Genomic DNA, 441,344 nt, shown 5'->3' with positions numbered 1-441,344 from the left:
GCTCCCGTCTGGATCAAGCCCCTTTTTCAGGGGGGTTGCCCGTCACCTTTACGATCAAGGTGCAATGGAAGAGGGGGAGAGTCAATGTAGTGTGGTTTGGTGGGGCAGAGACTCCTTTGGAAATGGCAAAACCACAGAGCAAAGAGCGTTTTATCACCCAGGTTCTTGGTGTGGACAAGAATTTCTCTCTAAGTGTCTCCCGCAAGAGCCAGGCTGGGTGGAGGTGAGCTCTGCCTGCGCCTGTGTGCCTCTGGAACTGCTGGGGATATGAAAGTTTAGATGGTTACATACATAGTTTCATGCATTGGCACCCAAAAGAACTTGCCTTACCTATGGATCCAAGAATTCCCTTTTATTTTTGGGCTAACTAATGCTTCAAAGGTGCATCAACTGCTTACCCTTAGTCCAATCACAATAGTAACCCGACTCACCCAATTTATATTACAGATTACTAGTAATGCAACAAAATCGGTAGATGTAAGTGCCTGCCCCCTTCCCTCTTGTGTGGCAGCAATCTGCCTGTGTTGGGGTTCTTCATCAGGGTGATGATGATGGGGATTTCTTCCTCCTCAGTCTTGCATTTGCTAGGAGCTGGGTTTGCGTGCTTCAAGCTGTAATCTTTAATGCTTAGGCTAGTCTCCTCCTGGTCCATGGGTTAGTTACGCTGTGATCGTTTCAGGTTTATTAGTTCTTCTCTGTAAAGGGTATTTTGTTTGGGGTGGGAAAAGACTGTGTTTGGGTCTGCCCAGAGCTGAGCAAAAATTAAGCTCAAGCACTTTGGATAATAAAGTGCAACCAACCTCAAAACAAGGTTAGCCCGTGCCACCTGCTCGCTGGGACACGCTATCTGTTGCAGCAAGGACAGCCTGGGTGATGGTCAGCCCAGAGCAAGTTAGAGCACAACAATTTCTAAAAATAAGCTAACCCATGTTCAAACCTGCAGCCCTGTATAGCTAAGCCTTGCAATAAAGCGTGCTAGCCGGTGCCAACACCGAATTAGCTGCAGGGTGCAGGCATGGGGTTTCCTCTCTCTCGGGGAGCAGTAGCAGCAACCCGGATGAAATGATGCCCTGGGACAGTGTCTCCTCCGCCAGTGGGGACCCTTCTCCGGAATCTTATTTCTCTGCAGAGCTACGAGGTGGGACTGAAACGAGTGGTTTAAGCCAGCAAATGGCTTCCTTGTGAGCGAGCAGTGCCTTAATCCCTCCTGCAGTGGGATCGGTTGAGCCTGGCCATGTCATATAGATACCAAAGGAGCTTTTTTTTTCCCCCCCACCCCCCCATCGAGGGTTTAACCTGAATTGACCCAGCGGTTGCTCAGCCCACCGAGAAAGCAGCTGGTGCTCAGGCACCCAGGAGGGTGATGCTTTTAATTTCCCGGGATGCGGCAGCTCGAGCACAGCCACCCCCTTGCAGGGTGGGGGCAGAGGGAGCTCCAGATTTATAATTACTAATAATTGCAGCTAAAACAAGTTCCAAAATACCCAGCAAATAGTTAGCAAGCACCTGCCCTGCTGGGCATTTTTGCTGGTACACCTGGGCCACCCCACGTGCAATGCACCCTGCAGAGCTGCATCCCACCACTGTCCCGTGTGCTGTAGCAGAGGGACGCAGGTCCTGGCGCAGACTGGGGGCAACGCTGGGGACCTGCCTGCTCCTTCTGGGCAGCCCAAAGCACTTCATGGTTCAGCTCACGGGGCTGTGATGCTCGTTATTGCTGCCCAGGCTCCAGCAATGCTCCCAGGCTCTTTCAGCTCCTGCAAGCACCCTGAGGTCGAAACGATCAGCGGTTAAACGAAAACACACACAAGAGCTATGCACATTTTAAAAAAGGAAACAAACAAACCAACCAACCCCCAAAACAACCAAAAAAAAACCCCAAAACAGAAGTCCGACCGGCTGCACAGGGAGGTGCCAGGCCTGGAGCCAGCAGTGCCACACTGGGCAGGGATGGCTCCTGCGCCCACCCCCTCTTGCCCAGCGCAGCCCCGAGGACACACATTTCTGCCTGGGCCCTTCTTGCACCACCAAGCCATCACGCATCACCCATCCTAAAAGCCTTTTGCCGTGCCTGAGCCAGACCTGGGCTTTATGTGCCACTCGTCAGGCTCTTTCACAGGCCAAAACCCAGCTCTGCCTGCTCCATCAGCAGGTTGACGGGCACTGGCCGTGCTGCGTGCCCAGCCCTGGTGCTGGAGGCAGCTTTCCAGCCCTTTGATTTATACCTTCGTGTAATATTTTGCAACGGCCCAGAACTCAGAACAAGACTACCTGATTCCCTGCAGAGGAAAACAGCCCACCGATTCAGCACAGCCAAGCCCTCACTGAAGCCTCGGCCATTGCCCCAATGCACAGACTCAGCATCAGCTTTCTTCCTTTTAATTTAAAATAAGAGGCTTATCCACAAGAAGAAAAGAAAAAGAAAACGCAGGTTTGACCACGGGCTGTCCCCACCCCAAATAAGTGACGCTGCGTTTGCATTGCCCTGACGCAGTGTTGCAGACAGGAGGGGGAGGACACGTCCAGCCGAGGTGGCACCGGTGGTGACAAGCTAATGGGGACGGGCAGGGACAGTCACACACTTCCACAACCCCCGTGTAGTGTTGCTAGGCTGGACAGGCAAAGAAACCCCCTGAAATACCGTGTGCCCACCCTCCCCAGCCTCACGGGAGCATTGCTACCCGAAGGTGGGGCTGAGATGGGCGCTGGGCAGTGGCGGGGGGCACAGGGACCCCCTCCCTCCCCCTGGCCCCTGCGGACGGCTCCGGCTCCAGCACCGGCAAAACTCCCTGGGTCCCACTGGCCAGACCCCCTCGTTCAGGGACCCTCTTCTTCCGCCTCCCTCACTCCATCTCCTTGGACTGCTTGGCTCTTTGCTTGCGGAGCTTAACGAAAGCCTGAGCCTCTTTGTCCCCCTTCCTGGACTCCAGCAGCCGGAGGATCTCGTCTCCTGCCAGAGAGGAGGGGAGGGATGGTGGGAGATGCTCGCTGCGGCCCCCTCCCGACGGGGCCAGTGGGGGCTCGGCGGGGCTCAGCCTGGCTGCGGCACCACGTACCGGTGGGTTTGGGGTGGGTGAGGGGGAGGCGGGTCTGGGGCACCCGTCCCGCGTCAGCCTGGTCCTCATCGGTGTCGAGGCCGGGCAGGTGGTGGAGGGGGAAGAAGGCTTCACCCTCCAGGTCGTTGGCACCCAGCGTGTCGTAGTCAAACACGGTCAGAAGCAGGCAGGCCCCCTCCTGCCGGCACTTCTCGGCGGGGATCAAGCTGTGGGGGGGTGGGATGTGGGGGACTATCACATCCCATCCCCTCTGTCCTGAAATTCAACCTTCCCTCCAGGGACCAAACAGGCTTCCCCAGGGTGACGCTCCGTGGGAAGCCAACCCCCGCCACCGCACAGCCCTGGGACCCAGGTGTTTGGGGTGCCCCTGCCCCAGCTCCCACTGTGGGACCCCGTGGCTGAGCCCCCAGTGGGGTGAAATCCCAGGGCAGGACCCAGTTCCCGGAGCAGCAGCCCCATAGCAGGGGCTCGGTTGAAACGTGGGGGGCTGTGGGGATTGGGGGTGTCAGCCCCTACGTACAAGTCGAAGGCTTCGTCGAAGAGGGGGTGCAGCTCGTTCCTCTTGCACTGGGTGGTCCGGGCCACCACCTCGGGGAACTCATGCCGGGGCTCGAGGGTGAGCTGGACGAAGGGGTCGCTTGAGCCTGGCGGGGTGCGGACGTCAGCCCCCTCCCGCCACCCCTTTTGCCCCAGCATGGCCGGCCAGGGTGGCTGGAACACGGGGTGGCTGGGGGGATCAGGGCACCCTCACCGCCCCCCCCCAGCCCAGCCCACGCTCCTGGGGGGGTGCGGGAACATCGCCAACCCTGCCCACACGTGGATCGGCCACGGGTGGCTGCAATAGGAGTGACCTCTCCTGGAGACCTCCCCAAATGACAGCCAACCCAAGAGACTGTCCCTTGTCACCCCGGCATATTTTTCTGTCTGAGACGTGATTTGCCCGGTGGAAAAAAGCCGCCTGCCCTGGCTGCTGGCTTGTGCTGCAAAGTGAAGGCAGCGGGATGTGGGCACAGTGTCCTGCCTGGTCCTGCCTGCCACGTCCCACTGGACCACCCCGGACCAGTGCAATAACCCCCCTTCTTCCCCAAATCCACCTCCTCGGATGCAAATCAAATCAAGACAGCCCCGTTACTCTGAGCACTGCCAGCATCTCTCCTATCCAGGGGCGTACTGGGAACCGAGGACACGGGGGACCGAGGACAGGGGGGACCGGGGTGGTGGGGCTCCCCAGCCCACCCACACCCACCGTTGGAGTCCAGCGGGATGAGGTTGACGGCGTTGAGCACTTCCACGCGGAGTTTCTGCTCCGAAGGGCGGTACAGCGCTTTGATCGTCACGGCCCCGTACTTCTCCGAGCTGGTGTCCAGCTGAGCGGTGGGGTACAAGAATAAGGGTGCTGCCTTTCAGCATGCTCGTGGAGGGGATGCCTGGGGCCCAGTGGAGGCTGAGCAGGCATTTTGGGGTACCAGGGGGTGATGGGCATCCTCTGGAATGCTGTTGAACCCGCTTCTGCCCACCACTGGGGCACAAAACCAGCCCCAGGACTGGGAGGGTGCTGGGGAAATCCCACGTTTCCATAGGCAGGCTGTGCCGGGCAGCCTCGCGTGTGCAAGGGCGGGTGTGGGAAGGGGCTGGGGGCACCATCCTGACTCCTACCTGCTGCTGGATCCTGTTGCTGAAGTATTTCTGGATGAGTTTGCGGCTGGTGGCAGAGCAGAGGGCCAGGTGGGTCTCCAGCGACTGCGGGGAGGACGAGAGGTGACGGTCAAGTACACGGACGGGTCTGCAGCCCGGGGACACCCTCCCTGGAGAGCACCGAAAGGAAACCCTGGGGACCCCCACGTCCCCAGCACCCCGTACCAGGAAGGCTGCGGTGTGGAGGGTCTCCAGCGGCAGCCCGCAGCCCTCGGCGTGGAAGCACAGCTCCAGGCTCTGGGGAGAAGGATGCTGTTAGCCGGCAACCAAGCACCCGTCCCTGCCGGGGACCCCCCAGTTCCCCCCCTTAGTACCTTCAGGGCACAGTGCAGCTTCTTGTAGTGCTGGGCCGAGGGGACCTGCTGCCCCGCGGCTGCCGACAGCACGGCCAAGGTGTGATGCCAGAGGAGAGTGAGGAGGCTGCAGGGGCGAGGGAGGAAGGCTGTGAGCGGGGGCCGGGGGGGTGGGTTGGGGGGTTGGTCCTCAGCTGAGGGGCTTTGCAAAGCTCCAGAGGGGATGGCTCATCCCGCTGGGCTGAGCAGCCAGCCACAAAGCGGGACGTCCCCAAGCCCCACGGGGCTGGGGGGACACTCCTGCTGAGGGATGGTGACCCTGCCGGTCTCTGCCGTGGTGCATCCCCAGTGCCCTGGTCACCTTTTGAAGTTCTCCTGGACCAGATGCTCATTGAGATACTGCAGCTCCGACTCCAGGAACTTCATGAGGGGGATGATGGACTGCAACGAGAGGAGAGAGGCATTGGGGAGGGCACAGGGGGGCCACATCCAGCAGGGCACAGTGGGGAGAGGGGCAGAGCATGGCTGGCTGGAGCCAGCAGGGCGGGGGGCTCCAGAGGGGCTCCTTCCCACAGGGAGGACATAGGCAGGCTGTGCCCAGTCTGGTCCTGCTGCCAACACGGGCATCAAACAAAGCACCCTGCACTCAGCACTGGTGAGGCTGCACCTCGAATCCTGTGTTCAGTTTTGGGCCCCTCACTACAAGAAGGACATTGAGGTGTTGGAGCGTGTCCAGAGAAGGGCAACGAAGCTGGTGAAGGGCCTGGAGCACAAGTCTGATGGGGAGCGGCTGAGGGAACTGGGGGTGTTCAGCCTGGAGAAGAGGAGGCTGAGGGGAGATCTCATCGCGCTCTACAACTACCTGAAGGGAGGCTGTAGCGAGGTGGGTGCTGGTCTCTTCTCCCAAGTAACTAGCGATAGGACGAGAGGAAATGGCCTCAAGTTGTGCCAAGGGAGGTTTAGGCTGGACATTAGGAGAAATTTCTTTACTGAAAGAGTGGTCAGGCCTTGGCACAGGCTGCCCAGGGAAGTGGTGGAGTCACCATCCCTGGAGTATTTAAAAGACGTGTAGATGAGGCGCTTAGGGACATGGTGTAGTGGATATGGTGGTGGTGGGTTGATGGTTGGACTCAATGATCTTAGAGGTCTTTTCCAAACTTAATAATTCTATGATTCTATGATTCTATATGGAGGTCTGGCCCCATTGCTGGTGTGTCCTGTGCCCCAGGCATGGGGCAGGGAGAGGTGGGGAAGGGTGGTGGGGGCCTCCACCAAGTAGGCAAGGGTTATTCAAGGCTGCCCGAAAAAGATGGTCTAGGGGGGCCAGGCCAGGTACTTACGTCTTCAGGCTCCCGGGTGTCATTGGAAGATGAGAGCTCCTGGATGTGCCTGGCGATGCCCTTTTCCAGCTGCCGGGGAGAAATGCACGGAGGTGCTTGGGCTTTGCCCTCTGCACCAGCCTCCGCATGCCTGGGTCCATCTTGTCTCCATCCCAGGAGCATCATGATCTCCAGGCCCCCTTGGGTGAAACCTCCCCGCTTTGGGCCAGGCAGGAGCCAAGGGGGGTCAGTGGCAGGTGGTCACCTTGGTAGCCAGGGCTTGCACCACATCCCGGACCTCGTGGTCCAGGCAGGAGACGGTGCTGTCGAGCTGGTTGTGCAGCGTATGCTGGATCTGCTGCTGGTCGATGACGGCCCCTGTGCGCTGCTCCAGCTGGGCCCAGTCCAGCTGCGACGGCAGCTTCAGGATCAGCAGCCGCAGCTGCTTGATGTTGTTCACCACGATGCAGAGCTGGGGGAGGTGGGTCTGCTTCAGGGTGTCCCACACCTCCTGGTGCATCCCCCGCCGGCTCCATCCCCATCCCCATCCTCATTCTCATCCTTATCCCCATCCCCATTCTCATCCCCATCCCCAGTCCCATCCCCATCCTCATTCTCATCCTCATCACCGTCCCCATCCCCATCCTGCTGATTTCCCTCCTGATTTTCCAGGATTATGGTCCCCATGAAAGGCAGACCCGGAATGTCGGCTGGGTGCTCAGCAGCTCATGTCCCTTTTTGCCCAGAAACCGCAGCCAAATCCTGCCTCTTCCTAAGCAGTGGACCCTGCCCCGATACCAACCCTGTTGGCCGCTTCACCCTCGTTCAGCGACAGAGCCTCAGCCCTCTCCTTGATGAGCCGGCAGTACATCAGGGCGATTTTGCACATGTCCTGCAGGATAGAGAAGAAGCCAACGGGACTGAGCTGGGCAGCACGGGGACCACCGCGGGGCCAGGGGACCCTGCCACATCGGTGTGGGACACTGGCTCCATTCATGGAGACACATCTCCAAGAACAGGAGAGGAAACTCCGGCTGCTGATGCCCGGGAGCATGGCATCTGCCGGTAGGGCCCGGCGTACAAACCTCCACGATCTTCACCATGATCATGAAGGCTTCCTCAGGGTCCGGCCAGTTGAGCTGCTGCCAGGTCTTCACGATCTGGGCGTAGCAGGTGGACAGGTCGACGGTGGATGTGCTGTGCTTGTTGTGCTCCCCGAAGGGCGTCAGCTGGGAGGGCAGAGAAAGCAAATGCAACTTAGCTTGTACGGAAAGGAGCCATCCCAGACAGGAGAGCTGCTCCTTTACTTCGGTGCTCTCTGGCCCGTCATCAGCTCCATATATCCCGATGTCACCACCCAGTCACTTTGGAGAGCGGAGGAGATGAGGATGGATGGAGCGTCCTGAGCTCCCCGCATCGGGCTGTGCCCCATAATACTCTAACCCAGTGTTGCTGGACCACACTGGAGAGCGGGGTGAGGAGCCCTCGGCCCCGTGGCTGTCTTCCCTCCCCTCCTCCTAAAGGTCAGGAGCGAAAGGGGGTGCTCACAGCATGGCCCAAATGCAGGATCATCGGCTCGCTCGGGCCACCAGAGAGCAGAGAGGGAAGGGGCACGCGGGTGCGGTGTGGGGCCAGGGTGGGATCAGCTGGTCCAGGAGACCACGTCCTTTGTTACGCATTTGGGAGAGGAAGCAGCCTGCTCCTGGGCTGCGAGAGGCACCTACGTGGTGGCCTCAATGGTGTGAGCCAGGCAAGGCGTGGAGGGAGCTGGAGTGTCGCCAAAGGATGGAGGGAGGTGGTCTCCTCCGCGGGTTACCTGGTCCATCTGGACGGCTCTCTGTGCCCTCTCCAGCGCAATGGTGTAGGCCTTCTGCAGCCACTGGGGCACAGCTTCCTTGAACCACTGGTGGAAATTGCTCAGAGCCAGAGGTCCATCCCTGTGGATGAAGGCACCAGCTTCTCCAACCGCACGGCAATGGCACGGGGCCATCAGCCCTCCTTGCTCTCACGTACAAGAAACAGCCCTGAGGCAGAGGCATCATGTAGCACCGTGCTAAGGAGAAACCTCCCCTTGTCTGGAAGTTGAGGTCTCCATCAATCCCATTCAAAGACAAGCCTGAAACCCTTCTGGTGATGCTCACATCGACACCAGACACCAACAGCCTGGTCTGCCTTGTGTGTAATTAGTGATATAGGTGAATAGTGATATAGGTGATATGGAGTTCCTCTCAATTAGCTGCTCATTCCCTCACCTCAGCATCTCCCCTCTCTCTGGGTTGGATACCTCTTTGGGAGGAAGTCCTTCATCCGATAGAGCTCCTGCAGGTTCATGTAGAGCTGGAAAAGGCTCTCAGCTGTGGGCTTGGACATGCTGCTGTCGACTTCACGCAGCTGCCCCTGGACATGCTCCGCGACCTGGCAGCGAGCAAGGGAAGGGGGACAGCTGTTAGTGAGGGTCCGTCCAGGAAGGCTTGGTCTGCTGGGGGCTCTCTGGAGCCAGGAGTGAGGGTCAGCTCAGGGGACTCCTCTTCCTTTCGGGTGGCATTTCAGGAGATTCATTGGCTCAAGTAAGCAGATGATAGTCACTTTATGGGCATGCAGGGAATGATGGAGAGTTTCCCCGGCTTGCTCCCTTCCAGGCTTACAACAACGAGTTGCCACCTGAAGGGTGGCCAAAAACCTCAGCCTGGCCTTAGACCACGAGTGCAGAGCAGCCCAGGCTTGCTCACCAGGCTCTCCAGCTCCAGGTAGGCGATGGAGAAGAGATTCAACTTCAAGGTGCTGCAAGAGAGAAATGGGGAGTCAGAAGCCTGCCAGCCCCAGCCCAGCAAACCCTCGCAGGCGATGCCCTTGCCGTAAGGGCGAGGACAGTACAGCTCTAAGAGGCAGAGATGGGACCACAGAAGCTATCTGTGGAGCCCAAGAGCCACGAAATGAGGCATCAAAAAGTGCCCTGTTGCTCTTGACCCCAAGGAAGGTGGATGAGGGGGCATCAAGCTCCAAAACCTACTTGATGAAGAATTTATTCCAGATTTTCTGGCACTGCTGGAGATCTCCTATCACCTCCAGGAGGAGTCTGGACAAGGCTTTGCCATTCTCCTCCATGCTCTGCAAAGGAAGGAACAGCTTGTTTTGCATGCTCAGTGATTTTGCGATGACCTGGGCTCTGTTCTGATCTATTTCTATGATTTGTTCTCGTGGGGTAGCAATCTATCATTAGATCCACATTAGGAGTACCAAGAAGTTGTCAGTAACATCCACTGTCACCCTGTGCTTGCGTGGCTGGGCTGGGGAGCACCTCCTGTTCTCCTGAGCATTGCACCAAGGCCCTAAGCTTCAACGCACCTCGGCAGCTGCAGGTAACATGGCTCATGATATTTTTAAGCTGGAAACCCAAATGCCTTGACTGTCAGAAAACCGGAGAAGCCTCATCTCAGTCTTGTCTTCCCACCCCCTTGGGCCTCCCACCCCAAGCCCAGCAAATTTCTTCTTATGTCAGAGAGGCAGGGATGGGAACTGACCTTCACCATGGGCTTGAGGTGCTGCTTCTTCATGTGAAACCACTCTGTCGTGCCTGACTGCAAGAGAGGGACCTGGTGTGATGGCAGGGAAGCAGGAGGAGCAAAGCCAGCTCTGTCACCCCTTCACTCTCCCTGTCCCCTGGGTGTGGTCAGGACCCACCTCCATGTGGTGGGAACCACAGGCTGGGTCCACCAGGTTGAAGAGGGGCAGGTATTTCCCCCCACCATGGTGGTCCATGTGGCTTTGCTGAGGTGTGGGCACTGGCCAGGGGATGGATGGGAAGGGAGAGCCGCAGGGTCCCACCTCCCCGGGGCTGGGGAGGGCGAGACCCCTGGTCCCACTACCTTCAGCGCCACGGAGACCGTCTGGGGGAGGTCGGGGCTGAGCGTGCACAGCTCGTGGAAAGCTTTCATTTTGCACATCTGGACCAGGACCCTGCAAAGCGAGAACCTCGAGTGAAACCCAGCACCAGTCCATCAGAAACAACCACCTCTCCCCCCAGAGACCCTACCCAAACAAACCTTCCCCTCCCAACAACATCCCCCACGGGGAGCCCAGGACGAGGGACAGGACAGGACAAGTGTCACAGCAGCCTAGAAGGGGGCAGAAAGGGCTCATGCGGGTTTTTGCTCAAGCTCACAGGCTTGTCCGTGGTGGCCAAGCCATACGACCCCATGCGCAGCTGCACCGGTGCTCGACTCACCGGAGCAGGGACTGGAGCCTCTCCGTGGACCTCGGGACAGAGAGGGGGAAAATGATGCGGTACCTCCGGATGAGGGAGACCCCGTAAGTCAGCAAAGACTGGAAGGACTCGGCCAGCTCTGCTTTCTGGGGAAAAGGAAGGAAACATGCGCTGTCCTCCTCAGCGGCAGGCAGAGATGCCGGCAGGACCACGGCACCGCGGCGGAGGGAGCTGGTGGCTCCCGTTCCTTTCTAGCCTGCTCCAGGGATGGGAAAACCCCGTGATGCCTTGGGTAATTTCTCCCTGGAGGGGCTGAACCGAGCTTTGCGCTTAGACCTCATTACTACGCATGAGAAATTCGAAGTCTCAGCAGGGTGCTGGGATGCCCTGGGAAAACAGGCAGGGAAAAGTAGGAATTGAGTCGTATTTAAGTTTTGCAGGGGGTTGTAATTGACTTGATGGCAGCAATGGAGGAGGGGGATGTCGGTGCAAAGGGTAAGGGCTTCTCTGCCGATTGGGGAAGCAAACCCCTGGGGCAAAGGGCTCCCTGACCCGTGGGCTGTCCTGGTCCCCGTGGCTGGTTCCCCACTGAAATACCCTCCAGCCGCCCCAGCACCCCTGTACCCCACAAGCTCCTGGCCTTCCTGGAACACAGGGAGGGAAACGGCCCCGGGAGCTGGGAGGAGAGGCTGGGGCTGGGCGCATGGGGCACGTTTCCCTGACCTCTGCCCCCCGCGTGGTGCCGGAGCCCCCTCACCTGCTCTGGCCTCAGGCGCTCCTGCACCCACTGGTACTCGATGCTGGTGATCTGGTGGAGCAGGCAGTTGCTGCTGAACTCCAGGCTCTGGTAGAGCTTGCTGTACGCCAGCCACTGCCTGGGGAGGAGGGAGAGGCTGGGCTGAGCCCCCGGGGCTGGGGGGCGCCCAGGAGCCAGCGCGGGGCTCCCCCACCCACGGCCACAGCTGGGGTGGCAGGGGCAGGACCCAGGTCTCCTGGTGCTGCTCAGGGCAGGGGACAATACCAGCCACGCTGAGCCCATGGGAGAGATGGTCCCAGGGAAGGCATCGGGGCCCTTGACCCCCCCGACGCTGCATCGTGGCTCCCCGGGCATGAGGTACTCACGCCATGACCTGGTGGAAGTGGGAGAGATCCTTCTGCGTGGCGTGCAGGTACAGCACGGTGCTGGCGTGCCTGCTCAGCTCCCCGTCCCAGGCGACGCTGCCGGCCTGCGAGGATGCAAAAGGAGGGCGACGTGTCCTGGAGCAGACTGAGCTGAGCGAGGAGGGGGACAGGCACCGGGTGGGGTGTATTTGCAGGACCACGGGAGGAATGGGTGCCCCCTAAGGATGCCAGGCACGGGCAGGCATCATCGTGACCCTCCTCCCCATCACACTGTCAGGTGTGATGGGCTCCAAAGGGAGCCCTCACCCCAGCCCCGCTGCTGGGGGGCTGCTTCCCCCCTGGGTACCTGGTGCTGAAGGATCTCATAGGACACCAGCTGCTGCAGGAGGTGGCGATGGACAGTGTAGCTCGGCTGTGTCCGGCTGCTCGTGGTGGCCCTCTGAAAAGAGACAAGGCATCAAAGCAATAGCCATAACTTGCCTGAACACGCAGGGACGCAGTCAGAGTGGGGACACTGGAACCCCACAAGCATGGGGCCAGAGAGCCCCGTTTGAAGCCCAGCCGAGGGGTGCAGGTGCACCAGGAGCAAGGCCCCCATGCTGGCATGGGGCTCAGGGGAGGGTCGAGCACATGCAAACCCCAGTGCTGGCACCTCTGGTCCTGGGGCAGGGATCTGTGACCCCACGATAGGCCCCAAGGGACAGGCAGCTGCCCTGTCCTGCCAAGGCAATGGAAAGGGACCCCCTCCCCATCCCCTCCTACCTTCTTGTGAGTCAGCAGGAACTGCAGGTGACACTGTCCCCGGTTGGGGTACGTCTCCGTCCGTGGCTCCAGCTGGTACCACTGGTCGTCCCAGCAGTGCAGGTCCTGCACGCACAGAGACAAGGGTGAAGCCCCGCGCAGCCTTCCCGGGGGAAGGATCCCGCTCAGGGACCAGGTCCCACTGCGTTAACGGGGCAGGAAGATGCTGTATTGGATAACTCTGCTACTGGATTAAAAATAAAAGATGCATAATCACTGTGCGAGTGTGTTGGAGTGGCTGGGGCACCCGCCACCGAACTGAGGGACCTGGCATCAATTTGCAGCTCTGAGCTGGGATCCTGGGTGAGCTCGGTGCTGCCGCGGGGCTGGGACCCTGCCCGGACCCGTGAGGTTTAACCGGCGCCTGGGGTGTCACTTGGAGGAGAGGATGCACTGCGACGCTCACCTTCAGGCGAAGGACCACGTTCCCCAGGAAATCGTCCTGCCCTTTGTCTTTGCGAGCATCTTTAAAGATCCTGAAAGGCATGAACGAGGAGCGGATGAAAGGGTTTCCTGCAGCCGTGACCCAGCCGCGGTTGGGGCGAAGAAGGGCGATGCAGACCTGCCGCCTCCCTCCCTCCTTCCAAAGGCAATTTTTAAAATCCAGCAGGCAAATAAGCATTTTCCAAACCCTCTTTCCTCGGCAGCCATTAGGGCCATGCCAGCACCAACCGTTTGAGGCCATGGAGGTCCGTCAGCTCCCCCAGCTTGTGCCGCACCGACTCCACCACGTCCGAGTCCCTGCGAGGGTGGGCAGCGAAACCCGCCGCAGGGGGGAAGGAGGAAATTCAGGCGATTGCAAATCGGTTCAGGGAGCCGCAATGACGGCAGAGAAGGGAAGGTGCTGGGGGGGGATATGTCAGGACTGAGGCCACCCCCAAAACCGGCTGTCCAGCCAAAATCTGCGAGCACACGGCTTCTTGCCATAAATAAAATCAGGGCTCAGAATCAGCCCTGCCTGGGCAAAGCCAGCCTGGGCTCTCTCTGTTCACGGGGGTCACACCCTGCACTGTGCACTGCTCCAGCAGAAAGTGATGGGGAAAGGGGTCCCCAGCTGGTTTCCGGGGCTTTTTAAAGGATGCAGGTTGAAGGACCACCCCAGCAACCCCCCCAGGAGGCAGGGTCCCGCTCAGGGCCAGGGTCACTGGCTGGGGGGTGCTGCCGCTCACCACATGTCCAGGTGGAAGCTGGCTGTCTCTGTGTCTTCAAACTCCCTGCAAGGCACCAGCGGGATGCTGTTACTCGAGCAGCATCCGAGGGACCGGCAGCAAGCAGGCAGGTCAGCTGGGGATTACAGGCAGGAGGCTCCTCCCTGGGGGAGACCCCAAACCACCCCGGGCCGCCTGGCGACGTGGTGGGAGAGCCCCGAGGCAGGGATTTTTGCCACACTTTTGTTTTTTACCTCCCTGGACCTGCTGCACTGGTCAGACCAGAAGCCTGGCAAGCCCCAGTGGGCATCTCCCCGGCAGAGCCCCAGCTCCCGGTTGGGGCGAGTGGTGAACCCCCCCATGCACCCCCAAGAGCCTTGGGCATGCCCCCAGCCCCCCGACGAGCAAAACCAAGGGGTGGCAGATTACAGGATAAAAGTCTCGTCCCACACCGGGCTGAGGGTTTGGCTTATGACTTGTGTGCGATGGATCTGGTCTTCGGGGATGAGGTCTTTGACCACTGCCTTCATCCGCTTCTTGTGGTCAGGGTGGGCCGGTTCCTGGCTCTTGGCCTCGATGCCCAGCAGGCAGTACGGGTCGCTGAACCCTGCGAGGACGGAGGCGTACAATTCCCCGTTGGGAGCAGCGGCTGTCCCTTTTCCGATGGGACACCCACCCGTCTCCACTTACCGCTGACGTCTTTACCCAAAATCCCCTTGGCTTCCTTCACGGTTGCTTTCAGGCAAAAAATTGGGCTCTGGAACAAAGGAAAAAAAAAAAAACCCACGCTTAATGTGGGCTCACCAACCCCACGAGGAAGGATGGGGCTCGAGAAGGATTGTATCGGCTGGCACTCATGCCAGCAAACGGCTCCTGAGCAACTCCGCAGCACAGCCTGGGGCACCCCGTACCCCAAAGCCCAAACGGGGGCCGGGAGGCACCACAGCCCCCCAGTGCAGGGACCCCCCTGGCTGCAGCATACTGGGGAGACGCCATCTCGCTGCGTACCTCCAGCTCCTTGACCTGCTGCATGATGACGCTGTGCTCCTCCGCATCCATGCCGAAAGCCTGTTGTAGATACCAGGGATGCTGCCTTGTTGACTGGAGAGCAGCCACGGGCTTCCCTCCGCTCCCCCGGAGCCAGCTGCAGCTCAAGGGGAGAGAGAGGCGCAAAGAGCCCAGCCGAAGGGCTGGGACCAGCTGAAAGCCCTTGAGGGAGAGCCTTCTTCCCACCATCCCGAGCCCAAGACAAATATTTCTCCCTAAGGCTAACGTTTCCCGGCCGCGGGCTGTCCCAGCCCTCCAGCTGGACACTACTGCCACGGCTTTTAAGGTGCCCGTTAAAAGCTCCCTCCAAGTGCCCCCATCTCCTTTAGCCGGGAGGGTGGACATGGTGGGGGACAGGTTTTGGGGACCCCATTGGGGAGGTGGGGACCCACCTTTTGCACGTAGGCGTAGAGCTCTTGGGCGTCGGCGACGTGGTGGTGCTCAGGCTTGCCCAGGCGGTGCCGGATGGTGTAGAGGACCTCCTCGTAGAGCAGGGCCAGCTGCGGGGCGAGCGCCGACACCTCGCGCGGGGCCAGGCCAGCGGGGACTTGCTCCGTGCATCCCCCAGGATTAGTGAGGTGCCCCCCCCCAGCTCCCAAAGCTCCCCCCCGCCCCCCTCCCAGCATCCAGCCCTACCCGGCCACCACTGGCTGTCCCTGGGGAGCATCTTCAGGAGCTGAGCCACGTCCCCAAGCCCCAGCAGTGCTGCCACCCCCTCCAGTGCCACCAAGGGAGACCGTGGCAGGGCCACCCCCGTACCTCTCTCTTGGAGAACCGGTGGGACAGATCCATCTAGAGAAAGAAGAGAAGCAGAGAGGTTTCCCGTCAGGTCTTGTGGTAGTGGGTAGTTTTAGGAGGAAACCGCGGCCGGGCAGGGCAGGGCAGTCGGGTCGGGGCAGCATCACCCACAGCCCATCGGGGGGGATGCCCCAAAGGATGCCGTCACACCCCGCAGACCCCGCGGCCGAGGGATCGCTTCCTCTATCACCCACCAGCAGGGCAGCACAGGGGCTTCACCCCCAAGCCCTGTTGATTGAGGAGGGGGCAGCGAGGATGGCAACAGCAATTTGGGGTGACTCACAGGAGGCTTTAAAAGCCAGCCACCCACATTTCGCCTCACAGAGCTGCTCACTGGCCCGGCCAGGAGAGCAAACCAGCCAAGGGAGAGGGCAGGTGGCCAAAGCGCAGCGAGGAGCTGCAGGCTGGGCAAGGCAGCTATGGGCAAGGAGACGCCAAAAAGCCATCGGGATTCATGAGTTGAGACCCTTTGCCAGAAAGAAAAACAACTGCTGCTGCAACGGTGAATTGCTCATTGTTGAGCTGGAGGTCCATTCCCCACTTGAAGGATGACCAGCAATAGCATTTACTTTCCAAAAGACAATTAAATTAAAACAGTGCCGCGCGACGAGGCACAGCGTGGCTCCAGTGGCGCTCAGCCCCAGGGCTGGCCGGAGGTCCTGCTGCCCACGCAGCCCCCGTTGTCCCCCGCCTCAAATGTCACCTCCCTCTCATCTCATCCTGGCTCCGCATGGGTCCAGAGGTCAAATGACCTCTGCCAAAAATACCCTTTTTCCTGGCAAACCCCAGCTCTCAGCCCGTCCTCACCCCCTCTTCCCTCCCTGACGCCGAGGCTGAGCCCGTCCTGCATCTGCTTCTCTAATCACCATCTGGATTTGGCCAACACTGTGGCTGAGCAACTCCTTCCTGCCGTGGAGCCTGGCCGGGTGACGGTGACTTTGCCAGGGCCATGAGCCGGGTGACACAGCCAGAGGGAGGGGGACCAGTGCCCCTGCGCCATCCCTTACAGCTCCTGCTGCTGGAGCCTCTGGGAGCGCAAGCGGGCGACGCCAAAAAATATAATGGAAATTTTTGAAACGCGTTTGGCCCTTTCTGTGCCGAGGGGCGTACGCCGAGCACGGCCCAGGCGCCCCGCTCAGCCAGGGCGGACGGGGATGGACGGACAGACGAGCCCTACCTGTGGGTCAGCCCAGGCCCCGAAATGACCTTAGGATCCCCTTAACAGAAAAAAAAACCCAACCCTGAGCTGGAACATTAACATTTGCTTATGGCAAATCTAGGGCTGGCATAATCCCCCAGCCATCTGGACTAAACGCAACTCTTCCACCCCCGGCGAGTTTAACCCTCGAGCTGCTGCTTTGCCCCCTGCCTCCATGTCCCTTCTTTTCCCCGCTGGTCGGTGCCGGGGCTGCGGTGGCTCAGCAGCCCCTGTGAAAGGGGGCCCCCTTGCACCCAGGAGGGCCCCTGCCTGCTCCTGCCCACCCCTCCCCAGGGGACCGTCCACCTTCCGCGGCTCCCGGCACCGTCCTGCCTGCACCAGGGCACGGCGGGCAAATCCTTCAGCATCCCCGTGGGCAGCGCTGCCCCATAGCAGGGTTGGAGGGGAGAGAAAAAGGACTTTATTTCTCTGCTGCCGTTACTTATCAGCAAGGCACAAGTGTCTGCTCCTTGCCCAGCAGTGGAGTAGCACGAGAGGGCGGGGGAGGAATCGCTGTTGTTTTGGGGGGGCAGCCCCTGTTTCTCCCTTCTGCCATCAGGGACGGCTGCTGCGGGATCTGCTTTGTGCTCACCCATACGCGCACGGGACTGGTTAAGCTAAAGCTGAGCGGAGCCACCAGGATGTATTTACTGCTGCTAATCCCCACGCCAAGAGCCCAGCTCAAATCCAGGAGCGGTGCTTAAATCCAGGTCCGGATACAGCCACCAGCATCCCCCCCACCCCGTTAGCTGCGGCAGTGTCACCGGTGCAGGCAGCCAGCTTGGCTGCGGAGATGGTGACACTTAGGAGGGAGGACAAGTCCCTGGGGGGGACACCACCAGGACAGATCGTCCCAGGGTCCAGCACGGGGGATCGTGCCCGCACACTCCCAGTGGCGCTGGGCAGAGGCGTGCAGAGCTGCGGGTCCCATCTCCACGGGGGCGGCCGCAGGGCCGCTGCCTGTTCGGCCACTGCAGAGGAAGTCGGTTGGGCTGGGCTGGGGGCTTTGGGGGATCTCCTGGCAGCAGGGAGCCCAGAGCTGGGAGGCACTGGGAAGCTGTAGCCGAGCTGAGAGGGGACCCTCAGTGCCGGCACAGAGCTGCAGCCGACCCCGTACACGGCCCTCGGGTGCACGTTTGCACGGGTATGGTACCCCCACATCCCCACCCCCACTCCTTGCTCGCCCTTGCAAAGCATCCCGGCCAGGACATGGACTCGATCCCTTTTCTCTCCTTCCCTTTTACAGCCTCGGCACCCAGCTCTGCGCCCCGGGGTCCCCCGGGCACAGCCGCCCTGACCCCCTCCCTGGGGCCATCACACCCCAGAGACGCTCCCCAGCCCCAGACATGCTCCCCAGCCCCCCGGGGTCACAGCCACCTACCTCGGGGCTCTCCTCCCCGGGGAGGGTCCCCATGGGTGTCTCGCCGGCAGCATCCATCGCGGGGGGAGGCTCAGCGCGGGGCAGGGGAGCGGCTGCAGCTCTGCCTGCCGCTGCCGCCTCTCCCCCTCGCTCGCATGCTCGGAGGAAACCACAGACCTTATCTCGCCATGCCCGTTTTAACAAGCGGAAACGTGCGCCGGCCTCCTTCGAGAGCAGCATGGGGACGCAGGCGCCCCGGCCCCGCTTCCCACCGCCCCGTCCTGCACAGGCAGCCCCTCAGTCATGGGGACCTCATGGCGCAGACGGGACGGGAGCAAGAGAAGGGTGTCACATCCAGTTCCTGCTATTATTTATGAGCAAGGAATTGGGAATAAGTGGACAGAAATAGAAAGCAAAGCCAAGCAGGGAAAGGGGGTGGTGGGGAGGATGGGCAGGAGCAATGTAGAGGGTCTGGGCTCCAGCATGTGTATTTGGGATCCATCCTGCCCCACGAGTGCAGACGGGGATCCCGCAGAAAGCAGAAGTCATCTTCATCCCCAGGGATGGAGGGGATTTGAAACCCATTGTAAAAGCTGCAGGGAGGGAAATCCCTGAGGCACCCGGGTGCGTTGAACAAGGTTGGGCTGAGAACTGGTGCAGTTAGTGCACGTGCTGGGGATGGCACCAGGAAAGGGCACGCAGCCTTTTTCCTGAACGGGCTGTCCATGCAGAGCTGTTTACTGAGAAAAAAAGCAGCAGGAAACAGAGTTAAAAACTTGTGCTTTGCTGTCAGCTTTCCTTCTTGCAAACACTTTATCTGATTGCAACTCGCAAGGCAGTTGCCTATCACAGACCAGCAGCAGCGCCCGCCCCGTGAAGATCCCTATCGAAACGCCTGCACTGATGGCACATGGGGGGAGCTGCAGCCCAGGAGATGACCAAGGGAAGAGCTGATTTGCTCCTAGATGTTTAATATACTCACACACACAGCTAAGAGCAGCCTTGGGCTCGGCTTCGGAGGGGCTGTTGAGCTGCACAAGCGTTTGCTGCGCAGTGGATGGACCCACAGCCCGGGGAAGGCCATCAGCCTGCGCCCAAGGCTTGCATGTTGCTGCTGCGGCTGCTGAGCACCCACGGGCTCTGCAAAGCAGGGCCACGACCACGGCTGACACTACACTCTCCACTGAGGGGAGTTTTTGTCTTTCCAGCCTTCCTATTTCTGGCCCCCAGACACTCCGGGAAGCCGTGAGCAAGATGCTTCAGATGCAACGCAGGGGGCAGAGGCTCCACGTCGGGCTCAGTGGTGCTGTGTAGCCTGTCAGGGATTTCTGCTTAATCCAAACAGGAAATCACGACCGTGGAAACTGCACTGGAAAGTTTGTCCCCTTAAAAATGCCCTTAACGAGGCATTCCGAAGAGATGACTCCAATAGCATGGAAGTACCCCGCAGCATGCTGGCTCGAACCAGGGCTGCAAATTGCTGCAGGAGGATGCTGGCAGCAGCATCCCTGTGAGAGGATGGGGGGAGACAGGCAGGCAGTCCCTCTTATCCTTGCAATCATCTAGTCCTTTAATTAAGGCAGGTTGCACTGTTTTAGCTGCTTTAGGAGAGACACAACTTCCCTTTGTCCTGAAACCCTGTAAGAGCAGGTTATACTGGCAAAAAGGGGTTCCCTGAAATTGGGGGATCAGGAGATGGAAAAAAGGTTGCTGGTGTTGGCAGCGGGTTGATGTGGGGGTCAGGTTTTCTTTATCCAGCTCAGCCAGCATGGGACTGGGGCCGTGAGGGCTGCACAGCACACGCACAGCAAGTTACCAGGGGCAGGGGATGCCAAGCTAATCTATGTAATAAAAATCCAGAGATACAGCGAGACATTGAATAACTGAAATCCATCCCTGCTCTCACAGCGATCATTCAGCCTCAACCCCTGAGGTCTGAAAAAAGCTGCTTGTTACACTTCTGCTCTCTCCCATGTCAGGCGGGCTCTTTTGTACTGTCCCCAGGAACCAGCCCAGTAGCCCCAAGGAACTGGGCTTAGCATCACCTCCTCTGCGCTCCCCAGTTCGGCGCTGGAGCCGCCGCCTCGCCCCGCACCCGGTGAGGGTGCCATCTTTGCTGGCAGAGATGCTCGGAGACTTGCCCAGCCCTGCCAGCCTCAGCCCTGCCTTTATCCAGCCTAGGATTTGCTTCACCTTGGGCAAACAATTTAAAAGCATCTCCTCCCTCGCTGATGGAGGGGGACACAGCAGAGGGGTTGATTTCTATTCTGCATCCCTCTCCCTTGACACACGCAAATGCTGCTTATTGATCTGGGACATTAGCGCTGGGCTCCACTGCAAAATGTTGTCTGTGGGAAGTAGAGCTGTAAAGTGCGCTATGGCATTTGAAAATTATTGCTGTCATCTTTGCTTTTAGCTTTGATTGCAAAAGCAAAATCTGGCCTAGCAAAAAGCAACCACAGAGATAAAGGCAGGACATGGATACAGCAACCCCGAGCTGCTCACACCTTTCGCTGCTTCTTGCCAACAAAAAATAACGGGTCAAAGAAATGTCTCTTACCTCAAGCAGAGAGAACAACTGGTAAGAATTTAGTTAAACCTCAAATCCACCTCCCTTCTCCCTGTAAGGCTGAAGAAATAAAATCCACTGCAATCATAAATATTGCTAAGAATCGGGCAATCATTCTCCAGCCAGGAGTCGGTGGCTGTGCTGGGGTTTTGCAGGTTTTAAAGCAGAAAACTTCAGCTTCAGTGTGGAAGTGTCTGTTAAAAAGCACTTTCCCCGAAAGATCCCCAGCTGGTCACTGCATTGCTCGGGGCTGGTTTGCAACGCCAGCTGGAAATGCTCAGGCACAGCCCAGCGGGGTGGGCAGCACATGCCCCCCATCAGAGGCCAGCACCGTCCTTAGGGAAGGTCTCTGTGCAGGGCTCGCACGGTTTTGAGCCTCTGTGTGTGCAAAGGGAGAGTTGTTTGGTGTTCCTCTTTCAGTAGCAGCACATATCCTTTTTTCCCCCTGGATTTTACCAGCAGCCACCTTCTCCACAAAATACCAGTGACAAAAATCCCTGAGCTCACCTATCTCATCATATTTGCACCTCAAATTAATCCTCGTCCAGGAAACAGTAAGAAAAGTCCTATAAAAGCAGCTCCAGAAGTAGCACAGATTTCTGGTTAGTAGAGACAATCCCAATAAACTCCATGCCCCAAACCTGCAGGACGACTACCCAGGACCTTGCAAAACACCCCAGACATCCCAGGTCAGGAGCGCTGTAACAGGACTTTGTTTTCCAAAGGGAGTGGGTCAGCATTCCCCAAAACAGACCTCCCCCTCCCCAACACCCGTCTGCCCCCAGAATAACTACCCAGGGGCATGTACCATATATATGCGCAATACAGAGTGAACACGATACAGAGTGAACCCCTCCATTCCTTTTAAGAACAGCTCATCCTAAAGGAAACCCTTTTCCTTACGGGCTGTAGGGCTGGACTCCTGTGGGGTTACCGGCTGCCCTCGGTATAAATAAAGCCCACAGTTTACCCGTGCATGGGCTTATGGGTGCTGCTGAGAAACCAGATCTCCCAAGAACAAGCATTATCGCCCCCTTTAAAAGGTAACTTAAAGGAAAACCTGGTATGGAAGGACCCTCCGCAAGCATTAACAGCAGTTTATCTCCCTACCTCTTGGCTTGATAATCCTGGAGCCGCAGCCTGCCCTCACCCTTATCTCAATCTCTCAGCTGGAAACGGGCAAAGAGTCAAAAAATTGATTTCAACATGTCCCTCCCTCAGTTCTCCTTTTGAACACGGGGTCCAATGACTCTGCAGAAGCAGGCTGTGACTGCGGAGTTTGGCAAGGCGTACAGCAAAAGCGCGGAGGAGAGGAAGGTGGTTTTAAAACGAGATCAGACATGGTCCTGCTCCCCCTCCTCGGGGCGTCCCCCCGGGGAGCTGAGGGAGCTGTGTGCTCTGGGGCCAGCGACTTCATACCCGGGAGGGATGGCAGGCGTTTCTCCTCCTTGCCTACTACAGGCCCTCCCAGTTATTTCTGCCCTAAGCCCACAGCTTTTCTTCCACAGGCTCTCCCGAGCGCCTTGAGGGCACCTAGCAAAAAGCAATGGTACCTGGGAAGGATGGGGCACACACAGCACCCCACCCCATTTGGGAGACCTCAGAAGGGCATCGAGGCAAACCCTGTCCTTCTGGGAAGAGCAAAGGGACTTCCAGCCACCCACGCAGGGCAGGGCGGTTGTGAAAGCTGCGTTTCCCCCGGGAGCCCCGGGCGGGAGCACGGGTTTGGCAGGAGACCTGCCGGCTCCACAGCGGGGGCGTGCGAGGATGACTCCGGCCACGCTGCCCGCGAGGCAGTCAGCACCCCGGTGACCCGGGGGGGCTTCACCGGCCAGCCCCAGCCGCTCTGGAGACAACGCCGCTGCAATGCCAAGCTCTGCTCGGAGCTGCTCCAGCTCCCCAGGGAGCCGGCTAGGTCCCAAAGGGGAAAGCACGAGGTGTCCTGCCTGCCCTGACCCCGCTTCCCTGCCGCCTCCCTGGGAGCCAGAGCACGGGGCTGACCTGCCCGGACACCGTCCCGGCTCAAACGCTGCGTCTGGCTCCCCGCACGGAGGCACAAGGCAGAGGGAGAGCACAGCCCCCCGGGCAGCAGCCTGCCTTGTCCTTCAGGAGGTCACAGACTTCAGGTATTGACCTGGATGCCGTTCGTTTGGCTTCCGGCGCCCCGCGACAGATTTTAAATGTTTTCTCCATCACTGCCATGTGCTACGTGATGCAGCAAGTATTTCATCCACCTCCCTCTCCCAGAGAGATGAATTCAGTGTCATCCCCTCACCACGGGGCCGGGGCAGCAGCGGCTCGCGCTGCAGGACAGGAAAGGGGGGGCACAAATGTCGAGGTCATTTCATCTGCTAGTTTGCGGCACTGAGTTCAGAGCAGCAGGACCTACTCAAGCTCACGCTTGAGCCGAGGAGGGAGCAGGGTGGATGCCTGTGAAGGTGGAAGAACTTTGGGCTGATCTCTGGGTACCAGGCATGCCCCGGGGTGTGTTTTAGGCACCGTCGTGCCTGTCCTGGAGCACACACGCCAAATTATTGACCAGCTTCAGCACTACAATGGTCCCTCCCCGGCTTTTCCACCACCACCTCTCCCCGCACATGTGCCAAAGCCCCCTGAGGAGCCCACCAAGCCCTGCGGAGCCACACGCTTGGATGACGGGAGGAGGCTGCAGCGCTGAACCCCCCACCACCCCCGGATCCCAGACAGACACGCTAAAACACGGACTATTATTGCAGCTGATCCGTGCCGCAGGGAGAGCAACCATGTCCCAGCCAGAGCCCAGCCCTTACGGAGCAAAGTACATGGAGGAGGAGAGACTAGACTTGAGCAAGGGAAAGGAAAGGTTTAGAGATGAGATTTGCTGAATCGAGCTCACAAATGGAGTCCAAGCCGGTACCTTTTGCTCCAGTATCTGGAGACCGTAAGAAATGTGTTGGCACGCAGGTGGCTGGGAGGACGCAGCAGAGATGGATCCCGGTCCGTTTGCACCCTGAGGCGTGAGATCCAGCAGCACCCGCCGGCAGGTACAAGTCCCCGCTCCTGCTCGCCGTTACGTGGGCCTCTTCACATCCCGTTGTGGCCTCTCTCGGCGGCACAGTGACGGCCCTTGAGCAAGGAGGGTGCTGAAATACCGGTTTCCAGTTCAGTCTCATGATGGCAGCTCTTTGAGCTGACTCACGCAGGAGAACAGACGGGTGAGTAATACCCAGTATGGCTGCAAAGAAAACCCTTGCCTAAAATGAAGATTTCCGCCCTGCATGTCCCAGCATTTCATACCAACCCACAAAAAAACCACATTTGTCACTTGGTCTTGCTTGTACAGCTTTAAACCTGAAACCACCTCTTGATCACAGCCTGTCTCAGCAAAACCCATCTTCTAGTACCAACCTGGCAGTTGTTTACAGCTAGAGGTGCCTGCGATGCGCCGGCATCGGCCAACGCGAGCTGCTCACCAGCGAGGCTGGCCCCGCTCCTGGCTGCTCCAGCAACAGCTGGGTCCAAACTTCGCCCCACGCCTCCTGCCGCCTCCAGCGGCGCCTGCAAAGGGAGCCGGCGCTGCAAGCCGTAGCTCATAAATCACAGTGTCCACCAAGCAGCAGAGGTGCAAGGAAGACGGACGGACAGACACACACACACGGGGCAGGCAAGTGCTGGCCAGGCTGGCTTAACCACATCTCCCCAGCTACAAAGGAACTAATGCAAAATAATAATTTGTTTTAATTTTTTTTCGTAATAGGTTGCATGAAGTGGGAGTGCTCAAGGTAAAATCTGGGCAGAATGGTGGAGGAGGAGCAGGGCTCGGTCTCTTCCCTCGGCTGGAGGCGATGCTGGGCAAGCACGCACATGCCCCGTCCTTCCAGGGTGAAGACCTTCCCCAGTTCCCGGGGATATCAGCAAGATTTCAGGGCCCATAGTAGGAAATCTGTAAGTAGTACCTGCAGTTCCTGCAATAACAGTTCTTTGCATAAGATCTCAAAGCACTTTAGAAATACCTAGTTACACCACAGTCCCGTGAAGGAGGGAAATAGCCGCACGTTCAGAGCGGGGAAGCAGGCACAAGGTGCGTGAGCGACTTCTCAAATGAAAAGCCTCAGTCACACCAAGGAGACAGAACTGTGCACAGCGGTAGAAAATCTGTCTATGCCAAAAGATTAACTGGACCCAACACTAACTGTTCCCCATGCCCCCTCTTTTTCTTCAAGAGTATAACACCTTCCAAATATTGGAATTTCATGGTACCGATCTAGCTTTCACATGACAGCCTTTCTGCTGCATAGCTGATTAAGCATTCGAGCAGGGACCAGATCTGGAGACATATTAATGCACAACATTTCCTCCTGCCCTCCTCCCACCCCGCTTCCAGAGCAGAAGCAATTGCACTTTCAATTGCACTTCCCTGCTTTAATATTTAAAATGTTCTGCGTGGGCAGCAGGACCAGCTGACCCTTCCACCCTCTCCAAGCCCTTTCCAAAGGGGAGCACAGCTCACCGAACTTCCCATCAGGGAGATGGCAGCGAGGGCCGAGTACCTAAGCCAAATCTGGGGTTTCAGACTTTAACAAAGGAGGCAGGGATTCTCACTGGCATCTATGTGGCCAAAATCTGCACCCTCCTGAATGGTGCTGCTCCACTCAAGCCAATAGCTGCGTGCGCCTTACTGACTGTGCGACCTGCCCGGCCTTTCGGCCCCATAGCTTCTTCAGCATTCCCAAAACATGTTTCACGTCTCATCAGCACTGAGAAGACACAATCAATCTCTTCATTTTGACTTGTTCCTTCTTACCTCACCACAGACTATGCCAAGCTCTAGCCTGGAGGAACGGGGACATTCACCAACAAACCATGGTGAAAGCTCGCTGTTCAAACGCCACTGATTCAGCTCACTAATACCCATATTGACGAGAGGAATATTTCATTTATTCCAGCCTGACTCATCCTCTCAACGTATTTTTCTTTTTCCAGGCAGCAAACCTCATGGTCTCTCTGCAGACCTTACCACTTGTCCGCACCAGCGGAAGAGACTCTGCTTGAACCATGGAGCCAAGTTCTCATCAGAGCAGATATCTGAATGTTTCTTCTCTCAAGCACACTTGGTTGCGGAAAGATTTAAAAAACTCATGGGTTTGTGCTGATTGTTGGCGTGAGAGCTGCACAGTGAGCAGTGCTGGGCAAGAGACCTGGAAACTTCGTGCAGTCAATGTTTTCTAGGATTATCTGTCTGGGAGTAGAGGGTAACTGGGAGGGAGCCATTTTAAAACAGAACCAAGTACCGAGCGGTTTCTGCAGCATCTTACAGTTGGACTGATGTGACTCAGGAAACCTCCATTTGAAGTAATTTAATTCACAAAACAGAATTTATTAGGTTCCTACTGGGCTGCAACATTTTCTCTCTTAATGCTTTCCTTCTCCACCCACCTCTTGCTGTAGAAAATAAACCCGAGTGGCTCAGCCAGCCTTAAAATGCAGTAAAACAGCCCTGTGGGAGGATGTGAGAGTCAAAAGTAGTGTAGAAGGTGAGCAGAACCCGGAAGATGTCCACCCCACCTGACAGAGGGAGTTCTAAGAGAATTAAGGCAGCTAGTCACAGCTCAGAAGAGGAATGAAGCCGAGCAACGTTTGGATGTTACCTGTAGAGCAGCTTCTGAACAACTTCTGTTTGACACACGTCAGTGCAAAGTGGGGGGACTCACCCAATCTCAGTCAGGACAGGACCAGATCCCGCGTGGAACGCCTCCTCTCCTGCCCCGCCTAGTTCTGCTCAGCATAAGGAGTGACGGCTCTCGCACTGCTGCTGGAGCACGCAGGAGGAGCTCTTCACGCTGCCGGAGGGAGAAGAGCTACCAGGTGGACCACACCACCTTAGAGAGCTCAGACCCAACACAGCAGAACTACCCAGGCATCTCAGCACACTTAATATTTTTTTTTTTTAAAGGATAAAATTATGGATTGCTTCTAATTAGAGACAGATTTTAGAGGCAACAACTATGCTGTGTCCCTCGACTACTTCTTCTAGCAATAGGTTACAACTTTTACAGGGACAACTGGTCTGGAAAAACCATCTGGGTAACACATCTGGGTAAAGTTTTAAGCAGCTGCCTCACTGGTTTACAACAGGAATTGTGAAATGGGCACGTGTTAAAAGATTTTAACATCTTATTTTCATTTCACAAAGTCAGTCAAGAGAAATCAAGCGACTAACGTTACCAATGACTAGCCAAGACCAAAATCCAAGTGATTTTGCTGTTGTTTAACTCTCCCTCTCCCCATCCAAAGCTACTAAGTCACCATCAAGTTTGCCTACTCACACACAGATGCAAAAACACCGTGAGTTTTGAGTTGATTTCTCTTTACTTCACAGTCTTGGCAAAACAAATCTGCATTCAAAAGTCATTTCACATTAATATATTAATCAAACATTTTCAAAATAAATATTTTTTTTAAAATAACCATTTCTTTACATCACTGCAGTAGCAATTCTAGAAAAGTCAGTGCACAGGCAGTAGCAATTTGATTAATCAGCTAGACTCAAACAAAAAGAAAACAAAAAGAGGTGGACCTCTTTTCTCTCCAGGCAGGCTGCATGCAGCAAGTCTCAGCAGTTTCCTAGTACACGATCTTTCTTCACACTTGCAGGAAGGATTTTCTCTCTTACAGACACTGTCAGAAATCAGTGAAGTCTGATTTGTGCAAAGCTTCGTACAATGAAAAGTTTTACAGCCGGGTTACTGATCAGTCCTGCAGAGGTTCTGCATACTAGAGTCATTGCTAATGAGATCAATGAATCAATGCTATGGAACCCGCAGTCCAAGGAGCCCACGTTCAAGTTACTGGGAAGTAAATTCACAGCTGATCCAGGAACACTAACAGCATTAAACAACATTCCAATGAGCAGCTCAGGTGTGCCTAGCAGCTTATTCCAACATTTTGCATTTTCTCTCAAGAGCTTCCAGGGCAGAAGGCAAGCAACTATTTTCTCCCCATTAGCTATTAATTCACCAGTTAAATCACAGCAGTAAGAGGCTTCACTGGCCAAAAAGTGTAACTTGTGTTACAGCAGAGAAAAAAAGAAGTGCATTATAGCCTATAAAGAGAATATTCAGGACTTAGTGATCGCAAGCCGACATACCTAACTGGAAAAAAGAGACAACAGAAAGTTAGTGTTCCCATACGATCTGTAACTAGTTAGATGCTACTAATCAACCCTGTAAAGGGTAGTATGTTTTCTCAGGAAGGGAAGCTTGTCAGCATCACCATACACAGTGCACAGCAGGGAAATTTGGAGGGCTACCAGATTATTCGCTACGATTGTCAGGAATGACTTAGCGGAAAAAAACCAAGGAAGTTTAATAGATATCTGAGACATGTAAGAGACATCTATTTCCTTTGAGATCCCAAAGGTTCCCTTTGAAGCCCTTTCTCAGTAGCAGAGGGAACAGTTGGATGTGATACTCTGGGTTGAGAGGAATACCAACACCCAGACACATCCCTGCGTCCAGAGATGCTCTTGGCTGCACACCCCGCCAAGAGCCTTGCATCCATGTTATAAGCATGTTAATTATCAGTTTGGAGCGGTTCCTTACTCTGAAGAGCTATAACTATGAAAAGAAACAGGTGTAAGGGAAACAATCACAGATGAAGAGAACCTCCAGTTCTAGCGATGCTGCACGCAGGGAGAAGGGAATACTGCGGTAGGAGAGCAAACCTCAGAGCTCTACCAGGTAACCCAGGCTGCCGAAATCCCTCCCCTTGCTCTGCACATATCTACCACAAGAGTCCATGAGAGCTATGTGCCTTGGGGGAAGGCTCTACTCCTCAGTGCTATGGACCATGCCCCAAGACTCTGCCAAAATGGGAAGTAAGAAAGCAGTGAGTTGTGGAGAAGTTCTCTGTTAGCTTATTGGTTTTTCTTGTCCTCTGGTGGGAAGTATGGAGGAGGGGGTGGCTGGTCCTGAAATAAAGACAATAAAAGAATATCAATTCATGGCTAAGAGGAAAAAAAAAACAACGACAAACTTTGCTGTGTCACTGAGAAAAAGAACTGCTAAATACACACTTGGGCTCGCATTGCAATACCAGAATGATACAGGAACCTACCGCAGGCATATAGACGTTATGTGGGTTGACTGGGCTGTAGTAAGCACTGGCAGCGGCTTCAGCAGCCTTCGCTTCAGCTGTCACAGAACGAGAAGTTACAGATTTGGTGACACACAGAGAACTTTTACAATCAAACAAACACTCCACATATTCTTGGCCATCAAGTGTTACTATCAGAGCACTGTTTGACCAATGCTCCAGTTGCAAAATAGCCTCAACAAACACGACAATTGAGCATTATCTCTTCCAAGTACTACAGATTCAGTTGCCACAGGATTGTCAAGTCAGAAGTGAAACAGTCCCAAGACTTAGTTAGGAAATGTCACCTGGGACTTGCCTGTTAGCCAACAAATAACTGCTAAATGTATTTAGGCAAAAGCCTAAATACAGATAATACCCCTTAAAAAGGCAGTCAACAAACCATCCTTCTTGGCAGTGAAAACACAAGACGAAACAAAAATCAGCACAAGTTTATAGCAGCTCAGGGGATTCATAGTTTAAAAATGGTAATTTATGAAGATAATCCAGATCCTCTATTTCTGCAGAATACAAAAATGTTGTACAACCATGTGGATCAGTGCCACTTTCCAAACGATAGTTCAAAGATGATTGGTTGTTTATTCAAACAAAAGAGAGAAGTTAAGGATATTTGTCTGGGTAAGAATTTATCTGAGAGAGATCTATGGTTGTGTCCAATCACAAAAGCTCGTTTTTGGGGTTTTTGTTTGTTTATTGGTTGGTTTCTCCCCCCGCCCCCTGCAGACCTTTTAAGACCATGTTCAAAATAATTTTGATAAATCCCAAATGACTGAAAACGAGACGGACTTTTCCCCAGCTCCTTCCCATTATCTACTCCTCTGTTCCGTATTGTTTAAGCAAAAGTAACCAGATTAGAGTGAAATGGGGCAAGGGGGAGCAAATATCAGCAAAGCCACATTTGCTAACTAAAATGGACTAGAAACATATTTCACCATCAATTTCTTTTTAATCATCTAACAGAGCAAGATTACCACAACAGAAGAATCACAAACTGTATTTTTTCTGCCACAAGAATAAATCCAGCTGCAAAAACCCGCTAATGGTATCCACCCTGGGGAGAACCAGGCTGGCCTCCAGACCCAGATGGATATACAAGGCTGGAGATTAGGGGAGCTCCCTAATCCCTCTCCTAAACAATTTTAACTTCTAAATGGAGCTTGTGAGTTCCCCAAGAGACAACAGACAAGAAACAATGTCTGTTTCACGGGTAACAAAACCGTTGTGAGCTAGTTCACCTGAACAGGCTTCTTACCTGCAGGAGTGGCGGGCAGGTCCGGGCCGCTGACAGGGGGTTCCATGGGCCCCGGGTACGGCGGGGGTGGAAGCTGCATGTAACCCATGTCCCCATCCACCCCTGGAGGGGCAGGATAAAACTCTGTCAGGAAAGGAGATAGCACAGCAAAAGACTTAACTCCTTTGGGTGGGTCACAGCATACAGCCAAAGCAAGCCAAAAGCAAATATAATGAAGCTCAGAAACAAAAGCTGCACAGGCATCAGATCCAATCTAAAAGACTACGTAAAATTTGTGTTTCTTCCCCTTTTTACGTATTTTAACTCTTGCTAACCAGAATAATGCCCATCCTCAATTCCCAGACTTACCAGGAGGAGGTGGTGGGTATGGGTAGCCCCCGTTAGCTGCAGCTGGTGCGAAAGCATAGGATCCATTTGGCATATAGGAATAGCCGTAAGCTCCATTGGGTATTTCACCTCTGGAGACTGGAAAAGTAAAGATAAAGTTGACCTCATCAAAACATCAAGTCTGCATCCAATGCATGCAAAGACCTCGAACAAACTTAAAGAATCCTTATCTTAAAAACAAACAAGCTCCATCCCAATAAATCTGCTGTTAATTGGATGTGAAAAAAGCATTTTTTAAAGCAAGCAAGTTCCAGATACAGCCTGAAACTCACATGGATTTGAATCCAACCTGTTGCAACCTAAAACCGCTCTTGCTGCGAGACGAAGGCAAGGCCTCCTGAAACCACAAAACTGCCTGGCAGACACTGCCGGACTCCCATACCTTGCGATGCCACCTGCAGCATGCGCTGCCCGAACTCGATAGCACCCCCAGCTGAAAAGGTCATCTTGAACATGGCGGATCCTTCCCAGCCACCTGCAGGGAGGAAAGACGGAATTCAGAAGCAAGGAGAAGCCATCTCAATGCTATTTAGCTTCCATACTTTATCTACAGATGCCTTGCATATAATTCTTTAAAGAGCTTGTCCCAAAAATCCAAGAAAAAAAAAGCAGATAAAGTGGCAGAATTACCCTATTGTCAGAAAAATTCACATTGGGGTATTTTCAGGTCAAGAGACACCTGAAGAAGAAACATCAATAAGGGAGACCTTCAAAAGCTTACTGAAGCTGTGCCTGTTACCACACCAGCTGCCAACAGAGCAAGCTATCAGAAGCACTGGATTTGCTCTAGCTTTGTATAAGATTAGTGCAGAAGACAGGGATTTTGTTAATCCCATTTGCTAAAAAGCCTTTGCAACTACACCTAACTGTCAGCTATAAATTAGTTTGGGAGTTTGAGTGCCCAATGAAGCAAAGAGCTTAATGAAAAACATGGTCCACATAAATCCATTAGAGCCCATGGAAGATATTTCAAGTCAGGATAATAATAATAAAAAAATAAATTAGTGACATCTCATATTACAGACTAAAAAAGAAAAACATGCACAGCCCAGAGTCCCAACAATGCATCAAAGCAGAAGCTGTGTCAGTGCTGAAATAGGGACACGTAGATTAAAGAGCCTTTTGAGCTAAACCAGACTCTCATGGCTGTTAAAGCAGCATCCTCATTAAAGGAGACAGCCTCTGGGGAAAACTCACAAAGATTTAGCTAAAGCCGTTTGCCTTTCACACAGTTTAGAGAGTTTGTCATCACTGCTCGAGCTTCCTCTCACACTGGATAGTCCCACTTTGCTCCCATACAGAAGCTACAACACTGATTTCAGGATTACAGACTGAACTCTCCTAAGCACTGCACTGTGATTTCAGTGCCACAACTAATAGACTAAATCAAGCTGGGGATGAAAGAGTTTACTGAACTATGTGCCTTTAGTAAAAAGGGGAAGCATAAAACAGTGATTAAAAAAAAATTATTCTTGAAAATGTCTACCACAACCTTCTCATTGAACACAATATGAAACCGCCCCTTAAAGATTCCCTAATTTCAAGACAGTCCATTCTCTTCCAAGTGTCATTTTTACTGCTAAGATGCACTATAGCAATAGCATGCCTTTCCTTGAATTGCACAAGAAATTGGTGATGGAGAACAGCGCTCTGGAGATCTGCACCTGAAAACCCAAACAGATCCAGAAAGGATCATGAGTCTTTGGCGCAGGAGGACCGGGATGCAGAATTAACAGGTAACCCCAACTGACCAAAGCAAAATGACATCCTCGCTCTGATGTTTACTCAGTGAGATCACTTGGCTGACTGAACTTGGTATTTTGCACAGAGGGCAGAAATGAGATTGGCTGCAGAACAGATCTGTTCATTGTACAGGGAGCAGATAAGGGAGATATTTTTAGCTGCTAGTTCCAAAGAAAGAAACACATTTTAGCAGTACTGTAAAAGCCACTTGGTCAGTATCCAGTTTTGGTTACACTGGATACTTACTTTGCTATGAATTGCGTAGTTGAACTAAGATACGGAACATACATCTGTACTATACATACCTCCTGCCTCTGCTTTCACTGTACCCTTGATGTAATTTGCTCCAAAGACAGGCTGCTTAATCTCGCAATCTTTCAACAAATAAAAGGGCATCACGAAAGACTGCATAGCATCCTTTCCCTTCGATACAAAGATAACCTGAAAAGAAAATAACATTACAAAGGGTATTTAAAACAAACAGGAAACACAGCCCCGATTTATTATCTGAAGAGACTTTCTGATGGACTGAAACTCCCTCCCACATCTGAAGCTCCTCATCAGTTCTGCAAGCCAAAAGCTACACAGAACAGCCACAAGGGTAAACTGAAGCCTCAAGGCAATAAAGCCTTCCAGGAAGAATACCCTGGCTGAGATAATACTCCTCCCAGCTTCCAGAGAACTTGCTGCTCCACACAGCTACGATTTAGTAGCTGTGCTGTTGCATTCAGCATTTCCAGCCCATTGCTAATTTCCAATCTTGAAGATGCCTGATGGACTGAACAGCTGCCTGTATAAGAACTAATCAGATTTATTATCTTTCGACAAATAGATAGGATATGCAATGAATTCATAATGTTCCCCAGAGGGAGGGGATGAGCCGTACTTCAAGGGGTAGTAGATTATCCTGACTTTCATGCATTGAGGACATTTAAATACAGAATCGCAAAGAGCCCTTATCTCCTTACACAAGGTAAAGCCCTTTACTACTTACTCGGTAGGGAGTCAAGAAAACACTCCCTTTCTTGGTCCCTTTGAAGGCATCTGGCATAGGTTCGATATCACTGAAGGTAATTTCTATGTGATCATAGGTCATCAAAACGCTGCAAACCAGATGAGAGAAGAGAAACGGCGTCACAGTGTTACAGCTCAAAGCAGAAGTGCAATATGCATGTAAGTTTACTGACCTACCAAAACTGCCTTTAACCTCAGGCCAGCGCTCGGCAGACAAAAACAGTCTGGCTTGCATTTTTTTTTTGGTTGGCAATAGCAACTTAAGTAGTGCTGGCTGCTTGTTCTCAGCCTTCTGTTCCCTCCTCAGTGTGCTAGCACAGCTACCGCTGTCTGCGTAGCCAGGCAATTGAACCGATCAAGATCTCAAGAGATGGATTTTTTTTTTTTAAGTTGTGTTGCATTTCTGCTGGATCAGTTCCCTAATTTGGTTCACCACAAGTAACACAACAGAGGAAGGACTACTGCAACACGGCCGTTGAAGGTCTAACCACAGCTTAAGCATGTCTGTCACAAAAATGTGATCAAGAGGAACTCCTTCTTGCCACTAGACTTCATTAACCCGTGTTGTCTGCACTGACTCCTTTATTCTCAATTAGAAACTGACCTGATTAAAACCAGTGCAATACCCTTGCATGGATACAGCAGGTAACTCATATTAACATAACAGCATCCACATTAGGGACTCTAATCCCTAAAGCTGGAGAAGCCTCCACCACCTTTATCTCTGGCAGCTTACGTGTTACCATCCTTGGTCATTCGCCCTCCCCTTCTGCCAGCAAGTACCTGTCCCTCCAGCAAAGCTCTGGAAGGGCACAGGGGCCGCAGCTCTGCTCGCGCTCCAGCGTGTCAGCTGAATCAACCACCAGAAGCAGCCTGGGCTGCAGCGTGAGAGCGAACTCCTGATCCAAGGCAGGCTGACGACTGGGAACAGCAACACGTTAGGCTGCTGCAGTTGTTTGTTTCAGTGAATGCAAATTTAAGCCCCAGAATTGATCTTACTAAATTCTTCTAAGAAGGGTCACATCCCAAATGGAAGTCAGGCGCAGAACTCCTGTACCAATGTTTAACCGGCCTCACGGAAAGAAGCCCTGAAGAATGAACTACTCCCTTGTCCCAGAAGCAGGTGACTGCCACGTCAGAACCGAAGCACGCTGGCAGTCACAGAGGGTGAGGACAGCCCATTGCCATGCAGACAGAGGCAGCTCTGTGGAGCCTTTCCGTTTCCATGGTTATATCCCAGCACCTTTTTCCAACACTGTTGCTGCTTCCCGAACACACGGAGGGGGTGCATGCACGCAAGGAACCCGGCAAACCAAGCGGGCAGGCAGCCCAGCGCTTCCCAAGCGGGCAGCTCTTCAACAGAGGCACGCTGCAGGTGCAGCATCCCGGCTCTCCAGCAGCACCGGGTGGCGAGAGGAGGATGAGGCTTGGGTCCAGGCCAGGATCACCTGGCTGGGGGCTGAGCTCTGCCAGCCCTCGCTGAGCACTCGGGGGAGAGGCTGGGGACAGCAGCGAGGCACGCAGCAGGCAGGGGGGCAGACGGGCTGCAGAGGGGAGCGGTGTGGGGGGGCAGGCCCGCGGCTGAGGCCCAGCAGAGCTCCCGCGGGGAGACCCGGGGCCAGGGGGATACGTACAGCCCCTACCCCCGCAGGGAGCGGGGGGACGACGAGCCCGGCCACGCCGGCACCGAGAGGGTCAATCCACCCCCCCAGCCCCTCGGCACCACGTGACCCGCGGCGCCCCACCCCCCTCCTCACACACCCGCTCCCCCTGAGGGGAAAGAGCGGGGGCCGCAGCCCCCCGCTATCCGCCGGCGCCTGCGGCCGGAGGAGGGGAGAGGGGGACGGCACCTCACCTCTCGCTGTTGTTAACGATGACGCCGCCGCCCTCCGAGTGGTTCCTGTTCAGCGCCATGGCCGCCGCCTCCGCCTCGCCGCTCCAGCGCACTCTGCGCCTGCGCGGGAGAGAGGCCAGTGACGTGGCAGCGGGAGCGAGGCACGACGGGACGGACCGCGCGGTGCATGCTGGGAGTTGTAGTCCCCGGGCCGCCATGACACCCCTCTCCCTGCCGCGGGGGGTGGTCATGGCGGCCGGCGGGCGGCCCGGGGATTGCCAGGTTTGAGGGGTGCTTCCAACCCCGCTCTGCCCCAAACCGGGTCCCCAACCCTCACTCACCACCTCCGTCGCCCCCCCAAAGCCCAGGGGCAGCAGGCCCACCCGCTGTTGGGAGCTGCTATCCTCGGCCTGACCATCCCTGAGGAGAGCTGCAGCCTCAGGCCCCCGCTGCCGCCACGATTTATAATCAATATTAATTTACTGAACTCAAGCCAGCTTAGGTTTTATTCAGCTTCCTCAGTTTTCTAATACATAAGAGTAGGGGTAATCCAAAGAGCCAGTCTCCTTTTTGGGAGAGCTCTCTAGTGTGTTTATAAACCCATTAATCATCTGATTATGTGTCCCGCTGACCATATATAATAAAATTATTTAAGTTATTTAGAGCCCGCCTGAACTTGGCAGCAGTTTTTCTGGCTTTTCTGCTCGCAAGGGCGCTCCGGCATAGTGGCGCTTCGCGGGTGGGAGTTCGCAGAGCACTCCGGCGGCATTCACGACATTTTGTTTTAAAATGCTGTATTTTGCTGCGGTTTGCACCTCATTTTTTCTCCTGAAGGCATTTCCTGGCCGACTTGCCAGTAGATAAAACATTTTCCCTAGGAGGCTGTCCAGTTTTGCATGCAGGGGCTGTTTGCACATCCCATGCAACCACAAGTGATTTTAACGCTGTTTGGCAGGATCTCCCAGGGAAAAGCCCAGAATTAAGTGAAATGGAGACAAAGTTGGACTTTCAGTAGGTGGTATGGGCAGAATTCAGATGTTCGGCAGAGCAGAATAAAAATCATCCCATGTATGTGATGGTGCTGCACATAAAATGAGGCTTAGCCCCTTAAACAGCAAAGATGCTTGCTCCGTTTCCAGCAACTTTTATTTCATGTTTGATGCACGTTTCATGTTTCACACACTTGCAAAGAGAGTTTTGAGCCCGGTATTGGCTGCTCTCCATGCTGGAATCAACCACATCCTAAAATTACCCCTTCATATTGGAGAGTGTTAAACTGGAAGGACTAACCAGTCCCCCTACAAAGGAGTCAGGACCCCGTCTGGAGGGAGGGAGGGAGTCTGGGAGCAGGAAAATACCTGTGGCGTTTGCAGAACTACCAAAAGGTATAACCTCCTGCCTCCAGGTGCACAAGCAGGAGGAACTCTTAAAAAACTAGTGATTGCATAATTTCATTAAAAATAGAAGCCCTGCAAAACTAACAAACTCTTTTGAAGGGCTCCTCATATCAGTAACTGACAACCGTATATCAATAATATAGAAATATATATTAAGAGCATATATTACCCTAGATTTTATCTTTTTTTACCCTAAATTATATCTTTTTATATGGCTTTGAGCTTCGTCCTACAGAGTTTGCAGCCCAGCCCAGTCTGAGTGTCAGAGAACCAGATGGAGTGCGGGGGGAAACTACATGATGGAAACCAGATTTAAATAAATGCAGTGACATAATCTGTACGGTTCTTGGCAAGAAAAGAGCAAGTTTGTGCTTTTCATAGCTGCTTTTTCAATAAGCTCTAAGTTTCCCTTTTAAGAAATGGTTATAACAAACAGTTCTGATTCCGCTCCTATTAAAGTCAGTAGCAGACATCCACTCGGCTTCCACCAAAGCGCCCTGCTGAAGCATTGCCACCCCACATGAACTAAGACTCGCCTAGTAATGTTTTTCTCCTAGCTCCAGCCGGTGTTTGGTATTAAGAAACTCAGCCTTCATTTAAAAAAGGTGCCGGTGTGAATGCCAGCATGCGTGGGAAGCGCTAGACCTCCCTGTCACATAGAAAACCTTAGAAATTTATACCCTAAAAGCTGAAAACACTAAGGAAAAAGTGCCTAATCTGTTAATCTGTGTTATTTCTAAGCCAAGGACCGAGGTCGAAGCGAGAACTGATACAATTCATTGTTCTGAATTGCCCAGGACTGACAATATTGTTATTGGATTATAGAATTCTTCCGCTCCTTTTGCAGTCGAGCAATAAAAATGTGTATTTGGCACAATTCCCTTGGACCCACTTGGAAAATAAAATCTGTGTTATTTTATGCCAGATGTACAGGACACAGAAAAATAAACACGAGATAATGGGACAGTTATAGTGGTTCGGTATTTAAAGGAAAGACAACCCAGAGCGATGTCTGTGTAATATTTAATGGCTAATCATAGTCTCTAACATCATTATATTATTCTGTTACAGTTTTTTCACACACTGTAAAATACTCTACAGTAACTATATTTAAAAAATCCTAATTAAAAAGAGGAACACTGTGGCAGCAGAAATAACTCAAGGGAACACAGAAAGGCTGTTTAAATTGCCAAGTGCTGTCTATCCATCTGAACTCACCACACACTGCACTTAGGCCTTCATTTGCAGCAAAAAAATCAGCGATCCAGAGCTGGCATAGCGCACATTTCCCAATCATTTCCAGTTTACACCCCAAATTATTGGCAACACAGAGCAAACTCTGGTCCAATGCCCCGGGGGGATTGCTCCTGTCCTAAATGAGTCAGAATTTGCTTTATGCCCTAAACTTTGAGGATTTATAGCGCTTACAACCAGGATAAAAGCAAGCACCAGGAAGGATAGGGTTGGGTAGCACTTCCCAACTGCATTGCGCCTGCAGGAGCCCTCGAAACGCTCCGCAAAGCTGCGTACCAGCATCCCAGCTCTCGGGCAGAGGTGGATTAAGCAAAAGCAGCAGCACAACCAGAAGCAAAGCCCGAACAGCAGACGTGTCCTCCTGAGCTGCTCCCATGTGGTTACAGGATGGAAAGGGAAAGACGTAGGATCCCGCCGAACCATCCCAAACACTGAAGGAGTTCAGAGACTTGCGTCTGTGCGTTGGGCAACACGGAGAAGGGAGGGATGCCTGGCTCGAGCACGGATTTCCCCACAGAGCAATCAATCCGCCCACGATGAAACGAAATGGGGCACAGGCCCAGATCCGCTGTATTTACTCTGGCAAAATGCCTCGCTGCGAACAGTGGGAGTTTTGACTAAATAAATGAGATTTAGGGGCCAGACAGAGCTGAGGTGGGAGCCTGCACGCGAGATCTCTTCGGGCAGGCGTGCAGCAGAGATCAAGGTTACCCTCCTCTTCCTCTCGGGACGTGACCACGCACAGGGTGTTGCATGTCTCTACCTTTCTTATCTGGTAAAGCATTCAGGCGACCAAGTCCTCTCTGGTGTTAGCAAAACAGCAGCGACGCCTGCGCTATGTCACCGCTGACATCTCGTGCGAAGGCTGAGTTTTGCAGGAGAGCGACTGGCGCGAGCCAAACAAAGTGGTTTTGAGGTAGGAGCTCAGGACACGGGGAGTGAATTCCCATCCGGACAGAAGTCTGGGCAGCATTCCCGCTGGCCGGAAAAGGCAAAGATTTCATCTGAAGGTTTCACCCTGGAAGCCCTACCTCCCCTTTTCCCACCGCCTGCAGTACTTTAGGAGTCGCCGCATGCGGAGGAGGAGGGGTTGGCAGACACATCCCAGGGGTCCACCCCCCAAACCGACTCAGCAGCCCTGCCCTGGGGAGGGGCAGCTGCATCCGGACCCTTCAGCCCCTCCAGCGAGAGCCCAACGCGGGGCGGTTTGCTGGGGACCGGCTCTTCTTCCTGCGCCAGCAGGGATTGGCAGCGCTGGCAAACGAGTTACAGTAAAGGAGCTCTTTAAGCCTCAGTGTTTATGTAAATGTGGCTTTAACTTTAAACCTCTCGGCTTTGTGGCTGCCCTTTTTATTCACGTTTACTTTTTTCCCTTGGCTCCCCTTGAATATACCACTATGATTTCCAGCTTATCCTTGGGGGAATATATATATATATATTTCATATATTTAGCTAAATGGGCCATTTTCCATCCCTGTTGACCGTTGATGTGTCATCACTGACTCACTCACGCCAGCGAAGAACCCGATCCAATATATTTTCTTTCTAGGTGTATATTACACAGCACTATGATTCCGTAAAGCAAGCTTCAGGAGGGAAGACTGCCACAGAGAAATACAACGCTACCAAGGAGAAGCCGTGATGGTGGCAATAAACTGCAGGAGAGACTTTTCTGGGTCTTCCCGTGCTCCCGCTCTCCGGGCAGTTACCTACGCTTTAGCACCGAAACGCAATCTTTCCTCAGTGGTCCAATCTGCAGGTGGGCATCGACGCTCTCCAGGAAGAAGGCTGGTTTCAGCTTGCACAAGAAAAGAGAGGCGAATTGGTCGTTGATCTTGTTCTGGAACGGGTCAAACTGACCCTTGACAAAATGGGAGACCTTGAGCTGCTGCAGGCAGGTCATCTTGGAGTCCTTGACTCCGTAGAAGGTCAGGGCCTTCTCTGAATACTCCAGGAAGACCCCAATCGTGTGGAAAAACGGCTGCTGGATGACGGACTCAAAGCCACCAAACCAGGCCACGTAGTTCTGTCCGTTCCACTGCAGGCAGCAGGACTTCTCGTTCCGCCCCAGGCGGCCGCGGTTGTAGGGCTCCCAGGGGTCGAAGTCCTCAGTGACGACGCCGATGCTGACCCAGCCGTCGATGAGCTCCACCTCCCAGTAGTAGTTGCCCCGGTTCATGAGGTTCACACCCAGCACCTGCTCGCAGTTGATGAACCGGGTCGGGCTCTGCGGGTAGGGGATGGGGCACAGCACCCGCTTGGCCCCTTTGGTGCCAAACAGCTGGATGAACTTGTCAGCCGTGTCACTGTCCAGGTCAATGATGAAGGCAACTGTGTGGGGCAAGAAGGAGACATGAGGATGAGGAGGGAAAGAGGAGGAAATCCCCCCAGCCCTCCCCGCTCTGATCCCCTGCTCCAGCTTTCGGCGATTAGTGACTTCCACCGTCACTCTGTCCCCTTGCTTTTACATCCCAGGGCCAATTTCAGCCGCCGAGGGGAAGAGGCTGAAAGAGTCGATACTCATAAGCAGGACGAATACAGGCAACTGGGCAGAGGAGAGCGCGGAGGGGCTGCTCGATGAGCTCAGCCATGGTATCAGACATTGGAGAATGTAGGCAGAGTGGCAGCAGGAACACCCCATGTAAAAGCAGGCTTCAGGCAACCACGGACAAACACAGCAGGGAGGGGCCCCAAGAAGACAGGAGAACAGCCAGGCACGTCATGGCTACAAACCAACTGCTCCCTGCGGTCGGCTCTCGCTGCCCTACGGCTCCCACGGGAGCAGAGCAGCCCCCAGCGTCCGGAGCCATGTGAGAACCGCTGCTGGATCCCGAATAGAGGGGATGTCCGGCAGGAACAGCCCTGGACACGTATCGCTGACGACTGCCGTGCAGGTCTGAACCCACGGCGTGTCCAAACCCTACAGCAGCGGCACAGCATGCCCCACCTGAGCCCAGGCTTTGCTGCCCGGCTCCCAGCGGGGTGCACTGGTGCCGCCGAGGCAGACCTTGGACATCTCAGCAGGTGACCCCACATCCCCTGTAAGGCTGTGGGGGGACGCGCGGGGTGTTGGAGCCCGAGCCCAGCCTGCGCCCTCCAGCCTCAGCCCCTTCTGCCCCACTGTCTCTGCTCAGCCACTGAATTATCCCTCTGCTTGCTGCCGCTGAAGCTGACCGCTGCTCTGCGGCAAGCAAGGCAGATGCACAAACTCTGATCTAATTTAACGGAGGATCCAATTCGTCAAGGGCTGGAAGGCAGCAGAAATTACACGGTATGCCTGCAGCCCCCGTGGCAGCTGGTCCAGCAGAACCACAGCCAAGGGAAAAAAAGTATCACCTAAGCAGATTATGACCGTTGTCAGGAAAGCAAGGAGGCTTCCTTGTTAGCTGAGCAATATTTCCTCTGATGGCGGCAGTGCTCCTGCCAGCCGTCGGCTTGGGACCAGCGCCGGCCGGGCATGCGGGAAGGAGCCGGCCGGCCAGGAGAGAGGAAAGGGAAGATGGACCTTAGCAACAACTGTCAAAGCAAAGTCCCTCACTTACATTTCAGGAAGTAATCACGGCTCTCCAGGCAGGCGGGATTGTTTGACTTGTCTGGAAATCGGGACTCGGCCAATGCTGCAGAGACAGAAGGGTCTGCCATCAGCAAAGAAACCAAAGCCACAAACAAGGGTGTTACTGGAGCATCGCCCCCCGCCCGACACCCTGGCGGTACCCAGCTGCTGCGGCCCCCGAGCCCCAGCTGGCATCCCCAGCTCTCCCGGCACATCCCTGCCGGCTCGGACACGGGAAAGGACAGATGCCACCTTTGCCACCCCAGGGAGATGGGCGGGGGGACAAGGAACCGGCTGCAATTCCCATGGGCATCCGAGAAAATGAGAGAGAGGAGAGAGCTCAGGCTAAATGAGAAAGCGCGGGAGAAAGCGGTGGCTTTCTAACCCTGGCAGGTTTGGGAGGCCACAGCCTGCCCCGAGAAGAGGATCATCTATCCTGGGAAGAAAGAGTTCCCTTTCATGGGAGGCCGCTTTGGCCACTTGCCCTCTCCCGCAGGGCCCTGCCTAACTCCCAGGCTGTTTGTTGCCTCTCCAGTCTCCAGTCTCCGTGGAAAAATTCATAAAACCTCAAGGACGAGGCGTAAGCCCAGACAGGGATTGTGCAACATGCAGCGCAACCATGCCGGGCAGCTTCCAGAGCTGGTGGGTAGAGGGGCCAGTGCTCGCAGGAGCCATCGAGCCTGCAGGCATCTCCCACCTACGCGGGGAGGATGGAGGGTGACGGGGTGACCTCCGGGCAGAGGGGCCGGGTGAACACAAACCTTCCTCCATCTCCTGGAAACTCAGCCCATCAATTCCTTTCCCCTGCAAGTGGTCCCACTGGTTTTTGCAGGCAGCGGACAGCACGTCCTTCACGGAGCCCACGGCTTGGGTGCATTTGGTGAAGTTCAGCTCGTTCTGGAAGCTCAGAGCCGGGGAAAGGTTTTCTTCCATGGCTGCTTTTAAGGCCTGAAATTCCTGAGCCAAAAAGACGGAGTTTCAGGAGGTTTCAAACAAGCCGAAGTTGTCTCGCGTTCCACAACCCCACCCTGCCCCGGAGGATTTGGGAACTGGCAGCTCGCAGGACTTGGCCCAAGGACAGCCTTGCATAAAGGAGGAGAGCACTTTCCCGGCCGCGCGTTCCTGGCGCCTTCTCTTCGCTCCCTTTCAAACCTGGACCCAGACCATGCCCACCTCACATGGAGCAGCATCTCCTACCAAAAAGGTCTCCTCTTGCTGGGCTGCTGGGGAGGGGGGGATGCTGGATGGGGGCAGTGGGGCACCCCAACCTCTCGCTCTCTGCCCCCCACACCTAGGTACCCAGCCTGGGCAGCACGTCAGCTTCTCCCGAGTCACGGCCAGGATGGAGGTGGGGGTGATGGAGGAGAAAGTCTTGGCCGCCCGGTCCCCCCAGGAGTGGGGAGGGGAGAGGACGGTACCAACAGGAGCGAGACTCTGCAGCCCCACGCCCCAGGGCTCCTGGCACCCAGCTCCACGTGAAATAGGACAAAACCCCAAAAGACAACATTGTCGACTCCTTCTCCTCGCCCCATCCCACCCGGGCACCTGGAGGAAGTAGATGGTGTCAGTGCTGGGGACGTTCTCCAGGTTTTGCTTGCACTGGGCCAGCTTGGCTCGCCTCTCCTCTTTCCAGCGGAGATCGGCCTCGGCCTCCCCCAGCATGGAGCGCTCCCCGTCCTCGATGAAACCGGCCACCTCCTTCTGGAAGGTCGCCAGGACTTCGGAGGCTTCTGCAAAGAGCTTCTCGACTCTTTCCCTCTCCTTGGTGGCAGCACCCTGAGCGCAGGGAGAGAGGGGTCGGGGTCACCTCCGGCAGGCGAGGGTGCGGGAGAGCACTCTTGTCCCCTGCCCAGCACCCAGTTCTCAGCTCTGTGGGGTCCCCCTGACACCCTGTGACCCCCTTCACCCACAAGCTCAGAGCACTTTACAACCCAGGTGTCAAGGGCACAGCCGCTTACTGCTCCACCACATCTCGTGTCCCCAGGCGGTGAAGTGACGTGTTTGCACAAGGGCCAAAGGGGACCAAAGCCCCCGTCAGCCTGGGGAGAGAAGGTGCAAGAGCCAGCGGATGCCCTGGCACGGTCCTTGCCCCGTTCCTCCTTCCAGGTTGCAAACGAAAGCAGAGATGAGGAGCAGGAATCCTTAGGGATCCTTGCCAGGGTCACCATCGTTTTACGGAGCACTTGCTCCCCCGTGAGCATCACCTCTACACCCCACGCGCCCCAAAAGCTCACAGCCCCTTCGCCTCCGCTTCCTGGCCAAGCTGCGCTAATGGAATGAAGCCATCGCAGAGTCACCTTAATGAGCTCCACCATCTTCTTGGCCTGCGCAATGGTGACTGCCAGCTCCTCCAGCTCGTTCTCCGCATCGCTGAGGAATTTGGCTTGTTGGGCCTGCAGACACGAAGGACAAACACTGAGCTCTGCCCCCCGATCCCGCTGGCCAGGAGGCGTGGGGGACACAGCCTCTCCCTAAGTTCAACCCAGAGCCCCCTCTCTGACCGTGACCTTGCTATCAGGCTTCGGGTGAAGGGTGCAAGGGGAATCGCCAGTTGTTCTCCCGTTTTCCGCCCCTGCAGCATCCAACCTGCAAACATCCCTTCTCACTCGGGTGGAAAGCTAAAGGAGCAGCCGGGCTGCAAAGAGTCATGCCCAGCTCCATGCTCCCCACCCCGGTCCCAGCGGAAACCAAACAAAATAGGAATCTGAAAGCAAAACCATGGGGCAGCAATTGCAGCAAGCGCGGCTCAGCCGTGTGCTCTTAGTGTGTATCGCAAGGCTGGGAAAAATCTGCCTGGAACGGTTGCGGAAACCGAAAGGCAGACCTGGAGCACTTGGAAACGCAGCGCTGAGTCTCCTGGACGTTTCTCGTTAGGAGCAAAGCAAACCAGCTCGGGGTGCTGCGTGGCTGCAGAGGAAGCACCGTCCGAACGCGGCGTTTCCTGACGCGCTATTGTTAGCGCCAGCAATTGCCCGTCACGAGGACGGGTCCCTGGGGAGCCAGGAGGGCACTGCACTCCCCAACCGGGGCAGCTCCCCCCCCGACGCTCAGCCCCCAGCCCCCTGCAGCACTTGTGCCCGGCGAGGGGGGACAGGCGCTTTCCCTGTCCATCCTTCCCACCCCACAGCGCGAGGGCGGTGGCAGAGAGCGGCCGCAGAGGCCTTGCAGGCGATGTTAAGCAGTGCCTGCTGAGGCTCGACAGCTCCTCAGGGCTGGGATCACGCACGCTTTCTATTTTAAGGCACCTGATGACTAATAATGCCAGCAAAAGGGTTTTCCTGCAGCCCCAAGAGCCCGCGAGGGAGTGGGAGCTGGCTCCAGGCTGCCGCTGTGCTCCCCGCCAGTGCGTCTGCAGCCCCTGGGCTCTCCCCCGGAAAAAGCAAACCCCCCCAAGGTCCCCAAATGCCCCATGCCGATGCGGGGATGCCACCACCCCGCGAGCCTTGCAGGCTCCCATCTGCCTGCAGTTCCACAGAGGCCCCACGCACTCGAGGCAGCAGTGCCCAGGAAGGCAGCACCGCGGTGGGCTTGGAGCCCCGGCTCCCGCGGAGGCTCGTGAGTGCAAATTTGGGAGGTGACTCAGCTGCATCTGGGAATGGGAGTGACGGAAAAAACCCCGCTGCCAAAACACCAGGACACAAAAGGCTGGTGGAGCGGGAACAGCGGCCGGGCAGGCTGCCAGCGCGCTGAGAAAAAACGCCTTGACGAAGCTGTGGGAACGAGACGGAGAAGACGGGCACCCTGTGACCACGGGGGCGGCCACTGCAGGGTGTCCCGGGCGCCCTCGCCCCCAGCCCTGCACCCACGGGGAGTGCGAGTTTGGCCCTGCAGTGGGACCAAACCCCACAGGCTGGCTGGCAGTGGGTCTGCCCCTAATGCCTGTCCTGGGGCTGCCTGTCGTGTCCCCACCCCACGGGGAAGACAGCACGATGGCACAGCACCCTGACCATACGCCCCCTATGCTGGGGTAGGGTCCCTCGTGGGGACGGGGCTGCAGCACCCACCCCGCACAGGGTGTCCCACCAGTGCCGCACCTGCACACCCCCCACTCGCGGATTAGGTCCCCTGTGCGGACGTGGGTGCCACATGAACCCCTCCCAGGGGTCCTGCACCTCACCCCACCCAGGATGCCCCACCAGCACGGCACCCATATGGACGCCCCCATGCCAGGGTTAGGTCCCGCGTGGGCATATGGGTGCAGCACCCTCCCCACCCAGCCCGCCCCGTCCCTCACTGCCCAGGATGCCCTGCCGGCACTGCACCCCATACGGACGCCCCCACACCGGGGTCCCAACAGCCCAGCGCCCGCCCCCCCCGTCCCCGCGTGGGGACCTCCGCGCACCCCCGGCCCCCCGCCCCACGCACCTCCTTGTGCTCGCGCTCCCGCTCGAGGGGCACCACGTCGTGGGCGCGATGCTCGTGGGCGCGGCAGCGGGCGCAGACGCAGGTTTGCTCGGCGCGGCAGAAGCCGTCGAGGGGCTGGAGGTGGCGGGGGCAGAGACCCTCCTCTAGCCGCCGCAGCGGGGCTACCAGGCGGTGGGCGCGGAAGGCGGGGGCGCGGCGGTGGGGCTCCAGGTGGGGTCCGCAGAAGGAGGCCAGGCAGACCAGGCACGACCGCGCTGCCGCCACCCGCGACCCCGCCGGGCACACGTCGCACAGCACCGCCGCGCCTTCCTCCCCCGCCGCGCCCTCCTCCTCGGCGCCCGGTGCCATCGGGGACTCGGCGCCCGGGGACGGCGGGGACGAGCCGGCGGCGGCGGCCGCCAGCAGCGGCAGCACCTCGCAGAGGGCGCGGTTCTTGCGGAGCCGCAAGGCTGCGGGGACGGGCTCCTGGCAGAGCGGGCAGCGGGCGGCCCCGCCCGCCCCGCCGCCGCCGTCGGGGGGGCCCGGCCGCTGGCGGAGCGCCTGCAGGCAGCCCTGGCAGAAGTTGTGCCCGCACGGCACCGTCACCGGGTCCTTCAGGAGGTCCAGGCAGATGGGGCAGCCGAAGGGGCCCTCGGGCAGCCCCGGCGCCGCCAGCGCCAGACGCAACGCCGCGGCGGGGGACGGCGGGGCGCTCCCGGGCGCGGCCTCCATCCCCGAGCGCCCCGACCCGCCGGCCCCGCCGCCCGCCCCGGCCCCGGCCCGGCCCCCGCCCGGCCCCCGCCCCGGCGGGGGGCGGGCGGCCGCCGCGCTCCGCCCGCCCGCTCCGCCTCGGCTCCCCGCGCCCGGGGCTGCTGCTGCCACCGCCGCCGCGCCCCGCAGTTGCTGGGGGTCGGCTGCCTCCCGGGGGCCTGAGCCCCCCACACCCCCCCGGGACTTGGTCCCCCATCGCCCGCCCCCCTGGGGGGTCTCACCCCCGGGATCTGCTCCCCCCGCCGGGCATCTGGTCCCTCTCCCCGGCATCTGCTGCCTCCTGGGAGATCTGTCCCCCGGGGGATGCCACCCTGCGGAGGGTGTACTGCCGCCCACCCAGGGGATCGGCCCTGCTGGGATCTGGACCCTCCCGGGGGGTCTGCTGCTGCCCCCAGGGGTAGCTGCTGCACACCCCCCTCCTGTCCAGGGAAGCTGTTGCCAGCCCAGTCCAAACCCCCTCCCAGGGGTGTGCTGCCCGCCACAAGCATCCCCTGCCCCCTGGGACCTGCTGTCCCAGAACCAGTTGCCACCCCGCTGCCCCCCAGGAGCTGCTCTCCACCCTCGGGCCACATGGAGGGTCCTGAACCCCCCCAGTACATGGGTGCGGGTGCTTTCCTGCCCTCCCTCACGCCCGTGGCCCCATGTCAGCCATTCCCATGGCCGAAAAGGGCCACAGTGCCCAGGTCCTGGCTCAGTCCCTGTCCCCTCTTCCTCCGGGGCCTGGCAGGAGCTGGCAGGCACCAGGCAGGGATGGGGCTGGGAAGACACCAAAGCGCTTTCGGTCTGAGGATCTACCTGGTAAACAGGATCTCCAGACACCTCCTGTGGAGGGTACACAGACAATTTTTCAGCTTAGGTAAGTTCCCAGGTTCACGCCTGCCCAAGGGCCCACCCAAGGACAGGTCTGGGAGGAGCGGGGAGGTGCAGAGTGAAGGAGGAAGCACGGCAAGATGAATCGCATCTGTCCTTGAAGGGGATTGATCCTTTTAAGCCTTTCTTCCCCAGAGGAAACAAGCTGATGTGATTCATTCCCTATGCGTTTGCCTGCACGTCCCCAGCACCTTTGAACCTGGTGCCCAGTTTCGCCCCGTTAGTCCTCACCAGCATCCCCGCGAAGGTGGGGGGAGATGCTGGACCTGCAGTCTTGCCCTTGGAAAAGCTTCAATCAAAGCTTTGGATTTTCTTCTGCACCAGATCAACCTTGGGGCAGACCCATAGGAAACCAGGTTTCCTTACTGCAACACTACTGTAAATAAAACGCTTTTCATTTCTGTTGCCAGCCCCACTACGAGGGGCTGGTCCCTGCTGCCGGCCCCGCGAGGACGCAGAGGGGCAGGATGGGGCCCTGCAGGGACAGGTGCTGGAGCAGGGGCACCTCGCTCACCCCCCCCAGCACTGCTTGGTCCCACGACTCCCACCAGCACCGAGGTCAAACAAGTAGGAAAACAGAGCTTTATTGGGGAAGGTGGCTTTGTACAAAGACCAGCTGCAGCGTGGCACCCTGAAGAGTTGCTCTGCCATGTCCCAGAGCGGCAAGAGGGGACCGGGAGGGGCTGGGGGAGCAGGACCTGCCTGCATGTGGGGCTGGGGGAGCACAGGGCTCCCTCCACATTGCTCCACAGCACCCCGTGGCTGCAGCCTGCCCCCCCGGGGTGCCCCTCACCCCAAAACTTCTCCAGGCTTGGGAGGTTTGGCAGGAATAGGAGAAAGAGGGAAAACCTAATTCTTTCACCCTCCCTATCTCCCTCCCTTGCCCCGTCTGCAGGGACAGGCACCCGCACGTAGCCCTGCACCCCTTCCCCTGCCCTAACTTGTGTCACCAGTGTGGTATTTACATGTGCAAATCAGATGCGTTAATTTGCATGTCTGTCCTCATCAGCTCTTGTTAAAACACTGCACCCCACTCCTGCCTCGGCATCGGGGCCCCACTCGCACCGCAACAGCCCCCGGCTGCAGCTCGGCTACGGCACCAGCCTGGGGCTTGCCGGGCCGGCTAACGGAGCAGCGCAGCGGCTCCGGCTCAGTCCCTCTGGCACAGCATCACCGCTCGCCCCTCGCAGAGCCAAAAGACGGGATAGAGGGGCTCGGTGAAGACACTGTGGAAGGAGTGGATGAACCGCGTCCTCTCCCCGAGGCCGTAGAAGGAGAGGAGCCCCTTGCCGTAATCCAGGCTGACCCCCAGGTTCTTATACAGCGGCTCCTGGATTTTCTCTGCCTGGCCCCTGTGCCAGGCCAGGTAGCAATCCTCCCGCACCTGCAGCCCCCACGAGCCCCCGTCCAGCCCGATGTTGAACTTGTGGCCCTGCTGCCGCTCCCGGGGGAGGCTGTGGTAGGTCACCCCCAGGATGACGGAGTGGCTGGAGACCTTCACCTCCCAGTAGTGATGGCCGTGGCCGAAGCCCTGCGTGCACAGCACTTGCCAGGGCTCGAAGCGAGGTCCCTGCTCCTGCCGCCCGCAGACGGTGCCGGGGCTGTGCGTGGCTTTCCGGTTACCTTTTGACAGCTCCAGGTACTTGTTGGCCGTCTCGGGATTGAAGGTCAGGTTGCGGTGGTCTGGGAAGAGCCACGGTATGGATGGGACTGAAATGCTTCATCAGACCTTTACACCCTCGGCATAAAGCCCCCCCAACGGTGATGCAGTTTAAACTGCGTAGGGCTGGCTCCCAAAATAGGAAGGAACAAGTTGTAGCACATTTGGAGGGGAAGGGGAGGGGGGTCAGATGCGATACCTGCCCACCCGCCTGCTAGAAGGAACGGAAACAGCCCAGAAATAGCTGGCGAGGCACCCCGAGGCTTCGCGCACAGCCCAGCTCAGAGCCAGCCAGCACGGTAGCTCCGTGGTCATTTTGGAAAAGATGTGCTTGGTTTTAAGAGCAAAAAATATGATTGTGGGTGGGGAGAGGAGAAGAAAACCAGGCGTTAAGTGAGCAAATATGGTACTGCGGGGAGTTACTCTCCTCTGCATGGGCTGCGATAACTCCTGTTGCCGCAGGAACTCGCCAGCCACCAGCACCTCACCTTCCTCCCGCAACAACCCGGCCTGGCCAGCTGCGCTGGGCTCATGCCCCTTGCCCATAAATAACATTTTTTTCCCTGTTAATAACCTTGAGAACATTTTGTGGGGCCTGATGGAAGGAATCCTTACGGGTCCCATAGGCATCGATCGCCTCCCTGGCAAGAGTGACATGACCAACATGCCCTAAACATTATCCAACCCTCTTCCCAACAGGGAGGAAATGGGAAAAGAAGCGTTGAAGAAATCCCTAAGGAATTGGAGTGGGATGGGCCCAGGGAGGGAAGGGGACATGAAGGACGGCAGCTGGGAGCACTGGGGCCATATCCCTGGATAGAGAGCGATGACTGCAGGCAGGGCTCTGCACTGGTGCTGCGCTGAGCGGGGCAGCCGGGGCAGCCCACGACACATCCCTGTGGGCACTCGCTTGCCAGCGGCTGACGCTGCCTGCGGGAAAGCGCTGGGTCGTCGGGAACAGGCTCGGGCGAGACACCCGAGGAGGGGGAAAAGGAGAGGACGGAGACGGAGCAAGATCCGGGGCAGCGACCGACCCAATGCCGGGCACTGGCAGCCCCAGTTTCCACGGGAAAGCGTTCTCTGGTGCCGCTAATCCCCCTAAGGAGCCCTTTCCCGGCCGCACAGTGTCCCCCAGCCCATCCATCCTGGCCCTGCAACACCCTTCTCTGCATTTAGGGAGAGGGATTGGGAGAGCCAGGGAAGGAGCCCCCATCACCGCAGCCATGCCACCCTCCTCCCAGGGAAGAGCTCGGCTTGGTGAAATCTGCCTGCTGGGGACCCCGGCGGGGTGCTGTCCCTCCAGACCCTCACGTGCTCCTCACCCTTCAGAAGATGAGCTCGGAGCTGGCACTCGGGGAGAGGGGCCACCGCCTTCACCGCCGGCCCCGGGGGATGCACCAGGCCTGTGGAGGATGGGGACAGGCATTTTGAGTGATGCCACCCAAAAACTTGTTCCTTCCTGGCTTCGATGGGGGGAGGAGGAGGAGGAAGAGAAGGAGGAGGAAGTCCATCATATCCAAGCCTGGGAGCGGGCACGTGCCACCACGGCTTGGCATTGCCAGCAAGGAGGGGCCACAGGGAGGCCACCCAGCTCATCCCACCCCATTGATACCCATCTGCTGAACAGCAGAGGCGTGTCCCCATCCCGACCCCTGTGCCCGGCAGCCGTGTCCCCAGCATGCTGACACGGGCCAGGCTGTGCTGAAGGGTGACTTGGAGCCCTTCGGGGTGGCCCTGCGAGCAGAAGGGTTACCTTGGCCAACGGGCTCAGGGGCTTTGGGGGCCACAGAGCCAGGCAGGTCCTCCAGCAGGAGCCTGGAGACATTGGTGAGGATCTCAGCGATGGGCTCGACCACACTGGCCACATCAAACTCCACGGGGAGCAGCGCCTCTGGGCTCTCCGGAGATGGGAGCAGGCGGAACTCCTGCGGACAGACGCACAGACACCCATGCACCGGCCTGGGAAGGATCGGCAGCTCCGAATCCCATCTGCCGTGTCTCCCCAGTGGGTGACGGGGACATCCCTAAAACGTCTGCTGTTAGCTGCGGCTGGTGCGCGGGGTCGGGGGACAGTCGCAGGGGGAGTGTGAGGCTGCGGGGAGCGGAGGGGCTGCGGCACAGGACTTTGTGTTTTGCTGGCGGTGGAAGAGCCTTGCTGAGCGGTTTGGGGGTGGGAGATGCTGCCCACAGCCCTGCGGGCAGCACCATCCGCTCCGATCCAGCATCGCCCTCCCAACTTTTCAGGGACCCCTCCGAAAGCAGCTCTTCCCCGTGGCCCCATCGCATCCCTGAGCTGGGCTGAGGATGCGTCCCCCCTGGGGAAGGCGTCGACCACGTCTCTGCCCTCACTGAGAGGGTGCGGGGCCGGCAGGGGAGGGACGCGGCGCTGCGACGGTACCTGGAGGAAGGCCCTGTGGTCGGGGCAGGCCAGCAGGCGCTGAGCCCTCTCCCTGTGCTGCCCGAGGATGTCCAGGCGGTCCTTCAGGAGGCTCCAGTTCTCCCCCACGTGCCCCAGCGCCGCCGCCTGCTCTTGCTCCATCCTGGCCACCGTCCGCCACTGGCAATCCTCCAGGGCTTTCCTCAGGAGGGTGAACTTGCTGAGAATCACCGATCTGAGCCCCTCGGAGGAGTCCTGGGTGGGGAAGAGCCGTGATAGCCGGCGTGTTCCCACCCGTGCACCCAGCATGGAAGCAGCTGCGGCGTTACCTTGATGTTGCGCGTTCGCTCCTCCAGCTCCTGCATCGCCTGCTTGATCCTCTCCGATTCCTCCTGGGCTTTTTCCAGAGACTCTTTCAAGAGGGCCTGTGAAGGGAGGCACCAAGATCCTGCGGTGCAGCACGCTGCTGCCCACCCGGCCCCGGGAGCCCTCTCACGGCTGCAGGACAAGGCTCGCAGGGAAGGAGAAGGCTCGGGAAGGGGAGAGGCTGCGTCCAGGGTCACTGAGAAGTGAAACCCTGTGCTGTCTTTCACCCCTTTTTTAGCTGTTTCCTCTAGATCAGGGAGTCAGAAACACATATAGCACTGTTCATCCAGTGCTGCTGGATTTACCCAGCTCTCTGCTGCTCCCAGCAGCCCCCAGTTTCTTGGGGAGCAGCTGGGCACTGGTGGCATTTCCCTGGCCAGAGCCTCCTGTTCAGCTGAGGCCGGGCACAGCTCAGCACATGGAGGCACAGCAGGGCACGGGACAGTGGAGGTGGATGTCGTGCCGTGCCCAAGCTGCCACAACTCCCCCTGCCCACCCCGCCCGCCCCAGTCCTGCCACCCATCATCCCCACCTGCTTTTTGGAGCGCTCCTCCTCGAAGAGCACCCGCCGGTGCCGCTGGCACTGCCGGATGCTGCAGACGCAGCAGATGCACTGCCGCTCGTCCTCGCAGTACAGCTCCAGCAGACGCCCGTGCTGCGGGCACAGCTCGCCGTGGGCCACCTCGCACCGCTCTGTGCCCGAGACCCGCGCCTCGCCATCCCGCGCCAGCTCCACCACGCTGCACAGGGTGACGTTCTTCTCCAGCTCCGGGTACCGCTCGAAGGCCCTGCGGCACTCGGGGCACGTGTAGCCCTTCTCAGCCCCGGCGGGCGCCTGCTCTTGCTTGTGCCAGTGGTCGCTGATGCAGTGCTTGCAGAAGTTGTGCCCGCAGGGCAAGGTCACGGGCACCCTGAACAGCTCCAGGCAGATGGAGCACACCAGCTTCTCCTCCAGCTTCTGCGAGACAGGTGATGCCATCCTGCCTGTGCCGGGGATCGGGGCGATGGGGGAAAGAAGCCGGGGAAATAGAAACTCAGCTGTGCAGAGGAGGAAGAGATGGTGACGCTGAGCCCAGAGGCGGGTCGGGGCTCCGAGCCAGGCGTGCTCTTAAAGAGACACCCAGTGGGTGCCCCCTTGGCCCCGCCAGCTCTGCCATGCGCTGGGGAGACGATGGGGGGGGTTGGAGCTGCTCCCCCCGGAGACGGGCAGAGCTGCGAAGCACAGCAGGAGGGCCCGGAGAGGCTGAAAAGCTGCAGCGACAACACAGGGATATACATGCAAGAGGCTGACAAGGTTCAGAGCAATGTGTATTTCCGTGAATGTGTTTGCACAGGTACACGAATGATGCAGAATTTGATTTCACTCCTTTTTTGCCCTTTGAGGGAACTTTCTGGTATCCCCACCTCTGCCAGGGCTGGGTCCCCGAGCAGAGCATGGCAGTCCTCCCTGGCAGAGAGACCTCGGTACAGTGCTCCTGGCATCTGTCAGCCTGGGAACCAACAGAGAGGGGCACTCACCGTGGCTGCAGCCACAGGTCACCTCCCTCTGCAGTGACAAGGGCTGTGACACATGCCAGCAGCCGGCCAGGGCCAGGTTCCGCCCTTGCATCTTTCCATTTTAAACTACAAGTCCCCGGGCACACCCACCACTCCTTTTCCTACTAAGTTCCTTGCAACACTCGTGCACATCAGTACTCCAAAACGCAAGAAAGGTGTCACCTGGGCAATCAGTCCCTGCTCAGGTGGCAGGTGGAGTCTTCTGCCCGAGGTGATTGCAGCGCCCGTGCACTCTGTACCTTCACCTTGTCTTCATACAGTTCAGTTTCAGGAGAAAAAGCTCCCAACCTTCCAGTCCAAACCTCCTTTCCCTCGCAGACGTGCCATCACCCGCGCACACGCTCCCAGGCAGCTGAACGCTGAAGGATGGCCTCGGTTTGCAGCAGTTCTGCAGCCTCCCCCACACGCGGCTTTGCTTTCACCCACGCAGGCGAGGGTGAGCGGGGAGGAGGTCTGTGCTGCAGCCGGGGTGCTCACCAGCCGGCTGTGGGGGGTCAGAGCAGTTTCTGCGTCACAAGCAGGCTTGGAACCACCCCCCAGACTGCCCCTGGCCTCAGGAGGTGCCTTGGGACCTGTCATAACTCCCTGCATCTCCCAGAATAGCTTCAGGTCCCAAAACATTTCTTTGGGCTGAATCTGCAAATTCTGACCAAATATTCCAAGCTCAAAGAGGGGTGTAACACAACCTGCATGTCTGCCTGGAACTGCAGGACACCTGCACTCCCACTGTGGTCACCTCATCAGCTAATTCACCCTGGCTAAAACCAGACCCCAGAACCCTTCGGGGCAGGAGGAGAGTTCAGGGAGTTCAGCGTGGCTGGTAACGGCCCTGAGCAACGGCAACGGGGGGGCATTTCAGAACAATCTCCCTTGTTTGCTGGAGGTTATTATTTCCTGAGGAAGGGGGGAACCTCAGAAAAAGTTACTGGGAACCAGAGCTGGGAACAGGCAGCTGCAACAGCCAGAGCATGTTGGTATTTGGGGGTTTAAACATGGGAACGGGGGATGCACAAAGAGCCCTGCGGAGCACAGCAGAAAGCAGTCTCTCCACAGCTTGGGCACGGGACCGGCAGCAGCAGAGTGCCAGGCCACCACGCGCGTCTGCCCCAGCCCTGGCAGCTCTGCAGATGTGCTTTTGCTCCACCTCCCCACACCGGGCATGCGCTGCCCAGGGAGCGAGGGGAAGGAGACGGAGGTCCACGTGCTTGGGTAGCTGTTGGGAAAAGCCAGCTCCGCAAACGTTACCCCTGCGCAGGTTTACCACCTGCGTAGCTGCGCTCTTCCCATCCTACAACATCTAAGAGGGGAGAGAGACCTCAGCCAGGGGAAGGGCTGCCCTTCTGCCCTGCTCCCTGCTGAGCATCCCAGCTCTGTGCCAGCCAGCTGGGATACCAAGCTCTTCCCAATAAAGACAAGGCAGCGCCGCCAGCATTGCTCAGAGTGTGTTTAATTAGACCCATCTCTTTAAGAGAACTGCACAAATGAAAGCTGACGCAGTCCTGAATCGCAGCGCTGTAAGGGGAGGAAATCCAGGCTGCCTGGCTCTGTTTGTTCCATGAACAGGCAAAAGGAGAACTGTGAACCTTGCAGAGAAGCAAGGCAGGGCATCTCTGGGGGACTCCACCCTGCACCCTCACTGATCAGCTCTGGGTCAGCATCAGCAGCAAGATTTCAGCCTGGCCATAGATTTGCTTTCATCTGTGAACGTCCTCTTTAAGTAGCCCTTTGACCACACAGCTGCCAGCACTACGAACGCCTGCTGCCCCCAGCCGCACACTTCCCAGCACTGCCAGCACAGGGGCACCGGGAGCGGCCGAGACTTCGTCGTTTCCCTCCAGAGGCGCAGACGGCTCCCAGCTGCACGGCTGTGTGAATGCAGGGAAGGCGGCAGCCCCATCTGCCTGGCCGGCATCCCAGCGTACACCAGAGCGCCTCAAGAGGCGGCCAGCCCCTAGTAAATGCCGTAGGTGGGCTCCTTCGTGTCTCGGTATCTGTCCAGGTACCTCAGAGGCTGGTGGCGTGGGAACTTTAACTGTGGAGGATGGTAAACGGGCGGCCGCACAAATTCAAACACAGGCTCTCTCATATCTGTAAAGGGGCGATACAGAATGTTAGCAAGACAGCTCAGATCCAAACCCCTCTCCTTCGCCAGCAAGGGCCCCCACGCGCATACGTGGTCAGGCGTGCCCTGGTGAAGGCTCTCTCGTGATATCTTGCAGCCTTTCAGTACTTAAAGGGGGCTTATAAGAAAGATGGGGACAGACTTTTTAGCAGGGCCTGTTGTGATAGGACAAGGGGGAATGGTTTTAAACTGAGAGAGGGTAGATTTAGACCAGATATAAGGAAGACATTTTTTACGATGAGGGTGGTGAAACACTGGTGCAGGTTGCCCAGAGAGGTGGTAGATGCCCCATCCTGGGAACATTTCAGGTCAGGTTGGACGGGGTCTGAGCAACCTGATCTGGTTGAAGACGTCCCTGCCCACAGCAGGGGAAGTGGACTAGGTGACCTTTAATGGTCCCTTCCCACCCAAACCATTCTGTGGTTAGATGATATTTTAAAATATTCATTCAAAATGGCCTTTTAAAGGTTGTTTCCTCAGACTGCTGTTAGTTATGTGGAGGATGGCTCGATAAGTACCTGGTCTGTGCTGTAACAGATCCTAGAGAAGTGCCAGGACCCAGCAAGAGCCTACAGCCGCAGCTCGCTTCACTGACCCTGTGCGTTACCCGCAGGGCCCTGTCCCAGCCCACAAACAGGCCCCCTCCAGCATCCCTGCACACTGCGTTTCTTACTGAGAAGCCGGTGGAAGACCCAAGTAACGGAGCTGTCCCACTGACACTGGAAAAACGCCAGCCCTGCCGGGGTCATTGCATCCTCGTGCTTTCTGTAGAAGTCAAACGTGCTAAAGGTTCGCATCTTGAGGCTGTGGCTGGAAAGAGACACAAGCACAAGAGCTGAGATGAACCTCTTTTCCTGCAGCACGCTGGTAGGCAACTACTTCCCCACATCATCCCAGAGTCTACAAAACAGAGGTGGAAAAGGAAGTCACTAAAAAAAATCTCCAGCTTCTCCAGCTCTGTGCACATTTCTGCCCCAGGCAGGAAAAACCACTTTAACAGCCTGGTTTAAAGCAACAGGACTCCACAGTGCTTGCAGGGCTGGGATTGTGGCTTCAGGTGACACACAAACTCAAAGCAGCCCTGAACAACCCTGCAGATTAAAAGGAACTGCTCTCCTACAGCAGTAACAAATGTGTCATCATAACAAGCAATAACAGTCTAGCCAAAGTGTGAAACTGCCCAGTGAAAGCCTGAATTACCATGGCGTTGGCCGAACATCCTCGCTGAAATCTATGGGGCAGTCTTGCTTGAAGAGGAGGAAGACGAAGCGATGATAGCCAGTTCCCATGGCAGGGAAGGGGGGCAAGTAATGGCAGATCTCCTTACCCGACTTGATGTCGTTGCCTGGGATGTTCGTCCTGAACACAAAGAAGTTTACTTCATTATATATCCACCCACTTCCCTCCACTGGGACCAGCAGATTCACCCAGGATTGCAAGTCACCCTGTGCTACATTTTGATGTGACTTATAACCTGTTTGACAAGTAGAGGCCACTTTCACTGGAAGAAAAATCACACAAAGTGATGTGAGTGCCAAACAGCAGCAACACCTGAAACTGCTGCATCTTTAGCAGGACCCAGAACACAGGGGTAAAGAAGCTGATGGCAGGAGCACCAGAGAAAGCCACGGAACTGCCTTAGCGAATGATTATTCTCGAGCTCTGTTGAAGGAGTTTCTGCCCCCTCCACCTGGGCTTTCCCTGAGCTAAGCAGCATGCGGCTCTGATGTACAGTACTCACACCAGCCAGTGGAGGTACTCCGAGTCCGAGTCTCTTAAATGTCCATCTGCAAACGCACACAACAGAGAAAGGCGACTTAGTGACAACCTGGTGTTTGCATCAACCCCAAAGTGAGAACGCCCAGACCCCTTTTGAACGGACGGGGCAGCTCGAGACCTCCCAGCATTCCTTTCCTAGCAGAAAAGTAACTCATTCTTATAGGATTGAACTTAAAATGAGGGACAAAGAACTCTACAGATGGAATTCCAAGATTAAAAGGACTTCTTGGTCAGCTGCTTCACTTCACTGTGCCTTGGTTTCTCAGGGCAAACAGCGCTAGCTAACCTACCTCCCAGGCAGACTGCCGAGGGAGAGAAGAGTTTGGGGTGAACAAAAGATGGGAGTCAGGGAATTGCTTCCACTACACTGCAACACAGGTCCTGTCGCGTCACTCAACTGCTAGAGATCTGGGGAGGCTACAATCTTTCCTGCATATGTAATACATCCCTACTTAGAAGGTATTGTGCAGCCAAAAGAAACAGGAGTGAAACCAAAAGCAGAGTGAAACAATCCTGTTTAAATGAGTTCTTTTTAAAGAACCTGCTACTCACCTGGATTTGTGAGCAACAAAGTCCAGAGGGAGCCTTTATCTGCCTCGTATGACACTGCAGGGGGATTGGAAGCCTAAATGAGCAACATAAAGAGAATGTAAATCACTCAAACAACAGGTATCCATTAAGACCAGGTCATGATTTCCAAGGCAAAGAATATGAACTTGTCATGGGCACGGCCATGCCACTGAGTAATCCAGCTCCACCTGGAGAACCCCTCGGAGCGTTAATAAACATCAGCCTCCTGATAGACAACAGTCCTGTTGCAAAGCTCTGTCCTTATCAGATCCAAGTAACACACTTCCTTCATCACAGAGGAAATACCCTTGTAAAAGAAATCCCCCAGAACGAACAATGCCCGTTAGAAGCATCTGACAAAAACGCACAGGCTTCCCATGGGGTCGAGGCTGTTCCCCGCTCCCCTCACACACCTCTGATGGAGTCACCATGTTCCCATAGTAGACTGGCACGAGGTGCTCATCTTCTTGGCTGTACTCCACCCTCAAGGTAACCCAGGGGGTGAACGTGGCCCCCTTGAACAAGTCACGAAATATCCCGCAGTGCTCCGCCACACGCTGCTTGTGGAACGGGCCGCTGGTCTTCTCCCACTCAGCTCTGACTTCGTCGAGGGGGATCAGCACTGCAAGGAGAGAGAAATGCTGCAGGAGGCAGCTGGGGACCCAGAGCGCCCGGGGCAGGGAGGGAGGTGGTGGGGCACAGACCAGTTCGGAGCCGCGCTGCTCTTTCCATCTCGGCATTCTGGCGGTTCTCCCTCAGGATCTTTTTTCTTTCTTTGATTTCCTTTGCCCGCAGCAGCTTATCATGCGGTAGGCTGATGTCAGTCTTTGGCTCTTTAGAGAGGGGCGAAAAGATCATGTACATGAAAAAATCTGAATACCGAAATATCTAAACACAAAACGCCTGCAAAATGTTAGAGTGTGAAAGTGACACAAACTTCAAGACATCAGAGACCCGATTCTACCACCTCTGCCTTCCCTCTGCAGCTCCACGCTTCTGCTCCCTCCTCCTCCCCCAGCCCACCGCACCCCCAGATCCAGAGGCTGGCCAGCCGGCGAGCAGCTCTGGTCTCTGTGGCTGCTCTGCAGCCAAGCTGTATTATCTGCTGCAGGACTAAACCTCTGGTTCCTGGTCTGCTTTCTCTGATACTACTGGGGTTCCAAGGAATCACTTCTTTACGCTGCTCCACGCCTTTTGGCAGGTCCTGGCCAGCGTCCCTCCTTCCAGAAAACTGCCATCCATTTCCCGTGAAGACATCTGCGCTCTGCAAACGTCTACATCGGAGAAGGGCCACCCTCGTGCCAAAGCACCTCATCAGCTCCTTACAGGGCGGGTTCTGGGCAAACCCGTGGCCCCGACAACAGCCTCCTTGACCTTCAGCAGTAAAACCCGGCGCGGGGCTGCTCCTTCCCCGAGTACCTGGCGGGGGGCTGGTGTGCTGCCTGTACGTCTTCCACCAGCGGGGCTTCCTGCTCTCCTTTTCCGCCAGCTTGAAGTAGCGAGTGAAACTGCGGTATTTTTCCAGCGCTTCCAAGTTGCTGACGTCAATATCCTCGTTGGGCATCGGACCCAGCGGGGCTGCCCGCTTGCAGAGCGCGGCTGGAAGCGGATGGAGTTCCCATTTTACACAGAGAGCAAGAAACGAGGCCGAGAGAGCCCGGGCAGAGCGGGAGCGCCGTCCCGGGCCAGAGCCACGGCCGCCTCCCCGAGCCGGCCCCGCCAGGGACGCTTGGGGAACCCAGGCGCCCGCGAGCTCCCCCCACCGCCCACCCGCGGGGGAACCGGGGCTCCCCGTGTCTCACCGGCCGTGCCGAAGGCCCGCCCGCCCCGGACGCCGCACAGCGCCGCGCTCAGCAAGGGCGCCGCCATGGTGAGCGCCGCCCGCAGTAGAAGGCCCCCGTTACCATAGCGACCGGGGCTGCGCCGCGCAGGGCCCGGCTCGGAAGGGCCCCGCTGCCATAGCAACGGAGCTGGCTCGCGCAGGGCCTGACTGGAAACGTCCCCACATCCCCAGAGTGACGGGCTCTTCCCTCGGCCCGGGCTACCCTCCCTATCTCCGCGCTTGCGCCACCGTCCCCGGGGCAGGTCCCGCTGAAGGGAGCGGCGTGGCCCTGCTGTCACCCCGGGGCAGCAGGGAGAGGAGGTGAAGCCCAGCACAACAGCCAGGTTTCTTCAGAAAAAGGCCGAAACAGCTGGAGTTGCCCGTGAGCTGTGGAACACCCTGGGGGTGCTGGTGAACCTCGGCACAGCCGCAAGGCAGCGCTGCGCCAGGGCCCGGGCCTTGCAGCTCGGCCCAAGCTCCGCGATCCCCCCAGCGCTTTGGTTGTCACAGCCCGGCGGCAGGCAGCTCCTGTCCCAGAGCCAGCAGCACAGCCAACTGAACCCACCCCCAGGGAGGCAACTGCCTCCCGGCAGGGCCTGCCGGGGCACTCGCCCTGAGGGATGGAGGCCAGAGAAACTGTGGCTTCACAGCCCGTGGGGATGGATTTCACACTCCGAACACTCCAAGGCTGCTTTTAAAGAGAAGGACAGTTCCTCAGCTGAGAGCAGGGATTATTTATTGTTTGTTTTCCTCCCCCATGTGGAGGGCACAGCAGCCTCCCGCGAGGACAGACGCAGCCGTCCCTTGGCCAGTGCATGGGGATGCCACCTCCTCAGTCTGACAGAGATGACGTGTTGTAGGACGCTTTCTTCAGGGTCTCCAGGAAGAATTGCTCATCTTCTAAGAAATCACGGTCCTGAGAAGAGAGGGATGGATGGGATGGATATCAGAATGCCACAGAAACGGGATCACAGTCCGGGGTGTTGCTCATGAGCGAAGGAAGTATCCCAAACTCTCCTTCACGCAGTGAGCAGGGGGCAGGCACCCATCTGTGGTACCCCCTGGGGTGTATGGGCTCCCCACCAGAGCCCATAACCTCACACTGAGCGAGACCCACAGAGGAAGCCTCAAAGAGCACCCCCGCCTGGGGAAGGACCCAGCAGGGAAGCAGGGGGCTGACGGGAAAGGTGTTGGACATCATGAAGCCAGAGTCCAGCAGAGCTGGCTTCTCCCTCCCAGGGATAGGGTGAGGAGAGGGGCAACCCCATTGAGCCAAGGACGATGTCCATCCCAGGCTGGACATCGAGCCAACCTGAGACAAGCTGTAAGGATCCACCCGTCCTTGCTGCTGGTATCCCTCCTCTAGGTGCCCATGGCTTCTGCAAGCCCTCCCAGCCCAGCCCAGCCCTGTGGCTCAATAATGATCTGAGGAGACACACCACCCTGTGGCTATCAGGCCCGAATCAGGCTTCACCCAGCCCTGCTCCCGCCCAGCTGGTTCAAAGCCCCTTCCAGCCCCGGTCTCCCCACCGCCTCACCTGCTGGGCCCTGTGTTTCAGCAGCAGCAGTTTGGCGTAGAACTCAGTGGGGCCGGCCATGGCCAGGGTTTCCCTGCTGCCCCCCGGGCTGTGCCGAGGGAGCGCCCTGACGGGAGGCGGAAAGCCTGGAATGAGAGCCTGAGCGCGTGGTGCCGCCACCGTTGGAGGAACTGCAGACGGAGACAGCAGACCATCCTTTTTGTTTGCTGCCTGAGTGCCCCTGAAGCAGGGCCCTCCGCAGCCTCCCAGTGCAAATGGGCTTCAACCCACCCACCTCCGCCTTCCTGCCACCTCTACTCCCTCCTAGCACTGCCCTGGCTCAGAGAGCTCCGCTGAGCTCCTTCAGGGGACGAGGAGGCCAACACTAACTCACATCTGAGGTTTATATACAGGGGAACTAAAACAGCCCCCAGGAACATCCCAAGCCTCCCGAGAAGTGGAATACAAGTGCAGCTGCCCCCCAGCATGTCCCTTCCCATCAGCAGCATGCAGGAAGCCTTACACAGTGTGCTGGAGAGGCCTTTCGTGGAGGCACTGAAGTCCTGGTCTGCAGTCAGCAGCATCACGGGGTTGTTGGGCAGCTCCTCACGAAGCTGTTCAAGCTGTCTCCTCTGGTGAGCCATGCTCAGCCGCTCCTGCCCCGTCCCCAGGAGAAAGAGAGATAGAGAAGCTGTTGGCAAAGGTTCAGGTCCTTGGCACGGCAGCCCCAGACCGAGAAGGGAAGGCGAGGGGGTATTTACCTGTTGCAGACGCTGTTCCTGCTGCTTCAGCTGCTCCAGGTGCTGCTGCATGACCTGCAGCTTGTTCTGGTGCTCAGACTCCATCCTGCATGCCTCCTGCAGGGCTCGCTCCCCTTCCTCGTACTTCTGGGACGAGAGCTGCGAGGCAGAGCGGCTGGGGAGGCTGGGGACAGGAACCCTCACTGCCCTGGGGCAGGGCTCCTTTGTGCATCCCCTTATTCCCCTCCCCGGACAGGATTAGGATTCATGACTTCAGGAGGGGTGTGAAACCCCGGCTTTGCTGCTGGCTTGTGTACAGCTGTGAACTGCAGCGCAGATGCTCTGCTTACCTTGGTCATGCTTTTAATCTCCTCCTCCCGCTGCCGGATGCGCAGTGCGGCCCCGTTCACCTTCTCCTTCTCCAGCCTCAGCTCCTGCCAGCCCTCGTCCAGCAGCTCCCTGTCCCTCGCCAGCTGCTCCTCCTTGGCTTTCAGCTCGCGGCCCCGGATCTTCAGCTCTGCCTGCTCCTAGGATGGGCATGGGGGAAACCAATGCATTACCTGCCCCGTCCTGGACACTATCTCAAGTCTTCCCAAGTGATGGGAGAGATCTGCCCCGTTGAGCTCCTCGTGTATGCCAGTTTGGGGTGCACAGCAACACCACCAGGTGCTCAAGCAGCACCCTCATCCACCCACCCTGGGGGACCAGGGCTGGCAGAGCTGGGATTGTACAGACACACAGACATGCACACACACTCCTTCCCCAGAAAGGACGGGGCCCCTCACCATGTTGCACACCCTAAAACACGCTCAAGGCATGGCAGTTTGTCAGCAGTGGAAATATCCAGCCTGAATGGTTATTTTCCACCCTGCTAGCCCTTAAAAATGCAGCTCTGCTGCACTGTCTGTGCCACATATCCCCTCTGGACAGCCCAGGGGGGAGCAGAACTGGCTCTGGACATGTCCCCATGGCACGGGGAGGTTTTGCCTAACCCTTTCCTCTCACCAGACTTACAATGGAGGTGGCTGCGCCTGATCTGGCTGCCGAAACTCCTCAGAGGTAAAGGGGAGAGATAGGTGGCTGATGCTTCAGTCAACACCTCAAACAGGCTGGTGGAGACTGTTCCTGGAACAGCCTGATTCTGACCACCCCGAGTGACGTCTCTGTCTTAAACACCTGAAGGCAGCTCTGAACGTCTCCCCTGTGGGCAGGACCCATCCGTGAGCCTGCCAGGCAGTGCCGGAGGCCACGGGAAGGGGCTCCGCTGTGGTACCTTGGCCAGGCTCATGATGGTGCCCTCTCTCTGGGAGTCCATCTGCAGGGCTCGGTCCATGTCGCGCTCCATCCGCTCCTTGTTCAGCTGCTGCCGGGTGTGAAATTCAGCCCACTCGGCCGCCAGCTTCCGTCGCTCCTCCAAGCACTTCTGCATCACTGACTTCTGCTCCTCCAGCAAAGCGCTCTGGAGAGCATCACAAGAGAGGGAGAGAGAAAGCACTAAGTCCCATTTGCCATAGGATTTTTCTCCTTTAACCCATCTCTGCCACTAAACCCCACACAACATCTAGAGGCTGGTTCAAGCCCATGGTGCCTGGCGCAAACCCTGCATGGAGAGCTCTGGCCCCAGGCTCCTCGAGAACCGGCACGCATCATGAACGCACACAGCAGCCTCTGGCATCCACGTGCCAGAGGCTTGGTCTGATTGCGATTCACCGTGCAACCGGGTGTAGGACTGAGGAGGCAGAGGGCAGAGGAAGGATGCTGCAGCCCAGCACCCAGTTCTTTCCTCCACCACACACCGCAGTGCAGCCCCGGTCAGACTCACGGGACACGTGAAAAGCACCTGGAGATGTCCGCCCCACCTCACCTTCGCCCTCTCCAGCTCTGCTCGCTCCATAGAGAGCTGCTGGGTCATGACTCGCCGCTGCTCCTCCAGCGAGTGCTGCAGCGATTCCACTTTGGATTGCTCTGCCGTCGCCCTCCATCGCTCCTGGGTTCGGACACAGAGGAGAGAGAGTTGCCACTCATAGGCTCCAGGCCAGGGACCTCCAGTGGGCAAGACATACGCCCCATACACAGACAGGAGGGCTGACCTGGGCAGAGGACACAGCGTGGGCTCACCTGCTCCAGCAGCCGAGTCTGCTCGCCCAGCCTGGCCTCCATTTTAGCAATCACCTCCTGGAGTCGGCTCCGCTCCTCCTCCATGTCCCTCTGCTGCTGTGACAGCCTGTCCTGGAGCACTGGGGAGAGGCAGCAGCAGGGCCATGAGCAGCATGACGTGGGAAGCCCCCTTTGTCCACACCATATTCATGGAGACACTGCATGCGTTTGTGCTCATCACCCTCTGCACATCCCCAGGACACTGTTTTGTAAAGGGGAGACCCTCAGATGTCCAGTGACCAAGGCAGGCAAGGCTTTGCCAGCCTCGGCTCCCAGCCTCTGGCTGACTCGGGGCAACTTCTCCCCGTTTTCTGGGTGTCCCCAGCCCCGGCGGGGACCCCACAGCCATTTCGGCGCAGAGGAATGGCAGACGTACCCTTGAGCTCCTTGTCCCGCTGCCGTGCCCCCATGGCCAGCTCCTGGGAGGTGGTGTGGTGCGTGGCCTCCACCTTGTGCGAGAGGTCGTGCAGGTCGCTGGAGAACCTCTCCATCTGCTCGATCACGCCGTTCAGAGACCTGTGGAGAGGAGCGAGGGGAAGGTCACCCCTGTGGGATACACTTCATCTCACTGCAACGGAGAGGGGGACGCGTGGTGGGCCAAAGGCTGAGCAGCCCTGCCCCAAACCTCGCTGGGTCATAGCAGAGCTGTAGGACGATGTAGCTGCTGCTTAGGGGAGTACTGATGGATATTAAACAGCTCAGCATCCCTGGAGGCAGCGGGTGGGAGAGGGGATGGCCCCTGCTGCCATGGTGTGAGGCTGGTTCCCGTAGGACAGGGAACGCCACAGCCAGGGACCATTGTGGGAATGGTGGCCATCGTACCTGGTGTGTGAAGTGGCACTGGTCACCGCATCGATTTCCTGGTCTTTCAGCCGCTTCAGCCGCTGGAGCTGCTCTTCGTGGTCTTTGCGCATCTCCTGGACAGACGCCCTGTGGGACACGGGGAAGGAGTCCACCACAGGCTGCTACAAACCAGTGCTCCCAGTGATGGGCACTGTGGAAGAGGCTTGGTCGTGGGGCTGAGAACCAGGTCCCAGGAGCTGCGCTGGCATGGCAGTCTGCCACGGGGCATCCCACTGACAGGCATCCACATTTGGGATGGACCACATTTGGGGATTATGGGCTTTTCTACCAAAAACTGATTTCTCATTGACCCAAACCATGTGGACATCAGTGACTCACTGACCTGAATAAAAGGGATTTGGGGGAGATAAAACACTGGGTTCAGCATCTTTCAAAATACAATGCATTCACTCTGAAATGTCGTCTCCAGCCAGACCTCCCTGCAAAGCAAATCCCCATTCCAAAAGCCACTGAGCTGCCCACAACCCAGTGCTTCTGGAGTCTGATTTCTCCTTTCACCGTGTCCCTGTTCCCTGGCTCCTTTGCCAAAAAAGGGAAATTAGCCCCACGTGTGCCACTCGTGCCGCTCTCACCTCTGCAGCTCTCGCAGCCGCTCCAGCTCCAGCACACTCTGCTGCTCCAGCGCGGCCAGGCGCTGCTGGTGCTGCGCCAGCAGCTCTGCCCGTGCCTGCTCCGCGTCCTGGCTCTGCGACAGCAGCTGAGCTGCCAGCTGCTCCTTCTCCCGCCGCAGCCTCTCCTCCCGCTGCCCGTAGGTTTCCTCCACCACCTTCACCCGGCTCCTGCCCGGTCACGGCAAGGAAGAAGTGTTGCTTTCATGGCAATACCCAGCACCCTCCACCCAAAGCGCACACAGGGATTTAGGAGCAGATTGGTGTCACCGTGTGCATGGGGAAACACGCAGACTCTCCGCAGCCTGAGCCCTGAACCCTCCTGCAGTGCCCCGGTTGGGGACGTGCTGGCAATGGGACTGGCCCCTCCTCCTTGTCACCCATGGGACAGTGTTGGTGAGCGTGGACCCCCACCTCGGGTCACCCGTGGGGCTGCTCTCTGCCCCTGCCAGGTCCACATCAACGTGGCTCTGTGTCTGCCCGCCCCAGGGATGGATTCGGGAAGTGCCCCAGCACTCCCACCCCAGGGGAGATGGACAGGGCTGTAGGCAAGGATCTGACAGAGGAGGGGAGCACCGGTACCTGTGGGCGCTCTCGAGGAGATCCAGGTCCTCCTGGTGCCGCTGCTGGAGACTCTCCAGCAACAGTCTGTGCTGTGTCCGCTCCAGCTCCAGCGTCTGGACCTGCCGGGCACCCGGGGAGAAGGTCCTTGTGCCGCCCCGGGGACAGAGCTCCCACAGCAGCACTTGGTGGCTGTCGGCACCTCTGCACCAGGAGGTTTCTTCTCTCTCCCCTGTCCTCTGATGCTGTTTGGAGTGGACGTGGCCCCTTCTCCTCCCCCTGGGTCACCCGTCGTCCCCCATCCAGCAAACAATGGGGCTCACCTGGCTCTCCAGCTCTGCCACACGGGCCTGGGCGCTGAGCAGTGCTGCCCGGCAGCCTGATGCATCCTTGTAGAGCTGGGCCCCCCCTCCCCTCTCATGCAGCAAGCCCAGGGCTGGGGTCTCTGCCTACGGGGATGGAGAGAGAAGATCGAGGCCCTTCAGGATCAGTGGCTTTGTGGTGTGGCCATCAGCCCCCAAAGGAAGGCACATGCCTCACCTGCAGCTGTGGGGCAGCCTGGAGATGTGCGCTGGGTGTGGTAACCTGCGGAGACACAGGGATGCTCTCAGGGAGGTAAAGCCCTGGGGAGCACATCTCCTCATAGCCCGGGAATGGCGATCCAACCCCATCCTACCGCAGTCTCTCCTCTACCCTTCTCCAGCCTAACCCCACTGCTGGCCTGGGTCCCTTCTCCCCAGCTACCCCAGACACAAGCATGCTGGACTCTTCCTTCTCTGGGGACATGCTCAAGGATAAGACCATGAGTCCTCTGGGAGACAGCGTGTGTCCTGCCACCAGGGCAGGGCGAGGAGGCCCAGCTAGATGAGAAATGGAGGCTTCAAAGACCAAGAAGGAGCTGCCCTCTCTGTCAAAGGCTCTACTTCCCCTTCAGTTGTCTAGAAACAATCTCAGAGCATCTTCACCACCATACTGGGGAAAACCAGCTGAAGAAAAAGTCCTTTATCGACTGCAGCTTCTGTTGTCTAATTAATATAAAATATATATGCCTGGGGAACTATGTAAATGCTGCTCAGGCAATGCAGGGTTATAAACGCACATGATTTACAAAGCATCCATAGCACACGAGCTTTGGCCTGATAAATACAACTTGTGACATCTCGGGGCTCTCCAAACACTTTGCCTCCATGAACACGGGCTCCCAGAGGTGCAAAGCGGGGCAAATCCTTCCTCCTGCCAAGGGAGCACGGACAGAGTTGGATGCCAGCAAGTTGGCAGGGGAAGGCTTGTGACCCCGCATCTTTTGGGGACATGGGACCAGCAGACCTACCTGAGCGAGCGGGGCAGGGCCCTGCGCCTCCTGCTCTCCTGGGAACAAGGCCGTGGACACTGAAAATTGAACAAGTCCACGATTCAGACATGGCAATGGGAACCATCCCCTCCCAGAAGGACGAGGGCCTGGGTCTCCTGGGCACAGTGAGAAGGGTCCTGCTCCGCTCCAGCGGCTGGTGACGGGGACGGAGGGTCAGACAGGCTTGTCCGTACCCACTCCCCTACGCCACCCCACACAGGATGGTGGGACTCCGCTCTGCAGAGCAAGCCTGGGGGCAAAGCACGGCTCCTTCTCCATCCCCATCACCTAGGGAGGCGGCTGGGTGCCCTAAGCTTCTTTCAATGGCCTCCGAGCCAGTGCACAGCCCCAGCCCAGGGCAGCACGGGGTCTTCTAGCACACAGAACTAGTGGGACGAGTGTGGGGGCAGCAGGAGGGAAGGGGGAGAGAGAAGGGACAGTAAGAACTTACGCCCACCCATTGCTCAGAAAGAGCAAGTCCCTCTCAGCCCTCTGATACCCCAAAGGCAGCACGGCGGAGCTCAACATGTCCCAGCGCGATGTCCCCACCACGCCACGAAACAGGGACAGGGGGATCCTGCAGCTTGGCAGCCCACTCCGACAACGGCTGGTCAAAGCCTGGGCAGCATTCACATGCTGTGGCTCCTGCCTGTTTTTTTTTTGCAGGGCAGGGGGACCCTGCAATGGCAGCATACTGCTGCCCAAACCACCCAGCCACACGAAACGCACCCAGGGTGCTGGCGTCTCTGGAGGGATCCCCCTTCACAGGCTCCGACGGGTGAGCTGAGGCTCGTTTCGCGGTGCTGAGCCAGGGGACCGGCTGCCTGCATGGGCACAGACACAGGAGTGATGCACAGCAGTGTCACAGCTCAGGGAGAGGCGCGCAGACATTATACTGCTCGGCATTTCTTTAAGTTTAAAGCTTGGCTGTTCCATGTGATCAAATAGGCAAGAGCCTGATGATCCTTCAGAGCTGCCTTCCCTCCCAGTTTCAGAGGTCCCAGACCAAAGTGAACCCCGCTGGCTACCAGCTTTCCCCATTCCCCCATCTCACCCGCACAGCTGCTTTCTGCAGGAAACCTCACCCATGGAGGACAGCTGAAACGTGAAAGAGGCCTTACCCGGAGCCGTCTGCGCTCGCTGCCTTGTCCTGCAGAGCAGCTGCCTGCTGCGGTGCTCCTGCGGAGGCGGCTGGCAGGCTGCAAGCAAAGAGCATCCTATGTGGGAGAGCCGAGGAGGCGATGAAAGACAAGATCCTTTCCCCAACACCAGTCCCCGCCTCGCAGGTGAAAGCCTCCGTCCCACTCAGCTGTGGCAGGATTCAGCCTTTTGGCTGCAGAAGGAGCGAAGACACCCCAAAACCTCCACCACCAGCGTTCCTCCTTGCTGCATCCACCCCCTTCCCCTGGGCGGCCGCAGCCCCAGCTGACGCACCGCAGCCCACCACACAGGCTGTCTGCAATTCGCTTCCGAGTCCCGTTTGAACGGCACAAGTCTGAACCCGTCTCTGTGTAAACCCAAGCTGGAGGAGGTGGTTTGCCCGGAACTAAGAGGAATGAAGGGGAACGAAGGCAGGAACGAGGAGCGTGGGGGGAGCCTGTGGGGGTGCGCTGATCCAGGACAGCTCCGCGGGACCCGGGGCAGTGTGCGCAATCTTGGCGCAGCTGGACGGAGAGCCCAGAGGTGTAACGGGACTTGGGCTGGATCAGTGGGAGAAAGCCCCCGCATTATTACCCCAACCTGAGACAAGAAAGTGCTTAAAATTAATTTCTTAAATCTGAGCCGAGGGTTTCTGAGAGGTCCTGCTGGAGCAGCTTCACCCGGAGCAGACGGGAGCGCTGCGGCCATCGGTCGTGCCTTTACCTGACGGGAGAGTGGGGATCCAGCCCCTCGCCTGGGGCCTCCGAGGGCTTGGCACTTCTCTCCTGGGCCTTCGCCTGCGCTTGGGCTTTCTTGCGGGACAAGGCAGCGCTCAGCCAGTTCTCCTCCTCCAGCGAGCCGGGTTTAGCCGCTGCCTCCTCCGCAGCCGGCAGCTGGCTGGTGGGGCCGGGCCGCGCGGCTGCGGCAGGGCTGGGGTAGCTGACCGCAGGACTGGCCTTCGCTGGAGACGGCGGCTCCGAATCCATAAAATCCTCATCTTTCAAGCCCAGCCAGTTACCTCCAGCCCTGCTGCCCCGCACAGGGCTCCGGCTGGCTGGAGGAGGAGGTTTGGAGCGGGGCTCTGGTTTCGGTTCGCTGCTGTCCTCGGCTGAAAACCTGCTGCGAGGAGAAGCAGTGGTATACCCGCCTGCGAGGGGACCCCGGGGACCCCGCCTGCGAGGGGACCCCAGGGACCCTGCCTGCTCCGCCGCAGGGGCAGCGTGGCTGGTGGCTGGAGCAACAGACACACACAGAGCACCACACCTGACTGACTGCCTTCTCGACGGCCGGCCCTCGGGCGTGGAGGCCACCGTGGGCTGGTACGCTCCAAAGACAAAATCCTCCTCGTCCCAACCCTCCTCCTTCTCTGTTCAGACAAGCAGCCTTGAGTCAGCGCCCAGAAGAGCAGCCGGCTGCAAAGACAGCAGCCGTCTTCCTCCTCCCCTGCAATTCCCACCGGGATTGCTGCCTCTGGGAAAACACAGCTGGAAACATCTTCCCTGGAAACTCGCGAGCAATGTGCCTCCCCAGCGTGGCTGGGAAAAGCGTCTTTGTTGGGAATCAGCCCAAATCCGAAGGCAACTGAGTTACAGCTACTGTGCAAATGCTCCCAGGCTGCCTCGAGGGCAGAGTACACCACTTTTGCATTAGCCACCTTCCCCACTCCCTGCGCTGACTGAGAGCCCATTAGCAACCCTGCTCACCACTACAGAAAGGGTATTTCCCCTGCAAGGGCATTAGAAATCAATCTCGTTCTCCCAAGCCAGCGCTGTCACCTCTGCAGACCTTCCCAGCGTCTCTGGCTGTGCTCACCTGGCTGCTTTTGGTACTTCTTATCCAGTTTGAACTCCCTGCGCTCTCCCGTGCCCGGCTGTTCCAGGATTTTGGCCACGGAGCTTCGTCCCAGCAACTCGTCCAGCTTGGAGCGGGCTGGCCGGAGCTCCTCTCTGTTGGGGACAGAAGAGCAGCTGGGTTTCTCCGAGAGGCAGGGCTGTTCCTCGTCACACAGCCTTGCCAGGGTGCTCTGGCTCTCCGCTGTGAAACAAGGCTGCTCTTGCCCCGTTCTGGGACCCACAGGCAGAAGCTCCAGCATCCCCCACCCAGCACGGTGGCACCATCGCAACGCACAAGCCATCCCCCGCTTCACTCCCACTGCCTCTTCATTGCCCTTACTCTTCTGCCTTCTTTCCCTGCTTCTCATCTCCTTTTGGGCCACTGCCAAATCCCAGTGCATCCATCAGGTCATCACCATCATCTTCAAATGTGAGCTCCTCCCTCCTCTGGACTGGGGCCATGGTGTGCAGGGGCGTCTGGGGTGGGGGTGGCTCTGTGGATGGGATCACACGTGGTAGGAAGTTTGATCAGCGCTTTTTTTTTTTTTTTAACACGAGATCAAAGCAGCCCTGCCTGCCTGACCGCTCCCTCCCTGACCAAGAGGGACCTGGTCACTCAGGACCGTTTACAAAGACATTTTTAAATAACTCTTGTCAGTGACCAAATCTCCCAGCAAGTGACAAAGTGGCAACGCGCTGCTGCCTGGTCTGTGGCCATGCATCCACTGACGGGACATGGCTAGGTGTCACTAACACTGGGGTTTCCAGCTCTGGCTAACACCAGGAGCTTTTTTAGCTTTGCAAGTTTCCAATCAGATAATTCCTGCCCCGCTTCGCCCAAAGTCCCTGCTCCACCAATGCACTTTAGTCCTTGCCCTAACCCACCAGCTGCTACTTGTGTCCAGAGTGGATTTATCGAGGTGAAAGGCGATTTTAGGGGACTTATCAGACCCATTAGCATCCCTGCTGCAGGAACAAAAGGGATGAGTGCCTGTAACACAGCCACAGTGCAGCTGGGTCCCACCCAGAGGTGCCCCAACTGTGGTTTGGCGTGGACCGGTGAAGCTCTCAGCCACCCAAGCCCTGACCCAGAAAACTTGTTCTCATTTGGCAACGTGCAGAACAGGCTGGATGAGGTCAAAGGTAAGATCGGAGCCTCCCTTCCCAGAACGGAAAGGTCAGTTCTGTAACCTGTGGCACACTGGAAATATCAAGCACTCGGTGAGCTGTGTCACAATTAACCCCGTTACCAAGTTGCTCTATAAATGACTGTACTGGTGAATAAGAGATGCGACTAGGTGGCTTTCAATTTAGTCAGTTTGGACCTCACGCAAACCAACCCAGGCTGCTGATCCATTTAATACAAAGAGGATGCATCGAGCAACCCTGCTTACCCTTCTCTTTGCCCCATTCTGTTTTTTTCTCAGAGCTGCTTTTAGTGCCTGTTGGGGCTGGCTTCTTGGGAGCCTCCTGCTCCTCATCAGATAAAAGCCCTGCCAAAGGATCATCTAAATCTGGAAATTACCCCGTAGGGGCAGGAAAGGGGAATAATAATAAAAACAAACAAAACCAACGTTATTCAGAAGAACAGTTCTGCACCAAGCCAAGCACTATCCCCCACCGCGTGCACATGGGGACAGGAGGCCGTATCTGCCCGAAGCCATGAATGCAGGTTCTGCAGGGACCTGGGATACCCTTGAGGCTCCCTGAACTTCAAACACTCAGGAGTTACATTTCTGTTCAGTTTTTCCACGTTTTCTTTCTCCTAGAAGAAAATAACTCAAAATTTGTTGAAGCTTTAACGCTTCAACACTGTTTAGGCAAAGAAAAAGGGGAGAAGAAAGCCCTGAATCACCTAAAGCCCATCAGTGATTTTAAGGATACTGATCTTGGTTAAAGCGCAGGCTGTGACAACCAGATCTCAGCTGCACCAGGAAACCGCAGCTCTTTGGAAGTTGGACAGAATCCCCCGACACAAGGGCTCCCAAGTGTTACAGACAGCCATGAAAAACCAAAGCACACGTGAAAATTGCAGACGCCCCCAGGAATCGTCTCCCAGCCCCGTCCTGGGGAGGGCTCAAATGCAGAGCTGTAATTTTTTTTCCCTTAGTCACCTGTGAAGGATTAGATTTGCACCAGCATCGTAGGGGTGAAGGACTCTGTACCTCATGAACCAGCCAAGCCTTCGGTTAACAGAAGAGGCAAGCTATGGGCAAAGAGCAAGGGCAGAGTCCTCAGCTGCCCCCAGGCATTGACGTGCTGAGGTGAAGCGACATCCTACCTTCAAAGTTAAATTTCTTGTACTGTCGGGAAGCAGGGGGGGATGAGAGTGGCTTCTTCTCCATCACAAGTACAGACTCTCCTAGAAAGAGAGGCCTCGACTCTCAGAGACAAGGTGCTGCAGAGACGGTGCCCCTCTCCCACCCTGACTGAAGGTCGCTTTTCTGGTGGCAGCCCCCTAAAAGCACATATTGCAACACACAGTCCCCCCGCAGCCCTGTGGGGTGGGAATCTCTGGAGGGGTCTCCTTGCAAGCAGAGAAGGAGAAAAGGGCCTGGGGAAGAGCAGGGCAGTTTGGGGACTGGCATGTCTTAAATGCAACCCCTCTGGCTCTCCTTCCACGCAGATCAGGCCGATCCCTGGTCTTTGACCTGCACCAGGGAACGGCCAAATGGTGTTTGGTGGGAGGCGGCAGCACGGCTGTGGCTGCTGCTGATGTTAGTGATGTTACCACACCACGGCAAGAGGCCGGGCCAGGGGTCTCATGGCCGGAATAACGCTCTGTGTCTGGGACAGCCCCAAAAAGCACCAGGAAAAGGATTCTAGGAACAAATCCACTTTTTGTTCCCTATCCTGGAAGAAAATACCCCCTGCACATTTGGAGCCGGGCTATGAAAAGAGCAGAATCTCCTTTTTACCTTTCTCAGGAGCTAGCAGCTTCCCTGCGGCTTTTACTGCTCCTCCCACGGAGTCGCGCTTCCCAGGACCTTTCACAGTTGTCTTCCCTGGCCCAGAACTGGGTTTCGATATTCCCAGGAGATCAGCTTCCATGTCGTCCATGTCCTGGAAAGCAACAGGACGAGGACGGGAGCAGGGTGAGCGCTGCTAATGCCTCAGCGCTGCTTCTCCCTTTGGCGGCTGGTGCTGGGGGCCGTGGCTGCAGCGCATGCGGGGCTGAGATAAAGGATATTTATGCACTCACCTTCAGGGTCTGTAGCAGAGCTTGCGGGTCTGCGTCGGAGGCACTGTATCCCTGCAGGCCAAGGAGGGCAGAGATCAGAGACAAGCAGACTTTGGAAACTCCTCACCCCTTGCTTCCACGCTCCGGCCCCTGGTTTTCCTCATTTTATGGAATGGAAGAATACATGCCCAACTCCTCCTGGTGTCCCCCGCACTGGAAACCCCCTGTGCCTTGACTCCTTTGCTGAGATCCTGCTGCCTCTGGGAGGAGCGTCAGGAACACCCAGGCCACTGCTTTGGGTACGGGTCCTTCCTACGGCACTTTACCAGAAGCGCACCCAGGAAGGCTGGGGTGCAGCACAACGTGCCCCCGGCTTTGCTCCATCTCATCCGGGGCACCTGGAAGCCCTTCTCCCACCATCCACCCACTCCCGTCCCCTCTTCCCCACCCCACAGCGATGCCAGAGAGGGGTCACCTCTTCACCCAGACTTCATGGTTCATCCCCGATATCCCGCTGCTGACCTGGGCGGGTGACAGCGGGAGCAGGCCTGGCCCTCAGGGTGACAACCCTCAGGACACCCAGGCTCTCTCCCAAAGTTTGGGCTCACCTCTGCAGCTTCGATGTTCTCTGCAGGGAGTCTGCCGAAGAAATCATCCTCTAGAAAGGACCTGTGACACAGGGGGTTCGCAGCACCACACGTGAGCTCGGCCAGGGTGCCCTGGGGACAGCCAGGCCAGGCGGTGGGAGGTGGAGGGGACCACACGGGCACACCGCAGCAGCCACATCGTACAACAGAAAATGAGGCTAAAATAGCGCTGGGATAGAAGACAGTATGCTCGACTGCTATATTTAAGCAAGCAACTGTTATAAGGGAGATGAGGTACAGAAGATGTACAGGGCTGGGGGCACCCAGCTCTTGCTGGAAAGCTGCAGGCTCTGGGCTCCCAGTTCCCAAAGGCATCGCAGGTAACTCGCCTTCCCAGGCAATTGCTATCGGGGCAGGGAGCGAGGTGGAGAAGCCAAGGACGGGGCAGGTCAGAAGGACCTGGGGAGCACAGAGAGATCTCCAGGTGGGAGAGGCTGTGTCTGAAAGGCACTCACTTCTTGCTGGCCTGCGAGCCGGTGCCCCGGGCTCTCCCACTGCTGCCCCCAGCCAGCTGGGAAGCTCTGGCAGATTTAACAGGGGTTTCATCTGGAAACAAGACAGGGAGAGATTAGGATGATGGACACGGGCATATTCCTGGCCTAGGCACTCCAAAGGGGGATTTGGTGTCTCCCCATGAGCCGCAGGGGCTTTTAATCGGAGATGAACTTCACTTCGCCTCCCCAAGCTGATATCCAACCTATTCAATGGCCTCTGACTCTGGGAAACCCCGCTCTCCGCTTTGCTCCCTGCTTCATCCCCCCTCACAACTGGAGCCCTCGGAGATCAGTGGCTGTTGCACCAGCACCTCCTGCTCCCAGGAAGGGAGTAAGAGTACAAGGATGTTGCCCTTTCAGATGCAAAGAAGGTTCATTTTACCATCATATCCCAGGAGGTCACCAAGCACATCATCAATAGAGCCTGAAATGAGACAAGTTAAAGGTGTTGAGGCAGGTGTGCTCACCAAGCAGGCGTAGAAAAGCTCCCAATTTCAATATGGCTTGCTCTTTTGAAATCCCCCAAGAATAAAGGTGTGGTCTCAAGCATCATCAGCGTAAGGCCTTCCTTGCTGGTCTAGAGAGAACTGCCAGGATTTGATCCCGTGTTTTGTAGATAAAAGATTTGGCTTCACTTGCTCAGAAGTGGGATACCTTTATCAAGTGAGCCAGCTGCTTTCTATTCAGTTAGTCACTAGCCACAAGCAGCACTTAATCTGTGAGCTCTCACGCCGCAGTATCTCAGAGCCCACGGGCAACCCCAAAAGCACTGCTTCAGTATCAGGAGCTACAGGAGGCCTCTAAATAAGCAATTAGGGAGTAGGTGAGGGAAAGAACTGAAATAAATGCATATATTCTCTCCTGGATTTGGGAAAGCCCACAAGAAAGGAATATAGGACCCCAATAAGCAAATCCACTTGATGTGAGAGGCAGGTGAATATCTCTGGTTCAGGAATGACACAATACACTCAACTGCATCTTTCAGACAAGGACCATGAAACATTTCAGTAGCCAGGACTGCCACCTGGTCCCAGTGTCCCCCTCCTCTGTCCCACGCGTTCCCAGCAGGTCAAAGCACCTACGGACAGTGAAAGGAAAGCGCACGAGCGTACGTACCTCTTAAACTTTTCTTGGGTTTTGTGGCCTACGGAGAAAGACAAATTCCCTCATTAGAAAACAAAGCAAGTCTGACCCGGACTTTCTCAAAACACTAAAGCCAGAGGCAGGTTTCTCCAGAGAATCCCACAAGCAACAGCAAAGTCTTCCTCCCGCCCACACTGCTTGGGAAATGGCATGTGAAACACAGGGGAACCACAGAGATATTTACAACTTTTGAGACACCAGAGAGCACAGCTGCCAGCCGGGCAGAAGCCTCCAGCCCTTGGGATGGCTTCTGCCTTCGAACAGAGGTGCCAGAGCATGAAATTTGGATTTCCCAGGCCTGCCTTCGTACTGTATCACACTCACCATTGCAGGATCCTAGCCTTCCCCTGCTTCAGTAAGCCCGTTTACAGATTCATCTGATCTCCGCCTCCACGTTGCGGGGGGATCTAACACCGTTGATCAGATCAACATCAACCTTCTGCCTGCCAGGAGAGGAGGATTTCCCGATTTGCTATTAAACAAACTTCCCTCTCCTGCTCAGGGCCCCTCTGCAGCCTGCCAGGCTGGCTCCACGCTGCTTGGACCTCTCCAAGCGACCCTAAACAAGGCTCAATCTGAGGCTTAAAAACAACCCCCTATTCCCCAAAACAGAGTGGCGCTTCTGCAGCAGCTTCCATGGGGAACATCACACCGACACCAAGGAATCGCTCTGCAAAATAACCCGAGAGGGAGCAAATACCACCCGCCCTGCCCCACGCGTGCTGACCCAAGCGGAGAGCCCAAGGGGTGGCTCCTGCTCTGCCCAAAGCCTGGAAACACCCCGGGGGCCTGGATCTGGGGAGGGAAGAGGGGAAGGAGGGAAGGAAACCCCATCTCTTTGGGTGCGGAGCATCTGGGGGATCTGGAACAAGTGGGACGGCTGCTGCCGCGGGGCCCATGCAGAAAACAAAGTGGTGCTGGAGGTGAGGGCGCACGCACCTCTCGGGATGCAAGCAGGATGACAGGAGCCCCCCAGGTTTCCGACCAGCTAGGCCCCCCACACTCCACGCCCGCCTCCCTGCATCCCGTTGCCATGGCACCCGGTGCCCTCCTGACCCCTACCATCCCGCTCCCCGCGCTCACAGCATCCCAGCGCCGCGCCTGCGGCCGCCCCCGGCCCCTGCCCGCAGCATCCCGCTCCCCGCGCTCACAGCTCCCCGTACCTGTAGCACCCCTGGCCCCTGCCCGCAGCAGCCCTGCCCGCAGCAGCCCTGCCCGCAGCGCGCTGGGCGCCTGCCCCGGGGAGGCCGCAGGCCCCGGCTCCTCCGGCCCGGGAAGGCGCGGCCCGGCCCTTCCCTACGAGGGGCGATGGGAAATGTAGTCCCGCCGGGCCCGGGCAAGGAACTACCGCCCCCGGCAGCCACCCGCAGCCGGGCCCGGTGGCTCCGCTCCGCCCGGGGCTTGCCGGGGGGGGGCTCGGGCGGTGCGAGGTGCCCGATGGCTCTGACCGCCCCCGCACACCCCGCACCCCGGTCCTCGCGGGCGGGCAGGAGGGGCTGAGAGCCGCAGCAGGATCGTTCCGTTTCCCCACGGGGCCTCGGGAGGGTCCGAGTGCCCGAGGACACGCGGGGGGACGGGGGTTTGCTACCCCTCGAGACGTACCTTCAAAGACACAGGCTGGCTTTGGAACAAATAATCAGCCCCGTGGGCTTTAAAGCCCCGTCTTGGTGTTTAATTGAGAAAGAGTAATCCCAGTCCTCCTTTCGAGACACCCAGAAGCCAGTTCAAGCAGAGCCAGGCGCGGGGGGGCTACAGCGCAAGCAGCACAGCCCGTGTGCCGGTCAGCGGGCAGCCACCCCTTCCAGCTCAGCCGGAGGGAACACAGGCTGGGTCCAGGACCCCCAGAAGCCGCGGATACCCACCTGGCAGCGCTGCGGCTGGAGCTGTTCCCTGCAGCCCATCGGGGACAGCTCAGCAGATGAGCTTGAATTAGCGACCGTTGCTCCAATGGGGCAAGATTTAGCACATCTCCCGCAGCAGCCTCTGCAGCAAGGTGCACGGGCCCTGCTGGAAACAGCTAATTGGAAACATTAGACGTTCAGGTTAAAAAAAAGCTCACAAAGCTGGACCAAGCCAGCCCTGCTCCTGCCTTGTTTGCTTGTACTTGAGTTGTTACTTCCAGAAAATCCCCGGGGAAATGTCTGCCTTTGAGATTTTATAACCTGCGGACCCATCTACCAGTGGCTTTCACCATGCACACTGCCAGTCCATGGGGGAACTTCTAAAGTCTTCACCAAAAGGTGGCATTTTTAAGAGTCCATCGTTCAAATGGGACTGGAAACCATGGTCGCAGACCGCTCATTTCAGTACTCTTCAAGAAGGGTGTAGCTCACAAGTGTCATTACTTGACACTGAAATCACTTACACTCCAGCGGAAGAGGCTCCACACTTATGGAAATGGTACCATCGCATTTTGTGGGGAGGCGAAAAAAAAAAGTGTACAATACCGTGACCAACAGCAAGGATGTACAGCATTTGCCATTACATCACTACCTACTCCAAAAAAACAGGGGGAAACAATTTTAAAAATAGCTTCTATGAAATAAAGCTTCTGCTGCCAAACACTATTGTTAAATCTTTGCTGTTGGCAGCGATCAGCTTTTGCTGGCCTATGAGCCATAGTAATACTGAGCAACGTGCCACAGACACCTTTGCTCTCTGCCAGTTTTATTTTTCCCGTGAATGTGAGCAGCAGCAGAGGCAGGGATAGCTGTTGGACCGGGCTGGCTAGAAATAAGACAAATAAAATCCAACTAATTTAAGGTTTTTTGAATACTTCCTTCTACTTCACCCATTACTTTAAACTCCATTGAAGGCAATGCATGAAAGACAAACATTTTGTCTGAAAACACATTTTTGTAATTTATTAAATCTGTACATACAGTTAGCTGGTACTGTTCACATTAACATATTTTTAACCTGCTCCTCCATCATCCCTCCCTACGTCAGCAGTCCGCCCTACTGAATAAACGGAAGGCAAAGCCCTTTGCCTCCTTTGGTAGCCTGAACAGCAGTGGTTCCGTTTGACTCAGCTCTCAGCTGAAAGACTCAGCACCCAAAAGACAAGTTTGATTATTTTATTTAAAATTAAACATTTCTTTCTGTTCAACTACTGCATGTAGAGCCAAACATTGTGTCTGATCATCGTTAGTGCCAGGAAAAAATCCTCCATGAAAACTGATCCAAAATTGGAGACTTTAACCGATACCAAGGCTGTCAGAGAAACAGCTTCTCAGATGTTGCCTCAGAACTACAGGATTTGGGTTTATGCTGAAGCTTTTTACCATTTTAAGCTCAAAGTTGTTCTTATCTGTTGTGAAGAGAGGTTTTATTGTTACTGGACAGTTATTGGTGTTGAAAAACAGCAATGATTTTGCTTAGTTGTAGTTGCACTGATTTCACTGGGCATCAGGAGGTTCTGTTAAAAGCTAAATCTTTCATCTGTTAATCCAGACAGCACTGTGCAAGTCCCAAGTCAATACAAAAACAAAATTAAACAAATCAGAGAAAGCTCCCTGGAAATGCATGGGTAGGAAAAAAAATCTAGATGCTTCACTTGAGATTGTCGCTTTCTTGAAGAATGCCTTTAAAAAAAACAGGAGAACATCTCAGAACAATCTGAAGGCCCAAGGACCTTGGTCAACTGATTTCTGCCCTCAAATACTGGCTTCATCATTCCAGGTCAAATTTGCAGTTTCTACCACTACATGTGGTTTTTCACATCAAATCACTATAATTAACATTTGTAAAGTGCTTTGAGATAGTGCTACAAAAATACTAACAGTTAAAAGAAGGGCAGAACATCTATTATCAGCACCTAGCTGATTATTACTACTTTTTTTTTTTTCCCTCAGAGCAGCATCGCTATATTCTCCTTTGACTTCCTATTAACAAAGAGTAAGGTGCCAGTGTTGGAGATGGCACCCAGGCAAAAGGAGTTTCTGCAGGGCAATGAAAGAAGGATGTATTGGAAAAACGTGAAAATGTCCTCTAGAAAGATGAATGAAGCAGAGCTCCAGAGAAGGATGGATATTTACTTCCCAGCTACACCAGGAGAGCAGTGCCACGTGCAGATTCGTGTGCACAAAACTATGCAGGAGGCTTTAGATAGCATAAATATTTGCCAAACAATGAGAGAGGTGGTACTAATCTCAAAAAAACGCCAAAAACCCACCAAACAAAACGAAGATATTGATACTTTTTGGGGTGAGGACATGACTGCTTGTTAGAAGCTACTGCCTGAGGGCTGTTAACTACTTAGTAGTAAAATCCTGCTACTTTCCAGTTGACAGTAACTTCTCTCTAGTTAGCAGCTTCTCAAAAGCAATCCTTGTACGAATCCATAAAGCTTTCCCAGATTTTTAAAAGGTTAATTTTACTATTATAATTGCACTTTAAAAACCGCATCACTCCCTATGCACTCTCCCCAAACACCTCCTCAATTTATAAAAGTGGAAAGAAAGGCTACAATTATTCACTGTCCTACAGCTACCAGGATTTGAAAGGTTTGATTTAGGTGCCTCAAGAAAGGATGGAAACACCCAGTTTTCAGGTCAGGAAAAGTGTGCATTTTAAAAAAAAAACAGCAGGCTTCACAGCTTGGCTTGCATCGGCTTCAGGTGTTTGTGGAAAGACTCATGAACCTGTAAGAGGACAAGACAGTGGTTATAACAAGTTCAGACCTGAGCTTTAAAACAGTTTTAGCTCTTTACATCTTGCAGTGTGTTTTTATACTAAGGAAATTTTAATCAAAGGCACTTTGGGGATTTAAGAACAGCCAGCTAAGTCCTGTATTTGAGTGGCCATAAGATACAAAGGATGAGAATATAAGCCAAAACAAATAGCTTCCCTACTACCTTTCTTGTAAGAAATGTCTTATATATGTCTTATATCCATACAGACAATTTTTTGGCATTTTAATTCAAAGAAAACTGGTAGAGGTCTCCTAAGGGGACTGTAATGAAGCTCCTAAGACCCACTGACTTCAGAAGCACAAAAAATTGAGCAAGTTCCGGTGGGATTTAATTACAATCGCAGCCTCTGGCAGCCCATCATAGGAGATAGTCTGATTTGGACAGACTATCAGTAAAGGCCACCGAGACAGGATTTAGAGTTCTCTTTTGGCTGATGGAAGAGGGACACTGACTCTTCTCAGCTCAGTTTCTTTTATTAGCTCAGCTGTAGCAACAGCCTTAGGGCAGATATGCAACACCTGACACTTAAGTACTACATGAGAGCAATTTATTTTCTTCTCCAGTCACTACTACTGCCTGACGGCATTGAAAGATTTGCCAGAAAACAGGTAAGGCTTTCACAGCTACTGTCACTATGCAGAATTAACAGCAAGTGATAATTCCTTTAAAATTAAATGAGATTATTCAATTGTTTCTCTAGGGAGAGTATGATTTCCTCCCTCAACTGAGAAACTCAAAAGTATCCCACGGGGATGCATGTGAGAGACACATGGGTGAGTAACTGAAGAAAGTATGCTGAAAGCAGAAGAGAGGTAGGTTGCTAGTTTTGGTCCATTACCACTAGTGACTCTTCTCCCCAATTCATCAATTACGTGCCGAGATCACTAGATCAAAATTAAAAAAACCCTAAATTGGGTTATTTCCCTGGACACATGTTACCTAAAGATGAAAAAATAAAGTTTCTTTACCTCTGTTTTGTTCAGTGGGGATTTCTTTGCCCACTCAAACATGTTCTCGTAGACATTGCCATCATATCGGCCAAGCACAGATCCAAGATGAACATCATGAAAGTCAAAGGCGTCTACCAGTGCTATTGCGTTGGGACGAATTATAGCTAAGAGCTCTTTCACATGCTGGTTCACTTGAGTAATTTGGGCATTGGTCAGAATACCCGCCTTGGAAAAAAAAGAGGTTGTCAGATGAGTATGCAACTCGCAAGAACCTTCCCTTCCCCTATGGTCTAACATAGGTCAGCCTTCCCCCACACAAAAATGCAGCAGTTCATAAAACACGATTTTTTCTTCTAAGCGCTAAGTAATCAAAATGGCAATTTGCCATAGTGTACAAGCAAAAGGAGATGCCACATAGCCTAGATATTTAATCTTTCATGGGAGACTCATTCTTTAGAGTGCCTGTATGTTAACTTCAGTAGCAAGTTTTCTTGAAGAATGTACATATGTGTATATTAAATTCTTCCTGGTTCCAGGGAACTTTTTGGTAAGCAGCAAAGAGGAAAATGGGAAGACAAAGCATACCACATCTGCCTGAAGACAAAATAAAACACCGCTGCACAAATACATTCTCAAACTGAAAGAATGAAGAGAAGTAATGCCTGACAATTTAAACCCATTCACTGAAGGATGGGTTAAGATTTGGAGTACAATATCCCCCTTTTGTACACTAATTTACAAATGCATACAGCTCTCAGAGCATGTCTAACTTGCATCTCCTTTATTAACTCCTTGTTTTTTAACAAACAACAGCTGGTCACCAACTGGAAAACATTTAAGCTATCCTAGACAGATGCCATATTACCATTTATCACCCAACTCTGCTTCTGGCAGATCACAAGGGAGACTTGACAAAGTCTCCTTCCATCAAATCTGCACTGCTAATGGCCTCCTGGAAGTCAACAGTCAAGACCTTACGCCTAAGCATTCATGCAACTTTGCATTTAAAGCAAGTTTGCAAACAATTACTCTGGCTCTAGAGATTTAAAGTGTTGGAGAAAGACACCAACCTGCAAGAAATCCCCTGTGTTCTTACTGATCCCATAGAGCGCATAGAGGAGACACAGCTCAGTCATGACAGCACGGACAGCTGCATTACTGATCTCAGACAGCTTTGCTGTGAAAAGCTTCACTACCACATAGTGACAGTGTGCCTAGAAGAAATGAAAGGAAGGTGAATCAGGTTCACGAAGAGATGAGAAGCTCTTACAGCATATTTCTTTATCAGGCACATCACTGACCTCAGATGCTCGCACAAGATCAACAGAAGTTCTGTTCCAGGCATCCTCCTTGCTCTTTCTGTGGTTCAGTTCAGCTTGCAAATTCTTTGCTGCAGCTTCTACAAGCCTATTTCATAAAATGAAGAAAAACAGGTTATGCAATAACACCACATTAACAAGATTATATACACTGAATTCATATGAATTTCAGTCTAACACATCAGAAGAACTCGGAGGTCGTGTGCCACGACGGAATACGTTGCCTGGAGTGAGCAGTTGTGGTTCTAAAGCCGCTATCATCACTGTTGCAGCTAGAACACAGCTACAGAGGGGTAAAACGACATTTGACAGCACATATGTGGTGCTTGAATACTTACGCACGTGTAGGTATCTCTTCTACTCTCACACTTCCTTCACAACAGGCTTTAATATCAGGATTGTTTCTCTCCAGATAGATCTCCGAACAGTTTGAACAATGTTGGTATTTGTATGCTCGAATACACTTTACATTTAAATAAGAAAAAGGTATTTCACAATGGAACAGAGCAGAGTAACTAGGCTCTCCGTAGGCTGTATGTAGCCTCTTGTAACCTCAAAGCACTTAACACTGACCCAACCTAGTAAAGCGTGTCACTTCTCGAAAGCGACACATAGAGCAAAGCTTTGCAAACCACATCTTGAGAATCTAACATTAACAGGGCAGCACATCACTACCATCTCCCAAGACACACAATTTTACTGGTGCTTGGCTCAGTCTAGTACGTGTGAACTCACCGGGCAGCACGTGCTTTGTAGGCCTCTACCAAGCTGACTGGATCATTGATCCGCACAGTCACGGTCCTAGCAGCCACATGCTGTGGCTGAATGCGTTGCCTGGAGAGATCATTAAGGTAGGACACCGTGCCAGTAACCCGCTGCCCAGAACTAACTTGGGTGTAGCTTTTGACAAGGAACCTGAAAATAAAGGCAACAAATAGCAACTCTTACTCATGAACTGTTTGAATGGAGAGAAGTCATCTTACCTAGGGTCAGACTAGCAAAGAACAGTTGTAGGCATACACTTTTCTGTCAAAAATAGGGCCAGGGACAGAAACATGAGACACCAGTTTCATGGTAACAGGGGATGCTCTTCTGCTCATCACTTCAGCTACAAAGACCGTAATGCCAAGGCAAGAATGCCTCTGGACAGAAGCTACCATACCGAGCTGTCTGCAGCATCATGACTGTGTTTTCTCCCTCATAGGTGCAGGATGGAGTGAATGTGACATAGATGTCAGGAATGCCACTGCAGCGAGAGTAGCCATGCCCACCACATGCCATCCGACATTCCTCAATACCAGCATTGGCAGTCCAGGAAGTGAACGCCTTCAGCCCTGCTGTCAGTGCATGGAGCTGATGGACAAAAGCAAAGCCAGTTTAGATTTTTTATTTTCCATTCTTAGCTTGCACACATACATGCTAAGTACTGCAGCTCCCAGAAAAAAGTAGAGTCAACACCATCCTTCCAGTGTCCCACAGGGTCTTGTTTTTCTTGTAAGGACTCTTTCCTGAGCCGAACTATTTATATGAAAGCCTCTCTATATATAAAGATTTCTTTTGAGTACCCCATCCTTTCTGTCTCTACGCACTATGTCCAAGACTGTTTTCAATTGCCTATTGTCACATTAGGTTCTCAGACAGAACCCCTAACTGAAAACTAACATTTTACAACCCCGACCCCTCAGTATAGTACCGATACCTTTGATCAACACACCAGTTCTACCCTAGTGACTTGGAAGAACAATCAAGAAGCTACAGCACAAGCATAAGACCAGTCTTAACTCCACTCCCAAGCGATATGCCATCATTCCTGGAAAGTCACTTTTTAAAAAAATATATTCACAGTAGCTTTCTCACTGTGCATTACTCCCTGTTTTTTTGTAAAGGGCTGCTAAATGAGTAGTGCAAATAAAGAAATAAAAGTCACCAGCACATACTGTGCTTGGGATCTCTGTATCTAAAGACTTACAAGGTGTCTTAAGAGTGAAAGCCAAAAAGGCTTCATGCCTTTTCTCCCATGCTGTAAAGAAACCTTACATAAAATCAGAGTACACAGTACCTCTGGCAGCTCACTCAGATCCCCTTCATTGATGTCTCCACTAATACGCCGGTAGGTGTCTTTTATGTAGGCTCCCACAAAGTGAAAAGCATATGCTGTTGCCAGGAGAGGAAAGAGTTTGTATTGTTGGGTCTGATAATCCAAGATCTGGGGTTCTGGTTCCCTAGAGCAAAATACAGATGAGTTAGTATGCCAGTGGCTAGCAAACTGCTGCAGAAGTTCTAGTCAACTCTAAGTAGGTTTTCCACTTGGACAGTACAAGCTGCATCCTTATCAAACCAGACTATCTAAGACCATACAGCAAAAGCCTCTGGCAGGGGGGAGGGCATTTCGGCAGTCAAGAATGAAAGATTACTCACTTCCTGGGATGAAACAATGTTTTTTGAAACTATCAAGTGCCAAAGCAAACAATATCAACCACAGTCTCCCTTACCCCCAGTATCTGGAAATTTTCCTTCAGCACTTAGGCTGCTCTTTTGTCACTGCACTTACCCTGGCTTTAGCTCAGACTGGTGTCTCACTGCACTATAGCGGATGGCAATGGTACAAGCCCGGGACAGGGAGCGAGCTGAATCGCCTACAATGAGAGATCGGATGAACACCATGGTCCCGTAGGTCAGCTTGTCACTAAGTGGTTTCACATAAGTGCCATCTGGTTCAACCTACCAAAAAAAAAATACAGCCTGTTGATTTTTAACATTTCCTCCCTTTTACACGTTCACATCTCAAGTTCTAAACTCATCAAGTTTAGCAACTTAGAAGCAACTTACAATCTTTTTGCTACACTATTCAACCACACATGAGCATTTGAACTATCCATTTCTAACAGCATATGTTGAAATTCACTGCTTTACCTGGGCATATTTCATCAGCATGTTTTCCCGAGGAATTCTGAAGTTGTCCATTTTCAGATAGCCATTATCCATTTCATCATAACCAAATTTTGGCCCAATGTCACCCACTGTAATACCTGCCACAGACAAAGCCACCTGCATTAATAAATAGGAACCAAACACCACATGAGAGGTTCAAAGCTTCTCCAGTAGACTGTTTAGTTTTCTAGCAAGTCCTGGCATTGTTAGGAGTAACAGCTAACTAGAACCTTAATCTCTTTGATGGAAAGCGAACATAAAAACATGGGGATCTTCATAATTTACATGCAGTCCTACTATACAGTCACTGGGGGAGCTGTCTCTAAAGATTATCCAACTCACTTCTAGCTAGAGGATGATGAAAGGTATTCTCTCCCTTTCAGAAAGTAGAAGGACACGTTGCCTCATAGAACGCATAGCTGGGAAACACGGGGACAGAATCAAATCCCAAACTAATCTTCACATTGAAAGCGCGACATGAAAGATGATTTAGTGGTAGTTCAGTCATAAGAAAGACTCCTACAGCTTTAAGCCTTGTGAGCTACCATCTACTCACTAAAATCAGCTAGTGAAACAAGCCATGTACATTAACAAGACGCATGCAGCTGTATATAACTGGAGAGAAACAGATCTAATGTATCCCATGAGTGCTAAACCCTTAACATTAATTTTTACCTGGCAAAGGTTCATGGGTACCCAGCTGCCGTATGGGAACAATGAAGGCATGCAGCCCTTTGCACTGGCCCTGAGTGTAGAGCTGAGCCAGAACAATGGCATGGTTCGATGTCTTTCCAACTGCAAAAGGAGTGGGAGTCCGAAGGGAAAAAAAAAGTCAACATACTTATATACACAGAATCTCTCTCCTTAAAGCAGGATCTGAGGTTACCTTAACATCATCATGTGTTAGAAAACCAGATTTACAACATTGGTTATCATCTGAATTCTACAGCTAGACAAATAAGTTGCTCAAGTCAATGACAGTTGCACAATATGATTCTCTTGACTATAAAATACTAAGTCCTTGGCAAACCTGCCAGTGGGGCTGAAGGAAGTTCAAAGATTTTGATACAACCCATCAAAAATTACACCAAATCCACACAGTGGGAATGATTCTGAGAAACAATTCAGAGCACACAGATAATCCAAAGTTTTGGTAGGCTCTGATAACTCTGCTACTTGTTGTGCAAGAGTAACTGCCTTTCAGCCAACTCTTTGGATCAACTTGCAATCATCATTCTGTAGATATAACACACATGACATCACCTCCCTAAGTTTTTCCATACATCTTCCAGATTTAGACACACAGTGATGCACTTACGTCCACCTGGCCACCACTTAATGGAGGTCACAGTAGGGCTGTTGAGGATGAATTCCTGGGTAGCAGGGTCATAAGTAGCTGTAGTTTCTAGACCCCGAAGATGAGTTCCTGAAAATAAGCAAAGACATTTTTTGGCAGAAAGTCGGTGACAAAACAGAGATAAGGACAGAATTGGACAATGGAAAGTTGAACTCCAGTAGTAATGTACAAATTTTAACTTTGCTTTTAGGCTATATAAAGGATTAAATATCAACCAATTAAGGAAGAACAAGTGAGAGTCAGACCATATTCTGGGACCTGAAGCCAATTCTTAGAAAACATGTTGGGTTTCTTTCCCAGTGGTCTAAGACTAGTTTTCCAAGCACCTCCCATCTGACACCTTTTTGCTATTACACACCAGAAGCCTTTTCTCAGTTAAAAAGGTCCACAAAAACACGCTCACCTGGATTTCACTAAAACCGCAATCTGATTAAATTGCAAAATAAAAATCATATACTTTTCAGCCACAAGATGAAATAAGTAGTGCCCATCATCTCTTCATTCCCTTATCAGGCCTACATTCTCCTCACTTGATGGAGCAGTTTCTCCCAACAAAGATCATTCATAGCTCTAAGACAGCAAGTAACGGCATGCCTATGCTAGGGTACTGGATGCAGGTACCTGAAGAGACTGCAAAAAGATGAACACAACAATTCCAGGAACAGTCTTTGTCTTCTGCCCCCGACCCTTGACTTCACATACACCTGTCTCAGCAGTGGCATTGACCCTGCATGCGTTAAAAAAAAGTCACCTTTGCTTAAACTAGACAAGCTGTGAACACCCCTGATAGTCTGGACTGACAGAGCAAGACAGAGCCAGTGACTCTACACAAGAGTTTCAACATGAAAAAGGATATCACCTTGATGCAACCACGTTTCCAAAGCATGGAGTTAATGGTAGACTTCCGCAGGCAGCTTAACACGGACTTAATTTGCTGGTAAAGGATCTTCAAACCTCACTAGTTGCAAGAGATTCTCCACAGACTTGCAGTTACTTTATGCTTCATACAGTCTCTACATTGCATTTCTGCACAAAGGTGAATCCCGCTCATTTTTAGAAAATAATTCTCATCTGCAACTCTCAGATGTCAAAATTAAAGTTTCCCAAGGCATAATATCCTCCATTTGAAACTTGGATTAAAAATCTTGCAATCACAATACTGCTGGAGTTATCAAAATCCATTTCAAAGTTTGAAAGCAAAGGAATAGCAACAGAGAACAAAGTCTACTTGAGACAGAGAATAAAAAAAAAACTCACAACATTTCATGGTCCAATTAAAAAAAACACATGGGAGTGAATTAAAGAACTGGGGGAATAAAGCTCCCCACAGAACATGAGCATTGGAACCAAGTCAACCAATGTTCTCTGATCCAAGGTAGGTCCCAAGGTGACAAGCAACTCTTACTTTTTTGGGCATCTCTTTCAGTACCTTAAAGCTCTGTCCTTTTGTCTTCACACTGAACGTTAACTAAAGCAAAGCAGAAATCACACTGGAAAGAATGGTAAGTGTAGAAATTAACAGATGTCATCAAATTGACATCACCATAGCCATATGAATAATCTATACCGGTTTGAATGGCACAAAAGGAGCTCATATATAGTATGCTCATATATAGAACTACAGACATCAATCTCTCCCATAGGAGAAAAAAAGGGCAAGCAGCATGTGACATAATGATCCATTAAAAATTTCAGAGGCAGTCCGCTTTCCCCTACAGCCACAACTGCATGCGTAAGGACTGTGGGGTAAACACACACCATTTTTCCCAGGCAGGGGAATCCTTTGTACACAAAGCCGTTCTTAGAAATAGCATTTAGTGAATGTACTGTACCATGGCCCATTTCAGTCTGGGCATAAGTGCCAATGATCTCCAGGTTCCAGGCAGGCATGAAGAAGCGATCCTGCTGCTCTGGGGTTGCCTGGGTGAGAAGGGTGGGGAGGAACATGCCCAGATGAAGGTCCAGAGGCTCAGGCCGTCCACGATGAACAAAGCTGTGAAGAAGTGTCATGGGATGGGAGTGTGAAGGGAATGTTATGGGAGGGAAGCAAGCATGAGGATTCATGGTGGAGATTCAGGAAGAGACAAAAAGAAAAAAAAAAATGATTCACGTGTAAATCAGAATTCAGCCAGTGTATTTCAGAAAGCCAGAGCACTGTCCTTTTCTCAGGCCTGAATAATAAGAAAATTACACTTACTCCGAAATAAACATGCCGCAATGCATTTCCTTCTAATCATACAACAATGCATCTGCAACATTCCTGTATTTTTGATGCACCATGATTGATTAAAAAAAAAAAAGATTAATCCAAACCAAAAGAAAGACCAGACCTTCACTATGGTTTGGAAACTAGAGCATCCCTAAGTTAAATGGGCTGAGTCAGAATGTCAGTTTGTTGAAGATGTGATCTGGCTGGATGAAGCGAGCCTTCACCCAAGATATGAAGTCCACTTTTTTTTTTCCCCCCATGGTTTGAGGGTAGAACCTGGTAGAAGTCCCAGTTTATCCAGCTGAATGAGCTAGGTTTTCACTGAACTTTCTTTTTTTAAAAGAGCAAAGTCCTAACTGTCTGTACTCTCTACTTCATTTTTTTTTTAATTAAAGATCAGACCCAACTAGCATATATTACATTCCAACTCAACTCCCTTCAACTTTTGCTGCTTTTAAAAGCTCTCTTAAAAGGACAGTGCTCTGCATGTGTAAGTCAAAGTTGGGAACATAAACAACTTGGCAAGAAAGCCAACATTATTCAACCTGTAAATCACCAGCACAAAGTCTCTCCAATTAAACACGTTTCATTAGAACTACTCTTCCTCCAAGTTCTGTCAAACACCACTGTTAGGTAGTTCGGTGGTCTATTAAGTTTTTCAATACAAAGAATTAAATGCTCGTTAAATCTTTAAATATTGATAGCTTTGAATATTAAAATAGTGGGGATGTAGGTTGAGGATCAGTACCTTCTCTACAAAGGTTGTCCATCTGGCACATTTATGTATGAAATAATGTAATTGGTCTTTAACAGGACTATATATATTTAAATGAGATACGTGTTATGGAAAGAGCACTGATCTGAGCTTAGCTCAAACTCCGTCGGCATTCTTATCAAAGTGGGAAGAATGCATTCTTGTGTTACCTCTAAACACAGGTTAATATGAATTAGCTCTACCCCTAGAGCTTCCTAAGAACTGTAGTTCTTTTCTTTGTTATTCTCAGGCACTTACAAATAAATACAACCATCTGATAAAGCCAGTAGCAATCTTTTCTAAGCTTTTTGACTGAACAGTGACCAAGCTCAACAGGGGGCTAATGGGTCATCAGGAATACCAGATTTTAAGTGAGTTCAGTACTGGTGAGAAGTACACAGCTGGCAGTCAAAGACTGAAAGAAAATCCTTATTCACTAGCAATAGCTATAAAACAGGTAGAAACAGCACAGTGTTTTCATTACTCCTTTTTGTTTCCTTTTCAGCCCTGTGCTATTTGTGCTTTTTCTTTCTTTTATTTTTTCGAGAGACTTATTCACTATAGAATAGGTTAAATCAACACAGGCTATCAAGTAGGTACTCACTAAGATAAAATGGAGTAACTACCCATCCAGGCTAGGATTCAATTCAATAATCTAGAGGTCTGTTTCCCCATCACCAGTTTCTAAACATCAGGATTAAATTAAGCAGAGCTCAGTGACAATTACTGCGGAAGCTTTACTGATGAAGTAGTTAGATACTCAACATTCACAGCAGGAATGCCAAATGGTTGCATTTAAATTACTCTGCAGGGAAAGTATATTTACTTGACCATACTATCACCATATTAGTTCTATTGTCAAAATACTAATTTTACCATCAAACAACATGAGAACCATAAGCAAACCAGACCATCACCAGGCAAGAAAGTGCAATGATCTAATGTGAAATAGCAAGTAAAACAAATCACTTTGGTGTGGATGTGCGTCTGATTTAAAGAAGTTGGTGTGAAAAAGCAAACAAGGTCAGCAGGCATTTATTGTTGCCATCTGGTGGTCTCTCAGCTTCTGGTGTTGAGCTAGGTTTGCTCGCTCCATCTCTCCCAAGCAGAACGGATGACAGGATTTCCTCCGTTGCATCTTCTACAAACGTTTCAGCTACTACGAGTAGCTGTAACTGAACAGCCAGGCTATTGGCATTACTATCTAACTCTTGCAATTGTCCAGACTTGTACACATCATGCTTTCCAAGTTTAGATGCCAGCACAAGCACTGGAGTCTTTGGTTTGTTAAACTATTCTTGCTGGTATTTAATAGCCATAATTCCAGGTTCTGTGCTAAAAGGCTGATCCATTAAACGTTCTTCCATTTGAAGAAGTAAAAGTCATTTTCAACAATAGCAGGAACAAGATGTTTTTCTTCTTTGAAAGCAAGATCTTTCCATGACGTTGTACGGCTGCAATGGAGTAGCATCTGGAAGAAAAGTGCTTGGGGCAAAGCATACCTTACTTTCAAAAACAAAAACGTGCAATCTCACCCTGCTACACTGCATCTAAAGGTATACTTCTGACCTGTTTACACAGGCTGATTATGAACTAAGAACTGAGACACACATACCCCAAGTTCAGGCAAAAATACAAACCATAGTACTGTTGACAGACATGTTCCAACCAGTTCAAGTGAAATTCAGACTCCCAGGGCTTAGAACAACCTCCTCATCTTAAAACAAAGGTAAAAAACTACAAAGTCAGTGATCAGCTAAGAGGTGCATTCTGGAAAAGACCAAAACTAACCCTGTGATTGTTAGGCTGTGAAATGAAGCAGCTGTCTGGCTATCGGGCAGGAAACATCAACGGTTAACCAAACTATTTTACCTTTCCCCTTTTAGGTTTACGTAGGGAGCATCATCAATTTACGAACTGGAGTTACAGAAAAGAGGTTACCCATTGATCCCTGAAGGGAACTAACCATGTCCCATTTCGGTTTGGGCGTAGGTGCCAATTATCTTGACTCCATGGACCAGAGGCAGCCATTTCTCCTTCTGAGCATCAGTCGTTTGGGTCTCTAAGGTTTTTTGAAACATGCTGAAGTGGAGACCGAAAGGTTCAGGAAAACTGCCCAAGCATGTTCTACAGGAGAGAAATAGAGGGATCTGGATCTCAGTCTTACTGTTACTGTGATCCTGAAAGGCTTTTCTCCAACTGTAGCATAAGATAAATAATCTCTTTGCCTATTTCAATCTTTTTTTGTCCCACAAGCAACGTCCAAATATGGAAGCATCAGAGGCAGTGCTAATGGGAAAATAAATGTTTCTTTCAGGCATTTTATTCACCCTATGAATCCTGCTATTGCTATGTAACTGGAAAAAAATAGTATTCTACAAACATTCACGGGGAACTTAAAACTGAGGACATGAAAACCAAATTATTTTCTCCCCCATTTCTCAGGCTTGGGGGGAATAAATCCCACTACTGCTAGTAGCCTAGAACTAGGCCATATTAGCTAGAAGCACTATGTAGTGAAAAGGAAAAGGCTTCTTAGGTGATCAAGTGCTTTTCAGAAGAGCTCTGTATTACCTGTAGCTGCTTCTATCAGCTGTGAGAACAGGAACTCACCTTCAATTAAAATTACTGTTACAGGCTAGCACTGGAGGAAATGGAAGGAAAATCAGACATTTTAGATGTGCTTCATCAAAACAGAAGTTATTTCATGAGAGAAAGCTCTATTAATTTAGTAGCCATGATGGCTGGCAAAGTACATTCCCAATTAAACCATAACACAAACGTGCTAGGAAGTTTCACTGTGTAAAAGCTATGTAGTAAATGACAGCATCTTCCCTTCAACATTTTGCAGTCTGAACAGTTTTTTCACCTTCCATCTACTGTACACAAATGCTTATTCCATCCAAATTCAAAGATGGAGGAACAAATGAGTGTTCTGCATGAATACCTACATACAAGATCTCTCCCACCTGCCCAAGATACCTATAAGGAAAATATATCCTTCCATCTCGAGGTATTAATACCTGCCCAGGGAGCACATTTAAGTTTGTTGCCAACACAGATCCACACTGCATAGTGGATGCTATGCATATAGTTTTTCAAATTACAGCAGCATTTCTGATTGGCATTTTATACCATGCCTGGAATGAGTGCCTGGGAGCACAGAGTAAATAATTGATAATTCAAAACCAGATCCCTATGCAAACTGTGAAAATCAGCCTTAGGGTGAGAGAAAGCAGAACAAAGCTTCTTCAGCAGCACTGAACTGCATGTTGAAGACGCTTATTTTAAATGGAACAGTTTTTAAATGGACAAGATTGAATGAGCCATGGATTCTTCCAGAAGCAAAACTATTGTCATCAAGTAATCTAATACTGGTGATTAATGTATTAACTATGCTTTAAGCTGGTGTGAGTGCAAGTACAGCGTCTAGAGTTCTTGGGATCAAGGCAGGCAGTTATCTTACCAGAAAATATTCTATTGCCTACAGCAGCACATATTTACAAAGCAGAAGTTATCAGCGTGACCAAGGGCTTAAAAATGCTACAAGAACAGGGAGACAGAGTATTTTTCAGCATTCTTGTAGTTCCCTACATGGGTTCTTCCTTTACTTCAGGACCCATATAGCAATAGCAGCACCCTCTACTTCCTCACTACCTACAACACAATTATGGTACATCTATTCCTTGGGCCCAAAAGGACAAACCTACAGAGAGAAAATGAACACTGACTTTGAAATACACCGTTTCAGTGCAGCTTAGGAAGAGATTGAACAGTTCTTTGTGTATTTTCAGAAGCCATTGAAAGAACTGTGAAAAAGGTGCAGCACATGCTTTGCTGTCAGAAAAATCAGGTCAGACACTGCTTCTTTGAAGGTAATGCTCCAGAAAAAAAATAATCTTCTTAAAGGTCACACCAGCAACTTTCACTGCCTATCAGTAAGTTTAATCGCAAGTGCCAGATATTTCATGCTTAACTAGCACCTTCTCTGACAGAAGTCAGAAGAATGACATTTGGCAAGCGGATACTTTATAACATCCCTGTGTCAGAAGGTCATACTATTTCACTGAGTAAACACGCAGCATTTTAACAGCTTCTTGCATTAACAAAGCTGAAAGCAGAACTGAAAGCTAGCTAATTTACAGCAGAAACTTTTCATCTCTGCATACTCCACACTGAATAATTAGGATTTTCTTAACGTGCCTTTTAACAACTTGAATGACAAGGAGAGAGAATCCGATTTTCCTCATGACACAGGGCAAACAGAAGAGGTACTAGCTGTACAGGGAGGAAAAACAGATTTTTTTTTTCCTTCTTTTTCTTTCTCTGAACTCTTACTCCTTCCTCTCCCAATTTCTACATTCCCACTTGGCATTTCCCCTTACCTACACAGCTTGTTCTCCAAAGGCTGCCTTGTGTAACTGTTCAAGTACTTTGCTACATCAAGACTGGATGTGGCTAGCTGCATCTAGCACTAGCAATGTGATCAATGACCAAAGATCACCTCGTCAGCATGAAGTCAGATCTGCTACGGCAATCAGCGAGTCAAGAGGAGGGCTGCAGTTCCAAATCCACTTACGGGAGAAGGATGTGTAGTGACACGCTACTTTGGCAATACAGATCTTTCCAGATGTCACTGCAACTAATGCCACCCACGCAGAAAAAGGCACTTGTATTTGACAGATGAGTTCGACAGCATATCTGTCAGTGAACTGAGTACAACAGAAGCAAAGTCTATGTTTTCAGAGACTCCAAAGCTAAACGAACAATTGCAAAGACATTCTCAGGCTGCAGAACTGAGTCACAGAACAGGGTCATTTACTTTAAAGCAAAATCTGCAATCAAACTTTTCTAGCTTTTTGTGGTTCTTGAGGTAACTCTCTCAAGGACGAACATGAAGGACTGCCTCAGTGGAGAAGGAGCCGAGGGTATGTCTGACCTGTGCTTACTGGGCTTCAGAGTTAACAAATGCTATGGTAATAAACTCCTTTTCTAGCTGTATCAAAAAACCCAAGTCGGACTCCTCCACTCCAAATTAATTTAACAGTGGCTAGTAGGGCCCTACCACAGTTTTTGTGGTTTGATTTGCTGAAAGCTACTCCAAGTCCTAACTTTAGTGTCAAAATGAGAAGTAGGGACACATTCTCACAGGGAAAGTGCATGTTCATGCAATGCTTATGAACACAGGACTCATCTGTTGTCTTGTAGCTCTCAGATCTTCTCTTCTTCTGTGCCCCAGTTTCTCCCAACTGTTTTTCACTTCTTCATTTAATCCCATTTTTCTTGATGAAGGGTATTTAAATTTGAAGGTGAATTAAAACTGACCAGATCACTCTCTTCAAAGAGCTGTGTGGCATTACACATCAGAACAATTTCCCATTTTGCATGCTGACTTACATTTTGCTGCAGTTGGACTGTAAGAGAAATCTTAAATATTGGCACTTTAAGGTTGCTGGCCTTCATAAGCTGTAGTCACAGCAGCAACTGCAGTGCTGACACATGTTAAGACACAGGAAGAACTGACTAGATGAGAAGCAATTAAAATGGCTTCTAAATATATTTAATAGATCCTCTTAAGTTTTGGAGTGCAACAAAGCCCTTGTGGAAACCGGAAGGAGGAACATTCAGTTCGACATGTCACAGCAGCAACAGCTGTTTAAGCATATCTCCAGGGCAGCCGAAGGAAGAAGCATTTCTCCTCGCCTATTCATAAATCAAGCTATCAAGCTGGTCAGTCATGATACAAAGCTACCTAGTGAAGGCCTGATAGTACACAAAAGCTACGGGAAAACAACTAGCTCAAAATTGTCAAAAATTGCATATGTAAATAAATCTGTCCCTGCTGTTTGGGGATAATCACAAGGTGTGAGGGATTATTGGCAAAATATCTTAAGCTTCCATACGTAAAAATCTGATGGTCAATCACAATAAATACAACTTGACATCTGAATCAAGGACTTCAATCTATTTCATAAACTTCATTCAAGGCATGTCACAACACCATATCTATTCAATTTTCCAGTTTGGAAAAATGAATAAACCCAAACACAGTTTCTTCAAGTCAGCTTTTACACAAATGAAGTCCCCTCTAGTTAGCACCAATTAGCATGTTTGGATATGTGACAAAAATAAACTTAATTTTGCAAGTTGGGTGGAGTTCACCAAGTTTAAGAAATGCTTGACACGCAGCAGGTGAGAAAGTGGGGACAGATGTTAAAATGCAAATGAAATCAAAGGATGAAAAAATAATCCTTTCATTTCTTCCATTTATTAAGAAGCAGGAAGCCAATATCCTCCCTTGCAAACACCAGACATTATAGTAAAGAATTCAAATCAAGAATATTAACAGTATGCAGTTCTTAGAGCAAACAAATTTCACTTGTGGGTAAGAAGTATATGTACTGCTCTTCATTTTTCTACATGTTATTACAGAAGACACTGGAAAATACAGTTAGTCTACAGTAATTGCAATTATCTTTTGAAATCCTGAATGTCTGCAATTAGAATTGACTGAAAAAAAAGTAAGCCTTCCTCATGTTTCAGTTGACTTTGCATCATGAATTCTGACTAGTCACACCTGACTATTCATATCATTTAAGATATGGATGTATTATTTGGTACCTATAAGAAATACTAAGCTTTCATCCATTTAAAGTTAAGACTTGCTGACCCCCAAATAAGTTTATGGAAAGACAAAACTAGAATCTATCATTTGACTACTTCAGAAAAGTCCTGTTTTCATAAAATATTGTCAGTCATGCTACCAAAAGACAGCATTTACATTGCAAACTTTGTTGAAATTTGCCAGCTGGTATACTGGATAGACTTCTCTGAATTTTCTCCATAAAAATAATTGAAGAAACTTCCCTATCATCTCCAATAATCCTTGTGTAGGAAAAATTAATGATTAACTTTTGTCATGCGGTACCTGAATAATCTAATACAGTCACTGAACTTTTTTCTTGTTATCATGGTGCATTGATGCCAATTTTCAAAAGAACATTTACATTACTTCCACGAGAACTTCCATGACACAGGTCAGTGTAGACCGATTTCTTTGAGATTAAAACTACAGCAGACAAGATGATTTCAACTAACTAGTCCCACTATTCATGCCCTGAGGCCAACGACAGCTTTTCTACAAATCCAGTTGGAGGAGACTTGTGATTCTACCGGTGCATTATTTAGTGTGCAATGTTCATTTAATGTGCCAGAGGATATATTCATGGTACTACGTCCAGTTTTATAGAGTGTGCAATCTCTCTGTTAAGCAGTTTGTTTGATTATATCAGAGTGAGTTTAATAGAACTAAGGGGAGAAATACGTCAAAGTCAAGAACTAAGCTCCCTGCAAGCTGGAAGGAATGAAACTCAGATGTAAAAACAGTTTTATTTTTATTAACTTAATCTCAGGGTACTACTATCAGATAAACAAAAGTTCAGATACAACAAAAAGCCTCTAGGTCAAAGGGAACCCCTATAGCACCAGGAGCTTGGAGGAGGGAGACAGGACAGATGGTTATAAACAAAAACTTGTAAGCTATCTTGGAACATTTTCAAGTATGCCTGTAATGCAACTTTATTAGGTCTAAGTGCAAAGTGAAGTAATCAGCTTTCATTAGAAGCTGCAACCTCAGCAGATCTATTCAGATTCAAAATATTTCATTGTATTTTTTATTCCTTTGGGAGGGGGGCGGGAAATCAGACTACAAGTCCCATTTTTTACTTTCTGCACTATATATAATAAAAAGGGTGTAATTCTTAATGGTGCATTTCTAGTCAAAAATCTAAGAAAATACAATATTCAGGAAATCAGGGTTTCACCTGAAATTCATTGAAGCCAAGACTTCAGTGGGCTTTCATATAGGTCTTTAGCTTCCTTTGGACAGCAAACATAGGAAAAAAGCACAACTCTAATGTCCTTGATGAAAGTACATACAAGAAGCAAACTCTTACCTTTTAAACCAGTAGATCTCCTCCGGATCTGCAATTCCATATTCTCTTAACTTCATCACCATCAGAGAGCTCTTCCTGATGGCTTGCTCATAGCGTTGGCTACGGGACAGAAAGTTCAAATCCTCGTGCTGGAAGTCGGGATCATTAACAACTAAGGCCTCTGGGGACAGAGCAGAAGAGGAAAACAAACTCAGTTTCCACAAACCTCAACAGACAGCGGGGGAGAAACGATTCAGCATTTCACTTCCTGTACCTCAAGGTACAGATATCAGAAAATTAAAAATAAAATCAAAAGTTAATGAAATCAGAAAGAAGTCAAAGCTCTTGGACTGAGGGACTCTAGCAACAGGGCACTCTCCCATTCCACACATAAACCACATTTTAAGTTAGGAGCACTCTGGACTTGGCAGGAGGTTAATTCACTGATGTAAGACCCGCAGGCCCCTCAACAACAATCTCAAATCCTCAAATAGCCATCGCTACTGCCGGATCAGACTGCCTCATGAACTTTGATCCCCATACAGCTCCTTGCAGAAGGGGACAGCTATTATTCCCATTATGCCAACTGGAAACCAGGGTACCCAGAGGTCACTGACTTTCTGTGTCCCCTCTGGCACACAAGTTACACAACACCAGCCTCTGACAGCCCAACCCCAGCGTGGGCTGGGAAAAGGAAGAGGATGGAGGTATTTCATTAATCTCACATATCATGGAAGCAGTGGGTGAGAAACAGGTCATATTTGTACTGTTGGGCAAGAGCGCACTAGGAAGGAAACCGGAGGGGAGAGGGCCCAAGAGCAATGCCCATGGGAAGGTGCCTCTCACCCTCACCTGGAGGAAGGGGAAAGACAGAGGTAAAAGGACATTGCTCTATCAGGGCCACCCCAAACCCTTTCTGGGAAGGGGAAAGAAGGGGGGGTCAGAGATATAACACTGCTGCTGCTCCCCTCTAACCCACAAAAATCCCCTCCTTCAGGCAGCCCCCTCCACCTGCAAGCGCTCTCCTCACAGCTCTCCCCTCTCCCTGGAGTGTCCCCTCTCCCCAACAGCCCCCTCACGCCCTCCCTCCTCTACAGCCTGCCGCTCCCTCTCTCCACAGCCTCCTCCCCACAACCTCCTTCCCCCCACAACTTCCCCCCCCCGGGGCTTCCCACCTTCAAGGTCTCCCCCGCCCGTCACCCGCTCTCCCTCTCCCCAGAGCCCTCCTCTTGGGTCCCCCCTCTCTCCCCACAGCCTCTCCCCACGCCCCCGGCTTCCCTCTCCGAACACCTCCTCCTCCTTCACGGCCTCCCCTAAGCCCCCGCCCCGGGCTGTCTCCCCCTCCCCGCAGCCCCCCGACCCGCACAGGCCCCACTCCCCTCAGCGCGGGGCACCGGGCCGGGGAGGCGGCGGCACGCCCGGGGCCTCCCTCACCGATCTCCTTGCGGCGGCGGGTGCGCTCGGCGCCGCCGTCCAGGATGTGGGTGAGCAGCTCGGGCTGGAAGGTTGCGGCGGCGCGCTCCCTCCGCAGGTCCGCGTTCATCGCCATCGCGGCGGCGGCTCCGCTCGGCCCCGGCCCCGCCACCGCCCGCCCCGGCCTCCGCTCCGCCGGCCACGCCCCCGGCTGACGTCACGCCCCCGCGACGCGGCGCCCGGCCACGTGACCGCCGCCTCCCGCGGGAAGCGGCGGAGCGGTGAGCGGCGCGGCGGAGCGGGCCCTCGTGACACCGGGCGCTAACCGCGCTTTAAAGCGCGCGTTGTGCGCCCGCGGCGGGGTGTGCACCACCCGGTGTGCTGAACAGCCATACGGTGCGTTGCAGCTGCGGCTGGGCGTGCATGAAGTACCGCACTGAGTGTGCGTGTAAGGGCTGCACGGGGGGCTAGGCATGCATTAAATTTGCATTGAGAGTGCACATAACGTGCTGCATCTGCAGCCAGGCATTTGATAGTTAATTAAATAAATGCCCATATAGCATGCTGCATTTGGTCATGCATTAAATACTGCATTGATAGTGCAATAAATCTGCATATAACGTGCTGCGCTTGGGGCATTAAGTGTGCAAGTAACATGCTGCAGTTGAGGTTGCACATGCATTAAATAGTGCATTGAGTGGGCACATAGTATATTGCAGTTGGGGTTGGGCGTGTGTTAAAAAGTGCATTAATGCACATTTAGCATCTTGCATTCCTGGCTGATCCCATCCCGCTGCACAGCGTGGTTCAGGAGCAAAACTTGAGTGACGCGGGACGGCCTTTGCCCTACTCGGGAGGTGCAGAATTGATCCTGCTTTTTAAATCTGAGTTAGGTGAGGCAGAGATGCAGGGAGCTGCGGAGTGCACAGTTGAGGGTGTCACAGCCCTGCATGGGGCTGCGCGGCAGCCAGGCCCTGCAGAGAAGGGGTGAGCCAGGATCGCCCTGGTTTCGGTGGCCTCCCGCGGCAGCCCTCCGTGGGGTGGTGGTGGGCTGTTTTGCAAGGTTGCAACCCCCTGAGCAATGCACAGGGTGGGCAAGGGGCGCCAAGCATTAAAGGCATAGGGCTGCAGCTCAGCGTGTCCCCACTGCTGCATAATCAGTATGGGGGGGGTCCTCAAATCCGCTGCTGTGGCCCCACTTGTCTGAATTGCAGGAGTCTCTGCCTGGGCCATTGTGCAGCTCTTGGGGGCCCCCCCAGCGGGGCAAGAAACCAGAGAGAGAAGCAGTAAATGGAGCGTAGAAACGCACCGAACACAGGCACCCTGCAAGGGAGATCGGCGGGAAAATGATGCCAAAAGAAACTACTTTGGGGCACAGCCAACAGCCTGGCTAAGGCACTGCCTGGGCAGAATTAAAACCTTGCTGAAGCTGCTCTGCATTCCTGATTTTTTCCGTGTGCTTTGTGCTGTGGCTGGCCTGCCTGTGCCAGCCCTGCTGCACCGCTGGAGCTCCCAGGGGGTCCAACCTGAGCCTTGTCTTGGGGTGAATCATTCTCACTCATCGCTGTCTTCTAAACCCTGCCAGACTCCTGATGGAACCAGGCTGGCTTGTATCCAAGTAATTGTTCTCCAGCTGCAGGATCAGCACTGCCAGATTTTCTTATCCTGCAGCATGAGTACAGACTCAGGATCATACCTCAAATCTTCCTGCATGGTACCCCATCACCCCAGCAGCTGGGTCTGTTCCTGCATCTCAGCCCCTGACACTCTCTCAATCACCTTTTTTCCCACTTCCTTAACCTTTTCTCAACCCATCTGTAGCCTGGGGGAGACCTGAAGGGTCTGGTGGGCTACGTATTGCTGTTCACGCTGGATTGCGGTGCGGGCAGGTAGCCCCTCTTTGTGCCAGGATGCCCGGGGCTTGGCAAGTGCAATGAGCTGCAAACAGGACTCAGCAGGGAAGCTATGAAGCTTCTGCAGCCCCGTGGATCGGGGGCCCTGGGCAAGGAAGAAGTTTTGGGCAGTATCATCTAGTATCTGGATCGGGTACTGGGGTGGCATGAACTCAGATCCTTTGCTTTACTGCAGGGCCAGCGGCGGTTGGGTGAGATGCTGCCACGTGCTGGTGTCTATTACTTCCCATGGGAGATCAACAGCTCAGTCCCAGAGGGGGAGGCGCTGAGGACGTTTGGCAGGTGAGAAGGGTAACCTGCTCTCCTTGCAGGCCAGGCCTTTCCTTCACTGGCTGACCCCCCTCCCTTTGTAATTGTTTATCATCTCTGCATCGCTGAGCTTCCCAAATCGATCGTTCCCAGGTTATGCTGCTACGACCTGGCCCGCTCCGAAGCCATTCTCACTGCTCAGCACAGCTCAGCTCAGTACCGGGTCTGTGTCGACACCAAGTTTGTGGAGCCGTTCCAAGCCCAGCTGGGATCTTGCTACATGGTCCTGGGAGACACTGAACACAGGGAAGGTAAACGCTCCAGGAACCAGTGCCCTTTGCTGCTGTTCATGGTTCATCAGCTCCGCCATGCCTCCCTGGGTGCACCGTGAGACACACTGTCACTGAGGCTAGCGCTGGCCAAGGCAGGCTCATCTCGCGCGGCTGCCTCTGGTCACACGAGCGTGTGATTCAGGGCAGGAGCAGCCTGTCTCTCCCCATTGACCATGAGAAGAGCCACCCTTACCTTGGTGAAAATCTGGTGCTCTGGCACAGATTTCGTTAGAAACAAGAAGCGCCTCAGCAGCATCGCTGAGCTTGTGAAACCTGTGCTAAAGCCTTCTGGCATCATTGCCAGCCACCACATCGTCTTCGCTCCAAACGTGGCTGATTGATTGCAATACCTCAGTGCGAGCTGGCTGGGTTGGTCTTTGCCATCCTTGAAAGGCTCTAATTATATCCCTGCCCTCAGACACGGGGCGTGAGGAATGCGGGCAGGCGCTGTCACGCAGGGCACCCTGTTGTCCTTTCCTGGCGTGCCCTGAGCGTTACTCCAGCTGCACGGTGCGTTGCATGAGGAGCTGATCTGGGCCGGGTCATGGGGTTGTGAAGCAAATCGCAAGTGTTGTCTCAGCCACACCTGATAACAAGCGTTCGCGTTCGTGCCATTGAAATCCTCGGTGGCATGTGGAAAGCCGCACTGCACGTGGCATCTAGTGAGTGACCTGCTAAGCCACTGCTGCAAAATTCCTTTAGAAAGGCATGTTATTTTGGTCATCACAGCTTAGGAGTGAGTTGGCCCCATTTTGCAGGGGTGGGAGGGAGCAGGCTGAGATGGTGGCTGTGTCACCAAGGTTTGGCCCCTTTTTGTGCAGCTCCGTGTTACCACCAATGAACTGTTGGTTATAGTCAGCATTGAGCCTCTTCTAAGCCCAGCTTTGTTGTATCCTCTTCTTGTCTGCACATTCAGAAATGAGCTTAGACCCATTCCTGATGCTTTTTAGACAGGGAAAACCAAACTTCATCCAGCCACGAAGTAGACAGATGCTGCATGGCAGGCACTGGCACCGACATGTCCTGGGCTCAGCGTTCCCCAGTGCAAGGAGAGCACAGTGTCAGTCAGCAGCATTTTGTAGCCAACAGGGCAGAGGGAAAGCACGTCACTGAATTAACCTGCTCCCAGGCCTGCTGCTCGCGTTGGTGGAGGCACGCGGCCAGTCCTGTCTCCTGCAGGTTCTCGGGCTATGGTTATTTGGCCAGCTGGAGCCATATGCTGCCTGAGGGAACCTCTCTGTTTGCCTCCGAGCTGCTCCGTCTGTTTTTCTTTCTACAGAAAATTCCTGTTTATATTCCCAGGTGAGGGTCCCGTGATAAAGGCGCGAATATTGACCTGCGTGGAAGGGATGAATGTGCCCTTGCTGGAACAAGCCATACAGGAGCAGAGGAAATACTTCAACGAGAGGCAGGAGCGGATGGGAAACAGCACGTCCTGACAGCAGCTCTGAGACCAGCCATGTGCTGGTCCTTGCACTGCCATTTGCAACAAATATGTTAAAAGTAAATTTAGAAGGTGGGTTTGCAACATACTGCTTTTTGCCGTGGCAAATAGCAAAGTCAAGTCACTAAGCAGGGAAACACTTGAAGACTGTGAGTCAGTATCTGACTGTGGGTTGTCCGTTCATGCCAGCTGTCATCACTGAAAATAGCTCTGGGAAGCAGGTTTGTTGTTTGTTTAAAAGGGTGGTTAAGGAAAGGGAGCACTTGGGTTATACTGGTCCTTTTGTAGTGCAAGGCTTGGAGATGTCAGAAGAAGGAGAAGTCTCCGAATCTCGAGTTAAACAGCTCACACCCACACGCACTGCCAAAGCACAGCGGGTTACCGGGCTGTTGGCAGATCGGAGGTGAAAGGCATTAGCGCAAAGTTCGTTAGCCCTGTGTGGCTGCGGGTCCATGAGTGCATGCGTTTGATTACGGTGACTCAGTTGCCACACAGGAGCGTTCCTGGCAAAACACTCACATACCCACACCGACGAACAAAGAAGCAAGAAGAACAAAGAGTCACTATTTTCAGTAGCACCAGCCTCTTCTGCTTTTCAGGAGCTGGTCTCCAAGGCGGGGGGGGATTGACTTTAGCTCTAAAATAAATATTTGCAGTGCCCTGAGAACCACCACTTGACTTTCTTCCTTGACACAACTAAGTTTAGGAGACCTTAAATCACTGTTTTTTGAAGCATCTAAAGGTTTTGATTGTATTTTCCTAAATAAAGATGAAAAGAGAAGGCAGCCTGTCTTTTATTGATTAAAAACCTCTTTCTTGCTAAGGCAAATGCATTAGGCCCTGCAGAAACCCCATGGATGATGTAAGAAAATTTAGCGATATGCAATTTTCCTCCTTCTCTTAAGTACTGGGTGTGTAAGGAAGTGCTTGACTTTGAAAAAGTTGCAAGAAGAGGAGATGAAGTTACATCAGAGCCACTCTGGTTTAAGAACATGGTGCCAGGCCCACCTAGCAGAATTAAATAATCAACAGAAAGACAGAAAATCACTAGTGTGAGATGAGAATAAAAAGTTAGTGCAAGAGAGAGAAGACTCTCCTGTGCTATAGGAATCCTTGGACGTGGAGTGAGCTGGGACTGTGGTTTGCAGGGGAATTCAGCCATCTGCAGCCTTTTCTGCTTTTTGCTCAGATTCTCTGGTGAAATGTTCAGAAAAAAAGGACTGAAGCCGTACAATGCACGGCAGCACATCAAAATGCGACAGGTATTGGCAAAGTCCCCTGTTGCCAGCAGGCTTGATTCAAGGGCCTGAGATGGCTCAGTAATTACAGTGCTTGCTATAATCTTTAATCATAGTTTAGCCTTATGTTTTTCTTCACGCAGTTATGGAGATCCAAAAGCCCTGCCTCAGCACGCTCTCTGTTCAGCCCAAGTCCAAAAACATGATCTCAAGAGGCAATATTTTAACCTGGTTTTGTAAGAGACAATGATGAGTCTGTCATGATGTGTTTATGTTTACACCTCATCTTCTGTCCTCCTACCTTCCTCCTTGTGCTTAAATTTTATCCAAATGGCCAGGTTTGCCAGAGAATTGGGAATATCCAAGATGCCAGGATTGGGAATATCCAAGATACCAGGGCTGAGAATATCCAAAATAAGAGGGTTCCTACAAGTGTTATGAAAAAAAACCCACAAACCCAACCAGCCAGGAAGAGGAAAGCAAATTTGGCAATGACTCTGGATGGAGACATGAGTGCAGACTCAATCTTCACAAGCCACCGGAGAACCCACGCTTTGGTTCTTTCAAATTGGCAAAATCAGGATCAATTTAAAAAAGATTTTGAGCTGGTGGCTCAACAGTGGGCTGAATCAGTCCTTTTTAGGTCACCTAAAAGTTGGGGTCTGCACTGTGGACCCACGCAGTCGGTGGGCTGCTGTGCCGCTGTGCCCACCCAGAGACATGGAGCCCACAAGCCCTCCAGAAGACAGTCCCTGTGGCTCTACCTTTCCTGGTGCCACAATGCGTAATATTTTTTTAATCTTGTCTTCTGTCAGCTGTTGTCAATGATTAATCCCCCCCAAGGACATCTTCCAAAAGGCTGACCAAGTGGTGCAGCCCATGGTGGGGTTCAAGGTTCAAGGGACAATTGCACAAGACACAAACACTCCCCCCCCCCCAAAAATCCCAAACAAAAAAAAGGCATTTCTGCTGTGTGTTGGACCCAAGCGTGTCCCAGGGAACCCTAATTACATACCGCATCCCCTTGATGCTAGGCGCTGTACAAACGAAGCTGCAGAGCTTGCCTTGGCCCTGTGCAGTCCCTGCTGCCTTTCCCGCAGGCCCAAAGCATCTCTTTACATCCATTTTGCTTGATTTTTACTTTAGCCAACACTCCACAACCTTGGTCGCAAGCAACTGGTCCCGGGCAGTTGGTGCACAGTGTGTTTGGCTCTTTGGGTCTGCCTGAAGACCCCCAGACACCCCAGACACCGGCCAGCGTGCCCAGGCAGCGCTGCCTGCCTGCGGCTGCCCCAGTTCAAGGCAGGTCCCTGTGCTGGGGGAGCAGCAAGGGGGACCCAGACCCCAAAAGCAGCTCAGGGGACACACAGAGAGAGCAAACACCTCCTGCACATTTGGGGTTTTTTTTCCCCCTTCTTTTTTTACCTCAGAAAGCAGTGCCAGCCACCCCCCCTGCCATCGCAAGGCTGAGGCAGCGCCATGGACACCTTCCAGGAGGTGTTCCAGAAGGTGGAGAAGATCGGGGAGGGCACCTACGGCGTGGTGTACAAGGCTCGCAACAAGCGCACGGGGCAGCTGGTGGCCCTCAAGAAGATCCGCTTGGACTCGTGAGTGGGGCAAAGCCCTGGCCCCGGGGGCTGCCATGGCTCAGCCCAGCCCAGCGCCCACCCAGCCCACCATGGCGCCAGGCAGGCCGCCGCCTCAGTGCAGCAGCAACAGGGTGCCGAGGCGAGAGAGGGCAAGGAAGGCGAATGGCTCCTCTGGGGCCGGCAGTGCCATCTGCGGGGAGATGGCCGCCAGCTGAGCCCAGCAGTGCCCCAGCCCCGCCATGGGAGCGAGCAGGGGGCCCCTGAGCCCAGCCCAGTGTCCAAAGTGGTGCGAGAGGCTCAAAAAAGCCTGACATGAGGGAAAACAATGTCTCTATCAGCTAACACAAGCAGCTAGAGCTTGGCCTGGCACTGCCTGGCCCTGGCCCCATGGTCCAGGGCAGGGGGGAGTAGCCGCCATTTTGGGAGGTGGCTTCTCCCTCAGGGGTGTGGTGCCAGGGCCTGGTGAGGCTCAGCCTCCCGGGAGGGCCGACTTCGACCCCTCCAGGATGGGGACTGAGCAGATAAAAGCTTATTACTGTTCCCCCGGGTCGGCCCTGGGCTGTCTCCACAATGAGGGGTGCCAGTGTGGACCAGGGGCCATGGTGGTGGGACTGCACCCCATGGCAGTTCCTCAGGAGGGTGGAAGGAGGCTGCCTGAAGGGCAAAGAGCTTTCATGTCCCCCCACCTCTGAAAAGCGAGGCTTGGGCATTCAAACCATTGCTTCTCCAAATGTGCCCCCGTGTGCTCCCAAACAAGCTCTACCCCACAGCTTGCACTGTCTAGGTCACCCCCTCCCTCTCCTTCCCCATGGCTCCATTTCCCTCTGCCTCCCCCCAGCCCACCCCACACGCAACTCCATCCCAAACCTGGGCGCCCGGTGTGAGAGACCCTCCCCTGGGCAGGCAATGGGGTACAACGGAAGGGAGAAGGGACACAGGACCCTGATGGGCTGCGGGATCCCACCAGGGGACGGGGTGCCGTACAGCCCGTCTCTGCCGCAGGGAGACGGAGGGCGTCCCCAGCACTGCAATCCGAGAAATCTCACTGCTGAAGGAGCTGAAGCACCCCAACATAGTCAGGTAAGACCTGGATGAACCCTCCCCACCAGCATATTGAAAAACTCCTGTTCATCCCCATGGGGAGCTCTGGGCGCAGGCAGCAAGAGAGGCCTTCCAGTCCTTCCCTGACTGCACAGAAGGGAGCAAAATAAACAGAAAATGCAGGAATCACTTGCACTTCCCAGGTTTGCAGCAATGGCCCGCAGCACTGCCACTTTACTCCAGCAACACAGGCTAGTCTAAGCTGCTGCTACCCTATACTAGATGCTGCTTTTATATCTGCCTCTCTCTGCTCCGAAGGACTCACAGAGCAGAGGCATCTGTGGGAGGAGGCATGTTTGCATATGTTTGGGCAGAAGTCTGGAGGAGATCTTCCCACACACTCTATAAGAGACTAACACTCCTGCATAGTATGGATTCCCACACAAAGGTATTGAAGGGAGTGCTTACACTTCTTTTGCAGGCTCCTGGATGTCGTACACAGCCAGAAGAAGCTCTATCTGGTGTTTGAGTATCTGAATCAGGACCTGAAGAAATACATGGACTCATCCCGAACTGGAGAGCTTCCTCTAAGCTTGGTCAAGGTACAATGTGAAAGGAGTGTTAACAGGCAGGGCAGAGAGCATGTGTCCTTGCTGCCTTCTGCTGGGCAGAGCCAGCACTGAGCTGCTCTTACCCAGACTGCATCCGGAAGAGATTCATCCTTGGCTGGAGGCGTTCAACCTCCCAGATCGCAAACATTTCAGCTGGGAAAACCTCCTGGCACTATTGCTCAGCACATTTGTTTCCCAGCTGTTTCCAGGCTCTTCAGCCCATCTCGCTGCAGAACAAACTGCTGTAAGAGGACAACTGAGGGATCTATTGCTAATTGCTTTTGTACAGAGTAATGGATGGGTGAAAGGGACTGCCACTGCTTGGATTGGAGGCTCTCAGTCCCAACGTAGGGTGGGAGCAGTTTGTGTGCATCTCTGAGTAGTGGCCCGCAAGCCTGGTGTCGCCTTATAGCAAGGTCTTTTTTCGCATTCAGGTCTGTAAATGATCCAAAGTGTGTCAGTTCACATGATCCAACCTTCAAAGGGGTTTCATCATGGCCTTCTCTGAAATGTCTTCTCTGCCTAGAACTACCTTTTCCAGCTGCTGCAGGGTGTGAGCTTCTGCCACTCGCACAGAGTCATCCACAGGGACTTGAAACCACAGAACTTGCTCATTAATGAAGCAGGAGCAATCAAGCTGGCTGATTTTGGACTGGCAAGAGCTTTCGGAGTCCCCCTGCGCACATACACTCATGAGGTATTGTTGAGACTCCCTGTCACCTGAGGGTGGGGTATACAATCCATAGTGGGTGAACAACAGCAGCATCACAAGTTACTCATTCATAGCTGAGGCACAGCTGTGCCCTGGCATGTGCTCTTAACCCAGCCCACAGCTAAGGGGTTACCTCGTGCCCCACAAAGCATGCTGACTGCTTCTAGCCTAGCCTGCAAGCTGGGTTCCCACCTTCTCTGCATAGGGTGTATTTATTTGTTCCAGAGTGTCCTATTGAAGAATGATCTGTTAATCCCAATCTTGCTGTCACTAAGGTGTCTGTTAACTCAGCATGGCCTTGGCACACTCTGATTTGTACAGTCACTGCATTACAGATGAGAAGAGACGATCCCATGCCTCTAGTTTCACCCAGGAAAACTAGACAAAGCTTGTTTGTTGGTTCCTTACCAGGTGGTGACTCTGTGGTACCGAGCCCCTGAAATACTGCTGGGATGCAAATACTACTCAACCGCTGTGGATATCTGGAGCATCGGCTGCATCTTTGCAGAAATGGTAGAATGGGTTTAAATAGTCTCTTTAATGAGAAGGAGGATGCAGCTGCAATGGGACGTGGGGAAGGAGGGACAAGATGCAGAACATCTGTGATGCTGTGGTCCCACCCTGTGCTGGGGTGTGTATTATGGAAAGTCCACCCTGAGTGTCAGCTGATCCTTAGCTGTGGGCTCAAAAGGAAATCTCTCACCCTCAGGGGCCTGGCAGAAGGCAAAGCAGCCTCTGTAGTCCGGCTGCAGTTCCAGGGATATGGGAATGTGATGCCTGTCCTTGCAGAAGGGGTAACTTCAGTCTGATTGCTGCAGCATTTTGATCCTGGGAGGAGATGACTCTCTTGCAGATATCCCTGCGGTGGGCGGCAGAGAACTAGCACTTCATAGCACGGCAGAGTGGATCTCTAAGAGGTCCATACTCCACTTTGAAGAGCTCTTGTTATCCCTGCAGTGTAACAACACTATCCCTAGCTCCCAAAGCCCCCGAGCTGCAGATCATCAGAGCCTGGGCAAGGCAGGGAGGGAGCTAGCCTGCAAGAGCGGATGTTAGGGAACCGGAGACAAAGGGGGATAAGGGACTCGCTGAAAGAGGACTGCCTCAGGGGAGCACGGATCCATGGAGAGGAGCTGGAGACAAGCAGACAGACACCCGTGACTTTCCCAGCCACTGCCTGGCAGAATTGCTGCATTGTAACTGCCCTGGTCTGTGCAGTTGTTTGCATCTGCTGGGACAAAGGGTTGCTTGCAGCAGGAAATAGGGCAACACAGCTGATGGAAAGGTGGGAACTGGCTTTTTTTTTCTTTCCCCAGGTGACCAGGAAGGCCCTGTTTCCAGGGGACTCTGAGATCGACCAGCTCTTCCGGATCTTTCGCACCCTGGGCACTCCCACCGAGGCGACCTGGCCTGGGGTGACCCAGCTGCCTGACTACAAGGGGGACTTTCCCCGGTGGGCAAGGAAGGAGATGAAGGAAATTGTTCCCAACCTAGATCGAGATGGTAGAGACTTACTGGTGGTGAGTGAGGGCTCAGAACAAGACCCAGGACAGACAGGACCTTTTCAAACTGGGCAAAGAATAGGGATATTTGGGACTGATCTACCCAGGAGTGCATTAGCTGATCTGGCTCTAATGCTCATCTCTGCCATTGCAGAAACACCGAATCATCGAATAGGGCTCAGCATGGCTCTGAAGTGGGGCTGTCAGTGCAGGTTCCTCTAGGAAACCACTACATTGAGGGTCAAGAAACCCCTCTAGTGTAACCCCCACAGTAACTTCAGCCGTGGGTTACTCCCGAAGCCCAGAGAGGGGAAAAGGCAGGACCAACATCTGTATCTGGGCCCAGCTGCATGCAGGTGCAATCGATCATTTGTTTTTTAAAAGCCTAAATCTGCTGGGTTTTTCCTCTTGGCAGCAGTTGCTCCTGTATGATCCCAGCACACGCATCTCAGCCAAGGCAGCCCTCAATCACCAGTATTTCTTCTGGAGAAGCCCTCAGAGCCCTGAAGAGCGATGTGCGCTGCAGAGACACTGCAGATGAGAAGACACAGCTCTCCCCAGGCGCTGGCACCTGCGGGTAGCGATGCAGATCTGGTGTTGGGCACTTAGCAGGGGGCTGGCTGGGACCCAGGGTCTCGCTTCTCCTGAGGAGCCTAGAGGGGGACATTCTGGCATTTAGAGACTCTCAGCCTGTTGCTGGGGGACAGTTTGTCTAGATTACAGCCAGCAGAGCTGTTTTGAAGAGGTCATGTGCAAAAGGGCGGGGGGTATTTATCAGCATAAAACACTGAAACGTAGATGAGAGCATCTTTCAGAGGTTTGTCCTTGCATTAGTCAGCGAGCTAAGGTGACACAGGGAGATTTCTGCCTCTCCAGCACTGGAGCATCCCAGGCCTGCCGGTGGCAGTTTCTGACACCAGGGCGTGCTGGAGCTCCACTTTGGGAAGGGGAGCGCCTTTCTGCTCAGCCCTTCGCTGCTGTTACCAGACTGGGCTTGTCAGCACGAGACAAGCTGTTTAACAGAGCTGACATTCTGCTGTTTCACAAGCTGAAGAGCACTATCAGGTGTCTTAATTTGTGCCTTAGCTGGGACCGAGAAGCCAAAAGATTCCAGTTAGCATAAAGCACTTGTTGCATATGGCTGGAAAGAGTAAACAACTTCCCATCATCAGTCCAGATGTAATGCTGTTTCCTTCGCTTTATTGTCTTGGAAATGTTTTTGCTGTTCAAATGTTTGGTGTGGTTTTAACATCTTCATTTTTTTTCTTTCAGTACTTCAAAAAATAAAGGCTTGTTATTTGTTCTGAAACTTTGGTGTTTATTGTTTGGTGCAGCCCATCGGGCTGGTGACGCAGGACAGTCTGGCTGGTCCTTTTTGCCACAGAGCTCTTCTCCCTTCATCTCCGGCACTCTTCTTTTATCCTTTCTAGCTCAAATCCTTGGCAGATGCAGAGATGTGCTCTCGATTCTGTGGTAGAACGAGGGGCTGATAGTTCTGCAGCCCGGTGCTCTCTCGGTATGGTAAGGTGGGCTTGCTTTCCATCAGAGGTTGCCACAAACAGTTCAGAGTTATATTCTACTTACTTAAATACTGAAAAGACAGATTTTTAACTTAGGGAAGCCAAACTTCTGCACTCCTGTTTTGCATGCATGTGCACACATGTGCCCTCGTAGTAACTATGAACCTAAGAACTGATCTCAGCACAAGCTGACAGCTCTCCAAAGCCATCCCGTTCCTAGAGACTCATGACAGATAAACAAGGCAGTAAAGGAGAGAGGCGGCTGCACACAGCTGTGGCACAAACCTCCCTCCCCACCTACAAGATACCAGAGCATTTGCACAGGGGAGAGAAACCTTTAGACTCCCGCCTGAAAACGCCCCTCTCAGCCCAAGACCTGCCTATCTAAAGCCAAGCTCTGTTGTCCTTTGGCTTCCTCCATCGTTCATTCCTTCTCCCCACCCAACGAAAGGCAGCAGGTGGCTCTGCTTAATTCCTGACATCAAAAAGACCTTTGTCATCCCTGCTGTAGCAGCCACACCTCCTGACAGATCCCCGACAGTGAAACCCTGGGACCTGTTGCTCACCTCCCTCCGGGCCCTGCCACGCCGCTGGGCTGTGCTTCCCCTGCAGGTTTAGAAGCCACCAGGACCTGGGGAGCTCGCTCGTCTGTGCAATTTGCACAAATTAGGGTTTTTGGGGTGTGTGGAGGTTGCTTTGCTTTTGAAGCTGTTGTTAGGAGTCATGCTGGAGTGGCTGCCTGGAAAAAGCTGACCTGCTCGTGTTGGGGAGGGATGGTTTTCTGATTAAGCAGGGGAGAGCAGGCAGCCGGGCTCACACAGCAGCCTCGAGAGCCGTGTGGCAGGAAAATTGAAGCCCTGCTGTGCTCCTGCAGCATTTCATGGCCTCTGTGTGATAACACACAGCTCGCAGGGCCATGTTTCTGAGACACGGGTGAATTCTGCTACAGGAATCACTTCCCTGCCTTTGCATACATGTTTTAAAGTCAATTCATTTTGTACAGACAATGCTCCATTGTTTGCTCTCTGCAAACAAATGCTCGTGTTGTACCAGGCAAATTGTTTGCAGAAGAGTTGTTTTCTTTTTAAAAAGACCTGCATTAAGAAATAAATACCAAGGACATTCATCCAGTCCAGAAACAAATAAAAGTACTACAGCTCATCTAGCCCAACAAAATGAAGCAACAAGCTGAATGTCAAACATTTATGACCCAACCCCACTGCTAGCAAAGGGAACCAACAACAGATGTGTCGAAATAACCGCTCTGGGAAAGCCACGATGCAGGGCCATCACCCTGTACCCGAGCAGGGAGAAAAGCACTACCTGGCTCCTCCAAGCAACTCGCAACCCTGCCAGGCAGCTGGGCTCTGGGGGAGCCCCATGGCTGTGTGGTGCTTCCCATGGACGCAGCAAGAGGACATGATGCGAGCTGCTTTCTGCAGATGAGGACCACTTGTTAGCAAAGAAAAGGATTTTTTAGTGTTGTGGGGTTTTTTTTTTCAGAAACAAAAGGCAGACCAGCCTTCGAGGGAGACTGCTCAGCCAGCCAGACTGCTCAGCCGCCTGATCGTCTCTTAACACCTTCACCCAGCCCTAGGTAAATACCTCCCACCACGCAGTTAGGGAGCATTTTATCCAAAATGATTAACTGACTGCCTAATTACCAGAACTCCAGGTTCCTTAGTTACAGAGCATTCCCCAAAACTATTTAATCAGTGCTTCAGGAAAGAGTCACCACGTGAACATCATACTGCTTTAAAAACAAGCACGGTTTTATCTCATCTGCAAGGGGAGCAGCCTTGACGAAGGCAGCCCTACAGCCCAGCACCCTGCCCCATGGAGCCGGGCGAGGGGGAGGCTCACAGCAAACTCACCTGCCGGGCAGAGCCAAGCTGCCGAACAGGCAACAGCCCCGTTGCTGATGGGTCCTCCCTGCTCTCAGCCGAGGGAGCAAAGCCAACGCACAGCCAGGCTGCTCCCAGCAGCTTTGAAGAGCTGGGACCTGAGGGCTGCTGAGAACCGCACTGGTCCAGGGCTCCTTGGCTGCACTGGGACGTGATCCTCACCTGGCTGTGCTCCTGTGCTCCGAGGGCTGTTGGGCTTGCCCTGGCAGGAGGCCAGGCCAGGGTTTCTCTCCTGATGTGTCCCTTGGTCCACCACAGCCCAGCTCCAGCCCTTGCTGCTGGTCCAGACCAGCCGGGAGGGGGATGCACAGTGCCCCATGTGCCAGCAGTGCTCTTCCAAGAGGAAACAGGCTGGGAACGTGTGCTCTAGGGTGTGTGGAACAGTTTTACCCATTGTAAACCAACAAATCGCCCCATATTGATCATGGCAGCTGAGATGGCCACAGGCACCAGCCATAGGCCTGACAACAAACACAGACCCTGCAGAGCCTGGGCAGATCTTGGACTGGAAACTTGGTGTTTCCATAGCTGGACTCAGATTGTTAACGCTGAGCACCACCTACCAGCAGGAAGGTAACGGGACCTGTGATTGTGCTGAGCTTGCCAGCATGGGAAATAGAGGCCATGCTGCTGCTCTGATGGGTGAGAGAGGGAGAAAAGCTCTATCCTTATGGATTATTTTGGGGTTCTTGGATCTCCCAAGCCGCAGCAGCTAAAAGAGCCCTTGAGAGAGGGGGAAGAGCAGCTCACGTCCATAGAAGGTAATTTTTCTCATCCCACAAAGCCAGGGGACTCTCCAGAACAGGGTAGAGACCAGGGAAGAACATTTCATCTCTCATCTCAACAGGGACATGTGGGAGTTAGGACTTGCTCATTTCAGCAAGGGCTGAGCACTGGAAGTGACACAGAGGAGTGAAAGCTTGCCTAAAGAAATAGCAAGTGCAGATTTTCAGGTAGTGCTGGGTGGATCCTGCAGCCAAGGCCAAGGGCTGTAGAAAGCAGTTTCACATCACCATTGACTGCAAGCATCATCAATCTGCGACTGGAGGTCACCCCTTCCCTTGCAACATCTGCCTCTGTACAGGTACAGGACAAGCCCCCAAAATCATCTACTCAACAGGGTTCGGTTTGGTTTTCCTGGGGTTTGGCTTCCTCTGCCAGCAGCTCAGTGAAGCGACCCGAGCCATTGTACAGCCAACACCACCCCTGCTCTGCAGCCAGAGGCACCGGGGACAGGCAGCTGGAGGAGGCAGGGGCGCTGCTCCATTCGGCAGCTGCCTGCACTTGACTGGATCAAACATAACACGGAACCGCACCCCTTGGCAATAAAGTCCCTCTTTCAGAGGTGTCCAAATGACAAGGGAGCAAGGTCCCATTGGTTTTCAGTTTCAAAGGCAAACATAACAAAATCTTTAAAAACATGGACTGACATGCAGAAGGAAATGGAGGGGGTTCAGTGCTGTGAGATCAGGGCGAGCAAGAGTCTGCAACCGCTTTGTAGATTGGGCTGCAGAGCATAGGGTTGCACGGGGGGAGGACTAGCCATGCCTTTGGCCACTTTGCAGCCTCAGCCTGCAGAGATGACACAGCCACAGAGATGCACTTTCTATGTTTATTGCATGCAGAAGAATGACCCAACCGGAAAACACTCTGGCTCTCCCCCCTTTCTGGGCATAACCACGTTTTACCTACAGTGGAGTTCTCACAATCAACCCCCCTTTGCCGTCACAGCAGCACCCGGGGGACTGCGGGGACCCCTGTGTGTCAGACCCCTACTCGCTCACGATCACGCTTTCTTCCTCGCAAGCCCAAGCTGCGTTGGGAAGCAGAGATAGCTAAGATAGAAGAGTATGCAGCCCTAAATGCTAGACGCTCCGTTCCTGTGATCACTGCTGCCTCCGTGGGGAGAAGTCTTTTAAGGGATGAACTCCTGAAGGAACCAGATCCAGTACACGCCTGGAGCCCTTCAGTGCCTGAACCGGGAGAGCTTGGGGGAACGGCTCGCCTGGTGGTACCGCTGATAGCCCTCGGACGTGGCTGGGAGCAGCAGGAGGCTGCTCAGCAAATCCTTCTGGCAGAGAGCCATGGCCTCCTTGTAATTTATCTTCTCTTTAGTGATGGGGTCAATGAGATCTTTTTCATAGTTGGACTCATCCTGGAGCCTGTTGGCCAGGTCACCTGTTATCATCCCTGTCTGGGCAGCTTCCAGCACGGGGATGCGACCAGTTTTCTTGGGATCGATGAGTCCTCCAGTTAGATGCTGGACCTCCAGATAGGGGAAAGCGCTGTCCTTGGTCATCCATCCCTTCTGCACTGCTTCCCCCACAGACAGCCTTCGCTTGGTCACCGGGTCCTCAATCCCTGTGAAAGCTTTCTGGGCATTGAGCAGTCTCTGCATGTAGGTCCTGTCAATTAGCCCCCTCTCGATCGCCTTGTGGACCGAGAAACGGTCCCGAGAAATGAGGTCTATGATGCCCCCCGTGGCAGCCTGGGCTTCCAAGAGCTTCTGAGCCGTCATGGGATCAAGCAGCTTCTTTGCAACCGCAGTCTTGACGTTGTACTTGGTGTCAGTGGTGGTGTCGTACACCCCGGCGATGGGGGATGTGTCATCACAGAAGCCCTTCTGCGAAGCTGGGGGGAAGAAGCTTTGGGTTTGGTGGGTGGTGGGTGATGAGAGCGGGGATTTGGAGATGATGGAGCCAATAGAGAGGGATGGGGGCGGCTTGGATTCCCCAGCCACCAGCAAGGCGAATTCGGAGATGGGAATCTTGCCATCCCGGTACAGCTGGTACTCCTCCTTTGTGATCCTCCTCAACCTTAGCGCATCATCGATGGAGTACTGCTTCCCACTTTTCTTGTCAAGTAGAACTGAGACTTCCCCGTTTGGGCCCAGGGTGGTGACTTCCTCCCAGTCACACTCCAGCTCTTGCAGCTGGATGTACTGGCCTCTGTCTATGATACCTCTCTTATAGGCCTCATAAGGTGACATATCCTTCCCTGTCTCAGGGTCCAATATAGAGATCTTGGTGGAGAGGTTCGTCTCTCTCATCTGGGTCTCATGATTGATTTCTTCCCGATTGACCCGTGACTGGAGATCTCGAATGAACCTCTCCTTGTTGTAGATCTGGTCCTTCTCCCTAAGGATGTCTGCCTCCAGCAGGGAAAACTCATGTTCCAGTTGCTTCTTCTTCTGCCTGTCATTCTCAGTCCGTTGGTTGAGCAGTTTGGACTCCTCCCGAAGGAAGAGGACTTTCTGCTGCTTCTGCCTCTCCAGCTCCCGCAGTTCACTCTCCAAGTTGGCTCTCTCCTGGATGGCCAGGTTCCTGGCTTTCTGCAGCTCCGTCTCTTCGCGAGCCCACGTCCTCTTCATGCCTTCAGCTCTCTCGACCTTCTCCCTGAGCCGCCGTACCTCCTCTTCTGCCTTTTGCTTGGCCCCTCTCTCCCTGTTCAGCAGCTCCCAGATGCGTGCACGTTCACTCTCCAACGCTCGGTCCTTTTCCACTCGAATTACCTCCTTGTAGATGGTCTTCTCCTGGGATTTTGTTTTCTGCAGGACATCAACTTGCATCTGCAGGTTCTTGCATTCTCTCTGCAAGTTCAGCACCTCCATCTTCTCACGGTCCAGCTCCAGGCGTAGGTTGCTGGCAGACTGTTCAAGGACTGGATCCTTCTCCAACTTGACCACTTCTTCCATAATGATCTTTTCTTGCACTGGGGCTGGGCTCTCCTCCAGCTCCTTTATTCTCAACGTAGTTTGCCTCATCTCCTTTTCCAGTGCAAGCCTCTTGCTTCGATCCTCCTGAAAGTTGAGCAACTTCTCTTGCTCTTCCACCAGTGCACGAACCTGTTGCACATCACGTTCCAGACGACGCCTGTTGCTCACCTCCTCGTCCAGACTGCGGCTCAGCCTGTTGTGCTCATCTCGGAGCTTTGGATCCTTTTGAGTCAGTATCACCTCTTGGACAACTACCTTTTCCTCTGGCTTTCGCCTCTCCAGTAGCATGTATTTATTCTGCAAGTCATAGATTGCATCCTCTGCAGCTCTCCTCTTTTGAGACATGTTACGCACCTCTTGACGGAGGCGATCAGCTTCTTTTTCCAAGAGTGGATCATTCTCATATCGGATGACTTCCTTGTTGACCAGCTTGGTTTCCACCTTGGATCTCTCCCTCTTCCATTCATCCCTTTCACCCTGCAGCCTAATGAGCTGCTCTTGGGTCCTGCCATTTGTGTTCACTAGTTCATTGAGCTGTTGTTTCAGCCTGCCAATTTCTCTAAGAATCTCTGGACTCTTCTCATGTTTTACCACCTCCTCTATAACCTCCTTAAGCTCAACCACTGGTTTCTGTGACCTGAGGACATTGAGCTCTGCTAATGCCTCTTCCACTTCACTGTCAATCTTTGTCCTTTTCAAAGTAACTTCCTGCAGCTCCCTTTTCAGGTGTGCAATTTGCTGCTCCGTTTCAGGATCCACCAGGAAAATCTCATTGACCCTCTCTTTAACCTCTATCCGTGGTTTTTGCTTCTCTGCAATACTGTACTGGCTCTGCAGCTCTCCCAGCTCACCTGTAAGCATCAAGTTCTTGCTCCTCTCTTCTTCAATCAGAGTTTTAAGCTTGGAAGATTCTCTCAGTAACTCTGGGTCCTGCTCTACCTGCTTTACCTCCTTAACAATAATTTTGGGTTCTGCTGTTTCAATTAGTCTTTCCACTTCCTCAATCTTGTTCTTCACCTTCTCTATTGCTTCTTCTGCAGACTTCCTCTTGAAGGATTCCTCATCAATTTGTAGCTGCAGGGTCCTAACAGACTTCAGCATTTCTGGGTTTTTCTCCAGTTTGATCAGCTCCTTCACCACCACTTTCTCTCGGATATTGGGCTGCTTTCGCTCCAGCATGTGTAGCTCTCTCTTACGCTGCTCAAGTTCAGAAGCAGCGGCCAAGCTTTCCTCCTGGAGACATTTGATCTCCTGGCGAAGACTGGCTGCTTGGCTATCCAGGCTTGGATCTTTCTCAATTTTTGTGATCTCTTTGGTGAGGAGTTGGGCAGGAATGACCTTCTTCTCGCTCTCCATCTGGGCAAGCTTCTGGCTCATCACTTCAATGTCTTCTTGGAGGCTCTGCCTCTTTTTGCCTTCCTCTTCAATCTGCTGCGCCATCTTAGATAGGTTGCTCTCCACCTGTGGGTCTCTGTAATATTCTATCACCTCCTTTTCCTCCACTCTTTCAATGGGCTTCTGAGTCTTCAACATTAGCAGCTTGTTTCTGTGTTCCTCCAGGTCCTCTTCGATCTTGGCCACTTTCCTCCTTTCCTCCTCCAGCTGTGACTTCAACCCCTCAGATTCCCTGCTTGTTGTGGCTTTGTTTTCAGATTGCTGGGTTTGCTCATGTACAGCTTCAATGTCCTCATGCACTTCCTTCTGCAAGGGAAGAACAAAAAAGAATTAAAAAAAAAAAAAAAAGTCACTCTCTGAATGTGGCGCAGAGGCCTTTTCCATGACAAGGCATGGTAGAAGACAGAACTGGTACAGAAACCCCAGGGAGCCTCCAGATAAGGCTGCTTGTAAGCGGCAAATGAGGACACATTCCCCCATCTCAAGCAACGGACTTGGTGTGCCTTCCCCTTGTCAGGGGGGTGCTGCGGCAGCCCACAAAGGCGCTTTGTGCCACCTTGCTGTATCTGCAGCTGAGGGAGGGTAACACGGCCGGCCCCTGCTGCACAGCTGGTTCATGGTAGCATCACAGAGCTCTCCAGCTTAATCTCTTGTCCTTCCTGAGCACGCTGAATGAAAGCCATCCAGACCGGAGACCTTTCCTACAGGTGAATCAAGCCCTAGAAAGGCATAGAAGTCCTATTGCTTTGAATTGTTTCCAGAAGGTTGTGAGCACTACATTCCAACCACATCCACAGACAAATCTAGAATTCTCAGCCTGTGAACATTGATTAGATATAGCTGAGAACAGGACTTAAGAGCCCTAATTCAAATATTTTTTCCTAGCATAAACTACAGCTTCAGTAAACAGTTGAGGGCCCACAGAGGTGATGAATGTCACAACCTAAGATCAGTGTCAGTGAAACTGTGGTTACTCGTGGTCTTTTTCTCACAGGAGTTTCCATTCCTGTCCTTCCTCATACCTGGATGTGGAGATCCAGGGAGGGGTGGGGGGATCCCAGGCTCAGCAGATTGCTGACAACTTTGTAAAGACCATTTCAAACCCCAATCTAGAGTACCCCAATCTTGCCATGAGCCGTTAGCTGGTACCTTCTCAACAATCTTCTTGGCAAACTCCAGCCGGCTGAGCTGCTGTTTATTTTCTGCTGCCAGCTCCATGTAGAGCTTGGTTACATCATTTTCCTGAAAAAGAAACAGCAGTGAGAGCCTTGCCCCCTCACCCTGACACAGCTCTGTTGGACGGCACACTCTCCCACCCTTCCTTTCACCTGGATGCACTTTGTGTGCTGCACTATTCCAGGGATTATTGTCTTCACATCTGAGTCCCTAGAGAGACACAGAGTCTAAGGACTCGTGTAGGAGATCCTGCCCCCTTTATGTGAATGCCTGTTAGATGCCTGCTAGCCTACACAGGGCCCAGACTTCCAAATTCACCTTGGGCCACACATGAATGGCAGTTGGCAAATAGCCCAAGGTGATGCAGGAGAACTGCGGTGTAACTGGGAAGAGCACACAGGAGCTGTGGCTCAGCCCTGTCCCCACACACCTACCCTGTAAGTTCTATCCTCACGCACAATATGGTAAGGAGGCATCATCAGCAATCCCAACCAAAGGTGCCAGGCACCCCCCGAATTCTGCTTCTCATGTGCTGCTTTGCCCCGTAGACAAAGAGATCCCTGATGCCATTTGTCCTTGGGACTAGGACCACGATCAGCTGTGGCCGTAAGAGTGGATTAAGGCCTTGCAGAGGACATGGGGCTTGGGTAAGGAGCTAGACAACAGTTTCTATGCCTTCACCTTAAGATTTTACCTGGGTCTGGATGCTTTCTTGTAGGGGGGTCACACGCAGTCTCTTTGCAGCAAAGTCAGTCAGGGTAGGGTCCAGAGAAGAGCTGTATTTGCCTGCTTGGAGTTCATAGTCCTGTTCAGAGCAGAAACAGAAGAATCAGTTGGGATCTCTTGGGTGAGATGCTAAGGGAGTGCTACATGGGAAAACCCAGCCATACATTGAGCGTGGACTGCATGTTCCGGGATAGTCTGACCACTGCGTTCTTCTCGGGCTCCTTGCTTTCGATCTCCTCCACCAGCCTCTGCAAGAGACACACATGATGTTACGGACAGGTTGAAATACAGCAATGCAGTAACACCCCTGCAGCCAGGAGCAGTAGCTCAGCCTAGTACTGGAGGGAATGGTGGGAACAGGAAGACATTTAGGAAGAGTCTCTGGGGCTTTAGAGGATGTCAGCAGCACTCTCACTTGCCCAGGACCTGCCACACTGATTTATCACGCATGAGGTAAATGCCAGCCAACACAGAGACCTCCAGATCTCATCATCTGAGCTAGTCAGCTTAGGATCTGCTCAAGGAGAGAAAGGTGCAGGACCCAGATGCAACATCTCAGCCCAAGGTGCAATTTTTCAGGATCTGGATGTGTCCTCTCCGTGGAGAGTGACTAGCACAGATGAGGACACCAGCACTGTAGATGAACGCAGCGGGGCAAGATACTTCATCTGTGGGCTGCAATCCATTGTCTCCTCGTTCTAGTTCATTCACTGTGACGGGTGGAGCACACAGCTAGGAGCTGGTTGGTACTATTTTGCATACCGTTCACAAGCAAATTCCCCACCTGTAACGTTACAGGTTATGACGCTTGCCCTGGGACACACCTTCTGTGCCTGCAGCTTGTACTTGATCTGGCTTGGCCCATCGGTGGTCTTCACTTGGTGCTTGGGTAGGTTGTTCATCCAGAACATCAGGTTCTCATTGGAGTTTTGGAACTGCTGGTAGGTGAGGCTGATATTTCTGAGGGTCTTCTCTCTGCACAGCACAAAGGTGAACAGGAACATTGAGGGCAAGAGCAAAGATTCATGTGCAAGCTCCTAAAAAGACACTATGGTGAGACTGTCACCACAGCAAACACCAAGATAACAAAAACAAGGGGGTGATAACTGGTCCCTGAGTGGGGAGCACAACTCTGTGCACACCAGGTTTGCTACTGCAGCATGAACACAACTTGGGAGATGAGAGAAGGAAAAAGGCAGGCAACCAGCAGGAATGCCTGTGGGAAGTGTTAAGCAGCAGGGTCTCTCTGGGTAGGGTCACTGGGTGAAGCAGAGGCCAGCAGTCAGATACTTAAGACTGCCTTCTCACAGGAGTCTTTGTCTGGAAACTCAAAGCTTGTGCTGTGCATAGGAGGGTGGCAGCTACACAGCAGGACAGACCTGGTCCTCAGTATTATAGAATAGTGGTCAAGATCAGGGTCCTGCAATGAAGAACATACTCTTGGGACTCTGGCTAATGCTGGTCCACATTAGCTAAGAGGAGCAGAGATGATGCCATAGTTCCTCACCGCTGATCCAGCTGGTCTGCCACGGCATGGTAGCGATCATTGAGGAGCTGCACCTCTCGCTTCTGCCGGGGCAGGTCAGGGCAGTACTCCTGGAAGTTGTTCTGCACGGCACTGCAGCTGTGCTCAGCATCCTTGAGCCCCCGGTTCAGCTTCAGCACACAGTCCTCTTGGGCCACCACGTCCCGCTTCATCTTCTGCAGGGGAAAAAAGACACCTCCAGGTTTGCATCAGTCGACGCACCAACTAGAAATACCCTCCTAACGCTGTTACTAACTGTGCAGCACCTGGGGGCCAGTCAGGCTCTCCAGGATAGACATGCAACGTGGAAGAGATGGAGCAGTGAGACCTGTTCAGTGAAGAAGGTGGGAAGCAAGGTGGGTTGGACGGTGCATGGAGCAGAAGGGAGAAGTTTTGGGGAAGGCAAAAAAGGGTCACTGTGAGTGCTGATGATGGGGCAGGGAGTTGGGAGCAGAAAAGAATAGGGATGGGTGTGAGGTAGAGCAACAAAGGTTAGATGCTAAGGGGTTCATCATGTATTTTAGGGACCCCAAAGGTAACCTGAGAGGAACAGAGCTTTTTGCTAGCCAGTGAGTGCAGGTCAGCCTGCAAGACCAACATAAAGCCTTCAAGGAACAAGTCCTTAGAAGGGCTTCATTGCTGGCTCCTCAAGGTCTCAAATAAGCACAGTCCAGCTCTCCCCACCATTGCTACCTGAGCTCAGAGGTCTCCCTTCCTTAACAAAGAGCCTGATGTTCCCCTACCTGCAGATCGTTGGCCCGATCCTGCAGGGCATTGGGGGATGCAGGAATGATGCTATCCTGAGCCAGCTTGGCCTCAAACGTGCTGACAATCTTGTCTGTGTTCTCAATCTGAGTCTCCAGGTTCAGGGCAGCCTTGGCCCTGGGTAAGGGAAAAACGACAGGACAAGGTTAGCTACAGAAGACCCCATTCTTCTCCTTTTCTCTCTGATTTTGCATGTTTAAGCTTATTTAACATCGGAGCTTCTGCAGCACGGCAGAGAACAAACAATATGCACTCACAACCCTGCTGTGCTGCCCCGAAGTCAGATATGTTGCATTTCACTGCACACAGCAGAGCTGGAACACACGCCCATTGTGGTGGACTTCCCACAGCGGGGGGATCTGACCACAGATTACATACAGGACCTCTTTCAGAGGTGCCTTTGATGATGGATGGGAGGTTTCCAACCCGCACTGGGCTGGATGGACCTCAACCAACGCCCGTACAGACCAAAAGCATTTTCTCTCGTGCTTCTGTGTTGACACCTCTGTGCAAGGACTTCCTCCCCTCATCCCCATCAGGCCTTGCCATCATCACTCACTTCTCGTTGTACAGGCTGGAGAGCATATTGACATCATTGTATTTGCTCCTGAGGGCATTCAACGTGACAGGGAGCTGGGAAGCCGCGGTGCTGGTGGGTTTCTTGGAAAGGTAGCCCTCACACTCCTTCTGCAAGGCATCCTTGGCTGCCCCCAGGCTCTCAAGTTTCTTTGTTGTTTCCTGGCACAGCAGAGGGGAGCAGAGTCACCCCACACAGTCATAACAGTGCTCTTGCGAAAACGTGTCTCCCTCGGGGGCAGATTTTGCTGCGGGGCTAAGGGTGCGGCAGCCCTCCCATAAGTGTCGGGCCTTGGGGCACAGCCCCATCCAGACTGTGGCTGTCTGGCAATGGCAGGGTGTGGGAAAGAGATCAAGACAGACAAAGATGGAGTCCATCCCTCCGCCAGGGCCGGATAAATAACCCACAGATGAAGATGTAACAAGCTGAACTACTACAGACCCAGACCTTATCCCAGAGGAAAGGAGGGGGGCCCCAGGGCACTGCCTCTTTTCCTGTGCCCCTCACATCCACCAGCCTGTGCTCGCATCAGGTGAGCCAAACCTGGTCCTTGGATTAACGCCCTCTATCCCGTTATCTTTTACGCTACAGACTTGGGAGTGACGGGTGACAGCATCCCCACGACAAGGCTGAGGACTCCCCAAGACTGGCGCCTGGCCCACAGCTCTGAAACGAATGGACCACCTTGCTACAGAGCTGAGCCAAGGGAAGAGCCTGTGTTTCTCTAGGGTTTGGCTTAACCGGTCCCGGTTCAAGGGCTCAAGCCGGCCTGAAACCCTTGCAACTGCAGCACAGGCTTCTCCTTTGAAGCACCGGCTGTCGTCTCCTGTGTAATTCCTATGTCAGTTCTGTTTTGGGCCAAGGACACAGCGCTACCAAACTCATCCTGCTCCCACCTGCCCGCAGCAGCACCCACCTGCTGGTGTTTGATCCTCCTGGCAAGGTCATCTGTGGGGTCACTGTAGCTCACTGGAGACCTCACTCGGTTCAAGACCTCCTTCTCTATCTGGACCAGGTCCATGCCAACACGATCGAGGCTACCGAGAAGCTGGTCAGCTTGGGGATCATCCTGGACTACAGGGGGGCTCCTGGACAGAGCTGCAGTGAGACACAGCTTAGGTTAAGCCCCATTTCTCATCTGCCATGCCAGCCTTGGTGCACGGCCCTTTCCCTGAGCTGTCCCAAACATGGTCCCTAAAGCCCCAACTCCCTCTCATGACAGCCCTGCTGCAAAGCTCTGTCCTTTGTGTTTTGCCAGCTCTGAAGCACACAGGCTTCTCCTGGGCATGGAGTTGTGATGCAACCATAAACAATTCAGTTAACAGTTCTAATCCGCAGAGCGTCACGCACACGTGTGTGCCAACCCATGGCAAAGGCTTAGGACAATGGTTTTAGCTCTGCCCTGGCCAGCCAGAGCTCAAGTCCGAAGGAGGGACAGAGACAGCCATGTGCTGCCATGCAGACACATCCCTGCTCAGCTTCACTGGGAGCTTTTTGCACTGCAGCTGTGGGAGTAACACAGCTAGTCAGGGGTCAGGATTTAGCCATGGCTGCCTGCTTATTCCACAGCCCCCAGCTAGGGAAGAGAACCGGGAGGAACTCGGATCCCAAAGAAGGTTTAATTAAGGCTTCTGGATAGCCACATCCCCCTGCAACCCTAAATACTCTGCAACTGTTGATGGAGCTGGAGGTGAATCTCAGAGGTTTGAGAAGGGCAAGGGTTTAAATGAATTGCCCGAGATCACGCGGTGAGTCCTTGGCAGCACCAGGAGTCAGGTTATCCCATGGGCTGCTCTTGTCCATAGAGCAGAAGGCATCCTCAGGTACGCCCACCCGCAGGTACCTCTGCCTGCCCAGGTGGGTGCTCTGCTCCCAGCCAGGTCTGGGAGCTCTGCAAGGGAGGTGCATGGGCTTGCTTTGGAGAGGGCTTGACTAACCAGTTGACATACCCTGCTGGCTGGGTTGAACCTGCTCCTTGTGGCTGCGTCTCAGGGTGCTCTGAACCGCCGCTCGCTTCTGCTTCACCGTGTTCAGTTCGCCTTCCAGCCTGCGAGCAGAGAGGAGCAGCATCAGCCAGGAGGACGGGAAACCGCTGCGCTGAGCAAGCCTCGACAGAGCCCGGCCCAGGAGCAGCTTCGTGCCTCTGCCAGGGAAGGTGTTCCCAAAGGCAGGGAAGGTGTTCCCAAAGGCAGGGGCAGGCTGGGAGCCTGCAGCCTGTTGTAACTCGGAGATGTCCCTTAGGAAAGGGGACAGCAGCAAGAGCAGCCAGTTGGTTCGAGCAGCTGGTTTCTCACAATGGAGCCAGTGTTCCCCAACTCTCACCAGATGCTAATAAAGCTGGAAATTTATTTCATATCACTGCAGCGCTTCACAGGAAGCAAGTACAGGTAGCTGCTTCTGTGGCTGCAGCCCTGGAAACACCAACTCTTATTCGTAAGGATGGTTCCCTTCTAATGAAACTAGAACTGGGATCAGCAGGAGCTGGAAGGACCAAAAAAGTCTCTGCGTGGGAGAAGACTGATGGAACTAGGAGGAGGGGTCTTTGAAGGACCAGGCTAGTTCCCATCCCTGCTATGGACTGCTCCAACTAAACACCGTGCTCTAAAACCAGTAAGTCCCAGCTTGCCTGGCTGTCGTCAGACGAGGGCTGTCCCTCTGCAGGGACATGCAGAGGGACTGAATGCTGGAACAGGCTGGGAAATAAAACAAAGACAAATATGTTGCATGTAGGAAGGGAAGCCAACACTGGGAAATGAAACAAGCTGCCAGGTGTGGCCTGAAAAGGGGAAGAGTTTTCCAGGCAACGCCTGCAAGAGCTGTTATCCAGGAGGACGTTGCTAACTTTTTCTTTTCTGTTTTAAAACACACATGAAAGGCATAAATCCAAAGGATTCAGCAATGTGGGATGTGTGAAGAGGAGTATGCACTCAGACAGAGCAACACAATGAAGTAATCCCACCCGCGTGACCGGGGCTCCCATCACAGACGTGCCCAAGTAACTCTGAGTCTGGGCTGTGGGCCTTTCCACAGCCCTTGAGCAGCGCTGATTTATCCAAGCACCTGGGGACATGATTAAAAAGGTATTGCCGAAGCTGCCTGCACCACCGCCCCGTCCTGTGGGAACCACGGAAGCTGGCTGAGCAAACAGCAGTAGACTACACGGTGGTTCAAGGAACGTTTCTCAGTCTCCAGCTGGGGCTGGCTGAGAGGAGATACCACAGATAACTCTGTCCTGTTTGGCAAGTCCCAAGCTCCAGACTGATTCTGCAATGAATTTAGTCAAACCTATGCGAGTCACATGTTTGGGTGAAGAAATCAAGCCTGACTGCCAGAAAACTTTGACAGCAAGGTCCGTGCAGCGTGCAGTGCTGTCGAGGAATGGCAGGAACCTGGACGAGATACTTGGGTGCAGGGAACAATCCCTCCCTAGGAGGGATTTTGTACTAGACAGTCAAGAGGTCTGTTCCCAGCTGCTATTTCCCTGCAGTTGAGGCAGTCGTGCTGGCTATGACTTAAGAGCAAGTCTGATCATCTCTCTGGGTCAAGCTTTCCACTGCAGACTCACCTATTGACCTTGTCTATGGACTCGGGGTCTGGAGAAGGGATGGAGAAGCAAGCAGAAGGTGCCTCCTGGACCACACCAGTGCTGCTCTGCACCACCCACATCTCTGGGTTGCTGTTGTCCTTCAGAGTGTACTTGTCACCTCTTGTCAGCTGCACCTGGGACAAAGACACAAAATCCAGTGAAAGGCTTGGCTTTCCGGCACTAGGCCAGTTCCTCCCACCACGGAGCCAAGATCTGGAGCAACCAAAGAAGAATCCAGTTGCCTGCCTCTTCTGAGGGTACTGCTAGTCAAGCCCTCACCTCCCCAGCATCCCAGTCACAGAGGGTGTCCAAGGTGAGGGGCTGGGAGGGACGCATCCTGCGCAGTTTCAGTGGGCTGATCTCTTTGCTCCTTCTCTTCAGGTCAGCGATGCTCTTCTCTGCCTGCTTCACCGCCTTCTCCTCGTTCTAGACAAAACAGGGAAGACAATGGTTGTGACCAGGTTTGGATGAGAAAGAATGGGGGGTCACACTACAGCGGGTATGCTGGGGTCAGTTGTCCATCCTTGTGTGGTCACTGCTGGGATGGAGTCAGAAGTGTCTCCATTCTTGACCCCTCCATGTCCCTTCTTCCCCTTTTCATTATCAACGCTCTCCTCGGTTTCCTTTGCTCACAGCAGATCTGCCCTTGAAGGCATAGCCTGAGTTAACCTTAGGTGATCCCACACTGTCATATTAAACCTCCTGGAGAAGTTTTTTTTCTCAGAAATGGAACAGAGACCTGCCAAGAGATGGCCGCATTCCAGCGTCAGAAGGTACCAAGATCCTGGCACCTCTTGGGAGCGCAATGTGTTGCATGCATGAGAAGATACCGCGCTGAACGTGTCCCCTCCCTCTCTCCCGGGGAAATGTTCCTTTCCTATCTGCATCTCGCCCCTGAGGTCAGATTTCTTTATTCCCTCCCTCGCCCTTGGCTCATGAGAGTGCTGAGGAGATGGGAGGACCTTTCCCTGCTGCTTGGATGCCAGCAGCTCACGCTCTCTCGGAGCCCTCTACTCCAAGTGCCTCATGTTTAGGACACCGTGCAGCTCCTCCCTGAGCTTCTCCTTCACTCTGGGGGTGAGCTGGGGCCTGGCTGTGTGTCACTGCTGGGGACCAGTGCCTTCCCAGGGGTCACTGTCCCACAGCGTGAGCAGCCTGGACCTTCTGGGGCTACAGGCCTCCGCATCCAGAGCACAGGATTGCCACGGGCTTCCCCCTCCCTAGCACAGAGCTGGGATGAGCTGTCCCGGTGGGGTTATTTACCCACCCCTTCCCCTTCCCCACTGTTATTTACTGGGGAGGTTGTAACGTTTGGTCTGCCCCTTAGGTCTGGCTAGTGCCACCAGCCCTGAAGACCTCACCTCCAGCTGAAGCAGCAGATCTGACACCACCCCAGGGCTGTCTTTGTTGAACTTGCTGTATTTGGTGTCCAGGTCAGAGTTCATCTTCTTCAGGGAGCGGCTCACAGCCTCCGCATCATCCTGGAACTGGAGGTGTGGGTAGGAAAACAGTCAGGGACGGGAGGACATTACTATCTCCAGGTCCAGTGGGGTCCCTCCGTTCCCAGCGTCTCTCCCACAACCTGTCTGGGGCTCACAAGACCCTACAGACCGCCCTCAGAGCTTGGACAAGGACTCTCCGTCACCTGAGCCACAGGCAAATAATCCCAATCAACAGACACGTCGCAGGTAACGACAGCGAGCAAACCCTCCCCTGCCCCTCTTCTCCAGGCCGGCACACTAACGCAACAGGGCTGGTGAGACGAGCTGGGAGCCCGTCCTTCGCTGCAGCACTACAGGACTGTGTTTTGAGGAGTGTTTCCCCAAAACACGCTGACTAGGTGCGAGCAAAGCATCTCCCATCCTCATCCCTTTGCTGTCTCTCTCCCCAGCCTGCCCACTCCGGCTGACCCTGCAGCCCCATGGCCCGTGCTCTGCTCATTGCTTTTTACCTTCTTATAGCTCTCCACACTTTTCAGTTGACTCTCCTGGCAAATGCAGAGATTCAGGAAATTCTGCCACTCGTTCTTCAAGGCTTCCTGGTGAGCCTGTGGTGGGACAGAGCACGACTCAGTGGCCTCCAGTAGTCCTACCTCCCCCACCAGCAGTCTCCTTTCCCCAGAAGTCCCAGAGATCAGAGGAAGGCTAAAGACCGCCGTTGAGCAGAGGCAAAGCTATGCCCTGATGCTGAGCCTGAGCAAGCATACCGCTCCACAGGGACCTGGCTCATACCGCGCAGCCACCATTTCTCAAGGGGTCTCAGCTCCAGTGGCGTGGGTGGCTGTGAGCCCACCTCGGCTTGCCACTGCATCTGCAGGCTTGGAAATACAACCTTGGAGGTTGGGAGTGGTTTCACCTGGGAGAGGTCGTGCTGTGTCATAGCTGGAGTTTCACAGCTGCATGAACGTGGCTGCATTGACCACACGTCTGAGCACCAGACCGGGACCTGGTCCCAGCACACAATCTCCTGGAGATTTCTGAAGGGGTGAAGACCCTGCACTGGCCCCAGCCTCCCCACAGGGCTGGAGCAGGCAGAAAGATGCTGCAGTACAGTCGGTGCAGTGTGGGAGGAAAGAGTAACATAGCAGCTCTGCAGAAGAGCTGAAGAGGTCTCTTCCAACCTGCCTGCTGGCTCTTGATCCACAAATTATGGAAAGCATTCTCATTCTCTTATAGGGTCTAGGAAGGAAACCCCCTTTCCGTACCTGGATAGGCTTGACAGCTGGGTGCTTTAGCTCAATCATCCTATCCCCATCATCCTGAAGATGGTTCACAAACTCCTCCTGGTTGAGTAGCTCATTGGACTTGAAGTCCTGAAGGGGAAGAGAAACTTCATGACAGTGGGAGCACGCAAGGAGCACAGAGTGGTCTCCTGGGGCACCAAACCCTATGTAGCAGAGAAAAGGCTCCCAAAGCATAGACATCCTTGTGTGTGTGTTTGTTTTCAAAAAAAGAAGGGGCTAGGCAAAGCTAAAACAAATTATACACGCTTGGGCCTCAGAAAGCATCAGGGCGTTCGTTCAAAGGGCATTTTCCTAAGCAATTATCCCTCTCTTCTTCCTGGTCCCAGATGTAGCAGTCACTGGGTGTTGTACTCTGGATGTTGAGGCTGACATGATGCTGAGCCCTTCCCTCCCCTCTGACCACTGTGCCTCACCGGCAGCTCTGTAATGTATGATCCCACGTGCCAGCTCAGGGGACAGGAGGGGACACACAGAGTGGCTCATCGTTAACTCCAGCGTGCACCCAGAGCGTCTCTTCCACCTCTGTTTCTGTGCCCAGCGCTGTTGGGCTGCCCTGGGAAAGCACCAGGCTCAGGGCTGGTGGTGGATGTCTAGGAGGCTGGGATCCACCCTGCAAATCTCCTGCCCCAACGGCAGGACAAGCTACCATCCCCAAGAGCTCACCTCGTACTCCCGACGCACGCTTTGGACGTCCATCATTTGGTCACTCCAGTCCTGCTTCAGGATCCTGGTCTGCTGGTCCGTCAGGTAGCCCAGCTCCTTGGTGCAGCCCTGGAGGTGGTGGTACAGGCTGCCCAGGCTCTGCCCTCGCCAGATGGAGGCTTTCTGCCCATGCACACAGGAGAGAGACAGCGTTGGTGCTCGGGCTGCGGAGCCCCTTTGCCCTCCTCCTCCTCCCCAGGACCCCGCTCACGTTGCACATCCACCAGGAGATTCCCAGAGACCTTGGTGAGACATCTGCCGCCTCTTGCTCTTATCTGATGGGGCTGCCGTTCCCTTTCCTTCCTTCACAGACAGGATATGTTTGTCTAACCAGAATCTCAGGTGTGGGCTGATGCCTCGGGCAGTCTGAGAGCTGGCCCAGCTCTGCTACATTTCTCACAAATGCCATTCTTCAGCATTAACCTTTATGGGCCCAGCTGGCTAAACCCAGGACCTTCTTCCTAACCGTCTCCTGCTCGTTTCCTCTCTGGAGCCCTTGTTAGGGATCAGTGCAAGCCTCAACATTTGCAATCCTGATTTGGAACAGCCCATGGGCTGGGACAGGGTTTCCTGCTGCCGCATCCGTAACCCTGTGCTCACGGACACATAGGCAACTCCAGATCAATGATCCACAAAGAGGAGAGACGCAGATCTCACCCACAGCATTCCCCTGAGGGTAGCGAGCGTGCTCTCAATTTACACCCATTCCAAGGTGGGGAGGAAATGGGGAAAGCAAGTGAGGGACACAACTGCAAGACCAGAGGTAGCTCCTGCCCTGAGCTGGGCATTCCCTGTCCATCAGAGAAGGTGTTACTCTGCTGTTGACCCCATCTGTCCAGAAAACCACTGAGAAGCTTACCAGCAAGTCCTTGTACTGGCTTTTTAAATCTGCCACATCCTGGGTTTCAACATGGCCAAGACCAAGGGAAAAAAAAAGAGAAAAAAGCCGTTACTAAAACACCATCAGTGGTAGATGAGCTGATTTATGGAAGATGCTTTAGAAACCATTCAGGTACCACCTCCCTGGCCCCTGCATGGCTTGATCTGTCCGAGCTCAGGTCTCCCCTGTGCAGAACAAGGGTGAATATTCACCGTGAGGAGGAGCAGATGGGACATGCCCCCAGACAGCGGGCAGAGCCCGCAGGGTCCCCAGCGAAGCCAACAGGAACAAGGAGGGGACAGAGGGTGCCTTACCCCAGAGCGGAGGTTCTTGATCTGGAGGCCATAGGCTTCAATCTCCTTCTGGAGGATGTTGTGCTCAGCTATTTGCTTTTCCAGCTCTGACATGCCGGGGCCGTACTGTCCCGCATTGACTTGTTTCTGTGCAAAAGGAGTTAGGCAGAGACTAAAGCAAAAGACTTTATTTCAGGGAGAAACCCCAGTGAGTGCTGGCAGGGTATGAAAAGATCTGGTACCTGATACCAGTCCGGGAGGAAGGGAAGGGATCTTCTTGTTGTTTACCGTGATTGCTGTTGGTTGCCGTTTCCCCAGCCATACACAGGGGCAAAGGCCGTATGACCCTGGTGTGCAAACCTAAGCTGAACCAGCCACCCTTCCCATGGTGACATGCATTGGATGCACATAGCTACCACCCAACTTTCAAGGGAATCCAAATTGACTCCAAATTGGGCACTCCATATACCCTAGGGTGAAATCCTAGGATGTAGGGCAGTAAAGTCCTTGAAGACATCACCTCCTCCATCCTTGCATCCCACAGCAGGGCATCTCTACCTGATCCTCCTCCGGTAACCCTTAATCTGAAGGGGTCAATCAAAAGCATCCTCCAGAAGGTTTTAAGAGGTGGGAGGAGAGTCCTCCTCCTGCCCAGAGTTACTTCCACTACCCCCAACGTCCCTGCATGATGCTGAGCACACGATGGCTTGCAGAGCCCTACAAGGAACAGTGGACATTATCTGGCCTTGTAGAAATTGGGAGATACATCTAAAATCAGCTGCTGTTACCATCTTTTGGTCCAAGATCCTGGCCCAGTCTACCCTGGGCCCCACATCAGGGATGTTCAGTTTCTCGTAGAGGGCCCGGTACTCTGCACACAGCTGTGTCACGCGGTCGTGGAGCTGCTGGATGCTGCCAAGGAGAAAAGGCACACGTCTCTGTGTCAGTTCAGAAGGGGGAGAACCAAGGTGGGGTTTGTGCAGCCCAGATTTCACCCATAAGACCCAGGCTACTTCATTGTCCCTTTGTGACACTGGCCTCCTCCAGCAGTGGAGGCACTTGTCCTGGTGCTCTCCATCTCCAGGGATGTCTCAGGAATTACAACTCAGGAGGAAGCTGCAGGGAGATGAGGGCCATCCCTTCCAGCTAGGAAACAACTCTTCCCTCCAGGGCTGGAGAGCAAAGGGGTGCAAAGCCCCAGAGGCCAACTGAAGCTCTTCTCCCATTTGAACACCCACCTCTGTCTCTGTGCTTGCCTGAACGAAAGGCGTTCATTTAGGAAAGGCAGAGGAAAAGGGGATTTGCCCTGGGAGTGGGGCCACATTTTAGCTCTGCATTTTTCTGGTACCTTTTACAAGAGCTCCCAGATAAGACTGGGGACTCTCGCGCGATCACTCTGGCAGCCACCCTGCACACCACTATCTTTACAATATATTGGCAGGAGCCCTGATTTTAAGGCTAAAGTCTATGGGAAGAAGGGTGAAACTCTACCTCTCATGGCAATGACTGGAGCTCAGTCTGGATCCTAGGGGGGTTCCCAATTGCGCGGTGCCCCCATCGCAGCGGTCCCCCCCGCTGTACTCACTCTTTCTCTATCTCAGTAGCCTGAGGGTGTTTCAGCCGCTTGGCACGGTCCACGTCCAGAAAGAGGTCCTTCAGCAGGGTCTCCGCTTCCTTCAGGTTCCTGGCATTCTCTGGCTGGAACTCAAAAGCCTTGTTCTTCTGGTGATTGCTGGCATCCTGGAGACCGGGGATGGCAGAGAAAAAAGCCTGGTTGGACCACACAGCCCTCACCACACTCTTCTTGGCCAACACAGCGGACCTGGATGCTCAACACACCGACCACAGAGGAACCCTGGCGCAAGGGTGCAGCTGGGGAGCGTATGCCCAGCCAAGCCGCCTGCTCCAGCAGCTCTCCCACCCAGGGGACCAGTCTGGGCCAGGCTGGCTGCCTCTGGGGTTGCTGGGAGGCCCGGGGCCGTGCTGCTGCACTGCCGATGTAGGTGAGACAGCCTTGGCTGTGGGAAGCATGAGGCACTGAGCAGAACGCACCGAGGGCAGAATCTGGGAGGCCCCAGTGTGCAGCCCCAGGGCCTGGGAGGCTCTGCGGGTGCTCTGTTCCACCCCAGCCTCGAGTCAGCCCCCAAACCTGCACCAGCAAGCTGATGCACAGAGCAGACACCTGACCTGTTATCCTAGACGCTGCATCCACACAGGCAAAGCCTTTCACCTTCCCACCACCCTCTGCCACAACTCACCTGCTTGAGTCTCGACTGTGTCTCCAAGATGTCCTTCTCCACCTGGTCGGCATTTGTCTGCATGCGGGAGATGAGAACGGCCAGCTCATTTGTTGAGGACCTGAGAGAGGGAACAGCAAAGCAGGTGGGTGGGTGAAGGCAATTCTCAGCCTCTTCATCACTGCCCAGGACCTGACACAGGCGTGGTTCTTCAGGCCTGTCCCCCATGTCCTCCTGGTCTCCAGAGAAAGAGTCTAAGCTGTGGCCAAGGGCAAGGACGCATACAAGTGGTCGATGCCCGGCTTGTTGCCTTCAGCCAAGTGAGGGTAAGAGGTGGTGTGTTCAGAGGGAGCAGGCGGTGGCTTTTTGCACACCACGCGGCTGATCTGCACAACTCCTTGCCACTGCAGATGCTCAAAAGTTCATGTGGATTCAAAAAGCAGTAGAGAAAAAAACTAAATAAATCCCTGTAGGGCTCCCAAATGCACTGACGCCACATTCGAGTTGGGAAGACCTGAAGCCACAGACTGGCGGCCAGGAGAGCTCCCTGCAGAGGCAGCACAACATGCTTGCCCTGTTTGGAGCCCTTCCCTCAGTGCCTGCCGGTGGCTGCTGGTAGAGGTGGGCGAGATGGCCCTTCAGCCTGGCCCGAAACCGCCATCCTGTAGTCTTGTTTCACGCAAAGTGCTCTGCAGTTCAGGCCATTGGGATGCTGAAGAGCCCAGTGCCTCCCCAGGACTGGCCTGCAGTGGACGAGGACTTGCTACGCAGACTACAAGCCCCTCTGGGCACTGCGCGGGCTGTTGCAGTCATGTTGCTTTCAGGGCTTCGGGACAAACTACAGCCCCCCTCTCCCCAGTGAAGATTCACTGGAGGTCCCCATCAGACCATTCCCTGTTGTCTCTCACCTCAGTGCCACCACACGACTGACGGGTACCATCATGGCCCTTATTCCACCACCGCTGTTGTGAATGAGCGCCCAGAGCCCTGCTGAAACAGCTGGATCCAGAGCCCGCAGCTGCGGCCCCAAAGCTCCCTGTGGACAAGGAAGCACCAGCCTTGGTGCCACCTTTGTCCTCACGTCCTGTTGTTTCTAACAGCACCTGCCCTTGGGGACAGTGCCGGCCCTACCCTGCAGGCAGGGAGAGCGCAGCGCTGTCAGGATGCGGGCGAGCGGAGGCGGGAGGGTGTGGACAGACAGCATCACCCAGGGACTCGAGCCCTTGGACAACTGCTGGTGGGACAAGGTTCAGCAGAGGCTCAGCTCGGTTACGTCTCGAGTCTGGGGTCTGAGACCAGAAGGGAAGAGTTTGAGCAGCGACAATGCGACATTGCACAGGGGTCAGCTGAAGGGGGGGCACTTCTTCAGGGCTGGTTGGTACAACCTGCCCTGTGCCTTTGGTGGAGGAAGAAGGAGGGAGGAAGATGCTGTCCTGCAGCAGAGCCACCCACACCTGCCCTCCAGCCATGTGGTTTCCTTCCTAGCCCCGGACTCCAGCAAGGGACTGGGGGAAGCGGTTCCCTTAATGGCTCTGTCATTGCTCCAGCTCCTCATCATGGCTCCAGCTGTTCCACGGTTCATACCAAAGGCTAGAGCAGATGCCGGGATGTTCATTTATTACAGCCCCAAGTGGCTGTAACGTGCCAGTGAGTGTTACGGTCACCCCAAGCCAAGCACTCGGATGCCACAGATGGAGCTCGTGTTTTAAGTCAGCTCAGCCCACGCTGACCGCAGCCGAGCTCGTGTAACGCTGGAGGAGGCGCAGCCCCAGCACTCCTGCTCACAGCATCCTCCTCTTCCCTTTCTCCGACTCCTCCCTTGGTTGTGATTTCCCAAGAGGGCGGCGTGGGCCTGCGACGCAGTGGCTCCCAGCTCCCTCGGGGCTTTGGGCTGGCAGCATCTCTTGGCCATGCCGCAGCTTCCCTGCCTGCAAAGTGCGTGTCAGCAAAGTCAATGGGGGACTGCTGTGCTCTGGCAGCACTCTCTTCTACAGGGTCTGATTCCAGGGATCACAGAGCCAGAGAGCCCAAGCAGGGCATTCATCATCATCATCATCATCAAAGCATGACTGCCTGCCACAACCTGTCTTTTATAGCCCGTTAAACACCCCTCCTATCCCATCCGTGCCCCATGGGATGAGAGCAGCGCAGAGCCAGGACTCGGCCCCGTGAGCCTGAGCGTGCAGCAGGCTGGAAGCTCTAGGAGGTCCCCCCTCCCCGGGAGGTTACACAATCTCCCACTCATCCCTGACACGCCTGGAATGAGGTGGTGTCCCATGAGCAAATACTTGAGCACCACCCAAATTTCCTGCCCGGGCTCTCTGTGCAGGGAGGAGAGAGTGAGTCACGGGCTGGCCGCCTTCCCAGGGGATGGACGCCTCTCCCCATGCGCCGGGGGAGTCTGTCGTCCGCCCCGAGAGGTCTGGCTGAATTCAGCTCCCGCCTGGGAAGAGCGTGGCTGCGGTGTCCAGTTTGAGCCCCGCTGTGATGTGACCACAGATACCCCTGCGCCAATCCAAGAGGGGAGAAGTGAGGATCCATCTTATTCCTGGTGGCACCTCCTTCCTGGCTGAAGGAAACACCGGGACACCCCATCTCTTGGTTCACAAGGTTGGACACACGAATCAGCGTTGTTTAGGCCAAGCCACAATAAAACTATGGACTGAAAAGACCTCGGCAACCTCCCGGTCACAGGGACTCAGCCTTGCCCAGCCCCAGCCTGCTCTGCCTTTGCACTGCACGGGGCACCTGAGGTTAGAAACGAGGACGTTGTTGCAAACAACCTGATCTTCAGGGAAGAAGTGATGCTTCCTGGAGAGCACAATCTCAGGGCCAGAGTGGGTCTGTCCTGCGTGTCCTGGGGTGGAGAGCCAGGAGGTCTCCATGCCAGCCAAGGGAGGGAGCCCGGCAGAGGAGGAGACCCTGTAGCCAGCAGCCAGGCTGGAAGTGGCTCTCCAGCCCTGCAAGCAGACGAACCACTTCAGAGTCTGCAAAAGAGTAGTCTGGATGCTTGAGGAGCACTGATGCCAGGTAGGGGATGTCCTGGGGGGAGAGGGGTGTCTACACGCTGTCCTGGGCGCCAGAGTAAGGCCTGATGCACGAGCAGAGAAGCCATCTGTCCTCAGCTGAGCCTCTCACCCTTCCCATGCTCCTCGGTCAAGGTAGGAGCGATGCTGAGGAACCTGCTTGGTCCATGCACCCTTAAAGAAGTGCTGAAACCACCACAGACCCTCCTATCCCAACCATGCACCGTGCCAAGAGGAGTGCGAGCTTCTCCTGTCCATGCAACATCCATCCACACAACCTGCGGTGACACGGATGCATCACCGTCCTTCCCCGGGGCCGTCCCTCCTGCCCCATCCCTGCTGCCCCTGGGCAGAAGCCCCCACTCAACGAGAGCCGACCACAGCCGGGCCCCACGTTTCAGGGCGAACATGCTGACGCTTGGGCTGCAGAGAGGCAGCCTGGCGTCGGGTGGGACACAAGGAGCCACGAGCTCGCCTGTGCCCGCGTTGGGCATCCCTCGGCCTCCCGGGGCTCGGGTCCGACTCCGCGCACGGTGCGTGCGTCCGGCCGCAGCCCCGGGCTGGCCGAGATGGCTGAGGGCAAGGCTCGGCAGGGCTCCTGCTGCTCCTCCTCCTCCTCAAGAGCTAGGGCAGGCCTCCTCCCTAGGGCTACCTCATGCCTAGAAGAGGCAGAGCACTGTTATTATCATTATTAATTGGTTCATTTCTCATACCACTTTCTGCCTCCTAGACAGTCCGACTGCACGCCAGGGACGGTGTCTCTGCTCCCAGTCACTCTGCCAGAGCACGTTTGGGCAGGACCACAGCACCCACCCGCTCCAGTCCCTGACCCGCTCTGTCCCTTCCTTCCGGGTGACTTTGCTTTATGGCCACAAGGCAGACCCCAAAGCTGGGTCTGTTCTCCCTGACACGCAGAAGTCCTCGCACACTCTGATCTGCCAGCCCGAGCCGCCCACAGCAGACCACCAACAACCCCCCACCAGCGCTGGGTTAGTCCCCTGAGCCCGTGCCTGTCCCCCCGGGGACCACGCTGCTCTAGGCTGATTGGGGAGAAGCAGAGGGGGGCGGTGGCGGAAGCAGCAATCCCAGGAGACAATTAAACCAGGAGGTGACTTGCCATCCACCTCCAAAACCACCCACGGCCTCTGTCAAGATCGCACCCAGGCAGCCAGTCCAGCCAGAACTGATTCAATTCCACCTTCTCATGAGTTTTCCCTCGCAGCCCCGCAGCGTGCCTCCTCCTGGAGCAGGGCACAGAGGATGCTCCTAGGGACAAACCTGCGCTTGCTGCTGCCTCCCGGGGGTGCATCCACCAAGTGGAGACAGCAAAGGGCCCTGCGAACCGGGCTGCTCAACACCATGGTCCCAAGGACCAAGAGGAGGTACCTCTCTAGGGGTCTGTGCCAGCAGCAGCACCCGCTAATCGTGAGCCCTCGGAGGCAGGGAACCTCAACTGCTGCTGAGGTTCTGGCCTCGGGGCCACCAAGAGCAGCTATGGGCCACCAACATTTTCTTGGGGCCATCTGCAGAGTGTGTGCTGGCGGCTGCTCCTGAGACAACTCATTCACCTTCGTTTTCTCAGCTAATATGGGTGCTGACCAAGCCCCGGGCCATGGCCAAAGGAATTAGCCTTTGTCTGATGGTTGGTGCCTCCTAAAACAAGCACAACTAGCTCGGTAATTGCCGCGCTTCTGGCTCCAGCCTCCATCCTGCGTGGGGAAGAGGTGTGAGGTCTCGCCGGGATGCGACTCCAGTTATCCCGAGAGGGTCACGCTGGGGGAGAACCTGGCCCAAACCCTCCTGCGGCACCACGGGGCTGCAGCGAGCTGTCCCAGGAAGCCTCACGAGAAATGCCCAGCCCAGGTCTGGAAGCCAGCTGGGAGGTGGATAGCTTGCATTAGCAAGACTAAGAACAGAGGCTGACACAGCTCCGGGGCTTCTGGGGAGGTGTCTCGCTGCAGTCAGGCCCCGACAAAGGCTTGGTGTTCAGAGAAGCCCCAAATCTGTCTTGGTGATGAGTTTGTGAGCGCTCAGCTCCACTGAGGCAGAAGCTTCCTACGGCGGGGCAGGGGGCCGGCTCCCGACATCCACACGGGGAAGCCTCAGCCTTTGTGGGAACCCCCTTCTCCCCAGGTCCCGCTGCCCTGCCCCGCCGCACCGGGCCAGCACCCTCCTGGGTGGCTGTTTGCTAACATTGGGTTTGGCCCCCATAAATGGCGCAGCTGGGTGCCAGCACCGTGCTGTGTCCACCCAGGCGTCTGTACACACATCACCCCGGGCTGCTGCACCCCCTTCTCCCTGCAGGTCCCCTCCTCTTCAAAACAAACCCCTTGGCAATTTCCTCAGCCTCTAACCCTGGCTGGGGACAGGGATTCCTGCAGCATCAGTCCACTGATGCTACCAAATGCAGAATTGCTGAGGGAAGGTGGAAAATAACCCTCAGTTAGCAACTGCAGCTGAAGGGAGGGACGAGCGCTCTCTCTGCAGGAGCACCCCCTTCCCAGAGAAGCATCCTGGTCCCATCAGACATCTTGCTCCCCAGAGCTTAGGGAATCTCTTCAGCGGAGGAGGCTGTTAGATCCTTTTGGTGCTGCCTCAGACAGGCCTAAAAGAGGCAACCTCAGTTGTTTGACCTGCAGAGACCCAGCCTGTCACCAGGATGGATTAGAGCAGTCACCAGCAAACCCACTCCTCACCCATCTTCACCACCTGAGCAGCACCAAACTGAGCATCCTTCTCCAGGGATCCCAGGTCCCAGGGCAGCATCACACCAACCTCAGACAACCAGCGAGTCCTGGGATCTCAAATCCAGGCTGGTATCTGCTTCACCATCAAGCAGATCTTGCTCCACCTAAGCAAAGAGGCTGCTTTTATTCTCCTGCCTGCCCAAAAGGGGCTTTGCACCTCCCTGCTCAATTAACACAGCTCTAAGCACACCTTCAGGCACCGCACATCCCAGGGGCAGCACGAAGCCTTCTGGGCTGGAGCGCAAAGCCCACAAAGACAAGGACGACAGCTGGGGCAGCACGGTTTGGCATCAGCTCCCAGCAAGCCCCAGCTTTCCAGCTGCTCCACAAAGAGGGATCGTTCTTCGGGTGGCTTAGGAGACATCAGGCGCTCTTCCCTCATCTTCCCCTAGGGTCCACAGGACAGCTTAGAGAGAGGAGAAGAGTTGCACTTACTTGCTAGGCTTGACAGGGGAACCTCTGTTGGGGGAACTTCTGCTCGGGGAGCCTTTGCCCACCCCCTTGAACATGGCGAGGTCCCAGCTGGTCTCCCGGGGTCTGCAAAGTCGTGGTGGGCGCTGGCTCTCTGCTCCGGTCTGTCGGGATGGAATGACAAGACTCAGCGAGGGAAGGTCGGCGGCGCGCTAAAGAGCAGTTTCTGGGAGGCTCCTCCCCAAACGCAGATGAGCAGCGGCAGAGATGGAGGCACATATGAAAAAATTACTCGAAAAACCAGTTTGGGGTGGAAAGAGCAGAGCCCCAGAGGGAGAACGGGAGACCTCGCCCTGGCTCGGAGAGTGTTTTGGCACACACAGCCACAACCGTGCAGCAGTTTCCCAGCGGAGGGGCAGAGAGCCCTTTGCAGGGAGGAAAAGTCTGCAAACGCGACTTCGAGGCAGTGCACCGCGACTACTGAAACACATTTCAAAGCATCTTCTTGCATTAGCTGTTTAAAATGCTAGAGAAGTAGCAGGAGCCCTACGGATGAAGCCAACCAAGAGTTTTCCAAGGCAGCAGCAGCAGGTTGGGAACCACCAATTCACAGAACATGATGTTATTTTGCAGTTCAGTAAACTTTTGGCGCAGGCTCAGCACAAGGTGGCCCCGGCTCCCAGCAAAACACTGAGGGCTCATGGCAGGACGAAGGTCAGCAGCTCCAGCGCAGCATCACAGGAGCCTCAGCCAGCGGGATCCAGGCTCTGGGTCAAACTCGGGTCCCAAAGCCCCAAAGACCTGGGTCTGAGGCTCTGCCTAGACACTCTGTCTACACAAGACCTGAGAGCAGGCTTCGCCTCTGGGCAGCTCTTTCCCCTGTGGAGCAAAGGTTGAGTCCCAACTGATTTCCACTACAGCCCAACACCACCTTGGCATCCCTGTGGCGCTGGGGATCCCTGTCCAGGCTGTGCTGCCCAGCCCCACGGCTCTCCCAAACCACAGCAAGGGCTGGCTGCTGTCTACATCCTCTCGATTTCAGATAACGCAGAGTTCAAAGTTTCCCACAAACCAGGAACCCCGTGTTTCAGGCTGATCCAGCACGGATCCTGCAGCGACATGGGATCCTTATCCAGTGCAGGACCAGGGAGAGAGGGCAGAGGGTGGAGGAGGAAGGGGACAGGAGCAGATGGGGACCACAGCCCCCTCGTAAGCACCAGCCACCTGTGATGCGACACAGGTTTGGGGCTGTTCTCCCCTGTTTCCTGTAGCCCAAGGACAACCCAGGGCCAGAGGCAAAGGCCTGGGGTCCATCGTCACTTCCTGGGTGACCTCTTGGTCCTCTTTAAATTGGCACAAAACAAATCATGCTTATCTCGGGAGGGAGGGAAAGACACACGTGAGACAAGGCTCCTTTGCAAGGGGCTTGCTTTCTGCTATGGCTTTGCTCTTCTACAAGCTGCAAAGCCCTACCTTTTCATGGTGGTATCATAGCTCGGGCCCCGCTTCTCACACCAGGATCTCAGAAGCATGAAGGCAGGAGGTCCCCCAGCTCAAAGGCCTGTGTGGAGGGCTACAGACAGGATGGCCAAGTAGACCTCAGTGTGTACCCACGCAAAAGAGGAGCACGCAGGAGCCCTGGCCACACAGGACCCCCTCTTCTCTGCAGGGCTGTTTGCGGAAGCCAGGAGGGGATCGATCCCCTGTGAATTCAAAGGAAACTGAATTGAACAAGATGCACTGCCTGTAATCCCCTGGAAGACAGCGTGCTGGCACGTGGAGGAAGTTCGAAGAATTAACACAAAAAGCAAAGCAGGCACATACCCCCCCGCCGGACAACCTGTTTCCCAAGTCATCCATCACCCGCAGCCTGGAGCCGAGGGCTGGAGCTCCTCACCTGCAAAGCTTTAAAACAGCACCTTCCTCTCCTCTGTTTGACAAGACAGAGGTGTGATCCTTCCCCCGGCCAAGTCCCCCCCTGGCAAGGATCCCTCGGAAAGACAGAGCGTTTTAGAAGCTGGCACGCTTTGACCTCACCCCTGCGCACACACAGACACACGCTCTGGCGGGCAGCGCGTACGCGGGCGGGACAGGCACACACGGAGCTGATCCCGGGGCTGATGCGAGGAGAGGCACCGTGCCTGGCAGAGCAGCACCGCCCCGCTGGCGGACACCGCGGGGCAGAGCCGGAGAGCCGGGCCAGATCCCGCCTGGTTTTGAGCCCTGGTCCAGCAGCGGTGCCGAGCAGCCAGCCTGCCTCACCGCGGCGAAGGGACCTGCCTCTTCCTCGCTCAGGCGGACGTGGTGGGAGCAGAAGAGGCAGAGCCAGCCTGCTCCTCCCGCACAGAGCCGGGGCGCGGGGCAGCTCTGCTGCCTGCTCGCTTGCCAGGGGAGCAGGGCTCGCCCGGCCCTCAGGGAAGCCCCAAGGGGTTGGTCACCATCCCAGCCCGGGAAACAAGAGCGGCAGGGGAAAGCCGCAGGTAGAGCCAGGGACGGCTCCGGGGTGACGGGTTGTGCCAGCCAGCGCCCCTGCCACCACATCCAGCCCAGAACAAGTTTCTGCTGCAGCCCAACGCCTGCTGCGAGGGGAGGGATGCTCTGCCTGCCGCCAGCCCAGCCTCCCCTGCGCTGCAGCGACCACCCTGACCCAGCGGGCGAAGGGGACGTGGCTGCAAGAATCCTTGGGGGGACACTTGCGGCGGGCGCTGCTTGCTTCAGCCCAGGTCACTTCCAGATCCGCGGCGGGTTTTGTTCAGACCGGCCCCAGCCATGCCAGGGCAGGGTACGATGGTTAACCCAGGTCCTGCAAGAAGCAACAGGTAAGGAGACCAGTTCAACCAGTTCTCCACCACAGCCACCCACACCGCCGTGCCCGGCGCTTGGGCCTGAGCCCAAAACCCCGGGCAGGGCTGCCCCACGATGTACTTGCTCCCCTGCAGCTGGAAGCCTAAGCACAGGTCTCCCAGACGACCATGTGGAACGCCATTACCAAGGGCCTCCCGGCCAGCCCCCACCCCGGGAAGGCAGCCCCCACCCCACCCCAGCTATATTTCCAGCGGGATCGCTCTGCACTGCGAGAGCGGCCGTGCCCGGGTGAGATCATCCGCAGGGAGGTGGGTCAGGAGCGGGCAGGCTTCCTTTCATTCCAGGTGAACCAGCCTTGAAAGCTGCCGCCGATCCTCAGACGAAGCCAACGCAAGCGGAGGTTGCCTCTTGCTCAGGCGGGTCCCCAGCTCGGCCACAGCTTCGCCCACAGCTGGGGAAGAGACCTGGGGCTGGCAGCTCTGGCAGCGCTCCGGGCACAGCAGGAGAGGGTATGGGAAGTCGCAGCATAATCATTTTATTCGCTTTCCAGAACAGGATCTGGGGATTCGTCCCCGCAGCCTGGAGCTGTGCCAGGATGCAGGTGCCTGTTTCACAGAGCAGTCGCATAACCAGATGCTTGTGGCTGCTCACGCAGCTGAGCAGGTCGCCTGCAGGGACAGAGAGCCGGCACAGCTGCGTAGAGGACCTCGGTGAGCCCGTAACATTCCAGGGAAGGAAGACTTCAGGAACAATCCTGGACTAATCTTTCACAAGAAATTGGCAGAGGAGGAGTTTAGGGGATGGCGTGCCTTTGGTACGAGACAGGCCTCTCTGTTAAGTTTTTACAGAGGAGATGATGGTTTAATATGACCCATAAATGATTTACTACTACCTGTTAAGACAATATGCCCTTCTGGATACATACTTGCCTCCTTGCGCCTCTCCTCACCACCCTCTGGACACCAGTCCTCTGGATTAGTTTTCTTCCCACTTCACCTCCTTGCTTTTGAACTTCTTCATTCCTGAAATCATCCTCCTGGGAAGCGATGTGCTGAAATCACAGCAACGAGCAGAGCCCTTACACTGCACAAGCCTCCCATGTCACACCACCAAGAGCTGCTCCTGGCCAGACTCCAGGGCATAACTCCACCGCCAAGGTCTTCAATGACCCTGTAGAAGTGGTGGGTGCCTACAGGGGAGCAAGGAAAGGACCTTTACAACAAACTGAACAGTTGGGCTGTGGGAGGAGAAAAGCACCACCTATGGAGGGGCAGTTAATGCAACTCCTCACCCCTGTAAAGCACCTGCTAATGATCACCCGTATTTCCAACAAGTAAAACCAAGGGCCCACCTCATCAACCGCCCTGTCCAGCAGCTCTCACCACCACGTCCCCAAGGACAAAGTTAGGAAGAGTTTCATGATCAGACCAGCAGCGCCCAGCGGCTGGAGAAAGTTCCCTGCTCTTCCGTCTCACCCCTCATCTTCACTCCATAAAAAACCAGCCACTCCTGCCTGCGCTCTGCATCCGATTTTTATTTCTAATAGTTTGAGAGGTGCACGAGGCTGCACAGAGGCAGGAGCCCTCTGAAACAGCGACAGATGCTTTGCTACGCGGAGATGCTGCTGTTTGGCAACAGGACCAGCAGCTACAGCCAGCCCAGACCAAGACTTGTTGCAAAGTGGTCTTTGCAGCTGGAGACTGTAGGACTTGGGCTGTCCTCAGTGGGAGGGAAACCTTCCTAAGAGTCTCCAAAGCCACGGAGAACAGCAGAGCATGAAGAGCAGCCACGGGAGTCAGGAGCCACAGGCCCCTGGATGCTCACCACCTTGGGAGGTATCGGAGCATGTTCCCACCGTGCACAAGTCAGCCTCCTTTTTCCTCGTAGATGCCAGGGACAGCACCTTTTCATATCATTTTTTTCCCCAGCCCTTTTTCCTTTTTGTGGAGCAGCTTTCATACACGCCAAAGTGAAACTTCAGAGCCAGAACAGCCTGCCTATTTTAAAAAATGGCTGCCCCTCTGGGAAAATAGGACACCTGATTTTCTTAGGTCTAAAATTACTCAGCCTCAAACCTCATTTTGCTTTGCTTTATTCTTTCCCAATTGATAAGCGGAGGGGAAGTGCAAAGGCCCCCGCACTTCTCCTGCAGGTCTGATGAAGACCCATTAAAAAGCTTCCTGGGTTGGGGCTGGGCTCAGCACCAGAATCGGCAGAGGAAAGTGAGCTTTGGCTCCGCTCCAAGGACCTTTCCCCAGAAGACCAGAGGAGGCCAAATCCAACACGAATGCTCCCCCAGCATGAATGGAAAGTCCCGGTCCTGCTCCTTTGTATCTCTCTAAATAGAGAGGACGTTTGCACCACGCCATCTGTTAACAGCTCAGTCCCAAGGCTTTTATGGACTACTCATCCCTAGACCCTTCAGACATCAAAAGGACCTGCCCGCTTCCCACCCCATCGCCTCTCCATGCTCATTACAGCAGCCCGCAGCTGCTTCTGAGTTCAAGCCCTAGAGCTAACGAGCAGGACATCACGGCAATTCCCTACAGCAGCTAATGCCTAATTTTCCTGTCCCCAGAGGATTACCAAGGCTGTAATAGCACTAAATAAATTCACTAATGGCAGATTCTCAAGACACTTTGTCTGGAAAACTTGTTTATAACTTACAGGATGCAGCCTGCAAATTTGGCTTTATTATCCAGTGACACTGCTGAAGGGAGCTGCTCCCAAACACGGTGATTGGATCTGAACAAGATGTGTCCTAGATCATTAACCAGGCAATGAGAGGTAATTAAACACCTGCTTGGAAAGGCAACCTTCACACACGGCACAGCTGGAGAAGCACCCCATGAAATCAGGAGATCCGAGCTTTTGGGGTAGGTTTCTTTCATGTCTCCCAAAAAAGCTGCTTTGCTCAAACGGCAGCACCCTGGAGAAGGGACCGTCCTGCTCAAACACTGGGCTAAAGCACCAGGCAAGCGGCCCGTGTCAGGGTGATGGAAAGTTAAATGTGAGGACAGGTTTGCTCTCCTCTGTGCCTCTGCACTCAAGTGCAACGCAAAGGCCCTGTAATGTGCAAAAATACCTGCAGGATGTTGTACTGTAGGTGGTGGCCAGCTGAAACACGTATACCGGGAACAGCTCAAAGGCATGCCTGCCTGGGAGAAAACCTCCCAGCCCCGATACAAAGAGCTGACTGAAGGAGAAAGCATTCAGGAGAGAGGGGTCCAGGCTGGAGCACCCGATTTGGCAAAGCCCGAAGGGCACACGCCCCGGCTAGGAAGGATCATGCTTTCAGACGCCCTCCAAACCAAACCAAGCCCATCGAAGGGCTCCACCTGCAGCACAGGGCTGGCGGGGAGAGGAGACAAATCCCTCCTGGGCGACCAAGGCAGGGAGCAGGAGGCAGAGAGCGGCAACAGCCCCTGCAAACCGCCCCCGAGGCGGGAGCTGCGCTGGGAGGCGGCGCTGGAGCCCACCCCGTCTTCGGGGCAGAGGGTGCAGCAGCCAGGAGCGTTGCTGAGCTGGGGTGGCTCACACCCCCAACCACAGCCTGCCAGCTCAGAAGCCCCGAGTGCTTTTCACATCGGATGCGAATCTCCTGCAAAGCTCCATTTTTGAGTTGCTACTGCCTGATTCAGGGGCGAGTGCTTCTGTGTCACAGGCAGGGACCAGAGCGGGATGAATCTGTCTGCCACAACTAATTCTGCGCGGCCAGACTTCGCCTTCTCCGACTTAATTTGATGCTCTGAGAAAATTAGACGTTCTCCCGCTTCTGTGGAAAAAGGCAAGCACTGAAGGTAATTCAGAGGCTTTGATGCTGCTCTTCAGTCATTCGGGCACCACAGCCAGGGCACCGCTCCCTGGACTGACCACGGGCTGGGGATGAGAGTCACTAATCCTCATGCTCAGCGTGTGAGCCTCGGGCAAAGTGCCGTCCCTCAGCTCAGCAGGGGAGGGGCAAGACGACGATTTCCAGAGCACGAATTTTAACTTTAATAACCCCAACACTGGGTGCCCAGCAGTGGAAGAGTTTGCCAAAGATCACAGCATTTCTAGGCACTGCCGTACTAAGTACACACTAGTACCTGGGTCCAAATTTTAATTCGATGGCACTGGAGCACATGAAAGCTGCGCCCAAGGCCACGTGCGCACAACAGGCATGCAAACGACACCCTTTGAAAGTGGTTTTAAACCTCCCCCTCTGAGACATTACTGCTTTTTAGGCCAGAGGTGGGAAGGTTTTCACCGCAGGTTACTCGCAGCAGCCCAGAGAAGGGCTGGGGACGCGGGTGGGGGGTCAGACACAGACACCTCCCTCCCAGGCCAACCCTCGCACCCAGGAATTTGCACTTGGGCTTAGCTCTAACCCAAACATTGTAATCCGGCGCTCAGCACAGAGCAAGGCGCTAATCATTCACTCGCCAGTGCAAAAAGTAAATCCGCAACGCAAACAAAAACGAAGAGTGAGGACACTCCAGGTATTTGGGCTGGAGGCTCCGGAGCAAGGACCCCCGGCTCTGTCCCCACCCGAATCCCACCGTGATCCACTTCCACAAGAGATGGGATTTTTGCAGCAAGAGCAGCAGGAAGCTGACCGGCAGTTCAGCTGACTTTGTAGCAGGATAGCAAAGGACCGAGCCTCTCCTCCTCAGACACAAAGCAGCGCGCTCAGGCCAAGGAGGCCTCACCCACAGGGCGAGGGTCAGGGAGCGGCTGCATTTCACAAACCTGCTCACCCTCGGCGTGCTTTGGGCGAGCCCGAGAAGCGAGAGCCCCGCACGAGCCTTGGCTGTAGCTGCGTCCCTCCGAACCGCTGCGTGATCAGCTGCCGGCGTGCAGTCGCTCCACAGCAAACCCTCCAAGTGCCAGGGCCCACGGCACGGCCGGGGCCGGTCCCAGGAAGACGAGGACCCAGGTTTCTGAGCTGGGCTGGGCTGGACAGGCAGCTGCAGCCCGCAGCGCTGCCCAGCACTTCCTCACTTCGGAGCAGGGGAGGCAGAAGGCAAAGCAGCCACCGAGAGCTGCTTTGCCCCAGGAAAGCTCAGAGCGCACGGGCTGCTGCTAGCCCACCTCCGCCGAGCAGCTTTCAGGATCATTGCTTTCTGTTCTATTCTATCCTTCCTCTTGGAGCCTCCTACCATACGCTGGGGGCACCCACCACGCATTCCTCCCACCCGGATCAGAAAGGGCTCTTCTTTGGCAGACAAACCTACCTCCAGCTGTTCTCATGCTTGAAAATAGCAATCCCATCCTGAAGAAAAGGAGCAGCAGCCATATACAATCAAGATCACATCAAATCACTCCTTTAAGTGAGCAAACTCCCAATTTACATCCCAAGCTGAACACCATGGGGTATTTGTGCTTGTCGCTCTAACGGGGCAGTGGACACGAGCTACGTGGGAGCAGAGCCATCTCTCAGCAGAGGCATCTTCTCCCAAGAACTACTTCTGCTGACTGCCACTGCAGCTGGACAAGGACTTCCCACGCCTGAATGCCCTTCACTGCAGGCTGCAGCCGAACCCGCACCCAGCTCATCAAGGCCCCAGAGAACTCGCTGCCAGTGCTCACCTGGGACGCCGTCTGTCTGAAGCAGCTTGGATTAGACAGCACGACTTTCTCTAGTACGCCTTCGGTTTAAAATACCCCCAATTCCTTGTTTTAAAGGAGGCAGAGACTGTTACTTAGGAGCTCCCAGGCCAGACTATTGCTATCCCACGTCACCTCTCATTTCTCTCTTTAAACTGCCCGGTTTGTCTCATGCTAATCATTTCTCATATGTCCCATTAGTCCCTCAAGACCTGTCCATTGTCACTAGACCCCTCGGAGCGCATGACCAAAGGCGAACATCGCCCAAGACGCAGGTGTATCACCGATGGTGGGGCCGAGGGCCACAATGTGCATCTCATTCCTATTTTAATTGATGCAATGGTACCAGGCATAGCTAGCTCAGCCTGTAATTAAAATTCCAGTGCTAAGCCCAAAGATACTCCCGAGGAAAAGTTGATTGAAAGCAATAATCTTGACCATTCTGCTGGAGCTTCCTGTTTGAGGGCAATCATGTGGCCTACTTGCCAATTAATTCATGGAAAGAGAGCAAACACTTTAAAGCAAACAGTGCAGCCTAATGAAAGAACTGAGCAATAAGGAAGCAGGTTTCCAAGCACCATAAACCAGTGCTCTGCATCTCGCTCCGGCTGTTTCGGGCACAACCAACACCTGGCAGTTGCAGGCTGGTTCTGTACGTCACATCAGACACTTCACCTGCCGGCGCTGCTCCCCTCTCACTGCTGCTGCCTAAGCCTCGCCTTTGCCATGCCAAGCTCCACTGCAGGGCTAAAAGCCTCAATACACTTGGTGAGTCTGGTTTTCATCACACAGGTGACCTGAATAACAGTTTTTTTTTTTCCTTTTTTTACATTTTAGTGTTTTTTCCTAGTGCCTCATCAGCGCCTTCCACATTATTTGTCACAACACTGCTTACAAACCCCACTCTACTCACTTTCCACTAACATTACATCAAAATAAGCCAAGTTACCTCTGAGAGTGGTGCATGTTGTTATCTGAGCCTTCAGGCAGAAGATCCTCCTCCAGAACTAAGTGGCCATTCTCCAGGGGTTAAGTAGCCCCAGGTGACGGTGTGACCTTGATTCTCTGAATGCTTCGGAGGCGAAGAGTTCTTGCTGTTCTCAATGCTCAACATGAACTACATGCCTCAGAGGTCAGGAATAAAACTTGATTGTTTTCAGATTTCTTATCTGCGTTCAACTAATCAGTTATCTGTCAAAAGATGTTTGAAATATGAGGCCAATTGCTCTTAGCTTTCTGTAACAGTAACCAATTAGAAAGTGGCCGCAGCACAAGTTTCACTGGAATCAATCCAGGCACCACACAGATTTGTGGTAGGAAAGCAGAAAGGAGTTTGGTTTGCAAACCAAACAGAGGAACAGTTCTCAGAGTGATCTGATATAAAAGCGGGAAAGGAGAGAGAAGCTCAGATTAACGTACATAGAAAGAGGTACCACGAAGCAGATCAACCAGCTGATGCCTGCGCCAGTTATTGCAGGACCTTTCCTCATCTAAAGGAAAAAGGCTTTATGGGGAAGAGAAATCTGCCATTCAAGACCATGTTTTCTAGAAATTATCATCTGATGAATAAATAGTCTTCCACGTTTCTTTCAGCTCTACACTTTCCCTGTCTCTTGTAAAATCCCCCTGGCATCCAGAGGCAAATGGAATTAGGTAGAATACCAGAAATTCCCATTTTGTTTCCATGTTGCAAGAATTAAACACCAACAAGAAGTTCCTCCTCCTTCTCTTACCTCTTTCTGAGCACAGAGTCCTCTTGAAAGCTGCTTTACACTTTGAGAACTCACAAATCAGATCAACTTGGAACAAAGAAGCAAACATTCATATTAAAATAATGGGAATTGTTAATTCCCCCATTCATCTGACATGCACCTTGCATGGAAAATCCCCACAACAACAATCCAATAATTTTAAACAATTCTTCTGTTTCCATCCCTATTAACTCCAATGCCTAAAACGCAAAGTCAAGACAACTGGTTCAAAAGAGTTAAGGCAGCTAGAACAAACTACTGTTTCAGCTTCCAGCTACAGACTGAGTGAAAACCCAAACACTGCTGGTGGAAACTTCCAAATACTTTATTTAGGAACAGTTCTGCCCATGTGCTGTGTTTTTTTTTCCTTGTTTAAATGATCACGATTATGAAATTACCCACATTTTGAAAGTGCCTATCACCACAGCACCCGGGCGCTTTATAAAAAAAAAAAAATGTCTGGCATGACAGAGAAGATCACTCACTCAAGAACCTACTGGTCTCCTGTTGCTTATTCCTCATTTCAGGTGTATCTACCGACCGAGGGTGAGGAAAAAAGCAACAGATGAACTCCAGAAAAAGATCATCTTTTTCAGGCAAGGTTTAGATCAGAGACAAAACGAACACTGAGAGACCCAACTTCCCATGAAGAGCCAAGTAGCTATTTCTAAAGCGACCCATGAAGCTAGCTTCCCAGGAAAAGCCTTGTAGGAATAGGTTCTATACTGTATTTAGGTATTTAACAAAACATGTATCAATAAAGAAGGATCTATTGGCCCAGAGTACAAATTCAGGTTATACTTCACCACAACTGGGGTAACCATCAACATTTGGTAAGGTATTTGCCATCCTTATCGATAAGGAAAGAGGCTCTATTTTGTCATTTCTGAATGTTAAATTTTTAAAAAATACAGAGACTTCTCTTTACATAACAATATATGCTTCTCAGTGAGGACTGGGAGTCGAAAGGGAAGAGAAGTTAGCCCCCTTGGCTACCGTTTCATAGCCTTTGGGTAGGCAGCCTCACCTTGCTGGTTTAGTTCTGCATCTACTTTTGCCGGTTTGCCCATCACACCCAGGTTTCTAGAACAAAATACCAAATTACAGCGTCAAATAAGGGGGTGGGGGGAGGAATCAAGTTATGCCTATGCCCTGGTCCATGGTAAGTAGATGTGTACCGGCCCTGAAGAGGCCACTGGTCACAAAGCAAGCTCCAACTTCTTCGAGCAGAATGGAATTTCTCTGTGCTCCAGATTATTTTCAGCTATTTATAGTGTACGTATGTTTCTGAATAGATTGATTGTCTTTAATACACTGGGAGAGAATGTAAGTGCACAGACATATATACAGAACACAGGGAAGAAGATGGTAAAACCTCCCTCTGTTGGTTTCAGGTGCAGATATTTGTGTCCTAGAACCTCTTGGAGCTTTTCCTTCAATACAGAATAAAACCTTGGTTCCTCAGGGGGTCCTGGTTAACTTTTGAATCCAAAGATGCCCTTTATATATCCCGTGAGGCCACTCTTGGCCTTCTGCTCCACCTTGTCCTCCAGAGGTGGGAAAGCAACATGATTAAGGGCCAGGTCAAAGAACAAGGGTTTGCATGGAATGGGCTGGAAGCCCGGAGGGAAGTGCACGAGGCTGACTTGCTTGCTGACAAGAGAAGGATCCAGACAGAAAGTCTCAAACCGTTCCGAGAGTGGCTGAAAGAGACCAATGCAGAAACACGAATTAAACACATGTCAAATCAAAGCTGACATGGGTCAAACAAGCAAAGAGGATTAAGCAGCAACTGAGACAACAGAAGCTGAAGTTCCCTTGTGTGCCATCTTGGACCCTTGAAGATGGTCTGAACCCCTGTCAAAGCATTGCTGCAGAATCTCTGGAAAACCTTCCCATGTGCAAGGAGAAAGCAAAATTTAAAAAAAAGAAGATGCCACACTAGAAGCTGCAAGCAGCAGCCTAGTCTCTATCCAAGGAACCCCACACTGTCAGCCACCTTTAGGACTTGCAGAAGGGAAACAAGCCTAATAAAATCTCTTAAATACAGTAGTTGTGACCAAACTCCAATCAGCATGACATTTCTTGAGTTGTTAAGAGACACACAGCTAACAGGCTAAATGTAATACTCATTAAGAACATTACTGGAATTTGCCTGAGCTCTCAGCTCTTACCTTGCCATCCTTGACCTGAGATGGAGACTCAGTCTCATGACTGTCATTTGCATCTGCAAAATTGAAGAAAGAGCAGTAAGAATAACAGGCTAGATCTTGGCGTAAATTAAGACGGTCTCAGGAGTCAGCTGTCCTCTGAGCTTAGCTATGAGCCTTGCTTTCTGGGAGCAAGACTATTTTCAGTAGAATCAACAGACTAAGAGGGTCACACATACTCATCTACAGCCAACACAGCTCTCTCCAGATGGAGAGTGTCGTGGTTTAACCCGGCAGGCAGCCAAACCCCACGCAGCCGCTCGCTCACTCCCCCGACCCCCGGTGGGACAGGGAGAGAATCAGAAGGGTAAGAGTGAGAAAAACTCATGGGTTGAGATAAAGACAGTTTAATAGAACTGAAAAGGGAAAATAATAATAACAATAATATTAACATTGATAACGATAGAATATACAAAATGAGTGATGCACAATGCAATTGCTCGCCACCCGCTGATCGATAACCAAGTAGCGATCGCTACTTCCTGGAACACGCCTACCATTCATATACTGAGCATGACGTCACATGGTATGGAATACCCCATTGGCCAGCTGGGCTGGCTGTCCCACCTATGCTCCCCCCCCCCCCGCTTGATAGAGCACGGAAGCTGTCCTTGACTAGCAGGGTACTTAGCAACAACTGAAAACATCAGTGTGTTATCAACATTCTTCTCATATTAAATCCAAAACACAGCACTAGGAAGAAATTTAACCCTATCCCAGCCGAAACCAGGACCGAGAGCTTGTCCTTCACATTGTTGTGAGAAGCTCCTGAAAGAAGCACAGATTTTGAGTTCAGCACAAAGCAGCAGATGATGAGAAGACCCCAGTGAGGTCTGTTAAAGCAACAGTAAGGCAATAAAAGACAAGGCAATCCATTACTTATCTTGGGTTTCCAGCAGCAAGCACAGCAAAAACAGCAGCCCAAGAAATTACAAAGTTCATCCGTTCCCCCAAAGTTCCCCTAATGTGGTCGACACTGACAAAGAGCAGAACATCGCTACTCTCCCCTTCCTCAGTAGTTCTCCCAGCTAGGCAAAGCTGGGATGAGTAAGGCCAACTTGTTTGCAGCAAAAAAATTACACACTAAACAGAATGTTCTGTGCAGGTTACCAAAATAGGTGCACACCCTCATGAAGCTTTTTTGCATCTCTGGGCAGGGAGCAAGATGCCAAGTGTCTAGTCATTGGTTGCCTAGCTGCACTACACACAGCTAGAAAAACGCTAGAATTGGGAGGAAAAAAAAGTGTTTTCCAGAGCCGACACAGATCAGAGTGAAGTGGAAAAACATTTGGATCTTCAGAAATTAAATAAAAGGAATGACATAGCTGCAGGGGCATTATGGAAGAGCTCTAGTATAATTGCGCAACTCACCTAATATAGCTGCTGCTTGCAAGGAGTATTTCTCTGCATTGACTTGAGTAATCAGATCCTGAACATCAGGCAGCTCCTAGGTTATTAAAGAAAATTATTTGAAAGCCTGAAACGTGCCAGAGTTTAAGAGTTAGAGCAAAGGTAAAACCTGAAAAAGTAAGAACTAAGAAATTAAGTCCTAGTGCTGATGAGCCTTCCCAGAAGAGGAAAAGCTACAGTACAGTCTGTCAGGCACTACAGAAGTAGTATGACAGGAAGTGCAGATGTGAGAAAGTGTGGTAAATTGTTATGGAGTTGTTACAGCAAGTTATGACTGGCAAGCAAGTGGCCAGTTGAAGCATTTTCACATCACTATAAAGTCTCTACTGTAATGTATCAAGCAGTCACACTTGTATTGCTCCTCTCCCTACTTAAACATCAGTCTTGAATTGTAATGGTCTGGCATCTAATTGACAATAAATAGTGTGAGAGCTTTTTCATAAATTTCAGCTGCCTTCCACACACAGGATTGGGTTCCTACCTTTAAGCTGTTCGTATAAGCTCCAGCTCCTGACTGAACCTCGCGGGCATATTTCAGCACTCTTTCATATAAAACAAGAGCTTCACTCCATTTCTTTACCAGGACATAGGACTGTGCAATGAAGAAACACCTGCAACAGTAAAGAGTGGCTCGTTGACATGTTTGTCATCCACACCTTTTGCCAACTCAAATGACTGATAAGAAAAGATACTACTAAGAAGCACTGGCCAGTTTCCCCTTAGCATCCAGTCTTCATTTCACAAAAGGGCAAAGGAAACTGCATCAAAGCCCTGTACAGCACATAGAGCTTTGGAATAATAACCTTTGAAAATGTAATGCCTGCTAAAGAAAACCTGACTGTTTCTCAATCACCTGTAAGCTTTGTATACAAGGGTCTTCAATCCGATCTCTTTTTGGAAGTTCTTGTCCTCTTCTAGGCCAGGAAGCTGTGTCAGCTCCACGAGGTTCTGTGCAAAAGAGAGTCAGAGTAACAAATGCGGGCATTGTTTTCCTCTGGAATCTGCTGGAGTGAGAGAAAGCTGCCCCTTTTAACAAGTCAACACTACACTCCCATGGAAATAGTTTCTAGTTTTCTAATTATCAGTATGCTAACCTTGTGAAGGACACTCATTGAAACTTGTGCAAGTTTGCCCTCAGGACAGATTTCCTGACACAAACAGGAATTAGGACAAAAGACTCCTCAGATTTCACATGAAGTAATTCTTTCATAAGGCATTTCCCTTTCCTATTCACAACTGCTTCAGCCACTGGCTCCCACAGTTAATTGAAAATTTATGTGAGAAATTAAGAAACTGCTTATGAAGAACAACTACATTTTAAGTATTCTTAGCTGCTACTTTCTCTGGCCAGCAGAGACTAAGGCAGCTATCAGAGTGCTGCATAAAATAGTCAGAAAAAACTATTTTAAAACTGCATTAGAGCGTACGACCAAGGGCACCCATTCTAGCAGCATTTTCTGTTCACAACTAGGAGAGTTTTTCTGTGTTTCATGTAGACGTTGAACATCTTCAACAAGGTAACTGTAGGTACTCAGTTGCTTTTCAGACTTCACGGGCAGTTCACTCGCACTGCTATATTTTCTACAATAACTTTTTGTACCAAAGTTCTCCAGTCAATATGAAGAATTGGATTTGTTTTCCCAGCATTACCTGCAAAATTATATCATAAAGACGGATCAGGTCCTGAGGCCGTGGTGTGCGCTTGCCATCCTCTTCTGACCGCTGCTGCTGCAGCAGTGCCTTCTGCAGAGACTTTGCCATGCTCTCATTGCGCTTGATGGCTGTTGACAGCTTGATGTAAGTCAAATAACTAAAAAGATAAAAGATAAAATACCATTAGCAGACTGTCAGAACTACTCAGACATTACTCTTTATTCTGAAAAAATCCCTCCCCCCAGTCTAAGCTGATACTAGTAGCAGAAAAAACATTTGCAAAGTCAACATGAGTCTTAAGTAAAATGTTTTCAAAGCTGCATGAATCAGATCCTTAACTGTACAGTCATTCTTTGCAATCTGAGAGGCTCAGAACAAAAACCCCATAAAACAAAAACAAACAAAAATAAAATCTTGACATAAAAGCATGACTTCTTTACACTAGTACAGGCAGCAATGTTTGCCTATTACCTGTGTAAGTACTGGATGTTGGACACCTTCCCAGAATCGCTTTCCAGAGAGTGTTCCCGCTGCTTCTGCAGAAATTGGGGACAAAACACTGCATCATTTACGTAAAACTGGCAGCTGAAGGAAGAAAACAGCTCAAGATTTGGGTAAACCAAGGAAGTTATAACAGACTTCCAGGCAAAAGAATGAGGGCTTCTACATTGCTATTCACCCTCTTCAGTCCTGAAGAGAAAAAAATCAAAGGTGAAAAGACTCTTTTGCAGCTTTTTATTAAAGAAATGCCAGCCATTTTCACTGTTAAGCAAGTTTAACGATAACAAGTCAGTCCCAAAGAAACATTATGTTGCTGAAAGTAGAAACACCGTTTGCTGCTTACCTGGTCTGGTTTCAGATCTTCCCGAACAGCCTGAATGGCATCTCTGCACTCACTGAGTAAAGATTCAAACAAACGTTCCTTTGTCTCCTCATTTTCTGCCTAAGAGCAAAGGAAAGTTAAGACAGATATCTATTAGAAATTTTTGTATTTTGCATCCCATGATGCAAGAATTAACTGAGGAGATTAAATAAAGTTTCTCCCAAATTATGGCTTTAAGATCCATGGGTAGCTAGAACTCCAATCTGTACCTGTCTGCAGTATGTTCTAGGGGCCAAACTGCCAGAAATTGTGGGGAACATGGTCAGTGCTGCGAATTGAGCAGCACCGAAGGCCTAGCACACACAGCTCTGATTGCCTCATCCCTGCAACAGCTGCCTTCCCAGCAACTCCCTCCCCTTCAGGATGGCACCTACACTGCTCTGAGAACAGCTGAGGTCGGACTGCACTGTGGGAAAGGCCCAGCAACAGAAGAAGAGCTGAGCATTACTGAACTGGCAAACTACCAATGCAGACTGCTTTTGTTATGCTGATTCAACTTTTCTCATGTGGTAAGAACATGTAGATGATTATCTTTTCTACACTCCCACTCTAGTAACACTCTCCGTGGCAATAATTTGTTTGTTTGAAGCATTTTTTAAAGTAACCCTGTATTTTAGTAGCAGGAGTGGCTGAGTGCTTTTCTGCTGTCACCACAAGTTTTGTCAAAAAAATGAAGCAGCTTTTGGCCTTCTGCCCGACAACCAAAATTTGAAAACAACTTTTGAAAAACAAGTTGCAGCCTGATCTCTGTCTAATGGACTGGCATATCATGTACCCAATTAAACAATGCACCCAAAACCAAACCCAACTTCCATTCAGGTGACTGAGAACATAACCAGATGGGGATCGCAGGACTCTTACTGAGTCAGTAAGAGAAAACTGCCCAGAAACAAACCTCAACCTTAGCAATCGAAGGAGGGATTAAAGTGTATCAGCACTGTGCTATACCACTTCTGTGTCATGTAATAGCATAAGATGAACATTGCTGCAACAAATTTGCAATTGTCCAAATGAATAAAAAACTGTCTAAAAACATGCTCACTTGTTTATCTTCAGTAGAGCTCTACAGTCTCTGCCTCTCCTCTTTTCAGGTTTGCAAACCCATTAAGGAATGTTATTTTTACTCCCTCACAAAGCCTCAGGTATCTTGACCTGAGATGAAGGCGGTTTTTTGGGTTTGTTTTTTTTTTTTTTTTTTGAGATTTGCTGCAAGAATTTTTAAGACTAACTACTGAGAATAACCAGAGACGAGTCTGACAGCATTCTCAACCTCACCCAGAGGAGCACAGCAATTTCACTGTAAGCACAAAAATGAAAACAGACATAGCTAGATCATCAGTCAAGCACAAACAGGGAAAGGGCTGGGCCGTGCAATAAAACAAAGGCTTTTCTTTCTAAGCAAAAACTCCTAACGTTAACCTGATTCTACGTATAAATATGCATATGTTGTGATTTGGGAGATATCAGATCATAAAACTGAGATACAAGTGCTACAGCTGGTGATTCAAATGCCCTGATCAGTCTTAAAGGGATCCAGGGAACTGATCCCACTGAACCCACTTCTGAAAGTCTAGCGGTGCTCATTTCTAATTTTTAATTTGTTCTAAAACATTGTGCATCATCTCTGAAAGTTATTATTACCCATTTTTGCTACAGTCCTAGTTACCAGAGATGACCACAGAATCCTTGAGGCAATACCAGATAGGAGCACGCTTCTGTCGCTCTGCCCTTTAGCCTTCTCCCTTCTACCTGGTTGGAGTCAATGGGCCCTTGAAGTTATGCATTCAAGCCTACAAAAGGGCTGACATAAATAATTTTAAACGTGGATTTGTATTTCAGTTTGGCTTATTTGTTCTGTTTCTCCCGTTACCAATGCGACACTGAAGGCAATGATATAATTGTGCTGAGAATCTCCATTTTTACACAAAACACACATTTGTGTTTGCTTCTAATCAAACCCTGAAGAGCACTGCTGTTACGTTACGGTTTCAACTTAGTGAAGACTAGCAGAAAGGTGCCAGAGATCCCAGGAACCACCACAATACATTTAGCTGAAGCTGGACTGCCCATCACAGCTGACACAGCAACTGCAGAACTGCTTTCAAAAGGCCAAGTTTTAGCCCTCTGGGAATGTAAATACTGCTGCTGCGCGCTCAGCTCTCACCATTACTAGTTGTGATCCAGTACCACAAAACTCCTCTGTTCAGTCAGACCTTCCAAGGAACACAAAGCAAGATGAAAACAAATTCAGATCACTGTTCTGCCACAGCTTTATGGAACAAAGAGGGCAACGAAACTGAAAAGGCCCAACTGCTAGCCTGGCAGGACGGAAATTAAATGAGGGAACACTGAACTCTAAGCTGCACTTCCACCTGCTGGCCATATTAGCGTACTACCTACAAAAAAAATAAATTCAGCAACACACAATTCATAACGTTATGACAAGACTGGTTAACACTAATGTTTCCTACCCAGTCATATTCTGTTTATCCTACTCACACTATCTTCTTAACACTATCTCCTGCCCTTGCCTGCTTGCCTTATACCTTTGTAGGGTTTTCATTTTATCATTTAAATTTCTATTTATCGTCATTATTCTCCTGGTGATAAATGTTTTTTGATGCTGCAAAAAGCCCATCTTCAGTGGCAACAGTTGTTACTAAAGATCCTTTCACTGCCTTTTCAAACAGCAAGGGTCCTGTATGCAGCCACTGAGAAGCAGAATACCTGGGCACCATTTCCAAGGAAAAAGCTCCATGTGGAAACTTGGCTGCAATACTGAAGACATGCATAGTGTGAGCCACTGCAAGTGTTTCAGAACTGTTACATTTGAAATTAGTTTACATCCTGACATTTTGTAATCCTCTTCCTGCTTTTGAGGATTTGCATAAGTCAAGAAGAGAATACTGTAAGTCTCTTAGCAGCTGCTTCCCCTGGCAAATTGCTTTTTGTTACCGAAAAAAGGTGATCGATACATATCTTTTTGCTTTTGGTTGGTCTGAAGCTGGAGCATTTGAGTGAGATACTTAAAGAAATGAGAACCGTAATTCAAAACCAGATACTCTTAAAATTGTAACCTTCACTTCCAAATAATAACGGTTACCACCCTGCACTGAAAGGTAGCACTTCTGGGCAGCACAGAGTGTTCAAAGGAGCAGTAATACTCAGAACAGATCTCCCAGACTACCACTTAGTAGACTGTGGGAGCTATCCCCAACTGACACTTCAGCTTTGGGTTACAGTCAATATTCCCACTTTTACTTTTAGCCTTCTAACCCCAAGTTTGAGAAAAAATTATACAAAAGCTTTTAGTCCAGGTATCACATATTATCTTGCACATTGAAGGAAAGAGGACAGCTAGAACACCAGCACCGGAGATGGCTTCTGGGTTACCTGAACAATCGCTGCTTCGTTGTCGGCCAGCCCCAGCAAGAAGATCCTCACTTTGTCTATCTTCACCGGAACAGTTCTTCCTCTCCATTCCACCTCGCTCATTGTGGCTGCCTGCTTTGCTCGCGTTTGGGTAATCAGCGCCTGTAAAGAACGAACTGAACTTAAGAGCTTGAACTTTACGGTATCCAAAACTGAACCTTTCAAATTCACATTAGACTTGACTATTTTGAAATCACAGGGCTTTTTAGGAAAGTGTGGTTTCCCTTAGAGCCCAGGCTTGCTTGCTCTCTTCTGATACGTTTTGGCTCGTGAATGGTGTGCTGCAGCAATATTTATGCTCAACAGAGTGAATGCTTCAACTTGAAGCATGCAAATAAGTTACCTCCAGTTTTTCTGCAAGAAGACCTTCAGTGCCACCAGACCTCAATCTCATCTGCATCAATTCATTCATAGCAGACTGGTCACCTGAGAGAATTAACAAATCAAGATCACATTCCCATCTGAATTCACAAATTATTTTAATACAGAAAAGCTAATCAATAGATTTTATACTGGCAATTTGGGGACAAAGGGAATAAACTTGCAATTTTATTCTGACTTCATAAGGGCACTACTGCAAACTGGTATTTTGTCTTTTTACACAAAACCACATGCACTGTTGCAAAATGAGTATATTTCTCCACTGCTAACCTGACCTGGAACGTGTGCAGAATTTGCCCAAAATATTATGGACTCACTACAATGTCACTTAGACCAATATTCAACTATCAAGTCAATATTCCTTTCCTGTGAACAAGCCTTGCTCTTTGTTGAGATTAGGCATCCCCCCTTTCCTTACCAATATTATAGGCACAGTAGCGAATGTTGGGCGAGATCTCTTCCACACGCTGGTTGTACAGTACAGCTTGTTCTTCTGTGAAAGCATTGGCCAGTTTTTCATATATGGTCCTACAGCAAAGAATACATATTAACGCTGCAGTATGTGTCATTTTGTGAGATGCTATCTTAAGGGAAGAATTTGTGTCTCTACTCTGGAGGATGCTATTTCTTCAGTAGTACCTCCCAATTAAGTGCACAATTAACTAAACAACTCAGAGTTGCTGTACATATATAAGTATACAAACTTACTAGACTGATCCAATACTACGTACTAAATGAAGTTGGTGAAGTGGGGGAACTCACTTGCATTTGTTGAAAGCCTCCATGGCTGCCTTCCACTCCTGGTGTTCAAAACGAAGCATTCCCGTGAGGTAAGCCATGTATGCCTGCAGACAGCGCGAGGGCAAGTTAATCTCCCCGAGACCGACAGCTTAGTTTGTACAACCTTTAGTACGAAGGCTGCTGCGAGGCCTACAGTGATTAAGCCTTGCCCTTTTCATTTGGTCTTCCCACAGAAGACAAAGTGATTTGGATTACAGGTTACTAGCTACCTACTTTTTTTTCTTTTAACTGACATCACTACATTTCTAAGGAGATGAAAGCAAAGAAGTTTCTTGCTTGTTATGCAATCAATGTGGCCCACTGATGTCACAAAACTTTTTTTTCCCCAGCAATAAGCCACAGAAAGGCAGTTTTAATTAACTGAGTACCACTGCAGCCCATTGTTCAAAGAGGCTGGCGTCACAACACAGTTGCTTTCTGTGTTCCAGGAACCGAAGCCACAAGTCTTGTGTTCTAGGTGGCTACTTTATGACATTTAACAAATAGATAACTCAACAGTTAAGCATGGCTTCTTAGGCTGTGTTGCATCATCTTAGTCTCTCAATTCTTTTTACTTTTATTAAACATACTGCTCTTCACAGCAAGGACAATCATTTGATACACTTAATCAGCTTCTGAACACCAGGTCCTCATCTTGGCTGGTGCCACTGGTTATTTCTGAAGTTGCAGCAGCTGCATTAAGTCCAAGCTATTCAAAGGGAGACGTTATCCGGTTCGAGCGTCAGTCAATTTTGGTTATCTATTGCTAGATAAGAATAATCTCTTCACCCAAAATCCAAAGGTTTCTTGTTCAGCTTTTGCTGTAAAACAAGATCAAAGTATCAGTGGTTACCTGAGCTTCCAGCTTTGTTTTGGCATCCACTCTGTTACTTTCACACAGTCGCTCCAGCTCCTCAGCGTGTTTCACAGCTTTGCGCAGGCGAGACAGCAAATGAAATCGTTTGCGAGGTTCTGTGTTTGCTTCCTGTTTCAGCTGCATGGCGTAACTCCAGGCTCTCTCTGCATCCATCAGAATCAACAGCAAATACCTGTGGGACAGACGAAGATTAATGAAAAAACGATGACATTCAAACAAGTATTACCACATCACCACTAGTTCTTTGCCATGTGATCTGCAAAGTTTGGTAACAACCAAGCTTGGTTAATAAGAGGTAGATGCTTTTATTTCTTAAAGTTCTAAGCACACAAAGTCGTATTACCCCCTAACTATTTTCTACTGTATTTCTCACTACAGAAGCGTAATCACCCAACTGAGGAAGAGAATTTGGTATCACTCTGTAGCACCACAGACATTGTGAAGACAAAGGGATTTATGATTTTAGGTCACTCTTCAAACTGGTTGAACATGGGTAAACATGTCTGTTTTCCCACCAGCTAGTGCTATAATGCATCTGGCTTCTTAACAATACAGGTAAAGACAGCATCATGTTTTCTTTTCCCCACAAGAAAAGACGAGACAGCAGACATTTCAAGTGTTTCTAAAAGCCAGGAAACAAGTCCAAGATCTCAGCTATTCTCCACATGTTCTATCAGACAAGTGTTCTGCCAAATTTTGAAAATCTAAGTAAAACTTACAATCCAGTATTTCTGTTCAAAGGGAAGGGATTATGTCTCCAACCACAACCTTGCTGGCTACACCATTACGTTACCAGCATTCATGTGGCTATCTTGCAACAGATCTGAATAAGCATTTCCTCTTTAAGATCAAAGTAATTTACTGCTTAAGAAATGAACCCATTTTAGCAACTATGAGGGAAAAGAAGGAACTGGCTGTTGCTGCTCCCTCTTCTCCCACTTGTTCACATGAAGCAGGATCTGAGCAGTGCCTCTTCCCCCTGCACTGCAGCCTGAACTTTCATCTTTCATTAATATCAACAACACACATCTCTGAAAAGAAACATTTCTGAGTATATTGTACAGAACAGTTTTCCACCACACCCACATAAAATACATTACTGAAATGAAAGAAATTATTCAGCAATATACTGAATGCTCGATTCCATCCGGTGACCGTACCTGTTGTCGGAGAGAATCTCTTCAGTTACTTTCTTCCCAGTGAACTTGTGCCTGTTTCCCATCTTGAAGTTGAGAGTTTTTCGGAGCCGCCTTAGCCTACGGGAGCAATAACCCCTGAAGAAAAGATGACCACAGTCAGTTTGGCCAAAGAACAACTTTGTTTCGGTTTACTGCTCTCTCCAACTAGGAAAAAAGGACTGAAGGCTGTGACAGGCAATGTTTTAACAACTAAGAACTCCATATATGACAGACGGTAAGAGGTAGTTCAGAAACTACCTGTGAACCAGAGGTTAATAGACTACAAGAAAGGTAGGAAGACATGTAACAATTCCTGATCTTGAAAAATCAGAATTATGTTCTCCTTCTATCTAATTGCTTTATGTATGTTTACTGACCACTCAGTTCTGGAAGAGCATAGTGATTATCAGTGAGGTGTCAACAAGCTCTTAAAGGGCAATGGAGAAACAAGAGCCAGTCTGTATCCTCCTAAATAGAACAGTCACACCACATTACATCTAATGAAAAAAAGCATACGTTGCTTCACGTGAAGCAACCTGTCAAGGGGTATTTACCTGGCAGATCATTTTTGTTGCCTGCTACAGTGGGTTTATATTTTAAATGAAGTAAGCCAAGTCACACTAGTAACTCCAAGACATCCACGCTGTTTACTAACCTGTACCTCTGGAAGTCCCCGTGTCGTAAACCGTGCTGCTGCTGAGACTCCTTCACAATCTGAAGGACTGCGATTTGCGTTAAGGCAGATTGACAGTACAGTCTGTTACCAGTTCTCCGTTGTACCCCAAAATAACGGAAGAGAACTCTATAGGTTCCATTAAGCAAATGCACTTTGAACAGAGGGGCACCCAAAAACCTCCCAAAAACGCACAGCTGAGAGAACTGATGGTCCTAAAAGACCTCATGACTCCACTGCTTACTTCAGAGCTTTATGACTGTCATCAAGGCCAAGACTAAGACGTGCCACAAGCACCTCCTCCTACAGACAACCACGAGAGTCTTGCTGTTACCAGAGCTCGTTTCAGGATAATATGCTGTGCCAACAGACACATCTAGGCTAATATAACTGACTGCCCTAGCTACACTACACCACATCCCCAATCACACTGTGACACAGTTTTGTTGGCAAAACTGAAACAGAGAGAAGCTTTCCTGCCCTTAAATGTCCCATCTCTCAGGAAAAGGACAGAAGTACACTGAGCAGAATCACTGCTACCTTTCTGACACAGCTCCCACAAACTGCTTTCTGCATACTGAGAGCCTCATAAAAAGAGCTTTTGGGAAATATCCAAGGAGCTTATTTTCTACTCAATTTTTCAATACATTTCTAGTTTTACTGCATATTACTGTAACAAGTGATCTGTGACAGAATGCATTGGCCTGTGACTTGCGATAGCATCACTCCACGACTTCCATCCAGTCTATGCATTCTTCAGCATATTTGTCGATTTCTCTGCACCCTGTATTTACTTTATTCACTTAGTTATGCTACCAAACAAAATCATGCTGTATTCTAATAAATTTACTGATAAAATTCAGTTTACAAGGCAGTTTTTATTTTACGAAAGAAAATCTCTACAATAACCAAGAAATCTCTGTGCTGTATGTATATCCCAAAATTTCCCTTTTAAGCTTTACCAGAAGCCTTACAAAAAAAACCCTACAAAACCAAAACCAGACTATACAATGATGACATCAAAAGAAATACTATTACTATAGTTAAAGAAATCATCAGACTTTTCAAGTTTAAAGTGGCAGAATTCTAACTGTTTTCTTGGAATTACACCTAAAAGAAAGTCTCTTTTGTTTTAAGTATTAAAAACCTTCATTGATAGTTATTACACTGAATTAGTCTGCATTTGTGGAACAGACAAGTCAAACTGCAATGCCTCAACACAGCACTCCTCGTCCTCGCTGTCTACCTAAGATTTTTCTCAGACTGTCTTTTAACGTTTAGTGCAGTTACTCACCGAATTCATATCCGCTATTTTATTTACTTTTTCACTGACTCAGGTATTCCTAATATTACCAGGGCAATTACTATGTCTCCATCTTACTCTACAGTTACTGACTTTACAACACCTGCCATATGCTAAATGGAAAACTGCAGCCTTATTTCACTTAAGTTTTCCTCTCACCCAGAAGATAAAACTCAGCTCTATCACAGCTGTGCAGCTGGACTAGTTTCACATGAAAGTTTCACATACAAAAATGCCACGAGTTTTACAGGCCACATCAGATTTTAGAAGTGCTAAATCTAGAGGAGCCGGTCTGCCATCTCAGCATACCTGTGAGATTTATTTTATCCATATCGCTCACTTCAAGCATTAATATTACCGCCAGATACTGACAGCCTGCTCTTATCTACAGCACGCAGCCTAGCGCAGAGTTCTGCTCTGAAGGCTGACAGCTGTCAGGCGGTTCGGAAGGAGAAGCTACAAAGGTAAAGAATAAATCCACGATTCGGACATGCAAAGTCGACTCCCCGGTTTCATCCGAATCAAACCCTCAGCGCCAGGGTCGGCGCGGGTTAGCCCACCGACACTCTCTCACGCCAGCATCGCCCGGCACCTCCGGGGCCCCGGCTCCAGGGCCCAGAGTCCGGCTCCCGCCTGGGGCATGGGTCGGTGCGGTCCGGGCGGACCCGCCGCCCTCAGCGCCGCCTCTGCACAGGGGCCGGGGAGCCTCCGCCACCCCGCCCGCCCACTCCCGCGGGGAAGCAGAGGCGGCCATGCCGGCCCGCCCGGGGCCTGCGAGCCCCCGCGCTCCCCACAGCGGCCGCCACGTCCCCCCGCCGCCCACAGGGCCTGCCACGTCCCGCCGCCACCGCCGCGGCGCAGGATGCTCTCCAAGCCCAGGCTGTCGCCGAGGCTGCCGGCCTGCGGCCCCGCCGGCCTCTCGTTCTCCTTGTTCTCCTCCGCGGCGCCGCCGCCGCCGCATCCTCCGCCGCCGCCTCCCGCCCCGCGGCCGCCGCCGGCGCCCTGCCGCTCCGCCGCCATCTTGTGCCCGGGCCGCCGCCGCCGCGCTGCATCATGGGCCGGGGGAAGGAGAGGCGTGCGCCGAGGCCGTGGCGAGCGCGGCCGCCGCGGGGGCAGACGGGATAGGGGAGGACCCGCGGGGGGGCTGCCCCCCCGGAGGGGGGATCCGCGGGTGGGGGGGCCCCACCCGGGACTGGGGGCTCGCGCAGATTTGGATACACCCCCGGCTGGATCGGGCCCTCCTGCCTTTGGGTCCCTCATCCGCCCCGGGGCTGACCCCCCTCCAGCCCCCAGGATCAGCCCCCCCAGCCCTGTCCCCCTCACCCACCCCAGGGCTGATCCCCCAGTCAGCCCCCCAGGATCGGGCCCCCGGGCCCGGCCCCCTCCTCTGCCCCAGGGTCCCCCTCACCCACCCGGCGCTGACCCCCCAGGCCTCCCTGCTCAACCCCTGGCTGAAGGGCTGGCTCAGCACCAGCCAGGCAGCTGAAACTCGGTGAAACCATGTTTTTCCTGGTAAAATAAGCGTGGTTTTGGGGTGTAGGTTCGGAGACCCTACGGAGAAGCGGCTCTGCAGGGCTGGCTCTGAGGCGTTCACCCCCGTGAGCTGGCTGCGCTGCCCGGAGGAGGCACCCGCGTTGACCGTCCCGGGCGAGGACTGCGGACGTGCCGGTGGCCGCAGGCTCAGCCGCAGCCCGGGAGGCCGGGAGTCCTTGCAACCCCGGGCGGTGCTGAGGGGCGAGGGCGGACGTGCCCACCCGGCTCCTCAAACCCCCCAGGTGCCTCCTTCGGGGAGCAGGGACTTGTGGGGCGCTGCGGGACGGTGCCCCTGGGGCGATGCTGTACCCGGCCGGCACAGGGCCGTCCGTGCTGCTGCAGCAACCCCTGGGGAGCCTCTCCTTCCCCTGGCACCTTCCCTTAGCACCTTGGCTGGTCTGGGCAGCCCTTTGGGGAGTGGGTTGAAACTCCCCCAGGCCAGGCACCAGCCAAAACCTCCCACCGCCAGCCAGAGCAGCTGTAGGGCAGCAGGGAGCAGCTTCGCAGGACTGTATACCTGGTAAAAGAAGAGACCCTCTGTTGTTGTTTGAAAGCCCCTAACATGCCCAAATCCAGGAGCACTTCCCTGCAGCTAAAGGTATAAACCCGAGGGAAGCAGTTAAGACCAGGTCGTCTTGCACAAGGAGTTTAAACCTTTGAACCAAGCTTAGAGATACCTCTTTAGGGACAAACACCAAGTTGTTTTCTGAATACCCACCATCCTAAATACTTCTGCAAACATAGCCATTAACACTGAGCATTACAAGCTGCTCCCATAGCTGCTCCCGCTGGGCTCAGCCCCCCTGGGGCCTGGGCCTGTCCCTGCCAGCCCAGGGCTCTGCCTGCCTTTGGGGCCAGCGAGGCTGGCTGCAGTTTGCTGCTGCCATGCTACAGCAAGCAGCAATTTTTGCTCCTCTCCCCTTCAGAGGGCTCAGCTATGACCTCTTATTTCTGATTTCAAAGCTCTCCTTCCCTCTTGGGGACATGAAAGCTCAAAGGGGAAAAAGAAAACCCAAGTCCTCAAGCTGCAGCTTTCCGTTGCAAATCTTTTAAGCCATTTCTGTCTGCTCTGGGTTTCCACCGCATCTCCGGGGATCCATTCCCTATCTAAACCAAACCGTGTTTCAGGATGATGCTTGATCAATGTCAATTGAAGCATGTTTTACCAACAATTGCTCCTCTCACGGCCATGGTGGCTCAGACACTTGGATTAGGTTAGCACTGCAGCACCCGTGTTCAAATGCCCCAATGCAAACATGTGCATGTTGCACACCAAGGGACTTGCTCCAACGGCAGAACGGCCATCGGGTTTAGCACAGGCATGTTCTGCCACGCCGCCTTCCTCACATGCTGGCATGAAGCTTTGCTGCTCCTCTGGAGTCTGTAAGCGGGAGAATAAAACTGTCAACTGCTAGCTCGGTGCGTGGATTCGTGCTGCAGGGCTGGCTCTCCACCTCCCCCAGGGCAGAGGGGGAGGACGACAACACAAACCTGCGGCACTGCATCGCGCAGAGCCTCTGGTGAGAGCCTTGCAGCGAGGCGGTGGGTCTGAGCTGCCTTCAGTGTCTTGGGGAGAGCTGCGGAGAATAAATCCACTGAGGGTTACCAGCTCCAGAGACTCATGCCATGCACGGACCATCTCTGCAGCGTGAGGGTAGACCTGGCCTCTCTGCAAGCTGACTGCAGCTCAAGGGAGACCAAAGACACCACCAGTGACAATAAACGCGAATGCAGTGCCCTGCTGTGGGGGTTTGAGGGCACAGGGAGCTGGGGCAGCTCCCGAAGGGTGAAGGCTCCCTGGGGCTGGGCTTTCCCCATGAGCCTTGCAACCTCCAGGGCCCTGGCTGAGGATGCGGCACAGCCCTCGCCGAGCGCAGGAGTGACTCCCCGAGGGCGTGTGGCCAGTCTGGGATCAGGAGAGGAAGGCAGAGCTGCGCTGCTGTGTCTTGGCACCTCTTTGTGCCCTGTGGGATGGCCGGCTTTCCTCTGCGCTGCTCTAATTGCCTGCTTTTCCCTGCGAGACAATGTCAGGAACAGAGCATCCTCGCACCAAAGTGATGCATTCGCTTCCCCACATACCTCGTCGGCGCAGCTGAACGGGAGCTGGTTTGGTGGGGCTGCTCGTGGGCTGCCGAGGGTGAAAAGGGCTCCGTATCCTGTGGCGGCAATGTCACAAAGCGGTGACTGTCCCCAGACCTGCCAGCACTGCCGGCAGGCTTAGATCTGAGCGTCCATTAAGACGACTGAGAAGCTGTCTAGTGGGTTAGTTATAGGAGTAACTGATACATTGACTATTTCTCCCTCGACAGGAGCAAAGCGAGGCAGCCTGGGGGCCAGAGGAAGTGTCCTTGGAGAGCTGATTGCACCGGCCAGTCCCCAGACTGCCATCTGTGAAGGCTCTGAAGGAACAAAATAGGCAATTTTGCAGGCAGGAAAAAGAAGACAGATGTGGAAAAGATTTGTTCTCGCTGCAGTGAATTACCCCGATCCCCACCCCTGGGGAGAAATACAGATTCTCCTGCACACCTGAGCTCGCCTCTGGGGTGTTTTGGTGCAAGGATTTAGCTGTGTGCTGGACAATTTGGACACATTTGCAGTCCGAAAGAACCCCCGTTCCTAAAAAAACAACCCCGCAGCCCCTGGGGTTAGACGAGCCCTCTCCCAGTGACCGCTGCAGGGGTGAGCAATAAGGAAAACCACATGGACACCTCATTTTGGGCGTCCAGCTCCCTTTAGGGTGTCCAGCCCGGCTACCCCAGCCCCTTCCCAGGGGGTCGCGGCCCCGAAGGACATTTTGCCCCACCAGATTTACTCCCCCCTGGAGCAAACCGGCCCCGGCCCGAACCCCTCTGCCCGCCGCTGCCGGGGGGGGTCCTGCGGCCACCGTCCCTCGGAGGGCCGGTGCGTACCTAGGCGGGGAGCGGGGGGGGCCGGGGTCCCCTCCGCGGGGCCGCGGCGGAGCGGGCTCGGGGCGCGATGCGGGGGCCGGGCGGGAGCCGCCGCCCCGGAGCCCCCCCGCTCCGCCGGCGGGAGGGAGAGCGCCGAGCGGCCGCGGGCTCCCAGCCGAGCCGGAGGAGGTGGAGGGCGCCCGGCTCCCGTGCATCCCCCCCCGCACCCCCGCTCAGCTCTCCGTGCGCCCCGGCGGGTCCCTGCATGTCCCGTGCATCCCCGGTGCACTCTCCGTGCACCCCTTTTCCCGTGCACCCCTGGTGCGCTCTCAGTGTACCCCCTGTCCCGTGCATCCCCGCGGTGCTCTCCGTGCCCCCCCTTTCCCGTACATCCCCGGTACTCTCCCCGCTGATCTCTCCATGCCCCCGCTTTCCGTGCATCCCCACTGCGCTCTCCGTGCACTTCTGTGCGCCTCCCCCGCACCCCCAGTGCGTTCTCCACGCACGCTCCCCCTGTCCATCCCCGCTGCGCGCTCCGTGCACGCCCGTGCGCTCCCGGCCATGAACGGCTCGGCGGCGGGCTCCGGCGTGGGCTGGCAGCCCGAGTTGGTGATCATCCCCCTGGTGTACCTCGTCATCTTCCTCGTGGGCACGGTGGGCAACTGCCTGGTCCTGGCCGTGCTGCTGCGCAACAGGCAGGTGAAGAGCACCACCAACCTCTTCATCCTCAACCTGGGGGTGGCCGACCTCTTCTTCATCCTCTTCTGCATTCCCTTCCAAGCCACCATCTACACCCTGGAGGGCTGGGTGTTCGGGCCCTTCATGTGCAAGGCCGTCCACTTCTTTATCTACCTCACGATGTACGCCAGCAGCTTCACCCTGGCCACCGTCTCCCTCGACAGGTAGGAAAGGGGATGGGGGGTCCCTGTACGCTGAGGCTCCCCCTTTTCTGGATCCCCCCCGGGCAGAAGAGGGGACAGAGTCCCCTGGAGCCAAGCCCCAATTGCTGCAACCTCCCCGGGCTCCTGGGGGAATCCAGGAGCATTTCCCTGTTCATGTGTGCAAGGAAACGCAACCACTGAGGACGGGGTCCAGCAGAGAGGGTTGGATTGGGACTCCTGTCCCCAGTGCCCAGCTGGAGGAGGCTTTCAGACCCTGAAGCTGTAGGACTGGGGTTTATCCGCAGGCTCTGGCAGCTGAAGGGGGGATAGAAAACCAGAGAGAAACAAAGCTCAGTCCCTGTGCAGCCCTGGAGACGCAGGGAGAGAGCCCCTGCCCTCCCAACAGCCCACGGCACAGCAGGCAAACCTCGAGGAGAAGACGCAGAGGTGTTTGAGCTGGGACACTACTTTTCCTGCCCTCCCCTTTTATTAACAAAAAGCCCATTTCTGTCCCAGCGATGTCCCTTGTCCCAGTGACCGTCCCAGCCTGGCCCAGGCTGAGTTTCAGCCAGGAAGCTCTGTAAAAGGCAGCCTGTTGCTCCTGCCTGTGCTTTCCCCCGTGCTAGCTCAGCCCCTGGCTCTGCAAGGGCTGGCGAGTTACTAACCCGCAGCAAGCAAGAGGCAGGGAGCTCCTGGCGCTGCTCTGCTCGGTGCTCAAAACCGTGAGATGGTGGGATGTGGGAAGTCCCCATGAAAGTCCCCCAGGAAGAGCTGCGGCAGCCCCAGAGCAGGGCTGGATGCGTCCTGCCATCCCAGCACGGCACCGTGCTGGCTGCCAGGACAGCCCCCCCCGAGCCCCCCAGGAGCTAAACCAGACCCAGGGTCTGCCTCTCCTCCTGCCTCCCACAGAGCTGGGAGGAACGGAGGTGTTGAGCAAGTGGGGGCTTGCATGAGCCCCTAGATCTGAGCCTAATTAAGGAACCAGCTAATTGCAGAACTGAAAACGATGACGTGCTTTCGTGTGTGCCAGCGTGAGGAACGCGGTGTCTGGGGATCCTGGGGATTTGCTCCTGCTTCATAACCTCACTGCTGCTATCGCTTGTGCCAGACAGACTGATGATCAAGTGAGGATCTGCTGGATTAGGGAGAGGGACAGAAGGGAACCGTCCCCGTCTTCCCCACAAGCACGGCTGGGAGCAGAGAGGGTGACGGGACAGGGTCGGGGAGAGGATCCTCCTCACCCCACTGGGACCCTTAGAAGCACCAGGGAAGCAGCTGTGGGACTAATTGCCCCGGAAAGCTCAAATCCATCACCACTTTCGCCCTTTTTCCAATCTGCCCCTGGAGCAGCTCTCCGTGCTCTCCCCAGGACTGCAGTCGTGTCCCTCTCCCTTTCCCGTGCAGGTATTTGGCCATACGATACCCCCTGCACTCGAGGGAGCTGAGGACGCCCAGGAATGCCCTCACAGCCATCTGCTTCATCTGGGGGCTTTCCTTCATCTTCTCGGGCCCTTACCTCAGCTACTACCAGGAGTTCCAGTTGGCCAACCTGACCGTCTGCCACCCCATCTGGGAGATCTCCCAGCGCAAGGTCATGGACATCTGCACCTTCATCTTCAGCTACATCATCCCAGTGCTGATCCTGAGCCTCACTTACGTGCGGACTGTTCGTTACCTGTGGAAGTCTGTAGACCCTCTCCAAGACATGTCGGAGTCCAAGAAGGCCAAGCGAAAGGTCACCAGGATGATCATCATTGTAGCCGTCCTCTTCTGCCTCTGTTGGCTGCCCCATCACCTCGTCATCCTCTGCGTCTGGTTTGGGTACTTCCCCCTCAATCATGCTACGTACGTGCTCCGCATCCTCTCGCATCTCATCTCCTACGCCAACTCCTGCGTGAACCCCATTGTCTACGCCCTGGTCTCCAAACACTTCCGCAAGGGCTTCAGGAAGATCTTCATCTGCCTCTTGCACAAGAAGACAGGCAACAAGGTGCACGTGGCCCAAGTGACGAACACCGCCAGCGTGTTGGAGGCAGAGCTCAGCGAGGTGACCCACATCAGCAAAGCCCTGCCCGGCTGCTCCTCGCTGCGCTGCAAGGTCCCAGCCCAGCCCTGGGGGGAGGCAGAGCCGCTGGGACATCAGCAGAAAGCAGATGGCTCCTTCATCACCTACCATGTCACCTAGCAGAGCTCCTTCCCACCCCACGGCTTTGCAGTCTCCCGCAGCATCGCAGGCCTGGGGATGGGCTATGTTTTGGGTTAAAATGCATCAAATCCTACCCTTTTTCATTCAAATGCACCCAGATATCACAACTGTTAAAGCAATGCTGCTGACTACGGACTCAGCCAAGCGACCAACCGCGGACCCAAGGGCAGGATTTGCTTCCGCCGAGCACTTGCTGAGAGCAGAGAAATCAAACCCCCAGATCAACTCTGGTGTGAAATCCCCTGTTCCTCTGTCGCGGATGGACTTACACCCTGTTGCATTTACCCCTGGAGCCTACTGAAGGCTCTGGCCCTCCAGCCAACACGGTGTCTGGCCGGAGTTAGGGGGGTGCACTTTTAGGGACATTTGGGAAGTCTTGGTTCGTTCGTGTCCCAGTTCAGGAGCTGTGTCCCAGGGCAATGCTGGCCACAGCCACCTGGGCACAAAGCCGGCTCAGGTAGGAGAATCCAGGAGAGAAGCATAGAAATCAAGAGACAAACCTTCCTGGCACAGCCGGTGCTGGCTGGGCTTCAACGTCTCCTGGGGCTCGTGGCTCGGGGGAGGTTTCCCCGAGATGGAGCACGGCTGGAAGCAGCATCCATAGCTGAGACGAGCGCCGTAGCCCAAGTACGGGACTGACCATGGCTCATCCCTGCCATTTCGGTGCGTGAGAGGCTCTGCAGAGCATCTGGAGGTCCCCAGGAGGGGAGTGGGGCTGTTTGCCGGGGGAGGACAGCCACGGCCCCGTGGGAGAGGCTACGCTGCCAGGGGAAGCGGAGCGGGACATCAGGGGGTCAGTGCTGGGGGAGGATTTTAATGCTTTCAGACAGCTTGGGCACGGCTCAGCACCTCGGCCCCGGCGAGGTGCTTGCAGAGAAGAGCAAAGCAGAGCACTGGCGTTGCTTTCCTGCGGCCGTGGTGCGGGGCTGGGCAGCTGGGGCTGCGCGAGTGCTGGGGGACCCCAGCCAGCTGGGGAAGCCGCAATAAAGCCCTCCATCCTGCACCCCGTGTCCTGCTCCCCTGAGACACCCCACAGCGGAGGAGAGGCGGGTGCTGGAGGGGTGGTGGGACCCGCTGGCCCAAGGGAGACCGCAGGCAGTGGGGGAGCGGAGGGTCGGGTTATCTCCGAGGTCCATCCAGGAACGGCCCCGCGCTCCCCGTGACGCAGCCGAAGCCGCACGCAGGAGCCCGATGTGACTCACGTGGCCCCCGCTTTGCTGCTGCAAAGGCTCCATGAGCGGCTGAGCTCCGCCAGCAGCCGAGGGCTTTATTTAAAGATCCCTCGTTTTCTTACCAGAAGAGCATCACTGGCATAGGATCAATTAACTCTTTTGAAAACCCTGCGGCAGAGCACAGCCGGAGGGGGTGGTGAAAGCGCGCGGGAGCTGGGACAGGCTGTGCTGAGCATCCCTGCGGTGCCCAGGGCTGTGCCCCGACAGCACCAAGCGCCCATGAAGATCAGGTCTCTCTAAATTGCCGTTACGGAGAGTGTAAATCTGTCTGCACAGATTTCCCTCCTTGCGACATGCCCATGGCAGGACCGGGATGTGATGCAGGAGGCTATTTCTATCCGGGACCCTGGCTCTCCCCGGGGGTCTGCTCCGGGGTCCGGGTCCCGACGCAGCCCTCCTCTGCGCCACACCGCCCTCCACCCGTCCCCAGCGCTCGGCCTTTCTTCCTAGGAAGCTTTTGGCTGTCAAACATTTGTTTTCCCCTGCTGAGTATTGTTATAACCAGATCTCCCTGTCCCCACGCGGAGGACCATAAATCGGCCGCTGCCTCATATCAGTAACCGTTATATTTAGTCTAGGCCTGCTCACGGCATAAGTCACAGAGAGCGAGCGTATAAACAGCTCCGTGACTTACATCTGCATTTACCTCCCCTGCTCAACCCTTCCCAGCCAGGGAAAACAGTGATTCAGCCACGCAAACATGGCTAAAAGCTTTATCTTCCTCCTGCCCTCATCCACCTCTGCTTGGAGAGCCACGGGATCTGGCTCCGATGGATCCCCCCACCGAGGGGTTCAACCCCCCCTCCTGGACACAGTTATCACCTCGCCTTGGGGATGGAGATGTTGTCCCACCACCTCTGCACTGCCCAAGGACAGGGGTCCCTGTGCTGGCGTGGCTGGGGGTGCAATGTCCCCTGTCCCTTCGTGCCACCACAGAGGAGACACCGACCCCGCTCCCCTCCTTCTCGCCCCCCCAGACCCGTTTTCCCATCACACCCGGCTGCACCCGCATATCTCGGCTCAAGATGCTGCAGGGCATCACGGTGCCAGCGCTGCGGCCGCACCGCAGGAAGCCCCACGGAGTTGGTGCTCGCTTTCAAGCCCAGGTTGTTCCCCTTCACGCAGGGCTGAGTTCCCAGCAAAGACGGGCGTTGCTCCTGAGTTCATCTTTTTATAGCATTCACAAGAAAATAAAAATAGCCGGCTCACAGATTTACGAGCCAGCCAGCAAAGCTCAATCCACGCATTGTGCCCCCACGAGGGGTCGGAATCCACCCAGAAAGACCGAGGCTTTGCTCTGAGCCCTGTGGCGGGGAAGGAACTGGGCTGGTGCCCGGGTGTCTCGTCTCACCTGGGGTGAGAGCTGGGGTGTCGGGGGGAAGGACCCGAGAGGAGGAGCCACCCTCGGGGGCTGTATTGGGGCTGCTGCTGCTCTTGTGACTGATGCCCCCCGTGACCCAGCACACAGCGCCCGCCCCGGGGGACCCAGGGGGAGCAGGGCCAGGCGGTGGGGGACCGGCTGTGCCCCAGACTCCTCGCCCAGCCCCAGGGAGGCTCCTGGTGCCACCCCTGAGCCGGATGGGGGAAAAGCTGGGGCCACAGCGTGGCCTCTCAAACACCCAGTGCCAAGCTGTCCCCAGGCTGGGGGACGACTGAGCAGCAAAGCTGGGTCTCTGGGGACCCACTTTTCACAGCCACGTTGGATCCTTTGGCAGCAGCGTGGCCACCACGAAACAGCCGAAGAAGAGGGAGACGACTCTGAGGGGTGGCTCTGACCCCGGGTGACAGCGCTCTGGCTGCCCAGGCACTGAATCCCGCAGTCCCACCCTGGCGAAAGCAGGCTCACAACAACCAGCAGGAGAAAAGTGCTAAATTACTGCGGATTTTATAAGCTCAGTTTGTTTCCCGGGTATTTTGGCATTGCAAGGGAAAGGAGGCTCAAAATAGCATTAGCAGCTTAGAACCGTGAGTACCAGCCAGAGGAGGAAAGGGGACGGGTCACCTCTTCAAAACAGCTCATCAAAACCACACACATTGCAACAACATCGCTGCTCGCTGCTCCGCCTCGGCTCGGCTTTGCCGCAGGTGGCTGCTGGGTTTGCAGTTTTGGGTCTTTTTGAGGAGCCCCAACATTGCTGTAGCACCGGCACTGTAAGCAGAGCCCTGGTACGCAGGTGCTCTCACCCCACTGCAGGGCTCATGTCCAGCCCTGCCAGAAATGGGTTTAGGAATAACAATAACAACAATAATAAATCAATGGGAAAAGGGGTGGGTTTTGCAAATCCCAGGGGCGGGATTTGTGGGGCACTGGGCCAGCTTTGCCAACAAGCTGCCGACTGCTGCAGGTACAACACGACTGGAGCATCCCACAGCCCGTCTGTCGCCCGCGTCTGACAGCGGCAGCCGGGGCGCTGGGAGAAGGTGCAAAGGACAAGTAACTGCGCAAGAACAAACTAGCACCCATGCAGCAGCCTGCCCAGGGTGCCTCCTGCCCTAAATTACACGGGAGCCACCTCCTGCACCGCCCCAGGGACACCCAGCCCTGGGCACCCTCCTAAGCACTCCAGCCGCGTGTCCACCGCTGTACCCCACAATCTGCCGGCATCTTCCCAAGCAAGGGAAAGGCGAGAGGGCAAAATGAGAAGGAAGCAAAGCAACAATGAAGTAAAGCCTTCGCCAAAGCTTGGCAGAGCCGGTTCCCCAAAGGAGAGACTTGGGACCTGTCTTCAGTTGGAGAGATGTGAAAGCAGCACCCTGATGCTGCAGCTGAACACGCAGAATCAATGCAAGCGCGCGCGCGTGTGTGTGTGTGTGTGTGTGTATTTTCACGTGCAAAAGAGCCCAGCAAAGAAAGGACAAGCCATTTTTTTTTAAGCATCACAAGAGACTTCCAGCATATCCACTAATTACATCTAACACAACTCCCCCCAAAAATCAACTCCGGTGACTCGTTGTGCCCAACTCCCTTGTGCTGGGAGTGCCAGGCGGGCGCTAAGGCGGGACGGAGCTCGGGCAGGAGGGAGCTGTGCCCTGGAGACACAGCAGGTCCCTGGGGAGCGAGGGCTGAGAGGGTCTGTAAGGCAGAGCCGGGGAGGAGAGCGCTGCCCGTCGCCCGCAGACAGACGTTTCCCCGTGTGCCGCCCGTGCCGGGGCTCAGCGGGGTCCAGGCACCGAATGGGGATGGCTCAAGGGGACAGTAGAAAACCCATGTGCGGAGGAAGGAAGCACAGCTCCGGTCTGTGCAAAGCTGCCCGCGGCCTTTCCAACAGCCTCCCAAGCCCGCGGCTGAGCCCTGCTCTGCCGTAAAACTGCTCTAGAGCTGCCCAACCTGACCGCTTTGAAGACACATCCCAGGACACCCCTAACTCAGCTCCCAGCCCAAAGCATCGCTGCGTCCCCTCTCCCCGGGCCGTGGGCACGGCCAACGCCGGCCCATTTTGGTCCCTGCTCAGCAGCAAGACCCCAGAGGGTGACAGCGGGCTGGGGGCAGGCTCTGCACGGCACCGAGCTGGGGGGCTGCACCTCGCACTCGGGCCTCCAGCACCCCCGAATCCCCCCCGACACGCACCGCGGCTCACACGGCTGCTCTCACTCTCAGGCAGGAGCAGCGAGGCTCTATCTGATATTCGACAGCCAGGTCCGGGCTGTTGCGGGCCTCTGCAGTGTGACACATCCAAGCTGCCCTCTTCGTCTTATGGATCCTCGCCCATCGATTGATATTTGCTTGTTGGCAGGCAGCGAGAGTGAAGCCTGTGCCAGCTGCCGGATCATTACGCCATTTACAGGATACTACAGAAACAAGAGAAAAGAAAAAAACATCTCTCCAGCTTATCTGCAATTGCCCCTGCCCTGAGGCTGCAACCATCGCCCTCCCGCCCATGCCCTGATGAGCCCTTCAAGGGCAAGCACAAGGTTTTGCTGCCAACACAAAACCACGGTGGGAAGCGACTTTCCCCCAAACAATAGAGTGTGTCAGGCCCAGCTGGAGAAGACAAGAGCATCGTGACCTGCCACCGCGCAGCACCCTCCCGGCTGAGCCGGGACGGGCTCCTGGTCTGTCCCCGTGGGAGGTTTTATCTTAAATGAACACCACTGCAAGTCCCCATGTTCCAGTTAAAGTTTAATAAAAGCAGATTCAACTGGGAGTGGAAAATAAACAGGCTAAACCCAGCTCCCATCAAGTCCAAGGGTGGGCAGGGAGGCGAGGGGCACTTGGCTGAAACCTCGGGTTAGTGCGAGCTTTCCAGCACACGGATTTATCACTGGGGTTGAAGAAGTTGTTTTGGTTTGTGGTTTTGTTTTGTTTTGTTTTCAAAGACTTACTCTGCCAAATTCGCTCCCCAGTATTGTGAGGCAGCCAAGGGGGTGGGGGCTGAGGCTTCTGAGCCTCCCACCCTCGTCTCTGCTGTACGCAGCCCCCAGCTGCAAACTGCACCAGTAGTGGCCCTGGGTGGCTGCAGGGACCCTGGAGCCAGTCCCCATCCCAGCAGGGTGTGACAAACCCCTTTTGCTGCCCCAAAATAACGGTCGGTGCCAAGGAAGCCACGAGAGCAGGTAGCACACCCAGACCCTGGCACATCCCCCCAGCCGGGACCCTGCAGCAAAAGAAAACGCAGAGAAATGAGGCTCCAGCCCCCAAACCCTGGGAATCAGAGACACGTCCCCCAGCCTGGCCCCATCTGTGCCGGGGATTCGCCAGCAGCCAGAGCAGAACGGGAGGCGAGGGGAGGGCGTTAAACCCCGCAGGAGCCTTGGGGGAAGCAAAGGGGGAGGCAGAGGGGGCTCAGCCCCGGTGCCGTGGGGCAGCACCGGGTCGGGTCCATGGCCCCTTCCCGCGGTCTGAGCATCGCTCGCGGCTCCGCGCTCAGCTCTTGGCGGGGGTGTGAACTGCTCAACCGTGATGTCAGGGACGGTGCTGGCTGCCATTATCGCTCTTAATTAACATGTTGCAAAGACATTCCTTACCATAAAAAGCCAAGGAGCATGCGGAGCCATCCCGCAGCGCTGCGCAGAGTCAGACATGGCTCGGACACTTGAGGTCAGCCCGGAGAGGGCAAGCGGCTCCCCCCGCTCCACCCCAAGGAAGGGGTGGCTCTGGCCGAAGCGTGCTGCTGCTCCCAAAGCAGGTCTGGCTGCCGCAGCGGCTGCTCGGCAGGGCCGGGAGCCCGTCCACCTCCCCACATTCATTCCCTGCGCAGGGCAGAGGCAGGCGGCGTGGGAAGGGTTAGAGCCAGGGTGAGTGGGAGGCTGGATTTAGGAAACAGGGACCGGGTGGCTCCGCTTTCCCTTTAGCTCAGGGAAATGAGGGTCTTGGACTCCCATGTAAGAACCATAGAGCCAGGAGCAGCAGAAGCCACCTCTTCCCCCAGGTACGCACCACCTCCAGCTCCTCCTCGCTGCACGGCTGCCACTGAACCAGGTCCTTGGCTCCCAGCAGCCTCTCACGCCCCTTTCTTCCTCCAGATGTGGCCCCCTCCTTGGGGTAAAAAACAACCCAGACAACTCTGTTGCTGGTAATGGAGAGACCAGGAGGGAGCGGGACATTTTCCATGCCGTTCTCTGACTGCATCTCCCCATCTCCAAGCTGAGCTGGACCAGCTCCTCACCAGCCCCAGACTGGTAGAGCTTTCCTGGGGGAATGGGCTGACAGCAAAGCCCAGAAATGCCTCTTTCGGTGTAGGCCCAGCAGAGGTGTTCCCAAGCCTCCAGAGAACGCGATGTGGTCCCATCCCAGACCCTAAGGGATCTCATACATTTTCTTTGGGCTCTGGCTAGCACAAGAGCATCAGCACAGGGAGGATACCAGCTCCCACACTAACGCTCAGCTGCTCCCCCACTTCCTTCCCCTGGCTTTGCCTGCAGCCGTTCCAGGTGAATCTCCTCACCCTGGGATGGGCTGCAATAAAACATATTTTACAGCCTCAGCCTGAGCACAACGAATTCCACACACTCTCCTGGAAAAAGAAAGTCAGATCAGACCGCTGCTGTGGCAGAAACAGATCCAGAAAGATGGAATCCAGCTCCTTCTGATGAATGTCAGCATGCATATCCAGCAGGCTCGAGGCCGCATACAATGCAGGCCAGCAGCACTTTGCTTATGCTTAAAAACACTCTGTCCAGCACCTGCCAGCCTTCAGAGGCTCTTGGAGCTGAGAGAGGGAGAAACAGCTAGCACTGAAGTCTCGGGGTTCCTCAAGCACTTGAGATCCCAGAGCGGGAGGGAAGGTCCCTGCCAGGGAGGGCTCTGGGGTCAGTCCTGTGAGCCTGCATGGACAGACACATGGAAAACAGCCGGGCAGGTTGATCAAGATTTGAACCCACACAGTGGTCCAGCTCTGGGCTAGACAAGCCTGTCAAATCTGCTGTTTTTCAGGCATTTGCTACACCACTGAGAGCAGGTAGTGTTTCAGACCATGCTGAGGTCCAGGCTGAGGAGGAAGAGGGGGTCAGGGGTTCGGAAAGGCCAGGAGCTACCCGAGAACAGCTGTCCGTGGAGGCAGCAGCCCCGGCAAGCAGCTGGGTCTGCCACAGCAGGACCTGCGTTCTCATCCGGGCTCTAACGTCCAACGCCCGTGTGACGTGGGGCGAGACGGGTCCTCACCTCCCTGCCCTTTGCTGCTTGGCCTCTCTTACCCACTGGCACCGTAACCACCCGGGGCAGACCCTTCCCAGGATGTGCAACAGCCCACCGCGCAGCTGTGACACTCACCGCACCGAGCAGCCTCTCCTGGGTGGATGCACAACAGCAGAAGGGTTAAAACGCAGCTCTCCACCCTCCTGCCACCTCACCCCCAGCTCTGCCGTGCCCTCTCCACCTCCCCGTGCTCTGTTTGCAGTGCCCCAGATGGCCACACAACAGCTCTTCCACTGCTGGGCTAATTAGACACCAGCATGCATTCACTCCTGTAAACACGGGCTCAGGTGAATAATGGATTTGCTCCAAATTGCGAAGTAGCAGCTATTGTGAGCACTCCTAGCTCTATGGACACCCTGTATTTCAAGTGTTACCATGGGCAAATAATGGAGAAGATCCTACAGTAGAGCAGGAGCGAGGTGGGAGCAGGAGGTGCCTGGCCAGCAGAAACAAAAGCCACAGAAACCACATTCGTGGTCCAAAGCTCTGAAAGGCCTTGGTGCAAAGATGGCAGAGCCCGGCTCCTGTACCAAAGCCTGCCAGCATCACCCCAAGGCACACGGGAGAGTAGCACTTGTTTCTCATGCGATGCCCATGGGTTAAATGAAGGGAACGGGCTTGGCTGCTTGCAGGAAAGGGAGGCATTAGATTTAACACGACAGGAGACAAAGAAACACAGGGATGGGAAGAAGGTTCTCTGCAGAGATCAGTATGGGAACACTTCTACGCATGCTCTGCCTCAGGTCAATGAGAAGCAGCAACCAGTCAGTTGGTTCTCACTGCTCTGTCGTGACTCCAGCCTGCCATTGCCTCACGCAGGACAGAGAGCCGCTACCGCGACAGCTCATGAAACTTTGGGGTAAAACATCCCCTGTACGTAACTAGGCTGCAGGCCTGCCAGGCACCACCACAGCCAGACACCACCATACCACAGAATCGGCATCTCGCCTCGTCACTGAACTAAATAACAGTTAAGAGTAACAATGTGAAAATCCTTTGGGATCCTACAGAACTGAGATTCCCAAAACCCACCAGGGAAGCAGGCAGCACCATTTGGAGCTTACAGCCTCCTGCCCTTAACAGAAGGACTGTACCCATCAGGTTGTGAGGTTTTTTGGTGGGGTTTTTTTGTTTGTTTGTTTAGGTTTGGGGTTTTTTTTTTCCTCCACACTCACCATGTCTGCTGCACATCAAAGCATTAACATTTATACCCAGGCCTGAAGATGCACAAACATAAGAGCCCACACAGCAGCCTTTCCTCCGGATCCATGGAAGAAGGCAAAGACAGCCAGGAGGTAGTGTTTCCACAGGTTTATAAATCTGATAAATACAAGTATAACACCCTGCCCACCACAATGGGGCAGGGGGAAAGGGAAGGGAGTCCCAAAGGTTGCTGAGAGAGTGCCGACTTGTACTTGGCAGCTGGAGAGTACACAACAGCTGGAGATTTATGCCGATGTGTCAAACAGCTTCTCGATCATCTCCCCCACCTGGTCGACCTGGTACTTGATGTACTTCTCAGGGTTCTTGGTGAAGGGCACATTGCCATATCTGCAAAGGAAGACAGCCCCCAGGTAACAAACGACTGGAACTCAGCAAAGAGACCCACTGGCCCCTCCCCTGTCACAGATCAGCTCCTCTCCAGCACCTCCCGCTTGAATCTGACAGGGTATCTTGCAGGGAGCAAGCGACCTGGTTACGGCTGGTCTCCTGACTTTTACACGAATAGCCCAGGGTGGCTCAGAGCTTTGCGCTAGCCAGAACATCTGCACTCTCCCTGACCAAGGAATCAGGGTGACAGCAGAGGTTCGCCACTAGTAGCGTTCAGCTTAGGGATGTTTTAGTGTGCCAGGTAGAGAAGCTAAGACAGGACAATAGAAAAGAATCTCATCTCAGGCTCTTCTAGGCCCCAAAGACCTCAGTAAATCCAAAGAAGAGAGGACAGTGTTGCAAGAGGTCGTCACCTGTTCAAGAAGGCACCATAGGTCTCTTTCACAATGGTTTTCTGTGCCCGGCGGATTTTGTCCCGTTGCTCCATGTCTGGGATTGCCCAGGCCTTCTGAATCTTACATAGCTCCTCCAGCCCGTCATTAAAACCCTGTCCAAAGTAAAACTCAGTGAGTGTCCTGTCTGCAATCACGTCTTTATACCGAGTCTGATGTTCTTCCCCTCCACGGCTGATCGCCAACAGACAGGTCTCCTCCTCAGGCAGATCTTTGGTCTGACTGTCTGTCCCAATCAGCTAGGGGATGTTCTTATGCCATCTAACACCTCCTTACCTTAAAGCGCTCCTTAATCATTTGCCTCTCCTTATCCTTGAGCTGCAACAAGGAAGGAAAGGATTTTATTTCATCTCCAGAAATAAATTTCCAACATCAGTGTTTGTCCGCAATTCCCCACCCAACCTAAGTAATATCCTACCTACTTGGCTTGAATTCACTCTCCTAAAGCAGGGAGGAGAGAAAGCTGCAGTGAGCAGCACACCCTACATCCAGCAACTGGCTTTCACCTGAAGTAGGTTTAACGAGGGTAATTTTGAGCCAGAACAGACACAAAAATAGACTCCTTTATGATTCCGGCCCTTTCTAAGGGAAGATCTCAGGGTTTTGCAAATCCAAAATAGAAGCATCTGCTCAGGTGGAAATGTAAGAATGGAGGCAGAGATTAAAAGACGTGTATGAATCTGGGGCAGGGGAGATTAGAAGGCAGTGCTGCTCTCCATCTTGTCCCAGCCACAGTATTCACTCTGCAGAGCAATACTGGCATGAGATATAAAGAAGCTTTCTGGGATTTTTTTAATATGACAAAGGAGAAGATGTTTCCAGCAATTTCTATCATCTCAAAACCATCCTTGCCCATCCTCTCACCTTCAGTCCTGGTTGAAAGACAGGCAGGTTTCTCTCCAAGATGTAATCTGTCACCTTCAACCAGCTGCATGTGAAATGCGATAAGAAAGAGGCAAAGAGGGGTTACTCATGCCTTACCAGAACATCTATGTCTTCGCCCACAACCCGAAGGCCACCCCAGACAATACACACCCCAAAACTTTATACAGTGACCTCTTCCCAAGTTAGATTAATCGCTTGGAAACGAAAATACTTGGCTTTGGTTTTAGACAAGTTTTAGGCTAATCTCTCCAGCAGCATTGGCTCCCAAGGAGCTCTCAAACTGCCAAAACTAAGGGAAGAGCAGAGGATGTCACCTGACCTGCGCTGGTAGGTCTGGATCTGCTGTTCAATGAGCTCCCGGTAAGACCTCTCGGCTGTCTTCTGTGTCACAGCTACCAACTGGATCAGCTCAGACCTGAGAGAACAGAAAACCTGAGGAAGCATGTGAGCCAGGGCTCAGGGTTGCTAGCAGAATGGCAACGTTTCAAGCCCCTATTAACAAGTTCTTTTCTGCCTTTTACAGTAAAGGGGACCTTGAAATGCACAAACCGGGAGACAGAAGCTACTCCCAGTTACTTTCCAAAGCCATGTCCTCAGTCCTCCCAAGATCAAAGGATTCTCTACAACCTGAGGCATCTCTGATGCTTTTATCTTCCACTCTCGCGTAATGCGATAATAGCGCAAAGCTTTCAAAAGGGCAGTTTCAAGAATGGAAGAAAGAGCAGAGATGAGACAGGCCGGCAAGTAAATGCTCTCAATGCAGAGCTCTGCTCCAAAACCATGCTTGGAGTCAGCCTGGACTTCAGGAGATTTACCCAGGTATACACTTACTTTTCTAGAGATTTCAGAATGTAGTTGTAGTTGTTGTGCAGAAAAATGGCACTCAAAGCTGGGTCTTCATAAACCTTGGATTTACTAAGAAGGTTAAGCTGTAAGTTGCCCAGCACTTTGCCTTAAAGGGGGAAAAACAGAGAACAAAAAGTTTTGCAATGAAACTTCTCATTACTGACAATCCAAACCGAGCGCTCTGTAGTGTCGCTGTGGGCCCACAGCAAAGTGAACAGCACAGCCCCAACTGCATGTGCAGACAAGGGTACGATCACCTGTACTTAACAATCCTACAAGCCTTACATGGATCTTTTCTCAGCGAACCACCATACCTCTCTGCAAACTAGTGCCTTTGTTGCAACTGGCAATACAGTTGCGTTCTGTGTTCAGCATAAGCACGGGCGATCAGACACAGCCTGACCATGACGCAGGCTCGGATCTCAAAGAAGCCGAAGGACCTGATCCCCATTGTAAGAGATCATCACAAGGTAGTATCGTGAACTCATCTCACTACCTTACTGGTAAACGTTGGATCGAGATCTTACAGAGCCCCTCTGGCAGCTGGAAGCCTCTGTGGGGTTGAAGATGCAAAGCACTGGGTGAGAATGGTTCGAGGCAACTGATGACAAAAGCTCTGCAGCACAGCGAGCTGCTGCATGTGCTTTGTCCTGTCTAACCGTAACAGTCTGAAGCTCCCAGTTTGACCCTTTTTTCCATCCCTCCCATCAGACTCCGGCTCAAACATGGAAAGATCACATGGAGTAAGAGACACAGCCTGTGCTCTTCACCCAAGAACGAGCTGAGCGAAGGACAGCCGATGGGGCAGAAATGGGAAGGTGTGCAGAGTACTCACAGATGTAGGTGCTCAGCAGCCGCCTGCTGAACTCTGAACTGTAACTACTAGCTGAAGAGCTGGTCTCTGAAAAGAAAAGTCTTAGGCCAGTTAACATGCCATGGGGAAGGGGGTACGTGTGGTCAGCCTGCCTCTATTCAAACAAGCCCTGTCCCTGTTGCTATGGAATTTGTGCAGAGCTCCCGGCGACAGTGAAATTAGCTCCCTGCTTCAGTGCTGATTGTGAGCAGCTTATCCAGGGTGAGGGCGGAAGAGCTCTGCACCCCTCAATCCTTGTATCTGCATCAAGTGCTGAGCACCCCAGCAGAAATCCCTCCTTTCCTTCCTAGTGCTCCTCTTGATCAGAAATAGAGTCATTAAACACATTCCCCCCATCCTTCCCCCACCACCTGAAAAGGGTTTGTAAGCACTAGAAACTGGCAATCAGAGAACAAGTGAGCTGTTAACAGCAGGCACACAACAGTAATTGAAACAAGCAGAAGGGCTCTGGAAAGTTTCAGACATCCCCATGGTTGCTGACAGGGCCTGCCTGGCTCTGTACGAGGGTCTGCGCCAGCATGGGAGCCTGCCCTTACAAGCAATGACTCCGGCTGGCACATGTTCCTCTGTCTATGCATAAGAGATGGCTTTCTGCCCTCAAGGCCTGTGGGCATGGGTCCCACGGGACACGTGGGGTAGCTATCTCCTCCTCCCCCCACCAGAGAGTTTGGCAGCCGGGCCTAGCTCGGGCGGTCCGAGTTCATAAGCACCCCATGGGAAAGGCCTCGAGGCTCCTGTTGCCGGGAGTTGGACAATAAGGAGCCGAGCACACATGAGATAAAGCACGATACCAGCTGGGCGAATTTGCTACCCGTGCCAAAGAGATTCAGTGCCATGAGAATGTCTTTAGCCTGTTTCAGCTCATGTGGCATCCCTCATTGTCTGCTGGTGACAAGCCCTCCCTATTCCCTCCAGCCCACTGGCAAGAGTTACTTACCCTCCCTTTTTTCCCTGTTTCAATTATGTGTTAATTTATTTACCACTCCTGGAGGATAAAGAATTAACAAACATCACCAGAGTCTGAAGCAATATGAACAGGTACATGTGGGTAAGTCTGCTTACCTCTGGGATCTAAAGGAATATTGTATGTGTCCCCAAGAACTACAAAGATTAGGCAGAGCAGAGAGAAAAGGGGAGGGAGGAGAGAGAAAAAGAAACGCAAAGTGCAAAAAGACAGGTTAGAGACCACCATCCCTTTGAGAACAAAGCAGATATTAACACAGAGCAGCCACAGTCAGCTACACAGGAGAGCAGGCAGGAGTCCCTCCAAGGCCACAAACAGAGCAGAGATCATAGGGGAAAGGCAGAGTCTAACCTCCTTCCCCTGCTAGAGGCATTGTTTGTCTTGTCATTGTTCGTATTTAGCAAGAGACCTCATTCCAAATCAGTTCAAATCCACTTTCAAGGCAAAGGAAAGCTTCCCCTCATGCCAGCAGCAGTTTACTGGTGCTTGAAATGAACTGCACAGCCCATATAACCGTCCCAAGAACCTGAGCACAGCCTCATTCTGCACTTTAGCAGCCCTGCGTGGCTGTCCAGGGCCCTACAGAGCCGTTCAGTGGCCAAGAGCAAGGGATTGGCATCACTGCATTTAACTGATCAGCTTTGCTTTTGCTACCACTTGAGGCAAACATTGCAGAAAAAACTGCATGTATTTCCCACCACTTGGGATCACCGTGGGCGTTATTTAACCCAACTCCAGACACCCACACCTGAGCTAGCAACTGGAAGTTGTCATTAGAGAGGCACCCTCGGGGGCAAGTCACCATCCCAGAGCAAATGCCTCTGTTTGCAGAAGCAACTCCCCCCTTAAACTGCACTGACATAATCACCTCTGATTTGATGATGCTTGGTCTAGGGTGCTGTCGGGTCCACCGCTGGACAGGGACCACAACCTCACCAACATTCAGTAACCAGCGTCACTCAAAATGAGAACAGCTCTGCCCTGTGTAGGTGCCCTGTGTTGGGCCAGGCCTAACTTTTGGAGCAAGCGACAGAGCTGTCTCTGCATGAGAGCAACACTGGCAGGCAGGGAGCATCTGGCAGCAGATGGTCCCTAAGGCTTGACTGCGGGCGGGCAGAACACGATCTACAGTACTTGAATTGCGGGTCATCTCATGCATGGCTCTGAGGTACTACACGTCAGCCCAAGTTACCAGATCTGTTACAATTACACTGACTTCAAGCTTTAATAATTGAACAGATAGCAAAGCGGCATTTTTCTCAAGCTGTCTTTACACAGCGGGATCCCTCAATACCTGTTGGGACAACCAGCCACAATTAAAAAGGAAATGGCTTGTGTGTCATTGATATGGTCACATTTTGTTATATGACCCATATAACTGAGGGAACTGGGACTGTTTAGTCTGGAGAAGAGGAGGCTGAGGGGAGACCTTATCACGCTCTACCGGAAAGGAGGTTGTAGCGAGGTGGGTGTTGGTATCTTCTCCCAAGTAACAAGCGACAGGATGAGAGGAAATGGCCTCAAGTTGTGCCAAGGAAGGTTTAGAGTGGATATTAGGAAAAATTTCTTTACTGAAAGAGTGGTCAAGCATTGGAACAGCGTGCCCAGGGAGTGGTTGAGTCACCATCCCTGGAAGTATTTAGAAGATGTGTAGATGAGATGCTTAGGGACATGGTCTAGTGGGCATGGTGGTGTTGGGTTGACGGTTGGACTCAGTGATCTTAGAGGTCTTTTCCAACCTTAATGATTCTATGATTCTATTCTAAAAAATAAAAAAAGCCTATGCTACCTTTTGAATCAGCTGCTATGACAGATATCTACTGCATGACAACATTAAAGACTTTGAAACAACAGTGCTGACATCACTATTCAGGGAAGGACATGGGTAACCATTGGTTTCTCCAAGAAAAAACTCAGACCACCTCTTTGGCCAAGGAGAGAAAGTCAAGGCCCAGGAGGCTCTGAGCACACTGAGCTGGCAAGTGGAGAGGGCACAAGGCAGTGGCTAGAGGAGATGTGGCAAAAAGCAGAGACATCCTAGCTTGAGTTAATTTAGAACTGGCAGAATTTTCCAAGCAGGAATTGCAGATAAAAATCTTAAAAGTCTGGAGGCAGCTGTAAGCTTCCCCTTCCCCTGCTCCTAATGGGCTCCCTAACCCTCTCCCAACACCAGCTAGTGGCCTGTGCCTCCTCAGGTCCCTGCGCCCCCTGAATCGCCAGTTCTCCACCTCTCCAGCCTGTTCTATTCAAACCTACTTGAAAGCATGAGCTCTGCCCAGGCTGAGGGCTCAATAGAGAGCTGGGAGCCTCTGCTCTGCAAAGAACCAAGAATCACGCTCTAGCTGATACGCAGCAGCATCCCATTACATGAGGCAGCAGCTCTCAGCTTCTGATCTATGTATTTCTTTCTAGAATTAGTCTCTTTAACATCCTGGAGAGCAGAGCTAAAACTTGTCTCTCTGTTAGGGCACGTGGCACATGAATAGCTCAGGAGTCCCAGCTTGACCATAGCTAGACACTGAGGAGAATATTCTTGCTGCTGCTGTTATATTCTGACCAGAGAATGTGGCAGAGAAAGGCAGCAATTCGTCAACACACAGCCTAACTAAAGCTAACTCAGCTGGACCAACCACCCTCACTCCTATACAGTCACAGAGGACCAGCCCAGTGTCAGATTTGAAGCTAAATGACTAAGGCATCCTCTTTTGATACCACAGAGCACATCAGCAATAAACACCATCCCAAGAGTACCTGATAGGAGCAAGTGTGGAAGGCCAGCAGGGAAACTCTCTGCATCCCTTGGAGTTCTCCAGATAACCAGCTACGTGATCATGGCAGATCAGAGGACAAGACAAACCACAGGGTGAAGGACAGGAGGAGAACAAGCTCACAGTTGCATGCTGAGGTTTGATGTTTTTAGGGAAGATGTCCAGACAATTTGGGGAAGGAACTGCATGCCCAAACAAGCCCCGTGCATGTATGTACCTTGCGATGCCAGCATGGCACCCGCCGTCTCCTGGAAATCCAACAATTGCTGTAGGAAAAGGATGGCCTGGAAGCAAGGGAGGGAAGTTATGAGCAACCGACATTGTGTCTCCTGTGTTCTGCTATTAAGGATCATGAAGGACCACTTGTCCCCCCCCACTTAAAAGCCTTCAAGAAACAAATCTCTACGCTCCTTTGAGCTGCTGGGTTTTACCCACGCAGTCACATCATGGCTTAGCAAGGGTAACTAGCTAATCTCTCCATGGAAGCCAGTTAATTGCCCTTCCAATACCAAGACAGCTTAACTTAAGAAATTTCCCTACTGCTCTTTTTAAAACCTCTTCAGAAGCTGTTTTTCACAAAGGATGGTTCAAATCATCATCACATACGTTGCTGGTGAGTTCGTGAACTGTCCCATCTTTTGGCATATTATATTCCTTGTCCGGATCATTCTAAGCAGGGAAGAGAGAGACATAAGGTAAGCATGTAAGGAAATTGAAGGCATCTACAATACAACTGCTGCTGCAAGTGAGCTGTAGGCTTGTTTATCCAGCCTTTCTCAACATCCTCAGACCCGGCTCTTGCAGTGCCATCTCCTGGTGCTCAGAAACCACAGCTCTTAGGCACCAGCAGCTCAGGACCACAGGGGTTTGTTCAGCATGTGACCATCAAATGTTCAGCTCACCTACCAGGCAGTGCATTCACCAAGCCCACCTTACACAGGCACAGTTTAACATGGGTCCTCCAAAACTTTTCACGTCAGCAATTTTCCTTTCTTTTTAAAAAGGATTAAATTCTGAGATTGACTTGATATCTGCAGAGGCCTGGAAGCTCATGTCAAATTATTTGTAGTATGCTTGTTAAGGGTCTTAGACAGAGGCCTCCTCTACTTGAAATCAGCACCGAGCATTTGGTATTTGCAGCTGACCATCCAAAGCGACCCAGCAAGCTCCTGCTTTAGAGTCAGAAACTACGTGGTCTCATGGAAAGCTGAAAACTAAACTAGGAGTTCTGCTCAGAAAACCCCTCTGGTCTTGCCAGAAACAACATTGAGAAGAATCCCACCTTAATGTTGTCTGCAAACTCTTCCAGGGCCTTCGCACCAGTGGTCTCCATGGAAGTGATCAGCCCTGGCAGTTTGTTCTTAGTGCCTGCTGCAGTTCCCTGGAATAGTTCCATAACAGATCACAGGAGGAAAACAAGCAGTATCTGAACTTTCATCCAGCACCTACCCTCCCTGATCCCCCACCCCAGCTTCTCGTTCTCAAATCCCCATGTGCCAGGAGAATATTTATAGCACCATCAACAACGTGTGAAATCCTGCATTCTTCTGCCATCCAGAAAGGGAAGATGTTGTGACCCTAACAGTGACCAAGACTTGCTACCTCTTGTGTTTCCTCTTACACGGTACCTGATACAAGAGGTTGGTGCATCACAGTCACCTGCTGGAAGGAGATGGAAAAGAGCCTTGCTAAACCTGGATGCCATATTGGATACCTGGAGAACCTTGTGGCATTGTCCAAGCAGGCTCTCCTCAGAGAAGCCCATCTTCCAGACATCAGTGAGCACAGTCTAAACTAAGCTTAACAGTATCAGAGATGAAACACCTCAGAGGCCATGTGTACAGTAATGTAAATGGTCCATCACCGGGTCATGACTTGAACTGAAGAGAACTGCTGCTGAGAGATGCTGCGTTGTGGGTTCACCATCACAGAAAGCAGCAAGCTGCTTTTGTGTCACTTCCAGTCCATGCTGGAGGACAGAAGCTGCAGGGCTTTGTTCAAAGCCACTGTGACAATCCCCTTCAAAAAGTTCTCTAGAAAACCCAAGCCGCAGGACCCTCTCCAATCCCATCATGCTTACCTGCAAGACCTGGTCAAATTCTGGCTTCATCTGCTTAAGATGCTTAAGGATGGGGAAGATTGTGAGCACAGCTGAATAGTCATGTCGGATGATGGCTTTCCGGGCAGCTGAGACAATGTTATCCCCCTCCATGATCAAGTTATCTAATGACTCCTGCAACAAAGCCAGAGAGTCAGAAGGAAGCAGCATGACTTTTGCCCAGGCAGCACAAGGGGCTCAATGCAGCATATCCGTTAAGGATGCCCATTTAGCTGACTGGTCATGTGCGGTACCTCGTGAGTGACTCTGAGCACATGTTCTCCAGGGTCTGTGTAGGCCTCGGTTCCCTAAACAGATCTTGGAGGACAATCCTAGCAGTGGTGGTGCTCTTGGGCACCCACAGCAGGTGGTGGAATCCACACCCTCACAACGAAGAGGAAGGGAAAAAGACTTTGGGCGTATCCTTTACAGGAGAAGCCAAGCAGAGAGGCTCAACTGACCTGGATGAGAGAATCAAAGGTCTTCTTCTGGTGGTGCTCCGGGACGATTTCTGTCAGGAGCTGGTATTCACTCTGGGCCAGTTTGACAAAGGCACTAACGCAGTGAATGTACGCATCAATCTCGATGTCGAAGACGTCATCCCTCCCTGTAAGGGCAAGGTGGCTTTAAGAGAGAACAAAATTCACACTGAGCTTCCAGCAGCTCTGCTCACTCCAAGACCTTGTTTAGACAAGGAGCAAAGGTTCTTCTGGAAAAAGCGGTTCTGGCTTTGCACCCATCCTTGTGTGAGAACAAGAGTCATCTTCTCACCAAACCTGCCCCCTGGGTTTGTGCATGGGAAGAAGCTATGCATACCCTGCAGGAGGCATGCAAAGTCATCTGCAGTTCAGGAAACAGGCACATCAGGACACCAGCTCTTTCCCGCCTCATGACAGAAGGCAAGTTTGGAGCTCTTCTGGGATACAGACTAAATTTAATCAAGGGCTTGAACACAGAGTACTAAACTCAGGAAGGACTGAGGTGAATTATTCAACATCTCTGCTTGTATTTTTAGAGTTCCTTATCTCCATCCGTCATGCGGATGAAGAACTGCCATTTTGCATCAACATTTCTGGGAAATCAAGGCTGTCCTGGAAGGCAGCCTCTTCCCACAGAAACAGAAGATAAAAAAAACAGGCAGATGAACATTTAAATCCTATGAAGCAGGAATATCAGCACAGCTAGGTGAGCTATCTGCCACACAATGCTGCATACAAATGCAAATATTTGAGTCCTAGCATATGAACGTCTCAGACAAAGATCCATCAAAGAACCTACGTGGCAGGCATAAGAAGTGCCGGTATGATACAAGGGCCCGCACCAACTCATGCCAACCACTAGCTGGATGGGTCAGCAGGACAGACACAAACGGACTCACGCCATCCTGCATTACTCAGACCCCTGTAGTAACCACTATAAGACAGCAAGATTACACAGAGAGGCCTTCTCTAAGCTATGGGCTGCTGCTGCTGCTGCTTCTTTCCTCCCAGCAACTTCTGCAACTTTTGATGGAGAAAGAACCAATTCTTCCCTATGCTGACAGGTCCCTCAGGTTGATCTTCTGAAAGTTATGGTCAGCAGGGGACACACAAACGTGATGTGGTTTTACAGACTGCCTTCAGTGGAGAGTGGCCCACTGTATTGCATGCCGCATGTGATCCCTTTCCTGTTTGCTCCATTTCAGCACTGACCAAGCCAGTAGCTACCTACAGGAAAGTGCCCCTCAGCACAGTGGCCACCAGTCTTTGGCTGGTCAAAGTTGGGGTTCCCCTGTTTGAGGGCGTGGGGTGTGCGTGATTAGTAGGAGTGAATTCTACTGAGAAGAGCCAGAACTTCTTAGCCAGAGAAGGCCCATGCTCCAGGACTGCCCATGCAGATGAACAGCCACTGGCTACAAAACTACTGTGAAACATGCTGAAAAGAAGGGATGTTAGCCAGCTTGTTGAGAAGTGACAACATGGTACTTACCAGCAGCCGGCCCATGCTTGTCGCTCAGGGTATCGGAAAGGTGTTTAACTCGTAAATCATGCTCATGACCTAGTGAGATGTCAGCCGGCACAAACAGAAGGCGCAATTTATCCAGGGTGGTTACAGCATGGATGCTCACACTGGCTGGAAGCCGCTTCAAGCTTGGCTTATTTGATCTGATGGACACTTTTTTCCCTACAGAGTCCCAGGAATGCTACCTGACTAAATCCCTTTGTTGGGCTATGTAGCGGTAGCAACCCTTTGAAACCTGATGAGAAGTGTGAGTTAAGTCATTTGTTGGGCCATAGGAGTCCCTTGAACCTCCTGCCATAAGTTCTGAACAGGATAGCAGGTACCAGAAGTCCAATTTGTTCTCACAACCATTACAAATCCAAACTGGAAGCCCATCTCCTGCTCAGCACGAGAAATTTTTTCCCCCAAATGAGTGATATTAGTCACCATCTGGGATTTAGTAGACTACAGTGTAGGTGCTGAAGAGATCTACTTTGGATGCATACATAGCAGGAGGCAGAAAGGTCTTACAGATGCTTTGAAGCAAGTGACCTCTTCTCCCTTATCTGGTACAACCTCTATAAGCAGAGCAGATCAGAATACAGAAGATGACCATTTAGGTAGGTCTCCACAGAGGAGATGTGCAGGCACGAGGCACAGCTAGCTGTGGTCTGACACTTCAGCATCAGGTTTGGAAAGGTCACTAGGAAACTGAATGTCTCAAAGTCCAGGCAAAAAGAAAAAGAGAACAGAAACACCACAGGCAGATGTCATCAGAGCAGAGCTTCCATTAGCCAGGTGGCTATGGTGGGTCAACTGCTTTAAGGCAACATTCCTCTCCACCTGTACTCATGTTTACAGAGACTTCGAAATTCAGACACTAAATTCAGAAAAATAATTTGGCCCCCCAGCATCTCCTTGGTTCCCCAAGGATAGCTGTACCTACCCAATGCTGCCCACCAAGCACTAGGCTAATGGAAGTCCCACCTGGAAAAGCAAGGCTGATACACAGAGAAAGTCAAAGGTGAAGTAGCTAGAGCTGTGATTACCTTCCATAGGAATGAGGTTAGAGGCCCCCTTTTTCCCATCTAGACCATGCTGAGAGTACTGTTTCAGAAGGTTCTGAGCCTTACGGATCGTGCCTGTCACCAGAGCCAGAGAGAAGAGACAAGAAGACCTAGAAAATGAGTGAAAGAAAACAAACCCAGAACACCAGCCCTCCACCAGCAAGTCACCTGGGCCCAGCAAGAGGATGCTGGGCACCAATGAGCATGCTCAGTACAGGAACGTGACCCCCAAACTCATGTCCAAGTGTGCAGATACAAGGGCATTTCCAGACTGTTTCCCTGCTTTGAGGCTGGGGGCACGAATTCCAGCCAGGGTTACAGAATCAGGGAGTGCACAAATCAGTTTGGTGAGGTGGTATGGCTGGGTGAGAAAACATGACCAGAGAAGGGAAGCAACGAAGCACCCTTCCCTGTAGTGAGTTTATTTAAGCCGGTACTTTGCATCCAAGTGTACAAGGTTTGCTGCTTTTCCCCAGCTGTGGAAGCAGGGCTTTGCAGTAGGGACAATCTTGTCTGGCAACACGTTGCCAGCTCCCAGAGCCGCAATCGCAACCGCTTGGCTGGAGCTGCAGAAAGAGGTGCCTTTCCGAGGGGTATTTTCTGAGCATGCTCAATATAGACCCATCAGGAGCCCCACAGCCAAGACAAGGAACGATCTCTGGCACTACAAGAAGCAATAAAAGGGTGACAACCTCTGAGCTCGAGAGAGCAATTGCAGCAGCAATTCCCATCACAGGAATCATAGAATAATGGATGCTGCCCACCCATGTCTAACTTGCATTAAGTCACCCTAATCCCCAAGACACTCTAAGGAACTGCAAATCAATTAAAACCACGGGGAAAAAAAAATAACACTGAGTTAAAAGATTTATACTTAACACACACAAAAAACAGACAGAACTGAACAAAAGCCAATGCTGGATATACAGCTAGAAAGCACAAAACAAAGCATTAATGTGACAACTGAAGACTAAGCACTGTTTCCACATTAAAAGGTTAGTCGTCATGCAACAAGCTACAATTATCACAAGCACATGGACACCCTCTCACAGCAGAGCTTTGCTGTTGCCTGCACAACGGGGAAGAGAAAGTTTTGGGAAGGTAGAAGGAGTTTCTATAGGAGACCCAGATGAAACAGAACTGGGCTGAGTAAATGAAGAAGAAGCCAAGAAATAAAAATGCTGCTGCCAAAATTAAGAGTTGTTCTTCCGCTTTAAAGTAATAAATACTTCAAACATGCAGAAAATCCCTATTTCCATGAGTAACTGTAATCCACAGTGCAGCCTGGAAATGAGTGTTGGCTGCCCAAATGCTGAGGACTGCTATCCTGAGGGGAAGCCCAAGTACACACTGCTGCAGAACAGCACCCTGGGGTGCAGGACAGCTTCATCCCATAAAGGGATATACGGCAGGGGGAAGGAAAATTCCAGTTCCCCAGACAGTGCATCTTTAATGGGGGAGAACAGGAGAGAGAAGTTCCCACTGAATTACCAAGTTGTCTTGTCCTGGTGCACTTACTAAATAACAGAACACAGTTCCTAAAGCATAATGTTTCACTAGCAACACTTTACTCTTTCCAGTTCAGAGTGTTCTCAAACACTTAGTAAGGAAAAAAAATTGTATCCATAAAACACATTCTTCTAGCAGGAAACTTCTCCCTTCTAGACCCACACCAGGGAGGTGGGAAGACTTACATCCTTGCTGTGCTGATGCATTTGCTCCTAGCTTCTGCCATATGATCAAATGAAAGGGCTATGCCTCTTCTTTCAAGCTTCCCGATGTTTTTCACACCCAACACTTCCATTTTATTCTTAGCTACTTTCAGAAACCTTAAGAGCTTGGGCACAACAGCAAGTTCCTCTGAGCAAGCAGGGCTGTAGCAAGCTCTGGAGATATGGACTAAGCTCTTTCTTACTGCTGTTACCATGCCCCAGCTGATGCAGAGCAGCTCAACCCAGGTACTATTCTTCTACCAGTTCTTTCATCTTTCCCACTTTCAAGCATCCAGGGGGAGTGGGAAAAAAAAAGAATTAAAAAAAAAGGGTAAATTGGTGTGAAAAACAAGCAGACAGTACAACTGCTGCTGCTGCCAATAGGATCTCACTTCACAGGTATGCAGTGCACGTCTTCACAGCCCACCCCTGACAGTTTCTTCTCAGATGAGAGTTGAAATGCCTCTGCTGCATTTTATTTGCATAAGCACAATTACCTGTGTTTACGCTGACACACGCTGACAGTGTTCAGTGTTCATGGGCATCACTTCAGTGCTGCTGTATCCCTCTTACTTAGCATTGTAATTAGGCTTTAATGGATTCTAGTGGAAGCCAAATGCTTTTGTTCCATGATTGTTTTCCCCTATTAGGCAGCTCGCAAACCAAATGGGACTGCATTTCAGCTACTAATGAAAACATCACATTCATGCTAGGCAATGATCAAGATGGGAAATGGGAAGCAGGAACAGGCTCTTTATTCTGCCACACACAGACGCCACAGCCTGCCTTCAGGTAGCACCTCACTGCTAGGTAAACTGGAGCATTAAGTAAACTGGAAAAGGCCTCCCCTATAGCTTAAAAAGAGCCCCCAACCCCCCGCAAAAGTCAAAAAACACCTGAAACTTTTGCTCCCGTGGCCCAATTGTTAAATAAAGTGGCTTTTAGGCATACATGAGGCACACTTTTCCAGTTGCACATTGTTCTCCCACTTCTCTCTTCCATTAGGCAGTTTTCCAACCAAGCAGAAGGGCAATGCATCCTCTTTTCTTAAGCACCAGCTGCAGGAGTCTGTATAAAACTGGCTAAAGCTCTCTGGCTTTTGCTTGTAGGCAGCCAGGCTTGGTGCCCCTACCAGCATCTTCTGGCCCTATCCTTCCCTGGAAACGCAGAGCTTCTGAGTTGCCTGCTACTCTCAAGCTGACAAAAAACCACTGGGTCTACAGGCATCACAAAGAAGTGATATTTTATGTGCATATGTTTGCAGCAGGATGATTCGGGAATCTGAATACACTTGCCCTCTGAGACAGACTGCTGACATTTCAAACAGAAAACTACTAAAAAAAAAAAAGCCCACAGATTGCTTCATCAGTTCAACTTGACTTGGCAAGTTTCATTTAACAGGAGACAACTCTGCTTTAGAAGCATGTCCAGCAGTCAGATTTTCAACTGCATACTGTAACAACAGAAACACCAACAAATAAAACAGTAACAGAGAGATAAAAACCCTCTGAAACAACACATGGATATGGAGCACATTCTCCAGAATCCAGCATAGTACCTGGGGGAGAGTAGGGGTCTCTGCCTTGTTACCCTGTCCCTAATACATCACCTTCCCTTTAGCTGTAGCCTCTCTTGCACTTTGCTTTGTGGGTAAACAAGTTACAGCACATCAGATTTAGTTTGTTATTTATCCCTTGCAACAGGTAAAAGTGTGCATTGGGGTGTGCACTGGGATATTCTTCCTTAATGACTAAGAAAATCAACTCACTTCTTGGAACTGTGAGAAAACCCCCTTGTCTGAAACCCAAATTGGCAGAACTTGACTTTACTTACTGAAGCAATAGCACAGGAAAAAAATTTCTTTGTCCGTAATTGAACAAAGGCTAAAACCAGGGGAATCAAACACCACCAGATGAATATTGCTATGAAGAGGACCACTGTGCCAGTGCGAAGAGGGTGTAAGATCTCCACCTCAAGAGCTGTCCTTGAAAGCTGATGGAACTGCAGAAAAACTGGTGAATCTCTGCTCCAAGACTATTCTTTTTTCTCCATTTTTCATTTCACTTATGTAAAATTTAGTAGCCATAAGAGACGGCTGGTGTATGAGGTTTAACCACCCCTGTCCTTCAAGAGCTACAGTTTGGTTCTCTGTCCTTGTTCACAGAAGATCAGAGACAAATTAGCCAGTATTTTTTCTTGCCAATGCCCCAATAGATCATTTGAAATGCTCTTTCCTTCATATACTGTCAGCTGTGTAAGTGCATTCAGACCGTGCTCTGTGCCTTCCACCTGGCCCATCTCACAAACTCCAATTAAACTGGGCAAAAAGACGTGACAATCTCCTGCCAAATCTACAGCCGAGACATTTGTCATGACAAGTAATTCTGGATGCCAAATGCACCCATTTTGGAGGAGCCTTGTTTATAGGGAACAAATGCTTGTGTGGGCTCCTTTCTGTACTCTCTATGTGAGCATCCAAGATCTGAGCCTCATCAAAAAAATCCTGTGATTTTTTTTTAATCTGCCCATGAAAAAAATATCTCCTCCATCTCTGACTATTTACATAGAGCATAGGGGATATTATCCTCTACAGGTCTCCTAACACTGGGGGCAAATTCTTATGCAGATAACTACCTGCCAAACTCCAGAGGAAAGCCAAGTGTGGGGTGAGACATCCCCTTGTTAGGTGGTTCTCTGCTGACAGGGGAAAATCCACTGAAACTCGCAGACCAACTGCATTCACCAACTGCAAATCGCACCTCAGCTTTCAGGAACAGCTCCAGGGCACAGCAGCAATGGCACAGATTGATTTTAAAAGGCTAGAGGGGTGATCTCTGGATGTCACAGCCTTCCCCGGGCAACCCTCCCTCTCCAAATATCCCAGGCACACCCTCTGCTTTAGCAAGAAGAGGCCCAGCAAAGCCTCTCCACACACAGAAGTGAAGAGAGCGAGCACCAGGGCCAGCACACGCACACATAGACGCACATTACCTGGGATGAGGACTGCATTCACATCAGGATTATAAAAATAAACACAACACAATTAAAATGGATATTTCTTTTCCTCCCTTTCCCCACCCCATCCACTCCCAGGTCCCTACCCATATTTCTTATTATTTTCCTGAACCCAGTAAGAGTATTTGGACAACACAGGAAAAAATATTAGGGTGGGAGAGTATTGGCCAGGTAAACCCACAGAAATAAGAACTTTTCTGACTTTCATCACTATTACAAAGGAGACAACAGGGTGCTGTGACACACAGAGGGACAACATCACTGGGCTGCTGTGGAAGGTAGTGCTAGCTTTTGCTGTCCCTCCTTCTGGCCGTGCTCCCACTAGGTGGCACATTTCAGAGACGGGAACTCCAGCTCTGCGCTCCTGTACACCGGGGTGACCGGCCTCACCAGCTGCAGAAAATGCAGCGAAATTTATGAGGAGAGGTGGAACAATCCACCAGCCACATTCATAGCCCTTCCAAAGACAGGCCGAGGCAAAAGTTTTAACAGCCCTCCCAAAATTCAGACAACTTTGGATCTCATTTCTCTAGGCTCCTACCTAGCCCCCATCTCAACTCCTGACAAGTTCTTGGTTTCCTAACACAATCATAATTTATTCATAACTAATGATTGAAGTGATGTGTTTTATCAGATCTGAGTTTTCTATTTTGCTGTGGCACAGTCTATATTTCATACTCCAAGGCTGAGGACAGGTGTTCTCAGATCATATCCTTTTATAGCCCTCTCGGGTCTCTTTTTACTTATCTCCTTTGCTAAGGCAATGGCCTTTTCTCGCCCTGTATACAGGACCCCTCTCCTCCCTTTACACCGCCCAGAGAACAGACCTGATGACTTGACAAACAGAGACAGAAAATGTCTGTAATCTCAATGCTGAATCCAGGGCAGAGAAGAGGTGCTTATCTCTGAAATCTCACCCCTGCTCCTATCCTAAAAGCACATTTTAGACACAGAGGCTACCTCAGCAATGAGAAGGCCTGCAGATATGCGTTCAATACCCAGGCAAGAGGATACACAGTACAGTGATCCCCCACTTCAGGGACTCACCTGGTCTCTTGATTGGCTTTTTGGTGGGGGTGTCCTTCCTTTTGTTCTGAATGGCAGGGGAATACGGCACCCCTGTGGAGGAGCTGTTCTTACGGAAATGGTCTTTCAGCCCCTTGATGGAGCGGTCAAGCTGGACAGAGCGGATTTGGAAGTAGACAGTCATGAAATCTAAGGAGACAAGGTAGAAACAGATTATAAGCAAACAGGGAACACCATATGGTAAAACAAACCTTTCCTGAAACACTCTGTGCCCCTAAGGGGACTTACTAGCATTGATGTGGGACCCCAAGTAAGTGTTTTTCCCTCCCAAAGCCTCTCCTAGTTTCTTCAAAAACTTCTTCCTTCCTTCCCCTGCAGTATTCATTTCAGCCCTCCCACCACACACAACATTAGTCTGTGCACCACTACCAAGAGCACATCAGTTGTGGAACTGATGGCAGACATTTCTGCAAGACATAGTCAATTCAAGTGCTCAGTTTCTAGCCTGGGAGACTTTACACACTTCTCAGGATTCAGGGCACTCAGGAACTAAATGAGGTGTTCATCATTTGAAAGCAGAATACAAACTGACTAAAAAAATATGCTATGTATGCTTGAGTCGCCTTTGATCACGGAAAAATTCTTAAGAAGCTTTTAAAGATGTTCGCCACACTTGGTAAGCACAGTAATCCCCCCCACTCAGAAGTAAATCGTTGAGGCAGGGGGTGATTCTAGTAGCTATATGTATGTGACAGTCCAGGTTTCCTGTAACAAATCCACAAAGTTATTCACTCCCAAAGGAAAAGTTAATAAAGGAGTATAAAGCTGTAGGCAGATTTTGATGCCGCAGAACAGGAAAGAAGAGACATGTACTGACTGAAGAAAGTCTGTGCTGCTTTCCCCCCGCCCTTGGTCACATTTAATACAAAAAGTTCTGTTCACAAATAGTTCCCAAATGGGAATAAGTGACCAGTGTCTTGCACATGTATAATACATGAGCACTAGATAGTTGCAGCTCCATCACAAGGCATTACAGATGCAAGTTAAATTGATTTCTGCTATAGGACAGACTATGCATTAAGATAATCTGTGCTTTATTCACACAGCTCTTTCTCTCATCATATCCACCAGGAGATCATTCTGTTCAACTGACAAACCATCACTTCAGTCTCACTACAAATGCTGTAAAAAAGGCAGGATCTTGATGTGATAGAAAGGAGACTGAACTACTCACCTAGAAGGTGCCACTAAGGCAGTCACTAGCTCTGCTAGTGCTGCTAGCTACCAACAGCAGCGTGACTCAGGGTGCGTTAGCCACAGCAGCCCCCCAGCAGAGGCTTCACGGCTGAAGGTGTGCGCTCTACGAGCCAAGCTGTGCAGTGCTACGCACAACCCTCCACACCCTACTGTTGGTCTCAGCCACTTGTGGTAAGTAGCTGGAGAGCACTCACCTGATACAGAACTACAGGGAACAACGCGCAGCACTACCAACCTTGATTCCTGCCGTTTTCCACCAGCCAGCCAGAAATGCGGATGATATCATGCAGGACACTCTCCGGGAGGTGCTCCAGAGACATCTCCTCCTGCGTCTCCATTTCATCATCCCCGCTGATCAGGTCCAGGATGAGGATGGGTGGGACCGGCTTGGTGTGTCGTGTCATCAAGCTGCGGAACTCTGATTCCAGGGACTCCTTGCCCCTCTCAAAGAGGGATTTCTGGCACAAAATAGCAGAAGGACAGAAGCAGCACAGGGCTTATGTAATCAGTCACTCACAAGTATTTCTGCATAAGAATGTACTTTCTGCAGCATTTCTAACCATTGTCAAGTACCGCATGCTTCAAACTCCAACGCCTGTAACTAAGAGACTTTTAAAGCAAATTAAATTAAAAAATGCTTGGGAGTTGCTCAGCCTTCAAGTGGGATTTAAACAGATCTCCCATTCTGCTCAAGCAGTTGAAGGACTGACAAGAGCTACTCAGGAGGGAGGTTCAATCAACTCCACCACACGTGCAAGACATGCTTTCAGAAGTTCTACTGGCGCAATGCACAGAGAGAGCAAAACGCCACAAGCAGAAATGCTGCTGAGTGCAGACTTAAACAGAAGCCAAAACAATCGTTTCTTCAGCTGTGCCCAAATGCCTTCTTTACTAGGCAGCAAGCCCATCAGCCTCTCACAGCAAGAGGGCAAGCAGCAGGGCTACGTCTGTCCCTCTCTCACCCATGCCAGGTTCCAGACCCACAACCTACCACACGGTTCAGCTCCGGGCTGTCCGGATTGTTGTCCTGGAAGTATTCCACCGCCTTCTGGATTTTGTCCATGCAATTCAAGTATTCCTCCAGCCTCCCAGTGGGGCTGAAAATAAAACCAAAAATAAAAAGCAGTGCCCCAAGAAGCAAAGAAAGAAGATATCAAGAAAGCACCAGACCAAACTCAGGACAAAAATAACACGGAAAATTTCAATTCCCTTTTCTTCAACTAGGAGGAGATCACAGGATTCCCTTTTGCCTCCACTCAGTGCCAGAGCAGAACACCCAATCTACGCAGCAAATGCAGAAGTACTGACGACTGAGCAGCACACAACTCTCAGCCTTGCCTTCCTCTCCCAGTCAGGACCTGATGGGAAGGTAGAGGAAGCTGCACGTCCCACCCCAGAGAAGGGCCATCACAACGCCCTCCCGGAGACTGAAAGCAGGCTCTAGAACGGTTCCGATTCATCCTGGATGCAGCGACACATCAACAGGGCAGGAAGAACCTTTGGGAAAAGGCCGGAGGAAAGAAGAGAAGCCACCAATGCTCATGAGATTCATATGGCAGCATGTCTGCAAAACCTGGAAGAGACACCAGTGCAGAGTCTGAGCAGGCTTTGCCCTCTGGGGATTGCTGAAGGTCAAGTCAGGTAGCTTTATTGTGGACTGATGGTGGGTAAGGGTGTGGGAAGGGTACAAGGAACATCATGATGAGTGTGTGGAGTCAGCTCCCCTACCTCTCCCCAAAAGTCCAATAGGATGAAGCTCCCCAGCAAGATCTAGCTGCTCAACTCACCCTTCCTTTATGATCTTCTCTGTGTCCTTAGCCACATGGTAGTAACTGATGACGTGATCCAAGCAGGACAGGGTCTTCTCCACGTTCTCCTGCAAGCGCTGCAGGTTCTCTGTCTGTTTATGGACAGGGATGATCGAGTTCTCCAGCTTCATCAAACGACTTTCAAAGGAGGAGAGGATAGAAACCTATGCGCCAACAGAGAAACAGAGAGCTGAGGACATCCTTCCACGTGCATCCATATGGTAGGGTAGTAGTCAGAGCAGGGCAATCAGGAACCTTCGGGTCCAGCTTCTCTTTTTGGGCTCTGCTACTAATTTGCCATGGGCTGTTTAATGCCTCTATGTCCTAATTTCTATTAATAATCACAAAACAGATCACCTGCCATACAGAGATGGGCCAATCTTGAATTAAGTGTTTGTAAAGCGTGAAGATAACGTTCCAAGACAGTACTAAGGAGGAGCAAAATTTTATTTGACAGCAGAAAATAAATCCACAGGAACTGCCTGGAGGTGCCCTAGGTAAAAAGAGCAACAACAGCACAAACTAGCAGCCGCTTTGCTCCATACCACTAAGACTCAAACATGAGATGCACAACGTGAAGGCACAGGACCAGTATAGTGAGAACCTTCTTTTCCATCATAGACATTTGGTTTTTAAAAGGGACTGTGATATTGCTTCCAAAAGGTGGAAAACCTTAGTAAGCTCATAAAGGGTACCTTAATGTCATTTTTTCTAGGCCAAAATGTAATTCTTTCAAGATTCACTCCTATGTTATGTTTTCCACACTTCTCTAGCAGTGCCTCTATGACTTTCTTAAAGCACTGAGCCCAAAACTGGACATAGTACACTAGCTGAGGGCTTACGAGCAATTAGAGCACAATAATTACTTTCTACCTCTTAAACAGAACACTCACAAAATAAAACTCCGAACGAGAGTTTATGAAGCAACAGCATGATGCTGTTGCACAAACTAGCCTGGGGTCTATTAATACCTCTTCCCGAGAGAGAGAGGACAGACTGCAAAGAGACGAGGCCAACAGCTCATTTGAGCCCTCATCTCCCCAGGAGAGAAGCTTAGGATTGAAACATTCATCCGTTTTCCCCTTTGCCAAGCCGCTGAAGTGTAAAACACAGACACAGAGCAAGGGGTTCATTACTCTGTGTTCCTCAGATGGGCACAATGACAGCCTTGAAAACAGATTCTGCTAGGAAAAAGCAAACCGAGGCCCAACATTAGGGCTGAACTTCAAGGACCTCCTTACCATGTTCTTTGTAAGCTGGTCACTCTTCTCAAGGCTGTCTTTGATAAAGGACAAAGTTTCTTCTTCCTGTCAGTAGGATGAAAATATAGTCTTCAATTCTGAACACTAAGCATTTAAGTCACTAAATATTATATGTAGGTTTTTACAAGTCCTGGTAAACACTGCAGCAAACCACGTTTGGTCTGATGCTGAGAGCACATATATACATTAGCACATTAATATGCTACCGCTTAACAGAAATCAAGGCAATTGACCCAAGGTGAGAGACATATAATGTAATGAGTGAGGTTTTTATGGATTACTCGTTTCCCTTTGATACCATGAGCCCATGAGCCTTAGCACACTAAAGTCACAGCACAATATAAAATTCACACCTTTACCACAGACGCACACTGACTCAGACCATACGTTTCCCTGCCACAGCACAACACAGGTGTTGCACCGACACCACGCAGAGCCATGAACTCAAGTGGCCAATGCAAAGCAACCACCAAGGGCTGTTTTCAAGTCACGGAAGACAGAGATGGGGGGGGAAGAGCAGCCTGCAAGGGCTGGCCTCACAGGCTGGACTGAGAACCTGAAGGGACAGCCCCCAGAAGCTACCAGGCCCTAAGAGGGGGGGGCCCAGGCCCGAAGTGGGGGGCAGAGATAGCCCTTGACCCTGAACACCAGGGCCCTAGGCCCTGAAGGGGACCTGGGGATGCTGCCAAGCACGGAGCGGGGTGACCAGGCCCTTAGGGGGTCCCGGGACGCTCCGAGGCCCCGTGGGGACCTGCAGGCCAGCTCCCAGCCCCGTCTCCTAGGCAACGCGCTGGGGCTGCGGGCGCGGGCCCAGGCCCAGGCCCCGGCAGGGCCCGCAGCAGGTCCCTGTTCCAGCCCCACCTGCTTGAGCTTGTCCTCGATCTCCCTCCTGCGGGCCGACACCTCCTCGGTGGGGATCATCCTGCCGCGGGGCGCCGGTCCGCCGTTCAGTCCCACCGCAGACACCCTCTTCCGCCCCCCGTCACTGCCGCGGCGCCATCTTGGGAGCGGCAATGCACACTGAGCATGCGCAGGGCGACCAGCCGCCATCTGGAGAGTGGCCTCTACTTACGTGGGGGCCGGAAAGGCACTGGCTGCGAGGCGCATGCGCCGTTGCCCCAGAGGAGAACAGGCGCATGCGCAGTGCCCTTCGTAACGGCCAGTTTGGGAGCGGCGGGCAGGTTGCGACGCCATCTTGGAAGTGGTGTGGCGGGTCCCAGCGCGGTACCCCCTTTCTGTCAGGGCAGGCCTGGCTCCCCAAGCCCGCCATCCCCACTACGGCCTGGCCGAGCCGAACCCCTCCAGCCTCAATATCAGCGACGTCCCCACAGGACACGGGGTCCTGAGCGGGGTCCAAAGCCATCCAGCTTCCCCCCTGCCGAGCTGCTGGAGTGCCCAGGCCCAGGCCCATGCTGCCACACACCTGGTGGGAGAAACAAGGTGTGGAGAAAGATTATAGGGGTTGGGCCCAGGGAAATGAAATGATAGAAATTTGAATATGAATTATGGAAACATAGGCATTTACAGGAGTGCAGGTCACTTTGCCCCGTCCTGCATCCATTTTTCCACAAAGAAAGGTTACCACCACAGGGAAGCTGCCATCTTCTCCCTCCTGCAGCATAGGTGGGGATGGCTGGGTTTATCACACACTGGGGCAGTTTCGGGGCTCTGCATCCTCATAAACCACGTCCAGCCTGGAACAGTGACCTGGTTTTATCAGTACAGACAGTCCCAGCCTCCCACCGTCTCGTGCTGCACTGAGACAAGGCTCCTGCCACACGACGGGACCGGCGTGTTCCCATCCATCTTCCCCTTGTCAAACCACCCCGGGCTCTGGAACGGAGCTGAAACAGCCCGAAGGACCTCTTTTGTTCGACAACTTCAGCGCGTTTCATAACCCACCTTATCATGCTGCAAACAGCTGTGCCGGGCGCTGGCTGCTGCGAGAGGCGATGCACAGCCAGGGGGCTGTGTTTTCTGTGTGTGACATTGCCCGGCCATGATTGCCCGTGTTTTATGGGGACACCTGCTAGAGGGGAACTTGTCCTGTGGGTATAAGAGAGAAAACCCCTGTCTGGGGTCAGCGCCCAGCACCTCTTGTGCTTTTCCCCACAAGAAATGGTGTGGGGGTGGTGGGGGATGGTGTGATTGGGAAGGTTTTTTTCGCAGAGCCATCTCTTTTTTTGTAGCAATCCATGTTCTTTCTGCTAACACTCACCCCCTCATTCAAAGGGCAGCCAGAGCCTAAAGGAAATCTCCCTTCGCTGAGCCTGAGGAACAATTGTATGTTCTCCCCTGAATAGTGCGGTCCATCTCCTGAAAAGCCAGCGAAAAGGCTCCCTCATCCCCTCATGGGGTGACTGAGCCCTCAGAGCAAAGAGGGGGAGCTGGGATAGAGGCACCCAGCCCACGTCTCGGCTGCCAGGTGGGGTGGTAAAGAGTGAATAAATCTACAGAAAGTCAGTCTGCCAATAAATTGTGTAAAAACTGCCGGAGTCTGTGCGAACGTGAGGTGCAACGCCCCATCCAAGGGGAGGCAGCAGAAAAAACCTGGCTTGCTGGTCAAACGCAAAAGTCAAAGCAGCAGGGTAGAAACACTGCGGTTTGAACGTGTGTTAAAATACAGTGCAAAAGGGCGCAAAGCACACCCGGGATCTCTAGGCTGTAAATACCCCCCCAGCTCATTGCTGGCTGTTTTTCCGGCAGCGGGTGCAGCTGGCAGAACGGCAGCTCCAAGACAATCCCGGTCCCGCCGCCTTCCCGCCTTCCCGCCGCGGCCGCGCCGCTCTTCCTGCCCTGCAACTGCCAGCTGCAGGGTCCCCGCAGGCCTGGCAGGAATTGCTTTTCGCGCCAAAGCTGCCGCGGCAGATGAAAGGCGAACGTGGTGACTCAGCAGCGGCCGTGGAGGAATGCTGAGTCGCCCTTTGCTTCCCCCTCCATGAGACAGAACAGGGATTTTCAGAGAAGGGATTTTCACCCAGATGGATGCGCTCGCTATCAGCATGGGTGCAGGAGGCAGAAAACACAGCCGACACAGCTGAACAAGGATTGCATCCTCAGTGCAATGTTCAGTCGGGGCTTCGGTGCACTAACGAGAGAGCTAACGAGCGCCTTTTGCAGCATTTGCCAAGCAAAGCTGGATCCAGTGCTCCGAAATCCAAGACACGGGATCAGATCGGAGCCTGACACCTTTAGGGTGTTGGAGGCCATGGGGTTCGAACAACGTCATGGCCCCGTTGTTCAGCAACGGGAGTTTTCACCACCGCAGGCATGAGGAAGTGGCTCCTGCTCTCAGGGATGTGACAGTTGCTTCTCTCCGAGGATGAGGTGTTCAGGGCGTTGGTCACCCAAAATGCTGCAGAAAAGAGAATCGACCTGATTTGCAGGTGGGGAAACTGAGGCAGAGAGAGGCTTTGCTTTGCCTGCTCAGGGCTTGGCTCCAAGTCACTGGAAGACCCAGATATCTTCCAAATCCACATTTCTATTGGCCGCCTTTATGGTGGTGAAGGTCATTGCACAAAAGGTGTAATCTTGACAAGATTCGGATAAATTCAATTAATAGTAGCTCTCAAAGGGGGGACTTTCTGTCCCCTGCATTGTGGCTTGGTACTGCTCACCCCAGGAACAGTTCCTGCTTAAAAAATAGTCATTTTATTGCAAAAAATGAATTATGCCTGCCCTTGCCTCCCACCAGCGGGGGTTAATCCCACTCCTGCATGGAGGGGACAGTGGGGACGTGACAGGGCAGCAGCGCTCCCCGAGCCGCAGGAGCCGCTGGCGAGGCATGCAGCGTGCGGCGGCGAGGGCAAAACGAGATTAATACAGCCAGGAGCCTCCAAAAGGGCTTTGCATTTGATGTGGGAGAGGAGAGAGATCAGAGTACGGAGTAGCTGGGATTAACATAAAATTACAAAACTTTCATTATGGGCTGAAGGGCCGTCCCGGGCTGCGTGCCCCCGCGGTGTGACCCGCCGGTGTCCTGGGCTGCGAGAACGCGTGGGAACACCGTCGCCGATGGCACTGCCCTCGCCTCCTCCCCAGACGCAGCCTATTCTGTCTCCCCTTAGGTCAGCCGGGTAGAAAAGGCGATTAATCTTTAGCCAGATTAATCTTCAGCCAGAAAAACCAGGAGCTCTGAGCTGGCTGAGAAGTCCCCAACTTTCCCTTCCAGGTGGGGTTAGAAGGGGAGAGCCCCTGAAAGAGGGAGCGAGCAGCGGCAGGGCATGGGATGCACCCAGGCACGCACCCTGGCTGTTACTGTGCCCGTGAACTTGAAGGGGTGAGACAGGAACCAAATCCACCAAAGGACTTTGCTTCCCTGGTAACGTCTCCAAGCCCCACCGGTTTTGCTTTGATCCTGACCTGGGTCCAGAGCGTCATGATGTGCCGTAGGCATGCGCAGTGCTCCCGGAAAACCGGGTCCATGTGGGACAAGGGTTGGTGTTTGGGCTCCTGCAGCTTCCCAGTCCTTCCCGTGCGGCACTGGGAAGGACCACGCCAGCCTGGCTGCTCCAGGGAAAGGTGCGGCATGGCAGCAATTGCACTGAAACAGCGCCTGAGCAATCGCCTAACGGGGAATCCCTCAACGACCCTCCGCTCCTTGCAGGAAGGGGGTTCGCGGGGATCAGTCCCTCGAAGGCTGGCCGCAGAAGTCCCCCCGAGCCCCCATCCATCGCAGACACAAGCTGTGCTCTCCCTCCCTCCAGCTTTATTTGCGGAGGGAATTAAGGTCCTGCTGGGAAAACCTCCCCTGTGCTCTGATAACTGCCTGCATAGCCAGCTCTAAATGGCTTTTTGTAAATGAATGACCAGGATTAACGAGGTTCCCCTCGTCACTGTTTACTTAGCACTCTGCCGGAGTGGGGGGAACAGGGCAGAGACCCCCTCCTCCAGCCAAGCGCCTTGGGCCACCAAGGAGCTGGCACGTACCGGGGACCAACACGGTGCCACCCAGGACATGGCTGAGCTCTTCCTCTCCTCCTTAGATCAGGAGCTGAGGTTCCCAGCTGGATTTGGGAGGCGGTGGGATGTGTATGCATGCACCAGGAGCATCGGTCCCAGGGACAGAGGAACTACAGGGCACCATCTTTCGGGAGCTGAGGGCCGTGCTGGGGACGATGCTCATTTTCTCTCTGCGCCGCGTTGCTGGGGAAGGAAGGGGGGTGTTTGCCATGCGGGTCGGTGTCAGGCGCGCGTCCTCCCACGTGACAGGGATGGGCAGGCTGTGCAGGCTGTAGCTGGCCCCGTCGCACTGGCAGGAATGCGCTCCGTGACGCCAGGGCCAGCAAGGAGCCACCCGGCGAGGCCACGGGGTCCGTCGCGGGGTGCAGGTCCAACGAGCCCCATGCAGAGGGGACCCTCCTCCGCCATCCCTCTCTGCCCACAGTGGGGCGCGGGGTCCTGCCTTCGCCTGCTGCGCTCCCGGCGGCCGGAGCCACCGCAGCCACCTTGCCACTGCACAGCTCTGACCTTTGGATGTTTGCACATTCCTGACTGTTAATATGTCTCATAACCAAAAGCTGCTGGGATGGAGCATTACTCCCCCCAGCACCTGCAGGTCTGCTCTCCCCATTCCCTGGCCGGGAATCGGCACCGTCCCCATGCCGGGTGGGAGCACACACTTCCCAGAGGAGTGAAAACAAATCCCCGGCTCATGCTCAGCCAGCAATGCCTCTGCTGGGAGGGATGGGCATCCCATCCCTCGACACCGGTGAGCCCAAAAAGCTCACGGAGCCCCCAGGGCAGGCGGCAGTTGCCTCTCCTGGCCAGGAACGGGGAAAAGAAGTGGTGTTTTGGAGCAGAACTGCGCTTCCTCGGCTGCCAGGCTGGCACACCGCCCGCCAGTGCGACGCCAGGCCAAATTCTTTGCGATTTCTAGGTCAACACCCGCCACTCGTAATGCCCCCGAGCCTTCCCACCGCCTACACCGGCCTCCAGCCCAGCGGCCCCCGCGCGCAGGATGGGAGCATCCCAGGGGATCCGCACCCGACATCCCCACGCTGCCCAGCCTGGCCGGCCCCATCCATAACTCCCAGACATTCGGGGGTTGTGCCCACATTGCCCTGAACTGGGCTGTTCCCCTAATGCACCTGCTCGCCCTCATGCTGCCTTTGCTGCCCGGCTCTGCCCGCAGCAGCATCCATGGGTGAACTGGGCGCATCGGGCGCAGAGCCAACAGCCTGCCTCTGCTTGCACCTTTTTTGGGGTGTTTAAGACCCATCCTCTGGAGTCAGACACCAAAGGAGAGTGTTTGCTTTGGGTTTCTAAAGCAAGTTTCTTACCGACGTGATGGCAGTGAAAAAAAAAAACCAATCTCAAGACGCGGGCTGGCCCTAACGCTCCAAACCTGGAAATAAATCACCTGAAAAAAACAGCCTTTGTAAAGAAATCCCCGTGGCCCCGGTGCTTGTTTGCAAACTGGCCAAGTTTTGACCTCGGCATGACGTGGTTTCCCAAAGAAGGAGGCAACACTGGCACTGCTCCGGTGGCTCAGCCCCTCCGCTGCAGGGGCTGGACACGTCCCCCCCCTGCCCACGGGGGCCACTTTTTGTGGCATGGCTGGGCTGGAGGAGCAGGAGCCCCGTGGGGCTGCAGCCCCTTACCTGGGCACACGTCGGGCAGATGGCAGGGATGAGGAGGAGGAGGAGGAGGAAGGGGCAGCTTGCCGAGCATCTCCTCGTGACGGCATTTACACAGGGGCTGTTGCATTGTGGCTCGGGCGAGCGGCTGCCGGCGCTCCCCCCGCCTCAGGGCAAGCCCTGGCCTGCCGGCGCATTGTGCTGGCCGCGCCGCTGGGAACGGCTGCTGGCAACGGCCACTGACCCATCCCAGGGCTGCCTGGGGTGTGGAGGGAGGCAGGGAGCTTTGCCGGGTGGGCTCCCTGGTGCCAGAGGGTGCTGCCCCTGTGCACGGCCAAAAAACACGGCTGAAAACACGAGGGTGCAGGCGTGCTCCAAAAGTGCTGCCCAGATAATCAGGTTCTGGTTGACATCAGACCACCGCCTTGCCCTGCCTCAGTTTCCCCAACAGGATGCTGTAAGCCATCCAAGCTATGCGAATGCCACAGGTCCCACTGGGCTCTGCTACCAGTGCAAGGTTGGAGCTGGAAAAGCAGAAAAGGGGCTTTGCCCCCTCTCTGTCTTCAGAGCCACCTTTCCCAGAGCCCCTGCGACCCCACAGAAAGGTGTTTGCATCCAGCCTGATTCCTCCAGGCAAAGACATTGGGGTCCAGCCCTGGCGCCCATTACAGCCTCCATCCCCTCGGGTATAAAACCCTCCAAAAATCAGTGTCCAGGGGCAGGGAGTCCCTGAGCCATCCCCAAGCTCTGCCCCGCACCGCAGGGCTGGGGGCCAGGCTGCCCCGATGCCATCCCCATCCCCATTCCCCCCAGGGACCTGCTGTACCAGGGATGGAGCTCCCTGCCCAGCCGCGGTTCCCATGAGATTTCTCACCCACGTGAACTCCTGGATGCACGTTTGGGAACCTGTTTTTTCCCAAACTTTGGAGGTTCATTCATTGCTATGCAAGGCGAGTCCATTCCCTACCCTCCTCCATCCTGTCTCCCCCTTCTCCCCCCCACTGCTCGGGCCGTCCCAGCCTGGGATGTTAAAATGGGCTGAATTTTTCACGTTGAAGGGGGGAAAAAAATTTAAAAAAAAAGAAAAATCTGGGGGTGGAGGGAGAACCCATGAGCTGTGACCTCCTCCAAACGCACAGCACCAAATCCACACAAGGAAAACAAAAGGCAGCGAGATTAGCATTTCCAAACAGAGCAGAGATGGCCCCAATCTTTGAGCTGTTTATTCTAGGCGTTGATTTTCAATATTTAGGATGATTAGCAAGTGAAAGCCGGCTGTTGCCAGAATGGCTCCGTGCCAGCCCCGCACTCAATGGAGGGGAAAGAAAGACACGGCAAGAAAAGGAGAGAAAAGAAGGGCTTATGTGTATATTTTTTTCCCCCTCTGTGAACGGGAGATTGGTTTGAGGTGTCAATGTTTGCCCATCAGGGAGGGATGATGGATGAGGGGACGGCTGGGGGAATAGCAGAAATAAATAATAAAGGAATAATTGCCATGTGCTTAATAACTGGCTGGGGAAGGACCTGGCTGGGGCTGCGAAGGCTGAGTTTGCAGGGAGTTTTTGGAGCTGGGCGCTTTGGTGGGTGCCAGTGGTGGGATGCCCCAAAACATGGCCGGCTCTGGGCTACAGCGGTCTGGGTTTTCGTTGCACGATGCTTTGCCCACGCGTAGAGCAGGGGGGACACCGCCAGCCCAGGGGTCCCCAACCCATCACCCATCACCACCCCTGTGCTGGGCGAGCCGGGGCAGCGCACAGGGCTGGACCAGCCCCAGCCACAGGCTGCAACCCTGCTGCCACCGGCAAGCCCGGGCAGGCCGGGCGCTGCCGGGTCCTGACCTCCTCCTGGCACCGTGCTTCGCCCCGAGCACACACCGGCTTTCTGCGGGCAGCAGCGTGGCGTCCTGCCTGCCTCCGCGCCCGCGGGAAGCGATGCTCCCACCCCATAGCACCCCCACTTGTGCACCTCCTGGCTGCTGCTTAAAAAATAACCCCCCCACCAAACCATCTCATTGAAAGAGAAAAAAAAATCACGTCCAAGTTGGTTTTGTTGCTTTCAGAAGCTGAACAAAACGAGGTTGTTTCAGGCCTCGCCTGGTGCCTCCTTTATATTCACCCTTTCTCACTTTAAAACCCTCGACTGGCTCCGGCAGGCTGGAATATTTTTTCCTGGCAAGGTCGTTTTTTTCAGTCCCCTGGCAGGGTGGGGGTGCTGGGCGCCTCTCTTTTTTCAGGGAGTTTAAAAACAGAAACTACGCAGTTGTGCCTGGCAAAACAAAATAAATAAGTGGACTGAGGTACAAGGGGGCTGCCAGCTTTTTGCAGCCCTGCCAGTGCCACTGCTACCGGGGCGGGAGCGGAGAGCAGCTCCCCTGGTGCTACCAACGGGGAGCTGAGAGGAGACGAAGCCAGGACAGGGAATTCCTTGTTGCCTTTCGGGATTCATGGTCCCCAATGTCCCCAAGCTGAAAGGAGAGCCCAGATCTGCCTCCAAAATTCCACACACACACCCCCCCCCGACACATCAAAGCTGTCCCCCACAGGGATAACCCTACCTCATCCCAAGGGCCACATCCTGCCCTCCCAGCACAAAGCACACACCAGCCAAGGCCAGTCTCCGCAGTGAGCCCAGCCCTTATTTTGGGTTGAGATTGGCCGGATTGGGAGCAGCTGTGACCACTGCAGAGCAAATGGGCAGTCCTGGGGCTGACTGCCGCAGTGCCTGGTGCCGATGGGATCCAGTAAATCACTGGGGAGATGACAGGGCGCTCCTTGTGTGCTGGGGAGACGGGAAGGGCTGTGTCCCCAATGCAAAAGGGATGGGACATCCTGGAGTGGGTCCATCTGAAGCACCAAGCTGGACGAGCCCCAGGCAGGGTCTGGAGGGGGATCTCTGTCCCTGGAGGTGCTCAGACGTGACGGGGGGGGCTGGGCAGACCTCCCTTTTGCAGAGTCCCCTTCCAGCCCCCTTCTCCCACCACCCCAAGTGGCAGCACTGCCCCAGCTGTGGGCACAGAGAGGTACCCGCAGCCTGGCCCCGGCCAGCCTCGCACCCAGCCCCTGCCCTGAGCCAACCTGCCCTCCCCTTGGGGCTCCCCGAACCTGCTGCCCCCAGACCCGCCGCCCCCTGCCCTGCCTGCGCCGGCTGGGCTGGCAGCTGAGCTCACGCTGCTTTTCTTCCCTGCCTTGGCAGAGCCCAACTGCTCCTCGACGTAATTGGCCTCGCGAGGGCTCGGCTATTCCTGCGGCTGCTGTGCAGCTCCTCTCGCCGCCCTGTACCCAGGGGGGCTCCGAAGCCGCTTGTGTTTCCCAGGGCATCTACAGGGCCAGGTGGGGACATGGCACAAGCAGAGGGATAGTCCCAGGCACTCGCACCATGCCACCCCCAGGAGCTCTCTGCAGGGGCAGGGAAGGGTGCTCCAGGGCTTGGGAGCAGCTCCCAGGACTTGGGACACTGGGCACGGCCACCCTTGTGCCGCACAGGCGGTGTGTAACCATTGCCGCGCAGGTGGTGGTTTGTGCCTCAGTTTCCCTGCAGGGTATTGGTGTGCCGCTGTGGAGGGGGGTGATAGCACCCATGTACCCGGTCTGGGTGTACAACCAGGGCTGGGCCGGTGAGATGTCCCCTACCTCCAGGGGAGAGGGTCAGACAGAGCCAGGCGGTGCTGGAGGGAAATAAGGAGGCAAAAGGAAGGGTTTTTCTGCATTTTTTTTTTTCTTTTTTTTTTTAATTTGTAAATAACTTTCCATGAAAAAGGTTAAATTGCACACATATCTCTGCAGTTCTTCAGCATCAGTATAGAGGCCCCAAAACAGAAATATATAACAAAAATAACAAATAAAAAGAAGCATCGCCAATACAGATATAAACATCTACACCAACTCCCAAAGCCCCCAGAGACATGGCCCTCGTTCCTCGGCCCCAGGACAGTGTCCCCAGCCGTGCGGTGGCATCCCAGGGGACTTCAGACGCTGGCACCTGGGCAAAGCAGCGGCCCCCGCCCCGGCTCTGCTGCTTGCAGGAGCTGAAGGTGTTGGTTCTCAGCCTGCCCCACGCTTCACCGGGGGCATGCGGGACTTGCGCTCCCACCTCCATGGCTCCAACCCTCTCCCCAAATTTGGGTGCAAATTACTCCAAGGGTAATTTATATTTTTTTTAAGGCTTGTTTATTGATTCTTACACTACAACTATACTCTTGCTAAATTATATTGCTCACATTAAAGGTCCTAAGTGCTTCTGTAACCAAAAAAGAAACTCTTTACAATCTTCCATTTTTCGGCAAGTCTAAGACATACCACTAAAACTACAGCTTCTACTTACTCCTACCTGATGGCTACTCTACCTCTAGTAACCTACAGCAAAGGAGAGGCGAAGAATCCAGTTCTCGAGAGCTTCAAGTCAAGTTTCAGCAGAGTTTGGCTCCGCTCCCGAAATGTTTCTGAGCTACTTTGCAGAGACCCCACCACGCCCTCGCTGCACACCGAGCCAAAGGGCCAAAGCTTCAGTTTCTGTGAGTCCCGGCGGCTCTCCCGGCTGGATGGGACGTCATCTCCGCTGCCGTCCCCGGAGCCCGTTGCACGCACAGTCTTTGGCCTGAGCTCCTGGTTGGAGCCTGAATGTGGATTTCTTCGCTCCTCCATCCCTCCTGGGAGCATCTGATGTGGAGTGACCCCATTGCCACCAGCTGATGGCCATGCCACGGTGTTTTCCTTATGGCTCCCCCAAAAGCGCATCCTTAATTGGGGTCCTGCATTACCCGGGCAGCCACTCAGAGCCTGACAGATGAGCAAAAGAAGTGGAGAACAACAGTCTTGGACCAAAAAAAATGGAGAGGGGCTATGTCAGCTGGTGAAAGACCGAGAGGGTTTATGGTGGTCTAGACCCTTCGGCAATCACGGTGAGGATTTTGGGTACAAAAAATACGAAAGCCAGTTCTGGGAGCGCCCCGGTCTCCGCTGCTTCTCTCCGGCCGGGGCCAATTCCTGGATCCTTAACGAAATCTGTTGCTGCTGCTGCAGGAATCCTCCCTCACGTGGTCTTGGTTTACAGAACAACAAACACAAGCCTTTAAACAGTGAAAATGTAAAACAACTCCCAAACTGCATTTCCCCTATCCCCCCACTATTAAGAAATTCTAGTGCTAAAAATATAGGTTTCTTTGAATATATAATATATAATAGATTATATAAAAACATCTAAAGAGGCAGACTTGCTGAATTTATAAACCTTTTCTTCTTCCCTAGGCACAAGTCAGGAGGGAGGTTGAACTCAGAGAATCCAGAAGGGACCTCTATTTGCTTGCTAGCTAATTATCACACTATACCTATCAACTACCCTAGCCAGAAAAAGGAAAGAGAGAGAGAAACGGAGAGACGAAGGGGTGAGGAAATTGCACTTAGTCTATCAAGTCCTAAGCCACCAGGAATCTCATGTCTTGGATGGGATTTAGCAGGTGCTCTCCTTTAGCCCTGAAGGAACATATGCCATGTCCATTTCCACGGAAAAAAAATACGATAATTCACATTTCTTCCTCTGAAAGTAAAAAAATAAGTAGTGTTATATTTCTTCTCTTGAGGAAATTCATGGACTAGAGACTTCTGATGCATCCTTTAAAGATATATCAAGCAGTTCCCGTTCTGTTGATTTCCCCCCCGCCCCGGTGTTTCTGTGAATAATCTTACGATGAAGCTGGTAAAAGTCACTGTGGACGTCTGTCTCTAGAAAATCTTGTCCCTTGTAAGTCCCAGCAGCATGGGGGGAGCATCCTACTAAAGTCCGTGTGGGCTTTGAATGGTGACTGGCCTCTCATAAGAGGGACGCCAGACTGCTCCAGTCGCTTACATCCGCTGGCAAAGAGGCGTCGTTGAGTTCAAACAACTGCTCCACGTTGACGGAGTTGGAGAGGTAATCGTTTGTCCCTTCGTCCCAGGGATGCTGCAGGAAAGAAGTGGCCATGAAGGTTTCATCAAAGTCCAGGTTGTTCTGGTTGGATTCGGTGAGGACCTGCTCCTGCCCCTGGGGACAGTCAATGTGGTGCCCATGTACCGTCAAGTCCAGGTCGCGTGTTATGGGGCTGATTGGAGGCGTGAGCTCCAGATCCCCAAAAGTGGAGAAGTCTCCATTCAGGTTGGTGTCGAAGATGGCTTCCCAGTCAAAATCACCTTTCAGCGATCCCAGCTCGGTCTGCTCTTCCTGGGTCAGCAAGGCAGAGTTGGAAAGCCGAGATGCCTTGGCCGTTCGCTTGGGCAAGGGCTGCTTGCGCTTGTGCCCTGCTTTGCCATCCGCTGGATTCCAGTTCTGGTCGCCGGTGACTTCTTCAAACTCTTTCAGCAGCTGCTGTGACTCTGTGTTGATGTTGAGGATGTTATTGGAGGTGCAAGCCGAAGCGGCTGGGCTGGCGACGCACCGTGCTTCTTGCTGGGCTCTTTTGGTGAAGGCCGGGTGGATCTGCACTGGGGGCATCCTCCGCTTTTTGAAGGCACCGTTCTTGAGCCGGTCGGCGTATTGGGGGTCAAGCTTCCAAAACCCACCTTTCCCTGGCTCGCCCTTCTCCCGGGGCACCTTGATGAAGCACTTGTTCAAGGAGAGGTTGTGCCGGATGGAGTTCTAGACCCAAAAGAGAAAAAAAACAAGGCTGAACGCTTGTCTGCTGCCACAGCACCTACCTGCATGGGGAGGCTGGTGGAAAAGCATGTTTTCAGCAAGGACCTTTGGGAAAAAGAAAGCAGAAATGGCAACATCAAGACATCCCGGGCTACATGCCCAGCAGAAACTCCCCTGCCCCGAGTCACCAGCAGAATTTTCTTGCCTTCTGTCTAATCCAGCCAGAGGCGGCAGGAGCCAAGGGATTCAAGCTAGGACTTGCCAACCAACGGGAAGCTTTTGGGCAACTCTCCTTCGCTGTACATTGGGGCCATGGGGCCTTGGATCACGCAGAGCAATGGGAGAAACTGGCCAGACTTGCTCTAGGCATGGAGCTAAGCTGGAGGAGGTCGGGTCCTCCTTCATGGCTAAAGAGGAAGAGGAGGGTCTTTACGGCCACGGCCCCATTACAAGTGGCAACACATGGCAGCACACCATCATCAGGGCCCTCCTTGCATCGCCCAGTTCATCTGCGCCTATTGCTAGTGTTGAGGGGAAAATATTTGGCCAAAAAATAGACACCATGCCTCCCCGCGGCCAGGCTGACACAAACCAGGTGGGCAAAACCGGAGAGACCTGTGGGCTGTTCTGCCGCAGCCCTGTGTGTCCCCAGAGGTGCCCCCTGGCCCAGGGAAGCTCAGTGTGAAATCACTGCATCTTCATCAGCCGCTGCTCAAATGAGCTGGGGGGGGGGGAAGGAAAAAAGAGAAAAAGAGGAGTTTCTGCTCCCGTCGAGCTGTTCTGAAACCCTGAATGTGCCTGGAGTGATGTGAATAATCAGAAAGGAAACTCAGTTATTGGGTAAATAACCCAGCGTTGTACTCCACAAAGCCAAGACTGTATTAAGAGATTGGATATGGTAGAGATTTTTTTTTTTTTTAATGTTGCCTGGATATCTTTATGCTTATTCATCCATAATCCGTACTGCCGAATAGGAAAAACAAGGCTTGAATGCTTAGAGCTGTTGAAAAACATGCGCGCACACACACACACACACAACAAAACCCTCCTCTGGGCTGAAGCTCCTTGGGTGTGTTGGCTCCTCTCCAAAGCACTCAGCTCCCACAGGAATATATCCATCTCCCCCCGGAGTATGGGTGGCATGACCTTTCCAGGCTGTCTTCACATACGGGAATTGGGATAGGGGATGAGAACACAGCCTTGAAAAAAAAAGAGAGGAGAAAAAAAAGAGAGGAGAAAAAAAAGAGAGGAGAAAAAAAAGAGAGGAGAAAAAAAAGAGAGGAGAAAAAAAAGAGAGGAGAAAAAAAAGAGAGGAGAAAAAAAAGAGAGGAGAAAAAAAAGAGAGGAGAAAAAAAAGAGAGGAGAAAAAAAAGAGAGGAGAAAAAAAAGAGAGGAGAAAAAAAAGAGAGGAGAAAAAAAAGAGAGGAGAAAAAAAAGAGAGGAGAAAAAAAAGAGAGGAGAAAAAAAAGAGAGGAGAAAAAAAAGAGAGGAGAAAAAAAAGAGAGGAGAAAAAAAAGAGAGCAAAAAAGAAAAAAGAAGCAGCAGGAACACAGATATCCCTGCAAACTGTTCAGGCTGTGGTAACTCCAAATTTACAGTTTAACAAAATTTTACAAGGGTCAGAGACTTGCAAGCTGAATCCTCTGCTCTCCATCTCCCCTCCCCATCCCAAACTTCATTCAGCCTGGGCTGCCCTCCATTATTACCCGGCCGGTTAACATATTTATCATTCCTGCCTGCAACAATCCCGTGAACCCCCTGCCTCTCTGCGGAGAGGGATTGAAAACCTTCTTTCTTTTTTTAATAAACACATTTAATTAAAAACATGGTGATTATCCAGCCGTGAGTTTGCAGGAGAAAGTCAACATGCTGGCACACAGCTCCTCCTCCCGAGTCGCTGCCGTAGGTCCCCCCAGCACAGGGGAGGCTGGGGGACCCAGGTGGCCCTGGAGAGGGACTGGGGGATTCCCTTCCCCGTGATGGGCTTCAAGAGCCGCTGGAGACCCGCCTGCCCAGGGAGAAGGTGGGCAACACCCGGGCAGGGGGTTTGCAGCGGTTTTGCCCACCCTGCCTGGGTGAGCACTGCCAGCGGGGTCGCTGGCACGCTGCGGATTTGGGCTGGGAATAACCCGAGCGGAGGGACGAGCCACCAAGGTCCCTCCTGCCCTGCCACATCCCAGAAAGCCTCACGTGCCGGAGGTCCCCTCGCGTGATGGAGGAGGGCAGCGAGCCAAGGTGGCTGGGAAAAGCCCCTGTGCTTTAGGCTGTCCCCAAAGCTGGTGAGCCTGGGGGCTCTCCCCTACCCCCCGGGGACATGCTCATGCTAGCTGGGGACAGCAGCCCTATTTGACCTTTCTTGGGCTTCCCTCTGAGGCCTCACCAGCTCGTCACAGCAATGGAGCCTCCTTCGCTTGTCCAAGGGGACAGGAGACCTGCCCTCTGCCCTGCTTGAAAAGCAGCAGCATTTCTGCTCTGAACCTCTCCAACGAGGGATTTGTCCAACAAGTGGCATCTCCCTGGGGGTCCTCTCCATCCCTCTCCTACGCCTGGTCCTCAGCACCCAGGGATACTTGATCTGGCGAATTCACACGTGTGCTGAGCCTCGAGGGGGTCCAAAAAGGTGGAGCAGGGGACAGAGATGCCTTCTCCCCAGAGCCGAGAGGAGCCGCAGGGACCAGCAGCCCAGCGAGTACCTCCCCGCTCCCAAAATGGCCCTGAGCTCTCCCCCTAATGGCTTCTTCCCTCTGCCGCCACGAGGCCGTGGCATTTCTGCACACCCAAGCTCTTTCCCGTTACTACCCTTCCCCGCCAGCTGCCGGTGCCGCTCTCCTCCCGGCGGGATCCAGCATCCCCGCGGGATCTCGCCTTGTATGATGGAGGCTGTGGAAAGCCCTCCCCAGCCCTGCAGGGAGAGGGGACAAGGCAAGAGGTCTCCAAATGTCCTACCTGCCAGGTGGGATCGGCATGTCGGAAGTAGCAGAAGTTGTCGGTAATCCACTTGTAGATGGCGGAGAGGGTGATTTTGGGCTTCTTGCTGGCTTCCATTGCCATGCAGATGAGGGTGGCGTAGGAGTAGGGCGGCTTGATGCGTGGGTTGGTCTTGTAGTCGATGTCCTCTGCGAGCTGAGGGTGCATGGCCACGGCATGGTGTGCCGTCCTCGAGGTGGAGGAGGAGATGGGCTTGCAGGGAGTGTGGGGCATGCCCATGCACGCCGGGTCGGCGGCCAGGGGCGAACACGGGGCGGCAAAGCTGGGGATCCTCTGACAGTCGTGGGGGTCCGGGCCGCTGGGGCAGCAGGAGGACTTGCCCATGCTGGCGTTGATGATTGAGAAGTCCTGCAGCCACATGAGGCTGGTCAGGCTGTCGTCCAGGTCGTCCGAGTCCCCCATGCTGCCCTCCTGCCCTCTGTCCTTCCCTGCCCGCAGGCAGCTCAGCCACCCCTCAGCCATGCCTCGGCGCATCGGCAGCTCTTGCATTCGCGGTGTGCCCGTGAAGGGGACGGAGGGGATGGCGCAGATCCTGCAATAACAACAGGGAGAGGGTTGAGGCTCCCCGAGGCGCAGCCGCTGTCTGGCACCCGGGCAGGGCTGGGCCTGGGTGCTCCTGGTGCCACTGGATGAGACCCATCCCTGGGGTGCTGTGCACTGGAGCCGCAAGGCCTCCCCCGGGGTGCTTTAGCAGCCCTGAACCTTGGGGAAATTCCCTCAAACCCCCACACCCCGGTGTCACCCAAACCCCAGTGGGCCGGCGCTGCCCAGCAAGCCTTCGGCTGAAGAAAGAAATTTAAAAAAACACAACAAAAAAACCCTCAAACAACCAAGATCCAGCCCTGCCGTCCCACAAAGCGAGGATGTTTCTCCCCCCCCACCACTAGCAGGACAAAAAAATCTCAGGATCCAACACCTCCACAAAACATCTTAAAGTTCCGCTACCACCTTCCCTGGGTTTCGTGCTCTTTCTGCTCCTCCCTTCACCCGGCACCCCTGAAACAGCCCGGGGGCGCGGACCCACCCCGAGCACACCCCCACTCGCAGCGAGCCGGCGGACTCCGGCTTCGCTTATCCCCGGGCTGGGGATGCGGCGTCCGGCCCCGCTGCTGGGCTGTAAACCCGAAATCCCCCGGTTTTGGGCGAGGAGCGAGCGCCCGGCCGGCGGGGCCGCGGAGCCTTGCGCGGCGGCGGGGCCGGGGGTTCCGCCGTTTGAACGACGCCGTGCTTAACAGCCGGGGGGCGCGGGGGGGCGCGGAACCACCGGCCCCGCTCCCAGAAAACAGGTTTTCCCCCAGCAATAAGGCTGAGGGCAGCGACAGCTCGTTCGGACGCCTGGTCCCCAGTGCCACCAGCCAGCTCCGCGAACTCCTGCGCCCGCGGTGAGGGCGATCCCGGCGCGCTCGCTGCAGCGGTCGGGGGGCAGGGGGGTACAAATAACAATAACAGCGACAATAGGCACCCCCGTGCAGACCTGCCGCCCCTGACGGCCGGCTTCGCCCGCGCAGCCCGGCGGAGCCCCCGGCGGTGCCACCCCGCGGGCCCGTCCCGCCGCCCTCCCCAGCCAGCCCGCCGCTCCCCACCGCTGCTGGGCGCCGCCGCCGCCGCCCCTTACCCCGTCCCGGCCACGTCCCCAACTTCCAAAGTTCACGAGAGAGCAAGAAGCTTCTGGAAAAACAGGAGGAGGGGAAAAAAAAAAAAGAGAGGGGAGAGAAAAAAAAAAAGGGCAAAAACAGTCCCGGGGCCCGTCGGGGGGGAAGGGGGGTCCCGCTGCCCGGAGCGCTGACCCCGCCGGGCCCGCCCTGCCCGCCGCCGCCGTGATTTGCCGGCGCCCGGGGGCTGCCATTAAGTAGCTGCTCCGAAAGGCTTCACGCGTTGCCACGGCGACGCTCCGCCCCGTAAACAGCTTCCGGCCCTGCCATTGGTCCTCGCGTTGCCATGGGGAGTCGGAGGCTACCTGCCAGTTTGGGGTGAGACTTGGCCATTTGGGGCCAGACCCCGGCTGGGGACGGGGCGCGGGCGGGGTGCGGTGGGCTGGGCTGCGGTACCCAGGGATGCTGGGGGGGATGCGGGACCCGGCTGGGCTGCGGTACCCAGGGATGCTGGGGGTTTGCGGGACCCCGCCGTCCCCCCCGCCCGGCGCCAAATCCAGCCCCAGCAGCACCGGCAAACCCCAAACCTGTGTCCTGGCCCCCCGCTGGGCTGGCACGGGGCGATCCCAGCCCTCTCCTCCTCCGTGTGCCCCCCCTCCACTTCTGACCCCTGAGGAGCCCACGGCAATTAGGGCAAAGCTGAAGGGAGAAGGGGCGCTGGTAGCCCCCCAAAACAAAGGATGGGGCCTGCCTTTATTTAATGAAAAGGATGACAACCATATGCCTCTAAACGAAATCCCCGACCCCCCCGCTGCCAGCCCAAGGGCTTTAACAGAGACCAGCGAGGGAACCCCCCTCCCCGACCGAGGGGGCCGAGAGCAGACATGAAACCCAAGGGAAGCCATTTGCTTTCACCCCACCGCGCAAGGCCTGCCCTTTGGGGGAGTGGGGGGCTTCGGGGTGTCTCAGGGAAGATTAAACACCGGGCACTTCTCCTGCCCACTGCCCCACAGGGGAAGGACTTCCGAGAGCGAGGGGCTGGTGAGCGGCCAGACCCGCTCGAGGGGGGTCAGACCCGCTGCTGCCTGAAGTGGCAAGTACAAGGAGGGATTTTCCTGCCAGGATCGCCGAGGATTTGGGCGAGACAAGCTGGGGGGGTCAAACCCCTCCCCAACACAGGGGCAGAGTCCCCTCTGCTCGTGCCCGTCCCCAGTGGCCGCAGGCTGGGAGGTGGCCGGTGCTGGGACCGGGCATGGAGGAGGGAGGAGGCAACTCCCAGGGAAGCGGAAATTTCTATTTCACTTTTCAGCAGACCAATATCCAGAAAACAACCCCAAACCTCAGTTTTCTGCCCTTCTAACAAGTCAGCTCCCTCGGGAGCAGGACCTGCCCCTATAAAAACGCACCTGAAGGCAGCGAGAGCTCGAGGACTTTCCTGAGCAGCCTGGGGCAAAGCGCTTCAGGCCTCAATTCTCCCACCCCGATCCTCCCCCTTCGCAGGATCTGGCCATCTGCGAGCCCTTCCCCCAGCTGTAAGGTGCTTCCCCCCACCATGCACCAGCCCCCTCCATTAAAAACAAATTATAATCCCCCCTTACAGCCCTCCTCACCTTCAAGGCATCGGCTCCCAGCATGAGTTTTCTTCCCCAGCACTGGAGGGATTTCTCCTGCACAAGCAGCTCCTCAGTGCTCCTCTTCTCCTCCAGGAAAAGTCCCCTCTGGGTGTCCTCATCCGTCCCAGCAGTGCCAGGGGCCACGGAGCCTGTGCTGTCTGCCCGGCCACTGCGCCCCACGCCAGGAAGATGCCGCTACCGCAGGCCAGGCTCTTCCTGCAGAGGTTTTGTTTGCATTTGCACCTTCTCCATCCCGGCAGGGCTCGGCGGAGGCAGGATTTAGGATGGTTGGGTAATGCGGGTTGGAGGGGATCTTGGGAAGTGTTTTAGGAGATTTGAAGCAGCTGGGCTGGTTTTGTGGAGGTGCCTGGGTGACGGGTAGGTGGACGCTCCCAGCCAAAAAAGGCTTCCACCCACCGAGCCCCCAAGACCCCGACTGCCCTTGCCTTGTAACCATGAAATGACTCTGGACACTTTGTCGACATAAGATACCCTTTATTAAACATACTCTTAAAATCCAAAACATGCTCCAAGCAAAGTCGTAAGCAGCAATCTGGTTTCCTTCCTTAAATCCCTGACGGGTGGATCACTGGAACAAGGGGCTGCCCCGTGAGACAAGGGGCTGTTGCCTTTCACCCCACGCTGCCGGCACTGGCAGCTCCTGCCTGCCCCTCGTCCCTTCTGGGTGGCCGAGGACGGCGCTGGTGTCACCCACGCCAAAATCCCGTCTCTCCTGTGCCACGGCAGAGGATGCTCATTTCTTTGCTCGCAGCACGCTGCATGGCCACAGCCTCCTCCCAGCTCCTCTCCACCACCGTGCGCTCGCTGGCAGCCGCGGTCCCTCCGAGCGAGCGGCAGGCGCCTGCACGCAGCCGCCTCGGTCTGCAGCCGCCCCGTGAGCTTGCTTGGCCACTCCTGCAGCCTCGGGGACACACAGCTCGGTCCTCCCGGTCCTGTTTAAACCCTCCCGGTCACCTCCCGGGACCCTCCTGAGCAAGGACCTGCCTGTTCTGCCCTGACGTGCCGGCAGCCACAAGCACCGTCCCAGCCCTACGCCGTGGTGCCTGGCCAGGCCTGGAGAGCTCTCGTTGTCCCCGTTGAAACGGCGAGGAAGGTTGGGCTTTGGTAGACGAGCCACGCCTGGAGCATCAGCCTGATTTTCCCTCCCCTGCCCATGCCAGAGGGTTAGGGAACAGCCGGCCTCCCGCAGCCCCCCTGGTTTTCTCAGCTCAGCATGACGGTGAACCCCCAAAGCTCTCCCTGTGCCCGGCGCAGTGCTGCTGGCTCCTCGGGGCTGGGACACCCAAACCCATGGGTTGCCCCACCGCGGCACTGGGCAGCGTGTCCCCACAGGGGGATGCAGCATGTCCCCAAACGGGGCACAAGGCTCGTCCCCACCGCTCCAGCTGCTGTTAGCAGCTCCCATCCCACGGGACGGCGGTTTGGAGATGTCACCCACCACCAAGCACCCAACCCTGGGTTCCCAGGGAGGAATCTGGGAGCTGTTGAGCTTACGGAGGCATAGTGGGGTGCCAGCCCGGAGGAGGGAGCAGCGAGGTGGCCAACACCGACCCCAATTCTGGCAGACCCTCAGGGGGGCCACGGAGCAAGCAGCTACCATGGCTCCAGCTGTGAGCCAGGCAGAGAAAACACCCCCCAGCCCCAAAAAGGGCTTTATCCCCCTTTAGGAGCCACGGCCATCAGCATAGCCCATGCTCCACCGTGGGGATGGGCGACGGGGACCTGCTCCCCACACACACCCCGCAGCCGCTGCGGGACGTTGCTTTCACGGGATGAACATCTCTGTCCTAAGGTAGCTCTGAAATGCAGTTTCCTCCTGCAAAGAGGAGGTGGCCTTTGCTATCACATCTGTGTGACAAAACTGGGGGGGGGAAAGGGGGGGCCTCAGCCTCCCGCCCCGGGCTGGCCCAAACAGCTCCAGAGCTCGCTAGATTGGGATGCTGGGTCTGATGCTCCCTCAAAGTGGCTTCTGGCTGTCCCTGATGCTCTCCGCGGTGAAGCCTGGCCTCTGGCAACAGCCCCATCAGGTCCCCGAGGACTGTGGCTGCGTCCCTACCCCATTGCTGTCCCTGTGTGCCTGTCCCCTGGAGCAAAACCCCTTATGCTGTCAGCCCAGCGCTGGCTGGAGGGGTGGGGAGGGAGGGGTGGGCATGGAGGGGTGCGAGGCAGCTCCCGCACCCTCATCCACCCCCTGCTACAAAGTGCGATGGAGAGGGCAGGACGGGTGGGACGGGGGGTGACACTTTTGGCACTTGTTCCAGGGAGAGGGCACAGCCCCGAGCCCTGAGCTCACAGCGGGGCGGAAGACAGTGAGGTTAAATTAGCGATGCCCCGGGGGCTGGTGACTGGGGGGGGTAACAGTCCCCTGCCCACCCCTGCCACCCTGCTCCATCCCCTGGGGAAAAGCAGCCTCGCGGGCCGGCCCAAGAGCCCACGTGCTGCCCAGGAGGAGAGCGGAGGGAGGGGGAGCCAGGGGGGCACCATCACCGCCAGTGCGTTAATGGGGACATCCCACCGCACGGCAGGGGCACGGGCCAGCAAACTTGGGGGGGGCCGGCCCCCCATGAAGGTCACCGGCTCATGCACCGAGGATGCTAATGCCAACACTTGTCCTTAACCCGCACCCCCGGGCACCCCCCTCCCATCATTCCCCTCCGGCCACATCCCAGGACCCGCTTTGTGGGGAGAGCCTGTCCCACCTGCTCCGCATGCTGGAGGAGAGGAGCCGGGGGGTGTGAGATGGCCGGGGGCAGGAGGGGACCCCAGCCCGTCCCCGTTGGGGCTGGAGGATGGGAAGGTGCTAATGGGGGGCTCGAAGTGATGTGGCTCTCGGCCCCCCTCTGCACAGGGGGGCCGGGGACGAGAAGTTGAGGTTACCGTCTTTTCTTTCGAAAATCAGTCCCGCTACAGCCGAGGGGTGGAGGTGGTGATGCCCCCGGCGCCCGGACACCAGGGTCGCTCTGGGTGGGCAGGGGGGGTGTGCCCCCGCCGAGGCTGAGCACTCACACGGGCAGGGCGGCCGCTGCCTGCTCCAGGTCTCGGGTGCCGGGAGGGCGGCGGGGCCAGGGCGCCTGCTCCAGCCGCACGTTGTTGTTGGCTGCCTCTGGGCCTGGGGGGAGAAAACGGGGGGTTAGGGGCTCTCAAAGCCCACCGGCGCGCTCGGCTCATCTTTCCATGGGGGATGCAATTTAGTCTGCCCAAAAAACACCCACCTCCCCAGCCCCCCTGTGGGTTTTGGCTGCAGCGAGGGCTGCCGAGCGCCTGCACTTACTCTCCAGGCCAGGGGAGCCCCTTAAACCCCCGATTTCTCAGGAATGCCAAGGGGCAAACGGAAAGTACTGCACACCGTGGCGGGGTTTTAATAACCCAAATGGAAGGGGGCTGCCTCTGCCCCCCCATGCCCAGCGAGAGGGCACATGCAGATGCCCTGTGGCGGCTGCAGGTTAGGCACTAAGGGATGTCACCCTGGCCAGGACAGCGAGGGGACTGCCAGCCATGCCAGGGCGAGGGGCACGACCCCCCCGCGTGATGGGGCGTGAGGCGGGCGCAGGCTCTGGGGGGTCTCATACCTATTCCTCAATGTTAATGGGGCAGGAGTCCGGCACGGCGGCTGCGTGGCAGGAGAGACCAGAAGGCACATGGTGAAGGCGGGAGCGGAGGCGGCGCGGGGGCATGCACACGAGCGAGCAAACGGGGTGACCGCAGGGGGGTCGGGGGGGCTCGCCGCCTGCGAACGGGTTTGGGACAGGGACAGGGAGTCACCGCTGGACACGGTGCGAGGGGGCCGTCATGCGTGGAGCTCCCCGGGGTTTCGTGCCAAGGAGAACCGAGGGGTGGGCATGCTTGTGGTGCAGGGGAGCCGGGTCCCCGCACGCCTCCTCTCTGGCTGCAGGCTCCCGGTTCGGGCAGCACCCTCCAGCCGGGGCAGGGCAACGGGCAGAGCTGGGGACCTGCCTGCCCATGGCTTGCGTCCTGCCACCCAAATGATCAGAGGCTACGTGGTGCCCTTAGGAAGGGGGTGCACCCCTAAAGCAGGGCGGCTGCTCCCACAGCGAGGTTAAGCCCCGTGCCCAGGTGTGGGGGCAGCTCTGAGCCCAGGGGACCATGCAAGGGCACCCCAAGGCCAAGGGCAAGCGCTGAGGCTTCCTCAGAGAGGGAGCAATAAAACCCTGCTGCCTGCTGATTTATGGGGGAGACAGCTGCCATTTCGACTGGCTTTTCATGGTGAGCTCAGGCTGGAGAGCGAGGCACGTTAAGTCTGCGGATCCCGGCGGGAACAGAGAATTAAACAGGACCACACATACACGCACACCGAAATCCCATTAAGAGCTTGACATTGCATAAGTCACTGCAGTGCTCCGGTGCAGAGACCCAGCTCCGCTCAGCGCACCCTTGGGAGGCTGCCAAGGAGCGGGGCTGGGGGCAGCAGGACACAGTCTGGCCCCACAGTGGGGACCTGGCCGCACGCCCACCCGCCTCTCCTCCCTTTGGGCTGCAGGAGGGGGCTCCCCACCGCCGATAGCAGCCGTCAGACCTGCCCTGCGCAGACCGGCTCCCAAAGAGCATCGTGGCGAAACCCAACCGGCTCGCCCGGCCCGCTGCGATATCGCTTACAGCTCGGATCATCCGGGTTTAAACCAGCAAAAGCCCTCAGGGGATTTCAGGTCTTCTGCTGCCTCTGATGCAGCAGCTCCCCAACCCTCCCCACCTTGCTGCCAGCCTTTTCGGCAGGCACCTTCCCCCAGTTTCTCTTTCCAATGCCACCCTGTCCCTGGCAGAGGCTGCGGCCGTGGCCAGAGGATGCTCTGAGCCCCGGGGACAGCCCCTGCAACCCGCTGCACGCCCCGGGGCTCTGCGGGATCCACTCGAGGACATGGGTTTGTGGGTTTTAGTTAAACCTTGTGTCCTAAAATCCCTGAGATGTGGCCTTTTGATTCCTCCCACAGCCTTTTTCCACCAGCCTGAAATCTGCAGAGATTTCACAACAGCTTCGAGGAACCACATCCCACGCTTTCATCCATTACAAAGAGGGCAAAAACCAACCCAGGGGTCTAATCATGGCAAAACCTCTGCACAAGAGAAATTGGGGGAATAAATAATAAATAATAATAATAATAATAATAATAATAATATCATCATCATCATCATCATCATCGCTAGTCGAGGTGATTTTCTTTTAAGCTTTCAAGAAAACAGCACCTGGCCCCAAAGTAAAAGTCCGCCCTGTTCTTGCTGGCCCCATGGATGCGATTACATCCAAACCTGCAAGAAACCTCTGCCAAAAGGGACTTTTTCAGTGCATGCAAACCAGCCCTGCGATTGCAATCCAGCACCACCAGTACTAAACCGTGCCTCAAATCGTCTCTGTCGCAGACAGAAAGTGGCCGAGTCCCGATAGTGGGTGGCTGCTGACGGGGAGCAGACGGGGCCGGGGAAGGAAGGAGCTGCCCTGAGTCTAACGAACAAAACCAACGTTGCAAAACACCGATTGCAACGAGGAAACAACCACCTGGCCGTTACAGCCCCGCGGGCAGCTGCTCCCCTTCACCGCCCTGGCTCCCTGGCCCCCCCAGCACCCCAGGGCACCCCAGGGCCATCCTCCTCCAACCCCTTTAGGGCAGAGCTCAGCATCCCTGGAGTTATTCCCTCCAGCCCCTCTGCCATCCCCCGGGGACCACGGGCAGCCCCGAAGCCCCCGCTCTGCACCTCCTCTGCCCCCTGCCCCGGCGCGAGCGGCAGCCCCCCGCTTTTCCCAGCAAATGCCGAGGCCGGATCGCCCCTCTCATGCGGGCGGCAGCGCGGCTCCCTGCCGAGGGCTCCAAGCAGCGCAGCCACCGGACGCACGGGCAGACGTGGTGGCCAAAGGCTGGAGAGCACATCCTTGGCTGGGCTTGGCCCAGGGGCCAGATTCTGCACCCCAGCCCAGGAGGGGATGAAGCCATCACAGTCCTTGCAGCAGAGCAAGAATTTGGCCCCGTACTGGGGCTGTTTGGGTTGCAAAGCCCCCCCTTCCTCATCCTCCCCCTGGCACAACCAAGGGGGACACGGGCAGGGATGGCTTTGGCTGGTGCCACGGCCGGGGGATGCTTTGCGGCACCCCCAGCAAAGGCAGGGGGGCTGCTGGGATGCCCCAGCCCCCTCCCCAGCCCCCCCGGGCTGGTGGGGCTCAGCCAGCTGCTGCCGGAGGGTGATGGAGGGGACACGGGCATTTGTGGCAGGCGCCTGTTCCTCCCCAAGCCTCAGCCGAGTTTCTCCAGTGCAGAAACCGCCAGGATCAGGCGAGGCAGCGGGAGAGGAAGCTTTCCTGGAGGAGAAGGGGGGAAAGAAATGACTTTTCCCTCCTGGGGGGGCTGGGCTGGTTTCACCCACCCTCTTGGCTCTCCAGCACCCGCTGCGGGTCTGGGACCTGCCACAAATTTAGCCGAAGGGGCAAGGCAGGGGCAGAGTTGCTTTCAGCTTGTCCACAAATGTATTGACGCAGACCTGGACCCTCAGAGGGCTTCGTCTTGGCTTTTTCCCCTCCTGTTTCCTCACCCCCAGGCTGATGGAGAGGAGCCTGCGGTGCTGGGCAGGGTCCCCAGCCCGCTGCGCCCATGGCCTGTACAGGGACCCAGGGTCACCAATACATTTGTCACCTTTGGGCAACTCTGGGCAGGGAGGGGACACAAGCGTGGGTTGAGAAAACCGTGTTGGCACAGAGCGAACATGAACTTTCACAAGGACGGAGGAGCCCGGGAGGGAGGAAGAAGAGAAAAAAGGGATGGAGAGAGGGCGAGAGGGAACAGGAGAAAGGTGGAAGGAGGGTGGAAGAGAAAGCGTGAAGAAATGGGAAAGAGGGATGAACTCCGGGGCTCTGCAGAAGGACAGCTAGACCTGACATGCCCCATCTCCCCGGCCCTGGAGGAAGAGGAGGGTGAGGCAGGCAGCCCCTGCGGCGAGGCTGGACAGCTGCAGCTCACGTCCCGACTCAAAATACCGCTGTGCCCACCACAAGTCGGGACCAGGCTACCGTCGTGCCCCACAACCGCCTTCACGGGGAGGGCTAGTGCCCCCCAAGGAGCCAGCAGCCCCCTGGCCAAGGGACAAAACTCCCAGCAAAGCAAGTCTGTGACCCCCCCGGGACACCCCGGTGGGGACAGGTCACCCTGACCTACGGCTGCTGAGTGGTGACGTGCCTGGTGCTCAGCCCCGCGGGGGACGGGCGGTGGGGTGCAGCCTGGTGGGGATGGTGGGGATGGTGGTGGGAGAGGAGGGATGGATGCAAAGGGCTGGGGGATGCAGGGAGGAGTGGAACTGTCCCCCCCACCCCAAGTTCATGTTCAGCAGATGGCCACTCACCAGGTAAGCAGGCCTCAGAGCACAGTTTATTGTCCAGCGCTTTCACGTGTGCGATGCCCAAGTCATTGTTATTGTCACACCTCAGACCGAGGAAAGCGCCTGTCCTCGGGCCTGGAAGGGAGTTAAGGCAGTTAACGCCGCGGCTCGGCGCTGGGGCTTGCCGTTGCCTTTTTAGCGGTGGGGTGTGGGATTTCTGGGTCTTTTCCTCTCCCCTCCCCACCCTCTTTCAAAAAAAAAAAGATTAAAATGATGCATCTAGATGGGAGTGGGTGAAGAGCGGACAATAATGCCTGGGCACGGTCCGAGCTGCTCCTTTCCTTGCACCGGCCGCATCGGAGGGCAGCGAAACAGCGACGATGCGGCGACGGGCACCGGCACGCGTGAACCTGCTCCCCCGCCGCCTGCCCGGGGTTCAACAAACCTTCCCCCCGGCACGGCCGAGCGGTCCCCGGTCGGTAGAGCCGGGCCGCGGTGGCACCCGTCACCTCCTGCCAGAGCCTCTCCGGCACCATCAGCGCGTGCGCGAGAGCCGCGGGGATGCCGGGAGGAGGCAGCAACTGGATGCGTGGGGCAAAAGAAGCCGTAGCCAAGCTTTGCAGGGGGGACGGAGGCTTTCGGGGCTGAGGGAGGTAACTCTGCTTCTTGGCATCACCTGTACGAGAGATCAGCCCCCAGGCTGTTACCTGCATCCGTCAGAGGCAGGCGACTAGCCCTCAGGAGGGACGTTCCCAAACAAGTCAGCAGCCCCGCCGAGAACGGGCGCAGGACCGTGTCCCAAGGAGAAAGGCCGACCTGCTCCCGGCGTTGTTGGGGTGCCCGTGGATGTCCACCACGGCCACCAGTTGCTCCCCAGTTGTCATATCTGAGTCTCCCCATCAGCAAGAGCCTCCCCGCAGGGCAGAGGCCACGTTTTGGGGATGGGTGTTCCTGCTTTCCCGCTTGGCTGAGTCCAGGTTGGACGAGGGAACAGTTTTGGTATATTTTTTGCTAACCAGAGACTTGCAAACACGGGAGGGGGCACACCGGGGGCCTCCCTATCGGCCGGAATAATTCCAAGGCGCCTGGTGGCCAACGGCACGGGGGTGAGCACGTCTTTCCTTGGCTATTTGGTGCATGGGAGGAGGCGAGAGGAGCCCTCAATGCGCGTGTGTTGGCTTGTGAAAGCACTTTGAGGGCAGGCCAAAAAAAATTAGGAAAGCATCCCAAAGGGAACAGTTTTGCAGCCCCTTCCTACGGGAACCAGCCCAGCCAGGGGTCCCTAAGGGGGAGACTTTCAGAGATGTGAGGAAAGACCTTCATGGTGAGGGGAAAAACACGGAGAAGCCTCTTTCCCACTTGGCCTGTTGGAAACGCTGTCAGATCCCGCGGGCCAGCCGTCGCCTGCTCCGTGCCCTGCGCCGCGCTCACCGGGGTCCCTGTGGCCGGCTGGCTTCCCCCGACCCACTGGTGTTCAACCCCCCTGTGGGTGGCCCCACTGTGACAGATGCTTTCCCAGCCCCAGTGCCCACGGAGGCACCCAGGGCTCTCCCCGATGGCAGCCAGCAGGCAGGGGAGCTGGAGACGGCACAGCGTCTGCCACTCGCTTGGCTACCCACCGGTGACACCGAACTAAAAGCAGGGGGACAACAACAACCCGGGGCCTTTTACCGTCTTCCTGCGTGGGAGAGGCGTCCTCGTCCTCCAGCACGTCGTTGCCCTGCGGCACAGGCGAGAGGCAGCAAGCGTTAGCAGCCCCGCGGCGTCCCGGCACGTGCCAGGAGCTGTCCCCGGGTCCCTTTGGAGGAACACCCCTACCCCTGGCCCTGGGGGGGGTCCGTGGACCAGGAAGATGAGCCCAGATGGGGGACAGCCCCACCACCCCCTCCGTCCCCAGGGCAGCCCCTTTTCCGTCCCAGCCCCGGGCGGACGTGGTGCCGGCTGCCCGGCTTCCCCCTCCACAGGCACCGCGGCTCCCAGTCCCGCGCGGGGCGGTTTCGTTACCTCGGCATCGCGCTCCTCGGCCGAGATGCTGACGAAGTTTAAATCCGGGGACTCCACAGGCGTTGACTGCGGGAAGGTGGGAAAGATGGAAGTTAAAAAAAAATAGAGTCTGGTGCCAGTGGGTTTGGAGGAGAAGTTACATCCCATGGGGAAGCTCTTGAACCTGGGGGCGATGGGTGCCAGCAACAAACCCCCCAGCGCCTACCTCTCCGTCGGAGGCCGTGGCACTGGCGGCCACGGGAGAGGGGAGCATGTCCCCCTCCTCCTCCTCCTCCTCCTCCGTGCCGGGAGCGACGTAGGAGCCGGACATGGAGGACACGGTGTCGGTGCTGAGCTGGGAGTGCTGGCTCTGGGAGGAGGCCATGGACATGACGGACTGAGCCAGGCTGCTGCTGACGGGCTCTGGGGGAGAGCGGGGGCTGAGCGGGGCCGCCAGACCCCCCCAGCGCACCGGCGCAAGTCGTGGCACAGCACCAGCTAATTAAAACCAGGGCTAATGAGGAGGAGCGGGGCATGGAGCAAGGACCTGCTGCATGCCACGGAGGCGTGATGAGTGGAAAGCTGCCAGCAGCGGGTCCCCGGGGCTCGCAGCCCCCCGTCTCTGGGTCTACAGAGTGATGAAGCAGGGGCGATCAGTGGCCCCATGCCCCCCATCTTCAGGTCTATGGGTGATGAAGCAGAGGTGATACCCCAGGGCTTCATGCAACGTCCATGGCAGGGTAGGAAGGGGCCACGCAAGCCCCCTCCATGTCCCCCCGCAGCAGGACGGACCCAAAACCGCGATCCCACTCTCCGGCCTTGCCAGCGCCTGCGAGCCCCGCCGTGCCGTACCTTCCGGGGACGAGATGGTGGAGGAGAGGGGGGTGCCGGTGCACGAGGACTGGTCGATGGCTCCCGATGACGACAGGGTGAGGTTTTCGCTCTCTGGCGTCGCGCCGCATTCCTGGAAGAAGGGGACATGGGGAGGACGGGATGGGGATATCCGGCAGGGATGGATCCGTCTCCCCTGGCATCCTTATGGATGGAGGAAGAGCCAGGAGGGGCAAACCCCAGCCAGACGCTCTGGTCCCAAACCACCCCCAAACCGCCCACCCCCCCAGTGCCTCGGCTGGTCACCAGCACGTTTCGGAGGGTGCTCACCTCCTCGCGCCGGGCAGGGGATCTCCTCCTGGAGACCCTCAGCTCCGACTCGGTGCACGACTTCTCGTCCTCCTCTTCGGGCAGGATGGAGGAGTTCTGCGAGACGGACCTGCGCGGGGGCAGGGAGGGCAAAGCAGAGGGCTTCACCCCTGCCCGCAGCCCCCAGACGCCCCTGAGCCCCCCGGGCCCCCGCACTCACTTGGAGAGGCTCCTCTTCAGCTTGAGCCCCGGGGGGCCGCAGTCGGGGAGGCGCTCGAGGGGCGAGAGGGCCCGCAGGGGGGGCAGGGGGCCGTCGCTGCCGTAGGAGGGCAGGGTCCCCGCGCCCGGAGGGTCCCCCAGCGCGCGCAGCGGCAGGGCGGCCGGCGAGGGCGTCAGCGGCCCGTTGAGAGCCTCCAGCAGCGACACCACCTCGTAGCCCGCGGGGATGTTCTCCGAGGACTGGGGAGAGAGGGGAGACGGGGTGAAGGTCCCCCCGGGCCGTTTTGCTGCCCCCCCCGCCCCTGCTCCCAGTGGGATCGAGATGCCCAGGGGAGAAGCCAAAACCCAGAGAACAGACAAACTCCCTGCACAAATGAAAGCCCCAAATCTGTGGTCTTTCCACCCAACCGAAAGCCCTTTTTTTGCAATATCAACCTCGCAATTTTTGCAAGATCAATTTGTATTAAATAAATAAACCCTGGCCCCGGGAAGCACTGCATCCCCAAACCTCCCTGGCCCCAGCACCACGGGGTGGAGGGGGCCGGGGTCCTGCGGCCAGCTGGGGGGGCCAGGCTCGGCCGGGCACTGACCGAGTGCTCCTCGGAGTCGGAGGTCTGCGAGGCGATGATGGGGTTGAAGCTGGTGGGCGAGAGGGGACCCAGCTTTTTCCTCATGGCTCGGATTTGAAGCAAGGCTCGGAAAGCTGCGGCAGCAGGGACGAAGGGTGGGGTGAAAACCAGGTGCTGAAAGGAGACCCCCCCCAAAATGCCACCCCATTTCCCAGGAGGGGCATCCCCGCATGGCATCACTGCATGCGGGGCTGGAGGGACCCCAAAACCCAAGGACGGGAGATGCCAGTCCCCTCCCAGGGATGCCAGCCCCCCCCGATTCGCCAGCCCCCGGCCCTTACGCAGCCTGCAGATGGGGCAGTTGTTGGCCTGGTAGCGCAGGGTGTCGGCGCAGGTGTTGCAGAGGCAGAGGTGGCGGCAGGGCAGGATGAGGGTGTCGCGGACGTCCGAGAGGCAGACCACGCACTCGGCGCTGTTATCACTCACCTCGTCCTCGGCCACCTGCCCCGTGGGAGAGACGGGAGCCGCTCGGCCTCGGGGTCCCCAGCCCGCGTGGCGTGAGGGTGGGTGCCCTAAAATATCGGCTGGGTGCCCCGAGAGCTTGCTGCAGGGTCCTGCCTGTGTCCCTGGGCTGCCTGCTCTTGAAATACAACCCTGGGACCTTATCGCTCCCCTCCTGGAGTCTGGGAGATGGGGCTGGAGCCATCAGGAACCCCACAAAGGGATGCATCCTTCACCCCAACTTCTACATATATATATTTTTTTATATATATATATATCAGAGGGGGAGGCATGTCCCACGCTTCGAGCCCCACAGTGCCCTCCTAAGCCAGCAAGATCCAGCCATCACGCTCCCAAGGGACCACAAAGGATGGGGGAAAAAGGCTCAATCCTTCAGCTTTCTGCCTCTGGCAGCTTCGACGCCAACACAAAACACCTGTACTGCCCCGGGCAGCTCCATGTCGTGCTGCAAACTCTTGCCCCGAGTGTGTTTTAGCTGCTGGACCTGTGCTAGGGGAATGGGAGAGGGGACGAGGGGAGACCCACAGGATGCAGCTGGGGGATGCAGCTGGGGGATGCAGCTGGGGGATGCAGCTGGGGGATGCAGGCACGTACCTTGGAGTCCTGCGTGTTGTACTTGTTCTCGATGCCGTAGATCTCCTGCAGGAGGTAGCTCACACCATCCACCTGCAACCCCGCAGGGAAGGGGTGAGGAGCGGAGACACGGCCCCTGCAGCCACCGTGGCTCCCGGCCCCCTCCTCAGGCCAGCCCTCCTCACCCCAACATCCGCAGCTTCTCTTTGCATCAAGGCACTTGAAATTGCCGGTGGTCCCCAAGCTCCGGGAGGCCGGAGCAGGGCAGGGGCAGGCTGCTGCCCACACAGGGGTTTGCTGCTCCCCGAAAGCCCCTCGGCGCCTTCCCCCCCAGGGGTGTGCAGGGCGCTGGCTGCCACCGCCGCGGGGACCCCCGGACACTCACCACTTGCTTCTGCTTGAGGGGCTTCACGCAGAAGGTGCCGTCGCTGTGCTGGAGGGAGGAGAGCACACGGGTGGGCACCGGGGCTGAGCACCCCAGGGACCGCCGTGCTCGAGCGCCCACCCACCCTGTAGCTGTCGCCGCTCCCACCTCACTCCCACCCAGCCCTTTTTGCAGGAATTCTGTTTTTTCCCGGCACCCTGGTACCAGGCAGGTGTGGGGCGTCACACACATTGCAAGGCTGGAGGCTTGTTGGGGCGAGGAGATGGAGTTGAGACCAAATGCCTCAAAAGTGGGTGCTTAAAATCAAGGATTTGGAGGATATTCCCAGAATTTCAGGAGCAGCTCCAAAACAGCCCCAGCCCAGCAGCACCATCCCGAGCCCTGCAGGTTCCTCCAGGCTCTCGCACCCAGTGGGCGAGGGGGTAGGAGCGGGGAGAACAGCCCCAGCTTGGCACTTACCTTCTCAAAGGTGGCCAGCAGCACGTGGCAGTGCCCGGTGTGCTCTGCAAGACACAAAGGGACGGGCAGGGCTCAGGGGACACACAGGGCCATGGCGGCAGCAAGGAGAAGCAGGAGGCTCTGCCCGGTTGGTGCAGGGGCTGGCACCACGGTGCTGGCAACTGGGAAAGCCCAACCCAGCAAGGAACCCCCTCCTCACCCTCTCCTTCATCCACCACCGCGTGCACCACCATGGGGTACACCTCCCGGTCCAGGTCGAAGCCCAGCTGGAGAGAGACAGGAGGAGAGGCTTGGTGAGGTGGAGCAGCAATGGAGGCTTCATCCCATGTCCATAACCGTACCCGAGCCCGCGGCTGATGCCACGGCAGGTGGGACCCACCTCCTCCTCGCTCCACTCGGAGGGGTCGACGGTGTGGGAGGGCACACAGAACTGCTGGCACACCCCCCGCTTGTAGTGCACCGTCTCCGACTGCAGGCTGTTGTCCCTGGGGATGTAGCTGTCCCGCGGGGAGGGAACAGCGTCAGTGGCACCACGGGTGTCCCCACGCTCCTCCCAGTCTCCCCGGCTCACAGGGACGCCGGGAAGATGGGAGAGAGGGGGGTCCCTCCTCGCCTCCCTCCTGGATGACTCTTGGGGCGGAGGTAAGAAGTCCGAAAAAGGGCTAAAATAATCCGCGGGGCTAAAGTAACCCCAAGAGAGCCAACCTGGGGGGGACCGGGAGGGGCAATGATTTCTCCTGGTCTGTGCTCTGACCTGGAGGTGACAGGAGGGAGCAGGACGGGTCAGGGAAGGAAGCACCCGGGGGCGGCGAGGAACCCCCCTTCCAGCCTCAGCACCACCGGCAGCTGCCTCCGGCCCCGAGGAGGGGAGATGCTCCGGGGAGGGAGGCTCCGTGTCCCCCAGCAGAGCCCTGCAGCCGGCCGGGGGACGTGCCAGGCTGGGGTCCTCACCTCGCCACCCCGTTGTGAAACTCCTCGCTCGCCTGGTAGTAGATGGTTATGGCCACACGGGCGTCTGTGTCGAAGGTGAACTCCACGTTGTAGTGCACCTTGGCTTTGCTGACTTCTTCCCCCGGGGTCTTCACCTCCTCCGAGCACCTGGGGAGCACAGAGGGTCCGGGAGATGGGCACCCCTCGGGGACGGCTCGGGGTGCCCCAGGACTGTCCCCTCAGCAGGTTCCCCTGGGCACCAGTGGCCCCAGAAGGGGCTGCGCCCTCCATCAGTGGAAACTGAGGCACGCCAGGAGGGCCCAGCACGCCCAAGGTCAAGCCTGCAGCCCGAGAAGCGCCGCGGGCAGATTTCAGCCGTAATCTCGAACCTCCCGGCCTGGCCGCAATCCCCCGCCTCCCTCCAACAAAGCCTTTGGAAGGTGGAGGAGGAAGAAAAAGCAAAGCACTTCAAAGGCAGCACTAAGCTCCTTTAATCCCGCGGCGGAGCCAGCGCAGCCAGTGCCCGCGGGAAGCTCACCCGTGTCGGGAGGGGAAGGGGCACACTTGGACAGCGGTGGCTCGTCCCCCTCCACCCACCCGTGCCGAGACGAGAGCACCCCTGTGCTCAGCATCCCCTGGGGGCATCCAGCCGGACCCCTCCCTCCGTGGCTCAGGGCCCCGACCCCCCCAGGACTCACTTGACGAGGCGCAGGGTGTCCTTGCGGATGTTGATTAAGCTCCTGAGGGTCTTCACGGGTTCCTGAGGAGGTGGAGCAGCGTAAGGGAACTACGACGAGAGAGACACCGGTGAAGGCAGACGCACGCAGGGGGGTGACAGCGGCCGCAGACCTTGTCCCCGGAGCCCCCAGTGACCCAGCCCTGAACCGACACCCCGTATGTGGGCACCCGGGGTGGGCTGCGCATCCTGATGGGTGCTGAGCACCCGCAGCTCCTGCTGGCACTTGGGTGCCAGGCAGCATGATGACGGGGACATCCTCCCTCCAAAGAGCAAAGCCAAACCCCTTGCAGGGGACAGTTTCACCGGGGCGGGGGGGCACGCAGAGAGGGGCTGATCCTTGTCCAGGCGGCCGCTGATGCATTTTTAGGCTGCCGACGCAGCGCGGAGCTGGGCAGGGGAGGCTGGAGCTCCCTCCCCGCCCGCCAGCCAAGGAACGGACACAAGTGTCCCTGTTTTCCTCCGAGGATGGATGGGATTTGGGTGGCGGGGTCTCCGCCAGCCCCGTGCCCGGAGCGGGGAGCCGCCGGGGCGGCCGGGCAGGGCCAGGCAGGCGGCAGCGCTACGCGGCAGAGGTGTCGTGCCATCCTCCAAGGTGACCTTGTCCTTCCTGGTCCTTCCTGCCCACCTGCACAGGGGCTACAGGGCTTGCTGGGGAGAGGGGACGCGGCGGCAGCCAGGGAACACCCTGTCCTTGGCACTGCAGCCACCCAAGGGAGACCGAGGGCACCAGGGAAGGGATGCAGGACCCTTCTCCCCCCTCTCCACCTCCCAGGTAGGTTGAGCCCCAGGAAGGGACCAGCCCCCCGGGGGACGACACAAACACGCCTCGGAGAGACAGAGGCTTACGCCGGGATTAATGCCCGGCTCACTGGCGAGCTGTCACCGCGTGCCAGGGGACAGCCAGGGCCAGGCGGGCGTTGGGTGCCATCGTGGATGGCAGATGCTCACAGGAGGGCTTAACTGCTGCCTTGCGAGAGGGAATAAGTAACCGAGCCAGGCTGCCTGGGTCCCTTCGTCCCCCTGCGCTGCCCCCAGCCCGGAGGGGGCCCCCAGGGACAGCGAGGCTCCCGCTGCACCCCGATACCAAGGGGACAAGATCGATTGCAGATGGCACTTGGGGATGCCCCGCAGGGAGCCAGGTGCCCATTTCCCATGTCCCTGGCGCCCTCGCGTGGGAAAGCCATCGTCACCTTCCTTGTCCCCAAAGCCATCGTCCCCAAAGCCCTGCAGAGCAGGACGGATGGGGCTGCACAACCTCCCTGGCTGGGGACCCGTGCAGGGCTCAGCGGGACGGGACGGGACAGGCAGCTCGCGGGACCCGGCAGCGCAGGCAGAGGCCTGCCCCATCCCTCCTCCACCAGGCGGGCATCACCCACCGTGTCCCACCACCCCGCAGCTCCGGTCCCCCCGGTGGCATGGGAAGGCAGGTTAAAGCCTGGGCTGGACCCAGCGCAGACGATGGCACCGGGCACTTTGAAGGTGAATCCATGGCACCTTGGAATTGCCACCCTCTCCTTCCCCGCTGGGAGGGGAAAGGGGCAGCTGAGTCATTAATCTGGTGTTAATGAGCTTTTTAACGAGGGCTAAACGGGCACCTGCAGAATCGTCCGTTGCAGCTGGAAGGGAGCAAGTGAGAAAAGGCCTCCGAGCTGGAGCCAAGCCATGTCGCGACATGCCATGCCATGTCTCGATACATCCTCTGCTGTTCAAATTAGAAGCAATCCAATCTTGCTCATTTGCACCTTGCCGGCCAAGCCGTACCCAAACCAACCCGCAGTAAGTGGCAGAGCTCGCCCTGGCAGGGAGAGCACCCATGGGTGGGAGCCCCCTCCCGCTGCAGCACCCAGGGGTGGGTGACGGAGGAGGAAGCAGGCAGCCGGGTGCCCCAGCGCAGCCCCGCGGGGGCCGTTGGGCTGGGAAGGATGGGGAAGTGCCGCAGGCAAATTTCTGGCTGCAGAAACTGCTTTGCTGTTGCAGTTGGGCTCTTTCACACCCACGTGTGGGCTTTTTTTGGGGGGGGTTGGGGCTTTTTTTGAATGAAATTTTGCAAGCTGGATTTGCACATCAGGAAGGGGCTGTTTAAAGGACTTTTTGCATCTCCTCAATTTAAATCAAGCTGAAAACAACAGAAAAAACCTCACTGCAACCGTTACCCATTTAAAAATGCCGTCCACGCATCTAGAGCGACATTTGGTCCAGACCAGCTTTTGTTAAAGTGAAAAAAAAACCCTCAAAAATCTTTCTTGGGGTTTTTCCACAAGAGGACCCAGGCTGGTTTGCGTGGGCAGGGATGCCCAGCAGCACGTTTCAACAGTCCCCGGCTTCCCCGGAACGCCCCACGCTCTCCAGGTGCCACAAACGGCCCCTCCGCTCCTCGGCCCCTGCAGAGGTGTCCCCGCACGGTGGCAGCTACTTAGAAGTGCAACGCCCTTCCCAGCCCTTCGGGAACCTGTCCGAGCTGGAAAATCCAGATTATCCCGCATCCGTGGAGGGGAGAGTCTGCGCAGCCTCCGGGTGCTCTGCACATCCCCGCGGCAGCAGCGCTGCTAATAGCTCAGCCGAGGTGCTCAGCTCAGAGAGGACTTGGGACACAATTTTTTCGAAGACCTCCTGGCCCTCGACACCCGAGGAACCCAAGATAAATCCTCCACCAAAAAGCACTGGCCATGTCTGGCATTTCCAGCCCAGCCAGGGCTCTCACAACAGGCCAGAACGCAAAAGCATCGCAGCCAGGAAGCTCCAGGACAGGTCTCGGAGGCGGCATCAGAGATGCCCAAATGTCACCTGGTCACAGGCTTGGGCCAGAAACAACACGGGTCCCCCCCCGACCCATCCCGAGCCGAAAGCCCAGCCCCAAAATTGCCCCCACTCCCCGGAGAGACGAGACCGCGGTCACAGCTCTGCAGCCCAGGGCCGTCGGTAATTAAGCCGGAGCAATGCAATTTAGCTTGCAACACTGTGTTAATTCTTTCTGCTGTTTCCAAGCTGTTCCTTTACCTTCCCCGCTGCTTCTGCTGTCGGGGCGTCTGACTCGGGAACTGCTCGCTGGGCAGTTTAGAGGCTTTTACGGTAATCAAGAGGATTTCTCAGCGCTTGCTGCTGCAGAGAGGACTCGAGTGCTGACTTTTCATTTTCTGGGGAAGCGCAGAGGATGGAGAGAAAGGCGCTGGCTTTGCCCACCCAACGCTCACGGGTTTTGGGGGGTGCTCCTGCCCTTGGCTCTACCGGGATCCCCGCTCTGGCACAGCCTGAGGCCGGGCGCTTCCCCGCTGAAGGAACGTACGATGCTGCCAAAACGCTGCCGAAGCCGATTTCAAGGAGGAAACACAAACTGGGATGGCAGCAGCCTCGCCAGCCCCAGCACAGAGCAGGCGGCATTCGAGAGCAGGGATGTGGGCACCAGGCAAGCTTATCTCAACTCAGTAGAAAGGCTTTGGTGCCTTTTAATTCCTCACCTTGAATTTTTTTTGATATTTGACCCCCCACTGCTCCAGGGATGCTGGCGAGCCGCCCCACTGAGATGCACCCGGAGGAGCGGGGGACATTACCCCCACAGCTGACACCCTCCATGGGGATGGCCCCACTCTCATTTCCTCCCTTTCAAAAAGCAGCAAGCAGAAAAAACATCTCCAGGACCATGGGGTCTGGGGACCTTCCCTGCAGCCAGGGTGCCCCATGCCCTGGCACCAGCTGGAGCCGGCAGCACCCAGCACCGCGAAACCCACCGGTGCTGCCCGCCGCCCCCACCACCCCCTTTCTCCCTCCCCTTTTTTGCTAGAGCTTGGGGAATACTTTCGCCTGCTCCTGTCCAAGCCACTCTGCTCCGCAGCGCGCTCCCGACGGGTCCCCCACCCCGTGCCGTCTGGGCTGGGAGACGGCTCCCGGCTGGGCTGGGCAGGGCAAGGGGAAAAGCAGCTCTCGGAGAGGGAGCGAGAAAGGAGTTGGGCTAAACCAGCCCATCACCCCTCAGCATCTTCTTCACCCCCTGATGTGTTTAAGCCGGTGGGTCTGTGTGTGCAATCGGTCCTTGCGGGTTGAAAAATAGGTGCAGATCGGATGACCCACAACACGGGTACTGCACAGCGCAGCACCCGAAGGCAGAGGTCACGCAGCCGCCCGGTCCGTTCCCAACCACTTGCAAACCTACTCACCCATCGCAACTCAAGCGTGGCGGCGAGGCGAGAGATACAGCAATAACGTTACGTTGCTGTGGAGCGCGCGGACGGGGGCAGGCAGGCTGAGAGGAGACCCAGGTTAGTCCCCAGTGGAGGACAGGCTGCAGCAAGTAGCCAACCCTTCTATTAGACATCAGAGAACCCACTCGGGCCACCCTCGGGCCAGTCCAGATGTGCTCGGGTGGCTCTGCCTTCGGGGTGTGACGGCCAGCAGCCTCACAGCATGCACCCATGACACAGACAGTCACCACCGTTTTGGGAAGGGGCACGCCCGGGCCCCGTGTCCCCCCCCCCGCCCCGTGTGCCCCCCGCCCCGCGCCCACCGGTGCCCACCACCACGGGCCGGTTCCCCAGGAAGTTGAGGTCGCTGTTCTCGCCGAAGAGGTAACCCTCGGGGTGCGTGGAGTCGAACTTCTCGCCGCCCATGATGAAGTGGTTGGCGAAGTAGCTCCCTGGAAGGAAAGCACAGAGCGCGCCTGAGCGGGGGGAGGACGGGGCTTCAACCGGGCGATGGAGCGGCACGAAGCCACCGAATCGATGGCTCAGAGGTGCCTTCGTCCCCAAGGTCACCTCCCTGGGAGCCTTTCGGGTTGAGCTCGCGCGCTGCCAGCCTCCAAGCAGGCAGAGGCGAAGGGGGAGCCGACCCTTCCTGGCCGCCCTCTGCCCTGCCCTCCCCTCTCCCTGCCGCATCCCCCCGCTGCCAGCGATCCCGTCCCTGCCCGGCCACCACGACGGCCGAAGCCCGGGCAGAGGGAGCCGGGATGGGGAGAGGCTGGTGCAGGGGCCCAGCCCCACGGCAGCGCCCGGCTCGGGGGCTGCTCCATCCAGTGGGATTTAACGGGAGCAGATTCACATCCCGGGGCTTCGGCTGCCTCCCTCCCTCGGCGAGCACAGTGCCTGCTCCCCTTTCCCTGCCCGGGAAATCCCTGCGAGCCCCAGCCCAGCCTGAGCCACCCAAGGTCACTCCGACCTTCAGCCATCCCCGCGCTGCCAGGGGCGGCCAAATCCTGGTCTGCGAGCAGGAAGGGGAGATGGCTCCCGGGGCGGCAGAGCAGGAGAGCAGCGCTAATCCTTTGCATAAACACCGGCTAATTTCCCGAGGAGGCGGGAGAGACAGCCTGTCCTGCCAGAGCACCGCATCTCCCAAAGCCTGGGAGCCCCGGGGGGCCGGGCTGGCTCCTACAGCCCCACGGACGCTGCCGGGAAGGGGCGGCACGGGCCAGGCACGCAGCCCTCGAAAGGGGCTGGGTTCCTCCTGCCCAAAGCCCGGTCGCAGACCTCGTGTGCCACGCTAGGCAGCGTGTCCGCAGCCGGGCACCTGCTCGGGTTGTTGCGGCCGCTGCCGAGAGGTGGGCAGCGCACAACTGAAGTGAGTTCTGTCAGTTCTCAGCCTGCAGCCTTCCCTAGGAAGAGCTCGCTTGCAGGAGGGAGGATTTTGGGGGGCTGTAGACCCTCCAGGAGGTCAGCAACCCCCTGCAAAGTGCTCCACAGTGCCCTGATGAATGCCGGGCACTGACCTGTGTCCCTTCTTCCCTTGCAGGGTAAAGCACGGAGCCAAAATACCGACGTGTCCCCTCCCCGAACTGGGAGCAGTCCCCAGGTCAGGCTAGAAGAGAGATTTTCCTGCCAGCCCAGCCAGGAGCCGACCGGTGCCTGCTCCTTGTCCGCGAGGTCCGGGCTGCGGCTGCGGCACAGGATCCGGCTGGGGCAAGAGGGTCGGGACTTCTCCTTAGGGTGGGAAAAGGAAGGGAAAGGGGGAGGCGAACAGGGACGGTGAGCGGCAAGCAGAAGCACCGGGAGTCAGGAGGGGCAACGGATGGAGGATGGACACAGCGTCCTGTGTCCTGCCGGCCATGGGGACGAGGTCCAGCTTGCAAAAACCCCAAACCAAACAGCACAGAGCCATCCGCAGCCCCCCGGGGACACCGCAAAACTAAACCTTTGGGGTCCACAGATCAAAGGAGCTCAAGCCTGGGCTGCAGCTCTGCTTGTGGGGACTCAAGTCAGAGGCTGCAGTTGGCTTCCAGCAGATGCTGCGACTGCCCAGGGCTGGATCAGGCCTTAATACTGCATTTAAAAACCAAAACCGAACCCAAGGCCCAAGGGGAGGAGGAGGAGAGGGGATCTAATGCTGGGGCAAGAGGAACGAGCGGGGCCGCACAGCTTCACCCGAAGGCCCCGCGGCACTGGGATGCCCGGATGCAGCACGCCCGATAGGAAATGTCGACCATCAATTATTGATGCCTGCTGCTTTCTGGTCCCATTTTCCACGTACATAATTTATAGGCAGCTCCCCGGGGAAGGACGCGGCCACGTGAAAAAAAAACCAAGAGCAAAGTGCCTTCGGAGCTGCTGCAGCGGCACAGCTGGGGGAGCATGGGGCCGTCCGGAGCTTTTCCTGGCACCGACTTGCGAGAGCAGGAGATGGAAAAAAATTATCTTTAAACCTGCAGAAAAGCTTCCCCAGGACTGGGGGAAAGCTGGAAAATGGAGCACAAGCTCCCTGCGATGGCCCCAGCTGTGGTGTGGTGGGTGCTGGGAGCTCCCATAGGATGGGCAGAGGAGGCGAGCACCACTCTGCTGTCACCCAGTTCTCTGCCGGGGGTTGGAAGCACCCTTGGGTACTGCAGGCTCCCAGCACGCCCCGTGCACAGCCCAGGGGCTTCAGCTCCCCCTTTGCAGCGGACAGCACTGGCCCCGCGCTCCCTCCCAGGAAAGGTCCTCCAAAAACCTTGCCATTAAACAAGAGCCTCGAGTCGTGCCGGGCTCTGCCAGGGAAGCACGGGGAAGCCCATCAGCCCGTGCGGGCGACCCTGCGGGCACGGCTGGTTGGCAGAAGAAGGAAGCATCTTTCCAGCCACAGCCACCTTATTATCGGCTAATTACAAATCCTTAACCAACGCCTGCCGCTGGGGAAGGAAAGCCCGTCAAGGACGGTCACATCGCCGAGGGAAAGCTGGGCTTTAATGAGACCTGAAACTTCAGAGGCCTGGTGAGCGTGCAGGAAGGGCTGAACAGAGCGGCTGCTGGAAAGGAGGAATAAACCGAAATTGCCTGGTGTTCCTGGCAAACAAAGCGCGTCCTGCGCACCCGCCGGCACCGTCACGCAGGACGTACCTGGCACCAGCTGGTGCCAATGACACCATCGACCCCTTTTCTCCACGAGCACCAGGGATGCCACCTTACACAGGGCCGGTGGGATGCCCCGCCACCGGCGAGGACCCCGCGGGTGCAGACCCCGGTGCGCGCCGTGGCCGTGCCTGTGGCTCTGGCACACGGTGGCACACGTCACGCGCTGTCCCCCGAGCCATCGCTGCCCTGCTGGGCTCTGGCTCGGCTCTGGTAACGCGGCCCCTGGCTCCCAAACATCAGAGCCCGGATGCTTCGGCCGGGTCACAGCCCGGCTCTCCAAAGCCGCTAAAATAGAAAAGCTCATTTTGAGCCCGTCCGCGCGCTCCTGGCGAGGGAAGCGCCAGGTTTTGCGCAGCCTGCAGTCATCGCAGCCGGGTGGCCGTGGTACGGTGCTGGCAGAGGGACACCCCACGGCAGTGGGTGCCAGCACGGGGTGCTGCGATGGGCACGGCACTGCCCGGTGAGCCGGCACGCTGCGGCTTATTTAATTCAGCGCTCTAAAGCGGGCAGCCAGAGCCAGTGGTGGCCGGAGGCAAAGCCAAACCCCAGCCACGGCGCTGCTCCCTGTGCCATAGCGGTGCCACCACCGTGGGGCTGTGCCCCCCGGGACTGGGGCGTCACTGGCTGGTTAACCCCTCCACGCCTGATCCCAGCCAGGGCCCTGCTCGTGGTCTCCCCTCCCGTGTGCCTGGGGGGGGCTCAGTACCATCCTCAGCCAGGGACAGGGGCTGAAAGCCGGGGACTTGCCCCAACAGCCACCCCACTAGCCAGGCAGCGGGCTCCATAAAACAGCCCCTGCTTGCGCTCCTTCCCATCGCCTTTGCCAGCGTGAGATTAGAGCCACTGAAGTAAATCCCTGCCTTTGCCTCAAAATATTGGCTTAACTAACCCCATTTGCACCCTGCCTGGAGGGGATGGGACCCCCAGGATGGGACGGGGAGATGCTTGACTGGGGCAAGACGTGGCTGCCCTATTCCCACAGGCTGCACTGGCCATCCCTAGCAAGCCTGCAGCCAAACAGCCAAAGCCATATCCACAGAGAGGGAAATGTCCCTGGGGTCCCGTGAGACCCCCCCAGGGCCACGTTTCCAAAGCCAGTGGCTGTTTCCAGGCGGCATTGGAGGCCAGAGAAGCGCTGCCGCCACAGAGGAATCAGCTCTGCTGCCCGGCACGTCCTCCCCTGCCTCCCTCTCGGCTGCCGGCAGCGCTGAAGGCAAATCCCCTCTCAGATTAAAAGCAAACCATCCATAATCTCCCACGGCCACCAGCCTGCCCTCGTCCCAGTGCAGATGGCCATGTCACCTGGGCACCTCCTGTCCCTCTGCCCGAAGACCCCGAGCAGCACCGGGACCGCCCCCCCAGCTCTGCCCAGGCCCCATCAGTGGGACCAGCCCACCTGAGCACACCTGAAAGCCCCGGGATCTCCCTGAAAGCCAGACTTAAGCATCAGCCTGGTGTCCTCTGCCAGCTGAGATGAGTTTGGAAGTGCTCAGCCGGGTGCACTCACTCCCCCAGAGTGGGGCACAGGACTGGTACCCTCCACCCCTTCCTGCCCGGATCTTTCAAGAGCCCCTAAATAAGAAGCAGTCCCAAGACAAAACCCCTTAATGCACGGAGCCGCGGCCCCTGCAGAGAGCAGACCCACAGATGGGGTGGTCCAGCTTCAGCTGGCATCAAGGTGACAGGGGCCTTGAAACCGCATAAAAGGGGGAGCTGGGGGAGCCCCACGGGAGGACGGGCTGCCGAGGATCGGCCATCTCCACCCCACAGCGCCCCAGTTAACCCCCGCCACTGCAGATGTGCCAGTCAGCTGTGCAACCCATTTTAGATTAAAATTAAAATTAAAAAAAAAAGCCAAGCACAGCTTTTCAGGACAAGAGTAGGGTTTGTGCTGGCTGTAATTCTTCCTAAGGATGTCTTTATTTGTAATTAGCGAGTAATTTGTCACAGCACTAACGATCCAAGCATTTACCTTATCCTATTAACTACCAAAATAGTTACCTATTAATAATATTCAGTGCCGCAAGGATCCCGTGGCAATCCCCGCACACGCACGGTGCTCCCAGGCATCATCTGCTGATACCGGTATTTTCGCGGCTCTGAAGCGATACCCACCCAAAGACCGGACCCCATCACCTCTCTCCATCGCAACCCCCCCATGGCCCCCCCGGACAGCCGCTCAGCCCGGCCCTTTGCAGGGAAAACCGCAGCACGGAGGGGAGGGACAGATTTTCCAAGGTCACGCACAAGGTTTGAGACAGGGCTGGATTCGGGAGCAGGAGAGACATCACTGCCGAGGCAAGGCGAGGAGGCGAGGAGCCGGGGAGGGCGAAGGCTCCCCATGGAAGAAGCCGGGGTGCTGCTCTGGGGCAGGGCCCTGGGAAGGAGGGATCCCCTCCAATCCCTCCCACCCCAGCCTCCCGGGAATTTAAACCCAGGCTTTTCCCGAGCAGTCAGACCAGGTACGAACAGAGCTCCAGCCTTCCCAGCCCAGCGCCGCAGACCGCGGGCACAAATAATAATAACATCATTGAAGTCGCATCAACTCGGCCAAGTTTGGGAGCCGGGTTTGGCTCGCAAAAGGGCACCCGGAGAGGGGGCACCCCGCGGGGGGGCCCGGGGCGACCCCATCCCTGCCGCACCGCACGGAGACAGGGTGCCCAGCACCAGACCTATGTTTTTAGGGTGCCCCCCCAACCGCGTGCGGTCAGGGGGTGCCTTGGGGCGCGCAGGGGCGGCCCCGACCGGAGCAAGGTCGTGCCCGGTCCCCGCCCTGCTCCCCCCCCGCCCAGCGGCGGCACCGGGCCGCGGGACCCCGCGGGGGCTCACCGGATTTCGGGGGGTATCTGTAGACGGAATTAGCGGGGATATCCACCTCCTCCACCCCTGCGTTTTGCCGGCTGGTCAGAGCCCCCATGGCCGGGCCGGGGCTCAGCGGGCGGGATGCGGCGGGGTGCCCTCCCGCCCGGGACCGGGGCTGGCGGCGGCGGCCCCCGCCCGCAGCATCCTCCGCTCTGCGCCGCGCCCGGCACCGCCCCCGCGCCAGCGCCGGGGTGCGCCAATGCGGGGCGGGGCCGGGCCTGCCCCGCCCCGCCCCGCCCCGCCCCGGGGATGCCGCGGGGCTGGGGGAGAGGGGGGAAGGTGCTGCCCTGTCCCCGGGGTCGCCTGCCCGGTGCCCCCCCCCCCCGCACAGCAGGGCCCCCCCTCAGGTGCCACTGACCTGCCCCCCTCCCCCGTGGCACGCGTGTGCCCCCAGTGTCGCCCACCTGCCACCCCCGCTCTCACCCAGTTGCCTCCAGTACTGCTCACCACTCCCCCTTGCCATCACCTGCCCCCCCAGTCGCACAGCCCAGGGACCCCTGCCCACCCCAGTACCACCCCACCATCCCCACCTGGATCGCCCTCCTCCCACCCTCGCCCCCCGCCCCACCAGCTGGGTGACACTGAGCAGCAACACCAGCCCAGGGACCCCCACCCAGGGACCCCCAGCCCTGGGACAGCCTGGGCCCCCCGACCCCTCTGTCCCCGAGCCCCCCCGCCACCGGGGTGTCCCCGGGAGAAGGCCAAGCCCCCACTTTTCCCAACAGGTCGCCTGGCGCAGGGGGAAGGAGATGGAGCAGCCCTTGGCACAGGCACTGAGCCCCCCCGGCAGCAACCCAGGGCTGCACAGCGCTGGCGGGGGCAGGTTAAAAGTCCCCCCAGTGCCCACTTCCATCTTCTCCATCCTGCCTGCCCAGCTCTGCCCTGCACCGGGAGCAGCTGTGTTTGCTGGGCGCAGCCTCTGGAGGCGGGGAGCTGGCTGCCGCTCCAGTGCACCCCGACACACCCCCAGATTCCCCCAGTTCCCCCAGCATTAAGCTACTGGGAAGCACCGGGCACCTTCGCATTTTCCCCTTGGGGATGAAGGTGAAGGATGGATGCTTCGACCGCTCGCTTAAAAACCCTGGTGATTAATTGGTCCTGCAGTGCAAGTTAGTGGAGCATCACATGATTCTGATTTGAGTTGATAACACGAGTGCTATAAATACCAAGCGGGAGATGTGCAAGAGGCAGATCAACGCCCTGATGTCCTCGGCTACTCAGCGGTGACGAGCAAAGGCCACCCCGCGGCTGCCCCCTTCACACCCTCCCCGCAGAGGGACACAGGCATCTCCCTCCCCGTTTGCCTTCCACCCGCTCAGCCCCAAGGGTGGCTGAGAAAAGCCAAACTGAGGAGCAGCCGCCGCCATGGCAAGCCGGGGGCAGCTTTGTACCCCGTTTGTCAGCATGTTGCCATCACACCGGGACTGGCAGTGACACTGTGTCCGCACCGCTGGATGTCACACTCGGGCTGGGTGCCAACGGGAGCATTGGCCGAAGACGAGCTGAGGGTGACATCAATGCTGGGAGCTCCGGCTCTCGGTGCTGGAGCCCAGCAGGAGCCCCGAGATCCCAGGGGCTGCCCCCTGCTCACCCCAACGCACATTTCGGGGAGCCTGTTCTGCAGATGGATCATTTTAAAATCCAGCACAGCCCAGCATGGCTGAGCTGCCAGTGCGGCCCCGCTCCCCTGCCTCGCTCCAGCCAGCGACGGCAGCGAGAAACGCGAGCCTGGGAGAGGGAGCCAGCACATTTCATTACCGGCACACAACAGACTGCAGGGTTTTAGTGCAGATAATAATTCAAAGTTATCCCCGTGCAGATCCATAACCCAGCAGTCATTACACGCAGAGCTGCTGCGTGCATGCACGGCTTGTGGGGGGGTTTTTTCAGCGATTACTGCAGCAGAGGATTTTGTAGGACAATGCCGCAGTGGAGCGCGGGAGCGCAGGCAGGAGCTGGGTGACGATACGGCTTCGAGGGCAGGTTCCCTCCCAGGCCTGCCCAGCCGCATCCGCGCCGGACCCCAGCACACGTAAAGCCAGGACAAACCCCAGAGGGGCTGACCCGGCAGGGCCGTTGGAAGGGGAATCCAATGCACAGAGAAAAAGCAACATTTAACCCCAAAATGCACCTGCTGCTGGGCAAGATGCAAGTCTGAAGTGCTCGTGCTGCCCGGCTGTGGGAAAAGGGAAAGGGGATCCAGCTCCTGCCTCCTTGTGCCGAGCGGGAAACTGAGGCACGGGAGGGTGCAGCGGTTTGTTCGAAGGTTAAACAGGAGAGCGAGTGGCTCTCCCACGGCAGCAAACGCTTGTCCGTATACCCAGTATGCCCAGTCCACTCCCAATGCCTCCAGCAGTTGCTGGCACCCGCTGCAGAGCCAACAACCCACCCCTGGGCTGGCTCTTGCCCCAGCCCTCCCATGTCCTTTTTCCCTTATCCCTCCCCAAAAGGTGCCCCAGCCCTCCGCACCCAGCCCTACGGGGAGGGGGAGGCTGCCTCAGCCCTGCGGGGTGGCAATGCCTGGGGAGGGGACAGGCCTTTCGTTAGCGGGCGCTGAGCCCTAACAAGGGCTGCCGCATCGTTACCCCCCCCAGGCTGGTTCCCGGAGCAGCTCCTGGCTGGGAAGGTGGAGCGAGGTGCTGGGAGCCTGCACCCTGCCCAGAGGGGTGACCCCCCACCCCCGCGGGCCCCAGCGGGTGGCAGGGCAGCATTTGATGGGAGGGTGGAAGAGCACTGTGGGCAGGATCAGGCCAGGGAGGATCGATGGCGAATCCTGCCCTTGCTGCGAATCCTGCCCCAAAAAGGGCCTTTTCCACCAGCGGGTTGCTGCGGTGGGAAAAGCGGAGGTGTTTGCAACAGCCTTGCGGCTCTGCAGCCGGGCTGGGCACAGAGTTTCGTCTCGAAGGACTGGAGGTCCGTCCCGCTCTTCCAAATGTCACAAATGCTGGGATTTATCACAGCCTCGGACGCCCGTTGCCTGCGTGAGCCCGCTGGTTTGTGGGCGAGGGCTCCCAAGTGGGGTTCCCATGGGTTTTACCAGCAGGCACGGCCCGAGGCCGGTTGCTCACAGCTTTGCTAACGCAGAGAAGCCGCACGGTGCGCACGGCGGGTGTCTCTGGCCGGCGGGAGGTCTCCGGGGCTCCCTGTGAAGGGGCTGCGCAGGAGGCAGGTGGGAGCAGGGCCCGGCTTCTCCTGGAATTGTTCCTCTTGCGCCTCCACCCGCCTTAGGGCTGAGTTTGCCCCCGGAGGATGAAGCCACCAAAATCTCAGCTGGGCAAGTGGGACCCTCCGCACCCATTGCTGCATCCTGCTGAGTGGGACCCCCCTGGACGCCCCAGGGTGACACCCAGCCCAGGGAAACGACGCACTGGCACCGCTTCTCTGTTGCGCCAGGCGGCTGAGCCGGCTGGGCTGGGGGAGCACCGTGTGCTCTGGACCTCGCCGCCACGGGACCACCGGGACTTTGCAGAAGTCCCACGCGGGCCCTCGCACACCGTCTGCCACGGGGGCAACCGGCCGCAGACGCTGCTCCCCAGGTCGCCACCCCCCTGCCTCTCCAGCCCCGCTCCCTCGGCCGGCTCGTCGCCACCACCACATCCACCAACGGCTCTTTTCAGCTCGGTCTGGTTTCACACCATCCATTTGCGGGATCCCCGGTTTATTCGTTTGGATTTTAAATGCCGCTTTTCCTTTTTTAATTAAACGCTTCCAGGCGGCATCGCACCGGTCCCGCTCGGTCCCAAACCTGGCAGGGGACACGCGTCGGGGGGAGCTCGCCCACCCCCGCAGGCTGCGGCTGAGGCTCGGAGTCACCGGGATTTTAAACGTTTTATTACAAAAAACCCCAAACCCCCAAGCCCGGGGGCTCTGCCGGAGCCCTCCCCATGGCGAGGCATGCGGGTGAACCCCGGCCGGGGTCCCTGCCCCGGGGGCAGCAGGGAGAGCCCCGCAGGGGGGAGCCCCGCAGGGGGGACCCGGGGGCGCGAGGGGGGGACACCCCGCCCGGAGCCGCCCCCCAGCCCGGGGTGCCCGCAGGGTGGCGGCCCCGCCCCCCCGCGGCTCTCAATGAACCTCCTCAATGAACGTGACGTCACCAACGCCGTCCGAAAAAACTCGCGACGCACCCAATCAGCGGTCGGGCCGCTCCTTCCGCCGGCCGCCCCGCCCTCCCCGGAGTTCAACGACCAATAACGGCGCCGCCTGCAGCCAAAACACAGGCGTCGACCAATGGGAAGGCGGCGGGGCGGGGCGCGGCGCCGGGGCAGCTGGAAGATTCGAACCGAACGCCCGTCGGGGCGGGCGGCGCGGCGGCGGCCAATCAGGGCGCGGGGGCGGGGCCTCCGGTGTGTCCCCGGCCCCCCCGGCCCCCCCGCCGCCCCCCGGTGTCGCGCGGCGCGGGGCGCGCTGCGGGGCCGCCCCCGCCATGTCGGTGAACATGGAGGAGCTGCGGCACCAGGTGATGATCAACCAGTTCGTGCTGGCGGCCGGCTGCGCCGCCGACCAGGCCAAGCAGCTGCTGCAGGCGGCCCACTGGCAGTTCGAGGTACGGGCCGGGCCCCCCCAACCGGGACACCCCCCCACCGGGACACCCCAAACCGGGAGCCCCCGCCGCCCCCCTGCCCGCAGAGCCACGGGGCGGAAGGCGGGGGGGAGTTAAGGCCGGCCCAGCCGCGGCCCACCGACACGCGTGGCCGGGCCGCTGGGCCCCCCCGGCACCCAGGCGGGGGGGGAACCGACTCCGAGCTCCCCCGGCTCTATTTTTACCCGGGCCGTAACCCGAGCTGCGGCCCAGCGCCCCGCGGGCGCCCTCCCCGAGCTGGGGCCGGGGGTGGGCCCCCGGGGGGGACCCCGTGTAGACAAGGGGGGTGGGCAGTACCCCCCCGCGCGGGGAGCCCCTGCTTGAGGGGGGACGCGGTCCCGAGTGGGTCGGGTGGGGGGCAGCACTGGGCTCCCCTCGCCTTAGGCCTGGCGGGGGGCGGCCCCATGGGTGCCCCCCGGGGCGGTCCCAGGGGGTGGGGGCGAGCGGGGGGCTGCGGGGAGGGGGGGCGTGTTTTCCTTCCCCCTTTGTCTCGGGTGGGTTGGGGCTGACGGCTTGTCCCCACAGACGGCCCTGAGCGCCTTCTTCCAGGAGAGCAACATTCCCAGCAGCCACCACCCCCCCCAGATGGTAAGTGGGACCCGCACCCCCCTGCACCCCTAACCCCCAACCCCAAAACCGCCTTTAACCCCCCCCAGCGGCTACCAAGCACCCCCAAGCCCCCCACCCACAAACACCACCCAGCTCAGGACGCCCCCGCCCCCGAGGGGTGCGCAGCACCCCGGGACGCGGAGCTGTCAGCTCCCTGCCAGCCATATTGCTCTGCGCCCGGAGCAGCACGCAGCCGGCGAATGTAAACACGAGCTAAAATGTCTGCCAGGAAATAGTTTGTCTCCGCGAGCATCGTGCTGGAAGTTGGGCTCCCCGGGCCGGGGGGGACGCCGCTGCCCCCCCTTTCCCCAAACGCCGCTTGACCTTGGCCGAGGGCACGTCCCCTTGGCCGAGGGGAGGAAGTTACTCCCCTCCGGGTGCTTTTTGTCGTGTTTTGGGGTTTTTTTCATCTCTTTCTTTTTTTTTTCCCGTTGAGGGAACTACACGGTGCCGCGCGCGGGGGAAGGAGCGGATCTGGGCTAAGCCGATTTTTTTTCCCCCTTTTCTCGTGCCGTCAGGAATCGGCCAGCCGGCCCGGCATCGCCGGCAGCAAGCGCTCGCTCTCGGAGAAAGTCATTTTGCCGGCCGGCTCCCACTTAAACCCCTTTCATTTTAATTCCTCCTCCCCCTGCACGTTTTCTTGCCGCCTTGGGGAGCTCGCAGGGGGTCATCTCGCGGAAAACCCTCTTTCCCAGTGGGAGAGGCGACGGGAGAGCAGGCGGGAGCTGCCGGCCGGATCCAGGCCTCGCCGTGTTTTCACACCAAAAGCCTCGTCGGGGCGATTCCTGCCGGGCGGCTGCCGGAAGCGGGATGCAAAGCAGCTCTGACGAAACCCATCCCACTCCCCGTCCCTGCGCTCCCCCGGGCGAGCGGGACCCGCCTCCCCCCCAAGCACGACGGCCCCATCGCCCCCACCCAGCCCGGCGCGGGGGTCCGGAGCTGGACGTCTCTCCCCCTCCCCACGGTGTTTTCCTACGCCGTGTGCTCCACGTGGTGACAAAATACCTTTCACCCTCTCCCCAAATACTCCCGCCTCGCATTTTTGGCATCTTTTTGCTGCTGTCCCCCCCCAGCATCCTGATTTCTGCAGCTTAAAGTGCCCCGCGCGGCTCGGGGCAGGGGCTGAGGCGAGGGGCTTTGCGGTCGCCGTTTCTGTTTCTTTTTCAAGCGGCGGAGGACAGAGCTGTGAGCGCAGCGGTGTCACGGCGCAGGGCGGCTCGTCGCCTTCACCCCCGCGGAGGGGAGGCTCCCTGCACCCCGCAAAACCCCCGCGGGCCGGGCTGCGGGCAGGGGACTCGCCGGAGCTGTTCGGTCTGTCGGTGCGGCAGCTCGCGGCGGGACCGACCCTCTGACAGCCGAGCGGCTCCTTAACAAAAAGTGTTGGAGGAGGAAGGCAATAATTACATGGCAATTCTTACTTTTTTTAAATTAATGTTTTAAATTAACCTGGCAAACGCCACCCCAGAAGCTCAGAGCTGTGTCCCCCTCCAGCATTGCGTCCGACCCCAGTCCAGGGCTGGTGGTTGGCGTGTGTGTGCGCGTGTGCGTTGTTGGGTTGGTTGGTTGGTTGTTTTTTCAAAACACAGTCACTTGAAGTTTTTGTTTCGGGTTTTGGGTTTTTTTTTTTGCAACAAGTATCTTTTCAGATACTGCCAAATTTATAGGCTACTTAAAAAAAAAAAAAAAAAGCTGGCTTACCACGGCTTCGAGGTGAGCTCTGAAATGAGTTCTCCCAAGGTCTGTGTGCGGCGAGGGAAGAACATCCCCCGCTCGCCGCGAACCCCCTCGGTGCTAGCCTGGCCGTAGGCGGGTTTTTGGGGTGCCCTGGCCCTGCACACTGATGGGACCTCACCCGTCCCGCTGCCGACACGGGTCAGCCGGCCGCTGCTTCCCCGGGGCTGGGGGAGGCTGGGGGGGCACCCCCGCCTTCGAGCGGCTCCAGCTGGGACCCCCCTGGCCGGGGTCTGGCCGCAGCAGGGGGGAGCAGGGAGCACCTGCAGCGCGCCCGGCCGCTCCTCTGATCCCTGCGATCACCGAGGGTGGCTGGGACGGGGATGAGGAGGAACCTGCAAGAGGGATTTGGGGGTTTGCATGTGCCGGGGAACAGCTGGGGCTGCCGAGCACCAGCCAGGGCAAATCCCGGGATAAGCCCGGGGAAGGGGGAGATGCAGCAGCTACTCCCCATCAGAAGCGTCTCCCCGATTCCCCATGGCTAAAGGCAGCAAAAGCTGGAGGCTGCCCCGGCCCCCTGGCACCGCTCGACTTCCCCGTGAGCAGCACCGCAGCCAGACGTGCTGCTCAGCTGCGCCTTCGGCTCCGACGGGAGCTGCGGCTCCACGAGGACAACAGGGATTCGGGGCGGATTTAACCCAGAGGGGTGAAGCCCCCCGTGCACCATGTCCATGCGTCCCCTCCCAGTGCACCCCCTGCCTGCGCGTGCACCCCATACGTGTACCCCTTGCCGAGCATGCACCCCATGCAGCCTCGCCGAGTTTTGCTCGACAGGTCCAGCGGGGGGGAAATGCCCCCCAAGACCGTTCCCGCCCGGGGACCGGGCTGGACAAAGTGCCGCTATTTCTAACCCCCCCACGCGTGTCTTCAGAGCGGCCCGTGGCGTGACCCCGCTCCCTGCCAGCTGGAAAAAGGGAGCAAGGGCGTTAGGGCAGGCACCCACCCTATTTTGCAGCGCTGGGGTGAAGCCCCCCCTGCACAGCCCCTTTGGGGGGCTTTGGCACCCCTCCATACTCGGAGTGTAGCAGGTGCTTTGCTGAATGGGGGCCGCGGGCACCGCCAGCCCCTGATCCCCAGCGTGGGGCCGGGTGCCCCCCACCGGATTTTCCTCTGCTGGTGAGGTTGGCTGTGAGAAGGGCCGGATCCGTCACCGGCGGGAGGGTGCTAAATTTAGCCGGGTGCACAGAAGGCAGGGGCCGTACCAGGAACCGCAGCAGGGCCCGGCTGCCGCCTCGCGCCCCGGGGGGGCCCTGCCTGCCTTTCACTCTCTGTGCCCTAACGGGGTGCGAAGGGAAGGGGGGGTCAGGGAGCTGGGTGGAGGGGGGTCCTGCAGGCCAGGCGGGGCCCCAGCACCCTCCCCACCCATCATGCCGCACCCCATTGCAGCAGCCCCATCCCGTGGGGCAGCTGGCATCAGAGCAGCATCCCCCCGCCCCGCCAAACTCACTGCCCCCCAGCGCTTTGAGCACCCTGGATGGTTCAAAATGTCCTTCCTAGCCCAGGCTGGTGCTGGCTGGGCTGGGGACCCTCCCCATGCAGCCCCTGCACCTTTCGGGGAGCCACCCAGACCCCTGGGGGCTGCCCAGCAGTGCTGGGGACCCCGACGCCAGCCAGACCTGGGCTCCGAGCATCCCCTGGGGCTGGGGGTCCCAGGTGCGGGCTGCCGTCGGGATCCCCGGTCATGGGTCCAGCCCTTGCGGGCGGGTTGGGACCCCAAAAGCACCCGTGACCGATCTGACGCCCACCCTCTCCTCTTCCCCCGCAGATGTGCACCCCCAGCAACACGCCGGCCACGCCGCCCAACTTCCCGGACGCTCTGGCCATGTTCTCCAAGCTGCGGACCTCCGAGAGCCTGCAGAGCAGCAACAGCCCCATCACCTCCATGGCCTGCTCCCCCCCGGGGAGCTTCAGCCCCTTCTGGGCCTCCTCGCCCCCCAGCCACCAGCCCGCCTGGCTGCCCCCCTCCTCGCCCACCGCCCACGGCCTCCACCACCACCTGCACCACCCGCAGCCCACCTGGCCCCCCGCCCCCCCGCCCGCCGCCCCCCCACAGAAAGCCATGGCCACCATGGACGGCCAGAGATAAGACTGGGTTGGCGGAGGAGGGGGAACGGGGGGGTCTGGGCCAGGGCGCTGGGGGCAGGGGCTCCCCGAGAAACGCACTGGAATCATTTTCTAGGCTTTATTATTATTTTTAGGGGGGGAACAGGCTGCCGGGGAAGCCCATGAGAGCCTCTGCAAGAGTCGCTAGCTGGTCTTTTCTCCCCCCATTTTTTTTTTTTAAATATATAACTATAATATATAAATATATCTAATGTATATAAATCCAGAGAGAAGGAGCAGCAGCATGGAGGCAGCTGCTGGGTAGAGGGGGGCTTTCCCTATGCCCCCCTGCCCCGTCGCTGCAGCAGGGCAGGAGAGGGAAGGGCGGGGGGAATAACAAACGGTAAATGGACGGAGGCGGCTGTCGGCACCCGCATCGTGGCCACGGGAGCACCCCGCATCGTGGCCATGGAGCCGCTGGGCCCCCCGGCTCTGGATTTCCTGGACGCTTGTTGCAGCGCCCAGAGCAAAGCACGTCTCTCCTCTGGCTTCCGAAATTCAGCCCAGCTTCTTGCACAGACCCCCCCGGGCCCCTCGGCACCCCCCCCAGCACCCCTCCAGGGCCGGGGAAGCAGAACTGGGGGCTGTGATTTATCAAGGTGATGCTCCCCTGTCCTGGTCACCGCTGTTCATGGCCCTTCCCTGGGGAGGGGGGGAGCTGGGAGGTTTTTTAGTTTTCAAATCAATCTTGCTTAAAAAAAAAAAAAAAAACAAACCAAAAAAAAAAACAAACAAAAAGAAGAAAAAAAAGAAGAAAAACAGGTTGAAGGTTTTTTATTAATTTAAAAATAAAAAAAAAAAAAAAAATCACTTTTTTAACACCAGCTGTCCTGCCTTTTCTCTTTGCTGGGAGGATGTCCCTGGCAGGGCACCAAGAATGGGGGCGAGTCCCCCCATGGCGCAGCATCACCAGTGGGGACACTGGGAAGCTGCCCGAGTCCCACGTGCTGCCTGCAGAAGCCACCGCTGCTGTCCCCAAAGGCGGGGGCAGAGGGAAGGGGAGACCCCAGAGCCATGGGGGTGCCTGCAGCGAGGACCCCCCTGTACCGGGGTGCAGCCAAAACCCCATCCTGCACCCTCGCAAAATCCTGCGGCTTGCAACCCCCCCAGCCCCATCACCCACCTGTGTGATGAGCCCCCCAGGCCTCAGCACTGCCGGGACCCCCAGTCCCGCCCGCGATACTCAGGGGCTTGCCGGGCTTTTAGGCAAACCCTGCGCTGGGGGTGAATCCTCCTGAGTGTCCCCCACCGCAGACGGGGCACAGCCTGAGGACACGGGGGGGGCCCTGACCTCCCCAGCCGCTCTTGGTGCCACCACCCTTGTAATGACTCCAAACCACACGCCGGCCCCGCGCCGCTCCTGGCTTAGTGCTTAAATATCCAAACTAAATTAAAATGCAGTAAGGACGCGGCTCCCATCGCCACGCCGCTCGCAACAAGCAACTGGGGTAAACCCCAGGGACAGGGAGACCCCAGGGGCAGCGCAGCCCCCGAGGGAAAAAAGGAAAAAAGCCCCAGCTGGGGCTACTCACCCGCTCCGGTGGCACAGACAGCACCCGAGGGGGGGTGTGGGGCTGGGTGCTCATGTTTATAGGGGCGGGGGGGTGTTCATAGGGCGCAGATGGGTCCCAGCAGCAGCAAACGGGGCTGGGGGTGGGATGAGCACCAAAGGGGTCGGCCCCAGCTGGGCCGTATCCTGCAAATGTGATTAGTCCCAGGGGGTGGTTTTTAGCCCATCAACACCTTACCCCACCCGTGGGTGCAGGATGGCCCGTGGCTGGCCCTACCCTGCTGCCCACTGGTTTGCTCTGAGTGCTCCCAGTTATCCCACTGGAGGTGGCGCTGGGCGACCCCCACTGGATCCACCTGGGCACCCCCAAAGCAGGTTTTTAGCACCCATTTTTCCCCTGAAAAACCAAACACACCAGGGAAAACATCCCTGGGGGTGGGTCCCTGGGGCCTAAGGTGCCTGGGGACCACCGTGGGGTGGGCAGGGATGGGGTCTGCCACTGTAGGGGGGAGGTTTGGGGTCTCCCTCTTCCCACCCAACCTGGGGAGAAGATGCACCAGGCGAGCAGGATTTCCACGGGGCAGCCCCCAGGGACACACCACGGGGGGGTGAGGGGATGCTCCCCAGATGCCTGGGTCCCTCCTGGCTGTCCCTGGGGTCCCCCTCGGGGTTTGTCGCTTCGTGTCCCCCCACAACATGTCACTGCATGTGTGCATGGAGGAGACTCCCCCACGCACACAGCCATGTGTCCCCAGCTGTGACACCCCCAGATCCCCCCCAAGCTGCTTCCAGGGTCTACAGTTCCCCTGCCCAGTTCCTCACCCCTCGCGAGGGCAGCAGCGGGGTGGGTGCCTTCCTCTTTCCGTCACAGCAGTGTTGGAAGGACGACAAGGGGGTGACAAAGCGGGGGGTTCTCCACTAGGAATAAGGAACCAGCTCAGTGATGCTCATCCCTCGGGATAAGCCAGAGCAAACCAGTGGGCTTGGGGTGGGACTCGCTTTTGGCATTAAGCCGTGTCCTGCCGCTGCCCTTCCTGCCGGCAACCCATTTCCCACCACCTTCAACAGCAATTGGGCATCATCCTCCTCCTCCCGCTGCACCGCCCGGCTCCCCCAGACCCCCTTTGGGGCCACGAGCTCCCCTGGCAGGGGCCATCAGGGCCAAACGGGGCTCGTGGAGGCCGGGGGTGCCGGGCGGCGGTGGCAGCGGGGGGCCAGCACAGACCCTGGGGGGGGTTGGACCAGGGCTGCTTTCAGCTCCTCCGGAGAGGCATGGCCGCGGGAGCAGGGATGCTGCCGATCCCGCCTTGTGCATGATGGGAAAATCCCGACCAGGGCCACCCCGCTCAGGCCACGCAGGCACTCGGCTGCCCATCGCCCTTTATTGCTGCTGGCTGGAGCTGCTTGCTCGCCTGCTCGGCAGCTGGGGTGGTGGGGGTTCGGCCGGGGACCCCCAGTCCTGCTCGGCTGCTGGGGTGCTGGATCCGTCCCGCGGGGGCTGGAGGGGCGAGAGGAGCCCCGGTGCCCGGGAGAGGTGGCCGTGGGATGAGGCTGGCCTGTGCTGCGGCGAGGCGGCGGTGCCTGGGAGCGAGGGGCAGGGGTTAGCCCCCCTGCAGCCCAGGACGGGGCAGGCAGCGGGGGCCTGCCCGGCCGGAGACACCCGGAAACGGGGTCCTGGCCCCCACCATGAAGCAGACAGGCTGTTGTCCCACACTGGCCAGGACCACCCCCCGCCACATCCCCCCACCTCGCTCCGGCTCCGAGATGGGGACCAGTTGCCCCATCCACCAGTCCTCCCCCTCCACCCTGCCTCTGCCCCTCCCCATCCCACCCCAGACCCCCATCCCACCCTGCCCAGGCACAGACCCCTGCTTGCCCCCACCCACCAGGGACAGCAGGGTGCCATCTCCCCCCGCTGCCCCAGTGGGACCCTACCGGGCTGGCTGAGCGAGGACCCGGCGCTCTGGGGCCGCGAGAGCGGGCGGCCGCTGTCCCGGGCGTCCCACTGCCTTGGGGACAGCTTGGGCTTGTCCCTTGGGAAGCCTGGCAGGAGAGACCAGGGGAGCCGTGGGGGGGGAGCCAGGGGGCACACGGGTGGGAGAAAACCTGGCACCCCGCAGACGCCCTGCCCGCCCCACTGTCCCCTTCACACCCACTGGATCCCGCCCCAAGCCTGCCCCGGCCGTACCCTCCTTGCCCACGAGCACAGGCAGCTGCCTGTCCCACCGGCCCCGGTAGATGTGGCCGTCCTGGCCCAACAGCTCCATCTCGTCGTGCTGGGAAGGAGAGAGCGGGCTGGCTGAAACACGGGGCCAAATCCAGCGTCCCCAAGCAACCCTCCCATGCCCAGCTCTCCCTGGGGAAACTGAGGCACGGACCCCCCCACATGCTCAGCATCCGCCTCCCGGCCTCAGTCACCCCCACCGTATCCCCACCTTCATCATCCCTACCTTGACGGGGAGCAGGGTGGGGGGCTGCAGCGGCCGCGGGGCGCCGGGCGGGAGGGGCTGGAGGCGCGGGCAGCGCTGCAGCGGGTGGGTGAGGGTGTGCCGGCCCCCGCAGCGCCGCGGCACGCTGGGGAACCCGCACTCGGCCGCCCGCTCCCTGTGGGACGGGCACGGGGGTGCTCAGTTCCCAGCACCGCAGCACCCCACACTTCACCCTAGGCCAGGGCGGGGACCAGGGGTGTTCCTCAGTGGGGTACGTCCCCCCCGGCTCCCCTCTGACTGCTGCAGGGGACCCCCGCCCACCCAACCATGCTGAACCTGCTCTTTCCATGGCCCCGGTGAGCTGGCCATGGCCATGGCAGGTCCCCACGCCTCACGCAAGGGACACCGGGCAGCGGGAGTGGGGCTGTCCCAGCTGCGGTCCTTAATTTCGGCGACTCAGTTCACAGGAGGTACCCGATCCCCCCAAGCCTGAGACCAGACACAACTCATCACATGCAGCTTCAGTGCCCTTGAGACGGAGACCTGGGCCAGATGGGGCAGCGGGGGGGAGCTATAAAACCCCACAGACCTGGGGCAAGTACAGCTGACCCTCCGCGGCACATCTCTGCTCCCCTGCCCTGCCCAGGCCCCCCCGGACCCCTCCGCCCCCACCCAGGGAAGAGCTCTCCCTCACCGGGGCTGGGGCAGGGCCACCCTGCACCCAAGGGGCCGGAGGTGGGTCCCCGTGTCCCCTACCTGTGGCCGGGCTGCTGTGTTTGCTCCAGCTCAAGGATGGCATGGGGGCGCCCGGCGAGGCGGGGGGGCAGCGGCGGCATGGCCGGGATGGCCACGATGTGCCTGGGGAGGGCGGGAGCCACGTGTGGGTGACGGGGGACAAACGACCCACCCTGGCTCGGGGCAGCATCCCAAAACCCACGGGCTTGTACCCCATGGCATCCCCCTGCCCGCAGCCCCCGGGAGGAGTCCCCATCCCCTGCAGGGGGGGGCTGCGGAGGGGGCTCAGCAGGGTCGCACCCCCCAGGCAGACACCCTAGCCCCCGTGCCTGGCACAGCGGGGCACCGCCAGCACCCCTCTCCCCCCGTCCCACCCACGCACCCCCGATGCACGGGTGCTGGGTGCTACTCACGGGCCAGGCACCAGCATGCTGAGGGGCCGGTCGCAGGACACGCAGTGGAAATGGGCCAGCAGCTGCCTGGGGGGGAAAGGGCTGGGTGAGGTCCCGGGGGCACAGCCCTCCTGCACGCAGGCAGGCAGCTCGCAGGTCGCTGTAGTGAGTTACGGTGTTTGCGGGGGGAACCGCGGGGTTTCGAGCCTGGTTTATCCCACACCACCCCAGCAAGGTCCCAACCCGCTGGCTGGTTACAAGATAAAGGGGGTACGATGGGGTTGTTCGTGGGATCCCACCTGGGAAAAAGCTCCACCTCATATTAGGTGCTGGAGAATCCGCAGAGGGGAGCACCCAAAATCCACCACTGCCGTGAGAACTACTCCCACAGGCACCCACAGGACCCCAATCCCGTGGGAACTGGGGGTGCTGGCAAGGACAAAACGGGAGCTTTTCTGTACCTCTTGCTGGGGTGGGATGCTCCCAGCCTGGGAGCAAACGCCGGGCCAGGGGGATGCAGGATTCCCGTGGTTTTTAGGATGAGCTTTGTCACAGCTGCCCCAAGGACCAGGACACGCTCGCCTCGGCCCCGCTGGCACCTTCGAAACCCGGCAGCTGCCCGTGGCAGCCCAGGGCGGGCAGGGATGCGAGGTGAAGGGCGCAGGTGTCCACGCCTGCCATCCCAACCAGCGCTCGCACCGGTTTCATCACTTCGTCAGTGCTAATTACCCCCCTGCGCCTTGCTGGGAGGGCAGGTCACAACCCGGCTCCGCGGCGCCACGTGCCACAGCCCTGCCCAGGGGGACGAGCCGCCGTCCCCCGCCCTTGCCCCCGAAAGCCTTTGCACCCACACCCCAGTTTTGGTGCAGGAGGGCTCCGTCCTGCAGGTGCCCCCTCCTCGTGCCTCCCTTAATGTTGGGAACCTGCTACTGGTGGGATGAGAAGGCGCAGCTACCTCGTCAGCATCCCCGCGGTTCGCTGGCTGAACTGGTCTGATGCCAGGGTACCATGCGGGCACCAGCCGGGATAGCTGGAGGGAACGGGGTGCGTGCTGTCCCCGAAGCCATCGCCGTCCCCATCGCACTCACTTCTTAATCCCAGCTGCATCGTCAGCCTCTGTTGACGGCGCCTTGAGCTGCTCCAGGATGCTCTTCCAGTGCTCCTCCAGCTGCTGCCGGAAAGGCCCCAGCTCCAGGCGGTCCAGCTGCGGACGGACGCACACCCTCAGCCAGCTGCCTGGCATGGGACATTGCGGTCCCCGGGGAAAAGCCAGGAGGGGGGACCCTTGGAGGGACGCTGCCTTAGGCTGCCAAGCCCCAAAGGTGCCAGCTCTGCGCGGCAGGGACGAGCCACCCTCACCTTGGAGTCCATCTCTTCATTGAGCTGTCGCTGGACCTGGTGCCAGCCCTGCTCCTGGCCCGTCACCCGGCTCAGCATCTCCTGGATCATCTCATTCAGCCGCTCCATGCTTGCGTCAAACTGGGTGCGACTGACTTTGCCGGCCAGGGCGGTTTTGTCTGCTTTCTAGCAACAGGGAAAGGCAGGAGAGCGGTGGGGAAAGGATGGAGGTACGACGGGCAGGGCCAGCTCGTGTTGGGAGGAGAGGGAGAAGTGGCTACATGACCGCGCTCACCCCATCACCCCCGTGGGGTTGGTCCCACGGCCGAAGGGACCCGGGGGGAGACAGAGGGACCTGGCGAGGGACCCGCAGCTGGTCTGGAAATCCTCCCTCCCCTTGGCCAGTTCTGCCACCGAGCACCCAAGGGACAAGGGGCATTTGTCACCCTGCCTGGGACCCCCTTGGCTGGTGCCAGGGCCCCTCGAGGCCGTACCACATCGATTCCCAGCACCAGGTCCTCCTTGTCTGCTTTCTCCTTCTCCAGCCTCTCCAGGGACTGGAACAGAACCTTCCAACACAGAAAGCGTCCCATGACACCGCAGCCAGGTTGGACCTGCCTCCCGGCCAGCCAACCTGCCCTGCTCCCCCCCACCCAAAAACCTCCGGGAAGGGTACTTTGCACCTCCACAGGGCTGCGGGCAGGTTGGCAGTGGGACAAACCCCTTGTGGTCCCCAGCCTGGGGTCTGCCTGGAGGATGCTCTGACCCTGCAGGGGTTTCGGCCACCCACCTCGATATCTTTCTGCTTCTGGTGACGGTCATCCAGGAGGTTCCCCGTGACGGAGCTGAGCTTCTTGTAGTCCCCTTGCACCTGCACGACGGTGGCCTGGATGCGCTTCAGCAGCTCCTCATCCTGCTTCAGGGAGGAAGACGACAAGGCGGTCCCATGCAAGGGGGGGCTAGCTACCCCGCGGGGACAGACCCGGGTTACTCGGCCGGTGGCCGCGGGCTGTCAGTGTCAGCAGGATATGTGCATCAAGGCTTTAATTTCCTTCCATGTCGCTGACTTGTACAAGCCAATTTGGGGGGCAGCGAGGGGCTCCCCCATGTTACAGCAAAGCACAACCAGCCGGGGAGGGTCCCGGCAACCCCCTCCCAAGCCCCCCATGCCGGCATCTCCCTACCTGGCTCCTTCCCGGCGGCTGCCTCACCACCTTGCCCACCGCCTGCCGCGACATGAAGGAGTCCACCAGCTCCTGGAGCTTCTCGTAGCGCTGGAGGAGCTGCCCCACCTGCGTGCTGATGTCCATGCTGCAGACGGGGCACGCTGCCTGCGCCTCTGCCTGCTCCTGCCCCGCGCTCGCCACCATCGCCCTCAGCTCGTCCAGCTGCAGGAAGGGAAGAAGGAATCGGCTCTGAGATGGGATGGAAGTGGCCAATAAGCCCGGGTGCTGTGGAGGCTCGATGGCCCCAGCCAGCCAGGGGACACGGCTGGGACCCCCACCAGGACCACCCCACCGAGTCGGCGGGTGGTGGGAGTGCTCCCCCCGGACCTCACCTGCTCCTGCATCTGGTCAGCTGTCTTGGTCACCAACTGCTCCAGCATGGCCTTGGTCATCTCCTGCTGCTCTCCCAGCTCCTTCAGCTCCCGCTTTATCTCCTGCAGCGTGGACCTGGTCAGCGAGAGGGGGGCATGGGCAGCTTAGCCTCCATGGGGCTGCTTGGGGGGGTGTCCCTCACCCCCAAACCAGGATGCTCCCAGCCCCCCGGGCTTCCTTGCAGCCCCGCAGAGTGGGAAACCCTCTCCCATCCTTTTACTCCAGTTGCAGGGGGATCTGGTCGCTGCCATCCGCTTCCCAGTCGGCTCCAGCCACCCCCAGCTTTCCAAGGGCATCCTCCAGGTGCCTGATCTGGAATGGCAGCAGTGGCAGAGTCAGGGCATGGCCCCCCGTATCGTCCCAGCATGGGGACCCTTCAGCTGCCCCCTCCCTGCCCAAACCCCCCCCGGCATCACTGCAGCCCCTGGGGACCGCTGCTGGCTCACCTTCTCCTTCTCACCCTGCAGGTCGCTGGCCAGGCCCTGCAGGGAGCTCACCTGGCCCCGGAGGTCGGCCAGGACGCTGCCGTTGCTCTCCTGGTCTGGCGGGACGTGGTCCAAGGGGACACGCTGTCAGTGAGGGGGTCTCGCCCTCGGGGCCAGGCTCCAGGTGCGATGAGCCCCCGACCCAGGGCGTCCCCATGCCAAACACCCCCCTGCCAGCCCCCCCAGGGCTCCCACCTCTCTCCAGGAGGAGCAGGCGCAGCTTCTCAAGCTCGGCGTGGTCTGACTTGGTGGATTCCAGCTGGGCCACCTGCTCCTTCAGGGCGGCGTAGAGGTGGCCGAGCTGCCCGATCTGGCGGAGAGCCTCCACCGTCTCCGCGTAGCGGCCGGAGGCACTGCTGGAGCCCGAGGACCCCCAGGGCATCGCTGGCTCTTGCGAAGGGGACGAGGCCCCGGGATCGGCGTCGAGGGGGATCTCGAACCCCTGGGCTGTCAGCAAGAGGGTCCCCACTGCCGGGTGGCCTTCCCGGGCAAGGTGTGTGCTGGGAAAAGTCTTGCCTCCATCCTGGGGGCTTGTGGTATCCATCTGCGTCCCCAAAGCACCGGGGGTGTCTTCAGCGGGGACTTTCTCAGCGCCAGAAAGGCTGGGCTCCATGTGTGAAGGGCTTGGCTGAACCCCTGCTCCTCCTTGTGTCCCTGGAGGTGCTGGCTGCATCCCTGGAATGGTGGTCTGGGTGCTAGGGGATCCTGGCTGCATCTCTGGGGTGGTGGTCTGGGTGCCAGGGGACCCTGGCTCCATCCCTGGGGTGGTGGTCTGGGTGTCGGGAGACCCTGGCTGCATCCCTGGGGTGGTGGTCTGGGTGTCGGGAGACCCTGGCTGCATCCCTGGGGTGGTGGTCTGGGTGCCAGGGGGCCCTGGCTGCATCCCTGGGGTGGTGGTCTGGGTGCCAGGGGGCCCTGGCTGCATCTCTGGGGTGGTGGTCTGGGTGCCAGGGGGCCCTGGCTGCATCCCTGGGGTGGTGATCTGGGTGCCGGGGGGCCCTGGCTGCATCCCTGGGGCAGTGGCACTGGCATCAGGAGTCCTCGTCTGATCCAAGGGAGCGCCTGCCCACTTCTCAGGGGTCACTGGTGCTCTCTGCATCCCTGATTGCATCCCCAGGGAGCCAGGCTGCGTCCCTGGAGTCCCCTTGCTGGTCCCTTTGCTGGTCCTGGGTGCAGGCTCTGTCTCTGGTCCCTTCAGCCCCAGTGCTGAGCTTGCCCCATGCGGGGTGTCCACATCTGAAGCGGGGGGCTCAGTGGGGGCAGACTGGCCCCCACTGTCCTCCTGGGAAGAGGAGGCAAAGGGGAGCAGGTTTATGTGCAGAAGTGCAGCAGCAAGGGCAGACCCAGGGCCCCCCCCGTCCCCAGCCCCTGTCCCCAAACCCCCCGGTTCACGGAGCCAAACTCAAGTACCCCACGAGAGCTCAGAGGCAAAGGGTGCCCACCCCGTGGAGATTCCCTGAGCCTGGCCCCTCCCCAGCCCTGCTAGCCCTGCGGTTGCCTCCGTGCCTGCGGACCCGTTTTAGCAGCCGACCCAGGGGATCAGCAAACACCCTACTGATGCCAGCTGATACAACAGCAAGGCATTTTTTCCTCTAGCAATGGGATTCAGTACTCCAGACTTGCTGGACCGGACCCACTTCCCAGCCCAACGGGCTGCACCTGCGTTTCAGGAGCAGCAGCCCCAGGTGGGATTTGGAAACCATCTCACAGTGCAAAATGCCAGGGTTTGCCCCAAAACGTGCCTCTGCTGTTGCCTGCTCCCACCCACCAGCCCCAGAAGGACAGGGAGGGCAGGGAGCCGTGGTCCTGCCCAGTGTCGAGCAAGGACACGGGGCTGTGCGGTCACCCCGAGGGTTTTGGGTGCTCGCTTGCCCCATGGAGGGGCTGTTGTGGGCTGGGCGTCAATGGCGCAGACAACGGAGGAGGTCTGTCTCTCAGGCCGGCGGAGGAGCTGCCCCGGCTCTTCCTATGCCAGGTCCTGCCTCCCGGCGGGATGCGCAGGGAAGAGAAGTGCTGAGCAAACCTGCGCAGAGGCCCCGGGGCGTGCAGCGGCTGGAGGTGCTGGGGGCTGCGGTCCCACTGGGTCCCGCTCCCGCAGCCGAGATGCCCCAGCACTCACCGCCGGCAGACCTTGGCCTTCTCCTCCTCCTCCTCCTCCTCCTCCTCCTCCTTCTGCTTTGCTGCCCACCAGGCAATCCTCCAGCACCTCCCAGCGCACCATGTTGCTCACCTCCTCCGGGGCCGGGTAGAGGCTCAGCCTTTCCTGCAGCCTTTTCTGAGGAAGGAAGGGATCAAGGGGTCAGCCCTGGCCATGTAGCCAGGGGGGATGGGACCCACAGGAGCACCGACCCCCCAGCATCGTTGCCCAGCACCGCTGGGGACCGCGCCCTGATGTGGAGGGACCCGGTGCACTGGACCCCCAGGGGAGTCGGGGACGCGGCCGCCTCCTGTCCTGGTGCAGGATCCGGGCGTGCTTGCGGCCATACCACGTCACTGTCCAACGTTGTCTGGTCACGGAGGCCCGGCAGGCGGCCGGCAGCGTCCTGGAGGTTCCCCTGGAGTGGGGCGAGGAGAGGGACGGCAGTCAGGACACGGGAGCGGGATTTAAAAGGAGCATCCGCAAAGGAACTTGAGCACAAGACAGAGGGACGCTGGGCAGGGCTGTGCCTGGGGGCTGCGGCTGTATTGCACGGGTAGATCTTTATCTCCCCTCCTTCCCAGCACCCACGTTTCTTTTTTTACGGCTGTTTAGTTAAAAAGTGCCTTAGCATCACTCTGGTTGATGCATGTAGTTACCTCTTCAGCAGCAGCCTGACTGCAGGCAGCGGTGCCCGTTTCTGCCCTCCCCAGGCAGCGCTGGCAGGCAGAGGGTGGGGGGCTCCAGGAGGGTGGGCTGAGCTCCCCCGTTCCCCCCCGGGGACACCCTTCCCACTCCTCCCTCCCGGTGCCCTCAGGCTGGGTGACACCCGGGGCCGCAGGGCAGGGGTGGCAGGGTGACGTGGTGAGGGGCAGGGAGGGGGCGAGGGCTCAGCTCCCTCCCGGGGGCACCGGCAGCAGCTCACCAAGCCAAGTGCCTCCTGGATCGCCCGGATGTCCTCTCCCATGCGGGACTGTGCCGCCTTCATCCCGCCAATCTCCTCGAGGAGGTCCTGGGAGAGAGCCATGGCCTGGGAGAGGGGGGTGGCAGGGGTGAGCCCCAGGGGAGAGTCCCTGGGGACCGGGACCTTCACCCCGCTGTGGTCTGCACAGAGCAGAGCGGCAGCGGGCAGCACTTACCGTTCATCACATCTTCAACAGCAGCTCCCCAGAGACCCCCACCCCTGCCCCGGGGGGGGCCCATCGCACAACCCGAGGCAGCAGGGATGGATCCAGCCCTGCCTGCCCGCGCCAGGCTCTGTGCAAAACCACTGAAGCCGATCCAAAGGGCAAAGAGCCGCTGCCACCCCCTCAACCGCCGCCTGGCCCGGGAGGGCAGCGGCAACCGCCGCTAAGGAAGCGGGGAGTGACCGAGCAGGGGCCTGCCCCGAGGAGGGCGAGCGCTCCCTGCTCAGCCGCCCAGGGAAACCCTCCCTGCTGCCTTCTCCCCAAGTGTCCCCAGCAGGATCCGGCCCTGCAGCGCTGGGGGTGGCTCTTGCCTTGACCTGAGCTTATTTCTTCCCACTAGGGATGCTCGGGCAAAGCACAGCTGCGAACGGCTCCGCGCCGTGCAGAATGAGGCCCCTCTCTAGTCCCCACCGGTGCTGGGTTTAGCCCTTGGGAGAGCCAAGGGGATTTGCGGTGGGAGATGAGCCCCGTGAGGTGCTGAGGGAGCCTCTCAGCCGTCCGAGGAGCGGACGCGGTACCTAGCAGTAGATCGGGAGCGGGGAAGGGAGGGATGGAGAGGGCAGTGGCGCCGGACCTCCAGAGGTGCTGAGCCTCCGGCCAGCAGAGCCGAGGGCACTGGGTGCTGTATCGGACCCACTACGACCTGCTGATGGCAACGTGGGGAGCAACTGGCGCAACTGGAGCAGCATTTCAACCCCAGCTCTTCCTCCCCAAAACTCCATCCCTGTCCCGCAGTGAAGCCCCAGGTGCTGCCGTGAGCTCGGGCTTAAGCCAGACCTTGGTCTAAGGGCAGCAGGATGGCGGCGCGGACCCCGGTGGAGGGGGTGTCTCGCGGGGGAGCACCCAGGGGACTGGCAAGAGCCTCTACCTTGGAGATGCCGCTCTCGTTCGCTTCGATCTTCTTCTTCATCTGCCCCACGTCGGCGGCCACGGAGGCGACCTGGGAGCTGCTCGCGGTCCCCTGCAGCAGGTCCTTCCTGGGCAGCTGCTCCTCCGGCTCCTGGGGCTGCTGCCCTATGCCGTGGGCCCCGTCCCCCTTCTTCTCCAGGCCAGGCTGTGCCTTGGCAGGCAGGTCCCCCCCCGGGACGGGCGTCAGGCTGTGCCCCCGCTCCTGGGCAGGTAGGTCCTGCAGGCTCAGGTGCCTGAGCATGGCCTGCAGCAGGCTGTGCAGTGCCACGAAGTTGACGGCCCCGACCTCGGGTGTCCCGATGGCGACGTCCAGCAGCTGGGACAGGCTGAGCGGGGCCATCGCTGTCGCCCTGCCCGAAAACACGGAGCCTGACTGGGGGGGACGGGAGCCTTTCTGCCTGGAGGGGACCTGGGAGGGATGGGCAGCCAGCAGCCTTCCTCTTCCTCCTCCCCGCCACAGAAAGTGATCAACCCCATGGGGGCACGGGTGGCAGGGTGCCCCCCCGAGGGCAGGGCGTCCCCCGAGGGAAGGGCGTTCCGGGGGAGGGGGGGGTCCTCCTTCCCCGCCGCCCGGCCCCCCCCAGCCCCATACCCGGCTCTCCCCCACCCTGCCCGGCCCCCGGCGCCCCGCGACGCCCCATGCCCGCCCTCTCGGCCGTCCCGCCCCCCCGGCCTGAGCCCCCCGATCCCGCACCCCTGGCCCGGCTCCTTCCTGCTCCGCACCCGCAGCCAGCGGCCCCGCCCCGCGCCCTGGGCCCGCCCCTTCCCTTTCCTCATTGGTCACCACCCGCCGCTCCTCGGCCGCCCATTGGCCGAGCCCGCTGCCCACGCGCCCGTGTGTACAGAGGGGGCAGTGTAGCGTCTCCCGTTGCTAGGCGACGCCCCGCCCCCGGGATGACGTCAGCCACCGGCAGGGCAGAGGCCGAGCGCCCCGGCGCCTTTTCCGCTCGAACACCTCGAACGCAGCCGGTGGCGTCTCACAGCGCGAAGCAGCCCGCGCCTGCCGGGGGGCTGCCCCGCACCGCGCCGCGGAGGAGCGGGCCCGGCGGGAGCACCCAGCGCGCTCTTTCCGAGGCATCACAAGCATGACGGAACGCACCCCTGCCGCAGGGCTGCGGGGGGCGGCTGCTGACCGCACCCCCGCGGGGATTGCCAGCGCCTGGCTCCAAAGCGGGGCGCCGCACCAGCGGGGGAAAAGGCAGGCGGATGAACCCCGGCAGTGGGAAACAGCGCGGAAAATCTTGGAACCCAGGATCCATCGGCCAAGTACTTACAAAAATAATCAACAAGAACTTCTTTTCCCATGTCAACCACCGCACCCCCGAGCACCCACACCTCCTCCTTCGGCGAGGCAGTTTCCAGGAGAGGACGAGGGTGGGAGAGCAGGAAGCAGCGCAGGCGCCTTGCTTTTAAAAGATACGAGGTGCCTGTTTTCAGGCATCCACACCAAAGCACATTGATCTGCTCTGGGTGTGTATTTTTCCTTTCCAAGCTGGGAGGATTGAATTCGAAGAGGGAGCAGAGAGATTACGAGATGGGAATAAGACGCGCTGAGGCAAGACGCTAACCCTCTTATGAGGGATCCCAAGCCTTAACTCCAGCAATGGGCAGAGCTGCAGGCTCAGGAGCTCTAAAGCTGCACCCAGGAATGGTCAAGCTTTCTATAGACAGCACCCAGGACTGGCAGGAAAAGCTGTAAGACCCCTAAAATAGCACAGGGCCACATCAGCAGAGCGGTACGGCAGCAGCACGGGGGCGAATCTTGGGGCAGAAGGGAGAATGCTGAGGATCGATGCTGATGTGATGGCAACCTAGGTCCAGGCAGGGCAGATGTCACGTCCTAGTGTATGGTGGCCCCAACCCACCGCCTCCCCGTGACCTTTGGGGGCCCAGTGAATACAGGGTACCAGTTTTCCTAAAGCAGTTAGGGATTTTGAAACGTGAACATCTCCTGGCTTCAGTTTAGCCAACTGCTTTTGGCTTCTAGTCAGGCTTCTAAGGTTTGAAGCAAAGCCTGAGTGTAACTCGGGCTGTGGTCCCTAGTACGACCCAGGGGACACTGGCACAACCCTCTGCTAACTGGGGCCGTGGCTCCACCGCTTCTACCCAAATTCAGCCCAGTAAAAGCAAGCGTGAATGGGGCAACAGCACTCAACACGCCCTGACCTTGCTTCTGGCAGGTCTGACCAGCAGTTTGAAGGGGAGAAAGGAGCAATACCGCTCACATTTTTAACACTGGCTTCCAGTATGAAGAGCATGGTCCCGTACTGGCTCAGAACAAGGGGGCACGCAGACATCTGCAAGGACTTCACATGCTTCAGTCAATCCATTCAATAATACTTACAGCACATACCGTGTTACTCCACTGGGCCGAGGAGCCACGCTGTGGTCACAGAGTAGAGCTGTGATTTGCTCCTAGTTCTTTGAAAATGCAGGAAAACCACTGACAGCCTTAAGACCTCATCCAGCCCTGCGCATCCCTCGTGGGATCTGGCTTGGAGGTTTAATCTGTGCTGGATACTGGAGATGACCCAACCGCTCTGGGCTTTCGTGTACCCTCACTGGCTACGAGGCAGGACGCTATTCCGCAAGACAAACTCCCCTGTGCCGAGGCACGCTTGTTTGCCCGGCGTTCAAGGCTTGTCCTGCTCGCAGGGTCACTGCCTGCCCCTTGGCACTGTACACATTTTAGATGCTGGAGTGGAAGAGGGTGTAGGCAGAAGTTGAAGGATAGGCAAAACTAAACAACTGCCTCCTAGCAGTCATCAGCAGTGCTCTTTTGAAGCAACTGCCTCCAAGCAGGATTTGTTCCTCACAGGCTAGAAAGTGGGATAGGTTTTACTGGAGTGTGTTTGTCAGCCTCATCAAGGGGAAGATGACAGTTTGGGAATTTATTTTTATATCATCCTGGAGACAAAGCCCTTCACAAGCACCTTGTGCAGCTTTCTCAAGTGTCCCCTCCAGCCAAGGATTAGTGTCACTCAAAGGAGCAAGCAGCGAGTCCTACTTCCCCGTGCAAGGCGGTTGCAAGCTGCCAAGTGAGCCTGTTTACAGTAACAGCCCCACGGTACAGACACAGCAACTGTTCAGAGGGTACAGGGTTCACAGGAAGCACCAAAAATGAAAAATCCTATGCTTTTTATTGCAGGCTCAGTGTTAGTGTTTTGGAGAGCACAGCTGCATTAGAGGCAGATATTGTTCCAACTCCTTCCCCACGAGACTGCCACAGCTCATCAGCCCCAGGCAACTCCTGGTTTTGCAGTGCAGACAAGCGTTCAGGTGAGGACCTAGACCCTCATCTGACTTGCCACTGAAGAACAATAACGATCCAAGGCTCGCAAAATGAAAAGGCCAGCACATGAACTAGCACCCCTTGCCCTGCTGGGAGACACACGTGAGCTTGTTCCCAGCACCCCGACAGAGGGATTCGAGCAGCCCTGCAAATGGGTTGCCCTAAGCTGCCCTTTCTGGATGTTCCGCTAACTTAGTTTTGATGAAAGTCCTTGCTATGCTGTGCAAGAGATGAGAGGCCACTCAATTGGCAAGGAGCTGCTCTGCTGCTCAGCTCTGCCAGCAGCAAGCAGTCCTGCCCAGCTGCCTGAATGAAGCACTCCCTTCTGCGCGCTCAGGCGAGTCACAGACAGAAACAGAAACCCAGAGGCTGTCTCCTCTTGCTGCCCACACGCAGCTATGAGCAGTCTCTATTCCCTTCTCATAAGCTGACAGCTACTTCTTTTTTTGCTTTTCTTTCCCTCCCTACAGGGCAAGAGATAACACACTAAAAAAAAAAGAATCAAAGGAACTTAAAAATTCAACACCACCTCATTTCTCCATCTCTCTTAATTAAGATGTAGTCCTCCCCATTGCCAGTGGCCTCTTCTATTCACCTGTAAAGTGCTGGTCAGGTTGTTTTTTTCTATTAGATCTCATGGCTCAAGACCCTGAAAACCTTCACAGTCCTACAAGAATAAGCAGTTGTGTTATGCCTATAATTTATGGTATTGCCTTTTCATGCATCCTTCCTTCTCTTGTGGAAGCCAGGATAGGGGCAGCGCCAGGTCTAGTCATCGACAGTGATGTTGCGAAAGAGATAGGCCATGGACTCGCCATTGTGGATTCGTCGGATGGCTTCAGAGAGAATCAAACTGATATCCACAGTCTTTATCTTGGGGCACTGCAGCTTCTGTACCTCGTGAGGAACTGTGTTGGTTACTACCACCTACGGAGTGTCAGAAAGAAAAGACCATTAGTTGTGCCGCTGATACGCTCATCCTCACCAAACAGCTAGCCTAGATCAACTCCACGAGTGGTGCGTACCTGCTGTTTCACAGTTCAGAGGGAGAAACCCCTGTATGTTAGGAAAACAAATGGTCTCCCCCACGTGACAGCCAATTTGTTGAGGGGACCGGCATAACCAGCACTCTACAACAGCCACTTCCACACAGGCTGACAGGTCCATTTAGATCGCAGGATCTGACATGTTTGCTACTAAGGGCGAGGTTTGAAATCTTATCGTCTTAATGTACCCAACAGCCCGTCATCGGCTGGGGGAGAGGGACAGGTAGAAGGTCTGTACAGTGAGAAAGCAGTCACATGCACCCAGCTGCAGTGAGGGAAGTGTCCAGGCAGGGATGACTAATATCTGTGCATTAGGGAGAAAACATACACAGAGAAGCAGATCTGATCTGAACAAGTATTAATCAAACACACTTATTTTTTCCCCCCAATGAAGAACCAGCTAACTGAAAGCATCTGATGAAACCAGTCATTTCAGAGGTGAGCTATGTGGCAGGGGAAGAACATCGGTTTGTGGTTTTTGGTGCCTTAAATCAACCCAGCCAGCAGAGCCAGCCCTTCCTCTGCAGTCCAGAAAGCAGACGCACCTCATCAATGGAGGATTCCTCTATGAGACGGGGGGCATCTGCTGACAGGAGCCCATGAGTAGCCATCACAAAAATCTTGTAGGCTCCACGCTCTTTCAGGATCTCTGCAGCAGCTACAAAGCTTTCCACATCATCGATGATGTCATCCTGAGAAGAAACAGAAATAACATCAAAACCAGAAGTTTACCGTGCCTGCAGGACCGGAGCGGATCTGCAAGGTACTGCAACTTCGGCCATGCACACAGCCGAAAAAAGTAATCGCTGGCTACTTCAGCTGCTGTTGAGATGCAAGGACAGCCACATGCACGACTTAAATCTGTGAACACCATTTCCCTAATTTACGGACCCTTTTGCTAGTGTGCAAAACAAGTATTTTGTTTTGGAAACAAATTAGTCCCTGCACGTGCACACACACAGAAAGAGCTTATCTTCAGCAAGGTATTTTTTTTCACGGTGATAGTAGCTGCATGTTGATTACTTATACTTGCTGTGCCATGCTGCAGTGTGAGAAGCTCAGCAAGTGGTTTTTTTTTGGTTGGTTGGGATTTTTTTTAAACACTTCAGGAGATTTCTCTGCATGTCCTGGATTTGTTGAGTATTTGTAGACATCTGATGTTTGTAGATTCAAGGGAGCAAGGAGATTTCAGGGCTTAAAGTGCTGAAGTACAAAGGGTTTTCAACAGAAAGCTGAAATAACCAAAGCCACCAGCAAAACTGGAGAAAACATTGGTAACAGTCACGTTCCCACTCCTACACCAGCAGTCCCTCCTATCCTCTGGGATAAAGCAACTCAAGAAAAGATGCTGGGAGGGAGCCACCCCCCGCCCCTCTCCATCACACTCATACCACAATGATGGCAATTCTTCCTCCAACATCTCCAACCACAGTTATTGGCGGTTTCTCCTTGGCCATCATCACTAAAGAAGAAAAAAAAGCCCAGGTCAGTTAGCCTTGAGTCAAACCACAACACCTCCACCACACAAAAGGCCCAGCCCTTAACTGCGTCTCATATTGGTGCACGGATACAGACATGTGCTTTACATTATCCTGACACCCACCTACATGGGTAACCACTGGTTTAACCATCATTTTCCTCCTTAAATGAACAGCGCTGCTGCATAAAGATGAAGCTCTCAGTTTCTGTGGGGACCTTGTACTGTCCTCAGAGACAGTAAGCAAATCCAAATATCTAACAGACCCCTCGTGCCAGGAGAGCTACAAATGCCAGTTTATGCAAAATGCCAGTGACTTCCTTTGTGCTCCAGAACAGGACTTGAAAAAAGGGGTATCTCATGATTGGGAACAACAAACGGGCTTCTCCAAGCAACACCTCTTGAAGGGCATATGCTTTGCAATTTTTCACCTGTTCAACTCACTAATTCATCTGAAGGATTTGAGACTCGCACTGCAGCTTGCTTGCTTTCTCTCATATCACCAAACACACAAGGCTCTTTCAGAGGGCGTAAGGACCTTAATAACACCTGCTCAGGCAAAGAAAGCTTAAGGAAGTTTGCAGAAGCAAATTTGCTGATTTTTTTTTTTTAAAGTGGATTAATGGAAAGAGCAGGACAAAATCCAGTTCAAACTCAGTTCTACAAGCTCAGTGCAACCAGCAATCGGAAGCAAAAGGATACATTGATGAGCTGGGCTATCTGACACATGGTGAAGAAATGTACCGGGAAATAAGGTTCCACTCCCTCCTGACTCTACTTTTGCACTGACATGGTTCATGCAAAAACTACACGTGTTACAGCCTTTTATCCTTATAAAAACTTCCAGCACTAGTATAAAAAATAAGAGAGATACGAACTAGGATGCACTGACAGTGTCCAGATGTAACACAGTCTTCAGACTCACACCAAACAGCAATCAGTTTCTGATACTGGCCAGGGACTTGCTGTCCATAAGCCAAACCTCTCACTTGCCAGAGGGTGCTGGTTTATACAGTGAATGCAGTACAAAAACTCTCAGCACAGAAAGGACATGGTGGTGGGCATGCACGTGTCATCAGGTGATAATCTGGGCTGACCTAACCACTGAAGCAAAGAGGAACATCCAGCATTTTGTAACACTTACCTGGCCCACCTGCAACCCCCAGATTTTATGCTCCTTACAGGGAGTGCAGCAAAGTGTCCTACCGAGGCACTTTGTACCCCTCCTCTTCGTAAGCTCGGGTCTTGCCAGGATTCTGGCCACAGCGGCTTCTCAAGTGCCGAGGAGTTTTGGACATCTTGGATAGCAAGATCGTTCTCCTTTAAGATAACCTACTTCAATATTATACTTGAGCAGCATGAGAACACAAGCCATTGCCCATCAAAAAGCCTGTCTGAATATTGATTTCTGCCCTCCTGGGTCAAAGTCGTCCTACACGAAACTCCCCATCCTGCACAGCAGGCTGATCCAGTACTATTCCCACAACTCATCAGTGCCTGGGAATGCTTAGAGTGCAAGCACAGCTGGGCGAGTGAGTCAGACTCAGGGATGCGATGAAAGCAATTACAAGGACCACAGCTCCAAAGATTCATGTGTAGAGCTGTTCTTCATACACACGACCTACTCCACAGATTGGTTTTCCGTAAGCCTATGAAAACTGTATAAAAGGTGTCCAATAGTTGTGTTTTGACCGAAGTTACATTACTCATTGCTAGGTTTTGCAGTTAAAGTCACAGCTACCTTGGACTTAAGAGTTAACTGCTCTTTGGAGCACAGAATCCCCAGCCTCCCTTGCATTTTTATTTCTGAGTCTCCTATCAAATGCAAAGTCACATCTAAATCCTGAAGGGAAAATATTCTTATGAAAAGGAAGAGCACTTGTAATGAACTAGGATTAAGCGTCACGAGATAAGCAGACCATAAATTTCAATTACAGGCACTACCTACCTGCTTAGATCAGTTATTAATTTATCATCTAGTTTGGACAGTAACAAAACTCCTGTCGGGAGCTGTGAAATACCAAAAGGATGACATCTGGCTGCCATCCCATCCTCAGTGTGCATCCACAGATGAGTACCATTCCTGTTTTACAACAGCCAGGCTAGGGAAAACTCTTTTCTAAGCGCATGGTGAACAGGTCTAGGGAGCTGAAATTCAGCACTGTTTTACTCACAAACACATGAAGTTTCAGCAAATCAGCATCCTTCTATTCCATAAAGGAAGCAGACACATTCCTTGCTATACTTAAAGGCTAACACAGCAGCTAGCAACATTAGCAGTGCTTCACATCTCTTTGTCTGTTTTTAAATGCTGTATTTCAATTTTGCTTTATTTTTGAAGTATGGTAGGCAACACGTCGACCTACCCGGATCCTAAAGAGATGTTCTCCCTTTTTCTTGTTCAATTTTCTCTGCAAAGAAAAGAAAAAAATTGCAAGCCAAAGATCTACCCACAACCACATCAAATCTCAAGAGAACTGCTCCAATGTGATGAGAGCTCATGCAAGGGTTACTGCAGCCAGTTTCTTTTTCATCAAAATCTTTGGACGTATCAAGATGTGCAAGTCAGAACTGCTACGAGAAGGTGGCTTGAAGAATGATTCAAATAATAAAGAACATTTTCCTCCCAGACACAAAACCTCTATCTGTATGTAGACAAAAGAGGACAACAGAAGTAAGCCTCAGCTGTACTTCTGCCTGGCGTAACCCCTTGGATTATGTACAAGTTTAGGTGAAAAGAGTTGCTGTTTTTTTCTGGAGAGTCAGAAAAGATGCTTGTGGTATCTGTATCTTCTTGGGGGGGCTAATAAAGAAAAGAGAAAAAACCAAACCAACCACCATTTTTATAAAACAAGAATATCAAAGAACACTGAGGGATGGTGGGGAAATAAGTTCATCAGCCAAACACTCTAACCTGCACTTTCATTCTGATGTGAGTAATATACGCCAAAGTACCACACGTTAAAGGCGAGATTATCACTGGCACAACGAAACAGCACTCCCAGGTGCATAAACCTGTTGCTTTAATTAAGCAGTCAAAAATGGATTAAGAAATTCTAAACCAAATTCTGTTTGGAGCTGACAGTGTGCACGAAAGTGATAATCACCAAGAAAAATATTGTTGCCTTTACAACAGAGTCTATGAGCAAAAGGCTGCTCAAGAACGAACCGTTTTGTGAAGAGAGAGACCTGGAAGGACAGATAACATCCTTGCGCCCAGCCTAAACACAGGGAAGGGATGGGGGTAGGGAAGTAGGAACAGACCTAGGGTCACTCCAGTTTTTCACCCAAACTCTCTTCCTTCATGGCAGTTTGCTGGGCTCTGGGTTTGAAGCAGACCATTAGCTAGCTGTATAAAGTACTGAATTTCAAAGCCACTGAAATGATTTAACAGATGGTGCTCCGCTCCTTTTCTCAAGGACATGCAAAGAGTCCATGTGCATTTGTTAAAGCACAGCCCCAAGCCAGCTGCAAGCTTTGAGACACAAAGAGCACACAACCAAAGAGAATAACCTCGGAGTGACATCCTGTCTCAAAGGCTCTGATTTCTGGGGTTTGAGTGACGTGAACTGTTGCTGCCGCTTTAGCGCAGCACTTTAAGAAGTGCAATAGGAAGCACCTTTGGCATTTTTCTGTTACGGCTCCATATGACACCAAATCAGAGTATCACATCAGGCTACACGCTTGGGACAATAAATAAGCCATTACACTGCATAACACTTATAAATTAAAGGTACATGATCTCTACTAGAATAGGGAGAAAAGGTGCATGCCAGGACGCAGGAGCCCAGCCAATTCACTAGGAAGCCCATGAAGACTGGCATAAAGCATAAGCGATTGCTGTAGGGCTCTGGGCCTGCTCCCAGACCAGAGAGGTTTTGCCTCTCTTCTGGCTGTAACACAACTGCTGGGGACCCTGAACTGCAGTTTAGAGGGAGGACAGGACGTTCCACACTGATCTGGTTATAGCCCAGAGCAGGATGCTCCACGGATAGTCTCAGCCGCCCTCCAGGAGTACCCCCACCTTCTAACGGCCCAGACCCAGGTTTGTGGTAGCTGGGCCAGGCAGAGCTGGCGACCTGTTCTGTTTCGACAACCGGAGGTTTTTCTGGCCAGTTTTGGTGTAAGGAATCGTACAGCTCTGGGTGAGTAGCACGTGTCCTACCTTTCACAAACAACAATACAGGGACATAGCTGAACGCTGCTTCACTCTGCCATCAGACCTTACTCCACCGGGATGGCTGGTGATGGTACACACGCAGGAAGAGCTGATCAAGGGTTTTGTTTGATGTGCCACTTGAGTGGAGAAGACACACTTCAGATGACTGCATCGGACCAGAAAGGAGGCGCAGCAGAGAGGGTAAGTACAGACACTCACAGCATTGCCATCCCTAACCCTACCTGCGTTTTCACCTCTGGCTGGCAGAGCACAGCTCCATGACAGAGGCTGCGACACAACCAGGATGCGCTAGAAGCTTACAGACTGCTTTTAGACAGATATTACCTCAGTAACAGTCACTCAAAACTCACTCAAAACCAGGTATCTATCAGATTAGAAAATGGAGAGAAACGCAACTTTCTACTGAGAGTTTTGGACAAGTTCGCCCCGCACCTCGCTGACAGACAGCTACCAAGCCACAGCTTGATTGTTTTACATTTGTGCCTTAGGCATGCAAGAATGTAAGGTCATTAGTCAAGTGCTGAGTTTCTGCAGGAGATAAAATAAGAAAGTGGTGATACACAGCAAATTAGTTTGTGTTTGGATAGCTGAGGACTGAAAACAATTTTCCACTGGAATCGTAACTAAACTGGACAAGGGCACATTTCTGTATGAGCTACCATTTACAGGGCTCTCCAGCAGCACAAGCTCCCACAGCTGAGCTTCCTTAAAGTGACATGGTTGGAAAGAAAAATACAGTCGCACCAATGTCCCAATAGCAGACAAATGTCAGCTAGTGATATTTTGGAGGACAGCATCCTCTTCCGAGTAGGAGGGGAAGGAAAAGGCCAAGAGTAATCATGAAAATTCCTGTTTTGTTGGAAGGGGATGAAAAAATCCCCTTGTCAGAAGGGGGACAATAAAGACGAAGTCCCAAACTTCACTGCCAAACCCCACCTGTCCCCCAAGGCCTAAGAGGAATTTCACCAGCCACATAAGCATTGTTTAACTGATTGTATTATAGTGAGCAATGACTGGGGTAATGCAAAATGCCTGCAGTCTTACTTGCCTCCCCTCCACGACCTGCCCACAAACTGGTCGGATGTTCTCCCTAAACTTCAAAAGACGAGAGGAGACACTTATCAGTAGCCCTAGCCACTGCTGGTATAATTAAGTTTGGCTGCATGATGGATAGCTCTTTACCAGGTACAGCAGCGTGCGTCCTTTCCCACAGTCACTTCTCAGCCACGTTCACTGCACTCAATTTCTGTCCTACCACCATCTACCTAGAAAGCTAAAATCCTCCCAAGAGGGAGCTGCATTTTGATCGTACCGTTGTTACTTGACTGCTGCTGTTGCAGGAATACAAGCAATCCTAAGAGGACAGCATTTCCTAGAACACAGGTTTCCTCCTTTTTCTTTGCTCTGTGCTCCCAAAGCAGCAGCTTATCAATCGATGGCAAGAGCACAGAAAGAAGCTCAGCAATGATCTCGGAGAACCTATTCACCCTAGCCACACAAACCTCAAAACCTTGTCAAAACAGACACTGGAACATGATCACCTGGCTGCCGAGATGAAGAAAATTTCCAGCAGTAACAATGGCTGCAGCAGGAGGGGAAAACAAAGGCCAGCCCTCCCCTCCAACTGGGGACAGCAGCCTGTCTCAGTGGCTGCTCCCACGTTAGTTACACTTCTGCATTTCTTTTCTGTTTCATTAGCTCAATGAGTTTTGTTGCTGAGTGCTGTAGAAGCACCACCTTTATCAGAGGTGGTCAGTCTGACACTGTTGAGCGGGCACAGCCAAGGAGAACAATACTTATGCTCTGCATGGCCAGAAAGAGTTAAATAAAAACCTTCCGCTGTGCCTTCTCCTACAACTCGCTGATATCAGCCTTTCCATGAGAAAAATTCCACTGGTCCAACTGCCATTAGGTTGGTTATACCTACACAGCTAAACCAACAGCAATTTCCCACCAAACTTTTTTTTTTTTCCCCCAAAGGTAAGCAGAGAAGCTTAATCTTACACGGCAGCTCCAGACCAGGATGCACAGTTGCATTTTTGACCATCGGCGGGGAGTGACGTCCATCATCCATGTCCTGCTCTGTACACTGAGCCTCTCCGTGGATCACTGCTAGTCCCAGCCGTAGTCTCTCAGCGTAAGACTGAGCCCTGCAGGACAACCACAGCACGTCAGGAAGATGTTGGGCGGATGCAACTTCACAGCCCAATGCAGCAGGCCTCTTCCAGACCCTACCGGGCAAGCAAAGGCTGCACCTCTGTGGCTGCTCCCCAGCAAAAAACTTCACTGGAAGCAACTTTTCATGCCTCCTTAATATCCCAAAACCCACTCTACCCCCTAGCTGCACCACAGGGGTCTCCTGGTGTTCCTCCATATGGTAAATGCTTTCTGAGATGGTAGGCACTGCTGAAACTCATGCAGCAAGTCTGATCCTGGCCCCAGGTGAACCACCTAGCTCTGCAGCAGCAGAGACCTCCCAAGTTTACTCCCACAGGGTTGGGACTGCAAAATTCAGCTGCCCATCTGCACTACAGACGTCCATCCTGTTTCCAGCCACAAAGGACTTATGGACCAGATTGCTGATCCATTTGCGACCCTCCCATGTTTTTCCTGGTGTATTTCCCTTCAGCCCAGATCTTTTCCAAGTTACTTTTAACCCATTAGTAAAGCATCTATTTACCTTTTAGCTGCATCAGGAGATTTGGCTACAATAACTGCGTTTCTGTAATCTGGAATCTGGATGTGATAAAAAGTTATTTAAGTAAAGGCCTTCTTGCTAGCGAGTAACTGATTTGATACATGGCTGAATAATCGCGCCCACTCTCCTTCCCCAGACCCCAATCTTCATTCTGTGGCAAGAAACTAGAGAGGCAATTGCACTTGTTTTCAACACCAGCATTTGTGTATTCTGCCCCAAATGCAACACAAATAAGTTTAGTGCAGGCAGTACTGCAGGTCCTACTCCGCAGATGGCTGCGGCCCTGTGCCTCCTTCCCTGCTGGTGCCCACAGGCTCCGGCCTGTCCGCGGTGCTGAGCGGAGCCGTCCGAGAGACGGGGCATCGCACACAGCGCAGGGGAGGAAGAGGAAGGTGCAGTGATGGGCCCCGGCATTTGGGGCCGGAGGTACCAAACCCTGGCTCTCGCCAGCACGCGGAGCGCCAGTGCCCGCGCAGGGCAGGCGCTGGTCTTGCGTTCAAAAGGGGCAAAGGTGGGAACGTTCACTGTGTTTAACCTACGCTACATGGACCGGCTGCAGCTACTTCTGTCTGCAGGGGAAGGTCTGAACCCAGGGCCCGCTCTCCCCGTATGGGGAAGCCTTGCTCTCATCACGGGGGCATAAATCATCATCTTTTGCACATGGAAAATAAAACCTACATGCCCTGCCCCCAGCCCTGCTGTGCTCAGCATTCCTACCCTCAGCCCAAGACAAAGTCTATCAATAATTCAGAGCAGTCAGACATCCACTGCAGAACAAAGGGCGAGGGGAGACAGTTTAACAGGATTTAAGAGGTGATTAGATGTAGAAGCGTAAATAGCATCTCTCAGATGGCACTAACTCTACAGAGAGCAAGCTCATCTTCTGCTTATGGCCAAGAGTTCAATTTCTATCCAGGTACAATCATACAATATAACATTTTCCCACTTTCCTAAGAAACATGCAGTAGGTACCTCCTAAAAAAGAATTCATTAACAGAACGATTGACCTAGCCTGACAGGCCCAATGCTGCTATCACGTTAAGATGAGTTAAGACAAGTTGATATATGTAGAACTAGAGTAACCTCACTTCTTCCTGTATATACTGGAGCAAGAAAGGGGATGCTCTCAGGTTGTCTACTGGGAAGCTGAAGAAGCCTTGAATTTCCTTTTGATGAAGGTCCATAGTGATAATGTGTGTTAAACCTAAGGGGAGGAAAAAAAAAAAGAATTCATTGAGAGGACTCCCACATGGCTGGCGTTCCTTGAATAGCTCCATTTTCCAGACTATTTTAGCTATTACTCAGACTATTATGCCATGTGATAAAATAGGCATAAACAGATTAATGTAAAAAGTTCCAAAGACATAACGAGAAACAGGCATGCGATAAGTCACAGCACGAGGCTGACACTGTATTTCAATATGACACTTCTAGGCCACTTCCCCAGATGCAAGTTACAAAGAAATAAAATTAAGCTGAAGAAAATGAATTCCCCCAAAGTGGCTCATGGGCTCGGCAGCACGTCCCCACATTGAACAGGAGAAGAACGGAAGGACAGACACCCTCCGGGATGCAGTCAGATGCGCTGCAGCGTCCAAGCCTGCCATGCTGCTGCTCCCTGCGACGCTCACCTGCCTTGGCGAGCATCGAAGCCAGCAGCTTGCAGACTATAGAGCCCCTCTTCCTCATTTTGCTCTGCTTGCTGTAGGGGAAGTAAGGGATGACCCCAATGATGTTCCTGGCACAGGAAGTCTTCAGTGCATACGCCATTATCAGCAGCTCCATGACAGCCGTATTCACATCTCTAGGAGATTTGAAAACCATTCCAAATATTAGTAGGTGTTTTTCCTACGCAACTCCTTTTGCTTTTATACCCATACCTGTCCTCACCAAACCTCCAAGCAAATAATGCTACATCTTATACTACTGTATGCAAGACTCAGACTCTAATCGTATAGCTCCTTCCATCATGCCTCAGCACATTACAATCAACTGTTATATGCACAGCACTCAAGAACTGTGGACCGGAATTTGATTTTGTGTTCTAACATGAGGTGTATGATGATTTCCCTCCATCATCACAACAAAAAAAGGCATTTTTTCATTTATGTTGGAACAAATGTCCCTTCATACAGTGTATTTTGAAATAAAATAGTCTTTTGAAGAAGCAGCACACATGCGACCAACACAACTTCATCCACACTGGGTTTATTAGGGTATTTTTATTTTTAACAATGTAAGGCAGGTTATTTTTCCTGCCTTATTTTTACCGCATTTTGGAGCAGTACAAAGTCCAGATGCATCACTTTGGTGGAGGTCAGCATCTCCATGCTATCTAGCTTATCTAGAGATGGAAGGAACAGCAGCACAGTAAATGCTAAATGACTGCTTCTTGGAAGAAAAAAAAACAAAAAAGCAACATAGGCAGAACATATCTGTAGACCACAGTAAGAAATACACTTAAAACCCCATTTTCAGTTAGCTTCACCATGATCACTGGCACGGCCCAGCAGGAGTGTATTAATCTGCATTTTAATTCATTTTGGGAAGGGGAAAAAAAGCCACACCCTTTTAGTTCCTTCAAACCAACACCAAGAGACACTGTCTGCATCGTCACAAACTGACTCGAGACCATTTGGGAACTGAAGACCATGCACGTCAGAGAAGACGGAGGGACAGGCAATCCTCCTACAATGCAGACGCCCCTGCTTGGGGGTTTTCAGCATGGACAGCCTCAAATGACACACCACTTCCCCGGGCTGGTCCCCAGGAGGGCAATGCTGGTGGTGGCTCAGCCGTGGAGCCCATGGTGACAGAGCAGGGGCTGACCGGGCCATCTTTCCACACAGCAGCAGAGGAATAAACAGCAGAGAGCAGCTTAAAGCTCTGCAGAGCTTTTTGGACATTACCCAGACATTGCTCGAGGACCCGTTTTCCTCCTGACCACCGGGGATGGCTTCCCTGAGAGCTCAGAGATACCATTTTCCGAGCCTCTGTCTGTGTGACCCATGACAAACCTCTAACCATTTCCATTTCTCCACCGCTCCCCCTTCCTTCGGAAATGAACCTCCGATTCTGCCTCCTCATTTGTGAGTGCTCCGGGTCTCTGTTCTCCCGCTGGCCCCGCCAGACTCGCGCACAATGCCATTTACACACAGGAAAGCTTTGTTAGCTCTGAAGCACCCAGCCAAGAATTACATAAAACATAGCCCCCTGCCACGTAGGACAACGAGCAAACAAAGAACTGTTTCTTCCCTTTGGTGTTTTAGCTGTGCCAGTGGGGCCGCGAAAGAAGAAAAAGATGCTACTATCAGTGTTGTATAAAAACAAAGTGCCCAAGTTTAAGCCTTTTTAAAGTTCATCCCAGAAATTCAATATTTTCTCCCATAGTTTTTCAACTTAGTCTTTAAAAAAATATATATTCACATGGAAAGCAGACAGAGAACAAGACTGGGAAAAAGGGTGACCCGATTTCAAAAGGCACCAGCTGTCCTGGTGCTGTTGTGGGACACTGGAGGCCATATCGACGGAGAAATTACTGGAGGAGGAGCACCTCTACCCATACTCAAGCAGGACCCCATGCTGGATTCCGGGAAGCTCCTGCAGACCAGCCGGCCCAGGCAGTAGGCAGAGGCGGATGTGTCTGTCCCTCCACCAGGGCCCAGGGTGGGTGGGCTGGGGGGGCTCGTCAAGGCGAGGAGCACCCTCCTGGGTGCTTTGCGCCGAGCCAGCCGTCACACTGACCCGCTCCTCTGCGAGGGGCAGTGACCTGAACCAAGGGCCCAGCTCGGGGTGGGGACTAACTGGGGGAAATAACATCTGCAGTGGAACCCCAGCCACAAAACGGGTACCCCAGAGAGCATCCCAGTTTCCCTCCCTGCCTCCTGCCTCGAAGCCATGCTCACAGTTACTGCTGGAAAGCCTGAGCCAAGACGGCACACGGGGACCGTCAGCTCATTACCAGGACACCTAGAGCCAGCTCAGCTATCCCCCACACCCTACTTACCACCCCTCTCCAGCAGCCTGGAGCCTCCCTCACTGCTCGCCATCCCTGCCTGAGCCATCCCTGGAGATCCCTGTTCTCGGGGCTGAGCAAATGGCTTACCTGAAGCTGCCAATCGACTTTGCAACAACCAGCACCAGCACTCAGCACTAAAAGACTCCTTTCGCTTTTAGTGTATCACTAAACCATCAACTCCTTCATTTTTCTACAGTCTAAACATGAGCTATTTGGTTTTCCCTCACACAAATGCTAGTCCACACACCAACAGTCTTTCAAACTTTTTTAGTTCTGCTATATGCTTTTTGGACAGGGAGCTTGTATCAAATATTCAGGTCTTTCTGTTCTCTCTCTGTGCATTTAAGATGCAGACTGTGAACTCACACTACAGCATAACAAGGTTGTTTCCCTCTCTACTCCTTTCCTACTAAGTCCTAATATTTTGTTTGCTTTTCAAACTGCTACTCAGTGCAGAAGTCCTAATCTCAGATTATTCAACACAGTTGTTTTTACTTTCCTGAAAAGCTCCCTGAAACCCACTGCAAAACAGAGATGCCCTTGAACTTGTCCTCTCAAGCAATGCAGCAAGGCACAGCTGCAGCTTAAGAATAAAAGATGACTTGGCTGCACAACAGTGGCTCCTCACCTGGAGGGGCTTGAACATTTTGGCTAAAAAGGATCCATTTCTTGGCCCACAACATTGAATTCAGTTTATGGAAAAACAAGGGGATCAACAAGTTAAAAGCAGGGCAGCTTTTCCTCTCCCAAAACTATTGCTGTCCCTAATGCTATGAGTTATCTCTCTCTCAACACCTTATCTGTTTTATGTTTACACAGCTCTCAGTTACAAGCTATTTCAGAGAACTCTCTCATGAGGGACAACAGAATGGCACTATTCACCCGAAACATAATCCTGCACCAGCAGATTTTCTTCTTGCGGAGATTTAGTTGCTCCCTGTTGGAGGAAACACTTGGAGCATCTCTCTGAAGAGAGATGAGCTCTAGAAAAATGCCTCAGCCTGCAAGAGGAACCCCAGAAGTGAGCAAGCTGATCTTGTAGTCCTGCTGATTTCTTCAACAGGCCAAGCATTACAAAGAGGAAAGGAAACTGAATTCTCACTATTTCTTTGGCAAGCAAGCAAAAATTCTGTTTCAAGGGTATTCTGCTACCTGCTTGAGCTCTGGTACTTATTAGTTCTTGTGATCTCCAAAATATGAGCAGAATTTGGTAACTTGGAAAAAGCTGTCAGAGCAGGAATATCCTTGTTTTGCTGATTGTGCAAAAGGCATCCCATCTCATTTGTATGTAGGCTCCCTTCCCACCATCCTAGTGCGATCTCACTACACTCTTCCTCAGCCAGCGAGCTGCAAGGTTCCTGGGGTTAGCAGCTGGTTTTCCAGGCCCCTGGTTACTCGCGGCACTTCTTTTTCCTCTTACTCCAAGACTAGAACAGCCCAAAATAAAAACCAAACAAGCTCACTTAAGAAAAGACTCAACATCATTAAGAACTATAAGAGTACAGGAGGGAAGCTACGGGCTTCCACCTGAGTTCAGTTTCACACCATTACAGTGAAAGGAGAACAGTAGTCCAGCCTGTAATGAAAGCAATAGCTGCTGTTTGTTGCTGGCTCTGCTGCTTGGTAATTGGAAGGCAGAGGAAATTATACATCCTGAAATGGAAATGCCAGTCAGAAATCACCACGCAACTGAGCCTGCAAGGACACCAACACACAGACCAGGGATGTTTCACTTGAAGCCATCAGTCATACTTGTTCTTGCCTCAAGTGACACACTTAAGCTATTTGATGGGAAGCTTCTCAGTTTGCTGTGGCGCAAGCGATCCTCTGGGAATTTTAACAGCTTAACACTATGTGGTGTCTTAAATGTAAGGCAAAGCAATGACAACACTGGAAAGAGACTGGTTATCATGCCGGCTAACGGCAAGCAAACCTATCGAACAATCTGCTGCACCAGAAATTCAAAGCATATCTCCGCTGTAAAACTGAGCCACAAGTCCCTTACCTGGGGATTGTCTGTATAATGAAGATATCCTGTCCCCGGACGGACTCTTTTATTTCAACTCTTGTTTCTGAAGAGGATTAAAAACACAGTCAGTTTTGTTTCCAAACATCAGGTTTACAGTGATAACACACCATGTTTTAGCAGCAACTTTGCCCACTGGTCAGGGCAGATGAGGACTTGCTCCTTTGCTCTTTGTGCACATACACTCACAACACACACGCAGATGAGCCAAGTGGATTTTCCAAAGGCTGGTCCTGAGAAGAAAAGAGCTCGCAGGACATACCAGTGAGTTAGCTGTATTCACAATGCAAAACCAGGCTGAATAGCTGTTCTCTTACACATAGAAGACAATTACCTAACTCTCAGTGAGAGATCCTTTTCACTTCTCCATGCTGAGGGCTGAAAGCTGTCCATACCACAGTCATTAGTGAACAACGAACCACCCAAAGCAGAACAACCTCTAGTACTGGATGGCCCGGTCAGCTCCACACAGGCTGGATAGCCCAAGGCAACACCAGCAGCACAGAGTTCAGAGGGAGAACTCCCCAACTTCACTACCAAGGTCAAGGTGTTTCAACACTGACACGAGCTGGAAACCCGGGTCTCTGCTGAACACAGTTCCCACAGTCCCAGACTCAAATGCAAAAGCCAAGCCCCAAAGCAGCTCTGCAAAGCCAAAGCAATGACACCAGGTTTCCCCGAGGTGCCTGTCTTAGCCACTCATTTCCTACGCAGTTGTGAACTGGCATGAGTGAAAGGAGAGAAATATCTACCCAGCTACTGAATTCAAAGTCTAATTGCCTGGGCACTGGCAGTAACCTTAAGGGACTCTGCTGAAAGCAGACTGATTTGCTGTGCAGTGATGAGGAACGACTTCAGACCTTGTAGCAAGTGACCTGATTTAAAACTAACCCCAAAGGGCAGCGAGCTCTCACTAGTGCGAGCACAACAGCCAACCCAACCATAACCATACGCAGCCACGGCAGCTTACACACCGTGTAAGAGCCGCAGCACTATCAAAAACCCTCATGCCGAGCCAGTGCCGTTTCCATCCCTTCCCCTCGCCTGTATCAGCTCTCTGGTTCTAGTCTCTCTTGCAAATAAGGTAACCAAGATCTTGAAACAGTAAATGACTCTTAGCCACTGAACTCTGTTAGCCAATATCCTTGTGGTTTAGCCCAGCATCTGAAAACGGATGCCTGCTAAGTTCAAAGGGACAAAAGCAAGCTCCAAGAGGCATGCTCCCCAGCACAGCCCTGAATTTGCACTCTTCAAGGCAAGAGGACCGGTCCCTGCCAGGGCAGCCGTAAACTGCCTGTGGCAGGGGAGGGCTGGGAGAAGGGGATAATTTAAAAGTGTGCCAGGCAGACATTTAGAAAGCAGGCCATTACTTTTAAACCTGGAAGATGGCTGGAATGTGGCTAAGCACAAGAGCGCGTAAATCTTGGGGCAGCTAACACCCAAGGTAGGACTCTCCTTTAGACGAGAGTTAGCTGACAGGCAGGCAAACGAGATAACAAGGGAAAACAAGGAACACATTTAATTGCTTTGTCCAAGGTCAGTCACGGAAGTTTAGCACTGCCAGGAGCAGCAGTAACATCACAGCTGAATCACTGCACTTACTAGACAAGTTTGGCCAATGGAGTTACCCAGTATTTCTAAGATTACTTCAAAACAGTTGCAAATAGTAAAGATTTCTCTTACCTCCATTGGTTTCCTGGTACACCACAGATTTCCCCAGCTCAGCACCAAGACGCCTAGAAAGAAAAAAGGAAATTATAAATGGAGAAACCCAGCATTCATGACCCAAAGCAGAGACTGGACCAACCATTACACACCAACAAAACACAGCATTGCCTAGCAGGGAGCTGAGTGCGCCAGCCAGGCTGCAGAACCACGCGTCCTCCCCTTCCCCTGGGTCTCCTTCCCTCCGAGGACCCTGGGGACGGCCCTGGGCCACACTCTCTGCAGCAGGTCGGTGCCGTACTTGTACGACTGACCAGAGGCTGTGTCTTCTGATGGTAAAGGACTTCTTGCTAGCCTATGCAATGCCACCTTAGGCAGATCTGTTGTGGAATTAAACATTAATGATTTACTCAGACTTGATTAATGGCAACTAAGTCACTTTTTCTGACTCCCACATCTTTTTCCCCTCTCCCCCCCCAAACCTTCCTTCTGAAATAACTCAGCTGATTGAAGAGATTTTAACTTAAAAAAAAAGTTTTCTGATTTTTTCAAATTACTCCTTCCTCTTCTCAAATGTCAAACCTACAACATTCATCACAACAAAGATTACAGTCACTCCCCTTTTTTTTTTTTGTAAATTTCTTTCTTATGTAAGAAAGATTAATTTTGAAGAGCATTTTAAAAGGCTTCCAAAGGCAGACTATTTCCTCAGGTGACACTTCTGTATTTAACTGCACTGACAAGTAATCCATTAGTAAGTACTTAGAGGCACGTGTGCTTTAACCATGAGCCTCAGCTGAGAGACCCCGCACCAACGAGAGACTTGGGATAGGTGCAGCTCAGCTGGCTGGAGCACAGGGCAAGTCCCTCCTCTCTTCCAGGGTCTGCTCGGTGGCCATGCCCACAGGCTGGATTAGGAAACAGTTTATGCCTGCAGAATGCCTCTGTTCAACACGCTGGTTACGGCGGTAGTTTCCTGTCTGCTCATACACTGTATTTACCTGGACACATGCCAAAATTTTGTGAATCAGGACTAATCCTAAATAAAGAGCCCGCATCTGTTGCTAGCTCTCCCCTGGTCTACCACCTTCAGCAGTCAGTCTCTCTCCATCTCCTTAGCCGCAGACTCAGGCTCATACTTAAATTGTCACAAAGATATGTTTTTCCAGAAGTCAATGAGTGAGACAGCCCAACACTGTCATGCTGCTGGCCCACCAGCAACTGCTGGACTCAGCTACAAGTCCACAAGCTGGAGGTCTCGGCTAGAAGCTGGCCTGGAGAGCGTGCCCGGGACAGCTGCGATAACAGATACTCAAATGCAATGTGATATATTTGCTTAGCTGGCTACAAAGCACATATCTGGCACACACACGTTCCTGATTGTGTGTCTGGCAGTACAATTTGCCATGGCTGGGGCTGGTGAGTAAACTCCTGCATCGAGAATTGTACGTGCGAGATTGTAACCAGCCCAGCTCGGGTACCAACTGGAGCATCACCCAGGGACTGTGCAGTCCAGAGCAGGCAAGCCACCCGAACCTCTAATTTGGCTTCTCTCACCAGCCCCGCTGGGTTAAAACTTGCAGCTGCAATACAAAGGCACCCTCAGTACCTTCAGTACCTTCAAAAAGAGATGATGCTCGTCACGCAAAGGCAAACCCAGGGACCCCAGGGATAGATGCACAGTAAAGGTGAGTTTTGCAGATGGGATCCATAGAGCACTTACTGCCACCCATTGGGATCCCGCTGTCTTTCCAATGACAGTCAGGCATTTGCAACCACTAAGCTTCGGCCTAATCGCTGCCAAGGCATCCAAGTTGAAACAAGCTCAAGTACCACACACACACAACACAAACCAGTGTGTGGGGGGAAACGTTTAATGACTCACACTTGTTCCTCCACAACTGCACAGCAAGTCTTGCAAGCTCCCTTTGGAGGCACGTGCGCCACGACTTCACTGCAGACAGCACGTTCCTACCTCACTACTGGAAAAAAAACTGGAAAATTAACGAGACTGTGCAAGTGCCCTTAGTCAACCCTGCATCTCATGGAAGGAGGGAAAGCTTCAAAAACAGTCCAGCTGGACACATTTCAACTAAACACCCCTTGGAGGGTGGCACTTCCAACGCTAAGAGGTGGCGAACAAACACAGCGGAGGTTTGTGACGCGCTGCGAGGATGTAGCTGGCAAGAAGGAACCAGAGCCCAGCGGTCCCCTCTTCAGATCATACAGCAGCAATGCAGTTTCTGTGCTGCTGAAACAAGAAATCGGAAAGGCAAGTTTGCTCCCCAATGGAAAGAGGGACACTAAACAGCCCAGCTTGTCAAACCTGGGTGCAGACAGCAGAAGAGACAGTAAGCAGCTGCCAACTTAAAGGAATGAGTGGTAGTGGATTGCTCTGGTCAGACAATAAATCCCATCTCTGCTCCAATTGTTGACTGCAAGTAAACAAGAGGGGCAGCAATGGGAGGGATATGAGATAAAAGCACCCGTAGAAGTCATACATCAGCCCCACGATGCAGTCCCCGTGAACTGCAGGCATGGCAGAGGGACCGACAGGCAGCTCCACCACAGCAGTCCAGGTATGTTTACCCAAGGGGCACACCTTCCACTAAACCCATTTCTGAAGGCTTTGCGTAAGCTGCGACTTCAGCCAGTGAAGGAGTCTGATAAAACCTTGATTCAGTCAAGGCTGTTAAAGAGGGGACTGTTTGTGCAGCTCCTGTTGTAAAACACCAAATTCCACAGGACTTGTGTCAAAAGGGAGATTTGCACCGAAGTCAAGGGCAGAGACGGCCTTAGCCTACACGCAGCCTGGGAGCAACCGTTTGTAACAGAGTTCAAAGATAAATTCCCCCTTCCCATCACCTCTCCCTTCTTCCCGTCCATCCCCAGCTCTCTTCTCTCTAAACCCTCTCCGCGCAGAACCTCCCAATTGCTCACTGCTTTAGGCGATAAAGGAATCAAACTGACAGCAAGAACTCTGTTTGCATTCGGCTTCAGGACTAACAGCATAACCGTATGAAGAGGGGTATCACAATTACTGGATCACTTGTCTGCAGACATGAGAGCTACACTAGGAAAGAAAAGGCTGCCACTGCAGGTAACCCAGAACACACACCCCCGCAGAGAGATACGGCTTCTTCTGGTAAAAATAATACTTTCGGTCCTGTAGATAAATCACATCCCAAGCAAAATGAGCCCCATCGACAAAAGCCCTGCAGAGCAGGAGTTCACTTCTGGAAGCTCCCTTCTCCATCCAAGAGAGACAGAAACTCAGTTTGGCATTGCTTTTGTTTTTAAAAGCAGCAGCCTTCAGAACTGGGATCTGTTAAAAAAGCTGTGCGCATACAGTCCTGCCAGGCTCAGCGCAGAGGGCTGGGCACAGCGGGATCACGGTACTACTACTACAGGCTGCTTGCAGCTTTGAAAGTTTTTAACGCCGTCTCAGTGTAAGCTTTCCCTGTGTGACCACGCATTGCTCCTGGTGGGGAAAGCCCCACTCCTTGCTCTGCTGTCCTCGCACCAGCTCCATCACTAAATCGACTCCTCTAGGACCTGATAGCATCTAAGAGAAAAATTCTCTTTATGGCGTTAAAAATCCTACTCAGAGCAATTGGCCAGTAAAAATTTATATTGATCTGGAATATCTCTCTCTGTAAACGTTGCCCAGGAAAGATGATCTAACTTTCCACAGTCTCAACACATGCCAAGAGGATATTAAGCTGTGGATACAAAACTGTGGATACAATCTGTCTCAAATTCACAGCCTAAATGTGAACAGCTCGGAAGTCACCTATAGTTTAATGAGGAAGTGACACACTGCAGTATTTTAGGAAACACTTTAGGTTGTATTAGACTCTACTTTAAAATGCTCCTCTGAAGACTGTCAAAAACCACTGTACCAGGCTCTCGAGACAAAGGACAGTCAGTTAAAAGACTTGACGTTTAGCTGAATCAAAATTCAAGGGCAAGTGCACTTGCAGTATTTCATGCCATCAAAGCATGTTTCAGTACCGCTGGGAAGGGCTCTCAGCCCGGGCTGCGTTTCCTTCTCCCACTCTGTGACAAGCAGCTAAAAGACTTTTGTAAAGTTAACTCCGAAGGAAGCTTCCAGGCAGCTCGCGGTGCAAGCATTCCATTTGAAGAGAAATCTGCATACAAAGCCCTTGACTATGATATGATTTTATTTTGGCAATATCCTCTTCATTACATACACTTTCACTGGTCTCAGCTCTGCAAATACCTGACTCTCCCCACATCTACAGACTCCACGAACCGCTGCAGACTCCAGAAGGAGCTGGAGCTGACAGCGGAGGATCTGCTCCGTGCTTGAACATGGCCAAAGCAAGCCACAGCCTGACTTTGAATTGCTTTTCAAACTCGAGCAAATCTTTACATAAAGATCAGTCAACTGGCCCAGCTAGCACAGTGGCAGCTCTACAGTGTACTTCTTAATCTCCCACTTCAAGAACAAGCCAGAAAGGGAAAGGAAACAGCAGCTTCCTGGATACGAGGCAATATCCTTGTTCAAATACACTTATAACTACTTGAGCTCTCCTTTACCTCTCCCCATCCACCTGGCACAACTGGATACTTAAGAACAGCCCCTGCTGCTCATCTGCCACTTGTACCCAGAGCCATCCAGCACTTGCGTCATTTGTTCCAGCCGTGCCAAAGCTATGCAGCTGAACTACTGGCAAACACCGTGCAGATTTTCCTCTAGTCCTACCAGTCTGCTCCTCGTGAAGGAACTTCCCCTAAACCTGGCACTGGCCAGCACAGAAAGCTACCACGCAAAGCCAATCTGCTCAGCCACATTATATGCTCCACCTAAGCTGCACAGAAAATCTCAAAGCCCAACTGCTCCACGTTCACCCTACTCCAGCACCGTCCCCCACCTGTAACCCTCTCCAACTACACTACTTTTTAGCTGGTTATTCTCTTCCCTTTCCAAAATCCTTTGATGCAGTTTCACCCTGTAATATGTTAGCCTCCTGCCACAGTGCTGCATCTTCTGAGATGGAAAAGAGTTGGTGCCATGTCCTCTCCTCCCACAGCACCACACGAGCTCTTTCCAGAAGGCAAGAACAGGGTTTGGAATGGGGGAGAGCAGCATCACAAGGTTACTGTGATCTGACTGCCCTGTGCCATCCTCTCACGTAGTGGCAAGATGACCTAATGAGGAAGGCTGACATTACTCTTCCTCCATCCCATCAGAAGTTCTCCTTCAACTGAGGGAGGCTGCTGCAAGTCCTCCTGACATGCTGTCTCTTCCGAAAGCAGGGCTCACCTCCTGCTGATTCACAGAAAACACCACCCTGGTTTTAGTGTTGTCTACCCAGCTCCCTACAACCAGAGATCAGAACACAAGTCTCCATCTTTTCCTCATTACTCCACGTGGTTTAGGCTCACAGCTTTTATCTTTAGATCACCAGCATTCTCCATGCTGCAAACCAAATGAATGTCTAGAATACTCACATCCGCAGTCTGCAGTGAGTTTACAATAGTATCACGTCCCACATAACGCAGACCTGCAGGAGCACTGGGGAGGCATCAGCAAGCTTCAGTCAGCAATCCCCTCCAACCCAAACACACAAGCAGGGAGTGGAATGTAGTATTCGTACCCTCTGTGCCAAACACTGCAGTCAGAGGGAGATCTAAATGCATCTGTTGGACGCCGCAGATTAAAGAGACTTGCTAGACTTCTCTCCCCACAGCAGCACACAAGGCCAATTAGGGATCAGCACTCATCACAGAAATTATCTTTCTCCCCTGCAAATGCAGCTTGTAATCAGATGCAAGTGTCCTAATTACTGCAGGAGTTTTCTTTCCGTCTGGGCAAGAATTTAAAAAAAAAATCACCCCTCTCAATTTATAAGATACAAGTAAACATATGGTTTTATTTATGTTTCAGTGGTCCCGAATCTAAGGAGCATCTTTATTATTTAAAGTTTCACAAGGTATTTGGTTCTCATATGCCAGCACCATCCCCTCTCCCTGACAGAAGCTAACATAAAGAAAAGCTCTGAAAACTCAAAGTGAAAGTTGGACTAAACATTTAGTCACTCATCCTATAACCAGACAAGAATGCATAATGGGAAGCGTGCCAGAATGCCACGCTCAGAGCCTGAATCGAAAGCAACTCTGGAAGTTTTGCATTAAATGAAGCGAGGGGATTGAACAGCTTTCAGATGTCTGGTTTATGTCACACTGCTCCTCCCCAAGCTTGAGATTTCAAAAAAGAATAAGCCAGGACTCCTCAAGTATTGATTTTAACATCATACCTACAGGCAAAGAGCAACAGAGCCTAGATGGACAAGTGTCTCAAGGGGCCCTACTCCTAATATTGCGTGTTGTTTTAAAGTTCTTTTACTACTTATACTAAAGGTCATAAAAAAACTTTAAAAAGAACGCACAATATTAGAGGACAGACTCACCCTTATAAGACTGCTCCAATTCTATTAAAAGGCGCAACTGCCCTCCCCAGCAAAGTACAGGCTGGGATGTGACACAGTGGGAAAGCCAGCAGTCACGCATCTTTTGCAACCTGAAAAAACAAGGGATGTATTACAAACATGATGAAACAGCCCCTGAGCTCCTAAGGGAAGTCAGTGCAAAACCACCGCACAAGGTGCTGAAAATACCTTTATTTTTGGGTCACTTTTTACTGTGGGCAAATCCGTACTATTAATGGTTCCAGATTTTGCGCCCCCCCTCCAACAAAACCTCATCCACATATAATGCTTCACACCTTGCCATTCCAGAGTGGTCACTACTCCCATTTTACAGAAGGTAAAGCTACGTGTCCTTAAGTCTCAGTTTAAGCAGTAGCTGTGTATCACACTGTTGTGCTCATACCATGACTGGAGCATCCAACTTCCTCGCTGACGTTAGAGCCAAGGCAAAAAGCCCACATCGCCTCTATTAAAAGTTGATTTTGTGAAGGACATCCACTCTCTGGATCCTGCTGTCATTCACCCTCAGAGCATCACTGGAAACCCTGCAGAGGGTTACAGCAGCACGTCACACAGCCAGCTGTGTGTGCCAGCCTGGGGAAGCCTGCTCTGTGTCTCTTCTCATTACATCTTTTTAAAAAAAGTGAGTTATTTTTAAGACAAAGAGCAGAGAATAAAGATTGCCCATTTGCTCTTTCAGTCCTGAGAACTTGGAGCTCGTCCCCAGGGGACTTCTGTTATGTTCTGTGTTGACACAACAGGACAAGCCTTGTAAAGCCATGTCCCATCTGTTGCAGCAAAAGTTACTTTTTTATATAGAGTCGTACCAGTGAAGGGAAAGTGATATGGAACTGACAAAATATAGCAAAAATACACGAGCCAAAAAAAACTTTCCACTCCCAAACACAAGGATTTGCCTCTCCACCTCACACCCAAAGAAGTCCATCGCTATTATCCAACACTTATCCCATCAACACCAGCGATCCCAGCCAAACAGCCAAGTCAGCTTCGCGGAGATAGTCTGTGCTAAGGATTGAACACACGGTTTATTAAGCTAGCTGCACAAACAGCAAAATGTTCTTCCAGTTTAAGGTGGCAGCACACCTGTCTTTAGTAATGTTTCCAATTTAAGCACACCCTTCGAGACAGGAACAGGCCAGCAGCTGCCTAAACTAAACTCTCTTTTGTTAGCATGCGCTGCCCGCCTCTCCTACCCCACTGAAATGCAGATTCACCAATCCGCTTTGGTTAGCGCAACTGCTGGTGTTGCACCGAGGTCCGCGCAGGCAACGCTCCCCAAGCAGCGAAACTGTTGAGCACACCAGGTCGCCAGCCCGTCCCCACGAAAAGCAGCAGAGAAAGTTTTGAGCATCTCCCAAACCAGTTAAAACGCTTTCTGGGGTTCGTTCAGCCAAGTTTCACCTTCTCCTTCCCCAAAAGTAATAGCGTTTGCTGCAACCCGGCCTTTCCAGCACTGAAATGGATGTCAGAGATGCAAGAGGCAGAAAGCAGCCGGTCCATTGCCGTCGCTGGGTCAAACTGAGTTACGGGGAGGGATGAGCCGGCGCCGAGGAAAGGGCAGAGCTGCTGAGCACTCTCAGTGCAAACCTCTGCCGCAAAGGTGTTCGCAGCAGACACCTTGGGCTCGGGAAGGCGGGAGGACGCCAAAAGCCTCTCCAGTCGCTCCGAAGAAAGCCTGCCTGCTCGGAGGGGCTCTGGGGGGGGAGAAACTGGAAAGAGAGGGAACTTACTCCGTGATCCTCTTCGCCAGCTCGGTGCACGCTGCCGTGGAGTTGGCCGAGAAGACCCGGTAGCCACTTCTGGCTGCGTTCATCGCCAAAGAGTCATGCAACCCCCGTGGAGCTGGAAAGTGAGAAAAAACAGATTTATAAGGCAACAACAGCTTCCGTGGCATCCTTTTCTTCCTCTCCGCCACGATCACCGCCCCTTAAGGGGTGGGGAGGAGGAGGAGGAGGGGAACCCTTCCGCTACCTATGGTCTTGCTGGTCCACTCCTGTGGCAAAGTATAAAAGGGGGAGTGGAAAACACGATTATTAAAATAAAATGGAGCAGCAGCAGCCGGGGGTGGGGTGGGGGAGCAGCGCGCTTCTTTTAGAGCAACCCCCACCCCCCAGGAGCCAGGCCTCGGGTAACCCCCACCCACACCCGCCCCACGCTCACCCAGAGGCACCTCATGCACCAGGGAAGACCCCCAAAATGGGGGGGGTGGGTAGCAAGGCAGAGGGGGTTCCCTTGGCTGGGGGGGGCGTGGGTGAGCGGAGGGGGGCGCGGGAAGGTTGGAGGGGGGGGCCTAGGAGGTTTCCTTGTGAGGCAGCAAGGCTGGAGGGGGGTGCCCGTGGTGGGGTAGGGGGTCCCTGTGGTAGTGGTGGGGGATCCGCTCCCGCTCCCCTCACCCAGCCAAGCGAGTTCCGCCACCCGGCTAGAGCGCCGCTCCCCTCGGCGGCCATCTTCTCCGCGGGGAGAGACCGCCCCCGCGGCCATCTTAGGTGAGGGCACAGCGGCCGCGCTCGTCCCTCACAGCGGGAGAAGGGTATCAGCTACTGCCCGAACAGCGCGGGTACCTGAGGAAGAGGCGTGAGAGCGGTGTAACCTCTCCCTCCTTCGCGGGGTGCACCGCTCGCTTCCCGAGTGCGGCTGACAGCGAGGTCTCCTCCTCCTCCTTCTCCCCGCCGGTGCGAGGCACGGCCTCAATGCGGCGGCTTCACTGCCCGCGTCTAAGATGGCGGCCGCTCCGGCGGCCCGACGGAAGCGCTGCGGCGGCGCTCTAGCCTTGCTCTATGGCAGGCGGGGCGGGAGGCCTCGGGCCTGAACCCGGTGGGGCGGGAAGGGCTGTGGGGCGGGCGCCCGCCCGCCCCACAGCCCTTCCCGCCCCACCGGGTTCAGGCCCGAGGCCTCCCGCCCCGTAGGGGTTAAGCCTGAGCCCTCCCGGAGCTCCACAGCGTTCAGGAGGGGTTCTGCCAGCCAGTCTGGGCCTGGGGCTGCCCTAAGCACCCCAGTACCGGGATGGCGGCCCTGAGGGGATGCTGCTGGGGCTCAAACCTGGTCTCTGCACCGTTTCCCAAGGTAACACTCACTGTCAGGCTCTCCGAGGTCCTCCGGGCTCCTTGGATGTGAGGACAAAGTCCCTCTCGGGTGCAGACTTATCTAAGCAGAAAAACTTCTGCTCCAACCCATCTGGCAGAGCGCTGTGCTGGCCTTTCCAAGCCCAAAGAGCGTGCTTTATGTCGCAGGGAAGGCAAGCGGCATTCATTTCATCGCCGGGATGGCCCCGCATCGCTTCGTTCGCCCTGGAGGGAGAGGTTTTTCCTGGCAGTTTTCTAAGCTGCCGTGTAAGGTCATCATCCCTTGCCCTGTCTTCTCCCAGCTAAGAGGGGGGAGGTCGCACCGGGCTTCGTCCAAGACATGGAGGATGTACGCCTCTGTTATTCAGTAGCATTTCTCCCTGCTGCCAGGCTGCTCTGGTGCATGCCAGCTGCTCAGGTTTGGGTACGTGACAGTGGTGGTGCCTCCGGCGACGACTCCTGTCAGAAACATTTCATGTTTAGCTGGGAGCTGCAGCATCGCCGTCAGTCCCCTTCCGCTGAACACTTCATTAAAGATTGTCTCTCTCCAGCCTTTTTTAAGATGCAGCATCCTCAATGCAAACAAGATACAAATGCATCGATGTCCTCTCTGTATGCCACTGCTGCACTGCCCGAGCACCAGGATGAAAAGTTCTGTCTCCCTTCGCCACATCACCTGATGACATGCATTTGTGTCTGCGGTGTGGTTCCGTCCCCGCATCTCCCTCCACGATCACTCAAGACCAGCCCCGCAGTCATTTGCCTGGTGTACAAGCCAGGAGAGTCCCCTTTCACCACACCGGCTACCCGGGTTTGCTCCCGCAGGAGGATCAGGCCGCAGGGCTCAGCGCGGATCCCCCATCACAGCCGTAGCCCCGCCTGGACCCGCCACCAGCACAGCGGAATGGGCTGCAGGGCCGTGCGCCGCAGCCGGACGAGGTCAAGACATCGCAGAGCCTGCGCTGGCAGGGCGGGGGGAGCCGCGGCGCAGCTGCGGGACCAGACACCTCTCCCCTAGTTTGCTGCCGCCAAAGCCGCCTGTGATCCCTGCTGCGTTGCTGGTGTCTCTCCAGGTCCCCTCCGTCTCCCGCAGGTCCTTCATCCGTGCCTTGTCACAGCAGGGGCTATTCCAGCTCAGCTCCCGCGTCCCGACTTGTTCCCCAATGGCAGCGCAAGGCGAGGCGAGAGCTAACAGCATCAGCTGCCTGGATTCACCCCGAGAAGGCAGAGCGGCCGGGTGTGCGATGCTAATCCCGCCTTCAGGCTGGCGATAACCCTGCAGTTCGGGATGAACTGGCAGCATCCGTTTGCCAGCCCAGATCCCCCTTGACGGGCACCCCCAACGCTGGGCCAGGCTCTCCCTGGGCCACGCATGCCAGTGTGCATTTAGTGACGGCCGCTGCGGCCCTGCAAGGCACATTCATTTGGCAGCAGTCACAGCATCCACGCTGCCGTTCACTTGTCACAAGTTGCTGGCTTTGTCCTTCAAAAGGAAGGAGCTGGGGGAAAAACTGGCAGGGGGGCAGACTATTTTTGGGATGTAGGAAATTGGCTGCTTCCTGAGGTCCCTCCTGCACCTACTAGAGAAATGGCAGCTCCTGGGGGAACGGGGACACCCCAAGGGTGGGGGACAGCAGGGACAGGCTCCTGTGGGGACACCCTGTCACAGGCAGCAGCAGGGACAAACCCCAGAGCAGCACCCAGGAAGGGGAGAGCGGGGGGAATGTGCCCCGAGGGTGGGGAGGGAGACCCAGCGTTGCGGGGGCCATGGCACAGCACCTCTGCAGGGTGCTCAGCCTCCCACCAGCTCCTTCCCAGGCCCCTGGGGAAGGGGCTTGCTGCTGCCCTCCTCTTTTAAAGCCCTTCCCTCCTGGCTTGCCATGCAATTCAGGTGTGCTGGAGAAGGCAGGGCTGTTTAACCCCTTCCCACCTGGCAGCCTCAGCACACCAGGCTGGGGCTGATGCTGTGGCCTCTTCGAGTGCCCTCAGCCTCTGCTTTGCCCTCCGGGTCCCCCAGCACCATCCTCCGGTCCTCATCCCCGCAGTCCTGCGGGGTGCTCAGAGCCATCCCGGCCACAGGGGACAGATCGTGCCCGTGTTGTCACCTCCCCTCGCTTTCCCAGCTGCTGGGGCTGAGATGCAATGAGTTTGTGCGTTCTGCTGCGCAGCAGACCCTGGGTGGCACCTCTGCGTGCAGTCGCCTCGGAGGGGCTTGACAACACGTCTGCCCCAAACCTACCCTGCTCTCGTGTTTCTGAGATTTCTCCCCGCTGTCCCCAGCTTCATCCCTGCGGGGAGAGGCCCAGTAGCCTCGCAGGGACGGCCCCGCGGGTCCCACCGGCATGGCTGGTGGAGCTGCGGGGTTGGGATCAGCCCCCGAGGAGCCCGGGCAGGGCAGCGGGCAGAGATCGTGGCTGTTATCGCTGCAACAACCAACCTTTCTCCTGGAAAAGGGAGCGACTGATTTCTCTGCTCTGCGGGCTGACGGTCACACCTGGTTTTACAGCCAGGCAAAGGAGAAGAAAGAAGCGATTCTGTTTACTTAGGGAGTAATTAATATCCCAGCTCCTGGCACGTACAGAGGCAGCAGAAACCTCCCCCACAGCGCACGAAGAGCAAGGCTTTGCAGCCCTTTATTATTTCATTATCAGCCAGGCAGGATCAGGAGGGCGGGTCGGGGAACCGTGCCGGCTTTGAGCAGGTTTAGCTCCTTTGAAAAGGCTCATCTGGGCTCAGTTTCACTTGCTGGCTGCGATGCAGTTATTTGCTGAGCAAAGGGGTTTGAGTAATGTTGGGGGGCAGGGGGTCGTGCGTTTTTAATAGCAAAAAATGGTAAAGCCCAGCAGGGAAAACTTGGGAGGTTCCTTTACTGGGAACTGGCTTTATTTGTTGAATTTCAACGACCAAGGAGGGCAGTTTCTCAGCTCTGCCAAGACCTACATCTCTGCCCAGGGAAAACCAGAGCCTCGGTGCTGCCACGTGCATGCCGGGGGGCTTTGGGGCGGTTTCTTGCATGGGGCCGACACGGCGCCGGGGCAGGACAGCCATTGCAGGCAGCTTCCTGCAGAGCTGGATGAAGTATTGCCCTTCCTCCGTTACCGAGTTTCTCCCTGGAGCCGGGGTGGGGTGGCTGGAGCACGCCGATCCCAGCCCGGCAAGGAAAGAGGAGCCGTGGGAACTGTGGCAGCAAATCCCTCTTCTTCTTACCCTGGCCAGAACCAGTGGGCTGTGGTGGGACGCTGTGTCCCCCATAAGTAATTCTGCCCCGGGGATGCTGCCCGCAGGTGCTGAGCACCGCGGTGGGGATCCCGCTCGCCCCGGGATCGGGATCAAGCCTCCCAGCCCGTCCGGCGGCAGCCAGGTGGTTCTCATTGCAGCCTCTGACTCACCTCCCAAAAATGCCTGCGCTCACATCGTGGCAGGAAACCGCTACCGGGAAGTGGTGAAAACCCTGCAACGGCCTGAAATTCGGCTTCCCCCAGCAAAGGGGGAGATCAAACAGCAGCACTTCGGCCCCAGTCCCTCTGACGCCAGGGTTAGTCATCGGGGTCACTTTTCGGCTGAGCGAGCGGTTGCTCCAGACTCAGCAGCTTCTCGCGGGGCGTTCGGGAGTGTTTCCCCCGAGGAGGCCTGACCTCAGAAACATTTCTGAGTAAATCGTCAGCTGGGAGGAATGAGCCCAGCTTGCCAGTGTTGCCCAGGGCTTCCAGGCGAGCCCGGTGGTCCTGCGCTGTGCTGGCAGCCGCTGAGAGCTCAGCCAAGGGTCCGGGCCGGTAGCAGCCCATGGTGGGTTGCAGAGCCTGGCTGTGATTTAGGAGCTGCCGTAACCCCAGCTGAGAAGGAGGCTGAGAAACCTCCTGGGTCAAGCCCTGGGCCCCATGGGAAGCCGGGATTGTGGGTGATACCTGCTGCCTATGGGGCACGGAGGCAGAGACCGAGGGTGCAGTCACTTGCCAGAGTCCCGCAGCAAATCGGTGGCAGACCCAAAACCTGTGTCCCAGCTCGTGCGCCTCAGGTGGGATGCGATCCCAATCGCTCTCCTTCAGGAGATACCTCTGTTATTTCTGTCCCCTCCTGCTCGGTGCTGGTCCCCTGTGAGCCCCCGCGGCGGGGGGCTGAGAGGGGCCGAGCTGCAGTCCCCAGGCTGGGTCTGCCCCGAAACGGCTCCATCTCCGCACCGGCCGCTCCCGCAGGAGCTGGCTGGAAAGTTCCCACTGCTGCAGTCGGTGCCTGTCCCCCTGCCAAACCCTGCAGCCCTGCCAGCCCCGATGCAGCACAGAGCCATGCTATTTCTGGCTCCACCTTGAGACATGTACCTTCAGCAGTGGGAACGATGCTAAAAGAGACGGATCCAGGATGAGTGCATCCCCCCCTGTTCCCGTCCCCAGGCAGCTGCCGGCGGAGGCGGCAGAGCAGGCAGGATCTGGAGGAGCCGCATGCCTCCAAGCGAAACGCCGCAGTTCATCCTGCAGCAGAGCCATGTCCTCTGCACGCCTCCTCCGGGGCTGCCTGCCGCTGCTGTGTAGGCAGCAGGAGCCTGAAATCCGGGCCTGCCCTGGCACAGAGAGCCGCGGGTCCGCGCTGCAGCCGGGGTGCATCAGCCAGGGGTGGCAAAGGGTTATGGAGGGCCGGGAAGCCCCCAGCCTCTCTGCTTTCTTCCCCCAGGACATGCTCCCTGGGGGGACCAGCTCCTCTAGCAGCTGGGGGCAGGAGCAGGAAGAGCCTGGGGGCAGGAGGGAGCTGAGGGGGTGTTTAATCGCCATGTTTAACCCTTGGCTTCTTGCACAACTCAAGGCAAAACTTGTCTGCTGCTTCTGCCTCAGTTTCCCCAAACACAGAGTATCGATCACCTTCTCCAGCGAGCCCCGGGCACGGCACTCCAGACGTACGAGCTTCTCCCCTAAACAATGTCTGTGAGGTCTGGGATACCCTGCGAGCCCTCCCAGGACAGGGGTTTGAGGGGTGTTTGTTCTTGAAGGGAGCCTGGTGGCCTCCGTGGTCACAGCTGGACTGAACACCCTGTGCCCTGGGCGAGCCCCCTTTGCAATGAGAAATGAGGTGTGTGGATTCACCACCGGCTGCCCCCACCGGCACGCTGGCTCCATGCCACCTCCCCACGCCACGTCCCCGTGCCGCCCTCCCACACGCGTGGCGCGGGCGGGCAGGAATGGAGCCGATCAGGACAAACCTGACGGGCAGACGCCTGCCCATGGCGCAGGAGCCCCGGCTGCTGAGCACCCTTCGGGCTGCTAGTCAGGTCAAGGGAGCTCGTTAAGGCTCTCGTAATTAAGATAGCCCCAAACGGCTTTTTATCAGCACTGAGCAGTGACGGAAGTGATCCCGCTTCCGCATTAGACATTGCATCTGGAGGCAAACAAGTAGTGTTCATGCGGGACCAGGTCGAATCAGCCCACGGCTGCGGAGAGCAAAGGGACCCATGCAGGGCTGGTGGTGGGCACTGGGCTGGCCGTAGCACAAAGCGGGCATCTGCCAAGGGTGGCATGGCATCGGGACGGGCTCATGTCAAGTCCCCATAGACCAGCACCAATGTGGAAAAGCTCTGCCTGGGTGCGATGTGCCATCACAGAGGCTGAGATTGTGCTGGTCCCATTCCCCGTCCAAGAACAGCCTGGCTGCAGCCCCCTCATCTCCCTGCTCTGGGTATCCCCCCCACGGGCATCTCTGCGCTAACCCTTCCCGTGCCCGAGTGCTGTGGCATTGCCAGCTTCGACAGCTCGGGATGAAGCCGCTCTCAGCCCCTTTCCCCAGCCCACAGCACGGCCGTGGCCAGCAGAGCCCCTGCTCCAACTCCTGTTTAAAGCACAGGCAGGCAGGGTGAGGGGAGCGCCGCGGCACGGAGCCACGGACGGATGTAGCGCGGTGAGGACAGAGCCCAAAGCAGCCCCATCGCCCGTGGCACCTGCCGGAGCAGCGTGACAGCTGCGCTCACATCCTCCCACCACATCTCGTGCCTTCCTGAGCGGAAATCGGGAGTGGGTTAGTCACCGAGAAGGGTGAGGGGCAGGTCAGGACGCTGCACTCTCCAGCATCCAGCTATTTCCTCCCGTGACACCTTGCCCAGGACCTCGGGGCTGTTTACAAACGCTGGACCGCAGCACGGCAGTGGCCGGGGAAGCGGCCGTGCCCAAATCTCACCCAGAATCAGCTGTGGGTGCTGTGGTTCCCCAGCCGAAAGCATCAGCCAGCAAATGGCTGGGAGCGGATTTTGCCCCACCTCCCCCTCCAAGCACCTCTCTGAACCCATAGCGCCCAGGGAAGTCTTTTCGGAAAGCGTGATGCTCCAAATCACGGCACCTCGGCTCTCATTTTAGGTCACTCTGGGAAAGCAAGACTAAACCACGTTATCTGCCCAGCTGGTCTTCCCCTGCCCTCCCTGCAATTTTTGGCCAGTTCCAGCGGGTTTAAGTGGGGACAGAGAGCTGAGGGCTCACCGCTAATTAAACTGCTGTAAGTGTGAAGAGCGATGCCTCCCCGAGGTGCAAGCTCAAGGTTACGGGGTCTCAGGCTGCTGCCAGCCCAGCAGCATGCGGTGTGTGAAACCCACATTGCCACGAAGGGTGGTCTGAGGGATGAGGATGGGGCGAGTAAGGCCCAGGGGAGACGGAGGGAGGGACTGGGGCACCTCTCTGCCTGCCCTACCATTCCCGTGGTGCTTATCCAAGTGCTTATCACCCGCTTCCCCATGCAGAGGCTCAGCTCTGCTTTGGTCAGAGCCTCAGGAGAGCAACGGGCCAGCTGGAGCGCATGGAGCAGAGCTGCATCCATGGGGAACTGGTTGGCAAAAAAACTCCTTGTTGAGCTGGGCCAGACCCCCTGGAGCTCAGCAGCCCCCTGGGAGGGTAAGGCCAGTCCTGTCACCATCAAAAGCTGCTGTCAGTGATCTTTGCCAGCCACCGCGGGCACCGAGTGGCTCCCAGCTGTGCTGGCACCCTCCAGGCAGGTCCCCTGGGCTCCGTCCCCAGCGCTGTGTGCCCCAAGGTGGGGTTCACAGCACTGTGCACCTCCCTCCACAGGGCTCCATGGCCACGGCACCCTTGAACCCTCACAGATACCTGATGGTGAGCCACCACAGACGGGCAGGACATCGTCCCCCTCCATCGTCCCTCCCGGAGGTGTCCCCTGCCGGCTGCCCGCTGTCCTCCTCAGCTCTTGCCGTGCCTTGGTTTCTCCAGGCACCCGCTCCGGTTGCCCTGTCCCGGCTGGAAGATGCAGAAATGGTGCCAAATGCTGTTCAGCCCAGCGTGGGCCTCGAGGGACTGGAGCAGGCACAGTCCCCCTGCCAGCGCCCATCTGTGCGTTGCTGGACACGACGCACACGAGCTGGGGCTGGTGCGGCTGCCCGGTGCTTTGCCGCTGCTGTGCCGGCGTGAGCGTGGGTCGGTGCCGTGCCAGCCCCAGCACCGTGGGAGCACCCATGCTGGACACCCACCCCGGCAGGGCAGAGTCACCCACGGCAAACCCACGGCGTCGCTTTGCCCTCGCGTGTCTGCAGAGCCTTGCTCCAGCCGGGCAGTCCCCGTGCCCCCCCGCTGCCCGCCCGCCCGTGGGAAGGCAGCGGGGCGGCGCTTGGGGAAACTGAGGTAGGCTGCGGGGCGGGGGGTAGGGGGGACTCGGGGCAGCCCCGGGACAGGCCCCCGCGGCCGGGGGGGTGGGCGGGTGGGTTAAATTTTTATGAATGGGGCCGCCCCGCCTGCCATAGCCGGGCGGCGCGGCGGGTGTCAGCAGCGAGCAGCGGCGGGCGGCGCTCCCCGGCGCGTCCCGCTCCCGCTCCCTCTCCCGCTCCCGCTCCCGCTCCCGCTCCCGCCCCGCCGCCGATGGCCGCCGGCCGCCGCGCTCCCCCGGAGCCCGGGGGGGGGCCGGTATTACTTCAAGGCGTCTTCGGTGCGGGACCGACCCCCGGTGCTGCCGCCTGCTCGCTGGCTCTGACGGCCCGGGAGCTGCAGGTGCGGCGTCCCGGCGGCCCCTCCGGGGGCTCGGCCGGTCCCGACGCCGCGCTCCGCCTGGCCGACTGCGTGGGCTCCGCTGCCTTCCCCGCCGCCGCCGCCGCCGCCTGCTTCTCCCTCGTCTGCTACCCCGTCCGCGGGCCGCGCTGGGGCTCGCCCGCCCGGCAGCGCCTGGAGCGGACCTTCCGCGTCTGCCTGGGACCCGACGCCGAGGGCAACCTGCGCATCGCCCAGGCCTGGAGCCGGAGGATCCGGGAGCTCTCGGTGCCCGCCGTGCCCACGCGGGACGGTGAGTGCCGAGCCGCCGCCCGCCGCGCGGGGGACACCCGTCCGCAGGTCCCGACGGAGCGAGCCCCGGGCCCGGGCGGGGGGCTGTGCCGGGACGGGCGCCAGCAGCCGCCCGAGGGCGCGGGGCGCGGGGCCCGTCCCCACGCGGGACAGCTGGCGCCGTGCCGGGGAGGCGGTGCGGTGGCCGGGCCCCGAAGGGACCGGTCGGGGTCGGGCTGGGGGGGGCGGACGGGGGGGATCCGCATCCCCGCAGGGTCACCTGGATCCCCCCCCGCCCCGAGCCTGGGGGGGACGGGGCCATCCCTGTGCGCAGCCCGGGGCCGGGGGCGGCTTCTGCCCCCTTTCTCCCTTCAGTTGAAGGGGCAGCAGGGCCGTGGTCGCACCGCGGGGCCCTTTGCACGCCCCCCCCCCCCCCCCCCCCCGCATTGCTTCAATCACTAGTGAAGCTCCAAAGGGCAGCATTAACCAAGGAAAAAAAAAAGTCATCGCTGCTGACGCAGGCAGGACGGGAGCCAGGCACCGTCCCCGGCAGGTCCCATCCATCACTTGGGAGCAGGCGCATCCCCCCGGGACCCCCCGGGGCCCAGCGGGGTCCCAGGGCAGCACGAAGGGGTCCGGGTTCCCGTTCCCTCTCCCCCCGGGAGCTGCCACCAGCTGGAAGGGGGGCGGCTGGCTCGGGGTCCAAGTCCCCCAGCTCCTGCAGTCAGGGCAGGGCGCGCTGGCATATATTTGAACATCTGAGCAGAGATTCAATTATATGCACTACTTCATTTATTTAGCTGTCCAGTCGCGCTGATCAGACTTGGAAATTAAGAGGCATGCGGTTAGAGGGATCCTGTCAAATCACATTTAGCCCAGCTCTCCCGTGCTTGGGTCTTAAAATGCAGCTTTTTTACATGACCTGCAGCTACAAAACAACTTTCTGCTACTCGTCTTAAAGAATAAAAACAAATCCACTGGGAAGGGGTGAGGGCAAAACCAGTTCCCTGGCTCTATTTCAGTCTGAACTCTGCAGCTGTAAGTCTCCAAGCCTTTTAAAACCCTCGCCCTTTTAGCAGGCAGTGCGAGGGTGCTGGGGCAGGAGCAGCTCATTGCACGGCAGGGGCCTCGGGGGAGTCCAAGGAAGGAGGACGGGAGAAGGCGGTGCGGGATTTTGCAGTTATTTTTCTAGCTGAGGGCCAGCAGGATTTGCAAACCTCCTCCCCCAGTTTGGGACAGAGCTAAAAATGCCTCTTGCCACACCCTGCGCTTGCACGCACCCTCACGTGCCGGCATCGTGGCGTGTGCGGGACAGATAAGGCCGTGCCGGGAAGCTGTGTGCGAGTCCCTGCGGAGCAATCCTGCCACCCCGTCCCCGCGGGGAGGGGACCCGAGGAGCCACTGGCGATCCCAGCCCAGTGTCGTCTCAGCTCCAGCATCCTCTGGGATAAAAGCCATGTGGAGAGCTGCAGAGGGGGGGAAGCTTCCCCCTCCTTATTTCACCCCAAGGGGGAAAAAAAGTCCCTCAGCAGTTCATAACCGCAAAGCTGGGGCTGCCCGCAGTGCACAGGGAAATGTCCCACCCTGCAGCCGGCCAGGAGGGAGCGAACCGCCCCCGGGCTTGTGTCTGGTGGGGAAAACCAGCCCCCGGCCGCGGCAGGCAGCTGCCATCGAGCTGCCGGCAATGGCCACGGTGCTGCGGCGTGTCGGCAGCGCTGCCGGCAGCGAGCAGGACCCGGCCCTGCTGCAAGCCCCTGTTTCAGGGGACCCCTCGCCGGGCTCATGCCCTCGCCGTGCGGAGGTAACACTCTGCGGAGAGGGGATGCAGTGGGCATGCCCCAGTCCATCCCAGCCTCATGCCAGCCAGGTCACCGGGCAGGACAGCCCTGTCCCCCGCCAGCCTGGCACGCTTGTTCCTTGTGCCCAGAGAGTTTCCAGAAGGATGCGGGAACACAACGGAGCTGCTGACAGCGGAGCCGTGGCAGCGTGGTCCCTGCCTGAGCATGGCCAGGACACGTGTCGCAGGGGGGGACGTGGGCGGAGGGGGGAGAGCAGAGTTTGTGCACTGGCAGCAGCTGGAGCCCCTTCCTCCTGCTGACTCAGTGTCTGCTCTGCTCCGCATTTGAGGTTGAAAGCAACCGCGCTGTGCCGGGAAGTGGCTGAGCCTTGCCGAGATGCCAGGGGCCGGCCAGTGTTGCGCAAGGGAAAGGGATGCTGCTGAAATCTGTCCCCCGTGGCCTGAGCATCGCTGCTGCTGTGCTCCAGCTCTGAACCAGCACCATCCACTTCTGCCACGGGAGCCTGGGCTGAGCCCGGTGCTGCTGGTGTCACTGGTCCCGCACTGGGATCACGTCCCCGTCCCTATTCGCACCCTGGTACCAGCAACCTGTCCGTTGTGATGGAGTCACGGCACCCCTCCGTGCCCTGAGCAGGGTTCGCCTTTACCCCTCCAGCCCAGGAGCGGGTCCTCAGTGTCCCAGCCGTACCCCACTGCCCAGCGGAGGCCACGGGGCAGCAGCCACGGGTCCAGGCAGGATTTTCAGGCAAGACCCGGCTGCAGCTCTGTGTGCATGTCAGAAACCATGTGGCTGATGAGAAACATTGTGGGTTTAAAAACTGCATTTAGGTTCTTGAAGCGCCTCGTGCTCTCGCTCTGCATCCTCCAGGGTTGGGGGGGAGAAAGAGAGAGAACCCCCCCCCATCACCTGCCTCCGGCAGCTGGGGCTTGAGCATGAACGCCCTGCCTGGGGGCTCGGCTGCCTCTGTCGGTAGGGGCTTTAGTGCCGGCAGTGACCGGGGAGGCTCTGGCGGGGTGGGAGCGGGGCCAGCCCAGCCCGGGGGTGCTGCCCGTTATCCCTGACCCGAGCTGGGGCGGCCTCTGCTCGCGGCGCTTCCCCACCACCCCAAGGGCAGCCGGTCCCCTCGCGCCTGGCGCCCACTGATAAGGGCCTGGGGAGGGTGGGGGGTGGCCAGCGGCTTCCCCTGGCCCTGGGCGGCAGCGGAGAGAGCTGGCCCAGGGCCAGCACCCGGACCCAGGCTCAGCCCGGGCTGTCGGGGCTCTCACGGGCGGGCCTTTGCTGTGGACTCGGTGGCAGGTCCCAAGCAGCTGGCGTGGGGACAAGGAGGTGGCCCAGAGGGTGACGGCCTCAGCGGGACATTCCCAGGGGCAGAAAATCAACCTGATGGCGCCGAAATCAGCAGAGCTCTGTGTGCTCCCCAGGGCTGGGATGGGCACGGAGATGGGGTGCTCCAGGCGTGCCTCCCCGCGGGGCAGCTCACGGAGCTCTGCAAGCCGGCGGGGAAGCCCAGGCGTGACGGGTGTGATGCTGGGTGTCACCCCGGGGAGGTGGCACACGTGGGGACCTCCATCAGCCCAGGCTCCCCTCTCCCCGCCTCCATCCCCGCTGCGGGCGGCGCGAGGGGTTTTAGCTGTAAAAATGCTGCCTGTGTGTTCGAACAGCTCCCATCACAGTGTGCAGATAAGGCCGGGCCCAGCCCCCCTGCCCCGGGTTAGAGGGGGGTTCCCGGCCCGGGCAGTGCTGGGAATCGCTGTCTGCCTTGGTGCCTCAGCTCCTGACGGAGCAGCTCCTTCTGCTGAGTCAGCAGACGCAGCCCCCCTGCTGTCCCGCAGAGCCCCCGCGCCCAGGCCAGCACCCGCCACCTGCCTCGGGGCCAGATCACGGCTTAGGGGGCCCAGAGCTGGTGGGGACACCCCCCACCCGCCCAAAACTGGCTTTGCCCAGCAGGGGCAGGGCTTTCCAGAAGCACTGCGGGAGCTCGAGGCACGCTGCCCGGCTCATTTCGGGGCTCGGGGCACCCGAGCAGCACCCGGGGGCCCTGCCCTGGAGCACGCTGCTGCCAGCTCCCCCGGGTGCCATCGCATCCCTCCTCCTCCTGCGCCTCCCTCGCAGGGCAGCTGCAGCCCGGGCTCACCCCGTCCCCCGCCCTGGGACCGCTGGGCTCGGGGGCTGGAAGCGGGCAGGGGGGCGGAGGGATGCGGGCCCCTGCCAGGCTTGTAATTACAGCCCCGTGGGGAGCAGGGGAAGCAGAAGCGTCCGTCTGCCGGTGCAGGTGTCTGAACTGGCCCTGCTCCATCTGGGATGGATGTGGGGAATTGGGACCTCGAGTCCCCCTGGCCCTCGTCCCCATCCTTGGCTCGCTGTGCTTTGGGGGGCTGAGCCGTGTCAGGAGCTGCGGGGTTCAGCAAGGAGAGCTCGCAGCCGAGGGCGTTTGGGTGCCCTTGCTTCCACCTTTCGTTCCTTGGCGTGTCCAAAAGCGCAGCCGGCAGCACCCCGCGGCCCTGGGGTGCACAGGGATGCTCGGGGCTGCAGAACCCCGGCTCCACTGCGGCATCACTGGGCTGCTGCGGGGCTCCGGCCTGGGCGTAAAACATCTCTGCTGATTGCGGGAGAGCTCAAGATGAGTCCCTGCGGGACCCCACGTCCCCGTCTCTGCCACCTCCCCTGCTTTCCCGGCAGGGACCCTCCATCCCTGCTCCCTTCCCATCACCCGTGGGTAGGGATGCAGCCTGGGGAGCTCGTGGGATCGGGGGCAGCTCCCCTTCCTGTGGGGCTGTGGCAAACGCTGCCCCGGCTCGCAAAGGCCTCCCTGGGCAGCGCCGCGGCCCCACCACCCTGAGCCCCCTCTCCCCCCGCCCAGGTGACAGCTACGGGGTGCTGCCCCGGCCCTGCCGCGCGCTGGTGCTGCTGAACCCGCAGAGCGGCGCCGGCCGCGCGCTCGAGGACTTCCAGGCGGTGGTGCAGCCCATGCTGGCCGAGGCCGACATCGCCACCACCGTCTTCATCACCGGTGAGTACGCGAGCGGCTCCCTCACCTCCTCCTCCTCCTTCCCAGGATCCTACCTGGGTGCTCTGCCCTGGGACGGGCTCCTGCGAGGGCCTCGTACCCCCCGCATCGCCGCGGCTCTGCCTCCCGCGGGGCTGGTTTGGGCAACACGATGGGTGGGCTGTCACAGGCGGTGGTGGCAAAGGGTGCAAGGGGACATGGTTGCACTCGGTACGGGTGACTGCCTCACCTCCTGCACCCCCGGCTGGGACCCCTGCGGTGACAGTGGGGCTGGGGTCACCATCTGGGGGGTGGCAGCAGGCAGGGCAGAGGGAGGGAGGGCGACGCTCGACTCTCTCCACTTTCCCCCGCAGAGAGACCCCACCACGCACATGAGAAGGTACGGGACGAAGACCTGTCACAGTGGGACACGTTGGTGGTCATGGCCGGGGACGGGCTGCTGTACGAGGTGAGGGGCACCCCAGGGCATCCCCCCGGCCAGGATGGGCACACAGCCGGGAGGAGAGGGATGCCTGGGGCAGGAGCCAAGCTTCGAGACTTGGAGGCAGGCAGGGAATGGCAAAGGAGAGATGGCACCTAGCTTGGAGCAAAGCAGGGCAGCCACGGCCTCGGTCCTGCCCTGGCCGGGGGCACCGTGGGCTCCGCTCCCCCCGGGCTGTGTGGGGGCCACTGGGTGCCTTGCCCGGCCCTGGGTGCTACAAGCTGCCTCCGTCCCCGCAGGTGGTGAACGGGCTTATGGAGCGGCCGGACTGGGAGGACACCATGAAGAAGCCGCTGTGCATCCTGCCGGGGGGCTCCGGGAACGCCCTGGCTGCCTCCATCAACCACTACGCAGGGTGAGCCCCGACCCCACGGGGGCACCCGTCGCCGGCACCGCGCCGGCCGGCACACGGGGCTGCGCTGGCACCGAGGCGGGGGGGATGAGGGAAGCGAAAGGCTGTGCATGGCTCCAGCCCAGGGGAAGGTGCTGGGTACAGGGGTGCCCGGCGCAGGGGTGCCACCTGGGTCCCCACCTCCCCGCACGCTGGTGCGGCACAGCCGCGGCTGGCCTCCTCTAGCATCAGATCGCATCCCTGGGTCCCCAGCTCCCCCCAAACCCTTTCTCCTCTCCGGGCTCCGAGTCTGGCACGGCCTTACCCTAAAGGAGCCACCCCGGGGCACAGCCCATCCCGCTGCACGGCGGGGGGACCGGGATTGCCCTGGCCCAGCAGCCCCAGCTCGGTTCCCTCTTTCAGGAGCTGGTTTATCCTTCCCACCCCCAGCAAAACCTCTCCCAGCAGCTGTCCCTGAGGGACACTGTCACCCAGCTGGGATATGTCCCAACCATGACACAGGGGCGAGGGTTGCACGTGGATGCTGGGACAGCAGGAGAGGCCCTGAGCTGGGTCCAGCCCAAACTCACCCTCTCCATCCCTCGCAGCAACGATCACGTCGCCAAGAAGAAGCTGCTGACGAACTGTGCCTTCATCCTGTGCAAGGGGCTGCACACGCAGATGGACCTGGTCTCGCTGAGCACGGCCTCGGGCAAGCGCCTCTTCTCCTTCCTCAGCTTCGGCTGGGGCTTCATCTCGGACGTGGACATCGACAGCGAGAAGTACCGCCGGCTGGGCAACGCCCGCTTCACCCTGGGCACCCTCCAGTGCCTGGCCAAGCTGCGGGTGTACCAGGGCCGCCTCTCCTACCTGCCCGCCGTCCCCGAGCAGGGCACCCCCCCGGCACCCAGGGACCCCTACGCGCCCGTCACCAACGGCCAGGCTGGCCGCGTCCTGCCGCCGGCGGGGACGGAGGCGGCCGGGGCTCTGCCCACCGACTCGCTGCTGGTGCCGCTGTGCCAGCCAGTGCCGGCGCACTGGACGGTGGTCCCCGAGGAGGAGTTCGTCTCCGTCTACGCCATCTACCAGTCCCACCTGGGCACCAACATGCTGATGGCACCGGCAGCCCGGCTGCACGACGGCTGCATCCATCTCTTCTACCTGAAGGCCGGCATCAGCCGCGTGGCGCTGCTGAAGCTCTTCCTGGCCATGGCCAGGGGCACCCACCTGGACTTGAACTGTCCCCACCTGCGCTACGTCCCCGTCCGGGCTTTCCGCCTGGAGCCGCGGACGGCCGCGGGCATCATGACAGTGGACGGCGAGGCGCTGGCCTGCGAGCCCGTGCAGGGCCAGATCCACGACCGCCTCTGCCGCATCCTCAGCGGCTCCTGAGCAGTTGGGTTCAGCCCCCCGCAGCACTGAGCCACCGGCACGAGGGCAGCAGAGTCTTCCTCCCACTCAGGAACCTCCTCCTCCTCCCATAGCAATAGCTCTTGGGGGCCACGGGCGCTCGTCCCCTCGCTTGCCCCCATGCTTAGCTTTACCCCCTTGGGACAGCCACCAGCGCTGTCCCAAAAATGAGCCACGAGCCCATCAGGTACTCTGTACCAGCGAGACGCCAGCCTGTTTTATCCCGGTACGAGGTCCTGGCCCCGGGCGGCTGCGCCGGCACAGCCCCATCCCCTCCCCGGCTTGGACGCACACGATAGCACCGCTCGCGTGCCTGGCGCAGAGCCAGCGCCACCCCCAGGGATGGTCAGGACCAATATATCTAACAGAAGAAATCGACTTTTTTAAGAATGTTTCTACCCAAAGCTTCCTGTAGAAGCAGAGTTTATTCTTGTGAGAAATGCAATAAATATCTAGCGTTTGCAAAAAAATCCCCCTGGGTTTTAAATCTGAGCTCACGGCTGCCGTCAGGGGCAGGGCTGCGGTGGTCACCCCGGGCTGGGCACACACGCAGCCTGGCCACGCGGCTGTCAGATGCCACGGCCCTTCGCTCCCCAGTGTCCTGCCCGCGCTGCCAGACCACCGTTACCTCGGGGCCAGGACCAGCACAGAGCGGTGGCCCCATGAGATTCTCCCAGGGGAGATGTGCCAGAGCCAGGACATGGGGCATCGCTGCCACCAACCCCCGCTTTCGGGGTGCGCTGGTGCCTCCTTGCCCAGCGTCGCACTAGGGCTGGTTGAAGCCCAAGAGCTCAGCCCCGCAGCGATGGTTTGGGACACCTTGAGGGAGGTTCAGTGCTCCGGGCGAGGGCAGGGAAGGGATCAGGGAAGAGGTTCAAGGAGGAGGTTGTTGGGGCCGAGGGGTTTGGCTTTCTGCTGGGAGCAGAGGCCCTAAGGGGAGCTCACGCGTCCCCTTTCCCGGGCAGCCGGGGGCCAGCTGGAGCCCTGCAACAGGTCCCTGCCCAGGGGCTTGCCTGGGGGGGACTACTCTGCCTGTTTGGTATAAAATCGCAGTAATTAAACCTCATTTACAGTGCTCAAGTACAAAGTAGAAGAGTAAACAGCAGTGGCTGTTTGCATTTATTAATCTGCAAACCATGCAATTAGGGTGGCCGAGTCGGGAAAGAAGAGCACAATTGTTCCCCCCCACGACCCCACTCGCTCGCAGGGAGCCGAGCTCCTGTTCCCAGGCCAGCAAGGCAGGCAGCAGCTGGGAACCACCTCCCAAAATAAAGTTATTTCCCCCATGGCATTGAGCCAGGTGTAAAAATGGACTCAGCGATGCTTCGCTGAACTCTCTAACCGTGTCGAACAGCCGCCGCTGCTGGAAGAGGCTGCGGGGAGAGCCCAGGGCAGGGGGATGCGCTCACAGCTCTTGGCTGTCTCCATCAAGCAAGGCGGTTCACCGGAGCTGAGCTGTTGGGGTTCGCAGCACCCGAAAGGCTCCCTGGAGTCTGCGCCAGGGCTCTTCCGGGGACGGTTGTATGGCTCACGGCAGCAGGTTTTACTGCACGAGTATCTTCCTCCCAGGGGAGCCCCCCAAACCCCCCACAGCCCAACTCCTGACACCCGAGGGAGATGGCAGCCGCTGCCACGCACCCCTCAAGATACAGAGGCTTGCTGGTTTTGAACAACTCCAGCAAAGTTGCAAGTCTCAAGCCACTAACGTCGCTGTCCAGGGACCCTCCGAGCAGAGGGGGGCCAGGGAGAGCAGCCGCGGGGGCAAACATCAGTGAGCGTTAAACACCCCAGCAGCACCCAGGAGGTGCAGGAGTCCCTCGGCCCCAGCAGCCCAGAGGCGGCTGCGTTTGCATCTCATCACACGCTGACCCGTGCGCCGAGGCCAGGGGCTGGGAAGGCAGCACCAGGGCAGAGCTGCCAGGCTCGGGGGTCTGCAAAGGGCTTTGCTTCGCCCCGGGTCTGGCCCCATCTGCCGGGGCAGCAGCCAGCTGAGCCACCAGCCGTGCCGCGGCACACGCCGAGCGGCCGGGCAGCCTGCGTGCACCACGCGCCAGCAAAGAGCAGGGAAAATAAAAAAAGCCTGACAGACATCCCGTGAATCAGGGTTTCAGGGAGCTAGTTTATACGGAGCCACGGGGGCAGCCCCTCGCTGCCAGATCTGCCCGGCTCCCTCCGGACTCGCTGCCCCCTCCGTGCTGTCGACTTCTGCCAGTGGGACCCCGTCCAGCCCCGACCCTGGCGCAGGGATGCACGCCGGGGACGGGGCAAGTGCCAAGCGTGGCGGGGGGGCGGAAAAAGAGACAACAGTCAGGACTACTCACAGAGGCAAAATTTAATGGCAAGTCATCTTCCCTCCTTTATTACACCTTGGTTAGCCAAACAAAAAAAATTCTGCAGGTAAAAAAAGTTTTAATGGTCACACAGCATACATATATCGTAAGCAACCAAGCATCCACATCTGCACGTGAACGACACACCTCTAAGCATGGCCTCAATAGTCAGGTCTTTTTTTTTTTTCATTAAATACTGTACAGAATCAAGGCTACAAACTGATTTTGTAATGCTTCTTCCCCAACCCCAGCACTTAAAACAGTTACAGGCTGCTCTCATTTGTACATCACACAGTCATGTAGCCAGTTTTAAGGCTAACAATATGCATCATGCTTTGGCTTTTTTTGTGTGTTTTTAATTTTTTTTTTTAAGGTTTTAGCCTTTTAAATTTTGTTACCCTTAAATATTACATACATACACAAAAAATTACATAGCTGCAGTGTGCTCACCACCAACCTCGTCACCCAGGAGCTTCACATTATCAAAAGCTTTAGAAAATCTGTAAACCTCTGTGCACGCTTCGGTTTGGGACAGCCAGCTATGGAGAGCGAGCGATGCCAGGGGTAGCGGCAGCCGGGGAGCAGCGTCCCCCTCCAGAAGGCCAAGACACACCTCCTCGGTAGGAAGCCCCAGGAACCTGTGCAAAAGCTCTTGATTAGATGAGAGGAAACAAAGAGACTTCTCGGGCGAGGGGGAGGGCTCGCCGGGCTCCGAGCGGCTCACGGCAGCAGCACGGGCTGCCTGCCCTCCTCCCCGGGCGGGTGGGCAGCCCGACCAGCCCCCGCTGCCCGCCCTCCCCGGGAGACCAGAGCTGCGGAGAGCAACGGGCGGGCGAAGCGGGGAACCCCAGAGCTCCTCCACCCGCCCAGCCCCAGCCGCGGCGCGGCCCCGCAGGGTGTCCTCCCTGCCCCTGCCCGGCGGGGCTAAGGGCAGCCACGGCCCGGCGCAGGCACGGAGGAAGTCGGCGTCCGCAGACACCAGCCGCAGTTCTGGCTGGTGAGCAAGAGGTTTAATCATCTGTGGAACAAGCCTCTCCGCCTGCCCTGCCCCTGCCCTGAAGCAACAGCCTCACCCCTCTGCCCCCGTCGGCCCTTTCTGTTTTGGAGACGCCCCTGCTCCTCCTCAACGGGATTCATTCACTGAGCACCAGCCACAGCCAAAAGCGGGGCTCAGAGCATCTCTCCGCACCCGGGACGGGGTCTGCCGTGCTGCCGGACCTCCCGCCTGCCGGGCCGGAGCTGCTGCGCAGGCGATCCACCCGCAGTCGGGTGCTCAGAGAGCTCTGCAGGCCCAGGTCTTCGTCCACAGCCAAGCTCTGCTTCGTCCAGAGCACTGGGAGCAGGACGTGCCCTCCAAAACCCCGGCAGTGGATGGCGACACGCGAAGAGCTTCGTGCAGCCAGCCCCCGGCTCCGGAGCACCACGGGGGCAGCTGGAAACAGCAGGCGCTGGGAGCCGGGCGGGGGGATTTGGGCCAGTGGGTGCAGACCCCGGTGTTTCAAGGAGCAGAAAGCACCGCGCAGATGTGCTGAGATTGCCTGCTGTTCTCCGTTTCAAAATGGGAAGGCCAGACCCTGGCCCAGGTGGGGGGAAGGGAAAACAGCCATATTGAGCAAGAGCAAAGGAGAGTTTTGGCTCCATCCTTACTTCTGGCAGAGCCGTCTGCTCAGCCCAACTCCGCCCCAGGAAGCCTGGCACCACTGGCTCCCTGTGCTGGCTGGAAGGACCAACGGACTCTCCCTGACAGACTGTGCTCCACATGGATGCTAAAGTGGGTGCTTCTCCAATGCCTAAACATCGGGCAAATGCAGTAGTGCTGGAGTGCCATCTCCCAGCTCTAGAAGTGAAAGTAAGTGCGTGCACACAGAGAAAAAGGGGCTTCAGGAAGGTGTCTTGACCAGGAGACTGGCAAGTCACTGCTTCAAAGTGCTCACGGTCACCAGCTCGGATAGCGCTCTGCTGCCGAAACATGGGCTGCTCTCGCCAGCCGTCTCCCAGAGCGGCACGGCAGCGCTGCAGCTGAATTAGGGATAGTATGTGCTGTGCCCGCAACGCTGCTGGCCACAGCGGACCCAGGCCACCACGGGAAACGGCTGGCAAGGGAAGGCATTGATAACAGTCCGCACCAGTGTCTGATGTGCTCCAGTTGCTGGCTGAGTAACAGCACGGGAACGGTTGCAAACTGCTGCTGCTACAACAGGACCTCGTCACGACACGACAGCTCCTTTCCCTTGGGTGACCCTGGCCCAAACAGCTCCGAAATACCCATCTGCAGCCGCATGACGGAGAAGCAGCAGCCATGCCAGGCCCACCACCCAGACTAGCCGCTAGATCTACAATACGCCCCAAGATCACCCGCTGCCGCCTGCCCAGGCGAGGCCGAGACCCAGGGGCAGGCGTAGTGCTGTGTGACAGCCAGGACGGCTGGGAAGGAAAGACGCGGGTACCTAAGCAAGTTACAAGGGCAGAGCCTTGAATCCCATGTATTTCTAGGAGACAGGCATGCGTGGTGGGGAAAGGGAAGTTTGCCTCACTCTGGAGAAAAAGAAGCGGGGATGGCTAGAACTGCTTCCAGAAAACCGACTAGAAGTTGCGGAACTGGATGGAAACCCCGCAGCACTACCAGGGCAGCACAAGTGCTAGTGCAGAGCTCTGGTTCTGCCTACCAAGTCCTGATCGGAAGAACCTCGTAGCTATCGGTGAACAACTAAGACTAAAGCAACTCTGTATGGTATAGACAACTTCAATGCAAACACAATCCAATGTCTAAGCACACAAAAGCTGGGGTAGACTTCGTAAAACCCATGGTAACGCAGAGAAAAATGAAAGTCTGGGAGGGCATCGCCCTTCACTTCCAGATACTACAGCAATCACTTCTCCTGGCTTGAACCCCACCAGAACAAACTGCTGGGTGTAGCGCTGGGTGGGAAGAGTCCTTGTGTGGAAAGGTGCCCCAAGATGAAAGTGCAGAGGGAACGTGGCTGCAAGCCTGCTTCTGCGCAGGTCTCAAATCTTACCACTGCAGGGTCAAACTTGCAAGAGGAGCACGTACGTGGGACAGGGGGAAGGAAGAAGGGCTGTGGGCAAAGAGTTATTCATGCTTAGACAACCTTTCCTCGGAGGAGCAATCAGGCCTACCACCTTCTTTGGAACAAACCAAGCTGAGGAAGAAAAGCTGGAAGGAGAAGCCAGTTTACTGGTAACAGCATTTGCCAATTTCCTTTCTGCTGTTTTCCCTTCTCCCCTGCACCTGCCTGTCCCTAACCTGACGGTTTATTTGTCCTCTGTCCACTCTGGGATATTGGCCCCTGCTAAGGCAGCCCGGTACTGCTGCAAGACACCGCGGATGCTTTTAATGAACCCCTTGGACAAAGGGAAGAGGGGGAACCCAATATCAGGGTAGCCGCTCTTCTCCGGAAGGAAACTCCTGTAGCTCTTTCTCCTTTTCTTTGGTTTCACGCTAGGCTGCAAGGCAGAGTCCTGGGCAGCCTTCCCCTCGTCCGTTCGGTCTCTGGCCAGGTCCACCCCCCTGGCTTGGCCTGTGCCCTCCGAGTCTGAGTACTGTTGGAGATCTCCGGCATTGGGCGTCGAGGTCGTGAACTCCGACTCGTCCAGCTCCTCCTTCCCGTCGAGCGCCGAGTCGGAAAGTTCGGCGGCCGCCCCCTGCTCCGAGCTGCTGCCGTACTCCCCCAGCGATCCCGCATTGTCTCCTGGGCTGTCGGCCAGGGTGCCGCAGGCAGAGAGGAGGGAGGCAGAATCCGCCCCGTTGGCCTGTTCGTGGCTCCGCTCCACCAGCTCGTTCGTCTCCAGCCAGGACTCGATGCGGGACACCAGGCGCCAGCCGTTGCAGCGAAAATGCTCGCGGATTTCGTGCTCGAAGACTTCCACCGGCCTGCGCAGCAGCTGCATCATGGACTGCACCACCCGGATCAGGGTCATCTCGTTGTAGCAGCGACTGTTCTCGTAGCCCTCCTGGAGGCCCCGGTCGCTGTCAAAGCCCGCCTCGTTGTAGTAGGGCTCATTCACTAAGATGAGACCTGCCAAGAGAAGGGGAGACCGAGGGGTTAAGGGGGGAACTTTGCTGCGAATCGCCATCCGAGGCAGACACTGCCGGGCCCCGATTTCTGCCAAGGTGGTTGAGGTTTGGGGGTCACAGCCCCGCCGCGCCAAGGCATCACGCCAGCTTCACCCGCAGCCACGCCGATGCCGGCAGCCCGAGGCTGGCAGCAGGCAGTGCGGGGAAGGCACCGCAGGAGAACGCATTGCAGGGAAGCCGTGCTTTGACTTCAAGCAGGTAGCGGAGGCCAGGTTGGACAACCAGGAACCTGCAAGGTGCACTGGACTGGTATCGCAGGGGAGCACTTGTGTGAATGGGTCTGTGGCCTTCTGCTAGGGTGGTGGGGATCTCAGATGCTACCGGGAGTGGCATTCAAGATCCTTGGCCGGCAAGAACCGTCTTCCACCAGTGCGATGCAGAGGGCGTGCAACAGCAGAGTAGGTCAAAAGGGCAGAAGGGGGAAGATTTCACAGCTGCTTTCCCTTCCCTCCCCTCCTAGCAAAAAACCCACAAACACACCCAAAGCTTTTTTTTCTTACACAGGTTTTTTCCTCCTCCTCTTAATCAGAACAAAGGCCAATCTTCAGTAACAGGCTTTGAGCTGGCCAGCTCCTACCCTATCCAGCATAGTCCCATCAGACTGCGGTTCTCAGACACTGAATACTGTGACAAGTCACCCATACCAAGCTTTCTCCTGCTTGCTTCTGGTCTAATGTAATTACATGTATGTAGCAATGGCAGCAATACCGCCAGGCTGCTGGCAGCCTGCCACAAACTGCATTAGAGCCGGTGGAGGTGAGATCATGAGTCTCTCAAAGCCCAGACAGCAGGAGGGGGAGAGCAGGTTTTTCACTAGCACCAAGTTGCTCCAGTAAAACATTTAGTATTTCATTTTCTAAATTTGGATCCTCAGCTTTGTGAAAGAGAAAAAGCTTTTCTTGTGGTGTCGTTCCGCCACAGGAGGATACAGGTGGGCTGTGAGACTTCAGAGGAGCAGGAGTCGCCTGCTGACTCAAGGCAGGAGCCCTTGCTCTGTGTCAAAGGTTCCTCAAGTCACATGCCTGGGCTCCCTGCACAGAAAGTTGGCCTTGAGGAAGAGATTTGATTTAGTCTGTCTGCTCTCAAACTAGATACGGCAGGGCAAAGCCCTAAGGCAGGAAGCCCTGGGGCTGGTCTAGACACACCCCTGATTATTCTCTGCTTCAGAAGGAGCATAAACACCATCATCGTCTGCAAAAACACGCCCAATGTAGGATGGGTGGGTGACTCAGTGGGGATAAAACAGTCCTGCGAGGGAAGCCCAGTTTAGCAACTTCAACTAACTTTGGTAACTGGCTGAGGACACAGTGGTTCACCTTTGTCAGCTCAGAATAGCAAGTAAAACAGCTCTGTGCTTAGCTGCCACAGTGAGAAGAAGGGAAACGGACCTGGGATGCAGCCAAAAATCAGGGTATGAGAAAAGCCTGCACCTGCTTTGACTGCTGAACCGGAGAGATAAGGACACTGCTTTGTCCAGCAAGGTGAGAGCAAAAGGCAGCACTAACCCAGCTGGGGTGGCAGATCCCAATTGTGTGCCCCCCCATAAGCCTGCATCCCCTCCTCCCTTCACCTTTTCCTGTCCCACGGGCTCTGCAGAAGCATTTACCTTGGATGGAGATGAGTACTTGGAGGAGGCTGGATTTACTGGTCCACCTTTCTGTCCCCTGAAATGCACATACAAACGCGTTAAAGGGCTGAAGCATCATCAGTTTGCTCTGTGATAATTGTTAGATGAAGTGAGGCCCCAGTTTCTATGCACCTCTATCGCTAAGGTCCTGTGGCTCGCAGCAGAACAAGGGACTGACTCGACAAGCACGCGATGTGCCAGTGTCCCACTGTACCAACCCAACTCTCCCTTACTTTTTGCCAGCGCCGCACCCCATCAGGCCAGTTCTGCCTGGAACGCCGTAACCCTACACACCAGGCACCAGTTCCAACCCCTCCCCAGCTGCCCTGTCGATCTACCTGCCCAAAACACAGCATTTCCCCGGCTCTGTTTATTCAAGTCTCCAGCTGGACTTTGTGCCACACTACCCGATCTGTCTGCAGCGCGGGAGACAGGGACCCAAACCACGGGAGAAGACCCCATGCTGGTGTTGGCATCTCTGCTCACACAGCCCGGCTGGTCTGACCACAGGCTTCTCATCAAGGAAGGACTGAGAAAGCCAAATACAGTCCCAGAAGAAGCCAAGCTACACCAGTTACTTGGTCCAGCCATCTGAAACAGAGCCCAAAGCCAGAGCTATCCCCAGCTCAAGCACCACCTTGACCAGAAGTCACCCAGGACTCTTGGCCTAGTAGGAGGTGGCTTGTTCCAAAAGCAGCCTGGCACAACCACTGCTCCCACGGACGGGCAGATGAAAGCATTACCTTGCCTATCCACGTCCCCAGGAGGCTGACACACACTTTGCCGTTGTCGTACAGGTTGGGATTCAGTCTCCCACTGCACTGGGAGAGGTAGCGGAAGAGAGGCGGGACAGCGGGGTAGATGTTGGGGAGCTGGATATCGAAGAGAAAGAGGCCATCTTCATAGGGTGTGCGCGTGGGCCCTTTTATAAGTGCTGAGAAGAGATCCTGTGGAGATAAGCCAGGCGCTGTGACAAGTCCTCCTACCTCGTCAGGGTTGTATTTACATAGCGGGAGAGAGGGGCTGTGATTAACTCAGCCCTTGCAAGAGTCAGCTCAAGCAACACATCTCAGGGCACCCTCCCCCTAGAAGCTGCACTTCTGCTGTGGCTGACGGCAGACCAAGCCTTCAGATCTGAAGCAGGGCTTCAGAGGACGGCCAGCAACGCCCAAGCTGCTCACTGTGTACATCAGCCCCTTGCTGCCTGCTGGCCTTTCCCCCTCGGTGGGACAGGCAGCCCAGGGGGCAAAGCACCCCAAACAGGCTTCCTGCAACGAGGAGCTGCCCGTTGTTTGTCACCCTGACTTGGGGAATGCGAAAGCAGCCGTTTACAGTAATTACAGGCATATTTCACATACTGCACACATTCCTGCAGCTCTAATGCGAAGGATTAAGGCTAAGCAGGGAATTCCAAAGAAAGCAATCCGGATGCTGAGCCCAGCACTAGCACACAGGCATTTGAGAGCAGACACTTGCCATTCGATCCTCGAAGGTTTTAACCATGATGCCATCAGGCAGGGAGGTGGCCAGGAGAGCCATCTCTTTCCGCACGGTGCTAAAGAACTTCTTTGCTTCTGGGGGCTGGAACTCCATTTTCTTGAAGGCATGGGTATCTGTGGGGCAAGGAGGAGAAAGGGATTAAAGTCCGCCTTTGGAAACTGCCACAGGTTCCTTGTGAAGGCAAATCTATCCATGTGTTAAACCTATAATTTGGAAGAGAAGAGTTGACTTGCTTTGGTGCTGAGCCAGGAGGCAGCCTAGAGATTATTTGATTTTTCCCACACTGTACAGCAGCCACAACCTGCATCTCCTGTTCTCATGGTCCCACACAACATTGTCCCTGTGCCCCACAAGGAGCCCTGTCCCACAGCTGGGACAGTGATGCATCGCACAAAGTGATGACCCTTTCTCTGCAAAACCTGAGCATAGCTCCCTGTCTTTATTTATACACACCTGCAGGTTCAGAACACTTTGGCCACCTTTCCTTCTCAGGTCTGGCCCAGCTGCCTGGCTCGCCGAGCACCTTGAGCTCCGTTGTCACCAGTGTTCCACACAACCAGATGCTCTTTTTTATTTTTGGCTGATTAACATTGGCGCAAGTGAACAAGGACACTCACCCACCAAGGACGCCCAGCACAAGAACACCAGCTGTTCCTGCTCTGCTTCTCAACACATCCATTCCTGCAAAAAAGCCTGAACAAACCCTGTAGCTTTCAAGAAAGTATCTGCAATGGAAAGTGACTGATCTCCACAGCCCTCCGAAGTTAGTTACCAACGTGGATAAAGAGGAAGCCCACTTCTGAGGCTTGAGAAGTTACAGGAGTGCCTAGAGATGCCATCTAAAAGCCAGGTTTAAGTCCCAGAACAGATTGTGCTACAGAAGTTGTCTTAATTTCTCCTCCCCAGTTAATGAGCTGTGAAAAGGACTAAGAAGAAGAGAGGATACCCAATCCAAAAGGCCTAGAAGCAAAGGTTTTGGAGAAAGAAACACTGCAGGACAGCAATGAAGGACAGAGTATCCCGCACCGGCCTGATCTGACACACTCACCTGGAGCATACTCCAACACGGAGAAGACTTCTCCCTTGGCACTGGTGAAGGTGACTCCAGGCTTGCCTCCACTCTGCTGGCAGAGCACTGGTGTCTCACTGGGCCACTCCGACCTGACTGGTGTCTGTGCCTCTGCTTTTTCTTCTTTCTTCTCTGTCTCCACCATGGCTTCCATCTTTTCCTCCTCTGCAATAGCCACATTATCCAAGGTCTTCTTTAGATTTTCCTGCAGCTTTTTAATATCATCCAAGAACTTCTTCTCCCGAGTGGGTTTTTCCAGCTCCACAGTTGGGGAGGTGGGAGAGCCAGTCAGCAGCTGCTCCACAGTCATATTTTTCAGGCTTTCCAAGATCTTGATGGCCTCCTTTAGTTCCCGGAAGCTCTTTGGGGCTCCGTCCTTGCCAGCTTTCTCTGCAGCAAGATCTGCAACTGCCATAGCCACAGCTCCCTGGACTTGTTCGTCTACTTTTTTCACCTCCTCTGCTGCCGGCTCCTCAGGCTCTAACTCCTCAATTTTTGGGTGGTCGTCTTCCATGAGGCCATTGTCTGTCTCCCAGCTGTCGCTTTCATCCTCCCACTCAGAGGATGCCCCGCTGGTGCTGCCGTCAACAGAATCGTAGTCTGACTCCTCAATTTCTGATTCAATATTGTATAAGTGCTAAAGGAGAGCAGAGTTACAAGAGACTTAGGCTGAAGCACAGAGTTTTAGTTGTTTTTAAATGCAAGTCAGTTCTCCCCGTGAAAAGGGAGCTTCCATCTGGGATTAGTTGGGCTGTTTCAACCCCTTCCATCTATACAGGGTGGACCGTGTTTGATCCAAATACCGTGCTCACCAACAACCAGCATAGATTATGAATCAGCATAGCCCCATCCTCCACCTTTCAAAGCAGGGCAGTGGGGGAAAACTAGGGCGATTTCTAGGTGGACTGCAGCCATCCCAGTGGCTGGGATCCAGCCAAGGAGAGCATGCAGGCACCAAACAGCTACCTGGATGTCCCAGGGTTTCTGAACACGGAGCTAGTTCAGGAGGTATTTGGTATCGTGTGCGGAGTTAGTATTTCTGGTCCTGCTTCTGCACCAGCAACTGTGTTGGCACAGAGCCCTGGTCTGGCTGCCTCCACACTCTGTGCCTTCCACAGAGACAATGCTGGAACCAGGAAAACATTCCCACACCAGCTTTCTTCTTCTGTGGCACACAATGCTGCTTTAGCTGTTGTATGTCACTACTGCTTAAAATTCAGCTGGGACAATGAAGCCTAACTCAAGCTGCTGAATAAGCTCTTACATAAAACATTCTCTTCCCCTTCATTACTGGAAGCTGAACCCATCCACACTCCATCTCTAGCCTCACCTGTTATAATCATGCCTTTGCACATGCTACATCTCTCACAAGGTTTCCCTGCAGAGGCTTACAGGCATGCTCCAGCTACGAGCTCCAACACAGAAGCAGGGGAGCAAGAACAACTTTGTAAGGCTGTGTTAGGAGTTTCAAGATGGAGCATTTTATCCACAGGCTTCTGACACTTGAATGACAGCCCAAGAATCCTCTTAATCTTGCAAGATATGATCCCAGAGGCTAAAGTGCATGGACACTCAGCCGTCTTGTCAAAGCCTTGAACTGAACCAGCACTGTTCAGCTAGTCCTGTGCCACCCAGAGACAGGCAGGGGTTAGTCGGGTTCAACACAAGTGACTGCAGGCAGGAAAAGCCATCAAAACTCACTGCCCTCAAAGCTAATCCAAATCCGAGTTGGAAAGTTAATTAGCCAGTTATGCCATCTTTATTTTTAGAGCTGAGAAAAAGCACCCAGACAGCTCGTCTCTGGGCACATGGACAGGCATTGATAAATCACGGTTTTACCAACTGATAATTCACGCTCCTGACATTTCCCCAACTCCCATAATTACGCAGACAAGCAGAATCGAAGGGACTGGCATGACACAGCAGGAGCTGCTGCAGAGCCCCAGCACCGCAGTGTGAGAACAGCCCTTTGTGGAGCACACATCAGACCTCCGATTGTGCCTGTGATCCAAGCACATGTGACAACAGGGGGAAGGGAGACAGCAGCCTGCTTTGTAATGCTCTAGTCCACTGCCATAGTGCAGGCATTGACTATTCTGCTGTAATTAATGCAGAGCTGCTTGGTTTAAAAAGAAATCTTGATCGAATGCTTTCTACTTGCAAACGCATCTCTGCATCGGAGGCAGTGGTGTTCTCTGCCACAGTGACGGAGATGGGACCCTACAGAAGCAGGTCTCCTCTTATCTTTAGGTTGTCTGCCTTAATTTGAGGCAACAAGGAGAAGAGACATGGGATGAAACTGTACGTGGAGCAGTGACTAAGATTACATGACGGTACAATAAAAATCTTAGAACAATGCAGAAGACAAACCAATGGGGTTAACAGGATTAGTGTGGCTATATCTTTGTTTTTAAGTTTGCACTCAACTCCTTTCCCTCCCTGCCCTGGGAAGAGATCTGGGTCTGATCCCTAGGTTAACTAAGGTCACAACTTGTGGCTCTAGCCCAGCTTCTGGAGGAGCTTCTTTAGCCAAAGAAAACACTATGGTGCCATTTCACGAGCAAGAGAGAACAAGCAATCGTCTTTCAGGAGTGCCTTAGTTGGGCAACGCAGTGAACCTGGGCTCAAGTCAGAACTGATGATCCCCGAGCTCTGCAACCCCCTCTGCAAAGCAGCAGGTGCTGGCGGCCAGGAGCAGGGCTGGTCAGAGCTCTGCGCACGCAGTGCAGCGTGTGAAGGGAGCAACAGCCTGCCCGTAATTTCCTATTCTCTGTATTCAAGAGCAGTAATGACCAATTAGTTGCCCAGTCCTCCGGACAAAGAAAGGATTTTCTTGCGCTGACAGAATTGGGAAGCCACCCCATCATATGGGAAGGCAGCAATAAATAGAGCGAGATTCCCTTACCCAGCAAATCTCTCTGCACCCAGGATTTAAAACCAAGATTTGTCACTCAGCTAAGAATTACAGGGATATTGCGAGCTGGAGCAGGACCTCACCTGAGGCAGAATGATAGTCTTGGAGTTATCAGCCCACACCACTTCCACTTTACTGCTGACATCCACGCGAGCCACCTGTCCGACCGAAGGCTGTGGAAACAAGAGCAGTTTGTCAGTCCCTTTTCCTTCCCAGGCATTCCAGCGCAGAGCCAGGAAGGTTTTGAGAAACAGGTATTCCCCAGGCTGGAGACCCACCTAAAGCAATGGCTGCAGCCTGCCGCAGAAGGGGCAGGAGTCCTGGGGTCCCATGCCAAGGGGGAGAAGAATCCTACAGATAGGGTTTCCATGAGAAACCCCACAACACTGCCACGGAGATGGGGAAAATTTCCCCCCCCTGCAAGGAGGAGAGGACCAGGAGGGCTGGTCTGGCAGCAGATCCCGACTTCTGATCAGGACCAGGGCCACTGCAGGGCCGTGGCCTTTCCGCCGGCAGCACCGCTGGGGTTGTGCCAGCACGGGGACCGGGCCTTCCCCGGAATGGGGCTGCCCTCTAGTGGGGTGCCCACAGCCGCCCCTGCGCTCCGGCACCCGCACCGGGGGCCCACAGCAGCTTCTCCCAGCAGAGCGTGCAGGCGTGAACAGACAAGCCGCAGCTGGCAGAGGGTGTGCGCAGCAAGCAGCACCCCGCGCTGGAAGAAGGTTATTTAGGTCAGCTGGGCGCGCTGAGATGTGTTTCCTGCTGCTGCAACTAGAACCACAGCAAGAGCCACACTATGCCTTCTCAGCCTTTTTTAGGGCAGCAGTCTCAAAAGCTGGAGGTCTTCCCTACACAGTAAGGAAGCCTGTTTCCTAGCAAAGAGTGTATTCTCTACCGTATAAATTGTTCCCTCTTCCTCCCCAGGAGATCAATCAGCTCAGCAAAATTAACATGTACATAATAACTCAGATGCAAATCAGAACCCCAGTCTTCTGTTGCCAAGTGAAACTGGTTTCATGACAAATCCACCTTCACTCTTGCTCAGGAGCCCACAGAATATCCTCAGATTAGAAGTTACTCTGAAATCCTAAGCAAGAGTTTTATGAAAAACCCTCAGGCATATGATTCTTGTCTCAGCTTTGTTCTTGCTCTGCTACAGACCGTCACCAAGGTCAAAGGATTTCAAAGTTACATCTCCACCAGACTTAGAGATTTGCTATGTTACTCACGACAGCAGGGGACACCGATACAAAACTAGCAAGCGAGGGAGTTTAGGATGCCTAAGGCCCTCCTATTAGTGTCTCCACTAATAGCCGGTGACAATGAGGTCACATAACTGCCCAGAACCCACCTCATCTTCCTTAGCTGTGGCTCCGTCCGAGTTGCCAATGCGAATCACAATGTCAGTAGTGCGGAAGCGAAAGTCTGGATGATCAGCAATATCATACACGCTCACATCCTCCTCCTCCCCGATCAGCTGCATCGGAGACAGAAAGCAAACATGTCAGCCCCAGGATGCTGCACTGACCTTCAGAGCACGTCTTCAACACTTGGAAGTACTTTGTGTTATATTTTGTCAACTTTCAGTTGCTCCAACAGCCTGCAAGGGGCTGCTAATGTCCCTTCTCATCACCTCATCCTGTAGCACATCACTTGAGGCACAACAACGAAAGGAAGCAGATATTCTGTCTTATCTGCTCACCCCCACCTTTACTTCAGGTTCCACATCACTACGATCACAAGACATGCAAGAACAACATTTTATTGCCTTCTGAACACCCAGATTTCTCAAAGCAGTTCTTTGGGGCCCAAAGGATTAGAGTTTACTTTTGAAACAATCCAAGGCAACAGGAAGTATCTGACAAAAAACTTGTCAATTAATGGGAAACATCTTTCCTTTGATTTCTCCTGGAGGAAGAGAGCTAGGAGCCCACAAATAATGAGAAATGGGTAAAGTGGAGCACAACCCCAGGCCAGACTGATGTTCTGCTTCTGGATGTAAAGGGCCCTGCTCAGTTATGACAACCTGGTCTCCCATCCTAAGGCAGAAAGCAGTACACCAGATTTGTGTGGTTCGAGTCCCCCTCTCATCCCCAACTAGACTGTAGTTTATCAAGACTCTGCAAAATACAGTGTTCCTACAAGCCCCGAGAAAAAGGTATTAGGCTGACTATAGGCAATAGCGCCTGGCAGAGGCAAGCAGGACAATATGCAACAGATTGATTCTCTTTCTGTGAACTAGCAAAGGCATGGGAAGGAAAAATTCTTATAGTGAACTCAAGTAGTCAACTGTCTGTGACAACCTGAGCAAAAATCTTCATCCATACCAGAGCCTGATGTTGACTATGGGATGTAAACCCTCTGCTTGGTCTTCGCTGCTTTGCAGGCATCTACAAATATGAAGCGACACCACCTCTAGCTAAGCCTCCCAGGCCCAAAAGCACATTGCCGACCCATCCTCAGGGACAAACTCCACTGCAGAGCTGACTCCCAGGCTTAACTGTGTTTATCTGTGAAGCTTGTGCTGTTTTGTGGCTGCTCTCTCTTAGCTGGTTCCAACAGGCACTGGCTCCTGCCCTTACCTCCACATCATCTCCGCTGGATTTCAACTTGAACCACTTCACCACACAGGTACGGCCAATATGGTCACCAGACTGCACGACTCCATATAACCCGGGGTCCTGGGAGCTCTGAGCTTTTGGTCGCAATGGTAGGGAAGAAAACAGACAAGTTAAGTGGAGGAGCACAGACTTTGCACAGCAACTGAGGCTGTAAGCTCCCAAGCACTCACAGCTGAAACCTTCCCCTTCTGAGTGGCATGAGGAAAACCAGTTCTTCCTACACAGTCAAAATTGTACTCAGCTAACGAGTTGCATTTTAATGGGGCACAGAGTGATGATAAAGTAAGATTATGTTGCATTGGACTGGGTGAACACGTTCACTTTGGGACCACTTTCGAGCTCTATCAGCAAGAGAAAACACGCTGTCACCTTAGTGCTCTGCTCTCCAAATTAGCTCTGCACCAAGACTGTCAGAGTTTCTGGACAGGCTGGCCAAGAGCTCCCTGAGAGCAGCCCCGGCTGCCAAGCTCTCCATCTAGAAATGTGCCACCCACAGCAGTTTTGCTCCTCTGGAAAAATGGACTGGACAATGAAGGTGGAAGGCAGGCGGGATGCAGGCAGGCATACATGTGCGTACGCATGCGTCGGGGATCCAACAGCACCAAGGCCTGGACCACCCCTCTAGGCCTGGGCTGTTACCCAGCACACTGGTATCCAGGTACCTTTCAGATTACCTGGCTGACAAGATCCACCCCCCGGCATCCTTAGCAGGGGGATGGCAAGGAGCTGTGGGCATGCCAGACTGCCGGGAGAGTCTGTCTGACAGACAGAGAGGAATACAGATTCCCAGAGCTAGAGCTGATGGATAACTTTAGTTTCCACAAACCATGTCTAACTCACAAGACCAGTCAGACTATTAATCATCAGAAACGGCCACGCAAAACAGCATCTTTTTTTGCTAAGCCAGCTTTCCTCTTCCCAATCTCACAGTATCTTGTGCTCCTCACTGTTGAGAGTCTATCCCTGTTAGAATAGAAGAGGAGCTGAGAGCCAGATGGTGTCCATCAATATTTCATAACCAAAAGCTGTAAGTCTGCTTGAACTTGTACTGTGACCCTCGCTAGTGTCACCAATTGGCCTGGTGAAGAAAAGGGATGCAAGAAGATGCCTCTGGATCTCAAAACCCTCCAAGAAAAAATGGGGGGTCATGACAGGTAAGCCACACAGAGAAAGCAGTGCGAGTTGTTCATTTCTGCCCCTATTCTGCGAGAGAGCTCAGAGCCGTTTGCACTTTCAAGGAGAAGGCAGGCCACCTCTACTCTACGGAAATACTGAGAATCCTAGCTTTGCCCCTTGGCATTTATTCCTTCCACATCTCCCCTGTTGTCATAGTTCAACCTTGGTATTTAAATAATGGTTCTCTGCTGACATTCATGTTAAGTCGCCTGAATCACTGTTTGTCCCTTGTTAGGCTCTTGTGCCTACCTCAAGTGAGTACTACTAACAGCTACTGTAAAGAGGGCTACTATGCACATTAGCAGATCCAGATTAAAGAATACTTCACAATTAAGAGCATGTTTGTTCCCTGAGGAGAGCATTGTTTTGACACCCAATACCTCTTTTGTCCACCACAAAATCCCCAGGGCAGAACTCGTTGTTGTCCAGATGGTGGACTGGAATCAGCTCGTTGGAGCGAATGTTTGTCTCCACAGTGCCATCCTGCCACATCACGTCAGCAGAAGTCATCGTGGTCACCACTTCTACAGCAACCCTGGGAACACAGAAAGGCAACAAGTTACCAGAGGGAACGCGCATGAGCACAAGCAGAACGTGACGCTGCCGATATAAGGAATCAAGATGGATCTCAGCAACACAAGGGTACACTATCAGCAGACTAGGAAGCAAGTCAGGAAACCCCATCTAGTCCCAGTGGAAGCAGCTACACAGCAGGCTTTGTTTTGACAGGTTCTCAATCACTGCAGATGTTACATTGCTGCAAGTCTATATTGCAGGAGGACTTACTTTCCAGGGAGCTGGTGCTGAGCTCACTTCTATTCCTAGTGGAGCAAATTAACATCTACTAGCACCCACTTTCTACCCCTGGCAGAGGCACAACAGGAGCTTCAAATACTTTGAAACTTAAGATCATCTCCACTAAAGCACCTTCTAGCCTGGTAGCTCTGAGGAGCCTTTGGAGGTAGGAGCATGGGACTGGAAAGGGAAGAGAAAGCAGCATCCATCTCAGCCCTTCCAGAAAGAAGGAAAAAAAAAAAGGCAACACATTGAATGTGGGTAAAAAGGATTTTGTTTGAAAGAGACAAGTCTCCTTCCCAGCTGTTCAAACACATACATGTGTGTCTCTGCAGCTCAGAAACGAAACCCAAACATGCAACAATGGACCACATGCTGGCACTCCCCTGTGGAGCTTGACAGAGTTGCTTGAAGAGACAAGTTGCTTGGGGGCAGAAGGAGGCAGAAGAAGCTGCAGTCTAGCTGGACAGGCTCTTCTAATGAGCCCTCCACCATTCTCATGTCTCCTACAGCACAGAACAAATTGAATCCCATGCTGATTTTAAATTTTGTCTTTATTTTGCTGGCCAGGCCTTCCAGACATAACACAAGTGCTGCATTTATGTTGGTCTCAAGTCAAACCATAAAGAAGATACAATAGGCAAATACAACTGTTTTCCTCCAGCACTGGTTTTAAGAATGTTGAGAAATACTTTTAAGTAGAAATAATATGAAGTTTCTAGTATAGCCAGCACTCAACAGCAGAAATTATCAGAGAAGGAAATCTGTAACAGGTCAAGTGTGGTGGGTGACATGCCAACAGATGGTTCCTTGGGGGAAGTGGGGGCATGTGCAGCTGAGGATGGGAGAGTGGAGAGGCAGGCCACCCAAGGAAATGATGCAGTCCTGTCTGCAGTGCAGTTTATGCTGCTTCGCAACAAAAATCACAACCTGGCATTAGTAAAAATCCCTGTATAACACCACTAAAAAATAACCAGAGGTCTGGGTGCTGCCTGGAGAGCTGCAGCAAGTCACTAAATGATGGTAAAGCCACATGCTGAGCTGGCCCCCTGCAGTCAGAGATGCCCATGAGCTGACACATCAGATCTGGTGACTAACTGCAGCAAGCCCATCCACTTTGCATTTCTCAGCAGTGCTTGGCAGCACACCTACCGATGGCCTCACCAGCTTCATCTGAATATTCCAACAGCGAAGACCCTCACTGAGCTGTGACCAGCTGCCACATATGCCCTTTAAAGTATCAGCTGGGCTTTCACCTTCTGTGCTTAAAACCCTGTATTTCTTACTCTCTGAGACATGGTCATCTCTGCAAAGTGTTCCAACATCTGATCTCTGCATTTCCTTGTACGGAGCTGCCCAGATCTAGCACAGGAGTCTCTCAGTGTTGTCACAGGGATTTCTCCCCACTACCTGTATGGTGCAGAAAACTACCTGGTTTACTAGCTAAGCTCTCCTTAGCAAAGCCTTTAGAGAAGTAGAGGCACTCAGCAGGGGGGCGAGAAGTGAAAAGTGAACTGAAAATCAGTTCCCAGGCGCTCTATTGTGCACTCCCATTTTTTTTTTCTTTCACTCAAATACTGCTCTGCTCATGTTTGTGACCTTCAAATCCAATTTCTCCAAAACCCACAAGGACTAAAGGAACAACTCTCCTTGCACACAGGCAAAGCTAAGATACCCCCCAAAAATGTGAATGAAGTTCATGGCATTCTCAAACTACTGGATCCCTTCAATCCTGATAATGTCACTTTTCTGGGAGGATTCTCACACCTTATCTGCACTAGTTCATTTCTGATGCAGGATCTGTATACCACTAAGTAGGCCGGGGAAGCCAGCAAGACAGGCTAGTCAGCTGTCAGATGTCTTTGCATGCCCTGAAAACTCTTTAAACACTCTCAAGTTAGGTAAAAGGTAAAAGCTGCCGAGATCCAGTTTTATCTAGAAATGGGCAGATACATGCAGTGCTCCCTCCCCCAAGCTACTGAAATAAATTCCTCCAAGGCTCTCAAGGAGTGCATTTTGTTCATTAAAAACCCAGTAAGAAGTATACCGCTGGCAAAAGTTGCAGCTTTCTCTCCAGAGCAGGGTAAGGATAACAGAGACCACTGCAGCATGAAACCCTGCCAGCACAGACCTCCGTGCTGATCTGGAGACAGCTCTCGGGATAAGCTGTCCATTCCCGCTAGCATGGCTATCCTCAGCCTCTCTGCAGAAGCTGCCAATGAGGTAACCAATTAGCGTCATGTTTAAGCTGTATCATCTCTATTCACCTGTCTTTTTCCCTGTGTACAGAGTCTAGCACAGCACAGATATTCTGTCGATGCCCTGAGGCGTAGCGGAGATAGAATAGCATCAGTGTCACATCACGTGGTCCCACTTTCATCAGAAGCTGGACTGAGACCAAGCTGATTTCAACCAGGCCATTGCACAGTCATCACAAGATAATCACTGTCGGTTACTACCAAGGGGTGTTCTAAAATGAGGCACACCATCATCCTCCACCCAAGCTGAGGAGCAAGCTGAGAACTTCAGTAAGGGATATTTTGGCAAGTATACCTGCGTTTGGAAATCCAACTCACCTGTCTCCTGGCTTAAACTCTCGTGAAATCTTGGTCTTCTTCTTCTTGTGCTTCCGCTTCAAGTTTTTGATGGAGAGAGGGATGCTCTTCTTGCGGCCAGTGCCACTGCCACTCTGAGATGAGGCAGTGGAGCTAGCAGAAGAGGTGACAGAGCTAGTGTCATCAGTGTCATCAGCTGCCTCATCATCAGCATCTTGTTCCATGGACTGAAGCCGGTAGTCAGACGACCCTTCGTCTTTCAGCAGAAAGGGAGGCTGCTGCTGTCGCGCTGCTGCTCCCCCTTTCTCCTTCCCCATTTCTTCAGGCTGCTCCTCCTTTCTCTCCCCAGGACTTGGTGTACTGTTGGAAGAGTCATCCAGCTCACACTTTGATCCAGGCTTAAGCTCTTCTGATTTTTGGTCGGCAGCTGCAGCAGACTCTTTGTCAGGGGCTTCATTGGTACCCTGAGATTCCGGGGAGCATGACATGATCTTCACTATCTGCTTCTTCAGCAGCCGCCTCACCTAGAGAAAGCAGACCTGGGTCAGACAATATGCCTGTACACTCAGCAAGCTGCCAGCCAACCTGGGGAACGGTTAGCTTTGTACGCAGAGGAAAACAGCACCCCATGGGCCTCTGCACATTTCACCTGCATCAGAGCATTCTGCAAACCTGCATCCCACCACTGCTCTACTCAGGAGCAAATACCAGCCAGTTCCTGAGCAGCACTGGAATAGTCCAAGAAAAGTGAGTTTTGCTCTTTAAGGCTATTTTAAGCATCTTCTAAACTTTCTGTTATGGAAAGTTACAAGAAGCTGCACAAGTTAATCTATGTAACAGACACAGCTATGCAGGGAGGTCACCATCCACACTGCTGATATCCTGTTATTCCAGGAACACCGCTGCTCTACAGCCAGCATGTAGAAACCGTAGCGTGACTCATTTGGCCTAGGAAGCAATGACTTTTCTTGTCTCATTGTAGCAAGGATTTAACTAACAGTTCAGCTCCATAAGAAACCTGAGGTCACGCTAATGACATGTGTAACAGTCCCAGCTGTCACAGCACACCAGCTCTGACACAGCTTGACCCCTGCAAGGTGACACCTCTATGTTCAATGTCCTGTTCGTGTTCTCTCGTGGCATTAGCTGCATGCTTCACCCAGTGCAGCGAGACTGCTGTACAAGGTGACTTCGCTGCTGGCAACAAGAAGCCATTACTCTTTACAATAACCACGTCAGGAGTCACATTTCAGACCACGTGACTACCAGGAAGACTTCTGCTTTAAAAGCCACAGCAACCAGAAATGCTTAGAGGAGTCAATGCCTCCCTCCACCCCTCAACTCACCTTTTTGGCAACTGATCCTTCACCCAGGACACAGTTCCTCTCGGGGCATTCACAGGTGATTTTTGCAGGTTCCACTTTGTCCGGGAACACATAGAGGCACCTTTCCCCAAGCTGCCTTTGGGCATGGTCAAAGCACCCTAGACGCTTTACCCTGGAAGAACGGGAGGACAGCCATGAGCAAAGTGCACACACAGTAACAGAACCTAGCAGCGACCAGGGCCTTCACAAGGCTGGCACGACCTGATGCCAACGGCACTTCTTTTGGGGTGGCAGAAGCCGACACCACACCAAATCTTTTCCAGGCACACAATTCTAAAGGAGGAGTGGGAAATCTCACCAGGGACTGGGTGGGGATATAAAGGGTTTGGGTACTCCTCTCCCTCTAGCTCCCCCTCCCAGAGGCAGCTGCCAAGAGACATTTGAAGTTAGCATTGGTTTTTTTGCTGCCATCCCAGAGCTCCTCTCCTCCAGCTTCCTTATGAGCTCCAGGCAGGAACTATGCTGCATTGTGCTATTACTCATCTGACTTTTCTTTCTGAACTGCGTCCAGCCCATTTTTGCAGCTGCAGCCTGCAGAGGGCACCCGATGCTCCCTCAGCACCGGCCTGGGTCCGGAGCAGGACGCCTTAGCTGCCTAAGTTAGAAGATGCAGCCTGCTCCAGACACAAGTGGAAAGACAAGGGACGAAGCGAGCTGTTGCAGACACCACTCTCCTCTATGTACTTGTCAGCTGGAGATTACTTGGAGAGGATTGGTGGGATGCTAGCCCCTGTATTGGTAACTCAAGTGTCTGCTAAACTAATTTGGAAGCTATTCTCTCACGTTTTTGAAGCTCTGGAATATACAGGCATACAACAAGGAGAAAAACCCACTGGAAACAGCAGCGTTGTGTCTAATCAGTTGGCAGGCATGTCACCCATGGTCTGTGCAGGCCCTGGGTGCTGGGAGTGAAAAGGGGTTTTCAGCTGATCTCACCTGGACAGGTTCTCCTGGCTGATTACCGATGGGGGAGGGCTCACACTGTCAGTACCTCCAGGACAGAAGCTTTTAGTGATCCAAGTAACCTTTAGTTCTACCACCTGTACCTACAATGTAAAGAGAGAGAAAACAATTTAATTTTTCAGAAGCTTTCCTAGACCAGTGTCTAGGATCTGAATGCACAGGAAAGCAGCAAACCTGCTTTTATAATTTAAGATGGCCAAGAGCAGTTTCACCACATGCAGGACCACTACAGTGCTCCCACCGCATGGCTCTTGGCAACACCAAGAGCTTCTACAGTTTTTAATTTCAAGAAAGACAACATCTGGCTTGGGAAGGAAGCTATAGGACGTACAAATCAGTGGTCCAATGTCACAAAGAGACATGCTAATGGACTTGGAGCCGCTCCCTCTTTCAGCAAAGAGTCAGCAATGTTGCTCCCTTTTTGGATAGCATGCAACATTAAGTTTCAACAGAAGAGGTGCTTCTACTACTCTAATGATCAGCAGTACTGGTCTCTAAGTGTATTGGCACACAATTATCTTACAGGGTGCCGGCAGGGACCCTTGGGAGGAAAAGGCAATCCACGCTCAAAAGTCCTGTCAGTCCAGAATGAGAAATTTGTCACCTCAGAAGAACAGAGCCACAGTGCATTTGCTCTTGGAAGGTTACCATGGCAAGCTGACTCTGCTCCAGATCGCCAGCCAGGGACCGTTCTGTGCAGAAGGTGGCTGTGTGTCAGCTTGTCAGTCCTTACCTCTTCCACCACCACTCTGAACTTGCTCTTTGTGCTCAGAACAGGCTTCACACCCGAGAGCCACTGCACGCTGGAGAAGACTTTAGAAGGCCCAATGAGGACTTGCCCAGGATAAAAGCCGTATGAATCATCAAAGAAGAGACCCTGTGGGGGAAAGGGAGGGGGAAAAACAGCATAAAGGACTCTAAGATTCCAGCACCTCTCTTCTCTCGTTCATGATCAGTAAGATTAACCATAAAGGTAAAGTCTGCAAGTTGCCCGTCTCCTACAGCTCATCTCTCTCCTGAAGTCAGCCCAGCAGTTCCTATAGCAACCCGCTCTGTCACAATCCGAACGGGACTATGACTCAGTGGGGGAGAAGCAAAGGTACTTGAGGAAACAAAAGATGTTGACTTCCGCACAAATGTTCTCAATAAGGAGGTAGCCAGGGTGGGCTGAGTCCTGGGCAAGGAGACCCATCTCTTTCCTATGCTCTAATTCAAGCACCCACAGCTTTCGGAGCCAGAGGATGCCCGCCTTCAGTCCTCTGCCTGTCAAGTTAAGTTCATAAGTATTACTCCTGTGTTAAGTGGACTAGTTAGTATGACAGTTCTCTGAAAACAAAACAGGGTGGTAAACACAACAATTGCTGTCCTAGTGCTTTTTCCCACTGCTATTTAGAGTGACTTGATGAGCTGAAGATTCAGAACGTGGGGGCGGACAGAGCAGTTTAGGGTAGATAAAATACTGAGCACAAAACTGTATTAGTCTTGTAATTTGTCAGAAAGGATAAGAGCAGTGCAACAAGATCTAAGTCAGGTAAGTATCTAACACACAGCAATTCTGAGTACAGGATCAAGAGTAACACTGGAGACAACTCATGTTTCAGACCAAACCACAAGTCTCCAGAGGACTACGTACAATTTAAAGGCAGCCTGACTCAAACCAAGGTATCTCAAAATTGGGTATCCAGAAGCTGGATGCTGCTACAGCATCCATTTAGCAAGTGGAAAACATACTGAACAACCCAAAGTAGCAGAGACTAAGATACTGAAGAATATTTAGCAGACCACACCTTTTCTGTACAGAACAAGAAAACCACAGCAGCACATCCTATTAAACTGATACTCCATTTACTCTTCAAGAAACAGGCATCAAATTTTAACTGAAGTGCAGTTTTAAATCAAAGGGACCTTTGCTTTGAAGGCTGGGAAGGATAACGGCTGACTGCATTGACAGTTCCTAAGAATTACACGCCATTCTCAGTCAACTCGCAATACTGCTGCCAGGAACGTAGCAAAGCCCTACTGATGCTGTTTGGAAGAACAAGCAAGCTGTCGTCAGCCTTTGAAGGTGAGAGGTTAGATCCCATCATCACACAGGGAACTCTGTTTTACCCAGAAGCTAGCAAAACCTTCCCCACCATGTGATTTGGAAAATGCCAGTATGGTAGCAGGTCTCCATTCAGAGAAAGCGATGGATTACAATAGCAAGAGACAGTACTTTACATGATCTGGAAACCTGTTTCTAGCAGAACACCTTTTAAACAATATGCCCTTTTCCAGAAGGGGAACAATTTTGAAAGCATTAAATGGAGTAAGAGCCTTTTCAAGCATGTACAGATATAATGAGCAGACAGTGAACTGCCTTGACATCAGCCATCTGACTGCATGTTATGCAAGTTGTTTGCAAAGAAAGCAGTTGAATATACTAATTGTAATACCTCCTCAAAACCTGCTCATTACTAACGTTACCTTTAAGCTACATCCTGTTACACTTACTTCAAGTGAAGATCTAGTGAAGTGTTTTTCAGCTGTGAGGTATCGTTTAATTTTTAGGATTAATAAGTGCCTATGGTTTTGCCTTCCCCCTCCCTCCTGCACAAAAAGCTTACAAGATGAAGTTGATCAAAAAGACTCTCAGGAGAACCAGAAGCTCACCGAGTCACTGACATGAGGACAAACGTCATACAGCTTGGCTCCGTCTTCTGTGCTCATGGAACACCTGGAAAACAGACAAGAGACACGGTCGCATTTCCAGAGCCGTCCATCTCAAAAGCAAACAGCACCAAATTAACTGACACTGCCTGAGCAAGTCTGTCCACATGCCCAGCAGTATATTGCTGAGCCTTTATGGTCCACAGCAAAACTGGTTATAAACAAGCTATAAAAGCACTGCCTGGTATTTAAAGGTTCCCTTCAGCATGTAAAAAAACCTAATTAAGTAATATGCCGGGTGCTGCACAAGATTTGTCTGCTGCAAAGGTCCCATTTGTTACTCACACCGACACTGGAACCTGAAGGCAATTTGGGTATACTTGCTTCAGTAATAGCTTCATTTCCAGAGTGAGTTCTGGTGGGATTTCAAATGATTCATTAGGAAGAGATTTTGAAAACAGTTACCTCATTTTACATAGCTATGCATGAGCTGGTAACAGAAACCAAGCAAGGTTTTAAATTGCACCAGTAACTGCAGGCGATACAGATAGAGAAGTGTAGCTATTTTTCACTCCGAGTTTAACATACGCGTAAGAGCCTTCCAGCCTGGGTTAACTGAAAGCTAAAACAATCAAAATCACAGACGCATCCACCAATCATCTGTTATAGCTCTCGCATTACTCGCTTCTCTTAGAAAGACTCCGAGCTGGCTGCAGGGTTGTGGGTTTGTTTTTTTTTTTTTTTTTAACATCAATGTCAACACTCAATTTACAAGACAGATGGGTTATTCCCCAGCTGCCAGGCCCATAAGCCTCTTGGCCCTCCACTGGTTCCTTCCTTTCCTTGCATAAATAATAAAAGTTTGTTGACAAGACAGGCCTCAGTAACAGAGTGAACGTAGTGAATTCAGAGGGGTTCAGTTCACAAGTAACTGTCCGACATGCACATGGAACAGAATTCAGATCCTTCTGCTGGCTTTGCATTCTTTCAATCCCTCTGGTTAAATCTCTCTCTAGAGATATGACTTTGGATTATGTCTTCATTGAAAAAACATTCCTAATACAGTTGCAAATAACATTGAAAAAGCAAAGCTGTTCAAACATGGGCTGCTTCATCTTTGATAAAAACCACTAACCTGCAAGTTTATACACTTTCACAGACTCTTTTTTTTTTAAGGTAAGAATCCTCCCTGCATCTCAGTGAAGTTATGCTCTCCTGCTAAGAAAAGGTCTGGAATAGTGATCCATCTTAAACAGCCACTTTTCCAGTGGAGAAGCACAGTTTAAAGACCAATGTGCTTTAGTTCTAGAGCACTGATCTGCTGGGATTGAAAAAAATTGTCACCTTTCAGACAACAGCTTTTCCAGAGGGCGACCAATGAATCTCAAGGTTTTCAGAGAAAGATGTAGTCTTGCTCTACATCTGAAGACAATGCAAGCGGATGATTTATCAGTATGCGAATGAGAAGCCCAGCCTGTTTCTAGTTCTCCCAAAACAGAACGGGATTGTGAAACCCAAGGGGGACAGTCTTCAACAGAAGGAAGTACCTGGCTCCATTGGAAAGCTTGAGGATGACCTGGTTCTTCAAATCATAGACCTTGCCCAGCCAGCAGTCATAGGCTATGTAGTCACCATACATGAAAGGCTATGAAGAAAACAGGAAACAAACCTTATAAACATCAACACTTGTAGTTTAGGCCATCAAGTAAGTCTTCAGCCAATGCAGACTAGATAGCAATCTCAAAGGGATTTACGACAGCAACTGCAGATCTCACTGTAAACCGGAATGAATCTACATTGAAGAGTTTGCTTGACAGTCAGCACATAGCCTGGATTCTCCACTTAAACAGCTCGGGCTTTCTGAGATTTTTTCCTCAGATCTTAAACTTGCTAAGTCACACTTGCCTTCAGCCAATATTAACAACTAATTTTTATTACTGAGCCCAATATTCCATCCCAAGCAGAGAAGCCTGTATCCCATTGCCTCTCCACAAGCTGTTTCTTGAGAAGGGTTGTGACACTCCTGCTCTTCACTCTCAAGTTATCTTTTTCTCAGAGGAAAAAGAATGATGAAAACCTATCCCACCTGGTCTCTGGAAATCACCCACCCACTCAAAAGGGAGAACCAGGTCCGTTTCAGACTGTTCCAGCTCAACAGGAAGATACTCAACTCCTCTCAGCATTTTTATAGCCTGTTTAAATAATAACAATACTGCAGCTCAGAAGCTCTGTGCCATTGCCATGGGGCTGCCCCCATCAGGTCACCACACCAGCCCATCTCAGGGCAGAACTTCTCACACAATTTAATGTCAATCTAGCCCTCCAAGTCAATTTGGTCTCAGTGATGCGATCAGAAACACAGAGCAGATGGGGATATGAGGCGATGCTGCATCATCTTCTTCTAGGGAGGATGCTTTCACTAAGTTTAAAATAAAAGCAAACCACTGATGCACCTTGCACAATATGGATGCCTCCCTTGCATGTGTTACTTGGAATACAGCAGCATCGCTCCAACCCACCAAGCCCTGGCTCCCATGTGTATTTTGGCTGTGTTCTCACCCAGATATGTTGCAGGTCTTTGCTGTTGACAGGGTAGAGGATGCAGTTGGTTCCTACCAGCTTCACAGCACACTCTATGTTGACATCAATTACAGTCCCACACTGGCTGTCCTGAAAACACAAAAGAAAAACAATTTTTCACCTAGGGAAGGGTCACACATACACACGTACGTGGCTCTGTGTACAGATGGGAAGTGCAGAGACAAGTTCCAAGAGTAAACCCGCCTCATACCCTTCAGGTCCTCTTTCTGAAGGGGCATTTCACATGACCCTGAGACAACTCAGAAGGTGAGATCACTATTAAAGACCTGCAGTGGTTTCTTCCCAGCTAAAATTTGCAATGGCTGCTAATGTAGCAGCCCAGAGACTCCTGCATCTGGTCAAATAAGACCACACTATGTCAGGTGTTTAGCATTTACTTACTTTAAAATCTGCCTGGCTCCTCGGTCTATCCAACCAAGCAGATCTCTGCAACTCCATAGGACCATCCTGCAGATACTGCTCTGAGCCAGCAAAGGCAAGGCATCTACCCCAGCACACAAGGGAAAACCTTTAAAGCTATCTGTGACTTTTCATGTAAAGTTTGATTTTGCATGACAATATAAATGGTTTTCAGTTGCTGCCATACTAAAAAAAAACCTGGCACTTTTGGTCAGATTTCAAGGTTTCAAGCCAGATAATTTACAGTTGGTCCAATTATGAGATGGTTGTCATTATCTCCCTCTCTTTTTAGCAAAGTTTTAATCTTTTTTGTCCCCAAGAAAATAACGCATGCTGTCAAGAGCCTTCTGGGGATAGTTTGGCAGGGAGCACACAATATGCACATTGCTTACACATATGGCAGAGGCCTGCAAGGAAGGGCTGCTAACCCAAACACTGTCAAACGCGGCAGCTGCCCTGGCCTCCTGACAGCTGGGACAATCGATACTCTTATTTATTAAAGACCGCAAGTCCATTATAAAAGCTGACTGAGGGCCAGCATGACAAATGCCCTGGAATCAGCAACTTCTGAAGCTGTCCTTACCTCAAACATCAAGGTCTCTGCTCCAACAGGACTTGAGCATAACACTCGAAGGGCTTATACCCTGCGAGAAGTGGATTTGTTTGCTCAGTCCACTTATAAACATGCTGTTCTTTTGGCCACATTAAATATTTACTCAAGGCTTTCACTCAGAGCCCTGGGCAGCCCTGCTGGGAGTTCAGGAGTTTGCTGGTGCTCACCTCAGGGACTGGTAGGTAGAGCAAAGACACCCTACAGACACCCGCAGTCCAGGATAATTCCTGGACAGATTGCTCAGCCCATTGGGCTGCTGCTTTCCACCTGCCTGCTGCAAGTCCTTCTCCTCACATCACACAAACCCCGTGCTCCTCGGCCCCCCGGCTCCGGAGGCGGCAGCGATGAGGAGAGTGGGTCCTCCCCCACGCGTCGCCCGTGCGGAGCTGTGCCAGCATGGCCAGGAGGGCTGGGAGAGCCGGGCTGGCAGAGCCCAAAGCAGGAGGGGCTCGTTCCCTCCCACTGCTCCACATACCACTCCCATTTCTTTCTAGAAAGGCTGGGAAGCAAAGGGAGCCTTTCCCAGCTCCATCATGACAGACAGCAGCTAAGCCTAACGTAGCTCGCAGCCTGCACGGCTGCCAGGAACAAGCCCAGCAGAGCTGTACCGCAACTCTCACCTGAAAAGGGTTTGCCAGAACTACACCGGATTCACATCAGCTGCTGCCAGCACAATTTGAGCTATAGGATGAGCAAGGCCTGCTCAGAAGTGGCACCTGCTCAACCGAAACCCACAGCTTCTGAAGGCCAAAGCACAGCCACCTACCCTGCTTTTCCTCCAGATTAAGTGAAATTAAGTATGCCTAGTCTATCCTCTGCCCATGCTTCGCAGTTCAGGCCCTGTGTTTTAGATTTCTTAGTAGTCAGAACCAAAACAACCTCAAGAAACAAATCCCTTGCCCTACACTGAGCATTTCAGAATTAATTTTTCCTTTATCAGCAGCCAACATGACAGCAGCTCCGAGACATGCTACAATCGAACACCTGCAGCTTCCGTGGATCATCTTGTCTCTGGGCCTAAACACCCTCTTTTATTGATGGTGAAAGAATAGCAAGTAATAAAACCAGGACTGGGGCGACTGACATACATCAATACCCTCTGCCCATTCTCCAAGTGACAGTTTCCCCATGGAGAAGGTGCCTGCGCCACCCTACAAGCCTGCCTCCCACCTAACACAGCTGGCTGCCACCCAGTCATGGGCAAGAGCACCAGGTGTAGCTCAGCTGGCTTCTCCTTCTCCTTCCAGTTGCAGAACACTTGAGCAAGCACAGAGCACTGTCCGCGGTTAAGAAAGCAGAGATCAATGTTGTGAGCAGCCCCAGAAGCCACAGGGCTTTTGAGTCACAGCTCTGCTCCCTCACCTGCCACTGAACCTTTCTTTGTTATGGGTTTACTTATTTCACTGTCACAGGAAGCATTAGCCTGCGACAGGGGAGGCAGATTTGCAGGCTGAGGGGTTCTGCTGAATCACTCCGAGATTATAGCAGCGCTCAGCAATGCAGTCCCGCAGCGAGAAGTCGCCAACTTGTCTCTTGTCTTCCAGGGCAGGTCTACAGCCAGAGCACAGCTCCCCGCCAGCCTGCTCAAACACAACTGCCCTGTCCTGCTCATTAGATGCTCCCATTAAAGGAGGGGCCAAATGAAATGAGCTGACATTTCACAGTTCTGTAACAAAATCCATTTCCATCAACGCCAACAACAGAACTGGAAAAGGGGGGTGACTGATCTTCATTGGAAGAGTCAATGGGTTCAAGCTCCGCTCACACCAGAATTCAGCACGCTCCCTAGACTTTCCTCCTGCTGCTTCCGCGACCCTGACGGCACGCACCACGCCAGAGGTACTGAGTATTTAAGCAGTGAATGGATGGAGAAGTGACTCCCTTCCCCACCAGAGACAAGGCTTTAAGGCAGACCAGCAAACTCCCATCTGAGAGAAAAGCAGCTCAGCAAGTGGCTGCAGTCCCACATCTTCTACCCCCCATCCTTCTACTCTTTCCCTCAAAGCTCTCTTTTCTAATAGTGGATCTTTAGACCACCTTCTTATTCCTTTATTTAAAAGGGACAGCATAGCCCAGCACCCTTTGAAGTAACAAAATCCAAGTGTCTGACAGATTACAGACCTACTTCTAATCTTTCCCCCAAATTAGCATTATCACCTGGAAAAGTGTCCTCTGCCACTTTCACCACTTCTCATCCAGCTGGATCAGACTTACAGGCCCAACTGCACTCAGAGAAAATGATCTCATTTTATGCATTACCCCTGAAGCAGTCTTTCCCCACACTCAAGGCTCGATGAGAAGCACATGAATTTGAGTCAGCTCTCTTCTCTTGAGGAACAGAGGATTTCGAGTCCTCCCCGCTCAAGGTTAAAAACAAGCCCTAGAGAGTGTGGTGAATACAGAATAAGTTCCACATTGTGCATTTGCCAGGCCAACTGGTGCAGGGCAACCATCCCACATCTTGAATTTGGCAGGCTGACACTTGCAGATTTTATATTCCAAAAATTACAAGAGCATTTAAAATAGATCTGATTAACAAATGAAGGTTTTCTTTGGGGGTTTATTGTTTCATTTACCACTGACATTTAAAACATACTTGAGGGTAAGGTGAAGTATAAGTCATCTTCAGATTTGCCATGCTTTTGAATAGAGAGAAGAAATTGAGCTATAACCTCACCATTCCATCAATTAAAAAAATGAAGTTATCAGCCACTAGTACAAATGGTCAAGCAAAAGCCAGTGTTTAACATGCAAACAGACAATAAACAAGCGTGCAAAACAACTGCTGGGTAATGTGTCTACTGATACACATGCAGCAAGCCAGAGAAGCCAATTTCTGCTCAGATGAGTATGGAAATTACAAACAAAAGCAGCACATCCATGTTTGCCAAGAGGAGAACAACTTGCTGTCCTGAAAGCTTAAAAAGACTTTAAGAAGCACTGGAGAACAAACTGTTGAGAAGCAGGACTCAAAGCATCCCTCTGAGCGAGAAGGATATACTACAGAGTCCAGCTGTGCCAGGTACAACGGCGTGAACAGCTGATATTTCAATTTGCTAGCTGTTCATTGTTTTGGATTGAAATGCTTTCATAAAGCTGCAGTTCTAGTAAGATATGTTGACTCCAAATTTCCATTTCAAACAACAATTACATTTCTTAAGGAAATATTTTGTTTCAGTGTTTTTCAAATTACCCTTCAAGTTTTTCCTCCCTTTTCTTCTCTTTGGAACATTCTGTGAAAAAGGGGTGGGTTTACTTTTTTTCTAATTGACAAAAAAAGGCTCTATCTAAAACAACAAAACACCCAGGTCAGAGAACGGCCTTCCCCATCCCTGCACCAGGCTGCACACCATGTGGTGTAACTGCAGCAGTTAGTGGCCAGCTGCCTGCTTCTTCACAACCTTGGTAGCCACATTGCTGGAAGCAAGTCAAGAGAAGATGCAGGCGTGCACATGGCAGGCCATATGGCTCAGGGTTATAGGTTAGGTGTGAGCAACAGCAAGAAATTGCCAACCTAGCTAAGCTCCTGAAGAGACCACATCTCATCTGATAATCGATACTGGACAACGTTCCCAGTATTTCCTACACAAAACCAAATCCACACATCTCTGAAAAGCACAAATGCTGTACAACTAGAACAGAATGACTAGGACTTAAAATAGTATCCAGGAAGAGTAAAGGTAACGATTTTAGGCTGCTGATTAAGAACCAGCTTGCTTTCTGTCCAACCTAGCTGTGTCAGATGCTTCAGCAGCGTTGGGATTTGCTGTAGTTCTGGGAGAAATTGGACAAGATGGTGCTCACTGCAGATTGAGAGGTCTCCCTGAAAATATTTCCTCCAAATTCTCCACCACAGCACACTAAAAGGCATGCAGCAGCAATGTGATCTGCCTCCACTCCAGCCTCCCCGTTAGGTCCAGGAGAGCAGGTCCATACTCCCCACATCTCAGAATGGATTGATTTGAAACTTAAAGGATGGCAGGATAGACAAGCTTCTTGTCTCATTACCTGACATTATCAGGCTCGCTTGCTCAGGAGACCTTTGCAGATATGCAACAGTAGAGAGGCAGCCTTATCAGCATTTCATTCTCAAAGGATGCAGCTAGGTCTATCAAACACACTAAAAATAGAACATGCTCAAAGCATTACTGTTCAGTTCTATTCAGGCAATTTGGCAAGTCTTAGAAATCCATGCAGCAGTATCATGATCGAAAACGGACAAAGAAAAAAGTACTTACGCTGGAGCTCATATGTCTGACCACATCTCGAGGGACCACAGAGCGATCTTCAAGCTTCAGCTAAGGGAAGAGAGAGACACTGGATTTAGTGACCCCAGATGATACTTGGTCAGAAATAACATGACAAATACAAATGCACAGCATCCTGTTCCTCCAGACTGAGGAGGTTTTCAGCAGAGGATGGTACTTCCTTCCATGCACAGTTAACCCCTTGGTACATTTGCAAAATCCAGTTGACAGATCTGAAACACAGCAACCAGGCGACCTGTCCACGACCGTGCTCTAAGTCAGCAAACACATCAAAGAAGTGCAGACATTCTGACTCGTTCATCACTTCAAGTCTCACTCTCCTCTTCCTCCGTCTGCATCACGCATCACTTCCTACCCACATCCAGCCTATGTACTACAGAAGATAAGAGACACGGGAAGAAGGGCATCACACCACAGTTCTGTGTCTCATCCCGCACACTTTTCACTCAAGATACCCCCAAATATCTGTGGAAATCCTGTTTGGCCTGAAACATTTTAAGCAAGGTACCGTACAGTGAGAAGTCTTAGCTGGCAGGGGAACTGGTGCCAAATTCACTGCAGCAAGCACTTGCCTTGGGGAAAAAAGGGAAAAAAATGGCTGTTGCTGCACTCGGTAGCCCCCAGGTCCATGCAGGCAACAAAACGTCAATAACAGCATGGATAAAGTCAAAGCACTGCTCATACTCCAGCTCCTGCTAAAGCACTTGCTGGCAAAGAGTTAGTGCTGGCCACAAAAGATGTGGCTGGACCATCATTACATATTCTATATCAGCTCATGCAGAGTTGTGGGCACCAGGAGTCAGTACCGGTAAGGGGAGGTATCACTTGATGAATCTCCAGTGACTACTGGCCAGTTAACCAAGGCGGTGTCCTTCATCAAGCTGTTTCAGTGATCTGAAGACTACTTGCAGGCTATTTCATGAAGTGTCATCAGCAAGCTCAAAACTACAAAATGCAGTTGCCATCGAATACTCTAGTACTAAAATGTACACGAGGGATAACATCCTAAGCATACTAACAGGGAGGTCACAAGACAACTCCAGTTTCAGGCTTGCTCAGCCTCACAGTAACTCAGTTAAGATTTCCTTCTGCTGAACAGGGGGGAGTCTCACCTGCATTTCAGTGGTCAAGAACATATTTGCATTGTGCATCATTCGAGCCCCGCAAATACACTAATTACACACCACGCGTTTCAGGAAGCACCATGTGAACGCAGTATCAGGGACAGAGCCTCTTTCACATCTCACTTTCAGAATCTCTCTCTCCACTACTGCTGCATTCATTGCTTTTCCTTGTTGATCCCCAGTTTGAAATTCATCATGCTTTGTCAGCATTTCATCCTAACCCATGCCCTGGCTTACAGTCTGCTTTACTAAGTTAGACATAAATCTATAATCCAAGGACAGGATCCGGAATCAAACCAAAGTACCTGAGTATTTATTGCCTTCTTGATTGCGTGTTTCAGTAAGAGAGGAAGAGAGCCAGCCAGCTAGGCTTTTAGACCCAACTTCAGGAGTCAGAGCTCCACTGGAGTGGGAAACCTGAAGCCTCCCAACAGCCCATTTCCAGATTGTGGAAAGGTTTTCATCGCCTCCCACATCCCACCAGGGTATATAGATAGACATCAATTTTTATACTGCTTTCTAAAATTATTTGTTAAAATAAGTTCTGTGTAGATATCCTCTTAACATCCAGAAGCAGGCAGCAACATTCACATTGCAGTAAGTACTCATGCGTGAGCAGCAGTTTGGGTATTTTAACTGGAGTTCTCTTGCTGCAGAGCTCCAAGTGTGTAATGATACTTTCATTTCAACATGCATTAGGGCAATTTAGTCTCTGACACGTGGTGTTTAAATTGATGCATTATGTTTCAACATACGACTGAGCCATACCTCTCTGTTCTGCGTTAAAGAGTATCTGAAGAACCCAGACTGACAAGATCATCGATGCTATCTGGCAGCAGCAGTATTTGTGTGTCAGTCAACTCTGGTAAATCATAAAAGTTGTAAATGAGTAGCTTTCCCATTTTGTGATCCTTCATGAAGGATATCATCACATAAATTCTTCCCAAACCAAGGCATAAAACTTTTTCTGGAGGGGAACTACATTTAACCTGTTTTCAGATCTCTCGATTTTTAAAGGCAACACAACTATTTTCAGCTTCATGTGCCAGACCCACCTGCCTCAGTTGCTAGGATAAGCAAGCCAAGTAGTAGGCAGAATGCCAGCATCAACAATAAATACTCAGCAGGTCTGTCATCACACAAAAGACTCTCAAAACCAGAAGAAACCCGACCAGAGGGAAGCCAGAATGGCTGTTGATGAACACACGACAGTTCAGTCATTCCTCCTCTCATCTGCTACACCCAGAGCGATGTGACGATCAGTCGAAGGTTGGCCCCCTCACTCAGCGGTGAGGGAACCCAATATTGGAGAAGCACTTTTAAAATAGGTACTTACAGCTCAGTTGCTATATTTACCTCTATGAGTCAGTATTAACAGGAGTAGTTTTATGCTCTAGCCATGCGCCTTATGCTCTAGCCCCAAGAATGAGAAATACCAGTTTCCCAGAGATGCTCTCAGCTAGTCCTGCACTCCTGCATACCAAGCTGGGCTCAAGACCCTCCAAACACCTCAAATGCAAGGCATGTTTTGTGTTGCCTTTTTAAAAAAACAAAATTCACGTTCAGGTACATTAAATAAGTCAAACCGAAGACTGCGCACACATTTAACCCAGGCAAAAAGGGACGACCGACACACACCCACCAGGAGCCAGTTACATTGGTCACTGCACCGACTGCAAGAAGAGGCAGAATAGCTCTGGCACCCATTTCTTTCCTCCGCTATTCAGATGCTCTCTTGGTGCTCAGCACTGAATCAATGCCTGAGCTCCACAGCAGATCTACAGGTCAAAAGGCACCAGCTGCAGCTGAGAGAACATCCGATACTTCACCAAGTCTGATGATGCGCTCATACCAACAGAGCAGGCGGGGTTCAGAAATTTTGATTTCTGCATAAAGAACAAGCACCAACAGGAGCACGTTCCCCTTCTCAGCTGAGTCACCTCACCTCAAATGAAATAAGGTAGCCATCACAGCTCTCACCCAAGACTGGGTAGACTAGGAGAGAAAGACAGACATTTCTGCCCAGCTGGTGAGCATTAACTCATTACGCCTTGGTAGCTTATTGCTTCAAACCATTTGTTTAATTTCTTATCAAATAAACTCATCATTTGAAGGAAAATCTGTGTGGGTTTTTTTTTTAAATTAACTGCAGAGATTGGGAGATATACCTGTGGCAGTAAACTGGATCCTCGCTTTAGCAAACAATTCAGCAGCTAGGTCTAGGCATCCTCGGGCAGGGGTGGGTTAAACTCACACTGTAACTCTCTGGGTTTGACCTCTCAACTCCATAAAGCAAATGGGAGACATGGGGCCAGTTTTCCTCTCCAACAGCCACCTTCTGACAAGAGATCAAAAGCAGAGTAATTTATTTTTGAGTTAGACTAGCCACCAGTGCCAAGTATTGTGCAGGTAAATAAGTAGCAATTGCTTCTGAAGTTTTGTGACAAGTAACAGAGGAGTTGCTGAGATTGCTATAGGGACAACCAGCCCTGGCTGGTGTGCATCCAGAAAAAACCAGCACTGGAAGTACTCAGTAGTGGCATAGATCCCTGGTTACTATCTGCATATTTAAAAGCAAAGCTTCAATTCACTAATTAGCTGTGCGGGTTTGCTTGTAACATCTTTGGTAGCCAACAGTGGACAAAAACACCTCTACGCAGGCTGCAGCTACCAGTGTCGTGTCCCCCCCGCAGTGTTTTATCCAACAAAAGGGAAAAGACAACACACACGTGCTTACTGCCAGCACATCTCTTCCTTTCCTATTCCCATACAGTCTCTTTTCTGCACAGGGCAGGATATTTCACTGTAGGAGAAATAAAAGAAGGTAATTCTGCCTGCAAATAGCATTTTGTCTTGCTACTGCCCCGCTTCCCTCCAAGTGGGCAATGTTGTCACAAGAGATAATTACAAACAAACTGTTCCCTGCTCCGAACAACCCAAGAACAGAAGCTGGGGGACAAGCTTAAATGCAGGAGGGAACCATGGCTTTAAAGGCTGAATGCATCTACACGGAGTCACTGGTTGTTCAGTCCCAAACACGCCAGCACGCACCTTTTGGACAGGCTCCCTTACCAGCTTTCAGAGGAGCTGACTACTCAGCGGACCTTGCAGGTTCAACCCACCCTCGGACCCCAGGAAGGACAGGAGACCTTGTCACTACGACTCGTCATTGCCCAAGGCAGAACTTCAGATCACAGTTCCTTGATCTTCAACACCAGTGACACATGGACTTGGGAGCACACCTTCCACCTGGACCAGCCCCGGTTTTACAGCGGCCTTTCTGCTCAGCCACCCAGCAATACAGAGTTCACCCTGGCTATGGAAGATGACACCTGATCCAGCATAAAGCTTGCCAATACCAACTTAAACTGTTAAAGTTCACGCTCGGACAGTGCTGTCTCATAACTGCAATGTCTGACCAATGAAGAATAAAATTTGCTCGAGGGTGCTAGTGTGATCCCACAGCCTCCACCTCCAATGCAATCACTGTGGTGAGGAGAACATCAGTTTCTATTCCAGACGCTTTCCAGATTTTATCCTCCAAAACAAGAGCCCTGGGAATAAGCACATAAGGATGGAGGAGAAAAAGCAGCACACACCCACCCTCCCTTGGTAACTGCTTATAAAAATGGGAACACAGGGCACTGCAAAAAAAAAAAAATGGAGAAAAGCACAATGCTGGAGACGAAACTCTATACATTTGCCTAAACTGCTATATGATGGTTGAGATGTTTATCCAACTAAGAGTCAGAAGGGAACTATTATGGAAGTTGCTTCTGCCATTTGAGTTAAGCAAGGACTTGGCTAGCAGTGGTCACCACCACGAGGGCAGGGAAGCCAGGCTTTGACCTGCACAGACCTGCTACCACCATTCATTCTGGGCTATTTCTCCATCCTTACATGTCCTAGCACTTTCCTCACACATCTTGTGTAACTGATCTCATTTAAACCACTGTTCCCAGGCTCTCCTCCTACATTTGCAAACAAAAAAGTAAAAAAGAAAAAATTACTTGCAATTTTATAAAGCCTATCTTGTAATAGGGATGGTGAATTCTCTCAGTGGGACTAAGAAAGTGTGAGGGGAAAAATAATAAATAATGCCTTTTGGATCTATCACCATTCTATGGTCTCCTTCTTAGTCAAGCTGAGGTATTATAGATGGAAAACATGTCACACTTTTGTCTTTTCTATGCCAATGGACAAATGTTGTGACGGAGGAGAGATGAACTAGGTATCTGATTTCTGTCCAAGTTTAACAGTCAGGATTTTAGTCTCACATGTATTGAGGTTTTGTTAAACTGCACTGGAGACTGCTCCCGGCAGGTCAACTGGCTGAATCTGTTCTGGAGTTAAAAATCAGTCCCCACCCTGGGACATCCCTCCAGGTCACCAACACCAACTGCCAGTGTCCTACAATCCACATGTTAGTATTTTTGTGTTGAAGGGACAGCACCTACATGTTAGTTTGGAAGTTGCCATGGAAACTTGTAGCACCAATGCTCAGGGGAAAAAGAAAAACCACAGGTTAAGAGCAAACCATAGGGGAGGCAGTCTACTGCAGCAGCAGTAACAAGGCACCGCGGAGCTCTCCAAACCCCAGAACACACTCAGAGGACGCTCCATAATCAGTTTAAGCTAAATCCAAGTGCCTGCTGCCATGAAAACACACCACCTTGCCTCATTCAGCTGACAGGCAGGCTCCTCACAGGTCTTTTGAATGACCTGGCCTCTCGGCACCTGAAGTCCACGGGAGGCAGGACATGGTGTACCATATTTCCATGCCTGGTTTCTAAGCCTGAACGCAATTAGGTCCTTTTCTCCAATGGTGAAGCTGTGATTCGGAAACCTACACCAGATAGCACTGGCTGGTGACTGGGACCACTGCAGGGCTCTTACTGGAGGTTAAGGGGAAACTTCCTTACTACACGAAGCAGCTCCTGGCCACCACAGCTGCAGTCCCAGGCACTAAGAGAAAACAAAGCGGTGCCAGCTGATGCCATGGCTGGCTGTAACCTGGAGCAGGGGCGGCTGTGGGAGGGGTGTGCATGGAGGGGACAGGAGGGAGCAGCAGGCTGGGCAGCAGCCAACCCAAGTCACCATCCCCCCATATTTTTTTTTTTAAACTCTAAGGTCTGATTACAAACCCAAATTCATTTCAGCTAAAACAGTAATGTAGCAATCATCTCAACACAAGCTGTTTTTATTTAAATCCAAATGAGGTGTCTAAAACAGCAAGTCAGCTGTCCAAATATAGCATGGATACACAGAGTTAGATGACAAAGGTTCAGAAATTCAAAGACCCAGAAGATCTCAAGCCAAGATATTTTTAATATCATTTCAGTACCAACACATTACCAGTGGCATCACATACTACTCTCGGGAAAATATGTTCCACATACAAAGTTCACTTCCCCTGAAAGACTTCTGTTACGTTGATCATATTGCATTGCACACAAGCCGCCTAAAAAGCGGGAGGAGAGAGGATAAAGCAGCAAGAGCAGAGAATCCCATGCAAGGTCAGATTTTGTTCACACTGCGACATTTGAAATGGCACACGTTGCTTCACTTCTGACAACTGGAGGTTTCCAACCACACTGGGTTTTATGGAGAAGGAAGATGGGAGAATGGGGCAGAAGAAAGACTCCCGAGAACTGAAATTCTACTACCCAGAAGAGCTGAACAATGAGCTAGACAATACAGAGGGTTTTAAAAACCACCCTTGAGGGATGCAGCTGCAAAACTACGAGAATAAATCTTCTGCGCTGATTGGCACAGAAGTTCTGCCTGTGACAGCTCCTAGCTACTCCTACATGGCAAGCACATGTAGTCTGCGGCTCTTCCAGACAAAAAGTTCAAAATCTGCTTGAGACAGGAGGTTGTGGAGACTCCCGCCTTACTTACAGAACTATGCCCTTCTGGGACAAGGTCTAGGCTTCTGCCTGATCAAGTAGTAGATGTCAGAATGGTATGTTGCTCCCCACACCCTACTATAGAACAGAGTCAGTCACCGCTCTGCCACGTAACTAACACCTTTAGATGAGCTTGGGTTTTTAGCTATTTTGCATTTTAACATCATCATTCTGCATTTTCATAATATCATGATATCGCTTGTCATCTCAAAGCATCCAAAGAATTACAGAAGGAGAAAATACTTAGAGTTACTTAGGAATTGCACCAGGAGATTAAAAAAATTGTTCAACGTGGCCTGTATTAAGCTAACTCTCAAAAAACCTTGAGTGACTCAGGAACACACAGTTCCCCATTTGGATTGGTCAAAGCCGGGGAAGGGCAGCAAGCAGGATCTTTGTTTCCTATATTCAGTGCAAAAGAGTCCAAAAGCTTGTTCATGAGGCTGTTCTGGGCAGTGCAAAACACCATTCTGCAAAAGGTCAGGTGGACGATTAACTTCAGCTGCAGAAGAACAGAACAGGGCTAAGCAGGGAGGTGCTTAAAATGCTCCCCAAAACTGAAATAAATGCTTTAAAGGACTTCACATAAGCTGTGATGAAATCAAGACAGCTTTGCATCACGTGCAGCACTACCTGCAGGTAGTTGCCTGAGAACGTACTGCAATCCTTTTGCTCGTGCAGCTAGCAGATCTGAATCTGCCAATCATCCGACATTCAGCACATTCACAACTAGCAGCACACGGTAAGATTCACCACTAAGCCTACCCCAAGTAGTGCCTGTTACCAGCAAAATGCTATGGATTTAATGGTACAGTGTGGACATAACATTTTTTCAGACAACAAGCAAAAGGCATGACCCAAAGTAGGGTTTCCTAATTTAGCTCCCAAAGATCCCATTGCTGGTAGGGATGAACACAGCAGCTTCCAGCCCCAGGCCGTCACACACTGCTCTAAAATAAACTTGCCTGTCACCAGCTGAATGTCTACAACAGCTTTAAAGCCCCTCTACTAAGGGGACATGAATTTTTATCAAATTACACACCAATTGTTTACTGGACTGCCAGCGACAGGCAGCACCTGCGATCTTCTAAAGAGTCATTTAGGAAACACCTGGCAGGCGACTGCGTGGAAGGCAGCAGAGGAGAGAAGCCTTCGCAACACCCGCAGGAGATCAGGCAATCTGAAAAACGAGAATCAAATCATTGGCTCCGCACCCCTGTTCCCTTTCAACACTGCTAACAGGGCAGGAAGGCTTGTTACACAAGCAGCCCCAAAATCCAGCTGTGTCATTAGTTCTTATAATCTCCCAACACTGCGAGCCTCCCCAGGGACCTGCAGCTCTCATAAGACAAACTGTCAGCTCTTTAATTTGTCTTTATGACATATTATGGAGACACAGAGACCTGAAGTTGTGCCACTCAGTTGGGTTCTTCCAACTTCAGGCTGAAGCTGCCTGAGCCTCCCCTATCTACACATCTACCTGCAATGGACTCGTAGCTACTTTCGTCCCTGTCTACGTTTCTGATCACTCTACCGGTTGGGTTTTTGGTATCCTCCCCATTATTTTTGGGTAGTAAAAGTTCTTTGGTGGCAAAATATCTTTCCACTCTCTGTAAGTACAAAACTCCTTCTGCAGCACAGATCTGGTCTTTCACTCACAGCCATATGCTGCAGCATCTTCCCCCCCTTTGAACTCTTTTGTGGCAGAAAGACACTGAAGGCTCTACTCTCCTTTTCCAAGTAGTGGAATTTGGCTAAAAAGTCTGAACAAGTCATTGGATGCAAAAAAAGTTCAGTTTAATTATAATGTAGGTAAATGCTGTGCTTTGGAGCAGAGGAATCTGCCTTTAAGATAAATATTTTGCTTAGCAAAAGTAAATCTTTCACTTGGTTTTCCCTTGTCCAAGACTGTCAAACATTATTTATTACACTGGCAACAAATCACCTCTGTAGCTCTGCAAATTTACATGACATTTTGCAAAACACTGCAAGACAGATTCCCTGGCCTGGTGAAGGCACCAATCTAAAACCAAAGACAAAGTATAAGGCAGTAATTCAAGGGAAGGAAGACAAGATGACAGGAAGGTTACTGGGTTGTTATTTAAAGGAAAAGAAGTAGGTTTGGCAGCATTGCCCAGCAGAGGCAGCAAGGCGGTTGGGAGAGGGGAGGATCCTGGAAGTAGAACAAGGAGAGCTCAAATCCACCTTGCTCTCTGCTTCGCTTGGAAGGTGAATCCCACCTACAACCAGCAACAGCAACTCAGCTTTTCAGCATCCTTCGTCTCTCACATTTCTATCTCATGTGTGTAGAAGTTGAGCACCACCACTCATCACAAAAGGGATGCGGCAACAGGGAACCCACTCGAATGTGAGCCTGGGTTACGTGCCTGAAGAAGGGGTAAAGCAGCAAAGACAACCTGGTACCTAAAGTGCCAACTCTGGCTTGAAGGAAGGGGACCTCAACAGCCTACTGAGCTTTCCAGACTCCACAGGCAAGAATGATCTTCAGCGCAATTGGGAAAAGAGTTACAGAAAAGTTTGACTTTCCATCAAGTGCTGCTGAATTATTTGTTCAAATAGGCTTACATCCCATATACTCCTCATATCAACCAATAACCAGGTCTTTTACATCTGGGAATGCAAAGCAAACCCTGTGTGTGCAAAAAGGTTTACAAAACCTTAGAGGAGACCTGAAAAATAATTCAGAAAGAATGAACATGATAATGATGCTCAGCATAAAGATATGGAAGGCTAAAGTTTAAAAATACATGACTATGACTACAAAGTATGGAAAGATCTTATGAGCGAAGATTTACTGACTAGTAAGTCTAGCCGTAAGCCACTTAGAGTCCTATGGGGAATCTTTCAAAGATGTCCCCAATTACAGGATTTAATCTAAACATAGGATTTTTATTCTCAGCAGCAGTTTATAGTAAAAGATATGATTCCCTTTCTCAGTGTTTATACTTCTTGCTTCACGTACCCAGTCTTCTGGGTATAGCAGTTCTGGGAAAATCAGTTGCTTAATAGAAAAGGCAAGACAGGCCTAAGGATGTCCTCCAGGTGCAATGTCCCAACAGCATAGATTATTGCAGGACACCCCTCCTCCCGTTTTCTTATAGTAAGATGGGTGATTAAAAGCAATACTGTTCTACTACCTCTGCCTAAGAATTTGAGAAAAGCTTGATAAAGAGCAGTGCTCTAGCACCAGATGGCACTGTTACCTGAAAAAACCCACATGAGACCGTGGTTAGAGACACAGGAGAAGCTGGTCGGAAGCAGTAAGCAGAAAAGTAGACAACATTTTGCCTGTACGTCAGCCAACACTTCTCGCAGACAGGCTGTCTCAACACTCCCTCAGTAAAGCCTCACCTGAAACCCAGGTCAGAGCTAGCAATCCCCATCAAGAAGAAAACAGCCGTGAGGGCACAGCACCTCTACAGACACCCAAGCCCAGCTTGTCGAGAGATGGCCAGTTCAAACAGGACCTCAGGGGATGCCTGTGGAAACCCTGGTGAACACCTAACCATCCAGGGTGAAAGCAATGGTTGTGCTGATCTTTTTGGCAGTATCTAACAAGGGCTGAGTGAGATGCATTTGACTGCTAGAAGAGACTCCCCTAAGGAGGAGCTCACCTGGATGCTAACACCAACCACTGTGACAGGGAGAGACTAGAAGCCCATTTCAGCCACCAGTCTAGATTCCTGGGATTCCCAACAGCCCGCTGTTCCAGCTTGCCAGTTAAGCTGTGGTCCTCCTTGTGTGCAAAAAGAGTCTGTCCAGTAGCTCTTTCATTTACCTGAAGCAAAAGGATTCCTCAAATTGTTGCCTTGGGAGGGAGATGGCAGTTATTACGCAACAGGTTTTCCACCTTCCTGCTGGACCGCGCCGGGGTTGCCATCTGGACAGCATCAGCGGTGCAGAAATCGCTCACTCGCCACTCTGACCAGGCCTGGAGGAAAGAGTGGGGCTGCTCGAACCTCCACCTGCCTTTCCAGGGATAAAAAGAATGCTGCGAGGAAACCTGTGTGACTGTTGCTGACCAATTCACTCCTGAGGCACAATAAGCGCACTGCACCTTTCTACATCTTCGGGGGTAGGAATAAAGAGTGCATCCATGAGAAATATTCCTTTGCTCCATTCCTGGAGTAAACCAGGGAGGGCTCTTCTGCTGAGCCCGAAGTGGACTCTGCTGGGTTGGCGGTAACTCTGTGCTAGGGAACGAAGCATCCCCTCTCCCCTTGCAATCAGGACAGCAGTGTGCAGGAGGAACTCATAATTAGCCCGCAGCGAAAATCCACCTTGCAAAAACTGCCAGGGAACAACAAGAGGGAGACATATCAACAGAAAATCACTGTGTCTGCTTTCCAGCTGGTTAGCTCATATGCTGCTGCTGTGAATACAAACCAGCCATTTAAATTAGCTTCTAATTGTTCACGATTATTCAGAGACAGCATAACCTGCAAGCAGCTTTAAGACGGCAGGCAAGTAGGAGAGAAAGAATGGTTTAAGATGCCCTAACAAGATTCATATATTCGTGCTTTGCAAGTCTCACAGCCTGCAATCTCCAGCAATGCTGCCTCTCTAACAGACACCCCCCTACACGTGTGCTTTGCATTGCAGAGGAAGATAACCCATGGGTGTTTCTACACTTCAGGTTTCCACTCTTTCTTGCTCCAGTTTTTGGACTGGTTCAAAAATTAAACCAATAATATTTTGGTCTACCCCAGTCGTTCACAGTCTCTGCACACACAGGCAGTTTGAGCAACACTATTTATAAAGCTGCTTAAAATTCTGGACACAGCCGGAGCTCTTTGATAGGATGTCAGCCATGCGACACCCGAACGTAGGAGGTTGACACAGGATGGTTAGTGTAATACAGCCCACTTTTCTTTCCCTTTCTTTCACCCAGAGCCTCCACTACCACCCTCACAGGAGCCCCTTCCCCCAAACACAGTAATGTTTCACAGTCGCTGCAATTTTCTCTCCTAGGAGAGAGGGGAGATATTAGCCTATTATCCTTAAATCCCTAGCATGCCAGTTTTGGTTCACACATAAGACCCAAGGCAAGTCCATTCTGCAGGTCACATTGCTTCGGGGGACTGAATCCAGACATACCTTAACGATGAAATTCCCTCACATTCAGCCATGTTTGGACCCGGAGGTACAGCGCTGCCACAGAGCCAAAATACTCATCTAGGCCTAGGAACCGTAGCAAATTTAATAAACTTGAGCAGGATTATATTTATCAAGTACAGAATCTCCTAGAGGAGGCAAAATAACACTGAAAAGCGATGTATAAATAGCTGTAGCTGAAAGCGCAGGAAATGCTGTGTCATGCCACACTCCCAAGTCAGCCCTGGGCAGCCAGTGCGTGGGGCTGACCGGTCTCTCCTGCGGCGTCTCTGCGTTTCATGCCTGCTCTGAAATGAAAGCATCCCCCTGCAGAAATATTCCCGGTTGATCTCGCATGCAGAAGGCGCTCCCCAAACACACCGCAGTGCCTTCCTGCTCTGCTACATATGAGGAATGCTGCACGGACAGGCGGGCTGTCTGAAGCCCAAGCAGAAGAGGCAGAGCAGTGATTTCAACGAAGCGGATCAGGACCTGGGCAAACTTGCTAGCTTAGCTGGGAAATACAGGATGCTCAGGCTGGAGATGGGGGCAGTTTCCATGGCTAGGATTAAGAACACTCAGAAGAAATGTTGAAATTTAGCTCACAAGGAAACCAGTATATCCCTGCCTCATCGTCAGGACACAGCCAGGGCAGAGGTCCAGGGTCACCTCTCCAGTCCCTCCTTACACAGGGCGAAGGCAAGCGCTGTTTTAAGTACAATGACTAACACCAGCTGCAAGATATAGCAAGTGTTCTGCAAAGGCTTTCTGTTAAATAACATGCCTTCTGAACCAGCTGTATCCACAGCTAAGTCAGATACTGGTTTAAAAAAAAAAAATCAAAGCCTTTACGACCAGTTCAAGCAGCCTCTGGAATGCTACAGAGGATCCACACGAAATCCAGTGACAGTGTGGGTACCCCATGCATGCATTTATGTCTGATAAACAGCAAAGCCACTCCCCCAGCTCACACTGCAGAAGAGTGTGTGAATGCTACTGGGACAATGCAGCACAATTGCATCATTGCCCAAAAAACCTCAGCTGCATTTTCTATTCACTGGAAGAGTTTCAATTATCCCCCCCATACATAAATGCTGTATTGGCCATTACAAAAAGAAGGAACAGCCCCTACTGAATCCATACACCAGGCTACAGAAGCCCAGTTATTTAACGACTGAATTTCTGCAACCCCTGCACTGTTACATGCCTCTTTATTCAAGGGGTGAATTCACCACTTGCGGAATGGCTGGGGAAAGACTAAAACATCTCCCAGCCAGAGCAGGTTTAATTCATTGCCTCCTGTTTGTGCATCCTATAATACAAAAGCAACCAACCTTCAGTTCCCTTCAATAACTCTCGAGAAAATCTCACCAGGACTGGTGACAGCAATGATGCAACAGGGACAGAAGTATAAAAGCCCTTCAGAGTCTTACTTAATACTCCTGGAGCAAAGCTTTGTTTCACACACCCTTGCAGAGGTAAGTCTAGTGGATTGACTTTTTCTTCTTTACCATCTCAGCCAGAGCACAAAGCTTTCAACATCATATTTAAACCCCATCAGTGCGATCATACAACACTGCTATATCATTTTGCCTTCAGGTGTTTTCTAGGCTGACTTCTAAACCATTTATCATAAGCTCTCCAGATTTGTGCCAGCAACCTAAGACAACACAGCATTTGCCCAACATCTGCAGGAAACACCACTCTCCTCCCCGCATTACTCCGCAGGTATCCATTCAGTTATTCAGCGGCACATTTGATGTGACAATAATTCAAGATTATAGCTCGGGGAATCTTCTCTTCTCCTCCTGTCCCTTCCCTGGCAACTGAGCAGCCAAGAAGCACGTATACAGATGGCTCACAGAAGCCACTGGTATAAGTAAACACTTACAGCAATGGCATAGAAACCAGAGGAGCAATAAAGCCAGATGTTCCCTGGTTTTGTATAAAGCACACACAGTTCCCATTCTAAACCTGCTGAAGTTAGATTACTAAGTACCTCCCTGTACACAGGTTTTAAGGGCAAAATCCTTTATACCTGCATTAATCCTTGCCAGCCTGGTTTTCCTCTGGACATAGCACACAGACAAGAGTAAACTTCTTGCAGGAAAACACTTTTATGCTCCTCCACTCCACACGTGCTTTACAGCACAACACAGCCCAACAGCTGTACAGCAATCACAAATCACTGGAAAAAAATACTTCCCAAGATGCTCAAATCCAGTTTTCAAGAATGGCTTGGGTGTTTAGGAGACCCAGCATCAGAAGAGTTCCCAGGGGAGTAACACGCTTCTAGGCCAGCCAGGAAACCGTGAAATCTTCCATTTTTAACGAGAGGAGTGTCTCAGAGAAACCTGGAACTGCCCCTTCACTAAAAACATTTCTAAAAGGTTATCTCTTACAGGCAAGCACGGGGAGATTGACTGGTAACAGAACTCACCCTGGAGCTGACTATCTTCCCATAAATATCAAAAACTAAAGTCTCAGAATTTTCCTAACTGAGATTTCAAACTGTTTTAAGCGATGCTTTGCTGCATTCCTCACCTCTGCATATAGATCAGCGGGCTGCTCCTAGCAGGTTTTTTAAAAAGTCTTCTCTGAATTTGTACACCTTCAGCAGGAACATGGGAACATGTCTCTGTTCTCTTCCTGGCCTAATATGACAAACATCAGATAATAACATCACCCGTAAGACATTTAATTGCCCATCTGGTTAGAAAAGATGCTAAAATGGCATTGGGGGATGTTGCGTTTGACTCAGCAGCTCTGTCAAATATTGCACACTTACAAACTGCATTTGTTCCCCTCCTATCTTTCCCACCACTCCTCAGACCTGCCAGCCCAGCCTAAGGTCTGGGATGAGCTGAGGTCTTTCATCTTAAGCATCTTCACTGCCTCCGAGGACGCTCTCAGGTGTAACCTGACTGGATGTAAGTAGCTCTGCTGAGGATGCCCTTGGAGGAATAAGTGCTCACTCCAAATGGCATGAGCAAAAAGCACTAAAAGCCTGTTTGCCTGAAGTCAGCAGTTCTGCCTCCAAACAGACACACAGCTAGTCAGTGAGAGGCTTTTTCTTTTTTTTCCCTTTAAAAAAGCATTCGCCTTTCAGAGCAGAAAGGCACTAGATTCCTAGCACAGATGCGATACCAAGTCTTGCGTTGTACCTGTGCTAACAGGCTCCTGGGAATACCCTGACCAAGAAGAAAAAATACTAAGGACAAATGATGCAACTAATCAATTACAAAGCCACTGATCCTACAGTGGCATGACTCCAAACGTAAGCTTTGTACATCTGGATGCCTTCGCATCTACACACCAAAGACGAAAACCAGTCTGGTGAACAACTAATCAATAGCCCTGTCTGCAAAATGCATTTTACCTTCTTAAACCAAGTCAGTTATCCTTGACAGGGAGCTCCATATTTCCTGGAATTGTAATTCACTTGATGCCTACTTCCTAAAATGACCTTTTTCGAGGATATATTGCTATGCACATATACAGTAGGAAAGTGCATATTTTGCTTTAACACCACTTTGTTATGTGCCACATACATAACATGTTCTTTGCTTTAATGACTTCAGTTATAATAGAGGGATTTCAGCCCATCACAACCCCAGTGAAACATTGAGCCATAAACACAGCTAGAGTAGGTTTGCAAACACTATAAAAATACCCTCGCAAGAAGATTGAGAGCTCTGCTCCCCGACAGCTGGAGCAGTGCTCTGCCTCCTCCTCCCTGCTTCCAGCAAAATGGAGGTTAACTGAACTCTGCCTCTAACAAGCACTGTCAAAATGCCATGGTGAGGACTGTTCTGCAAACCCTTCAAAGGGGACAAAGCTGCAGGCCTGTGGCTGCGGAAAGTAAGGACTGGACAGCAGATTTCAGAGTCACTGAAAAGCCACACGGCATGAACTGAACAGCATTAGCACAACCGTAACCAGAACTGCTCGGAGGTGCTGAGCCCCAGCCGTGTTCTGGGAAGGGTCCATGGATTGATAAGCCTTAGGCTGCATTATATGGCCTGTCGTTCCTAATTAAACATACAAACTAGCTTCTTCCTTAAAACTGCCCCTACTCATTAATTGCCCCTGTATACTCCTCAGATTTGGCAGGCTTCTGAATAGGATGTGTAACCTCCAGCAGCAACTCAAACCAAGTCAGACCAGCTACTACCAGGACGCTCCTACGCTTACAACAGTGATTTTTACTTGAAAAAGATTCCCCAGCTTTGCAGGCTATGCATATGCAAAGGTACTATGTCATCAGCCACTGAAATGCAGCTAGCGCTAGGGCTGAACACAGTAGCTATGAAAAATCAGGTGCACCATTAAATGACAGTAATAAGCCAAGAACATGGCACTTCTCCATTTGAAGGTGTACAGTCTGCACATACTCAAGTATATACTCATATACTCAAGTACTCAAGATACTGTCAAGATTTAAAAGTATGTTAAATATACAGAAAAAGCAGCAAAATGGATACTTTTGCTGTGAATATGAAATGACACACTGTGTTCTTACCACAAACTAAAAAACCCAGAAAGCACCTGATGCGGCAGAATCCTGTGGTGAAAGGTCCTCAACCGTGAACATCTGCATAATATAACCACCAGCCTTAGACTCGCTGCCGACAGGCATTTGTTGTCTGTCAGATTTTTTTTGGCTACACCCCTGATCAGGTGTGCGTTAGGAGATCTCCTGCATGTCACAACACGCACCTTTGCAACAGATTCATGCAGTGAACGCGGAGCACCCCCCTCTCTGCACAGAGCCAGCTTCCATCCCACTTAATTCATCTGTCCGGATTCATTTCTCATTACCCCGGAGCTACGTGCCTGGCTCAGGCGGCCATGTATGCAACATTACCTTTATCCTATCCGGTACTTAACGGTGCCTCACACCTCACTGCTTTCCTCCTTCACCCTTGCCTTGGGCACTGAAGGCTGAAAATACCGATTTGGACAGAGAAAACACGGCAGACAGGAGGATGCACTGGTCAGGATGCCAGCCCTAAAGCCTGAAGAATCACATGTGCCATGGCATTTAGTAGGGCTGAAGCTGCTACTTAATTAGGTTTGCTTAATGAGTCATATGAAATAGCGTATATGTAAGAACAGGTTTTCTATTAGTGTGAGGACCTCACTGGATTATCTAGGTGAAACGCTGCCATTACAATGGAGTCTTTTTTCATTTTATATACTTAACCATGACCTACATTCCTTTGCTCGAAGGAGGCCCATCTCCAGAGGGAATGTGCCTCTTTAATCAGCTCCAGCATTTTTTCAGGGTTCAGCAGGGACGGAAGGAGCGGCCTCATGTCTCTTCAGATAACACACAGCTTACAGAAGCTCCAGGAGAGAGCGGTAAAAAAGCCATCAAGTTCAAACAAGGGCAGGCAGTACCTGCAGCCTGATCTGACCGGCACCCTCCGCTCCAGAGACCGCTGGGATCGAGGAACCAAAGCCTCCGCATGCCTCCAGTGAGCCCGGCCGGCTGCTTTACCTCGTTGTGCAAGGGGGTGTCTCCTGGGGAAACTGCAGTCAAGGCCAGGTTTGAGGAGGAAGACAAAAGCCAGGAGAAGTCTTTGGGGCAGTCAGCAATCTTAACTCTTGTCTCCACAGGAGAGGAGCTATGTGCCATTAGTAAAGAGAAGAGAGAGACAAGCAGACTCACCGGCTGCATTAATATACAAAAAGGGAGCAGAAACTCACATGTAAGGATTACACCTTACCCTTGTTTCCCAAAAGTTTTGGGAAGTTCAGACTGCTTCCAAGATACAGCCTCTCCTCTCTACTAACACAGAGCCAGCAAAAAACCACCCCCCAAAACTCCCCCCCTAAGAAAACCCGCAAAGTCAGAAAGGAGCCACAGAAGGCTCAAAAGAGAAGGAGCTTGTGCAAAGCTGCAGTGGGGCAGCGTGTCCGGGGCCCGTCCCGCAGGGCTCTGGCCGGAGCCGCTCAGGGCTTCCCCCGGCACAGCAGGGACACGGACACTGCCTGCCTGTGGGACAACAGCTCGCTCCGAGGGCGTCAGGGCTGCCGTAGCCGCTGCGAGGGGCTAGAAAAAGCAGTGACAGAAGAACACACCTCACTGCCACAGCCTTTGGAAAACACCAATTTGATCAATGCATTCTCCCCATCAGGACGTGTTTCAGATTTACACTTTTTCCATTCCGTATCAGTTTTACATATTTAAAAAGCCAACAGTTTTTACAAGCTAAACCACATCATTTTTCTGCCCTCTCCATCACCACCAGCAATAAAGATGCCCGATACGTCCGAAGGCTGTTAGCTTTGTTGATGCATGATGCAGAACAGGATACGCCCAACGCTGCAAAGCTCAACAATACTGACAGCAGTAAAAATAACTCCTGCTTTGGTATACTAAGCAGTTAAGATCAGGAGGTGCACAGAGAACGTGCATACAATAAGCTGTCACAAAACAACACGAATTATGTTGCACAGAAATAGGTCTGAGATTTAAACAGATATGAGATCGCCAGGGGGTGTGGTAACAAAGCCACAGATGAAAAAAATCCCACAATTTTCCCTTTTGTTCACACCATCCCGAACAGAACAAACTAAGGAGAGATCAGGCTTAAAGTTCCCTCCAACTGGAAGGAAACAAGCACGCCCTCTCCTTTGTTATGGTATAAGCTCCTTTCCTCCAGTGCAGCTCTGCTGAGACACAGGCCGGCGGGTGTCAGGGAAAAGGGCCTTGCCCAGGGCAGGGCTGGCAGCCGGACCGCGTCCAGATCCAGGATCCAGGCTACCTACCGCAGCACAGACCCGGGACCCGCCGCTGCCACGGGCGCCGACCCTACCACATGCTACTCCCTCGCTGCAGCACCGGCACCTCTCAAGTTCCTGGTGCCGTTCAGCATCACATCTTCTCTCAAACTTTTCCATTCCGCGTGCCAGACTTGGGGAAATGAAACAAAAGATCCCAAACCCAGCTGTCTGCAAGCATGCACTCTCACACTGTACTCTACCAGAGCATGACAGTCTCGGCAAGGAGGCAAGGGATGAAGAGGTGAAGTCTGCTTGTCTTCCTCGCCCTCTTCGCACAGCCCTGTGCAGAACTGTCATTTCCCTTGCCATTTTTAAGGGTTTGTTTTCAAATCTCAGCCAGAGAAACATAACCTGGGAGTACAAAGCCATTAACTACTTCTGACCTGGAGTCCAAGCAACTGGAGGAGGCAGGACAAGCAGGTTTTTCCAAGGCTTCAACCTATGAGGGGCTGGCTGCCCACAGAGCTACTACTCTACACAACAAGAAATAACCAATCGCACTGAAAACCCATACAGAAGGTTTATGGAGCCTGTTGTATGACATCCTCGAGGGCCACCGAATATACTAAGCATGCTGTAAACGGATCTCATCTCTTTACTTTTGTCAATGTTCAGACCTTAGAACAGAATAAAGTTACTTTTCACAATTAAAGTACGAAGAATATGAAAAAATATGAAGAGCCCATAGTGGAGCACCTACCTGTTTCGGAAGCAAAGTTTAACCCCAGATTTTTAGGGAAACTTAAGCCAACGTTTATATTTAAGCTGAAACGTAACAAGAAGGGTCCCCCCTTCTCTGTACCTGATCAGCAGTAACACAAACCGTTTGTGGCAGAGTCCCAGCAGAAATACAAGTCATTGTATTGAAATCATTCCCTGCCTGCAAGGGCTGCGCTGATGGATGGTTTGTACTGAAGTACTGCAATAATTAGTAAACTATTAATTGAATAGCAGACAACCATACAGTTCTATCAGAAATCTGCATTTTCAACCCAAGAGAAGAGGCAAATGCCACCTTTTCAGGTGAAACGATTTTAAAGAAACTGCAACTCTTACCACCCTGATTTCTGCACCCCTCAGGATGGAGCCTCCAACTATATTCTTACCACATTTGTGTCTTCCATGGACAAAGCATACATGTTGTTTCAGCCCCAAATTCAGAGTTCTTCCTAGCTTTCAGTCTGGTCAGCAACCTAGGCTGAGATGGTAACAGAAAAATGGGAATTACTAAAAATCATTTATACAGTGGTGTGGTACTTGCTTGTCCATCAGAGCTCGAGGCTCCTGCCCCAGCCACATTCCAGAACCTTTTCAGCATTATATTGTCACCACAATGACACCACCCGCAGGCATCAGCACTTAGCCTCCTTGACAGTCACAAGCAGGGCAACGCAGCGATAACTTCCATAGGCTTTGGGTGTTAGAGATTTTTACCAATACCTTACTAGCTCACTTAATAAAGCAATAATGGTAACTGCAAAAAGGTCATCTCCAGTCAAGTTCTCCATCCAGCCACCTGAAGCCTCTAAGCACCTCAAGTGCACCTTAAGCAGTGTTAAAGCATTTAAGTGTCACACACCTTTTGAACAGGAACAGCCCAAAGATCAGAAGTTGGCTTAAAAGTCAAAGCCTATAATTCAAAAGTCCCAGATCTATTTCATCTAGCAAAGATGATTTCGATACATAGCTTTTAAAAAAAGATGCCAATGAAGTTTAAAAAGAAGTTGCTGCTCTCATCTCGGAGTAAGTGGTGATCGGTAAAGTTCATCTCGGAAAGTGATCGTGATAAAGGCAAGTAAAATTTGCAGCTGCATCCTACTTTTCTTCTACAACATGCACCCATCGCAGACCTCTCCACAAAGTTCAAGTAACACTTCAGGGTTGGATCAAGACAAACTGCAATTTTCCTCTTGCAGAAAACCTCAGCATCAGAAGCCTAGTCCCACTGCAATACTGCAGAGATGGCATGTGATGGATAAATATTTCAATAGGGAAGTCACTATAGCTTACTCTTTCAGAGGACAATTATAAAAAGAGAATTGTGAAGATACTTGAACACTGCACCAAAAAGCATATTGCTAGATGTTACCAACAGTCTGGGCACTCAAACAACACTTCTTTTCATAATAATGGGAAAAAAAACCCTTGTGATGTACACAAAAGAAGGGAACTGAAAAAGTGTAGAGTTTCCTGAAAAAAAAGATCACTTATGGTGGGGGAGTAGGGTGGGATAAAAACAATACATATTTATCAGTGTGACATTTTAACAACAACAGCAGCAGCTTTTATGAATGGAGCACTGAGATGATTCAAGAAAATATTAGAGTTTCAAAACACTTTGAAGAGAAGCTCTGATGAATAGCTACCTCACCATTACAAATCTCTTGGCAGAGATGAGCAGCTTTTGATACATCCCACAAAGCAAGACAATGCCTCTCTCTGCTCAGAGACATGCATTCAACACACCACTCAGATTTCACCCAAGTGACATTTCAGCAGCACCTGCCCCCAGTTAAAATAGCTATTTATAGCAAGGTGGGTGTCAAGAAGAGTAATTTCACCCATCACTTGGGGGTGCAAATCACAGATCCTATGTTGTCATTCATGATTAAAAGCTCTTCCTCTTCCTAGGCTCTAATGGAGATTTGCCACTTTGCTAAATCACAGCATAGCTGAACATGACAGGTGCCTTCTTTTCCTGAAAACGCACGATAAACTCAAAGGCAATGTTTGGATGGGGCTAAGCTGGAAGTAGCAGTACTAGGTATGCACATAGCACATGCTAACCTTGTAATGTTCCTACCGGAGCTCATTTCCACACGGGAACATAATAAACATCCTTTGTTTTACTCTTCTTCAGAACACAGGTAATCCTGCTTCATTTCAGATACCCTAAAGCAATTTAGTGGAAAAAAATGCCCTTTTAGCTCACATACCAGCGTCATTCATTAGCAGGAAAACCTGAAAACCCAGCTCAACATCAGTCCTTAGTTCAGATGCAACACTCCCAGGCTAGAAGGTCATACTTAACCAATTAAGCATTTTGAGAACATCCAGGCATTTTTTTCTGATGAAAACGGAAAAATGAGAGGGCAAACAGATGCCCTGCCTGCTGGGGAGGCAAAGCATTGGACAGGTCTGCCACCGTCCAGAGCAGGGCAAGGACCACTCTTCTGAGAGCAACGAACATGCCATTGCCCTGAATAACTGAACTCCCAGAGAAAAATGAAAATAGCGAAGATAAGGGATGTGAGGATAAATGGGTGGGGAGAAAGGGTCTTTGAGGTGCCAGAGATCCTGGTGTGGGGAGAAAACTAAACCTAATCAAAGGGCATGAACACTTAAGGGCCTCTGAAGCAGCAAAATGGTATAAAAATGAAAGAAAGCTGTGAAAAAAAGACCTGCTACCACAATAAACTTTTGTCTACAGTAGCAGTAACACACCTGATCCTCTTACAGCACAGCAGGAACCAGCTGAGCTAAGAGCCAAGCTAGCAAATACTTAACTGCAATTTGGTGTCTTTTCTACCATGCTCAGTAGTACATACAGGTTGGACAACAACGCTATGAATGTCATTCTGTGTCTAATCCTTATCTTTTGTTTTAAGCCTTCATTCAAGCATTGCCAGCACTGTAGATCAGAGGCAGGCAATCTCAACTGAACTGTGGCTGAGCTAAGTTAGCAGCACTAACGAGAACAAACAGCATTTCATAAAGATTTCTTAGGCTGCTTTCCAGAACAAGTATCACGGGCTCTCCAGCCCTGGGCTGTCCCGTTCGCTGCCATCACATCAACACGATTCTTCCAGCACCAAGAAGATGCAGATAGGAGCCACACAGCAGACTTCTAAGATTGCTCATAAATTCTTCTACAAAATGGCTTGCTAGCCCAAATGGTACTAAGCAGTTGTAAAGATCCAAGTTCCGGAAAGCAAGGGCTTTCCACCCTGAGTTTGTTGCCCCCTCCACACACTCACCCTTAGCAGCATAAGAGCACAACACCCATTTAGAGAAGCAGGTACAGGAGCACGGAGACAGGAATCTGCCCCAGAAACGTCACCTTTAAAAGCTGATCTCTTCAGTCCCTTCATTTCTCATCACAGTTCTCCTGACAGCAAACACTCATCAATGCCAGATTAGAGGAGATTAATTAAGTTATCACAAGAGAAAGTCAAGGTTCATGTCAGTCACCATGGGCAGTAAGGTACACTCAATAGTAACTATCAGAGGTAGGGCAGCTCATGAGACCGATCTACCCAACTGACCATGGCCAAGAAGGTCAAATGCAGCTTGTCAAACCCAACATATAGGGCTCACCATCACTTTCCAACCATCTCCACAACCACTAAAGGAAAAAAAAAAAGCTTTTGCAGCGAGTGCTCACATTACAGCAAGTATGCCAGCTGTGGGAGTTCTCAGATAAGAGTATTTTCTCTACAAAACTGCCTTGCTTGCATGGTTGTACATATGCTAATCAGAAAGACTGTCGTAATCTGAAGGGAAAGCAACTGCGTGGGGCAGAAACAAAAGAAGCCAAAACATCACTGTGAGAGAGAGGACATTAGGTGTGAATACACATTGTGTGTTTGCACCTGAATGGCAATTAAGCAGTAGAATACACAGAATTAGTGCAACACACACTCAGGCCACATTCACTACACTAACATAAGACATAATTCAACTCTCAATTTTTTTAACCATTGTGCAAGAGCAGATAGATTCCAGAGGATAACCAGTATCTATGGATGGCAATCTCGTACTAAATTATGTTACTTAGAGTAGAAGAAAAAATACAGACAGCACGATTAAGAGGAAGCCAGGAACTTAGCCTGGATTTTTTCCAAAGCTCTAAGTCTCAACACTTGAAAAAACCAGAAAGACTGCTACAGTTAAAGATTTTACACATCCATAACACTGACCAGATCAATTACCATATTTATGATATTTATTTCCTATAAATGATCAATCTTTCTCTAAGATCCCCAACACAACAAGAAATACGAGAGCGGATCACATAATACTCCTGTGAAATACAAAGTGCTTGGGAAGTGTTAAATTTTCATCTAACACTTGGGCTCAGATAAAAGCAGCCTCAGGAAAGAAACATTAATGCCATTCAACAAGGTACTCCAGGCTGATCAGGGCAGCCAGAGCCAATTCTGATCAAGAAAGCATGGTGCGAGCTGGAGTAGGTGCAGACAAGGGCTGCAAGATGAGCAGGGAAAAAGCCTATCTGGCAAGGTCTGAGGGTGAAAAGGGAGAAAATGATTGTGCTTCACCACATAATAGCACATGTATAAAGACAAGAAGCTATTTAGGAGCCAGATTTGCTTTTTACAAGAAGAGATGGGTGTAAACTGCTTGCACGTTTACGCTAGAAATTACAAATTTTCTCATCAAGATTGGGACAGCCTCCTAATTCGAGAAATCAAAGCAGTTAGCGCTATGACAGACCTTCCCTGGGGGATACACGAGCAGGCTGCTGCTGCAGTGACAGCAGGGACCGGCTCGGGATGCCCTCGCTAGTAGTAGCCTGCAGCGCTCACGAGTAATGACAGGGAGTTCCTGCCCGGCACACATTTTATTACAGTAAAGTCACCCTCTACTTAGCACTTTGCTTTACCATTACAAGGCAGATTCCATCTGTGAACGAAATGAGACATCTCTCTGTCATGTAGCAGCACGATCCCCAACACCACAAAACTAAACAGAGGAAGCTTCTAGCCCCAGAGTCAAAAGGGTAAAAAAGCCAATTCAGCTATGCAGGTCAGATGTTCTGGGTGAAAAGGTAGTTACTGAGCCAATAACACACTCTGAATCTGACTGTCTAATTTTTACACATAAAGTGAGATCTCAAAACATTGACAGCTGGCACATGAGGATGATAAAATATCAATTAATGTATTGAAAAAAATCCTGAAGTTTCTTCCTAACCTAAGCAGCCAGGAATTCTGGTATTTCCTGTGCAGTGTCACCTTCCCTGCTGTGTAATTCTGCAAGGTGCTCTCTTCTTTCCTTTATTTCAGGAATAGAGAGGTGCATAGTCTAGGAAGCAACTTGCTTCATCCAGGCTGCAACTTGCTTCATGCTGTGAAGTTTGCTCCAGTTCAGAAAGCTTCCACGTTCAGGATAATTCAGGTCTATGTTCATCAATCACAAGCTGCGTTAAATATACCCCAAGGAGGAAACATTATATACTACTACACCTCCTTAGGAAGAGCTTCCCAAGCTCTCTGGAATATACCCAAATTGTTGGCCAGTCCACCTCTTACAGGAAGCAAATGAATCATACACATCTGCAGACTTAAAAAAAAACCAGAAACCACAAAACCAGAAGTTTTCCAGGAAGGACGGAGATTCCTCCCTCTCCCCCGCTCCCATTTTCTGCTTTAAACTGAAGCCCACAGACAATTCTCTAAGACGAGATTGTACTTCAGCAGGGGAAACCAGAGCAACTTTTACAACCTGTGGCCCAAGGACAGAGAAAAGGCTTCTGACAGAAGTCGCATGTGTTAAGGACAAAACAAATACGAAGAGGCAGTTCATTATGTACCATTTCCAGCCAGTTACACAACTGCATAGTAACTCTAAATTTAGAAAATGTGGCTATTTTGTCTGAAGACTAATGCTGTTTCAAGGAACTTGGACTCAGACACTGAACAGAAGCATGAATATTTCTTGCAATAGTCATGAGAATTATTCACTTGGATTAGATACATAATTCACCTTCCAGGGAAAAAAAACCAACTTTCATCTTCAAAAGCAGACAGAAGGGCAAAGCCAAAGGACAAATAGGGCCTTGCTGGAAATCTGATCAACGCTGAACAAAATTATTAGCAGTGCTTCACGCACACTCACCTCAAATACTGAAAAGCCCAGGTGTGAGGGCAGAGGCCCGCGGCAGCACCGGCCACTCGGGCCGGGCAGCAGCCGGCAGGGCAGCAGAGCCCCACGCTGCAGGGGCCGAGACCTCCGACCCCTCTCCCCCAGCAGGTGAGGCAGGAGCGCCCATTTTCGCCCCATCTGGAGTCAGGCCGGGCGAAGGGAAGCGCAAAGGCTCCCTGCTGATCAGAGCGCTACTCAAGCTCCAAGTGTGTTTCGGCGTAGCTTCTGCCAACAATTCCACTGAGGGCTGGGATCTAGGACCAGTTATTTAACAATCTATCTTGAGCCAAGAGGCCCGAAACACCCACTCGATTCTAGAAACACCGCTATGAGGCAAGTTGACAGCCTACATCTAGGCTGCTCTTCACTGACTACATTTCTAACCCAGCCTTGCAAAACCCACAGCTCACTAGATTTGTACCTAAACTAATTTTTAAAAATGCTAGGTTACTTAGTTTCGCTACTCGTGAGTAAAATCAAATCACACTCGAGTTCCTCAATAGCAAGAGATACAGTATGCCATCCAGTTTCCAAGCGTCCCATGTTACGCATATGCCGAATAACCAATGTACTACGGTTCGGGGTGAGACTCGTTTGCCCAGACAGAAGTCCCTAGCCATAACTGCACTGAGGAACGTCGAAAGTTTTTCCACCATCCAGGCAGCTCACGCTCTCCAGCCCTGATCAGAAAGGGTCAGAGAAGGCACTGAGCGCACACCAGGAAGACGACGCCGGGGCCTGGCAGCACTGATGCAGGCTGCATTACCCAGAGCCACCTGAGGGGGAAAGTTTTTGTCACCTTTCCAACAGCACAGCCAAAGAGGCACTGCCACATCAGAGCCCAGAAAAGGCTCTGAAGATGAAAAGTGCTACTTACTTGCTAAGTATCCTTATCAGCAGAGAAGCAGCACCATTTCTTACAACAAGAATGATTCATACACAAAATTCTTTTATTCTCAAAGAAGCTATATCCTTTCAAAAGTAGGTAAAAAAATAAATCAGTCGTGATGGAACTAATTCCAGCTCTCCCAGTATTAGTGTATTTCACTAAGCAGAAGGCTCATTGTCCACCGACGAATGAAAACTGTACCCAGTCATTTCAACAGGAATGATGCACCAGGAACTCCCAGCTTTGGGCTAAGAAACACAGTTAAAAGCCTTAAGCGCCTCATCTTTTCAGCTGGTGATTAGCCCTCTTCACTTGGCAGCTTCCAAACCCCTCCCTGCAGAAGCAGAAGAGCTTACAGCTTTACAGGCAGCGGTAAGAACAAACCACCGAGGCTGTGTTTGATGGGTGCTGAATACAGAACCACACGGTACCGCCGTTGCAATGTTATGGTACAAAACCAATGCTGCTTAATGGACCAAGGGCATAGCTACCTAGTTTCTCTAGAAGAGACTGTAACCAGAGGCTGTGAAGTGATACCACTGCAAATGCAAGCTGAGCGGGGTCTCCTTGTTTCAAATTTACTCCCGTGAATTACAATTTTTCCTGGCCTGGAAGCTACAGTAAGATATGGAGTGCTCCTGTCCTCTCCTGGCCTGCTTTCCTGCAGGTCCTTGGTCTCACCTCCTACCAACAGCCTTCACACTGCCCATTCGTTTCACAAAGCGTTACAGCACCAGCTGTTGAGGAAAGAAACAGAGGTCATGATTTTAAAGACAATGGCAAAAGCAGGGAACAAATTCAGCTTTGCAATCACAAAAAAGCCTAACTACCTACCTAGAGCATCCAACATCTCTATGTTGCAGGGAGGTGGTTGTTCAAACCCCTTGAAAGTGGGACACATCAAGCTACATCTTAAATAATTTGCCCAGTTTTTCAAGATCTCAGAATATTTGCACAGAAAACATTTCTTATCTTGGCTTCCACCTGCTCCCCTTATATACCCAAGCAACCTCCTACCTCATGCTAGAAGCTAATAAAGCAAGCATCTCCAAAAAACCCCCCAAAACTACAGAATCTCATCAAGATACTGCTCTAGACACTGCTTCTACGCATCTCTAACTATTCATTTGTTAAAATTTAGACCAGGAGGGCAGTAGATACATGGTGCGCGCTCTAAGCTCGCAGCATACAGGCATCAATGCTATTTAGCTTAAGTCTTCTCCATAACCTGAACTGCACTGCAAGCCCCTCCAGAGTCACAGGGCTTCTCTGGTACAACACACACCTGACTGATGGAGAAGGATGAACAAAGCATAAAGGTGATGCCATTTCTTTAAAATACAACCCCAAAAGCACAGTCTAATGTACAGAGATACAGATTTCTTAGTCTTAAAATCTGGCTGCTTTCAACTCATGTTTTTGGCCTCGACCTACATGTCATATTCTGTAAGAGGGAGGAATTCCAGCTACAGATGCTTATTGGATCTTTCTCTCCATTAAGCTGCTTTAAAGCCTACACAATTAAGGGCAGAAGACAAATGTAACATCACCTGTACTTGCCCTTACCTCTCCTGCACAAGCACATATCCAAGATACAGTTATCAAGTCCACACCCACCATCAATACGTTTGTTTCCACCTACACCACGCTCTGAAGATTTCAGCCCAGTAAACGTCCACAGTTTCTACGTGGGCCACTTCCATTGCCTGCCCGAGCACTCCCCAAAGGCTGGGGCAGGGAGCGCAGCAGCCGTGACTGCATACGCACAGTCAAATGCACAAGGTAGGTAAGAATAATCCTGAAATGCACAGTAAGAGACACTCTCTATCAACAAACGCAGCCGAGCCCACAACACACCTACCTGCACGAAGCCGGGCTGCGTGTGCTCTGGCTTACCACCCTGGGCACAGGATCCTCCACGCAATTCATTCAGTGTAGACCAAAAAGAGCAATAAAACTAAAAGCTAGAAACTCAGGCACACCTGAAAGCGCTCCAGCTATTACAGTCATCAGCAATCCCCACCACCTCTACTGCCAAAACCATGTTTTTCATAGTGTTTGATGTTTCTAATCACCCCTTACAATATTTATCGCTCTATCACCCACGTAGTCTCCTCCTCCCTTCACTGAAACACTTACCATTCAGAAAGAAAAAAACCTTATCAATATCTGCCAAAGGTAAATCCCCCATCCAGTCCCAGGACCTTACCATTAAGAGAAACTGACTTCTGCTGAAGTTTGTTAACTTCACAAATTCAAGTTAGCAGAATATTTTGGTTTCAGACACAAACAGGCACACATTTATTTAGGAGCCTAACAGCCAATAGAAACAGAAAAAAAACTCAAACATTACCATGGAGTCTCCCTATGGTTTGGGGTTTTTTGTTCCAGAAGAGGGAGTTAGCATTCTCCTAACTTGTCACAGGTCTAAAGGTCTCAGGAGTGGGACACACCAGATATGCAAGGTAGAGCCTGAACTGAGTTCCAGGTCAAGTGCTCCAGAGCACAACATAAAAAGAAGAAAGAAACCCAAGCCATCATCTCGCATCTCTCAGTTCCAGGAAACTCGGGACTGACATCCTCAAAAGTAAGTGCAAAGATTTCAGATGAAAGTATCAGCTCCTGTGCTTACAATGACCCATTTGAGCAAAACCCCAGCACATGGTGGGAGGTAACAGCAGAGTGGAAAGAATGAGGCAGGTTTTTCCTAAGTACCATTTAGGAAGGTGTCATTCATGTTCTGAGCCTTTGAAATCCCCCAAGTAATTAAACAGTCAAACAAGAGGAGGCTTTTAGCTTCGCAAACGCCAATTATTTCCCAGCACCAACACAGATGCCGAACATTAAAAATAGTGTCTTTCCTCTGAAGAGAGGAGCTGAGGACAGCTGCCATAAGCAAGCAAGACCTTGCCCAAAAAGCATCTGTCAAAGCTTCTGCCATTTATCTTCAATGAAGAATCTTCGGCCAATAAAGTCACTTTATAAAATTGCTTAAAGCCGCTTCTCTGAAGTCTGCACTGGAGCTGCATCACATCAGCAAAGGAAGAACTTGTGTGAAAAAGTTGCAGCAAAATGCCTCACTCACACAGGTATTTCAAAGCCTGTCACAGGCTTTGATTGGTTCCTTCTAAAGCTTTTAGTGCACGACAGTTTGTTTACTAGTCCTAAGAGCATTACTGGTTTAGTTTTTTAAACTATACCAGCACATTGAAAGTGAGCGCGCCTTGGAAGACAGCACGTCACAAAAACTGCTTGCTTGGGGAGAGGTTTCATCCACTTTAAAAATAACACTCCTGTCTAGATTTGGAATAGTTATAATTAATCGCTTAGCCCAGGTGGCCACTTGCAACTCCTGAATTATCAATTCACTCTGCACGCTGTATACAAAGCAACTCTCCATACAGTAGTAGTGTACACTACTTAGTACTCCTGAGATTTCCATACTGTGAGTTGTGCCAGATTCCACTTTTGCACTAAAATATTAATGATGATCCCCAAGTCTATATTGCAAGAGCCAAACAAATGAAAGTAAAATGGGGAATCGACTCAAGGGTACGTAGCCTTGCAATAGATATAGGACAGGAAGGTCACCCATCAAAGTGGTTCTATTTTACACATAACTGCAAAAATTCCAGTAAGCCTTTTCTCTTCTCCTGTCTCTAACGGCTACAAACATCAGGCGGTTTCAAAGAACCCCCCTGGGAGACTAACTGAAATGTCAGATGCAAGAAGAGAGTTAAATACAGCTTCCTCACGCAATAATACCCAGTGTTAGTAGTTTATGGGCACTGAACTTGTGTGCTGCAACAAAACTAGAGTTCTGCACTGTGACCAGCATTTCCTCACGGCTCCCGAAAGAACCCTGCCCCTGCAAGGCAGAGCTGTCCTCTTCACCTGCTGCAGCCTACCCACGCTGCATCGCCGCACTTCAGATGGCAAACGCCTTGCCAGCTTTGAAGAGGGCAGATTTTTAAGGCTCTCTGCTTTCACCCCTCAATTGCAAATAGGTTCCACAGAGTCACTCGCAAGGATTAACATCTGAAGAGAGCAGGCTGGTGGGCTGGGATCCCAGCAGTGAGGGCTGAGAGTGGCTGTAAAGCAAGAGAGAGGGAAAACACAGACCTACAGTAAAAGGAAATACTTCCTTCTCCTATAGTATAAGCACAAAAAGATCGCAACTTAAAAGTTTAGGTCACGGCAGCAACTACATGGCAGAATTCAGACAAGAAATAAAATATTCATTAAAATCTTGAAATTATGCGAGCATAACATCTTCAGAAACTTCTCCTGCAACCTTATAGTCATGACTTGATATTTGAGGTCAAGAAATTATAGCAGTGAAGGGTGGGACGGAACAGAAGCGCTGTGTGGGATGAAGCAGAGTTGAATTCATAGACAGACTTGTGGAGATAACATCAGATAATTTCCAGCTAACCTCAAACTGATCAGCCACTCGATTATGCCTGACGAGCTTTGGTAGTTTGAATCCATTTCCAAAGCAAAGCTGAATGCAGTAAGAATGCCACCCAAACCAAGTTGTATTCTGGACCTTACAAAACAGAAGGCTGCTAAAAACTTAAAAAAAAAAATTGCGCCTTGACTCTTACTACAATCGTGGGGCCCTATAGGGTCCCCTACACGTAAATCAGTCAGCACCGCGCGTGCATACCACAGCATCACACCAAGACGCTAGCGCAAGCGTTCGCTCCCCGAGGCAGGCTCGGAGCAGGCGGCAGGGACCTCAGCAGCCTGGCCCTGGCTGGCTGAAGGCCTTCAGATAAGGTGCTGAAATACAACACCTGCACTTTCCATTTCCCCCAGCTGCAGAAGAGGCATATCTGCCTCGCGCAGGCTTTGTGAAAATTAAAGGTGGCAGAGAGCTCTGAGGCTTTCAGGTGAGAGGCAGGAGGAAGGGCAGCAGCATTTTAAAGCACCCTATGAGCCTTACTAACATCTGGTATGTTCGAGCATTTTTGTAAAGTTCCCAAAGGCAGCTCAAGTGTGCAGCAGGAATGCTAACCTACAGCTGAGAAATCCTGAAATTAAAATTCAGCTGGGTCTCAAGTACTCCTGCTAATTTGTTAGAAAAAGCATCAAGTGCTCACACCAGTTTGCAGTACTTTCACAGTCTGAGCTGCAAATTACCTCTAGCACTCAAGCGGTAGCACGAAGACAAGAGATGGCTTTAGCCATAGAAGAGGAACTGCTCTTCAGGTTTGTTGGGTCAGGCAAGACATGGATGGCAAACATATTCAGCAAGGGAAGCTTTCTGCTTCCAGGACTGCCTGGGCTTTCCAATATTCAGCAACAATGATTTCCCAGTGTTTTGAATGGGGAAAGTGGTCAGGGAAGGCAGGAAAGGAGCACACGGAGCCAGAGGGTAAGAAATCCTGGCTCTTTTATTCACATCATTCTCATGATACTGCTAATGACTATCAATACGGGAATCAGAGGCAGGAATGCACTCGGATAAACCATTTATTTGGTTGGAGGAGCTAGTGGGGCTTTGTACCAAACGCTAGCTCTATTTCAAAAGAAAGTTTCTATTACTTATTAACATCAGTAATAGTATGCTTGGGTTTAAGTGGCAGCCTGCCTACCATTTCCAACAGGAAAGAGCAACAGCAAGCGTTGAACTTCTAGAAGCAACAGCAAAAGTGATTAGCCTACCTATTGCCTAGCTGAAAAAAACAATTACTCAACCGCCCATAGTTTAAAGAAAAGACAGGAAAGCTCTAGGATTGTAATTGGGTACAGAAAGCTGCTTTTGACCTTTGCACCAGGAGCCAAAGGTGCTGTTTCACTATCCTCAAAACTTGCAACAACTTTATTTCTCCCCTTCCTCAGTTACACACTCGCTCTATCCAATATGTGCGCCAGGGTTCATAGATCCTGAAGTGCTCAACAAACCCGAGACAGACAGGCACCCAGCCTTCTACATGAAAGCAGGATCTAAAATACAAAACAGGCACACGATGGCAGAAGATGGGCCTAGTGAAAGCGCTGGCCCCAGGAGCACCTCTGCCCATTGCAAAATTAAGAGCTCAGCGAAATAAAAGGTAATAAAAGGAAATAGAAGGCTTGTTGCACCCTCTTGAATCTATGGTTTGGCTGCGACCAGGTTAACATTTTTAAGAGTGTCAAACAAGAATCTCACAGCCAAAGATGCTAGAGCGTCAGAGTCACAGCCAAAAGATGCATCTGCAGGTAACAGCAGGCAACAGCACCCACAAGCCCACAAACTTCAGGCCCAGGACAACCACGTGGTGCGACGGTTTGTACTGCTCCCAGCATGGACAATGACAAGCACGTCAGGCTTACCTGGCTGGTTCTCACACATCGGTGTAACGCAAAAAGGGCTGGGTCAGCAGACAGCTAAAAAAACCTGATTATAACCACAAAATTGTAAGCCCCGCAACATATTTCCAATGGCATCAGATTTGTTTTTAGCAACCCCGAGCTGCAGCACAGATTGTACACAATGCCTCTTAATTTTGTAAGTGGGCAGCTTTTCAAATGGAAAAATCAATATGATAAGTACACCTAAATTCCTCAAGCACTTAGGAAACTTCTCCCCAGGGTCTATTATCCGAGTGGTACAGACGCCTACACCAGAGGAGAAGCACCACGAAAAGGACAGATAGACCGACCGTTTATTTACATAACTGTCTTTGATTTCTGATCCTCCCCAGTATAGCTTTTTCTAACATTGCAAAGGGTACAGTTACCAAGCGACTAAAGTCAGAGCTAATACTTCTGGATTTGGGAACCCAATAACAACTCCTAAGCCTGTGTTTATTCACCCAAATTGAGGCAGCTTTGTTTAGATGCTGAAAACCACACTCAACTTGGGACAAATTTTCGCTGCAACAGCACACGAAGATTTTATTGGAAGGCTGGAGTGATTGAATTGTGCGTCTTGAGAGAAAGAAGGCTTTTATTTTTTAAGGTAGAAATATATCATATGGCAATGTCTTTTCTGAATACCTGTTTTCATTTTCCTTATCTCCAACCGGTCACGTGCCTAATGACACTACCATCTAAATTTAGCTCATTCTGTTAGCACTTGCAGTCCTACCGATGCCTGTAGGACTGCAACACACCTTTCCTCCTCTCAGTCTCCCCTCTCCCCGTTGGCGTACGGGGCCATTTCTGAACGAGCAAAGCAGACGGCATACCAGAAGCCTCCCGCTTTCGCCTGCCAACCCCGAGGAGCAGTCGGACCCGCTCCGCTGCAAGGACAGCGCAGGCCGCCCGTTTTGCTCAGTGCAACGCCCATTCCTCGCAGGCCCCTTTGTGCTATATCACAGTGCCCCCTCGCTCGCTTTTGTCTCCGTACTGTCAGCCAGTCTGTGCGAAACCCCAGCCAGATGAACTTCGGGAAGTGGGAATATTCTAACGCAGACCTGCACCTTGTGGCTCCTCAGACATAATTAAGAGGTCACAGATTTACATATGCCTCATCGGCGGGGGGTAAGCGCTCACGTAAACAAGGGCACATCCAAACCACGGTTACTCGCCGCCGAAATCTTGATCTAGTCGAGGCTTCCCTATCCGGCTGCCGGCTCCCCTAACGCAGGCGATGACGACGCTGTCCCAGAAAGGCAGAGATACTGGCCCGCGCCCCCAGCGAGTGCGAGGGGTCGGGGAGCTCGCTCAAGCCACCTTCACGGGCAGGCCTCTCCTCATGCCATGAAATCCCAGCGCCCCGGCGAGGCAGCCGTGCTTCGCCACCGGCGGCACCCGCGCCGGGCTTCCCGAAGGAGCGCGACGAAGGAAGGGAGAAGGGATTTCCACCTCCGGCCGTCACCGGCCACCTTCCCCGCGCTCAGACCGCTGCTCGCCGCCACCGGCGGGCACGGACGGGGGTAATACGGGAAAAGGCGCAAAAGCCCCTTCAGGTGCCTGCAGAGCGGCCACACGCCAGAGCCCGCGGGGGAGGGAGCCGGCCGGCAGCCCCGCGGACCGGCAGGCCGCGCAGGCCCCTGCCCCGGGAGGCCGCCAAGGCGGAGCCCCGGCCCCGCAGCCGGAGCCAGGCCCCCCGGGGGGCGCACAGGGGCGCGGAGGCCGAGCCAGGCCGCGGGCAGCCCCCCTCGGCGGTGCCCGCGGCCGCCCCGTTACCTTGGTCTCCTTGACGTGCTGCTTGATGCCCTCCGGGTACCACTGCACCCGCACGTAGCCCCGCCGCAGCGGGCTGGCGCGGCCCTCCTCCGCGCCGCCGGTCCCGGGGCCTCCCGACTCGGAGCCTCCCGAGCTGGCGGCGCCGCCGCCGGTCCCGCGTCCGCCCTCCTCCGAATCCGAGTCCGAGTCCTCGCCGTGGATGAGGCGCACCAGGCCGAACCGCACCGAGCCGCGGTAGCGGCCCGACACCAGGTCGTGGGAGAAGAGGAGGCGCTGCGAGCCGCCCGGCGGGGCCGGCAGGGGCAGGGCGGCGGCGGGGGCCGGGGCGGCGGGGGCCGGGGCCGCCTCAGCGGGCTGGTCCGCCATGGCGCCGGGAGAGCGGGAGAGCGCGCGGCCGCCGGCGCAGGCTGGGGGAGGGGAGGGGTGGTGCGGGCCGCGCGCAAGTAACGGCCAGGGGGCGGGGCTCGGCGGGGACACGCCCATCCCCGCGCCACGCCCACCGCGCGGGAGGGGCGGGAGGGGCGGGAGGGGCGGGTCCGGACCCGGGCTCCGGGGGGGCCGGACGGCATCATCGCGGGGACCCCGGTCATGAGGGGCTGGACGGCATCATCCCGGGGACCCCGGTCATGGGGGTCTGCGCTGCATCATCCCGGGGACCCGGTCACGGGGGGCTGCGCTGCATCATCCCGGGGCCCCGGTCTCGGGGGGCTGCGCTGCATCATCCCGGGGACCCCGGTCATGGGGGTCTGCACTGCATCGTCCCGGGGACCCGGTCACGGGGGGCTGCGCTGCATCATCCCGGGGACCCCCATCATGGGGGGCTGCGCTGCATCATCCCGGGGACCCGGTCACGGGGGGCTGCGCTGCATCATCCCGGGGACCCCCATCATGGGGGGCTGCGCTGCATCATCCCGGGGACCCGGTCACGGGGGGCTGCGCTGCATCATCCCGGGGACCCCCATCATGGGGGGCTGCGCTGCATCATGCCCGGGACCCCGGTCATGGGGGGCTGCGCTGCATCATCCTGGGGACCTGGTCTCAGGGGACTGCGCTGCGTCATCCCGGGGACCCCGGTCATGGGGGGCTGTGCTGCATCATCCTTGGGTCCCCGATCATGGGGGGCTGCGCTGCATCACCCCGCGGACCTGGTCATGGGGGGCTACACCACATCATCCCCGGGTCCCTGGTCATGGGGTGGCAGAGATGTCCCCAGCCCTCGTGTTCAGCTGGAGTGGTCGATGGGTCTCGCCCCAGAAGTGTGTGCGCCTCTGCCATAAAAAGCCTCGACATTGCAACCCCGATGCGGGTATCTGCACGAGGAGGGGGTACGAAGCCCCCCTCACCCCCCCTGGCCCCTCCCTGCCCTGCCGAGATGGCCGCCCTGGGCATGGGGTGGGGGTCCCCCCTGGCACCCGGCACTGCTCTTTGCTGGGACGCGCTCGCCAGCCAACAGCAAAGCCCGGTCTTGATTTTATGGCTGCTAGAAGCCCTCATTAGGCTGTGCAAATGAGCTATATATTTGGTTTCAGTGACTCTAATGGGTTTTTTTTCCCCTCTATCTGGAGGGATTTTTGAAATAAAATGGTTTCTTGAGCGGGTGCCGCTGCTCTGGCAGGCGAAGGGCTGAAGGAATCCAAAACAGCCTTTGCTGCCTGTCCTTTACCCAGTTACCCTGCCTCTTCCCTCCCTGGATCTCCCCACCTGTGCAGCGCTGGCTGGAATATCAGGAAAAGGCCCCAAGCCTGACTTTTTTTTGTGCAGGAGAAACCCCAGGAGCGGCAGAGCAGTGCTTTGACTCTTTCCGTCTCCCTCCCACCAACGCAGGGCTGCTCTGCCTCCGCTGGATCAACCAGCTGGCTGTCCTTGCTCCTTCCAAGGTTTCTCCTTTTAGGAAAAGCCATCGGGATAAAGGTCTGCCTGTGCTCACCTCTGGGATTCACCACCCCAGGAGGGAGCAGGGACCCTCTCCTCAGGCCTGCTGGGATTTTCCAACCTTGCAAATGGCCCTAAAACCCTGGGAAGCCGCTGGGAAGCAGCTGGGGCAGACGGGTGGTGGTGGGTGAGGGCTGCGCTGGGAGCCGGCCAGCGTTTCAGCTCTGCCCGGCTCCTTGGTTATCCCCGGGTGTGGGCGGCAGGGCAGCGGGAGGCTCGAAGTGATGGTGGAGTGCAACCTATTCGCGTCCTGCCTCCGAATCAGGGAGCTGCGGGCAGTGCAAGCACCCTCAGCGCCTGCCCTCCCCTGGGCCCGGGGCAGCCCGACCTCCACGCCAGCATGGAACCACTTGCTACAGCACCATTTTAATCAGAGGGGCATCGTGTTGGTGTGGTTCCCCGCCGGAGCATTTCTCAGCATCCCCCCCAGGGATAAGGAACAGAATAGAGCTGAAAGGGACCACTGGGTGGGGAAATAGCAGCAAACCCTCGGGGAAAGACAGCTGAGATATCCGTTCAGTGCCTGGCCATGCAGCTGCTTACAGGGGTGTGCTTCTGGGAGTACAGACCTCGTCTGCAAGCCATGACCTCTGCAACGCGGGGGAGGTGGGGAGCGGAAAGGCAGCCCAGGAATGCCGCCAGCACGAGGATTTCACCCTCCGACCATTGCGGTGCTGGAGCGGGGAGCGCGGCGCATCTCCCCCCGGGCATACAGCCAGCCCACCTGGAGCTGGGGGCGAGGTGCTGGCCTCCCTCCCTCTGAAGCCGGGGGGAATCGTGCCTTTGTGGGAGCAGGATCAGGCCTTTGGGATGGGGAGAGGGTGCCCTCTGGCTCCATTGGAATTGGTGACATGTTCTTCTCTGGGTTTCAAAGCACAGCTTTATCCAGCGCCGTGATGCTTCTCATCGTCTCCTTAATGTACGTCGTAACAGCCGCTAATAAAATATAGATACACGTAATGGGCATAATTGTGTGTGTAGATGGAAACTGTCCCTCTTCAGAGCAATTACATGCTGAAGAGCAGCGGTGGGGCTTCAGGTAGCCACAAATAGCCATGCAAACCATCACATTATACAACTGGCCAGGCTCATGGCGGGGGGTTTTTAATGGGGAGAAGTCAGGGCTTTTGCTCGTTAGCAGGAGTTGAGCCGGGTGTGCTTTTGCACTGTGATCCCAGCTGGGGCTCTGACGTGCTTCCATTGGGAAGTGGCACTGAAGGAGAACTCATCTCTTTTTCAGGACACAACAGCTCGGGGCCTGGACTGCCACAACACTGATGTGCTTTGGGCACGTTACAGTCCCTGGGTGTCGAAAGGAGCAGCTCCCATTCAACAAGGCAGGCTGCCCGGATCTCCACTGAGGGACCTCAGCAAATCAGACCACCCTGCAAAATACTGAGGCAAACCCAAGAAGCATTGTGCGTGCATGATTTTTTTCGGCGAATGAGCCTGATTCAGCAGGAGGTCTTGAACATGCAGGACTTCTGCAAAGTGACACACATCAACCAGCGCCCCCTCCATTTAGGGACAATTCCCGGTGTTAGGCTGTTTCGGGAAGCATTGGCCTTTACTCTCTTTGCAGGAGAACATCCTCCCCCCAAGCAAGCTGCTCATGGGATCTGAGCACCTCACCTGCCTCTGTGCCAAGATACTGGTGAAAAGCAAGACCTGCCCTTCCTCCCTGGGACCCAGCTGGTGCTGGGTGCACCTCTCATGGGGGCCTTATGGGGGTTAGGGGGCAGGTGCCGGGATGCCTGAGGGTACCAGGGTGCCTGCTGGGTGCTGGGGTGCCCACAGGGTGCTGGGATGCCTGCAGGGTATTGGGATGCCCGCAGGGTACCGGGATGCCCGCTGGATACTGGGATGCCTGTCGGGTACTGGGGATACCTGCAGGGTGCCTGGGTGCCCACAAGTTGCTGGGGATGCCTGCACAGTACTGGGATGCCCGCAGCATGCTGGGATGCCCGGGAGGTACTGGAAGCCTGCAGGGTATCGGGGTGCCGGGGATGCCCTCAAGGTGCCAGGTGCCCGCAGGGTGCTGGTGATGCCCGGGAGGTGCCGGGGTGCCTGCGGGGTGCCGGGGGGTGCCGGGTGCCAGGGTGCCGGGGGGTGCCGGGTGCCGGGGTGCCCGGGGGTGCTGGGTGTTGGGTGCTGGGGTGCCGGGCGGTGCCGTGGTGCCGGGGTGCCCGGGGGTGCCGGGTGCCGGGGTGCCGGGGGGTGCCGGGTGCCGGGGTGCCCGGGGGTGCCGGGTGTTGGGTGCTGGGGTGCCGGGCGGTGCCGGGGTGCCGGGGTGCCCGGGGGTGCCGGGTGCCGGGGTGCCGGGGGGTGCCGGGTGCCGGGTGGTGCCGGGTGCCAGGGTGCCGGGGGGTGCCGGGGTGCCCGGGGGTGCTGGGTGTTGGGTGCTGGGGTGCCGGGCGGTGCCGGGGTGCCCGGGGGTGCCGGGTGCCAGGGTGCCGTGGGGTGCCGGGTGCCGGGGATGCCCGGGTGGTGCCCGGGGTGCCGCGGGCTCTGGTGCCCTCTCGTGGGCTGCCGCCTCCCGCCGCCGCGCAGGGCCCGGCCCGGCGGCTCCCGGCCCGGCGCGGGGAGAGGACGGGACGGGTTTGCTGACCCAGCCGGGGCAGCCCGCCGGGCTGGGGCGGCTGGCGGGGCCCCTCGCCCGGAGGCAGGAGGGCTCTCGGCACCCTCTGCTCTGCTGTGCAGCTCCTCCCGGCCCATCCTGCCAATACTTTCTTCTGTCGCTGCTTGCGGAGGCACACGGGTTCCTCCGCCGCCCCCGCCAGCTGCTCGAAGAGCCGGTGCCTTCAGAAAAAGCGGCTCGGGGCAGAGCTTGCCGCTCGGTTCCCGGGGAATGTCTCCAGACCCTCCCGCAGGGACAGGCCGGGAGTTCATCGCCATCGTGCAGGCAAACAGCTCAGCCGGAATCGCCGTGTCCCGATCACGTCAGGGAGCGGAAATATTAGCAAGTGATGCAGCGTATGGCAATCTTTCGTCCCGTCCCGGTGAGCCCAGCAAACCTCCCGAGGCTGGGCGGGCAGGGGAAAGCCTCTCCCCTGCGAGGGGGCCCCCGGCAGCCCCAGTGCCCCCATCCTGCACAGCATTACCCGGCCCTTCCCTCCTTCCTTGTGCTGCCCCGATCAAACACCTCTGGCCTCCCCACAAACGTCCTCAGTCGCGGCACCTTGTATACATGTAACTTCACGCAAGCGCAATCCTCCTCCACACTTTCTCATCCTCTTCTCTGAGACCAAGACCTTACAAATCCTCTGACAGGGCTGGTTCAGGCCCAGCCTTGCTCGGGGATGCAGGGTTTGGCCCCAGCCATCTCCATGGGGTCACGCTGGCTCCCACCAGCAGCGTGGCAGGGCTGGACCACAGGCAGGAGAGCTCCTGCAGAGCTGTAAGACGCAGGATGCCCCAGCGACACCTCACCCAACTGCCACGTCCCAAAGTCAGAACTGGATCTAAACTGCGACCTCCTGCCAGACCCCTTCCCACCCGCCCGGCCCTCTCTTCCCAGAGGAGCCCCCGCTGAGCCCCATCCTCCTTCCTCCCGGGATCGTGTTGTGCGTGGCCATGACCTAGTTACGCACTGCACAGCCCAGCAGAGAAGGAAAGGCGGCTCATCACCGCCAGCGCCTGGGCTCCAGGGAGGGGGGAAACGAGGTCCCGGCCCGTCCTGGTCCCCTGCCGCCTGCTTTTGGCTGAGGTTGCCATGGCCAAGCAGACATGGGTGAAACTGTCCCCCAGACTATTTGTACTCTTTCCTCAAAGGCCCACGTAGAGGCGTAACATGACACACCAGCCCTGCAAAGGCACATGTTTATCTAGTACAGGTCAAAGCAGGCAGTCAAAGCCAGTGTTCAAAGCCTGTTTCCCCTGACCGTCACTGGGATCCCAAATAATGGTGAAGCAGCGTCCTTTCATCCCTTCCCCAGCTCCCTGTGACTGTCTGCGGAGGGACTCAGCCCTGCGCCCTCACAGAAGAGGCATCAGCTGCACCGGCGGGGCAAAAGGAGTATGCCAGAGGAAATCCACATATGTGTATATTTGCATATTTTATATATTATACCTATATTACCATTTCTGAGCACAGAGCAGAAGCAGCCCCTCTAGGGTCTCTTTAGAGCCTGGGGCTGGGGTCTGGCCACTGTCCATAGGAGCCCTGCGTTGCTATTTCAAAAGAGCATCAGCTCGCAGGCTCCTAAGCCGCACCCAAAGCTCTGCTCCAGCGGGGAGGCTGGAGGCACGCTGGCTTCACAGGACCTGCTGGCCATTTTGAACTGCTCTTGGCAACACAAGAGGGGAGCATTGGGGCATAAAAGCAGCAGGTAGCCAGCCTGGCAAGTGCTGAGAATACCGAGTGTGTCCAAAGGGCCGCATTCTGCTGTGAAGTTACAGCAACGATGAACACTCGCATGCTGCCAGTCCGCGGCAGCTGATGAAAACGCAGGAGACAGGGGAGAATGAACTCCGAGCCCGCGGCTGACCTTGCAGCCATGCCAAACTGCAGAGCCCTGCTGCCATCTCTGTTGTGCCATTGCCAGGAGAAAAGCGTCACCCTCTTGGGTACGAGGTCCCCACGGCTATGTTGGGGGAAGGTGTAAAACAGGGATGTAAGCAGAGTGTCCAGCTTGGTAATTATGCAAGTAATTAGATGAGTTTGGGAGAGAAACCTCCCTGGTGGTGCCACACAGGGGAGGACCCTGATGCCACCTGTGTCCCCCGTGATGGCAGACCCTGCCCCTTGATGCAGCCACCAAAAGCGGCTTAATCCCGGCGGCAGAGCGCGGCACAGCCGAGGAGCCCCTGGGCTGCCTGTGTGTCGCTTCGTTCCCAAATCCTGGCAGAGGCGGGGACAGTCGTGATTCAGCTGCCTCCCACGCATTGCCCCTCGCTGCAAATCCCACCCGGAGATAATTGCCGTCTTCCTGAGCGGGCACCCCAGCGGAGGGACCAGCCGGGCTGCGGGGCCGGAGTGACAGCTCGGGGCTCTTTGAAGATGCTGAGAGAGCTGCTAAATATGTAAATCTCAGCACACTGCTGTGGCTCTCGTTTAATGGAGTTTTTGGCCCCCTGGAGCTGTGTAGGGGCAGGGAGAGATGGACCCAGCTAAAACCACCGAGAGCAGCATCCCTGCTTGACTATTCCAGCCGCGGGCCAGCCTCTGCTCTGCTGGGCTCAATTTTAATGGCAGGGAGTTGCTCTGAAATGCATTTCTGAAGAGCAGAAATCTGCTGGGTGGTATTTCTGTTTCAATTCCATGAAAACAGCTTAAACGAGGGAGATAAGGGTGTAGCCCCAGGTGGCTTTGCCCAAGGCTGGAAAATAAAGCCGGTCCTGAGCTCTTCTGGAAATGTCTCTGGTGGAGCAAAGCCAGCTCTGCTTCCTGCTCCGGGCTTCTTTAGGGCTGCGTCTGGTTCATGATGATAATGATGATGCCAACATTTTTTAATTATTATTTTTGCTGACCTTCCCAGACATTTCCTTTCTAGGAGCTCACGCCTGGGATAATCCCCCTTTTATTACACATGTCCTGACGGGGACAAACAGTGCTGGCTTTGCCCATCCAGTTTCTCATGTAATAGCTCCCAGGGACCATGGGCTGCGCGGGGAAGAGATGCTGCTTCTCTGGAGTAAGCTCCTTGGGACAGAATCCTTAGGTCTGGACCCCCGTCCTACAAGAAGCCATCTGGTTGCCCCGAGAAACTCCCCACCGCTCAAGCCCAAGGGATGATCGCGCCTGGCACGGCCAGCAGCCTCCCCATCCTCAGCACAAAGAAAGCTCATCCATGCTCGGCAGGGCTGCCTCTGGCTGCCTTCGGGCTCCCGACGCCGTCAGAGAGGTCTGGATCAGGCACCGTGCATTGCTCTCCTTTCCTAGCCAAGTCCTCTGCTCTCCCTGCCCGGCCCGCAGCGGGGACTCAGCGCGGAGCAATCAGCTCAATGCTTTATCCCTCTGCAGGGATCGCCAGGGCTAAAAAAAAATAGAAGCCTGATGGGATCCTTTTGCTGGCTTGTCACCTTAAAGCCTCTCACCTCTCCCTGTCTTTCATCGGGGGTATAAACTCCTTAGGATGTCATCACGTGCTCCGTAAATAACAAACATATAAGCAAGGGCTGCGGAGGGTGCGGCAGCGAAGAGAAGGGGAGGCAGCACCCCGGGTCCTCCTCTCCTGCCGCCTCCCAGGCGGCACCGCTGGAGCCGGCCGGGCAGAGGAGCGGCGCGGGGGTCCCCGTCCGGTAAGCACCCACGTTTCTGTTGCATCCCAGTGGTACCGACAGCCTTGGGGACAGCTGCTGGTCCCGAGACCACTGTGACCTGCCAGCCCAGTGTCCCGGGATGTGGGGAATTGCCCCGGGGGGGAGGGAGGGCGGTGCGTGGAGCTGAGCTCACCTGAAAAAGGGCTTTGGTGGGGGTAAGAGCTGTGACTCTCATCACACTTCCAACATACACCATCAAAACCTGGCGGTAGGAGGGACTCTTCCCATTGAAACCCTCCGTGTTCGGGGTGTGGGAAGAGCCCGAGCTCTTTTGCAAAGAAAAAGAGCTTCAGAACTGGGTGAATAACTCCTCACTACCAACTCATTTAAAAATTCAAGCTCCAAATCCTGGCAGACATTCATAATCTGTCGTTAGGGGAGTACTGCGAACTTGCCTGTTTATTTACATGTGAGCATCTCTACGGACCGTGCGGATGCTTTGGTCTCTAATCCACAAACACGAGTGGGGGAAACATTACAGCGGGAGCTTTTGGTACGCTGCTACATACACACAGATGTGTCGGGCTCGTCTCAGGTCTGGTAAGGAGCTACAGCACAAAATTTAGCCTGGGGTAAAAGTGACTTGAACAATATCGAGGAGGCTGTGTTGGAGCATGGAAGACAGATGTCTTGAGCCAGGGAGAGAGGATTCTCCTCCTCACGCTGGGTCTCACTTACTCTGTGACCTGGGGCGAGTTTCCTTCACCTCTGCAGGTCAGATGCTTCCCAGGTGTAACCGCGCTGCTGTACCCCTCGGCCATGGGTCGGCTGCGGGGGCGGGCCGGGGAGGCCGGCTGGTTCCTCGGCGCTCTGCGGGCTGCATGTATCCCCCCGCAGGAGACGCTTGCATCTGCAGGGAGCTGAGAAGCAAAGCAAAAAGTTCATTTCCAGAAAACAAACAAATATATCAGCTGCATAACCTGGGTTGCCAGGAACAAAGTGCCGGAGGGGAAAAAATACCAGGAAAACAAGCTAAGGAGAAGCCTTTCCCCATCACCGACGTCTGCCCTGGGCTGTTGCCGGTCGGGGTCTCAAGAAATTTCTAAAAATGGCTGGAGGGATCTGATTCCGCTTTCCCGGTCATCTCTAACGGGAACCGAGCAGCCACTCGCACGAGAGGTCTTGACCCCCCAACTCCGTGGTCGCCCCCGTGCTCAGTTCTTTACAGCCTCTGCGTGGCCGGGGCCAGCCCTGCTCCCGCGCAGTTGCCTGCCCAACGGCTGCCACCGGCGAGCAAACCTCCCGCTGCGTACTGCCCTCGGCAGCGGAAGCGCCAGCCCTGCCCGAGGCCGCACTCCGCTGCCGCTCTGCCCTGGCACCCCCGCAACCCTGGGCCTGATCCAGCAGCATCCCCGGAACCTGCCCCAGGCGCTCAGCACCGCCCAGGATCAAACCACCACTGCATTTTCTAGGTGCCCAGGGCCTACGCTCTCGCCTGCTCTGGGATTCATCCAGGTGGACGAGCCCCTAATCCAATTAGCAGGATGAGGAGTTCCAGAAGATGTGATAATAAGCTCTACAAACACTACAACCCCCCCAGCACCCCGCTCTCCCCTCCAGCTCAGCCGCCCCTTCACTCCTCTCACACATGGTTCCCAGGAGCATGAACCACCCATTCCCCGTGCCATTTCAGTTCCTCCTTGGTGACTAGAACCGGCATTGGGGATGCTAAATAATTCCCTGCCAAAGAAACCCCTCTCCCTGACGGACCCGGTCCCTTAGATACATATCCACTGCCAAACCAGCAATTCATTGAGAACAGATCGCAACGACACCCCATCTCGCCTCAGACTGGATAAATCAGGCGTTTCAAGCACCCAGCCCTCGGCATTTCAGGATGGAAAATTCCCAGCTTGCGCCGGTTCTGCCCTGCGCAATGTTTGTGCTGGTAATGCTTTTGTTTCTATAAATCCTATTAGCTGGAGGCAGGCCTATAATTAGCAGCGAAAGCCAGCACCTCTCAAACAATAATCAAAAATGACCTGGCTTCGCTGCAAATTGCCTGAACATCGGGGCTGAGCAGGGACAGATGGACGGACTGCTCCGGGAACAATTCCCACTATTTCTGCCTGTGCTTAGCGAAGTTATTCCCTCAGTTTGTGGTTCTCTCCAGATTTATTAACTTGGTTTGCTCGCACATGAAACCAGAGGCAGACTGAAGCTACAGGCTCTGACCCAGGCTGAGGGATTTGGCTGGGCTGTGCAGGACGGGTGCTGCCGGACGGGCTCGGGGCCGATGACTCCTGGGGGAACCGAGGGGTCCCACCTCGCAGGTGGCATGTCCCGGGGCGGGCTGTGCCCGGTGGGATCACGCTGCCTGAAGCTCCCGGGGCAGGGGCAAAGCCTGGGGGCACCTCACCCAGGCAGGATGCCCGAGGCTTGTGGCTCCGGGCACCCGCTTGTCCTGCCAGGGACCCATCCCAGCTCTGTCTGTGAGCGTGGATGTGACCCAAGAGGCCAACAGGGGCTGAGCTCTGTCGCTTACCCGCTGAGCGAGCTGGAACAGGGAGTAAATGCCGGCAGCTCCGGCTGCCTGACGTGTCCGTGCCGGGGCACCGCGGTGGGTGCATGGCGGCCCGGCACTGACCTCTTGTTCACATACAGCCATGCAGCACCACAAACGCGAGAGGGTCGCAGGGAACATTCTTATTTTGCGGCCTCTTGGCTTCCTCCAGCCGCATCCCAGCCTGCCTGGCCCCAGGGCTCTCCTGCCTGCCTTTGCCATGGCTTGGGGGATGTTGGGCAGGATGCTCAGCCCCCCGCCTGCCCCCCCTGCCCCAGCTCCAACCGCCCCGTCCCTGCTCTGTCCCACCAGCCGGACCCCCGAGCTGGTCACTGGGCTTTTGGCCCCTGGTCCCTGGGGCCGTGGGTTTGCTACAGCCCACGGCTGGTGCCAGGCTGCCGGTCCCCAGGCAGCAGTCCCAGCTGGCAGCGACCGCAGAGCGGCAATGGGGTCACTGTGGGTGGGTATTTGCTGTATATATATATACACACACGTATGCATAGGAAAAGGGTGGCAAGCAGCCTAATCCTGCGTGTGATCAACAGGTATTTTTGGCAGCTAAGAGTGCTGGAGGAGATTGGCTGAAATAAAGGGTGCTGTGCCGCCGCCGGGGCCAGGAGCCGGCAGAAGCTGCCCCGAAGGGAGGGAGTGGTGGGAAGCAGGGCAGGAGGAGGAGGAGGAGGAGGATGTCGGCGCTCAGCGCGTTGCCTTTCCTGAAGCCCGCTCACCTGAGGTCCCCCCAAAGCTCGCCCGGGGGCCAGCGCCGCCACACGCTGCCCGCCAGCGAGTTTCGCTGCCTCAGCCCCGAGGACGCCGTCAGCGTGTTCGAGATCGAGCGGGAAGGTAAGGGGCTGCCCGGGGAGGTCCCGCCCGCTGGCGTGGGCTGCCCCGTCCCTTCCCTCCACCGGTCCCTCACGCTCCTTGGGGGCACACCTTGGTGGCAAAACCCCCGCGCATGCCCTCGTGGGTGGTGAGGGAGGGAGCCAGCGGCCGTGACTTGTGGCCCTAACGAGGTGGGGGGGGCTGTGATTAAGGAGGTGGAGAACCACGGTCCCCAGCTTGCCCAGCTGCCCGGGGTGGGGATGGTGGGAGGCAATCATGGAGCAGGACCAGGCGCGTAGGGAGCAGCTCTCCCAAAACAGCCCTGCCAGAGCCCAGGAGAGGGGGAAGGTGGGAGGAAGGACGCCATGCTCAGCCTCCTATTGCCCAGGGGCACTTTGAGATGCACCCCCAGCAACCTTCCCCTCCCCTCCATCCCAGGCACCCCCAGCTCCCCTCACTCAGACTCACCCGGCCCATTTCTCCCTCCTCTCCAAAGGGCAAGGGCAGCCGGGGAGATGCCAGGAGGAATCTCAGCACCCGCTGCTGTAGCCCTGGAATCAGCCACGAGAGCAGGTCCCTGGGCCATGGGGGGCTGCCTCTGGAGGAAGAGAGCTGCTCCCTGCAGCCCCCCTGTCCCTTAGAGCTCCTTTAGACCAAGTGGGCAGCAGGACACGTGCCATCTCTCCCCATCACATCCCGCTTCCCCCCCTACATCAGTGCCGGGGGGTTGTCTGGGTCCCCCTCGCTGTGCTCACCGCCGTCCCCCTCCAGCCTTTATATCCGTCTCTGGGGACTGTCCCCTCCACCTGGATGAGATCCGCCACTTTCTGAACCTGTGCCCGGAGCTCTCCCTCGGCTGGTTTGTGGAAGGGCGGCTCGTGGCGTTCATCATCGGCTCCCTCTGGGACCAGGACAGGCTCAGCCAGGTAAGAGCCGGACCCTCTTCTTCCCGGCTCGCGTGCCAGAGCCCGGGGACGGGGAGAAGCTCCCCAGGGCCCTGCGGCTACTCCCCAGTCTTCTCCCAAGACTAATTGCCACAGGGCTGCTCTGGCGGAAATGAACTTTCTCATTAATTAATTTTACTGATGCTATTAAAAAATACGCTCAGTAATTCCCCACAACATTCATTTTAAAATGAAAAAGGCTGCAGGGATGATGGGGGGAGGTGAAGGGGGATGGCACCGGGACCCTTCTCCCTTTGGGGGAGGACGTGGACCCTGGTTCCTCGGGGCGGGGAACCGAGGCACGTGCAGGATGGGACCCCCCGGTCACGCTAACCCCCGCTCCCCCCTCGGCAGGCGGCGCTGACCCTGCACCAGCCGCGGGGCACGGCGGTGCACATCCACGTGCTGGCCGTGCACCGCACCTTCCGGCAGCAGGGCAAGGGCTCCATCCTCCTGTGGCGGTACCTGCAGTACCTGCGGTGCCTGCCCTTCGCCCGGCGCGCCCTGCTCATGTGCGAAGATTTCCTCGTGCCCTTCTACCAGAAGTGCGGTTTCGAGGCGCTGGGTCCCTGCGAGGTGACGGTGGGGGAGCTGGCCTTCATCGAGATGCAGCATTCCGTGCGGGGACATGCCTTCATGCGCAGGAACAGCGGCTGCTGAGCCCCCCCGGCCCGGCCCTGCCGGGGGGGATAGGAGGCTGCGACCCCCCCCATCCCCGCCACGGCCATACATCTTCCCCGGCTGGCCCTGGCTACAGCTACACCCTCGGCCACGGCTGCCTTCCAGCCAGGAGGCCAGCCCGGTCCCACCCCAGCCCGCAGGGAAGCCGACCCCCGGTCCCTGCGTCAGCCGGGGCTGTGCCGGCAGCCCCGCGGGACGGAAAGGCCTTGCCTGGGAGCAGCCGGGGGCCGCGCTGACCGAGGGGGGGTCACAGCCTCGTTTTGTGGGGCAGCCAGCAGAGCCCCCAGCTCTGCACCCCCCCCACCGCCAACGCCACGGGCGAACGCACCAGGGCCAAGCCCTCCCTGAGCAGCCCCCAGACCAGGCAGGGGTCCCGGCAGCCGCCCCCCTGCCCGCAGAGATCTTTCCAGACCCCTTGGAGCGCAGCCCAGCCGCATGCTGCGGAGCCTCCCTGGGGGGCCAGTCCAAACCAGTCCCCCCCAGACCCACGACTGGCCCAGGACCAGCCTTCTGCAAACGCCTCGGGCCGTTGTGAAGCAGCAAATAAAGACATGGCGGTGGTTTTCTACGCGGCCCATGTGCATTCCTGCCCCGCTCCAACAGCCCCAGCCGGCACGACGGGAGCCATCCGACCCCCCTCGGGGCAGCTCAGCTTCGGGGCAGATGGGGCAAATCCAGCCCCGGGGCACTCGATGAGGGGTGGGCTACAGGCAGGGCGGCTCTGCCCTGGGGCAGGGGCAGGAGGCTCCCTGGGTCCTTCTGCTCCGGGCATTTGGCTTCCCCTTCTGCCCGAGACCCTCCAAAACCCTGTCCCCTTCCCAGGGAGGGTTTGAGGGGTACCGGGGGACAGTGCAGCCCTGCACATCAGGGCACCGGCCCCAGGCACCCCCAGCTCTGCCTCTCTCCCTGCCACACCGACCGTCACCAAACCAACCAGAACCCCCTAAAAGTGCCGTGTCCCTGCGCCCGAGAAGGCAGAAGAGGCCTCGTGCGTCTCATTAAATACAGGTAGAAATTTATTAAGGGGGAAAAAAAACCCACAGCTTTTAAAAAAAAAGTATCAAAAAGAGACAAATGAGGTGAAGTGTTTGTCTTTGGCTGGAGCAGCACCAGAGGGACAGAGCGGGGCTGAAAACTGGCTCGTGGTGGAGGGAGGGACGCAGGGAGGGACGCAGGGAGGGACGCAGGGAGGGACGCAGGGGCCACAGGGCTCCTGCAGAGCGGTTGTGGACAGAGGGAGCCGAGCTCCCAGCCCTTGAATACTCATCCCAGGACATCCCAGTTGGGGGATTCACACCTTCCCCTGTTTAACAGCGCTGAGACCCACCAGCGTCTCACATTCCAAAAAGCAACACATACCAGGGGAGAGACCGCCCGGCACCAGCCCGGGTCCGAACCAGCCCAGCGGAGTCACCGGGACCCCAGGAAGGACCTGCCTTCGCGCCGAGGCCGGCGGGAGGGAGGAGGAGACGCTGGGGAGCAGCGGCCAGGGCTGGGGGCAGGCAGGGACGTGCAGCCTCGGGCAGGGAAGGGGAAGGCGGCTGCCCCCGTCCTGCGCTTCTCCATCCGTCCAGCACCGTTCGGGGCGAGGAGGGCTACCTGGGTCTCTGCAGCAGGGGCTCGAGGGAGAAGTGAAAGGTGGGAGCACCGAGGGCTTCCCGAGGGCTCTGTGGGTTCAGGAGCAGCCACACAAGCCCTCCAGGGGTTTTCTCCATGCCTGCCTCCCAGCTCGGCACTACGAAGACAGTACGTGCCGCTTCTCCACTTCCAAAAAGGGAATTTCACTGAAATAAGGGGAAAACAAGTCCTCCCGCACCAAGTCCTGCCTCTCCATCCCGTGAGGAGCCCACGTGGGGAAGCAGAAGCCTCCTTCCACGGCCTCAGGGGAGCATCAGATGCGAGAGCAGGTCTGAAAAATACCTTCGAAGCTCAGCTCCGAACACCTCGGAGCCACGGCAGAGGCCCTGGGGAGCCCAAAGCAGGGGAAGCCCTCTGCCTAAAGAGCTGCGGATAAAAAGGAGTGCCCCTGCAAAAAAGGGGGTCGTGTTCACAGTATGAGCTGCAGCGCCCGGGGGCACCGAGGTGGGACGGGGCCCCGGACAGGCAGGGGCACAGGCAGGAGACCTCGGCAGCTCCAGCCCCAGGGCCGGGAGCCCAGCCCGGCCGTGGACGCACCGCAATCCCGCTTCCCTCAGCCCCTTCCCCACGCAGGCAGCAGCCAGGGTCAGATCCCAAACCAGTTATGGCTTTTCAGCGCCAAGAGGCGGCCCCAAAGGGGTGCAAGGCAGGGCTGGCTCCAGCCCCAAAGGGGTGCAAGGCAGGGCTGGCTCCAGCCCCGCTCCCCACTGCATCCCCAGGGGTGAGCTCGGACCCGCCAGCCCCGAGGATGAAGCCGTGCCCGGGATCTGCCCCATCCCGGAGCAGCCGACGTCTCCTGCAGGCTGGTGAAGACCCACCCCACGGAAAGCATCACCGCCGGCGCCTCTCCCAGCCCCGTCCCCGCCGGCGGGGTCAGTGCAGGACCTGCTCCAGCTCGTACTTCTCGCAGAACTTGCTGGTGAAGGGCAGGCAGGTGAGATACTCCACCCAGCGCCAGTTCACGGGGTAGACGTAGAGCCAGACCACCAGCGAGGCGAAGAGCCCCACGAAGACCAGCAAGGAGACGATGATCATGGCTCGCTTGCGGTACTTGTCCACCGTGCCGAAGGTGATGTAGGGCAGGAAGGCGAAGGAGAGGAGGAGGCCGCTGAGGAAGCCGAAGAGGTGAGCGATGTTATCGATCCACGGCAAGAGGCCGCAGACGAAGAGGAAGAGGACGATGCCGAAGAGGTTGAGGAAGGCTTTCCAAGGTTTCTCCAGCACTTGCCAGCTCTGGAAGAGCTCCACGAAGAGGCAGGCCAGCAAGCCGAACTGGGACCCGGCGGGGCCCACCTGCGGGGATGGGGGAAGTCACGGCCAGACCCTGCATACATCAGCCCAGACATGTCCCCATGTCCCCAGGGATGTCTCCTCCCCTTGCAAAATGCATTTGGCTCCTGCAACCCTCCGTGGGCTGCACTCCACCAGTGCAGGGCTCGGGGGGGGGGCCCCAGCACAAGAGGAAGAGGAGGGAAGCACGCCGGCACCATTTCGGCAAAGCTGGAGCTTTCGGTGACTCAGCAGTCGGGCAGCATCACCCCCCCCAGGCCACAGCCCCCCCGGCCCGACGCAGCCCCGGGGGATTAGGGCGCTCGGCGTGATCTCATTTAAAGCCCAGCAGGGCTTCATTGCCAGCAGATTAGCCATCTGCCCGCCCGGGGACCCCGCACGCACACCGACACGTGGCGACACGTGACCCATGCGACACGTGCAAACCCCACACGTGGGGCAGAGGACCCCCCCTCCCCGCCCCGGGGGCACCAGCCTCCCACCCCCCCGCAGCAAAACCTGCCGGGGGCCGAGAGCTCTGTGCTGACGGCTGCAGCCCGCTCCCCAAACCTCTGCTGGGGCAGGGGGTCCTTTGGTCCCTGGGGAGCTGGCTGGGCTCGGGGTGATGTGGGCAGAGCCCCCCCAGCCCTCACCTCCGCCCGGTACGGCAGGAAGATGGCACTGGCCAGATTGCCCGTGATGCCGCTGAGGATGAAAATGATGGAGATGCGATGCCAGCCCGCCAGCTTCTCCAGGTCCCTCAGCACCGTCATCTGGAAAGTCACCGACACCAGGCAGTGGATGATGCTGGGGGGAGAGACCAGCGTTAGAGACCCCTGCCCTGCCAGAGCCCCTGCCCAGCCCTCCCACCCGCTGCCCGGGGCACGAGACATCTACAAAACACCCTCCACCGACGGCACGTGTCGCTGTACTCTGGGGTGTCCTCCCCTCTGCTCTCCCAGCCCACGGGGGTCACGGACCATCCCAATGGATACCCCGGTCCCAAGTCATGCCCTGGGGGCGCGGGGCCGCGGCTCACCCGGCGTGCAGGAACAGGGACAGCCACAGGCGGTAGAACTGGTCGGGGACCTCCGGGTTGAGGAAGGGTAGGAGGCCGCAGACCTCGTCCAGGCAGTGCACCTGCAAAGGCGGGCGCGGTTGGGGGGTGACGGGGGCTCGGCCCACACCCCAGAGCCGCAGGGAGCGGCCATGGGTCACAGGGACGCGTGGCTGACGATGCCACGTGGCGGTTGTGGGGGGAACCCTGGGTGCTGCGGGGCACCCGCACTGCCCAGGTGCTGGAGGGAGCAACCGAGCACCCCCAGTGCCCCGGAGATGCCGAAGGGCCGTTTTCCTGCCCGGGATGTGCCTTTCCCCAGGACACCGGTGCTGCCGGGTGAGGCTGGCTCAAGTCCTACGTTTCCTCCTGCCCCACACCAGCAAGGCGGGCATGCAGCGGCAGCAGGAGCCCCGCCGATACCTGCACTTCGCATTCCCCCTTCTCACACCCATCCCAACCACGTCCCTGGACACTACAAAAGCCTTTGGCATCAGCACGGCAATGCATGACCCGGCTGCTGGCATCGTGTCCCGCATCCCGCTCACCTGCGAGCAGAGCGTTGCCTCCTCGTGGAAGTAGCCGTGCATGAACTCGCAGTACTCCCGCGTCGTGATCTCGCAGCTGGGCAGAGGGCAGGCAGCGGGCTCGCTCGGGGCAGGGCTCGCTCCCCATTCCCCCGAGCATCCCCCTCCGCCCTGGCAGCCGGTCCTGCTGCCACTGTGCTTCCCAACCTCCCGAGGCTCCGTAACACCCCCCCCTCCCCCGGCAGCCCTCCAGACACCGACAGGGCAACAACAGGCAGCGGGGCAGAGCGGGGAGCCGAGCCCGGGCCGGGTGCCCCCATCGCTGCGACCCACCTGCCCTTGGTGCCGATGCAGCAGGGTCTGCCCTTGATCTGGCAGTCCATGTGGGCGAAGCCCGTGTGGTTGGTTTTGGTCTCGTAGGTGCAGATCTACAAGCAGGAGGGAGAGGAGCCAAGGTCAGGGTCCGGCCCCAGGCTCTCCCCGCAGCCCCCGCGCCTGGCTTGTCGCCCGCTGCGCCTCCCATGGACGCTGCTGCCATGGTGCCACCCAGCTCGCGGCGGCACCGGGCTCTTACCGGCCACTTGGTGATGTCGTCCGGCCACACGTGGGGTGGGTTGGACGCCGGCTCCTCACACGTCCTGGCAGGAGGAGGTGGGTGGGGAGCCAGGACGGGTGCCCCCCAACACATCCCTCCCTGCAGAACAGTAACCCCCCTCGGGCACAGACAGCCCCGGGACCTGCCCCTTGCCCCAGCTTGGGAGCGACCCTGCACGTCGGTGTCCTACGACACCCCACAGCGGCACCTTCTGCACGTGAACCCCGCGGCACTCACATCTGTCGGACAACCCCATCGACGCCCCCTCGCAGCATCGCCCATCCCCGCGCAGAGGCGGGCAGGCAGGGCCCAGCGCAAGGCAACGGCGTCACCCATTGCTGCCTACGCTTAGGACAGACCCCACCTCGGTTTCCCCTTATCTTTCGGTTTCTCCCTTATCGCTCCCCTCCGGTGTGCAAGAGCCCCCCAGCCCCTTGGACAAGAGGATTCAAGGCATCCACGCTGGAAACGCAGCCCCACGCAGCACCTCCGCCGTGCCCCGCATTCCGCCGGGTGACCGCAGCGCTCTCCCCAGCCGTCCTACCTGGGGTCCTGGTGACACACAGCCCCCGACGTCCGCTTCTCACCCGAGCCCGTGGCTGGCGCGTTGCTGCCCGGCCACTTGATGAACGTCGCCAGCGTCTCCTGGGGAGGACGAAGAGATGGAGGATGCGGCAGCGAACGCACCGCTCTGACCTCACACGCACCCTGCCCTGGAGCCGTGCAGGGCGGAGATGGTTTCTCCCTTTTCCCCAGGGATCCCCAGCACTTCCCGGTGCCCGCGGCGGTGGTGGCACGCACCGAACAGTCCTGCGGCCGGGTCTGGATGCAGCCCGAGTTGTCATTCTGGACGCAGCAGCCGGAGCCGCGCTCCCGGTCCCGCTCGCGCTGGATGAGCCGCTCCACCTGCCGATCCTTCCGGATGCAGGGGGAGAACTTGGCTCCCAGGTGGATCAGGTCGATCTGGGAGGAAGATGCCAGTCCAGGGGATGCTCCGCGGCCCCCCCGCACCTCCCCTCCCTCCAGCTGCCCCCGGGGAGAGCTCAGCAGGGGCAGGGGGGCCCCGCAGGCGATAGCCCTGAGACTCCCTTACCCCAGGCGGGTGGGAAGGGGATGGGGTCTCTTCTGACCACCCCACCGCGATGCCGCAGCTCTGGGAAGCGCTGCTGAGCCCCCAGGGCCTGGGGCAGCAGGCTGGGACGAGGGGTCGAGCTCTCCCCTCTGGCAGAGGAGCAGCCCAGGGACCCCCTCGGCTCAGGGCAGGGGGAGCAGAGGCCGGTGGCGGGCAGAGCCTCGGGCCGGTGGTCCGGCAGAGCCCTTACCGAGCTGGGCCCGATCCAGAAGTTTTCCTGCTGGATGTACTTGACGCTCTCGTAGACGCCCTTGTTCCTCAGCACCTGCCGGGCCAGGCCAGGGTCAGGTCCCGCGAGGGGGCCGGCGGTGTGGGGCTGCAGCCCCCTCTCCCTCCGCTCGTCGGGGGCCGAGCAGCCGCCCCCATCTGAGGGGAGGGGCTGCTGGGTCCCACCCGCCACGTGGGAGGGAGCGCAGCTCTGCTGCCGGCACGCGTGCTGCTGCAACACGCCGCTGCTCGTCCCGCACACGCGGACCCCCTGCCCGGGCTGTTTGATGGAGCCTCTCAAACAGCAGGAGCCAGCAGCACCCCAGGATGCTCCCAGCCCTAGCAGGGAGCACGACAGCATGGGACACTGGTGGTCACGTCCCCCCAGGAAGATGGGGGGATGCCTGCTCTTCTCTCCAGCCTGGGTGCCGAGGGAGCAATGCAGCCGGCTGCAGGTTCCCAGGATTAACCCCAGAGGGAGGATCACCCCTCCGAGGTGTCGAAGGCACCCCCAGACAGCAGCCCGGCTTTCCTCGGCAGCCAGCTGGTTGCCGTTTCAGAGCCAGACATGTCACCGGAGAGCTGGCAGGGGACCGCCCTGGCCGGTAGCTCTTAAACTTACTAACTCTGTCGTCACGTGCTGGGCGAAGCCGATGGGGGCGATGCCGTAGGTGCCGATGACCAGCAAGGTGATGAGGATGTGGACAAAGGTGATCCAGTACGTGAAATACGGCCTGCGGAGAAAAGGACCCAAAATTTGAGCAGCTCAGGGATGGCTGGGCAAAGGGATGCTGCAGTCCCCCAAGCCCTGATCCCCAAGCATCGAGGGGGACACACATCTGAGTTACGGCTGGGGAGCCCCGAGGAGCCCCGTGCCCATCCCCGTCCCGCAGTCCCCGCTCACCGGTGGCTGTCGGTGATCTCCAGCTGCGACTGCACGATGCTGCTCAGGCTGCGGCGGTACGTCCTGTTCAGCCACTTCCCCACCACCCCCAGCCCGTAGTAGCGTTTCTTGCGGTCGAAGGCGAAGTGCTTCACTTTGGAAGCGATGCGCCTGCCTCGCCGGGGAGCCGGGCCGGCACCGGCAGAGGCTGAAGCGAGCCGGGCACCCTCCCGCCTGCAGAGAGAGGAGAAACCCATCAGGCCTGCCGAAAGGGGCCAGTGAGAAATCCCCCAGGTGCAACCCCAGGGCCACAGCCCAGAGCTGGGGAAGGCCAGAGGAAGCCTGGGATGAGGGCTAGGGGCACCTCTTGGCTTCATCCTCCTAGGAGCACGCCAGGAGTGCCCAGTGCCCCACGGCAGGGACGGCTGGGGACATTGTCCTGACTGTGGCAGGTGACCGGGGCAGCCTCGGGGGCAGCACCCACCGAGCGCTGGTACTCACGGGGTGGGCTGCTCCACCTCGGGGGACACCCTGGCATCCTCCCCCACCAGGTGCATGCGTAAATACGTGGCCGACAGAGGCGGCGACTCGAAGACATCATCGGGCATGGAGTACGTCTCGTCGTGCATGTCCATCTGGAAGGAGGATGGAGACGCGTCCTTGGATGTGTGCAGGGTGGGAAACCTCCCCTGTCCGAGCATGCCCACCGCCGGGCCAGCCTGGCTCCACCTGGCCCCGGAGCCCGGGGAGGGGGTGCTCGCCATCGACATCCCATTTACTGCACGTCACAGGGTGTGAAGTGTGCCCGTGATGGCGGCGGCGCTCCCTGCCACCCGCAAGGAGCATCACCGAGACCAGGGCTCTGCAGCGCCGGGCACAGTGGCCAATGCCCCTGCTCCCAGGCAGGGCGAAGCACCGACACGGGGGTCCCCGTCAGAGCCCCACCCCACGTCCAGCCCCCGTGCAGGGGCACCGGGGCCCCTCCCCGCTCCGGCGGCCGGCGTGGAACGGCGCTTGCCTTACTGAAGAAGGACGAGTCCAGGGTATCGGCAGCATCCACCATGTCCTCGTCCATGAAGCTGGGGTACACGAAGCTCCTCTTGTTGCTCCTCCGCTTGGGAGCCAGCGGCTCCAGGACAGAGCGGCCCTGGGGCAGGGGAAGCAAAAGAGGGTAAGCAACCAGAAGCCCCCCAGTTTTTGCAGCACCAAGGGTTTCTCATAGCTTCCCTCCCCAAAGCCGAGTGGCATTAAATCCCACCATATCCCGCCGCGTGGGAAGGGCAGGCAGCAGGAGCTGGCAGCAGATGCTGCCTTCAGCTCCTCAGAGCCAGCCTTGGACCGTGACCACGTTAGTCAGCACAGCACAGCAAGTGAATTCTGAATTCTCGCTCCCACAAACCTGTCCCCAAGGCTTGCCCAGGGCTCCCCAGGGGCCACAAAGCCGCCGGAGAAGCTTCCTGGCTCCTCAGCAGTGAAACCCAGAAGCTGCTTTTTCTAGAGATGTCCAGTTTTCACCAAAACTTGTCTTTTTAAGCAGAGCTCAGGTTAAAACCCACCAACCTCCCCCCTCAAACCCACCCTGGAGAGACAGCGATCTCTGTGCAAAGCAAAAAGCCAAGAAACAAAGATGATGGGCGAGGGACAGAGCTGAAACCCAGCTCAGGAAGCAGATGACACCCCCAGGTCCCCAAAGCTTACGCGGAGAAGGGCCGCGGCTGCCTTGAAGCTCATGTGGGCGACGGACTCCCTCTTCCTGCGCGGCAGGCGGCCGTAGCCGGAGCGGATGCTGTTGAAGGACGCCAAGGAGACGACGCCGGGGGTGAGCGGGGGCAGGACGTGGTGGGGCGTGTGGGGACGGTCGGTCTCGTCGGGATGGCGGAAGGGACGGCCCCTGGCCAGCGGGTCCACGATCTGGAGGAGGGAAGAGGTGTCGGTGCTGGGAGAGCAAGGCTGGGAGCCGGACCCCGCACCCCGAGCTCTACCTTGGGCATCTTGGCGGGCTTGGGCGACTCGGTGCCTTGGAAGGAGGGCACCTCCTGGCTGGGCAGCTCCATGTCGCGGTAGGCAGGCTTCAGCTTGCCGTATCTCATGCTGCAGTGCTGCAAGCTCTTGCGTTGCCACTGCTGCCGCTTCCCCTCCCAGTCGCTGCTGACGCCAAACCATTGTGCCGTGCCCCTGGACACACGACGGGCGTGCTTGTCACCCAGCTGGTCCCCCCCCAGGTACCGCCACCCCACCCGGGCATCCCCTCCGGCAGGTGATTTGGGTTGGGGTGTCTCAGCTCAGCCCGCAGCAGGGCAAGTTTTGTCCTGGCTGTGGGTCGGGGAAGGGGAAGGGGCGCTGCAGAGGGGGCCTTTGGGTCTCTCCGGAGAGGTAACTCCATCAAGACTTGGACCTTGCACGGGACAGTGCATCAGCTCTGGGCTGCAGCAGACGTCCTGCTCAAGGTGCTTTTGAAGGTGCTCTGCCCCTACATAAACGGGGCAGAGAAATTTTCCCAAGGTGCAAAACAACGGTTTGAATTAATACTAAATAATCCTGCTGCAGGATTATCCCCAGGCAGAGCTGCACAAAACCCTCCAAGGCTTTCCCTTCCGAGCCCCAACTCTCCATCCCCAGTCCAAGTCCTCTGCCGGTGCCCACAGCCACAACACCCCGACAGGGACCGAGGGACCCCTCTGGTGACCCAGCCACTGCCGGAGCCCACCCTGCCCTCACGCCGCCGCTCCCCGGCCCTCACTTGCGGATGCTCTGGGACAGGGAAGTCTGCCGGCGGAAGCCGGGCCGGCGCTCCGAGCTGTCGCATCCCTTCGTGCGGGGCTCCTGCAGGCTCTTGCTCTTTCGGTAGATGGGGACCTTGGAGGGCTGGAAGGCAGAGCAGGGCGTCAGGGACGGGATGGCATGGGGAGGTCCCCCGGGGACGGCAGCCCCCCAAGTCGGGATGGCGGCAGCTCCCCGTCGCTCACCTCCTTGCGGGCACCGTCCTCCTCTGCCTCCCGCGGGGGGATGACGATGGAGAGGTTGGGAGGCTTCTTGCTCTGCAGGCGGCTGCTGCTGGAGCGGCTGCCCCCGTTCTGGTCGCCGGCCGACATCTGGGGCTGGCGGCGGTCGGCAGGCTGGGAGGGTGCAAGGAGTCAGCGAGAGGGGAAGAAATATCCCCCCAGGAGCTCACGCGTGGGGAGAGGCCGGGTCCCAGCGGGAGATGGGACCTCACCAGTGGGACCTCACCAGCCTCAGCCCCCTGTGCCACTGGCCGTGCTGCCGAGAACTCGCCACCATCAGCCCAGCCACCGCGCCCCCGAAACCCGCACCCCTTCCCCACGTTTGGGTGGACAGGAGGGCTTCCATCACCCACTCGCTCCCAGCCCCCAGGCCCACCCGCACCACCCCTTCACCTGCCGGGAGCAGAGCGAGGGATGGCAGGAGCGGCAGGGTCAGAGCATCCCCATCACCCCGGCACGTGCCTGCGGGACACCCGGGCTTCACACCCCCCAGGATGCACCCGACCAACTCGGCGGGTGCGTGGGAGACACGGGGGGATCCCTGCAAGCCCTGCCCAGGCCACGGCACAAGCTGCGGCTCTCGGACTCAGCGGCACCGGCCCCCATGGTTCGGCACAGCGAGGGAGCCGAGGGGGGACTGCAGGTGCTGCTGGGGGGCCTGCAAAGAGCTCACCTTGCCCGTGCAGGGCAGGGTGGGAAGGGAAGGGACGCAGCCAGGCAGGGGACAGCCGGAAAACACCCGATTCACACCCCCACCTGCACCACAGCCCCCACGTGGGGTCAGCTCCTGCTGCAGTGAGAGGGGTTGGGGCAGCACCATGCCACCCCCGGCCACGGAGCCGGGACCCGCCGTGTGTTGTGGTGCCCCGTGGGAGGGGGGACGCGGGACATTCCCCTCTGGCACGTGCACGCACATGCCAGGCTGGGAGACTGAATCCTCTCCGGCACCACATGCAAGGAGGGGGAAGCTTAACGGCCAAGAGGTGGCTAATTCCTCGAGCAATCCCCTCCCGAGGGTCCCTGCAGCCCAGCTCCAGGAAGGTAATTCCATCCGAGTGCAAGGGAGCAAGTCCCAGATCCTATTAGGGGCTACGGGGGCTCTCCAAGGGAGGCATGGCCCCCTCTGGCCTCCTCCCATCCCCCCGACCACGTGCCAGTGCCCAGGGGACTCGCACAGGTTTACGGGCAACCCTCATCCCCCCGGCACAGCCGCGGCCAGGGGGATGGTGCCACCTGCCACGCTGGCCCCCTGCGGCGTGCACCGAGCCCTGCCGCGGGCTGGCCACAAGGACCGGCATCCCCATGGGATCTGCTCCCAAGGGGAATGGGAGCTGGCCCTCTCCACCCGCAGGGGACAGCAGAGTCCCCTGGGGGGACCAGGCGTCCTGCTGGGGCTCCTCCGCTGCCGCCCACCGCCGCCGAGTTGGAGCTCAGAGTCCGACAGTGCCACAAGCTGCAAAACTCCAGCTCGACCCACGCGCCTGCCCCTCCCTCTGCCCAGGACCCCAATAACCAGCCCAGGCGTACAGCCTCGTACCCGACTGCTCTCGTCAGGTAGGGGTGCTCAAGCAGTCAGCTGGGCGATCGAGACCCCCCCGTCCCCTCTGCAACAGGGTCCCCCCTCGGCAGCACGTGCCCGAGCAGGAGGCAGGCACAGGGGCACTTTCGTAGCTCCCCCAGCACTCGGAGTCCCGAGCACGACCCTCCCTTCAGACCCCACCACAACCAAAGCCTGGCTTTAGCAGCGTGGGGACCCCGTGGGACCAGCTCCCTGGGGACGCGAGAGTCCCGGCCAAGCTCCCTGGGGACACGGGAGCCCGGAGCCGGCGGCACTAGAGGGCATTGCCCCAGGTGACAGCCTGCTGCTGCCGCTGCACGGCTGAAAATGGGCGCTGGGTTGGCTGGGGCACCGCAGGGCGGGGACGGGGCGAGGCGCGGAGACACACGAGACACGTGTGGCACGGGGAATGTCAGATGCAACCCGAGCGGTGGCTGCGCTAAGACCCCTCCATCGAGGGGCACCAGCAGCCCCAGCCGGCGGCAGGGCAGGGTCCTCATTCCCAAATTCACCCTGCGTCTCTCCAGCCCTGGCAATAAATCAGTTCATGGAGGGGATCCAGCCGGGAAGATGGAGGAGGCCGTCACACAAATGCCACTAGGACCAGGCGAGATGTTGCTGGAGGCAGCGCCTGCGATCGCAGGCAGCATCCTGGCATGCTGCCTGCCTCCCCTCCTCCCCAGAGCAGCACCCCTGGCTGCTGCCGGCAGCTCGGGTGCTGCCTCACCCCTCGCTGCCGTTAAGCGCCAACGCTGGGAGCAACCAGCTCCCAAATTTCTCCTGGGGGCTCAGCCAGTGCCAGTCCCTGCTAGGGCCTCCCTACCTCATAAGAATGGCAGGGATCCCGCGCAGCGCGTCTCGATGGCAAACACCCGCGGCAGCCTTCCTCTTCCTCCGCCGTCCTTCACGCACGGGAGCCCCGGGGCACGGCCAAACTCCTCCTGCCTCGCCTGGTGGGGAGAGAGGCTGCAATGAAAAGCCACGCGAGGGAAAGCAGAGGGCTGCAGGAGCATCCCGGCCGGAGGGAGAGCCGAGCTCAACGCTCCCCGGGCCCTGGGGACGGGGCTGCTGGCAGCCGGACACCGGGGACACGGACCAGCCGCTGGCACGGGGCGGCAGGAGGAGGAAAAGCCGCCGATTGCAGCGATGCACCTTGCCCCGTGGCAGGGGAACCATGCAGGACAGGGAGTTTTCGCCTGCTGCTGCCAGGCAAAGCTCTCAGGAAGCGAGACGCCCGCGAAGAGCGGGCACGGAACGCGAGTGCCTCGCCGAGGTATTTAATAGCTGCTAAGCTGGGAGAACGCCAGCCGGACAGTCCAGCCCCAGCAAGCAAAACTTTCCGTCCCGCTGGTGAGCTGACGACGCCGTTTGTTTTCCTCCCAGGGCAGCCAGCAATGAGCTCGGGATGCCAGCTGCTCCGGAGAGCCGGGGACGGGAACACCCCAGTCAGAGCAAGCCCCCGGACACCTTCATCCTCCTCCAGCTCCGGGGAACAGCTCTCGGTGGCGGGAGCCGACACAGCCAGGAGCACAGAAATCGGGGCCAAATTGCATCATTCAGAGGTGCGAGAGGACACAGCACTCTTGCACGGCCCCGCTCTTACACCCCTATCCCAAAATCCCATCCCCAATTGCTCCCATCACGCCCCAGGCAGCCCTGGGCAAGGGCCTCCGTGCCTCCTGGCGAAGCAGGTTCGCAGCACATTTAAAAGCCCGGTCCCACTCCCCACCGGCTCCCCACGCAGCGCGGGTGGAGGGACGGACCCGGCCTCCCCCGAGCCGCGGGCGAGGTGACGCAGCTCGCGGGGGAGCTGGCACAACCCGGCGGGCACCTGCCGTCCCGGTCACGCGGCGCGGCTGCAGCAGTTTTCACGGCTCTGTGCATTAACGCAATATTTGGCACGGAGAGCGGGGGGAGGAGGGGAGCAGCCCCCGAGGGCTGAAGTCCCCTTGGCGACAGGGCTGGGGGCAGCGGCCACCCCCCGAGCACGGATCCTGACCCGCAAGAAGTTCTACCCCACGCCAGCCGGAGAAATCCCCCGGGGCCGGTGCTGGGAAGGCGTTTTCTGCCTCCCCACGTGTTTGGTGCTGGCACCCAACCCCTCCGGCGCTGGCACCGCTCTCGCCCAGCGCGCTCGGCGTGAGAACAGGCGAGCCGGCGCCTCCATCCAGAGCAAGCCCGCGACGAGCCCAGCCCTCCGGGTCCCCTTCGCCCTCCCGGCCCCGGGACGGAGGGCCACGCCGCCGGGAGCATCGCGCTCTGCCTGGCAGCCCCGGCACCGGCAGCCCCCTCCGCGGGGCACAGCCCGGCTGCCGGTCCCCAGGGAGCCTCAGCCCGGTCCCCAGGCGCTCGGGGTGGACGTGGTGGCTCTGCCCCGGGGACAGGAAAGGGAAGTGAGAGGCGACGTGCTGAGCTGGCGCGAACGCCCTGCCATGGGGACACCGTGGTGCCAGCAGCGGGGGGGTGACGGACACGGGACTCGGCACCCACAAGCACGTCCCGAGCTTGGTAGGAGCTGTGCTTCCAGCTGGAAGAGGGGTCCAGGACAGCACAGTGTCACTTTGGTCTGGAAAAGACCTCCAGGGAGAGAGAAAAATGCACTGGGGACGTTGCCGTCACCTGCGGGGGAGCAGTAAATGGACGGGGGTGGAGGGGGGTAACCTGGTCTGGTCGATAGGAAGGAGAGATCCCCCACCATCACCACCTTCCCTCTCAAAGCTGTCGCGTTCACCGAAGCTCGCCACGGCCTGACATCCAGCAGCGAGGGACGCTGCCGTCGCCCCAGCAACACGCGGGTGAAGCCCCCATCCCCTCCCAGGAGGGCAGGTGTGTGCGGGGCACTGGTGAGCAACTGGGACGAGGTTTTAGTCTTTAAGCAGGCCAGGCACAGGGAGGGCGACCAGGGCTGCTCCCAGCCCCGGCCCCGGGCTGAATCACGACCAAGGAAGCACGCCCAAGGAGGAAAGCAATGGAAAAAGTGATGCGGCTCGTACAAGGCGTCACCATGGGACACGCCGGGATGCTCTGAGCGACGCAAAGGGACCGTCAGCAAGGCCAAGCGGCAACCTGCAGAGCAGAGCTGGGGACAACCAAGCACAACCGTCGTACGAGACACCGGAGACAGCCCTGCGGAGCGGCCCTGGTCGGAGGGGGATGTAGGCACACACAGCAGGTGCAGAGAGGCTCAGAGAAGGGTCGGGATCGATCTCCCCGAGCCTGTTGGCGTGGGGGGAGGCAGCGTTACCGGCGCTGCAGTAGAAGTGCATCAGGCTGGTGCAATTAAGCTGGGAGGAGAAAGCAGCTCTGAGCCACCCGAGGGTGCGGGGCTGGGAGCGGGACCCCCGTGAGCACCCGAGCACCCATCACCCTGGGCACGACGAGCCCCTGCTCTTCCCTCTCCATCTCCGTAGGGGAATGAGAAAGGGGTCAGCGGTGCCGCGGAGCCCCCGAAACACCGCCGCAGCCATCGCCGGCGCTCGCACCCAAGAGTCCATTAGGCAGAGCGTGCCGCTGCCGCGCGCTAACGGCTGCCCATAAATGATTCACAAGCGCGTTAAAGACCCCTCTCAAGGCTGGAGCCTCCTTAAAAGGTGCTCCCGGTTATTAAGAGCCCTGGATAGGAAAGTCAATCGGTCCAATCGCTCCGAGCATTGAGCCCTGGCGGACTCGCACCCGAGCAGAGGACCCCGAGCACCTTCCCCTCCTTCTGCTCCCTTTCTAAAAGCTTTTTACCATTTTCCAGTCTCAAATTTCAGATCTGAGAGAAGCAGCCCAAGACAAACAGCTCTTGAAATGAAAAGATATTATTGAAAAAAAAAGGAAAAATACCTCTGGAGTGGGGAACTAAATATCTTAATATTTTTCTTTCTTCTCGGAAAGCCCAGACCCCGTGCGTGTCTCAGTCCCTCGTGGACCCACTCAAATGGGGAGACCCAGAGAGCACCAACCCCGCAAGCCTAGGAGCAGCCAGGCTCCATCCGCTGCCTCCCCCCTCTCAACCTCTGCTTATTTTTTGTGCTTTGAGTATTTAGGCTTTCTTTTAAAACAACAAAATACACTTTATGGCATTGCTGCAGGAACCCTCCTGCCTCTAAGGGACTTTGTCTCCCTGCATGGCCCCGTGCCCACAGCACAGAACGCCCCCCAGCCCACGCACGGCCATTTCACACCCCAGCACCACGACATCAGGCTGGTGTTTTTCTCCTCCCCCCCCACACCCCCCCTCCCCCCAGAAGGCAACTCCATCTTTCCCCACACGCGCCAACGCCGCTGCAATAGGACCGATCGGCACACCTGCAAGGTGCAAGGTTTCACTCTGGGTCTTGAGAGAGCACCGCTGCCTTTCAGGGGGTATTTTAAGCTGCCTGCTCCCTCTCCCGCATCGCTGAGCCACACAGTCGGCACCGACACCCGCAGGAGCTTTAATCCCCGTCTCCAGCACGGCTGCGGGGGTAGCAAGGTGGGGTACGGATGCCCGATGGGCAGCGAGAGCCCAGCCGCTCCCCGGGTGCGCAGGCAGCCGACACGCACCTCGCCCGTGCTGCCATTAGGAAATCCTCTCCCATTTTCTGCATCGGGCAGGACGTTGGGCAACCGCAGGTTTGTTCAGCCCGGGCGAGCTTGGAGCGCGCGGCACGCCCTGGAAGGAAGCAAAACTACCCGGGGAGATAGAGCGCGCCGGGGGGGCTGCGCTGGGTGCCGCTGATAAAGGCGCAGCGGGCAGAGCCCTGCCTGCCAGCGGGGAAAGGAACGGCGGGCCGGGGAGGGCGCGTGGCTGCTCGCGTGGTTGCAGAAGGCAGCCATGCGCTGGGCTTCCCCGCTGCAAGGGCTTGATCGCCGGGAGCGCGAGTGGCCCCGGTCTCTCCGGCAGTCCTGGGTGACGCCACCAGTATCTGCACGGAAAGGGAAGGATTCGCCCACGGGATCTGGGAGCAGATGGAAAAAGCCACGCGGAGGATTTCCCACATCCCGCCATGGCCCGTTTCCCACCCTCATTAGTTTTTACCAGTGCAACGACCACCCCCCACCCCGGCAGAGCGAGCGCCGGCACCCGAAGGCTTCCCGACGCGCTGGGGTGAGCGGGGGTCCCTCTGTGTCACTGCCCACCTACCCCACACCTCCCCGCTCCCCCTTCCCGGGGGGGTCCAGGGGGTCCGCGCACCCTCAGCAAAATAACCCCAAACAGGCGGCACCGCACAAACCCGCGCTGCTTCCCACGGTGCAGACACAACGGCCGGGGCACGGGTGCTGCCGGCCCTTTCCCCGGGCCGGAGCCCGGGCCGAGCAGGGGATGCGCACGTGGAGGCTTCGAGTCACCCCAACGGCTTCGGAAAGAGCAAAGGGCGAAAGTCTCGGCCGGCAGCGAGGGAAGCAAGGGCGGCAGCGCCGCTGGAAGCACGGAGGGGTCGGCTGCTCCCGGCAGCGCTGCAGGCAGGGCTGCAGCACTCTCCAGACCCAAGGAAAGCTCTTTTCCAGGCCCGCACGGATTCCCTGGGCTACCAGGATTGATTTAACTTGGTTTTATCTAAGAGCTGCATAATTACTCAGAGCTACTCCAATTCCTCGTTAGCTTGGCTTAAACACAGGATGCATGGGCACGATGGTGCGAGTGCTCCCGCACCGGCTGCGCCTTCTGGAAGGGACTGAGGGGTCCCAGGTCGTTACTTCCCCGAGGCAAGGGCCGTCGGCCTCCGATCCCCACGCAGCAGGTTGTTACTGAGTTCATTCTCGCTTCCCTCTCCGAAGGAAAATTCTTGGTGCGAGAGGACGATGGGGATGGCGGGGGGAACACGTTTCTTCCTCTGGTTCTTCTGCAAAATGCTCATTCTGACAGCAACTCTTGGCACGAGGGCCCAGGCCGGACTTGCAGACTTCCTCAATGCTCGCTGCCCGTTTCGGAGCGCACCGAGCCAGCCGGAGCAGCACCGGGCTGGGAGAAGCACCCCAGATTTGCAGAGGGTCCCCTCGCCGCGAGCTCTGAGCATCCCCGCGCCGTGTGGGATGCGGCAGCGGGAGGTGGTGCTCAGCCCCGCGCAGGAATTCGGCTCATCCCAGGCTCGAGATGAGCCCTGGGCTGGCAGCAGGACGATTCCCCCCGCTAAAGCTCCCTATCTCCAGGAACAGGCTCCTTATCTCAACGCAGCCATTTCAAGGCTTGTGCAAAGGGAGAGGCCCAGGCGGACGCCAGCAGCCTCCTTCGACCCCCGCTGGGGCCAGCAGCCCCCCGAGGAGGGGGGACAAGGACCTTGCGGCGTCCCTTTGTGCCGTGCGTGAAGGTGGGATCTCTGCTGGCAGCAGGCTGGGGGCTGCCCCTCGGACACCCCATTTCGCTGCCCCCGCAGAGGGGCCACATCCCCGGAGGGCAGCAAAACCAGAGGCTAATGCCCCGAAAGCCGCGGTGCTCCCCCGGCCCCGCTGCAACCCGGGAAGGGTGCCCCCTGCCCACCCCTCCCTCCTCCCAATCCCCAGCAGCCGAACGTGGGCGACCCCTCGGCCTCGTTCCCTTCGCTCCCGATTGCCACGAGGCCAGAAGCACCCAGGTCCGCACCCCGCAGAGGAAAGCCCGGCCAGGAACAGCTCATCCCCATCCAACGCAGCCCAAGCCCGGCACGGGGGATCCTACACTCGCCGCGTGATGCTCTCCCCCTGCCGCAGCATCGCCGTGGACCTGTGCCAGCAATGCAATTTGCAGCCTTTCGGCTGCCAAGAGCTGGTGGTGGGGTCTCCCCCACCATCCTCATCCTCCTCCTGCCCGCCATCCCACCCCAGGGATGCTGCACCCGCAGGGAAGCCGCACAGCTCACTGCAGGGGCTGGAGATGCTGATTTTTAAGGAGCTGTCTCCATGCCTTCCCCAGGAACGCTCAGACCGGGCTAAGCCACCACGTGCATGAGCCAACTCAGCCCCGGTTATGGCATCACCGTGGAAAAGCCCTGGGCTGACAGCGCGGTGCCGGTCCCGGCAAGGCTCTCACGCTGCTGAGGAGCCGGGGGAAAGGGCAGGACACGCCAACGCCGAGCGTCGGGGATTCACCCTGGCTGCCCGCGAGCGCGGCGTGCAGCCTTCGGGCTTACCCGTAACGGAGGTCACTCCCAGCCCTGCCCCGGCGTTCCTGCAGGCCGGTGAATTACAGGGATAACCGCGTCAAATCCCCGGCACAAGCTGCCGCATGACGCACGGGGAGCGAAGGCAGCCCCGCGAGGCCGGCGGCAGCCCCCTGGCACGGGAGGGGGGCACCGGCACATTGGGCAACTCGGGGGGCACCAGCCACATCTCCCCTGCTCTGAGCGGGTCTGTCAGACCAGACAAATACATCAGGAATAATTATTGCTAAACAAAAGACCAATTAAAAAAAACCAAAACAAAACACAGACTGCTGGAAGGAAGGGACCATCGCCCTGGCAGCTGCAGCACCCCGAAAAGGCGCCTATGGATGGAGGGATGGACCTGCGGGATGGCCGGGCACGCAGCAGCCCTCGGAATGGGAGCGGAGAGCAGGAGCATCCCAGCGAGCAGTGACCGGCCACGCGCCGCCCGGCCGAGCGGGTCACCGCAGGGCTGGACATCCAGGGCAGAGACCGCGTCCCTCCCGCGCTGGCCAGTTTCTCCCTCCGACCCCACGCCAGCAGCCTGGGAAAAGGCCCAGGAGCAGCACTGGGTGCTGCCCTGCTCCCTCCCCTTGCAGGCACCGGTGACTTCGCGGGGCAGCAGAGCCCCAGCGTGCCCCGCCGCAGCCCCCGGCACCACAGGCGTCGAGCGAGCTGATTTGCGCCCGCGCTCCCCCCTCTCGGGGTACGGCCACAGCGGCGAGTCCTGCACTGGTGGCTGCTCAAACTCCCCTCGAGGCGACAAGCAGCGGGATTCACAGGAGACCTTCAGGCTTTCTGACTCATTTGTGGTATTTCACAGGTGGGGAAACTGAGGCAACGCAATACAAGAAGACTGCCTGCCTTCCCTCCCCCCGCCCCGGCAGGCAGGGAGCTGGTCCCGTCCCCAGGCACTTCAAGAAATCCTTACAGTTCCCCAGATTTAAGTTACTGGAGGAGGAAGGAGGAGGGGGAAGCCCTCACATGCGAACCCCACAGAAGCTCGATTTCCACAAGGGGCGCAGGCTGCTCCCCTGCCCTCAGGCAGCTGTTCGGGGGCTGCCCCTGCCCCCCGCTAACCGACCTGCACCTCAGGATGCCAGCCCTCAGGGTGCAGGTCCCCAAGGGGACACAGGGGTCCTGTGCAGTGGCAAGGAAGGGCAGGGCTGGTCCCGGGGCCAGCCGGCACGTGGACCTTCCCCACGGCATCCTCCCTGGGTCCATCCCCCGCCCCAAATGCCTCATTAACAGAGCAACCACCAACCGAGCGCTTTTTGTTTTTTACGAAATGGGGATTAAGTGAGAAAAAGGCTACCAGGGCCAAGGGTTTCTTCCATACTCGCAAGCACACGCACAGCTTTCAGCTCTCACTCGGAGGCTGGGAAACGACCACAACTCAAAGCACCGCACACTCCCAAACGACCACAACTCCTGGATCCTCGTAATTAAAAGGGACCGTGCCCATCCCCGCCACATTACCAGAGGTCTCCCGGCCTGGCAGGACAGTGGGGACCAGTGGTCATTAGATAAAAAGCTCTTCCAGGGAAGAAGAGTTTATGATCCCATCACTTGTGGGCTCACATAGATTTAAGTAACTAGTTTTCAACCTCCTCCTTTGGTGCAGAGCCCCTGCCAGCGCCAAGCCCACGCTCGCTCCTCCAGGCTCGGGTCCCTGCAGGGCTCCCAGTGCCCCTGGGAAATGCGGAAACACCTCGGGAGCCCCGTGCCGGCCTGGGCAGCTCCCGCACAGCAGGCAAGGGACAGCGGGAGAAGGACAAGCCCCCTCCTCGCAGAACGCGGCACGCTGCCACGGGATGCTCTAGGAGGTGGGACCAGGGGACCCACCACCCCCCCTCACAAGCCCCCCCGCCGCCAGTTCTCCATCACCCGTCCCCGCTTTCTTCGGGGACGAGTGCTGTTTTGCCCCCAAGCTCATCCTGAGGGTTGTCTTCAGATCGAGACCAACAACCCAAGGGAAGGAATAAGGATTTATTTGGGGGTTCCCTCAGGTTCACTGTAAGAGTTAAACGGGAGCAGTATCAAAGGCAAAAAGATCCGTAACCAGAAGAGCCACGTGCTCGTCTTTCAGCCCAGTGCAGCCAAACAGCGCAAACACCTCCTGAATTCCCCAGCTCCCCCAGCGCATCCCGAGGAATATAGCTCCCCCGAGGAGAGGCGACCCAGCCAGCCCCTTCCCCACCAGATTCACACCCCCGCGCTCCGCACCCCCAGCCTCCGAGCTGCTCCCCCAGCACCCACCGACATCTATTGTTCCTCCCGCCGGCGCCCGCGGACGCGCTCCGGCAGCACCGCTCTCCCGGCACACACGAAACCCATCAAGCGCTCGCACGTGCATCCGAGAGCGACACCAGGCTCGGCCCCGTCTTGCAGAACTTGTACCGGGGCAGCAGTTTGGGTGTCAAAGGCTGCTCCCGCCGCTGTGGTTTACCCTTTCTCGCCCCAGGGCTTGCAGCACCTCTGGGTGCAGTTTCCAGTGCAGCTGCAGCAGTGCCAAAGAAACCCCCGACGGGGCAAGCAGGGAGGCCACCGAGGCTCGCTTCGGTCACTAGCAAACAGGAGCAAAAACAGGCAGAAGCCGCCCTCCAAATGAGCAAGCAGCAATAGGTGTTGATCGTCCCGTTAATTGCAAAGGAGCTGGGATCAGCAGAGCCCCGGCACAGCAGCCAGGGAGCCCAGGAAGCCACTTGGGAAGCCAGCCGCGGTGCAGAGCCCCTGGCACCTGGGGTAGAGCAGGCAGCGGCGGCCCTGGTTTCTCCAGGGCACGGCTGCAGTTGAACCCTCCAGCTCATTTCGGAGGTGGGATGTTTTCAAGCTGTGGAAGGTTTTCCACGTGGAAAACAGGCAGGAGCCAAAGGGTGCTCGTTCGGAGGGCACGATGGAGTGAGCCGGGCACCATTTCCCTGCTCAGGACAGCCATGGGACGGTGGTGGGGTGTGCTCCCAAAGCCTCCAGCCGGGCCAATGTGCCGCAAGCCCGGGGCAGCGGCGGTACGATGAGCTCACCCTGGAAATCCCTGGGAGTGACCATCCAGGACCCGGGCGCACGCAGGCAGCCAACGTCCCGGCTCCCCGCGGCGGGAAGGATGACGCCGCGCCGGGGACGAGGGCAGGCACTTCCTCTTGCCACAAGGACCCAGCGGCGACACCGCAGCCTCTCAGGTCCCCTTCCCCCTGCAGAGAGTGGGCTGAGCGAGAGCTGTGGGGTCTCGGGGGGGAGAAGCAGAGCCCTTGGCCCGCTGTGGGCACCGCAATCCGGCTGCAGGCAAGCCTGGAGGGACGGCTTCTGCCTGGTCCTGCTGGCCTGGCAGCAAGGCAGGGCAGGACCAGGGTAAAGCCCAGGCTCACCCCTCTGCCCCAGAACCAATGAGGGCCAACAACAAAAAAACAACTGGCTAAAACATCCACACCCGGCATCCCTCTGCTCCCTGCGGGATGCACGGACGGACGCAGGGCGACCGGACCCTTCTGCTCTCGAAGGGTTTTGTTTGTCTGCAAAGGGCTGGCGGCAGCACTCGCCGCTTCAGGCGGCACGTGGGGGCGTGGCAGAGCCACCAAACCTCAACCCAGCGACACCAACAAAGCCCCGGCGTCGGCGGGCGGGAGGACGATGCTCCCGGGCAGAGCGGCAGCGGGCAGGGCCCCGGGCACCCCCCGCCTGCGGCTTCCAGGCTGCGGCCGCTGCCGAAGGGCGCTGCCAGCCCCGCTCGCCCGGGAAGAGGAAAACCCACAAAACAAAAATAAAAGCGCACGCCGCTTGCTTATCGGGCCATCGGCTCCAGAAAGTAGGTTAGGGCTTTCCTCCGGAGCCTGGGCAGGGGAGCGGGCACGGCCCCCGCCCCGCGGCTTCCCCTCCGCCCCGGGCGCACGGCCGGGTCACCCCGCCGGGACACGCACCCACTTCCTCCCGCGATGAAGAGGAGGAAGAGGAGGGTCCCCCCCATACGCCCGGGCTGCCCGCCCCGGGGGCGCCGGGGAGGGCGCGGGGCACGGCCGCAGCCCGAGCAGGGGGATCCGCGCCGCCCCCCACCCCGGCAAAGGGCCCCCGGGGGCAGGGGCAGGCGCCCACCGCCGGCGGGGCCAGTCCTCCGGGCCGAGTCGGGCCGGGCAGGGCGGCCGCGGGGCGGAGGAGGAAGCTGGCGGGACGCGGCGGGACGCGGCCGGTCACAAAGCGGCAACAAACCGGGCGGTCACGAAGCGGCGCGGCGGCACCGGGACCCCCCGCCCGGCTCCCACCCTCGGCCCCCTCACCTCAGCGCGGTCCCGGCCCGGGTCCCCTCCCGCTCCCGCCGGCACCGGCCGCCGCTCGCCGCCGCCTCCACCTGGGCCGGGCGGGGCCTGGGGGGCGGCACCGGGGCGGGGCCTCGCGGGGGGCGGGGCCTCGCGGGGGCGGGGCCTCCGCCCGCGGCTCCGCCCCGCGGCGTCACGCGTGGGGGCTCCCGCCGGTCCCCGCCCCGCCGGCCGCTGACCGAGCCCCGCGGCCCCGGGTGCTGCCGGCCCACACGGGGGGCTGAGCCCCTGCGGCCTCCGCCGGCCCTCTGCCCCGGGGCACCGGGAGTGCGAGCCGGGGACTGGGCACCGCCAGGGCCGGGCAGTGTTGGGACTGGGCACGGTTAGGACTGGTCACTACTGGGACCGGTCACTACTAGGAACAGTCACTATTGGAACCGGTCACTATTAGGAGTGGTCACCATTAGGACCAGTCACCATTAGGACCGGTCACTATTAGGACTGGTCATTATTAGGACTGGTCACTATTAGGATGGTCACCATTAGGACTGGTCACCATTAGGACTGGTCACTATTAGGATAGTCATTATCAGGACCAGCCACTATCAGGACCAGCCACCATCAGGACCAGCTACTAGTAGGACTGGTCACTATTAGGACTGGCCACTATTAAGACTGGTCATTATTAGGATGGTCACTATTAGGACCAGTCACCATTAGGACTGGTCACTATTAGAACTGGTCACTATTAGGAGAGCCACTATTAGGACAGTCACTATTAGGACCAGTCACCATTAGGACCAGCTACTAACTAGGACCAGTCACCATTAGGACTGGTCACTATTAGAACTGGTCACTATTAGGACAGCCACTATTAGGACAGTCACTATTAGGACCAGTCACCATTAGGACCAGCTACTAACTAGGACCAGTCACCATTAGGACTGGTCACCATTAGGACTGGTCACTATCAGGACCAGTCACTCTCAGGACCCCAGGGCATAGCCCCCCGACCCCAGTTCCAAGCAGTGGGGACCCCGGCATGCCAGGCAGCGTGCGGGCACGGTGTGGGCTGGCACACCCCGAGGGCACCGCGGGCCCAGGCACGTCGCGCCGGCCGGGCCGGCTCCGGGTGACGCATCGCGAGGCCGGGGCAGCGGGCAGCGGCTGCAGAGCCGGTCGTGTTGGCTTTCGCGGCGGTGACTGGTCCGGAGCCTGGCTGAGCTGAGCCCTGCTCCCATCGCCCTCGCCCTCCTCTCCTTCCCCAGCAGCCTCACATTCAGCTTCCTCCCATCCCTACGGAGGAGGCTGGGTGCCAGCAGGATTTGGGGAGTGAGGAGAGACCTTTGTAGACTGGGTTTGGCACGGCTGTATTGCTGAGGCTTTTCTATGGGAAAATATGCCCCGCGTTTGGCCACAAAATAAATTCTTGATTCACGACTCGCTGCAGGTCTCAGGCGAGCGCGGACTGAACTTACAGCCAGGACCAGGCAGGACCAGGAATTACCTTTGCCTCGCTCTTCAGATCGGTGTTTTTCCTTTATGTTTATCCTACCCCACAGGGACCCTTCAAGCAAGCCCGCTGTGCTAAACCTGTCCCCGGGTGCTGCAGTCGGGTCCAGCTTGGATTCACTGATGCCTGGTAGGGCGTTGAGCTCGTGCTCCAGTGGCCCTCCGTGAACTTCCATGGGTTCTTGCTCAGCAAATCTGCTCCCGGTTCCTGGTAGAAAAAGGGGTGGAAAAGCTTTCGGTTCCTCCCAGCTCCTTTGAAGCTGAGTTTTGAAGCGGGTGGAGAAGGGGAGAGCCCAGCGGGTGCCAGGACGGATGGCACCGACGCGGGCTGTGCCGTGGGGCGGGTGGATGCTCCCTGCCCGTGACTCAGGGGTGAGGGAGGGGTGAAGGGGGGTGTCCCCAGCTGCAAGCTGGGGCAGGTGGCAAGCAGGGACCTGTGCCAAGATGCCAGGCACCGACTTCTCCCTGCGTCTGGGAGGGGACAGATCAGCCTGTCTTTGGCTGGGACAAACAATGGCCGACAAAAACCATCGCTGCCGTGGCCCTGCCCGCGTCCCGCTCTGAGGCTTGGACCTGCGGGATGTGTCCGTCTGTGCAGGGGCTGGGCAGAGCCCCATGCGGGCTGGCAAGGCCCACGGAAGGAATGCGAGGACGGTGACTGCCACCTGTGCAAACCCTGCGGAGCGTTGGGCAATAAGGAGGCGAAAGAAATGACCGAAAAACCCCCAAGGCAGCAACGTCGGGGCGTTGCGTCAGCGTGCCGGGGAGATGCTCTGCAGAGCGCTTCCCTCTGCAGTGCAAACCGCCCCGCAGCCCGGCCCGGCCAGAAACGTCCCGGCTGGCCTGTCCCAAAGGAGAGCAGGGAGGGGCACAGCGCTGCGCACCCCGGCGTTGGGAGACCCGTCCTGTGCAGGGTGCACCCTGCAGCGGTGCCGCTGGGTGACTTGCTGGGAGCCCCCGGTGCCATGTGCCAGGCCCAGGGCTGGGACATCTCGCAGGAGCCATCTCTCCCTGTTATGCCATGAAATCCTGCAGGGTGGGATCCGTCCCCAGCAGCTTGGGGCCAGGCCAGGTCCTGCTGCTCGCTGCCCACCGAAGGCTGGGAGGTGGCTGCTGCCGGGCAGGTCCAGTCCCTGGATGTGGAGACACACTGCAGCGTGCGGCGGGGAGATCGGAGCGGCACCGGCTTTGGTTAGGAACCAAAGTCAGGGTTTCAGGGCATTTCAAAGAGGATTTTCAGAGCCATGCTCAGCCTCGCTTCCCTTGGTATTCCGGTAGCAGGGCTTTTTCTCAGATAATTCAAGTATGTTTGGAAGAGGACATTTGCTTTCAGGGCAGCTGCGGTTTTTCCTCCCAAGGATGACGGTGCACAAACCTGGGTGCCAGTGGGGCTGTGACATGTGGCATGAGCCCAGCCGTCCCACCGCAGGGGAGCTGACGGAGCCAGGAGGCTGCCTGCTCCCCGGGGAGAGGGAGCCCTGCCTCCCACAGGGTTTGACCTTCCCCGCTCCGTGCCTGGCTGGGACACCCAGGTGATGGGGACAGCGCTATGAGATGTGCCGGGGAACCGCCTTCCGGGCGGGCCCCCGCTGGCGGAGCGGCTCCGGGAGCCTGGCACCAGCTCCGGCGACTTTTCAGAGGCAGCGACACAAGGATGCTCGGGGCAAAAGATCCTGGTTCTCACAACCTTGTAATTTTTGTGTCGTAAAAACCCCACACTCCCATCCTGGGGCTGCAGTCCAAGGTTTCCTTATCTTTCCAATGCATCAACCGCTTCCTAAAACGTTTCAGTCCAGGTTCTCCAGGAGTTTTTTTCCCGTTGTTGGCTCTTCACGAGCCCCCCATCTGGATGTGAAATCCCCCAGGTTGTCCTGAGTTGCTCCCACACGCAGGCAGATGGACTTGTGTCCCCGCAGCCCCCCCGGGAGCCTGTCCCCCCCATCCCCTCGTGCCCTGGTCTCTCGGGACACAACCTGGGGGCAAAGCCCCACATGGAGGGGACGTGTCTTGCCCCAGCCCTCGCCACCGGTTTGGACCCCCCATGTCCTGCTCTCACTCTGTCTCATCTCATTCAGGGTTAAAAAATGCCTGTCCCTGCTGCCACCATCACCTCGGCCGGCCGCAAGCCAGCGCGGCCCCTCGGCAGGCAGCTGTCTGCTGTGCCAGCGTGAAAGCTCCGGTGCCGGAGCTGGCTGCCTGCGGCTGGCTGCCTGCAGCGCTGCCGTTCCCGGTGCGAACGGCAGAGGCCAGGCCGCGGCCGCGCTCGGCGCGGCTGGGAGCGGGGTGGAAGCTCTTCCCAGCAGCCGCAGAGGATGCTCAGCCTCTGCCATCGCTCAGCGCTCCCTGCCCTCTCACTCCGTCTCACCAGCGTCTGCTCCCCGCTCCCCCGTCCCCGTTGGTGCCACGCCGGGTGTCACGGCTGTCACCGCTGCCCAGCCCGGTGTCACGGCTGTCACCCCTGCCTGGCCCCTGAGGGACACGGGGCTCCCGGGGACCACCTGGCTCTTGGTGCTTCATGCAAAGACGGGGAAGTTTTTCCTATTGGGCAAACTGGGAAGCCAGGGCTGGTTCCGTGAGGGCAGAGCGGGTGGAAAAGCCCCCCCAAGCCTTTCCCACCAGCACCACAGTTCTGGTGGCAGCGGTGCCACCCGGCTGTGCGGCAGACGGAGCTTGTCACGGTGTCCTCACCTGCCGGTCCCCGCTGCTCCCCTGCCCCGGCCATCGAGGGGCTGGGAGACAGGGAGCAGCACCCACCTCCCACCCGTGCGGTGCTCTACAGCTGCCCCGTGATCCGTCACTTTTGCAAACACAGGGATGCTCCTGCTCACCTCAACATCCACAGCCTGGGGGGCTGGGGGACCCCAGCTCCCATCCTCAGAGGCACTGTCACCCCCAGGTCCTGACCGAGCCACCCTAGCAGTGCACAGACCCCTCCAGACATGGATATTAGTGGGAAATTTGTATTTTTACCCCCTTCAAGGGCTGTTTCCTCCCACCCTCCCTCCCTCCTCGGCCAGCCTGCGGTGGGAAAGCATTAAGAAATAAAACAATATCAAATGCAATCAAAGGCAGGCTGGTGGGAGTTTGTCTTTTGGGGTTTCCTTCTCTTATTGCTTTCCCAAAGAATAAACATTTGGGAGGGCTCTGGGGTGATTTAGTGGAGCAGGAAAGGGCAGGAGGCCAGGAGCCGCCTGCTCCCTTTGGCAAATCTCGCAGGACAATGGTCTGGCTTTGGGGATTTTCCTTCCAGTAGAAATGACTGCCCAGTCAGAGGATAAGGCTGGGAATAGCCTGGCTTGATGGGAGGCTGCTTCGCCCCCTGGCACTGGGGCTGGGTTCAGCGGGAGCTGCTGGGACAGGGGCCGGGGTGGAGGAGGAGGGATTGAAGCGAGTGAACTCACAGCAGCGCGGAGGAAGCGGTGACCTTTGAGAAGCAATCTTCCTCGCCCGCTGCTATTTATCCAGCCTTCCCAGCGGCTCCTTCTGCCGAGCCCGACCCTGTACGCGCAGGCCAGGCTGGGAGATGCTGGGCTGCCCCGGTGCTGAGCCGCGGCTGTCTCCTGTCCAGGGGGGCTTCTGGTTTGCAGAGCTGAATGCAATGTTTACTGCTGGAAGAGCAGCTCTGCAAGAGGCTGAACATTCCTGCCTGCCGGGTGTCCTTGGCAGGCGAGCTGGGAGGAGAAGCCGTCCCTTTGTCCCTGAGCATCCCCCTTGCTTGCCTACCTCCCCCCTGCCGCTGCTCGGACTGCAGGACGAGCTCTGCCCGGGCTCAGCGGATCCACACCCGGCTGAGCGGAGGCTGCAGCGCGGTGTTTACCTGCACAGCCGTCTGCATTCACCTTCGGAGAGGTTACCTGCCTGCCGCCGGCACCGAGCCAAGCTGCATCGGGGAGCAGAGCTCTGGCTGACCGTGCACCGCAGCCCTCCATCAGCCGGGGAAGGGCTGGGGCCAGGGAGGCTCCAGCATCCCTCGATGCAGGACCCCGGGGAAGGCGGGTGCTTGGTAGAGAGCATCCTTGTCAGCACCCACATCTCTGCTGGCACCCTGTCTCCCCATAGGCACAACATCTCTGCAGACACCCCAACCCTGCGGCACCCCTCTCTGTCATCACCCCGACCCCTCTGCCAGCCTCTGGTCCCGAAGTGGACCATGGCACGGGTGGGTTTTCTTGGAGGGGGGGATGGCCGCTGTCTCAGTGACCCCCCCGCCCAGCCGTCATCACTAGGATTATTCTTTAAATCAGGTTCCCAAAGCTGACGGTACGATTTCCAGGACCTGCTCCCTGCCTTTTGCACCCCCTCGTCACCCGCAAAGCCGGTGCAGATGTCCCCGGTGCCCCGGCAGACGCGGGCCAGGGACGCTCTGTCGCAAGGGACCGAAAGCAGCTCGGTGGCAAGCGCCGGCCGCGTCCTGGCACAGGCAGCAGGCAGGGCACGGGCAGGGCGGCGAGCGGCAGGGCAGCCGGCCCCGGCCCCGGGGAACAGCGGCAGCACCACGGGGCACACGCAGCCACGCGTCTTCCGAGCAGCACCGAGACCTCAAAATATGTCTATAGGATGTAGGTAGATATAAAACATATTGTTAAATCCTGAGTATAACCCTAACTTGCTGGTAGCAGAGCCCCGAGTGATGCACAGCTCTTGGCAGACAGATGAGACATGGGCTTGCCTAAGTTTAAAACAAACCCATTTACCTGCCCATGCACTGCTGGCCTTTCTGACAACCAATTTTTCCCTGTACCAAGAAAACAATAGAAACAGGAGAAAGTATTGGTAGTTGTCTACTGAAATATCTAAAGTAAACGAAAATCACACTATTGCTTAGGAAAGTATCCCCAAACCAAATCCCTCTGCTATACAAATATAAAACCACAACAATGCGGCAGAGCCCGATGATTATTTTATTTCAGGAGCTGTTTGGAACATCAGCCTCAAGACTGATCGAATATACAAACAACAGCATCTGCGGGGTGGTTTTCTAAAGCTTTCCCTTAAAGCAAATATACTTGTCAGTTAATAAAAAAGATTTGTACTAAACAGCAATAGGTGTCCCATCCGCGTGGGGACCGGAATCCTCCCAGCAGCAAAGCTGTTCGGTTCGGGTGATCTCGCCGTGTTTAATGCGCCCAGCAACGGGAACGTGCTTTTTGCCGGCAGGTTCCCCAAAGAGAGGGGAGCCGGTGCTCGTTCCTGCGGGGATGGCAGCTGCCCCCGGGCTGACGCGCATCGCCCCGGAGCGAGCAGGGAGCAGGGGGAGGCTCCTCTCTCGGGCACGGTGCCGGCTCCCCGGGTTCAGGTGTCCGGGAGCACCTCGGTGCCTTCGGCGCTGCTTCCTCCGCCAGCACCCGGGGGGTCCTGCAAAACCAGAGAGCGATTCGGCTGGGCTGGGGGCTGCGGGTCCTGTCCCCCACCACCCCCTGGGTCCCTGGCAGCGGGGCCGAGCGCGTCTGGGCACCGCGGGGCCAGCTCCTGCGCGTGGGGCGAGCGTGGTTTCCCAATCCTCCCCGCTCCCTTGGGGCCCAGCGGGGAGGAAGAGGAGGAGGAGGCAGCCTGCCCCCCCGGGAGCCATCCTCCTCCTCCTCCTCTTCCTCCTGGTCCTCTCCCCCATCCTCCCTCTACCCTCAGCTTTGCTCCCTCTCAAGAGTGCCGGGAGAAGAGAAACCTGTCTGTAAATTAGCCGGGAGGATTTTTCAGTCTGAGATATGCACTTCCCCCCCAGCGCTGTTATTTCATCTCTCGGCTGCCAAACTCCCGGGAATTAATCCCGGCCGGCGCTGACAGCGTTTACATTCAGCGCTGCTCAGATAAACCATATCAGCCGGCACAGCTGAAGAGGAGCCGGGCGCGGAAGGAAGGGCCGGCTCCTGCTCAGTGTCAGCCTCATCGGGGTGGGATGATTTTTTCCTGCTTTTTTTTCCCCCGGGAAAAAAGGGAGCAAGCAGCCGCCAAAAACCCCGCACTGGTGAGGGTGGCCACAGGGCGGGCGGTACAGCAAAGTCTGGAGCTCCTGGCTGTTATCTCGAGGCGGACAATGGAGAAGAAGGAGGGATGTGTCCCCCAAGCCGGTGGGAGCCTGCGGGCTCCATGCCCCGAGGTTTCTCGCCCTGTGCCACCCAGCACACAAGGGAGGACTTCTCCTCACCGCCAGCTCCCGCGGGCTGGGTTTTAATAGGTATTTGTGCAGCGCAGTTATTGCATATTCTCCTTTCTAATCTCCCCCTTGCAGATGTATTTCTGCCTGTCCCTCGCAGTAACCCCTGGCTCTCCCCTTGGCTGTCACTGGGCGCGGTGGGATACGGACACACGGCGCAGATGTGGCACCCCTGAGCCACCTCTGAGCGCAATTCCCGCAGCACGTGGCAGGCGCGGGGCAGGGAGCGCCGGAGCCCGTGGAAGCGGTGTGGGCGGACGGGCTCTCCGGGGCTGGAGCACAGGGGACGGGCTGGGAGCACAGCCCGTGCCATGCCTCAGCTATCGAATTCCCCTCTCCCTCCGCTCCCCAGCCCGTAAAACATCACTGGGGCCACCGAGGTGGTGTCTGAGAGCTGGATGTCCTCCGGCTCCCTCCTGGAAAGCAGCATGCCCAGGCTGTGACACTTGGAAGGTGGTTTTAGCCCGCCCTGGGCACAGGGCAGCAGGAGGGTGTGAGCCCATCACCCTGGTGCCTGGGCCAACTTTCCAGTGCGCCACGAGCCTCAGCCTCCTACTCTGCCTCCTTTTCCACCAACGTTGCAGAGCACTGGCATGGCCGCAGGGTCCGGGTCACGGCGCGATCGTCACAGCCACCCCGAAGTGACGGGATCTGGGGGTAAATATTAGTACGAAGTGAAGGACTGTGTACATATTTTCTCCCTGCGAGGTAATGCTGAAATTCCCGGCTCCTTTTCAACAAGCCGTTGGAAAAACCAGCCCCATGTCAGCACCCTCCGGCCACCGCTGGTTCTGGCTAGTCTCGGCCCGGTGTGCAAAGGCCGAGGAGCTTCACGTCCCCACCACAACCTCCCCACTCCTGAGCCGGCCGGTCCTTTTGCTTGTGGTTTCCAAGCCAATATTTCCCATCTGGAGCATAGCAGCGTGTGGGCTTTGCTGACCGCTCGCTTCCGCCTGAAAGCATATACAGGATGTGGTGGAGACTCCGAGGACAGCTTATTAATTGCATTAACAGCACCAAGCAGTTTTCCCCCCCAAAAAGACGCAGCAGGAGAAGACAGATTGAACCGGGCAGTTATTCCCCTCCCCAGGTGGGTTGGCCTTTAGTCCCTTCTCCGTGGCCGTGGCTGGTTGGGCTTGCTTTGGCTAAGCTGTAAGGGAAGAGATAGGTTCCCCTTGCATGGCCACCCCAGTCCCTGTAGCCTGGGGACCCCAGACTAGCTCAAGTGCCTGCCCACGCCAAGTGCTACCCTGCCACGTGCAGAACATCATCGTTGCCCTCAGCCCCACGGGAGACAAGCCAGCACCAGGCTCCCCAAGACCCTGGGCAGCCTCCAAGGCACCGATCTCTGCCCTCCTCCCTCTGGGACTGCACTGAGGCCCCCCCAGCCTCAGACCGGGGTCCGAAGCTGGGGTAGCTCCCCTTAAAATTGCTTGTGGCCAGGTGCTGGTGGTTTCTACCACCCCGGCGGGATGAGCTTTCCCTTCCCTGAAAGCCCATTCTGACTCGTGCTGATGTACCTGGCATCAGCAGAGGAGCACAATAAAAAGGATTGCTCGGATTTCTTTTCCACGCCTTGCATCCCGAAGAAATGGGCTTATGGGACCGTAACGCACGACTGTCTGTCTGTCTGTCTGTCCATCTGTCTTTTGCTAACAACTTTGAAAAGGTTGGCCAGCAGCAACCAAGTTTGACAGAGGTCTCAAATGCATCACGGGCCTGTTTTGCAAAGGAGGGAGCTGGAAAGACCCGCGGAGGGAAACCACAACGTGACCCAACCGTGCTGGGACCCATCCCACTGCAACACGATTCAGCCGCAGCGTGGGGCGCAGGAGGAGCCGCGTGGGACAGAGCCACGGAAAGCTCGGCTTCTGCTGCTCAAGGAGCCATTTGTTATTTTTAAAGGCTGGGAACCATCTCACAGTCTTTGGAGGTCGTGGTTGCTGCATCTTGTGGCCGTCATCACCACAAGGTTCCACGTCCAGCTCTGCCCTGCTGCCTCCCGCAGCGCAGAGGAGCCTTCGTCTCAGTGCCTGCCCGCGTTCACGTGCCTTAGGATGTCTGTTAGGGAAGGTCCCCGCCGGCCCCGTGCAGCTCACCCTCCCTGCACGCATTTTGGGCTGGCCGGGCTGGCGAAGGCACGGGAACAGCTCCTGATGCAGGGAGAGCCCCCGCAGGGTTGCACAACGTACCTGGAAGCCAAGCAAAGAGCCCGGAGGAGGAGCGGACCTTCCCCTCCTCGCTTGAGCCCGTCAGCAAAACGCCCCCGGGCACCTCCACCACCCTGTGGAGGGCACATCTCCTCCCTCTGCTGCTGCTTTCCAGCTGCAAAGCTCCCGGAGCGAGCAGGCACCCACAGACGTGCCCCGCCATAGGGCAGCCCCCCGCAGCCCCCCGCAGCCCCCCAGCCCACTGGAAAGAAACCAAGAAGAGCTGCAGGGGTTTGATTGATTTATCCATTGAAGATACAAGTTTCGGTTTAATAACACCATTCTGTCCGGTTACAAACATACTAAAAACCTACAAAAAGAAAAACAAGTTACACCCATCGTACACGAAACGGCACGTATAAAACCAGCACGGAAGCGCCGAGAAACACGTACATGAACAGCATCCGCAGCAGTAACAGGAAGGACACGGAGTTACATCAGACCACGCCGGCTCATGTCTGTGGGTCACGGTGGGACTGGTCAAGACATACTAACAATTAGAGACAACTTCAGCTATGGAAAATAATTAGCGTCGCAGTCTGTTAAACAGATCAGACCCAGGCGGGTAGTTTTATCCCTCCCTTTCCGATAAGCTGGTCCAAGGTTAGCTCCTGGGTTTCCCTTCCACCCGTCGTCTGGCATCACCGGTGCTGGCCCCGAGCAGTCCTCGCGCTGGCATCGGCGCACCGGGGCGGCTTCCCTACGGCTCGGGGCAGGGGAGGCTGAGCTCCTGCGCCAGGGGCCAGCCAGCCGGAATCTGGTCCCCACTGAAGTCGCTGGGCACCTCCCCAGACAGCAGGGAGACGCTGGGATCGCCTTTACTGGGGCAAACTGGAGTAAACTGTCAGAGATGCAAGAGGATTCCCCCGGGAGAGCCTGCGGCTCGGATGCCTGGGCCGTGGGGATTTGTCTCGCCGAAAGAGAAGACGAGGGCGGTGGCACAAGGTCCTTAAGGGCTCCCTGTCCGAGCGGCTGGGGTGGCGCTGGGTGTCTCTCTAGCTGGCCGGGGTATGCGGAGCCGTACCCGCCAGGAGCGCTGGCCATGGCGGGGGGGACGGGCTGGGTGGGATCTGAGCCTAGTGCTTCCCATTCCCTCCAGCGCTGAGCTCCCTCTGACCAAGCGCAGCGTCGAGCTTGGGGTGGGGGACACAAGCTGGTTGATATCAGCGGGTGCCCCAGAGGGAGCCAGGACGAGGTGCGCGGCGGGGACCCTGCCCCGGGGACGCCAAATCCCCCCTCACTCGGCACCCGTCTGCGGCTGGCAGGGGCACGGCGGCGTGCCCACCCGGGCCCGGGTCCGAGCCCAGCCCTGACGCGGCTGCAGAGGCGCTGGCTGAGCCAGGGGCCGGATCCTGCCCTGGTTACAGAGCTCCGAGCTGAGCTTGGCTGGCTCGCACGGGGGCAGCCGCAGCGGCACGGGCGTCAGAGAGGAGCAGAGCGAGCAGGAGCAGCCCGGCAGCGTCCCTGGGGAAGGCGAATGGGGCTGGGGGACATGGGGGTCCCCCCCAGGGAAGAGGAGAGACCGACCGGTCCCCAGCGCGTGCCAGTGCCGTGCCCTGAGCCCCCAGCTTCTCGCCCGTGAATTTTGGGGGATCACTTTGCAAGTCGGTCCCTACCTGCCACCGCCAAGGAGAGCGAAGCCGAGCCCAACGCGCGCGTGGGCAGCGCCCTTATCTCGACCCACGCGCGCCGCGCGGTGAAGCGCTGGGCCCCAGCGAGCAGGGCCCGAAGGGAAGGGGGGCGGGGGGTCCCCGCCGGCTGCGGGGGGAGCGACGGGGCTGGTGGGAACAGGGAGCAGCTCTGTGCGCAGGGCCAAGACCCGGCCTCCCTTTCGCTCTGCCCCACGGCATTTATCAGCCCTGTCACTCTGGAATGGTATTTTTTCCTTTTTCTGCTCATTTTCATCTCTCCCCAGATGAGAAGTTTCCCCGATTTAAGCAATGCCTGCTCTGCCGCGGGCGGCGAAGAGGGGGCGTTCGCTTTATCTCCGTCTCTTCCCCTCGCGAGCTCTGCCCCGGCCGCCCTCCCCACTTCATCTTACTTCCTACAGAGCTGGTAAAAATAAACACGTTTTTGTTTGCATGTATTCGACTGGCCTGCAACTTGGCTGGGGGGGGCTCCTCGAGGGACAGCAGCTGCACACATCTGGATTTGCTTTAGAAGAATGTGCCTGGAAAAAACCCCAAGCGCAGCACACGCACGCGTGGGCACGCGAGGTCAGGGGTCAGTTTTCTCTAGGGAGGCAAAAAAAAAAAAAAAGAAGAAGAAACAACCAAGCCCCGTTCAAAGGTGAGGTGGGGGGACCTCACTGCTGCTCCCCCAAAGCCAAGGCACTCGGGTGGGTCGGGCATGAACACGGGGACTTTCCAGCCACCCCAAAATCACTTCCCTGCTGATCGCGACCGAGCTCAGTTCTGGTTGTGTGAAGGGAGAGGAAGGGTTTGCGCTGAAAAATAAAATTTCCACCTGGAGAACATTAACCTCAAAGGTTAATGTGTGAACTTTGTCTAAAGATGAAACATCTCTGTACGGAAACAGCCCTGGCCCAGCATCTGCAGAGCACGGGGAGTACATGAACTCATCGAAAATATGCGCTGCTGGCCCTGAGGTTTTGGCAGAAATCGGTGGAGCTGCGCTCCTGAGTCCCGTGATGCACCCACAGAAACCACCTCACAGCTTGCTCCAAGCGATCGCGCTCCAGCCTTGCACTGGAGCAAAGTCAATGACTGCACAGGTCTTTTCCCATCTGCACGGGCCTAATCCTGACCCCGGCCAGCAGCTGCCGTTTGAAAGACGCCTCTGCCCACTGTGCAAGGGACGAGCAGCTGCCTTGACATTCGGACCTGAGCCAGCGGCGTCAGCTGCTGGCACCTTTATGGGCGCAGGCTGGCCGGCTGAGTTTCAGGGGTGCTGACTCCAAGTGACAGCCCGCCCCATCAGCACAGCGGCATCACTCGTCACCCTGTGCCCGTCCCTTCCCTTTATAAACCCCTTGAGCCTGCACGCTGCCATGCCAAGGGCAGCCGTGCCCTGAGCAGTGGTTCCCACCCCAGCCTCTATCTACACCCGGGACGTGCCGTCGCTCCGGGCTCCACGCTCCTTTCCACTGTGTTACTGGGGGACGTAGGGAGGAAAGAACTGCAAGGCCAGAGAGAGTGGCTGCAGTGGAGTAGCTGGTCCCCGGGGCTGTGTTGGGACCAGCCCTGGTCCCAGGGCTCTGCAGGAAGGCGAGGAGCGCTGGGGAACGCAGCCAAGAGGTTTAGAGCCCTCCCCAGACCCCCTTTGCCCAGAGCCAGGGCACCGGGCGATGGCACAAACTCTGGGTTGTGTCTGACCAAGCCCAGGGAACAGGAGAAGGCATCTCCCCTGCCGCTGCTTTGAGCGGTGGTCCCCGGGGTCGCTGCCCAGGCACGGGCATCATGGCACGAGCGACGGGAGGAGCAGGGCTGGGGTCCGAGGTTTGCCCCTCCGTAAGGCTTCCCACGGATCCTGAGCAAAACCCGCTCTTACAGACGGAGAGGGAAGGGGAAAACCCCACGGAGCTTTTCTGGGAGCGGGCAGCTGGTGCTGGCCACCCCCGGCGGTGCCAGGCCTGGGGGCAGAGGAGCCCCTCGGCATGGGAGCAAAACACCAGAAACAGGGGACGTTTAAAAGCACAGACGAACTGGCTGCGGGTGAGCAAAGCAGGAGTTTCTGGCTGGCTGCTCCGGAGGAGGGAGGTCAGGGTCAGCCCCGGGGAGGGTAACTGCTGTCCCCTCCAGCAGGGACGTCCCCAGCGCGGCCGCGGGGATCCCAGCCGGGGACCGTGGGCTCGCTGCCTGTCAAGCCGACATCCAGGAGAGGAGCTGGTCTCTCCTGGAAAGCTGAAAGCTCTCGAGAGCAGTAGTGGAATGAGGCCAGAGGAAATCTCAGAAGGGACCCCCCCCAATTCAATAGGTAGCATTGCCTTTAACATTAGAGCCTTAAAAATAACAGAGACATTTTGGGAAATACCAGGTGGCGAGGATGCCAAAGCGTCTTAGCACATCTGATGCTTCATCCCCAAACTTTCACCCATCAGTCCCCAGAGCACCCTATCAAGCAGGGCACATGTGCAGGAGCCAGCGGGGCTGCTCCTCCCTTTTTTGTAACCAAAGGGGAAACTGAGGCAGAAACCAAGCAGACTCACCCACAGCTTCAGGCTGAGTCAGTGTTGGCAGGATGAGTGCTGAGCCCTGCAGCCGCGTCTCGTTTTGGGGGCCGGGGGGGAGAGCCCTTTGCCAGGCACGGGCAGGAGCACCGCCGGCCCCCGAGGAGGGACGCGGCTCCTGCGTGGGTTGATTTCTGCCAGGCACTTTATTTGAAGGAACCCAGTTTCAGCAAGAGGGCGGGAATATGCTCTATGCAACAAGTTATTTATTAATTTTAACAGAGCAGGGACCTTTCTTCACACCCAGGAATCCCTCCTGCTGTATCCACTTCATCTTCCCCCCTCCTGATCGCAGCCTGAGCCCCCCTTCCCACCGAGCGGGGCAGAGCCGCCCCGGCCCTACGTCCCTGCACCGCCCTGCTGCCGGACAGACGGACCTACGCCCGCCAGCTCCCAGGCAATGGCACGTGTGCCACCCGAGCCCATCCTCGTGCACGTCCCTGCTGCCCACGGGAGCGGAAGGGAGGCGGGTGGGCTCACCAGCTCCCTGCATCTGGCACAGGGATCCCACCCACGCGCCGTGCTCCGAGCCTCGGGGGGGCAGCCCCCCCTTCCCCACACTCTCACGCTGGGGGAGCGCGTCTCTCCCACCCCCCGCTCCCTCCAGCCCCAGGAGGGTTTGCAAGAGCCAGCCAAGGAGAGGGACTGAGGACGACGGGAGAGGCGAGGGCTGCTGCCGGACCGCGGTGCAGCGCGACGGACAGCCGAGAGCGGCTCCGGCCGCAGCCATCAGCCCTGCCACCCTGCCAGGCGAGTAGAGAAAGTGCAAAGCAAAGCGTTTTCGGTGCCAGCTGGGCAGCCGGCGGTCCCCATAAAGCATCGTGCCCCCAAAAGCAAGGAGCCAGGGTTATCCGGGGGCTTTGCATGGAAAACAGGGGTCATGTCATTTGTCAGCAGTCGGGGCTGCACGTCACTGCCACACAGCCGAGCTTGTGCAAGGGACTTTGAGATGGCGCAAGTGAGGTGCAGGATTTGGGGGGTGGTGATGGACGGGCCAGGACAGTAAGATGGAGCCAATGACCAACGCTCTCCCCTCGCGCTCTGCATCCCCTTCCAGCGTCCCCTGCAACTGCTTCACCCCGACCCACCCACACCCTTCGTGGTTCTTTTTTTTTTTTTGGCTTATTTAGTTTGTTTTTAAACCCCTTGTAGATCAAATTGTGACTTGGCAGCTAACAGAGCTGGCCCTACCGGGCTCCCCAGACTGAGCAAAGATCTTGAGAAGAGACCAGAGTGAAGTCCTGGGGTGAGCGAAGCCCTCCCTGCCCCTCGCCCGGCCCCGCCGGCCGCTCACAGGGTGGCGGTGGGGTACTGCGCCCAGCCCACCTCCTTGTACGCCGCCGTCACGTGGGTGTAGATGAGGGTCTTCATCTTGGTCCAGGCGCCGTGCGCCTCCGGGGTGAAGTCGTTGGCGTATTCTTCAGCAATGACCTCCAGCATGACCCCAGTGAGTTTCTGGAGGGAGACGGACAGCGAGGGGTTAATTACTCTCCAGGGAGCGGCTAACAGCAAATTTAGCTTTTTCCTAAAAACCCCAATTTAGTCCTGTGGCTGAGTTCTGGGAGTGACAACCCTCCGCGGGACAGACACCCCGGGGAACAGGCAGGTACCCAGCCTGCCCGGGCAGGGGGGAGGCTGAGACCCGGGCACCATGGGGTGCTGCTTGCAGGTTCAAGCATCTCCCTAATTTGGGCACCTCAAATTATTTAGTCCCTTCAGTCATGCTTGATTTCTAAAAGAAGGGATATACGGCCACCCCCATGCCGGAGGGGCTGCGGGCAGGACGCAGGCAGGCAGGTTTCCCCGGGCAGGGCGAGGTACTTGAAGCTCCGGCGTTGGCTGTGTTTGGAACGGTGGTCTGCACGGGACGGCGTCGCAGCGGGACGCTGCAGCCACCTGGGGAGCAACCCCCACGACCACCCAACCTCCGCCGGGCGAGGACCGGCGGCACCGGCTCGCCACGGCTCCCTCTCTCCTGCCCTCTTCCTAATTTCTACAGCATCCCAGAGATTTTTTCGCTCCCATCCTTTACCTTGAAGTAGATGGGCTCCACTTTGTGCTTGAGGGCATGGGCCTTGCCCACCAGGGCCAGAACAGAGGAGACCTTTTCGGAGTCATTGAGGTTCTCCACCACAGTGTTAATGGCACCCATGACCCGCCGAGCGTGCTTACGCAGTTGCAAGCTCCTCTCCATCTCCAGCGGGTCCTCCATGTGCTTGAACTGGCTGAAGTACTGCTTGGCCGATGGGAAGTTGACAAAAAACCTTCAAGAAACGTGAAATACCATCAGGAGGGCGAGAGCAGGCTGAGAGGTTAAAGCAAAGCATGGAGTGGTGGAGGTGCTGGAAACCACCCCTGGCATCTAACACAGCCGGGGCTGGTTTTCTCATTGAATTCCCTGGGAACTGTGGCATTCAGCTGCCTAAAAATCAGCAGGTTAATGCCTTTCTCCCCAACCTTCCCTATCTGCTACAAGGGCATTGCAGCTGGATGTTCATCTACAAAGCAGAGGCGAGACTGAGTTCTTGACACCCAGAGACACCACCCAGGCGTGCCAGATGCTGTATTCTTGCCCACGTACATCAGAACATCGCGTCCTGCCTCAGAGAGCTGGACATGAGCATGAAAACCTCTCTCTATCCCAGCCAGCCCCGCTCGGCCCCTCTTCCCCAGTCCCACAGCAGCTTCCTGGCCCCATGGGCTTTATTCCTGCATTGCCACCCAAAATAGTCTCCCCCTGCCCAGGACACCCCTGACTTTCACAGATCAGCCCCACCAGAGTCTCCAGCAAGATCTCAGCCCTGAGCACACAGCACTGCTCATCTATGCCAGGAGCCATTTCCCCCAGCACGAGGATGCCCCAAACACCCAGCCTGCCCCTCTGAGGGGCTGAGGACCCTCTTTTCTGCAGGATTAAATCAACCCCAATGAAATGCAGCTGAAGCAAATGAAGCTGCGGTTGCAGCTGATGTGTTGAGCTCCCTGGGGAGCAGGAGGGTTGGGGGGGTTTGAAGGGCATGAGGTGACAAGGTGCAGGTCTGGGGCCACCGATACCAGCACCATCAATGCCAGCACTGCAGCAGGTCGCTCTCAGCAGCCGAGGCTGACCCTCGAGTCGTGTTAACCACCCCCTTCCACCGATTTACACGGGAAAGAACAGCAGTGCTTGCTGCCCCCTTTCACCCAGCTCCCCCTGCCTCCTCCTGGGCCCCCCTTCACCTGGACGGGAGCCAGCGAAGGATGCTCAGGACATGGCAGACAGCTCCCAGGGCTGTCCCCCATCATCCCCTTTGTCCCCGGCTCCAGACAGACACCCAGCTGCCTCCTGCCCTCTCCCAGACTGCCGTAACCCCCTCCCCAAGCACCATCCCAAACCATCTGAACCCATCCCACCCCTTTTCCCAACCATCCCTACCTCCCTCCAGGACCAGGCGGGATCCTCTTCCCCACTCACCACTCCATGAATAATCGCAATATTGAGGACCAGGCTCGCTTACCACTTCATTATCCTCCTTTTCCCCCCTCCCTTCCTTCCCCCGCTCCGTCGGCTTGCGAAAGCTTGGGGGCATTGCCAAGGAAGCGGCGTGAAGCAGCGCCTGGAGCGCACCGCCGCTTCTGTTGCTTCCCCGAGGCATCTGGGATTCATCAGACCGCCCAAAATAGGTTTCGGAGGTGTGAAGAGTGCGCGCGGAAAGGGCGGGGGAGGAAGGAAGGTGGAAAGGGGGAGATAAGGTGTTGCTTCTGAACCCCGGAGGGGACCTGTGACAGAACTCCTCCTGTTGTGCAGCCGCCCCCCGGCAAAGCTCCTCCTGACACATCTGGTCCCTGTCAGGAGAAATCATTTCCAGGCCGGGCTGTCTCCAGCCCCTGTCGCCACAGAGATGCTCCGTCCATACCCTTCAGCCCGGAGCTGTCACAGAGGTGGTCGGGGATGGACACCGGTCCCTTGGCCGGGGGACGGAGCCGGCTGGGGCCACGCAGCTAGCACCGTTCCCGGGATTCAAGACTTCTGCCCAAGCATTTCCCAACAGAAGGACAAATGTTCCTCTCTGTTTTAATGGGACCATTGTTTCCACCCGGCCCCAGCGTCCTTCTCCCCCCATCCATCCCTCCCCATCCCTGGGCCCTCGAGACCAAAGCCCTCCAGCTATGGGCAGCGAGCACCCCGCCGAGGTCGGAGCTAAGGGTTTTGCCATCCCCGCCAGCGGATCCTTTCCCCCTCACCCTCCGGCTCTGGCAGGCGTCCCCCGGGCGCTGGAAGCGGGACCTGCTGCCCACAGACTGCCCCGGGCCGATAAACGCAAGCCTCTGAATCCCAAAGCATCGGAAGTTCCCTGAAGAGCCCCATCTGATCTCAGCTCGAGGTATGGTGTTGTGGAGACCCAGGGGACGAGCTGAGGAAAATTCCTGGTCTGAGCCAGGCTCTTTCAGCAGAAGGGGCAGCGCAAGGGGGACGGAGCCCCGCGTCGCCGGGGATCGCAGCATCCCCCGCCAAGGAGGGGCCGAAAGGAGCCGCTGGGGCTTCGCGCCTCTCCCACGGCATCACCTCCACCTCTCTGCCGCTTTCGGCCGGCTACGCCAGGAGCCAAGATTGATTAAACCCCCAAACGTCCCCAACCTGGGGGAGACCAGGCCAGTGAGGGATCCGAATGTTTGGTTCCCAGCCTTCCCCCACTTCGCAGCCCCTGAAGGCGATGCCCCCGCGGGGGCCGAGCCAGCAGCTTTCCCCAAGGGCCTGGAGAGGGACGCAGTGGTGCTGGAGGGAGGCAGAACCAGCACCGCCCTGCCCCTCGTGTCAGCCCCCTGCGCTGGCCGCTCGCTTTCGTCGGCGCAGGACTGAAACAGGGGAGCCCAAAGCATCCTGGCTGCAAGTTGAAAAGCAAACGCGAGGCCGGCCAGCGCCCCGCAGCCATCTCTCCCCGGCCAGTGCTCCCCGCAGGGCCCAGCGGGCCGGCGCCCGCGGCCAGAGCTGTGGCCTGGAGCAAGCGCCTGAGCTGTCGAACCACGAAGGAGGGATGGAGGCTCACTCAGCGGTAGTTGTTGATAAACACAGAAGATTAATTTAACACGGAGGTTAAATATAACCAGAGGAAAGGAGGAAAAAAAGGAAGAAATAAAATAACTCAAACAATAGCGAATCAGAAGAGGTGTCAGTTGGGGTTTTTCCATCTACAGAACATTTTTCTCGAGTCAAAAAATCTCAGGCTCTGGAATTTTGTTGGCTCTGTGTGTGTGTGTGTGTTTTGGGCTCTTCTTCTTCATCCGAGTCATTAGAAAGATGATATTTACCATTACATATCACACAAAATGATGATTGATAGAAACCAGATGCCTGCATACCGATCTCATTAAATTTCTTTTTAAGCGATTCCATTCTGTACCCGCTAATTTGTACTCTGTGAGCTACATCTGGACCCAACGGACAGGATGTCAGGATTGCTCTTCCTCTCTCTTTTGCCCTTTTAACAACTTTAAGGGCAGGACCGTTCCCAGTAGCAGAGCCAAAGGAAATAATTAAGGTGCAAAACCACTGCAGTCACTGGAAACCTGTTTTCTGTTCAGGAGGAGAGACGCCACTTCCCCTCCCGTCTCCCCCATCTTCCTCCCTCTCCCCAGACCCTGCAGAGCAAACCCCGCACGGAGGAAATCTTCAAGCCCAGCCATCTCCTTCCTTTCCCAGCTGGGAAGAGGAAGGAAGCTGCTCGCTTGGTCCCCCCGAGCCCCTAAACCCTTGAGCTTCACTTACCCTGTTTGCAAACTGCAGGGGAAAAACGCTCGCGAGCCCTCGAAGGTGCTGGGAGGCTTCAGCTGAACCCCCAGCCAGCACTTGTAGACTTTTTTTGCGAGATTTTTCCTACCAATGCTTTCATGTTTTCTCTCGCCTCGTCCCTCTACGTGGGAGAAACTCTCTAACGCAGCCTGGAGTCTCTCCGCGTCCCTTTTCAAACCTCCCCTTCCAACTTCTTTCTGCTCGGGTGCCTACAAAGCAGCTGATAATGGGTAGGCAGGTGGTGTGTGGTGCTGCTATTTATTATGCTGAGGGCTGTCTCACCGCTTCGCCTGCACGTTGCCCCTGCTCCTCCCAGCCACCTGTAGCCTATCGTCCTATTTTCAGGCTGGGGCAGGGGTGCTGGGTGCCGCCTGTGTTTACAGCTCCCAGCCCAAGGTGAGAAAGGTCTCAGTCACGTCAATGCCACCGCCCAGCAAGACAGAAAAAGGCAAAACTCACTGGAGTAAGACGAGGATGGTGCCTGCTTGCCCCCGCAGCACGGCTCTGCCCGTGTCTTCTCTCCGAGGGCTCGCGGACCGGTGGAGATGGTGGTGGGCAGCATCTCCAGCTCCGGCGCGGGAGGGCTGGAGGGAAGAGGGCCAAGCCCCCGGTGCTAAATTCAACTTCTTCCACAGCTGAGGGAGAAGAGGTGTAGCTGGCCTTCCTCCAGGTGAAGCCCACGTCCCGCTGCAAAGCCTCGGGAGCAGACTCCAGCACAACGCTGAGCCATGCTCGGGGGCCCTGACGGCCCAGGGCAGAGGGACCAGCACACCCCAGTCAGTGTCCTGGGAGAGGACCCAGCAGCAAAGATGCAGCCAAATACATTTGGGCTCGAGCTAGCAACCCCCGGGGGCATGTCCTGCTCGCTCGTGTGTGCACAACTCGCACCTCCAAGTCCTCACTGCTGTTGTCTTCCCTTACCACGTATTAGATTCAGCCCAAAGCCTCTTGGCCACGTAGATGACCCTTTAGGCTAGGGGTAAGGACAGCTTTCATCAGATAAATGAATTATCAGCACCAAAGTGGCCTTCCCACACGCCTCCGGTTTCCTACAGCCCTTGCAATCCCCTTTGCTCAGTGCCTTCATCCACAGCGTCATCCTCATCCTCCACGAGCGTGTCCCTGCCCCTCTCTGCTGCCAAACCACTGTCCCTGCCCGCGTCCCTGCCTGCTGGGTGCAAGCAGCATGCAGGGACGGCCACGTCGGCCCCCTCCACCCCACCACCAGCATCTCCCCCTGCACCGGGCACCCTTCCTACAGCTCTGCCCAGCGGGGTCAGCGTGGCCCAGCATGGTCCACGGGTATTAGGAAACGATGCTAAAACGTGATTCTTGCCCCTAAGGCAGACGCACAGTGAGGATGGAGCTTGCTGGAGCCCAGCTGCATGTCCCCGACCCCCAGGGACAGCAGAGGGGTTTGGGGTGGAAGACAACCCCCGGCCGGGTAGAGGAGGGGTAACCCAGATTCACAAGGACGTGGTCCCTGCACCGGGACCTGCCATCCCTCCAACAAAATCCGGAACCCAATTTTTGCTGGCGTCCGCCACCGCCTCTCCTCTCCAACACCACTGTGCCGATTTCCAGCAGCCCCGGCTCAGCGTTACCAGCAGCTCCGCTGGCCGCTCGCCCCCGGTGCCATGCTCCAGCAGGATGGCCGGCCAGCCAGCCCCGTTCCCCGGCTGCGCTCAGCGCCTGCCGGCCCAGCAAGGGCTGTCCTGACATTTCCCTGCCTTTAATGAGCGCTGAAACTCCGCAGACGGGCGCTCGGAGGTACAGCCCCGCTCCGCTGCAGCAGCCCCAG

General features: G+C 55.1%; 23 protein-coding genes across 61 annotated transcripts in view; 6 read left to right on the top strand and 17 right to left on the bottom strand.

Moving 5' to 3' along the window:
* Window positions 1–2,365: 2,365 nt before the first annotated feature.
* On the bottom strand, window positions 2,366–18,296 carry UNC13D (unc-13 homolog D). 5 transcript variants are annotated; one of them, XM_075169967.1, is made up of 32 exons: window positions 18,063–18,264; window positions 15,445–15,477; window positions 15,078–15,185; window positions 14,647–14,706; window positions 14,329–14,395; window positions 14,068–14,245; window positions 13,660–13,704; window positions 13,163–13,231; window positions 12,897–12,966; window positions 12,452–12,556; window positions 12,036–12,128; window positions 11,690–11,793; window positions 11,325–11,442; window positions 10,589–10,713; window positions 10,230–10,320; window positions 9,885–9,941; window positions 9,374–9,471; window positions 9,093–9,144; window positions 8,648–8,778; window positions 8,180–8,300; window positions 7,449–7,592; window positions 7,166–7,255; window positions 6,629–6,835; window positions 6,385–6,453; window positions 5,406–5,485; window positions 5,066–5,171; window positions 4,917–4,988; window positions 4,713–4,796; window positions 4,303–4,423; window positions 3,577–3,700; window positions 3,057–3,262; window positions 2,366–2,950 (listed from the first exon to the last, which is right to left on the bottom strand). In XM_075169967.1, exons 1-32 carry the CDS (start codon window positions 18,117–18,119, stop codon window positions 2,844–2,846), a joined length of 3,192 nt encoding a protein of 1,063 aa, XP_075026068.1. In that variant the 5' UTR covers window positions 18,120–18,264; the 3' UTR covers window positions 2,366–2,843. The 5 variants fall into 5 exon arrangements, with proteins under 5 accessions (XP_075026068.1, XP_075026070.1, XP_075026069.1 ...); XM_075169969.1 differs by lacking the exon at window positions 6,629–6,835 and having other exon boundaries at window positions 18,063–18,265; XM_075169968.1 differs by lacking the exon at window positions 13,660–13,704 and having other exon boundaries at window positions 18,063–18,265.
* An 8,643-nt stretch (window positions 18,297–26,939) lies between these two features.
* WBP2 (WW domain binding protein 2) lies at window positions 26,940–35,116 on the bottom strand. Of its 2 annotated transcripts, XM_075169972.1 has the most exons (8): window positions 34,995–35,116; window positions 33,120–33,228; window positions 32,431–32,566; window positions 30,765–30,857; window positions 30,344–30,460; window positions 29,996–30,118; window positions 28,705–28,781; window positions 26,940–28,558 (listed from the first exon to the last, which is right to left on the bottom strand). In XM_075169972.1, the coding sequence occupies exons 1-8, from the start codon at window positions 35,051–35,053 to the stop codon at window positions 28,505–28,507; spliced, it is 768 nt and encodes a 255-aa protein (XP_075026073.1). In that variant the 5' UTR covers window positions 35,054–35,116; the 3' UTR covers window positions 26,940–28,504. The 2 variants fall into 2 exon arrangements, with proteins under 2 accessions (XP_075026073.1, XP_075026074.1); XM_075169973.1 differs by lacking the exon at window positions 28,705–28,781 and having other exon boundaries at window positions 34,995–35,091.
* A 2,260-nt stretch (window positions 35,117–37,376) lies between these two features.
* Window positions 37,377–46,271, bottom strand: TRIM47 (tripartite motif containing 47). Of its 2 annotated transcripts, none has more exons than XM_075169962.1 (6): window positions 45,543–46,271; window positions 43,475–43,570; window positions 42,723–42,953; window positions 41,939–42,134; window positions 41,167–41,259; window positions 37,377–39,955 (listed from the first exon to the last, which is right to left on the bottom strand). In XM_075169962.1, the coding sequence occupies exons 1-6, from the start codon at window positions 46,251–46,253 to the stop codon at window positions 39,330–39,332; spliced, it is 1,953 nt and encodes a 650-aa protein (XP_075026063.1). In that variant the 5' UTR covers window positions 46,254–46,271; the 3' UTR covers window positions 37,377–39,329. The 2 variants fall into 2 exon arrangements, with proteins under 2 accessions (XP_075026063.1, XP_075026064.1); XM_075169963.1 differs by having other exon boundaries at window positions 41,167–41,241.
* Window positions 46,272–47,730: 1,459 nt separating this feature from the next.
* Window positions 47,731–52,695, bottom strand: TRIM65 (tripartite motif containing 65). Of its 2 annotated transcripts, XM_075169965.1 has the most exons (6): window positions 52,098–52,695; window positions 51,529–51,624; window positions 51,221–51,454; window positions 50,576–50,747; window positions 50,145–50,225; window positions 47,731–48,845 (listed from the first exon to the last, which is right to left on the bottom strand). In XM_075169965.1, the coding sequence occupies exons 1-6, from the start codon at window positions 52,542–52,544 to the stop codon at window positions 48,313–48,315; spliced, it is 1,563 nt and encodes a 520-aa protein (XP_075026066.1). In that variant the 5' UTR covers window positions 52,545–52,695; the 3' UTR covers window positions 47,731–48,312. The 2 variants fall into 2 exon arrangements, with proteins under 2 accessions (XP_075026066.1, XP_075026067.1); XM_075169966.1 differs by lacking the exon at window positions 50,145–50,225.
* A 1,856-nt stretch (window positions 52,696–54,551) lies between these two features.
* Window positions 54,552–59,477, bottom strand: MRPL38 (mitochondrial ribosomal protein L38). The gene is made up of 9 exons (XM_075169961.1): window positions 59,396–59,477; window positions 59,013–59,192; window positions 58,298–58,426; window positions 58,007–58,215; window positions 57,576–57,648; window positions 56,986–57,031; window positions 56,445–56,603; window positions 55,918–56,054; window positions 54,552–55,210 (listed from the first exon to the last, which is right to left on the bottom strand). The coding sequence occupies exons 1-9, from the start codon at window positions 59,460–59,462 to the stop codon at window positions 55,074–55,076; spliced, it is 1,137 nt and encodes a 378-aa protein (XP_075026062.1). The 5' UTR covers window positions 59,463–59,477; the 3' UTR covers window positions 54,552–55,073.
* A 657-nt stretch (window positions 59,478–60,134) lies between these two features.
* Window positions 60,135–78,501, bottom strand: FBF1 (Fas binding factor 1). Of its 8 annotated transcripts, none has more exons than XR_012676710.1 (31): window positions 77,513–78,501; window positions 75,975–76,093; window positions 75,624–75,651; window positions 74,890–74,931; window positions 74,469–74,559; window positions 73,975–74,035; window positions 73,388–73,438; window positions 73,104–73,248; window positions 72,467–72,547; window positions 71,580–71,699; window positions 70,526–70,679; window positions 70,166–70,299; window positions 69,617–69,719; window positions 69,077–69,472; window positions 68,335–68,412; window positions 67,943–68,037; window positions 67,193–67,251; window positions 66,403–66,447; window positions 66,186–66,311; window positions 65,884–65,984; window positions 65,266–65,472; window positions 64,652–64,759; window positions 64,206–64,345; window positions 63,791–63,909; window positions 63,537–63,659; window positions 62,946–63,131; window positions 62,023–62,199; window positions 61,694–61,856; window positions 61,456–61,588; window positions 60,954–61,123; window positions 60,135–60,331 (listed from the first exon to the last, which is right to left on the bottom strand). XR_012676710.1 is itself a non-coding variant. In XM_075169945.1 (31 exons), the coding sequence occupies exons 2-31, from the start codon at window positions 75,975–75,977 to the stop codon at window positions 60,248–60,250; spliced, it is 3,498 nt and encodes a 1,165-aa protein (XP_075026046.1). In that variant the 5' UTR covers window positions 75,978–76,093; window positions 77,513–78,501; the 3' UTR covers window positions 60,135–60,247. The 8 variants fall into 8 exon arrangements, 7 of the variants coding, with proteins under 7 accessions (XP_075026046.1, XP_075026048.1, XP_075026050.1 ...); XM_075169945.1 differs by having other exon boundaries at window positions 61,694–61,831; XM_075169947.1 differs by having other exon boundaries at window positions 61,694–61,831; window positions 69,077–69,469.
* A 212-nt stretch (window positions 78,502–78,713) lies between these two features.
* Window positions 78,714–99,403, bottom strand: ACOX1 (acyl-CoA oxidase 1). Of its 7 annotated transcripts, none has more exons than XM_075169953.1 (14): window positions 99,233–99,403; window positions 97,820–97,979; window positions 91,831–91,991; window positions 86,863–86,970; window positions 86,220–86,339; window positions 85,527–85,642; window positions 85,165–85,334; window positions 84,673–84,835; window positions 83,776–83,966; window positions 83,349–83,528; window positions 82,596–82,701; window positions 82,365–82,508; window positions 81,313–81,519; window positions 78,714–80,293 (listed from the first exon to the last, which is right to left on the bottom strand). In XM_075169953.1, the coding sequence occupies exons 1-14, from the start codon at window positions 99,345–99,347 to the stop codon at window positions 80,243–80,245; spliced, it is 1,992 nt and encodes a 663-aa protein (XP_075026054.1). In that variant the 5' UTR covers window positions 99,348–99,403; the 3' UTR covers window positions 78,714–80,242. The 7 variants fall into 7 exon arrangements, with proteins under 7 accessions (XP_075026054.1, XP_075026053.1, XP_075026059.1 ...); XM_075169952.1 differs by lacking the exon at window positions 91,831–91,991 and adding an exon at window positions 88,734–88,894; XM_075169958.1 differs by lacking the exon at window positions 99,233–99,403 and adding an exon at window positions 88,734–88,894 and having other exon boundaries at window positions 97,820–97,912.
* Window positions 99,404–99,464: 61 nt separating this feature from the next.
* TEN1 (TEN1 subunit of CST complex) lies at window positions 99,465–103,816 on the top strand. The gene is made up of 4 exons (XM_075169960.1): window positions 99,465–99,607; window positions 101,300–101,406; window positions 101,527–101,684; window positions 103,008–103,816. The coding sequence occupies exons 2-4, from the start codon at window positions 101,321–101,323 to the stop codon at window positions 103,142–103,144; spliced, it is 381 nt and encodes a 126-aa protein (XP_075026061.1). The 5' UTR covers window positions 99,465–99,607; window positions 101,300–101,320; the 3' UTR covers window positions 103,145–103,816.
* A 2,019-nt stretch (window positions 103,817–105,835) lies between these two features.
* CDK3 (cyclin dependent kinase 3) lies at window positions 105,836–111,151 on the top strand. The gene is made up of 7 exons (XM_075169944.1): window positions 105,836–105,994; window positions 106,979–107,056; window positions 107,499–107,619; window positions 108,155–108,325; window positions 108,752–108,853; window positions 109,657–109,860; window positions 110,258–111,151. Exons 1-7 carry the CDS (start codon window positions 105,867–105,869, stop codon window positions 110,381–110,383), a joined length of 930 nt encoding a protein of 309 aa, XP_075026045.1. The 5' UTR covers window positions 105,836–105,866; the 3' UTR covers window positions 110,384–111,151.
* A 3,713-nt stretch (window positions 111,152–114,864) lies between these two features.
* On the bottom strand, window positions 114,865–165,729 carry LOC142091095 (signal recognition particle subunit SRP68-like). Of its 3 annotated transcripts, XM_075169940.1 has the most exons (37): window positions 165,562–165,726; window positions 163,375–163,441; window positions 162,702–162,815; window positions 161,518–161,713; window positions 160,647–160,729; window positions 160,303–160,412; window positions 159,847–159,929; window positions 159,465–159,605; window positions 156,033–156,131; window positions 155,660–155,724; window positions 155,186–155,345; window positions 154,389–154,483; window positions 154,017–154,146; window positions 153,497–153,572; window positions 152,090–152,142; window positions 150,943–150,998; window positions 133,608–133,707; window positions 132,935–133,089; window positions 132,138–132,261; window positions 131,371–131,496; window positions 131,036–131,074; window positions 130,138–130,299; window positions 129,436–129,543; window positions 128,683–128,778; window positions 128,093–128,218; window positions 127,011–127,157; window positions 126,711–126,865; window positions 125,095–125,192; window positions 124,062–124,243; window positions 123,128–123,306; window positions 122,547–122,685; window positions 121,786–121,979; window positions 121,103–121,253; window positions 120,443–120,526; window positions 120,247–120,357; window positions 119,526–119,618; window positions 114,865–118,682 (listed from the first exon to the last, which is right to left on the bottom strand). In XM_075169940.1, exons 1-37 carry the CDS (start codon window positions 165,713–165,715, stop codon window positions 115,233–115,235), a joined length of 7,701 nt encoding a protein of 2,566 aa, XP_075026041.1. In that variant the 5' UTR covers window positions 165,716–165,726; the 3' UTR covers window positions 114,865–115,232. The 3 variants fall into 3 exon arrangements, with proteins under 3 accessions (XP_075026041.1, XP_075026043.1, XP_075026044.1); XM_075169942.1 differs by lacking the exons at window positions 152,090–152,142; window positions 153,497–153,572; window positions 154,017–154,146; ... (10 more) ...; window positions 163,375–163,441; window positions 165,562–165,726 and adding an exon at window positions 139,795–139,934 and having other exon boundaries at window positions 150,943–151,394; XM_075169943.1 differs by lacking the exons at window positions 114,865–118,682; window positions 119,526–119,618; window positions 120,247–120,357; ... (16 more) ...; window positions 132,935–133,089; window positions 133,608–133,707 and having other exon boundaries at window positions 150,223–151,618; window positions 165,562–165,729.
* Window positions 165,730–169,662: 3,933 nt separating this feature from the next.
* On the top strand, window positions 169,663–172,182 carry GALR2 (galanin receptor 2). The gene is made up of 2 exons (XM_075170119.1): window positions 169,663–170,018; window positions 171,402–172,182. Exons 1-2 carry the CDS (start codon window positions 169,678–169,680, stop codon window positions 172,180–172,182), a joined length of 1,122 nt encoding a protein of 373 aa, XP_075026220.1. The 5' UTR covers window positions 169,663–169,677.
* A 9,183-nt stretch (window positions 172,183–181,365) lies between these two features.
* EXOC7 (exocyst complex component 7) lies at window positions 181,366–204,709 on the bottom strand. Of its 8 annotated transcripts, XM_075169932.1 has the most exons (21): window positions 204,496–204,709; window positions 203,614–203,679; window positions 202,352–202,536; window positions 201,556–201,661; window positions 200,800–201,022; window positions 199,329–199,496; window positions 198,258–198,269; window positions 193,537–193,629; window positions 192,476–192,544; window positions 190,969–191,114; window positions 190,490–190,642; window positions 189,692–189,790; window positions 189,016–189,078; window positions 188,627–188,693; window positions 184,639–184,704; window positions 183,789–183,909; window positions 183,277–183,372; window positions 182,937–183,000; window positions 182,349–182,390; window positions 182,034–182,167; window positions 181,366–181,620 (listed from the first exon to the last, which is right to left on the bottom strand). In XM_075169932.1, the coding sequence occupies exons 1-21, from the start codon at window positions 204,682–204,684 to the stop codon at window positions 181,518–181,520; spliced, it is 2,265 nt and encodes a 754-aa protein (XP_075026033.1). In that variant the 5' UTR covers window positions 204,685–204,709; the 3' UTR covers window positions 181,366–181,517. The 8 variants fall into 8 exon arrangements, with proteins under 8 accessions (XP_075026033.1, XP_075026035.1, XP_075026036.1 ...); XM_075169934.1 differs by lacking the exon at window positions 182,349–182,390; XM_075169935.1 differs by lacking the exon at window positions 184,639–184,704.
* An 11,308-nt stretch (window positions 204,710–216,017) lies between these two features.
* FOXJ1 (forkhead box J1) lies at window positions 216,018–220,292 on the bottom strand. The gene is made up of 2 exons (XM_075170118.1): window positions 219,762–220,292; window positions 216,018–216,818 (listed from the first exon to the last, which is right to left on the bottom strand). Exons 1-2 carry the CDS (start codon window positions 220,290–220,292, stop codon window positions 216,018–216,020), a joined length of 1,332 nt encoding a protein of 443 aa, XP_075026219.1.
* Window positions 220,293–227,023: 6,731 nt separating this feature from the next.
* RNF157 (ring finger protein 157) lies at window positions 227,024–248,086 on the bottom strand. The gene is given in 22 exon segments (XM_075170117.1): window positions 227,024–227,079; window positions 227,082–227,222; window positions 227,225–227,287; window positions 229,665–229,768; window positions 230,376–230,478; window positions 232,015–232,063; window positions 232,348–232,413; window positions 232,553–232,749; window positions 233,179–233,290; window positions 233,488–233,596; window positions 233,687–233,925; window positions 234,276–234,388; window positions 234,596–234,755; window positions 235,371–235,442; window positions 235,735–235,782; window positions 236,194–236,237; window positions 236,393–236,459; window positions 236,573–236,690; window positions 237,145–237,291; window positions 237,822–237,910; window positions 242,371–242,489; window positions 247,999–248,086. Coding segments are annotated over 22 exon segments (2,304 nt in total).
* Window positions 248,087–252,347: 4,261 nt separating this feature from the next.
* On the top strand, window positions 252,348–257,242 carry UBALD2 (UBA like domain containing 2). The gene is made up of 3 exons (XM_075169931.1): window positions 252,348–252,574; window positions 253,136–253,198; window positions 256,716–257,242. The coding sequence occupies exons 1-3, from the start codon at window positions 252,455–252,457 to the stop codon at window positions 257,034–257,036; spliced, it is 504 nt and encodes a 167-aa protein (XP_075026032.1). The 5' UTR covers window positions 252,348–252,454; the 3' UTR covers window positions 257,037–257,242.
* Window positions 257,243–258,016: 774 nt separating this feature from the next.
* QRICH2 (glutamine rich 2) lies at window positions 258,017–270,271 on the bottom strand. Its single transcript, XM_075169919.1, has 18 exons — window positions 269,733–270,271; window positions 268,603–268,707; window positions 268,027–268,095; window positions 267,771–267,815; window positions 265,736–266,822; window positions 265,502–265,596; window positions 265,276–265,367; window positions 265,016–265,130; window positions 264,642–264,845; window positions 264,248–264,373; window positions 263,952–264,026; window positions 263,479–263,643; window positions 263,208–263,323; window positions 262,141–262,206; window positions 261,749–261,850; window positions 260,752–260,839; window positions 260,499–260,606; window positions 258,017–260,144 (listed from the first exon to the last, which is right to left on the bottom strand). Exons 1-18 carry the CDS (start codon window positions 270,111–270,113, stop codon window positions 259,719–259,721), a joined length of 3,465 nt encoding a protein of 1,154 aa, XP_075026020.1. The 5' UTR covers window positions 270,114–270,271; the 3' UTR covers window positions 258,017–259,718.
* Window positions 270,272–272,894: 2,623 nt separating this feature from the next.
* On the bottom strand, window positions 272,895–299,403 carry PRPSAP1 (phosphoribosyl pyrophosphate synthetase associated protein 1). 9 transcript variants are annotated; one of them, XM_075169924.1, is made up of 12 exons: window positions 299,045–299,167; window positions 298,623–298,644; window positions 298,382–298,493; window positions 290,194–290,246; window positions 288,490–288,556; window positions 284,098–284,270; window positions 283,555–283,670; window positions 282,449–282,504; window positions 281,773–281,918; window positions 275,503–275,573; window positions 274,657–274,803; window positions 272,895–273,992 (listed from the first exon to the last, which is right to left on the bottom strand). In XM_075169924.1, exons 1-12 carry the CDS (start codon window positions 299,096–299,098, stop codon window positions 273,834–273,836), a joined length of 1,176 nt encoding a protein of 391 aa, XP_075026025.1. In that variant the 5' UTR covers window positions 299,099–299,167; the 3' UTR covers window positions 272,895–273,833. The 9 variants fall into 9 exon arrangements, 8 of the variants coding, with proteins under 8 accessions (XP_075026025.1, XP_075026029.1, XP_075026028.1 ...); XM_075169928.1 differs by lacking the exon at window positions 298,623–298,644 and adding an exon at window positions 296,613–296,722 and having other exon boundaries at window positions 299,045–299,107; XM_075169927.1 differs by lacking the exons at window positions 298,623–298,644; window positions 299,045–299,167 and adding exons at window positions 292,061–292,157; window positions 296,613–296,722.
* A 1,288-nt stretch (window positions 299,404–300,691) lies between these two features.
* LOC142091090 (uncharacterized) lies at window positions 300,692–306,793 on the bottom strand. Its single transcript, XM_075169922.1, has 2 exons — window positions 304,030–306,793; window positions 300,692–303,753 (listed from the first exon to the last, which is right to left on the bottom strand). The coding sequence occupies exons 1-2, from the start codon at window positions 304,816–304,818 to the stop codon at window positions 303,250–303,252; spliced, it is 1,293 nt and encodes a 430-aa protein (XP_075026023.1). The 5' UTR covers window positions 304,819–306,793; the 3' UTR covers window positions 300,692–303,249.
* A 644-nt stretch (window positions 306,794–307,437) lies between these two features.
* On the top strand, window positions 307,438–315,442 carry SPHK1 (sphingosine kinase 1). 2 transcript variants are annotated; one of them, XM_075169920.1, is made up of 6 exons: window positions 307,438–307,966; window positions 311,040–311,147; window positions 312,604–312,753; window positions 313,104–313,198; window positions 313,471–313,586; window positions 314,171–315,442. In XM_075169920.1, exons 1-6 carry the CDS (start codon window positions 307,549–307,551, stop codon window positions 314,952–314,954), a joined length of 1,671 nt encoding a protein of 556 aa, XP_075026021.1. In that variant the 5' UTR covers window positions 307,438–307,548; the 3' UTR covers window positions 314,955–315,442. The 2 variants fall into 2 exon arrangements, with proteins under 2 accessions (XP_075026021.1, XP_075026022.1); XM_075169921.1 differs by lacking the exon at window positions 311,040–311,147 and having other exon boundaries at window positions 307,444–307,966.
* Window positions 315,443–317,286: 1,844 nt separating this feature from the next.
* Window positions 317,287–383,751, bottom strand: UBE2O (ubiquitin conjugating enzyme E2 O). Its single transcript, XM_075169918.1, has 18 exons — window positions 383,369–383,751; window positions 348,504–348,563; window positions 343,212–343,322; window positions 342,200–342,297; window positions 340,656–340,719; window positions 338,737–338,880; window positions 337,977–338,086; window positions 337,002–337,152; window positions 335,677–336,179; window positions 332,686–332,840; window positions 331,091–331,203; window positions 329,860–329,985; window positions 328,592–328,681; window positions 325,574–326,231; window positions 324,502–324,638; window positions 323,769–323,972; window positions 323,005–323,062; window positions 317,287–321,339 (listed from the first exon to the last, which is right to left on the bottom strand). Exons 1-18 carry the CDS (start codon window positions 383,732–383,734, stop codon window positions 320,576–320,578), a joined length of 3,912 nt encoding a protein of 1,303 aa, XP_075026019.1. The 5' UTR covers window positions 383,735–383,751; the 3' UTR covers window positions 317,287–320,575.
* A 10,863-nt stretch (window positions 383,752–394,614) lies between these two features.
* AANAT (aralkylamine N-acetyltransferase) lies at window positions 394,615–396,647 on the top strand. Its single transcript, XM_075170116.1, has 3 exons — window positions 394,615–394,907; window positions 395,658–395,812; window positions 396,185–396,647. Exons 1-3 carry the CDS (start codon window positions 394,751–394,753, stop codon window positions 396,488–396,490), a joined length of 618 nt encoding a protein of 205 aa, XP_075026217.1. The 5' UTR covers window positions 394,615–394,750; the 3' UTR covers window positions 396,491–396,647.
* Window positions 396,648–397,509: 862 nt separating this feature from the next.
* Window positions 397,510–419,819, bottom strand: RHBDF2 (rhomboid 5 homolog 2). The gene is made up of 19 exons (XM_075169917.1): window positions 419,733–419,819; window positions 409,203–409,329; window positions 406,786–406,935; window positions 406,560–406,684; window positions 405,802–405,994; window positions 405,518–405,730; window positions 404,838–404,966; window positions 404,321–404,454; window positions 403,841–404,053; window positions 403,559–403,670; window positions 402,920–402,994; window positions 402,399–402,560; window positions 402,142–402,242; window positions 401,577–401,640; window positions 401,336–401,430; window positions 401,024–401,099; window positions 400,458–400,558; window positions 400,072–400,225; window positions 397,510–399,442 (listed from the first exon to the last, which is right to left on the bottom strand). Exons 3-19 carry the CDS (start codon window positions 406,909–406,911, stop codon window positions 399,023–399,025), a joined length of 2,493 nt encoding a protein of 830 aa, XP_075026018.1. The 5' UTR covers window positions 406,912–406,935; window positions 409,203–409,329; window positions 419,733–419,819; the 3' UTR covers window positions 397,510–399,022.
* A 6,291-nt stretch (window positions 419,820–426,110) lies between these two features.
* Window positions 426,111–441,344, bottom strand: part of CYGB (cytoglobin) — a 21,156-nt gene continuing 5,922 nt past the window's right edge. The window contains exons 2-4 of the mRNA XM_075169916.1: window positions 435,806–436,037; window positions 435,100–435,228; window positions 426,111–426,578 (exon numbers count right to left, since the gene is read on the bottom strand). Of these exons, the coding sequence (XP_075026017.1) occupies window positions 426,516–426,578; window positions 435,100–435,228; window positions 435,806–436,037 (424 nt within the window). The 3' untranslated portion in view covers window positions 426,111–426,515. The remainder of the gene's footprint in view (window positions 426,579–435,099; window positions 435,229–435,805; window positions 436,038–441,344) is intronic.

This window comes from Calonectris borealis, chromosome 20, assembly GCF_964195595.1.
Source record: "Calonectris borealis chromosome 20, bCalBor7.hap1.2, whole genome shotgun sequence".
NCBI classification, from domain to species: Eukaryota; Metazoa; Chordata; class Aves; order Procellariiformes; family Procellariidae; genus Calonectris; species Calonectris borealis.
The sequence above is the reverse complement of the archived record's forward strand: the minus strand, read 5'-3'. Positions and strand labels throughout refer to the sequence as shown.

Excerpts from the sequence above, each read along its gene's own strand:
- TRIM47 (XM_075169962.1), bottom strand. The coding sequence starts at position 46,253 with ATGGAGGCCGCGCCCGGGAGCGCCCCGCCGTCCCCCGCCGCGGCGTTG. Across the intron at positions 43,571-45,542 it reads GGGAGCGCGAGCACAAGGAG|GCCCAACAAGCCAAATTCCT; the intron begins GTGCGTGGGGCG and ends TCGTGTCTGCAG. Across the intron at positions 41,260-41,938 it reads TTTCCAGGAGATGGAGGAAG|ACCCTTCTGTCTCTGCAGCA; the intron begins GTTTGTGTTCAC and ends TGCTGATGGCAG.
- LOC142091095 (XM_075169940.1), bottom strand. The coding sequence starts at position 165,715 with ATGGCGGCGGAGCGGCAGGGCGCCGGCGGCGGCCGCGGGGCGGGAGGC. Across the intron at positions 154,147-154,388 it reads CTTGTATACAAAGCTTACAG|GTGTTTCTTCATTGCACAGT; the intron begins GTGATTGAGAAA and ends TTACTGTTGCAG. Across the intron at positions 130,300-131,035 it reads GCCAGTACAAGGACTTGCTG|AAAGCCTCCATCTGGCGAGG; the intron begins GTAAGCTTCTCA and ends GTGCATGGGCAG.
- UBE2O (XM_075169918.1), bottom strand. The coding sequence starts at position 383,734 with ATGGCGGACCAGCCCGCTGAGGCGGCCCCGGCCCCCGCCGCCCCGGCC. Across the intron at positions 336,180-337,001 it reads AAGGATCAGTTGCCAAAAAG|GTGAGGCGGCTGCTGAAGAA; the intron begins GTGAGTTGAGGG and ends TGCTTTCTCTAG. Across the intron at positions 323,973-324,501 it reads AAACCTTCGAGGATCGAATG|GATCTCTTCTCAGCACTTAT; the intron begins GCAAGTGTCTGC and ends TTATCTCCACAG.
- UNC13D (XM_075169967.1), bottom strand. The coding sequence starts at position 18,119 with ATGGATGCTGCCGGCGAGACACCCATGGGGACCCTCCCCGGGGAGGAG. Across the intron at positions 11,794-12,035 it reads ATGAGATCCTTCAGCACCAG|GCCGGCAGCGTCGCCTGGGA; the intron begins GTACCCAGGGGG and ends GCATCCTCGCAG. Across the intron at positions 6,454-6,628 it reads TGCAAGCCCTGGCTACCAAG|CTGGAAAAGGGCATCGCCAG; the intron begins GTGACCACCTGC and ends TCTCCCCGGCAG.
- FOXJ1 (XM_075170118.1), bottom strand. The coding sequence starts at position 220,292 with ATGCAAGAGCTGCCGATGCGCCGAGGCATGGCTGAGGGGTGGCTGAGC. Across the intron at positions 216,819-219,761 it reads ATGCCGATCCCACCTGGCAG|AACTCCATCCGGCACAACCT; the intron begins GTAGGACATTTG and ends TTTTGGGTCTAG.
- PRPSAP1 (XM_075169923.1), bottom strand. The coding sequence starts at position 299,132 with ATGGCCGCGGGGGCGGTCTCTCCCCGCGGAGAAGATGGCCGCCGAGGG. Across the intron at positions 290,247-298,381 it reads CTGGCGAAGAGGATCACGGA|GCGTCTTGGTGCTGAGCTGG; the intron begins GTAAGTTCCCTC and ends TTTTCTTTCTAG. Across the intron at positions 284,271-288,489 it reads ATTATACAGACAATCCCCAG|AGATGTGAATACGGCTGTCA; the intron begins GTAAGGGACTTG and ends CAAATCTCCTAG.
- UBALD2 (XM_075169931.1), top strand. The coding sequence starts at position 252,455 with ATGTCGGTGAACATGGAGGAGCTGCGGCACCAGGTGATGATCAACCAG. Across the intron at positions 252,575-253,135 it reads CGGCCCACTGGCAGTTCGAG|ACGGCCCTGAGCGCCTTCTT; the intron begins GTACGGGCCGGG and ends TTGTCCCCACAG. Across the intron at positions 253,199-256,715 it reads GCCACCACCCCCCCCAGATG|ATGTGCACCCCCAGCAACAC; the intron begins GTAAGTGGGACC and ends CTTCCCCCGCAG.
- SPHK1 (XM_075169920.1), top strand. The coding sequence starts at position 307,549 with ATGGCCGCCGGCCGCCGCGCTCCCCCGGAGCCCGGGGGGGGGCCGGTA. Across the intron at positions 311,148-312,603 it reads TGGCGCCGAAATCAGCAGAG|GTGACAGCTACGGGGTGCTG; the intron begins CTCTGTGTGCTC and ends CCCCCCGCCCAG. Across the intron at positions 312,754-313,103 it reads CACCACCGTCTTCATCACCG|AGAGACCCCACCACGCACAT; the intron begins GTGAGTACGCGA and ends TTTCCCCCGCAG.
- GALR2 (XM_075170119.1), top strand. The coding sequence starts at position 169,678 with ATGAACGGCTCGGCGGCGGGCTCCGGCGTGGGCTGGCAGCCCGAGTTG. Across the intron at positions 170,019-171,401 it reads GCCACCGTCTCCCTCGACAG|GTATTTGGCCATACGATACC; the intron begins GTAGGAAAGGGG and ends TTTCCCGTGCAG.
- CDK3 (XM_075169944.1), top strand. The coding sequence starts at position 105,867 with ATGGACACCTTCCAGGAGGTGTTCCAGAAGGTGGAGAAGATCGGGGAG. Across the intron at positions 107,057-107,498 it reads AAGCACCCCAACATAGTCAG|GCTCCTGGATGTCGTACACA; the intron begins GTAAGACCTGGA and ends CTTCTTTTGCAG. Across the intron at positions 108,326-108,751 it reads TGCGCACATACACTCATGAG|GTGGTGACTCTGTGGTACCG; the intron begins GTATTGTTGAGA and ends GTTCCTTACCAG.
- AANAT (XM_075170116.1), top strand. The coding sequence starts at position 394,751 with ATGTCGGCGCTCAGCGCGTTGCCTTTCCTGAAGCCCGCTCACCTGAGG. Across the intron at positions 394,908-395,657 it reads GTTCGAGATCGAGCGGGAAG|CCTTTATATCCGTCTCTGGG; the intron begins GTAAGGGGCTGC and ends GTCCCCCTCCAG. Across the intron at positions 395,813-396,184 it reads ACCAGGACAGGCTCAGCCAG|GCGGCGCTGACCCTGCACCA; the intron begins GTAAGAGCCGGA and ends CCCCCTCGGCAG.
- TRIM65 (XM_075169965.1), bottom strand. The coding sequence starts at position 52,544 with ATGGCATCACCTGTCTCGCAGAAGCTGGAGGAGAAGCTGGTGTGCTCC. Across the intron at positions 51,455-51,528 it reads AGCGAACGCGCAACATCAAG|GACTCCTCCGAGGGGCTCAG; the intron begins GTAACGCCGCAG and ends TTCCCCACCCAG. Across the intron at positions 48,846-50,144 it reads CCGAGCTCATCTTCTGAAGG|ACCACCGCAACCTGACCTTC; the intron begins GTGAGGAGCACG and ends GGCTCTTCCCAG.
- ACOX1 (XM_075169953.1), bottom strand. The coding sequence starts at position 99,347 with ATGGCGATGAACGCGGACCTGCGGAGGGAGCGCGCCGCCGCAACCTTC. Across the intron at positions 85,335-85,526 it reads TGCTGATGAAATATGCCCAG|GTTGAACCAGATGGCACTTA; the intron begins GTAAAGCAGTGA and ends TTTTTTTGGTAG. Across the intron at positions 83,967-84,672 it reads ATCTGAGTGAGCTGCCAGAG|CTCCATGCACTGACAGCAGG; the intron begins GTACTGTGTACT and ends TTTGTCCATCAG.
- FBF1 (XM_075169945.1), bottom strand. Across the intron at positions 74,932-75,623 it reads ACCCAAGAAAAGTTTAAGAG|GCTCTATTGATGATGTGCTT; the intron begins GTACGTACGCTC and ends GTCTCATTTCAG. Across the intron at positions 66,448-67,192 it reads GCCCTGCCCCGCTCGCTCAG|GTTACCACACCCAGCGCACA; the intron begins GTAGGTCTGCTG and ends GTGTCTCCGCAG.
- TEN1 (XM_075169960.1), top strand. The coding sequence starts at position 101,321 with ATGCTGCCACGTGCTGGTGTCTATTACTTCCCATGGGAGATCAACAGC. Across the intron at positions 101,407-101,526 it reads GCGCTGAGGACGTTTGGCAG|GTTATGCTGCTACGACCTGG; the intron begins GTGAGAAGGGTA and ends GATCGTTCCCAG. Across the intron at positions 101,685-103,007 it reads AGACACTGAACACAGGGAAG|GTGAGGGTCCCGTGATAAAG; the intron begins GTAAACGCTCCA and ends TTATATTCCCAG.
- EXOC7 (XM_075169932.1), bottom strand. The coding sequence starts at position 204,684 with ATGGCGGCTGGTCGCCCTGCGCATGCTCAGTGTGCATTGCCGCTCCCA. Across the intron at positions 192,545-193,536 it reads TAACCTCATTCCTATGGAAG|GTCATGAGCATGATTTACGA; the intron begins GTAATCACAGCT and ends ACATCTCACTAG. Across the intron at positions 181,621-182,033 it reads TATGGTGCCTTCTTGAACAG|ATATGGCAATGTGCCCTTCA; the intron begins GTGACGACCTCT and ends CTTCCTTTGCAG.
- WBP2 (XM_075169972.1), bottom strand. The coding sequence starts at position 35,053 with ATGGCGCTGAACAGGAACCACTCGGAGGGCGGCGGCGTCATCGTTAAC. Across the intron at positions 32,567-33,119 it reads TTTTCTTGACTCCCTACCGA|GTTATCTTTGTATCGAAGGG; the intron begins GTAAGTAGTAAA and ends TTTTCTTTTCAG. Across the intron at positions 28,559-28,704 it reads ATAACGTCTATATGCCTGCG|GACCAGCCACCCCCTCCTCC; the intron begins GTAGGTTCCTGT and ends TCTTTATTTCAG.
- MRPL38 (XM_075169961.1), bottom strand. The coding sequence starts at position 59,462 with ATGGCGGCGCCCTTGCTGAGCGCGGCGCTGTGCGGCGTCCGGGGCGGG. Across the intron at positions 57,649-58,006 it reads ACATGGTGACTCCATCAGAG|GCTTCCAATCCCCCTGCAGT; the intron begins GTGTGTGAGGGG and ends TTGCTCATTTAG. Across the intron at positions 57,032-57,575 it reads TTTGTTGCTCACAAATCCAG|ATGGACATTTAAGAGACTCG; the intron begins GTGAGTAGCAGG and ends GTGCGTTTGCAG.
- RHBDF2 (XM_075169917.1), bottom strand. The coding sequence starts at position 406,911 with ATGTCGGCCGGCGACCAGAACGGGGGCAGCCGCTCCAGCAGCAGCCGC. Across the intron at positions 406,685-406,785 it reads AGGACGGTGCCCGCAAGGAG|CCCTCCAAGGTCCCCATCTA; the intron begins GTGAGCGACGGG and ends TCTGCCTTCCAG. Across the intron at positions 405,731-405,801 it reads AGCCCGCCAAGATGCCCAAG|ATCGTGGACCCGCTGGCCAG; the intron begins GTAGAGCTCGGG and ends TCCCTCCTCCAG.
- LOC142091090 (XM_075169922.1), bottom strand. The coding sequence starts at position 304,818 with ATGGAGCCAGCGTGCCGGTGGGGGCAGCCGGTGGTGAATCCACACACC. Across the intron at positions 303,754-304,029 it reads CATCGTTCCCACTGCTGAAG|GAGAGCGATTGGGATCGCAT; the intron begins GTACATGTCTCA and ends TATCTCCTGAAG.
- QRICH2 (XM_075169919.1), bottom strand. The coding sequence starts at position 270,113 with ATGGCCCCGCTCAGCCTGTCCCAGCTGCTGGACGTCGCCATCGGGACA. Across the intron at positions 263,644-263,951 it reads TGGTGCTGGGAATCGATGTG|AAAGCAGACAAAACCGCCCT; the intron begins GTACGGCCTCGA and ends CCCTGTTGCTAG. Across the intron at positions 262,207-263,207 it reads GATGCAGCTGGGATTAAGAA|GCAGCTGCTGGCCCATTTCC; the intron begins GTGAGTGCGATG and ends TTTCCCCCCCAG.